Source organism: Ciconia boyciana, chromosome 1 (assembly GCF_034638445.1).
Source record: "Ciconia boyciana chromosome 1, ASM3463844v1, whole genome shotgun sequence".
NCBI classification, from domain to species: domain Eukaryota; kingdom Metazoa; phylum Chordata; class Aves; order Ciconiiformes; family Ciconiidae; genus Ciconia; species Ciconia boyciana.
Genome location: NC_132934.1, coordinates 34000546 through 34491131, shown reverse-complemented (window position 1 = coordinate 34491131; position 490586 = coordinate 34000546). Strand labels below are relative to the sequence as shown.

The 490586-nt window shown below is 39.0% G+C and overlaps 7 protein-coding genes across 24 annotated transcripts; 5 read left to right on the top strand and 2 right to left on the bottom strand.

The window, feature by feature from the left end:
* The first annotated feature begins 15130 nt into the window (after positions 1 to 15130).
* On the top strand, positions 15131 to 25311 carry ARRDC5 (arrestin domain containing 5). The gene is given in 5 exon segments (XM_072850267.1): positions 15131 to 15242; positions 19114 to 19313; positions 19316 to 19364; positions 24109 to 24379; positions 25065 to 25311. Coding segments are annotated over 5 exon segments (879 nt in total).
* An 11242-nt stretch (positions 25312 to 36553) lies between these two features.
* TMEM117 (transmembrane protein 117) lies at positions 36554 to 268161 on the bottom strand. Of its 6 annotated transcripts, XM_072862277.1 has the most exons (10): positions 267804 to 268161; positions 258291 to 258358; positions 257002 to 257074; positions 250133 to 250437; positions 218023 to 218155; positions 154795 to 154894; positions 109971 to 110068; positions 78460 to 78619; positions 47990 to 48119; positions 36554 to 38605 (listed from the first exon to the last, which is right to left on the bottom strand). In XM_072862277.1, the coding sequence occupies exons 4-10, from the start codon at positions 250407 to 250409 to the stop codon at positions 37965 to 37967; spliced, it is 1539 nt and encodes a 512-aa protein (XP_072718378.1). In that variant the 5' UTR covers positions 250410 to 250437; positions 257002 to 257074; positions 258291 to 258358; positions 267804 to 268161; the 3' UTR covers positions 36554 to 37964. The 6 variants fall into 6 exon arrangements, 5 of the variants coding, with proteins under 5 accessions (XP_072718378.1, XP_072718386.1, XP_072718369.1 ...); XR_012042640.1 differs by lacking the exons at positions 257002 to 257074; positions 258291 to 258358; positions 267804 to 268161 and adding exons at positions 39519 to 40000; positions 252415 to 252762 and having other exon boundaries at positions 38496 to 38605; XM_072862285.1 differs by lacking the exons at positions 257002 to 257074; positions 258291 to 258358; positions 267804 to 268161 and adding an exon at positions 267272 to 267391.
* On the top strand, positions 222966 to 228926 carry LOC140652070 (P2Y purinoceptor 1-like). Its single transcript, XM_072862373.1, has 2 exons — positions 222966 to 223035; positions 227905 to 228926. The coding sequence occupies exons 1-2, from the start codon at positions 222966 to 222968 to the stop codon at positions 228924 to 228926; spliced, it is 1092 nt and encodes a 363-aa protein (XP_072718474.1).
* A 3-nt stretch (positions 268162 to 268164) lies between the features above and the next one.
* On the top strand, positions 268165 to 288483 carry TWF1 (twinfilin actin binding protein 1). 2 transcript variants are annotated; one of them, XM_072862393.1, is made up of 9 exons: positions 268165 to 268328; positions 271650 to 271727; positions 274273 to 274451; positions 275021 to 275116; positions 277660 to 277764; positions 282322 to 282447; positions 282643 to 282793; positions 283217 to 283338; positions 285357 to 288483. In XM_072862393.1, exons 1-9 carry the CDS (start codon positions 268304 to 268306, stop codon positions 285525 to 285527), a joined length of 1053 nt encoding a protein of 350 aa, XP_072718494.1. In that variant the 5' UTR covers positions 268165 to 268303; the 3' UTR covers positions 285528 to 288483. The 2 variants fall into 2 exon arrangements, with proteins under 2 accessions (XP_072718494.1, XP_072718485.1); XM_072862384.1 differs by having other exon boundaries at positions 268166 to 268328; positions 277660 to 277768; positions 282326 to 282447; positions 285357 to 288479.
* IRAK4 (interleukin 1 receptor associated kinase 4) lies at positions 271461 to 304761 on the bottom strand. 7 transcript variants are annotated; one of them, XM_072862345.1, is made up of 12 exons: positions 304586 to 304761; positions 304074 to 304243; positions 302879 to 303024; positions 302360 to 302557; positions 301364 to 301524; positions 300606 to 300670; positions 300184 to 300298; positions 297981 to 298090; positions 295246 to 295429; positions 294321 to 294383; positions 292373 to 292531; positions 271461 to 271598 (listed from the first exon to the last, which is right to left on the bottom strand). In XM_072862345.1, the coding sequence occupies exons 2-12, from the start codon at positions 304232 to 304234 to the stop codon at positions 271575 to 271577; spliced, it is 1386 nt and encodes a 461-aa protein (XP_072718446.1). In that variant the 5' UTR covers positions 304235 to 304243; positions 304586 to 304761; the 3' UTR covers positions 271461 to 271574. The 7 variants fall into 7 exon arrangements, with proteins under 7 accessions (XP_072718446.1, XP_072718439.1, XP_072718422.1 ...); XM_072862338.1 differs by lacking the exon at positions 271461 to 271598 and adding an exon at positions 288505 to 292274 and having other exon boundaries at positions 304576 to 304760; XM_072862321.1 differs by lacking the exon at positions 271461 to 271598 and adding an exon at positions 288505 to 292274 and having other exon boundaries at positions 304581 to 304760.
* On the top strand, positions 304568 to 319591 carry PUS7L (pseudouridine synthase 7 like). Of its 6 annotated transcripts, XR_012042617.1 has the most exons (10): positions 304817 to 304911; positions 305148 to 306100; positions 306783 to 306942; positions 308556 to 308751; positions 310428 to 310526; positions 312075 to 312156; positions 313653 to 313930; positions 315548 to 315601; positions 316236 to 317227; positions 318096 to 319590. XR_012042617.1 is itself a non-coding variant. In XM_072862250.1 (9 exons), the coding sequence occupies exons 2-9, from the start codon at positions 305191 to 305193 to the stop codon at positions 316557 to 316559; spliced, it is 2103 nt and encodes a 700-aa protein (XP_072718351.1). In that variant the 5' UTR covers positions 304568 to 304767; positions 305148 to 305190; the 3' UTR covers positions 316560 to 318073. The 6 variants fall into 6 exon arrangements, 5 of the variants coding, with proteins under 5 accessions (XP_072718351.1, XP_072718357.1, XP_072718336.1 ...); XM_072862250.1 differs by lacking the exons at positions 304817 to 304911; positions 318096 to 319590 and adding an exon at positions 304568 to 304767 and having other exon boundaries at positions 316236 to 318073; XM_072862256.1 differs by lacking the exon at positions 316236 to 317227 and having other exon boundaries at positions 318096 to 319591.
* A 56274-nt stretch (positions 319592 to 375865) lies between these two features.
* ADAMTS20 (ADAM metallopeptidase with thrombospondin type 1 motif 20) lies at positions 375866 to 479605 on the top strand. The gene is made up of 39 exons (XM_072876036.1): positions 375866 to 375979; positions 376358 to 376704; positions 389873 to 390035; positions 393899 to 394158; positions 409665 to 409748; positions 410468 to 410592; positions 411515 to 411555; positions 411876 to 411981; positions 413097 to 413243; positions 413861 to 414002; positions 415368 to 415472; positions 426582 to 426727; positions 428122 to 428303; positions 428396 to 428532; positions 429705 to 429822; positions 432630 to 432725; positions 434011 to 434177; positions 434287 to 434416; positions 435547 to 435673; positions 436366 to 436576; positions 437114 to 437278; positions 437987 to 438151; positions 439854 to 439976; positions 441305 to 441412; positions 442605 to 442769; positions 442990 to 443280; positions 443607 to 443768; positions 445234 to 445410; positions 468476 to 468643; positions 469912 to 470085; positions 472998 to 473168; positions 473808 to 474008; positions 474143 to 474272; positions 474442 to 474536; positions 474635 to 474729; positions 475138 to 475271; positions 476011 to 476102; positions 478759 to 478863; positions 479516 to 479605. The coding sequence occupies exons 1-39, from the start codon at positions 375889 to 375891 to the stop codon at positions 479603 to 479605; spliced, it is 5736 nt and encodes a 1911-aa protein (XP_072732137.1). The 5' UTR covers positions 375866 to 375888.
* The last annotated feature ends 10981 nt before the right edge of the window (positions 479606 to 490586 follow it).

Below are 490586 nucleotides of genomic sequence, written 5' to 3'. Positions count from 1 at the left end.
ATAACTTCATACATCTGAGCCACTACAGTGGACTGAAGAGAAAATTCATGTGCCTAAAGAGCAGACCCTACATGCCAGAGGGATGCTGTCACCCAGAGTGGGTACAGACCATTTGTGTGTGACTTGAATCTGTTCAGATTTACAGGGGATCTTCTCCAGATTCCTGCTCTCTCCAGCTGCCCCAGGTTGGTTTGTCTTTCTGTAAGCTCCACAGCTGGTTTAATTGTTTGTGTAAAGTATCTTAATGCATGAGGATCACTTCAATATGCAAACCTTCTTTTCACTACTGTACTGTTGGGACAATAAATAAAAGAGGCTACATGCCCAAAGCTATGCCATTCTGGGAAAGAAATAAAGAATAAAGCAGTACTTATGGGCTGAAAAGGCTGAATTTGTAAGGAATGCATCAGAAGCAGTGGAGGCACAACAGGAGAGGAAGAACTGCCCAAGATGACAGCATCCTTTAAATACTGCTCCAGTAGTCATGTTCTTTTCAAAGTGCCTTGCTTCTCTTCAGCATCTCTCTTACCAGTTCAGTAGATTGTCATGCAACCTGGACAGACAAAGCTTCCATTAATATTACCCCTGTGTATTATTAAGTTACAAGGAAGTCCATGTATATGTTTTTTACAAGACAGAATCATTTTCCTGCAAACAGATGCTACTTCACAGTGTTTCATGTACAGCAGGAGATCAAAGGAATGCCATGCAAATGCATGCATCTGGTAGGTATTCCTTGAGCCCTAGTGTCTGCTGAGTACTGGATGTTTTTGGAGCAGGGAATACAAGAGATGCTAGGACACTGAATGCAAATAACACAAACAAAACCAAGAACCTAAAAATCCCCCAAAAAAAGCAAAAACCCCCGAACTGATGGTCTACATTGGACCATTAAAGCTATGAAGATGTTCAGACCAAATAAACATTTTTCCTCACCTAGTCCATAAATAACAGGTACTCAAGGGGTTTACTGTATTGTCCAGTTCCTGGCAAGCAGCAATCAAAGTTTTTAAAGAAGAGTGTTAGCTCCTAGAAAAAGAACCTGCTTTCTGTGCAGTGCTAGTAATTGTCAGGAGGTCATGTTTTGCCCCCGGATGCAGAGGCACATCTCCAGTGGATTTCAGTGACAGGTGCATGCCTATTTCTGAGAGAAGGTTTAGCTGAAGGTGTTACCATTTAAGAATTGCACTTCAATTTCATTCAAGAATAGGTATAAGATAGACATAGGAAATGCATGAAGACCAGACTTCTTTTTTTGAAAAGAGCTAATGTTTTTCAAGGACAGAATCCTCGGGCTCTGTCAGAGACTGTAGAAAGCTCTGAAGGAAAGTAGTGGAGCTGGTAGAGAGAAGGGCAGATATCCACAGAACAGTTGTAAGCATCCCTATTTTGGGTCCAAGGATAGATAAGTTATGGGTGAAACAAGTATCCCTGCCCTTAATCTGGTTCAGTGCGTCCACTGAGAACTGGAAGGAAAATTATCTCCATTTTTTTTCTCAATCCTTTCTTGAAGGCAGAGTAATACTGCTGTTTAACCCCAGCTTGTAATCTAAAATGGTGTATAGATGTAAAACAAGCATTTCTCTCCTTTTTTGCCTACCCTGACCTGACTATTGTAGGACTTTTCTGCTGTTGTAGGTTCGTGAAGCACAGTGCAATACTTTACGAAACAGGCTAAAAAGCCAAGAATTGAGACATAATGTGATAGCTAAACCTTGAATCAAATCCTTGGAGAGACAGTGTTACATGTATGTAAAGAGCAGAAGTCACAGTGCTGAACAAAGCTGGAATTCTCTGCTAAATAAAAAATGAGAATGGGTTGAGTGAATGTTCTCTAATTTATCAATGTTCAAGGTTACTAATCAGTTGGGAGTTCTTCTAAAGGTCAGCAAACTCCAGTGAGACATCTCGGTGACCCTTGTTTTCATTCTCTTTCACCCCCTCTTCCCCATCTCCCTCCTGTTCAGTTAAGCCAGTAATTAGTAGCTCATGTTTTTAATTTGCCTTGAAAAGTAAATTTAAATATTATTAAAAATTGATGTCTAATTTCCAGGCCTAAATTATCTGTCAGACGATATAGTCCATAAAAAAAAATTATATTTCTGAACGATGCAGGTACGTTGTGCTCTCTTACTGGCCTTTCATTATTGATGCACTGTTTGCAGTGTTTGCAGTACCAGAATTCAATAACTTCCATAAAGGAATTGTCACCTCTCTGCAGAGTAATTGCCCTAAGTTAATAGACTTACAGATATAAAGGCAGAGATGTCTTCAGTTACAATGCTGAATTCAATGCTATGGTGAAACAAGTTGACAAAAAGCAGCAATGTTGTAAACTGTGGAAAAGGGAGCTAACTGTGCAGCTGCAAATTTCTGGTACTCACAAACTTACCATGGGCAAGAACAGGGGGCTGGCTGCCTCAGTCCTCCTTACGGCTAAGCACATCTTTGCCTTCTGTGAGAGCTCCACCTTTAACAGAGCAGCTGGTGAAATATGGTCATTAAGTCATAGCTGAAATACTAGCCATTGCTTTTTTCTGGGATGCCTAAAAGTCGATATTTATGCAGGGAGTGCTGTGAAACTGCCCTCCTTCAGTGCCAGCATAGGGTCTTGCCATTAACTGCATTGGGCTACAGCAGATTCACCCTGGGGCACCTCAGAGAAGCACAACCTCGTGAGCCGCAGAGCCCAGATCTCAGATCCTCCTGACTTCAAATGCAGGACATGTCCTCCAGGGACACGGTGAGTCTCACCTTGAATGGGTCGCCTGTGTCCCTGCTGTGGGGAAGTGCTCTGCTGAGGGGCCACATGCATGGGCCAGATGGCACTTGTGGGTCTCCTCCAAAGTGTGCGGCTCCCACTGCGGCACAGTGACGGTGCTCAGCTCATGCGGCCTCTCCACAGGCGGGGACTCCCTTGGTTTCTCAGATAAAAATAGTAGCAGCTTTAAAGTAGGGCTCAGCTAGTTATTTTTTAATGGTGAAACTTACTTACAGGCAAATGCAGTTTAACTTGTCCCCAAACCAGTTAATAATTTAAGTTAAAAATCACCAGATAGCTTTTGCCAACTATATAAAGAAAATCCAAGTCTGAAGACTAGAGCAGCTCTGACATCTGAGTGGGTGACCCCTGGAGAAACGTTCCTTCTGAAGTGCACCGGTGAAGCCTGCTGCAGTCGTGTCTTCTGCCCAAGTCGCAGTCCTGGCCATCTCTTCTGTTGCTATTTTAATTTCTAATTAAAAATTTAAAACTTCTTGTTGCTTTATCATGGTGGCCAAATCTCTGTCCTGGGAGAAAAGACAAAGCGTACCACTGGATTTTTGAGTAAGAAGCAGCATTTTAGAGAGGGCCTGAAAAGGAAAATATGGTGTTGCAAACCCTGTTTCTCAAATCTCTGTGCCCTGGCTGTTCATCAGCCATGTGATGAACGTTTCACTTTCTTGGTTTTGTCAGTATGGTGCTAATGCAAAATGATAAAAACAAAAAAACCCCAATTGTTAAAATCAGTTACTCATCTAGGTCTGCACTAATCAGTATTTTCTTATTGCCAGAGTTTACACAGTCTGTGAAATGCCAAATAGGCATTGTTTACTATAACAGGAGATTTGCATCCCTATATTCTACTAATCGGTTCATAGATTATTTCTATAACATGAAACTTTAACTACTACAAACCATAATAATCTATTGATCACATAATATTTCATCCATAAGAGAGCCAAACTCAATCGCTATGCTTCATCTTAAAATCTGTTTTTATCAGTAATCTTATTTTACCATTTTAGACTTCAAATGTAACTCCCAGGGTGTCATTTATGTATCAGCAGTATTGCTTGGAACTGTAAAATAAAATTGTTCAAGGTCTTATTTTAGGACTGAGTCATATTTGAAAACCAAAATAACTAGAACTGCATCACCGCAGCTAGAGCATCTGTCTAAATAGAACAGCAGAAACAAAGTACTGACTCAAGTGCAATTTTGTGGCAGGGAGGGAGGGCAATTTCATTGAGGGGAGAGGGGAACAAAACAGAAAAACAACCAGCAATCCCACTGATGCTAACTCGGTCTTGTCCCTCTTTTAATGACTGCTGATCTGAACAAGAAGAGGGATGCGGCATTTGCATGGCTACCTTCGTTCTTATAAGAAGCTCCTCAGCTGATGCTGCTTTTGAATATTTCATCTGACTGAGTGGGCCACAGCCCTTTCCTGTTTATTTTCTTAGTGTCTTTGGTAAAAATCATAGAATCATAGAATCGTTTAGGTTGGAAAAGACCTTTAAGATCATCAAGTCCAACCATTAACCTAGCACTGTCAAGTCCACCACTAAACCATGTCCCTAAGCACCACACCTACATGTCTTAAATACCTCCAGGGGCTTGTAAATGTAAAAAAAAAAAAAAAAAAAAAAAAAGTAAAAAATGCTTAGGACCATCACAATGCAAACAGTTTTTTCCCAAGGTTGGGGCTGGCCCACTTTCAAAGGCAGGCACTGCATGGCAGCTGGAGCATCCTGCCCCCAGGCAAGCTGCAGGCACCAGTCCGGCAGTGGGGGAGCAGCACCCTGGCTAAAGGTGTCTTTGTGCAGTTCTGCTATTTCATTAGCTATATGTAGTTGGGTCTTCTGTAAGCTGTGACCAGAATGACCCAGCTCAAACTGGTTCCTCTTGCAACCTTGCAAGGCAAAACCTCCCCTTTTGGCTGCCGTACATGGAGTTTGCAAGTCAAGTGGTTTGTCAGTGCAGAGGGATGCAGGGGTAGGACTGAGACCGTCCCAGGAGCTCAAGTATCACCCCAACACTTGCAGCCCACAGCCCAGGAAAGCTAAGGTCTGCCTTCAAGTCAGGAACAAAAAGCTCTTATTGTCTGAAAAACATTTTTCCCTGGGAAGAGGCAAGAAGCCAGACCCTTTACTTGCTTTCCAAGGCAAAAAAAATCCTTTGTTCATCTCATCCACACTGGCCATGCACAAAATGTGGGTGCTCGCAAACACTCCCCAAAGTGCAGTCTTCTCACCGCTTTGGTGTTTTGTGGTCATATGGCTCTGTAGAAGTTACCCCAGGCAACTGAGAGAGAGGTCTCTCCTGCCGCCAGCTTTCCTTCTGCAGGACCTTTTTGGGGAGATGCCTGTGGATGCCACTTTGCAGCCGCTGCCTGCACAGTGTGGACCGGGCAGCCCCTCTTCCCCTGCCCAGCTGGGTCAGGCTGGTGACAAATGGATGTCAAAGCCCAGCTAATGCAGATGGTGTAAAAATTTGGCCTTGCAAACATTGCTGGTTACAAGGTGAGGGGGCAATATTGATACTGCTTAAATGATCTTTTTTTAATTAGTCTGTTTTGCCTTGTTAATTTTCCATTGGGTAATAATCATGTTTGATGAGCCCTGATGCTCCTGTGAAGAACACAGCAGGTGAGGAAGAAATAATTCACTTTCCTCACTTGGTAAACTTGAGAGGCTGCTCAGCTGCTACTGCCTTCATAGGAAGGAGAGATGCAACCCACAGAGCCAGTGATCCCACGGAAGCCAGCACAACTCAGCAGAAACATACATCGCACCTAGACCCGGTCCCTGCTTGCTCCGGGCAGCGAGTGCCCTCCAGTCTCAGCAGCAAGAGCACTGGCTTTTAGCATCCTCATCATAACAAATTAACTAACTCCTTCACCACAAAGCTATTGCGTTAGCTTCCTCTGGCTGGAAATAGAGTGGGGAAAGGGCAACATACTGGGTTTTGCAACTATATTATCCCCTGCTTGGCATTTTATTCATAAAATGATGTGCTGCTCCTGCCTGCGTCTCCTCTATGGGCACCAATATCAGTACCTGGCAGATCACTCTAGTGCTGGCCTATCTCAGCACAGCACTGATGGTTCCCATAATCATTTTATTCTGCCATGTCTTCAAACTTTCTTACACTGAATTTATCATGCCTTGGGCTAGAGATCACTCGTGTTGCTTTAGAGGTTTCAGCCAGTGTTAACCATCCCTTTACAAAAACTAAAATATATATATTCCCACTGTGCATTTTATATGTTCCTAAGAAGCCGTACAATTAACATAACTGAATTTGGATAAATTTGGAGTCAAATTCTTACTTTAGTCCCAATTTTCACAGTTCAGACTCATCTGTATTTCCTATTGCTTTGGGACTTGAACCAGACTAAGAAAGCGGTTGCTGAAATCCTAATTATCTTTGTTTTTCTTCTGAATGGGGATTAAAGCAAATCAAAGTCCCAGGGTTGGGTTTTTTTTAACAGAAGCAGCTTCCAAAATCTGCAGCCCAGAAGGCCAATTTGCACCCCCGCCCTCACAGGTCTAAATTCTTCAATCACCTTACACCAAAATTTAAAATGCTTCATCGATTCCCAGCAAAGCTATAGATATTCAGACATTTATACAACCCATTTAAGTGATCTTTTTATTTCTTATATAGCAAGTTTTCGTAATTTGTGTAGCTTTCAAATGATTTTTGCGTGCTTCATGTATTTGAATTGCTTCTTGTGTGTAATACCCATTTGCACATAAAGCTTCTCAGCTGTTGCATTTGACTTTCTTGAGCTATTAGAATTTAAGGTTCATATATGAAATATATCCTCATGTATAGCTGGTCAGCAGAAGTGAAACCTACAGAGAGCTGAATTTGGCCCAGTACACATAATAGTGAAGGCAAACTTGTGTTTGATTTAGTATTTGAAAGAGTTTCTGTGTTTTATTGTGTTCTTCAGCTGTGTTCCAGCAGTTTTGCATTAATCTAGTTTGTAAGTATAAACCTGGATTTCTGAACAATCAATCAGTACAAGGTCAACTGCAGCCATTGCCTGCATGGTGTGAATCAAAATTTAAGACACATCGACATTTGTAATAATATAGAGAAGCAAAGATTTCACTGTAACCAAAATGCTTTTCATGTACAAAAATAAATATATAGAATGGTTTCAAGTGAATTAGGTAATAAATTTTTCCCCAGGTTTAGTGAGAGCAAGATCAGAGGAAAGCTTAGATGTGAATTTATAGTGTATTTACTGAGTGCTGTACTGCTCCACACCAAAAAATCCTGAGACGGCACCAACTGAATAGTGCAGATATTGGTCAGCTCTTAAAAAACTTCCCCAGGATGAAAATGTGTCCCAGACTGAAAAACTTCTCATGCCGAGCTTTAGACATATTGCACGACTGAATAAAGGCACCTGAAGACGTGGTCAGGTGATGACGGAGGAGCAGTTTAGGGATGCTGCTGTCACCTCCTCGCTGCTGTGGTACAGCTGACTCCTCCGTAGCTCTCCTTACAGCGGGTTAGGAGCAGGCACACGACAGCTACTGCGCTGTAGCTGGAGGTCTTCAGGAGGTGGTTGACCCGTATCCCTGTCACTGCTTGTGGCTGTCTAGCCATACCCTTAGTACCGGTTCAGGTTAAAGGCACCTGATTTTGAAAGAGATCCCCTGTCACAGAGACCTTGCAGCAGTAGGAGAGTGGGCAAAGAGTTTGCCAACCGTTAGCTCGCTGTCTTGAAGGGAGCTGACCTGCGGCCGAGGAGACACCAAACAGACATCCAGGAGTAGATCCAAGGCCCAGGGAAGTCAGCAGAGATTTTTCCCTCATCTTAGGACTCAGGCCCTGAAATATTTATGCACACGGTAAATGAAAGAGTGCTATTAGGCCCATGGTTTTTGGTAGGGTTGGAGCACTTGCACATCATATCTGGCACAGTGCAGACATGCTCTTCCATCATTTTCTCCACAGGGATGAAGTTCAAAGAGGCTATAAATATATATATATAAAAACCTGAAAATTATGTTGACTAGAAATAAAGTTAGTCTATTTTGTTTGTTCGAGGCAAAAAGAAAAGAAGTCAAATCTGTTTTAAAGCTACTCTGGTTTCCGAGAGGGAGCAAGGGGCTGGTAACGTCAGGAAGGCCCTGGCTGTGTCCCTTGAAGTGTCGCAAAGGAAAGGATCCATTCGATACAGGACAGCTTTTCAAAAGGTGCACAATTAGGGGCAGCAATGCAAAAAATTACAGACACAAAGAACCAGAAAGACTTGCAGACATGTGACTGAAACACCACAGCTGTGAAAAGAGGGGTCCGGTCTGTGCATTTGTGCTCTTGGTGCCCCCAATTACACATGCAACCTGTTGGCGTATCTTCAATGGCTTAGCAAGAAGATTACTTTCGTAGTGGTTCCCTGATAAATGTCTGCTTGCTCATTAACATAGCTGACATTTCCTAACTCTGCTCAGATTTGGAGCCTGAGCTAATCCGCATCCTATTTAGTTCACAGGCTAAAGTTCAAATGGAACAAATTTTTGATCCTATTTGTACGACTGTGTATAATTTCCCGCCCTCCTTTATGGTCAGAATAATAGTTTCAAACCCAGAAAAAAAAAAGAAACCTAGCCAAAAAAAAAACCCCTGAAGCAGCAGAAAGCTCATTTATATTTATTCTGAGACAAAGCTGCTTTCTAACTCTGAATACGATTTCTTCTTCTTAATCACTTTCACCTTTAGTTCTTCACAGTAGCAGTTCCTCAAATCTATATTTCTTTCATACTTGGCCTATGCTATAGTTTTACATAAGCATAAAGCAACAAATATTTTTTTCAATGTATTAAATGAAAATAGATATAGAGGCTCATTGGATAATGTGCATTGTTAGAACCGGCAATGTTTTTAACGTGGGACAATGACATAACATGCCAAACCAAAGCCTGTCTTTAAAGAATGCCATTTATCACAGTCTGAATTTGTAAGGTATATATCAGAAAATGTTTAGCCTGAAGAAATGAACAGAACTTGAGGTTTTTTTGCTGAAATATTTGCTTCAACACTGTAAATTTTCAGGGATCAGCAATGAATCAGGTGAATACTTGATTTCAAGGGCTCCTTGGGACAAGCTAGAATTACTCGCCTAAATAAAAGCTGTACTCAGCTGAGCTGCGTTGCAGTGGCATGTCTCAGTGTTCTTCTGGGATGGAGGAGCCTGGAGGGTAAGACCCTTCTCTGCTTCCTTCTTCACTTGCCCAGGAAGCAAGTGTCCAGCCATCACCCCTTGCACCCTTCTGGTCCCATCCCCCCTTTTCCCTACGCTTCTTTTTTAATCTGACTAAAAAAGCCATCTATCCTCCTAGCTGAGTGCCGTAGCCTTGAGCCTAGCCATGCTGTCTTTAGCTCAGTGTCTTTTTTGCCCAGGACACTTGCATTTCTGGATGTCCAGTTACCGCAAGGCATGGGGTGGGTGAGAGGAAGGACCCACCATCAACGTGCCCCCCAAGACCTGAGGTTTGGGCCTTCAAATGTCCTTTAGTGAGTGCCTCTTAGGAGACAGAAAGCTGAATGCTACAGACCAAGGGCCCAGTGATAACAGGTTGTCAGCCCTCACAACCCACACAGATTTAGAGCTCATCAAATAACAGAATGACAGCTGATCATGAACTTGCCCATTTCATTTGTGCTAAATTTATGCAATTCATTTATGCTATGGACTGCTAAATCTTTTTGGAAATATTGTCTTACAGGAAAATAACAAGCATTTAATGAACGATTTTTAATAAAAAAATATTATGCACATGGGATATCATCTCAGTGTAATTTTTAACTTACTAAGTAGCTTTTATTCACTGGACCGCACAGTCTTTTGTTAACATCCATGAAAATTCAAAAATGTCATATTAGTCACTGGAGAGCTCCCATTTTATTCCCCATCTACACTAGAAGCAAATACAGAATTACAAGGGAAGCATTAATAAAAAATTGACACTGAGGGCTGCAAGGACTGATGCAAAGTGCATTTCCTCGTATGCATCAAGAGCTAACAATATAAAAAATTCCATACAATTCATGCTTAGTATACTGTGGTTTGATTTTTCAAAAAGAACAACATATTTTACACTGGACCTAAAATTGTCTCCATAAATAATAAACCGTTTGAAAGCATTAGATCAGTACAGATGAGCAGAAACAGTTGCATCCTAGTGGCTTGTATTATGGTACAGTAGAGTCCCTCCCATGTTTAGGTGATAACAGGTAGGTAAGGAACATGGTCCTCCCTTTCTGATCACAAGGGACTTACATTGACATGGAAGAATTAAAGCCAGTGAACCCCGCAGAGGGCATGAACTCACACAGGCAGCACAAGTGACGAAGAATGGAGCTGATTCTGCACCACATTTAAACCAAAGGAACTTCCTCCCTTCACCTCTGTGTGAAGGTCTTCTTGCCTTTCTTTGAGAGCCATTAGTGGGACAGAAAAACAAACCAAAGGGTCAGCTTTGGCATTTTTCCTCCTCCCTTTTCCTTTCCCTGCTCTTGCTTTTCTGTGTTCCTGGGGTTTATCTATCTGCTGAGGTTCCTGGCACTGTACACACGATGATGTCGCTCATTAGGCTTGTATTGCCTTCGTATTCTCTGACCACTAAAGCCAATAGGGCTGTTAAAAGGCAAATATATAGACTATGCATTGCATGAATGAGAGGCAATTTAGAAGAACAACCTCATGTCTTCATAAGCAAAAGTGGCTCGTTTTCCATGTAGCAGCATGAGCCTCTTTCTTGTCTCCCAATTATATGCTTGTCAAAGATAGAGCCAGAAGGTCACAACCACTTTACTCTCCTCACTATATAAATCAGCCAACCAAAACTACCACTTCTTAGTGCATTTCAATTATTTATGACCCCAAACCTAGTTGAACAAATACACTTTTAGGCCTGAATCTGAAAACTAAAAGAGAAAAAAACAGCATCACAAATCAGTAGAAGTGGGCAACACCAGACTGGGGAATACAGGCTCCCTAAATAGCGAGAAATCTTCCTAGCATGCCTTCATTGGACCACAAGGCATGGGAGGTGTAAGGCATTTGGCTTTCTTTACTTTGTTTGACGTATTCGTTTGAAACTGTGCCGTCCTGATATATTTTTTAATATGCTGTTTGGATGTACAGCTGAGACACATATGCAAACACGTGCATACTTCCCAAACAAATAGACTGGCTCTAATTTGTGTCAGACTAGATGTGGTAGACAGCTCAGCACCTAGCTCCTGTTGAAGCCTTGATGGGAGCCAAAACAAACATCTCATCAGTTATGTCTGACCTGGTCTATGTGCTTGGAAAATGTCTTTGCTCAGCTCTCAGAAGCAAGGGCTGGAGTCAGTCCTCCCTGTTAGAGGTTTGCTAAGTCCAGCAGCCTGAGAGGAGGGAGCCTGCCACAGCTCCCTGCCCCTGGACCATGCCTCCAGGTGCCATGCTCCCAGAGACATCCCCCCAGAGCCCCCAGGCCATGTGCCCCACTCACCAGCTGGTCCGGCTTGGGGCTAGCCAGGGCCGTGCTGGCACGACGAGCATGTGGGACTCCCACCCCTGGCACTCAGCCCCCCCATACACACGGGCACACAGCCCAGAGAGCCCTGCATCCTGGAAAATCACTAGACTTGGAGCTTAGTCAGAAGTTAGGACTGACTCCATCCTGGCCAGTGCCTCTTTGCACAGGATCAGCTCCTTTTCTCCCCACCTCCCTCTGTTTTCCAACAGTTGTTCCTCCTCAAACCACTGTGATCCCTCCCTTCGCTTACCTTCCCTAAACATCCCATAATAAGTCCTGTGCAGTCCCAAAATGCTCTTCCCTGCACCCCAGAGCAAGCCCTGTACCCTTGGCCAGCGCCCTCAGTCTGTGGGGTGACCCAGAGAGTCTCTCTGCTGACTCCCGGTGTGGGGTGTCCCCCGGCCTGTGGGGCTGGGGAAGCCCTGGGACGAGCGGGGTCTCCTGTCCCTCACTGGGGCATTGGGGTCCCCCCTGCCATTGTGCCTTCAGGGCTGTGGGGACAAGCCTTTCATGGGCTGGTGGCTCCTGTGAGGCCCCAGGAGGAGCTGGGCAGGGGGGTACTGAGGTTCCCACAGCTGCAGTGTTCTTTGGGGGTGGGCGAGGGGTGTGCAGCTTTTGTCATGTAACCCAGCACTCCCTACCGTCCCCTATCCAAGAGCACGCTGGGTGACTGTTGGCTCAGAGGGACTTCCAGTTGGATCTCACATGGTTATCGTGGCTATATCCCGTAGGGCATTCTGGAGCAAAGAGCTCTTGTTGGAAGTCAATTGTAATAAACTCTGTATTGACAAGGAATGGCACTGAAAATTAGCCAGAGAAGTCATTCTTATGTACGTCCCATTGATGTAATGAGTATTTAAAGCGGAATGGAAATGCTTCAGTAGAACAAAAATGGTGTCAGGTCCTGTGAAGCCTTCCAGGACAGAACAGGTTGTAGCTAAACAGTTATACTCTCCTGGACAGCAAAACAAAGTGGAAGGGCTATTCAGTGATGCAGCAAGTGTTTTGGACACAATATTTCAGATAAAAAAATGGAGCAGCTCTATCCCCCTTTTCCTGGGAAAGCCCTCACTCCTCCTTGGCTTTGGCAGGAGGACCTACCTCCAAAAAAGACAACCCAACCGTGCAATCCAGCTAAGAAGAGGCACCTCAGCCCCTGCGCCCACCTGTGAACCGCTGCGGAGACGGGTGGGTATTCCCAGGGTGGTGCAGGCATGGGGAGTGCCCACCTGCCTTCATGGGGCACAGACCAAACCTGGACCTGTGGGATCCAGCTCGAAAAGGCACAGGGTTTGAAGGGATGGTGGCTTTCTGACGACATTGCAGGGGAGGGAAGCTCTTTGCATGATGTGCCCAGGAGGTACCCACAGACCCTGGTTAGGCAGCACAGGCCCTGGCATGGGGTGCACAGCCCTGACCGAAAACCTCTGGGGCACAGAAAAGAGGGTTGCACACACTCCACAGGCTCAGCTTAGTGCTGGTCAAGGGTTGGACTCTGTCTTTTATATTTTCCTCACATTAGATACCTGTATAGATGATCAGGCTTGTTTCTTGTGCTTTCGTTATGAGGGTTGTTTTTGTTAATTGCTGGGCTTGAGTTTTGCTTGTTTTGACTCTCCTCTCATTATGATTGCAGAGTCAGGTTCACTCTGTTTTTCTGCTCACTTTTTGGGGGAATATTGAGGAACGTTCCCCCTTCTGAACTGGCTGGCTTTGAAACAAACCCCAGAAGGCTGCTCGTCAGGAGCAGCACGGCGTTCTCCTCTGTGCTCCTGACAAAGCCGCTCACAGCCTGCAGCGCGTGAGATGAACAAGGTCTGTGGCCATCCTGCTGGTGTTTTCTCCATCTCACTGGTAACACTTTCTGAAATCGAAATAGGCCTATTTATCTACTTGCTTATTTAAATGTGGACAGGCGGAGTGGCTATTTAAAGTAATGGCAGTCAGCAGAACAGATGCTTAGGACGTGAGTGCTGGTCTGTCATTAAAAGACCTCCTATGGGATATGGCAGCCCTCTGGAACTTTTTGGCTAATTAAGAAAGTTTTGAACTACTGCATCTCTCTAGCAGGGATAAAATAATGCAAACTTGCTACTGATGCCAAATATTGTAGCCAGCAGCATGTCTTTCTCATTCCCACTAATGTTTCGGGATCTTCAGACTTCACTATTTTGGCTCTTGTAGGTAAGTGACTTTGAGCAGTGTGCTGGTTTTGGCTGGGGTAGAGTTAATTTTCTTCATAGTAGCTAGTATGGAGCTATGTTTTGGATTTGTGCTGGAAACAGTGTTGATAACACAGGGATGTTTTAGTTACTGCTGAGCAGTGCTTACACACAGTCAAGGCCTTTTCTGCTCCTCACCCCACCCCACCAGCGAGGAGGCTGGGGGAGCACAAGAAGCTGGGAGGGGACACAGCTGGGACAGCTGACCCCAACTGACCAAAGGGATACCCCACACCATATGGGGTCATTCTCAGCATAGAAAGCTGAGGGAAGAAGAAGGAAGGGGGAGACATTCAGAGCGATGGTGTTTGTCTTCCCAAGTAGCCATTATGTGTGATGGAGCCCTGCTTTCCTGGAGATGGCTGAACACCTGCCTGCCCATGGGAAGGAGTGAATGAATTCCTTGTTTTGCTTTGCTTGTGCGTGCGGCTTTTGCTTTCCCTATTAAACTGTCTTTATCTCAACCCACGAGTTTTCTCACTTTTACCCTTCTGATTCTCTCCCCCATCCCACCAGGGGGGAGTGAGTGAGTGGCTCTGCGGTGCTTAGTTGCCAGCGGGAGTTAAACCACGAAAAGCAGAAAGAATGAAATATCTTATGTTGTTGTATATTGAAATCTTAATTTCTTGCAAGTACCTACAGGTACTCTTGACTTTACCTTGTAATTTCTTAATTATAATATATGAAATTTTCCACTCTGATTTTCTCTTGTATACTATTTTCTAGATAAGAGATCATTCTGGGTGCTTAGTTCGATAATTTCAAGGATACAGAATGGATTTGGATGCACACCGTTCCTTGAAATGAGCAGCAATTGCGTTTCTAATTTAATGGGGTGATTCTGAAAAATCGCAGACTTACAGCTTATTTTTAACAAAGGAGTTATTTCCTTTTAATGAAGAAATCATCTGTAACATGGAAAGCTGCAGCATGTAAGCCAGTTCCTAGTTACATCATTTTTCACCAGTAGCAAGTCTAGCAGTGTGTGTTCTATATTTCTTTGGTTAATAATCTGAATTAAGTTGCATTTGGTAAATAGAAAGATGTGCGTTGCAAAAGTTTTCCAACATCTCACTTAGAGTGTAATAAACTGTGTGTTGTTTGCTAGCTTTGTGGCTCCTCTAAGTTTCTGATTGTATGGTATAAGAAAAATCGATATCTCATTTCTCACATCAGCCAGATGGATAGGCCAGGCAAGGGCTTCAGCCAAGGCTTTGTGCCATTCTGACAGGAAAAAAACATGTTTTCCCTATTTCAAGCTCTACTGTTTACAAGCAGCTATTGACAGCTTTGCAGTACTTTCTCCAGGTAAGATCTATCATGGTAGAGCTTTAAAGTCCTGCTGGCTCTGCTTACCCCCTCAATTTCTTACCCCCCCTCCCCCAATTGCCAAGTAAATTCTTAAAGTGGTTTTTACCTTTGCATGTGCTCGTTAAATGTTGAGATTAGCCAAGGAATAAAGAAGATGTTCTGAATTTACGGTCGGCCTGACTTATGCTGATCCTCACAAAAAAAGGTGTCATGAGATTTTGGCTTACAAAAAGCTGGCAACTACACTTCCATGCCCTCTGATGAAATTAGTTTCCGTGTACGGCTGTATGGCACAGCTTTTTATATCTGTTGCAGAACAAGTTGGTGGAGAATCAACTGGCAGTAGAAACGGTGTGTTTTTCTGCTCTGTGAATGTCATGGAACACATTAAAATAACAGGTAATTTTTAATACCAGGATTAGGGAGAATACCAATATTGATATTAAAAAGTATCTTCAAAGTTAGAAGAGAGCTGAAAAAAGTTATATTTTGCAATGCACTCACTAATAAAATTAAAAACATTATTAGTGAAAGCATTGATTTTCTACTTTTACGCACAACATATCATAACTGCATCCAAAAACGAGTATTAAAAGATAATTGGATCTTGTGATTGCCAAGTGAATCACTCATTGTACGGAAATGCCAAATAAGAATTATCCATTTAGCTCTGGTTGGGCATCCCACTCACAGTGCTTGTTACACATTATTTTTTTCCATAGAGAGATACTGCTTGGCAAAAAGAAACTGCATTGATTTGCCCGATTCATGCTCTCATGTAAAACCTCTTTATTAACAGGGGCTGAGTGTATGAAGGGCCTTCCATGACAGTTTCTTCATAGCTATGTCACTGCCTATGAGATGGTTGTGAAGTTGGCTTCAAGAAAGCTAGTGCTAGCATTTAGTGCATCTAAAGCACTACCAGTGCGGCCTAATTCCCCTGTAATACAAGAAATTTAAAATTCAAATGCAGGCACTCCATTTTCCACATGTCACCATCAGGAGAGCTACAGAGGCAGCTCAACTCACAAAGGGAATTTCTGTGCAAATGCAGGCCCATATACTGGTGGAAAGCAGCAGAATACAAACGAGATCTGTGCAACACTTTTATATTAAATCCTCTTAAAGTGCAAACCACTCCAAGTTCTATGATGAACCCAAAAGCTCAGCCTGGGTCATCCCTCTGCATTGCCACATCCAGTTCCTTCAGACCTCGAGGTCTCTGGGGAAGCCAGTCCTTGTGCAGACCCAGACCTCATTGACACAGCCCTACACTGATGTGTTTTATCACAGTGCAACACTGTAAGCTCAAGGGCTTGGCCCTTCATTTGCCCTTGAGTTTTCAGGTTCAAAATTTTAAACTGAAACCAGGAGGCTCAAATCAAAGGCAATGTTTATGTGAGTCTCAGAGAACTGAAACCAGGACCAAACGATGACACAGTCCTCCCTGATGCCTGGACAAAACTATCAAACACAGTGGGACTGCATAAAGCTTCTTAAATAACTGAGAGGAAGCTATGGAAGCCAGCTTTTGGTTTGCAAAATTAAATATAGCGAGGTATGGATCCACTTTGCTTTCATTTGTAACATCTGAAGTGTAGCTGATTCAGACGAAAGGTTCTGTTTTGGCTGATATCAATTGAAATCTCAAAATCAATGACACCACACATCAACATAGGCAAAGACAGAATAAAATGTTCCCTACTGTACCTTTTCAAGCTTACTTTTGTTAAAAGTATACTGTACTGTTCTTCTGGAAAAGGAATTTAAAGATCATTTTGTCAGAGACATCACAAAGTGCAAAGAAACATTTGCACAACTCCTTTTTAGCTGGCCTAACTTCAAGACAGAAATTGGAGTTAAGGAAGGAGCACAAACCGTGACATAAAAGCAATGCTTCCTCCCTTTCTGGCCGATTGCATGCTCAGATTGCACTTAAAATTCTCAAGGGATGTGCAGACTGAGATGAAATATTGGTTTGGTGTAATGGCAGCATGGAGATCATAGCTATAAGCTATTTTTGTAAAGCATAAATCAGTGCCTGAGCACCAAGCCATGGGAATCCAGCATTCAATTCATATGTTATCACTAATTATAATTTTTTATTTGACGATATATCATCACTCATGCAAGTAGCTATAAGTTATTTTTCCACCCATAACGACACAACTTGTGCACAAGGCGATGACTGCTGAAAACTGCCAAGCGTAAATAAGAAAAAGGATATTTTTGTTATTGGTAATTCTGTGCCCAGTTGAGAAACTGTTCCTTCTCACTACAACCCAGGGCATTGAACAGTTCCTTTCCCAAATAGTTTATTTTTCAACAAGGCAAGGCAAGCAGAGACTCAGAGAAGGAGATGCAGCAGCCAAGAATCCAGACTGAGTGACAGTTTGCAGTCAGAATGTTAATTCAATGCTTTTTTTCCTTAAAAAGGAAACACCTGAAAACACTGTAAGCAAGGATGGGGTACAGAAGCTGTGAGGGAGAATCTTGACAGCTTTGGAACAAGTGACTAATTAGTATGGAGAAGGAAAGGCTTAAAGTTCAATGTGCTGCTGTGACTTGTTTCCTAAACTGTTGGATGTCTTGATCAGTTAATTTTCAGCATTTCGCAGCATGTGCCCTCATCCTCAACCTGCAGCTGAGAACATTGCCTCTGGAATTGGGTTCTGTAGAGCAGGTGCCAGTGCTTTCACTCTGGGCTCACAACTCATCAGTGGCTCACAGATGTCTGCTGGCATCAGCTGCAGACGTCATCCTTGCTGGAGCCCTTGCTGTAGCTGTCTTCATCCCTGCTCCCCTGGCTGAAGATGTCTCTCTGATCTCCCATGCTGCATCCTTTTCCTTCCTTTCCCACATCAGTGTGGGTCAGAGTATGGCACACCCATTTGGTCCAAGTGCCCAACAGCATTTGAGGTCTATCTCAGATATGCCTTACAGTGTTTTGGGGTGGTTTTTTTGGAAGTAATAAATCTTTCCCCTTAATGTTACGATCGAGTTGCAGCAGCTCCAGCTAGCTGGAATTGCTCTGATATGACGAAGAGTTCAGGAGACAAAGTGGGCTGAGCTTCATCTCAGTCCCTTGCCTTTAGCCATGTTCACCAAAGCCTCCTACATTACAATAAAATCTTGCCAATCATCATTGGTGAACAGTATCCCACTGGCTTCAGCCAGACCTGCAGGACCTTGCTGCCCAGAGAGATGGTGCGGTGGCTGCTCACCTGCCCTGATGTCCTCAGATCTCACTGGCACTTGCTGTAGTCTTCTGGCCACTGCTTATGCAGGCAATATCAGACGCATCTACTACCTACCGCTAGTAGTTTGCTGTGCGGGAGTTTGTACAGCTCCTTCTTGGTAGCATGCCCAGATAGCAATGGTTAAAGTGGTAGTGAGGTGAGCGTGCACAGCGAGTGTGAACGCAATACACAAAACTGCGCATTCTGGGAGGGAGGTTGCCCAAAACTCGTAACACCATGAGGAAAGAAGGAATAGTGAAGCTTACTTGAGACAACCATCAGCTGGATTAAACAGCAGGTAGAAGATTATCAGGAGACTTATGAGAGGAGAGTCAGCCTGGAAAGAAATCTCAAGGAAGTGTGAGAAGTTGTGACTGGGGATGAGACCCAGGAGTGGGACAGGGGAAGCAGCGGCCACCAAAGCCGGGGTTGGCATGGCCAGAAGCAGCCCGCTGCTGCCAGATGGTGTGAGCAGCCTGCGGGCAGCCAGCACGCAGACGTTGATGGGGTGCAGCGCCGCGGGGTGTGGGGGGCTTGTAGGGTGTGTTCTCACCAGTGGATAGATTACTGGGTAGGGTGCATGTAGAGCACCCACATGTCCCCAAGGAGAGGTGCACGAGTTGGGGAACCAGCACCCCAGAGGAAGGGGGTGCACCTAACCATGCGTGTGTGTGCATGTGCATGCTTATTTTTGGGGATTACTCATGGAAAGTGCGCTTAGAAATTTCTGGGTGTTATCAACATTTGCTAAGTGTCTTGAATTGTGGTTTATCTGCTGTGTTGCCAGTACTAATCCTAAATGTGTAGTTGAATGCTTTCCAGTGCTGCTAATAATCAGATAAGTGGCTCCGATCCCCTCTGGCACAGCTTGGAGAGCTGAGCTCTCTCCCTGTGGGGCACCCTGCACCTGTCCCCCATGCTGTGACCTCACAAACCCCGGTGTCATGGGGTAAGGCTGGAGAAGGTGACCTTGCAATCCAACCTCCAGACCCCAGCAGCACCCAGTTCCCGCTCTTCCCTCACATCAACAGTGAGAGCAATTAACCTGGTGCTGCCTGAGATTGAGATGCATTTGGACGGCTCCAGCATAGATGGCCAACTGGTTCTGAACCTCAGGAGCATGCTGGTGGACCCTGTGGTGAAGGTGGAGCTCGTGGGAAGAGGCTACCTGAGGTGGCTTGAGGAGGATAATCCTGAACTGGACTATGACAAGAGCACGGCTTGCACCACCCAGGCTCCAAAGCAGTCTACATCTCCAAAACAAAGAATTTCCACATAGAGGGTAAAACACTGGAACGAGGTGCCGGTTAACTGAACAGCATCTTATCACTGGGCTAGTGTCGTGGTTTAACCCCAGCTGGCAACTAAGGACCACACAGCCCCTTGCTCACTACCCCCCCAGTGGGATGGGGGAGAGAATCAGAAGGGTAAAAGTGAGAAAACTCGTGGGTTGAGATAAAGCCAGTTTAATAGGGAAAGCAAAAGCCATGCACACAAGCAAAGCAAAACAAGGAATTCATTCACTCCTTCCCATGGGCAGGCAGGTGTTCAGCCATCTCCAGGAAAGCAGGGCTCCATCAAGCGTAATGATGGGGGAAGACATTTACTTGGGAAGACAAACGCCATCACTCCGAACATCCCCCCTCTTCCTTCTTCTTGCCCAGCTTTGTACGCTGAGCATGACGTCATACGGTGTGGGGTATCCCTTTGGTCAGTTGGGGTCAGCTGTCCCAGCTGTGTCCCCTCCCAACTTCGTCTGCACCTGGCAGAGAATGGGAAGCTGAAAAGTCCTTGACTAGTGTAGCAACAACTAAAACATCAGTGTGTTATCAACACTGTTTTCAGCATGAATCCAAAACATAGCTCCATACCAGCCACTATAAAGAAAATTAACTCTATCTCAGATGAAACCAGGACAGCTAGGGAAGGTGGGATCTGGGGAGGAAGTCTTCCTTTTGCCAACATCCATGTGCTCTGTTTCTATCCCATGGCATACTCCTTTTCACTACATCATATGGCAACCAGGGCTTTTCAATGAACAGTGGCATTCTGGTATGATTAGCAGAGTGTGAGAGTGTGAACATTTGAGAGTGTGAACAGTCCCCCATAAGTTGGTGGCTGTGTCTGTGAAGTGAACATTTGTTGCACAGAAATCTATCACAACCTGTCTAGCAGCAGGTAGGAAATCTTTAGTCACAAGCACATCACTGAAGCATTCTTTGGTCATTTAAAATGCTTACCTTCAGTGTTCTTGTTGACTTAGGTGCCAGCAGCATCCACTGGGTACACAGGCGTTGTTATATTTGCAACTATAGTAAAGGTATTATTAGAGTTACTGCTGTATCTTTACTGAGAGACAAGAAAAATGTGAGATACACTGAAAACACCTGCAAAAGTGTGATTATTTCACTGAATCACAGAATCACAGAATGGCTGAGGTTGGAAGGGACCTCTGGAGGTCATCTGGTCCAACCCCCTGCTCAAGCAGGGCCACCTAGAGCCAGTTGCCCAGGCTTTTCAATTTCTCAAAGGAATGAGACTCCACAACCTCTCAGGGAAACCTGTTTCACAGTGAAAAAGTGTTTCCTGTTGTTCAGAGGGAACCTCCTGTGCTTCAGTTTGTGCTTGTCGTCTCTTGTCCTGTCACTGAAAAGAGCCTGGCTCCATCTTTTTGCACCTTCCCTTCAGACATTATGCATCCCAACATGCACACATATAAATGCAGAGCTAACTATTAAAATGTACAAATTTATTAAAAAGAGTAAAGTCAGTGGGATGTAATGACCACCTAAAACAGTGAATTATTCCAGGGAATGCTTAAAGCAAATGGAAGCCTCCGAGGAGGTGCACTCCCCTTCCTCAGCTACTCTTTCTTAGGGTCTGTTGGGAATCCTGAAAATTTAGTCTACAGGTCATAGGTGGTCGCTGCCCTAGATTAGTTTAGTACTGAAGTTAGACTGTGCCAATGCGTGAAAACTGTGCTTTTGAGCTATGACCTGCGGTGGTCAGGCTTCATTTCCTCTCGGACTTGAAGGCTCTACCTCGTCCAAAGGTAATTTTCCCCTTACACATGCATTAGAGTCTTAGCCTTGATGTACTGCAGCATGCTGACTCTTCCTGTAGGCTACCAGATGTTACAGCCCTGACAGAAAAGAGGGAGAAAGGCCGAGTGTTGGAAAAATTATTTTTGCCATTGTAAGAAAAAGTACCTGTAAAGCACCCCAGTTCTGGATCTTCTCGGCTAAAGTTCAAACTGGTGTTGCTTAAAGGCACACTTGGAATCCATATTCTGCCACCTACACATATATTCCTGTTTTCAAAAGAGTTGAGCATCCACATCCATCAAGACTTGCCAATGCAGTGCAGTTTAATAACAGACTTTTACTACTGTAACTCAGGTTTTTTTTTTCTTCCTTTTCCAGCATTGATTACATCTCTGTAGAAGTGCTCTAACAAGTTCAAGAAAGCCATTTTAAAACATGAAAGAAGATACGGACCTGACCCTTCTTACCCCGAATACTCTGTGCCCCCCACTGATGTTGGCATACAAGGAATGTATGTTTGAACAGATTGCTGCCTGTGTCAGCTTTTGACACTCAGCTGCTAATATGCTCTTGATAGCATGTTACTATCTGGTATTTGATCTTACCACATGCCCTACTTGGGTCACATCTGATGTCTCTATAAGAAGTGTATATACATGGATCCAGGTGCCTGCTGACATATTTCTTTTTAACCCTGGTAAGCCCCGCCACCGCACAAGAAACTCAATATTGTCTCTCTGTGAGATAAAGACTGCTGGAGGAACTGACTCCTGGCAGTCATCAAATATGACTGGTAACAGCTCTAGGATAATTAGATCCAGAAAATAAAAAGATGAGTTTCAGTGCTACCAGGGATAACCATCCTCATCACCAGCAGAAACCCCCCATTTGGAGCAAACCAGAGGCAGGAGCTCACAACCTTACCGGCAGTTTGAAACTCTTCAAGCACTGCTACGCACTGTCAGCCACACCCCAGGAAATCCCTTGTGTTCTTCATAGAAAGGTCACCCCTCAAGTCACTCCTACCACCAGCCTCTTTGCACTTTCCTCACAGCTGCAGCCACCATCTCCCTTGCTGGGAAATACAAGATGGAGCATTTTTAAAATTAGCTAACACAATAAATTCTCTGGAATTGACTTAAATTTTCCGGTGCGGCTGAAGTTCCAAGGTTCTGCTGAACACCAAGACGCGTGGTGTCCCCGGGTGCCTCTGGGGAGCTAAGTCTTGGGAGCACTCTCCCACCCCTGCAGCTGCTGGGCAACTTTCTACAGTGCAATTAATTTTGTTGCATGGTTTCAGGGGAACAAGGTTTGTGGAGCCCACGTAGAGGGCAGGTGCTTCTGTGCAATGGGGTTCACATCCAGCAGCCATGGGGAGCCAGGGAAAGCAAGTGCACCTTCGCTTCCAGGGTGAATTCAGGGACATGGTTTAATGCCACCGACATCTTGAGTCCGAGGGCCTGTGCGGAAAGTTAAGCACAGCTTAGCAAGCAGGCACAGTTCAAAGAAGTCTCTTTAGAAGTGATGCAAAACAAGCCAGAGAAAGTGGGATTAAAGCTGTACGTAGAATGAAATAAGTATCTGCAAGCCTTTTTGCACCACAGACCCTACTTCAGCCCTGCACACAAAGCCAGGCTCTCAGGCCATACCTGCAGCAGGGATCGAGAAATGTGAACTCTTTCAGTAAATCCCCACGCTGTGCTGGGGCTGCAAAACAGACCACTCACACCAGGGCCCAACTGCGGATCATTCCAGGAGGGGAACACTGATTTCTTTCAAGGTTAAATTGCAGACCTGCTCACAGTTCAAAGTCTTTCCTTTTACCAAAACAAGAACATTGCCAAAATAACTTAAAGACAACGTCGTATGAGATAAGGCCCTGGGAATATCAGGTTTCTTACAAACTGTCAGAATAGAGAACATGACTTTCTTATATTGCAGTTATCTAAGAGGCTGATGAATTTTAGTTTCCTCCTTTTCAGACTGTTTTAGGAATTTTTTTTCTTCAGAGTTACAACTCTGATTGATTGAAAATGCTGTTATGCCATCTGGTAAATCTCCCATGCTGTGAGGAAACAATATCCAGGCTCTTCTGCCGACAAGTATACCCAGTTTAGATTATTAAAACTCGAGGCGTCGTTGAATTCATCTGCAAAAGGATGCAGTCAGCAGGACAAAATTCTAGCAGTCTCACATCCCCTAATATTGTTGTTCAAAGTGAAGTTTTGGCACAAGCTACTAGGAGGAAGGAAAGCTTAAGTCTGGATGATAAACTGCCAGCAGATACATGTGTTTAAAAGAAATAGGGCTTGGATGAAGAAAAGAGTCAAGAACTGGTCTTATCTGGCCTGAAGAGGCCAAACTTATCCTTACATAGGTGGGGTAGTCTTTCATTACAGGCAGTAGGACCTCACCCACACAAAACTGAATTTGATTAAGAGGAAGTGGCACAGAAGCAAAGACATTCGAAGGAATGGATCATAATTTTCATGTCTCTCAGAGTTGGGCAGAGAATACGTCAAATATTATTTTGTGAGTGAGGGTCTTTTGCACAGGTGAAACAAAAGTTTCAGATCATATGCACAGGTGTTGTAGACAATGATAAAAGAGGAGTGAGAGTTATTACACTGTTTTACTCCCAAAAAGCCGATTAGGGCTTATTTGGAAAGTTAAAAGTCTGTGGCACTCCATTTTGATAAGTGAAAATCCTAAACAGTTTGTGAGGAGCTGCAGGTTTGCTGCCCTTGTGTTAAAATGACACAGGTTAGCAGTTCTCAAGTCTGCCGGCTGGTAGGGGTCCATACATCCAGCAGCTGACCTGCAGAGACGATGCACAGTCCGCCCCATACCATGCCTTTATGGCACTTTGGGTGCAATACCAAATGGTAAGGACACCTTGGATTCTGGGAGAAACATCAAGGTTTCCGTAAGGTCCTAAATGTTTAAAAGACTACTGATAGCAGTGTGTTGTTTGGCTTTCAGATGGCTGGCTGGATTCTGGGGTCCACACTTTGGACTTCCACTTCAGCTTTCCTCCAAGTATTCCCTCCACATTCACCAGCAAAATTGGCTGTATCTCCTACTTTGCTCAAGGGACTTGCTGCAGCCACCAAATTGTCTTAGCTAAAGAGGAGAGATGTTTACTGTTGCAAGGAACTGCTGGTGACCACAGAAGACACGTGAAAGACATGGTAAGGGGAACAAGCTCTCTGAGCTGGAGGCACACAAACCTACCCTATTCTGATCCAGAGCTGTAACTGCTTACTACTGAGTGTCCACAAACTTTTAGCTCTGACCTTCCTCCGTTTAGCATTCACATGACACTTCAATATCTTCTGCCATCTTTGTCCTAGGGCTTTCACCAAGATATTTCTTTTCTAGCATACAAGGTGCATTGTAAGACTTCAAGAGTGACATGTAGGGAGCCCTTTGAGATCCAGGATGAGGGAAAAGGGAGGTTATTCTCTTGCTTTGGAGTCTAAGCCTTGGGCAAGCATCACCAAATAGGAGGTGCCTTTTTTACCGAACTCTGCCTAGGCTGGGGCAGTCAGTCAAAGGTCATCAAGACAGCTAGAGCATGATGATTCTAATAATTTTGTGGCCTCCCTCTAAATTTGGGTATGGATAGCTAAAGGTGACAATGTTTACATGTGCACACATGAAGTCGTTGCACAGATGCTCAGGAGGACTGTGATAATTCAGCCATGTCACTTTCGGTGCAGCGAGGAAGACTGTCCTCTGGATTAATGGTGGAGCTTGTGGGGATAGTTGAGCAGCCTCAGCTGTTGCGTTAGGAGTTTATGCATGTGGCGTTTGGGAATCGCCCCGTCTCCAGCAACAACTCACTGTGCTTTGGCTTTCCACTCACCCTTTCCATGCAGGCCCCACTGATGGTGGAAGCTAGGAAGGATGTAGTTTATTTATTTCTGCCGCTTCAGTCATGGCTCTCTGATCCTTTGGATTTCCCTGGAGAAAAACATATTTTGCCCTGGTGACACCATTGTCTTCATGACAGATATTGGCAACAGGACAGGCAAGTATGTTAGAAAGATCCCTTTTGCTGCACACTGCATTGTCCTGTATAGCGGCTTCAGCAGCAGGGGAGAACAACGCTCCTTGGAAGACCGAAGCAAAGTGATGAGGTTGGAGTCCCGGACAGACACAGCTCCCTTTGAGGCCATGTGAGTTACCTGTGCGCTGGTTCTGCTGAAATCCATGCCTGTCACCAGCACTGTAATGGAAAATAAAATCATGGCATTCAGGTACGAGCTGGTAGGCACCTCTTGCCTTCCTTGTACCACATCCACCACCGTGAGCAGGGTGCCCATCATCATAGCAGCCACATCAGAGCATTTCTCTGTGGAGCAGAACACCATGACTCTGAAAGAAAATGAAGGTGACATCTCAAGGGGGGTGAGCCTTCACAGAGCCATTTCTGAGATTGACCCAGGAGCAATTGCCAGCACATCCACGGAATAAAAGATTTTTCTGCAAAATCCATGCACGCTAGCTGTATGCTTTCACAGGAGGAGCCTGCTGTTGCAGAGATGTGCCAGTGATTCCCAAAACAAGAGGAGTAAACCTAGCCAAAGCCCAAGGTCAGGAAGGCACATAAGGAGAGCCTGTAATTCTGTTAAACTGACTCCTGATAACTGGAGAAGGGAGAGCAGGAGGCTCAGCAGTGTCCGAGGCAGAGAGGGGACACTTTGCAGGCCCACGGGATGGCCATGCTCCTGTCCATGGGAAAACAGCCCAGCCCAGCCTTATCTAAAGGTATGAGGCAAACATGCAGACCCTGGTGGGAGTGCAGAACGAGCTGTTTGAAAGCCAGCTGCAAGATGAGCCCAATGCCTGGCAGAAGGCAGACTGCTTGCTGCAAGGGGGCCTGCGGGAGCTGCCCTCAGCGTGGCAGGGTGGGTGACTGGGGGACCTGGGAGACCCCTGGGGCGAGGAGGGCAGCCAGGCAGCTCTGCGACATGCCAGATCTGTGGCTGCTGAGGCGGAGGGAGGGCAGAAGGCTGGGAAAGCAACCTTCACCCAGCATCGCCCCTGCGATGAGAGGCAAAGATCAGCCACCAGCTCTGCTCCACTGTCACCCGCAGGTGAAACCGTGGGCCAGCTCCATGCAGAGCACACCCTCAGCGAGCTGGCAGGTTGTGCGGTGCTGGGGGGAGGCTGCGACAGCAGGCGGTCACCCTGCCGAGCAGAGGGACTGGGGCAGGCCGGAGAAGCTGCTGCTCCCAGGGACATGCTGTGCATGTAGCCCATGCTGCAACCACGCACACGCGTATGTGTCAGGGTGGGTGACCAGAAGGTTTTGGGGTGAGAAGGGTGTCTAGGGTTTTATTGGTGTTTATTAACATTTGCTAAGTGTCTCGTCATGCAGTTTATCTGCTGTATTGCTGATATTGAGCCTGAATGTAAAGTCTACTGATTGCCGGTTAGTTAGGTGCTGTTGAATAAATCACTCTGATCCTGATGTGATTTAAGCCGTGTGAGCTGAGCAGCTTTGCCCTGTGACAGGCTGTTGCTGTGGTTTGTCCCAGTGCCCCCACGGGCTCCCACCGTGTCCCCAGGCTCTCCGGGGGGCACGTGCAGGCGATGGCTTCCATCGCCCCTTGGCACAACCTCAATCCCGCAGCAGGGCTCTTGCAGCAGTCGTCTGGTGGGACTCACCTACCCGCGCAGCCGTGGCCTCAACTAACACCGCATGCAAGCAGCACTGCCTGTCCTGCGCCCCTGCGTCTCCACGTTTTGTTCCACAGGAAGGGCGGTGAAGAGTGGGGAAGATAAGCTGAAGATCAGTCGGTGCCCCTGCGCCCCCTTCCCAACATCCAGCTCCTGTATCCAGCAGCCCTTATAGAACCAAGAAACCACCATTCACCCCTGTGGCTTGGCCCTGCTGAACACCTGCGTGCATCTCAGCACCCCCCACCTCCAGCCCACCCCCTGTGCTTTTGCACTGTTGCATTCTGGCATGCCATCTTTGGCACAATCCAAAATCCTTTTCTGGTCTCCAGACCAAAATAGCCATTGCCAGCCAGGCTGGGAGCAAAGGAGCCGTGCCGGCATCCCGCTCCCGCTGCACTGAGGGCCTCATCCTGGGGGATGCTGTGTCTCGCCCACACAGAAGTACCTTGACACCAGCAGGAGACAAAGGTTTCACAGATGAAATGCATGGGCAAAAGAAACTTTTCTGTCTGTGCCCCATAAAGTAATGGGATAGAAGATGCAGGGTGCGGCCCCACTCCACCTTCTTGCCCCATCACCAGACTGGGGCCAAGGCATGGGGTGATGCCACCTCTCCTGGTGCCAGGTGCTCGCTGTTGGGAGAGACGTCTCGTTGCTCTGCTGCCAGGGGTCCCTGCTTGCAGAGAGCCCCAGCTTTCTCCTCCCACCTCTGGAGACTGCTTAGAAATGAGATTACACTGAGCAACTTTAATTTACAGCAGCAGCAGGTCTGTTAGTGGTGACTTACATATGCTTTCGACAGCAGATTGCCTGGCAGCCCCAGCCCAGGGTTTTGCATGTCTGCAGCTATCTCCATAGCTGCCCAGGCACGTGGCTGGTGCCGTGTGGCACAACACATCGAGGGAGCACAGCATTTCTCCCACCACCTGCCTTTCACCATTCCCTGTGTGTGCACAGATTGACCTTGGTTGGCAAAACACCCCAGCCTGGCTGTCCGCATGCTGAGACGTAGCACAGCACTTGTCACATTCTGCTGCTTACACGTACTCTCACCGGGCTAATGTTTCCCCTCATCTCGTCCCTAAAAATAGTATTTATCACACTGACACTGGCAGGACCCATTCACATCTCAGACGAGACTGTATATCAGGATGCTACGTGCAGAATCCCATTACAAATATATTGTTGTTTTACAGGTCTTCCTGTTTCATCATTCAAGCAAAAATTAATGCACTTACAGCATACATGACAGGAGCATGTTAGAAGAATATTTTTCACTGCTTGTCTTTTGAACTTCCAGCATTACTTCTCAGTGACACTTGATACAGCTGAAGGAAAAACACAACCTGGTATAAATTCTGAAGTTGCCATCACATAAACACTGGCAGTCCTTGCATTTACTATGAAAAGGAATTTAACTACTTCTTTTTTGCAAAATATCGTTTGCAAAGAAACAATAGGATGTCAACATTTGGGGGGATAAAAGAGCAGCTTTGTAACTTCTTTGCGTGTTACTTGCTGTGATTTGAAACACTGTTGACCATTTTCCAGACTCACAATGCCTGAACCCAGACTGAGATCAGCAAAATCAGGAAGGCAGTTGAGGAAGAAGTGAGGTATTTCCACTTCTCATTACAGTCACCCTGCAGGCATTTTCATGGCAGGAGACAACGGGTGTCTGATGCTAGCAAAACTGCCTTCTGATTTCAAAAGCTTCATTTCTCCAGATGGAATATATGCCAGGGTGAAATATGCCTAATCCTGTTCCTGGGATGTTTCATGCAGTGTCTCTGTGTGTGTGTGTGAATCTCATGAAGCAAATAGAACATTTGACAGCAACAAACTAGAAAGGCCAAAGTCCTAATAAAATAGACAAGCAGTGGGATACTTGACTTTTGTGAACTTGGGCAAGTGATTTCATGTCTTAGCATTTTAATTTTCCTTTCTACCTTTTGCACATCTTTTGTATTGCAAATTCTTCAAGCAGTTCTTTTCCAATCTTTATAGCCTTACTTGTCTAAGGCACTCACATGCTACTGTGGTATAAATAGTAACAAGAGCAATATGATGAGTGGGTAGTTTGAGTAAAGTACATTTTTACAGAAGACCACAGAAGATGGAGCAGAGAGGTCTCTAGGAAAGGTCTTGTCAACTGCCTGGTTAATTTCTCCAAAGAGATGGTGGATATTTTTGTGATGTAAAGTTGGAGCCATCAAAACACCAGGAGGGACATTTGGGCTATCCATGTTTATTCCTTCATGTGCCTTTTGCAAGGCACTAAAATACACCCAAATGAACTAGATGATAACTTTGAAGTCTGGTCAGACCAGTATTACATGTCTTTGTAACACTCTTCAGAGCAACAGGGCTAACTCTTCAGGTGCAGTGACTTAAAATAGTTGTATAGTTCACGTGGACCTGAGCTGGTACCTTTGGATGGCCCTGCATGAATTTCATGAACCTGATAGCACAGCCTGGTTGCTAACTAAGGACCCATCACTGTGCTCTCTTACATGATATAGGTATAGCCTGGGCTTGAAAACTGAAAAAAAAAAACCCACTCTTTTAGGTGCAGCAACACACATTTCTGTGGAGGTTTTATTAAATACTACACACTAAGCCTACCCGTAGTTGATAGGTTCAACAAATAGTTATTTTGGCCCTCATAGGCAGACTTGCTGTGAAAATGGAGCAGGAGGTTACTGTCGACTTCTGCCGCATCTGCTCTAGCTGCGTTTATATAAATAACAAACTCTTTAGACCTTGGAATCAATATTCTTTTTTCTTTTTTTCTTTTTGAATGAACGATGCCTGAAGTCTCTCCAGGACCCCATAGGAAAGAGTTTGATCTCTGCCCTCTTTGGGATTATTTCTGAGGACTAGCTTTGCTGTGGAGCTGGTGGGATTTGTGCAGGTCAGAAGTGATGGAAAGGGTGGAAAGAGAGTAAAGAGATGGCACACTTAAAGGGAAAATGGCTATATTGTCTGCTCACAATTTAATTTTAACCTTGCACAGATTTTGGAAAATGTTCCATTTTTGTATAGTTTCATGAAGCAAAAATAGAAATTTTTCTCTTTCCAGTAACCATGGAAACATAGAAACAATGATTACTGGAAATTATCTGTACTTGTGGGATCAGGTTTGTGTTATTGCTGGATGACACAGAAGTTAAGCCGCACATGCATCCTCAGCAGTGTTACCTGGCAAGGCTGCCACAGCCAACAGGGAATGAACCTCACAAAGGTCCTCAAACATCTGGAGCAGCTGGAACTGCTGCAGTTCTGGAATATATTAACTCTAGCTGCTGTTGGCTCAAGCTACACCTGCTTTCGGCAAATGATTTTATGAATGATTAAATACTGAAACTGTGACCATGTCTGAGTATGTATGTGTTTTGTAGTCCAAAAGACTTAGTAGCCACCAGCACATCAACTCCCTTTATATCCCCTTAAATCTCTCAAAGGAAAGGTCAGCAAGGCATGTAGTGTCTCAGGAGCAGTTACCATCCACATTTATCTCTATTAAAGGGAGGAATAGTTCTTCAATACTTTTTTTAAAAGCTGTTTTTGAATAAGATAGTCTCTTATTACCTAGTTCCTCTGCCTTTGTCTTTCTATCCTTTAAAATTACACAGGCTCTTCAGATAAGCTACTGCTTTAAGACACAAATGTGGATTAAATCGTATTGATTTGTCTGATCTTTGTACATTCATCCTCTCCTTTACTGCTTAAACCTCCTGCTTTTCTGCAAAGTTGTCAGTCTCCCTTTCACATTTCTTTAAGTAATCTGCCACCTTCCCAGACAGGAACTTGCATGGGGCCAGCTTTCTTCTGATTGCCTCTGCTAGACTTGCTGGGAGGGAAGGGCTCCTTAGTTGCACTAGCTAGACCTTAATTAAAACAAAACAAACCCCTGACCAGCCTAGCCTTCATCCACGTTACATGCAAGCATTGGTTTCTAATCTGTTTTTCCTTTTGGAGACCAGTTCTAACACTCTTGTGTGTGCAGACATACACGAGGCCAGTAATGGAAAATCAATATGAATGGAAGTCTGAGAAGAAAGAAGTCTTTTTTTCAGTTAATCTAAATGATTTTTCAGTTAATAAAGATCACAGTATGGTTGTACAGATTAATGACTCAGGCAATGCATAAGTTCAGCTATTCAATTTCTTTCCTACTGACCACTCCAAACAGATTTTCCAAAAATGTAATAATCCATTCTATTAATGGGTGCTACTGGTTCTTCTAGATGAAATATAATAAAGTATGACTCTTTCATGAGAAATTTTAAACATTCACTCAGGGTAATTGATTACATGAGCCAAGGATTGCAAATTGAAGAGATAATTGACTTCTTCAATATGCAAATACAGTAGCAGGCAATAAACAGATACCAGTTACAACAGGATGAAATATAATTACAATTAACTTCAGCATCACAAAGAAACTGTCTTGATTTTCTTCAATGCTTGCATGCCATTTTCTGCTTCCAGTTATGCCTGTGTAGCATGTAGTGAGAGCTGGTGTGGATTCACTCCCACAGGGCAGAGTGTACCTGAACAGAGCCGTGCTCACATCTTGATACCTTTGGCTTCACACTGTGTCACTTGTCATGTTTCACTGTGTCACATAGTTTGCTCATTCCCACTTACTACTCCTGGGAGTCTCTTTTGGAGATTTCTACCAGTGGCAACATTTATACAGCAGTACTGAGAAGGTTTTGGAACAAGTTGCCCAGGGAGGTTATGCAGTCTCCACCTTTGGATGTTTTCAAGACCTGCAAAGATAAAGCCCTGAGCAACCTGGTTTCAGCTCAGAGCTGACCGTCCTTTGTCCAAGAGCTTTAGACAAAGCCCATCTGAATTATCCTATGAACCTATGAAAGCGAAGGGGAGGTAAGCAGAGAGGAAAGGAAGAGCCTGAATGGAAACTGCATTTTGAGGATGTTCAGAATCAAAGAGATTTAAATAGTGGGAATGGTGGGAAAGGATCCTATGGGAAAAAGAAACAATGAAAAAAATGAGTTGATAACTGAGGATATTTTCTGATCCATCTCAAACTGCCTCTCTGAAAAATGGCAAAAAGGAGGGAGCAAACAAGCAGCCAATATTGGCTTTTTAGAAATAAATATTGCATTTCAATTTTGACTATTATGACTACTTTCTGCTTGCATTTTCTCACTTCCCTGACAATAGGTAGGAATTATACCACGGACAGCCACACCAATAGTACTTGTCTGTGGGAAGAGAAGAAAGGAGCCTGCTCTTTCTTAAAATCCCTAGCCTTGAAGCTATGCCAGGCAGGACACAGTGGGGGTCTGTGCATGAGCAGGCTGAAAGCCCCTTTTCCCCAGGAACTGAAGAGCTAGGATGAAGGCAGACTTGAGGAAAACATCTATTATGTTCATGTGGCTCACATCTCCTTTGAATGTAGCTGAGAGCAAGGCAGGTTACTTGCAACAGGAGAGACAGGGCTCTGGTTATTTTAAAGAAGTTACACAGTTATGCGTCTTCTTGAATAAATACATTGAGCCATAAAAATAACTCTGTCTGTAAACATTCCTTTGTAATGCTCCATGGAGGGTCCTGGTTACAAGGACCCAAAACCTTTCTGGATGTATCATACAGTATTGCAATGAACCATGTTTGCACTAGATCTGTCCCTAGATTGTGCCAAAGCCTTAGGAAAGGTACCTGTTGCTGCTTTGGCAGAATCTCCTTGGCTGGCCAGAGCCTGTGTACAGATGGTACTGCATCAATAACTGCAATTATGGGCCTTTGGTGGGTGATTTGCGGTTTAGGTCACTAACAATAAAAAATTATTGGAAATAAAAACAGAAGAATGAAACAGACTTTAGGGGGGAAAAAAAAAGAAAAAAGGAAGAGAAGAAGGAATTCAATATGCAGAGAAGTGCTCCAGATGTCACAAAGCAGCATGAGACCCAGGTCTATAACCTGCCTGCAGGAATCAGATAAGCTGCTCTTCCGCAGACCCCAGTTGCTACACATCAAAGGAAAAGCATGAGATTAGAAGTATCTCTGTGACTGTGCTGCTGCTGTAACATAAATTTCTGAAAGGATTCGATGCTACTTCACTCCTCTTTGCAAAGCAGCTGGATTCATGCTTTTCCTCTCTCCAATAAGGAGTTTGCTGTGGAGAGTACCAGCCTCATGGGGTTTCTCCTTCATAAGTTTCTTCTCTACTTCCCATTCAGAAAATTACCGCTTTCCCCCAAACAGTGAAAAGCTGCTGACATCCCCCATGCAGAGGAAGTGTTAGGAGGGAAATAAGATGGTGTTAAAACCTAGTCACCCAGAAGAGCTACTCACCCAAAAGTCATCTGGAAGCTGAGAATTGTCTGCGAGCATTTGGGAACAAGGACTTGCTGCTGCTGTTTGAATATCTGAAGGGGATGGAAAGGATTTCCAGTGATTTGCTGTCTCTCCATTTGTCCCCTCATGTTCCTATGAAACAGGACTTCCATTTGTATTGATTTGCCTCTGAAATGGTCACATAAGCCATTCTTCACCTCAAGGCTGTGGAACTCACAGACCAGACTTCCTCCTTTTGCCTGTCCTTGGTTGTTCTCCTTGGAATTTGTATATTAGGCATCGCCATGACATGCCACATCACGTTCAGGGAGCCCAGGCTCCCCACAGGACAGTTTTGAGTGCACAGGGAAATGAACGACCCCTTTGTCATTTGTGACTTAGAATGGATGGACAGGAGAGAGACCGTATGGTAGAAGAGCTGATCTGTCTGGTGTTTGCAGTGGCATCTCTGTTTAGATAAAAGGACTGCAACTGTTTGTTAATAAATACAGTTTGAATCTTTGCATGTCACTGTCCATAGTCCCAAGCACAGGGTCACTCTAACATCTGATAAATGTGTGTTTTGTCTATATCCTGCACCAGGCAGCTACAAATGAATCAACTTTATGTCCTTATTCACAGATTGGTCTGTCTAATTTTTATGGTCCTTGCAATCTGCTCAAAGTTTAAGCTGGTTACTTTTAAATGCAACCTAAAAAGCTGAAACACTCTGCTTGCAGGACCTTCAACTACTTCAACTTTATGGCCTGAGATAAAAAGTCCTCTCACACTGAGCCCCTCCTAGGAGGTTGTTAAAATTAAGGGCAGTGTATTAAAAATCTGTTACATCTTTTACTAGTGAGTCATAACCTGTTCACTTGTGGGAAAATGAGCTTGCCAGTCTAGGAAGTATCTGAATTGCTGCCTTTCCAGTCTTTGAGAGGTGCCTGCTCTTTGTTTCCAGGTGGTTGTCATGATGGAGGCTATTCACTGCAGGAAAAGCAATAATTTAACACATACTGTAATACAGTGTAGTAGCCCAGAGTCTGATGATACTAGCTGGAGAGGACAGAAATCTTTTAAAACAGAACAAATATACTTTCTGCATAAATTAGACAAAAACATAATTTGGGGAAGCAGATAGTGCAATTAAATATTCTTTTTTGGTTTTGTATTTTCTAGGCAATAGAAGTGGAGGCAGAGGAGATGAAGCAACCTGGAGTAAGTAACTCATGGAGCAATGTAGAATAAAGAGGGCAGTAGTGAATCATCTGCTTGAGAGACTCAGCAGTTTCCCCCAACAGAATCGACTAATCCCTAGGCTCCTAACATACATACACATACTCATCTTATACAATTGGATTTTAGACATACATATACACTTTCATAAGCATGAATATTATATTTAAGGTACTTTCTACAAACATTCTTACTTTCTATTTGCTCCATGTCATTTCCATCTCAGCAAAGGTAATTGTTAAGGATGCTAAGGCAATTTATAGGCATCTGTGGGCTCATAAATCTTAGGTGCTTATCCTAGAGATGTCTCTTCTATGTATGCTATTTTAGGCAGTATCTATCATCCATCACTGTACAGTGTATCAATGGTAAAAAAAGAACTACTGTACCAAATCTGATCTCTGACAAAGCAGACGCAGGCCAGCCCTGTAGTGATGGCAGCTGCTAGACGGGTTATTATAGAGGGCAGAATGGAGACTTGTGCAGTGTGTGAAAAAATTGACACTTCCTCAAGTTTCTTCCCTTCTATGGATTCTTCAACTTCTTCAGGAACAGAAAAAAAGACTGAAAAATTTGTGTAATAGTTAGGCTTCCAAGAAAAGGTCAACCATCCATATCAAGGTCCCAGTGATGGGTACTAGACTAGAAAACATTTCAGAGTGTTTTGTGTTAGTGAAGTATTTCAGAATATTAATAATGAACAACAGTTGAAAACAATTAATGTGCTTGGAGGAGGAATATTTCCATTTTGGGTAACCTCCTACTTAGCCACCCAGTCTCCCATGGACCCTTCTACAGTCCATGGAGGAAGACAAGTTGCTTCAGAAGACTGAGGATGACTCTGCATTAGTAGCTCAGCTCAGGAATGCAGTTTAGATCGTGCCCACTTACTCTCCGCTAATTCAAATTGCATGGTCTCTCACATGAATGAGATTTGTCCAAAATGTACTCCAGCCACTATTGTGCATTCAGTTATCAGGACCAGACAAGAGCTAAACTGAAGTCAAACCCTGAAATGCACAAACTGTGGGCGCTGGGTCCTCAGCACCAACTGTTTCACTCCACAAACCCATTCCTGCTGAGTTGTGCTACTTACTAATGCAGAGATAAATGACTAAGTTAGGTGCTGAATCACCTTTAGGGTGTTCAGCTCACAACTCTCTGCCTGCTTCAGAAGGAGCTTAGGGTAAGCCTAGCCACCTAACTCAGGCTTCTCAAACTAGACACTGGAAGCGGAGAGTGGAAATACTCCTCTCTTCTCCCGTCTGTGTCTGTGTTTACAAATGAGACTCCCACACAACTCCTTTAATTAAATTGATGAGTTGACCATGGTGAGTGGCTACACTGAATCTTTTAACTTCTTATGAATTCATGATATAAGCAGTCTCTCTGCTTGACCATTAATTGAAATACTCATGCAAAATCTAGGATTACTGGATGCTTTTTTCTCTTTCATGCAGGCTTATAATGACCTTAAAAGCATTAACTCAATGTGAGGTCACAGAATTATTTTAGCTGCGGATCAGTTGCTTAATAACAGTTTTCTCAGAGTCATGTAATCATGCAGGCTGTAAGGCTCAAGTAATTCTTTCATTTTCTGCCTACATATTAATGGATTTAACCACTCCCATGCACAAAAAGGAGAAATGAGTTAATGGGAGATTTTCAGTACTTGGGTTTGCAGTGTCCAAAACATACAGAGAAGCATGTATGTGCAAAATTAAGCAGCTATTTCTGTAACTACTTAAGAAATCAAATGCTGTTTGAAAGTCAACCATCAATATAGTCACCTCTGATACGGTACAAGCAGCATCTCACAGTGTTTTACCATTAGTAATTAATGGCTTGTCTTTGACGATATCTTAAGTCAATTAAATAAGTTTATAGCCCGCAGTAGGCAAAAGCTAATAGATTTATTTTTAGTCATAATTTTTAATGGATAAAAATTTAGTCTGATTATAAAGTGAACTTTCTGCCGATGAAATATTAAAAGTCCCATAAGCAAAATACTTGATTTTGACATTATTGTGATACTGCCTGTCTTTTTTAGTGTCAGAAATATTTATGATTTTAAATAGGACAATGCATGGGTAAAATGTTTAAAAAAATTGCAAAACTAACAGAATATGTTCCTGCCTCATAATAAACAATTGTTGAATGATGTTTATTAAAATTGGCTCTCAAGTGACAGTTAATGAATGCATAGTTCTATTATGCATGCTAAATTCTGCATTCCAAAAACTTAAAAGCAGATAGATCAAAACAATGGAGATAAAAAAGTCACAAAGACAAAATACAGCAACACCAGTAAATGACAGGGAAATAATTCAGGCTTAAAAATGACTTATTATTTAGTAACTTGTAACAACAATTTATAGAACTAAATTAGAGGCAAATCAGAGTCTTTCTGATGTTTTAGATAGATATGCAATTTCTCTAGTGCATATAGTTTGATCATACAGAAGAGGAATTCACATTACAAAGTCTCCTTCAAAAAGGCAAAAAACCCAGTTTCTCTATGATTCTGCTTCCAGGTTACACTTATTCATGGATAATGAACGAAGGAAAAAAAGGGTACAATAAAATTCAATTATTAATCTATTTTAATTAAAACACCTAAACATTTCTTCAGTTTGGAGAAGTTAGACTGTCTATATGTGGTGTGTTTCTATGTATGTTACACATATGCCCAGACCATATCTGCACCGAACTGCACAAATACTGGCTTTAATGGGCTTTGCGTCCTTTACTGTAATCACTCCATTGGCTCTTTGATGTTGCATAGCTTTGGTGTGACGATGGAAAGAGTTGCTTCAACCATGTATTTTCACCTCTGTTTCTAAGAGGTGAAGGGCAAAACTTTTAATCAAAGAGCAGTTCATCTTTAATTAGGAAAAATATAATTAGGCATTATCACCTAATTGCTATTACTGATGGAGAAAGTCATATTTTCACAAGTAGTGACCCATGCTGTATTATCACTCTGCTGTTTACTGCATAATGACTCTGTATTTGTGTTTGGCAGCTAGCCAGCAACAATGAAAAGGTAATCAACATGCTTCTCTGCAGGCCGGTCATCAAAGTCACCGGTTTCACAGATGAGTAAATAACAAAGTCAAGTTGTGATGTCCTAACAGAAACCCTTCTTTAGGAATAACTATATTTATCTCCTCTGTCAAGACATCAAATGATACTTGAAATAACCATATACAAAAAGCTTTGCAAAATAGATTAGAAGAACTGTGCTATACATCTGGTGTTGAGTTAAAAAACAGTTTAATGTCTCAAGGCACCACCACGGTAGAGTTTTATACCTGCAAGTAATCATCTAATACACTATTATACAGTTAAGGTAATGTATTAATAAATAGCTTGTGCAATTTTGGGAAGCAATCTATAAAGGAATGTTAGATATACAGTAGGCACGTACTATAATACAAATAAAAAACAAAATTCCTAGAAAAAGCATGCTGAGCACCTTTTGGTATAGGTTGAGTTTCTTATTCTAAACACTATGTAAATCTTAACTTACAAAAGCTAAAACTGAAATCTTATAGTAACTGCTTCTTTAAACTGATTTTCCTGGGTATTTGCCTCTATGTCACAGGATTACTCTTAGGGACAGAGGACTCTGGTACTGGCTGTAAAGGACTATCTTGTTCATTCAGTTGTGCATTCAAGTTTTCAGAAGTTAGGAGAGAAGAATTAAAAACTATTTCACTTAAGTCTGATTTTATGGATACGAGATGTGGTTCTTGAAAACTTAATGGTTCTTCGACTAACACCTGTGTATTTTCTCGTGTCATTCCCATATCTGATGGTGACTTCCGTTTCATTCTTGTGTATGATTTGTCTAAATTCTCCATGCCTTGGTCAGTTTTCTGAAATCGCCCAAAGAACCAGATGAAGAAACCAAACAAAGCAAAAGCCAGCAAACTTGGAATAAAAGCCAGGCATTTGACATCAAGGCTAGAGCCCGTGAATCTGCTGTGCAAGAACATGTCTCCTTCGGCATAGGTCCGGTTGGTCAATGGGTTAGTGTTATTGGATCTCCACTCCCAAGATAACTTAGTTCTATTAAGGTCTTTTAAGCTTTCTGAGTCCTTCACTGTGTAGATCTTCTGTCCAGGACCAATATATTGACCATATTCATGAGGTTTGTAAAATATTTGGTTCTTCCACATATTCAGATCCAAGATTAAAACAAGGAAGATAATTCCATAGTTAAACCATTTGCCTGTTTGGAAAAAGAAAGTTCTGTCATCTGATATATCCATTTTAGAAGCAGTACAAATGCAGTCATATGAAAGCTACTCAGAGAAAAAAAAATCCTTTTTTATTCATGTGTAAAGCAAAGCTGTAATAAAATTTCCACCATAGTCAGATTTATGCTGAATATCCCCTAGTATTTCACAATTAGGTCTGAGCACATAATAAAATAATTTTGTAACACAAGCACAGCAGTATATCAATTGAATTCACATTGCCGTTTGTAAGTGACCTGTTGATTAGACCACTGGGTGGTGTGGTCTATAAACCTAAAAAAGCATTAATTCCAGGGCTTAAAAAATATTCACATGGAAATTTTCCATAAAAAGGCCATATTTGATAGAACTGTTTATATGCCAGGAATGACTGAAATGACTGAAGTTTTGGGGATTGGTAATTATGTAAATTTTAAGAGTATATACATATATTGTTTGATATACCAACCATGGTGGTACATCAGGTGGGAGCAATTGGATAAACTGTGATTTAGAGATATTACACCTTTGAGAAATAGCAAGGGCTGATTGTAGTGTTGGGAGGCTGGTCAGCTTAGCTTTCCCTATAGTCCATGTGGTGCGAAACTCCTCCAAGGAGTGACTCATAGTCTAACATTAAGCTCCTGCAATACTGGAGGAGGAAACCTTTCTCCTTTTATTATTTAAAATTGCTCTTTTGCATGCTCCCTCCAGGCATCCAAAAGACATTAAAGATAACTTTATGCAATTGCAAAGTTGGCTCTGCTTTGAGTAGGGTGTTGGAACACATGAACTCCAGGTGTCCCTTCTAACCTAAATTATTCTGTGAATACACAAAATAAATTATACTGTTTTCACAGTCAAAGCACCTCTTACATTCTAGCCGGACATATGTTAAGATCTTACCTGTGATGACTGGTACCACCCAAGAACCCAGCAAATCTACATGTCAGCATTATATGAAAGGACATTCACGGACGAATGTTCCTGCTGGTGATGAATGATATTGGTCTATGCTGGAAACATATTTAAGTATGTTCCAAGTGAAAGAGAAAATGAATGAATCAGAGTATCTATCAAACTACTTATGCCATGGGCTTGTAAAAAATAAATGGATCCCAGTTCCTAAAAGTCTGTGTGTTCAAATTGTACGACCAGAATGCTCCAGGAGGGTAACTTCTTGTATTTCAGCAATGGTGTTTAATAGTCCTCTTCAGTCTAGATTATACTTAGACTGAAAATGAACAAGAATGTTCATTCTCTTGTGTTATGGTCACTATCCAGAAATCAAACTGCACTGAAAAGACCTTGCAGCCAATCCTGTTCACATAATTCCTGAATAGCTCGTGTATCTTTTTTTCTGGGTTTTCATCAATATTATAATTGACCTGTTAAAGAAAATTATGGTTTTAGAAGATTATCACCACATTTTATAATATTTAAGATTCTTAAATCAACACCAAGACACTGAAAATGATGCTAAAATATGAAATACATAACAATACAATCTAGCTTGATGCTGTTTCCTGCAGATTTTTACCCTGTATTTTGTCTTTCTCTCCGTCAGAATAACCCTAGCTTCCCCATCACGTATGACCTTTCAACAGACAGAGACAGAATATATCTTGCATAGTGTGTGTTGATGGGCTGGCTGGGACACACATATTCACTGATCAATTGGCTGCTGTCAAACAGAATATAATGGCTGACTTCTCCCTGCTTTTTCCTCAGCTGGGCACTAACTTAGATGATTCTCCTTTACCTAACCACTATTTCTTAGGACACAATGATAATGTCACTATTTTTCAGATTCCCACCCTCTGAAAAATGTTTTTGAAACTGGCTGTGGGTTCAAAAGCTATTTGATGCTGAGTGTTGGGTAGAGAGAAAGTGAGACAAACCCACACAGAGAACATGATTGCATAATTCTCATTTCATTAGGAAAATAGGCTAAACACAAATGACAATGAAACAAATATTAGAACCATTATCTGTTTATCTATGGCCAGTTTGAAAGAAAACGTGATTTACTGCATTCTAAACTCCATTTCTGTTATGGTTGTTCACTTGGACTCTTTTTGAAACAATAATTTGTCATCAAATATTACTGTGTTTCAAACAGAAAGCTGTTTCAACCAGAAAGCAATCCCTTGCTGCATTGCCCCAAAGTTAATTCCTTAAGCCATATTCTTTTCCCACTTCTTTTGTTATTGGCTTCATCAAAATATTAGTTGTGGTACTTTGTGTTTCTGCAGAGCCCAGACAGGTGACTTTCCAGAGAGATCTGCTAGACCCTAGGAATGGTAGGAAGGGGAAAAACTCATGTAGGACCAGTACTGCACTTTCCCTTCAGCTAGACATGGCAAGAGTGAAGATGTGTAGGGAGAAAACAGACAATGGAAAGATCAAAATACAAAGCATAATGAAATGGGGACATTACTGTGATGGCCTTTATAAAGGCCAAAATACACTTTTATGGTTTTCTTGATTGTAGGTTTCAGGTATGACTGACAAAGGAAACTTAGACATTGCAATGCTGAGCTATGACCCACCTCCTCTTTAGGCATGATGGCACCCAGTGGATTTCACAGCAATCACCTGGGTGACCACATTGTCCTAAATGCAACACATGTAGACCAAGCCACCTAAGGAGTAAGACTGGAGATGGCAGCCTGCTGCTGGTGAAGTTGACTAAGAAGCTAGCAGGAAACACTAAAAATGCTAAATCGATGTAGCCAGGTGCTTGATCTCAGGCTTCATTTAGTATCTATCCTACACTATGGTTTCATAATTGTGAACCTCTTCTAAGATGGATCTGCCTAATAAAGGCTCCGTGCCTTTTATGTTAAGAATGTGAGTGCTCACCTGATCTAAGAGAGAGATGCATTTCAATTATTCCTGTTTCATAAAAAGCATGAACTTGAAACTCCCTCACTCGGCTCCTAGACAGAGTTAGACAGGCAGGAGCACAGCCCTAAGCTCCACTGTTGGGATCGTTGGGTCAGTGTGGACTCCAAAGGATGCTTAGACAAACAGAGTAGATGCAGACACCCCAGTTAACTATGATGAATCGCAACCTGTATGTCCAAGTGTCAGCTAGCTGCCTGAGACCTACCTATGTTCTACAGTGGATCTTCTCAAAACTCCTTTAAATGTCTCATTTCTAGACAAGTTTTCCATCCTCTGCATCACTGTCATGCTCAATAAGCTCTATGATTTTTCCTTTTCTTTTAAAAACTGTTGTCACCAGAACCAAACACTGTATGAGTAACAGTCTCACTATAACCATATATGAACACAATGACATCTTTCTACTCCTACTCAGTATTCCCTGTAGCCACGGGCTGTGTTAATCTCCTTAGACACAAAATGACTGGGAATTAGTGCTGTCTTGGTTACTTACAGAAAGTATTTGCCTCTTTCTAGAATACAGTGTCCTGTGCTGTCTATCCTTCTTCCAAGACAGGTACTTTACTGCTGTACTAGCAGGCATGATAGCCAAATAAGCCCAGTTTACCAAGCAGTCCTTCTAGATCAATGATAAATGTATTGAAGTGGACTGAACAAAGAGGCCTGACAGTCTCCACTCACAAACATCTATTTGATGATAATTCCCCATGACAAGTACTTTTTGAGACTTATTATACTGACCAACCTTTAACTTTATACACATGTATAATCTATGTATATGAAATGACCACCTATTGCAACTTAATTTTAGCATAATGGTTTTTATAGCAAACTTTAAGTCATATATCAAGCTTATATAGGAAATAAGCTTGGTAAATTAGAAGTCAGTCTTGACCTCTCGCCTTACGCATAAACAAGCTCAAGCTTATAGTTTTGCAAAGAGTCAGAGTAAATATATTATGAAGCTATAGATATTAATTTCCTTTATATATATATATATAATTTCTTTTACAGTGCTTCAAATTTCATTACAGATGAAAAGTGGTAAGGAAAAATGGAGACCCACACTATGAAGTAATTTAATTTGTCTCTTAACCAATTTCTGTAGGATCAGTACCACTACTGCTCTAGGGCTGGTTCTACTCCAGAGAGGTCTGTGTGGCCAAGAATACTGGTCTTCACCAGACACCATTTAGCACTTATTGGAGCAGGTGAATTTTTCACAGACACAAGTTGAAATGGAACGATGTAGTAAGATCAGCTCTCAAGACTGGAAGGCTAGTCAATCATTTCAGCAAACTGCAAAGAATTATACCCAGACTCTTCAATGAAGTTACAGTGAAGAAAATCAGGTGGTAAAATAGTGCTGTGCCATTCAGCCATGCACTACCTAAAAAAAGACCTGGTTGATAACTGGCTTTCACAGCGCTGACATCCTTACATGATACACGTGACATTTAAAGAGTCGGGAATCTGGTTTGGTGTATTTGGCAACGTGGTGCAATATTGAAATTTGGTGCAATAAAGATCCACAAAAAGAAAAATTGGAGGTATGTAGCTAGCCAAGAGCTTGCACTGGGTGTCCTTGTGAGGCTATAATGCAAAATGTGAAACCTTTTTCTAGGCCTTGTAGCCTACAACCACTATTTGGGGACGAAAACTCGATCCCTGTTTTCTGAGAAAGCATAGCTGTTGAGGAGGATTGTATCCTCATGGCTAGGGCACTCACCAGAAGGGAAACTTTGACCCTAGAACAATCTCCACTTACGGCAGTTTGGACCTGCATCGTGGGACCATGCTCTGAACACCAGCCTATACGGGACTCTGCTTAGAAACACTTGTCCCTCCCTGCTGAAGCTGAACAACTGTGCACTGCATGTGAATGCCAGGGGCCTTCTCATGGTGAAAGAGGTATGGATTTTTCTTTTTCCTTTTTCTAGAAAGGCACCTATTTTCGCCAGCTGAACAAGATGGTTGGGCAGTGCTCATTTTTAAAGAAGCTGATAAGGTCTATGAGAGGTTCAGCAAACAGTCCACAATCGCACATGCAACTGATTTACTGGGCAATTGAGGCAGATCCTACAAGTCCAAATATTCCAAAACAGCTGCTGATTCTGGAGCATTTTTATTTTTGTATGCCCACTCTGTAACAGAACAGTAATGTCCTAAAAAAGAGATCTCATGTAGAAGCCAGCCCTCAGTATCCCTCCCGAGGGTCAAGAGGAAGTGTGAAAATTCCATTTATTAAGGCTAGACTCAAGCGGCCTCATGCTGTGCAACCACACCAGAGGCTAGTGTAGGAATTGTTGACTTTAGACTCTTTTATCTCAATTGCAATTTGTGTCTAAAAACATTCAGACACTTCTGTAAAACATTTAGGTATCTTAGAAACATTCTTTGTATCTTCTGTCACGTTAGTGTTATTAGCTAGATACATGCATACAGACCACTCACAGCTGAACTAAGCCACAAATCCTCCGAGTTTTTTTCACATCTGTGTGCATGGACAGCTTTGTTTTTACCTCTAACCTTTCTATTTTTGCCCACAGGCTCCCTCAGGCTTCCCTGTGTAGGCAATGCTTGGCCTGAATCTAGACACGCTTTTGGTTTAACTCCACAAGCCAGCCATCCTAGGCACTCGCCAGCCATGAAGGTGATGATTTCTCCTTTGGGTGGAAGGGCATTCTTGCTAGATCAGCACTCACATTTATAAACAGCCAGAAAAATCTCCCATCTGTTTTGATACCCAAACCTTAACATTTCCTATTTGAAACTTATCCACATACTTGACAGCACATGCTCTTGGATCCCCAGTGCTGCTATTAAAGGGTACTAGCCTGGCCCCCTAGTGCCTTTTAACCATGAAAGAATCTGAAGTAACAAAATTTACTTTTAAGTTTTACAAATTTCCCTGGGTATTATAGAAACTAGGATAAACTATGTATTTTCATAAACAGCAGCCCAAGAAGGAAAACATACACTTTGCAACGAACCATCTGTCAAGGGAAATCCAGATAAGTTAAGCAGATGCAGGAATTCAAGCTATTTTTGATGTTCATAGATAAAAGCAGCTATCAAAACAGGATAAAAATATTTAATACTGAGTAGATGCTTGCTAGGAGTTCCTAGATGCAAAGAAATTTGAGCAAAATGAGGTACTTGGTTACCAGTAAAAATAAGATATGCTTTTGATAGTAAATTTAAAAATACACTGAAGCATATCAACTACAGGCTGCAGATGTTAATTCAATAGTACTGCCATCTTACAACATTCAGAAATCACAAGTTAGGCCTAAGAAAGCATGTTATTAGTTTAAAGTAACAAGATGGGTTAAAAATAATACATTTAATACTGTTTTATTTATCTGCTTTTTTAGACATGGAGTTATGCAGAAGCAACATTTCTTTTTTTTTCTCTGCCGTCATGAGCTGTATTTTATGAAAGCTGAAATTCTCATGTAGTCACTGAATTCAGGAGCTAAGACTTTCAGACAAAATAGCAAAAAAAAAAAAAAAGGCAACTGTCTTAAGCCTTGTCATAAAAACAGGAGAGTTGGCAACACAGAGCATGGAACTGAAATCCTTCATCTGTACAGAACTTGCACAAAGCCATTAAGCACACATCAACAGAAAGGTGGTTTAAAGTCCTTCACTCCTCTGAATGTCCCTTTACCTAGTGCTGCTTCTTTGTGGGACCGTTGCTCATTAGAGCAACCCAGCACTGAATAGGGCTGCTCAGGGGAGTCCTAAGGCTGCTCTTACTTATATCAATCAACAGTGACCAAAACAGGCTGTAAAAGAACTTATGAAGAATAAAATTTGCCAGGAAGAAGATGGTAAATGTTATTTCAGCCATGCTTTCTTTGTCCTTGCTATTTGGGAGAAAAGGGTTTCCAGTTTCTACAAATCAGGGCACAGGTCAAAGATTTACAGCCTAACTTTATCCCTATAGCAAGTACTAAATAAATTATATTCAGGCCTTAGTCTTCCTTTCCTGTTTGTTACTAAAAAGAGGTCCTATGGTTAGATTTAACATTCTGGATCCCATGTATTAAACAGGGCTTAAATACAGCAGGCTTCCTGCCATTACCAGTGTCCTACCCCCATGTCATCTGCTGCACTTGCATTCATGTGCATCACTCTCTACCCTCATTTTAGATTGGATTACATTCATCTTGTTATATATATATTGAACCAGTTCTTTCTTTCTTTTATTAGCTCCTTGATTTGAGTAGAAAATTACAAGTATCTACACATCCACACAATAACTAGAGCTTGAAAATGATCCAAGATGATACCCTAACTTAAGACAAGAACTGATGGCAAGAACAGATGGTTCAAGCAAAACTTACCCAAAGGGAGGTTCTTGTGCCATGTGTTATGGCTGTTTATTAGATCTCCTAAAGGGTGGTGTAGCACCGAGATAAAACAGGCACTCAGTAGACAGAGTACGTGATGTGCAGTCAAATGGATTGATTTGTCTAGTGAATCTAATAAATTGATCTTGTTAATGCTGAGCAGGGAAAAATATTCCTCAGTCCCTATTCATTAGCTCATCCTCATTAAAAGAATGCCTTCTCGCCAGAAAATCAGAAAGGCCTCCAGTCCTCTCTGCAGAAGACTCTACAATGCATAAATATCGGTTTCTCTCGGTTGGTCTGTTTTCAAACAGCAGCACTGCTAGCAGTTGTATTACTGATCCCTAATTTATGTTCTTTGCTGTTGCTTATTCTTTGCTCTTCCCTGATTATCATCAATATCCCTGTCTCTTCTACAATGCAAAACTGTTCTTTGCTTCTCAGTCCCCCTTCTACCACCCATTGTTTTTCATCTACATTAATTATATCCTGAGTTTCTGTATCTGATGGTGCAGCCCACTCTACCATGCCTCAGTCATTGTTCATGCTCCTCTGTGCACCCATTCCTCTACTTCTCCTTATACAATGGAATAACTGCAGGGCATCTGGGAGCCTTGTGGGACTGAGCCCCTCCAAATTCATGCTCTAGTCTTGAGAAGTAGAACAAAAATCTTTTTTGCTATCCCTGAATACCATGCCTATAATTCACATCAAATATTTAATGTTTATACTCTTTTTTTCCCTCTCCTTTCCCTTTTTGCTCACTTGGGAGAGAAAAATGTGTTCGTCGTGTACACATCCCATCTTCTCTCACCCTACACCTTCTAGTCACTGACCATGAGATCATTTACTTCATCCTCTTCCATAGACCACTGGTGGCTCAAACGGTCTCACTCAGACATGCCCCAGCCCTTCTTTCTTCTTGCTGGCTGTCTGTTCTCTCTCAGTATTCCAGCAGGGCACCTACATCCAATTCTGAAAAACTTTCCATCCCTCCATCTGTACTTCCTACTGGCCCATTTGCCTTCCCTCATTCAATAGGCAGCAGGTAACTTTTGCACTCATTTTCTCTTCTTTTCTGGTTTTTAATCTGATCACTCGGATTTCTACCTTCTCTGCTGAAAATGCCTTTTCTGCGGCCTCATTCAACCTATCATCTCAACTGAGTCCTGGGTTCATCATTCTTTCCTCCTCGGCACATTTTCTTCCCTTGGCTTTTGCTGCCTGGTGAGCTTGTGACTCACCTGCTAGCTCTTGGCCTTATCTTTGTATCATAGCTGAATGCACCTTTTGTCCCAGCTCTGCAGGAGTTTCATATGGCTGTGTCATTGGATGCCCTCATCTATCTTATTCCTGTACAGTATCATGTGCTGTGATTGTTTATAGTAGCAGTTAAAAACCCCTGTCAATTCACACCTGCATTCTTTTGCTATCCATTATTATCCAACTCTTCCTAATGTAGAGAGAGGAGCTATGCTCCTTCTGCATAGCTTGAAGGTAAAACCAAAATATTTATCCTTATTTAACCTTATTCTCTTTTTATTCCCTACTGTTATTAAAAAATACTGTCTCACAGTATGCAAGGATCAGGTACTTTTTATCTATATGTACCATCCATTTGAATAACTGCAATTCTATTTTATTTGAGGTTATTTAACTGTCTGCTTCTGCTTAGATGACTGATGGAAGTATGGTTATGAGTGGCCTATGCCAGAGGAGAATGACTGAAATTATGAAAAGATATTAGCATAAATCATAGCAAAGGCATCTGAAAGCATAAGAGATTTGAAAATGAAATAAGCCGCTAATTCCCCCGGAGAATAATTTTAGATAAAAGATCTCTGAAGCTACATTAGGTATTACTTAGTGTCACAAGAAGTTGCTGAAATCCATGAAAAACAGCAGGTCTCTCTGATTCGTAAAATACAGGTTCCTCATTTCCCTGAGATGTTTATATGTGGAAGATATGGATATGGACAGATAAAGAGATAGAAAAATAGTAATCTGGGACACACACACACAAAAAGTGGTTAAGAACATGTTAGCATACATTTATTACACAGAAGCAGTTCACTGTGTGACTGTGTCACAATCTGTAAGATTGCATACCTGTTATATGTATGTGATATTCCTCTTTGAAGATCTTTTGGAAATAAGGTACTTTGAACTGCATGTGTGCAGATGGCAAGCCTGGAAGATTCACTTCAACATCACCCATAAAATGTGGAAACTCCCAGTCCTGTTAAAAAAAAGAAAAGTAAGAGCCTAAAAAGTAAGAGCTTTCATGGTCTATTTTTGCCCTTTAAAATGGCTTAAAATAATAAAATGGGAAAGGTTCTATTTTTAAGCCTCCCATTATTAGATTTTCTTATTTTAGGTTTGACTAAACCACTTGAAATAGAATACCTTGTTTATATTAGATATTACAATATGATTTTTACTTCAGCTCCATGTAATTATGTGTTTAAAAGTTCACTTCAGAATGACAATATTGAACCCACTGTACCAGCTGATAGTACAAAATAGTCTAAGCATATGAATACCTGTATAGCAACCTTGCAATATTACTGTTACTAATTTGGCAAACAGTTTACAGGTAAGAAATTGGCAAAGAAAGCCTGATCCTTTCAAACATTTCATATCTCTGTATTCTACTTGTTCAACTTATAGTGTATTTTCTGTATTTGGCCTTAATACATCTAAATAAACGCTCCCTGCAAGTGCAAGCCCTTCAGCATAATCTGCCAGAATCAATCCAAGCACAGTTTTCTCCACTGCTGTATTTCAGCTGACAAGGTAATGCTGGAAGTGTGGAAGCTCTTACCTGTCATTATGCATATTTTGGTAGCATGTGCTAAGCCAGCTGAGGAGGAGCTGCATTTAAAGGAATTTTGCACTTGGTTATCTGCACCCACCATCAGTCACCTGAAAATGGGTATAATAGCATGGCCCGTTAGAGCCCAAATGGAAAGTCTAGCAATAGTGCTAGAATCGGTACGATTACTGCCAGAGTAGTCACTCTGTGCAGGCTGTTGGTGATCCGCTGTTACAAACACCCTGGCCCTGTTCCCATGCATACCCCTGGATCCCACTAGTTAGTGCAACAAGCACCTGAATTACTACATGTAAGATAAAGGAAACCGAAATGTGAGGAGCTCTGTGAGTGACTTGTGCTTCCTTCACAATGAAACCATTCCAGCACAGCCATCTCCCCAAGAGAACCACTGCCTTTTTTTTTTTCTTTTTTTTGGTTTTATAAGGCTGGAAAGTTTCCTCCCAGGGTAATGAAAAAAAAGTATTCAAAACTAAGAATTATCTCTGAAAGATAAAATCACTATATATAACTTAACTTCCAAGAATTCCTAAGTGCTCCAACATTTTCTACAGTGGAAGGGAAATGGAAGAGTTTTATCAGCAGGGAATAGCATGGCCCAAACACTAACAGCAGCTGGTTTGTGCTAACTCTTTGTGGTACTGAATTAAATGGATTAACAGGAGTAGAAGCAAGGAGAAAATGTGACCCTCTGTACCTGGTTCTCAATGTTCACAGTGATACAGAAAGTGCCAATTTACAGATGCAGAAGATAAGAGAAATAAGGATGCTCTCTTCTTGCCTTATCACTAATGCAACGCATGCACTCCTGGTCACGAGGTATGGTAATAACTGCCCAGCTGCACAATCCCTTACACTGCATCTGCAACCATCCCCTTGCAGGCAGTAGACATTCAAAAAGTGCCCAAAGATAAAAATTTTATGGGTGTACATTCTCAGTTCACAGTATCTAATATACACCTCTGGACTGGTGTCTCACATTAAGTCAAGTCATACATACTCTCACCCAGGAATAAATAGGAAGAAATACATTACATATTCCTGAAGATAAACGAAGGGAGAGCTGTGGACTCTGCATTGGAAAGAAGTAAACATGGGACTATAAATCCGGCCTCCTGCTCTTGCCTTTCCCCAGTGCTCCTACTGTGCCTTTTGCTGATTTACAGATAAAATTCCACTGTACAGAATTTTGTATTGGTTTGTGTCTTTGCATCTGAGTTTTATAAAAAAGTTCAGCATTTTTTCTGATCTGTATGAACATTACCTGATAATGAGTAACTAGAATGCCAGCTCTGTCAGATGTGCAATTTACTGTATTATTTGTATTATTTAACAACTACTGAGACTGGAAAATATTTCATAAAACAAAAGCAAAACAGAGACATGCAACCCCAACAGTGTGCTACTGTTTACATTATAACAGACAGGTGACTGGAGAGCCCATTAGAAAAATACATATTTGACACTCCAAACTACAGCTACCTTTCACGTGTACATTATTTCACATTTTCTACATATATACCCCATACTCTATGAAGCTTGCCTGAATTGTATCATGACCTCTGTTACCCGTAGCCCCGTAATATGGTATTGCCATTGCTAGAGACATGGGCAGAGGCTGGCATTAGAGACCTCACACCTATAACCAACTCACCAGTGCTCAGCTAAAGAAATGCAGATCTGGGGCTGGACAAAACTGCTTTTAGGGGTAACAAGGAGAACAAAGAAGTATCTATCTAACATACGTGAAAGGCACTGTGTATAGTAAACCCAGCTGTAACATGGAGCTTCAAATCAATGAAGAAAAAGTGTGTTAGCAAACATAAAAATGCCCCCAAGTAGATCCTAGGGTGAGGAAAAAGAAACCATCACGATGAACATCATATCCTTCCCAGCAAAGGAATCCAGATGCAATGACACACCGTAATGCCCCCACTGATGCCCACCAGACTGAAACTGCCCATTTCAGGACCTGCAGGAGCAGGGGGAGGGGGGATGAAACACCAGGAAAAGCAATAGAAGGTAAGAAGTGTGCGTGTAACAATTTTGACATTATTATTATTACTGAAATTTTTTCTGCACAGAATGATTATTTTCTGTAATAATTAGATCTCAACTAATAATGATTCTTGGATTACACTGTTAAAATCTAAATGATACTAATAATAAATTCTTGGCTTTATCTATAAGGTGTTTCTTCTTCACCCATAAATAATGTTTCAAATGTAACACCTTTATCGGTATGATTATAAAATCTGAGAACCTAAGAACAGTCCCACTGGAAATACAGAAATAAAATTTTAAAAACCCAACAAAATAAAACAAAACACAATAAAATGTATTTGAAAGCAATACTAAAAAAAGGAAACTAAAATAATGAGTTAAACCTACTGACTTCCATGAAAGTCACTACAGCCACAGCACTTAGGAAAATGAAGCTTCAATTTAGGTGATGAAATAGCCTTCGGGGCTTCATTTGGCTCACAGCTGTGGTAAGTGTGAGCATTTACTGTCCATGTAGTGACATTATCACCTGAGGACACATAGCTGTAGTATTATTATTGTGCAGGAGAAGAGCAGGTGACTATTAACTTTTTGGGCTAATGCCAATATCAGGTTGTCAAATCCAAACCCAACAAAGTGGCCATTTTGCTATCTAGATTCTAAGAAAGTGTTGTCCAAAATCTTTTGACTCTGTTATAATTTTTTCCCTACTGACAAGCAAAAGACAACTTAATTTCAGCAACATCCAGAAAACCATTTTTCCAAGAAATTCAAGGTGCCTAGTAGGAACAATCTACCTCATTTGTTAATAGGTACACTAATAGCACAAAGGTACAAGCCCATAAATCTAACCACTTCCCTCTCTGGCACACAGCTCAGGTCTGCATCATGCTTTCATACACGGTATTTTCTCTCTGTCGTCTCTGATACCAGTCTGTGCTATCAGTCTGTGCTCACCTCTGGGACATGAGTGACATACGCTATGTTCTTTAAGTTCTCAACTCATAATTATGCAAAGTTCACTTGATCAGCTTTAGTCCTTATTGCTGAGGTGCCTGTACTCTGCCATGTCTGGGATCTCATTAGGAACTGGGCCCAAAATACCATATTTAGAATGTATCTCTACTTGCAGAGTTTGAAAAATAAAGCCATACAACCATACTGTTAGCTCATATTTGTATCTCTCATACTGCATGAACAGATTGTTTCTTCTTTAAATCCATCAGCATCAAATTACTAATGTTCATCTACTTCAGTGGTTTCCAACCTGGGGGGTCTGCAGCATACCTCTATGCAGTTTATGAAGAAGAAACCAGCCCAGAACCAGCAGGCTGAATCAGCTACACAGAGGTCTCTAACCTCGCTGGCAAGTTTTGTGGGATGTGCAAATCAAATTAGGTTATTGCCTCATTTCACTCTAGTCATGAGGAAAGGGCAGCCAGAGGATGAATTTAGGATCACTGAGGGGTTCATCCTAGTCTTGCAATGGGCAAAGGGAGAACCTCTGATTTCCATCAGCTACCTCATTAAACCCAGAAGCACAGACAAAACTGGATGCTGCAAAAGAGGACATAATGGTATTTTGATTTTCTTCTCTTTGCTTCTAATTCCCCATGCCAAACAAATGCACAAACTCCCTGCTGCAATGCCAGGTATTGGTTTAAGACCCTACAGTGGAGCTGGCGGCACTGATTTGGTATCTCTTTAAGTAAAGATATTTTTAGTAATGGTAACTGAGCATCAAAGCCACACTTCCTGATATGATCTGGTCCTTCTCTGCCATCACCTGAGCAAAAGAGAAGGAGTTGCCTGGGGAAGCCCTGTCCTGACCCCGAGCCAGGACATGCAGCTGCCCTGGGGCTCCTGGCCGGCTGCCAGCAAGGCAGCCCAGGGGCACGTTGGCAACACCCCGTGCCCTGGCTGGCTGCAGGAGTGCTGCTTGCTGCTTGGTGTTTTTTATTACAGGCTCTGGGCCATATCTCCCAACCCCAGAGGATCAGGACCAGGTGCCGGCAGGACTCAGCAAGGATCATAAGCTGTCTGGGAAGGCGATGCTAGTCCTCAGCAGACCGCATCCCATGCTTCATGCACACACAACCCCATGTCCCTCAGCCACCAGCCTCTTTCCACCCACGGAAAACTGCCACAGAAAAAGTGAGACCAGGATTAAAAACCAGTAATGATTAATGGGAAATAAATGTGCCATACTTTCATCTCTCCTTCTGTCTGAATGTAGCTCATAGGGTGTTTGGCACACCGTAAATATCAAATACCACTAAAAATACTGTATGCCACTGTTCAGATATAATCATGAAGGAGGTATAAACACTGTTCAGATATAATAATGAAAGAGGTCAAATGCACACTGAATATTTCTGCTTTAAGTAGTGATGATATATGCTATATTGAATGCTAGGAACACATTTGTACTTTAAACCCTTTGGAATAATAAATAAACAAAAATAGAGGGCAGGAACTGAGAAAATGCATATATGAATGTGTATATGTGTGCTTGTTCTAGAAACTGCCTATACCAATTTTTATTTAATTTATTAAAATCCTTTTAATTTATGAGGTAGAAGACTGTGTGTTTTCAGGTATCTTTGTATCTCTTCGATAGCTTTGTTTCAACTCCCAGAATATGGCAGACAGGCAGACAGCTAGAGGAAATTTAATGAGAGGCAATGGCTATATATTTTTGCAAGTGTTTGAAGTAAGAAATGAACAGCTGGAATTCAGAGACAAAGGCCCAACTCCTCTGTGGTTATCTCTAACTTCATTGCAGTGCTGCAACTTGCAGTGATCTCTGCAGCTGAGATCTCTGCAGCTGTGAGCTGCTAAAGTACAAACATCATTTTAATATTTCACTCAAACATACATAAGAAGGGAAGTCAGTAGCCATGACTAGAACTCACTTTCATGCCTGTGAGATCAAATCTACCGCTCGGTTTCTGGCCTTCTGTTCTTTGCCAATACCTTATTTAAATAGGAAGAAAGTTTGACAGACATTGCAGTTTTTAGCCCTCACTAAATGAAAAATATACATTATTATACTCTTAATATTACCACCTGTATACTCGTATGGCTTCAGTGGGGTTACTTAGCAACACAGTGAAAGACGACACATTATTCTTCAAAAGACCTCCTTCTTCATGTTGGTACTGTCAGTGCTAATCTATTCATAGTTTTCAAGTCCAGAAAGTTTTATTTGATCTGCTCATCTGTTTTGGCTTCACCTGCTTGGATTGTTATTGGCAATAACAATCACAAAAACCCCATCAGGAACTGTGCTACAAAGTCCCTAATTGCAGACACAGCAACACCTTTTATCTCTCAGTCATGATTTAAAATACGGATTTTAAAAATACAGAAAATCCACTGTAACAGTGGAGTAACTGCTTCAGTTGAGTTCCAAGCTGCTGAGACTGAGACAGAAGACTGAATACAGCTTCCAGGACCAGACACGGGTACAGAAAGGCTATCCCTTGGCTTGTCTGGGCTATCCCAGACATACCCACAACCTTGCTGTTGTTCTCCATCATCTTTGTGCTCTTCTCCTCCTCAGTCTTTGCTTAGCTTCTTCAAGCTCCTGGCCTTTATTTAGAACCACCACTGCAAGTCTGGTTCATTTTCTCCCTTATTTAAGAAAATTATAATCAGACAGCAGTAACTCCCTCCTTGAGAGTTAAAGCAGCAATATGGTCTCTTTTTATGTGTGTGCTTGGCCTTGAATCACCCCTTCCATTAAAAAATAATTACAGAATCCTTTAGTCTATTATCCATTTCTGCTTATTTAAAGGCAACAATTCCCAGGCCACCCAGGTCCCAAACAAGCCCTGGGTCTCTGCACTTTGAATTTAAACATTAATGCATTTTGAACCTAGACAAAGCTGTGTGTGCACATGTCCTCAAAACAGTGCCCCTTGTTACTGAAATGTACGAACTGGTATTTAGCTTTTCCACAGCAAGCTCAAAGTAATCTCAAAATTTCAGACCACCTAAACAAAGAAATGCTTGCATTTCACTGAAAGACCCCTATCCATGCCTATACTCACTGGCAGATGCCTGATTTGTGATAGACAGCACTCCCTCTCTCTCCCCTGTGACTATAGCTTGGGTATCATCTTCTATTCACTCCTCACAACCTGGTAGTGCCTTGATACTGCAGATCTGTTCTGCATAGCATATCACAGATATGACAATTCCTATCAAACCCCACAGCTAAAATGTTTATCGAGGCTCTCATCACCTGCTGTTCAGTTACATTGGCATCTTTCCCTCTGGCCTTCACAAGTGCAGTTGTTCTCCACCGATACAGAAATGCTGCTGCAAAGACCGTTCTCCTAGTCTGTTTCTTTGACCATGTCACTCTTTTCTTTGATCAAATAAAATATAGGCCACTTCCTTTCATATTCCAATCCCTTCAGATCTTTCACTACCCTAGGTACAGACTGCCTATATGACAGCTGCTCCTTCAATCAGTCTATAGATGCAGGCTATGAATCTTTTCTCCATTTAAAGAAGCTTTCCCCTGTGCAGTTCCCTATCAGCTGCAGAGCTTTCTCCTTTCTCACTCTCCTTTGTAACTCCTCTTTGCTGAGGAAACATGAGGATGTCATACATTAGGTATCCTGGATTACCTGTCATCCTGACCAATGAAGTCACTATTGCTTATTCCTGTCTGTCTAACCAGCCATAACTCTTGGCTTTTCTTTAGCAATGGAATGCTCTAGGACTGGAGTTGTGTTTTGGTTGTCTTTGAGCATCAGCTATCACAATACTGTCCCAGGCCTTAGTGACCATTGCTAGTTCCTTGATAGGACAAATATTGCTACTGGTGTGAAGAATGAATGGCTATCCATTCTTTCTGTTACATTAGGAACAAATTGTGTTTGAAAACAAGCCAGTGCACAAGGAAGGACGGACACTAAAAGGTACTCACATCTTGAGATGTGTATTGACCAGGAACAACAGTAATCACCATTTCCTGCTGAGGGCAAGGACTGTTCTTTCTTACAGCTACCCTTTAAGTTTTAGCTACTCCTGAGAGTCAAAGAGGAGCAAGGTGAAACAACTTTATCCATGCCAGACGTGCAGCAGACATCACTAAGCACAGCCTCTGTGCACACCCAGGATGTCCTAGGAGCAAGTCCACCAGTTTTTCCATCAAGCAAATGTGAGGTCTCGTATATCTCAGTGACACTGTGAGGTTCCTCTTCTTTGTAACTCACTCTTGCCTGTTGATTAACTATTCACAACTGCTGAAAATGCTGATTTTAAAAAAGCTGCTCAAAAGTAAACGTTCTTCTATTTTGTCTCTGAGTGTCTCCAATTTTTGTAAGCCCTTACTCTTGCTTTACTGCCTCACTCATGTCTAACCTTGGTTGAGCTAAATTGCTATCAGGCAATTCATCTGGATGAGAAACACCAGTGTGAGCTTTTCCAGTTAATTCTTGAGTCTGATAAGCTGCTAAATAAAGTGGTAACATTACAATATTGTGTACCTGTAAGAGACAAAGAAATCAGCTCCTGCAAAGCAACTGTGTCTTGTTCCCTACATGAAACTTCCCTAAACCACCAGCAAGTCAGTCGTAATGTTTTTCTAACTACCTCAGTGACACACTTTATGAAAGCCATTTCTGTGGTGAATAGGAGAAATGAACATTCACTAATAATATGCAATACTTATATTTACAGATTTACTGAGACTACAGCTTGCTGTCAAGGGAAATAATTTAAGACAGAGCAGTCAATCTTTCTGGTATCCTAGAAGACCAAATATCTGATTATGATGTGGAGAATAAAAATAAATTTTAAATACGTTGCTATGTCATCATCTTCAACAATATGAGTACATACGCACTAATACACATACCATTGCATTGTGGAAAATATACCCACATCACAGCTGAACAGTAATATGAAATCTGGAGCAGCTCAGGATTTGTAAAGACTGCTAATTCCATTTGTACCTATTTGAGAACAGTAAGCTCTACTCAGAGTTCTGAAGTCATTTTGCATTAAGGCAACTGTCTCCAGCTGATTTCAGCTGCATTAAAAAGTATATTATCCCTTTCTCTTTCTAAATACCCATACACATGAATTTCCTTGTTGCCTGATATTCAAATCTTAATGGTGTTTTTTAGTGTTGCCTAAATCCAAGAAGATAGATTTGCAGTAAAATACCTGAGCAGATATTTTCCTCGCTATGAGCTTTGCAACGTAATAAAAATGGTGTTATAGAAACAAAGAGTATCTGGAGCAAAGGGATTACTATGTGTTGCTCACTGTAGATGGAAAGTAAATCAGCTGCCTCAACGTTAGAAATGGATGACTGAGGAGCCGTTCTGTTCTGGACAAAATTCCTTCAGATCATATGTGCTCTGAAGAGTTTTATTATCACCTGTTCTGAGAAAATTTGGGGCCGGTTACAAACAAAACTATAAACTTGCCCTTTGGTATTAAGCACGATCTGCACTGGCAGGTTTGGACCAATGGTCTCAGTCTGAAACTTTCATCCAACTTGTTTTGGTTTAACTGTAACTGTAAATTACACGTGTGCTTGTGCAAGGGTTCAACTTGCTGTGATTAAGGCAGTGAAACAGTAATATTCATTTGCTACTGAAGAAAAAAACAGGATTATATGCTGCGTTTGACTGATACTGAGAAAATTAATAGAGCTTAAGGAGATGACAGAAAGTAAAAATACCTTATGCATATGGAACGCAGGGAGAAATGTGTCTCATAAATTTAAACGTGGGGCTTGCAAAAAGTCAGTGCAAATTCCCGTTCCTTTAAAAAAATCAGTAATAACTTTTTTCCAAAACTATTTTCCTCCTCATAACTTATGCTAACTAATATACCAGTTTTAATATATAAGGAAAGAAAAAGGAAACTGTGTGCAAATGTTGAAAGAAGAAAGGCTGACTTCGCAAAACATGGCTTTCTGCACTTAAGTTTTTATTTCAGGGACGACAGTAATATGGAATATATTTGGTCTTCCCAGCTCCCTCTCTTGTTTTTTAGTTGAAGTTAAAATAATTCTCTGTGTCCTGAGTTTTAGCCGGCTAATAGGATTAGCAGCAGCAGCAGCATACTGTACTTGCGAATGAGTTGCCTTCATCTCCTGAAGGCAACATAATCCCGTTCCTGAACTCCTCCTCCACATTCCCCCTGTACCCCCAGTTTTATCTTCCAAAGCTGCGGTGTGGCCATGAGGCACATCTGTTCCAGAAGGAACGGTGGCTCGTTTGGTATCAGTTGGGGTGGCAGTAGGAAATGCATACATTATGTTTGCATAGCCATTATGTAAACACATCTGGGTAGCAAAAGAAGATATAAGAAACACATAAAGTTTAGGAGGCGTGCATGTAAAAATAAAATCAGCTTCCCTTGCATATCAGTATCCCTGGAATGTGTTTTCAAACTGTCATCAACAATCTAGAATACAAGTGAAAATGGATATATGTTATATGGGCGTTTATTTTGTCCATTCTTATTTGCATTACACATGCTGCCAAATCAGTCTCTAACATTTATTGTGTGGATTAGATTGCCATTCACCAGGATGGGAGCTAGCATACAGCTAGCTCCCTTATAGCCACCTACATTTAGGGGTCCTGAGCTTCAAGCTGAGTCACACTCGGGGTGTTTCTGCTGAGTCCCACTCTAGAAGCCTGATGAGCCACTCACAGCTTGTCAGCACAAGCTACAAAGCAGATGTCCTTTCTCACACTGAAGTTCTTCAGAATACCTAAGCCCTAACTAGCAATGATGGCTGGTCTCTAGCCAACTAGCAATGACCTCTGAATACCTTGTCTGTGTTTATCATGATCTGCCTACTTTTTTCCATGTATCATAATAATTTTAATAATCATATGAGACAATTTCTCTTGACTCCCTCATCAGGTCAGGAAGCTAAACAGCAGAATGCTTACTGAGCTGCTCTGGTGAGGTGCATCCTCATCAAACGGGAGCATCTCCCTTCGCCCTCTGAAATCAAAATTCAGTACAAACCATTACCTATTTCAACAGAATTTGAATGGAATGGCCCACTCTTCTGATAGAAATGGACCGGAAAAGTTCCTGGAAAGTACAAATCCATGGAAACAAAAGGAAGGAGCCTTCTTAACTGTGCTGGTGTGAAACACAGACTCAGTCCAGTGCATGAGATGCAGGCTGCCAAATTGAAGAACAACAGACCCAGGAAACTATGTTTGACCAGAGAACTAAAACTGCCAGCTCAGAGTCCTCAGCAGCTTGTGGTGCCCAGAGGGTTTTCTGCCTGACAGTGTCTCCTCAGAGACTGAGATGCTGAACAGCAACTGGGTCTTCACCAACCATCTAGATAAGAAAAAAGGGATATGAATGCAAAGGTGCCCACCCAGTTTAACACAAGAGACTGTGAGAGGTAAAAAGAGAGGTTCTTACACCGGTAGCGGTCCCATGGCAGATGATTTCTGGCAAGTACAGAACTCAGCACTGGATCAAGGCCTCAGAGTGATGTGTGGTGTGTTTTTATAAGTGTATTAAATTCTACTGTATTATTCTATTATATTAAATAGTTTCCCAGTTTCTAAAATAAGACATTCTTTAATTACAAAACAATTTAGTGAATCAGAGACCAAACATACTCATCTTCGTCAACACACAGAAGCAAAATTATAGGAAAATCCAGTTGCTAAGTACCGCTATAAGATCTTTGTCATAAGATACCTTTATTTCATTGTATTGTACATCATTTGACTAAAGGGACTTTGAGAAAAATAAGAAAACAATAGTCTTCCTATGTAAGTACAGGTCTACTAATTTTATTATTTTCAGTAATAATAAGAGGCTACATAAAACTAGTGTCCTGCTTGGATTATTATACTGTATCTTCCATACAGACCACAGCATTACATTAGTCATTCACTGCAGTTCAATGACATGAAATATCCTCTTATTACAGAGAGTGTATGTCACTTAATAGTTGCAGAAATTATTTACTTAAGCTCTCCCCTTCCCATCTGCCCTCCCCTCTCCAAAAATCCATTCATTTTCTTATCCCTTCGGGAAATGCTGCCAGTACTCTCTGTATGTTATGCATACATAAATTACATGCCTTAAAGAATGAACAAAATCATAAACCCAAAAATATAGCCTCCAATGTGAATAAAAATTAAGGAAGATAACTCTTCTCTACAGCCTCCTTTCTGACTCCAATGCAAAAGCTCCCTTCCTGAGTGTGAGAGGAAAAATGCAATTTCAGCTTTTTATACCAGAGCGATATATCTGCCTTTGCCAAGCACATGCAGAAAACATGAACTTCATCCTAAAAGGTTTTCAATGTTTAGAAATCTCCTGGGAGAACTTGTCAAAAACACAGTGAACCAAGTTCTAATTGCACACACTCACCCTGGTCTTGACAAACACAACAGTTCGGTTTGAATTTCAAAACTGTTCCCATCAAAATCCTTGGGAGCAGAGAGAATGTTGTTAAGGTGTCTTTTTGAATCTCAAAGACAAAATCAGACGCTGGTGCTGTGCCTTGAATGAATTAAAGTGTTCTCCTAGTGAGATTTGAATCTAAATATAGCAACTATGCTGATCACAAGGAAAGGCTGAATTATAATTTAAAAAAAAAGACAGATGAGACAGGGTGGACAACCTCAAAAGGTTTGGAAATTCAGTGTAGATAAGAAACCACATATACAGCACTTGGCAGAAGCTTATCCAAACTAACAGACCCTTCTGAAGGGTGCCCTCCTGCAACCCTTCTATTCAGTCTTTACTTTTGATCTGCAAGAACCTCACTGCCCATGCTACTTTTGGAAGACAACTTGCTAATTTCCTTCCACAGAGAATTTTCTTTGGGGTCAATTGTAAGTGCCCCATGAGCCCCTCTTTTTGGAGGTGAAGATGGTCTCTTCCACCACCTGTTGTTTCAGAAATTTGGCTCTCTTTCACCTACCCACATAACCTTACATCTCCGTAATCTTTGCCACTAACAATAGTACTTATGTGCTTTTCCCATTACTGTATTTTCTTCCATAACTTTCTCCTTAACATCTACAAGTCATAGACTTAATTCAGTAGTTCATATTTTTAATTTCAAGAACTTTCATGACAAAGTTTTTGGGAAATGACATGTTGCCTGTTCTCAGAGAGGCTGTTACAAGGGCAGTAAGCAGACGTAGCATGCTGCCTGTAGATAAACGCGTGGCTTCCAAACTTCCAAGTACGACTCCAAAACTTTTAATTACTGGCATCAATGAATCAAGGGAGCTACATTACAGCAGCTGAATGATTATTCTCTCAGTGTGATTAATAGACCAAGTGGGGTTTTAAAGCAAGGTTCTGCATGTATATATGCATGTAGAGGAGGGGTAGATGCATGTGTTTTTGGGAGAGTTCCAGTTTAACTTGTCAAAGCCATATAACGCAGACAGTTACTGAAACTTTCTGGACAGGAAAATATAGAATTCAAGCATTATTTTCAATTGTTTAAAGAAATACTAAATCAATTTTCTCATTGGAGGAGCTGTTTTAGAGCAATTCACCAAGTCAAGATAATGAATGAGCTGTTCTTTCACAGCATTCCTCAAGGAGGAATTATCCCAAATGATATGGTTACTTAATACGAACATTTATAAAGGGACAGTCATTATGCGAATTATGTATTTTACATAATTTATTTCAACTTCCAGTTTATAGCAGCACTTTTATCTTTTTTCATTCCGTGATAAAAAAGGCATCAATTATAATTCTCCTAGCATGTCTACAGAACAAATGTCTGCTAGTGAAGTTGCTGTGCTCATTCAAACATATAATTATACATCGGAGGGTCCTGGGCAATCTACATTTACCAAAATAATGAATAGATAAAAACCGCACCCTTAAATGTAGCAGTTTAGGTATATGAGAAATGCACTACAAAATATATTTAGGGGTGTGCTGGACTGTAGCAGTGCTACCTACCATGTGATGACTATTGGCCGGGCACTTCTGCTCTTAAATATGTAAATCCACTTAGAGCCCAGAGAGCAATATGCTTGCTGCATGTTTTTAAAATAAAACAGAGACTATTGCTTTCATGTCTCCCTCATACTCAGTAGATTTTTACTGAGGTTTATCCTATTTTGCATGTACAAAGTATGGCTGCAAAGCATGCAAGTGTGAAAGAAATATGAGCAAACCAGATTATAACAAGTATTACTGTTTCAAAGAATCTATAATCAGAGGTGGAGAGGTATAATGCAGGAAAGCAGTTTAGAACCACACCACAGGTTATTATTACAGCAGTGTACTATTTAGGAATTAAAGACTACTGGGCTATTGGTCTGCATCAGCATGCCTGACAGCAGAGGTTGGCCAAATGTTCTGGTCTGGCCTAAAAGCAATCTCACTGGCTTCTACAAGCAAAAATTCAAAAGCCGAGTTATTAATGAAATAACATTTGCTAATGTACTTTGGCAAAGACCCTGCTAGACCTTGCAGATGCTGAAAGGATCCAAGAGCTCCATCTCATAGTCTTTCCACTGCAAATCACAGATATTCACAAAAGACAGACTCCCCTGATCTGGGCTACAAAAACCACTTATCAGAACAGAAATTTTTTTAACTATGGCTCAGGTGAGCATTGCAGAAGATTAGAAGCTCCTATATTAACATAGCATGAGGGATCCATGAGGCTTGAGGACAAAAAGCTCATTGTAACATTTCCCTATCTTCTTCTTGTAATCTTGATCAATATAAAGGTTGATCAAAGTATCAACTACTCTCTAACAATTACTTAGAATGACCAAACCTTTCATAAGAAACTCAAAATAACAAGTTCATGAAATAGGTAGGAATTAACTGCTCTTTCCTAAAATGTTCATGACTTTTCACCCTCTCATTTTATCTGCATTTCCCAACTTCTCCTCTGAGTTTTCCTGCAGTCAGCTGTCAAATTCTCACACCTAGCTCACACCTAATTCTAAGGACTTAATTGTTTTCTATGAATCCTTACTAGACACATGGAAATCCTTATGCTAATAAAAAAAAGCAAAGCCCCATGAAACAGTTTCTTTGACAGCAGAGTTATTCATGGCTTGCTACTTAATTGGCACTAATGACAACATTCTGCTTGCCTGAAAACAACACCAAAAGCTTTCACTGATTTCCGTGACGTAAAGTCAATTACCAATCACATATCTGATCTCTGAATTTCTCTTTTTATGATTCTGCACAAGGATTTCTACCAGAATGTGTTACCTTTTAGAAGGAAAGGAAATCTAAGGAAATCTGAGTTCATATTCTCATTCTGACTTTAATGTTATACAAATCTATAATTTCCCCATAAAATATATTAAATAATTTTATTTAATTTTTTTATACAACCTGGAGGCCCATCTAGCCTGTATGCCAGTATGGTTCTGTGTGACTATACAGACATGATTATCCCATCCCCAAGGGAATCTGTAGTTTAACTATTATCTTTTAAGACTCTCACTACTTTTCTGCATTTCCAATAGCAATCTATGTCTTGTAAACTAAGAATACTGGTAATTGATAGAGTAAATAGTTGCATTTGATGGATAATATTGTCCTGACAGGTAGTCCCTTCAGCAATACTCACTGAGGCATTCTTTGTAAAATAAACATCATAACTGCATCTATCTGCATTGGGACACACTGTGGAAATTTATTGACCAGCTCTGTATGGGGAATAAAAACTTTTTCAGATCTTGTCAGTGTTCAAAGTTGCTTATACCTACAAGCGCTATGTAAAGGAAAAGCAAGAGTATTATTGCTATAAAAATGAATATGAAAATGAGGTTGAGAAATGATTACATGGAAGTGGCTATCTAACAACTCTGCTGAGACTCTGAGCATCACCAGTATGAACTAGGCATTTTGCCTGCAAATTAATACAGTTGTGTCAAGTTGGAGCCACTGTCTGAGTGAAGGCTGAAAATGGAGCCAGGATGCTGGAGCACAGGCCTGTAGAGCTGGGAAGAGCCTCACCTCTGTCGATCTGAAACTCAGCAGCTGAAGGGGGCAGAGGCTGTTCTTCCTTCCGGACCCCTCCCAACCACAGAGCATCAGAGTGAGAAAACTCTGTATGGGAAACCCTGGTGATTTTTGCCTTTCTCAGTCCTTAGGTATAGCTTTATAAGTGCAAAAGAAAGAAATGCAACAAACTGTTTGCACTATGAGAAGAGAGCCTTTTTGGTTTATTTTGCTACTGAAATGGCGCTAGAAGAATTCATACAACCCGTACCACAAGGGCACCCAGTTGCCACCACGGCAGGTGACATATAGAACAGACAGAAATCACAGCACTGCTGCTTACCGTTCAAGTGTGCCTGTGTACAATATACTGATTTCATTTGCTTATAACTTTTCCAAATTTAACTGCTTGGGTTGAGCACAGCCCATGCCAGGTGTCTGCCTCAGGCTGTTTTTTTCCTGTTTGGTTCCATGTTTCTGTTTTAGGGTTTTGACATTTTCAACTAGCACCATTCAAACACTTCTGAGAGCGAGACCAAAGAGAAAATAAGCTGCTTTGCTTTGTAGAAATGCCTCATGCTTTGAAGTAGAGACGTACAGTTTAGCAAGGGAGTAACTTTGTGTCAGAGATGTGCCTTTTGCTTCCCTGTGAGTATCTGCCCCAAACTGGAAGAGTTTAAGGTACCTTTGAAAAGTCAATAATTTTCATACTTGAAAGAATTTAGCTAAAGGTTCAGAAACAAGTATCTTCATGAACTGTGCATCACTCAGCATGCCAAAGTGTCTCTCAGCTCCTGGAGCTCATCAGACTATGAAACTGCCACTCTCAGAAGAAAAACAGAGCATCCTCCATTCCCCCTTTCCCTCTCACCCCCGTTGCTGTTGCCGGCAGGACTCTGAGCTGCTCTCAAACAGGGACTGAGCTGGCCCTGCAGAGCAGCTGAGGGACAAAGAGCCAGCTTTCCCGTAATTACTGATCCCAAGTACTCTGCGTGCAGACGGAGCCAGGCACCTGGAGCTGAGGGAAGATGGGGGCAGGAGGGCTCCCAGCTCTGGGTCTGAGTCCTGTCCTGTCCTTGGTGGCCCAAGCCCTGTCCTCCTCCCTCCCCACCAGCCCTCTCTAAGAGGCTGAGCAGAAGGCTTGGCATAACCGCGTGCAGCCACACGGTTAAATGAAGGCTGTCTCCACCTGGGCCATGCTGTGAAGGTGAATGAGAGCAGAGAGAGAAAGGTTTGATAGGAAAATTGGAATAGGCTACACAAAAGGAGCAGGAGGAGGGGGGAGACTTGAATCAGGGCAAGAGGATGGAGTGTTAGAAAGGATGGTGGGGATGGGAGCAGGAGGTTGGGACTGGCTGGCTAAGGAAAAGGGACTGACCTGTGGAGACAGGGAAGGGAGAAAAGGAGAGATTTTGATTTGGACGGCAGGCTTGGGGTGGATGATTAGGATTCACTGTATGCGGAGACTAGAAATGAGAGACTCAAAGACTGAAAACTGGAATTGGATAAAAGTAATGGCATGTGTCACAGAACCAGGGATGAGGAGGACCCAGCATGGAGGCAGAGAGGGAGACAGGGAGAGAGGGTTTGGAAGTGACAGGAAGGAAAAAGCCAAGTTTGGAAAAATGGTCAGAAAGTGTCAGTGTCTCTTTGGCTCTGGAGTTTGGACTGGCCACCGTGACTCCAATTATCACCACCCTCTGCTGCTAACAAGCAGATGTGAAGCCCAGAGGCAAAGGACGTGTCTCCTCTTGCTTCTGAAGTGGCTCGTCGGAAGAAAAAACACATGCTACTATTAGCAGGTAGCTCAGATGGCAGGCATCCATGCAGGGGAGCTAACAGTTCCAGTACCCAGAATAAGACACATTGGATTCATATGGCAGACTTTTGATTTTGAGGTTGCTATCTTTTTGTAAAAATTAAAGGATATATATATGCACACAGAAAGTCCTGCCTTAAGGGAACTGTCTGGAGGTTTCAATGGTGAAGACTCATGAACTAGATGCCAGGCTAAGCTTATCTATACTGTGTGTATGCATGGTACAATCCTTACCGAGTTACACGATCACACACTGTTTGTTCCAGAGGATACAACCCTTTTTCATTAAAGAGGATCTAACTTGTGATTGCGAGGTGGGAATATATAGTGACAGAGACCCCTGTAGTTCTCCTGCACTCTGCATCTGCTGCACAAGCTGGAAGGTGTGTGGGAAGAAGGGTGTAAATGCAAGAGACAGCAGCAGATGTGAAAACATTTACCTCTTGTTATGGAGGTCACTGCTGCCAGGAGGAACTGAATTTGGCCAACTCTGCCATGACACGTCTGTGAGATACTAAGTGAATTTCTAAAACCAAACTATTCCCAAGCAGTTATAAATTGTTTGCCATTTTTTTTTCTGTGCGATTGCCTCCACGTCCCACCTAAGCTTAGATTTGTTCAAGTGACAATTGCCCATGGCTGGTGTTGAAATCAATGAGAGCTGGACCTGAATATATCGCCACTGGGGAGAAGAGAAAGGGCTGACAAAATATCCATAGGGATAGCAAGAGTCCTATAGTGCATAGCACTACCTAGATAGGAGTGCCCTGTACTCCTTTAAGATGGTGTAAAAAGTAGCCAGTCTTTTTTATGGAGCTAAATATATGGCACAGTTATAGCCATCACTCAAAACAAGCAAAGAAACTGCTTTTACAACCGTTTGAATTCTACAAGGGAAATAGGGCTGTCGGTATAATAATATATAAGATTACATCAAGTAAGTATGTGGCTCTGTCTGCTCTTAATGAAATAATACGCTAGACCCTCCTCCCCCAATTAGGTAACCACTCAGCTAAAAGATGGGTAATAATATACATTTTCATAATGTCCTCAGACATCTCAAATTAGGGACCCTTTGACTTTAATTTCTTTGTGCCTCAGTATAAAATGTGGAAAATAATGAACAATAATACCCCTATTGTGAAGGCTATTGTGAAGATAAATACATTAATGCTTGAAAAGCCCTTAGGAAGTACAGCGATGAGTGTCACAAAAAAGCCCACAAGGAAATGAATGATTTCGTCTTCATATCAAGGTTTCAATAGTATGCAGTAAGTAGGGCCTGGGGCCACACGCTGCACAGAAAGGGTAAACCAAAATATTGAATAGTTTCTCATTAAGTGAACACCATTCATCCAGTGCAGCAAGTGCGACAGAGGTCCTGTGGAAAAATGGGATGTGAATAGATAATTAAAGATTGTATCATAATGCATACACACAATAGGGGTGAAAAGTTTATACCAGTGACCTTAATTCTGGCATCTCCCAACTTCCGAATGCATGACTCTGCAGCCTCAGTAGTGTCTTATTTTTAGCACCATTTTTTATGTGTAACTGTATTTGTGTTGCTTAAATCATCATCTGCTCATTTCTGATATTAGGTTTGTTTGTGTGATGCTTTTCTTTCTCTCATGCCCTGTATTTGGAACACTGTGTCCAGATATGCAAATCTTTGCAGCCTAACCTTCAGGAATAGTAGGAGTTTGTATAATTTAGATTAGTGCAGTAATTGTTTGGCCCAGATGCCAGAAACATCCCCAAGGGTATTTAACATTCATTCAGAAGATGTAGCTGTTGCTTCGCAGCTTAAGGTCAGGACAAAAGTACCAACTTGCAGCCAAGAGAATATGCTGCAGCTCTCGCCTGAGAGGCGGCAGCCGCAGGTGGCTGGTGCAGCACCAAGCAGGTTGCCTTCGGGAATGCTGCGGGGCACAGACTGGACAATGCCGTGGGGCAGCAGCCTTCTCCAACACACAGTCTGCAGAAACCGGGCGAATCAGCGCCATCAAAAAGTACACTTGCGGACTTGAGATGGGACAACAGGCTTCCTTTGGCTTCCTCTAACTCTGGCTGCCTGATAAAGCAGATCACTTAATCGCTTCTTTTCTGCCACCTACTCCTAAATAGATTGTGTGCTGTACGTGGGATCACTGCTGCTGTTGAAGATTGTTTGTTTCTCCACTTTGGGCACACAGTTTTGAAGTGGAATGAAATTTCATTATAAACCTAATGCGTGCTGCATATTGTATATAGTCAAGCCCACAGACCACCTGAGAGAAACTAAAAGCAAACAGCCATCCAAGAAGGATTACAAGATACATTAGAAAGAGATGTACACTGTTTTCTCATTTTCACCTACAGGTGATAAAATGGATTACCTAGCCACAAATTTCCATTATTTAATTCCTTGTGTGGTACCTGATGTGGGAAACAACATCATAGCAGAGCTCACTGAGAACTGATGGAGAGTGAAATCAAAGCTGGATTTGTATGGAAGGAAGAGCTACAATGTCTCTCCTGAAAGATGAAATAAAATCACAGCCCAAAATGACCAGCACCAGCCAGAACAGCTACAGTGCAGTCTTCTGTATTGCTGTATCATGTAATTAATGCTGGCAGGGGTGCAAACCACAATGCACTGAGAAACGCAGTGCTCCATAGGCTTCTATGGTTGTTGAAGAAGAGATGGAAACACAGTTGGCCAGGACAGAATAAAAACTTCTTGAAGGTCCAAGCCAAATTTGGCTGGCCACAGCAGAAAAGCAGCTCTGCAAGGTCTGGGTCACTGAAACCACATGAATACTTCATCCTGGGAGTGGGGCTCCACCACCAGCATCTGCCTTTGCTCTGTGCCTACCTCTGTGCCACTGGTGCACCGTACAGCGCTGCTGGATGGAGGGAGAGGATTTCAGGGGATCAAGCCAGTTTCAATGCCTTCTCTCCACTGCTGCGCTACCCTGCACGGCAGGACCAGCTGGCTACCACCATGGTCTTTCTTCAGAGACAGAGAACGGCTTGCAAACGGCTGCTTTGAGCTGGAGGTGGCCAGGCATGGAGCTGCAGCTGTGACTCTCTCCCTTACGGCCCTTGTGAGTGCTTCAAACCGCCCCCAGCAACCTGCTGCCTTGGGACACGGACTGCCTTGCTCAGAGCCAGTCCTGCAGGTGGCTCTTTAATTCACCTGTCTTCATCCAGGGAGAAATGGATTCAGTGCCTGGTGTAACTGAGTTCAGAGGCCCTGACAGCTCCACCTTGCATTGGTTGATAATGGATTGTCCCCTCCACGCCTGAGGCTGCCCTCCCTGCTAACGAAGTGGGAGATGAAGGCGTACGGAGCCAGCTGTACTCATCACATACTACCTGAGGCTGTGTCATTCTGGCATCAGAGGTATCAAGACAAGTTCAGCATTACTGCAGCAATTGAACAAGTGTTGGAGGAGGGAGGAGAAAAATATAGTTCTTTCCCAGTTTGATTAACATCGGGTTTTGTCTCTGTTCATACCATTTCAACAATAGTGACAATGTGTTAATGCACCTACAGCACCCGTTGGCTTATGCAGGGCTCTAAGGAATCTTAATGAAAAATTATATTGCAAATACTATCTAGGTCCTAGGAAGAGATAGAGAAGAGGTTAATTATTTGGGGACCAGCTGAGACATAGTACAGCCAAAGTCAGCTGCAGCGCACTACTGAGGCTATCTGGGAGACTCTATAGGCATGTTGATTTAGTTGCTTTGCTGCTCCAGTGGGAAACATAGATTCACGCTGTGTCATGCAATGCTGGTCCCCGATCTATCTGTCAGATCTGTTAAGTGTCATGCTGGGGAATCTCCTCTCCCTAATGAGCATTACAGGACAGGCTGCAAACATGGTCAGATTCCAGAAAAGAGAAACATTTTAGCTTCTGACCTGTAGGAGACTAGAAGCCTGGTTGACTTAAGGCCACACTTACACAACACCTATGACCCACAGGGACATGGCGCCAAACACAATACAGCTGAGTAATTAAATGTTAGTTCAAAATCAGAAACCATTGCAACTATAATTTCAAATCACTAAAAGCACTAGGGAATGCTTCCCCTCCTCTATACATATGAGAATGAATTACTTATTGATGGGTTCAATAAAGTCTGATTCTAACAGACGCAAAAATATCTAATGTACTTAGTATCTCAAGACACTCAGTGATTAACTACATATGTCCCTTTTGTTATACAAAGAAAAGCATCAGCTTTATAGCATGTTAGAAGAACTCAAAGGCAATAAAAGTAAGCATGCCTTTTTTGTTAATGTCTCATATAACAGGCTTCAAACTTTCCAAGGAAGTATAAACAACAGCCATTCAATCAGCTTTGCAGAAATAATGCCCTTAGACCAACAATATCGGCATATTCTTGTTTCTGTTCCCCTCTAAGGTTTGATTAAGAGTAACCAGACTGGTTTTGCTTCTTCTCCTTACTTGAACTCCTTATTGTTGCTAGGTGGATCTGTATGCCCAGGTACGACCTGTCACTAAGTCCTGTAAATTCAGTATGCCACGTAGCTAAATGTAAGATACGGCTAGGCATAAAACTTGTCTTAAGGTAACACTCTATCTAGTGATGGCAAACTGAGATTTATCTTTCTTTTTTTAACTCACATGGTTGCATTTACAAATTGCATGCAATTCTATCACTTAGAAAACAGCTGAACCAGTTCAATCTCATCTCAGATTTTTCATTTTTAGATAAAAACCTGTGTAACAATGCTCATTACAAAGCAGATTTCTACCATCAAATATTCCAGAGCATTGCTGTGGAGAGTTGAAATTATCTGAATGTTACCATTACTGTTATATCAACATATATCACTGAAATATAATCTTAAGCAATGAAACACTCATCAGACACACATCCCACAACAACAAAGACTATCACACACTGATTATAGCAGAATCTGTGAAAAGACTCTCCTTGCAACTAAAGATGAAAATAGTCCTGTGAAAGACTTGCAAACAATTTCCAGCTTTTCTTGTTCCTAGAATTCCACATTTTTTGTGCATTTGGGCTGGATATGGTGGTTTCAGGGAGCAGTGTGTGAAAATGCTAGGTCTGCTTCTGGAGAACTGCTTCCTTATGTCAGGCAAATACCTGCAGTGCAAAAGAAGGGCCTCAGTGTCACATGTATGGCACGTACCCATTGTCAGGGTAAAAGGGAACAACCGTGACAAATGAGAAGCTTTTTCATCTAATTCGTTTTGTATGTAGTCATCTCAGAGCCAAGAGGCTCCAGCTGGAACTGGTGCCTGATTATGCCAGAAGCTGTACCAAGTCAGACAGCATCCTTCTCTGAGCACCTTAGGGACTAAGCAGACAATCAGACAACTAGTGAAAGAAAAGAACTACCATTGTTCCCTTTCTGCAAATGAGGAACTGAGTCACAGAGCTAAAAGAAAGGCCCAGCCCTCAGCCAGTATAAATTGGCACAATAGGATTCAGGTCAGCATAAATACACCAAATTACAGCAGCTGAAGCAAATCCTGAAGTTGCATCTATAATGCCTGAGACAAATATAATGCATCGAAGTAAGATTTAGCCATCCACAACCAGTGTAAAGGACGAAATGTACTTAAAAATACTGTACTTCACATGTCTTGTTTGACAGAATCCACAGCATAAAATGATGGTGCCAGTTATCAAACTAGACAAGCACAGAATGAAAACACTGCTATATAAACCAGACAGCTCATTAAAAAGGTAGGGTATATAACGTGCAATAAGGGACAAGAGAGACCCACCTTTTCTCAGGAGAAAATGATTTTGCTTATCATTTTCTTAGTTCCAAAGTAACTGAAAGAGTTGAAGAAATAAACTGTACTTTATAGTGGGTTCTGGCAAGGGGATGAAGGAATGTTTCAAGGATTTTCAAAGGAAATTTATACATCCAGCTGGATCTTGAAAATATTCCAAGAGAAACTTCTGGGTTCTAATTACACATAACAATGCTGTACTTTTCCCCCCTCATCACCCTTTTACATAAACACTACATACACTTCCATCAAACTCAAAAGGTGTTTCCCTTCAAAATAAAAGCAGTGGATTTCAAATGGATTTTATTCTCTGATCTATAAGTATCGTACATTTCCATTCTCTTTGCCTTGTCCACAGAAAACAACAATGTGAAGGAGGTGTGGAGGGTCCATGCACAGGTTCCTCAGAGCCTCACTTCCCTGCCAAGGGAGGGACAGGGACATTTCACTCTGTGGGACGCTGACTCCATTTCTAGCTGCTTGTTCCTGAGCTGTCAAATGGGCCATTTCTGGGACCACACTAGCTTGTCCCTCTCAGTACATGATAGCCAGGAAATAACCCCCTTGATACCAATCACAGACAGAAGATACAGGTAAGCTAACAGAAAACAGATGTCTGATGGGATGGACAAAAGTGGAGCTCAGGAAAGCTACTGTTCGGTGTTCAAAATAGAAGGGAAAAAGACTTGATGCCCCTCAGACCAGTGACTCTCAGGGAAATAAAACAAAGCACTCAGGGACTGAGAAATTCAATGCAGATATAAATCCATGAGTAGCAGCTGTGGAGGCAGATTCAAGAAAAGGAACAATTCTAGGATAGGCAAGAAAGACCTGTGTCTGACCTACTAGAAAGAAATGCCATGGTTGAAAGAAATCTAATGGCTTGAGAAACTTTATCATTTTGTTGGTTAAACAGTGTTTAGGAATGTACTCAGGTCTGTCACTTGAATTCGTAGTAAGTACAAATAAAGCAAAGCTGTAGATCAAGAGTTGTTTCCTTCTAGTCATTCTAATTCACTTTTATTTTTCAGGTTTATTTTTGAATGTTTTACATCAGTGCTAATAAGGAACATTTCCACGATCCGTAGAAGGATAAGGATGCAGAAAGGACAAAAGAAGAGGGGAAAGTCTTTCCTACATGAGAGACTTTGCAGGAAGGAAAATCTATTACTTGCTACAGAAAGGTTTCTCCCAAAGTTACCTCACTTGAACTTGTCCTCTTCTCCTTCAGAGATCTGCAGGCCATGGGAGGTACAGTACCACAGAGCCAACCCTCACAGTAGGGTTCTTCGACAAACATTGCACAATTAGCTGAGTACAAGCGTGTGTTCCAAATGCCTACCCATTTTTGTAATGCTGTTTGACAGGCATGTCTAAAATCTGCTAGTGAAGAGCAATGTACTCTGAGCAGAATGAAACATTCCACATAATATCTGAAAAAAGTAGTCCAGGGTATATGGCTCCTCCCTGTAAAATCTTGCCATATGGTAATGGCTGGGGACACCAGTAATGGAACTGGATCTGCTGTCATTTTTATTAAAGGTGAATTCATATCTATCCTCTGAAAAACCTGTCACTGGTCACCTGCCCTTATGGCTAGGTTCCCATCTTGAAAGAGTGAGTAGTACATGAAAAAAAACCAAACATAGTAACCCCTCACATACAGAAATCCTGAATGTCGGAGATGATGCAAAAGTTGTTTGCTAACTTCACTAACACAGATGTTTCTCACGAATTTCAACTTGTATTTTATTATTGTGTTTCCAAATGTTACAAAACCCAGCAAAGGTATGATGGAAAGTACCCTGACATTCAAGCGCTCGCTTCTTCAGAAGTCGTTGTGCTGAATGGGAGGTTTTTAGAAGGACATTTCCATTCAAAGTTTGGTAACTTCCTCGGGAACAAACTACACATCGGTACTTTTTGATATTGCTTGTTAGGAAACAAAAAAAATTACATACCACTCTGGAATCAAATGTACAGCTGAGAGGATCTACTCTGACAGGAATGATAAATTATTTTTTATATCCTGCTTTGTCTATGAACACAAAATCATTTCTTGCTTATTGTTTCAAAAGAAACTACTATACCTGTGTATTCTGCTTAAAGTGTAAATCAGGATTCTCCTCTTGTTTGTACATGTGTAAATTAATTCTATCAAATTACTGAGTGTAAATCCAGTTAAAAGTCACAATCAAATTACGTTTGCAAAGTTAAATAGATTTTCTAAAAAAAAAGAAAAACCCTAAAAATCAAGTCTTTACCCACTTTGTGTGGACAAGACTGTATTTCTACTCTATCTTTTCCTTTAACTATTCAAGCAAATTATATCTTGTCTTATGCACTTGATGTTGTAGGTGGTGTTTTTTAATGTGCTCACACATCGTACTAGATTTTAATCAAAACAGCCTCTCCATCAGTGTAAAACTGAAAATAAATGGAACTGTCCCTGCTTTATGTATTTGTTAACAAGACCAGAGTTTGTTCCATTTTGTTGATAACGTTTCTGTGTTACTGTTTAACAATGATATATACAAAACTTAATTAACATTACAAAGTAGCTAAATTACTTTTTTTCAGGGAATCATGAAGAACTAGAAGAAAAAACAGGAGAGCCTAAATACAGATTTTCTTCAATCTGTTAACCTTCTAATTCTCTTACTAAAACTCTACCAAAGAGAGAAGACGAGACATTCTGCAGAAAACAAAACAGAAAAAGAAGTGATAGGCCACCCATTAAATATGTTGATTTTCAACTGCAGTAGCAAGGAGTGATCTACAGTTACATGTTAAAGCAATTTACATACAAAAATATTACAAAAAATGAATTTGAAAAATGGTTATTATTAAAAAAAAAATCTGTCTGCTGATATCCTAATACCTACATAAGCAGAGATCCAGCATTAGTCATAAGGAATGCTGTTAATTATCTAACTCTCTTTGACCTTCATTTTTCCAAGTTACCCAGAAGGACAAAATTCTATTCTCTTTATTTATAAGAGTATTCCCTTTCGGTATTAAGGGGATTATTCTGCTAGTTTGGTCAAAGGTTCACACACAAGAGCTTTCTCAAAGAATCTTAGAGGTAAGCACTTCCTTGCTTCTGTTTATTCCACTCAGCCACTACAGAATTTCTTCAGTTTATTGAAGAATAAATTCTCCTTTTGGAATCAAATACTATTTTCAGGTACCTTTTAAATCACTCAGACATTGTCCGATTGTATCGTCAGAGAAAAAGTTGCAGTAAGTCATAAGAGTTGCAAGAATTTACACCATGGGATTTGCAAAGTGCTCAGCAAGGCAACTACAGCGTGTAACTCCACAGTGATGCTGAAATACTCCACGGTCTTTCAGAAGTCTGGAGAAACCTGTAAACGCTCACAAAAGGCACTACAGAGATGAAACAGTTCATCTCCCCTGGACACACGAGGTTTAATAATTCAGCCACCAAAGGCTCCTACCCATTAGAAAAATCACTAAGAACATGATACCAAAAAAAAAAAAAAAAGGCAAAAAAGCAGTATATAGGCTAATGCATGAGTTACTACTTGCTCAAACAGAGTATTTGGAATGTGGGATTATAGTTTCATTTTTCATATTTGCTCCTTTAATTAACAGATTTTCCATTACATCTTTGAGAAAGAGGACTAAATATGTGAATTTTTCATTAAAATAGTAGAAAGTTCTATTACATTATAATAGCATTACTACATATGCAGCTTTAATACGTGTTGTCTTGCACTCCGTCTGAAACTAAGGCTAAAAATATAACGATGCCCATGTACAGCAGTGAATGCTATAGGTGCCAGAAATATACACATGTTGGCATATTGCCATCTCAATTATCAGGGCAGACATAATTAAACACACTGCAAAAATGACTAACATCATCACTTCTATACTGTAGAAAAAATAACAAACTTGCAGAGTTTTTACTTTCTTACCATAAGCAAGCACATGTCCTTTAAAATGAACTAATGCTCATTTGCACTGGACTGAATTTGATCTGTTGTTTTTCAGTGGGAAAATATCCAATCTCTAGATTTTAAAAAATCAGTGTTTGTATTTACATTAGATAAAATGTCCTGACAACCAGGACTGGAATAGAGACCTCTGTGCTGCCTCTCAAACAGCCTAAAATGGGTATTCTCTGATACGCTGTCCTAGACCCAGTGAAACTTAAATTCCTTTCAAACCGCAGCCAGGCAGCAGTGGGAGAAGTGGAGATCACCCTGCCTGCAAGAGTCAGGCATGCTCTAAAGAAGTCTCATTGATAAAACACCAGCAGAGAAACGCTACTTTGTCCCTTTGACCAGCTGTGGAAATAGCTGAGAAGGATTCTCGCAGAGCTGCAGCTCCGGACTCAAGCCATGCCACCCTCATAACACTTCTTTTGAGTCTGGCTTAAGGGCTGGTTCCTCTCAGCTCGTCATGTTGGATCTGTTTAGTCTCCATGGAGAGAAATGTGCACCTCTAGGGCCTGTGGCATCTCATCCTACTGTAGATGTTTAAAAGCACCCCAACTGTAGCTCGATCTCCCCATTGACTATAAAGACACAGTTATTAAAATCACGTGGAGATGTATACGCAGCAGCCATCTAAAACAGGTACCACTCCAAGGAGCATGGATGTGGTGATGTGTCACAGCAAGGCTGGCAGAAGAGGTAGGAACACAGCCTGAGCCAGAAGCCAGTCACACTATCCATGAGGTCCTGTTGTAGCCCTGCAACCTTCTCCATGATCTGTTTTCTCAGATTGTCTTAATATTTTTGCAGTCATAAGTTTCGCATTTACTTTTCAGACACAGGTCTCTGTCTCCTACTCTGTCTCTCATCTGTGCTTTTCCCCCTGACCCGTCCCCTGAATATTTGGTGAATCGCTTGGACTGGAGGAGCCTTTGCACACTAGAAGGAGAGTGGGGCTGGGAGGCAGCCAGGGTTTGTGGCAGGATGGAAAACAAAGTTAAAAGTTCATGTACCCTTTAGTATCACTCATGTATAACTGTCTGTATAAGGTTCAGCTGTCTGTGTTCTCTTCGCCTGTCTGCCTGGGTTATGTCTAATTGAAAAAGGTAGCTCTTCAGGGCAGGGACCGCTCAGTCCTTTATTTCTTTCTTATGATCTACATAGGGCTTAGATAAATATTAAACTATAATAATACTAAAAAGGCAAAGCCATCCTTTACAATTATGTGATTATTTTTCACAGCATTCAGAATAGGTTTCCCAACTCAATTGGTTTTCTCTTGTTGCTAAACACAGTATTAATGCTATCATTCAGAGGGACAGAATATGCCTGTACTCAAAAATTAGATGAGACTTCATCTGTGCTCTTAGTTAGCATCAGTCTCAAACAGAAATTGCTTAATACTAAGCAGTTTTTTTTTCTTTTTTTCTATTTTTACCAGTTTGTTGCTAAAGCTTGGTAAGTTAGAAAACAAATCTGTGAAACTGAGGACACTATTAAAAAGAATTTCTAGAAACATGTAATTCTAAAGCATACTTCAGTCAAAGGATCATGATCCTGATGGTCTTCACTTGTGATTTAATACTTTGCTGTCTCGACTTTATTGCAGTAGCAATGCAATGATGCTAGAACTACACTGTAAATAAACATGCCAACTTAGTTGCACAGTCCAAACAACTTTAAATAAATAAATAACTCCATCACAGAAACATCAGTCAAAAATGCAATTAAAAAGAGCCTCTTGCTTTGTGTTGTAAAAGTATGAAATAGTACTGGGGACAGGCTGTTTCAAATAAAATTCTTCCCTATATTCAGCAACTCCAAGGTCAAAGTACTGGAACTTCATTTTTCAAAGTCGAAAGGATGATTTAATAATTATTTGGTATGAAGACAACTCTCTTTCTCTACCCTGCATACAATATCTAATTCAGTATAGCTTGATACATCATGTATTTTCATTCACGCTTTCATTACAGCCCTGTGAAGTACAATCATTTATTATATATTCCCTTGAATCTTTTTGAAACAGCAAACAAAATGTAAAATGCACAGGGAGAGAAAAGAAAGCACCAGAAATCTTACTAGAAAAACAGTATTCCCTTTCTTATCCTCCTTGTTCTAACCATGAACTGCAGTGAGCACTGAACTGTGGTGGACATTGGAAAATAAAACTGAACTATAGGACTTTATGCAGCTTTAATGTCCTAGTACAGCAGTGATAAATTCTGAGTGCCACCACAGTGTCACCTCTATGATAATTACTCAAGCAATACATATCTCATTAAAGAGAACTAAGTGTCTCAGAAATGGTCTTTGCTAGCAGAGTTAGTTAGTAATATATTGGAGAGAAAGGACCCATCAGTTCTTCTCAAATTCTTTGCTAAACTTCAGTTCAACAGTCCAACATGTCTAGGACTAATAGCAAAAGTCACTCAGGCCTTCGATGCTCCTTTTCCTTGCCTCAGCCCAAATGACCTAATTCTTCACAGAGCATTAGGTGAGTTATTCACACAAGGCTCAAACCACAGACAAATGCAAAGGGTAGAGCACAGCATCACATGAAGGAGGTTTTTGGCCACATACTTGTGACCCAGATTCCTTTCTTAACAGCTAGATTCAAAGGAACAGACATCAGGCAGACTACAGGGAATCATCTCCCCAGTTAACCTTGCTGGCAGAAGACATTACAGTACAAGGACCTGTCATCAAAGTAAAGAAATCTTCATGTGAAAGTGGAAAGTGGAATTGTAATAGCAAATACTAATTTTCATGTATTAAAATGCTATAATGTGTGTATACCTAATATTGTAAATGCTTTAAAGATGGAAGCATTTCTTTCTTGTTTGGCTGAATTTCTCTCATCTTCCTAACAGGAGCTTTGAATTTACAAAACAACTAGCTTGCATTTCTTCTTCTGATGTCATTTTTGTGTAAAACACCTTCTAATTTGGAAAGTCATGCAGTTCTTACCTGGTAGTCTAAGAAGAGAAATCAGCAAAGTTTTCGCAATAAAATGCCAGCAGGCTTTTTGCAAAGTCACTGAGAATGGTGTTATAAAATGCCTCTACTAATAGCGATTGCAAACTAAACATTTATTTACCTTTATGTAGTCTTAGCTAAACACCATTAGCTCTAGAGGAAATAGAGTGACTAGGCTGCCTCAGCAGCTTGAATGAAACATTAGGAGAGTGTACCTGCATGACAATAAGAAGGTCAAACACCAAGATGAAAGAAGCCAAGAAGGCTCTTGAGACCTCGTCACTTGGCAGAAATCCACGATTCAGCTTGTCCCAGCTGATCCAGTCAGTAGTGATGACAAGCACAACTACAGAGGTCAGAGTAAACAGAACGGTCCTGCAAGGGAAAAAAAATAGTTCAGAGAGAATACGACAGTAATGAAGATGCATCATTCTACTTTATCTGTCTTCTAATGGTCAACTAGTGCTTTATCAGTACTTTTCCGCTGATGAAGAGATTGAAGAAAATTAAGTGTACAAACAAATCATTTAATTCAAAATAGGAAAGCAGTCAGCTGCATCCTTAGTAAAAAGAAATTTAGTAGCTAGTACCAAGCATGTTGCAAAATTAGGCTGCAGTGTATCACTCTTGTTCTTCATTCCATATTTTTCACTGAAGATGCAAACCAATTAAGTAAAATAAGAAAGAAGTAAACTATCATAATGTACCAAGGACTGTATGATCTAGGCCAAATTCAAAATGAACAATTTGAGAGAGCATTTTCTAAGGCACCAAAGACATTAGAAACTTGGAAAAGTCTATTCTCAGCTGTAGGAGCTATAGAACACTAACTGTGAAGTCTAATTTTTATACAGAAATACGTCTGTATGAAAGAAATTTTAATTGCACTAAATTAATCTTTAGTAAATTCTGGTGGTTGTAGAAAGATTTTACTTTGTGTCTCCTAAGATGTCCTTTGTACAAGTTTTCAACACATCCTATGGCATTTCTGAGAAGTCAGTGAAGAGTGAATTACAAAAGTAATAAAGCCTCCATATGAATGCTATGAGAATCCCAGAAGACACATTTGGCTAATTCATACAACTTTGCAATATGGTATTTAAGAAAATATCTTCCTAAGCTACCCCCTAAAAATAGCTCTGCATCATTTCCAGCAGCACTTTGGTGATATTCTTCAGAGTTGGCAGTGATGACTGATTGAATTCCTGGTTCCATGGAAGCAGGCAAATTTAGCTGGTAATTTGAGGGGGAGCAAGGCTTCTCCCAGTAGCCATAGCTGTCAGTAAATCTGTGCTATAATAGGGGCATATCAACATCTGAATGCATGCACACAGCTAAATAATTGTGGCAGGCTGGAGTTTTTTTCTACAGCAATAAAGTCTCATTTTCTTCAGCTACTGAGGGCTGTAAAACAATGTGAAGAATATTTCCCATAACACTTCCAAATGGGACAAATACTCAGAAGAGTAAAAGAAAAATCTGTACACCAGTAGTCACAGGCTACCAGTCTGTAGGCACTTATTTTTATACATCAGCTTTGGCTGTGTCTGTGTAGGAAGGGAAAACAAATATGCACATAAGCAGTAGTGTACACATTTGGACTCCTAAACATCATTCTTCTGTGGCACGATGGGATGCGTTTCTTCACAATATAATGAGACACAAAATGACTTGATTGTTACCACCTTTACCTTTGAACATTTATTTTTATTCTTAATAAATAAATTCAGTTGTATTCAACACTGTGGTTGGCACCATAACGGCATCCCTTGAGTGTACTACCAGCATCTGGGCCAGAAAGAAATTAATGAGGCATATTAGACTTAATTAGACCTAAGCAATATTCAAGCCTGCTTATCCTCAAAACATTTGCCTAGCTACCATCTCACCTGTCAGTACCCGAACCTGACGGACTCTTCTACAGGCCCCACTTTGGCACATACCCAGAATGGCTTACTTCGGAAAGGCAATTCATTACGGTGCTTCTCTCATGCATATAGTCTCTTGAGACCCACAAAGGTGTTTTTTCCCACCTATTTCACCTTCATATCTGAGATTCACATGGAGGTAAATGTTCTCACTTTAGCTGAAAAGTTCTCCAGAAAGAACACAGGTCTCAGTGCTTGTCTGTTGTCCCACGCAGACTGCCCTGGCCGTTGGGCGCACTGATTTTCCTTGTCCTCATGCTGAGGAACCCACATCTCCTGGTGCACGGACAGTTTAGAAATGTAATTCAAGTCTGCATAGTTTGCTATGGGAACCATGTACCCAGAAGTTATGCTCAACGTTATTCTGCTTCAGTCCTCTTGAATTATGCATTTGCATTTTGGAGCAAGAGTTCAAAGCATGGAAGGTCAGACTTTGGCATGTATGCAAGCAAAGGCAGACATATTTTTATGCATGCTTCATCGGCATGCATGCAAAGACCAATGTGTGTGCTCAAGCCCTGATTTCCTTGAGGAAATGCATATGCACTTAAAAAACTGCTTCGTTATGAATTCTGAAATGTCAAATAGGGAGGGAAGGGAGCAGAAAATGGGCTGCTAATAGCATAAGAAAATGTGAAACCAATAAAAAAGGTAAGAAATAGACTTTTGAAATGGTTGCATTAAACAGCATAATTAGCACTCAGTTGTATTTTTGACCTATGATACTGGAACACAGCAAGATATTCCATACATGCTTTTGGAGTTATTATAAACTGAGTTTGTCTGGGTTAGAGTTCAGTTCACTTGTGAAAGTACAGCATTGCCCCAGTGTCCTGGGGATTAAGAGAACAAGCTGAGGATTTCATTTAACTTGACATAACTTGTATCAGATGAACCAATGTGAGCTACCCTGCAATATTTAGGCCAGTGTAGTTTGTCCTTTATTCTGCAATGCACATTACTGAGAAAGAGCTACACCATCAAACTATTCACAGCATTGCTGGCAGGACCTCTCTGTCTTCTCCTTACAGAAGGGCTATGAAGGTAAAGGCAAGAGAAGATTGACTCTTCTCTGTACCAGACATTAAGAAATGCAACTTCTTTCTCTACTTCACAGAGGAAATATACTTTCCTATTTCACTTCTAATTCTAGCTTGCTGTATTGAATGATTATGTGCCCTGGGCACCTATTCAGCTACAATAACACACATTTTATGACCTAGCCCATACTCTTTGAGATACAAGGTTGCTATGAAGAATAAAAATAAAAAAAAAAAATCTTCAGAAAAACACTGCCCAGGCCAACTGCATACTGAGAAGTTAATATTATTAGGTAGGTCCAGAAAAGTCAGCACTGTGCTTATCACTGCCAGTGATGATCAAAAATCCCCAGTACGACAATGAACTGAGGGAAAGCTTGAAGAGAGGAACTTTTTACTGCCAGGAACCTCTCAAAAAGCAGGTCATTTTTTAGACTGCATCTTTATAATCTTTGATTGCCAGGACTGAGTTTGGTCTTGAATTTGTCAAACCAAGTCACTCATGCCAAACTGAATCCATACTGCTGGCCCTCATTTGCCAACAGAACATTAATTTTGTCTTCACACACTTAGCAAGGGCCCAAACAGATGTCTTTGACTTCTGCACCTTCCCACAACGGCACTTTCTTGGACCATAAACTTTGACCAAGCTGACCAACCACTTAGCCTCTGTCACCCAGCATATTATACACTACGAGGCGCTATCCACAACATGGGCCAGAAGCTTGAGCAGGTTTTTGTCATTGGCGGTGGCTGCAGACAATCCCTCATGCCAGACAGGGTCATAGCCTCCACCTTGCAGCCTCTATGATGCAGAAATGCCATTTCTGGAGGAGAAGGGCCGTGACACCTCATTTTCCTCTACACTACTACAATCAGTAGTAAGTACAGAACATCCACATGCAATGGGCCATCTTCAACAAAGCATGCCAAGTACCTGGCATTAATTTACCTACAATGTCTCCACACTGCCATCCTAGTGTACAAGAACATAGCCATCATCCTCTGAAGTCTGGACAACCCAGCCCTAGACAAGTTGTTTGGAAAGCACTTAGAGGTGGGAAAATTCAGAGCTGGTGTGTTATGTCACCAGTCACACGCTCCCATCACAGGTGTCATCTGCAGCTTTGTTCTGTGTGATGCCTTGAACTTTGCAAAAGTCTGAGATGCTGGTCACATCTGAATCTTCTGTGTGCTCGGTGGAGGTCATAGTTATGTGAATAGAAAAAGGCTGTCACTGCAGCATAATGCAGACCCTGGTGGATAACAGGTTTGCATGAAATGTTTAGAAAATAGGGCGTCTTTGATTTGGGGCAGTCCGGTATACAGGTAGTGACCTGCATGTAGGCAGTGCTGCATATTCCCTGCTGTCTCTGGGGAATATCAGTCCACAACATTTTTTTATATGCCCATAAATTTCACAGCATGCTCATAGAGCTTGCACTGGGCTGCTTTACTGTGAGATCACAGACCTCATTTGTTCACGTAGATACAAGCTTCCTAAACCCTGTGCACATTAAGCGGGCATGCAGTGCACTGCATAGCTTCTGCTAAGGAAGGAACTCTGCTAACAGGACCGTCACTGGAAACCATGGGCTTCATTTCGCTGTGAGAGTCCATACATACCTACATTGCCCACACATGCAATGGCCATCATGCATATCTCAGCCCCATTTCTGCCTTTTGGGCTAAAAATCTCACACCCTTCTCTTCAACACCTCTTGCTCTTTCAAAAATCACAAAAAAATTCTCCCCAGACTTTCTGTCTCTCTGCCCCTTGTACACAAATGCCTGAGCTGTCACTTGGGATATGATGACCAGAGATCAGGCTGGACTTTCCTACTGATTCTTCAAATAAAAATCCTGTTGTAAAGGAAAGTAGCTGTTCAACATCCCTCCCTTGCTAGTGCTCTTCCCTTACCCTCTGAGAAAAGCTCTCCTCGTGGCACTTTCTGAGAAATTTCTCTGCTGGTGTCCCAGTGCCCAGATGCCCTGCATGCCACACTCTAGCACAGCTGTGGCCAAAGGGTGAACAAGAACCGAGAAAACTTAAATCAGAAACACATGTACATTAAATAAACAAGACGTACTTACAAGTTGTAATGAAAAAAATAACGTGAACACAAACACCAAGGACACAAAGCCAATGCAACGTCACAGCAAGGAAAAGTAACAGAAGCAAAATAGGACCAGTTGAGGCCAACACATTCCCTAGAAAATAAAATGAGAATAGTGGGTATTTGGGGGAGCAGAGCTGTGCCCTTCTTCAGCAGACAATACTCTAAAGTTAAAGTGCCAGGGCTACCTGCCTTCATTCACTCCAAAATATTGAGGATAGGGTGGGATTTCCTAAAAAGCCCCTCCACAAGACTAAGATAAATCCTAAACGTTCAATGAAAGAAAGCAAAAACCACAAAAGCCAGTGGAGTGAATAATCCATCCAGTGCTGTGAGGACCTAAATTTTTTTGTAGGATTCTTTGCCAGAATATTTCCCCGGTAGATGTTTCCATTCCTACACTCTGGGCTACTTCATGGATGACATCACTCAACAGTGGCAAAAGTAAAGATGACTTTTCCCATTGCCTCCAAGCAAGCCTGGCTTGTTTCCATTTCCAAGTGGCAGGGACAACCTGAGATACTCAGCTTCCTGGAATATGAAGAACAAGAGCTGCCACACTGCATGCTGGACATAATTGTGTTAACAAGTTAATTCCCAAAGGAGTTTTGTAATCTCAGTCTGGCACTGAAGACTCTCAAGACTCTGCAGACTCCCTTATAGTGCTGTTTTGCCAGTGCCCTCATCTTACTGCAGACATTGTCCTTGCCCTGGCTGACTGGTCCGTAAGTCTTCTCCCTTTGTCTTGCACCTGCACAACCCTGAGCTTATGAACTACAAGTTCTTTATGAATGGTATGACCCCAAATTTGTCTGTGGAGAAAAGAAAAAGCCACTTATTCCTGGGATCAGCAATGCAGTTGTTGTTCTCTGAACATGTAATTGCATTCAGATACATCAATAATTCTCTAGATCCATAACTAGCAAGAAATAAAGACCTTCTCCCATCAGAATTCAGCAGTTTTGAAACACCTTTTCGAAGACTGTGGCAGGGAATGTCAAAGTTGAGCCTCTGCAGCTTAGTGTGCAGACTGCCTGCCCAAAGGGAAATCCCACCACTGCCATCTGAAATGCCACTGGCGCCATCCCATGCCTGTGCAGTCCTTGCCTTGAGAGAGCACTGTGTGCCAGAGCAGCAGATGGACTTCTCTGAAACACAAAGTTGGGCTGTGGAGGAAGAGCTGTGAGAGACTAAGCCAGGAAGGGAGAGGAAGGGAATACCCGTGTTTTGCAATCTACTACAACCAATGTCAAGTGTTGATGCAAACGTAAGACTTTCTGGCTTTATTTCTGGGGGAGGGAGGGCCACATCATGTAGTTTTAATTCCAAAATAACAGCACTGCCACCAGCCCTCCTGGTAAAAGGTTTTCCTGGCTATATATGTAAGCTGCCCATGCACGTGCACATATTCTAATTGCTCAGTAACATTATGGGCCATGACAAAGGCAGTTCAAACTGGAAGGCTGACTTGCCCGTGCTGCTTCATTAAATCAGTATGCCAAGCATGAAGTTACTGATGTTTTCAGAAGTCTTGGGTGAGAGAAGACACAATGTACTGCAGTGATCTTAGGTCCTGGCCGCTTGGAGACACCCTCTTCTGTTTTGCATGTTGTACCTCCCACATCAGGAATTCCCTAGGCAGAGTCCATGAGGCCCTGACTCATCTTCTTGCAGGCCGGATGCTGTACCACAAAACCATTCATAGCACATCCCCTCCAGACCTATGCCAGAAGTATCTTTGACTCCATCCAGCCACATCTTCAGGAAACAGTCTGTGTTATTTGTCTGTACTGAGCTGAAAACTGAATAAAACAGAATTTGTCCCTGGAAAGATAAAGACAAGCTAAGAAATGTATACAAGTTCACAAAACATTTAATGTTGGAAATAAGAACTGTTTCCAGTCTGAGTCTCCTGATTCTTCATGTCTAAATCAGCAGCACAAAGTGTACCGAAAACAAATTCTGGTCTGTGATTGGACCTCATTTCTCAAACCATCACATAGCGAAAGTGAAGTTTTTCACTGCTCAAATATCAAATACAATTCTTTGCACAACCACACATAAAGGGAAGATAATACTACCTTCAATTTACCAGCAACTTTGAGCTGCTCATTGTTAGAGCTATTTAGAATTTTCTTGTCTTGCATGACCCTCTGCCAAATCTTTTATGAAGCTACAGCTTTGATGATCAGATAGCAAGAGTTCTGCTAAGATAGACTGAAGAGATGAAAGACAATCTTTGGCTATTTTCTTCATCCTCATTTTGTCTTTTCGAAGAGGCAAAAAGTAGTATCTTGTCCTTTGACTACACGTTTTCCAGAAAAAACCCTACCTATGCTTAGTCAAAAGTAGCTCTTAGATTTGTATGACATACATAGCATTTTGAGAACTTTTCATCACACTTTCACACATAATTGCTACTAAGCCACATTATTTAAAAACTGTTAAACATTGCTAATAAGCATGCCAGGTATTGATTAATACTATGTATATTTGGGACAGAAGGACACATTAATAAAGAAACGAGATAATAAATTCTGTATTCCTATTATTGTTCATTAAGGAAATGAGCATATATACTTAATAAAATATATAATATATATATGAACTTAATAAAGAAAATTAACTAGCATATAGTCTAGGTATATTTAAAAAACCACCTAGCAGTTAATCAGCATTCATCAAAACTTTCAGCTTCAGGTGGTGCTGTAGGAAACAGAAATGCAATTCTAATCAATGTTTTATAAATGAGTATTTATGTTTTCAGTTGCAATGGTTTATAATGTCAATTTTTCATGAATGTGCCAAAATAGTTAAAAACACCCTGTGAAACAGATACAGAAAGGGAGGAACAAATTTTACTGCTCTTGATATTTAAAAATGCTTTCCAGTCCCCAGGAAAGAAAGATCATCCATCAAGTTAAATACTCTCCATAATTTTTAATTCCAGAATCAGCACTGGCCAAACATACCGTCCCACAGTGTACAATAACTATAAAGAACAATGCTACTGCAGATGTTCGTATGCAAATGCCAACACTTTTTATTTCACTTGTTTTAATTAAGAAGGGTTCTGTTATTAAATCTGTCAAAAATAGCAACTCTAAAACCATTTAAAAGAAAATATTTATTCTGCCTGTTGCTTGGTGTCAGCACCACTTCTGCAATTAAGCAAGTGTAAGGGACAGATGCTCTGCTGGTGAAAAGCATCGGGGTTCTCTGGAGCAGCATGGATTCAAGCCTCCAGCTGGCCACTGCTCTTCTGCCCCGGCGGGACAGTGCTCTGAAAGGAGAGAGAGCAGGGACTCGAGAGCTCTGCCTTGATCAGCAGCTACTGCAGTGCAACGGGGTAGTGCAGTGCCATAGAGCAACACAGTTGGTGCTGAGGACCCCCTACTCACAGTGTGTGCGTCTTGTGGGCTGAACTGAGCACCCATCCATACCTGCAGCTCACTAGGTGAGATCCCAGAGAGCAACTTCCACTTAAGCTTCACCCAGAAGAAATCCCACTTGTGTACCCGAAGATCAATCCATGCCGTGAACCAAAGGGCAGGTGGAGAGATGACTGGGAGATCCACTTCAGAAGTGTGCTACTGAAGTCAACTGCTAATACAGACACACTCCAGAAGAAGTCACATGCAACAAATATTTAGGAATATTTGGAAAATTAATTACACTGGATTTCTTTTGTTAAAATACAGTGCTTGTTCCCCTGATGGGGACAAATATGTGGTAGAGATATGGAATAATACCACTGCCAGATTTCAGAGCGCCACACATCCCATGGCATGCTCCGCAGGCATAAATAAGTAGGATAAAGTGTATTAATGTAGATTCACATCTAAAAGACTTAATTATCTGAAGTTAAATACCAATTAGAAGAAAATGGTTTTTAATTAAAACTTTGAATTGCATTACCTTTTTAAAAAACTTGCCATCACAATAGTGTATTTCTGACTTCTATCCTACAGCAGGAAGTAATGGGTAAGTAATTCAGTATTTGCCAGTAACTGCCAGTTCCGAAATATCTGTTCTGAAATTGCAAGGTCTGAAATACTCTCTGTTTCAAATAGGGAATAGCAAAGGGAACTCTATGTTGGGACTGGCTCAGAAATGCTTATCAATAGCAGATACTGCACGTTTTGAGAACTTTGCGTTCCCAGTTAAGTCTTCTAGTCTATGCTTGTCGTCGTTCTGCCTGGTGAGCTGAAGAAACCAGACACTGCAGAGTATAAAGGATGCTCTGAGTCTAGCAAAACTGGAATTGTTTATTCTGCATTTTTATACATTCATTTTACTTAGAAAAATGAAGATAATTTTTGTGAATGTAAACACCACTAGTTTATTTTTTCCAGTTATATCAGTTTGTCAAAGAAAGGATATTACCTCTCCCACAAACCTTGCTTTCCTTCTATCCTTTGATTGCGACAGTTGTAATTTTATTAGAGTGTATCAATATGATTCCAGAGCTATTTGGGATTTTTGTACAAAGATTTGTATAAAGTCTGAAATTGCATTTATGTTAATGCACAGAGGAAACATTTTACTGTGTTTCATGTAATAAAATGAAGAAGATTAGGTAATGTAATCACATAGTGAAATATTAGAATTCTAGAGAGCATGATTTTTTTATTATAGGTAGAAGCATCTTTGAGTTTCCTTTTGCCACACCATTAATTTACTAAAATGAAAGTGTTATCTATTTCAAACAGCAGCTCATTTAAATTAAACTCATCAGCCATAAGCTTTAAGTTTCTAATGCCATTTCCTATCTGTGACACAGAAAAGGAAAAACAGTTTAAGAAGGTTCGTGGTCTTGCTTGTAAAAAACATTTTCAATCAACACCTATCATATGCAAGGTAGAATAGGACTTTGAATATGAGTTATATCCAAGGAACTCTACTCCATCTTCGACTTCCAAAGTTAGAAGTTAATTGCCTAACTCAAGTAGCAAGTGTTTTGAACCCCCACCCCCACAATTCTATTTAAGGTAAAGGGAAGCCTTTTTTCTATTTTACTTTCAGATGGCTACATCACTTACTCTATCAACAGAATGGGGGGTGGAAGACAGCTGGCTCAAGAAACAACAGAAACAAGATTTTCAAAAATGCTTTCAGAGCATCGAATGTGCCTTAGGATAGATCTGTACAGCCTCCATCCCTGCAGGTTTTTGAGACCCAACTGGATAAAGCTCTGAGCAATCTGGTCTCAGCTCAGAGCTAACCTTGCTTTGAGTAGGAGACTAGAGACCTCCTGAGATCCTGAACTCCAGCCTGAATTATCCTGTGATCCTATGCTCCTATGATATTTTCCCTCCAATAAAAGAATACTAGTAGCCAAGCATGTAAATTATACATCATTAACATTTATGACGGAAACATGATCTTATCATCCAACAAGCAATCCTATTTGCCTACAGAAAAAAGTGAACAGCAACAGCACTAGCCTCAAACCAAAAAAGGTATTACAATTCCTCCTGAAAAAAATCTGTGCAATCAAAACAGAAGGGATTTTTTTGTGCATAGGACTTCAGAATTTCAGCTGACACTGTTGCTCCAACTAAGACTTTACAAATGCAAGCACTCAAAACTTCACTTGACATTTACAGTAATTGTACCGTATAATACCTTTTGCAGATGATTCAAGAATTGATACCAACTCAAAAGTCACTCAGGAAATAAAAGTTAATATGCATGTTTTTCCACAAGTTGAGCCAGTTCCAGCATAAGGCTGACACATGTCTTCTTAGAAGACAAAGAAAAATCACATCCGAATTACTGTGATTTTGATCTCCTGGAAAGTTAACCTTTCTATGAACAGAACAGGGTTAGAAAGAAGAATGAGCAAATAGAAGCGAATAAAGAGACTCACCAGAACACATGCTGAAGGCCAGTGCTACTGTGATAATTAGATGCCCAGTTCTGTGACAATATGAATATTCCCCTTTTTCAGTGACAGATGAAGACAAGGAACTTCCGAGAAGCAAGAAACACAAGAACTTGAGAACTGTTATGGCTGAATTCACTAAGATGCCCAGATGATACATATTTGGTTAAACTTTGAGCTTGTCAGAAAATGGTTATCCCCCTCAAACAGGAACTTTCCAGTATTTCAGAAAAAGCCCTGTGTTGTATCCTGAGACTAATCTGCACTCTTTTCCAGCTTGTTATGGTAAACAGAAATCAGAAAACAGATAAATCCTGGAAGAAACGGCAATATTCAGGGAACTCAGCAAAGGTGCAGTAAACCCAGACTGAGGCTTCTCCCCTCACCTCCCCTCCACTGAGAAGTGCAGGGGCTCATGTTAACATTCATCCATGTGGATTTGATCACCATGCTACTGGCTACTCAGAGGAGACTGAGTCTCTCACTAGTTTTGATCAGAAATTCCTTCCCACAGATGAGAAACATTTCTCAATGAAACTTTAATCAAAAGTGATGCATTTCTGAATGTTTCAGTTTTCTCAAAAAAAAAACCGAAAAGAAAAAAAAAGTTTTGTTGCAGGATTCCCAACAAGGTGTAAGCAAAGGTCCCTTTCCTCCTGAAATAATTTGTCATCCTTTACGTTCCAGCCTTGGTCTCTTCAACTCCTAATGTCCTAACAAGTAAGACTCAGATGTGAAGATGCTCAGAATTTGCCAGCTCAGTCCCATGCAATTGTACATTAAAAAAAGCAGCTCTCCTACCATATGCTTTTAGCTAATGTTCTTACTTGGCAGTTAGTACTCTTGTGGTTTGCTGTCATTTTCTGTCTCTTCCCTGTTTGGTCTTAGACCTGCTTCTTCCTCCTGACCCATCCACTTGACCCAACTTCAGTTCTGCATGAATTTCAATGTGGTCTGTCACGTGTAATATGGCCTCCCTGGCCCTAAGATCTGACAGTGTTTTGGTGATCTAGGATGCATGCAAATGACTAAGGACACCTTAGCAGGATCTAAGGCAGGGGCACAGCCCAGTGCTGGATGACACTGCAGAGTTCAGGCAGTGGGGATTGACAGCAAGCAGAAAAAGGCACAAGTTTTCATTTCTTCTGGGGTATAATCAGTGGCATTTGTTGCTTCTCCTGCAGTCTTCTCTTGTGGATCTCCTTTAGGGTTATAACCATCTTGCAGAAAGTATTAAAGAGTAGATACTCAACATCCCACCTCTTACGCCTATCCAACAAGGTAGTTCTTTCACCAGAGCCAGGCTACAAGCTGGGGACAGCCCTTTTCTCTTGCCCAAGGAATAGGTGAGCTGTCAGAACAAGGGGCCACATTTAGTTCAGGTTAGGTATCCTCCCAGTTTACCTTCCAGAGACCCACATACTACATCAACTTTTGCTTTGCCTCCATGATTATACCAAGCTCAAAATAGCTTAGGTAGTGCTAAAGAGACCCTGACTTCAACAGACATTGTGCTGACCTAAATTTTGTTAAATATATATTCTGTGTTTAATATTCTGTTAAACACTTTACCCAACGCTGATTGAATCCCCTCCAGTTTTACAGCTATATGATCCTTTTCTTCCTGTAAAATACTTCAATATATGTGTTTGACAAGCATAAAAGCCTACAGGCTGTCTCCCCATCACTTACATGATTGCTCAATCAGTCTCCAGCAAGCACCTACAGAGAGCAGCTAGAGGAATACTTTTGGAAGGGCCTCCTTCAAAAAAAAAGTATTTTGCAGCACCTCACTTTCTCTCAAAACAGGGAACCTTTGTATTGTTGATGAGACTTTGAAACAAATCAGCATTTGGAATAGATGGATGCACTTGGCTTCTTTGATCAACAACCACTGGAGAGACTAGAATCAGCCAAATTTTTAGACCTCTGCAGAGCAAGTAACTACATCCATTTCACAAATACTGTAAAACGGAGGACAGCTTTTGGGACTGGATATAGTGTCTCAGAAAGCTTTGTTTAGTCGTTTTGATTAACTTTGTTAGTATTGTCTTCAGTTTTCTCCTAGGTCATTCAGTCATTGTACAGAGATGATATTAAATTAATTTGGCCAGTTCTTCACTGAGTTTTTTGGCTTTACGTTCTTCCTGGGAGCCTTGAAAATATCTGTCATCTCTAGCTAGGAGGCCTTGAAAGATGAATGTGACTTACAATCATTCTTGGGCCTTTCCAACCATTACTGGCAATCTATCACAGAGATTTCTGGGTTGATAACCCTATCAATGTCTAATAAAAAAAGGAAATCTATTTCATCTGAGGCAGTGGCTACCTTCACTAAGTTAAAGCAGATCTTCATCTTGCTTTGGAGATATTTTTATGCTCTATTTAGGGAGGAAGAGACTTTACATTTAAAACTCCCCAAATACTGTGACATACTATACTAGACCAGCTGGTTTTTGAGTTTGAAAAGTGTTCACAAACCCTATAACCATTGACTGCTTATATATCCATGTCATTCAACATCTGAAGGTAGCTTCAGAGATGGATTAGACAGGACTGGGGTAACCACCAGTTGTGCTATGAACAGTAATTGCAGAATGCCACAACATCTCCTCTGCAGCCAGCTCCCCTCAAAGCAAGATGTCCATAGCTGCATTCAGTGTAGGATCTTCTATAGCCCACAAGTTCTTGAGAAAATGCTGCATCATAGAATAAATCTAAACAATGCTTTCACTGACTAATACTGTTACCAATTTCTCTATCAATCAAATTATAGTTTCCTTGAATTTGCATAAATCTAAATGCTGGGACAAAACATGTTTAATTCTATTTAGATTTCTGGAATTACATTTTGCATCAAATGGTTTAAAAGACAGGACGTGTGGCTCTGTAATGAATGACACTAGCAAAGGCTCTGTTGCTTTACTCAAATGGGAAGAACTGAGCATATGAAGGTTTTTGGTTACAAGGCATAATTCAAAGACAGTGTATAGATCACTTGTTTCCTAAGGAAAAAAAAAAGGTTTTCATCATTCAGTTTGAAGTATCAAGACTATTTTCTAGCTGGACTTACCATGTGGACAAATGTCCTCGAACCGCTTTTAGAAAGATGATAACAGAACAGCTCACGATGTCAAGAAGTTTGGAATTAACTATTACCTTATCACAATTGAGAGATGCTTAAAATCTCAGCTCCTGCTTAACATACTATGCTGGTGATGTGTGCCTGCTGTGTTGACAGATTGTCCCACCTTGGACCTTGACATCAATTTCATTCAAAATAGCTCTGCCCTAGGAGCTCTTTTAAAATGAAATGTTTAAAAACATCTCCAAGAGCTTTCTACTTACATTATTGTACTTTGTATTACAGAGCAATGATTTGTTAAGCCTGTTCTTTTTGTAACCCAAGGCCCGCTAGTGATTGTTTAGTTTTAGTTGATTTATTACTGAAAAATTTAATACAATGTAGCAAATTAAAATGCTTCTTTAATTTTTGAGTTGTTTTATAATATAGTCACACCTGCTGCCAAAGCAGAGTCTTATTAACACTCACCCAGGTTGCTCATGTTGCAAAGAGAATGATAAAATAGTGAGCTCTAATAGGCAGTGGATGTCCTAATGAGCACAGCTGTGTCATAAAGCCAAAAGGTTCCTGAAACAGTCCAAAGCCCAGAACTTAGATGGCATCATCTATACCACGTCCATACAATCAGACTTTGCAAATGGGATAATAATATCTTCTTTTTCTTTCTACTCACTCAGGGAGAAACACCGAAGTTGAATCCTGCCTCTCTGAGTTTAAGCAGCTCTGGTTTTGTCCTTGTGCTGGGAATTACCTCAATCACAGCAAGTCATTTCACTGCAGATATCCAAATAGCATGAATGATCTTAAAAATTAAAATGATAAAACTGACAGGTAAATTGAATAATGGTGTTACAAAGTAGCGCTTCATGTCTCCTAAAATTGTTTAACCTCTCTCTCTTTCCAAATTGATCAGAAAACACAAAAATGAACATACTAAGATGGCTTGACAAGATGGACAGATAGTTAAAATATGTGAAATTTTCACATGATCCAGGGAAAGAACTTATGATACAACTTTATCTTGTGTCTTAAGCTAGGATCCTAAATCCATAGCCAGGGAATTATATTTAAATGGCCTGATTTTCTGGAGTACTGCTAGCCCCACAATTCTCATTTGGTCAAATTCAAGGGACATTTTTATATATTTAGATGCTTAAAATATAAATATAGGATAGTAAATTCAGGTGGTTAAGGTATGAACATTTTGGCTATGACTCATTTTCCCAGAAAGGTAAAGCATTTTTCATATGTATCACTTTTTGAGTATACATACCTGGATCTTAGTGTCAGCTTCCTTTATTAATTTGATCTTGCTATTGTGAGGCATAACCTACTGTCACAAGACACATTACTGTTTAGAACGCCATGCTACAAAAGGTAAGCATGCAACTTCTTCTGACACTCATAAAGCCAGATTATTTGCCCACATGTCATAAGAAATAACCCAACCAGGCTTCTGACAAGAAAATCATAAGGATATAAATCTTAAGAATATTATTATTACTCAAAATCAGAAAAATAATCCTTTAAGAAAAACAAGCCAACAGCAAAACCCAATAAATGGATGGAAAAAGGAACCTGATGAAGTGGAAACAAAAATAACCACAGAGAGAAACATACACCCAGCACCAGAATTTTGTTTCTTGAATAATGGGAAGCTATTATTCAAGAAATATAGAAGTTGCAAAAGGGAAATGTTATCAAAGGTGAGGAAAGAAAGTGTTAACTAATCTAAAGAAAGACTTAACTAATCAAACCTGTCATTGTATGCTTCAGAAATCTATTTGTACAGATGCCATGGAGCTTATTAAATACTGCAGGGAAAAATGTCCCCTACAACTAACTGAAAAAAAGCTGCCAAAATCTAAAAGAGTATTAGAGTTTCATTGAAGACTACTGGGCTTTTACCATTGATTTCAGAAAGATGAAGGTCAGGTGTTTTTTTCAACATACTTATGTGGATGTTCTTTTTCACCAGGAAAAGTCAATCTTCTTGATGGTTAAAGTGAATATCAAAAGCCATTTACCACAACTGTTCACAAGCACAGAGGATTCCTTAATTTTGCAACATCACCAAGATTCCTTACCCTCTACCTGAATTGAAGGTCCTAAATTAATTCTGCTTCTCTAGAATATATGATTTGGGGGCACTCCCATGACATATTGCTGGCATCTCCAGTAATAGGGATCATATTAACACCACATATTTTTCATAAGCATTGTTGATATTATTAGCAGTTCTAGATGTAACTATGGATATGAACAGAGATATTTCTCTCCCGACCAGAAGAAAATCTACTGGGAGCTCTGAGGCCTCACAACTCCATTGCATTTAATAAATAATTACAGTGTCACTAGAAAGTAAGTATTGCTTCAAAAACAGCCTTGAAATTAGCTAAAGAAACAAAAGCACGTTTCTGGCTTTAGCTCAGTGTTTACCTTACACAAATGCCATTATTTCACCGTGCCGTTATCCACCAGTAGGGTATACCATTACTGGAACACAAGCTCTCATTCCACTAATGTTACTGCTTAAAGAACATATTAAGATGCTGGTGTTTTCATATGGGAGATATCCATACATCTTCCACAAGTGATCACATTACCAGTAATCCTTTTAAAAGGCTAACTTTGCTCAGTTGCTCTGCCAATAGCTCTAAGCTTGGTTATATGACAATCCCACTTACTCATAGTGTATGAATTGATAACAGGTGAACCAGCTAATATGCTGGTGCTCTGTGATCAGTGACAAATTGTAGAACTGAGACCCATCAAAAGAAACAAACTCTCTTTACAAAGCCCCAAATAGTTTGGGTTTATTTATTACTGAAAATAGTAGAGAGAGCAAAGAATTACTGACCCTGAAAATAGCATGTGTTCTTTTATACAGTTTGCAAAGAACGATAATTATCAGGAAATATAACCACTAACATTTTAAAGAGCTCCAGCATTCATGATGATATAAAAAAAGCTGCCTCTAGCTATACTACAAGCATCTCTTTCATGAAGGATAAAAGCAATGATATGAAGATATGGAATACAGGCCATATCATGCAATACTCTGATTTGAAGACCTAATAATGCCAGCATATTCAGGCTAAGAAGTTTTGCTAAATACTCAAACACTGTCTGAATTAATTCTGAAGACTACTTCCCATACCGTGAATGATGTCAAATCTATTAATGAATAAAAACTGTTAACCTGAATACTAACACTGTACTTTTCTACTACAGTCTACTCCTTGCTCCTGAAATGGTGATTAAAAATAGCAACTGTCACTGTATCTGCCACTCAGTGGATACATAGATGATGCAGAAGGCAGTGTGCAGAAGTGGTTTTGGACCATCAAGCAGCAGTACACAGAAAGGCTGTGAATAAATTAAACCAAAAATATAAGCCTCAGGCTGATGTGTTTGAACTTCACTGCAAACATTCTTCATACATATTTAATTGTTCCATTGAGACTGTGACTGTTCTGGAGATGTTCCAGGCATTATTTCCATTCCATTAGTACGCTTGCAGTATGTGTACTGTACGCTTGCAGTATGTGTACTCCTTAACCCAAAATGATTGATTCCATAAACGTCTTCCCACTTACTGACCTGAACACTAATTGAGGTTGTGTATAGATTAAAAGAGAGCGTATGCTTCTTGAAACCAGCCAAAATATATTGTAGTCACTGAAATATCTTGTGGCACAAGAAGAAAGTGGTACTTCTAACTGAAGACACCAAAATACTGCTTCACAGAAATCTTTCAGGTAGGAAGAGCTGGAAATTATACAATGGTTTGAAAAACTCTGCTAAACAACACTTTAAATAGAAGTTTAATTCTAAGTACAAAGCCCCACCTTTCTGAAACATAACACAATCTTTCTTTGAAATATTATTATCCCATACCAGATGTTTTTGTCTGTGCTTGCAACTTGTAAATTAATTTGCTTTGGGAGAAAGTATAAATTTTTTACATTCCATAAAAATAAAACTAAAGAAGTTCAGATAATTTTATCAATTCAGCTGCACACAAGAGGAAAAGCTAAATGTTTTTGAGATCTTATTCAAACCAAGATAATGCTGTAAAGTGTAAATTATTCTACTATGAACCAAAACTTTTGCTGTTCAAGTTATTAAAGATATGTATGATTAAATTGCAGTAGCTCAAATCTTAAGTAAGCCACCCTGAGGAAAAAACCTCCATAAGCACTGTCTGGCTTCTGGGTTAACCTGAAAACTGTGGACAGTCTTAAACCCTTAATACTTAAGCCATTAAAACTAAAATCAATCCTATCACAGTTTGCATTAAAAATGGCTACATTCATAATACACTTCCTTGTAACAGAGGTATGTTCATGCAGTTTGGTCAAGCTTGTATCAGACTTTGGAAGAATCCCTGGGAAACACTTAAATTCATATTATACTTTATTTATAAAGTTTAGAAGCATGAGTATGTTAGACTTCAGGTGACAGAATACTGCAGAGAAGCTTAAACAAGAAATCTGGGCCTGCCTTTGAGAGAAGTTTCATCCTGAGAACTAATGCACTAAAAATGACATTGCCATTGCATGTGCTGTCTTCCTCCAGATTCTCCATATGAAATTTATTCAATTTAAAGATGATTGTTTCCCATCTAAATTCCAACTCTTTCAACTCAATATATCATTTAAAAGTCAAATAAGATATTTCCAGCTTGTTTACTGTCATTGACAACATGCCTCATTCTACTTCCTTGCCCAAGACCTATGCTTCCTACGCTATGCCAATGGGCCTTGAATATTTCACTAAATGAGGTCAGGTCAAAGCATGCAAATAAGTGGAAGCTGAGCATGTGTCAAGGGCCATTTTTTTACTGACATGCAAACATGCATTTGTAGATGAGGGATTTAGCACATCTCTGTGCCACGTGTTTTTTTTAAAATTGGAATTCCAGACCGTAACCTCCCTGAGGCAGAGAGTTCACTTGCTCTTGGGCTGTGCAATGCCGGCAAAATGGAGAGCCCAAATGAGAGCATTTTTAATAGCTGTTTGTTTTGAAACAATGGCCATGGGTGGTTGTTTATAGGAAATTCATTTATGAAAAGTTGTAAATTTATTATTTGTTTCAGTTTATAGTAGAGATAGCTTAGGGCACTTCATTATTTAAAGTTCCAACAATTATGTATAAATTCAAATAAAAATTAAAACCAACCCATCTAAATGAAAAGTAACTAACCAACCAGAACAAGAAAGAAAAGAAAAAGAAAAAAATATCCTGCACATTTTACACATCATGCAGCTCCCCAATGTATGAAAAAACAGAAAGGCCCAGGAGCTTGTACAGGAGCTAATACAGTCACACAATCTCAAAGAGAACATTTGTTCAGCACTGGGAGAAAGCTGTATGTAGTATCTTTAAAATAAGAAATATCTTCTTCTTTTTATTTTCAGCATATCTTTGAATAAACTAAAACTGCCATAGCAAGTCATGACACTGAAATGAAAATCCCCTCCATTTTAATGTAATATTTTGGCAATTTCTTGGCCTTTGTTCTCTACCTTCCCAATTGTAAGATATTCTTTACTTAATGAAATTAAATTCAAATTACTCTGTGGCAGAAGTAGTGTATTCTGGTAGGGTGTGTAAAAAAGAAATGGGGAAGCAGTGAACTAGCGTATGAGGAACAAATCTTCCAAAAATATGGGCTTTTCTCAAGGCTGAATAGATTTTTTTCCAACTCTTGACACTGGCTTTGCCTTACCCCTTCAGCCATCACAGACAAGAAGGGCTGATGCCCTTTCCATTTAAATCCAGAAAGATTTACTCTTTGTCTGCATGAGGAACAGCATTGTGCTTGCCAACGTACCAACACAATCAGTAATACAAAGCGAACAACAGTAAACTGCAGTCAAGGTGTCTTTTCTTCTAGGAAAAGATCATTCATTTCAGTAGGTAAAGAATCTGAAAAGATGGGAAATGTTTAGTACTGTATTAATAGTGTCTTTGTTTACACATTGTTTACTGAAGCTCTTGACTTTGATTAGTCAGTATGACAAATTCATTATGTTCGTCAGGATAACTTCCTGCTAGACAAAGTACCTCAAATATGCATGGTCTGAAATTTAACTGGTATCTGTTATTGTAAGGACTTATCTGCTAACATGATTTTTTTGTGTTGTTAAAAAAAAATCCAGAAAAGATGCTAATGTATCCGAACATACATTATGAAACCAAGAGCCCTGCAGGGCACCTTTTGTTAACAATCTTTTGTTGTGATTTTATTGACAATTTAATCTACCTTTTGTTTTAGGCATTGCTTTTTCTACTGTCACAATTACAGACAGACAACAAGCAATTATTTGAAATAAAAATATAGCCACAATATTGTCATTATGTTATCCAGCCTAAAAAATATATTTTAAAGTTGAATGTCTTGATAAAGATAGCTGTCAGCAAATTCTTTTAATTTTACAACCCTACTGATTTTTTTAAAGTAGAAAAGCAAGTAAGAAACAAAAGAAATTCTCCTTACATCTCAATGGAGGTTTTATACAAGGACTAATTAATCATATGTACATTCATATTTATAGTGGTGTTAAGCACATCCTGAAACATTAGTTTTAATTAAGTATTCATTTTTATTGAAATGGCTCTATTCTGATAGTGGCCATGGGGTATAAGAATCTGAAGGAGACAGAATGAAGTCTGGCAGCATTTAAATAATTTCCTGTTCCACCTTTAAGTCCAGTCTTTGCAAAAGACAGAGTCTCATATTTTTTCTGTTAAACCTAAATAACTGAATGTGGATGTAACAAGCTATTTTTTTCCTTCTTTTAAAGCATCACCAGTTAGAAAGTAACTCAGCATCAGTATAGCCACATTCTAGTGCTATGGAACTCCTCGGATCTCAAGCTGTGATTTCACTGGAACCATTGTTAGTCTATTGATGTTTGTTTGCCTGTTTGCACCAGCAGAACAGGATGATAAGGTGGAGAGAATTTTGCTAAATTCTATTTGCAAAATTCTGTTGATGTCCAAGACACAGAAAAGTCATGTCATCAAGGACTATCAGGAAATCAAGAGGAATAAAACTTTTTTAATTAGATGCTGAATGGATGACAACTGCTTTATCCTCCTGAAACAAGTGGAAGACTTAAACTCATCCAGCGTGTCCCAAGGGAGGGCGTTCTCAGTCCCCACTGTTAAACAATCCCATTAACGTCGGTGGTACAGTTTCACTGTGTTAGTGCTTCCAGTTACACACGAAATCCACAGGCCCTAAAAGCACATAGTCTCCAAACTGATTTTCACTGGGCACAAATCAGTTTCCAAATGGCTTCTTCATGTGGATCTGAAAGCCAAAGAACACTTGATATGATCAGCACTTCTTGCAGTCTTTGCCATGATAAAAAAAGTTTGTAGTTTTGTGTATTCCTATGGGCTTTCCAGTCCAGAATGTGTAAATACTCAATATTTATGGGAAATACGGGAATATGAGAAAGATGATGAGTCAGGAGGTCAGCTAAGTACATCAGCAAATTCTAAGGCACAAATTTAAACATGCCATTATGGAGAAATACAGTTTTAAAAAAGTACTCCAGCATTCCAGGAAGGGAAATAATTTAATTGCTTTAATCATCACATTTATTTTACAAAACTGAATTGATTTTTGGAGTCCAGCCATGACAAAGTCTGTGAACTCTGGCTGTGAGCAAGAGCAGCTGAAGCACTCATTTTCTAATCTCCATTGAACTCTGTGGGCTTTCAGAGTGCACGTCTTGCACAAAACCACTGGCTGAGGCTGCATTTTCTCCATGCAGCACATCTTTGTGTGATGGATTCTTTAAAGCTTCCCCAAAGAGACTTGAGTTCAAGTCGACCAGCCCACATTTTGGGCTCTGATTTTACCAGCCCTCTGCACACTGAAGCAGGGATGTAAGACAATGAATTTCTACCTTGACCATCTAAAATGTATCCTTCTGCTGTATTAATCCACAGTTAGTCCACAGTGTGCATGCTGATCTAATTGCAATACTTGCAACTTCTGTCTTGGGGTGGCTGTCACAATTATGCAATTATATATTGTTATAATTCAACTTTCAGCATTTTTTTCTGCCTACACGATCACATAATGCATATTATCTGACAACTATACTCATCCTCCTTTTAGAGTGGACCTAGAATGAGGCCTAGGCTAGCTGTGAATGCTAAAGATAGAAAAAGATGTTTTTGCTAATAACAAATGGATTTATGCTGTGGAAGAGAAAGGAAGGGAAAGCGCTTAACCAGAAAGAGGGCACTGACAGAACAAGCAGCCACAGTGATCAGTGACTCTGCTTTTCTCCAAGAAAATCTTCCATGGGGCCTGACTGGAGGCAGAGGTGTCTCCTACTCAGCAAAAACTCTGTGGAAAGCAGAGTTTTTTAGCAGGTGCTAAAAGAGGGCTTGCTGCAACATCCCTTCTACACTGGCCCTGTGCCTGAACTGAGGACTGCATCTGCCTATTTCAAAGAAAAGAACTTGTGAAACTTGCTAAGGAAAATCTTCATCTAAGAATTAGAGCTTTCCCGTTTTTGGCATAGAATGTGATTTTGTGAAAGTATTTTCATTCTGAAGGACCGTTATTACTGAAACATTGCAGACACTGCACTTCAAGAAGTTGTATTAAAGGTACATATTGGATAAAATATTTTTAGTAACTGTTCATGATATACCTCTTGCTCACTAACAGGGATAGAATAAAATGTACTTTTTAAAAGAGGTGAAGATGGGTTGCCATATCCATCCAATTATGAGGGCTATACTTAGGGATCTAGCAATTATGTAGGAATAAAAACAGCCTCTTTTTCTAGCAGACTATGAGCTATTGAATTGTAAGTAGATACCAAATATAACTCAAAAAGCTTAAACAGGCTGAGGAACTGAAAAGATAGGCTGTAAAATAACATATATACTACAGAAGTTCAAAGAATTTAAAGCCAAATCAAAGGTGAAACTCTGGGCCCAATCCTGAAGCCAGCTGTAGCTAATGGATGATCCTTTTCTCTCTTCAATATAATGATCTTTCAGCCAGATTGCTCTATGAATCTTTTTTTACCACCCAGGACATGAAATGCTTCCACACGAGAACTTCCCAGGGGAATGGTGTTTGTGCAGGGGTGTTAGGAGCTCCCTCGAGTGTGAGGTTGTGTGCGCAGATGTGGATGTGCGCGCGTGTGAGAGGAAAGCTGCCATGCTACACTCACTCTCCCTCTCTGCCAACCCTTCTCTTATTCGTGCAAATACACATAAGAAACAACATATGTTTTTGTTTGATCTGTAGGAGTCTCCATCAGAAAAAAAATATAGGATGGCACCACTTTATGTAACTTGAACAAGACAAATAACAAACCTAATCTTCATGCTAAAGTGATCTCACAATGATAGTATTTTTTTTTAATCTGAGATCTCAAAGCTCCCTAAGCTTGATTTTATCTCCCTTGAACGTTTTTCCTTCTGAGAAGAAAAGTGAGATGAGGAATAATTTGTCTCACTGTTCTTCCTATCACAAATAGACGGAAATGCATGATACAGCCTTTCCAAATATAGACTGGCATAGGCAAGATACTAATTTCTTCCTTGATACGTGAGACAGATGGGAGACTTTCACATGCACTCCCTCACATATGGATACATTCCCTCTGCTTATATATAAGTAATGTCACGCAAAGCATCTACCTCTCTTGCAGTGCATTACTAGTCCTTGAATAACATGCCCTATGTGGCCACATGGGTGGCCCATGGACTGACTGCACTTCCCAGATGTGTTCTGCCAGGGATTGGAGTTATTGCTTGTACTGGAAATCAGTGGGGAGGCAGAAGCATCTTATAGGAAGACTGAGTAACATTTCCAGCTGAAAACAAGCGCTTACTGGGGAGAGCAGATTGATGGGAGAACCCTGAATTACTGACACTGTAGTCTTCATGCACTGAGGAGTGGGGGAAAGGCATCAGAGAAGGAGGTCCCAAAAATGGGTCTAACTCACGTGGTTGTCAAGCTTGAACCATTCTGGCCAGACTTGACCACTGCTACTTTTCCATACTAGACAGTGTAAAAGCACTTTGCTATCAAAATGGAAAAATTTTCCTTAGGACATGAACCAGAGAGTTTGTATGGGATCAAACTTAGGTTTGAACAAAAAACTTTTGCATGAATATTTTAGATAATACAATATTTTCAGATAATATAGTATCAGATGGTTAAATGAAAACTAAAACTAGGTAGAAACCTTAAACAACTACCACTTGTATGAAAGAAAGTCCAGTGGTCTGGATTATGATGATTTGTTTTCAAAGTTTTTTCATGTTAATTAATTGTAATCTTATAGCATAGTTTACCAATAATACCCAGCACAGAAATTAAATAAATGCTATCAAAAACATTTTAGTCATCTCTTGACAAATGGTAATCATGTTACTTCTTGACTGCCAGACTAAATGAAACAATTACTATTCATGGACAGTTTTATCCTCTCAGAATTTATTTAACAATGTCTGGCCAGATTAGTAGTCAGATTACTCAATAGAAATCCTCTATGGAGGACCTTAGTGAATATTTTGTATTGAGACAAAAAGGAAATAGTAAGGCATTTATTTATTGTCTTGCTTATCCAGATTCCAAATTGAAGTTATTCACTTTGGTTATAGCGTGAGAATAAAATATTTACTAGAAGCAATAATATTGTGAAATATTTTTGTGTTCTTTACATTTATACTATTTATACTATCTATACTATTTATACTATTTACCAGGAAATCTGCCTCTCCTTCTAGATAATTCCAGGTTTCAGTTCAGTAGTCAGTATCTTATCCCAAGACAAATTATTTAAATATGAAAGAATGAATGGATGAACTTAAAAACCTCCAAAATAGGGAGAGAATAATGTATGTGTATCTATATGCATGTATATTATATATATAATAATTTTGTTGTTTCATACAGTTGTATTTGTGGGACTGCATCACAAAAACCTTTACTCAATGAAAAGTTTATTTTCTTTGGGTTTATATATAATTTAGGTTGACAAACTATAATGTCTAATTAGTTTTTCTCAGCGCAGCCTATAATGAAAAGAATGGATGTTTTAAGAAGCTGTCTTTTGAAACAAATGTGTGGACTACATTCATATATGTGAAAAGGACATAATTGTCCAGTATGCATTTATCATCTTGACTATGAAAGCATAGAATATGGAAATATAACTTATCAAACCAAACACTCAAATAGCTGCATAATAGAAAATCTCTTAAAGAAACCATGGTTTACTTCTGTGTGGGAGATGTGGCTATCTATCTTACAAGGAAGCTTCCTCTACTTCCAGGGTATAAAATATTGTCCAATTAAGAAACCTACACAAGCCCAGGTTTAACAAAGTCCTCTATAAATATAACATATGTACATGAATTAGTACTCTGTAGCAATTCTGAACAATTAATTTGAATAAAAGCTTTTAAACCTATATTACTAACTTGCTGAATCAAAGTACTGTGATTTCTCAGCATGTGTAGTTTTGGGTTTTTATTAAAAGACAGCCAGAGATACGTTATGGAAATACATACTAAAAGAAGATTATTTAGTTTGCAAAGTCAAACACATCAAACATAGGAAATCACAAATTTACAATTCGCCGTATTACTTTATTTCTTCTCCATGTTGGTATGTGCTTTGTATTATTTCAGACAAGAGTCCTATGTCAAAGACACATTATTGCACCAATGAAGACTGATCATTGTGTACATGTACAATGAATGTCTAGCCAGGGACACCACGGAAATGGATTCCAGTCTGCTACTTGCATATTCAAACGTTCATCTTGTATATATTATTCTGTCACCCTGCCTGCAATCAATATTCAGCTGCACAATCCACTGTTATCGCTACACTCCCCCATTTTGATAATCTATCTTTGGATATCAATTTTCTCTTCCCTTGTTACACAGACATCAGCAGCTCTTTTCCTCTCTTCCAGTATGTGGTGGGTTGACCCTGACTGGACACCAGGTGCCCACCAAAGCCACTCTATCACTCCCCTCCGCAGGGGGACAGGGGAGAGAAAATATAACAAAAGGCTCGTGGGTCAAGATAAGGATGGGGAGAGATCATTCACCAATTGCCATCATGGGCAAAACAGACTTGACTTGGGGAAATTAGCTTAATTTATTGCCAATCAAATCAGACTAGCATAATGAGAAATAAAACCAAATCTTAAAACACCTTCCCCCCACCCCTCCCTTCTTCCCAGGCTTAACTTTACTCCCAATTTTCTCTACCTCCTTCCCCTGAGTGGCACAGGGGGACAGGGAATGGGGGTTGTGGTCAGTTCATCACACATTGTCTCTGCTGCTCCTTCCTCCTCAGGGGGAGGACTCCTCACACTCCTCCCCTGCTCCAGCGTGGGGTCCCTCCCACAGGACACAGTCCTCCACAAACTTCTCCAACATGGGTCCTTCCCATGGGCTGCAGTTCTTCACAAACTGCTCCAGCGTGAGTCCCTTCCACAGGGTGCAGTCCTGCAGAAACAGACTGCTCCAGCGTGGGTCCCCCACGGGGTCACAAGTCCTGCCAGCAAACCTGTCCAGCATGGGCTCCTCTCTCCATGGGTCCACAGTTCCCACCAGGAGCCTGCTCCAGCATGGGCTTCCCACAGGGTCACAGCCTCCTTTGGACATCCACCTGCTCTGGCATGGGGTCCTCCACAGGCTGCAGGTGGATATCTGCTCCACCATTAACCTCCACAGGCTGCAGGTGGATATCTGCTCCACCATTAACCTCCATGGGCTGCAGGGGGACAGCCTGCCTCACCATGGTCTTCACCATGGGCTGCAGGGGAATCTCTGCTCTGGCACCTGGAGCACCTCCTCCCCCTCCTTCTTCACTGACCTTGGTGCCTGTAGAATTGTTTCTCTACATATTCTCACTCCTCTCTCGGGCTGCCGTTTCTGTTGCGCAGGTGTTTTTTTCCCCTTCTTAAATATGTTATCACAGAGGTGCTACCACCATCGCTGATGTGCTTGGCTCTGGCCAGCGGTGGGTCTGTCTTGGAGCCGGCTGGCATTGGCTCTATAGGACACACGGGAAGTTTCTAGCAGCTTCTCACAGAAGCCACCCCTGTAGCCCCCCTGCTACCAAAACCTTGCAACGCAAACCCATTACGCAGTAATCTAATTTCTTTTTGTTGGTATTCTCTTTTTCCCTATAGCTAAAAGTTCACATGAAGAACTCTTTATGTCTTGCTCATTATAATCCCCCCCATCCTCTGTTAGGAAAGTTCTGAGGACAATAATATTGGAACAGTTTGTCAAGAGAGAGTATTCAGGTCTTGTCTCTATTAACCAAACCGCACGCACAGCCTGGAGATGTCCTGGTGATTTTATTCTTACTACACTTGATTCTTCACAGGATGTGGCGGGCCACTGTGGAAGACATTGTAACGAGGAGATAGTGATTTCAGGCACAAACTAGGCAGAGGTTAACCACAGGCCTTGGTGGCAGAGACCTGTATGTTAATACGGGCAACAACTATATGACCTGAGCACATACTGTGGCATTAGTATGCACTGCCTTTAGCAACGCCACCTGTATGTACTGCTTGTGAGAGCTGGCTCCTGTGCAGATGTGTAAGAGCATAACGCTCTAAGAAAACCTCGGGGTACCATCTAGAAAGCTCAATATTGCACAGGTTTGTTCACTTGGAAAAATACTATAAATACTATAAAACCAGATATCCCATAACCATTTACTAAATTAGTTTTAAGTAATTTTTCATGAACTCTCTTAACATTATTCTCTTCCACTTGTAGTTCATTTTTAATGTATTTATTTGTCTTTTTTCTGCTTAACAAGTGGGTTCCTTATAAAAAGAGACCTTTAGTATAGGTTGGACTTATTCAGTGTTCCAGGGGAATAAAAAATTATTTGTAAAATAACCAGTCCTCTAACATTGTACTTCTCTCTCTGCTTCCTCTAATATTTAACATTAAAAATAACTACGGTTCCATACTGTCCTATTTATTTAACTTATCACTAGCTACTGCTATTGGCTTGTCATCAGTCTTGTCCAAGATCTTTATTTGGCTTAATTTAACAACCTTTTTTTCTTGTTGCCTCTTTCAAATGCCAGTCCTCTCATGTCATACATAATTTGTCTCTCCTAAAACAGCCAAATTATCAACATAGCCAAAAATATAAATCAGCTTATTTCCATTCATGCTTGTAACTTCGCAATACGTGACAGTAACCACAGAGCACTAGAGACAGTTGTCTCTACCACAGCCTCATATGACTGCCAGATGGTGTGGATATTTAAGTCCCTGTAGGTATCTTTCTTTCGTAACCCACAAACATGTCTGCACCATCCCAGTAATTCCACCAGGGTTCCAGATACTTCATTGCTTTCTAAAAGGCATCTTGACGATGTGCTTTCTTAAATCTGTAAGAAAGTGTGTTTGTATTTGCATTGTATCCCTACGCAATATAACACAGACTATAACAGCGTTATACAAAGGGGCCTCTGGATGGTGGAAGCAGCCATTTAGCAGAGCTGGAAATGACCAAAATGGAGACCTTTCTATCAAAAAAACCCCAACTCATCACCATAAAACAAAGTAGAAAGCACTTCAGTGAACTCCTTAGTGATGGGCTAGACAAAAGCAAATAGCAAATGGACATTTTTGAGCTGGCTGAGCTGTTTGTGGAAGAATTATATTGTGAAGACATTCGAAAGGAAGAATTATATTGTGAAGACATTCGAAAGGCAGCCAGAATCTTCAGGAGCAACCAACAACCAGTTGCTGACAATGTTTCCAGGGAATGATTTAAAACAGGAGATGATAAGCTAAATCAAAACCTTTGCTAATTAGTTGCATTGGAGAGCTGAAAACATTTCCAAAAGAGAATCACAAAGCAGTCACATGATTAACTGTTATAAACAAGTGGATGGTGCCTTCAACCCCATGACAATCTATCTGTCTTTGGTACATTTATAGACGTTTTCTAATTTTACAAAGTAAACCTGAAAATAAAAATGACATTAACAGAAAATCAAGTCCAGTGTGTATCTAAAATTTTTGTTTCATCAACCACTTCAAACTGCGCATCACATATCTAGTCTTTGGAACAATTAAAATACAGTGCACTGTATTACACTATCTCTGCTAAACAGGTGTGCCACTAGGAAATATCCTGAATAAATGGATTTTGGCATACCAGTATCTGTGTAGGACATACTATTGAGGATGATTCATTTAGGACATTTCAGAAATGATGCTGCTCACATCACACTGCTTAAGGAACAATACATGAAATACAACTACCCCACATTATCATACATAACATTATTAATACTTTAACACCCCCCTCTATTTTTCCTACTTATTAGGGGGAAAAAAAGTCTACTTTTACTGGTGTCTAATGTGCACTATCCAAATAATATCTCTAAGGAATGTAGACTGTTGCCCAGGGCTGTTTTATTTCACTGCTTAAAGCTAAAAATAAAAGCATTTATGTCACCCTTTAGGTTTTGAAATCCCCATTAAGCATGCTCTTTAGTATGAGAATCATGCATGAAAAGAACCATCATTTTTTACTTTACCTCTATTTTAAACTTTTGGTAGGATTTGTTAATGTGACTATTATTTGAAAGAAAGTACAGATTTATAACATTTCAGACTGCAAGAAGTCAAAACATCTCTCGCAACAATATTTTAATAGTGTTTTATTGTTCTCCCTGTCTGGCATGTAGATTTGAAATCTCCCTATCATGTCACCTTGCTTTTAACCCTTTTTTCCATTCTTCCAGTCTTTTTGTGTAATTAAGCTTTTCCTTGGCTCTTAATTAATCTCCTTTCCAGTCTTTCAGACAAGGCTATTCTTCAGACAAGGGTAAAAAAAATCAATGATGTTCTAGACTGAGCTTTTCGCTGACTTAACGAAATGACACTGTAATCATTGCTAGCCCACTGGTTAGCTATCTGAGCATTTTTTTATTCATCTGCTTTACCTTTTTCCCCACCCTGGCACACTGAGACAGAATCTTCCTCTGCACATCCCGCAATGATGACAAGGAGCTGTTTGTGCCCTCACCTACTCCGCTCCATAACGCAAACTTTTCAATCATGTTATTTTTTTCACTTAGCTTTCTAAGATCCCTCTTCCATGCTAGAATTTATCAAATTATTCACTTCATCTTTAAATTCTGTCATGTCACTAATATATACGATGCATGCAAATAATGAATACTACTTCTAACATTACATAATGGGACTCCCTTGTCTTATCAATGTGACAGAAAATTATTATTTTATTTATAACTTTCATTGTACGTTTCTGAGATGATTCCTAAATGTTCAGAACACTCCATAGGGCTTACTAGTTTTCTTAATTGCCTTCAGTAAAGGACTTTGTGAAAAGCCTTTTGAAAGTCCAAATAAATTGGATCAAGCATTTCTTCCTCATCCATTATTTTCATGACATGTTCAAAGAGTTCTAACAGATCAGAGAAGGTTTTCTTTCAGCAAAGCTACCCTGCTTCTTTTAGCAAAATTCAATCTAGAGTTTTGCTCATAATTCGATTATTGATGATGTATTCAATCCATTTAGCTAATACTGAACTCAGACTTACAGGCCAGTAGGATCATTCTAGTTTGTTGAAAAAAAGCAACAAAACCAAAACAATAGCCAAATTTTAACATCCAGTTTTTCAATTAAGTGCTAATAAAATTTGCATCAGCTCAGCCCCTTCAGTTCTTATAAACCTCATTTGTAGCCAATCAGCCATCTGATTCTGCTTTCTTTTTAGTCTTTAAATTTCTTTTATTGTTTCCTTTAATTGCCTCAATTTAATATACTATCTCATTTTTACTACTTTAAAAGTGTAGATATTTCATTGCATTTTCTGTAGCAGAATCCATGTAAATAAATCTTTCAACTTCTCTGTAACAATTCCTTCTAAACCTACTCTTTAAGAAACAGCAGGTCTGCTGATATTTTCATGAGGTTTTCTACTTCTGATGTAGTTGAAAAAAATCTTTGCAGTTACTTTCATCTTCAGCTATGAGGTCTTCAGACCGCCTCTTAGACTATACATTTTCCATCTTCCATTTTTCCTGCCACAGTTTGTTTTCTGTTTTAACAGTTACAATTTACCTGGAAGAGGCTACATTTGGGGTCAAATAAACGTTTACCTCGCAATTTTCCCCATTGATTTTTAAACGTTTTTCTTAATAATCTGAGGCTGACTCACCATTTGAAATCCCATTCATGTGTTAATTCAAAGAATTACTAGAATTAATGTCAAGGTCACAAAAGAACACTCAGATATCTACTTACCTTAATTACAAGGATTGGCAATGAGACATCTAAATATTATCACATATAGCAAAAATTTTGCCATTCAGTTATAAACAGCATCAAAGATATAATAAAAGAAACAGTATAAATAAATTTTAAAATTATATTTTTACATCAACGATTTTGATTAGGAATTGTTCACTCATATGCAGCTTTTGTAATGTTTAATTTTTTGTTAGACCAAATTTCATTTTTTTCCAACTATATATTCCGTTTATATCTCTTCCTGCCACAGACAATTAGAAGATATATTTTTGGATATTCTATAAAAGGTTCATTTACAATAATTTGATTTTACTATTTTCCTACCAGAATAAAATGATCCTAATGTTTCCTTTCTTCCAGAAAGCTCTGGCAGACTTTCCCCAGTCTGGGTAGGGTTTGTCCTGAAGCATCATATCAGTGACCTGCAGGGAAAGAAGAAATAATATACAGTTAAACTGGTGTCACAAAAGGAAGTACTAACACGGACTTCACAAACACTTTCTTTTATGTATGACATGCCCGCTTCAGTTCTGATAATTTTAATCGTTAGAAAGTAGAAAAATAGTATCTCTAGTGTTACTTGCAATCAAGATAAAGTATATTGGCCCACATATTCTTCCCCGAGAAGTGCACGCAACTCCTTGAGAAACAAGGAAACCTGTGGAGATCCAAAGAAGAGAAGAGGAACTAGTCTAAAAGTTACAGCAACCTACAGGACATAAGCTACATTCCCCTATGGCTACGAGGCTTTCTGGTCGAGCCTGGGAGAGGGGATCCACTTCCCTGAGAGCAGCATCAGCAGAATTTCCACTCTTGAAATCCGAACTGCAGCCAGGGAGTGCAAGCCTGTGAATTAAGCGCTATATGCCAATTATAATCTCCTCCCGTTTCTTGGTATCAGTAAGAAAAGCACACTTGGGACTAGAGACACCAAAATACCTTAAAAATGCACGGAATTCTAAAAGTATGAAATATGTATTCTCATTTTCATATTTCCTATCTAAAGAGACCACCTGTCTGTTTCTCTGTCCAGAGACTAATATGCATGCACTACTTCTGGGCAGAACACAAAAGTATTAAAAATTACTTTCACCTAAATGAGGGAGGTGAACACCCCTCAGGCGCTTGCACCTTTGGGAAGCTGGGTTTTCATATCCATTTACTTCAAGTTAACTGTACTAAAAAGCACCAAAAGTTACATTACAGTAAACTCATCAATGCCATTGTGCAAAAGATCCAGAAGAGTGGAAAACCTACCCATATGTAAAGATTAAGAAATAATTGAACCGATAAAGGAAATAGGGGTGAGCACCTCCTTCAAAACACAGATAAGTAAAACAAATTCTTACTATCTGTCATTTGTATCAGTAAACAGTGGAAAATTCCTGTTTTGATTAGTATGAAAATAACTCTTAATAAGATTTCAGAAGGAAATAGCTTTGAATTGAAGTCAAGATTTCTTGTTTTTATTTTCCACTACATTTAGTTTGATATACAGAGTTTTTAAAATCCAGTTTACCATTCAGGGTGTGAGCTACTACTTTCAGTCAATGACAATAACAGTGTTTATCAAAAAGAACACATGCCCCATGATTAAATGAAAACTACATATAAACTACATTCAACTTCTAAATTTTGGTTCCAAGTCCATTTGGGGTTAAAAGTCCTCAGCATATTAGCCTGAAGGGCTGGGTCCAAAGGATAATGAATATGTTAAATAAATACATTCTAGGATTTTATTATTCCATTAAGCCTAGCCTGAAGAAAGAACAGGTTATACCCCGAAATACCATCCTTACTAGTTGTTTTATGTAGGTAAATCTTTTCTCAGATCAGCATGCTATGATACTTTTTTTATAAGATCCCTATTATCTAAATAAATATTTTGATAAATAACGTTGAATAAGATATCTGTAAAGATTTAACCCACTACTTTACTAATACCTTTTTCTCTTCAGAAGAGTCTACATAGTAATAAATATTTGCAAAGAAGAACAGATATTTCTAGAGGTTTTGTTCAATTTTCAAAATATTTTCTCCAGGCACTTTCTTGGAAATACTTCTTACATTTGGTAGAAGGATGCAATCTGCTCCTCTATGACCAATTATTAGAGTAGCATGTTTCATAAGAATGACATTCAAGAAGGAGACATTTTCTGAGGAAAATGGCAAAACAAGGCAGGAAATGTTCTTTCTGATATCAGACAGTTGGTCTTTCATCTCCCAGCTTTGGCATTTATTTAAAGTCATATCACCAGATCAATGTCAGGTCGGTTGCAGCTAAATTGGCTGAAGCAGAGACAGTCATTAAAGGGATGCATTCCATAAAGAGAAATCCAATTACCTTTTGCATTAGAGAAATCAAATTCATTTTCTGGTTTGGTCAAGGACAGTCAGTGTGGAAAACAACTCACAGGAGAAAAGCACTCAACACTGTCATAGTGCAAATAAGTTTTAGATAGGAACATCAAAAACTCATTGCTGCTGTTAGAATGGTTTTTAGAAAAAGAAAAATATATACTTTTTAATTTAATTTGCACAACTTAGTATAAAGAGATGCATGAGCGTGTATTTTTTTCTCTCTCTTTGTATTTCACAATGCAATTACTGGCTATCAAACATTTCTCTCTTTTACTGGACTATATTTGAAAACACTGCGGATACTCAGGAATAGAAAATAATCACTTCAGTAATTCTATGTATGCATGCATCCTACATAATCAAGATAAAACAGGGAAAGCCACTTACAAAGTAATTAAGTAATGTATTTTTTTCTTGAACTAAGAGATGTGATATACTTTAATCAATTAATTACACTGCTTCAATTCAGAAAGGAATGGCCCCTACAAATAATGACTGTACAGTCTTTCATTTTATTTAGTGTCTCATGAGAGAAATGGTTACACTATATTGAAGTGCACAAACAAAACTGCATAATACACAGTCTGACTTTTTCAGTTACAAACATGCCACAGCAAAATATTTTCATAAAAAATTAGTATGCCTTGTATATATTACAGAATCTTAAACTTCACTTTGCTAAATAAAAATATTACTTTATTGACTATTCATATTATTCACTTCACATTAACTATGAAGATAACTTATAATGCTTTTAAAAAGGAATATTACTATCATTAAATTAATAGCAAAATGTTACAATTCACAATTTTTGTTACAGAATATTAAATTGTTCCTTTTGATCTGATATACTACAATAATTAGAAAAATTATGTCCTATCATATAGAAGAAAGAACCTGGGATTCAAAGTCTTGTTCAGAGCAAGTAACGTACACAAACAAGTGCAGAAAGCAAAACTATAAAACCGCAAAAAATCCCAACAAAACAGTAAGATACCTAAGATACTTGAGATATACTAAGTGGAACAGTAAGACATCTTAAGGATCATTTACTCCTTACGTGTATGTATTGCTCAGGATGCTCAGCACATACTTTAGATGTTTCCTCCCTAGACAGTCATGTCAAATGATGCTACCTTGTAAGTCACAGGATCCTTCCCAGCAGAGGCAACATCTGCAGCAGGAATTTCAGGTAAGGCTAAGTATCTTTTCTATTAATAAGCTGCCTGCAAGTGAAACTTTCTTTAAAAAAAAAAAAAAAGAAGAAAATGACCTAATACTTTGGTCATGCCTTCAAAGTATCTTCCAAATTCTTCACTAGTAGGAACTACACTGTCATTTTCAGAGTGCAAACTGATCATTCCTGGAAAACTAATGTGGCATGGGCTGCTGGCCAAGCTGTTTTCATCTGCCAAATTGCATTTTAGAAACCTAGAAGTATAAAATTGCATCAAATAGTTTCATAGTAGCACTTCTCCACATAAGAAACTGCAGAAACTGTATCTTGATAGCGAAATGGACTCTGGACAAGCTCTCTAGGACGTGATGGATTCCATGCTGTAACACTCATTAAGTAGAGACCAACCCTCAGTGAAGGATTTTCATTGCTTTATTCACACTCGGATAAATCATCAAAACAGGGTAAGAGCAGCCCTCCAGAATTTAACAGAACATAGAAGAAGCCAAGATCCACAAGAAAAGCCTGGAAATACAAACCAAACGGTGAACTCTGACATCATTTTATTATTTTGATACAGCAATGAGCACTGAAAGGTCTAATGGACAGTAGGACTCCAACATCTTATATCAGTAAAGAAATTGTTCATACACAACTACTCAGCCAGGAGGACAAGACATCATGGTGCTATTGCTGGAAAATGGAGTAGCCTGAATAACTCTGCATTTGGCAAAACACATATTTCTACCACTGTCAAGTACATGACTCAAGTATTTTAAGTGTTATTTTTTTTCTATTTTTATCATTTTACTATTTCAAAATATGATATTTTAAATCATAAACCTCCTCATAAGTAGCACTAAATTAATTTAATTTGAAACTCAGCCTTTAAATAGTTCATAAGTAGCACTTTTCCACTCTCCTCGAACTCTTTACACAAGAAATGTTATTTTCAGTCCTGCAACTGAGGAATTTAATTCACAAGAATGTGTATCATAAATTCTAAAAGTTTTCAGAAATTCTAAGGATGCCATAGTGTCAGGGCAGGTCCAAGGGCAGTTTCCCAGGGCAGGTTGGTTTGGTTTCATGCTTGGTTGGTTGCTTGGTTTCATGCAGCACAACGTTCCTCATCAAAAGAGCCCATTGATATCTTTTGCAAATACTCAACACCGCTTACATGTTTCTGAAAAGTACGGGGGTTTTTTATAGAGAGTGGGGCTAAATCAGGCTAAAGTAATTATGTTTCCTGAAGTCAGAGTGTGAAGCCAGTGAGAGCTAATGTATACCTCTGAGTGCATACACTCCCTTTGCTTTGCTGTTAAGTACTTTTAGGTAAGAGCTATATATAGGTATCCCACTAACTACACATCAATTCTTTATCATATCTCAGTCTTCAAGTACTATACTACATCATGGTAAGCATATACCAAACCAGGGATACATTTAGTATTCTGTCATTAAAAGCTTCTATCCATCATTTTTGACTTTGCCTTCTTTGAGATATTTAAAACCTGCAGAGCTGTTCACTTGATGTACAAAAGTAACCTGTATGGAAAATGCTTTTACGTTTCTTTCATCTGGATGTTAGGGAGAAAACTGTCTTCTGTGGATCATATCTCAACACTTCCATGGCTTACACAATGATAATATGAAATGCCTCCTTTAATTATGAAATTGTTTTGGTAGTTGAGCAAAAGTGTCGAAAACTTTGTTACACATCCTTCAGAAATAACTGTTAATTTATTTTAATCCACTCTGCTGCATTTTGGAATATACAAAATGTGTAAATGTTTGAAAACAAATGTAACAAATATTTGTACTTAGGCTTACTGATCTATAAGGGGGATGACATTTTTCAAGCTAAATATTAATATCAGCTGTAACTACACTGCTAGATTTTAAAGTAGTTTTGTCTGCTTTCTACATTTTCAAACATTCCTAATGTAGTTTCATTCCTACCCTGAAAACAATCAAGCTCGTGTTAGGTTATTTCTCCTTCAATTTAATTGTAAGAAATTCTTTTTACATTTGCATTTTCAAAGCAACAGCAATCACAGAGAAAAAATATGACCCCTTCAATCTACTCTTTAATTGTTTTCTCATTTTAATCAGAGCCAGAACATTGTTCTTGTCTCACCAACATGTATTGCTTTAACAGTAGGTAAATCCTGAAAAACAACATTAATTTGCTGTCACAATTCAGTGATCAATATGAATGCCAAATAATACTGTGGTTCACTTCTGCTGCTTCCACAACAGCCCCCAGTATTATTTTGTGCATTTGCATATATCCCACTAATAAAATGTTTCCAGAGTGTTGCTCTTATGAGCTATTATTCTCCTGATCCACAGCATTTGCACACATGCACTGCCTTACATCTGAATTTCCACTAAAACCAGTTAAGAACATCTTTTGTACAAACACTGAGGGGGCTTATATTAATTATTGCCATCTTTACTGATCCATGCAAATTTATTTCTTCACCCATTGATGAAGCAGAAAGCCTCTTCTTTTTTAGCCAGCAGATCTTGATTTGGTTTTTGAATATTATCACAGCAGTTTCTGCCATAGTCACAATCCATACAGGGATAACAACTCAACAACAAGACAAGAACAACTAAAAATATATACACTTCAGGCTCAACTTCAGAAAAGTCGCCCCTGCCAGCACTTCCTTTCCATTTCCAAATCAAGTTAGGACAGAATGCTACATAAAGCCAGTGTCTAGCCCACAATCAATTTGTGGTGAAAAACTTCTTTAGATATCAAAAGTTGAGTTAGGGAGAAATCTGGTCTGCAATTATTTTAGGTCTATTCAAGTTATTCTGGAAATTATACTTTGTATTTCAATACCAGCAGAAATAATTCCTGAATAAATTTTGTTTCTTAAAAAAAAATCTAAAGCAAACAAAAAAGAAGAATAATTTTCTTTTAACTGGAAATTCCTTGACACTTCATAAATATAACAACTGTTTAGGAAAACTTGTACAATTGAAGTAGGGCTTCTGCAAAAAAAATCTAAGCTGCGCCATCTCATTTTCTACCATGTTTCAAGTCCCTACTGTGCACACAAATCGCTGTATACATGCAACAAAATATACTGGCTGCCACATGGCAAGCACTTGCTGTTTATATAACCATTGACACCATGTTTCAGAAGACATTTTTTTCTTGCTTTACTGCTTCCTTATTAGTGCTACAAATGCAGAAGCAGAGGTCTGGGTAATATCATATATTACAGACAAGGCATGACACACAAAGCCACACCATGATTTTTATTTAAGGCATTCAACTCAGTTCCATCTTAGGCTGACACGGCATGAGATCTTGCTTTACTCATTTAGGGAGCTCGGTGGTTTTGGTAAAAGTCCATCAGTAGAAGTCATGCCATATTTGGTGCACATATGCCATACGCATCTAGATTGATGTAGATTCTTTTCATAGCCAGTGAAAAGAAAAAGGCATTTCTGCACAAAAGAACAGTGCAATTCACTTCAGAACAGGTTCTGTTGTAAAGATGTACCTATTTCTCTTCACTCTAAAACAGGACCTGCTCAAATGTTCACATTGCTGACACTGGAAGTCTGGTAACATGAATCCCAACCTAGTTTCCTCCATTTCTTAGTGTTTCTCATCAAAGTGTCATTAACTTAGTTAATGAAATATGTGATGGCTCATAAGGGATGAGGGTTCGTCATAGGATGTGTGAGTATGGCCCTTTGCCTATGCCTAAAAATTAGGCTCTTGCCCTCAGCAGGCTGATTCAGACAAACACATATAGAATCCAAGTTCCTTGGGCAACTCCTGGAGAAGAGTATGCACAGCCAAAGGATTGTAGAGCATGGATGAGTCATATCACAGAAGGGTGATCCACTCTGGTGAGCAGAGTCAGCCAATGCAAATACCAGATACAGAGGTACTTGACTAGGTGCTTGACTCCAGTTTCCACAGGATGCGTTTCTGTATTTTTGAGATTAAAAATGCAGAGCTCTCTAGGGAACAATGCCATAGATGCATTGTTTTACTTTTGCACAGTAGACTATTGATTAAAGCAATCAAATGGGAGTGCCCATTTTCATTCTCTGGTATCCCAGTTCTTTAAGTTTAACCAGTGTTACAGGTTTTATCCATTGACTTTAATGCAAAAGGCACACCAAGTGCCTAGGTTAAGAATCAGCCTCCAGGACTCCCCATCTCCTGTAGCTACAGAATCAGACTCTTTCACAATTTGTCCTTTGTTTCAGCCTATGAATCTTGTACACCTAGCTACAAAGCAAAGCACTGAAGAAAGAATTGAGCCAGCATGTGATTTGCATATAGGTAGTCTCCACTACCTTGATGGAAAGGACAGAAGGTTCAAAATGCGATCACGCCAAAAGGGAATTTTTATGCAAAATGCAAGTAGTAGTTTTTAAGTTAGGGTGGGATCCATAATATCTTGGAATATTGCAGGAATGTGAGCATTTCCCCATTTACCTCCAAATTACAGCAACATACAGCTCCCAGCTGTATAGTCACATCACAAACACGGGAGTCTTTGTTTTAGTATATATGAAACTATACACCAAATGGTGACACATAGTAATTAAGGTGTGATTTCTTCTCTGGGACTGTCTTAACCTAAGCAAAACCTTGATGTCTGAATGTGCCTGCAAGTCACAGACAACAAGTTCAATTGACAGATTTCATAAAGGACTCAGAGCTCAGAACGGTCACTATCAGCAGCAATGAAAAACTGGGAAAAAATATAGTTTGATTTGACTTAGCTATGACATACATGCTGAGCTGTTCTGGCTAGATTTCCAACAGTTCTGGATACATCCCCAAGGAATACTTATGTCTTTAAAGACAGTTTGTGATGGGTTGGCCCTGGCTGGACACCAGGTGCCCACCAAAGCCACTCTATCACTCCCCTCCGCAGGGGGACAGGGGAGAGAAAATATAACAAAAGGCTCGTGGGTCAAGATAAGGATGGGGAGAGATCATTCACCAACTACCATCATGGGCAAAACAGACTTGACTTGGGGAAATTAGCTTAATTTATTGCCAATCAAATCAGACTAGCATAATGAGAAATAAAACCAAATCTTAAAACACCTTCCCCCCACCCCTCCCTTCTTCCCAGGCTTAACTTTACTCCCAATTTCTCTACCTCCTTCCCCCCAGCAGCACAGGGGGATGGGGAATAGGGGTTGTGGTCAGTTCATCACACGTTGTCTCTGCTGCTCCTTCCTCCTCAGGGGGAGGACTCCTCACACTCCTCCCCTGCTCCAGCGTGGGGTCCCTCCCACAGGACACAGTCCTCCACAAACTTCTCCAACATGGGTCCTTCCCATGGGCTGCAGTTCTTCACAAACTGCTCCAGCGTGGGTCCCTTCCACAGGGTGCAGTCCTGCAGGAACAGACTGCTCCAGCGTGGGTCCCCCACGGGGTCACAAGTCCTGCCAGCAAACCTGCTCCAGTGTGGGCTCCTCTCTCCATGGGTCCACAGGTCCTGCCAGGAGCCTGCTCCAGCACAGGCTTCCCACAGGGTCACAGCCTCCTTTGGACATCCACCTGCTCTGGCATGGGGTCCTCCACAGGCTGCAGGTGGATATCTGCTCCACCATTAACCTCCATGGGCTGCAGGTGGATATCTGCTCCACCATTAACCTCCACAGGCTGCAGGTGGATATCTGCTCCACCATTAACCTCCATAGGCTGCAGGGGGACAGCCTGCCTCACCATGGTCTTCACCATGGGCTGCAGGGGAATCTCTGCTCTGGCACCTGGACCACCTCCTCCCCCTCCTTCTTCACTGACCTTGGTGCCTGTAGAGTCGTTTGTCTTACATATTCTCATTCCTCTACCTTCTGACTGCTGCTGGTGTTGCACAGGTTTTTGTTTCCCCTTCTTAAATATGTTATCACAGAGGTGCTACCACCATTGGTGATGGGTTTGGCCTTGGCCAGTGGCGGGTCTGTCTTGGAGCCGGCTGGCATTGGCTCTATCGGACACAGGGGAAGCTTCTAGCAGCTTCTCACAGAAGCCACTCCTGTAGCCCCCCGGCTACCAAAACCTTGCCACACAAACCCAATACACAGTTCTTCTGGACTTTGCAAACAGGAAGCTTACCAGAGTATCTGCTGTGGAGCATGCTACCACCCTAGGCATGTATTTAAAGAAAGTCACATGTCAATTCCCAAGACACAACGGAGTCCCATGTGAGACATGTTCACAAGAGAAAGGTTTCTACTGATCAAATTTAAATTCGGGCCTATCTTCTTTCAACATCTCCATCTAACAACTTTCTCGGTAAGACTTGCATGTATTCATGTGCTAGAACAGATGCAGACAGCTTTCTGAATGGGTCATTAACTATTACTCCTGGGTAGCACGATCATTTGTATTTGTACCATGATACCATCAGAGACTCACAGTTAGACTTGTAAATTGTCAATGCATCTTCTGTGTAGTCTGTGTTTTGATGTGTCAGAAGGTCATCATTTGCTGTTCTGACAATTGTAGTTTTGAAGTCCTTGCTCTTTAGAAAAAAGTTGGTGTCCATACATGACAACACGTATGCCACTTGGTGCCTTTTCACCTGCCTTTCCCTTTCCCACTAATACTTTTTAATTATATTTGGTAAGCTAATGGATGAGAGAAGCCCAACAAATGTATAGGCAACACTTGCAGTGAGAACATCGTGTAAGGGTGATTCTATGGCAGTTGAGGGAGTGAAAGAAGAAACATTTGTGACAACAATTTGTGACAATAGCAAATTACTAATGAATTGTTTGGGGGGCTTGCTGTTTCCTTCTCTATTTAACTTCCACTTAGTGACTACTGAGGAAGTATTTTCTTGTGGAGAAGGCTGAATGAATGTGAGATATAATGGGTGTGTTTTGCCACTTGATTGTTGGGAATTATTTTCACTTTACACAATGTGTTCTAGATCAACAGCGTAAGTTAGCTAGAGTAAATATAAGCAGCAGAAGCACATCTTTCAAAAATCTCTGATGGTGTCTACATCATGCAGAACCTGGTAAAAATTAAGCTCTGATGTTTGCACTCTGCCTTTCACCGCTTTCTCACACCCAGGCACGTAAGCCACAGGAGAACCATCTGAACACCGGGAGGTCCCCAGCGACGTGCAGGAGGCACACAGGCCACTCTGCTGAGACACCCACCTGCTTCCTCCTGCCAGAACAAAGAGCTTAATTAAACAAAAATCCATCTCCACGCTGTTGACACTGTGCTGCTTTCCCAGTTGATTCAGAGCTGTGATGTACTGACAGCTCAGAGTGGTTTCAATCCATTTAACTTCTTTATGGTGACTGGCACAGACAAGCTGTAGCTTCAGAACTTGATGGGAACTTGAAACTTCCTTTACATGGCCCTTCCTGTTCTGCACTCATATCAAACACAGCTACTATATGACTATATTTGTACTCTAAGTAGAGAATGAGAACAATTCCACACAAAACAAGTTTCTCATAGCTTCTAGAAATACTACCTTGAAATGAAAACTGTTAACAGAAAACAAACTGCAAAAATTCATGAAGTACTTCTGAAAAACCTTCCCATGACTCTTTACAATATTTTCTTTATCATACTACAGGGGATTATACCACTAAAAGAATTTTCTGCTCTGCTCCTGGTCCTTTGCCAGATTTATGGGCAACGTCATTGATTGTTTTTAATTACCCTTTTACATTGAAGCTACAGCCACATTAAGAAAATAATCCATCAACAATTTAGAAATCCTTCTATTTGTCCACATTTCCTAGGCAATTCTGTACTTGAAGTGCAAGCATGGTCAAAGTTTTGTCGAATCCCCTTTAAAAAAAATTACTTTGGTCTTACTTCCAGAATAAAGAGTGTACATGGAAGGTACTCAGTGGAAGGTGGTTAGTACTGGTTCCACTTCAACAGAGGAAAAAATCCAGACTCTGTTGCAAAGTCACTTGCTATTCTGAATAACAAATATTTTGCTTTGAAAAAGTCAACCAACTATTTTTTGCGTCAGACTGTGTTCTTTAAGACCATTCAGACAGTCAATTTTTAACACCTCAAATTACAATTAAAATGTAAAAATACCCATCAAAAATTGCACAAAAGGAATGTAGTGTCTTTTCAGAAAGCAGAGAAATGATAATTACTCTTAAGCTGTATCAGGATTGTTCATAGTATTCTCAGTGCTGAAAGAGGAACACAAAATGAAGTATGTCCCTGTTCCCTGAATAGAGATACTTTGGGGATTAATTATTCAGAAAATTGAGATCATCACTTAAGTTGTCTCTATTAAAGAACCATAATATTGGAGGCCTTTAGTGTTTCAAGCATAGTGATTTTGCTGTTCCCTTAAAATAATGTGAGTGGCTCAGCTCAGATATACCAAATTAAGAAAGATAATATAATTACGTTTCCTTTTATTTGCATTCAGGTTTTAAGGTTTGTGTTTTCAAAGACTTCTCCCCAAATATGATGCCTTGAAATGAAGTGGAAGATAAGACACTCTTATAGTCACACAAAACTCCAAACTTTGTCTTTTAGATAAAATTCCTGCTACTGTAGAGTCAAGACAAAATATTACAATTTTTAACAACTGAGAATATTGATATCTTTTTGTATAATAAACACCAAAGGGGAAAGCTGGTTATTAAACATTAATGGATACAACTGAAAATGCTTCATACTGCTCCTTGTTTGGGAAGAACATTGAAGACAAACAGGGGATAATGGTTTGTGAAGAATTCTTAAGTAATAGTTGGGTTGCTAGAGCATATTTTGGAAAAGGAGGTATAGCAAAATGAGAGCTAAGAGAAATCACTGTAACTCTAGGGACAGGATTTTACACTTCCTTCTCGACTTGTGCTGAAAGATGTTCCACAGCAAATTTGACAGTAAGTAGATACCTGGTTTTGCAGGCTGGGAAGTCAAGGATGGCTAGAAATGATTGGTAGTAACATTGCTTTCTCATATCCCCTTGGCTACAGAAAATAGCAGTCTTTAACCAAAATGCTTAGTTACCTGCGCCTAGGCAGAACTTTGTATTTTTGTTGCTTTAGTTCCATAAGGAGGGAAAGAATGCCAGGACCTCTGGGCAAACAGAACATTCAAAGAGAATGGAATGAAATTTGTCCTACTTTTAAGTACACTTGAGAACACAATCCTCAATATACAGTTGTTATTCAACCTTCTATATTATAAAGTCTGTGCCCACGCTATACTTTTATTTGAAATTGAGTCTCTCATATAAACAAAGAATCAAGAATTTTTAAGTTTTCTTTCCTGGCTTCGTATGCATCACTATCCATCTGCAAACATTCATCCCATGGGGAAGCAGGATTTATATCATTTAGAAGAAAGCAAATAACATTAGATCATGGTTGCACAGTTATTTGCCATTTGTTCAACATGTTTATTCTTTATCTACTGTCTACACACAAAGCCATATGAAGTCAGGTAGTGGTCACTCATTAAAATGTACTTTTACCTTATACATATTCATAAGACACACTGTAGAGAAAACCAACTCTTCTTTAAAAAAGAACAAAGGAGAAAAATCTCAAGGAGACCAACTTTATATGAAAGGAAAAGTTGATTTTCTTAAAAGTTCAGATGTTACAAATTAAAAAATGCTGCTTTATCAACATGGTGTAAAGCAGATTTTTTTATCAGATTCTCTTTTGAACAACAATTTTTGGTCAATTATTACTTCTCATGTGGACATTTCTCAAGGCTGAGCCATACTGTGTGCACAGCTGATATGGTACAATCTTTGCTCTACAGCTGGTCTTGTTTGTCATCTCGGCTTACTCGATTAAGCATTTTAATCAGTGTTTTGCATAAGATTGTGCACCTTCTGTTGAAAATTGTCTGGCTGGTATTTAGTGGAAAACCAGTTGACTTCTCAACATCTTACTTAGGCTTTGGCCGTTTCTCATTCCATAACTTCTGAAGGGTTTATAATCAGTATCTTAAATTCTTCCTTTCTTTACAAGCAATAATGAATGTTCTCCTATAACTGCTAAATTCTGTATTAATAATGTTGGTAAGCAGCTTCCAATGAAGCTGGTAAACCGTTTTACGTTTAGTATAATGCCATGGAGAATATACAAGACTGCCTTATTTTGCCTTAAGCTTTGACCTTTTTGCCTCTAAAAATAAAATACTAGTTTTAGTATTGTATTTATCCCTTCTCTTCTGACTGTTTTGTTAAGTCACCCCTTTTATTCAGCCAGATCAGGTGTTTGGTGGGGGTTTTTTTGGATGAAGTAATTCTGCTTTTTCCCCCAGAGTTCTCAGGAAATTGAATGCAGATTCTATTCACATGTCTGAATTAGCTATAACGTACAATTTAAAATCACCTTTATTTCATTCATCCTGTCTATGTTTACATATGTTTCCCTTATGATATTAACATAACCCAGGAGCATTATCATTTGGGCTTTTCTGAGTAGACCATTTGGCTGAACTCCAGCTCTTTGCCTTGCTCTCTTAGCACAAGGAGGGAAATACCACATTTTGGGAAAATGTAAGTCCCCCCTCCAGAGCCCAGATCACATTGTCTTAATGCCTTCTAGAAATTTTTATTGATAAATGAGAAACAAAAAGCTCTCCAATGACTAAGCATAAACAGAAGGACTTAAAAAAAAAACACCTTTGCCTTATAACTGTAAAGAGAAGGCAAAAATTCAGTTAGATTATTAGTGTTCTCAAACAATAACTGCATATGCTCAAGGGGCATGAGACAACAAAATTCACTTTATCTGGGAAAAGATAAAGTTACTATATTTACTAGATATCCACTATTGCAATAGGTAAATACACATTTACAGTTAATTTACTTTATATTTAAGTTATATCATCTCTATATCAAAGATATACTTTCTGCTTTACTAAAGTCTCACCCTCCCTGCCTTGACTACAATAGGCCATCTTTGAACAAGTCCCTAGACTCCAGTTTCAATGCCTCTGAATTCTCATTGTTAATCATAAGTCCTTGCTCAGAAAAATGTATTTTAAAATTACTCAGCCCAGGACCGAGTAGCCTGATTGTATGAGAGCACTGTGACATTGTACCTGACAACTCCATTCCACCTCCAGTTTGAAAGACAGTCCATGGAAAACTAAGCTAGTGCTGATGCACTTGCATTTTAACCTAGGTACATATTAACCTAGGAGGCATACTGCTGGCTTAACTACTATCTAGCAGAGTTAATGTGGTAGAACTTCCAAGCATAAATGACAAATATAAGTGGTGATGCTCGGTATACATATAATGCATAAAGCTGGAATATAGATTCCCTGATTTATTTTGTCACATAAATAGGAATCTCAAGAAAATGTCCATGTCGGCTGAAAAATTGGAACAGAATTTTTTAGGTTTATTTATATAAGCATATAAACATAAATCTATATATGCTTGAAAACCAGTAATATCTGTAAACACTTTTATTAAAATTGCAGCCTCTCTGTGTATATTGGCAAAAACGTTTTATAACAGATGAAGAATGAAATATGAATACAGCTCTAGATTAGCTAAAATTGGTATGACCTTAGGTCTAGTATGAAGTATCTCTCATGTAAAAATATGGTATATATAGGCATTTTTAGTTTGTAATAGGACCTCCTGAATCTTATGCACAGAAAACCAAAGTTTAATAAAGACCCTTATCAGCTTTGAAAAATCTGATCATTTTTGATGGGAAAATGAAACAACGAAATAGACAGTCAGAGATGACTGCAACAAGTTCTAGAAAAAGAGCGACCTTGATGGATGACAGGAAGAGAGAAGTGTGGAAATGATAAAACACTAAAAATGAGAGCATGAGGTTGAAATAAGCTCAGTAAATGGACATACTAACGTATAGTTGCAAAAGAATGGAGATCCAGTTCAGAGCGTAAAAGTACTTGTTTACACTTCCTTCAACAGAAATGAAGGTTGACACTGACAGGTAGATTATCCCTAGATTAGAGAAAGCTACCGCTTTAAGCTAGATATTAGAATGCTTCCTAGGACATCTCAGATTGACCATTTGTTCCTGAAGTGTTCGAAAGAGAATTCAAACAGCTGTTCAAGTAATACAGGAGATCAACCCACAGGACAAGAACCAAACCAAGACAGACTAAAGACACAACTTCTGGGAGCAGAAAGTTCAGGTCTAAGACCCCAGTGTTATCATGTGCTTGAGAGACAGGCAGAAAATACATCCTACCTAATGTTCTTAATTATGAAAGTACTCCTAATTAGAGTAGTCTCTAGATTTTTCACTCTCATGAGTAATTAAGATATCTTAAAAATACACAGAATCCAGAGCTGTCATGTGAATCTCTTTGATGTCTGCTAGAGAAACAATGGAATAATTGCTTAGTAATTTATAAGCTTTACTATCTCATTTGATAAATATGTGAAGAGACTATATATGAGTCTTTGAGCACCTTCGGTCCACAATGCAGCAATGTTGGAATGCAGCAAAGAAACCTCTAAACCGGCATCAATACAAGCCAGCATGTCTTCTCAGTGGACCACACTGCCATCTGCATGTACTTAACTTTGGTTCACAGGCAGCTGACCTAAAATGCCTTGGCCTCCTGAGAGGCAGGCATATTAACTTTGATGTAGTACCACAAAACACAGCTTTTGTTCTTACGACCCAGGCCGGACATCTAGCCATTGCACACCCTTGTGCTTCTTTTGCTGGGGTTTGCAGATATGGATTTGGAATTAGGCTGGACACTTGCTATTTTTTTCCAAATGACAAATGAAATGTAATGAAGTTAAACTGATTCATGATGTGAATTTTTCAGTACAGCTAATAGGCTATCAGGTTAAACTATGTTGTAATCCTGTATCCAGCAGACAGCAATTAAATTTAGTTTAGCATGAGAAGACTCTTGAGTTTTCTCTTTGCTCTGATTGATGATCTATCAAATGTTGATTCTGTACCAGGAGTACAAACAGGAAGGTGATTAGCACCGTTGAATGTAGGTTCTCTGTGCCAGATACCTCCGACACTGTATCTTCACCAAGCCCAGACCCATCCCAGAAACCATGAAAATTTTGGGTTCCAATAATGTAGGACATAAATTTGAACAGCTCTTGAATCCTGTGTTGTAAAGCTATCTATCCGTGGCTTTCCACACAAATGTGTCTACTGTCAATCATTTCCACTAGAAAAATAAGGCTGTGAAAGATCTGGGACAATCCTGCAAACAATTTACACACAGAATTTAGAGGCAAGTTAGTGATCAGGCAATGGAAGGACTGACTGCAGAATCACATACTTCAGTCTCAGTTCTTTAACCACAGCACAACACTCACAGTCAGTATTGGAAAGTAATATTTCTGCCATTTTTAGTAAAATTGTTTTTTCCATTTCTGACTACACAATTACCAAAAATATGCTGGTAATTACCCATGATGGTAAACAGGACATATTTGGAGCAATCTGGTGCATAGAATTGATGAAAATGACCAGAAAAATGACAATTTGCTGTCTGTTTCAGTGTAACAACCATGTAGCATAAAAACAGCAAATGAGTGTTTGATTTCCTGTGTCACAGAGATACTTATATTAAGCCCTCTTACACGTAGAAAAAGGGGGTGTAGGCTTTTGGAAGAATAAATGACTTGAGGGATTAAAATTTGTAAAATTACATTAGTGATTAGTTTTTTTAATGGTGAATTTTTTAATAGCGCACTAAAAACTGATAGTCACAAGTCTCATGCTAGTACAAGAAAATAAGTTTATACATAAATGACAGGTGCATTTGCAATTTTTGTTTTGCATTTTTGCATGCATTTTTGTCTATGCATGTATCCTAGGCATAAACATAGGATTAAATATTTCATATGCATATGCCTTTCTGGCCTGAACAGAGTGCTCTTAAGATCAGACTGGCAGACACTAACAGCCTGAAAAATGAACTTAGGTCCCAGTTCCACAAAGACTTTTGTATGAGCAGCAGTTTACAGACTGCAAAGTCAAATGCAGTCAACAATGCCAGGCTCAAGATCTTGCCCCAGTCTCTAAGGCATGGAAGTCTATTACACTAGACTATCTACCACTCTCTTACTGAATGACCCTCCTGCTTTCCATCTGCCTCCCAATAGCATGCCATCCTCCAACTAGTCTCACTGGGTACCTTCCCATTCCTACCATGAAATAATATTACCTAATAAATAAACAAATTTTCTCAAGGCTCAAGACTTTTTTTGTACAAGTTCTGGGATTAATTGTGTCCTCCATCACTCCAGAGTGATTTTCTCCATTGATTCTTCTGGTTACACAAAATGATATAAAAGTGTTCTTTGGGAGTCAATGAGAAAGCTCAAAGTATGCCAACTTTCTGGCAATCTGCATTGCCTCTATACTGTCACAACTCCACTGGAATTATTAGTAACAAAATAACTTCAAAATGCTAGGAAACAAAAATGGGCAGTGAGAAAGTGCTTCTAGAAAGGAAAATGAAGCAGAGCTGAAGACGCTATGTTGCTGCAGAAGTGTTACAAAAGCAAAGAATGAACTACTTCAAACAGAAGAATTAATATCAGGTTTAGTGCATACCCAAGTGAAACAAGTAAGGCATATTTACATCTGTGGTTTTAGCTATAGCATCACAAAAGTTCTCATCTGAGCACTGAAAAGGATATTTCTGAAGAGTGCTATTTATGAAGGGCATTTATGTACCAAATTTTTATATGACATCCTAAATATATGGTATGTACACATCCATACTATTTTACAGCAGAATGCGCAATCAGCACAGAAAACATATGTGTGGTTGCTCTTACTATACAATACTCATTCTACTGTGGGAAGATGCTGAAATGGAGTTAAAATACATTTTGCCTCTGCTCATTCTTGTTTTTGTAACTGTTGCTTAACTATTTGATTAGTTTGAGTGTGAGGTTTTTTAATCTAAATTTTTGAGTGAGAAATCCTGAATTGCTATGAGTGAATCCCCAAATTACCTTTTTTCAGCCTCTGTCTTCTTTCACATTCTAGATTCTTTATATTTTTCTGATCCAAGAAGTTCCTGGCTTTTTAATTTTTGCCGTATTTTTATTAGCATACATTGTACAAATGTGTTCCACTTCAGAGAAAATCCATTAATGATAATTATTTTAGCAGTTCTCTATAAGTTTTATAGATAAGTAACTTGCAAAGATTTTTTTTCTTTCTTGTTAGTAGTGTGATAGCAGCAAAAGTCCAGCTTGAAAATAAGTCCTGTGGTTTCTGATGACACTCCTTTCTCATTAATTGCACTATAAATTAGAAACCCACCAACAAATATTATGGCACAATGATTAGGAATAGATTAAGTTGTCAATTGGAACATGACTAGCAGCAGATTCCTATGGCTTATATTGTTTTCTGACCTTTTCCACTTATGAATAAAATTGGGGAGTTTAAAAACTGTAGTTAGCTTTCTCAGATCAAAATAATGAAGCTTTTGGCAGCATTTTAAGCCCACTGACTTTGCCCTGAAGTGCATGGAGAGGGTTCATGTGAGCCATTCTGCTGACTCGTGTGTGTGGTCGTAATATCCAGCTGAAGGATGGTAGAAAAAGACTGAAGAGGCCACTTAAGAAAGTTCTGCATGGCCATGGCCATCTTCATTTCCACACTTTTGTTTGACCCCAACATTGTCATGGCAATAAGAACATGCTGCTTTGTAGCTCCTGTAGGATACAATAAAATAACCAGACAAATGGTACCAACCACACAGAAATGTTAAGGAAGGCAAATGAACAAAACCCATTTAACTTTAGCTATTTGAGTTCAAACCAACTTGCTCAGACAGCTGTGCCTGTTTGCTATACTGGAGATTTCAGCATTTTTTCATCACAGGAAATATCCAGTTATGGGAACATTTTGGACATGCTTTATTTTTTCTGGAGTTGTCTTTGCAGACACATGACATTTGTCTTCCATGTGAAAAACAGTCTAATGTGACTTGCATTTTAAATAAGTTTCTAAGATAACAGTACTTCTTGGCCCAGATCCCTAGTCTGAGACTTTGGGCATGAGAGGACAGTAAAAGCTTCAAACCACATTTGTACCTTTCTGCTCCTAAAGCTCTTCAGGCTCTGACTCGACTCTTAGTGTTCAGACTGCTAAACATCAATGTTGTTTGCCCACCTCCTCAAGGCATCATCATCATACCAATTTCCCCTCAATCAGCCAGGCAAGGGGTGTGACCTGTTACACCTGTAGCTCCAGCTATAAACATGCAGACTTCATTGTAGACACCTCACTCCTCTAGAAGCAGTGAGGTTCACACACCTGCACTGATGAGGTGTAGTTATGGCTTGCCAAGGACTTCTTCTTTTCTTCTGTTTGTTAGGATGTTAATAACAAGATGCTGCAAATACAGTACATAATGGAAGTATGGCTTGGGACCATCCAGATGTCTACTGGAAGGTGAGCTGGTGTGAGACACTTCCCACAAAAATCCAAGAGGCTGCCCATGCATGAAAAGTATAATATATTTCTGTGGAACTGCCCTTTGCAAAGTTAACCTTGTGATGTTTGACGTGGAAGAAAAACCTCAGCTGCTCTGCACATGGCAATAGAAATGGGTTTGCCAAACCAAAACAAAGATGGAGGAGTTTATGATTCACAAGGGATGCAAAAATACTTTCTGCTCATTTCTGAAGGTTAACAGCAGTTCTGACTCAGGATCTTCATCTTGCCAAAATCAGTGGAAAGTTACTATGAAAAAGGATGAAGACTAAATTCTGCACTCCATTACACAGCTGTAAACTTTAGGGGCTTGTAAACTTTAGCTGTAAACTTTTATGGGCTTGTCATCAATGCGAATGTATGGCAAGAAGGATCATTATTTTATACTCACCTAAAAGAGAACAGAGTTTAGCCTAAAGACTTTCCTGTTCTTCTTGCATTCTGGTGCTTCACAAGGCGGTCAGATTTTCCTGTCACAGTTTATTACACTCTCACCAGAACTGTTTGACATAAATTACAGATCTAACACTCTTGGTGTTTGCCACTTGTTCCTCATGAACAATATGTAATGCATATAGCACAATTAGCACCAGTGTGGATGGTATGGTCAATTTAGGAACAGGTATGCTATAAAGTTGCTGGAAAGTACACATGAAATACAGAACTTAAAATGACAAAAATTCTGCATTCACTGAACAAAATTAAGAAAATTATTCAATTCTAACTATGGCACACAGTTTAAGAAATTAGATAAACAGTTTTAGAAATTATACCAACTGCAAAATAGTTTCTAAATATTAATTAAGGGTTCTATTTAGAAATATTTCACACATGATTTACTTACCATCTGTATTTGTAAAACTTGAGAAAAAGAAAAATGTAACAACATCTGGTTAAAATTATTTGAAGGTACTAATGCTACACTGCTTGAATCTAAATTCAATAAAAGTATTCACCCTCTCTTAAAAACATATTCTTTTATAGCTGAAAAGAATACCAATATATTCTTTGTGTAGACTTGTCATATGTCTACAAGAAGTGTCAAACTATATTTCTAGCCATGGAGTTTATTTAATCCCACAAGACTTTATCTTGCCTTTATGTTGACAAATGAATGAGGCTGAAATATACGGGATCTGAGCTTCTGTCAAGATACATTCTGTTTCGAAAGTCATTGTTCTTGCACAGCTGTTTCCTTTAAGCTATTGACTTAAACACAGTTTTATTATTCTTCTGGGCTTATTATTGAACTCCTCAGTAGTTGTTAATTGTCTCCAAGCTTTACTTTTCTAGACAAGCCAAGAGAATGCAGCAGAAATATAACACGATACCAAGATGCGATGAGGTGACTTTGATAACTCTCACTCAACAAACACAGCTGAGTTCTGGCTAGGTTTTCTTGCTTCCATGTTCCTGTTTTTCAAAATATACTTGTGGCATATTACCAGATTAAAGGGAAAAATGCTACCTGCATTACTTGTGACACCTTTTAGTTAGTAACACAGGTAGTAATTATTAGTAGTATTAAAATAATGTTTTGGCTCACATCTCGGACTTCATTTTATCTTTAATGTGTCTATATTGAGTGATGAAAAAAGACTCTACCAGCTGTCTGTTTCTTCTGCATTAATAAACAGTACATCTCAACATTTTCTAAATAAATATTAATAATTTCTAGCAGATTAAATATGAACTTTTTATTTTAGGTTTTATAATACCTTTTTTTTTTTTCCCCAAACTGTTACATTCTTGGACTAAATTAAGCCTGAGAGCAGCCCTAGAAGCTTTACTGTCAGACTAACAATTTTTCCAGACGTTTTTAATACAATCAAAATACTGTGCATTTGTCTATTTTAAGACCAACAGAGACAACCTCTGCAAGAGCTCATCTAGAAATACTTTTTCTGAGAAGGTTAACTGCACAGATCCGTAAATTCAGTAAAATTATAAGTACAGCAATTATGTTCATCTTATCAACACAAGCCAAATCTTCTAAGCCAAAGTTTCTAAGTTTCCATTCATGTTAAAATAAAAACCTATAATTGAACTTAAGAGAACTGGGAAATAAAAATGACCAGTATTGCTCTGTACCACCAGAGAACTAAGAGAAGTTGTTTCACTGTTGGAACGCTTGCTCTGGACGACCCATTGCACAATCAGGACAACAGGCTTTCCTTCATCTTACAAAAAGAATTTATCATGGATCGAGTTTGCCAGTCTAATGGCCCCTGTAGAACCAGAGCAATCCCCTTTGCTTTGCATCACTTCTGGTAGCTGGTTGCCCATTCCAGTCCTCAGTAGGCTATGGGACTATTATGGGACTCTGACTTGCTTAGAGCTACCTTGCTACTGGTGAAGGGACAAGAAGCCAGTGTGATTCCTTGTACTAGCTCTGGAAGAAGGGAGGGAAGATGGGAGGAAGGGAGGCACCTACTACTGTAACAGACGTGTCTACTCTCCAACAGTCAGGGTTTTCCTTAGTCACCTCAAGGCAAATTACTAAACTAGAATTGCCCTGGTATAACAAAAAAGATTATAATTCTGAGAGGGATGACAACATTGTTTCCACTCAGTAGAAAGGATGAAAGAACTATTTGGATCAACGATAAAATATTTTCTTTCTTAAGTTGGGTCTGGCTAGTGTAGAAAATCAGCATATGAAAACTGAGCGTTCCTTAATTCTACCAACACACGGAGATGTCCTAATAAACTGCAAGATCTGTAGAGCACAAAGGGATTTAAGCTCTCCGATAATTTAATAACAACCAGTATAAGCACATGCAATATATGATGTGAAAAACAATAATGTTTCTCTTCAGTACATGCATTTAAATTACTTAGCTTCTGACAGATTAACCTCAGAAGCCAAACAGAATTTAATGACTGAGATTAATGTCAGAAGAAAAGAAAAAAGTACAAACCATCCATTCCTTTTTCTGGGTTCAGCCCTGTCCTGTAGTACCTAGCGTCTCTGTCAGACCGTGTGAGGGCATGTGCATGCTAATTCTCCTCTTGGGCATGCTTTTCTTCTTTTAGAAAGAAAATGATAGACTTCGGTATGTCTTGAATGTTTTCTTACTTACCAATAATGCACACAAGAGCATGGATTTCTCTCACATAACTTTAGAAGTTTAACTGCTGTGTTTGATGATTATAACCAAGATGACAAGGCAGACACCTTCAGAGGACACTCAGCTCTTGGAAAGACTGAACTGCCCTCTGAACAGAGACTGGTAGCAGTCTCTCTCCACCATCTAGAGAGAGGCACAAAGGTGTGATGCTTTGCACGTAGGTGCTGCAGTTAAGTGCTTAAATTAGCAAGGTGACTTGCTGAACACAGCAGCAGGAGAGAGATTCCTTGCTTCCAATTTCCAAGCCCTTTCTGACTAGCATTCTTCACTAAAAGTTCTCTCTCCTGGTTTTTAACATGTATGATGAATGAAGGGTTGCTAGGCTGCCTATAAAAGTCAGTAAGGTGCACAAATACTTAAAAATAAGTGATTTGCTTATTGCCGTCAACATAAGCCACTGCAGGAACATCCACAAAATACTACAGTAACGTTAGTGGTGATAGTAGTGGGTTTTCTTCCTTTTTTTCAGTGCCTGTGTGTGGCCATACATGCTCAACAGAAACACAGTTTTGAGTAATCCTTCAAGGTCTTGTTAGCTGCTCTATGTAAAAATATTTCAAGAGTATGACATGAAAACTGTTTGTACAGAGTAGTTAGTCTAGCTGTCAGACACGCTTGTGAGCACCAAATCTCCTCTTTTTACATTTAGGAAAGGGATATGCACATTTTTTTCTTAAAGCACCAATTAGGTCCATGGAAATACTTTTTTGTTGTTATTTTCAAGCAAACCAAAAGCTAAAGAAAACACTGGAGAAACAAGGAAAGCAATCAGACTACAGATGGGCTGTTGTTCCTTAGTTACACAGACATGAATACAGAGCTAAATTTGAGCTGTAGTTCTTAACAGGACATTCTTAATCATATCGTCAACAACTGCCACCCTATGAGCAAACTGGGGAACACATAAACCTCAATCTGCACGCATGGAGATTGTGTATCCTGAGGATGTCTGGGATGCACAGGGTGCAAGAACTACTCCTACGTCCTGTCAAACCACTACTTCTTCCTCTTCACTCACAACAAAGACAACAAAGAAATGAAGAAAATCTGCCACCTTACTAAACATCAACATTTTGTTGGCGGAAGTACTGAAAAACATACTTCTCTCCAGGATCTATCAGACACAGACTTGGCAGCAAGCATCCACATGTGTATGACCTCCAGGCTTGATTACTGCTTCTCATTGTATCCAAGAATGAAAAACATATATCGTGAAAAAACTCCCGCTGCTACAAAAAGCAGCTGCCAGTCTGCTTAGCAACACAAGCCACTATGAACACATAGTCCTGGCATGCTGGTCTCTGCGCAAACTCCCCCATGATTTCAGAGTCTAGGCGAAGGTCATTGCCACAGTCCTCAAAACTCTCTACGGGACTGGCCTTAGGTACTTGAGAGACTGCCATCCCCTCTGCAGCAATGACCTTCTCTGACAGCTATGTTCCCTTGGAACAATGAAACTGTCAGCCAAGGGACGAAGATCAGCAATGCAGAAGACCTAACTTTACAGAAGCTAAATCTCCATGAGAGCACTACCACTCAGAAGAGAGGGAAATGACTAAATCTCACCAGCTGCAATTCTCAGACCTTTAGCTCAAATTCCCCAATAAATTTCCTCCCTGCCCAACCAAGCCCTGCAAAATTGATGCATGGATTAGATACTAGCCATCAGTGTATGATCATTGCCAGATGTAAATACAAAATAGACATAAATACTAAGATGAGTAATCTACTTTCATAATTGCGCTTATTGTGTTGCTCCTAGACTAGAAAAAAAAGTCTAGAAGACTGCCTATTTACTCTATTGCAGATGTATTTTATATTGAGATCAATGAAAATCATTGAAAACTGAGTTTCAAGTCATTCTTCCCAATTCTCTGTTTGCTGAATTAGAATTACTGGTAATTGCAATTTAAGTGCTTTCCCTAGAAAGACAATGGTCCTTACCACCAGCAAAGACACTTCTCTCTCCTTCTCCCATAAAGTGCTTTTTCTTTTACATTGGGGAACTGCTCAACAGTGACAGGAAATTCAAAGCAGTCTCCTTAAAAGTGCTGTATTTTAAACAATATAGTGCTTGAGATGGACAGAAAAATTTCCTCTTGAGTATTTTTGAAAAAGGATAGGAAGATTCAGTCTCAGAAAAATTATACCCACTTTAACAACAGTTGTTACCATCTGAAAGAAAAAGAGTGCAGGCTGTCATAAACATTTATTAGGATCAGATGGAACAGGTCTGAACTTTTAACACTCTTCTCATACTATCATGGTGTCACACTTAAGGCCTGGGACTTTACCCTTACCTGAGATATGGGTGCTACTGAAGAAAAGTGCTGCCCAGACTTTAAAAACCTGTCAGCTGGTGGAAGCAACTGGACTGTCTATAAACCTTAGGGTAATAAGATGACCTGGCATGAATACAAATATATATAATTCACTCAAGGGATTACACTTCTGACATCATAAACTAAAGAACATTGCCTGAATGCTTTATGGACAGGGGCAGAGCCCCAAGAGCAAAATCAACATTGCTCTCTGAAGTCATTCAGTATTTTATATAGAATAGACTGTGAACTCTTCAACATTTGAAGTTCAAAAACTTTTAAAAACACAATGAATAATTCAATTTTTCTCTCAAGTGACCTCAGTGAAATGAAGCTGGGGGCTGGATTCAACGTTTGTAAGTGAACTGAAACTGGAGCAGCAGCTAACAGTGCTGCAGCCTAGGAATGGGAGCTCTCTTAAAACTTTTAAGGGGCTCCTCCTCATTCCCTGGTGTGTGGGCTTGATCTATACACTGCTTTTTATAGCAATACAACTGTATCAGTTAGGGGATGATCATTCTTATGTAGTCAAAGCAATTTTGATAAGGGTGGAGTTGTATTAGTATAAATGTGTGTGTTGATTCAGCCTTCTCTTTTCTTTTAAAAATATCTTGGCTCTAACTTCATCAGTACTTTTAACCTGTGGCTACAATAAAAGGGTTTTTCTGACTTTATCAGTACTATTGCTGATGGTTAGGACACTTTGCACAGATGTTCACAAGCTATAGCCACATGGATGGCACACTGAGTGCTTCTGTAAGGGAGCCATGTTGTTTCGCTGCCTGGTAATGCCATTTGTGAATTGTACACAAGCTAATCCAGTGAAGTCAGTACATTTCTCCTGTGCTACTACTATGTTTTAGAATTTGTTTTTATTTAAATACAAGTGATTCAATCTGCTCCGCTTCCAAAAATGAACTGATCATTTGCAGCAATTGTACACTTAATTCTGAAATGCATTCTATTTTTAGCAATTAATTTTATTTCATGAATCACAATATCTAATGCCAATCTGAGTTTTCTCTGACAAGTCTGCCCTATATTAGAGTGTTACAGTCAATGTATCTCAGTCAGCATCTATGCATCATTACTAATAGCAAGTATAAAGATGTAGTTTAATTGCAGAGAAAGGACCGTATTCACCAAGTCCCACCTCGTGCAACTCTGCAAAAGACAACAGTTACAGCTAGGGTTAATTCACCCCACTGTGTCTTCTGTAATTTCCTTTAATAGTGTTGTGAAATTATAGCCATTAGAACTGGCTAGTGCATTGCTGTGGTCATGCCCCTGCTGTATTCCTGTCAATCTCCCAATTTCTGTTACTTTTATACAGTCTTGTGGGCCACTTTTCGATTATAACCTCAATAAAAGGTATTCAACCATTTACATTTTATTGACACATTTGACAGAGAGGTCTCTCCTGAGCTGAAGAGGTGCACACAGACATCAAAGAATATGCATCAGTATTGCACAGCAAGCATGGTCCTCAGTGCCAGTGAGAGCTGTAAACTTGTACACTGTCCCCTCTGAGCATCAAAACAAACTACATCATTACAACAGAGACAACAGCATACATGGGGGTGCAGGACTTATTCCATTGCCCATGATACAAAAGGAGAGCGAAGCAATTGTGCTAATGCTAAAAAAGTCAAGCAGCACTAATGTTTATAATTATTATAACAGCATACCCTTAGCATTTTACAGCTTGCAAAAAAACCCCAGCCAGTGAAAGACACAGTCAGTGCCTTTTTTACAGCATAGAGGTGTCAGATAAAATGAAACACAGAAGTACAGTAGATGAAGTCATCATAAATTAAGTGGGCAGATTTTTAATTCCATGTGAAAGAACTGGAGTTCAATGTGTACTCCAGTGAGAGGCTGTTCGGTCTAAAAATACTGGGAAAGAGACTTGGAATGAACAAATGACAAAGGCAGAAAGAAATCTGAAGAGTTTAAGATATCACTGTGTGGTGCACAGAAAGGAGGACGGCAGGAAGAGAGACGGGCATACCTTGAAATAAAAGATATTTGGGAATGACTAGGAATATCCCAGAATACTGACACACAGAAATAAGAGTAGAAAAAGACAATCTTTTTTGCAGCTACAGTTTGAAATGAATGACAGGGGATGAGTTCAAAAAAGCAACCTAAGAGGAAAAAGCTAATTTCTTTGGTAACAGATTATGACAGCATCGTTCAATGGCTAGATCACAGAGCTTTTAATACAAAACCCACATTACAGCTAACTTCTCAGTACCCTCCTTGTTATCTCTTCTTGTCAAATAACTGGAATTTTGTAATACTTGTTAGTAATTCATGTTTCATTCTAGCAATACAAGGCTTCATTCCACTGAGTACCAAACAAGCCTTCAATAAGCCAACAGAGCAGCAGCACTTAACCTTCAGCATTAGAGCGGCATGCAGCTCTCACCATACCAGATCTTCAGCTTCCAAATCTCTACGCCTTTCCAAAGATGAAAGAAGATGTACAGTTGTACAGATGCTTGTACAGATGTACAAGAAGCCAGAGGTATGCCCTCACCGAGGAATAACCAACCAATGTTGGCATCTGTTCTGAAGTCATTGCCAAATATCTGTCTTGGAGCATCATGTGGCTGATTCAGGCCTTTCATGCTACCTCAACTCCAACCAACATGCCACCTATTAAATAATAGCCCTTAGTCTGCTAAATAGTGTAAGATAACCTTGGAAATAGGTTAAATCAATATAAATAGCAGGTTAGCAGAGCATGAATAAACATTGTAGATGGTATACGCCCAGTCTGGCTTTGGTCATACCAATAAGAAGATGCCTGGAAATCACCACAGGATAGGATATTCAGAGACAGCAATGAGCCAAAGCTTTCTATGGTCACAGGTCAGCTTAGTAATAAATAAGGTGTATATGTTTGCCTTATATAGATCAGGACATTTCTGTATTAATAATATTCAGTTGCCTCATAAAGATTAAGGCTGTTTTGCATTAGTAATGAAAGAACACAAAAAAAGGCTGTCTCTCAGGCACAGTGCTTAATCTGTGCACACACACACACGCACATGTGTTTTTATCTACAAATGTCCAGAGACCTTTGAAATGAGTCTTGAAATTTAGATAACTTAAATAACTTTTCTTCTTAACTGTTTTACTAACTTCAAGGTAAAATTTAAAGTTCTGGAGGATACGGAGTCATGCTTGTTCTCATTACTGTCCATACAATCCCTGATTTCACACTGCTGTTGTATGTGAATTCTTTGTTTTACTTGTGCTATGGTTTAATTTATTCACTGCTGCATGAGCCTCAGACTTTATGTGAAGTTCTTTTAATGTTTCACCAGGAAAGCCTCGCCACTCTGGATGTATTCCTTTACCTTCCTCAATTCCCAAGGGATGTTTGACACTAAACATTGCCATGCTTTAACTCTGCTAGTTTATGGGACAACTTGTGGCATTTCTTTATCTCCTGTATCCAGACACATAACTTCAATACCTTGAATGTAAACATCTAAATCTGAGTCATCCTACAATTCCTTTATTACCAGTGGAGAGAAATAAGTGGTTTTACAATGTGATTCATTTTCATCATTTCAGATGTCAACTACACTCCAGTGACTTCGCAGGCCTTTTTCTCTCCATTGATTATTAAGATAGCCCAGAAAATCAGCTCAGATTAAAAGGTTAAAATCTGTAGCTGTCCAAATGTAAATCATACCACTTCTATGACCAAACCACCATTTGGTCGCACAAATCCTACCTTCATTCTCTGGGTCACGTATTAACCCAAGCAAAACACAAATATCCCCACTTCCCACTTCTCCTATAGTGAAGGCTACGTGGCAAATGGATAACTTGGGACTTTATTGTTAGGCAGTGTAAAGCCATACAGGTATAAAGCCTGTTCCTCATCTGCTGTGGATATTCTGGAGGCCTATGAGAGATAAAAAGAAGTGCGTGCAAAATATGTCTGCAGTCTGAAAAGTATGGGCCTGTCTAATACAACACTTGAGTGTCTTAACTTGAGCTGTACCTTGCACTAGTAATGGACCTTTGCCAGTGGTACACTGATCTAATCATACCTACATGATTTTACATCCATACGTCCTCATACCATACGTCCTCATTCTGATAATCCTTCTGACAGTGCTCTGTCCATTATGAAGTAGATTATGTTGTCTAATAACTCTACTTAGGTTTTTTCTTTACTATAAAATTGGGGTGTTGGGTGGTAAAACTAATTCTTGTGGCATCATATGATGAGCCAAAAATTTAAGCAAAAATCCACCTAAGTTCAAGTTAAGAGAACTGGAATATGTGCCCTGATTGTCCACAATCAGACATTAGTATAAACTCCATCACTTTGGTAGAGGTACACAAGCATAAAAGGAATGCAAAGCAGAAGACAAGACAGGCCAGAGGTCTCCAGAAATCAGCATAGAACAAACCTTCATAGAAAAAAACATGTATTCTGTGGTTCATACACAGCTGAAGCCAGGAGAAAGGGAAACACAGTCCAGGGCATCCACCACTTGGAAGAATCCCTTCACCTACATACAGGTGAGGAGAAACCTTATAATATGCTTTAATCACCAGCTAGAATAAAAACCCAGAGCAGCTCCTTACCTTTATGTACCCCCAGTGCACATACATGCCATTGCCATTTTCCACAGAAGAAATTAATCAGTATCTTTGCAGAGACAGGTACCTTTTAGATACATTGGAATGCTGCCATCAATGGAGACAGAGAAAACAATTTCACTTAAAGATTTGAGGAAAACTGTGATGGGACGAATACAAAGCTGAGAGCAGGGTCTTGTCTCAGCTCCATCACCACTTCCCTACATGACCCAGACAAGCAGCAGAGCATTTTCAACTGAAAGATATAAGGACTGAGAATCTGTGGCCCAAAATAAATCTTTTTGCCATCATTTACACTAATACAAAGGTCAGTGTAACATTATTGGAGGCTGTGGGTAATGCCTGATTAATTTGGCCTCAAAAAGCTTAATCTCTTCCCTTTTCCTTTGCTTCAGTTCTCTATTGTAAAACAGGGGCATATTAGCATACCTATCTCCATGAGTTGCTATAAAGATCAATCCCTAATGTCTGCAAAATGCAAACCCTTTTTTATTACTGCCAGTGTAGGAGGCAGTGATTTCTTTTGTGATTTGGAGAAGCTTAGTACTGTAAGAAATTACAAAAATAGCTTTTTAATGGAGGTTTTAAAGGTACTTACAAAAGTTTAAGTGAAACTCGACAATCTTTCTATCCTTTTAAAAAAGTACTTCAAGTTCCCATTTCAAGTAATGTAAAATAACAATAAAAAGAGACCAAGACAAGATTAGACTCATTTTACCATGTGCCTTTTATTAAATGAAGTTTTATAATGAATTTTAATTCAAATCCATTGAAACTTTTTATTTTAATAGCTCAGTTTTTAAGATGCAATTGTGTATTTTAAGTCTGCTGCAGTCAGCAGAATTTCACCAAAGTTAGACTTAGGTTTTGGCAACAAAGAGCTTTTGGAAGCCACCCTATCTTATTTTTTTCTGTAGAAACTGTGTTTGAACATGTTGAACTTTCAGTGTTTCTTGAGCAGAATCACAAGTATGGATATTGAAAAACTGACCTTCTGGCTAGACTATCATAAGTCTAAGTTTGACAGTTCCTAAGATTTCTCCATTTTAGGCTCAGCTTTACTGTCATCTTCCGTACATACAGTGTAGAGTTAGTGATTTCACTTACAAGCCAGGAATCCTCACTCAGTTTGATGCAGGCTTCTTAGCAGGGTGGATTAAGAGAAGACTTCTCACACCATATTACAACAAATTCATATATTATGCAGTACCACACAGGAAAAGTAATTTTGCACTGTATTTACACAAGCACTTGCTTAATTGCTCTTCTGATACATTGTATTGATCTTCAGAATGTGTGAGTTGAGTTGACCTATGGCAACATGGGATACCATTTTTACGGTACTAAAGTCGTGAGAATAACCTTCTTTTATTTTTAGGCATAATTCAACATAAAATGAATGGTATTCTGGTAACTTGGGCATTTAAACCATTTTGTTCTGGCCATAGTCTAAATATATTTTCTCTACAAAACAGCATCACAGATGAAATCCAGACAATAGGAATTTATCATTGATTTCAGTTATGATGACTACACTCTAGGGAACGTGAAATGAAAAGCGCAAAAAGAGAAGACATAAGTCTATACAGAAGGGAAACAGACACCAGATGCATCTGCAGCTTCTTCCAGCCTCGTAATAAAGTTTCTCAGCTGAACACCCATCCCTCAAAATAATGCAGTTTAAGAGTAGCAATAGTGTCTTCTTTCTTAGTTTCAACCATGCTCTCCCTTGTAGAGAAGTATGGATTTTATACATCATTTTGTTAGGAAAGAGTGCTGTGATATGCTTTTTCATAATAAAACATCTTTCTTTCCTCCTTTCCCTTTACAGAGTTTCTAATAGTTCATCCTACAGACCCTGAAGGAATTCAGAATTAAAGAAATTCTTTGCTGTGTACCACTGCCATCTGCTGCTAATCTCTCCCTGTGGATACAGAAGGTCTTATTTCACCATGTACTTAATCCACTAAAAATCTTCAGCCGAATTTGCATGGTCAGTTCAATATTCCTTTTACAATACTTATCAAACAACCTCTTCCCATTCTGTTATAGAGCCTCTCATTGCACATCTTGGCCAATTTATTGAGGTAATGGCTTCAGTTTCAGTTCCAGCAAGAAAATTATTTTCTTTTCCCAGTCAGTGAAAAAGGTTTGTGCTTGCAATCTCATACAGAACCAGACTGTTCCAGAGAGGAAGTGTCCATCTTAGACACTCCAACAGTTTACACATTTGCCATCTGTACTCAAAGATCTTCAGTAAGAACATGTTATTTCTAGAGTCCCACTTCTGCAGCACTTCTGACACCCACTCATTCACACCATTTCTAAGGAGTACATCATGTCAGAATGCAGAGTTGCTGCATAGTTACTTTAATTTATATGGTACTCTGACTTGAGTTTCTAAATACATGTAACCAGGATATATCAAGATCTGCTGCATAAATACCATCAAGAAGCAAATACAGTTCTACATGCAAAAAAGCAAAGGAGAGTATGATAAAGAGGAAAAGAAAATATAGGACCCTGAGTCTCACTGATTTAGAACTGTATGGCTAATTGAAGCTACAAAACAAATCAATTGGACAAGATTTGAGTTGCAAAAAAATGTATCTTCTCCCTTACACCTTGTCTTTTGAAAAAGATGGAGCCATATCTTTCATCTACAACATCTGGAGAACAGAACAGCTCCCATTAATATTTGACATGATCCTTCATGCATTTTTAAAGCACCTCAGAACACTGGAGATTTCAGAACAGATATCACTGTTCTGGAATTAAAAGAAACTATTGTCAGAATACAATGCATAGATAAGTCTGAGATAAAGAGGAAGCAAGTATTAGGCCTCAGTTTCATGTTCATCACAGTCAGAAGACAGTCACCTTAACACACTATACCATTGTCTAGGTGGATAGTTCTTGGCTTGCTAACTCACATTCCCCCTCTGCCTGGAATAGTCCAGTTCCTCACGCCCTACACACAGGCATACATGTAACACGGAAAAAGCCATCACAGAATCATCACTGGCTGGCAAAATCAGTGAGGCATGCTGTGCCCACACAGGCTCCCTGGGCAAGGTGCCATGGATTTTTTGACCACTTTTGCAGAATTCTCATCTGCCTGATGAATCTACTTTTTAGTTTTTAAGGGGTTTTGGAGGGTATAAGGGAGCACTATGACAATTAAGTAAGAAATAGGCTTTCTGTGTTTTAACAGTGAAATCAACTACAATGCATTAACAAACACAATGCATTAACAAACACAATGCATTAACAAACATAGAATCTTATCATGCACTAAGAGTTATCCCAGAAGTCCTCACAAGAGATAGCACTGGTTTCAATTTTATAATATCATAAAATCACACAATAAACGTCATCAAAAAAGAAAAGTGATTTCACTTCACTTTTCCAACCAGACAGAGTTCCAGACTCGCAGGACGAATGCAGTGTGTCAGGGCATTCAGTACAAAACCTGTAGCATCTAAACAGTAAACATCTGTTTCACTTTTCTGCACCTCCTGAGCCTCCTCCATTCTGCCTGCGCTCCACTTACTTCACCCCAGTGAAGAACAGATACACCTTGTTCCTACCCAATTTACTTTTTGCCTCTGTCCCTTCCCGGGATCCAACTTTTCCTTCCTTTGATCATGAAAAGCTCAGCTAGGCAGCTGGAGCAAACCAGCCCTGCAGTGCCCCCACTGACAGTAGCTGGGGCCCTGGCTGTTGAAGGCTTCACGGAAAATGTACCTCTCCATCCTCTTTTGCTTCCTGTCTTCTTCACCCTTCCAGAAAGTCTATGAGGGCACCGCATTAACTTTCACTGTGAGCATCTCACACTGACCAGTGCAGGATGCAGGACAGTAGAAAAGATGAATGAGTGGTATTCTCCAATACTGAATTCCTGAGTTCATTTGAACAGTGTACTTAGTTGGATTTTTTTCCATGACCCTACACCCAGAACTATGGAAGAACAGTGTGCATACAGATAACATGTATTTCTTGTCTTTAACTTAGGCTAATTAGGAAACTAATGCTAAAAATGTATCTCTTCCTCTTTTCCAACAACTAGGAAACATGGAAAATTATTTCATTTCTGGAGGATAACTACAATCCTCTCTACTTACTAACATTTCTGGCCTTCTGTTAAGTCCTCTTTAGAACAAATAAATCTTGTTGGACTAAGTGTTGTTTTCTATAAACTACTGCAGCTTCTAAAGGGTAAAACCAGATTAATAATCAGCCACATGGCTATTTAAAACATTTAGTTCATATGTGAACTTACACTATTGCTACATGAGCATGGCAGTGCAAAAGAGCAGATACTTCTGAAGGGGCACACCGCTATTCAGTACAGCTCTATTTACTTTCTCTTCGCCTGCAGGACACCAAAAATATGTATTGTTTAAGTAACATCTACATCATCTGCAAACACAAGATGAAACAGTTCTAAAAGAGGTAAGAATAAGCGTGGAAAATGAATGAACACAAGGCCCACGGATCTTAAAGATCTCCAGTTACCAGAAAATCTCTTTTTACCCTGAGTTGTTTGTTTGCTTGGACTGTGGTTGAGGCTGGGCTGTAAAGTAGCACATACAGAAATAGTGAGACTACCTAATTAACTACCACATCAATTATGGGCACCTGCATATGGCATACAGCTTTATGAAAGAATAACGATAGCTCTTCATGGTCATTTGGCCAATGCGAGGAGCAGAGACAATTTCCATCTGGAATGTAGCTTGATCTGTAATTGAAATGTGCTCCAATGATGGAAAGACGCTCCACAGCAAACCTGTAAGAGGCAGCTTGCTGTCACCATGGTCAGTTACCATGGTCAGTCTCAGCAAGCAGGGTCTAACTTTTTGGATTTGTCAACTCGTCTAAAACATTGTGGAGATTTCTGGCATTGTCAACTTAAAAAAAGAGACATCCATCTTGATGGCTCAGCCCAAAGATATGAGATGAAGGGGGGAATAACAAGTATGTTAATTTCTTTGACTGTGGTAGAATTCGGAAACTGAAAGTGCAAAGAATTTAATATTGTTTTGTAGAGGTATCATATCCAGGAAGAATACTCCTACTGGAGAAGAGAAACATCCATGTATATTGGTATCTCATATACTTTGCTTGAAGTATCCAAGAAAGATACTTCCATCAAAAGTTGCAGCAGTGAACAAGTCACAAGGCTGAAACACTGGGCCCACAGGAGAATTCAGCACCCAGTTCAAGTCACCCTGAGAACTAGATCCTTCAAATGGAGAGCATTTTAATTAGTTCCACCAGAACACTAAGTACAGTAGGGTAGAAGAAACTCATTGCTCACCCACTAAAGATTATTGGGTCAAGATTACTACACTAGGTGAACCTTGACTGACCATCTGCAGACTTTTGGCTCCAGTAGAAAACCCCACATCATCAGGACTGAGATCTGAAAATGGGGTGAAGAACCTGACTGAGAACAGAGCTGAGAACCTGGACTGCTTTTCTGATAATGTACAGAATCTCTCTAGCCAGCATGAAACAGGTCTGTTCTTGTAGTAAGACTATTCATCATCAACCGCACTGCCTGGTCTAGAAGCAGAAGATCTGACATTACTTTTTGAGACAGGGATCCAGACAGTACAGAAATGTACATATAATGTCACAAAAATGTGTGTATGAGTTCACAATTCTTAAAAAAAAAAAAATTAGTGGGGGAAATTTCCCACCTATTTGAAAGAACTCCTAGAACTATTTTTGCTTGTCATAGAAAGCTGTCAGCAGCTGCTTTGGAGAAAGTCTAGGATAAATTTTGGGGCCCAACTTTGGGGCTTCCAATTCTTACTCTTGAGCTCTGAGGTAGAGCTGACTGTGGCCTTCTTCAGAAGAAAATCCTGAGGCTTTTACCACTAGATATACCAAGTGCATGTTTTAAAACCCAGAAAATGGTTATCAACAAAGATACCTGCTGTGACGATGAGCTGAAGGAACTCACTGGCTGGGAAACAAACAGGGATGAAGTAACACCTCTGGCAATGCCTCGTCAGAATTCAAATGACAAGGTAACAGGGGAATACAAAAAAAGATCAAGCTTGAAAAGGCAGATAATTGTAATCTGGAGCATATGAACAGATGGCTACACCATCAATCAATGAATAAGTAATAGTGCAATCTGACTTGACAGGATGATTGGATGAACTCAGATGACACCAGGCACACTCCACCTTATATAACTAAAGTACCAGCCATGAAGCAGAGCGGGATGTGAGCACATTCGTGCCCTACAAAACTGAAAATACAAAATTAGCAGGTCTCGTATGATTGGATATATGAACAGCCATTGTGTCAATGAATTTACATGTGGGTTATCACCTGGAGATAGAACCACTAGCTACAGAATGGCTCTGCAACTGGACTGGCCCTTAAGAAGATAAAAGAAAACCAAAACAAGAAACACAGATGAACAAAAAGGGCATCTGGCATTGTGCCTGCCTCTCTGAATGGAAAGAAACATGTTGCCACCAATGATGTTATTAGTCACATTCCTGTGCAGTCCTGGCAAGTGAGTTTAGTAACATATGTCATCCACTTTGCTCCTTCCACTTCATGCTTCATAGTTTCATTTCATCTCCACTTCTGAAGTACAGCAGAGTTGTTAGCTATACAGTATTTCAGATGCCATTGCAAATTCAATTAGAGTTTTATTTTGTCATTTGATATGTCAGTGGAATAGAAACAATCAAGAAGAGTGACACTGATCATAATCTGAATTGTCATGCCCAATCCTTGACAGCGGCATCAGTTAGAAAAGATGTCAGTCATTCAAGACTCCTGACTCTCCAAACTGCCTTGGAACGTGCATCAAAATGGTGGATTCTTCACTGCTTGCAAATAAAACAATATATTATCCTTTGCTGAACAGAATTTCCTAGACAGAAGAATTACTTTTTAAGACTCACATAAATTTAAGAGTGAATATTTGTGGCTATTCTTTTAGTTTAAAAGTTACATACAAAATCCCAGAAACTTTATTATTTTTAATGATGATAACATTTTTCTTTCAGCCTACTTTTTATACTGGTGTCCTTCCCTGTACTAAAGAAGATTTCATTTTTTAGTCACCTTAGTATTTTATTTTGTATTTATTTGCACTGCAATAGTTTAGTGTGCCTGCTATGTTCAGGAACATGATAGTATTTGCAGCATCAAGGTTGCTCACTTTGTTTGAACATGCCCTAACAACACATACACATTTTGAGATGAAATAAAAATAAAGAGGTGAATCAACCCAGTTTCTGCACAGTGGCAATGAATACTTCATTCCTCTAGGATGTCGACATAGATAGTTATGTCTCAGAGCAAATGAGGACAAGAATAATCTTCTCTCTTAATGGACACAAGGGAAGCACTTCAAAATCATTCAATAGCTTGTTCTCCTATTCTACAAATAAATGCCGTTTTTCAGGATCGCAATGGCAACAGTTAAAAGTAAGTATCTCCAAATACTGTTAAAACTCTTGCCAATAGCTTGCAAGCCATCAAAAAATGTTTTAATGGCAATAAGTAAACATCTATTCTTATTACAAAAATGAATAAAGAAGAAAGCAGACAGAGAATAATCTACAGGTACTAGTATCTACCAGAAAATAACATCAAGTTTATTGATGGGTTTATTGAAATGTAATGCATGTGCTACATTACTTCACCCTACACTGTACAGTATATTAGACCATTATGCTTCAAATTTATAGAGAAACACCACACCAGCATTTACATGATCAAAATGAAGAGCTAAGCAAGTATACATTTGGGGCAGCTGAACACTTCTATCCCAAACTACAGCAATTAGATTGTGTCCACTGCCTGTACAGCAGGGAAGGAAAAGAAAGGTGTTTCTCAGCAAGAAGGTCAAGAGGGCCCAGATTCAAAGAATAACTTTAGCAGACACAGGTTCCTGTGTGCAAAATTATGATTCAAAAATTCCACCTAACTATGATAATAACAAAAACTTAAGACCCTCCCTGTTCAGCCTAAGAGATCCATAGACTATGTAAATGTTCAGGAAAGAGAGATTATGTATCTATGGTTGATGTTCTCTGAAACATGTAATCCATGCACATATTCAGAATATAGGTCTTACCACAAGCAGAGATGTTTTCTGTCTTCAGAATAACATTAACAGCCATGTTCAGGCTCTGTTGACCCTTCTGCTATGTGCAAGAACATACAAAGCAAAATATTCCCACCTTAATTTTTGTTCACCTGCAAAATGGCGCCCAGGCTATGAAATAAAGGAGTGTTGAGGGAATAGGGCAGAGAAAATTAATGAAAAGGAGGTACAATGAACATACAAAGTTTAACTGCTAGGAAATAAGCTCACTGTCTTTCACTGATAAGCCGCATGAAGATGGTTCCATACTGTTCCACACATTCATAGCTCCTGAGCTGGGACTTTCTGTCTTTCATGCAAACAGCACTTTCAGGGCCACCCAACATTGTCTGAATACCTCTTTAATGGCAGCAGGAAATACTGAGGCTGTGAAAGGAGTGCTAAGTGGCTGGCTCTGTAAATACCAGGAATGGTGATACTTCAGAACAGGATTACTGAATAAGGTCAACAAAGCACATGGATAAAGGAGATGTGGTTGAAATAGCCTAACCTGAATTTTCTAAAAGGCTTTTGAAAAATCCATCATCAAAGGCTTCTATGGAAACCCAACAGTCAGAGCTTTAGGGAAGGTCTTTATGTTGACAAATAACTGGTTAAAAGACAGGGAACAGAAGGTAAGTAGGTTAGCCAGACAGCTCTTGCAATGGAAGGAGGTCATTAGCAGAGTTCCACAGGGATTTGTGCAGGGGATGCAGTCATTCATCATATTCCTAAGCAACCTGGTAAAATGGGTGAGCAGTGAGGTGAGAAGGCTTTATAATGATATTAAGTTATGCACAGTAATAAGGATGATGGTTTGCTGACTGTGAAGAATTGAGAAAGGTCCTTACGGAAGTAAGTGCCTAGGCAATAAAACAGCAGATTAAATTCTTTGTAGATAGATGCAAAGTGATGCACAGAGGGCAAAAGAATTCTAGGATCATTTATGAAATGATTGGCCCTCAGCTGACCGTTCTAGCTCAGGAGCAAGATCTTGAGGTTATGATAATATAGTACCACGAAAACATGCTCTTAATGCCCCATCTTGCCAACACCTCCCCACCACGAATGTTAGGAACTATTAGGAAAGGAATAGAAAATTAGGGAACATCATTGTATCACTGTAAAACCCATAGTTCATTCACACCTTGAATACTGTGGGCAGTTGAGATCTCCCTATGAAGAAGGACATAGCAAAACTGGAGAAACTGCAAAGAATGGCAATAAAGATAATCAAATACATGGAACAGCTTGTGTATGAGAAACAACTTACTAGGCTAGAGATCATCAGCCTGAAGAAGGGATAAATTAGAGTAACTATGATATATGTCTACAAAATCATAAACATTAGGGAGAAAGTGTACAGGGATTAAGTGCTTGTTGTGTCTTCAGTAAAGAACTAAAGGCATCAAATTAGGTTAGTAGGAAACAAATTAAAACAAACAAAAGGAGGTGATTCCTTATACAGTGACCTGTGGAACTTGTTGCCAAATAATTCTGTGGATGCTAAAAAAAGTACTTGGGCTAAAGGTGAGACTGGGCAAGAACAGGGAAGAGATATCTATCAGGAGTTATTATATACACAAAACTGCATGCAGTTGGAGAGAGTATTAGAGGACACTACTATATATGATTGGCTTGTTCTTACTCTCCTGGTAGGCTTCTGTTCATAGTCACAGTTTGAGGCAGGATACTATGTTGGATGGATTTTTGGTCTGACCGGGTATGACTGTTACGTTCTTACAGAGGTAGCCTGAGTTCTAACATGGTGCACATGACAGAAAGAAGTTCTGGTTTAGGAGTCTACAGATTTACTGTGTGCTTGCATGGCAGTAAACCATTCACTTAAACATGTCAGCTATTGATGTTAATAGCATCAAGGACAATGTAGACAGTCTTCAGCCCTCTAGAGTGTTCTTTATGAACCAGCCACAGGCCCCTCTACCAGCTACACTGTGACCAGCCATGTAAGACATGTTAGTCTCATAAAATGGGAAAATACAGAAGCCTCCTTCACCAGAGGATGAAGATAAAAAATGCCTAATAGAGAAATGTGAATGAAAAGAACAGAACAAAATCTATTTCACAACTAGCAAAGCCAAAACACATGATGGTGTGAGATTTGTCCTCTGGAATTATAAGACTGAAAACCTGGTCCATTTGGCCAGATAAGTACATTTCCTGGAGCTTTTTCAGCTAGCACTGAAAATCTCAGAGAACAGAAAATCCTTCTTGCAGAATAACAGGTAAGCTTTATCAAGGGGAGCAGCATTCCACCACAAGTTACGTGTCGTGATGTGTAGGCATGATCACCTAACGATGTGACTCTTTTGCCTGAGAAACTTTACAGAAGCCCATGCAACCTGTGTATATGGGGGTCATTATCCAGTTCCACTAACGAGGAAAGGTAGGTGTGGATTCATCACTCAATAATAACCTTTTGAAATCCCAATACTATGTCCTGACAAGAAGCCTTAGGTAGAAGGTCTCTACCTCCATATCCAACCATCCAAGTGGATGGGATGTGTCTATGCCAGTCCTGGATAATGGGTCAGTGGAACAAGTGGTGACCTATCACCTTTCCATCCAGACTACGCTGGAAGTACTACTTCCTAACTTCCTACTAATTCCTCTGCTGAGATGATGAAAGACAGAAATTGTCCTGGGAGTCTTCATGGTCCCAAGTGAGGGAAGAGTCCAACTGAAGTCAAGTGAAGGTGTCGGAAAGAACAGCCAGGAATTGTGACAATGATTCAGCTTACACTCTAAAACATCATGCCAAGTACTGTGCTAAAGCACAGTGCTGAGAGAAGTCTTGGCTTCTCCTTGTTAAAAAGAACATGCTGGTACAAATTTGGTAAATACTAGTTTGATGAATAATAAACTAAACCATCCCTTGAGTTTATCATTGTTTCTGATGATGTGAGCCAGCAGAGTCTCTGCTGTTCAGTGACCTCTCAAACGTTCTCAGTTCCCTCTAACAATTAACAAGGGAAAAGAGAATCTCAATTAAATTACCTTTCAGAAGGAAGGTAAATGGGAATAGGATCCCTTGTCAAGAGGATCATTCTCTCATACATTCATAGAGATTAACGCCAGCCTCCGGCTGAAGTTGACTGCTTCAGCTTCTGATAATCCTAGCAAGCAAGGTCTAAGGAAGATGTAACAAACTTCTACTGTTTAGACTCTTTCATACATACGTAGGGCTTGTAGGCCGGGATATGTCTTTAATGTAAGCAGCAATGGCAGTTGGTAAGCAAATCTCTCAATGTGGTACAAGTATCATTCATAGAGCAGGGCCAATAAGTAATCTTTGGAGAGCCCAAAGAGCCATCACCCAAAGTGGAGAAAACAGTTTTGGCAGTCTAAAAGCCAACAGTGCCTGGAAAGAAGGAGGAAAGCAGGCTGTTCCACCTTACCAGGAGGCTGTAAAGAACAGAGGAGGCTCTGGTTGTACTCTGCCCTGTGTTAATGTTCAGTGCCATCCACTCCTGCAGGTATACTCTGAGCATGCCTTACCATACATGCTCAGGACTGTGTCCCTCACAAAAACACAGCCGCAGCAGGTTGCTCATTTTTACAGAGAAGGTCAGGAGGCCACCCGACTCTAATCATCAGGGATTCTGCCTTGGAATCAGCTCCCTCCTCAGCCTGATCACACTCTCCAGAAGGTGGCCATAATTGCTAGTTTATAGACTTGTCTGGGTGGAATCCAACCTTTTTTTCAAAGCTATCCTACTGTGCCAAATCCTGTGGTATCTGCCTCAAAAGCACTCTCCATGAGAACAGAATGCACATTTTACGAGAGCAGGAGAGCATGTCAAAGCAGGTGCAGAATATACTTCCCTGGCTTCAAAGAGGAAAAAGTGCAGACAGTTAGTGTATTGAACCCATTCCCCTCTTCACAGACTTATTTAGAACATCTAACACTTACTACAGATTTCAGCAAAGATGATTATTAGTAGCAGAAGTTCCTGTCCAGAGGTACAAAGGAGAAGCTCCTGTGCACCCATAGCATGGCCCCATTCTCATTACACACAATGGAAAGAATATTGCTGATTTTATTAGGAACTGAGTTAGACCCTGTCACCAAACTAGTCAGTGAGCTAGGAAGTGTTGAGGGGGAAGGCTCACTTCTGCCTTTTAAATCCAAAACAAACAGCAATCCAAAACATATTTTCCCATTTCAATCACATTCCTGACTTAATAAGCCTCTCCTTGCTGTACTAGGGCAATACTATTATTTATTGATTACTCATTCTTAAAATGGAATCCCATCTGTTCTGATTTATTCCTGCTTACTTCCAAAGTTTCCAATTAAATAGGGAATAAGAACTTAATTCCAGTATGGTTCAAATACACTGAAGTGACGGCTACATCTGCTTTTTCATCTTCTCCTTTGTAGTCTAAGGATGGGTGGCTTCTTTACAGAAACTTCTTAAACATTAGAAAATACAAACACTGCTGTGAATGGGAAGATGTGCAAAGGTTCCTTTACAGGTTTGTTTTTTCTTTCCTGTTTCCAAACAGGAAAATATAAAATATAATAATCCCACAGAAGACTCATGTCACTTTGATACCAATTCCATGCTGGGCTTGACAGGCAGAAAGTCAAGAAAATTCAAATATTACAAACAACATAATAATTTCTTTTCATATAGAATAAGATTGCTAAAGTTAGGCTGTGTGGGAGGTTTGCACCAATGTACATGCACATGCACCAATGTACATGTCCACTCTCCTCTGTTACTAATACCTCTCTTCCTGACATTGTAGCTTTTTTAGATGTTCCTAGGCTTAGCTGCCCTTAAAAACCGTAATTTCCATTGACTGATTCATACACTTTGCCTAGAGATTTGCATTGCAGAAGCAATCTTGCTATTCTGTTTTGCTCTGAAGATCTAAGCACCAATTGCCACACCTCTTAATTCTCCTCGTGCAATCAAAACATGTCCTAAAACACATTGACCCTCCAATCCCATGCTCTCTGCTCTTCCTGAAAGCTAACAGAACCAGCCTGCTTTACAAACAGCCTCCCCTTTCCAAACTCCTCTGCAGTCTCCCTGCGTCTCTCTCCCATTCTTCAGTAATAACTCCATCCACCACTGGAATCTGCTGTGGCACAATCCAATTGTGCCTCCGTTGCTGAAAAGACCTGAGAGGGCTTTGGGTACCCAGAAAAGGATCAGTATTTTCATGCCTCTTGAATCCAGCCATTTCCATGCTTTATATAGTGCTGCATGTAACAGTTTTTTTCAAGGAAATGAGAAAAGAAGGACTGAAAAAAATTGAACATTACCTAATGTAGTGCAACTTGTATGTAATCTGTCACTGGAGCTCTAAGTCACATACGTATGATGAACATGACCACTCTCAATTCAGCTTAGTTTATATATAATCTTTCCTTCCATAGTGGGATAAAGCTGTGGAAGCCCATAGAAAAAAGGGTCAAGCTAAAGGTATTCAGAAGAAGCCATGAATTTTATTACTGATTCACAAGAAATCCACATTAATTGTCAACATCAGTCAATGCACCAATTCTGCAATGTCCTTACTGTAATGTATGTACAGATGATTTGCTCTGTACTTGCTTTTCACGGCCACCATGTCACAGAGCATAATTTGTCTTGCACAAACCACTGACACATACTGAACAATATGATGAAAAAATCCTTGATGCTTTTTTTTTCTTCTGTCTGTTGTACAGTATGTACCAAATATGTGGAGGATAGAAGACAAATTGACAGAAACTCGGATGACCCTTCTAAGGCTATTCCTACAGTTTTATAGACATAGTCTTAGCATCTTACAGTCATTCCTGCTTGAAACTATTCCTATAATGTTTTCTCCTAACACTATCACAGTCCTAAAATTTATCTACCTTGGCTTGTTTCTTTGCTCACGTCAAGAGATTATTTCAGTCACTAGGTACATACAATGCTGAGATCTCTTCCATTCATGTTTATGTGATATGTGATAAACATTCACCATCAGGCAATGTTCCCTGTGTTAATGAATTCCTCTAAAATGATGTTGATTCTTTTGAGTAAACAAACAGATTTATCAATAAATCATTAGGGAAAAAAAATTTAGATTAGTTAAAACCAATTCTGCAAACTTAAAAATCATGGACTTCTTCCCCCAATTTAAATGAATGTCACAGTCACAATTGTTAAAATTCTTACCTACACTAATCATAAAAACCTAATCTTACTTAAAAAAAAAAAGAATTAACTTTTTATCACTTTGTGTTTAAGAAATGCTTTTCCTGAACAATAAAAACATGTGCACGTGCTTCATTTTGTTCCCACTTAGCTGTCATTTTCTGGTTCTCTTTCACTAAGCTGACCTTTGGGTTGCCCATATTTCCGGAGAGAACTTCTATAAAAATTATAATCCAAGTGAAAACTTTATTCTTCTAAATCCTAAATTAGAGACAAACTTAATCTGATGGTTTCACATCAAACAGGCTACCTTCAAATTCTGGGATGTAACTGGCTTTCTTTCTTTATCTATCTCATCTCCATCACTCTCTGTCACATCTTTCAGTTAATTTTTCTTCCTTTTTAATCCTTTTCATTAGACTTGTTTATCTCTAGCCTTTACTCACTGTTTCACCAGATAGCAAGTCATGATGTTATTTCACAGCAAAGAAGGGCCACCATGCTGTCCTCACAGAAGTCAATGGCAAAATTCCCACTCACAGCAGAAGAAATGAAATGTTGCTCTGATATTTCAACTGAAACTCTTCTGGACTCCCAGCTAATTAAATACCCTGCCATTATGCTACTTTGCCTTTGTTAACTTTCTACTTGTCTGGGTTGAAATACCTGAATACTTCAAGAAATTGAGTTTTCTCCCTTCTCCTCTCCTCTTTCCCTTGAAACCAACAAACATATTCCTTTTCTTTTCTTTTAAAATGTAATATTACATTTCTTACCATCCATGCTGTGACAAAATCTCCCATCCAAGTCCCAACTGCAGCTACCTTCATAAAATTTTCATTCCTGATGCCCATGAAGTCTGTTATAATGTATGCACTGTGGAAACAAGAACACAGACTGTAAGCTATACACGTTTGCTTAATGCAGTTATAAAGAACTTGCTTTAGTGACAAAATTTATGATTAGCTGTGAAAGATTTCCTATTTCTTTCATAATTCTTTCTTCCACTTTCTCTGCTAGATCTGAGTCTTGATATAGAATTGAACCAGGATGGGTCAATTCCAATTAGAAATGGAAATGTGAATCTGATTTTACAGCCCATGTCTCTTCTGAAGGTGCTAAAATAACGATAGGCAAAGGCTTTAGGATTATGTAAGGCTTCTGGAAATATAAACTATTTTACACTTTTTACCTCTTCCTTTGTACAAATGGAATTGCAACATTCTTGGAATTGGTGACTTTGCAAAATCTTTATGAAGAAAAATGAAAATCTTTAAGTTCTCTTTAAAACAATAATTGAGCCACTTGACTTTTCACTCTACCAGTTATACAACCACATGTTTTTTTAACACAACAGTGCAAGCAAGCTTTGCAGAATTTCAGTGAGATGTCACTGTTCCTTGATTTATACAATGTATTTTCACAGATATATTTTACTTAAATCCAAAAGAAGCATTTTCATTCTGCTTAAATAATGCAACAGACAAGATTTGAAACCTCACGCAATAATTTGACCTCTACTTTCAAGTTCATCAGGATGCTATAAGGACAATTAAGAAGGTAAAGTTACTTGTGCTGGATTAAAACCTTTGTGAAAAAATCATAGCTTTTAATATACTCATATCCTTTGCTAAAGACTTTTATAGTGTGTAAGAAGAGATGACTCTCCACAAGAGCTAACACAGAGAATAATGATAGCAATTATATTTTAACTTCCCAAGTGGTATCTTTGTTTTCAAGATACCTGTAAACATTGCTTATATAATGTTATGCCTATTTAAGGGTGCGCACAACTGACCCAGTTGCATGTAACGACTTCCTTGAACATCGCGTTATCCATTATTCAAATCTTACCATTATTATATACCAAATGTTGTAACGTCTAAGAGCTAACTGGCCGTATCCCTGCAACTGGATCAGTGCAAGCTGATCCCACTTGCTGGGGCAGTCCTATTAAAATCTAAATATTTGATCAGGATAGCTAGCACAAATCTATGCACAGCACTGTGTGCTGTGAATCACTTCTTAGATACAAGTTAATATGTTCTAGAGTAGAAATATTAATGTCATTGAATAGTTTCATGACACATGTAAAATGGCATACCCTAATGGCTCTTCTCATTATACATGTCATGACCTTTCAGCGAATATGTCACTAACTAAAATACAATCAATTTTTTTTCATCTGTTGAACAGCATATAAATGCTGGCTTAGATTTTCTGCTGGAATTAAAAAAAAACCCACACTTTTTTTTTCCAAGCTGTTTTTAAGTATGTTTCAGGTAGTTAATAAGATCATCAATATCCTAAATTCACTGTGTTGTAAATAAGGATGTAAGAACACAACAGCAGCTACACTGGGTCAGCCTAAAGTCTCCCTGTTCCAATGCCCTGTCTCCGAGAGGGCAAGAGCAGATACCTAGGGAAGACTGTGAGAACAGGCAAGCACACCCCTCCCAGATATATTCTCCCAGCCTCTTTATAACTGGGAAACATTTGGAATTCCTTTTTTTCCTGCATCTTGGGTATGCCATTCTTGTAGCATCTGTGAAGGCAAAAAATTATCAAGTCTGCATTCCTTGAAGGTGTCTCACTAACAACAAAAGCACAACAATAAATGTCAGTTGTAAGGACTGGCCCTCAAAGGCAAACCATATCTTTATCTTTTTCATCAGTGTGAAACACATACAAAAACCCCAGAGTTCTCACCTCTTTTATTCCCATTTCTCATGTGCATTATACATGATTACAGGTGTACAGAAACTAAATGAACACTTGCACAACACTCCTGAAAAACAGGCCACTTGGGTAACTCCTATACCCCTGTCGCATATAATGGGCCTGCCACAGCCACCCATGGCATCACCCATGGCTGATGTACACAAGATGGGTTATCCATAAAGGCTGAGAGGTCACTAGTCACTGAATGCAGGTAGAAGATACATCAAACCAGACATAAGCTATTTTTTAAATGGAAATTGAAATTCTCCATGTAGCCGCTTGTTTTTACAAATCTTAAAAGTACCTGAAGGCTTATAATAAGGTTGGATGAGCTGGATACAATACTTAAATACATAGAAAGGCCTTGAAAGCACCAGATCATCCTAACAGTCCTTTTTGTAATTTGAAACATGAACATTTGAAACATGAAAGCATCTAAGAAGCCTAGTATAAATTGTGCATCATAGTCTATAAGTAATCAATGCCTAAATTAAATATGCAAATTCAAAGACCTTCAGTTAGAGTTAAAATAGTCTATTATTATACAGAAACTCTTAAGAACATAATCTGTGCATATTTTAAGTCCATTTACTGATTAAAATACAGCTATAACTTTTTATGGAACAGGGAAAATATTTTTAGCGCAGTCATTATCTTATTAGAAATAGTAAGGAAATACACTGCTATTTTATTAGCTATTTTATTAACTATTAGCATTACATCCTGTGTCTTTTATGCTCTCTGCAGTATTATTTTCATTTCAAAACACAAAGAGAAATTGACTTTTTAAAAATATGGATTTTTGGCTGCTAAAAATGAAAAACCCCTCCATTTTTAATTTTCAGGTTTTAGTTTAAACATAAATGAGAGTAGTTATCATTTTCAAAAAAGCCATGCTTGCCTGATGATGTTACCAGGATATATATTTTAACAGTACCAAAAGTAAAATTAATTCTCCTGTGGAAAAATCCCTACTTTTTTCTAGCTTTAGCTATGATTAGAGCACTTTTCATTAATTGGTTGCTCTGCTTGCTGGCTAGGACCCATGTCTGCACCTTGCAGGGGGGCTAATAGCTGTTGGGTTCCAGTTAACTGTCACGGTCAGCCCAGATTTTCTACAGCCTGTCAAAAGGCTTCTGTTTGCTTTGCCATACTTGTATTCTGTCGCAAGGTACATTCATATTGCATGAACAGTACAACCTAAGAAAACACTGAGTGGAAAAACACAGCAGTTAAAGCTCATAACAGACTAAAAAACTCTTCAGAAATGGACAGAATAAGTGTAAATTATTAAAGGCTGAGGAGCCAATACTTGTGAATGTTATAGATAAAGGACAAGTTTGCAATTGGGATTTGGGACAAACCTGCTATTAACCTTTGACAGTAAAACTGGAAGCTGCAAAGCCAGGGAAATTGCTCTTTGCAGGCCAAAGCCTATGGAAGGTAGACCACAATTTTGACAGAATACAACAAAATAGAGGAACCAAAAGACAAAAGAGACTTGAGACACATAGTTCTAAAACAGAGTCCAGAAAACCCCGTTATAAGGTGCTGCCTACATCCATGTTGTTGCAAAAGGTAAGTTAATAACAGTGAGTCAATAAAAAGATGTATGAGCCCAATGTATTTGATCACTTTTCTGGAGTTAGCAGCAGTGTGCACGGAACAGACAAAGAGGGAAACAACAGCACTAGCCCAGAGAAATTGTTCAAAGGAAGATATCAGAGCATTTTTTTAAAGACAGATGACACTTTGGCAGCTGTCAAAATGACAAACAGGCTGAAAGCAAATGAAACATTTTTAATTTTAAGTTGGATAAAGAAGTACGAGCCACTGTGGTGTTATCAACATTGTTCTAGGCGCTGGAATAAAAGTCATGGCTGAAACTCAGTGCTGAGATGGTGTTTTCTTGACCATCACAGGAATCTAAAACTGGGATATAGCTTGAATTTAGGCAATTAAATGTAAGTGTAAGCCAGGGATCCAAAGTCTCAATGGAGCCTAGTCAGATTAGTAAATGCAGATTAGAGCATGATTCATCCTTACGCGACTGTAGACATGCTGGGTGAAGGATTTGTTTGCCTTATGTTATTGCAGGAGGGCTAGCATGTCAAAACAGCATGTTTGCATATTAAAAGGCATTGCCAAACCTATGTGACTAAATAATTCCAGGTGCTGTGACATATCCTGGTCTTCAGATGATAATCCAAGGAGATCTGGATCTCTTGTAAGGCCTGTGACACATCTGACAAGCCAGATGCATCTGAACTGAACCCTAGGTCTCCATGGACTGCAGTGAGAGCATAGACAAGGTCTCATTGGGAAGGTGCTAGTTGCCTTTTAATGCCATTTTAGCGAGCTTGATGCATCTTAACTACACTTCAACTGGCTCTTTATACACTCTAGAGTATCTAAGGCACTGGGCTGGCACATAGCACACAGAGCATGCTCTGTACAGAGTCTACAAGAACTGCACCCATAGAGCATGGTAACAAGGCTCTTCGAAAAGGAGGGGAGGCCTAGATATCTTTTACGTTGAGTGATAAAAAGTCTGTAGATGTTCTGCAGTCTGATACGTGGTTTTCTGAGGTGGTTTTATTATCTGGCATTCCCCCTAAATATCTGATTATATGGAGCTCATCTTCCTTGGTGCACCTGACAAAGTGAAATGCCTTGACAATGGTCAACAAGTGACAGCATGGGAGTTCAGACAGGCTGCAAAGAAGTATGTGTTTAGATGCAGCACCACAAGCTTCCATTACTCTTAATTTAGCAGAGGCAGAGTGTCAGAATAACTGAAAACATACATAAAAGACTGCAGATACAGTTCCTGATCCATATTTGTCACTCTAAAATGACAGAATGGTAAATGAGACACTTGGTAGCACTTTGCTCAGCTGAAAAGCTATCCCTCTACTGCTAGCAACTGAAATCAGAGCCACAGGGAACTGGAAGATGCAAAGAGACAACAAAACCTGCTGTCCTATAAATCGGCATATCATAATGAGAATGGCATAAAGCATAGCTATCTACAAACAGTACAGAGAGCACAACAGCTAGTCATACAGTCCCTAACTATCCCCAGTGCACACTTCAGAGGTACAGATGAAACTTTTTCTGTGACACCAGAATAGAGAGAATTAAGAGGCACTGAACCAGTGATTTTACTTGACAAGACACCAAAGAGGTAACAGCCAATCTCCAAGACACAACAAAACTAGGATGGAAAAATGGTGTGGCCATAGCAAGACAGATCCATGGCACAGTGCAGAACACCTGAGACTGATGGACTGATGCTGTAACTGAGCATTGCTGGTTGGTAACTTATTTATACATGTTTTTTTGAAATCAGGCAACAGAACTGTGAATCTGAAAACCTATGCTCATCAGTCTACAGGCCTGAGGGCTGCCTAACTTACTCTAGGGACTTGGCTTTTAAAGCTCCCTAGCCATTTAAAGTTCTGCTGCTAGGCATGTACAGGAGCTGCTCACTCTCCACAGGAATAAGCCATTTGGCTTCTAGCTCACATCCTGTATTGATTGATATCCATAAAGTGGTTATTCCTCCACTTGGTTTGCCTGCAGAGCTCCATCTGTGAAGTGTTTTGCAAGCCTGCCTATAAGACAAGGCCCATTGAAAAATGCAGCAATTGCATTTCTGTCTATTAATGTAGAAGTGTATGCACGTAACTTAAATGGCAGGGAACATGTGAGATCCAATCCCTATTCCAAGGGTCACTGGTTCAATGCCTTTCAAAGTTAGAGAATTGCATCTCACTGTCACTCTCAATAAGAAAATATGATGACCAACTCCTATTAGGACAGTAGGTTTTTTGTATATGGCACTCTCCAAGAGGATGAGAAATGTGTGTTTCAGCCTCCTTTAGGTGAGGGATAGCTGAAGCTGTATATACCATGTCTTGTACAAGTATCATCTTTCACAGTAAGACAGACATTCCCTTTCCTCCGCTTTTAGAGAAGTGGAATGGATGCCACTGGTCAGGATAGGAGTTTGGATTAGATCACAAGTACAGTCCTAATTAAGTTGCTTCAAGCAAGTTGGGACAGGATTTAAAATATATTCCTGTCCTTAATATGGCTTCTTTATTGCAAATTGTAGGAGTTTCTTGTTCCCTGGTGGGTTTTTGTGGATCCTATGCCAACAATCCTCAAGCACTTGATGCCCAATAGAGTCTGGACTTCTCTTTAGGGACTAGGTGGTATTCATAAAGATTAACTTTTGCCTAATGATGCTAGTCTTCCTAGGCTGTCTCCATAATCAATGGATTTGACAGCAATTCAGAGCAGGACGCTACTTTAGATGATTTTCATGTATGGCATCAGTAAGGGCCAACAGCTTACTTCTAAAGGATTTGCAAAAGCTAACTCATAATGGCAGGGCTACTGCCAGGGGATGTGAGAGTCTGCAGCTCTACTGGGAAAATCTTAGGGATCTGCAAATTCAAAAGTGTTAAGGACCTCCATTATGGGAGGCATGCAGCCTCCCCAGGCTAAAGGTAAACTTCGGTGAGTGCTGGCACAAACTCCCAGCAAGTTTAAATGACAGGACTTGCTACACCTACATTTTTTTAATGTTAAACCTTAAATGACATAAATAAAATCAGAGACAACCAGTGGCTGAGTTGGGAATTGAACCCAGATTTCTCTCCTCTCAGATGGGCAACTTTCTCCATCATTATATAAATGCTTTGATGAAAATGCTATGCTACCCCTACAGACTCCACTATAAAGCACTTCCTATGGACAGGATAGTCTGGGAAAAAGCATAAAAGGTGCCAGACAAAAGAATTCAACAAATTGATTTTTCAAATTTATTATATCCATGAGATACCTTTTCCAAACTTTCCAGGATTTTTGCTATTCTTGTGCAATGTGTATCATCACACGTATATTCTGTTTAGCCAGACAAAAGAAAAATAAAGGCTGCAGAATCCATTTAGCATCTTTCTGCAGCAAATAAAGGTTACAGTACTCAGCCAAGGACAGGTTGCCTGAAACACTTCTAATGCTGTTGTGCTAATAGATGAATGCTCACCTAAATATCCATCGCACAGTCTTACCAGCCCCTCTGCACACTCACACAGACACAAGCACTGCAGCTGTTGCTATGTAGCTGTTAATGCTTCCACTTAAACTCTATAACCACTGCGTAGGTTGTTTTTACTGAAGCAATGAAATAAAGGGTTGACTCTTACGTGCCTGTTCAATGCTACAGGAGAGGATTAAGATATTTACTTACTGCTAAGTGAATTGTTTATTGAAAATTGTTTCAGTGGACAATCAAACAAGAGAACTGTGACAAGTTAAGAGAACCATGTCACTTTTTAGCATCTCTTTTAATAGGCTAGTAAAATTCTACAGCTAATCCACAAGACTGTAGTATGAGCTGGTACATTACATGCCTTACCTCATTCACTCCATTTGCCTATATGCTATGATATCAAAATAGTTTGACAGTAAAAAGGTCCAAAATGCTAGCACAGGTGCCCAGGGACACAAACAGGACAAGTGGCCTTGGGCATACCCATTTTAAGGGTTTAAAGAGGATCGTGACTCATCATACTGTAACACACTCTGCAGACATACAAGTTTGCAGTCTCAGCCCTTGCCGTACACCTCCTGAGAAGGATAACGAGTGCTGATTTTCAACAAGTTGCTAAACAGCAAGCTAAATTATACACGTGTACATTGAAGAAAAATGTATGCTCAGAGTTTCTAAAATTTAGAAAAATGTTGCAAACTGGTTTTGGGGGTTTTTTTACATTTAACATTTTGTTAAATGTTGTAGCTTTGCTCATCTTAAAATACAGATAATTTGTTTGGTGAGTGACATTTTTAAAATAGCTACTAAAATTTGAAAATTACATTAACAAATTTGAAAAATTGAAACCAAGGAATATAACAGGCAATGCATTTGGGAAGGTTAAGTTGGGTTAGTAATTTAGCAAGAAAGAAACACAGTAAAACATCTTTTAAATAAATACTTGCTTTGTTTTTAAACTTGGCGAGATACTGTTAAGATTGGCTTTGAATGATGGCTTTGAATGACTGGCTGAACTCTTCAGAATGGAACACGGCTTACACACATCCATTCCCGGTGTTGACTTTTCAGTACAGCTAAGAAGGAATAAGGACAGATGTGCAGAATATTCTCAGAACTGGCAGGTGCAAGAAAGAAACTATTCACTTAAAAAAAAAAAAAAAGAGAACTGCTCATATCATTGCCAAAATATAAACAAAATTAAATGATGTAGTTTAAACTTTACCACTTTGATCAAGTGCTTTGATAACATTTAAAACTTCTGTGAATTCCAGCAAAAACTTTGTACTTTCTATCCATTTCAGTTTTAGGGATGGCAGAGAAGTTTAAATGCATTATTGTAATGCTGAATAAACTACTTACTGAAGTATTACTGCTATTCAGAAAGGGGAAATTAGAACAAGTTACAGTGAATGACTGAATGGACTCTGCTTCTAAGCAGCAGTCCAACTGGGAAAGCGGAAGCAGAAACGTATTTTAGCAAATTTTAGTAGAAACCTGTAAGTATTAGCAGACAGTGCAACTTTACATATTAATCATTCTTTAACTTATTAAACTTCCCTGAACCATTAATAAACAGATTTTTTTTTATAAATTAAAATAATGACATGCCAGAAAACTAAAAACAACATGTCATAAGTTAATGAATTGGAACTGAGGGACCAAAGAAATGCTGGCACAGAATCTCTGCTGACAGATTCTCAGCAATCATAATTGAAAAGAATTTGAGCTGGCTCTGAAAAAAATTGTAAGCCCATAATGTAAACTAAAATTGTGAAAATTTCTTACAAGTTTACTATTTTTAATAATTTATTCTAAACAAAGTAGATTTTTTCCCTTATTTAATGACAATGTTTTAAGGCTTTATAAAGACTAATATTAGTTTTAATTTCAAGGGTCTACTGTATTGATTGGGTGAAGTAAGGACCATGTGCCTTCTTTCAACACTTCATTTTCAGGAGCCACTGATACCTTGCAGCTGAATGACAAGTGGCCAAAGGATTGTCCTTTCAGCATGGACCAGGGGACTTCTATTATTTTACTGAATACTGGAAGACATTGCAAGAACCTATGTATTTGTGACTGGAATGAGATGAGATGCTTCGCTACAGCAAATGTTGGACCAGTACTTGAACCTCTTAGATGGCGTTTGAGAAATAATTTGAAATACTCATGAATGCAACCTGCACATGGATGCCCATTTTTAAAGCAGTGGAGGCTGACATATGACTCACCTCACGATTTGCATTAAAGTATGTAAACGTGTGGTGGAGGAGTGTAATTGCTGCTAAATAGGCTAAAATGATTTTTTGTTTTTCCTACATCAGTACAGTGTGGTAAGTTTTAATTTTGACATTTTTGTTTCCAGAGTTTTGCTGCAGAGACACGCCAGAGTATCTGAAGCAGGGAATACATCCTTTATAGGCTAGAAGGTGATTTCCCTGATACACAGGCTTTAAATGACAATTTCAAATCCATTCATATTACCTTTTATGTAAGATATGAAGATATTCAGTTTGGCTTGTGTGCTTGTACTGCCAGTGCTGATGGTAACTCTGTCTCTTTCTTCAGTTATCATCAGGAGTAAAAAATGGTCAGGAGCATTTTACTATTATTATCAAATAGTAGGTCATGCAGAGTCTGCAGAGTCTGCAATCTCTTGAAGGAACATATTCATTTAATAGGTTTGGGGGAAAAAATAAAAAATCTGAAAATACGAACATATTTACAAAATGCAAAAAACTTGCCAGTTCTCAAATTGAAACTAATCTTGTGGTTTAATTTAAAAATTAAGTTACTTATACTTAGAAATATTTAGCTTGATTTTTTTTAACCTGTTTCTATGATCACTCCAGCTTTCTTTCCAAATCTGCGTATCATAAGCATTTTCATTATGTTAATTTCTTTTGCTGGTTTGGGACAGGAAATCCTTCTAATCTGCAAAAATTCTTGGGAGACTGAAAAAATGTTTCATGTCCAAATCACTTTGGATTAGCACTTATTGTGCAAGTTTTTCTTTCAGAAAAATGTAGTTCTACCTCAAACTACAATACAGAATAAGGTCAGATATTCCTTTAGAGGATTCAGAGTTTAACTACAGATAAGAAAACATTCATCTTTCAACAGTAAGGTAATTTAAGGCTTAATTACATCTGAATAGTAACAAAATCAAATTACTAATTTTCCATTTTCTATTTAAATATTATTGTTTCACAAGAAACCTCTCATGTTTTCTTATGAACCAAGTCCACAGTATGTAAGCAAAGTTGTGAGAGAATGACTGTGTAGGTCCTGTAATGACTATTTTAAATTATCCAAACCAATCTGGGACTTTGTATCATGATTGTTCAAATTGTAAAAAACAACTACAGAAGTGTCAAGGTTGTAGAACAGGTGATTCAACTAAACTGTTGGGTTTTTTTTTAATAAGTATTTCTTTGAATTATTCTCTATAAAGACAAGTAATATTTGAAATGAATGACACAGGAACAAGACCAGTCGGTGATAACATTTGGGACTGAATGGATGGAAGGTAGGGCAGAGTCCTGCTACTTTGCATTGCAGAAGTATAAATTTACTAAAAAAGGAAGAGCAACTAAGTAATACCTGCCTTGGAGCTTGTGGGATGTTTGCTGAACGAGTAGAAAGGAGATCGGACTTCATGGAAGTTTGAGGATAAGATGAAGATTTCTTAAGTATTAGATTATTGGCAGATCCATCAAATAAGCAATTAGTAATAATTAAATAAAGCAGGTAAAATCACAGAAAAAAATTAGGTTGGAAGGAAGCTCAAGGGATAAACTTGTCCAACCCCTCATGCTAAACAGGGCTAACTGGCATTAGATCAGATCGCTCAAGGCTTTATTTATGCTTAAAGATTGTTTATTTTAAGTCACATTTATTTAAATGTATTTATTTAAACCTAAATCCTTTATCAAAAGCAAAGCTAACATTACTTAAATGTCTGAACAAAATTTAAAAGGGCATTAGGGAATGCGTGCACTTCGCAATTGACTGCTCCAGATTTCTTGTTCAAGTGGTCTCTTTCAATTATGCCAAGACCTCATCCATTTAACACAGTGCTAAAGCAGCCAAGGATTTGGCACAGAATAGTTCTATGCAAACAGCCAAGACTTTCCTCTTCCTATCCTGTCATTAGAGTTCAGTAAAATAAAGTATATGCTGCTATACATCACCCTGAACAGTTTGAAGAAGGAAGACAAGCACTTCATTTTTAACTCCACATCATTACACAGTTTAGTATTTGTTAAATACCCTCCACAAAATAAGACAAATGTAAGTATTTTATATTAATAGAAATAATACAAAAGTTAACCATACACACAGGCATATATTGCTTATGCAGAATGTAAGTTAATTTTTTTGACATTGAGAGACGGAACAAGTCAAAATGCTAAAAGTAAAGTTAAATTGAAATATAAACTTCGTTTCCTATAGGATGTTTGTGTTGTATATAGGCAAAGCCTAAAAAAAAGTGGAGCCAAGGCCCTTGGAGAATCTCTGCTCAGTTGCTTCTTCATGAACACTAATGGCTCTCACACCTACTAGTGAGTGCTGGGTCCCCTCGGCATGCCAAGCTACTGAATGCTGAATTTGACAAGGGCCACAGGGAGACCATCAATGAGACAAAACCAGAGAAAATCATATGCAATAGGGGAAACAGAATATTAAAAAATACTTCAAAGAAGGAAGAAGGGTAGGAGAACTGGGAAACTGGACTGATGGAATTGATGGAAGGGAAATGACAAGATGAGTATACACAAAAATGCAGAAATACATTTCAAGTACAAAATATTTCAAAAGGAAGAAAGGTCAGAGCCCAGAATGGAACAGATGTGGTCACAATCCTCAAATGTTTTTAGCAAAAGTGTTTAGAATCAGCTGTATTTTGCTACTCCTTTTGTAAAGATTCAACTGTCTAGAATCTCAGCATTGTAGAGCAAGTCTCACTGCAAGCGGAAAAACAGAAGGATGCTTCCTTCCTTGAAAATTAAGTTAAAATCATAATTTCAAACAAAGGAATAGGTCCAAGCTTTCTATAATGTTATTTTAGTGCTTATAGCTGCTTACAGATGCTTTGCTGTATTAGGGTGTGTGCAGATAAAAGGAGACTGAAACTGCAGTTTGTTCAAGGAATTGAGAGTATATACCAGCCTGGAACATCAGTATGCAATGGCACAAATAACTGCACAGGGGTCTTATGAAGACCAAAAATGGTATTATCATGTCAGCCTTACTAGGCTTTTCAAAGAACTGTGTCGACAGAAACAATAATTCAGCCCAAAAAACCAAGAGTTTATTCAGATGGAGAATGGCTACTACAATTTGATACAGCCACAAATGAGCCCTAAATAAGAACCTTCTGAAGCACTTCCTCTGCAAATGGTTTGTTCTAAAACATTATTCAAGTTCTACAGTCTGCATACACATAGCCAATACTCTGTCGATAAATCAAAATGAATTGGGAAACTCTCATATGGGAAAAAGTTATTCTTTAAAGCTACTTACAGGTGCAAAAGAACAGGAAGTAACTTTCTGTTATGTATGTTTGGTTTCGTATCTGTTGAAGATGACTGGTTTATATCAGTCTTGCTGCAGTCTATAAAACCAGACTGAGATACAGAAACTGTTGGAGTTGTTAAGAAACAATGATCTACCATGCTGACAGGTACCTTTGAGAAGAAATGGAAGGAAAATGTGGCATGACAACTCAGGAGCTGGTCTGAGGATTTGGTTGGCTTCTCTCGTAATAACAGCAGCAGATTGCAGAGCAGATGGAAAAGAACTAGACTTCAAGCAATGTACAAATTAACAAATCGAAGAGATTGCTTCTTTACTATATTACTTGAAAATGGTATATAAAGAACAACTGGGTCTAGGGCCAGTCATCTGACAAGAGCTGGCATATAATCACGGCAGAGAATTTCACATGGAAAATGCAGGGAAGAAGACAGCCTGTTCTTCCACTCCTTATCTGACAAAGCAATCACCTTTATCATGACTACTTGACCATCCAATGGCTGATATCATCTGAAAGAGTCCAACACTGGGTCTGCTATAAATTTGCTCTGTGTTGTACTGACTGCTATATTTTCTGGTCCTTACACTACTCAGCATTTTAAATAATATTATCATTGAAATAAAGGGGGAAAATTGTCAGAAGTTGTTTGAGGATCTTATCCTCAAATCAACATAACTCCATTGCAGACTGTCCATTTTCCAATACAGTCTTCTTTTAATGACTTGAAAATGAATTATCAGAAGACAGACACATCAGAACCACACACTGCAAGTGTTTGCTCAGGCACTATCTCTTGTAGTACAACTTTAGACACACAAATGGAGAAAAGACACAAATTGTGGTGTGAACTTCATTCTCAAAAAGAATATTCTCCTAATTTTTCCCAAGGAAAGGACGAGCACATTGTCAAACAATGCAGAGAGATGTATGCACATGCATTTTTGATACCCAGACACTAAACTTTAATGGCTTTGGCTATATTTTTAAGGTCAGTTAGTTACAAATACTGGGTTTCATCTCAACTACAGACTTTTAAAAAAAGTCTCAGTTTCAGCTAGTAATTCTAGGATCCCCTAGAAAATTCCATTTCTCTCCACAGCCAATGGAGAAAAATAAGCACTTTACAGATATAATTCATCTGACTTATCTTAGACATCTGCACTGGGTCTGGCTGGGATGGAGTTAATTTTCTTTATAGCAGCTAGTATGGTGCTGTGTTTTAGATTCGTGACCAAAACAGTGTTGATAACACACTAATGCTGCCTACCGAGGTTAACCTGCAAGAACATCTCTGAATCAGATGAATCATCTTCTGGAGATTTCAGTTCAGTTAAATGTATAAGTAGTTGGTTAACTTTAAACTCATCTTTATTGGATTCTTAAACTATGAGATATGACAAAATATGGATTTTTATGTTTTAAGACTGGCATGGTTTAGATTATTAGACTGACGGTCTAATGTCCATATAATGTCCTTGCAAGTCTACACACATCCCAAACTGCAACTAAAACCAGTGAGATACTAAAGATAAAATATGCGGTTTGGGAAAATACCATTCTAACTAAAAAACCCTTACCTTTTATTTAGACATGAGGTTGAAAAAGACATTTCCAAATAGTGTAAAAGATTATATGATAAAACATCAGTAAGAAACCTTTATGAGAATGAGTAAACTGCAATTAAGATTTCATTCAAATAGTAAGTTAAATCTGAAGTTGAACAGATGGTTAGCAGGACATATATAACCAGAATTAAATAAACTGTGGAGTAAATATTCTATCTTTGTCTGATGCTCATTGTGGAAAACATTTCAAAGCGCTACTGTTCAATGATAATCTGATCTAGAAACAGTTTTATACTGTCTGAAAGTTATCATCCACATGTTACTAGCTGAAGCAAATAGTGTCATTAATAAGAATACCTTGAGATCTTTACATTGGATGCACGCAAAGCTTCGGGAACTATACCAATGTATTTTACGTTAAGTATTTCCTTAGTTTACTTATTGATTATGCGGGAGACTTTGTAATTAAACTGATATTCTACATTGATGAATGGAAGAAATAGAAGGTTGCTGGATGGCTCTGCAGAGCAATTATAAACCCTTCTCTCTGCTCAGGAACAACCACTGCAAAAATACTCCCTGCATTCTGAAACCAACTGAGGATGTGAGAATGGTTAGAAGAGCCTACTCTGAAGCAGACAAGACAGAATGTAATTCTTCAGTTAAAAACATATCTTTTAAGCCTTGTACAACAATATTTTGTTTCTTAAAGAAGAAGATAAAGATAATAAACAGCTCACTTCCAAGCAGTAATGGACAAAACTCTATGAAGGTAGAAGGCAGTAAAATACTGTGAGACCTAATCAATAGAAACTACTGGCTAGAGGTAGAGTATGATTAAATTATCATATTTCAGGACTTTTAAATCCCATTTGTAATTAAAATTTAAATACGTCTTTCTTTAAACTTTTATTATTTTTCAAAATAAATATTTCACTAGCTATATGTCTGATATAATGCCCACTTTGTGTTTTTTCAAATGTGTTTTTCAAATGCTCACATGTGAACAAAAAAGATATTCGTATCTCAAGACAGGTCACAGCATTAAATCAGACATAATACTGCACATGTCCTTTTGATATATGTATTGGGTCTGGCTGGGATGGACTTAACTTTCTTTACAGCAGCCCATATAGTGCTGTGCTTTGCATTTGTAGCTACAATGGTGTTGATAACGCACCAATGTTTTGGCTACTGCTGAGCAGTGCTTGCACAGCATCAGGGCTGTCTCTCCAACCCACCACTCAAAAGGCCAGTAGGCTGGAGATGGGCAAGAGATTGGGAGGGGACACAGCCAGGACACCTGATCTGAACTGACCCAAGGGATATTCCATACTATATGATGTCATACTCAGCAATAAAAGTGGGGGGGAAAGGAGGAGGAAGGGACATTTGTGGTTATGGCATTTGTCTTCTGAAATAACAGCTATGCGTACTGAGGCCCTCCTTCCCAGTAAGTCACTGGACATCTGCCTGCTGGTGGGAAGTAGTGAATAAATTTCCTCTTTTTTGCTTCCCTTACACACGTGGCTTTTGCTTTTCTTATTAAACTGTCTTTACCTCACCCCATGAGCTTGTCCGTCTTATTTTCTTCCCCTGTCCTGCTGAGGAGGGGGAGTGAGAGGGTGACTGGGTGGGGGTCTGGCAGCCAGCCAAGGTCAGGTCTCCACAATATATTATGTTCATGCTGACTTCCTAGTAGCAAAAAGGGTTCACAACTGATAAAGTAGTACTCTGATTTCATTTTAATATTACTTTAAATATTACTAAAGCAACATTACAAATATGAATCATAATGCAAAGCTTCCGGTAGGATTTTCAGAGATGTCCAGCACCTACATTCATCATATTTAGCTCTCAATAACATACTGTTAAAATAAATACAATTAGAGATTTCAAAAAAATAAGTAATCTTCATTTGCTAACATCACTTATTTACAAAACCAATACCAACATTCCATTAAAATTCCATTTTCACATTTTGTTCAACTCACCTTAATCTAGAAAGAAGTACTGCATTCTTATTCCTAGATCAACCTTATAACATCCACTTTCAGCCACTGTCTGGGACATCTACAAGCTTTAGGTCTTCAGTTCAAAATTTATGAAGCAGAAACCTTCACAATATTATATACTTATATTTATGATAAATGTATCAACTTAATGAGAAATCTCAATATTAACAGGACAATGCAGACAATCTATAAAAAACCTAAAAAAGAAGTAACCCCATGTTTGTGAGTTTATCCCCTGTAATGTTTAAAGAACCTTTTCTTGTCTTTGTTTGAAGGCTGTTCAGTCAGTAGTCTGTCACATCTGTGAACTTGAATTCCATTTCTTGTTCTGTACTGCAAATGAAAACAAAATCCTCTGCTAGATAAGAGAAAAAAGAATGGACTGTGACCCTGTCCCTTCTGATTTCATGGTTATACAGGCACACTGTGCATTACACTGAGTCATCTCTTTAATTTCCCCAAAGGTTGTACCTCAGAGCCAGCAGGAGATCTGCCCCTTGCAGGAATCCAGTTCCACTTTTTCGCATCCAGTTTTCACGTTTCCCATTATACTAGAAGGTGGTCATTTGCCAGCACTTAAAGCTGATGGCTTTTCACACTTTTCTGTACTGACCAGAATTTGACCGTTCTACCGGTGATTCTTTATTCAAAATAAAAAACAGGCAAGTAACAGTGCAAAAGAATGAATTTTACATATTTTCATATTTTTATACTTCTCAGGAAAACATAGAGTAATTTAGGTTGGAAGGAACCTCTGGAGATCACCTAATCCAAACTCCTGCTCAAGGCAGGGCTGATTTCAAGCTGGTCAGGTTGAGGGAAGTCAAGGTCTTCCCTCAAAAGTAGAGCACAGCCCAGAGTGTTGCTGAAGTTTCAGACCTCCACAACTGCTGCGGAATCAGAGGTGAGGAGCAGCACAAAGGATAGCAACCGCTATGCTGAAGATGCTACTTGGGAAACTGCTTAGGGTTTTATTAAGATAACAGTATAAATATCCCTGCCCTCTTTTGCAGATTGGATGACCCATTTCAGGAAGACTGACAGCAGCAAGCACTCCAAAAGGAAAGTTTACTCTGTGCTCTGCTAATTTAATTACTTTCAATACCTTTCAACTGATCAGATTTGGAAAGATGAAGACAAACACTCTGCTCATCTAAATTTGAAGTGAAAGTTATCTAAATTTTGCCAGAAATGTACCATTTTGCTTAGTTTTAAGGTTTTTTTTCTGATAAGCATTCTGAACCGATTAAAAAGTACATTCAATTTTTGACAATTTCAGATGAACTACATTAATCTTGGCAGTAATCATATTGTTACATAAAGAAAAACACAGACCAAACTAAAAACAAATGTGTTAACTGGTTTTGGACTGAAAAGCCTACAAAGATTTCTTGTTAAACAAGGATTTACTGATAGAATGATAATCAGCTATACATCTGGATAGTGAAGAAGGCATCTTCACTGGGCTGGCTTTGCTCTTTAACTGGACTGCTGAAATAGAGAGTAATTAGCAATTTTTTTAAATATGTCTTTTTTCTATTTCCTTAAAGGAAAACAAGACTTAGGCATTAATTCATCACATTGTCGCGAAGCATTTCTAAGTGTTGTGGTTTAACCCCAGCCGGCAACCAAGCACCACACAGCCACTCGCTCACTCCCCCCCAGTGGGATGGGGGAGAAAATCGGAAGAGTAAAAGTGAGAAAACTCATGGGTTGAGATAAAGACAGTTTAATATGTAAAGCGAAAGCCGCATGCACAAGCAAAGCAAAATAAGGAATTCGTTCACTCCTTCCCATGGGCAGGCAGGTGTTCAGCCATCTCCAGGAAAGCAGGGCTCCATCACGCGTAACCGTTACTTCGGAAGACAGAGGCCATCACTCTGAATGTCCCCTCCATCCTTCTTCTTTCCCCCAGCTTTATATGCTGAGCATGACCCCATATGGTGTGGGGTATCCCTTTGGTCAGTTGGGGTCAGCTGTCCCAGCTGTGTCCCCTCCCAGCTTCTTGTGCACCCCCAGCCTCCTCGCTGGTGGGGTGGGGTGAGGAGCAGCAAAGGCCTTGACTCTGTGTCAGTACTGCTCAGCAGTAATGAAAACATGCCTGTATTATCAACACTGCTTCCAGCACAAATCCAAAACATAGCCCCATACTAGCTACTATGAAGAAAATTAACTCTATCCCAGCCAAAACCAGCACACTAAGGCTAAGAGAACTCCTTCTTACAAGCAGACCACTTTCATGGACTGAAAGAAACCATGCAACAGATGAGGAACGTACAGGTCTCCTCCACAGGACAGCTGGGTTCTTAATACGCTGTGGATATATTTCCATTACTTTTCCAACATACTGTTTCACCCCGTGTTCTCTCTAATCTGTTGCAGGCTTGACAATGTCTGGCTCAGCCCCATACCCGTAACTAGTATGGCTGGCTATAACAAGTGCCATGCTGCCTTGTTATGCAAAAGTATCTGTGGGAAGACAGCACTAGCCATATGGCTTTTTCCAGACAGAGGAGTAAGTTAGGGTTTGGAAAATAAGTAGATGATCTCTGCTGGTATCATGCCTTCAGTCTGGAAGAGAATCAGCCTCACCAACAGAAGTTTTCTGAGGGTTTTATATCCCTTTTCTTATTCCCCTTTTTTTACCATAGTCTTAACAGTCAGCTTATTGTTACAAGCATCTCTCTGTATGTCTTTCAGGTAAGATTTAGTTATCAGCATTTCCATTTCTCACAAAATGTTATATGACTACCATGAGACAAAACTGAAACCTCAAATGAAAATCTATTTATAGAAAATATAGAAATGAGCCTTTTTGCCTGCACAATAGAAGTTAATTAAACTTAAGCTATGTAGCAGTGTACTGCTGTATTTTTCTCTATTACCTTTTAATTGCTGACACTTTTAGGTATATAGAATCTAGTTTTAAAGCCTTTTTATCTGCTTAACATGAGAAGCAAATCTTTTTCCATTGAAAACAGTGATTTAATAACTACTATTTACAGGGATGACATTAAACTAGGTAAATGAGTAGCAAGATTTTATCTAGTCACAACATAGATGATTGTTCTTTGAGTCATTGTGTAAGTAAAGAAACCCCAAATGGTTTGCCCAGACAGGCAAGATGATACAAAACAGCTATGCTTTGGATGCACTCTCTTATTGGGGATTTGTTTTCATTAAAAAAGATCATGTTTCCCTTATGAAAATTTTGTAGCAGAAGTGTCTCATTAAACAAAAGCAACCAGTTTACTTCAAAACAATGAAGACAGAAAAGGGTTTTGGATGACAGACAGCTTTTGGAATGGGACTAAGAAGTTGATCCTATTTCTCTAAAAGCTGAATGGACTGCAGAGACACTCAGTGTTTTAACTCCTTCAAGAGAGAAAGTAATCGAGAGAATACCATTTTCTTGATGCCCCAGTAGTGCCAATTTGGAACAAATACTAGCTTTCGATATTCTCAGATGACCTCCAGGGCAGAGAGAGACTAGAAAGTGGAATAGCTTTTATGTTACTGGGAGCATTTTTTCCCACAGATAGTCTGGGGATAAATTCCCCAAAAGATGAGAAAGGGAAGTAATATACTTTGACGTATGTTTGACAGGCCAAATTTGGAATGCTGACAATTTGCATTCTTACTGTTGTAGGATAAAAACTCATTCATTTATTACAAATTCTTGAATACTTTTTCTGAGACATTGTCAAATAATTATAAGCACTATGGTCATCTTGAATAAAACATATACAAAGTATAAGGTAAAAGTAGGGTCCATATTCAACGTGCTTCATCATGAAGTTCTTCTGGCCAGGGCTACAAGAAAGCAAAAGAATCTGACCTGATAAAGAAGACATCAGCAATAAGAAAAAAATGGTAATGAAAAAGTTGGTCATCAGTCTCTCTTCTCTTGGGCAATGGAGGCACTACAATGAACTTTCTTACTGGAAATATTTTTGCCACAACAGAGGCCTTCATTATTAATAGGTAGTTCTTTCAGGAGCTGATGCCCATGGCTGCAGAAATAGATATATATTTAAGGCAGGCTGAGTGAGTAAGTGGCTACTGTTTACTGGAATGAGAGCCATGAAACACTAGTGTGGCAAGTGCCAAAAAAACGTGATATTGAAAGAGAGGAATTCTTGTATATTTGCAATTTCAGACTTTGTGTGGCCTCTAGTCTCACTCATCAGTCCCTTCTTAATGGAGTGAAACTACTCATAGTTGATAAGTTTATAACTGGAGAAAAAGGAATGGTCATTCACCTTGAGTTTTGCAGTATGCTTTTCAGGCTCCGACTACTACTTCCTTGCAGATGCTGCTTACATAGTTTTTCCCTTACCTGAATGCTGTCTCTTTAAGGTGAATTTCTTTCATATTTCAACTTTTAAATTATTTGTTTATAATGTTTTGACTAGAGTATTTGATTTTCAATTTAAAAATAAGGCATGTGATGGTTAATGGAGTAGTTGTGCATTCACAGATTTAAAGGCTGTAAAGTGTAAAACACAATAATCCACTCTGATCTGCATAATCCAGGTCATAAAATTCTATATAGTAATTCTTAGCAGAAATGGACTCTTTCTAGATGAGGTTAAGTCCATTAGAAAGTCTCAATTTCAGTACTCTAAGCATACATACAGAGAATGTACACATCACCTAATTTTTCCAATAGTTACTTAATCTCACTGTGAAATATCTGTACTTTATTCCTACTCTGAATCTGTCCAGACTTTGCTTTCAGCTACTGCGTCTTTTACACCTTTGCTAAACTAAACACTCTATTACCAGAAATCTTATCTTCCATCTCAGTAATTAAAGGCTTCATTCAAGTTCCTCATGACCTACTCTTGTATAAACCAAATAGTCTCAAACCACAAAGCATGCTTTTTGTGCTTTGAGTTATTCTTAAGGTTTTATGGGATTTTTTAAATTCTCATGAATTTTCATATGGAATATGTATGATGTTGTATTCATATCTCCTTATTTCAGGGAAGAAATTCCTTTTTGTATATCCAAGTTCCAACACTAACTCATCTGGTCAAGGTTTAAAAAAAAACATGTGAAATTCATTGTAGTGTATATCATAACATTACACTTGCCATGCACAAAATAAAAGCTAGTATTGCCCTATCAGGAGTAGTGCAGTAGCAGAAGAGTGTTTTGCTGGTACAAGTACTCATTTTTGAATGTGTTGATTCTGTTGAAATCATCTACAGTGTTATTTGGGTACTGTCCACATACCTGTGCAAGCACTTGCACCTCTATAACACGGATAAGAGCAGAACATAAATAGAGGCTTGTGTTTGGATGGATTTCTGAGATACAAGGATTCATTGTTCTTCTTAATGAGCAAAATTAAAGTTCTCCTCCTTAAATTTTTGCTTTTGGATAATTGTTTTGATTAATTGATTTCTTTCATCAGAGGTAGGAGGAAGGGGAGTTTCTGTGGTTTTTGTTATTAAAATTGGCTGCTCTTTTCTTATAGGATGAAGGAAAAAGCTGTTACCTATCTCTCTTCTAAAACTGTGAAGACAGTGAAGCACTTCCCCCTTTCCATTTTGTCTACTTTCCTCCTTCTTCAAAGTCAACAAAGTAAAATAGATTATTATAGCTGACCTCGATCCCACCAAAACTGTTTCTGAGGTGTGAAAAGCTTTATGGTAATTGCTGCAATTTGGATGAAAACATTAAGAAGCCACCTGACTTCCCTGAAACAATTAGTTCTACAGTCCTTGCAAACTTAGTCCCTGAACAAAATCAAACCTTACAAAGGAAACAAGTAGCAAAGACAGATCAAAGTCGCAGAATGATCTGGGATGTGACTCTTCCTAACACATATACAAGTTCAATACACACATATGCCTAACAAACCTGATCAAAGAATTTTCCCCCTTTTTGCACTGATTTTTAAAGGCATTTTTAAGAGATACATAATGTGGATGTTTCTCTCCTTTTTGCAACCAGAAACCTCAAATATCCTCACTTAGCCCAATTCTGACATGGTTAAAAAAACCTCTCAATTACAGTAATGAACCCATTAAACAGGAAGAGGGGGTTGAAAACTTGAAAATTTGAAGTTTTGGGGAACAAAGTGAAAATATTTCTTAAAGGTCAGTGCTGGGAGAACAGACCAAAACTAAAAAAGTTTAGCATAATAGATTGCTAATTTCCCAGATCAAACTGCCATGTCAGCCAGGAAGAGGAATATGGGCTCTGCAGGTGGGGGCAACAGTTTCACCACAGTGGAACACCAATCTGCTATACTTCTAGCCCCCATCACAGAATTTTTGAAAAACTAAGATCCTGAATGTAAAAGTGTGAAGTAGCGAAGTGAAGCTGCTTCTGAGAATGTAGGTGGTGTAAACCAACTTGCTTTGGGTTAAAACAAATGCTTTTTACTAAAGCAGATGAGGATTCAACTTTTGATTGGAGAAGAGCTTCCTAGAACCAAGTTCTTCTGAACTTGGAGGAGAAACTCACAGTGGTAACAAAAAAATTAATGGAAAAGAATATTTAAAGCAGCATAAAATAGATTCACCAGAGTCCAAACAGCAAATGCAAATACTAGTAGCAGTTATCATTATCACCACTTTTCAGAGCCTTGACTATTTACTTCATTTGTTTACAGGTTCTAAAAACAAACATGCTTAAGATCTGCTGTTCATTAACTCCTCTCCTGAGGTCCAGCTCTTTCTGTGTTAGCATTCTCAGTCTTGAGCAATGTAAAGAAGACAGCTCACACAGTAATCTAAAGAGACTCCACACTAAGGATGGATTTGTAAAGTTAAACCAAAAATGGGGCAAGCACACATTTAAATGCCTGAATAATGTTCACACTTACATTCAAACATCAGTGTGTGTGAGATATCCTGAGCCTGATTTTATTTCAGTTCTTTCTGGAAACAAGACCAAGTCACTCCTGTTCAATAGCATTGGTCTCTCCCCTCTTCCTGACATATTTTTAACAATCTTCTTTAATGATGTTGACTACCTTGCATTTTCATTCCTTTTACCAGTCTAAATATTAAATTGTATTAATAAATAAAAATTAATATAGGTAGATACAGAAATTATGCACTTCTGCACAGAGGCATTTAAGTTCATTCCTGACTGATATAATCCAAATAGGCTTTTGTTATAACATTCCTGGACAAAAGACTATTATGAATAAAAATTAATGTTTCTCAAAATCTGGAATCAAAACACAAGTTCCTTTAAGCCAATCTTGCACAGAACTCACACTGTTCATGTGCTAGTAGGACTGCAACCTTAGTCATATACAGCCAAGTATATCAGAAAAGAGTTTTGTAAATTCTGCTTTTCACCAAATCAATCCTACTGTTAAAATGAAAGATGGAGTACCATAGTAACAGCATGGGTTACTATTTAACATCAACAACACTTAAAATGGTTTGCACAATGAGTTCTTAAACAACTGCATTACATTGCCATAAAATAAGCCTAAAATACCAGTATGTTATTCATTAATTTATTCTGACAGGATTTCATTAATGGAATTGAAAGACACCATGTTACTAATCTGCTAGGCTTCCCTAAAATAACCTCTTCTATGAGATTAGGGATTTATGTGTATACTCAGTCAGAGGGCTTGTATCTTGGATCCATTCCAGCCTTGAAATAGGTCCCATTGGGAATCATTTACTTTCAAACAGGTAATAGTCAATAATTCTAGAAGCTCAGTTTAACAGCTTCAAATCAATGTAATCATACAAATAAGTTCAAAGTTTAAGATGCTTTTTAGAACTATCAGGTTACAGGATTCGATAATATTTAAGATTCAGTTCCCTCCACAACAAAATATACCTTTAAGAATTAAGTATTAGTCTCCTACAATCACAAATTCCTTAGAAGAATATGCAAACAGGGAGTTCAAAATCTCAGCTGTTTTACAATGTTTTCAAGTTCTCAGCTAACCGCCTTTTTAACTGTGTTCTAAACTTTGTGACCTACACTCAGTATCTTAACAAAACCATAACATATCTGAAGAAAACAATATCCCAGGAACTATGGTATTTCCATTGTTTTATTAATTATAATTAAGAACAAGTATTGGGACAAAATGATGCAGCAGGGATCTAATGAAATGATATGTCCAAGTACAAGACACAGCACGTAAGGAGTGAAACACATAACTGGCCCCTACATTCATGTGGCTACCACAGAGAGAAAGAGAGAATTTAGGTATTTTACTAGCAATTAGGTACTGAATATCTGTTTTGTTTTGGTAAAAGATTCTGCTGCATGCTGGCTGCTGTAGTTTGATACAGCAGAACACTTACCTTCAGGTGCATTATTAAAGCTACTCATGTCAGAAAGCGTGCACTTAAATTAAGCATGTTGCTATGGGGTTTGCTGAACCACAGTATCCTGGTACAACCAAGTTCTTTGGAAGCAAATAATAATTCTGGGGAAACAGTGATCTTTTCTTATCAGTCACTACACAGCAGATGTTTCTCAGCTGGTTTAGGTGATACAGTCTGCAGAGTGTCTTTAACATTCATGTAGGAAAAGTGAATAAAAACAAAGGGGAATATACAGAAAATCAGAAAGATTTTTAAATGACTGTTATAAAACTACAGCCATTGCAGGTCTAGTTCTCCACTGTTTTGTGTGATGTATGCAGTGCTTCCCATAAAGTGAATATAAAGTTACGAAGAAAAATGGTATATATTTGCTTTGGCAGATGACTGGACTACTATCAGGAAACTGGATAATAACTCCTTATACATGTAAGTATATATGTGTATATTAAACAAATAAACATTAAAAGTTAAGACCAAGCCACAAGATGTAACCATGTTAGGAACATATAAAATCAGAAATAATCTATAATTAGATGTCATTAATTGTAATAAAGTAGAATATAACATCACGTATTCATGTGAAGATAGCCATGTAGAGACTTGCTTGAAGAAAAGACAAATGTAACTACAAGTTACAAACACTGGATCAGATAGTCAGCTACTGAAAGCAGCATAGTTCCTGGGATTCACAAATTTAAACAACTCATGGTTTCATCTCAGCTGGCCCTCCTTTAAGTGGATTCTTTACATTTTCAGGGTCATGTAAGTTGAAAATAAACAGCAAAGTCAATTTGAGCAAAAAGGGCTAAGGCTGCATACGGGCTTCTAAATTTAAAAGTACATTTCTAAAAGCTTTCACCTAATCAATCAGATACTAAACTACCTATTTCTGAACCACCACACAGAGTAAAATAAAAAAATGCAAAATTCAGAATTCAGTGCAAATTTATCACAAGTTTTCAGTAATTACTTTCAAAATGAATTCATGAAGTAGACCAGTAAGTAAATGCAAGAGATCACTACGAAACAGCATCTGTTCCTGGTTGATTCACCACTAAAAGTAGATGTCAAAGAAATTATTAAATAAATATTTAGGTATAGCTGTAGTTCTATTTGGAATTGCCAGTTTCAAAATAAAACTTCACATTATTCATTGATATACAAAAGTATTTTGCACTTATTAATTGAACTACAGCTACATGCTAGCTTTATGAGTCAAATTTATGAGCAAAAAGAACATCAAGTATTTAACTGTAATTCTGAAACTCTGCACAAGGTTAAGGAAAGCTGTAAGTAGGTGTGAGCTCATAGGTATCAATTGGACTGCACTGATTTACATCCACTGATGAGCTGACCCTACCTTTCACATTTATCTGATTTCATTAAGATACATTAATGATGGTGATTATCCAGAAAGGAAATAAAATAGGAATCTCAAGATGAGATAGATGATGGTCATTAACAGTGCATATTACCTTGCTGTTAAATTGCATAGAGACTGATTTCACCAAATACTAGCATTAACATATAATAGAAGGCTCAAATAACAATACTTAAGAAAACTGCTGTAAAATGAAGAATGCAATATCTACAAATTTGTGCCTATTACATGTTTGAATTTGCTCTGCTGAAACAGCATCATCAGCGAAGTACTTAAGGGCACATTTAACTTATGGTAATTCCTCACAGTTCAGAATTAAACACATACAGTTCTGAGCTTTTTTGCTTCAGACCTAAAAACAGCAGACGCATTACTGCATTTTTATTTCCCCTATTTTATAGTATTTTACAGCAATTTGCACTGTGTACAAATTTCTGTCTGGTATTAATACACAAGTGTGGGGGAAATTATCTGATTCCCTTACTCACATTCCCATTCCTGAATCTTTGTCTACACCTTTTATTTACTTGCTTAGTTCTGTCAACTCAGTCTTTTGGTTTTCTATTATTTCTCCTTATGCCAACATTCATCTTGTCTGCTTAGATTGTGGATTACAGTACTAGAGTGTGAACTAAGAGATGCTGACACTGCAAGTCTGCTTGGCTGAGGAGGAAGTAATTCTGTTAAGAATGAATATCCCAGATATAGACCAAGGAAACCACCTGGAGCTGACAAGAGATAAATAAGATTATGCTGCTAGAATCACTTGCCTTGCTTGAGAGAATGCCAAAATCAGAAGGGTTGACATTCCTACTTACATTTCAAGGTTACAAACGTAAATAGAAATAATTTACTTTAAGTCCTAGTAGACAGACACTTGCTCTCACAAAAGCACTGGACACAGTTTAGCAATTTAACAGATGACATTTCAAATGAATCCTAAGGCTATAGAAAAAAGAAAGAAGTCGGGTCCGTACAGATTAGCACAAAGGTGCAGTTCTAATCAAATTCTACAACAGAATGGAATGTAAAATTTGATGTGTTTATCTCAGCACAGTTCAGGTTGTTGCTTACATTTCTAGAAATTCCAAACTAACTCTGATGACAGAAAAGAATTTATGTATCTTTGGGATAACACTTTTTTTTACTTCCAGTAAATGACTGCCCTCGGTTTCTCTATCCCAAGAAAAAGAGCAAAACTAAACCAAAGGCCAGACGTAACTGGGCATTTGGGAACATTCAGAGAATCATAGAACCATGGAATGGTTTGGGTTGGAAGGGACCTTTAAAGGTCATCTAGTCCAACCCCCCTGCCATGGGCAGGGACATCTTTCACTAGATCAGGCTGCTCAAAGCATTGTCCAACCTGACCTTGAACTCTTCCAAGGATGGGGCATCCATAACTTCTCTGGGCAACCTGTTCCAGTGTCTCACCACCAACATCATAAAAAAATTTCTTCCCTATATCCAACCTCTTTCAGATTAAAATCCTTGTCCTTTGTCCTGTCACTACAGGCCTTGGTAAAAAGTCTTTCTCCATCTTTCTTACGAGCCCTCTTCATATATTGAAAGGCTGCAATAAGGTCTCCCCAGAGCCTTCTTTTCTTCAGGCTGAACAACCCCAACTCTCTCACCCTTTCCTAATAGGAGAGGCGTTCCATCCCTCTGATCATTTTTGTGGCCCTCCTCTGGACCTGCTCCAACAGGTCCATGTCTTTCCTGTGCGGGGGGCTTCAGAGCTGGATGCAGTACTCCAGGTGGGGCTTCACGAGCAGAGGGGCCAAATCACCTCCCTCGACTTGCTGGCCACGCTTCTTTTGATGCAGCCCAGGGTATGGTTGGTTTTCTGGGCTGCAAGCACCCATTGCCAGCTCATGTTCAATTTTTTTGGTAATGCAAAAAAGGTAACCCAGAGATCTTTCCCACATTTTTATTTACATAAACATCTAGCTTCAGAGCCACTGACAATAAAAAACTTAATAAAGAACAAAATACAGACATGCCTCATGTAAGCAACTGTGTTAATGAACTGTTTGCCCTGCTTGCAGCAGGTTGAGAATATTAAACCTTTGTTCCTGCCAAGTACAGCAGATATTTTCTATTTGTTAGCTCCCTAGGAACTTGTCATAGTGTCTCATGGCAAGGATGTTTTTACATTCTGTAGTTACTGGTTAGTAGGTAAAAAGTATCTACTTGAGATCACTGATAGATTATATATGTCACCTATATGGCAGATCTGACAGCACTTTAAAAGCCTGATTATATAAAAGGTCTATAGCTTAAAGATGACTAGTCCTCCTGTAGAAGTGTTTAAGGAGCTGAACTTGACCCCAATTTCCTGGTTGTGTCTACTTTTAACAAGCCAGTGTATGCCCTGCTGTACAGCTGCTTTGATGTTATTTTTGCCTACAAAAGGCTTGTTCTCACTATTTCAAAGGGTACAGACCTTGAATATTCTTTTGCACAACCTGAATGACTAATGGGAAGTACACCAATGTTTATAATTGTTAAACTTGAAAAACTTACAAGAATTCAGCATCAATAAGATCATACTGTATTTGCAATTAGATATACTTAATTAATCTGAAATACCTCCTGTAAGGAGTTAAAGATTTTTCATTCCTGTATAACTATTCCTTATAATTATTCCTTTCCATATAAACACATCTCAAACTGAATGCATTCCAACTACTAACATATAAAGCATGCATTTTGTAAAAAAGTTGTTACAGTTCTATTGTACTATTCCTAGTCCATAGGCCAAATATGTAAAATACTCTGTACTTTATTCCAAGGTTCCCAAGGATATTTTTTTTGTCTTTTATTTAAATGAAGAACAAGTAGGTGGCTGAAAAAAATCCTGAATTAGTTGGAAAAGGTTAATTTTATATGCATGTTTAAGCTGCCAAAAAAATTAACTTTCAATTTTTTTATAAATTCATTGTTTCAATATTCATTTTTCTCTGAAATTGGGGCAAAATATTGATACAGGAAAACTTTCTGAGGAAAGATGAAGTCTGAAAACTTTAAGTTCCAAAATGTCATTTTGCAAACACATCTCCTATGCTGTGCTGTGGACTATCCCTCTACCAGAGAAGATACAGTACATCACGAGAGGTACAGTCTGGCTGTTGAACATTGGTGACAGGGAAGTATGAAGACACGAGTTATCCAGACCATACTTCCCATAATCCAATAAACCACCACGGTAATTTAGGTTCATGCAAAGAGTAATGGAAAACTCTTTTAAAAGCCAACATTTTATACTACCTTTCCTTAAAAGTAAAAAAAGTAAAGCAAACATCTTCCTATTGAAATTCTCAGTTTGGCATAAAACACATTTTCTGTAGAAAATTCTGACTTAAAAGTTTTATCCAGTTGTAATACAAATTTATGAGGGTTGGTTGGTTTCCCCCCCCCCCCCCGCTGGATCTGTCTGTAGTGCTAGTCTTTGGTCAACAGCACACTTGAAGAGCCAGAGCATTTTCCACCTAAGTCTAGCTACAGTTATCTTGACAGCAGATGTCAAGAAAAATCTGCCACAGGGAAATGAGAAACACATACAGAACAAATTTGGGGAAAGACTTCAAGAATGGCAATGATGTGAAAACATTTTTAATGATATATTGCAGGAGTGCTGAAAACCAGTAGTTAAAGAGTTTCAACCCACTGATGAAAACAGGAACTTTTGTAAATACAGACGTTACCACTTAAGTTCTCTGCCACATTTTCTCCAGTAGATTTAGTGGCTGATAGAAGATATAACTACATAATGAATGTAAATCTCCTTGTAGATTAAAAAAATTACGTAAGTGCTACAGAGCATTACTGTTATTATAAAAAAGTCAGTTTATTTATTAAAGGGCTAGAATTACTTTAGGACATTATAAGGTCTCGTTATTAAAGTCTTGGTAAGAAGCCATAAGCAGAGCTAACCTCGTTCTTTTTCTGTTGCAACGGTGAAGTCAAAATGGAAGACATTAAAGGCAGAAAATGAGGTATTTTGTACATGGATTTCCGTGTGTATCTAGAAGGACGTATGAGGAAGTTCTATGACATGAAACCCCATCTGGAAATTTTTATATCTTACTATTTCCATTTCGCCTCTCTTCACTCTTGGCCTTGCTCAGTTATCATTCTCCTAATTCCCAGTGTCTGAAGCAGCTTCTCAAGAAGCTTTCTAGCTTTACTCCAGTTCTGTAACTGCTGATGCCAAAACGGTATGTACATAAAACACGAGTAAGAGTCTCAGCAATGTCCACAAATAGACATAAGCATACCTTCCCTTCTCCTGTTCTCCCTCCTGAATTTATAAACCCACAGACACACAGACACTGTACCCTATCCCAACTTCACCATCCTGTTTCTTTTCTCTTCCTCAGTGGTCCACAGGCAGGAAGATATCCTTGGACTGGCAGCATTTTCAATCAGATTATCTCTTTCAAAACCTTCATTACTGAGGAGTAGGTAGAATAAAACTCTTCAAGTCACATCGCAAAACTTCTGAAGAGAGGACATACCATGCAAAACTAATGCTTTGATAAGAAACTCGGTCATCTGATGTGCTTGCACAGAGCAACCACTGATCTCAGCAGAACTCATCACCAACCTAATAAAAGGTAACAGCATATTTTTACTCTATCACACTCTGAACTTTTTCAGTTTATTCAGTTTCAAAATGGTAAGAGCAGCACAGTGTTACCCCTGAATTCTGCTGCCTTGTACAGTAGTTCAAGTCATTTATTCATCAAGGTTTCTTGTTGTCTTTAACTAGTTTCACCTGAAGAAAGCAAGATCAAATTCTTTAAAATGAATGCTCTGTGATGATATAAGCAGGGGGGGGAAAGCTTTCAGTGTACACATCTCCACTATGCAAACCATAAAAAATAGGTCAAATTTCAGTCCCACAGGCTTAATAACACCCTTTTTATTGGCAAACACAGATTGACAAAATGTTTTTTAAGTGTCTTGAAAAGAAGCAACAATCCTAAGAATATGTCACCTTTGTATATTAAGAGTTAGAAATGCCAGTACAATAGATGAAAAGCAGGCAAAATATTCTTTGAAGCACTGTTTTCAAGAGGAGCATTCCTTCCTGAGCCAAAACAGCACTGTTGTCCAGCAGACAGAATAATGCCATTTTAGTCATGGTGAAACAAAGGCTGAATAGAGGAGCTATTATGCGAAAAAATCATTCTCTCTGCTCCACTTCACTACTCTCTGGGTGTAATAACAATCCTTTTTTCAACAGCAGTAAGCAGAAAGTTAGTTTTCTTTTACAAGGTGTCGTGCCAGCTACATTGCTGCACTAATACATAAGGAGCAATGACAAATTTTAAGGGAGTTACCTGCATGCAGACATAACAAAGGGAAGGAAATGCAGACTGTGACAATTTAGGGAATTCATCTACCTAAAGTGTATGAATTTCCCTTTATGGTGGTTTTTTTATTTTTCTTTTGTATGTCTCAGAAAGTAAATTCCATTTCATTTGCATTCTCTCATGCGATTCCTCCTTCACTGTAGACTGAAATTTCACCTGGTGATGACCCTGTATGAACAATAATGTCATTAATTCAAGATTGCCTTTGTCCTCCCCCTACTTTTTTTTTTTTTTTTTAACAAATGAGTCCCTATTTCTGTTTGTTGGCTACCACTGAAGATAATGGCATTTTTGAAGCTTAAATTAGGCATTTCAGAGAAAAGAAAGTAAACATCGGCAGAAGATATACACAGAACCCAAATATAAAAGGAGAAACAATATGAACAGAGAATATTATTCATTCTGTCCCCTAACACAAAAACTAGGAAATAGCCAATGAAATTATCAGGATCTTAAAAGCAAGTATTTTCCACAGAGTGCATAATGTAAGCCTAGAGTTGTTCTTGCTGGGTAGTGTAGTAGCAAAAATGTAGGTAATTTGAAAAAGTGATATTATAAATTCATTGAAGAAAGCCCATTAAGGGCTACTAATATATAGGTACATCATCTAGGTCAGAAAACTCCTAAGCACTGCACTTGTGGAAACTGTGAGAGTACACTGGGATACATCACTGTATCCTTCTCCTGTGCTCCTTTCCCAGACATCTGACCACTGTCAGAAATAGGGTGTTTGTAAAAGTGAGATGAACAGTCTGACACATTGCAGCCTTTCTTATATTCTTATGAGATGATAGATATCTACAGGTCATAAAACTAAACAAAAAATAACTTCAATGATGTGTGTAAACAGCTACAAGAAACATAAGAAATATGTTGGCATGTTACTTTCAGAAGATCCTCTACACAGGTTTAAACTGGGGTGGGAAAAAAAGTATCACCACAGAAGCTTTTTGTTGATGCTGGGTCCTAGTGAAAACAGACATACAGCAACAGCATTTTATTTATGTATATGCTGGCAACAACACTGACAAATAATTTATTCATGTCTTAATGTTCCTTCTGATACAACACAATTTCATCCAAGGACACTTTGGAAAACCTCATAGAGTAACTAACCACTGTTTGTCTGAAGTGCAGACAGCTCCAGAACTTTTTTTAACACTCTGTGGTATCACTGTGCATATTTTAACCATAGCAAATTTCACCAGCAATGCTCCTTTCTAAAGAACTTTCTTCCCGAAAAGAACAGCAGTACAAGGCAGTCCCCCTTAAGCTGTAATGGCCTTTGGTATACAATACCAATAGGAAATCATAACTTGGTGCATCAATTGAGCAAAAGATACTTTGATAAAAAATACACACTGTAAGTATACAGGAATTAAAATTCGGTTATCTCAGTTTAGCCCATGCTTCTCCTTTACAGTGTTGCATCCAGAGTATCACTGGTTTCTGGATGTCTCATTTTAGTGATGACCAGAACTTCAGAGAAATCACACAAAAGGAAATTATTACAACCAGCCTAGTGACCTGGAAGCAATGTGCTTCCCTATTTATCCTGAGACAGAACAAAAGTGGAGCTTCCATTTCACCTGATCAGATGCTGTTCTACATCTCTCTAAGAAGCACCTGTTTATCCAAAATACAAACCATTTCTTGGGTTGCTTTGCAGAAGAGTGATGGCTTGGATCCTGGACATAAGCTGCCTCCCAGTGGTGAGGAATACAGGAAGCAATATGAAAAATATGAAACTGAAAGGGAAGGATGCACACTACTGAGGTCCCAGCTTCCTACTCAAATCCCATCTCCTATGTTCCTGCAGTGGCACTGGTGCTCACACCAGGACCGACTACAGCTAGGCTGAAGTAACTCCCTCACACATCCCAAATTGCATATAGTGAGGATGCTCAGCCCTCAGCACCAGGTTTTTTGCTTTACAGATCCACTCCTGTTTTGCCACACAACTTGCTAATGTAGATGTAGGCTGCACAGGTTCTTCTTGCCTAGCTGGAAGCAAGATGAGTCTGTGTTTATCGTATCCTTTCGAGAAGGTTAGAAGTTAGCCCTAGCTTAGCACAGAGCCTATTCTTGTCACTTAGATTATATCTAACTGTGAAAGAGATTACACTCCATGCCTTTTCCTTTTCTATGCAAGGGTGAATTTTGACCTGACAAAATAAACTGGGCAAAGCTATTTTAGACTACATGTAGGCTCTCAACAGAAAAAAGGTTTCAATATCCAAGCTCACAAAATATATACCATATCAGAACGTAAATTTTCATAGTGGGTGTCACAACAGGAGCCAGCTCTTCAGGAGTGGTAGGGCTTACCCATGCTATACTGAGCCCATGATGTACAAGCACAGCAGGACAGGAAACCAGCCTAAGAGCTGGTCTTCTGGGAGATGCAAACAGATTTAGGGAAGCAGAAAGAGAGACTCCATCAAATAAGTAACAATAAGGAACAAGACTAACCAGAGTACTTCTTGACTGTGTCAATTAAAGTGGTCCCCTGAAGCTAACACAGGCCAGAGCACACCAATTAATTAGGTTGTTCATGTGGAAGACATACAGGTGGTAACTGATGTGAGTTTCTCTTTTGCTGCAACATTGACAACAATGAGAAGAGACTACAACTAGTGGCCCAGAGGGGGACCCAGAAGAGAAGTCAGACCATGGGAAGAAAGTCCATCATTTCTATATTTAAGAAATTAGCCAGATTTAATGCATGCCAAGTGAGTCATATGAAATCCTTTACTACTTAAGTACGTGATAAACATCTTAAATCCCCTCCTACCTTGAGGTGGTGAGCAAATTGATCTATTTGAGGAATTTGTGCCTTGTCTGGTCCTAAGATGTGCAGCTCTGTAGTCTGGCTACTTCCATTCAACTTTCCTGCCTAACTTTTAGGAGGTGGTGGCGGAGGACTCTGCTTCTCAGACTCTACTCCTTCCCCTCTTTGAATCTCTTTTTCCATTTTCCAGGCTGGAAAACTCACCTCTAGCCAGGAATGAAAAAATGTTTCCTGAAGTAACCATGTTATCAAGAAATACTCAGTGGCTAGCCTGTCCCTGCTCCTTCCCTGAATCCTCTCTCAAGTGCCTGCCTCCCTAAATGGCAGGGCAATGGCCAAACCAAACCATGCTCCTCAGTCTGAAGCAGATTTCTAAATACAAAATGGCAACTCACACACAAATGAAGTCAGACTCCAAGGAGGAGTTTACAAAGCAAAAACAGATTTTAAAAAACAGGTACAGACACATCTTTGTGGCAAATGGATTACTAATACTGCTGAAGGAAATCTGGCCTGGAGACTTGAACTATGCTTGTCTGTCTCCCACAGATGTTGTCACTGTCCTGCCATCTATGCTTATTGTTCCTGCGGTACTTTCATTTCTATCTAATGAATTAATTACTTCCAATTAATTGACAGCAGCTTCATACTGTATTACCAAAGGATTACAAATTAAATTTTAATTATGGTTCATTGTGCAAGAGAAATCAAGTATAAACATAATCACACTGCATTATAAAGTAAGTACACTAGACATTTTCCAGAACAGATGCACACTGTCCAAATTATAGTCAATTCTGATATATTGTAAACAAGCTAAGACTCATTTATTAAACTGAAAGTATCACACCTCCCACACATAAATGCATGAGACAAATGTTTAAAGCTTCAAATTTTCACAGATGGTAGCAAGAAGAAAACACTCTTATAAGACAAGTATTTCGTGCCTGCAGTCTTCAGCAGTCACTGGTGTTCCACTGAAAGGAAAACAAAATTCCCAATATAGTTTTTCCTGTACCACGGTAGCAGTAAAATCACTTAATTGTCACTGTGAGTTCGGTCTGACATCATGCAGAACGTGGTCCCTAACAACGGGTTGCCAGGTGCCTAACTCCAGATTGTTAAAATACACGTCTGAAAACAAGTTTAATAGTTGTTCAGGGCAGAAAATATTCTTTGCGGTAAGGGCATCAGAGTTTGAAAAAAACTGACTGGGAGAAGAGAGATTAGAGCAGTGGAGTGTACTGCTCAGAAAAAGGGTATCATCACCACTGCAGCGCCCAGGAGAGGACAGCTCTGTTTTCCTCCTAACGTTCTGTGAAACTTCACCCGCTCTGGGAGAGTGAGCGGAGTATTTTTGGAGGTAGTGGGAGGAAGAAGGATAAAGCAGAGACATATCTCCAGAGCAACAATTTTTTTTTTTCCTTGAAAGGTTGACATCAAAACATCTGATTGTCAACCTAGTCAGTGAATTCAAAACTCACTACATAAGCTAAGTCAGATCCTTAGCTGATAAAAATTTACATCGCTCCACTGATTTCAGTAATAGGAGAGGCGAGTTTTTGAGGAGCTGAGAAAGACAGCACCTTTCACAGCTAACCTGCAAGGATACTGCCTATAGGGTTTAATTCTCTTTTAAAAAGTTACTTTATGCATAAACAGCTGAATAAACTTTATAACAAAAGAAAGAGGATCCATATTTTGAAATGGCTGATGAAGACTTTTCACTCATCATCATTTCACTCCACTGATTATCATTAACATCCTGAAAAGTACCATTTCACCATATGATAGACTCCATGTAGGTGAGTATTCTCAAAATACTTATGTAGGTGAGTCTTCTCAAAAATTCCGATTTAAAAGTCCTACCAACTAGAAGCCATCTTTCAAACATGTACAGCATGTGTAGCAGCAACAGAATACAACCCTTCCAAACCATCATGTTGTCCAAACGCTAAAACAAACCAATTCTTCAAAACTGAGATCTGAAAGAATAGGCAGTGAATTCTTCTGCGTTATAAGATGCAGTTCTGAATATACTTGTCCTGGGGTCCTACAAGATCAGTTGTCACTGATCTGAAAACACTACAAGTTTACTGTTAATAAAATTGCAGAATTGCAGATGATGCAGAGTTATATCGCAAATTATAGACACAATGATGTAACCTGGATCATCTATTACACTGTGTTCATTCAAATAACATTTTAATATGCAATAAAATAGTGATAATCTGTAAAACAAGAGGGATATCATCTGAGAAGGCCACTATGAGCATCATTACAGCTAACAAAACACAAGGTCCCAATGCAGTACTACAGCTAATGGATAACAACATCCCTGGGAATATAAGCAGAGAAATACCTATCAAGACTGCAATGATGGTATTATTCCTAGGTACAGAGGTATTTTTGGACAGCATGTGTATTTTCAGAGTGCTGTTTCAGGCTCTGATGCTATGATGGAAAACACCAGAAAAAAGGAAAAATACTTATATAGGAACCACTAGATAATCAGAGGACTGTAAATCCTGCCTTCCAATGACAGACTTAAGAATCTGTGTCTATCTGATCAAAGTGAAGATTAAAAGGGGACTTGATTACACTATGCAAGTACCTATGTGGGAGATTACTGATAACAGAGAGCTCTTTAATCTGGTCAAAAAGCGAGTAACATTAAATGGTGGAAAGACTAAGTTAAACAACACAAAGTAGAAACAAGGTAGAAATGTTTAACTGTTAAAATAATTAACCTTTGAAATGCCGTGACTTTAAAAGTTTATGAATTATACACAACGTAAGCCAGTAGAATTTATGGCAGTAGAGGGAGATGCTTCCCATACGCCTCAGTTCTAAAACCTGTGTTTTTTAAGAAAAGTATCATGCAAAAAAGCTTCCTGACTTTCTAGTATAAGTGAACAAAAATCAACAACACAATTACAGCACTGCTGTAATATTTTACTAATGCTCTGTGTTATATTACACGAGTGTAGCTAAAATTCAATCTATTGTCCTGCATCCTATTCCTGCACAGGAAATCCTTGAGACTTAGCAACTGGTTTCTGAATACACAAGTACACATTACTAGTGATCCTGAAATACTGCCTTTCAAGACCATCCGTTTTCTACATGCTCTACAGAAGAAGCAGAACTATTGATATTCTCTCTGTGAACTAATATCATTTAGTTAAGTAAAAGGTTGGGCCACTAACTGGAGTTCATAATACTGTCACTGATCTTCATGGAAGATTTACACTGACATGTGTACAGGCATGTCAAAAAGAAATATATGCACACATCACAGTCAAATGATCGCTGCCAATTTTTCAGGCTATACTGCTGCTGTAACTTTAAATGTATTCATTGTAAGTTCTCACATGTGACCTGCAGTCTATTACAAGACACTGCTTTATGCACACTGTAGATGCTTCACTGTCATTTAGCAGTCTGCTGACAAGAACAAAATTATACTACTGACATGCAACAAAAATGTATTATCTACATGATTTGTAAAAAAGAAACCGTAATATGTGTACACTTGTGGTGATAAACAGTATGAAAATTGCAAATATGAGGACAGATACTGAACTAATTTAAGGGTTTGAATGTTTAATATGTTGCATGACACATGCGCATGTGTAAGTGTGGGTGTCAGAAAGAGTGAGAGGAGCTGATTTATCCTGTCAAGCTTTCAAATGTTTCCTTCTTTGGATATTTATAACAAGATGTCACTCTTTAGGGTCAGGTTACTGATGGCTTATTTAGCTAATATTTTAGGACTGTAGGGAAAACATTTGATGGAATATATTCAGTCCAGTGTCTGATAGGTGCTGTATGAAGTGAATGAATGAACTGGAGACTGACTGAATGAAATAGGCAGTTTGTCTTTAGTACAGATTAGTTAACAAACAGAGGGGTTTGGACAGAACTAGAACATACAGTGTACCCCAAGGAATCTACAATGTTATCTCTGCTGTACCACAAAAGGCTTTCAAAATACCTTTCCATTTTCATTTTCTCACATCCATGTTTCACACGTTTCTTTCATCTGCAATCTCTTTTAAAGGAAAGGACAAGATTTTATAATAGAAGACTAGTAAACAGTCTGATAGAAGTCAACTCATAAGCTTGCAGATAGAACTGAGTATGTTTATGTAGCATTCGCCAAACTTTCATCTGTTTCTCACAAACCGCTTTCATAATCTCACTTACTCTTTTAATAATCTCACTTACAACAATGTTGGATTTTGGATTATAATCCTTCCTATGTGTTTAGCAGCATTGTGAGAATGAGAAAATATTCATTCTCTGATGGATATTTAGTTAAGTTTGATACGGAGGCCCTGTACTTGCTGCAACTCTTTAATATATCAAATGTTACTATTCCAAATAGAATAGTACACGAACAGAATTCCAAATAGAATTAAACACAAGACCAGAATCTCAGATGGGAAATAAACACAGGCCAGCATTGCCAACCAATCTTCCCATTGGTAAGTCTATATACCTGAGTCATCAAAGAGGAAACTTCACTTTTTTTCACTTTTCACTTTTTTTCCCACTTTCTTGCTCAGTTTCCTTTCAGCGCTAAAGCATCTCCAGATTTCTAAGGTCATCACTCATGACCTTATCAGCAGTTCATGTATCTGGAAGATAATTTCTATCTTTCATGAGATTACTTAGAGGAAGCCTCAAAAAGCATGAATTTTCTGTTCAGAGAATGGTAGAATGGGCATGTTGGGGATGTGACCTGTAATGCTTTCCAGTATGTATTTCATACGGCCTAATATAAACACGACACTTTTTGAAATATCTCTTTTATTATGATCTAACATTTAAGAAACATGTGCAACCAGAACAATAGGAATATAATAATGGCTGTACTTTGCCAGATCAAACATCTGTCCGTCCCAATTTTTCACCTCTGACAGATGACCAAGGAAAGGATTAGAATTGGGAAACCCTATAGGTGATACCTCCCCATCACAGACTCCCAGCTGTCAGCAACCTGATGCTCAAGGGCTTTCTCATCCAAAAGTGGTATCATTGTGTGTAAAACTCCAATATACTTTTGTTCCATGAGTTTATGAATCACTTTTGCTTCTACACAGACATTTGCAATATTCTGTGGTAATGAGTTCCACAGCATGTGTTGTGTAAAAAAGTACCTCCTTTTGTTTACATCCTACCACTTGATATTATTTGATAATTCCTAAATTTTATAGCATGAGAAACAGTGAAAAATTGTTCTTAGTTAATTTTCTCTGTGCCACCCATGATTTTATAGACCTTTTCATAGACTCAAGTCTACTTAACAGCTTCTTATATGGAGGGTGTTCCTTTGATCATCCTTGTTGCCCTTCTTTATGTATTCTTCAGTTCATATTATTTTCTGAAGGGGGAACAGAACTGTGTATATTATTCAAGATGCAGGAGCATTACAGGTATGAACGGTGGCACAATAATTTCTGTTCCTTTTTCTAAACTCAGTTCGTTGTTCTCTGCCCTGTTCCTGGTAATTCCTTACATTCTCTCCCTTGCCCTCTGCTCACCTTTGCACTGACATTTTTATACAACTACCTATATTAACTCCAAGCCCTGTTCCCTGAGAGGCAATAGCTTGTCATCTGCCACATTTTCATCTACTAACTTGGTGTTGTGAAAACCTTCTGTAGCTCTTTGCAAGGAGCTTTCATTTTTGCTACACTGAATAATGCAGTACCATCAAAACCTTTGTCATTCTGCTCCTTACCTGCCTTTCCAGTATACTTCTGCCAATACCAAGCAGTACAGGCACTAGCACAGATCCCTTTAACACATTACTAATAATCTCCCTTTATTCTTAAAACTGACCATTTATTTCTACCCTTTGCCTCCTGGCTTTTAACAAGGTGTTCACCTCTGAACACATCTTCACTGTAATCCTGACCAAGATTCTTGAAAGACTTAGATGAGAGTCATGTTGAAAGAGTTGGAAATTCAAGGAAATTATACCAGCTGGATTTATTAGTCTACATATTCCATGATGCCTTAAGGACTCTAACAGATTTTTGTAAGGCATGACCTCCCCCTGCAGAAGGATTCTTCTAGAGTCATCTTTAATACAGCATATTTGTTTACAGTTCATTGATCCTACCAGCTTGTCCAGTAGGGATATCAGACTTCTGCGTGTATGGTTTCCCAGTTTCCCCCAAGTGCATCATAAAGGAGTAACTGCAAAAGTGCACAAAAGTTTATGTTTATATTGAAATTTTAAGTTAGTTTGACTTTCAAACTGTGCATCACAAAAATTTTTCAACTATAGCAACACACTCCCTCTGCCTCCCTTTACCATGCTTGGTAAAATGGACAAAAATCCAGGAACGACATGGCCCAACTCTCCAGAACCCTTTCAGAAGTTTTGGAAAGCACTGCATTTTGCATTTGGAAATGCACTCTGCATTTTAGTATAATTTACTGTTCTTTCAAAGTTTACTGAATCTGTGAATCTGTCAGCCTGTCTAGTGTAATGTTAGAGATGAAATTTTACATACTTCTGAAGGTGTATCTTTTGTACTGTTTCCACTACCTCATCTAGAAACGAACTATATACTTTTAAAAGTTATTATCTATTTGCCAGTACCTCACTAACACCTTTGATTAGTGACATCCAAAAATGCCTAAAAACCACAGCCCTAGATGCCCTGTTTCATGGTGGCAATGCTGTTCCATGAGATTTCAGACCAGAAGGTAAGACTACCACAGATCTTCTGAAGATACTTGGAGGAATGTCAGTAAATACTGAATGTTAAAACCAATGAACTGTTAATCATAAGTACATTTTAGGACAATCAGGAAGCTGACAGAATACTGAATTTTCAATAAGTTTAGTAACAGCCACTTTTATTTATTAATGCAGCAAACAGGAAGAAGTACTGTCTACTATAAACCAAGAAAAAAAAATGAAACAAAACCAACAAACAGCTGCTATTAACAACAAATGCTCTCAGCAGGGAACAAGGTAATTTCCCATAACTGTAAACAGCTTCAGAAGGCCTTAGGTAAACACTGTGATGGTCAGAAACTCAAGGGATGAAGGAAGCACAATTATACCTGAAACAAAGAGGAATACTTTTAATCCAAAAGTGACTACCACCTCTCCAGTTCCTTACTAGCATGTGCAGTGCCAGTATATGGGATTCAAACATGCTCCCTGAGCTTTGTGTTACTGGGTGCACTTTGATTCAGCCCCTCCTACACAAACCTTATTGCTATCTCCTGTCCATGCCACACAGTGTTCTTGCAAGACAGTCAGCTGCTGGGCACTGAAAGCATTTGACTTGCAATGGACTAATTTCAGTATTTGCTCTATCGTATATTAAAGTGAGTCACAAGGAGTCAACTACTGTGGTCTGCTTCCATGGCACTCATCTATGCAGCCTGCCAGGTTCATCATTCTCCCTATTCCCATCTCCCACCTCTTTCCTGAAGCTCCAGGAGTAGCTCATGACATACCATGCGCTCTAGCAGTACACAGATGACACTCATTCTCCTCCAAAACACAGGCACCTCTGTTACAGAGACCAGAAGAGGTTTAAACTGGAAGTTCCTCTGGCCACAGAAAAAACAGAAGAAAGGAATAATGTTGCACAGTGCGAGGTGTATCCTGGCGTCCACCAATGCAAACTCAACTGTTGGATGAGCACTGACGGAAGTAATCAAAATACTAAGGGTTCCAGGTGCCCCAAACACCTTTTCTTTCAGTACCTCTGATGGCTCCAATACTTCTTCTGTATGACTAGGGGTAACGCTAAGTGTCATATTTTGCACCTACCTCCTCATATATGTGGTGTCAAGATATCTCACCGTTTCACTCAGGTTGTCAGCACAGGCTGCGGAAAGTTGCTCTGGAGCAATGTAGTTTGTTATCAATGTAGCAATTGCCTTCGATGCTGCCAACATAATCTTCGGTATAAGCTCTAAGAGGTAGGTTGTCCTGTGTACTTCCAAGTGCAGCACTGTACTCAAAAATGTCTAAAGGAATAAACAGCAATAGGTACTAGACACCACAGGGTCAATTGCCTCCATAGGGGAGCAGTTTAGAAAAGAAACAGTGAAACATGACCATTAGCAGCAACTGGTCTTTTTATTCAAAATTTCTGTGTAAAGCAGTATTTATCAGGGCTTTTTTTCAGTGCTTTTCCAAATCCCCACAGGTAGTGAGAGAAAAATCAAAGCGTATATTAGAATGGTCTAATATATTGCTCATAACAGGAGCAATGTTAGCTAATTGAGGGGTGGATGTGAATGACAGACTTCACTGGAGGAGGGATGCAGGCCAAAAGATTTAGGGAAATCTGCAGCTAATTTGCATCAATAACAGAAGCACTACGCAGAAGAACAGAAATCATTTTACCTTTATACACAGCATCGGTAAGACTGATACCAAAATGCTGCATACAGTTCTGGAGTCCACATTTTTAAAGCATGTTGAAAAACTGTGCCAAAAAAAAGACTGGAGAAAAGACATACAGTGAGTTCTAAACCTTACCTGTTTAACTGATTAAAATAGGACTGAGAGGTGACCTCATCACAGAATACACATATCTTCATGGGAAAAAAAAGAGAAAGCACTAGGCACAGAAAGGCTCTTTAATCTATTATGGAAAGGTATAAAACCATCAGGAGTCAGAGCTGGAAACTTTCACACCAGAAAAGCAGCACGACAGTTCTAGAACAGCTTACCAAAGGAAACAGCAGATTCACTGTCCATTGACATATTTAGTTCTTCAGATCGAGAAGACTTCAGAGCTGCAGATGCTCCTCCATGAGACGGCAGTGTGTATATCCTGACGTGTGTTACCAACAGCGGGCAGGAGCCTCTGTGGTAGTATATCTGAGCCCTGTCAAACTCACTAATGTTCAAAACTAGGTGATATTTAATGCCCCCCAATATACAGACAGGCAGACTCGATAAAGGGTAAATATCATCTTCACAGACAAAGCTCAGAGGACTGAGAAGTAAGCTCATCCCTAAGAGCAGGTTAAGGGAGGGGTTTCACCTGAATCACAGGCTGCAATATAGTGAGAACTCTGTGTATCCACTTGTACCCACTTGTACCCACAGAAATGTCAGGTACACAACAAGCAGGGAACTGGATATACACCATCCTCTTCCAACATTTCATTAGTAAAAATACAGCCTGAGAATCAATCCCTGTCCATCTTCATTTATCTGGGAAAGACTTTTATCAGTATAAATCAGACTTGGATCCATCCTGCTTTTCTAACCATCTATTGGACTATGACACATAAACAAGGAAAGAACAGGTACAAGAGAAGATATTTCTCTATGTTTGGTCTTATAATACCTAGATGTACAGTGCCTTGTCAACAATGACAAAGACTTATTATGGGGACCAAAACTGCTCACTGGGCTTAAAGGATTATCAACTGATCAGAATAAAGGCAGTTTTCAAGTTTCATTACATGTACATGAAATCACAGTTTAAGTAGTCACAAAACATTGGTGCAGAGCAATACTTCTCCTCGTTTACATTAGTTTTCCTAAGTAATAAAGGAAAAACAGTTCTGTGTGGACTTCTGAGATTATACAAAATTACATTTATAAAATAGTTGTTTTGCAGAATGAACTGCTAGGAGGACTCCTACTTACAACAAACACTGTATCGAATCCCTGAGTTACTCTAGCCTTGATCTTTATACCACAAGACAGAAGGGACTCAAACAAGTCTCCTGTTGGACAGAGGATGGGAAAAGAGATAGAAGCGGTCCATTGTATGTTCGGTTGCCTCAAACACCTCAGAATTGACAAAGCGTTAATGTAGAGTGTTTACTTTCATGTTGAGACTCTGAGTCCCAATGAGAGGAATCAATTATCCTGGGTAGTTTCCCTGTAATCTAAGGATACTGGCAGGTCAATTTGATTCTTTTCATACCTACTCCAATAAACTTTCATTTCTTTTTGGTGGTTTATTATAGCAGTTTTCTCCTTGGAAGTAAAGAACAACCGAACTGATAAAAAACAGTTGACTTCAATTCAAAGTACTGAAGTAACTGGTAACAAATCTTACAAATCATGAATGTAATATACTTAGCGCAATCATTTGTTTAAGCCAGCACAGTAGGTTCCAATTAACATTTTTTAAAGTATACTTTGTGCAATATTCACAGAAGTAGAATAGCTATTGGTAGGGTGACAAAAATTCAATATCTATATTTACTGTTTACGAGCCTACTGCAAATTCAGATGTTATACAGGATACACTTAGTACTGCTGCAAAGGTGCAGACACATATTTTTCAATGACACTGGAAAATAACAAGGCCAAAAATCAGGAACAATAGGCTCAATCATAAGCAGCCTGAAAAGGAAAAATCCCACTCCCTAAGGACAGAAATCATTTTATCTTTGCCTTGAGCATGCACTCAATCCACCAATACACTCAAGACTGATAACTGGCTCAGCTGTTACCTATATTGTCACTTTCCTGAATAAAACAGAGACAAAAAAGAGGAGTTGAGTCATGGTGCAGCTGCAACACACAGCAGGAAACTAATCCCAGCTGAACAGCACAATTGTGAACAGTTACCAGCACACACCAAATTAGGTGGGATTAATAAATGATTCCATCAAATACATGGTGTAATTAAATAACAGTAGTTAATTGGTATGTGATTTATGTAGATAAAAACATTCAGCCATGTCAGTTGTAAACTTTGCATTAAAAAACCGTACACATAGCCAGGTTGCATCCTGATGAAATATTAAGCCAAGAACTCTGGAATCGTGAAAAATAATGTAATATTTCATTTGATTATCACCATTTTTATACAGGAAACAAAAGCTAGCACTCTGAATCACTTATTTTAAACTGCACCATAGCCCTAAGTCTCTCAATACACTTTTCTGTGTACATTTAAAGACAGGTTTTGTAAAGCCTATCTTCTTTCTCCATTAGCTATGCATGTATCACATATCCAGCAAAGACTACCTTGTGATTTAGAGTGAGTTATCTGGCACCTGACTTATTAATTCATAGCAGTTTACTTATGGACAGACTCGGTGTACTTCGCTCACATCAGTACCAATTCACAGTAGGTTGTTCTACTGGTTTAAATGAGGTCACAGGAGGGCTAAGGCATTCCTTGAGGAAATCTTTACAACAAAATCTGACCCTAAATCCAACCTTGTGTGTTCAGAAGCTGCCATTCTCAGTAAGTCAAAGTCTGGAATCTTTTTTTGGTAAAATTTCCATGAGATTCATTTCACAGACGAAATATTGCTTCATATGTGTGAAGCAACTGATCAGGTTACAGAAACCCATTTTTGTTTTACTCAGTTTCCCATTCAGAGTAAAGACCAAACAAACTCACAAAGTAATATTTTATGCACTGCACTGAACCCCTGATCAGAGAAGCAACTTTTGCCATACATAGGAATATCTCATCTGTCACTTACCTACCTACATAAAGATCCAAGTACAACAAGTAGATAACAACTTCCCTTAACAATTATTTATTAATTAGACAAATGTGAGTAATGGATAGAAGATTCAACATCTGAAAATGTGCAGATGGCACTGTAAATATGTATGTAGTTTATAGTCAATATATTCTTTTGTGGGAATTCATTAATATCCTGTTCTGTACATTTTTGGGTCTTCATTCAAAAGCTCATGAAAGACAGAAACAGCGTATCTTTCAAATGCTTTTTTATAGTAATTTTGATGCATTCTAGAAATGACAAAAGACATGAGGGGTAAGTTTAAAGCTATTGTTAATTCCAAATTATAATTTATGTCTGGCAAGTAAATCGGCTCTCGTTAAAAGGCAGATTATAAATGTTTAGCCACAGTGCCCTCTAGCTGCCTTAATTCTGATTGTATAATTTCAATATAGTTTTCCATACACAGAAGCAAAAAATCCCTAGATGAGCCACCAGCTTTATACCAGTACAAAATGAATCCACATCTCCACTAGAGAGACTACAGGCATGGCTACCTGTGATCCAGCTACCTGGTTTTCCTTACCGTGATGATCCACCCACCCCACCCCCAAAACAGCATTTCTCTAACACTCAATGAACAAAATGTATTTTTCTTATTGAACTTCCCAGCCTGAAAAATAGAGATCAGGAAACCGGTCTGAAGAAAGTAAAAATGGATTCAACATTTTTATCAGGACCCAAACAACCTCAACAGAAAGAATGGGTTTCTACCTTTCACTACTTTTTACTTTTGTGTGTAATCTACACTGTCTGTTTTGAATCAGAAAGCGCCAGTAAACAGCAGCAGATCTGGGCTGACCTGAAAAGGTAGGCTGCTAGATAAAATGTGAAGTCCCAGCTCTCTCCTTGGATGACACCAGTCAGTTCCAAACAGATACAAGCAGTTTATCACATATTTTCCTAATCCAACTGGTTTAGGGAAGTGCTGGGTCACTTTTCAACATCTGTGTCTTTCAGGAACACTGTCTGATGGACACTTGCTTTTCTCTTCCCCCTCCCTCCTCTTGAGACCTAGATTTTGCAGGCTTAAGACCTCTTAAACCATAGCCTCTGAAAACCTACTAAAGCCTGATGTACTTAGTGTGTTACTTAAATACTCCTTCACAACTGCATTCTCTGTAACAAGATGCAGTTAGCTTCTTTGTTAACCTTTAATGGACAAGATGACTTACATACAAGGAATTTTTTAACCACAGTCACTTTTGTTTCTAAAAAAACACCAGACAATTGCAGACAATTTACAAAATAAAGATCTATTTATTTAAACTATTCTGCAATGAACCATCTTCAGCAGTGTGCCCTTACTCCTTCTTTAAGCCTGGAGTCTGACTAGTGCTTTGGACAAGGCAAAGTCCCTTTCCTGCCTTTTGTTTCCCAGCCCAGTCTTCCTCTAACATGTGATAGTGGATAGTCTCTCTTCACAGCATGCCTGTTCCTTCAAATTCACTCAGTCTCTTCACAAAAAAACCCTACAGTTGAGAAAACTCAAATCTTTGCCTCCCAGTAGGGCTCTGTTTAAAATCCCCTATCTCTTGGCATAAGTCAATAGATAACAGACATTCACAGTTGACACTACATTGTTCTTCACTGGCTCCACAAATATAGATGTTCAACTAAATGCCAAGTTTCCATTAACAAAAAAGATGCTCACTTTATAAAAGACACTCACTTTATAATGATACAAAGGGTAATGAAAATAAAGGTTAAAATTAAGAACTGAACAGAGAAATCAAACTGTTAACAAGGTATAAATTGTGATTTCATGCAAATATAAATTAGTGTTAAATATAAATAATATAATAATATAAAATATAATAAATAATATAAACTAGATTCATGTGGATCTATACTGACGTTAATCCAGCAAAGGAGGGTGACAGGCAGTAACCTTTGATCTAGAGAGGAAGCCTGTTACTATTAAAGTGAATAGTAACACCCTGAATAACCCTGACAACTATGCAGTTTTGCCTGTAAGTGTCACAAAGCAACAAGAAGTATCATGAATATGGGCCAACTGCCCAAAGTCGGACTCCCATAGTTTCTTTGTCTCAATAAATTTTCTTTGGAAAGTGGCATACATGTGGTATAAGCATCCACCTGACCACCCTAAACCATGCTCTATAAAGATATGCATGACTGCTGCCAGCATTATTTATTTCCTCAACCTCCTTTTGATAAAAAGTGGTGGGATTTCCTGCTCACTGTGGAGAACAAGGAGCTCTACTGAGGCGCCATTTGCTTTTTCCTGGTCCTATGGTATTGAGAGACTGTTTGCAGCTCTTCATAGAGACAGAAGGATGACATACTGGCAAGACTATCCAAGCCCTTAAATAAAAAACAATACTCCTTTTGATTTATTATTTGATTCTATAATTTGCATATTTTTGAATTTTACTTCCAGGACTTTTCCTTTTCCTCAATTGTTAGGGTCATTTTAAGAGACAAATCTTGATTCCTTCACTTCAATAGAAACACTCCTGATTTATCATGGTGTCCTGGTTTCAGCTGGGATAGAGTTAATTTTCTTCCTAGTAGCCGGTATAGTGCTCTGCTTTGGATTTAGCATGAGAATAATGTTGATAACACTGATGTTTTAGTTGTTGCTGAGCAGTGTTTACACTAAGTCAAGGGCTTTTCAGCTTCTCGTACTACTCTGCCAGTGAGGAGGCTGGAGGTGCACAAGAAGCTGGGAGGGGACACAGCTGGGACAGCTGACCCCAACTGACCAAAGGGACATTCCATACCATATGAGGTCCTGCTGAACAAAAAACTGGGGGGAGTTGGCTGGGGGGGCACAGCTGCTGCTCGGGAGCTGGCTGGGCATCGGTCAGTGGGTGGTGAGCAATTGCACTGTGCATCACTTGTTTTGTATATTCTTTTGTCATTATTATTATTTTCCCTTCCTTTTCTGGCCTGTTAAATTGTATTTATCTCAACCCATGAGTTTCACGTTTTTTCCAATTCTCTCCCCCACTGAGGGGGAGTAAGCGAACGGCTGTGTGGTGTTTAGCTGCCTGCCGGGTTAAACCATGACACATGGTATTAGAGACACTCATGCAATTCTCAGATCAGTCTGTAGTCTCTAGAATAGAATCTAGCTAGAAGGCAGCAACCGTAATATAGGCTGATTCAAATGCCGTGAGTCTGCTTTAAAATGAGCAACCACTCTGGTGATTTCAAGCCTCCCACTGGGATTTAGGGATCTCCAACCAGATCCTTAGACACTCCCAGGGCACCCTCAAGAGGCATGAAGCCTCCCCAGTTCCCCAACCACTGTGTTTTTCTTTGAAACAGTAAAAATTTACTGAGAGGAAAGGTAGAATTCAAAAACCTAGGTTAAGAATCACAGAGGTCCTAGCAGCATTTTAAATTTTCTGTCCCAGCCTACTGTAATTTTTAATGTATAAATCCTGAGCATGTTTGTGGTAAACAAAAAAAAAGTATTTATTTACAGCCATTTTCACTCTATCCTCATTTTAAAATTAAAAGCAGCTGGAACCAGTAATACCAGATGGGCACATACAATCATATGTAATGTTAATTGCTACAGAATTCAAGCAATCTCTCTGACACTGTATGCACTCTGCTTATTTACTGCCTGTGAATCACTTCATTTATGCAGCTGCAACATAAGGCAAAGCAGAACAGGGAAAACCTCGATCTTAACATCCACTGTGTGGAAATATCCTGGGGTATAGCCTGTCTCCTGGACACAGGATGCTTTCAGCAATAGATTAAAAACAAGGTTTTCCTCCTCAACCCTGCCAATATGAGAAGTGAGCATTTACTCTCCATTTCTTGGAGGAGGCAGACAATTCTTACTTGAAAAAAAACCAAACCCAAACTGAAATACCTAAAAAGATGGATGTTTCTGAGTCACAAGAACTGATCATAGGTGTATTGGTTGTGGTGGTGTTATGCTCTAGCTTATAGAATTTTGGTTTCAACTTACTGGCAGGAATTTTTTGCTGCATTTTTTCCCTCCTAACTTACATTCACCTTTTTGTATGCATATATGAAAACCATTTCAGCATAGAATGCTTCTAGTGGGTAAATTTTGTGACAAAGCCATTTTTAATTATCAACAATATAACTCTGAAATAGACAAAAAGATGCCTTTGCGACCTCAACTGCTACATGTTGCTACATATGACCAGAGACTAAGAGGAATATTTTCAGCCCTGGAAACTTCCAGGCTTTTGTGACAAATGTTTCTGAAGTCTATAATGTAAGGTTTCTTTTCTTCTGGCCCTGAGCCAGTCCTGCAAGCCTCAGTACTAAGCCCAAGAAGCACAGTACACGCAGGTCACTAATAGCTGGTGTCACAGAACCAAAGCTGCAGGTTTCTGCCACTGCTGCCACAGTGCTCAGGAGTGGACCTGCTGTATGGGGAGACATCAGGGAGTTCACACGGTACTGGCCTTCACTCCTCTAAGACAAGAACAAAAGCCCTGTGCAAGTTCCCCCACTGTGCTTTATACCGAGCAGGGTGTCATCCTCCTGTTACTTCAGATGGCTAAGTACTAAAGCAATATTCCCTTCCTTAGCCTCACAAGCATTTTAAGGCTAGAAAAAGGTTCTTTTGATTCTATTATCATTTATTCATCACCGGAGAACTAATTGTAGGTGTCAAATGCTGCTGTTACCTAGTATCAATTTATGTTCTCAGTTACCATTATGTGTTAGATAGACTGGAGGTATTACAATGAGTCACCTGAAAGAAGCAGAACCTATTGTGTATCTTTACTTTTCAGAGCATGTGTCACTGAAAGTCATTTTATCACAATTCTTTTTACAGGTTGCTTCCATTTAGATAGGTTCTAACCCTGTCATTTTCAATGTTTCATTATAACTTTTACAACCAGCGGTGCTCTCCATCACAGTCATGCTGATTCTTTTACAGCAAAAATGTCTCTAAAAATAAATTCCCAGCCTACGCTTTGCTAGGTGAGCATTGGTAAGAGGCAAAATATTTCCAATCTATCTGCCCAGCACTCAAGAATTTTCTGTAAGAAATCTTCGCATAAAAAATTTTTGCATTGGAAAATGTTTGTATCCTAACTTACATTAATCTTTTTGCATGCATATATGAATACCATTTCAGCATGGATTTTTTGAATTTTTTGCTCAGCTATTTTAAAGCTCATTCAGTCCTACATTGGTAAATTGCGTTAAAATTTTTACTTAGTCTTAAAAAAAAAAAAGATAACATCTTTAGAATATAAAAGAGCCTTTTCATTTTTTCACAAATAGCCATATATCGCTAAAATTCCTCAGTCTTTACACCTATATAGGCACCCATTCATGAACACACACAACCAAGACACTCTTGAATATACTGTCCATTCCTCCTTTTACAGAATATCCCTACAGAATGGACAAAGTAAATATCTCAGTGGATGTAACTGCATTTTGTCTGAATAGTACTGAACATTTCATGTTAATTGTAATGCTTTAACACTAAATTTAATTGAACAATGGTAACATGGAGAAAGCTGTGGGTACATTCATTATAAAAAGTTCTTTTCATTAATTTAGCAATTTTTTCTGCCATCTGGTACAACCATAAGTAGTTATTTGTACATTATTCAAAATTATCTTTGAATTCTTGAAGAATTTTGGACTGATTGTTAACTTTTTAAAGCAAGCATTCAATGTTTTATTCAAAATAATAACTGCGTCGATTTACTGTAACTGGTGTTTTGGCTACTTATTCAAGTGTGAAGTTCCCTTGGGTGCTGAACGTACATAATACATAGTTTTGGCGCAAATACAAAAAAATTTTAAAAAGGTAGTAAGTCCTGCCTCAAAACTTTGCATACTGTTGCTGCACTGCAAATAAAACATTCACTTCAAAACCTGTAGATTAGTGTAGTGGGAAAAAGGCCTAAAATGTATTTCTGTGAAGAAGGCTGAAGAAATTCTAAGACACTATTTGTTGTTTACCAGTAAAAGAAAGCAGAGTGTTGCAGCTGTTACCAAGCAAAAATCATCCAGTGGGTATTCTGACTAAATAACTCAAGATTTGGCATGAAGACTCACAGAGAGAAGAAACAGCAAATTTACCTGACTAATCAACGAAAAAAATAAATGAAATAAAGCAAGAAAGCCTTTAACCTCCTCCATATTTTTTGTAGACTAAATTTCATTTATCAAATCTTGAAAATTTCTCCTCCCTCCCCAAATTTACTGTCTTTTTTCCTGTTGGGGGACTAGAGATGAAGGTTTCTCCATATTATGAGTATTGCTTAGAGAAGACTAAGGATTCAAGTCCAAGTCCATAGTAAAAATACTGCTAGTTTCGTTTTAGATTAACTCGGGTAAGTATCAATTAAAATAATGCAAGTCACAGGAATGCGATGCGCTATTGCTCTACCATCTTAATTTGTGCCCTTTACTGTCTGGTAAACTGAATATTTCCATTCTCTCCATGACATTCAAGGAGATCAAAATGTTTGTATCAAACAAGTAGATTTTAAAACATTTTTCTTTTACTGGAATGTACCTGCTTTTTCTAAAAACTCAAAAACTGTTCACAGTTTCCATTTCACAGCTAAAATGCTAAAACTCTCCAGTTTGGGTGAAAATCATAAATTTTTAAAGAAAAATACAAAAATTCTAGATTAGAAAAAAAGTAGTCAATTATTGTTAAATTGAATTAAACATTTAAAAGTTCACATGTACAAGGTATGAACATGTTAATAAACACGTCACCTGTAAACCAGATACCCTGTTTTAAAAAGCTGCAGTGATCCTGCAGGTTAATCATTAAAGCACACTTTTATTTACCTCACATTTACAGATTCCCTTTAAACAGGCCTAGAAGACATGCAATTGCTGAAAAATGCAGGTAAATCTTTTTTAAATGGGCAACTTATTTTTGTTACAGTTGTAGTTTTAGGGTGATTGATGGTTATGACATTGGATAAAGCAACAGGGACACATGTATTATCACTTGCTAAACTCAGACATTTCTATAAAACTTTCTGTGCTCTGTTTTTTGAAGATGACAATAAAATATGTTTTACAAATGCATGTCCTTTTGGGGGGGACTGCAAACATGAATGCTTAAACAAACTCAAGTCATATTTTCTCTGAAAGTAAACCTGGTCTTTAATTTTCTTCCATTTTCTCTTGTACTACTAAACAACGAAGAGAACAGATAATTTAGATTGCCCTCTCTAGCAAGAGCAGTTTCACCACCAGCATTAGGGCCATAATCTGGCAAGAGCTACCTCAGGTGCTCAATTTCATTCACGCAAGTAGTCACATTCAAATGTGAGGCATTAAATGCACTCAGGGCCATCGGAAGGGCGCTACACGAGACGATTATCCCAGGTGTTACCCTGTGGGAGCTGAAAGCAGGACATGAGCCAAATTTGTCTGAGTCATATCAGCTGCTGCTACGGCTGCTGCCAGAGGAAAGTGAGCGCCTACAAAATTTCTTCCTGCACTTTCCAATTATTTCTCTTCTCTGCCATGGCTTTCATGTTCAGCAGTCTCAATCACAACAGCACCCTCCACTCCAGCAGCCTAACAAGGCTGGGGAATAGGCTGCCTACCCATCTGCTGCTACCACCTACCTTGTTACTGGCATAGACACCAGGGACAGGTGGGCTCTCTTCTCCCCAGTTCTGTTAGGATGATAAAAAAAGAGAATACAGCAGCAGTACCTAGAGCAAGCAAATGTCTTGCTAGGGTGGCAGCTGTGCTACATATTTTTCCATTCCAGGTACTTGATATCTTCAGGGTTTTCAGTCAAAATGAAGAAGGATGAGAAGTGCCAAGAAGCATTTTCCTTCTTAAAAACCTGCTTTTCATGGAAGTGCTCATTATTAAATTCCTATTTATTAAAACTTTGTGTTTATCTGAATGTCCTCCTATGAGCTAAAAGCAAACGGAAGAAAGAAAGAGACAGCAATGGACCAGCTCCTCAGCTACTGGAAACTGGCAGTAGTTCCCCTTAGACTGCCTTCCAGAAGATATGCCCCAATTCTAGTTCCATCCCTGGCAAAGGAAGGGATGAAACCTCTTAATAGTCCAGATTACAGCTTTACGGATTTCCTAGTTTATGCTGACAAGAGATGACCTGAGGACCTGATTTCCTATACGAGAAGGCACTACACTCTACCCAGATCACCCTGACAGGCCTATATCCTAACAGGCCTCAGGAGGTGTCTTTGGACTTCCAGCCTCCTACGTTATGATTAGCCATACACATACGGCCCCACATCATGAGCTGCAAGCAGTCTCGCGGCTGGGTAACCTACTAACTTTAGCCCAGGTTATTTTTCCCTTTGGAACTCAACAGTCTGGGTTAGAGCAAAGCATTTTTCAGTCTTCAGGAGACTGAACTCGTGTGTGTCATCGTCAAAGAAAACGAGACATATAGGCAGGAGCAATGCTATGGTTCCTGAACTGGCAAGAGGGTTGACAGAGCACAGTATTTTCACATAATCCTAATGGGCAATGCTACAGTGACAATGTCATAGTGTGATTAAGGGAAAACACTCTCAGTTTCTACATGTCAATTCAACCCAGAGTGGTATGAAATAAAAAAAGTAAAGTCATAGCCATTACCTGTGCCTTCAAAATGGAGAAAAGATGTCAGTGAGTGCCCACAGGATGGGTAGAGGAAAAATCTACCTTGTTACTGTATTTCTGATGTAAACCAAAACACTTTAAAAATGGCCAACTTTACCATCAAAAAATGAACAAGGTAGCATTTCCTTCATGAACTGTTTTATATACAGTTAACATTAATACAAACATATTAATTGACATTTTGAATATTTTAAATTGTGGATTTTTTTTTACTTCAAGCGTATTTTTTCAAAAAAATAATAAAACAAATACAAAATATGTAACAGTGCTATAAATTAACTTTTGCAGGAGGTATAACTACATCATGCCATGATCAATTTATCTAGTCAGTGTTGTGGTTTAGCTTCAGTCCGCAACTAAGCACCACTCAGCCGCTCGCTCACCCTCCCTGCTCCCGGTGGGATCAGGGAGAGAATCTGAAGAGCACAAGTAAGAAAACTCGTGGGCTGAGGTAAGAACTGTTTAGTAATTGAAATAAAATAAACTAAGCATTTTCTTTGCTTTGCCATTTCCTGGCTTAGGAGAAGGGAAAGCTTGCTGAAGTCTACTTCACAGAAGATAGAACAATATGGCAGATTTAGCCCATGGAACCAAGAGGTACTTTTTCACCAGGTGATATGACCGGAGTACATTGAGCTATAAACGTTGAAACACCTTGAACTAGCTTGAAATTTTTAAATAAACTTTAGTTTTCAAGTACCAATGCTGGCTCAAGAGACTCTTCAATCACAGTTACTTGGAAAACATGGTTTCTTTTGCTGATGTGTTCTCACTAGACACCTATGCCTTAGGATCTCAGCTGGGATGACAACCTGCAATAAAAAGCCTCACTTGAAGACCACCTAGAGACTGCAGCCCTCTGCATTTCTGGAGCAATATTTTACATCCATAATTCTTATAAGTCTGTTAAACTTTCTGCCCTCTACATACATTTACATAGTGTAAGCCTGTCATACGCCATGCTGTTCAGAACTTACGCGTATTCTAAGGGAGTCCCTGTTTTCCACATACTGTTTGGGAAAGACTCATGATGGCCCCAAAGGATTAGTCTCTAAGAATGGCACAGAGGACTTAATGGATTTGAAACCTTTCCCTCCACCAGTTCACAAAAGCTTGAACTTTCTGAAGCTCACAGTATAACACGATTATCTTTGCCAACTGAGTAGGGACAAATATTAAGCCCTTTTTTCTAGCTGAGAGCTTGAACCAAAAAAAAAAACCCCAACAACAATTTAGGATTTGCCTTATGGCATGACTATGGTATAAATACATAAATAAAACAGATATATACAAAGGATACATCAACATAAAGCTCATGAAACATATGGCTGGGTAGATGCAGCTATGAAGGTAGTTTGGAGGGCTAACACAGATAAACTGTGCACCTTGCAGTTCTGTAGAACAGTAACAGTAGTTAGGAAAACGCATTCCTGTTTGTTCCTCAAACTTGCTCTAAAAATTATGCTAATGATGACTAATCCTTGACTCATTAAAAAGCAATCAAACAAACTAAAACACAGAATCCTGAATAAGATGTGGTGTAAAGTCTTCAGTAAATATACATTTCCAGGGACACAATAATCTGTGTGTAGCTGCCATTGGGGGAAAAGGAAAAGGAACAGTAACTAATTTGGATAAAGGTAAAGTATGTAATAGAAAGCTATTATTGTGGTTTTTAAAAATGTATATAGCTGTTTCCCAGTTTCAGCTTATTAAACAAAATGCAAACCCTCTTTATATGCATTTGTCAACTCCAGATTGTTTGTAATTGGGTCCCAATTCATTAAATCACTTAAACAGAGTCCTATTCAAAATGAACCTTAATTAAAATTAAAGGAATATTTTTTATTCCTAAGGAATTTCTGCTATTAATGTAAACGGTGTTGTAATTTCACACTTTTTCTGCGAAAGAAACGCGCAATAAGAGAAGACAAAAGTACACCAAAAAGATGTACTCTCTCCTAGTGCTTTATAAGAAGAACTGAAACCCTTTGACAGCACAGGTAATAAATTCATTCCAAACCCTCTCCTGACACATTCAGCACTTCAGCACTCAAAGAAGACAATCCCGACAACTTGTATTATTGCTATAGTAATGTAATAATTAGCATCAAAAGAGAAAATGGTTTGTGTCTACAATTTTAATGACACTTTACAGTGTTGAATAATGATGCACCTGAACGTCCTTTGGTCAATTGAAAATAGCTTCACCTAAGACAAGACAGCTGACATTTGTGAGACAAGCAGTCACAACTCTGATTTTTGGACGTCATGTGAAAAATACATCACTGTGTTGTAATTTTAAATATCGCAGCCTTATTTACTGATGCAGGCTCCCAAATGAGAAAATGCCTAAAATTTCCTTTAGGTAATATATTCTCCACTTAAAAGCAACACAATTGAAAAAACTTCAATACATGTAGGTACCGACTTAGATTATTTCAGTATGTTAAGCATACAAAAGTCATATATAAATGACAAAAATATGGGACAGCCCCTGGACAGTTCAAGACCCAGAATTCCTTTAAAGAAAGACACGATGAATTAAGGACAGTGAATTTGCTTGTGGCACAGAAGAATCCAGAGAAAAAGTTTGATAGCAAGGATCCGTGTATACTTCCTCTGGATTTAGCTTTTCTACCGTTAAAATGCGCCCTTTGCTGCCACCGCGTGGGCCTTGCCACAATGTACTAGGAATGAACACCAGTAATACTTTTTCTATCCCTCTGCAATCCTCGTCTTTCAAATTTGATTAGAAAACAAAAAGGTTTCCTCCTTTCATTTATGTTTCAAATACAGCCTTAAATAAATAAGCTCTGTTCCTTATCTGTTAGGTGTTACACAGCTCAAAATCACTGCTGAAGTTCAAGAATGTAAATGACTTTAGTTAACAAATAAACACACAAGCCTCTCACTTTCTAAAAAAGTATTCAGTGGTGCTTTGATAAAAGACATATAACACTTGCACTTCACCCTACCTGTTCAGATACCACAAAGTTAATCGTTGTTGCAAGAGTTCACCAAGTTGGGAGCTAGATGGGCCTTCAAGCAATAACAGCCAGAGTTACTTGATACCTGTCAAGACAGTACTTCTATTGGAGTACATAAGGCCTGAACTGCACGTATATAGTTAAGTTTGTGATTAAAATAGATAGTGCTCTGATATAAGATGGCTCCAGGCTGCTGGGCAGGTGACACAGGCATTACAAATTAAATACACGCCCTTGATCTGAAAAGTGTTGAGAAGTGTCACAACTCTGGGCCCTGGACACAACATAGGCACTTTTTAAATTGTGAAACCTTCCATCCACACCTGCACAGCAGATTTATACTAAGCACATTTATATGACCCTTTAATATGCAGAAAAGAGCCTCCTTTCTTGTGAAACCACACTGGAACTGCACACCAGCATGCCTTGCAGCATGCAGGATGCCATTGGTAACAGGGACTTATGGTCCTGAAACATGGAGTAGATCACATCGATGCTGATCAGTCCTCCAGAAGTGGCGGTGGGCATGTGCAAGAAGAGGATGCTGGCAACATCTACAGGTTTGGCCACTGTACCACACAAGAGTTAATAAAAGGTTGAGGAGGGAACTACTCTCTTTAGACTGTTTTTGGCTTTTTGACTGAGAGAAACCTGCATGTGCTTTGAAAGCCAAGATCATTCTAGAGTCATCATTTTCAAAATCCTAACAGCTCTCACCAGCACATTACAACCCTTAATTTTTAATGAAATCCTGATCTACTTTTTTTCAGTCTTTCAACTCAAGCTCCAAAACAGCAATCAGAAATGGCCAAATATAGGAGACAAAGTGCAAGACAAGTATCTCATGTTCCACTGGAGTGCCTTGAGACAAGCCTTCCAGGCACCTTCTGCAAGGGTGCAGAAAACTTGAGTGTGCTCACTGGCACTACACAAAAGTTGCCAGACAGTTAACTTATCTACCCAAGATTTGAATACCATTGCTACACCATATTTTGAAAAATGAAGGCCATGAGTCCAAAGACAAGGGCAGAAATCAGATCTCTGGCAAGGTAGCACAGAGTATCCGTTACAAGGAACTAGGGAAGGTCTTCAGATGGGAGAGTACCATGGAGCTTGGCACCTAACTGGATATGCATGCTGTCAATTGGGAATCACCAGGAAAGCCCTAAGAATTCAATAGCCCAACACTGCTCCAGTTTCCTCCAAGCAGCAGATGGAGGAGGATCCTGATGAGGTTTGTCCTTTTTTTTTTAAAAACATGCAATACCATAAAACATTATCATAAAATCCTATGTTATTCTCACGTTGTCCTTGTTACCATTCATTACATGAACTCCTGTTTTTAAAATGTTTTAAGACATTCTTCAAGCTAGGAGATGCTGATCCTAGCTTTCTAGAATTTCCCTCTGCAAAACAATTTGCTTGTTTAATGCTCTGAAGGCTTTACTTTGGCATGCTGGGCTCTGAGCTGCTTTTGCACATACTAGGTTTGAGTTTGCTGCAAATATACAACACCACTCCTGCTTATTAAATTTTACTGTTTCTAACAGAAACCTTGGCCTCAGCCAATGTTATTGGTCTTGTCCAGTAACTAACTGTGCGTTATTAATAATGTCCAGTACAAGCTATTATAAGCACCTAAAGGACCCAATTCACATCTTCAAAGACCATTAAGGTGCTTGGAGAACAATCTCCTGCTCAGGACTGTATGAATAGGACCATGCTGTTCAAGACTGGGTGGAGGGACCCCAGACATGGCCAGTGGCACACAGTGTTCACAGAGGGGTTGTGCAGTGACCTCCCAGGATGGATGGACAGACAGATGGCCACCTGGCTGCCTTGCAGTGCATTTGTAGCCCTGAGTGACTGGGTGGCACCCAAAAATTGTGCAGCCACTGTTTGTCGTCACTTCGGATCATGGTGTGCTGCCACCAGTTCATGCCCCTCAGCCTCACCCAGTGACCACTGGCAATGCTCTGGTTCAGCTTCCAAGCAAACTGTTTTCCCCTCTTCAGAGCACGGGTCAAAGAAAACGGTACGATGAAGTGACAGGAGTTGATAGACACTTCTGCAGAACAGAAAGCAGCAAAGCAGAAGCTGAATACCACAAGAGAGCAACCACTATCTTCTTACTGTCTATAATCATAGAAAAAACCTTCTATTCACTATATGCAGGCCTGTGTTGATGGAAATAGCACTGAGTATGAATTAATTCCTCCAAACAGGCTCCCACAGTTGTTGTAAGATGGATAAAGAAAGGAAGGATTTTTTTCAGCCATGTGAGGGCAAAGAATAGTGTGGAGCAGGCGAAGTGACAGTGACAGATTTGACACAGAGGGCCACTTTAGATGGCAGCTCTAGCCTCTTCCTGACGCTGCCTGGGCTCGCTGTGCAGAGGACCATTGTGTACATGCGTGACGGACCATTGTGCACAAGCATGATGGACCGCAACGTGACAGACACTGTACTTCTGCTTGTGTGCACAAAACCACCACAAGACTCGTAGCATGAACAGCAGATCCCCAGGCCAATGTACGTCACGTCGTGTCGTATCAGAGTCCCTCTCGCAATGTACCGTATCCCTCGCTAACGTAGACACACACCCATTGAGAAGATGTAATCGGCAGTGCCCTTCTCACTACTTCAAAAACTTAAAATTCCGAATTACAGAGGAAATTCAACAGCCTTATGCCCACTGAACAGTTCAGCCCCTTGCATCACACAAGGTAATATTTTTTCTGATCCTCTACAATTGGTTTTACTGTTCTCCAAGTATTAAAACTATTCCAAAATAAATCTCTCCTTATTTGAGCATAAAGCACTACTTAAGATTACTATGACTTTTGCAGGAACAGCTTTTTCTCCGTTATTCTCACAGCAGCCTTGACCAGGCCTGCTCTCTAACAGCTGCTGCTCTGCTCTGACTGACTCATCCTGCTACGCTCCCCAGGTCTCTAAACCTAAACCTGAATAACAGCTGAACCTTTCCTACCTCTGGATCATTTTCACATTTATCCTCTCTATTGCACATCTTTCTTGCAGAGAAGGACCAGCTAGACCACACACCTCGTTCCTGAAGCCTGCGCCTCAACCCTGCTGGGCCTTCAGACGGTTACACAAACTGGGCCTGACGTGGGCCCTGCGCCCAGCTCGGCTTCTGCTTAACTGTTTTCAGGGATTGAGACGCAGTAAGAAATAATAGCTGCAGAACATTCTCCAACAGCTTTTCAGACTTGTTTCCTCACCAGATGTTCAGCTCTGACTACAAGAGCAATGACCTAACGTACAGTGGGTCAGTGCCATAAGCTGTGAAGTCCCTAAAAGGAAATATCACTGAAAGAAGAAGAGGGACTTAAAATTTAAAAAGATACATTCCAATCTGTTACAAAATTTTCAGTTCAAATACTCACACTTTCACCCAGCAAACAGCTCTATAATATATATTCAAATACCAGAGACTTGTTCAGCTTTTGCTCCTCCCAGCAAACTACAGTCCCACCACTATCCTTTTTGAAGGGATATATTCACACTTTTTAGGTTTGCCACACTAAGACACATGTGAAGTGTCTTTAAAAATACTTTTAAAAAAACCCAAATCTTAGCAACTGTAAAATATACCTTGTTAGAGATGGTAACATGACAGACCTTTAAAGCACTCCTTGCACAGGTTTCTCGAGCCCTCAACAGGATATTGCTTCTGCTGTGCCCATCCATGCTGGCATGAACACGCAAGACGTATGTTTCTCCTACTCGTGAGCGACAAAGGGATTTTCATTGATAAGACCAAACATCTGACATAAAGAAACTTGTCAGAATCACTCTCCTGCCAGCACACGGCAAGCTGAATCAGAGACAGGGCAAGGAGCAAACACATGCAAAAAAAAAAAGGATGTTTTTCACTCAGTCTTGTAGACAGTAATTGTATGGCTTTCATAGCCCTTGTATTGGAAAGATGTGTATTCTGGATGCTTGTGTTTCATAGGAGTCGATAGGCACGAAGGTCAGCATGTCTCTACAAAGACCGCAACCTCCATGCAGGCAGACTCGGACCTTTATCTTGGAAGCCAGTCCCTCTGGTGTCAGCCGCTGCAGCAAGGCACTGTGGCAAAAGGCGCAGACAGAGGTGTTCTTTTGCACAGAAGTACAAACCATGAAGCAAACAGCTTTCATAAGGATTACATTTACTCAGGCAAAAATAATCCACTCCTTGAAACATTTTATTCTGGCAACTTGAAGTAGTTGGCTTTGATGATGTTTGTTGTAGAAACCCTCTTTTCAAAAGTACTACACATTGTTCTACCTCGACTTTGAAAGGACTGATCCAAGGGCTCCGTCTGACTGATGGTTTACGCTGTGCAGTTTGAGACTGAAACTGTTTGTTCTGTATCCGCTTGCTGCCCTTTTGCTGGAATGCACACCCAAAACGGCTGTAACAAGCCTTCAGTCCACTTCGAAAAAGCAGTGTCATTCCTTGAGCACAGCACGGTCAGCTGCCCAAAACGACTGCAACAAATCTAGGGCTGGGGCATAAGCTCCAGGAAAGGAGAGGCTTCACCCCACAGAAAGCAAGAGGGCAGATTGACTGACACCAGCTATTTTAGTACTTGGCTGTGCCTATTTCCATGAACGTAGACGCTGATTGCCACGCAATCTCCTCAGTGCAGCTAATGGAAGCTTATAACAGATATGGGGAGCAGGAATGTTGACAAGGACAAATGAACTCTGATTTCCAGACATGAGTCAAGCTTTCAAAATCATTAATGCTTTGTCTAACAGCTAGTTGTAGTTTATGGAGCATTAGAAATACCACGTATTAATCTTAACATAATACCAATAATAGTATGAATATGTAAATAGGGAAGTCAGAAAGCTGCAGTGCTCCCACCCTCATTTCAGGGATGATTATTCTGCCTCTTATTGGGCACCTATTCATATTTACCACATCATTACTGTGATCGTTTCCTAAAACACTCGCTGATTCTGCTGCTTTACCTGCCTTGCTCAAACCAGTACATTCAGTCTTCATGTCACAATCTCATGATTAGCTCAGCTGGTCTGCGCTCACGTTCATTCAGTGACACTCACTCTGTGTCCTACTCACCTTTTGGTTTATGTCACATTGTTAACAGGATTTTATATGCTGCGTATTTTTGTTGACACAGTTAAGATCTGCAACACACCACACCAGGGCCAATTAAATAACTCTTCCTCAGACTCTGTTGGTATGGCTCTGATATTTTGCTAAGAACAAGTCATTGAATTATTTGTACTGTTCTTCAACTCATATATACATTTGGTTTCTTATTCCTTGCTAAAAACTCTTCAGATGCTACCTTGCCTTTCATAAACATTGACTGTGTATTTTTGTCCAATGAACTCATTTTGTATGTATTAGATGACTAATAATGTAGGTTTTCTCAGGAGAATCAACACATGCAAGTGGTGTTAATTTTGAGATAATAAGAGAAAGCAAGTCTTTTTAAGCTAGAAAATTAATATTAAAAGGTCAATTTAAAATAAATCCAGACATAACAAAAAGATAGCTGTTCATCCCTCAGCCAACCATAACTCTGCCCTGTCGGAGCACCTTATGGGAAAAAAAAAATAGATTTTAAAGAATATTTTTAACAAACTGGATCAGCAAATATTATTATACATAACCAAAGTAGCACTATACTACACATTTAATGTTTGTGTTTTGAGTGTGAGCTTCCTCAAATTTGGATGTTTCAATTTCTTTTAAGTCTGAATTTCCTGAGTATGCACAATAGTAATGCTTATACTTTTAAACTACTCAGTCCTAACTTCAAATCAAATTTGTTGAGCTATAATTTTAAATTAAAAAATAAAGATATAATGTTCATTAGTACCCTGATGTAATAGTTGCTATCATTAGTTTAAGAGCCCACTTTTTATAACTGATACTTTAATCCTCTGGGCTAATTAACCAATTAAATTACTATTCTACCTCAATTCAGAAAGCAGAGGAATAAAAAAAGATAGTTAATACTAGTATGTTTACATCTGGTAAGCTCTCGTTCACCATAAAGCAGCATAATATGAAAATCTTCCAGTAGAATATATCCTAGAGCAAAAGAGACAAAAAGAAACTCTGTAACCTACCTCATATTCCCTGCCATAATGAGGAACAGATTATAAATGTGAGAAAAAATGAAGAGGAAGAGGATGGTACTGAAGAACATCGTCATCCAAGACCCGTGGTCCTCTCGAAACATTTTCAGACGGAGCAACTGACCTGTGGTAGGAATATTATGAGAAAGCATATTTTAGTCAGTCAGTAAATACATGTTTACACGATAACAAAACCAAAATAGAGTACTAAACTGTATTTCTTCTTATATCCAATTATTCCACTGGGGGGGGGAAGGCAGATTTACTATCATGTAGCCGAACTACACTTCTGTAGTTCAGCATGAACAGATATTATTCCTACAAAATTACGAGGTTGCTTTCCACAAACTGCTGAAAAACTGGTTTGGTCTCTTACAATCAAAATCACTGAGCTGAAGGTCTGAAGGAGTCCACATCACATCTGTGGTACTTGGTCAAACTGTGGTTTTGCACACACTACATGTGATTCTGCATGCTGGTTAAGTAGCCTTTGCTGTCTCCTGTTTCAGCCATTAATATCTCTACCCACTCTGCTCTCATGCTGGCACAGCAAGCTGAGCAGCCATGCACAAGCAAACAAGAGTGAGGAACTGACCCATCTAGAAAAAAGGTAATTTACCATATTTTTTTTTCCATTTGAATTAGTTCCATCACCCTGCTGACCTTGAGGCTCAATGAACAGTAGTGCTGCATATCAGTGTGAAAATGGGAAGGACTGATGGATTGGAAGGGCAACTGCCAAAGCCATCCCATTTTCTAGAAGCTGCTACATCCTAACACTCTAAAACAAATACCACAGCAGGGAAAATCTCATGGAATTAGTCTAGACCTCAAGGCAAGAGCCATGTGTTAGTGGCATCTGCACGATGTTTTGAGGAACAAGTCTATTTCTAAATTGTGAAGTGCCATAAGTACCTCAGGCTGTGTGAGATCCTTTATTTGCTGCTAGTTATTTCTTGATCATTAACAAGAGAGTCATTAAGTCTTGATGGTTGTCTGTCTCTTTCCACTGACTATAGACAGCATCAGGTCAAATATCATATGACATGATAATAGTGATCTCATCATATGTGTTTGTCTAGCTTGTGAAAAACACAAACATGGCATAGAACTGGGGATTCGGGACATCTGGGCTCATGAGAGAAAGAAAGGAAGTACTTTTCTGAGAGGGTGACTGCAGAACCAGTTGAGGATGAAAGAAATTGCCTGGACTAGAGGGAAACTCCATGAATCAGAGAAAAAGCCATCCCTTGAGTCAAAGATGACTCTTGCTTAAGCCCAAAAGTACACAAAAATACATGGTTAGAAATAAGTAAATAATCACCCCTCCTCTCAGTAAAACTTAGATAACAATCTCATTGCTCCTCTATTTTGTGAGGCAGTACAAGGCTGCTATATGTTCTTGTCTGCCAGTCATTTAATGTCAACATAGGAAACTCTGAAAAAGTCTTAGACTCCAATACTACTGAACTGCTTAGCTGGGATGACCTCACCCAACGGTGTGATATGCACTGGGCAAGTGCCAGGAGCCTTAGAATCAGTTCCAAATTCTACCAGAGACCTCCTGTGACATTATGGACAAATAATTACTCTCTATGCTCAAGTCCTTGATCCACAAAGGTGAAGAATATTATTATTCTCTTTCTTACAGTGTAGACTTTTGCTACATTATACCACAACAAGGCCACAAACTGATTAAGCCTGTCAGTGGTAACATTAAAAAAATCATATCACAAAAGAGAATAGAGCTTACAGCCATACTTATGATGTAATTACTGTTCATTTCCTAGTCAGGTATGTACATCAAATGTTGTCACATCACAGAGATCTAAACATTCCCTAGAGTATTTGAGCTATGGTTGTTTCTCATCGTAATGTTCTTGTCATTTCACAAATGTACTACTACAAATTTGTCAGAGCAAGGTTGATTTTATTGTCCTATCCCCAAAAGTCTTACTGCCATACAACACTCTCCCCATCCTGTTTTTCATAGTTCACACTTAGTTTTAATGGTTCCTGCTTTTTCAAAGGCTATTTATTTGCAGTCATTAATGACCTAAATAGGAGTGTGTGAATGATGGTGGAAAGGTGTAGAAATATTTTTTTCAGTGCTTGACTCCCAGCAAGAACAACACCTAACATCCCAGATGGAATTTCAAAAGGGCTGTGTACCAACAGATAATATTTAACATGTTTATGAGCAATATAGTTGCTACAGTGGTCATTTTTACTATTAAGGTAACATCAGAAAGACTGATCAACTACCAAGCAGTTTATTAATCTAAAATTTGTGAAAAGCTTATAGTGCCTTTGTGAAAAGTTATAATGCCTCACTGCAATATTACAAAATAAGCTCCTACAGTCTTGATATTTTTTTCACCATTCATACGTAAAGAAAAATCTCAGTTCCTTATGCACATTTTTTCTGTATCCTATTTTCAAATGTTACACACTGAATATGAAGTCCAAAGGAAAAAAAAAAGAATGAAACAATAACTTACTAATAACGGTACTTTTAAGAGATGCTGAGAAAGATTACAGACCATTACAATTCATTTCAAATGCTAAAAAAAGGTTACTGACTCGTACATCATTTTCCTTTTCATGTCTAAGAAAGCTTTTCGCGTGTGAAATATTTGAAGTAGAAGTATGTCCCCTGACATACATTATATGCTTCCCTAATTTCATTAGGAAATCAAATTATGAGTCTGTGTAGACTCTTGTACTATGTGTTTTTCTTAGACCTAAGCACTTTAATCATGTGATGTATTATAGTTTATTTTGCAGAGAATGCTTTTTTCAAAGCATACTGGTATGTCTTGGCACTTGAAAAGAATCTCTGCTTACTCTCACTATTGCTGATAGGTGAAACTTTTGTCATGTTTTTTTCAGGAACATATTTTTCCTGGACTAGCTTTCCTTCTCTGTCTTCTCCTCTTACCTTTTTCTCTTTGTTCTTCTTCATTATCATCAACACAGGAGTTTCTCACCTCTTTGTTTCCTGTAGCCCTTTACTCTTTTCACCTGCCCATACCATTTTTTTCTATGCATTCTCCAGATCTTCTTTATGTCTACTCTCATCCCTCTTTTCCTCTTCTGAATCTCTCAGTCTCATTCAGACCTCTCCTTTCCTAAAACGAACATATCTACTGTTTTTTAGCATTGTAATAGCCTCTCCACTTGCTTCTGCAAGAATACCCTATCATATTTTTGTCTTTCATCTCTAAACTCTTTAGGGACACTGTTTATTCACTGCCTGGAGTTTTTTTCTCCTGGACCTCTACAAGTCTGGTACAGCCCCTTGAGCTGTTCTTACCAGAATTTCTAATGACCACTTTCTTATTAAAGCTCAGCCATACTAGTTCTTCCTCATCTGGGTGTCACACACTTCAGTCCAGTTGTTCATATTCTTCTTGACATCTTGATCTCTTTTTGTGTTCACATCTCCATCTTCTAGCAGCTCTCCTTTAACCTCTACTGATTTTAGTAGATAGCTTGTGTAGCTCACCATCTCTCATACTTGCATGCCCCTATAACTAAGAGAATAATTGTTTTACCATGGGTTACCATAGATGGTCTATCTTTTTTCCAGATAGAATTTTTCTTTTCTAAAAGCAGGTGGATTTTTTAACGTGTTCTTTGATTGTTTGGGGTACTGAAAACGTCACCAGTGCAAGAGATGGGAATTTGCTTTTGCAAGGCAGAGAGTGCCACAGCAGAAGCCAAGAGGGGTAAGGAAGACAACTGGTAATTCAAGCAGTAAGGTGAAGGACAGCATCTAATGAGGAGATAGTGCAGTCAGGTACTAGAACATGTCACAATAGGGAAAACAGAAGGAAGATGAGGAGCTGGACAGGAAGTGTCAAGAGAGGTGAGATAGCAGACTGAGAAGTGGAATGGTCTGGGATGGCGCAATCCCTGTGAGCTGTTGTTGAACTGCAAAATCTAGAGTAGGAACCTTGAGGGAACTGAGGTGCTAAGCTTCTAGTAAGGGTTGGTGAGGAGAAGGTAACAGTGGGACTGGAAAGGGTTGGGAAATGTAACATCTTAATTAGGAATCCAGAGCTCTTGAATGGACCTGGATGGACTTGAGGTCATGAAGCCTTTGGTAATTGTAGGATGGACAAATGGGCACTCTAGGCTGGAAGAAGGGAAACAGACCATCTGATGCTCTGGCATAGGTTGGTGAGGAGATGGGATTAGGTTGGGAGCAGTAAAATACTCAGGAAAGTGGCTGGGGAATGGGACCTGTGGGATAAAAAGTCCCATTTCAGCATGAATTAGGGCCAGACACATGGTGAAGCTATAACGTGGGGAGAATTACTAAGAAATATGAGGTGTTCATTCAGCGAATGAAACAGGAAGATCCCAGGGCTGGTGTGTGCTGCTGAAGACTGGAGATGCAGGTTTGCGGCAGGAAGACTGGAGGATGGGAGTTATCTGACAAGGCTGGGATTTTGCAATGAGGTGGGAACTGTGGGGCAGTAGAAGTGATCGGTAGGTAGGTGGGGTGAACCAAGCTCTATGATGGGGTGAGAGCAACGTAGGCCCATGGACCAGTCCAGTAGTAGAGCAGCAATAACAAGGATTCTGGCAGTGAAGAAAGGGGAAGGAAGGGACAGTGCAACACATACATGCCCCAAGCCCCTGTACTCTTCTTCTCTTTCACTGCTGGAAACAATGACAGCCCCAGGCCTGTCTAGACTGGGATGTGCAGTAAGTCTGTCCTTCCCTAAAAAGCAAGCATAGGCTGCTATAGCAATAGCAATTTATCCTGACCTACTGAGAGGAGGGGCTTAATGATAAAAGATATCTCCCTTGCAGTTTGACACCTGCTCTCTGAAGAGCTGCCATTGTATATGGAGTATTACCAAAACCTTGGATTCAAAACAGCACTTGCAAAATAGACATGTGATTTTAGAAGGTCCAGATTAATGGAGAGGAAAAGCACAGCCGGGAATCTAGACTTCTGTAAAATAGATCATTCCAACCTTTCTAAAACAGGTAAGAGAAAGATTTATTAAGTATTAATTGCACCTGTATTCTCCAAAGCAATATAATTTTCCCTATTTAGCTATTACACACAGATTAATACATACACATATGTATATATTTCATATTTTTTAAAGTACTTTTTCACAAATATTGTCTTTGGTAGGCAAATTCTTACATCTTAATTATCCTTCTACTGTAGCTTATGTTTGCCATATAGGACTTCATTAACTCTCAAGTAAGTACAGGAACATCATTTTTTAATGAAAGAAATAGTAGCTTAATCACAGTACAGATTGGGTCATTAAGAAGAAAGGAATTGGATATTAGCACAATCTACTTAACTAATTGCATACAAATACTGCTGTATATTACTTATTGTTCCTGTCGTACTAGTATGTGTAATATGCTAAATGCAGTTGAACTAAAATATGTGAAATGCTCCACTTAATATTCACATTGCATGATATCCTTTCATATCAATTCAGTTGTACATAAAAAGGGAATGCATGAGATGATTACCTAACAGGTAAGATGTTAAAGTAAAAATTGCAAATATTGCTTGATATTTTTATAACAAAACCTAGGACTCCCTGTAAAATGCTTTATTAATTTGATAAGATGAGCTAAAAGGATATGCTTTGAGAGCACATGTAACAGAAATATATTGGTGTATGAATAGTCAGAAATGTGGAAAACCTATCTGGTAACTGGAATAGATTTGTACTAGATTCAAATACAGTTGCAAACAGGCAAACAAAATTCTCAAATTCCCAACACATAAAACAGTTCATGTAAAATCAGGACTTCTACTATAAAGAATAACAAGCAAAAAGGAGCAAGGGGCAAAGAAAGTAGATAAGGAATAAAATTACATAAAATAAGCTGTTAACTCAGCTTAATCTTTTTTTTACTTCAGGACAAATTAATCACTTATTATGACCTTGTTAAAAATGTCAAAAAACCCCACAGGTATGGCAGGGAAGAATATGGTTCCTAAGATATATTTACACATACAAAATTAGGTATTTTTTAAATAAATGAACACACTAAACCTAATGGAACTTTGCAAATACAAGTTAAATGCCATATGAATGACTACCAGTCATAAACTGGTATATATATATTAGCTGTATACACAAATCAAGATTCTTTTCAGTGACACAATGTTCCTTAGCTCCAAAAGAAGTTTCCTCAAAAAATAATTTTTTAGTGAAACAAGGTCTTCTATCTACTCCAAGACTTTGGAGGCCACATCACAGGTACAAGGGGGACACAGGGAAGTAGAGACTTCAGGATTTAGGGCCCTGCAACGAACCAGGCAGTAAATCAGCTCATCAACTGAAACCCTCTTGACTTTCTGTAACAGTGTGCAGATGCTGCCAGGGACAATGACAGAGAAGCTTATAGATACTCATTATCAGAGAGTCACAGATCCAAGCCGTATTTCTTTCAGGTCTGGGAGAAGAGACAACCCAATAAGCAGGTACAAAAACTGAGTCAATCAAACAGGTCACTTTTTTAAAAACCAAAACTTTTCCAGCATCTTTAGATCCACAGCCCGTAAGATGGCTGGATTCATTAGACTGCTTCTTACAGGAGAAAGATAAAATTCTTACCCATGAATTCAGCATGCTTTCTTGTCTTAGTTATGACTGATGGAGCTCATAAACGTCAACCCTTTCCTGGGCATATGTGTAGTATTCTAATACCAAGTCCTTCATCAAATCAGAGGTATTCCTTTAATTTTGGATGCCCCATCATGTGATTGCTCTTTCTGTCGATTTAACATTCATGGCCATCTTCATCAATGGCTGAAACTGTTCAGCTAAAAAATTAATCTCAATAGATTGGAAGTATTTTTTAGCCTTGAAAGCCCAATCCTACTCTCATCAGTCTGGCAAGTCTGTTCTTAGTCAGCAGTAACAACATATGCAACTCCTCATCTGTCACAGTATAATGTCATAGTGCTGTTGCTCATTCTGCCACTGCTAAGATGTCTGTGTGTGTGTTGGCTAGCTTTGTTTAAGAATACATGGACTTAGTAGTGAACACAGCAATGTTCAGAAAAGAAAAGTTTCCTTAAACTACAGATGCAAAATTTTGGACTTGAACTGTGAAGATGATCTAGTCACATCCTGTAGCTCAAGTTATTCTGTTGGTGCTAAGATGGCAGACAGAAAACTTGCTGTTGTCTGAAATAAAAAACATGTCACTTCTGAAAATTATTACAGTGCATATGCAGATCTACTGGACATCAGGGTAGCTCCAGTGGCCTCAGGATATAGCAGGGCATGCTGACTATGTCTACTCACATGCAGTGAAACTGGGTCCTGATTGTAGAAGAGTCTTCAAATTCTTCTGATGGAAGACCAGGAGCTCTTGTGATAGCACCAAGCTGGGGGTCGAACCCCTTGTTCTCTTCCCTTGCTTATTATGTTACCTCAGGAAAGGTTCTTTTTATCTCTGCACCCATTCCCCTATGTCCACCCTGTAAGTCACTCACACCAATTGCAAAGCACACTGTTTCATGAATCTAGTCGTGGTTACGGCCTCTAAGCTCTACTGTAATACAAAGAATTAATAGGAGACAGTAAGAATATTTTAGAAATTCCAAATATGAATCCCAAGGTAGACACATGGGAAATGCCTACCCAAACACAGACATATTTTCTAATGACTCTCTGAGCTCCAAACGCACCTTACCCAGCTGTGCAGTTCCAGCCCCCCAGCAACATAACTAACTTCATACAGCTCAACTCTGAGTGCAGCCCAGTAAACTGAAGGTGATGAAAGGGATAGGTGATTTATTAGTTCAGGTCTGTAACTGCCCTAACGCAGTTACAAGGCTACACATCCATGCTTTATTCAGCCAACTTACAGCGAAGTGGAGCAGGTGGCACAGCTGTCTGCCTCCCTCCATGTAGACCCACCTATAGGCCTTTTCCAGGAGCTTGATGAGATCAGGAATCTGGCCTTACAATTCCATCATGCAGCTATGGCCATGCTGTTTGTAGCCACTTCAGGGCTTATTTATACTGCCCAAACAACTTGGAATCAAGTGCTTAGTGCCTTCATTTGTGATTATTGAAAAGGAAGGCAGAGAGGTAGGAAATACAATTTAATTCAAAGCACATGTGACCTCTAGCCAAGAGGATTTTAGGAAAAGATAACTTCCCTATACATATTCAAACCCCTTTTAATTGAACACCTGATAAGAAAATGTTACTTAATTGTATTGTACCTATTAGGGTGGCTACATTTTAAAGAATTTACAGGGATATCTTATAAATTACACAAAGTTTGTGTAATTTTTTATATTCACAAAGGCTATGGAGAAGAGTAGGGAAACAGAAAGAGTACAGCTACCCTAGGTTAAAGTACACTGCTTCAATACTTAAAAAAATATATTTAGAGAGCAAATATTCCCCACCTGTGAAATACACTGTGAGTAGAACAGATGGCTTTCTATCCATATTCACTTTCTGGAAAGTCATTTGACTGCTTTTGTTGCTGAGCTTCTAGAGAAACAACTTTCCTTCCATACTTCATTGAGTACAGTCTTAACTAGCTTTTTGTCAGTCCATTGCCTGGGTGAACAATAAATTTGCAAAGCACAATAATGCAGTCTCTATTTAGCAGGTCTTCGCTGTAGCTCGTGTTTGTTGTATTTTGACCTGTGTCTGTGAACATACCTTTGGAAAAGTCGTATTGTATTAAGGTTGACGAGAAAGCAAAACATTATGTTCAAAAAAACCACTACTATCAACTTAATGGTTGAAGCTGTTAGAAAATTTTCAAGGAATCAATAACATTTTGAAAAAGTCCTTTCTTCCATTCAAAGTGTGGTTTGTACCAAGTAAAATTTTACCCTGTCTTTCTATCAAGCACTCTAGTGGACTCTGATCTATAAATGGCTATTTGGGTGACCCTCATACAAAGCTCCTACTTGGACAGACCTTACAGTTTGGCATCTGCTGCGTCATTCGGAGAGAGGTTCTAGAAACACGACAAACTGAAATCAGTGACAGCTCATTCTGGCAGAATATTCTAGCCTTTATTTTGTTTTTATTAGGAGTACATAATCATTGGGATTAAATGTAAGGCTTTACAAGCGTAAAAACCTTGCTTTGAAAAATACACTGCAGATCTACATTCCAGATATTCCATAATGGGCATTGATATAAACTGGGCCATAAAGAGTGAGACGAATTCTCTCTAACCCTACCATAAGCACAATGTTTTTGGCCTGGGACATTCATTTACCGAAGAAAGTCAAAGAAAAAGAAAAAAAAAGCAGTTTGTCCAGTGCTTTAGATGGAAAGGTTGCTGTGGCCTTCACCACAAGCAGGATTTAATCCTGATTTGTTTTGATGGTGTCTTCTGGATCTCAGTCACAGCCCACTGCACAGCTGCCCACATTACACGTGCCTCTAGGCCCAGTACGGATACCTGAGGCAATCAAAGGAACGATGGAATGAGTCGGGCAGTTACTGTCCTCCTGTCCTTTCCTCTGCTTCTTCCAAAGACAGACACAGACACATTAGTGGGCAAGGGGACACTGCTGTTACTGAGGGTGCGTGCTTTTTTTCTCTCATCTATCGGACACTACAGTAAGTATTAGAGAGGAAAAAACATAAAGGTTTGGGTAACAGTTCATGAAGATCTGCCTGTGCTGGTGTTGTAGAGTAAGCTTGAAGTGTTACCTACTTGGAATTTACATTTTTTTCAGATAGAGGAGAGCTTGTACATCATACCGTATTCTGAATTCTTTTGCCAGTTCAAACATACTGGATTTAACTTAAAAGTTTTGAATTTTAAATTCAATACATCTAATTAATTTTTTATTTTAAAAGCTGTTTGTCTCTCTTTTCCCTTCAGGCATACTCCATGGAAAGATGATGAATGGTACATGCACTATTTTTATTTGCAACAGAAATCCTAAGCTGGAGTGGTACTGTTATTTGCTGATTCTGGTTTGCCTTTTCACTTTATTAGCAGGATTTCTAGGCAACATACTTGCACTACGACATTATGTGTACTGCATGAAGACATGGACTACCAATACCATATTTCTCTTTAATTTGGCACTGTGTGACTTTACTTGGACTCTCATGGCACCTTTTTCAGTATATGATAGTCTCCAGAAGTTAGCTGTCTATTCCAGTCAAGCATTTTATCAGATCATAAGACTATTTTTTAGTATTAATATCTATGGAAGTGTCTATTTCCTGACACTTATCAGTTTTGACAGATATGTAGGTGCTGTCCATCCTATCACTTCATTAACATGGTGGGACAAAGGAAAGGCTGTGTTTTGTACCATCGCGGTATGGATCTTCATAGTGATTGCATCAATGCCAGAGATCTACTACACAGTTGCACCTGGAAGACAACATGACATCATAAACTCCCTGGATAGCACTGAAGGACCTTTACAATTTGCAGTGCCATTCACACTCTCCAAGATTGTATTGAGATTCCTAATTCCAGTAACAGTCATCTTTACATGCTACATGTTGACTCTCAAAGCATTACTACGACTCAGTAAACGTCAGCAAAGAAGGAACAGACTCGTTAGACCTCTGTTGCTGATTTCAGCCGCTATGATTGTATTTGCTGTTTCTTTCATACCTTATCATGTTATGATGATGGTGATGCTAATTTACAGAATTAATTGTCAACCACCCTGTGGGAACATAAGCACATTAAGTGCCATTTATAAAGTCACAGAGATCGTCTGCAGCATCAATAGTTGCCTTGACCCAATCATTTTTACGGTAGCAAATAAGACATTCTATCAAAGAATTAAAAGTATAAAATGTCATCCCAAATGCCAGTGCTGCTGTTGTCTGACAGGAAGGGTAAGGGACATCACTCTGTCCCCAGGAACAATTACTTAAACACCAGTCTACAAAGACATGCATCTCCAACTGCCCATTTAGCTTTGTGTCATCAGACCCCTTTACAATTTGGTCTCCTGTACTGTATAGCAATCTCTTGAGTAAGCAAGAACAGACAGCAATGCAGAGTAAAACTTAATGTGTACGTCTACTAGAAAAGAAACAGTAGCAACTCCTAGCTTTACAGAATTTTCATTTTAAATATTCTTGTCATAAATATACCTTAATTTATTGTGAAATAGCACTTCTTACCTGTATGTACATGCTATATGGAATGAACAATGAAGAAAAGTTCTAAGTAGCTACTTTAATTCTTGGCCAGAAAAATACAGTAAGATTAAGAGCACACAGTGTTGAGGAGCCTTCTCATAGTTTCTGTTAATTATTTTTTCATATGTTTGTAAGTGCTGCTGTGATTGGACTGTGCAATTAGTAACAACATGATACTTACAGCTGAACTTCTCGAGCACTTGCAGAGAGGCTTTCTACAAGTACTTCATTTTAATGCTGCTTGCACTAGAGTTCCACTGACACTGCCAGTGGAACCTCATTAACCCCGGTAAGTGCAGCACATTTCCGAAAACAAACAAACAAAAAATAAGTAATAAGATAAAGTCCTTGAGGATAGTCAGAGCCACAGTGAGTCTGCTTATGAAGCAAATGAGCACAGATTGAAGAGCTTTATTAAGTCCTCCCCCAGGCAGCAGGGGCTCCAACCCGATAGGCAGGGCACATCGGTGGTGCCCCTCAAACCCTGGGCAACTACAGCTGTTTCTCATAACCGTTCTGCTTCAGGGGAGCATGTTGTTCTGCCATGAACTCTAAACTCATTAACAGGGAGAAGCGTGCACAGGAAAAGTTCTGAAATACAGAGGTGGCTGAGCTGCAAGAAGAGTAAGGGACGCTGCTACACAGGAGTGCTGCTTCTCCTGTTCATTTAAGGTCTTAGCATCACAGTTTCAGGACAGTTTAAGGTAATGAGTCTACAGTGCACTTTAATAATTAAAACAGCACAATGTATAGTCATCAAAGAACATCCACCTTCAAGAGCTGTTAAATATGTGTTCTCTCAACACACTGTATGGGCAAAATAATCATTTTCCATAATCAACCACCTGCAGACCTGCTTTCTTGCCAAGTCTCACACACTACCTTGTTAATCATAAAAGCCCATATACCAGTGAGCACATCATTTTCAGAAGTTACTATGACAAAGTACTTTTTAATATACTTTGTACAGTGTCTTAATTCTTTAATTTCCACAGTTTTAATACCATTTTGTCCTCATGTGTCTCTATGTAAAAATAATTCTATTCTACATTGGTATTAAATCTGTCTTGTTGTGTATTTCAATTGTATTGAGTAAATGTATATCTAATATCTAGAACAATGTTTTTTTAATTGTCTATAACTGTGACATTAAATGAAGAACGAGGTCCTGATAATCTGAAACACTTTACATGTGTTTGGATGTACTTGCAATCTCACAGGATCTCGTAGCAAAATTGCATGCCTATATTCTGTTTAGGGGAGTTATGTACTCACCTCACTGTAAGTGCTGCTTTTTTCCTTTGATGCTTTCTTAATCCTTAATTTTCTCTTATTTTAAAAGAAAAATATTTACTTTTTTTTAATGCATGAATTGTCTATTGGAAACATGACAGGGTTATTAACAATGCATTAGCTTCCTTAAGAAAGAGAGCTTGTTAATCCATGAATGGGCGGGCACCCATTGGCAATTGCCTACTATAATATACACTTACATCTCAGACTGATACAGAAATAACGTCAATGCCAATGCCATTTGGTGAGAAAGGTGCTCTCAGCATGAAAAAGCGTAGAACAGGAGAGATAAGTGTGAAGCTCTGGACTAAATGAGTTTATTGCCCCCACCGGATTGCACCCAAGATTGGAAACAGTAAGCTATTTCCAGAATCGAACCCTTGCCATTTTTATCTTTCAATTTATCTTTAAAGGTACAGATACACTGTTTCTTTCTCCTTCTCCACCTCAGTATTCCTTTTCAGCAAGTTAATTTGTCTGTGTTCAGGCTGGGTAAAATTCAACGTGAAATCAAAATATGCTTTTCTGGACACAAAATTAAACATAAAAACTTACTGCAGTCCTGGGCTAGGAGAGATAACTTCACACCTCTGGGAAGCAGAGATTCTCAGGTTTTACCTGCCCGGACTTCTAATATGTGAGCTTTTTCAGGAGAGGAAACAATGACTTAGACCAACACCTTCTCTAAATTTGTAGCGATTTTAATAGCAAAACAGTTCGTTTTCTGTTCAGATAGATCATTTTATTCTCACTGCATAACATCTACTATATAGATGTTAATGTTACTGTTACATATTAAGCAAGTATCATTAGAATGGTCTTTTGAAGTTAATGAGGAAAGAAGCATTCCGTTCAGAAGAAACTGTGAAAAACATTATAAAAGTCACTTCTTGATTTTGGAAAAAATTGGAATTGTTTCCTCTTGAAGTGCTGCCTTTGTAACACCTATAAATGCAGCCCTGTGCTCACAAGTACCCAAAGTTGGCAAGAATAAAATTTCAAATTTCAATTAAAGATTGGATTGAAAGCCTCCAATGAGCTCAAGACAAATACACTAATTTAAAAGCTTCAGATAACCCTTCCGCAACTCATATGCAATGCCTCTTGCAAGCAGCATTAACGTGGATTGCAGAGATTCTCAAGCAAAATCTAGGATCCCTCTGCCTGTGTTTCAGTGTGTAAAAAGAAAAACTAAGACAACAGTAAGGAAATGCTTTAAAGTCAATGTGAGAGTCTGACTTAAACAAAAGCTCGGGAGAAATTTCATTCTGGTCAGGTAATCAGAACATAAACTGCATTTAACTGAACAGGAATGACCTTTATATTCTCAGTGTGACTGAACTATGCAGTATACTCACATAGAAAGATGCAAAATGAGATGCTTTTTACTTTTTTCTGTCAGCATCACCCTACCAAAGAGCTGCATGGTCCAGGGCACACATGATGGAGCAATGCCAGCAACTGCCATCATGGGCCTGGGAGAGCATCAAGGAGCGCTTACTGCGCTGTGCCAGCAACCAGGGAAGGACCAGGGAAGCAAACAGGCAGGGACCTGCTTTTCCAGGGGAGAATCTAGATCTCAGCCAACTCAGAAGATAAAAATTGCCATGGAATAGTATGTATCAAGACGATACTGATTTCTGCTGCATATCCTTTGATCCTTCCTGACCCCCAAGAATATCAGCAAGAGATACAGGCAGCATGGATGGTAGCCCTGCTCTAAATTCTTTGCTGGGGACAAGCAGGAGCGAGCTGGAGACTCCTCCAGTTCACTTACGTAGGACTGAGTAAGGTAGGTGTCCTAGCTCCTCGGTTCACTGTTCTGGGCTCACCTGCAGAACAAGGGACAAACTGTTTGCACTCTGAAACTCTAGTAAAACCTGTTTTTCTGCATTGCTCCTTTTTGTGTCCCACTGAAAGAAAAACATGGAATAAACCGTGTTACAAAAGTAAATCCTTGCCTCCATGTCTGTTTCTGTAGCTGGATGTAATCCTACATGGTCCACACAATCCTATAAAGCTCATTAATTTTCTATCAATAAACCCATCTATAACAGAGGTCCCAAGGTACTGGCACACATAAGAGAAAAAGGGGAAGGAAAAGCAAAGAAACCACCTTATGCTTCTGATAAGATTATTCCCAACCAACCCCGAATAATGGAGAACAGAAGGGAAAAAAGAAGACGAGGGCATTCCTAGAAAAAGTATCTATGTCACAGTGCCTCTGTTCTCCCAGCCTGGGCATCTCACACAACATGCCTTGGGCTGGGCTGAGTCTAAAGGCACTGAGTAATCTTTAAAAATCATCTTCAGGACACAAAACTCATGAAAAATCCTTCCCTCTATTACTGTCAGCTATTCCTGTTCTTCATGATATTCAGCTGTGAATACACCCTAGTAGCTGATAAGGCTTCTACACATTTGTTTGCCTGTTCATAAGTGATTCTATAATCAATTAAACACACTTTTTTACAGCGTTTTTGTTCAACTAGGCTGAACTAATGCTAATGCTGACCTGACTGAAATCAAAGGTTTTCTACAAAATAAGAGTTAAAAGGCACAAGACATCTGTTCATATTTACTTGGTCATATTTTTATTTGGAAATACATGATCCTAAAATGTTTTATTATAATATTCCCCAGATAGAGTGACATGAACAAATAAAATTAAATATGTTTATTCCATTTTGCTACAATAAGTGAACAATAAACCAAACAGCTAAGAGCTAAAGTCAACATCATCTACTATGACAAGTATGTTGCCATCCTGGTTTCTCACAGATCTTTGGATTAAATCTGAGGACATGGTATCCAACTGAATGTCCAACTGTTATAATGAGTTTGAACACATTATTGAATGTTGTAATAATGTATTAGCCTACAAAACTGACTGCAAGGTATGGGTACATTTCATGTAGCATATCTAGATTCTGAGATATTACAGTGACAGACATCTTCGTAATATACTAGATGAATACAAAATAGACCATGGCCTGAAAGGTTTGACTGTTTATGTGTGTGCCCAGCTGTGGTCAGAGAAACAACTTTCTCATTTACTACTGTAAATTCAGCACTGTTTTGTAAGCAAAAAATTGTTAAAACAAAAACCTCTAAGTTGAAGAGGTAAATTTTGCTACAAATGTCCCAAAGCCGCTTTCTAAGGAAAGCCATCTTTATGCATCCATTGTTCTCAATTTGTCTTTGTAATACTTTTATCTCACAGAAAAACTACCTGAAATTTTCACACTTATTAAGACATGAGCTTACCTTTTTTGAATAAAAATGTTCAAATGTTCCTGAAAGTTTGGTTTTCTCTGCAATATACATAAATGAATGTATTCTGATATCAAAGCTTTTCTTTTCCATGCCTCAGAAACACCTCACTTGGCAAAAAGCTATGATAACAAACAGTACCACGAGGCAGTTAAAATACTTCACCTTTGTACACTGCTTTCATCAGCAGAAGCCAAAGCTCTTTAGGCAGAAGAAAAAATATGCCTAGACTGATTCTACAGCTGGAGGAACCATGGCAGAGGCAGGTAATGTGGCTAAGTCCACCCATCCGCCTCACAGGGAAACACAGCTTCTCTGCTCCTGCCTTAGAGAAACATCTGAGTCTCGGGCTGCCAAGTCTCCCCGCGCTGTGCCTGGAGCCCCCAGCCAGAGGTGACGGGACGTGCTGGCCCCCGTGCAGGGACCTACCACCTCTACAGCCCCCACGCTCTCTTTTCAGGCCTTCTCCCAACTTACCATTTACCAGCTCAGTCCCCTCCTCTTCACATGACTCAGCATGGATGAGGCTTCCTCCGGCTGGGAAAGGTGAACCTTAATCAGTGAGCGCTGCAGTTCTCAGCTTTTGCAGTCTAAGGTAAAATGCAGCCTAATGTCACAAAATGTACATGTTCAAGGTCTCAGCTACCGACCTAGCTAGAAAAGTGATGTCCTCGCAAAGTACATCGTGTGCTAGGGCAATGGGAACCTAGGATCTCTGGCTTCCCTTCAGTCCAGCCAATGCCGGTCAGAAGACCGACATCAGTAGCCAGACGTCTTGCCATCAGGCTTCTTGTGCAGCCTGTCTTACCTGATTTGGGTGGTCTCAAGGGCCTGGCGTCAACTAGAAACCAAAGGTGAGCAAATGCAGGTGAAACATATAGCACTCTCCCTTCCTCTAAAATGCCACATACTCTTTAAAGACTGCTTGCTATTTCTCAAAGAAAAAGAACAGAAATACAAATGTTCATAAGAATGCACATTCATCAAAAAAATAAGAACAGGAAAATGGACTTTCGCTGCTGCAAGGAAAGGGCTGACATTTTCTGTTCCTTAGTGGACTACCCAAAGGCAATGGAGAGCAGGGTGGTAACGGTCAGTGCCATCTGCTGTACCAAACGTTGCAGGGCATTCATAAAGGCACCACATCTCCCTCTTTGCTTTACATCAATGTCATTACTATTACCTAGAAGCAATACCTCAAGCTGCTGTTGTGAAAAAGCTGTAAAATGCAGATAATATGGGAAGACTTAAAGCTATGCCAGAATGACAGTGTGTAGGCAGGCTTAATTCAGAATTTTTCTGCATCTGTCAATTTCCATTATACAGATTTAACATATAATTTTAATTATAGACTTTACTCTTACTGATGTTATTACTTCAGGTTAGACAATAGTGCTGATGCAGTTAAAAGGAAACCTGTAAAAACAGATATTGATTTCCTATAATGTTTTAGAACATTTTTTAGTAGGGAAGCAACTTAAAAACCTGCGTTAGCAATAGAAAATGCTAACACATTTGTTCTTGGGGTGCAGATTTTTTAATCCTATATGCCTGTATCCCAGGTTATAAAATGAACGTGACAAAAAATTTCCTCTCTTTAGATGCACTTACTGCATAACAAAAGTAAAGTTGGTTAGAGGGCATGTAAGTATTAATTATATTTTTGCACTCTTTATTCTTTAAGAATTTTTAGCATTTTTAAGAAACCTGCCTTTTTTTAACTGCCAGACCTATAGAAGTAATTTCATGATCCTTCTCCTTTTTCTCATTTTACAGCTCCAATGTTTCATCATCTTATCTGTAGTGCCTAATAGAAACTACATTTTCCTTCTTTGAATTCATTGGAATCCAGATTTCACAGTAGGTGAAAGAAACATAGCTGTATTTGTATCCCATATAATGCTGATGTTGAACTCTGAAGGGCAGTGCTGTAATATGTTTTTCAATACCAGTTCAGTGATACTCTGTATGACTTGTCAAAATAATTATTTCAATTTTTTATCCAAACTGTTTGTTCTTTTCTCCTGAAACTGCACTGAAACTGATTTGCAAGCTTATTTTTAACAGTTTTAGTTAATAGGTGTTAACTAAAACTATTCAGTGTAATAGTTGCTTACAATCTCTCTATCACACAGCCTTTTAAAATCGACATTTATAAAGCATTTTTTGAGTCAGAAAACAAAGCAGATTTCATCCTCATCCATCTAGGAGCATCTACAGGTTTACAAATGGTCATTGCAGTAAGTGGTCCAAAATGCAGTATTATGGCACAGTAAATTACAAACTTGATTTGAATATAAACATATAAAAATATAAACCTGGTTTAATATGATTATATGTAAATAGTTTAATATGTTTAAATAGTATATTTAAATAATAGCAAATATGCATAATAAACCTTTAGCATGATTTGAATGAGCAATGCCCTTTCTATCAAACACGTGCAGCGGAGGTCGACAGAAAACAGCCACCCACAACTAACCCCAGTGCTGAACTGGAACTCAAAAGAGATTTATATCTGACCAAGAGCTTTGCCAGATATTTTCTGCAGGACTAAGGCAAGCAATGCTGTCTCTGGGACTCAGTGCGGGGAATGTAAGGGTCACTGCTAAGCGTGCATGTTAAGCCATCAGAGACTGGCAGACAGCACTGAGAAAAAAAGAGATTTACATTATCTTGAGGCAAAAAAAAGCAGTCACTTGGTCAGTCAAATACAGGTGAGAGCAGCTGTTCTAACAAAAAGAATCTATGTATCACAGGAAGTGAAACAATGCTCATTTTAACTAAAAAAAAAACCCAAACCCACAACAAGCTAGGCTCCCTCCTGGTCAGGAAGAGAGTACACTATTTTTTGTCTAGAGCCCTCAGCGGGTGAGAGCTCCCATGCAGGAGGTTCCCTCTCTCCAGTTCTATTTGGAGGTATAAAGTATGCAGCAAAAAAGAAACCCTGACCAGAGACAGCTTTCTGATTTAATTTCAGTATGTACAGATTAAGCATGGGTCTTGTTTTATTTCTTGTCTTCAATAAATATCTGCAACTATGCTGTCTGCTCTGGACACTGTGACTAAATCTCACAAACAGGAACCCCAGGGTTACAGAGCATGTTTGCATTTCAGATGCACAAGACAAGTGGAGAATTGATGTTGTGGGACCAAGCAAAAGTATATTCCAATGACAACCAGGATGGCTCTCTCGCCTACAATGAAATACGGGGGCACACACTTAGATCAGAGAGTTTTCAGACTTGGTCAAAACTATTGTTTCATAAGCTATATAATTCTCAACTAGCATCTGTATCTGTGTCCAGATAGACAGTGGTCGGAGCACCAAAAAGGAATAAAATCAGTTAATCGAGCCCTATATCAATATTAGTACGTGCTGCAAGCAGCAGAGATATTACTGCAGGAAAGCTGATTATTATTCTACCAGACTCAGAACAGCCTAAGGCTTAGGCAGTTGTATTTCTAACAAGTGACTGCATGGCACTTCCAATATTTTGCAGAATTTTATGCCCACTGTTACAAAAGCACTAGGCAAAGCCCCAACTCCATTAAGTTTGTCCCAGGTTCCCTGTTGTCTTATCAGCGCTTTGCCCTCCTACCATGGGATAGAGGATGCAAAAATACTAGTTATTTCAACAAATCCATTTTGTAATGGCACACCCAAAACAAGTGATATGGAATGAGCTTTCACTGGTTAAAACATTTGCAAGACTGATTTCAACTTTGGGCTGAAGTTTCCAGATGCCGAAAAAGTTCTTCAGGAAAAAAGGTCAAGTTCTCTACTTTGATAACACAGTATTAAGTTTACAGAAGTAAAAAGTGGAAGTAAAGTTATGTTTTCTTTTAACCACTTTGCAAATCAAACTTTATATATTTGACGTTTTTTCACAAAGTTGCACAATTTAAAGGAACCCAATGAAAATCTGAGTATGAATATCTGTTTCATACAGATAGCTTCCACTAATACACAAAACAAATCTCCCGCAATGACATAATATTAAGCATGGCTCATTAATCCTAATTTGCCTTTCTAGAAATAGCACATTATTCATTTTTACTATGTACACTATCTAATGGTGTCCAAAAAGGATTATTTGCTACATACAAATCGAAAGAGTAGAAATCCACAATATCAGCTAAACCACCACATCCAGTATTTAGTAGTAACTTTGGAAATATTTAATTTTAAAACATTTGATACTATGTTATTTGCAAAAGTAAGTAACCATGGCAAATATTATACTGAGAAATATATATTTACTAGAAATAAACTGGATGGAGAAACTGTGTTAACAATCAGTGAAACTTTGGACAAAATAACAGTTCCATAGCAAATTTCCTTTGGACCTAAATCAGATATTTAATGAAATGAAATTTTCATTACTTAAAAAAATCCAAAGGGTGGGTATGTTCCACAGTAGAACACATAAAAATACTGTCTAATGGTAAGTGCATAAAAAGCTAGTAAGCTAATAGGTTGGCAGGGGCGTGCTGCAACTGAAAAATGTTGCATTTTTTTCAAATACATGCTTTCCCTACTCAGGTTTGTTTTTTTCCTTTGTTTTTAAATGAATTATCAATTTAATCACAAAAATAGTGTAGAGAAATATTCATTACTATTCTTCGTCTAGCATATTTATGTCTCCTTATTTAGAGAAAATGTTTAACTGTTTAACTACCTGCCATATTCATTCAATACCACTAGAAGGTGCTCCTCTGTTGAAAGATAATTATTTCTGTCTGAATTGCTTCTCAAAGCTAATTTTCCTCTGATAACTGTAGTTCTGGCCAGTTGTTTACACAGACTGTAATTGCAACAACCACCCCTGTTATACAACAGCAGGACCTCATATGCCATAACCATTACCACAACATGAAAATAACAGATTTGTATCACTCATTTCCTTGATAAATCCGAATCCCAGCTGAGCAGTTAGTTTTGCTGGAAGGTGAGGCATGGAAACTGTGGTGGAGCTGATGCATTGTAAAGAGCCACAGTTTCTGTAACGTTAGGAAAAACCCATTCCTGGAGTAACTTCGGGCAGAATGCATGCCTAGAGAGATATTTGCATGCTTGTCTGAAGTCTGAAGGCATAAGGAGAGTCCAACATAAAAAAAAGATGTAAGACAACCATACAAACATAAGCATATGATCTACACCAATTCCACACCAACAGTATCAGATGGACATCAAACTGCATCTGGAAATCCAAGGATCAATAATTCATATTTCATACACAACCTTATATGAGCCTCAACCAAGCTAAGATTTAGTTTGACACCCAGAAAGGCATTCTGATAACCTCTGGGTACACACAGACTGCCTCTGTAAGCTCTTCACATATACAATAAAAACCTTAACTAAGAGCTGAAATAATTGCAGATTTTCTAATAAAAAACTTCAGTCTGCACAATGTCTGAAGAGTTTTATGTCATCTCGGATTGGGTAAGATTTTGGTGAGAATTGGGAAAGGAAAGGGGAAATGAGGACGGACTGATGGGCTAAGGGGAGATTCTGACTCTTTTAGCTGTAAACTTTGGATGAAGTCTAAAAGTGACCACTAAGGAATGCAATGTCTGGGGATACTTTGAGATCCTGGATTTCATCAGCTCTTTTAGCTTAGACAACAGTCACTAGAAAGGCCATTTTCACTGAGAGATGGCAAAGGAAGAAAGTCACCATGCAGTTCAAACAGTTAAAACCATTAAAAACTAAGGTCATCCCCTAGGGAGAAGCTTCCTACTGGTGAGGAGACGTGCATGTGGCCTTTCCCAACTTTCAGTATCACAAGGGAAGCAAGCACAGTATAATCCTCCACTGGAGCACGCTGAAGAGCCTGTCGCAAGCAGCAAACTAACTAAGCTTAGAGGCTACTCAAGTAGAGTTTGATTCACCAGACAGGTCTGAATGATCAAAATTGAAATAATCAAAGAAGAAAGGTGCTGGTGAACTGTTCAGGAAGAAAGCCCTTTCCATCCACCTCTATATGTTAACATGGCAAAAGCCTGTTCCCTGGGAAATCTGCTACTACTGCAGAAAAGCATTCCACCTCTAAAGGTACATCTGTCCAACTTTTAGATGGACGATAATTTATACAGTTCAGGATCTAAGAGAAAGAGAAACAATAAAGACATGTCAGTGATGCAGTTTTCAGGTCCAGAATGCTTTATGTCCAGCACAACAGTGTGCAGCACCCTAATCTTCAAATAGCCAAAAAAGAGCTCTCCATCTTGAGACACCAACGTCTTAAAAAGAAACAGGCAGAGCAAACAGTCCATGGCACTTGTTTCCTTGAGGTTATGGGGCACTTCCTCAGTTTTGCTGCTGAACATTTCCAGCACTTTCAGAGGAAGATTCTTTCCCTCTCAGAGCAAGGAATTCAAACCTCTTCAATAGAGTCAAGAATGTCTTCACCCATTTTGAAGTAGTAGTTATTTTAGGAACATCTTGTTAGACTACATTCAATACATCTTGTGTGTATTGAAAAATAACCATAAATTTTGTCTTGAGGCATTTACAATGGTCACAAAATATCCACTGAGACTCCTTGAGAGGTCTAGTTATAAAGGGGTTCAATTTCAAATAATATGAATTATTCAGTCACAAAATGAATAGCGCCTTTCATAGCGCCAAAGACACCTAAGTGACACTGACATACCTAGGAATACACATGCTCTTCCACCTCTGAGGAAGCGGTCTTTGAAGGACTTCACCTCTCCATAATACATCACACCAAGGAAATGGCCAGAATGGGCTTAACCTGCTTCCCGCAACACGACATGCAAGACGGCTTTATGGCATGTCTCTTGAGGGATAAGGTTTGTAACTATAAAAATGAAAAAGAGGGATTGAATATACACTTACATTGAACATACTTTAATGTAAGTAACATGAGAATTCCTACTCTCGATTTTCATCTTGTAATTTAATTATATCAGGTGTCAATCTGATTTCCAGGGCACTGCCCGCAAGAGAAAGTGAGTGAAGAGCCTGTGCTCTGCAGCAAACGGGGTAACTGTTCCAGGGAGAAGTCTCGCCTGGAGTAGCTGATCAGGAACTCCACAGAAGCTGCACATAAAATATTAGTTTCTAGTTTCTTCTTCCCTTCCTATACCTCATGAAATTCCAGCACACTACAGTGTCAAGAGTGAATTAAGATCCGTTATTTTTTGCCACTTACATCTATGACCACAGATTAGTAAGAGAGCTAGGATATTTGTGGGGTTTTTTAATTAAAGCTGGGATCTCTCAAATTTTAGGCCTTGTTCCCTTTCTCTTAAGTAAACTAAAAATTAAATATTGTTGCTGCTGTGACTCTCTAGGAACATTTTCCTCGATCCTGCCTTATCTCTTATGCCCTCTCTGCCATAATATCTTATTTTCATTATTTGTTTAGCATGTTTGACTTTGACTGAATCTTGTACAGATTTAGTTTCTTCTTTGCTTTAGTATTAAATGAAATTGTGCTTCGTAGTAGACACACATTGCATCAGTGTCCCAGAAATAGAAAACATTATTTAGCATGTGCATAAGTGAGCCTACAAAGCCCTAAGCAGCTGTCCACTTTAAAAGATCACACCCCACTGTTGCAGATGAAAGATTAATTTAAAAGACAGGATGACCTCAGCAGAAGATTCTGCCTCTTTTCAACCGACAGTTTGGTTTTAAATTTTCAGTTTCTCTGGACTTCAGACAAATGGCCAAAACCAACAAGTTTCCCAGTATCTTAACGGAAGTAGGAGGATGAAGGACTCGGTAAATTTGGGGGTTTATGAGTACATGTGAAAATTTGAGAAGGACTTGCTTCTTAGTAACAGGTAGGCAGGAACAAAGACTACTGCTAACTACTACCTTTATTATTTGTCTTCAATATGACTGTCAAAGGCATCTAAAAATAGACATATTTTTGTCTGAATTCTGAACAAATTGTTGGAGCCTGAGAAACTATTCCGGGAGTTATCAGTACAGTCTTTCCTATTCCTATATTTTTATCTTAGCATCTGCAGTGGGCTACTGTCAGATACTGAGCCAGAAGCTTCACTGGTTTAACCCACAAAGCTTGTAATGTTCTAAAGTCTTATAAATCATAAAAAGAAATAGGTGATAATCACATCTAAATCAGCTACTTTGCCATAACTTATTCAATGGTCAATTTGAATATGCAAAAGATATTTTTATCATTCTAAGTAATTAAGTGATAGATGCGTAAGACAAAGGAAAAGGCAGAAGTTACTATGTTAGACATGGAACAGGCAGATAAGACAATGTGGAAAACATGAAAGCATGACTGTTGCCTGCAATTTTTAACTTGTGTCTTAATAAATTATTTTTCTGCATCTTTGTTTGGTTATGTAATCTCAGAAATCTTAAATTCCTGCTTTGCTGAGTTTAAGGGAGAACATCACTTTAAACATTTTAAATTATTTTGGACATTTATATCAAACAGGAAAACACTCAATGTTTTTCTAATTACCATTGTCATCATTAAAATACCATCATAACCATCATTAAATTACCATCAGCATTTTTACTTGAAAATTTCAAGAGTCTTGCTCCCAAACACCTATGTAGCCATCTGCTCTTACGCTGTGCTGCAGAGATTGGGCGGCTGCATAAATGCGCACAGTGGAAGTCAGTTCTAATGAGGCCTTCGTAATGGCACGAGGAACCATAACATGCTGGTGATTGGGCAATAACAAGTGAGGGCTATTTGTGGATTAAATGTCAAAGCATTCTTAAAAGGTATTTACGCAATATATGGTGGAATTGACTCTGCTGCATTTAGGACCAAAATGCAGCTGACTCTGGAGTGAAACATGGTAGATGGGCAAGAACATCTCACCTTACTTAGAAAACAAAGGAAATTATAATGCTTTATCTGAACCAAGCTTTGAGAAAATTTGGATGAGAAGCCCTTTGTTTGTAAAAGCTTCACAAGATCATTGCTTCTTACCATGAGTTACTCAACATGTACTGTTCTTGCCTCAGTTCACCTGCCCTGAGGCTCTGCTGCTACCTCCACCCAGACACCCAGTCTGCCCCTGGGAGAATCCTTTCCCACCTGGAGGCACCAGGGAGAGCAAGAAACCTCAAAGCAGAGAAGTCTCTGCTGTTCCTGCCATCCCCTGCCAGGGGCTACCCAGTGGGGAACGGCATACTGTTCCTTCTGATGAAAAGATAGAAAAAAGAAAGCAGAAAACTGTTTGCCAGCACCTGAAACGAGGTTATGTGCCTCGTCTGTCTCAGGAATCACATCTAGAAATACTGTGTTACTGTCCTACCTGTCTCGTAGGGAACAACTACTGATCCCTCCTCCTCAACAGTCACTCTGGCTAGTCGGTACGTTTACAAATTTTTCTTTAAGAAATGTATAAACTACACTTACTATTTGCTAAATAGTTCTTAAATCCTGAGAACGTATTCAAAGTTTTTTAAAGCCCAGAATGTTGGGGTTTTTTCATTTGGGATTTTTTTTTCAAAAAAGGAAATATATAACTTCATAAAGCAGTCACACTGTCTGATTTGGAATCCCAGCAGGATGACACGAAGAGAAATGTTGTCTGGCACGTGAAGGACCTTCATGCCACTCTGACAGCCCAAGGGGATCTTTGAAAGGGCACAGCATGACCATGGAGATCATGTTCTCCTTGGGGCTCCCCACTGGGCACACGGCAAGGTGATGTTCCACACTAACACCCTCTCCATCTCCTTGCTGTATGGAATAAGGATAGAAGAAATTTGCCCCTGCACTAGGTTGCACCTGCACTATGCCCATCAGGCTGCTCCTGCTAGGAATAAACTCACTTCTATTTCTGGAAATCGGGGAACGGAGACATATTATTCCTGTAAGTGGCAGGCATCATTCCAAACTCCCTTCCAGTCTCAAATGGAAAGAAAAATCTGAAAGTCACGTCAAAAAGATCAAAACACAGAGTTGACACATCAATATTAAGTAGCAATGAACTTATTTTTAGTTTTCAGTCACTGGATGCTAAATATTCTCTAGAGCCTTCCCATTACAGATAATCTGACACATGTAGCTCTTCTCACAGTCTCATGCTGCTGCTTGGGGAATGGGAGATGAGCCTCCAGTAGAATCAAAGCTTTCACTGAAGAGAGAATAATCTTTTTGTAGCTACTGCCTGTACCTCTCCAATTAAACTCTATAATTTACTACCCAGAGGTAATATGGTATCAGACTGATTCCACAACTAACGGTAAGAGCAGATGACGGCAGTCTTCTCATTGAGCCTGAAGAGAGGAAGCAATAAGATGTTACAGCTCTTCTAAAAGTACAAGAGTAAAAGAAGAAATTAGGAGGTCACTTGTATGCTTTTTATTTATATTTCAAAGGTCACTTGTGGTCTCCCTCATGAATGATGTAAAGTTTATTTTAAACTGACATCTTAATTACTGGCAACACACCAGAGCTGGAATCTGATGAGCCTGCACTCATTCAGTGGCTGGCTGTGAGCTTCTCCCTTTTTATGGTTTTTTGTTGTTGTTGTTGAGGATTCTGGCTCTCAGAAATGCTTGCTCACAGTCATTTGTGCGTTATTATTAGCAAACTGTTAGATTGGCCCCTTGGCACACATTTTGTAGGACCAAAATAATCTTATTGTATTGCTTCAACATTTTACTGGAAACAAAAGAGGTGAATTGACTGTGAAACAATCACAGTAGACCTTGAATGCCTTCAACAGCATTAACTTGATCATTGTTATTGAAATTCATACTGAACAGGCTCTGGAAGACAGTATTTTTTTACCAGCTATCACATTAGTTGCTTTCTATTAGGCTGAAGTCATCAATGGAAAAGAAAAAGCTGGAACAAAGTTGCTGGGTATTAAGTGACAGATCTTATTGTAATGTAAGATACAGAGCTGACAACAGAATAGAATATGCTCTATCAATCAGGTTAGAATTTGATACAAGTATTGCCATACACCCATCACTTGTTCCTACAGATGGTGGCACAACTGTTCATATAACTACTATCAAACAAGAACAGGAAACAATCTGGCTGAAAAACAACCATGCAAAAATCTTATCACATCTTTTTTTTTTTTGCAAAACAGATCACATTTGGTTCATTAACTATTGCACAAGCACCAATATGAAAGCAATATGCCACAGCAATACTAGCAGCAATAACACAGCCCAGATTTTACACTAACATGACCCCTAATATATCAGGGTACTAATTAATTATATATGTACTATTGTATGAATTTATGTACTATTGTATGAATTTATCTTATGATCGTTAGCCACCTAACAGATTCACTTTTCTTAAGTAGTGCACTATCATCCTGACTAAATCCCATTCTGCCTAATTTCCTCTTGCAATCTGCAATCTACATTCATTGCTTCAGTTGATACACACTTTAACTTGCAGCATAAAAGCACACGCTGAAGAGTCTGTTTATAATAGGTTTGCAATATCTTTCAGAGCCTTCCAGATAAGATGTTTGACAAAAAGAGTAATGCTTTCAGACAACAGGTCCTCAGTGGGTGTTTTGTTTGAAACTGTCTATCATGAAATTGCTCCCAGCATGGCACTACTGTCCATTAAAAAATTTGCAACGTTAGTGTGTACCCACAGCTCAGTGCAATTCCTATAATGACTACTTTATTTATTCACTCCAGTGTCTATGAAGCTCAGATTATCATTTAATTCTAAACAAACTGCATACTGTGAACATTTGTAAGAGAGCAACCCATTAAATTCAACATTTATTCAACTGCTCTGATTTGCTTGCAGTATTATGATTCCCCTATTTTAAGAAATATGGCTTTAGTTCTGTATATCTTGTTTTCCATAATTTGTTATATTAAGTATTTAGTTTCCATCCACATCATTTTGAAAGGAACTTACGAATATAAATCCAGGCACACTCATTGGCAATTGAATAAAATCCAGTCTCTGTAATCACAGGCTTTCAATCAGAATTTAATACCTTTATAATCACTTCGAATCAGAAAAATGGGCAGGTAGACACATGCACATTTTGTAGTAAGCATGTTTTTAAAAATTGATGTATCTAATATTCAGCATAAACTAAGGATTATTACACATGGAAAACAGTCAAAGCAAAGATGCTAGACTGAGAAAATTAAGATATTATTTTTCCAAGTATACTGCCCTTTATCCATACTGCTAAAAGTCTATTCAAATTAAAGATGATTTTAAATTTACATGATAGATCATATTTATATACACTGATGCAAAATGCACAGCCTGAACTTTGGGCCAAAAAAGCCCCCACTGAACTCAGAATTTGGGCCTGAGGTTGGAGTACAGAACTGCAACTGTGCATCCACTGAGAAGGTGCCGATTAAAACATACACTTTCTACGCACTAAATACTGTGTTATTTTCCAGATAGTGCCCCAGAGCCATATGGAAAATGTGCAAGAGCTTATTCAGGAATTTCTTTTAAGTTGGGATTTAAGATTTGAATGCATAGTGTCATCAAATGGGGTCAGTTTGTAAGCTCCTTCTGCTTTTAATAAAGCAGAAAATAAATCAAGAAATCTCTAAGTAAGTGCACAGAAGATACCACTTTTCCTTGCCTCAAGTAACTCTCTCACGCAGAACAAAAAATAACAGGGGTATATATCTTTATTTTTTATTTCCCCAAACTTCCAATATTCATCTATGACCTTTCATTTTCCATTGCAAAATAGAAAGCATGGCAGAACACAATAACTAACCAAATAGAAGATACGCTTAGTGATGAATCAAAAGAATATAGTGGATAACAGCCAAAAGGCAATTTAAAAATTCCACTTGTTCTGACCATATGCCATAAAGATATAAAGAATGTACTAGATAAAGGCTGTTTTCCCTGGAAATATTTACCAGGGGAGATGTTTATCAAATGAAGTAAGTTATTTCTTGACTCAAGAGCAAGAAATGTAATTATTTTCTAATCTTGTTTTAAGTCATGAGCAGTGTCTTGACGAAGTCCCTGAAGAGGTTACTGTTCAAAGGTTGTAATGAATATTACCAACAGAAAACATCCCACCATGTTCTCTAGTCGAGATCTCTAGTTCTCAACAATATAGTTTACCTACTCCCTTATCTCTCTATAAACTCAGAGAGATGAAGCCTAAATGATGTTTACAGCACTTCTCCTTCCACTTTTAGAAACATAACATGCTTGAATTTAATTCTATTATTTTTATAGTTCATGACAGTCATGGCTATCAGACAGTGTCTGTCACAGATGGTAAACTGTATTACGATGTAGTTCTAGCTACACTATTTTTCTAGTTCATATGCAAACTCAGCAGCAAGAAATACAGAAGACAAGGGACAAAAGAGCAGGAAGGGCATAGAGAAAGAAAATCCTTTCCACTCCCCTTCATCTAAAGTGAGATGTGCAGACTAATCCTTCTCAATTTCAATTTGCAGCATGAACTGTGAGCCAAGATCTGACAGGGGAAGATTGACTGGTGCTCTTTGGTTTCCTGACTGCAGGAAGTTATACACAGGCCACAAGAAACAACTAGTCACAATTTCCTCTACAAACAGAATTTAACAGAGAAACATAAGTAAATGAACAAGGATTAAAAAACAGAATGGTTCCAAACAATTCTACATGCAAAAAAAAAAAAGGATTAAATAGGAAAAAAGGACAGAATCAGCAGCTACTTACAAAGATAGACTAGGAAAATTAAAAACAATCAAGGGGTGAATTCATAGAGTGCTTGATGCCAGAATATCCAGAGGGCATGCTCAATAAGGATCTCAATAAAATGAGGGATTTCTAGGCAGTGAAGACATTAAAATAGTGGCAAATAACTGGCAGTAAAGATTTCAGCATGGGCTGTACAAATCTTCTGAAGACCCAGAGATACACTCAAGCTGTAAACCCACATCATCATCTCAGCAATGCGATCGCTATCCACACTAGCTAGTTTACAGCTAGTATGGCCACATCAATCAGCAATACAGTCAGATCCTCAGTCACACAGACTGCCATCTGCTCGCAGTGTATCACAAGCAACAGCATATTTCCACTGACACGCTGTGTGGGTGCAGTCCCACAGCACTCGAGCCAACTCAAGGTAGGGCTGCCGTGGCCCCTGGCTACCTTGGCTGCACAGTCCTTGGCCGTTGCACCAGCGCTGGCACTCAGGTGATCACATCAGTTCAAGGAGCTGCTGTAGACAGCAGCAGAAGCAACTGGTTTTCCATGGGATCACCTGCCTGAGCTGGCTCGCTGCTCCGTTACATCAACAGCAGAGCTGGCTAAGGGCGGCACCAAAACAATGGGGCTGGGGTTAGGAGGGTGGGACTGTGGCAGGCCTACGTTGGCTCAAATTGCCATGAAACTCAACATGCAGCAACTAGCCTCAGATCAGATTGTATCTACATCCATACTGCTCACCCACGCCATAACCGTAAATATCCATAAGCCAGCACTGCCATCAGGGGTAGGAATCTCTTGCCTGTTAGTTTCCTCCCAATGCTGATCCCTTCTTTGTGCTGTCACAAACATCGGTATGATCAGAGGCATGATCCCACAGAAATAAAATACGGGTACTGCTAATATGGGTAAGTAAGTTCCCTATCTTGTTTCACTGAGCAACTGCACAAAAGCACAAAGCAGCAGACACTGAAGGCTGGGCAGAACTTCTCCTTTTGGCAGTAATGCTGATTCAAGCCACTTTAAAATTTAAGTTAAGCTACATCCTATCTATGACATACACTTACAAATCCAGAAGGAATTACCATAATAACCTACCTAGATAGAAGGCAGAGAGGTACGCTGTAGTCAGACTAGAACATATTCCCAAAAAGAAAAATTCACATCTTGATGAAGCCACATCCTATAGCAACTTGTTCCACGATTGTCTAGCCTTTCAGTTAAAAAAAAAAAAGTGCTGGCTATTTGCCACTCCCAAGCACTGGACCTTGCAATACATTTGCTGGACTGAAGGTTCTGTCCTTCAAGTCAAATTTGAGCAAGTCACCCTCTAATCTTTCCTTTATCCTCTCAATCCTCCCACTGTAGGGCTTATTTTCCAATTTTATAATCAGTTTCATTACTTTTCCCTAATCTTCTCCAATTTAACAAAATCATTCCTCAATTGTGGAAGCCAGAATGGAAAACATTATTGTGTCAGTGCTTGCTCCAGAGCCCAGGAATTAAGGTAAAATGTCCTCTTTATGGGGACAGTTTACGTTTATCATTACATTAAGGTAAAATGTCTACCAAACAGCCATCAGAATGCTCAACTATTTTTCAGAATAAGTGCTTCAAGAGAAGTCTGTATTAAGAGAAGTCTCTTAATGTGGCTTTGATTGTTCATTCCTTGACATAACAGCTTTACATTTGATTTATTGAAACAATAGTGGCTCTCTTTCTATCTTAATAGAACGAGACAGACTAAGGAAATAGCCTACCGCTCATGTGCTTCAAGGTGTTCCAGTAACCATCCATCCTGCAGTCCCACCAGTATAAGAATATAGGACTAGTCCATCTAGACCAGCAATGACACACCTAGAATCAGATGTTTCAAAGAACGGTGCAGCTGGCAGGAGTGAAGTAATCTTTTCCGTGATTTCTACTTATCTCTAAAACTTAGAGACAGCCTTGAGCCTTCAGATGCAACATTTCCTACATTTACTACATGACTCAGTTAAGACAATGATAGATATTTTCGTATCTCTGTATCTCTATATATCTACATCTAAGTTCTCAGTCTCGGAACTTAATCCAGGGTCATTCCATTCCCTTCAGTCAGTCCATGTGCACCAAATTCCCCAGTTTAGTCACACCTTGTGTACAAAAGCATTTCCTGTCATGTTTTTTTTCCATTTCCTACCTTTCCATTTCACTGACTCACTCTTGTACTAAGAGACAGACAGGTCCTGCTTCTCTAGAATTCCCGTTTTCACATGGGAGCTCTTCAGCACAGCTCTGCTAATACTAACAACAGCCTCTGCTTCCACTTATGTGACTTTTGACAAGACATGCAGTGTCGCCACCCCAAGGAACAATGCCTTTTCTGCAAATTGCTGAGAAAATTATAGAAGAGTTAAAAATTGGTCTGAAGATGCAAAGGAGTAGTTTTATAATATTGAAAATCACTGACCTCTCAAGTATTTAAAATATGTCAGCTTTCACTGTTTTTAGCCTTGTTTGACTGAAATAATTGTGAATTATGCTCACATAGGTAGACATGGCATTTATTTCCACAATGATGGAAGCTTTGATGTACTGAGTTCTATACAGCTCTAAACAGTTGAAGCAATTAATAGCAAAGCTTACAAAATTGCAATGAGTAGAAAGCTAAAAGGAGAAGTCAGAAAGCCATTATCAGGAAGTCAGTAGGTGCATCATGTAACTTACCAAACAGGCGCTGATGGAAGAGAAATTTCCCAGCTATCAGTCCTGTGAGAATGGCAAGCAGCCACAGAAACACCTTCAAAAATCTCCAGCCTCCTCCTTCAGGGTATTTATTTGTTACAAAGGAGAAACAATTACCAACAACAATAACATTGGCTTCTGTCTGACTGTGAGATACTGGGTCCTCAGCAAATATTAAGAAGTTAAAGAAGATCACTAAGTAAGCCACAACTAAGCGAGACCACGGGTGCTGGAAGTAGTAGCGGAAGTCTTTATCCATCCTCAGATACTGCAGAACTGTTCTTTGCCTGTATGTAAAGACACAAATGCACAATGTTATATATACCCAGAATTCTCAGAGCTTAGGAAATACCTGCACATTACAAAAATTAAATCACTGTAACCTTGTCATCAGTAATTTTTAACACTTCAGACTTGACTAGTAATGAAAGTTTCAATCAAAAGATACTGTTAGAACCAGGTAGAGAAAAACTGAGATTTCTGCCCATTCCAATGTAAAAACAACAAACAAGCATATATACATTATAGCACAGTCTCAAACATTTCTACGCTATCTCTTTAAAATTACAGCTCCATAATGGGGCATGAAAATACAGCATGTAAGAACATGACAGGCTACATGAAACTCAGAGTGCCTTTCCAGCCACATTCCAAAACATACAACACAGATTTCACCAATGTTCATGCTAAGCCTAAATTGAATCTTTCTCCTTATAGGAGAAGGATGGAACAAGCCCGTGAGTCCAGTGAGGTCTTCTACTTCCTCATCTCCTGGAAGCTTACAAGTGTATACCCCAGGAACACCAGAAACTTGTGTTTATATGAAGGAATAAGATGATGGAAAAGTTGCTAGAATTAATCCTTGCAGGTCAGGCAAGCCTGTGGAAAACTTCTCATTGACTTCAGGGAGTACACCTATAATTAAGCATATTTTCAAAACCGGAAATTCAAGTGCCCTGAGCGCAGACTGTTTTGTACGAATACGAAAATTGTATTTTGAAACTTGCCTACTATGGAAAAATGCAACTGAGCATGGTTAACGTTTCAGCTGTTTGCCATTTGGTTTCTTTTTCTTTTATTCACAACAAATCAGTTGTTTCATCCTGTTGAACCACTTTGTATGCACAAAGATACAAGGCCTTTGTGTTGTGGAACACCACAATTATTCAAGGGACAGAGTGCAGGAAGAAAAGAAGAAAAAAAAGAGTATCTAATAATATTGCTTGTTTATTACAGCACGATCCTTGAAAGATCCAGTGTACTTAATTGAACAGTACAGACTTTTGCAAATGTCATATGCCCTGCAGAAAAAAAAAAAACAAAACAAACCCAAATCACAGCAAAAGACCTAAAAAAGCCAATCAATTACTCATCCCTTCTTGGACTTCTGACTGATATCACTTCGCAAACTTACAAGTGGCTTGAATTACAATGTCTGCCTTTAGGTAATCCCTTCAAAATTATTTAACTGATTTCTATTTGTAAAATTACATGGAATCCTGCACCCATTAAATCAAAAGGATAACTGAACTTCTCGGCAGATTCAGACAACGCATTCAGTAAATAATAAAAATGAATAATGTCCCACTATGCATGAATTACATATGAAAAAGAAAAAAAACACATTAGAGAGTTAAAAAGTTGGCACAAGGAAGTGTCAGCCCTTCGAAAACTTTATGAATAAAGCGATTTAAAGCAAGGGTCATCGGCCCAGCAGCCTAAGAAAATACCACTTTGGGGAGATTAAACTGCCTTTAGAGCCATACGGATGCCCAAAGCTATTCTATGTTCTCCTTTCTTCCTGTCAACGGGAAGAAAAGTTTTGGTATTTCCTTATGTGTGAGAACCATCTTAAAGCTCGAATGGGGCTGGAGATAAACAACTGTATGTCCTGACATTTTTGGCAGCTGCCGGATACCCGAGAGTTACGAGACCCTCAACTGAAGACGCAGCTTCCTCGGAAGCCTTTTACAGCATAAGAAGCCAGTATCTGAAAGAGCAGCAGTGCTAAATCGCTAATAAGAAGCCTGCTCTTCGCTCCCTCAACGCCAAAAATGAGGGTGCCGAGAAAGCCGCGCACCACACGCCCATCGCAACCTGTTAAATCGACCCACCTCCCCCTGCCCCCGGCGCAGACCGGGGACCCGCGGCCGCCTGACCCCGCGCAGCCGCGGCCGCCGCCGCCGCCCCGCCGGGGCACAGGGCCACGGGCCCCCGCAGCGCCGCCGGCCCGGGGCTGCCCGCCCGCCGCCCGCCTCACTCACCGCGACGGGGGATCCGGCGCCGCGGGCGCGGTGCTGCTGCGGCGCGGTCCGCGCCTGCCGCGGTGCGGCTCTCGGCAGCGGGCGGCCCCGCTCTGCTCCGCTGCGCTCCGCTGCGCTGCGCTGCGCTGCGCGCCGGCAGCCCCCGCAGCTGCCCGCGGCCGGCAGGGCCCCCCCAGCCCCTCGGGCGCTGACAGCGGCGCTGGCGCTGCCGCGGGTCCCGCCCCCCGGCCGCCGCGGGGAGGGAGCGGCTGCGGCTGCGGCGGCGGCGGCGGTGCCGGTGCCCCTCCTCTGCTCTCGCTCCGCTCCCGGGCGCGGGCGAGCGCCGGTGGAGGGAGCGCGGCCGCGCCGGCCCCGGCAGTGCCGCAGCCGCGGCGGCAGAGGGAGGCGCCGCTGCGGCAGGGTCCCGGCGCCCGTGGCTGTCCCTGCCTGTCCCTCCCCCGGAGCCTGCCAGCAAAGACCCGAAGCGTGCGCGTTATGCCCGCGGGTGGCTTTATTCCCCCTGGAAAACGGTGGCCTGGGAGCCACGGGGGCTTATCCAGCCAGGGGAGGTGAACGACACCGGCGCGACACTCAATCCCCACCGGTCGGACTTCAGTATTAAGTACATCGGCTGTAGCCAATTACTAATACGAGAAATACGGGGTCAAATCTGGAGGCGTATTACCTCGAAGCAAAAGCAAAGGGTTGGCAATAACATCAGCTCACTCAGGAAGATTTAGGAAAACCTCATGTTTGGGAGATGAGGGAGGTCTATACCCGTTTTGCTGACATGGGAGGGGGCTAGCATGAGGCCACGGCCAGTCTCCAGGGTGCACACACAGTCAGGATCGTCGCTGCGTCGGGCACAACGCCTCCGTGCAGCCTGACAGGGTTGTTGACATTGCACTTCAGCCGAATTGTCGACCAGCGCCTTTCTATGTGGGATGTGGTCCCTAGTGCCAGTGTGCTGGTATTGCTGACATCCCAGGAAAACGTTGACAGGATGCTCTTAGCATTGCATTACGACTGGGTCTTAATGCAATATGTACCAGTCCTGCTCGTTGCTGAAGATGGGTGAAATCAACTTGAAGTTGCTAGACACAGCCTCAATGTATTGTTGTGAAAAGTCAGGTAACTCCATTGGAGCAGGGAACTAAAATATGGCATCAAACTTAAAACATGGATATACATTTGGCTGCTTCAGGCCAAGGTATGGAGGAATGTGGCCAAGGTCCACTGAGGACTGTGGAAGGGTCTTTAGGTGAGTCACGTTGTGAAAGACCAGCACAACCAGAAGAAGCACCAGATGAAGACTTGTGAATCCCTTCTGTACTTACGGCAATATAGTTTTATATCTTTTTGTAAATAAACATAACTGTATCAAAGGTATCTGACATAATCACCACGTTAGCTTCCTCAGTGGAATAACCTATAAGACCCTCAATTTTAGGTAGAAGGATGCAACAATCAATATTTAACACCCCCCTCAAGCTATCTTTGCAGTAAACAGAAATTTAAAATATTCAGAGACAAAAAATCATCATGTGCAACGAGAGAGTACAGAAATACAGCGTACAGCACTGCCTGTTCATGCAACAGTTCTGTGTGCACTGCCACACTTGCAGCAATCGGTCTCCTTCTGTTCAACAAATGAGAATCCACAGAGAAGGAGGCAGCACCCACCACAAAAGAGATCACACTCTTCATGCACCTACACACTAAAAAAAATTCTCTTCAGCTCAGATGGAAACCCATGCTACAACTACAGAGTGTTCATGCACTTTTTTTCAGATGATAAATCAGTGAGCAAGTTTTTGAAGCCACTCAGTCAATCAAATGAAAATCATCTACTTTTCTATTAAAGTAACCAAAAGCATAAGTGCGCCATATACCTCCCCCAAATTTCATGTTGCAATTGCTTTCTTAGGGAAAGACAATATTTTTCCAAAAAGTGTAATATTTCACTCATATATTAAAAAAAAAAGCTGGACCACTCCTATACCTTTTTTTAATCAAGCAATCAAGATTCAGTTGATGATGTACATACCTGAATAGCAACAATTAACAAACAATCTAAGTAGACAAGACTATCGGGCCCACACACTAAAAACCACGAACTGCCAGCCACAGAAGAATATAAGCAAACTCTTTATCTGCGAAATTGTCAGCAACTGAACAGGCCAGCAGTAAAACCAGTAAGTTGAACCTAAAAAGCAGGTTGAATCAGGACAACGAGTCATCTTGATCTAGTTTCCATACTCGTGAATGAAACTATTTTATCAGCACTCCTACTATACAATAGTGCTTGTGTAAAGGCTATCCTTTTACACTTGGTTTCCAGCAAAGAGCTGTGAGTATTGAACTAACCGTATATATATCGTACTGCAGTATCAATTTCTGTAGAGTCATTTTACACTCAAATATGAGGAATCAGCCTTCTGCACATTAGTCTGTAACTGGAAAGTTCTCTTACAAGGCTCTGCTGCCTCAGACAACTCTGTCTGGTGCAGGAACACGCGCTGAGCTACAGTATGTTCCAAAATACTGATGCTGTACTAAGAGACAGGTTTCTTTGCTTTTCTATGCCAAAGCAAAAGTGCTAGTTTTGTCAGTGAAAAGGCTGCAGGTCCAAACTAAAAGGACTCATGTAATCACTCTATTCAAAAACAAAATAAAAAGAAAATGCAATTCATTAAAAAATCCTGTGTATCCAGGACTGAAAGGTAATTCTGGAGATTGGAAAAAAATGCTACAGCTTCATCTGAGAAAGCTCTCTGATATCTCATTTATCTATATCAGCTATGTGCTTAGCGGCTTGATCCATAAAACTGTGGGTCACTTAACACCCATGAAATTTCACAGAATCACATCATAGCTGAGGCTGGAAGCAACCTCTGGAGATCCTCTAGTTCAGCCCTATGCTCAGAGCAGGGTTATGTCCAGTTGGGTTTTGAGTATATCCAAGGTTGGAGACTCCACAACTTCTCTGGGCAATCTGTTCCAATGTTTGACCACCCTCACAGTAAAAAGGTTTTTTCATCTGTTAAATGGAACTTCCTGTATTTCAGTTTGTGCCCATTGCCTCTGAGAGGAGTCTGGCTTCATCTTTACCCCTACTATCAGGCTTTCAGATACATTGATAAGATCCTCTACCTTGAGCCTCCTCTTTTCACGGTCAAACAGTCCTAGCTCTCCCAGCCTGCCCTCCCATTCCTTTCATCTGTGGTTGCACAAATGCCTCTTCCCTGGCTTGCTGCTTGGAAAAAGTTCTTCATTCCCTCAAACCTCAAAACCCCATTCTCAGGGACTGTGCTCCTAATGTATTTTTCTTCCATCCCGCTGTTGTGGGTTGACCCCAGCCAGCAGGTAAGCACCCATGCAGCTGCTAGCTCACTCCCCCTGCCTCCTTCCCCAGCAGGACAGGGAGAGAGAAAAAGAGAGAAAACTCGTGGGTCGAGATAAAGATGGCTTAATAAGTGAGGGGGGGAAAAAGTGAGAATTAATAAAATGTAATAAGTGAGAATTAAAAAAAAAAAAAGTGATGCTAAGGCAATCACTCACCAAAGCCCACAAGCAGGCCGATGCCTGGTCAGTCTCTGATAGCCAGCTTTGAAGCCAACCCCCACCCTGCCCTTTTCCTCTACCCTGTTTTATTGATGGGCTTGATGTCATATGGCATGGAGTATCCCTTTGGTCAGTTGGGGTCAGCTGTCCTGGCTGTGTCCCCTCCCAGCTTCTTGCCCACCTTCAGCCTCCTCGCTGGGAGCGTGGGCAGAGTGGGAAAGAGAGACAGCCTTCACCCTGTGCACGCACTGCTCAGCAATAGCCAAAACATCGGTGTGTTTTCAACGCTGTTTTAGCCACAAACCCAAAACACAGCGCTGTATTGCTGCTATGAAGAAAGTTAACTCCATCCCAGGCCAGATCCAGTACACTTGCAAAAAACATCCTTGGAACAGAAGATTTCCCCCTTTGAAATTTCACAGTCATGGTTATGGCAACCCGTCTCAGCTATACCACTTAAGATCTATTCATTATCTGCATCCCCAATTTGTTTCTTACTGTCTAAAAGAAGAGAAAGCAGCACATTAAAACATGAAACAAATGGAGAAAAAAATGAAAGCTGACAACAAACAGCCAGTGTGTAACTGGAGTGAAATAATTTAAGAGCTTAGAAGAAAGAAAAGGCAAAAATATATATCTGATGGAAAGTAAGAATGTTAAGTTAATCAGAGACAAGACATTGCAAATACTAGTACTGCTTTACTACTAGATGTGAAAAATATAATTGTTTAAAAGAATGTGGAACAGCAGAAATGTTTCTATTGCATATTTGGAAAACATAAACAGTGCTTTCACACTATATAACATTGAAATACTTTCCATTAAATCAATAATATGAAAGGATAGTAAACAGCAGTAACGTAAACATTTATTTTTAAATGGCAGGTTGAAGAGTTATTAGAAGAATAAATGAAAGACAACATAGACAGCAATGTTAATCATTAAATTTTTTTCCTAACAACTTCTGAAATGCTGAGGAAATTTCATAGAACCAGAAGAAAGTTAATGTTGTAACAATATTTAAAGGTAAATAGGATGACCTACTTAATTACAGGCTTCCGAGGCTGATGGCAAGCATGGGCAAATATATGGGAAAGGCAGGTTCAGGTCTCAATCACTGAAAGAAGTGAAAGGGAGAAGAACTGGAATAACCAAATGGAAGACAGTGGTGCAGGCTGTGCAGCCATGCAATGCCCCCCTCCACACACACACACACACACACACACACACACTGTAAGTCAGAGTAGTCACCAGATTTAGTGGTGATTTTGGCCTAACTAATGCCTCTGTTTGTGCAAGAACAACCAGCAATAATACGAGCTGACAGAACACACTCTTTGAAAAACTGTTCTGCTGTCACTTTAAGAGATAATGCATTTCTTTGGTTAGGTCAGTACCGATATATACCTGAACTCCTCAAAGTATTTATGTGGTCAGATACCTGCTGACATTTCAATGAAATAACAAGAATGGCACAAAATCAATGTTATACACAGATGAACTAATAGGCTTCCAAGTCATGATAAAGGACCTTATTTCTGGCTCTATTTAACATTTTTCATCGATGAAACAAGAAAGAGATTGCAAGTTACCTAAGAAGAGGGAAACTAAAAATAATGGCAAAAGGACACATCTCTGATGCTAAACCTCTAGACTGTTTGACTTCTTGGGTACAATCCAAAACATTTCAAACCAAATCTAAATGTGAGTAGGAACAAATTATACCTGCTCTTTCTATAAGGCAGAAAAAAATGAGAAAAAAAGCTTGGATATAGATTTTAACAAATACAAATGATGCTCTGGCTAAAAATGGTAGTGGAATCTTGGGATCTGGGTGATTGATATGTACGTTTTGATCCTTGTCAAGCAAGTTTTACTTTACCAAGGTGAAGTTAAGGGGTGGTTTCATCATTGTTGATAGGTTAAACCACAAAAATAAAATTTTGAGCAGGATTTAATACATATATCTAATTTTGCAATACTAATGGAACTTGGACAAAAAGCTGTAGGAGAACTGTGGAGCCAGAAGTTTAAGTGACCTTTTACATACGCTGAAACAGAACTTCAGTCCTGGAGTCAAATGATAAAGGGCTTACCAAGGTTAAAGCAGAAGCTGTACTGGAAGTTTCGAAGGTGATAGTCAGATGATAAACAAAACTTACACTTGAATGAAGCACTTACTTCTGTTCATCCAGACCAAATTTAGTCCAGGTAAGCATCATTCTACTTCAAATAATCGTACGGATTTCAACAGACAACAAGCACACACCCAGCCTAGATAAAATCGCTGAAGAACTGTCTAGTGAGGTGAATTTACACCACTAATTAAATACCTTTTAAGTGCATCTGCTGGCCATATGGATGCTTTCAACTAATAGAACAACCAGATGTGACTTCTGTACTAGGAAAAGAAAGGAATAATCAGCTTGCAGCTACGTTGATAATCACATATACAGAATTACAGAAAACACAAATTAAGAAAAAGTGGAATCTGAGTTCAGCCTTCCACGGATACTGCTTAACCACACTGTCCAAGTTTATCGTAATGGTAAAAGAAGATTTCAGAAAGGTAGGATTAAAGCTGGAAGACAAAAGTTCAAAAAATAGTAAGTGCTAATAGAAAGTCTTTGGGAAAATATACTCTAATGTTGCTGAACTCTAGTAAAAAAATGTAACATCACATGTTCTGTTTAGTATGAGCTTTATATTCTTCTCATATAAGCACGCCTCATTACTATCTGGCAGGAAAATAACTTAAGTTTCATTGGTTTATTCAATACTAAAGAAAAATTGGATTAAAAATAATAAGGAGTAATTTCTTAACCTCATGAAAAAACATACGACTAAAAAAAAGTCTTGTGTTTTCAAGTACTGTACCTCATGATGTTCTTCCAAAGTGCAATGAACAACTGTACTTTGTATAACTACAGTATAACAATACATTGCCTCTGTAAAAAAAAGTCTGAAGGCTTTACTGTGTTGTCATATAAACTCCCTGTGTCTTGATTCTATTTCTATTAGAACAAAAATAGGTGTACCATGACATAAAAATTTTGCATCTTGACAAAAGTACTGCTTTTAAACTCAAGCACAGTGTGATAACTCAAACAATTAAATGACTTTATTTTCAAATCTCTGCATACCTGAAATTGGAGTATGTTATCTAATACAATTAAAAGGAGTCTGAGAGCTCATCGTGCACTGTCATATGCAACTGACTGGATCGGGGAAACAGAAGCACAGCCAGGGCAGGGGGTACTATGAGGCACTGGCTGCTGCGTTAGGTGTCTCGATAGAGGCTATGGCAAACCGGACACTGCACTAATATAACTGACGAGCAAATCTGTCCCTGCTGAAGCAGACACATGCAGGTGTCTTGTGCAAAGCACAGCTTGTCCAAGCAGTGGATCAAACCCCAGGAATACAAGTGAGCTATGCTTGCTAACAACTTCAATGTGACTGTCCAAATAGTAGCACGTGGTGAATCAGAACTCTAATCTCACTGAAAATAATCAAATGTACCACTATTAAACATGAGAGAGCTAATCATAGTCTGAAGATAATTAATAAGAGAATCATATATACACTACGCCTAGAGAGTGGGTTTTTTGCTATCAGATTTTTAGTTCTGGACAAGGGATGAGAAGATCAAGCTTTGTGACCTTCCTTTAAAGCTTCTTCTCATCATATATAGGGATATGCAGTATCTATTCTGCAAATAGACATTTTTTCAATGGACAAAGAATAGCCTGTGACAAATGCCTGTTATTTTTAGCTCATGCTAATGCACTGTGAAAAAGCATAGTTATGAAAAAAAAATTTTCAATGATAAATGTAATAATTTATTTAGCAGCTGGAAATCCATTGAAAATGGACAGGCACTTTGAACAAGCGCCCGAGAGAACAAATAAGAATGTACAGTGCGGCCAAAATGTCCTTTGTTTGTTTATCGAATTTCCTTTCATTTACAAGAAGAGCAGTGAGTGCACTGTAGAATCTTCTGGAACTAAAATGAAGTACTGGAGACCTTCAGCTTGTGCTGAGACAGACATAGCATACATCTGGGTTTCTGTGTGCCTGTGAGGGTCTCACTCTGCTGGAAGAAGCAAGTGCAAGGGGCTGAGCACTAACAGAGCAGTCTTAAATGCTAGAAGGGAACAATGCAACTACTTCAGGTTTCACTGCAAGTCTTTCTCCTACCCCTCCTCTGCATTTCTGTCTATTTAAACAGTAAGCATTGCAGAGTAAGGATCTATGGTAGAGTTTTATTCTGTCATATCTCAGAATGCTTTCTGCAAACAATTAGCAATAAAATCCCTAATTGGCCTCATGGAGACCTTTTGGGATAAAACTTCCCATGTTTTCTTGCTACTATTTTTTAATAGTAATTTATGGGTAGAAACTGGGTGTCACTTGTGAGTGACTCAGGAGAAATGCCTGTCTGACTGAATTCCTCTCCCACAAGTGGGACCTCATGAGTAGGAGGAATCCTTTGTCCCAGGTCCTCCCATTCTTTCATCCCAGCTTCGACATCTCTCAGAAGGTCTTAGCTGTCCTCATGATGCCTACATCAAAAAGTGGAATTATCTAACAACAGTTTGAACCTTTTCTTTATTTCTTTGGAAATGTGGATAAGACCATAAAACAGCAATGAGAAGCATACAAGGAGCCATGAGAGGGAACCTGATATTCTATGGATAAGGAATTGGTTGGATGGTCGCATCCAGAGGGTAGTGGTCAATGGCTCAATGTCTAGATGGAGATCAGTGATGAATGGTGTCCCTCAGGGGTCCGTATTGGGACCAGTACTGTTTAATATCTTAATGAGTGACATAGACAGTGGGATCAAGTGCACCCTGAGCAAGTTTGAAGACGACACCAAGCTGAGTGGTGCAGTTGATATGCCTGAGGGACAGGATGCCATCCAGAGGGACCTGGACAATCCCAATAAGTGGGCCCATGTGAATCTCATGAGGTTCAACAAGGCCAAGTACAAGGTCCTGCACATGGGTTGGGGCAACCAGTATCAATACAGGCTGGGGGATGATGTGATCGAGACCAGCCCTGCGGAAAAGGACTTAGGGGTACTGGTGGCTGAAAAGCTGGACATGAGCTGACAATGTGCGCTCGCAGCCCAGAAAGCCAACCACATCCTGGGCTACATAAAGGGAAGTGTGGCCAGCAGGTCGAGGCAGGTGATTCTGCCCCTCTGCTCTGCTCTGGTGAGTCCCCTCCTGGAGCACTGCGTCCAGCTCTGGAGTCCTCAGCACAGGAAAGACATGGACCTGTTGGAGCGGGTCCAGAGGAGGGCCACAAAAATGATCAGAGGGATGCACCACCTCTCCTATGAGGAAAGGCTGAGAGAGTTGGGGTTGTTCAGCCTGGAGAAGAGAAGGGTCCTTGTGGCCTTTCAATACTTAAAGGGGGCTTATAAGAAAGATGGAGACAGACTTTTTAGCAGGGCCTGCTGCAATAGGACAAGGGGTCATGGTTTTAAACTAAAAGAGGGTAGATTCAGACGAGGTATAAGGAAATTTTTTTACGATGCGTGTGGTGAAACACTGGAACAGGTTGCCTGGGGAGGTTGTAGATGTCCCATCCCTGGAAACATTCAAGGTGAGGTTGGATGGGGCTCTGAGCAACACGATCTAGTTGAAGATGTATGTCCCTGCTCTTGCAGGGGGGTTGGATGAGATGACTTTAAAGGTCCCTTCCAACCCAAACTCTTCTATGATTCTATTAGATCTAATATGTTCACAGCCATACATACCATGGAGAAATAGGCAGGAACCTGGGATCTCAGGAAGGATAGGCAAAATGTCAAAGAAAACATAAGATAAAAGACTGAAATTTTCAACTATTGATACTCCTAGGCTACAAGATAAACAGTCTTAGCAAGGTCCATACACAACACCCTAATTGGCGACCCTAAGTAAGAGAGGAAGTGACTTAGGACTTTTTGTCTTCAACACAGAGTGCAAACAATGCTTTGGCCAGCGTTGCGTTTGCTTCATCTGGCATTAGTTTGTACTAACTGTACCTCATCAAGAGAGGAACCGCCATCTCTGTAGTGATGGAAAACAAGATAAACAATTGCACGTAATCAGCATAGTGCTGGTGTTTCAGCTGATAGTATTTCACAATGACTCAATGCACTCATCTAAAGTAAATATTAAAAGAAAGTGGAAATACCTATGAAAGGAATGTTGCCTAGCATCTCTCTTTTGAGTTCACCAGGAAAATTACTGGATCCATGCTAGAGCTGCACCAGTGTATCATCCTAGATCATTTGCCATTAAAAGCAGTTCACACACTCCCTACTAGTAGAGTCCTGTCTGTACCAAAGTCAGTGAGAGAATTCTTAATTTCAGTAGGGTCATGATATCCTCCATGTAATGTTAGGAAAAAAAGAAGCATAATCTCTAATTTTTATAATATGCATTTTCACCTAATCATTGTATCATCTGCCTTGTTATTATTTTTAAAATATTTGTAATAACAGGAATATTTGAGTGAGGAAATCTTCGAGCAAATGACTACTTTCCAGAGTACTCAAAACTACCTACCAGCTCATTAGATCACGCAAACTTCGAATACTGCTCTATGCTCAGACACAACTACTGGCCAGACAAGCCACCCACCTGCAGGAGGTAATTACCAGTCTTGGCAGATAAGGTCTACTTTAAATCTAGACAGCATTGTCTTTGGTGGCTCTCTGACAGGACTCACTAGCTTTCTAAAAGCAGTCCTTCTACAGTTGCTATGTGTTGGGCTGTCAGTATGAACATCCAAATGGGACTGAAACAGTCCCAAGCACATTTTCTTTCTCATCAAGAAATAGCTAGCAAATCCAATGGAGTGGAAGGTAGAGTAGCCCTAATTGACATGAAAACATGAAAGGAGAGGCTGCTGAAAGACATCAAATGTACCCAGTCTCTTCAAAAATAAATGGATATTGGAACAATTTTTCTAGATTGAGATCCAGAGGAAGGTTTTACATGAACATAAACAGCAGCTCACATTTGCCTTAGAGTTTTTTCCAATACAGGGTGTTCATTTTTAATAAAAGTGTTATTTAAGTGGAGCTTCTTCTTGGTGGCAAGAAGACTTCATTCCTGTTCAATTAAGATAACAATATGGCTTCAGTTACTGCTTTGTTACCATCTTTGATCTGGGCTACAGCAATGTAATACACCTTGCTATAAATAATTAGTACATCTCTTTAGCCACCCACCCTACTGGAGCAGATCATGTCCTGCTTCTGTTTTCTCTGCAGTCTTCCCCCAGAATCCAGTCAAATTTAAAATCTTGGTATTTATGGTCAGGCATATGATGGTCTGGGAAGAAGGTACACATGCAATAGCTTAGTCCTGATAGCTTAAAATGGAAATTGTGACTTATAAATCTATTCCAAAGGCCTAAGGGAGCTGCTCCCTTTCTTGCTTTCTTTGACCCAAGAATCACCTTGAACATCATGTAAGATGATTCCTAAAAAGCTCTTGTGCGCTCTACACACAAGGAAACTTCTTGGAACTTGTCATCAATAACTGACAAAGCAAACATAGGTTTTAAATAATTAATTTTTCCCACTGGGGAGAAAAAGCAAAATCAAGAACCGCAGAGATGCCAGTCATACTGTTTAATGCACTTCAGAAATGCATTAAAATAACACACCATGGAGGCAGAAGAGAAAATCTCAAGAGTGGCTGAAAGGGTGACTTTCATTTTGCACAATGATTTTGCAGTGGTATTTATGTGTTACTTAATTACTACTATTAGGCTAGGTATATGAAAGAACAAACAACATTTGAGAAATTTTGTAATTTAAACATCACTGAGAGCACGAAACAATTTGACAATCATATTGCTTGTTATGCTGTGCATAGAAAATGCAGAGATGCCATGTCTAGTGTCTATCTACAGATTTACCAGATCAGAATAAGGGCTAGAAATGGACAAAGATATCAACAAACCATATTCAGAATCAACTCCTTAATAATGTCTGGAAGCACTTAATAGAACAGAAAGATGTAAGAAATATGGGAATTCCCACCAATTGTGCTTTGTTCAGTTTACTTCACAGGACATTTGCTTCTTATTATCAAAGCATACCAAAACATGACAAGAATCAGTTGTCTACAACTTTTAGGATAGCAAAACCTATTGCTGCAAATCTGTTTTCATCTATAGCAGTGGATAGAAAAACCCCAGTATCTCAAGCTTGGATATCTATTATATTGTAATTCAGTTTAGAATAGTTGTCTACCTAGCACGTTCCTGGCCACGCACAGACAACATCTACTGTGTCAGCTGTTTAAGCAGCCTGAAATAAAAGTCCCTCCGATTATGAATATTAAGAGACAGGAGTGAGATGGTTTATTTGCTCATGGATGAGAAACAAACAGAAATACCTCGGAGCATAAAGAAATTAAGAGATATATTCATAGTGCTATAAAGACTTACTGATGAACATAAAGAGAGAGCTGCCCATACTGTAATAAAAACCACTTGTTATAATGGCAAGAGAGTGATGAGTTCTTATAGCAATACTTCTTAATAGTGGACTAGCCAATCCATAAGCTCTAGCCATCACAAAGAAATACCTTTTTATTTGACTTGAACATAGTGTGTTGGTTGATTAGAGCTACATATACTGAGACTTGCAAACAGGTAACACTGGCATGCTCAGAAACCAAAGTCCATTTTGCTAGGAACACCTTTCACGCATATCCTCAAAGCAAAGCAAATCTGACTCTAGGAGTGGTGTGACTTCCAGTTTCTTTGTTTAGCTACCTATGGGTGTATGGGAATGGAGATTACTGGAAGCAGAGTTGAAGAAATGAAGTTTTCGCATATTTCTGAAGGAAGTTGATATTCCTTCTTATTCTATATGGAAGAAAGTTCATCTTGCTGATGGAGTAACTCTCTAATACTGTAATTGTCTTATGAGAATACAGTTATTTTTGAAGAACATGCTGACAGGGGAAAAGAATAATCTAAACTGAAGCTTTGAAAAGTGTCAGGATAGAGATCTACAGGCAGTGGAGATCCACAGCAAGAAAATGAAGTTGTAGTACTGCCCAGTAAAAAGGTTTTCACTTTTCAGCTGTTGGAAATGTGTTTAGTGTTTGAAGTGTCACCTCAAGATAGGTATGGACTGCAGTAATAAAATCTGTATGTAAAAAAATACGTGCATTTCCATTTTCAAGTGGACAATTATAGTCAAACCTGGAAGAGGCCTTCCTGGCAGCATCACAACAGGAGAAAATGTTTGCACACCATTATGGAACTATGAACACAATTAATTGAGGATTCCATAGAGATTATAACCACAGCATTTAATAAACTAGCATAAGTGAATAGAGCATTGTTAAATCAATGAAGAAGTAAATGTATAGGGAAAGACAATAAAGACACTGAAAATGAAAACAAGACCCAGAAGTCACATAGAAAATGCTGTACCAAAGTCTATTAAAATTATTTCCTTTTTAAAAATGTCATTTATTATTCAGCTAAAAGAATCTTATGAAAATTTGGGAAACTGCAATATGTTATCTCTACCAAAACAGCCTTAATTAGATAAAAAAACTAATGTATACTGGAAAAAATTAATTCAAGTACAGGGAAGAAAATATAACTAATAAAAAGAAAAAAGTTAATTAATGCATATGCTAACAAATAAACCTCCCTATTCTTATCCTGACACTTATGATTTAGGTAGGACTTTAATCATCAAAAACATTTTAGTAAGACTCTAAAGCACACTAAAATTCAGAACTTTAGGCATCTTCAATAGACATAAAATCCTTACTTGCTTGTGCTTGTTTCTGTGCAACATCTCTTTTTTGTCAAACATCAAACGCTGTAATATAGAAAAATATTTGTGATACTGAGATTTTAAAAAAATAATTTAGACTTTCAGTTTGTCTTTTTGCCAAAAAGGTGCTATGAAATGCCAATGTGTACCAGCCTTGCTTCTACATGAACCAGAAGATCCCACTTCTGTACTTTAGAGCCCTCTGACAGATTGGTGGGAATTGATGTGACATCAGATAGTCAAGGTGATCTCAATACGGTGACAGATGTTATAGTCTCATACCACTCTGATATTTCCAGTCTAAGCATGGGTTTCTATTGAAAGCACAGTTCCACAGTCTTAGCTACGCATCCTTGTTAGCACATTGTGCCAATAGTAGTGCTCCTGGGGACACATGACTAAATGGATCAAGGAACTGATCTGTCTTTTCAGGACATCTGTCTGTCAAGGAAAACTTCCTTTTCCCTCGTAAATTTTCAGGCAAATCCATCCTTTACAAACACTAACACCAACATGGGGAGGAACCAAGAACATAGGACCCATGGCAGACTTAAGCTCAAATGATTTAAAGTAACTGTGATAGCACCACATCTTTGGTTGCCACTCTGGCTAGATCTCTAGCACTCCTTTCCTCTTGGAAAAGCTCTTCTCTAAGATTTGCTTTGGTTTTTTATAAGCTCTGTACTCCTGGAGGCTTATAGTAGAGGAATTAGAGCTGACCTCTGGGTACCTGCGAGGCACCTCCCATCTCTCATTTCTTGGTTTCCCACGAAGTCTTTTCCCTGTCTCTTTCAGCCTCCTTGCTAGAAGAAAAAAACCCTGCAGCTTCTCTGTTTTCGTGGCTGCTTCAGTGCTCACGGTTAGTCCCAGCTCACTGCCTAGTGACGTGTCTCCATAGTGACTTTGTATTTGCCGGACTAGCATTACACAGCATAGCTCACATACTACAGTTACAGTGCTATTTCACATTTCCCAAATAGGACACTAAATCCCTCACCCGGTGTCTTTAAACTGGGGATCTGACAAAGCGCAGGCACCCACATCTGTCAACACAGCTGACTTCAGAAATTCCTGAGCTGCAGCGCTCTGGAGACTGGGAAGGTGAGCCAGGGAAGGATTACCATGCGCTTGCCTTACTCTTCTATTCTTGCCTGGTCCACTGGGCTAGATATTTGGTATGCCCTGTTACAGCATTTCTTATGTTCTCGGGTTGAAGAGTGACCCATAAAACCCCTGCTAACTCCCAGGAATCTGAAGAAATCGTCAGCATCAGGACATTATGTTAAGTGCCCACAGCCCTGTTACATCTCCAGTTGCCTGCACATTTCGCCTGTGTAGTCTAATCCAGACCACGGCACAGATTAAAAACGCTGACTCCAGGACACAGAAGCCATTTTAAAGAAGAGATAGTAGCCATCTTTTTGTTGTTGGAGGACGGTGCTTCTCAACCTGTAAACAGATGTGCCTGTGAAAGACAGCTAGCAAAAGCAAACCTACCTTCAGAGCATGCTTAAATTCGTGATGCAGGAGCCTCCTTCACTGGGAACTTGAAAATAAAAAGTTTAGGGAAACTTTATCAACACAGGTTGAAAAGGTGTAAAAGCCTTTGAGTGTATGGCCACTCACTGAGAAGCAGGTACACCCTTTCTCAGCCTGGATCCATGCCTTGCCAATGCAGACAAGTATCTCAACAGCCAGATGCATGCTGAAAGAGAAGAAATCTTCACTATTTCTGTTGATGCAGTGCCACCAAGTAGCAAATAATGCAAAGTTCACAGAGAAAGACTGCCTTGTCAGGGCAAGGGCTTGAGCTGAAAGAGCCATGGTTCTGGGATCTGCCCCTGATTTCTGGGCTCTTTATCAGGTGACTGTTTAATGCAAAATTCACAGTACACACGAGCAGCCAGGTGTCCCACCTTGTAGCTCCTTCCCTGCTGCCCCAAGCAAGAGTGGGAGGTCTCCAGGACAGACTCCTAGAGATCAACTAAGCTGTCTCCACGACAGACTCCTAGAGATCAACTAAATTCACCTTAGTTATTTTTCAGTACTTCGGCCAACAAGCAACGCTGTGGGGCACGTGTCCCATTCTGCCAGGGAGGACGACGGCAGGCGCAGGGCCGGCTACAGGCCCTGCCCCGCTGCAGGTCGCGCCACACGCTCTGGGACGGCAGGTGAAGGAGAGGGAGAGGGAGAGGGCTGCACCGCGTCCCCGTTTTAAAGCACCCAGAGGAGCCGTCCGGGGACGCCGAGGGGGAAGCGGGCACAGGGGAGGTGCGGCGCCGGGCGGGCCCGAGGAGCGGAGCGAAGCGCGGCCCGGCCCGGCCCGGCGGGGGCTCTGCTGTAGGGGGCAGCAGCGCGGCAGCCGCTGGCCGCTGCCGGGGCCCTGGAGCCGGCCCGGGCCGGCGGGGCCCGGAAGGCACCGCGCTCCCTCCCGGCCGCTGAGTGGCGGCGGCGCGTCACGTGTGCGCGGCCGGGCCGGGCTGGAAGGCGGCAGTCTGCGCTGCCCCGGGCGCGGCGCGGCGGTGCGAGATGTCCCACCAGACCGGTATCCAAGGTACCCGGGCGGCTCTCCCCCGCCAGCGCCGTCCGCCCTCCCTCGCTTCCGCGGTGCCTACCTGCCCCTCATGACGGCCGGCCCCCCTTTCCCTTCCTTTCCCTCCTCTCCCCCTGCCAGCCGGGCGGGAGGCGGGCGGTGCGCCTTTCCCCGCGGGTCGGGTCGGGGCGCGGGGGGAGGCGGCCGTTGTGGCCGTTTAACGGGCCGTTCCCGGCGGAATTTTCTCCCCTGCCGCGCTCTTTGTTCGCTGCTGGAGGAGCCCGTGCTTTCCGCCGCGGGATGGCGGGGGAGGCGAGCTGAGCGGGGGGAAACTGCTGCTGGCTGCGGCCCCGGGCGGGCGCCGCTCCTCGGGGTCGAACCCAGAGCTTCGTCCCCAGTCAGGCGAAGGCTTGCGGGGTTTATCCGCACGGCTAACCGCGCCTGTCCGCCTTAGAGCGGCAGGGAGCCCGCCTGAGGAAACTATTCACTGCAGAAGCCCGTAAATGGCGAGGAGGGCCCCCCCTTGGCTCAGGGAACTTCCCTGAGCGCAGGTTGTCCCGCTGCGGCGGGTTGACCGGTCAGGTGGGAGCCGGCGCCCGGGGCTGTGGGGGTTCCCCGGGCACCTCCCGCAGCTCCGGCCCCTCCCGGCTTCTGGAGAAGCTGTCGCCTGCTCGGGGTCGCCGCAGCGGGTTTGGGGTGGGTTGGACAGCACGGGAAATGCCGAGGGTCGCTGCCGGGTCCGTTGTAGTGGGAGCCCTGAGGAGAACCGGGAGCCTCGGAGCAGGGAAGCCCGCTTAAAAGCCCATCACTGGAGGCCACAAAGGGGAAAAGGGTGGGGGAACCTTATTTTCCCCACGTTTCCAGGCCTGCGAGGACCAATTAGCAGAAGATAGCGTATTGTTTCTCAGTATTACCACCCCCCCCCCCAATCACAGAATTGCTAAACAGGGATTATACTGCAGGATTATGAGGGGGTCGGGTTTTACTGTCTCAATTTTTGCAATCTGCTTGTTCGCTGACTAGTACCGTGTACTTTGCCTGCTCTCCCATATTTATTGTTGAAGGTGACTTTTGTCCCAGCCACGGCAGCTCTTAACTGCTCTTCTATTCCCTTTTTTGTCTGTTGGCTGCATTTGGTCTGCACCCATTCACCTCTCTTCTTTTCCTTCTTCTGCATGCCAATCTTTGCTCTTTTTTGCTGCTTCTTGTTTTAAGTTCTTCAACCCTTCTCAGGCTAGAGGTGCATCTGGGATAGCTTTTTTTCCAGGCTGGGAAAAACTGTTATAGTGGCTCTTCATTCCCTTGTTCTCTCCCCTGGCAATGCTGGAAGGAGGAGCAGAAGAATATCCTGTCACTTACCACAAGCAAGAAGAGTGGCTAAGCCTCTTCTGCTGCTCTCCTTCATGTCTTTGAGAATCTTTTGTCCTTTGAGGAGAGCTGTAGAGAGCTCGGCAGCTTTCCTGCACGGATCCTGCCTTGGCAGGCACTAATCAGGGGTCCTGTTTGCAGCAAAGCATCCGCTTCTGCAATTTGGAAGAGGAATAGCGCTTGTTGTGCCATTGCTGGCTTTAGCTACAAACAGGCTACTGTCACTCATAAACAATTGCAAGATTTGACAGCATGGGCTGCTCTTTTCTGGAAACAGAAATGAAGTCACGGGGACAGTGAAATGTACCAGGCACTTGCTAAAAGGACTGGACTTTCAAACAGGCCAGTGCAGATAAATACTGTAGGAAGTTGCAGAATGCATGGAGCTGTGGGAAAATACACTAGAATATGTTCACAGTCTTCTAAAGAATCTTTACATAATATTCCCTGTAAAATTTTTGTGAAATAACCACAAATTTTAAATTCTGTAGGTCTCTGCTATGCAGAAAGTTTAAGTAGAAAATAATATCACTCTGTTGTGAATTTTAAAACCTTTATAAAAAAAAAAAGCGTAGCTCACGATGGTGAAATGGTTTCTCAAACGTCTTGTCTCAAAATGTTACTTCAGGAGCTGTCACAGCTCTGGTATTGGTGCAGGGAATGCTGTATTTTGGTCTTGTTTTGGTGTGTAGGGTTGAAATGAGAGATAAAAGACAAGAAAAGGACAAATAAAAGTGCTACAGGAACCGGAAGGTCTAGAAAGTGGCACAGTGTTTGTGCGCTGAATGCAATGGTGAGGATCGGCAGAGACAATTAGAAAAGCTGGCAGAAAATTACAGTGAGGGTCTGCACTGCTTAGTGGGAAGATGCTAACTGGGACGAAGCAGGGGTTGGACTGGTAACCCAATGCAGTTCAGTTTGTTTAAGACCCCCTTCCCCTCCCACACCATTTTGGAATTTCAGAATGGGCCTGGACATCACTTTGATGGGCATAAATTTAAAATGTTTTGAGAATGGGTAGTAATGTTGCTGGATACCATCTGACCATCTGTTCAGTTGGCCTCAACCTGACTATAAATAATCCTTTTTATTTGTTTCCTGGTTTGATGTTTGTTTTGCTGGTGCTATGCTGTATGCTGTAGGATTACTTAAAGGACCAGCTTGCAATAAATGTTCTTTAATAAATGCTGTACAATCCCCTGTCTATCGTATAATTAAACTGATTTGCACTCATTATTTAGCAGAGCAGTTGAGATAAGAATGATCTTCACATGATTCAAGCACAGTTCTTCAGTGTGCTTAGGGAATTGAGTCTTATCATGTTTTGCGGTGTAGTGTCAATGTGAATGACAGACTCTTAAAAATATTTTTAGTTACTTCTTTGTAAATTTGTTATAAAGCTATCCTGTTGCAAGAGGTCAGGGTTTGAACAATGTCATCAAGATACATACAAGGAGATGAGGTGATACAAAAGATGAGCAATGGGTGGTAGCCTTCACTGGTACTCTTCAGAGAGGTGTCCTCAGGAAAGACCAGCACTTTTGCCAGACAAGCTCTAACATTTTCCTGGCAGGCGTAAAGCTTCTGTCTGAAAGTTTGTGCTAAGCCTGCAGATTTCATGAAGCTATTGTAATTTGAGATGCGTCATATTTTTATTGTGTTGCTGTGTTAACTCTGAAACTTGAGAGTTATCATGGGATGTCACCTTTAATTTTCACAATGCTGAAAATCATACGGTATGCTAGAAAGCAGGGCTGTTTTGTAGTGTTGCCTGTCATCTTTTTGTGGCATGCCAGTGGCTGGAGCAGTATGCAGCACAGAGGGAACATCACTCCCATGTTCCTTTTTCAGTCCAACTTTGTAGCGAAGGGCCAGTTGTACGCTTTTCCAGTGTTGTTCTTACCTTCGTGAATATTCTTTGTCCTAAGAGAGTGAAATATGTTAATTTGGTTACTTTTATTTTATCTTTTTCAGCTAGTGGAAGTGTTAAAGACACCTTTGTTGGAGCCAGAAATGGACAATACAGGCTTTTAAAAATAGTCATTGACAATGGTTAGTCAAATTTTAATCTTTTTCTCTGATTCTTTTAGATATTTTTCTAGTTGTTTTAGTGACCTACATGTACAGTTGTTTAAAAAACAAAACTCTGCAAAACTTAATGTTACTAAGGTCTTTCATATACAGAAGGTAAGATTTAAATTTTGGTGATGCTAAGCTTTTGAGTACAATACTACTATATTTTTGCATTTGAGTTTTTCTTCCAAAATGTCATTTCATATTTTACCAAGAACTGTTGTGTATCACATATGGATAATACGAATGAGCTTACTCTTATCTTACTAAAGAGCAGAGGAAAAAAAATTCCACACCTGTGTAGTGTTTTGGCACTCTGGTTACTCTCATTAGACAGATTCGTACACACCAGCTAGTCACTTTAGATGAAGTATAAATGTTATCTGCGTTTTATACTGGGATCAGCTGCATGTGGAAAGTCCTGTTAAAGCAGATGTTTAAGTAGTAATCTGGCTATGTAGAAAATACCTTCAGAAATCTGTAACTTTGTACAAATTTTCAAAGCTAAAACTGTTCCTTAAATCTCACGTATATGTGTAAATATAAAATTACATAACTTCTTGAAGAACTCGAGTTTGATCTTTGAACTTCTTGGCAAGTGATCAAGGCTGAAAACATTGCAAGATAGAATGCATAGGTTTTGTTTTGTTTTTTAATAGCAATACTGGTTGACTGTATAAGACACTTCATGGTTAAGTCCATTTTTTCAAGTACGTCAGATGCCCACCTTGAGTTTTTTGTGCTTTCTAAAGTTCATTCATTTACAGTACACTGAAATAGCAGTTAGCTCGAGAAAGGTACATGTATGTACATGTACATACACATACATACTTTTATTGTTAGGTAAATAACCTACTGTTACCTTCTTTGTGTTTGCTTTTATTAGGAAGTCTTCTGACATTTTAATACTGCTTTCCTTAAGGAAGTGGAAATAGTAATATTATAGGCAGGTCACTGTGGTAAAGTCTCACTAGCACAGAGTAGCAAATGCTGGCATACCACTGAAATTTGTTTTTCCCCATTGGGCAAGGTAAAACAATATGCTTTTGTGTGTATGCTACTTTTTAATATGAAATGAGATAAGATTGAAATAAGACCTAGAAATAAGATACAAATGGAAGACATTCCCTTGGTTTTTTGTGTGTGTATGCGTTTGTGTGTGTGTGTATATGTATATGCATTTTGTCTGTATGTAGAATCAGAATCCAATCTTTGATACTGTTTTCCACAGTTCAGAAAGAAACCTCTAAAACTCCCAGAATACTGGAAGAGGGACAGTTGCCTCATCTGTCTGCAGGAGGTTGCAGCAACTGTCCTTAGTTAACATGTAATAGTCAAATTGAGTTCTGCTAATCTGAGTTAGTAAGAGAAGAGGTTTGCTGCTGGCCAATAGAGTTCCTCTGATTGTATTTTTCTTTTAAATCCAAGTGAGTATAAAGCCACCTAGAGTTCAGAATTGGCAAGTACATTCCGAATACTCTGGTCTAGGTGTACAACTTCAGCTACTTTGCATCTAATTCAGAGAAGGGCCAAACACCATCTTCCTGAGTTGTTCATGTTCTGTGACTTACTGTGGTAGAGAGCCTTGCTCTGAAAGTTTTGCTGCAGAGGCGTTTGTATACTGTTGTACTTTTGCCCGAAGTTTTAGAAGTTAGGTCCTAGACTCTCAAAAGATATTTTGTATACTAGCTGTTATGATGGTCCTCAAACTGTTGTAGGATCCTATTTAAACAAGGTATTTCTGTTTTGGTTGTGGGGACTAGTATTTATTGGGAAGCTGATAAATGTTTTGAAAGACACTATACTAATACTTTCCTTTGGAACCTGAGATGTGATTTATAAATAAGAGAAAAATCTTGTTGCTACAGCTGTTCACATAATTAAATCTCATCTGAAGTATTCTATACAGACTTAAGCCAATTATACATGATAAACAACTTCAGTCATTTAAAGAGACCATAGTTATGAAGCTGTATTAGAAAAAGGTTTATCTACTTACATAGTCAAGTTAAAGTGATTAGTGCAAGCATATTCATTCCAAACTCTTTTCACTGTATAACTGAGTTATTGACTCCTTACAATGAGTACAAACACTAATATGTTATAGCTAGAGCATCAATAATTCTCATTCTAAAATTTAAGAGCTTACTCTCATGTTGTTTCTACTTAAGTATTCCAATTTAAAAATAAGCTAACTGGCAGAAGACAGTTTTTATTTCCCTTCTGTGTACATTATGCTAAAAACACTAACATCAGTCTTACCCCTTCAGATCAAAGAACTTGATAACAACCAGCACATTACTTCTCAACTGTTTGTATTTGGGTTAAAGTAAGTTAGGGTTTGAATATACACAGCTTTTGTAGGAATTCACCCACTTTCACACTGACTGTTCTTGACTTCCATTCTTGTGGACATAATTATGAAGGATGAAGTGTCTGATTAACTGTTTATTGTAATTGCTAATTTTGAAAAACAGTATTAACTGTATTGTTGCTAACCTGCAGCTTTGGTTATTGGTTATAGAGCAGCTTATTGTGGGATCCTCTAGGCGGCCAGTTGGATCATGGGAAAAGGATTATGATGCCTTTGTCCTTCCCCTTCTTGAAGACAAGCAACCATGTTATATATTATACAGATTAGATTCTCAGAATGCTCAAGGATATGAATGGATCTTCATTGCCTGGTCACCTGATCACTCTCCTGTAAGTAACAGTCATCAGAGGTGTCACGCTGTTAATGATTTTTCAACAGTGCCATTCGATCTGAATCCTAGATATCCAGGAAAAGAATTTGAGGGGAAGGTTGGGGAATGCTTCATTCCTCACTTTCCCAAAAAAAACTGGGAAAACATCTTTCTTGAAGCTGATTGAGGAGCAATATCAGTGGGTCTAGATGGAGTGCAGCTGATTCAATTTATTTCTAGCCTGACTGGAGGAGACAAGACAATGTTTTTGCCCTGTTTGTTTGCCTATCTTTCTGTCAGTGTTTCATGAAAATTCATGGAAGTACATAGGACAGAAATCTCAATGGGTGTTATCATGGAGAGAAGGATTATAGTGTGAGCTCAAGCCGTTTATTCTGTTTGGCTTGCTGGCTGCCCAGCTGGCACTTGTGGATTTGAACTTCAAAATGCAGTTTCTACACTTAAAATATTTGTTCAAGGAAGAGGTTTGTTAATGGACTTGGTACACCAACGTGTTAGATTCTCTGTGTACACCAAATAAAAAAGGAAGAACCCAAACCAAAACAACACTGTTTTATGATATGCTAGGTTCGTCAAAAAATGTTGTATGCAGCAACCCGAGCAACACTTAAGAAAGAATTTGGAGGTGGTCATATTAAGGATGAAGTATTTGGAACGGTAGAGGTATGTTTTTCTTTTTAAAGTCAGCACACTGACTTTAAATACTAAATATAGTAGCTGATGTTACTGGTATGAATTTGTGGTGTTTCTGCTCTTTTTTGATTAAGGAAAAAAGTTAAAAGCTACGTGTATTATTCCAATGTTAAAATGTAATTGCTCTCATTTGAACAAGTAACTATTTAACAATTTCAGGCTAAGGAGTCCTTGCTTCAAATGGCTATGAAAACTAAATAATCGAGGAATAACAGGACCATCTCTTAATCTCACTTGCATGCATGTGAATCTTCAAAAAGCTGTAACACTGTAACTTTCAGACCAATTGTATACACAAGCCATTTTGGATGTGTGGTTCTGAATCAGAAGTGGGCTAGCACAGCTATCTGCAAGCCATTAATATCTGAAAACAAATATTTTTATCTTAAACCAAGGATATTAAGCTGTCAGTTCTTTAGAATTTGACCATAAAATGCAACTCAAGTCCGTTGCTGCCATCTTAACTTAGGGAAACATAATTTTAGTAGCTACTAATTTGTTCAATGAAAATACTAATAGACTGTTCACTTATGGTAAGATAATTGGAAGGTGCATGTATGAAATCTAACAATCTTCTAAGGGATGTTGAAAAGCCTGTAAGTGCTGTGCATGTAAGGAAATAATGGGGCTATTGTGTTACCTTGGTTTCTTTGAGGAAATAAGTCTTACATGGTTGTGATGTCAGCCTGTTTGTCAGGCAGACATCAGACAGTCTTGACTTTTTAATCCATTACCAGTTTTAAAGATATACATGTTAGAGTTCTCAAAGATACGACATTCCTATAGCTTTCATGAAAACTGATGATTACTTAGAGATTCAGATTATCATTCCCCTTTTCCTCCTTCAGCAAAGACACAGAGTGCAGCAGTTATCTTCTGTTTGGCCTGTTACTTAGTTCATCATATGCACAAATCTGAACCAAAGCACCGCCACTATTGACACAGGGAGCCAGTGCTGAAGGAAGGGAAGGAGTTGGAGATTTGGGGAAGAATAGAGGATATTGTGGAAGAGACATGGGGTGTTGTGGTGGACAGACAAGTCCATAAGGGCATGAGCCTAATAATTCTGCTGCTTACCAAGTAAATAATTTGTTATATTCAGCATTAACCTGTGATGGAGGCTTCATTATCCTAACAAACACACTAAGAAACCTCTCTGGAGAGGCTGTATTCTCGAGAAGTAGATCACTGAGTTGCTAAGAGGGTTTACTGGTAGAGGTCATGTTACTTTTTTCTTGCCTGTTCAATCAACTAATCTCTCACTGTCACTTGCACCAAACCATTAGCATTCTATGTAATATGTAGAATTTGGGCTCCGAGTTGTAGGGCTAGATGCAAGTCTGAGCTTCCATCTCAATTGTAAGGAAGGAGCATGGCATTTGTCTGTTACTGTTATTTCAGAATGTGTTTGGGGCACTTAGAGGATGAAGTCAATGTTACTCACTTTTTCCAAGTTCATTATGTAACAGCTTAATATATGTCTAAATTGTTGGGTTTAGTGTCTTTATAAGCTGCTTAATTGTAGCTGGCTTCTAATGTTCATCTGTGTGAAAATCACAGCTTCTTCAAAGTATTCAAGTCACAAACCTCGCTCAGGATCTTGACTGTCAGCATCCAGTGGGTTACTCTGTCCTTATTTTGTTAAGACACAAGGACCAGCTCTGTTAACCTGGTGGAACCTGGTTATGGTCCCACCTGCTATTTCACATGTATTAACCTTGATATCTCTGGGCTCCTGAAACAAGACATAATGGAATATTGGCACTGGAAATTATATTTGGGAAGGTCTGTCTCTTTCCGAAAGGGGAGAGCTGAGAAGGAGCTTTCTCTTTCTCCTCAGAACTTGAGTATAAAATCACATTCATATGATTACATAAAGTCCTGCCCTTTTCTGAATGACCACCTTAATTATAAAAACACAACAATATTTGCCGCTGGTATTAACCTCTTTGGAGAGGGCCAGAACTGACACTGAGTATTAACGAATTCCCCAAAGTGATTATCAGAATTCATCACTTCTGTGACCTTGCATCCTAAACTATTTGCAGTATCATGTGCTTACTTCCTGTCCTAAGGTGGCATTTCTGTCTCCCATTTTTTAGGTAGAAAACTACCAATAAGCTACCAGTCTGAGCATGCAAATTTTATAAGAAAATAGATTTTTTAAAAAATTTATTTATTTACTAGAATTGTGGCAATTCTGTGAGGTTTTGTCCAAGAAGGCTGAATAACTTCATGCAGAGTCTTCATTAATGCTAATTGTTGAATTAGCAAGGTGATTAGGGACTGATTGTGGAAATGCAGCTCACGGTACAATTGGGTACAAGAGCAGCCCAGTGGACCCTGCTGTACAGGATGATAAGCTGAATTTGCAAATGCACCTACACTTGTAATCCATTCAAATAAAATGACCATAACTGTGTGGGAAGTAACTGCTTTTTTATGCTGCGTAGAGCATCTTTGAAGAAAACTTTTATTATAAAAAATGGTCAATATTGATATTGTGATTTCAGGACGATGTTTCACTGAATGGATATAAAAAATATTTGATATCACAGTCCTCCCCTGCGCCTCTGACTGCAGCAGAAGAGGAACTTCGACAAATTAAGATTAATGAGGTACCTACAATGTCTTCGAGTATGGGTGGGAAACTGGGTGCAGAGTTCCAAACATATTGTAGGGAAAAAGTCTTTCTAGGGTAAAAAAGGGCAGAACAGAAAATGGAAAGTTTCTGAAAGTTAGGGTGGATGAGAATATAAATCTATGTCTCAATGAGCTGAGATTGCAGGATGATGATGGCTGGAGTTGAAGTGGCTGAGTTTGCAAGGCCTAGTGTCTGAGTCAGACCCCTCCCAACTGCAGAGCTTAATTGTTGCAACCTTTGCCCTTAACATGCTGTTAATATCCCTGGATATGCTTCACTGTGAAGGGTGACTGAGCACTGGCACAGGTTGCCCAGAGAGGTTGTGGAGTCTCCATCTTGGAGATATTCAAAAGCCGTCTGGACAGAGACCTGGGCAACTGGCTCTAGGTGGCCCTGATTGAGCTGGGGAGTTGGACCAGATGACCTCCAGAGGTCCCTTCCAACCTCAACCATTCTGTGATTGCCTACATACATTTCCCAGAGTGGCAGAAACTGTAGAGAAAACACAAAATAGCAACTGTTGCAGTGAATTATTGCCAGGAGTATTTCAGCAGCCTTACCCCTAGAGGAAATGTACTTAGCTTCCAGCACCAGTGCATTTGTCTTTAAGACTGAGAGGAAGTGAATGGAATTCCAATGAAAATAAAATAGAAATCCAAAACAAGTAGCTAGCCCTTTTAAGAGTCTAATTTGCTTTTGCTACAAATGCTTTATAGAAAAACCTCTAACAAATGCCTTTAGCCAAATAATTTGATGATTGCCAGCTAGCTAGTGACTGAAAAGTTTCAGAAGGATTTTTTTCTCACATTTTTCCTTCACTTGATCACTGTTTGTGTTCAGACTGTATTAAAATAGGTCATGTGCTGATCTTATTAGATCTTTAGGCTTGTATTTTACAGCCATGGTACATGTGTTTGAAATACGGTTTGTTTCTGCAGCTGGATGCCAGCAAACCATCGTGTTCAATGCAGCTCTGTATCATCTCTAAATGTGTTCACTCTACTGTGCTTTTGCTGCAACTTTGTTGTTTATTGACTTATTTTTTTCTAGTGGTGTCTTTTTTGTTATTTTCCATGTCTAATTTTGATTAATCCAATGTAGAAATGCACTCGTCATCATCAAACACTGCATTTTACTTGAACAGCTTTAAAAAACCCCCCACTAATGAATGTAAAACTTCTGTAGTATCGATGATCACTTCTGGTATTAGTATTATCTCTTATGCACTACATACATTGTGTTTAACAGCTGATTCATGCAGACTAAAACCTTATGTGCTATTATGAAACTTCAGCAGCAATAGCTGTGCTTTTCAGAGATGCATAAACTGTAGATTGCTGCCATTTTGGCTTTGTTTGAAGCACCTTGCAATACATTAACTTACATCATTTCTCTCTTCATTGTTTCCACCATTATGAAGAAAACTAAAAGCTTTCTTATTAAAAAAAAAAAAAATTAAAAATTGAGTTTTCCACATGTATATTCTTTCATAATTACCCTAAGAAATATTTTACTGGGTCAGATCAAAGGGTCACCTAGTCTGCTGTCAAGTCCCTGAGTGAACAATAGCAGAAATCTAGGAAGGGTGTAAGAGCAGGGTAAGGCGGCCATGATAATTCCCTTGAATACTCTTCTGTTGCATCAACATTTGCAGATAGGGATCTTCCTGAGCAAGAGATGATGTCTTACTATATAATTGTTCTCAATGGGCTTTTCGTCCATCATCTAGTCTTGTCGTTTTTCTAAATCCACATAAAGTTTTTGTTGGCCACAGATCCTACAGCAGTGTTTTCTACAGCTTGACAAAGTACTATGTAAAGAACCACTGCCTGCTATCTACTAGTTTATTCTGATATCCCTACAGATTGTGTGGGGAAGGCAGAGAAAAGTCATTAAGTCATTCCTCAGTTTCCCCCTCCCCTTTGATAAAGCCAACCATATCCCAGAAAGCCAACTGTATCCTGGCCTGCATAGAAAGAAACATGGTCAGCAGGTTGAGGGAGATGATTCTGCCCCTTTACTCCGCTCTTGTGAGACCCACCTGGAGTACTGCATCCAGCTCTGGAGTCCTCAGCACAGGAAAGACATGGACCTGTTGGAATGGATCCAGAGGAGGGCTGCAAAGATGATGAGAGGGATGGAACACCTCTCCTATGAGGACAGGCTGAGAGTTGGGGTTGTTCAGCCTGGAGAAGAGAAGGCTCTTATTGCGGCCTTTCAGTACTTAAAGGGGGCTTATAGGAAAGAGGGGGACAGACTTTTTAGCAGGGCCTGTTGCGATAGGACAAGGGGTCATGGTTTTAAACTAAAAGAGGGTAGATTCAGACTAGGTATAAGGAAAAAATTTTTTACAATGCGTGTGGTGAAACACTGGAACAGGTTGCCTGGGGAGGTGGTAGATGCCCCATCCCTGGAAACATTTAAGGTCAGGTTGAACAGGGCTCTGAGCAACCTGGTCTAGTTGAAGATGTCCCTGCTTATTGCAGGGAGTTGGACTAGATGACCTTTAAAGGTCCCTTCCAACCCAAACCATTCTATGATTCTATATCCATGGACCTCTGTTGTATTTCTTATCAGTCATCTCTTCTGGGCTGAAGAGTCCTAATCTCGGTAGTTCTTCCTTCTAAAGAAGGCACTCCATACTTCTGATCCTTTTGCTTTTCTCTGCAGTTTTTCCAGTTCTGCTGTGTAATTTATGAGATGGAGGGATGGGGAAGGCAGAACTGCATGTGGTATTCAAGATGCAGGCATATTACTGATATCTACAGTGCGTAATGATGTGTTCTGTTCTCTACTTGTTTTCTAACAATTTGCAACATTTCATTTATGGGTGGGGAGTGTTGGGTTTTTTTGGTTTTGTTTGGGGTTTTTTTGCCACGACTGGCCACTGGGCTTATATTTTCAGATATAGTCAGCGTGACCTGCAAGGTCTTGCTCCTGAATGGTAGTAGCTAGCTCAACCCCATCACCATACAGGTAGAAGAGAGGGTTTTTTTCCTCCTGAGTATGTTACTTTACATTTATCATTTATTCACAGGAAATTTCATCTGCCATTTTATTCACCACTCAGCAGCCATCACTACAAATCTTATGGTGTGAATTTAAATGTTTTTAAGTGACTTAGGTGTTTTTGTTTTGCTTTAATGGTCTGAAATATGTTGCAGTATGGACAAGTAGATTTTTGTTCATTTTCTTAAATCTGGAGTTATGCTGGGTTACTTTCTTCCCTTGCCTGTCCCCACACTTCACAGCTGGTTTTTATGTTTGTTTTTTTTCCTACTTGTATTTTAATATGGTTTATATAGTATGGTATTTTATTGTGGTTTATTATTTTTGTGATGCCTATTTTATGTTTATTAATCAGGCTTTTATGCACATATATTTTGCAAATATTTTTTATATAACCTTCTTCATAAATTTATCGATCTTTATACAAAAGTAAACTCTTCCACCTGCTTTCTTCTCCTCTTTCCTTGTTGCTGACAAGCTGTTCTTAAAATGTGGAGTATAATTTAGTGTTGCCCCAAGTATCTTCGTTTTTTATTTTTTTATCAGTTTGTTTTATATTTCATTAGCATCTCTTTTTAATTAAAGCTGAACATCTTCTAGTTGATAGATCTAAGACCCACACTTTCATTTTGTACGTGTTTCTGACTTTTGCTACTTCATCACTGATGTTAAATGTACTTGTGAAATTATAAAAGGAAGTCAATATATTCAAAAGCTAATACTTAGACGGTAAGTTCAGACTTGGGAGAACTGGAGGCCAGAGCTCATTTTGAGAGAAGATGCCTGAATGTTAAGATAAACATAAATTCTTGAAAAATGGCTTTAAAATAACTGTTGTTTCCTCTCAAATAATTTGTGACTAACGTAACTGGATTATGAACAATTGTCTAGCTTGCCGTTACCCTGGCTTTTTTTACTTTGTGTTAGACCTTCTAGACGTCAAAAATTAAGGTTTTGTTTGCTTTCTTTTTGGTATGGACTTTTGGAGGGAGGGAAGGTGCTTTGCTTTTCCTTCAAGAAGATCAGTTTGTCTCATAAGATATAATTTCTCTCTCTTTCTCTGAAAATTTTTACTCCCTAGAAATGACATTTGTAAGTTTTGATCTAAAATTTTTCAAGATACAACAAAGTTTCTAAGCAATATTGTCAGTTCAAAAGTATAACACAGCATATGAAAATCAAGCTCTTTCCTCCTGGCTGATTGTATCTTATACTAGAATTTAACTTAGAGCTTCTTCACTGACACTTGAGCCAGTTTTCCCTCTGATGATTCTGTTAGCTCTGCAAAGCTAGCTATTCCAGAGATATGAAACTGTTTTCAGGTAAGCAAGCAAACGTGACCTGTAAATGAAAAAATGCAAATCTGTTGTATATGGGGATGATGTTTTAGGATAGTTTATTCTCAGAATAGCGACTGCTAACTCTGTGTGTAACCATATGCAATGCATTGTCAGTTATCGTATGAAACCAAATGAATGCTTGCAAAGGTTTCTCTTTACATCTCAATTGACTTGTGTTCCAGGTACAGACGGATGTTGGTGTAGATACCAAGCATCAAACATTGCAAGGAGTAGCATTCCCCATTGCTAGAGAAGCTATTCAGGCTTTGGAGAAATTGAAAAATAAGAAACTGAATTATGTACAACTGGCAAGTATAAAATACTTTAACTATTTTTTAATAGTGAGTATAAAATAGATTACCTGCACATTAAACAATGTGCGTTCATGATGTACACTGATAAATTACCATTCTGTATTAGATTAATTTTTTTTTTTCCCTCCTGTCATGTTCTCTGGTTTGCTTTCTGTGTATTAACTATATTTAGGTTTGCTTTGTTAACAGCAAATTGATATGAAAAATGAAATTATTGTTTTGGCCAACACACTTCATACTGAACTTATGGACTTGCCAAAAAGAATTCCAAAGGACGCTGCGCGTTACCACTTTTTCCTGTATAAGCATGCCCATGAAGGAGACTATTTGGAATCCATAGGTATGAGAAAATTTTCCAAGATGAAATTTCATTGGCTTGTTTCAAGCACTTTAGTAATTTTGAGTCAGAGAGAAAGATGTGTCATAAAAGTAATCTGTCTGTCATCAAGAGCATAAATTTCAGAGTCATTTGGTTGTGAAACTGACTTCTGAAGAGTCCTTATGTTTAGAAAGTAGTGAGCTATCCCTTTTGATTATGAACACCCATAAATCAGTCATCATGTGAAAACAAAGATACTGGCCATTCTCTGATCCCCCATTTTAAATGAAACACTTGCTGAAGCAAAAAAGATCCAGAATGGTGTTACGTTTTTCCCTTTCAGACTGCGTAGTTGATTTGCAATGCCTCTCTGCTGTAAATGATTTTGTGATACAGGTTTTGATGTAGTGTAGTTATGGTCTGATTTGTGTTTTTTTTCTGCAGTTTTCATCTACTCTATGCCAGGGTATACCTGTAGTATACGAGAACGAATGCTCTACTCTAGTTGCAAAAGTCCACTGTTAGAAATTGTAGAAAGACAGTTGTGGATGCAGATAATTAGAAAGGTAAGTACACTGGGTATACTGCTATTTTCTCCATCCCTCTGTTCCCTTCTTAATATCTAACTTTAACTGTCTCTGCCACTACCTTCTGTAAACAATGAATAGTGTTGTGTAACTATTAAAGTTTGTCCCGAACAAGAAATGCTTGTTGATAAAGCTTCCGATATAAAGTTAAGTCATGAAAGCTTTTCTCTGGTACATAATTTCTACACTTTCATAGCTTTAATGAACATATCCTTGTGCATCAGGGGAGTATTTGAGAGTACTTTGAAGGACTATTTAGAAGTAATATGATTTCTTACTAAAAGGCCTGTCATATTTTGGACCACAACACATTGCTATTGTTGAACACTAAATTCCTTTGAAGCCAAGGTTATTTGAGGATTTTCAAAATAATTTCAAGTTGCAGTTCTGGAACTTAAACTGCTATCTTAGGAGTCCTTGATGGGGCAAACAAGGATTTGCAAGTAAGCTGATCTTTTCACATTGTATAGATTTTACTGCTATGCATAAAGAGTAAGTTGCTTCTCACCTCCAGAGCAGAGGCCATAGGAGTGGTCCATCTGTGGAATATGTGGCCTGTGGTTACATTCTTAATGCATGTGCTGTAAATTCAGAAGAACTTTGAGGCTTGGTTTCTGTGGGGATTATGTCTACCTAAAAAATACCAGAGTTAATACTAACCATCTTTACTGTGGTGACATGACTTAAGTAGATTATCACTACGTGTTTTTATATGTAATTACTTCTCAGAAATTTCCTTTCTACAACGAAATAAATGCACAATGTGACTCCTGAAATTCCTGTAGACATATTTCTGAAGCATGTACTTATACCAGCAATACCATGGCTGGCAAGTCCATCAAGTGCTATGGTTGGCAGGCCATGAAGTACTGAATGCTCAGCAGAGCAAGGCCAAAGCATTTCTCTGAATTCTAAATTCCTGCAATTCAAAACAGTGGGGTTTGGCTGGAGAACAGTACTCTCTTTCCATTCAGGTTTATACGCTTAAATTTTAAAAACCAAAACACCCCCCCCCCCCCCTTTTTGTTCATTACATTTATTTTAGCTTTTCCCTGGCTTGAACAGTTGATGAGTTGCAGTAGCCAGCTAATCATATAAGCTGTTTGTACTACTCCCCTTCTGTCTCAAGAGACAAAAATATGTATGCACATTGCTTTTACAGTTAGTGTTTAAAACACGTTCTACTGAAATATTTTCATTCTTAAAATGTGGAGATTACATTGGGACAATGAAAAGTTTTTACTGTAGAGAGAATAAAGAAAGGAAATTGTAGTTCTGAAAGATCGCATGCTGCTTTCTTATCTTTTATTAAGGAAGTTACTTTACAGAGGAGTAAATAAGCACTTGTTTCTGCATGGAATGTGTACTCCTAGTTAGTATTAGAATCATAGGATCATAGAATGGTTTGGGTTGGAAGGGACCTTTAAAGGTCATTTAGTCCAGCCTCCCCTGCAATGAGCACGGACATCTTCAACTCAATCAGGTTGCTCAGAGCCCCGTCCAACCTGACCTTGAATGTTTCCAGGGATGGGGCATCTACCACCTCTCTGGGCAACCTGTTCCAGTGTTTCACCACCCTCATGGTAAAAAATTTCTTCCCTATGTCTAGTCTGAATCTACCCTCTTTTAGTTTAAAACCATGACCCCTTGTCCTATCGCAACAGGCCCTGCTAAAAAGTCTGTCCACATGTACACTATGCTAAAGCTTGGGACAGAGGAAGTTTCTTGGTATATGTACTGCGTAGTTGTGCTTATCTTTCAGGAAAAATAATTAAGTCAAATCACACTTAATACTGACAAGAATATTGTGGGTTCTCAGAAAAACTATCCAAGATTGCTGAGGGCATTAGGCACAAGTTTGAGAACATTGCATGCTAGACTCTGAACATTATTGCACGTATGGTTTTAATGTAGTATTTAGAGCTTCAGCAAAATTTCTAAATGTTTTTAAATGTCTTTAAGATGAATATGATAAATGTTGGGGTTTTTTTTCCCAGATTGAAATAGATAACGGTGATGAGTTAACTGCTGACTTTCTTTATGAAGAGGTTCATCCAAAACAACATGCTCACAAACAAAGTTTTGCTAAACCAAAAGGTCCTGCAGGGAAGAGGGGAATACGAAGACTGATTAGAGGTCCAGCAGAGACTGAAACACCTAGTGATTAGAAACTGTTGTTTGCATTTGTTATAAAGTATTACAGTAAGAAATGAAATTCTGGCTTTTGGTAATGAACTGAAATCATTCCATTCGTAGATGCTAGGGAAAAAAAAAAAAGCTCTTTTTACTCTTCTGACCTCAACACTTTTTATATTGTTAACGTGATTATATTTCTGTTGACCATGTTTTATGACATGTGGAAGAGCTAATTATTTTAAAGCTGGAAGAGGAAAACTAAGCTAGTACCCCTTTATTTTAAATTAGAACCCATTATGTAATAGCTGTACGTGTGATCATAAACTTTTCAGACTTAAGACTATTAAGCCCATGTATTCTCTGGGTAAGTTGCAGCTGTAGGCCTAGATAACAAACCTGTATTCTGATGAGTAGCCTATGGAAAACCCCTACAGCTTACCATGTGAGGAGAGCTGAAGGACTATATAGCGTTGTCCCAGATAAATCTTTATTTTTCCTTGTAGCTCGTATGGACGGGAGTACAACAGAAGATTTTCTTCTGGTTTTGACATGATGCATTGTTGGGTTTTGTTGTTGGTTTTGTTTTGTTTAATAGAAAAGATAAACTAAAATCAGTTTTCCATCAGTTAATGTAAGCGTTCAGGAATAGCTGGATATTTTCCCATGCAAAAGCACGGTCATTTCAAATTTGTAACTAGTTTTGTGGAATTGTCTTTTAAAGAAATCTGACATAAAACCACTGTAGCTTTTCCAGACTTCTATACCACTCGTAAGCCTTACATCTTAAGTACTGAATGACCAAGTGAAAGGTGATTAAAAGTGCATGAGTTAGTATACTCAGTACATTATGGAGCTGCTTTCAAAGCAATATGCTTAAAGTTTCTAATAAATAATTGATTATCTGTGCACTTGGATCTAAAACTGTGTAAATTCAGTAAAAATTGAAATAGACTTGCTTCATAATGGTGAGTTATTCTTGAGATCCTAGTGTGTTTGCAGTATCAACTGCAATTTTATCTTTCAAGGTATTCTGAAAATGACTTTTCCTAAATGTTTGGACTTTAATAGTAACTTAAATCTGTAACAAAATCCAGCTAGGTCTTGAATAACTGCTGGCAGCATCTCGTTAGGATTGTGTCCTCCCCCCCCCCCCCCCTTTTCCAAAATACTAAAATCAGCCAGAATAGTCTAAACTTGATTGAACCATGAATAATGTGTTTAATAGGAAGATGAAAAATAGATTATTTTAATAAGTGGATTAAAGAAGAATTAGATGTGGAAATCAAGTATTGGATGACCTTAAATATTTAAAGTTGTGTAATGAGGCAAATACTAGTGGATAGATTATATTCCCCAGCGGGGACTTGCTTTTTAGTGTCTTGTATGTGAGCTTTGTGGGGTTTTTTTAAAGCTACATGGGAGTTGCAAGTTTTGGTTCACTGCATATTATCATAGGTGCTGGGTGTACACATTATATAGCTGAATCACATGTTTACCTGGTGGAAGACAGATTTTAACCTAGTTTTGTAGGGAAATAATGCTTTGACACTACTAGTTCCTGATAAAATTTGTTTTATCTTATATATTATTTGGAGATACTAGCTTGTTATTGACGTCTGAGATTGCACTATATAATGTGAAGATTGCAATAGTTGTTGGTTTTACTGTGTTGTTTTTATATGCAGTAGAAATTTGACACCTCAGCTTTTTTCATTTAATCTTATACACTACATCAATCCAATTCAATAGCTCTTGATCCTCAGCTAATCTTCTCCTTGCCCTTAGCTACTGTGTTCTTTTTCTGCCTCTTGCCTTCTCCCTCTAGGGCAAGGAGCTGGTCTTGGAGTGTTTCTTGTACGTACTTACCTGTCAGGCAAGTGTCATTGTTTTTTTAAACATGGCTAATGTGTGTGTGGCTCATGCTGCACTGTAATTAAATGTATTTTTAGCTGAACTCCGAATCTTTTCAGCACACCTAATTGACTTTGGGTTGGGTGGCTTTTTTGTTTTTGTTTTTGTGTTTTTTTTTAAAGGAAAACCTTTGAGTGTAGCAGTTAAAAATTACTGCCAAAGGGGTTTTTTTTTTTAGTTTAGTATTCCTGCCCATGTGTCAGCCATACCAAGAGTACACAAACATTTTACGCTTGAGTCAGTAAAGAAGTTCAGCTTTTTAATACCAAATGTTTTAAATAATGAACAGTTTGACCTGATATGGTTATGTGCGTGTTGTGTTTTGTTTTTTTCTTAATCCTGCCCTAGGTAGATGAGGGTAGGAGGTAGAAAGCTTAATCTGGAGGGATGGTGAGAGCTGGTTAAGTGATTATGTGAGGGAGTTTATACTGAGCTGCTTTAAAGTTCGGCCCAAGCCAGACAATGTAAATTATCTTCCTTGAAAATATTCTATGTGGGTGTACATAGACCCACATAGTTGTACCTGACCAGCCAGCAGAGTCATGTCCTGAGCATATTTCCTGCTCACCTTTCCCTAAAAGAGAATTGTACAATGTCTTGCACTGCTCGCTGCCTCTCCAGGCCTCTTGTAGCTGTTCTCCTGACAAAGCAATAAGCAGCAGCTGATCTTTTTGTGAGATCTGTCACATTCACATCTGCGTAGCTGCCTCACATAACACTAGTACTGTTAATGAATGTTCAGAGCCAGCACAAAATGAGGGCATTAATGAAAGTTACTCCTTTATTGTCTCTGATCATTTAATAACTGAAAGCATCTGTTCAAAACTGTTGGCCTTCATAAAGCCCAGAGCAATGCAGCTGCTAGCAGTTAACTGACAAGCTATTAAATAGTTGTTAATTAACACAACAGGTAATTATTTTTTAAATGTTTATGTTGCAAGGTAGGGAGAACTTGATGTTTTAAAACACTCCTATCAGAAGGTTGTAAAACTAATCAAGGTAATAATTGCTCTGTTACTCAGATAAACACATCGATAAAGGAAACGATTTACAGTGTCTATGTATTCAGATGCTAAAATTAACTAAATTTACCTTATCTATTTTGTAATTTACTTTATAAATAAAGATTGATGCTTTAGTTTGGTGTTGTCTGAATCATTTCATAATCTTTTTAACAAAGATCTATATTCTAACATCATGATGTGTAAGTAACAGGCAGTTCCCATGGGACTACAGGGCCAGATAGAAAAAGGGATTGCAGGGTAAGGAGGGAGGTGGGCAGAAATAGAATTCCTGGCTTTCAGGATTGGAGAAAAATGAGTATGTTAGAAACAGCTACTTTCCTGTTGCCTTATGGAAGCAGCACAGAGGCCTGCATAGCAGGATCCAAGTGTGTTCACCTCTTGAGGTTTTTATGCTTCCAGTAATAAGCCCCTTCAAAAAGTTCTATCCTTTTAAAATGCTGAATTTAGTAATTTAACAGTTCTATCTGTTGCCTAGCATGAGGAAGTATAAACTACTCAAATAATGTTGTTCCATTAATGTTTTTTTTGTCTAAACTAGAAGTAGTTTGCTTGAAGTCTTCCTATTGCCCTCAAAATTCAAGCTGAAAAGAACATTTAGTGGTCTGGCTTCTCTTTTAACTGTCCTGCCAACACATCCCCATGGGGAAATCAGCGATATGGCAATTTTGCAGTTGAAAGAAGGGAATTTGAAGATGTGTTGAACTAGGATTTAAGAGAATAATGTGGATGCAAAATGCTATACAGGAAGAAAGCTATTCCTATAAGAGGAGCAGGAGCACTGTAAGAGGAGGGAATAGGCTAGGCCTCTCTGTGACCATCAATAGCAGAAGCAGTTTTATTTGCCTTTTGGTCAGTGGGTGTTAAATAAAACCCTCAGCTGGCCAGCCCAAATATAAAGATGAGGCAATTCTTCCCATTTCAATACTATGAAGTACTATGGCTGGATAGCAGGTGTGTTGGCTCAAAAGGCAACTGGACAAACTGGTCAAAGAAAATTTGATACAGGCTTAATAACTAATAAAGACCTCACATCCTTTTCAAAGTTAATGAGCTTCACACTGTACAAAGCCATCATATTCCAATGCAGTATCACTACCTACGTGTCCTGTTCTTGCACTCTTGCCTCAGCAGCCACTAATGGCTCATGTCCTGGCCCCGGGGCTGTGCAGACACTGCTGGTGTGACTCACCACAGCTATTCTGTTGCCTCCTGCTGTACCCAAGGGGAGAACAACAGTTCTCGCCCTTCATAAGAGGTTTCCTTAACAGCAATTTTCTGTGTCTCATCAGTATTTGCTTTTATCCTGCTGCTTCTTTCTAGAGTCTTAGTTGGCATTGCAATAAATCACTCTTGCTCTTTTTCATTCATACTTCCTTCTGGTGGTGACTAAATTGCTTTATGTTACAGTTCTCTAGATCTGTAACATGCAAAAGGTTGGCTCTTTCACCGAGGGTGGTGGTCCTCCCATGCCCTCCATGGCACCTTCCCCACCGAGACAGGATGTAGGCCAGCCATATTAGCCCTCTCTCTATCCCAATAACATCTCCCATGCACCCACCAGAAGCCATACCAAATTTTCTCTCACCTCCAGTTCTGTGGGACTTGATCATCCCTTTACTCACAAAGAGCTTGAATGACTCAAGTTACCGATTTGTGTCCTGGAAAGCTTTACTACAGTAAAGGGAAGTTCCTTCTCCTTGCACCCTGTGTATTTAAAATAAAGACTTCCCACATAAGTTAGCTAGCTAGCTTTACAGAATTACCTAACACCTCACATTTTCATTCCTCACTAGAATAATATTAAATGAGTTCAATTTTTTTTTTCTTTTATGAAAAGGTAGCTAACATGCTTTGTTTTCAGTGAGTGAGGGAAAACTACTGCCAAAACTTAGGTGCTGACAGCAGCGCTGCAAATAGTCATGGTCTACTATGACAGAAGAACAGGAACTCACATGCTCGTAGCTGAGATTCTCCTAATACTTAGAACATCATGGCTGGTGCATAAACAAAATTGTTCTACTGCACCAGAGGTGAACAGCGCTGACTGGGGAATTACTACAGCAAATGTACTTCAGGACAATGCTACAGATGTATTCTAGCTCCAGGGAATAGTAAAAAGCAGAGGTGATCTAATAAGGAACCTTCACATAACAGCTGCAAGAGATATTTAAAACTGAAGAATGGCTTAAGCAGGTTTTATTCTGGTTTAGCTTTATAGCAGCTTTTTTCTCCACAAGCCCAGGTTCAGAGCTGTACAGCTTTATTCCATGCAGTAAGGCTAGCATAATGTTATTATCAGAAATGCAAGCAACGTAAAGTGACAATTGTTTCCAAGGCTCAAAGTTTTAATAGCAGAAATAATCATCTGCAATGATAATGCAGAGTTTTATTTATGTTAACAGCTTTTTACAATTTATGCACAATAAAACTAGAAGCTGTTTAGGTAGATACCTTTTTCTAAATTAAATATCAGTTTTAAAAGGCAATATAGAATGAGTTAATAGCCAGGGATCTAATGATATAAATACAAGTGTTAGAAATCACATGCTTTCTACGAAGATATATGTATCTGTGAATGCAGTCAGATAATTTCTCAATGTTTCCTTTTGCTTTGATAATCATGGAATTTCAAATTCAGCTGTAAGCCACACTATTTTCCTACCCCATAGCTGTCAAGACAAACTTCATCAGGTGCAAAAAAGGTTTATATGAAAATAACCTCTTTCATTTACAATAGTAGTATTTTCATACCTACTTAGTCCAAAGTATCTGGAATCTTACTAGTCACTTTCATTCCATTTTTAGTCTGCTTTGATCTGTCAATGTACCTACTTCAGAAAGCTTTCCATGTTGCTTTTTTAAAGGTGTATTTTAATATTTATTAATATACATACATATATTTAAAAAAATAGACCTTCATTATTTGACTAAGAAAAATGCAGAATTGGTCTTAGAATTATTATTCTGGCCCCTTTAACAAAATATACCATCTGTATTTATAATCCATATGGAATCTTTTCCTAAAATGTAAAATATTCAAAGTAGCTAAGAGTTTTCCTATAAATGAAAATTAAATGGTTTGTCATCATACAGAGTTCACTGGAAGAAAGCCATATGTATTTTTGCATTTGCACTGCAAGATAATTATTTTGCTTATGAATCCTTGAAACCAAAAAATAACCTAGAATATGTCTTGCAGCATGCATTTGACTAAAACTAATCCTGAGAAGACTTTTTGAAAAATAGTCCCATTCACAAACACTACCAGTCCATTCACACGAATACAAATTCTCAAGTTAAAACGCTAAATAAAGTTTGTTTTAAATGGGTACTACTATTGTCTTTTCCCTAGAAGACAATATAAGTGCCATTTGTATCTATTAAATGTTGCCTTCCATAGAAAAAGGTCTAGTACACCTGACCACGAAAGCAATTTGCAGGAAAAACATTCTACTCTGTTACTGTCATACAGCTTTGCAGCAGACATACTTGATACTTGGAAATCAAAAGAATCAAATAGATTCTAATATGGAAATACATTTAAAAAGCTGTGGAGAAGATGCACCAGCACTGCAATTCGTTAATACAAAAAACTTTTCTAATGACGGCCCAATGGCTAAAGGTATGTGAAAAGGCTGCTCAGTTAACAAAAATAGCACAGTGGTGACAGGCCAATGACACACCTTATATGCAGACCAGAAAGTTCTGGATAGCAGAAAAGCTGCTAATGTCGCACTAAATACTAATAAAATATTTGCTACTGGGGTCTACTGCATTTCAAAAACATTTGTGTATCAGAAGAAACACCTATCAAGTTTTTATCTCTTGTAGATGCTTTTGGACCTGCAAAAGAACAGACAGAAATATAAATAACTGATACTGTAACCACACGCGCATGCACACACACTCAAAATAAGCCTTTTATCTGAAAGACTACATACCATCTTAATATCTGGCCTTCTGTTTTTTTTCTCATTCAGACACTGGCCAGCAACTGAATACATTTTATGAACTGAAGGTGCATCCCAGTCACTCATCTTTTCATCAACATAATCCTCAATAGTTGCTTCCTCATCCTCAATTTCATCTTTGATACTTAACTACAAGAGAGTTTGAACCAATGAGTAGATAACATCTGAACATTATGCATTCCACATTAGCACTTTGAAAACTTGCTTTTGAGTGTTCATTTCTTTTCTCAACCACTTTTCTAGACAAAGAATGATGACAATGGTTCAGCAGCATAATTATTCATCAATATCTGCAGAAACTGCCTATGAGACTATAAATGGACTATAAATTTTTATTATAAATTATTTCTAATTGAGTTAACAAAAATTGTAAAGCAATTTTCTTTAAGCTGCATCATACAGCTTTAACTTTCTCCTGGTTCAAGGCTCAGTTTCTTAGTATTGTCTTTTTTTTAAGAGAAGAAGCATCATCAACATAAAGTATTTATGTTTACTTAATAACCCACAAATATACAAGCTTAAGTGTGAATAATTTCTTTTTTTGTCAACTTTATAAAGCCTCTTTCTGTAAACTAATGCCTTCTGTCACCAGTCTCAGTGGCTGCCATATCTATTCTACAGGAAACTTCTAGTCTGAAATAAATTTTTAAATCTGTTTTAGTCCAAAGCTCTCCAGCTCCAATACACTTGAAATGCATTACCTGTAATTACAAATACTGTTTGAGGAATACCTCAGACAAGACAGCATGGTAAGTGAAGTAAGAAACAAAAAGTCAGTGAGTAGAGGCAGGTCTTCTGCCTTCCTCTATGGGTCAGTCTGAAATTGCTGACTAACATTCAACTACCTCAAAATTTTCAAAGCTAAGGATGCCACATTATCTTGCACTGACTGTTCTCTATGCTCCCAAAAGTACATTACAAAGATAAACTGTACCAGTCAAATCACACTTTATATTCCTTTTTAGATCCTATCTCCAAAAACGCCTGCTTCAAAAAACCCCCAAAACCTCAAGATTCAATTTGACAGGGCCCAAGTTCTCCGTCGTCTTTATAGAGCTCAACAGGATAAGTATTATACCACTCCAGAAGATACAGCTTAGAGGAAAAGAATTCTATTAATAGTACACAGGTATTCCTAAAGCTGTGAAGAAAGTGATAAAGTGATCTGCTATCAAACAGTATGGAACAAAACCAATCCAAACCTCAATGCTATTTCATACTTAGTAAATAAGTAAGTCTTTATGTAAAAAATATTCTAGGAAAACCTTGGATTGAGTAGTTCAGAATTTCATTTTAAGCTAAATGAAAGCCTAAATTAAGAACAGCCTTGTAAGGTTTTTAATTCAAGAGAGTGAACTCCGAGACATTAGTTTCCTAATTAGTAGACTGAATTAGTCATTGAATAGTAAAAAAGAAAACAAAATTCAACCCACCTGTCACCCTGTAAAAAAGCCCTTACATTCCCCAAGGTTAAAAACACAAGGTATTTGCAAATTACTAGTAAAGGTGAAGAGGATGAAAATTGATACAGGAATGGTAACAAGTATAAACCATAAAGAAACAACTGAGATGAATAGTTTGAAATGTTCTTGTGAATGAGGAACTATCAGGGTATCTAGGTGTGGCAGGAGTATGCTGATAAAGCATAATGGTATGACAATAAGAAGCAGTACCAAACCAAAGAGAAGTATAGTACCAGATCGGAAGGAGATGACCTTGGGGACTGAACAATCTTCTACCAGCCAAGAGAGAAAAGCTTCAGCCTCACCTCTAAGACAAACATTGACACAAGAGCTGTATTCATAACTACTTATTTTGATGACTAACTTGATTGTCTCAAAACCTGTTAACTGGCTATGATATCATATAAAGTGATCCTGGAGCAGGGGGAGGGGAGGAGAAAGCAAAAGAAACATACCAGTAACTGTGGCTCCCGGTTTTCATCTACTGGAGGAAGACCCGTTATTATTTCTAGTAAGACCTAGGAGAAAAAAAATCAGAACAGAAAATGAAGCATAGAATAATCCTTAGTATATATACCATTTGCAAAAAGGAGCATGAGCCCCAATCTTTCAAACAAATGCTCACAGGATCTGTATTTGTCCAAAGATAGCGCTCTCTACAATTGATTGTTGTTGCTGTTGTTTCTACCTTTATTTTCAGTAACTGTTATTAGCAGCGTGGTTTATGAATTTCAATGCGAGTTCTTCTCACCCTACATTGTGTTGCTTCAAAGCAAGATGGAAGGATTTCCAAAGTATTCAGGAACAGTATCTGGCCTACCTCCCCATGAAACTAAATGCCATGAAAGAAGTGGTCAATAACAATTAGGGTCTTGGATCTATTCAGAATGCATTCATTATTCTCCCAAATATTAGTTCATGTCTTTTTTGTACTCAGCTTTAAGGCAAATCCCACATGGACAGCATACTTTTGGTGCTTAAAAATAGTAAAACACACTTAATTTTGGAACATTTTCTTAATTTTTTTTTTCCAGCCTGAGTTACATTTTTGTGCAATACTATGCAAGAAGAAACAATGTTCCGCATTACTTCAAACTACATTTAGCTAGGACTTGGAATGTGATTTTACTCCGGTCTTTCACATGCAAATTTACATTTTAACATAATTATTGTAATCATTAGCAAATTCAATGTTTTAATCAACACATTCAAATGATTTTAAAGCAATCAAAGTTCAGAAACACTATCTTAAGAGCACATCTATTGGGAAAAGGAGAAATGCTAGATCAGAGTGGATTATTTAATTTCAGATATTTTTTATTTTTTATGCTTTTATCATTTACAAAAGAAGTAATATACTGCTTCCCACATTCTACTTACTACTCCAAAACTGAAGATATCAGATTTAGGTGTTATCTCTCCTCGCAGAGCTTCAGGCGCCATATAGGCTGCTGTTCCAACAATTCTTTCAGTCATGATTGTTTGTGTGAATGTTACAGATGCTCTTGCAAGTCCAAAGTCAGAGATTTTGGGCACATATGTATCAGTTAATAAGATATTTGCACTGGGGGAGAGGGGGGAGGGGAAAAAAAAAAAAGTTTCCAAACCAGTACAGTAATTAGGTTTTATAACAGACTAATAACTCTTTAATAATCAAATGTAAACTACTATTTTGGCTGTTTCTTGAAATCTATTTATTCATTATTCATATAACAAAAAAGGTAAGAGTTAATCTTGTTGGAAATTGCTTGATTTCAAAATCAATCACTCTAAACAAATCAAGAACTGGCTGCCAGGATCCAGCCATGTTTTTTCTTGCACATGCATTAAAAAAAAAAAGGCAAAAAAACAAGGAAAAAACCAAACACTCCCCCTACCCCCAAATCCTACAAATACAAAAATTTCTTATAAGAGACCAATTATGTTACACCCATGTTTTGGATTTGAATACTCTTTCTTTAAGAAGGATAATAAAGAATACTTAGCTCTGATCAACTGGTACTGGATCACAGTACAATTCTTAACTGTCTAAATTGTCTAAGAACTAAATTCTAAACTGTCTAAGAACTCACAGAAGCAGGTTTTTATATTTATTATCTAATACTATGTCAACCATTACAAATTCACATGCCAAATGAATACTAATACTCTTATTCTTCTCCTGGAAGGGAAACAGGAAACTTACTAATGCTGGAATAATGTATGTGCTGTGTTTCCACTTGATCTCCAGCTTTTACTTCCCCTAAAAAATCCCTGAAGAACGAAGCTGATCTAAAAGACCTTCAAGTTTTCATAAAATACTCAACTCAGTCAGATGAATTACAGCATAAATCTTCTACTGTTTTTAAACTTGTAACACTTGGAACTATTTTTAAATACTTGATTTAACATTTCTGTAATCCTCCTCATTTTCTGACCCCCTTAATGGAACCGTAAGAAAACCACATAGCCAGATACAACATGTAAAACTTACTAGAAACTTTTATTTCTAACTTCCCCTTCTTGTTCACCAAACCTTCTCAACAGAATTAAACACAGCTGTAAGTTACAATAGATCACTTGGTATTAGAACTACTGTAAATAGCATTAAATATAAGACCACTGCAAAAGGCCGAACACTGGTCAAGGCACCATCGACCAACTGGTTTCTTACTTAAAGCTCAGCTTCTAAAAGAAGGAAGAACAGGATCACAACTTCATAAATCTGAGCTTCTTATCAACTTGAGTCAAGCCCAAAGAGTGGTCACTTTTTTGATAGACCACAAAGGACACAACAGAAGCAAGTTATACTGCAACTGTCAAGCTTCAAGAGATAACTGAACTATTTCCTGGGCATAAGCAAGCCAAAAGTCTATGGACAACTCTGAGATTCAGTCATGTCCCCTCTAGCCTACAAAGAAGCTGTTCTAGTGCCTGTGTGGTTATAAATTGTCTCCACACATCATAGCAAAATGAAGACTGAAGTAAACCTTACTAGATGTCCCTTCATCTAAGTTTTACCTGGGAGTGGCAGCACTATTAATAACACCAACCAAATTTATTGAACTATTCACACTGCAAGTGTAAGAGGTTACAAAATGGAATCCAAACAAAAGAAAAAAACAAAACCCAATCCTGTAATATGATCAACTCACAGCACTTAGAAGGGTAGAGTAGCATAAGGTAAAAAATGCGTCCCTTCCAGTCATTACACTGTCCAGAGGCTTAAGCAGGGAAGAAAGAAACATAAATTGTCAAAGCAGCAAGCACATTTTATGAGGCAGTTGAAGCAAAAACTTGTTCCTCACAAGCTGGAAGGTCACAAAACCAAAGTGACCTACATTTAGCAGAGTTGCCAGAAGCCAGAGAGCTATTGAAACATTCATCCATGACACTCAATCAGTCAGTTGCTCTTTCTTAACCCACAGAAGGAGTAAGGCATCTAGGGCTTTTCTTCAAAGATTTGGACTGCTTTGGTATTTTAAAAAAAAAAACAACACAACAAACTGTAGCAAGGAAGGGGGGGGGACGACAAAAAAACCCCACACAAACAGAAAAATAAAACCCCAAACTCTACCACAAAACCCCCACCTTTTCTGAGCTCTGATATCCCTGGAAAAATTTCTGGTATAACAAACAAGTGAACAGACATTATCCTTGAAGAACCCTGAACTTCATAAACCTGACTAAAGTAATTTTACTGTCTCCATAATAAATAGCAGTAAATCAAAGGAGACACTCTGAAGAAATGTACTAGCAAAAAGGAAAAAAAAAAAAAAAAAGGTGGGTTTTCATCTGAAAAATTCCCCATTTAAAAGTCATTACGTTCTCTAAAGCAGCTTTTTCATTAGCAGCAGTTGTGAAAGAACAGAACTTCTGGGTGTCCTCTCAGCACTCAAATAACTATTTGATGGGAACAGATTACAATAGCCTCATAATTATCTTTAGAAGTCTGTACTGGTCACGTCCTTGCGGCACAGACAAGATTATGGTGATGGATGTTACTTGCAGAAAAGATTGCGCCCTTGACTGAAGCAATGCTTCTTGCAGTTTGTTCCCTCTAAAATGACTTTAACAGGGGGAAGAAGAAAAAAAAAAAAAAAAGAAAAAGGGAAAATGCAGCTGGCAGCTTTTACCTTTTAATATCTCTGTGAATATGATTATTTTCATGCAAAAAGTTGATGCCATTTGCTGTACCTTGAACAATTTTACACCTTGTATTCCAAGAAATTGGTGGAGTGTCATCCTTGAATAAGAAGGGAGGAAGGCAAATAGAAAGGTGAAAATCTAATATATATATATGCTCACATAAAACAAAACAAAACATACAAAACCCCCACAACCCAAACACGACTTCTTGCTATGTTTTCAAATAAATCATTAAAAAGACTAGGAGCATACATTTCTTAATTTACTTGGGGAGAAATACATGCATTTGTCACATTCAGTTCTTTCCCCTGCATTTTGCCTTAGATGAATTCACCCATTGCAAAAAATGTTTTTGATAATATTCGACTCTGACCCTACAAGGCGAGCTGCACTGCTAAGAACACCCCGTATCTACTGCATCTTCCACTTTGTACCAGCACTGATACCAGAGCCTTTTAACCCAAAGCAAATCATTCAAAGCAATCAACAGTTTTTACTAACAATGAGAAGTCAATCTTCCAGTATTTTTGGATTTACCACTTCTCAAGAGTTTAGCTCGACTCATGTTACTAACTAGACCTTAGAAGTGAGGACACCTACATTTCAAAACCACTTCTTAATCTTGTTGGTGGCCAAGGGAAGAGGATTAGAGTATCTCATCATTCTACCACCTCCCTCGCCTGCTCCTCAAAGCCCAGGCAAGCAGATGATGACATAAGCAAGAGTCTGTGCCTCAAACACATCCAGTGAGGTCACAAAATGAAGTTATCAGCAAGAACACACATTCAGTATGCACATTCCTCACCTATTCGACTTTACCAGAAGAAGATTCCTTCTGATTTATAGATTCTGATTTAGATTCTTTATGATTATATCATAAGTTTGTCTCTTCCTTGCGAAGGCCTCAGTTATTTCTACTTTAGCTTTCAATTACCACCATTCTTTTAAGCTCACTTGATGGTAATGGCCAAAGTTACATGGATGAACTTTTTCATATACATCCTTGTCAAGCACTGCTCATTTCTACAGATAAACTTGCACTGCCTTAAGCAAAACTTAGTGTCTCTTCTGCACTGATTCAGTTAAAAAAAAAAATAAATTGCAAATGTACAAGTGTGTGCAAGCAAATCAACCAAACCAATCTGAGATAGCAGTGCTACCAAATATATCCAGTCCTTTCGTCAACCACTGCTACTCACTCTCATCCTAACACTACTTCTTTCCTGTTGGGGCACAAGTATTTGTGCAGCCTTACAGAGGAAACGTCTCCAGGGGAACATTAAAGACTTTTTTCACCAAGTATTTTTTCAGTCTGATCAGTTCCCTAACCCAGCTCTTTCTCCAACTACTAAATGCTTGAGCCAGTACCACAGGAAGATCAGTGCAGAAAAAAGCAAAACTACTTTTTTTAGGTCTGGGGCATGGGGGGTTGAAGTAGCACCAGTTTAAAGTCTTCACCAGATTACAACCTCAGAAGCTGCATTTGCTTAGTATAAAGCAGATTTTTGAACTCTTTCAACAAACTAACATGGACACTCATCTACTAGGTTAAGTCTGGCTTACTGTTGGTATCACTCTATCAAGCAACTGTTTGTTCTTCATACACAGAGTTGACTCACCAAAAACAAAAGCAACTTATTATTTATTAAAGGCCAAGGCTAGAAGATACATCATTTGATTAAATCAGAAGAAAGCATTGCATTTACACAAAATACTAATATACTAATAAAAAAAAATGTATTTTCCATTTATTTAGGCGCTTCAGAAAGAGATATACAGACTGTGAACATTGTGTTACAACCACTATCACAAGGGCAATGAACAAAGGGCAATTTCACAATGCAGAATCTCAAGAACTAGCAGAGAACATGCCAATGTCAGAACCAGGAACAATACTGCAGCACCGTCTGCTCCGCTCCACACAGGCATAGCAAGTCCAAGCTCCTGTGTCACTTCGGGTGGCACATGACATTGTATTGTCAGCCTGCTTTGACTTTAATGTGTTTAAAACATTTTTATAAAACATCATTGGAAGAATACTTGTTACCATATTAGTCTTCTAGACCACAGAATTAAGTAGTAAAACATCATTTGGCCATTACAGTTCACTACTGTTTCAAAGATATTTCATAGAGATATATACACTTCAGCAAAGTAAGACAACTGGAAGCTGGAAAATATTTTACTTACCAGACAAGCAAGTCTGTCGAGCAATGAACCGCTGGGCATGTATTCGTACACCAGACATGGCTGAGCACCATCACTTGAGAAACCAAGTAATTCTACTAGATTCTCATGCTGACACCTATAGCAAAAAAATTCTATTCATATATGCTCTAAAAGACTCACAACATTTGAGGAAAATACAAAGCAGAGGGAACTTGATGCCCAATTACTTGTTTCAGCCCTACTGCACATAGCTAGGTTTCTGCACTGGTGCTTTAAAATGAACAAAATACAGTCATGTTGTATATGAAACATTCTCACTCAACATGGAAATCGTTAAGTTGTGCTACAAAGACAAAAATAAGGGATCACGCTAGCTAACATGTTATCTGCCAACTTAGATTCCCATAAAAGGCTATAACGACATTGTAGAACACTGTACTCACTTTGCCATCATTTTTATTTCTTGATCAAATTGCTGTTTCAAGTCCTGAACACTAACATCAACCATCTACAAAAGCAAGTATTTGACGTTAATATCTCTGGCCATATTAAAATGCATTGTTGTTCATTAAAAAAAATTGGAATTGTAAGCCTTCCTTTAGATTAGTTACATGTAACAACTACTTAACTGTTTACAATTTTTTTTTTTACTCCATTCAAAAATAAAGTATCAGAACATGATTTTTAATTCCTTGGAACACAATATTACTGGACAAACGGATCCAGTTTCAGCACAGTCACCGACTTACCCATTTTATTTCACTGCAGTTACCCACTAAGAGCACTTCTTCATTACAAAATTAATTATTCACACAAACCACTGGTTATGAAGAAAAAAATTCTGTGGCAATACCTATTTAGCTTGTCAATTGTTCATCTGATTCTGAGAGGGAAATCTCCCTAGCACCCCTTCCCTTCTGCCACTTCTTGTGTGCAGGGGAGGGAGGGGAACTGTGGGAGCACTCTGCTCTTCAGACAACTTGCCTGAGCCACTCAAAGGAGAGCTACAGAACGGGCAAGACTTCATCTCTGGTGACTGTGCCAACTCACACCACTCACAGGACCGCAGGATAAGGTACTCAACTAATGTTTAACACTGTGACACTTTTTGAAGTGTATCATTCAACACTTTCCACAGATAAACAACTCTATAGTATAAAGTACACAGTCATTAAAAAGAAAAATGCCTGGGACAACTCACAGCAACAAGCTTCTTGACAGCCACATTTCTGCCATTGATGTAGCCTTTGAACACAATGCCAAAGCCACCTTCTCCCAGTTTATTACCTCCAGCTGATTCTGGTCGTGCATCAAAATTATTTGTAATGCTTGCCAAGTCATGAAACCCAAAATTATGGAAATCTGAAAGACATATTTTCCATTTAGCACAACTATGTTTTCACTTAAGAACAAGTGTATTGAATAGATTCTCTGCTTCAGTTCTATTAAACCAAAAACTTGCTACCATGCAAATCCTGACATAGTGGACCCCTGTTTTCAGCTTTGTGATGAAGATACCAGGGAAAAAAAAAAAAAAAAAAAAAAAGAGAAATGCAGATAAATATATATAATTAGCTATGCATAATTTTCTTCACAACTAGCACTGTAGCAGCCTTCAGATTCTAATTTTGTTAATACTCATAATACAGGTAATATAAATTAAACACGCAGCAGATCACAGAGAGCACTACACTGTGTCAGATGTAAAAATATATCTGGATCACATCATGTTTCTGGTAGCAACCCAGAAGTGGGCCCTCAGAAAGGAAGAGACTAATGATATACTTTCCTAGAATGCTTTCTTTAGTCATCTTTTCTCCAACATTCTTAGTCATTTCTGACATGTAAAATCCAGCTTTAAAACACAAGATGCTAAACAGTCTACAAAAGCAGTATTGAAAAAGGGCAACAGGATTATGTGTAGCACAAAATAAATTGCAATTTAATTAACTGTCAAATTTTCCATCACAGTAGCCACCTTATTGACAAGGTGCATCTCATATTCAGATATCTTATTATCCCAGCTAAATTCACAGCCACACAGAACAAGAGCAAAAGCAAGATGCTGTTTCCTATGCATGCATTATGACAGGAATATAGTCATTACTCTAACACACTGCTATGATTTATTTCACATGGGGTGAAGGACAGATCAGCAAAAAAGACTGTACTTAATTCTACCAAACTAAGTGCCTACCTGTATTACTAGACTGTGAGCTGCTATTTTCTTGACTTAAGTAGGGAGGAGCTGAATGTTGCTTCTCAGTACTCTGAGCTAAAATAGGCTTTACAGATGCCACTTCTTTTTCCTGTATAGGTAGTTGTTTCTCATGTATAGGCAAGGTTTCCTGTGAAGAAAGAGGTAATGTAACTTCTTGTGCCATCCTTACAGCTTCTGAAAATGGAATTTAGAAAAACTGTTAACTACATTAGGAATCAGAAAAAACAAGTAACATTAATGTGAGTATTTATGAAGATTAGGAGACACGTAAGCATCATGAGAAGGTTATATTCTGCCACCATGTGTAAGCTGCAGGACTCTTATTTAAACTTGAAACTCTTATTTAAAGTGTTATTACAAATAACGCAAAATGGAAAATATACCAACTTTTGGTTATTTTGACCTAATCCTTTTCGATTTTCAAGTTACTGTGAAGCTCTTTAGCATCTTAGAAAACTGAGAGCACAGTACAAAATGTACAAGAGTAACAATTACCTGGAAGCAAAAGGCTTGCTGGTGCTAGGAATTGATTCCTAATCAGCAGATCCACAAGATCACCAACTGTACAGTTTGTTGTTCCCCAGTCATAAAGTAATTCACATGTGGGGCTCTTTCCCATTTGTACAAATGCCTCAAATCTCCTTCAAAGATAAATTAAGACCAAAGTTAAAAAAAAAGTGACCTCAAGAACCACAAAGAAAGGAAAGCAATTAAAGGTAAATGACAAAAAAAAAAAAATTATAAATGTACTGAACTGTACTGTACAATTATTTGCAAATTTTCTGAAACTGCAGCTAAAAAACCTAAAGAAATTAAAACTCAGGGCAAAAATATGAGAAAAACTAAGGGAAAAATATGCATACATGGCTTCAATATTTTGTCCAGGACCCATAATATATCAGCACATGGGACTAACAGAGAAGAGAATGTCAGTGAGAGACAGAGGGCAAGTCAGAGACAGATCAAATGGAAAAAAATTTAAACATTTTCCATCAATTTGGCATTCACACTTCATTTTGAATGTTTTGAGATGGGCATTAAGCAGAAATTGAGATCCATTATTCTGACTGATTTATTATTATTATAGAAAGACAAACGAAGATTTAATGCTAACATCACTAGAAAGACTGGAAACCCAAGATGATACGTAGGGTATTTAAAATCTCATAACCTTTGAAATAGCGTAAGGATTCAACAAGCCCTTCAAGCAACAAGGTGTTCATAAAATACTGCTGACATTACTTCTAAATTAAACTTGTTGGTTTTAGGCCTCGGGCTCCCCACATTTGTTGGACATTTTCTTGGGAACAGTGAATTAGGAATTACAGTCCAGTTGCCTCTTGTGCTGTTCTTGTGTGAAGATGCACAATGAAGTCAATGTTTACTAGTCTCTAGGGTACAGGAAGTTACACAGCCAATGCTGTATGTCCGTGGCCCTAATTAATTCTAATTTCCTCAGTTAATTTTCTTTGACTACAGCTTGTCTGAAAACTCAACTACAGAACAATTAAGAATAATTACCTTGAGTTCCCTAAGGAAACAGTACTGTAAGATGAGTTCTTAAGTACCTGTCAGCACACAAACTGCAACAAGTTACAGTAATGGAATGGTCAACGGTATGGGATGGACACCGGTATTTACGTTAAACATTTAATAAACAAGATTATGTTACATGAGTTCTATATAGGACCTTATATGCATTTGGTTGTATCTGCTTTCACCGGAGGGATCGGTTATATCAACTGCTAATTTCTTCCATCCTTCCTGCGGATCGATGAAATCTGCCAGCCGCCTCATGAGCCCGTAGCTAATGCAGCGGACGTACGTTGAAGCCGTTACGGGCTTGCTCATCTTCAGCTCCTAAGGAACACAAACGGCGCCGTTACCGAAGAGGTTCGCCGGGGTTGCGGCAAGCCAGTAACGCCTCAGACCCGACATCGCAGCTGCTTCGCGCCCTGCCCCGCAGCAGCCGCCCCCGTCCCCCTCCTCACGGCTCCGACAGCCGGTTCGCGGCCGCCCAGCGAGGCCCGGCCCGGCCCGCCCCGCCCCGCCCGGGGCCGCCCCCACCGACGCAGCTCCCGCCGTCGCCGGCAGGCGAGCGCCCCCTCCCCCGCCCCCAACCGGCAGCAGGAGCCACCTCACCTCACCTCACCTCACCTCACCTCACCTCACCTCACCTCACCTCACCTCACCTCACCTCACCTCACCTCACCGCCGACCCCCGTCGCTTCCTGGCGGCAGCGCCCACGACCCGACCCGCCCCGCCCTGCGCGCCTTGCTTCACGTCAGGCGTTCCCACTGCATCACTTCCCCTTTAAGAGGGAGGGATTCAACCTCTGACGATGACGATGACGTCCCGTCACCAGGACGGAGACAGCGGCTCGGTAACCGGAAAGCGGAAGCGCTCTCCTCCCACGCGGCCTTCCCATAGGCTTCCCGGGAGATGCCCCGCCCCCTCCGGCGCGCCCCATGGCTGGCCGGGAGCGGGGGGTCCCTTGCTCTCTTTCCCCGCGCGCCTGGAGAAGTTGGTACCGTCCCTGGCGGTGGGGAGGGGGTGGGGACAGGGTGGTCGTGGCGCCCCCTGGCGGCCCTGCTGGCGGGGGGTGCGGGCGCGCGGAGGTGCCGCCCCGCGTGGCCGTGCCGTTGAACCGACCCGTAACGGCCGTTCGGGACCGGAGCGGAGCCGGCGGCCCTTCCTCCCTGCCTGCTTTTCAGCAGCCTTTTCTTTACTAGTTGATATTTTGTCTATTTTCTCCTCTTGCAGGTGTAGGGGTTTCTGGCTGGGAGCAGGGGAAGGCCGGGGAGCCATGCTTCGTTCCTTCAGCTACGTGACTGGGCACACTGGCTTCTGTGGCACTATCAAAAACTCACCGAGTGACTTCGTAGTGACAGAAATCGAGATGCCCGAACACTTACTTAGGGACACCCGAGCTGAATCGCTTCAGAAAACCAGCGAAGCACTGCTAGAACAAAGTAGCCCGTGCCTGCAGCAACCCAAAAAGCTGAGAACGGAGCCTCCCCGTCCGTGTGCCCAGGGCTGTGGTGGTGGTGGTGGTGGTGGTGGTGCGCCCAGTCCTTCGGAGCGTGACCCAAGCTGGGCAGGAGGCGACTGTTCTGCACCCCCTAACAAAAACCAGCGTCAGGGTGAACCTGCACCAAAATCTGGCTTCAAGGAAGCCAGTATAGTGGATTCCTTACTAGGCAAACCCATGAGTGAACTGCTTAATAAATTTGCTTGCGATCTGAAGGATGCGTGGGACTTGGAAAATAATGCCGATGCTGCCACTAGGGAGTTCTCGCTGGGACCTATGCTGGACAAGAAAAATCGAGCTGATTTACACAGTGCTGTTAGGCAGAAATTCCCCTTTCTAGTCACTGTTACAAAAGACAATGAAATGATTGTAAAAGGAAATGCTGATTACAGAGAACTTTGTCAGTTAGTGACTGAAAAGGAAACAAGTGATTTCTTTAAATTTTTAGATGCAAAGCTAGAAAATTCTACATTTTCCTTTGAGCCTGATGGAAACAAAGAGCACAGAAAAGCAGTTCACCACTTTATCAATAGAAAATTTGGAAAACTTTTAGAAACAAAGTCTTTTACTGTGACAGATGTCAATGATCATCCAAAGATGTCAATAATGGTACGATTTCGAGAAAAAAGTTGGTCCAGAAAAAGGTCTGCTGGTGGTTTCCAGGAAAAACAAGATCTTTATACAGGTAAATATTACATTTTTAGTGAAAGTGTCAGGTATTACAGTGTTCTTTACTAAGACTGAGACTTGGAATCATTTTTATGTGATATATAGGCCTGGTTGACCCATTGTTTATGCTGAAATAAATTATTATTAATTCAGTGTAGTTACATTGCTGGAGGATGGATGAATCAAGTTACTGCAGTGATTTTACATAAACTGTTCAGTGATAATGGTTATAGTTCTTGTGGTTGTAGTGCTAACTCTGTGTTACTCCCTGTGTGCTAGCTTTCCCTTGAAAGTAGTTGGGGGATTTTAGAAGATGCATCTAGATGTTGGACAAGTTACTAAGGTCAAATTTGCTTTATGATCTCATTCCTTAAAGCAGTTGGTTTCTGATACAGAGAACATTTCTCGCAATAAGTCGATACATGTTCATTGAATTGTGTTGCGTTTTAACACGTGCTATTTTTAAAGGCAGCAGGGGTTCTGGTTGTTCTAAAGAGTCTTGTGTACTGTGTCTTTATTTTTCTCTTTCAGTACTGAAAAAGTCTCATTTCCTTTACTTTTGTGGGGTGGGAGGACTGTTTCTTTGCAGTTTCCATGCTATTGTAGTTTGAAGGGAAGAACCTAGCCATCTGTCATGGCAGAACACCTGTATCATTTAGAAGTGGAAATTCCTAATAATTCTGAGATGATTGTTTCAGCTTTCACCCTTCAGAAAGAAAATCTAGAAACACTAGAAGCAATCGGCTTCTTGGCTGCTGAACTTGGTGTTCTTCCTTCAGACTTCAGTTACACTGGCATCAAAGACAAGAAGGCTATTACTTACCAACCTATGGTTGTGAAGAAGGTGACTCCTGAGAGGTACTGACAATCTGGGTGCATTCAGTTTAGCACATATTTTTATGTGTTAATAGGTATCAATGTGGTACAATCTTCTGAAATGTTCTTATTGATCTATCTTCCCTCCTCCTGTGTTAGAGCACAGTGGAAACGGCTGTATTATTTTGTGGCTTTGGGGAATATACAGCTTAGCACGGAAATCCCCCAGTGTTGGAATTTAAGGAAAAGTCTTGCATTTCTCTGTTTTTTCATAATACGAATATACTGTACTGTCTGGGACAGTATCCTTCCAATTCATGCTCATGTGATCCACTTTACAATTTCTTAAATACCATCCACTAGCTGGAACCGAGAAGAAGCCTATACTACTTGACACAACAGGTTTCCACATACTATCAAAGTATTGTCTGGTGGTCCACAGACAACAATTTAAAAGCCTTACACAGCTACAAACCTAAAGTAAATCATTACAAATATACTTCGGACAGATGCTGTCTTTGAGTGTTAAGTATCAATTTCTATTGTATTGCCCAGTTTAGAAACATGAGACTAAGTAAAGAAGGTATCATGAAACCTGAGGACAGAAAATACATTCTGAATAATGTGTCAATAATGGAAGATGTGCCTTTCCATTCCTCATTTTTGTTACTCTCTGTAGCCAACTCAGTGGGTAAAAAATACATATTAAGATCTGCCATAGTAACAGTAAAAAATTGCTGGAGTCAAAACCATAACTTATTTCTTCCTTAGCTTTAAATTTCTAGTGGTTTTTGGTCTTAGCAACAAAGTACACTTTGCAAATAAAGGAAAGCAGAATTTATGTTTTTAGGATATATTACTAACATAAATATCAGTAGTAAAATTCCACTGCAAACTGGGCTGTAAGGCCAGTTGTTCAAGAGATAGTTAGCAAAACTTTGCATTAATGTTTAAATGATAAAGCAAAATAGTTAAATGCTTCCAAGCCACCAGTGTAACAGGGAAAATAAATAATTTTTAAAAATAATTGATAAAGTTATTAAAATATTGCTTAGAATGTAAGCTTTTATGCTGAAAGTTTCCTTTGATTTGAATGACTATTACTTACACATAAGAACAAAGAGATTGAGTGGGTACTTTAAAGGGCAAATACTTGAACTGTCAGCTGTGTTTCCAATTACAAGCATCTGCAAGCATACCCAGAGAATCAGTGCGCTGAGTTTGTTTTTGTTCAGGCTGACCAAGAAAGAGCAATTGTGTTTTGGAGTCTGCTAGAGCACATTACTTTTTCTTTTTTTTTTTTAATGAAAAGCAGATTTTTAGGACTGAAGAGTAAATTACTTGTTTTTCAATAAAAAATGCAAAATTCAGTTCAGTTGCCTTGAGAAAGTTCAGTGAATCGCTTCATTCCAATATCTGTTGAGCTGCAGGATATAAGTGCAAATGAAGCAAACATTTAAAAGTATTTCTGGACTACAACTAAATTTTAAGACTTCTGTCTCTGCATTTGATTTGGTTTTCTCATAATAATCTGTCTTAAATCCCTTTTTAATTTTTTTAAGTGTTTTTAATTCTAGTGCAAAGGTGAAGAAGACATTAGAAGTTGGATAGCTTTAGTGAGGATGGTTCATAATTTCTCCCAATTATTTCTGCAGGTTGAAAGAAATTGGAAGCAAAATGGAAAACAAAGGCATGAGAATACACAACATACATTCAGCATGCCAGCACCTTAGACTTGGTCAGCTGAAGGGCAATCACTTTGATATAGTTGTGAGAGATCTCAAACACCACAGTCATGACTCTTCTGCAGATTTGAAAGAGAGAATATCTGAAGCAATGGAAAATGTTGAGGTAAAAAAGCCTCATGGCTGCCAATAATGAGTAGAGTTTTAATTCTGTGCTGTAAGAAAAGTACTTTTAAAGCAAATGCTTGTAATAGCACAATAATGGCACTATTTCCCAGTTTTGATGGGTTTTGCTATTTTATGTCTTTCCTGCATTACTGAAGGAATCAGGAGTAAAGCTGCCTTCCAAGGAGGGACCATAAGTGAATTCATTTTGTGCTACAGACTGCAGACCCCAGAGTGGTGCAGCAAGACAGATGGGAAATTTGGTAGCAAATGAGCATGGATATATGACCTATTGCTGCACAGACCTAAGGCCAACCGAAGTGATGTGTTTCACTGTGGCAGTTGACAGGGTGAAAGACTATAGTTACACGTGTCAACTGGGTGCCTTTTCTGGTCATGTGAGGAACATGCATGGTTGGCTTGGGTGAAAAACTGCATACTTTCATGGCATAAATACATGTGAAACATCTGTAGCAGAGAAAGAAGATCCCCTGAAATTCAATGGATTTTGATTGCTGTTATCCTTAATCCCTGAAGAAAACCGCATCATCAGACATTCTTAAATCACTGAGAAAACTAAAATAAAATAATGGAAAAGAAAACCATTAGGTGTTTTCTACAGCAGTAATTTTCTTGCCCTATCTTTCTAAGTAATAACCATAATACAAATTACTTTAAGAAGATTAATCCGGGAATGAAGACTTGAAGGAAAACTACCCGGTGTGCAAAAGCAAAATACATTACATGTATTTTGGAAATTAATTTTATTATTGAAAAAAGCATTCAACTGGTACTTTAATACTTTTCTCTCTCTCTCTGCTCTGACTGGTTTTTTGTTCTGCTATTTGGAAAATGAAAACAAATTCCTATGATTGTGTGTCTTGCTTTATTAGATTTAGCTTACTGGTCAGATGATGAATGACAAAAACAGCATGTGTGTTAATCCAAAATACGGATTTTCCATGTTCCATGAAAACAAAATCGCGTATGGGACCTAAGGATGTCCAAAGCAAGGTTATATAATTTGAACTGAAGAACCATTTCCAAAACAAATACCGTATGTTTTTTGCTTGTCTACTCCATGCATACTTACTATTTTCTAGAAAAGGATGTTCTCATTGGGTCACATGGCTGTGATTTTACTGCCCACATGTGACGTAGAACTCATCAGGAGACTTAAAATGCCAATTAGCAGAAGTGCTCATTCTTGGTCTTTACAATTGTAATAGTAATACAAATGATCTCATGTGAAAAAAGATTAGTATTTTTAAGAAAAAATGTCCAGCAGTGGTTACTGTTCGTTACCTGTGCTATGCCGCATTTGCTTGAATAGAGATTTCATAATTTGGCGCATATAAAAAGCTCGATTACTTTGACTTGACCTGTAGTTGTATTTATAATAATTAACTATATGGAAATAATTTTGTTTCATTTACCTATTTTTTTGTGAAAGTGAAGACTGATAGAACTTGGTTGTCTTTTAGATGTTTCTAAATTAGGTGCTAAAATATTGTAATGAATCATAAGTTATGGGGTTTTTTGTGTTAATTCTGATTAAAAAAACAGTTTGTATGCATTTTGGATGTAAATGTAGATGTATGTGTGTTGTATGCTTAGTCTTACTAATTGTACCTGGCACTTTCATGCTTTTAACATATTTATTCTTTATCATTCTAGGCAAAAGGTTTTGTAAATTACTACGGACCTCAGCGATTTGGACAAGGACAAAATGTTCAGACAGATCAAATAGGATTGGCTTTACTGAATGAAAACATGGTATTTTCATTTTGTAATTTAAGTAGTTACTGTCAAGTTAATTTCACATTACTGTTGCAATGTCTAGCGCTGGAGTTGACCTTCCCAGTGAACAATTTCATTTGTGAGATAAACCCGTATGTGTTCTGGAAGTAATTGCCAGATCAGTTTTGACAACAACATAAGCATGAAGATCTTCATACTGAAACAAAAAAATCTTTTTTAAACAGCAGGTGTAGCTTTAAATAGTTCAGGCAGTGATTTTTCTGTCTATGATTGATATGCGATTGCGATCATCATCATGCTACTTGGCAGGAAAGTGGCTGCATTCCATACAAGGTTTGAACACTACAGTGAAGCAATCTTTATACAATGTTTATTCATGGTCCTGATTGCCTCCTAACTTGTAGCCTCTTTATCCTGCTGGGGGTCTATATACTTCTTAAAAATGTCACAAGATATTACATGGGATCACATGAAAGGATTTGCTTTTTCAATATCAGAGTAATTTATATGCTATATAGAAGAGATTACTGCTTTCCATTATTCCTTGGCTACTTTCCCAAACTCTTAGTTCTGAGTGATTGCTCCCATGTAAGCTAAGGAGAGTTTATTTCTTAAGTAATAATTCATAAGATGACTCATATACTTTTCAATGTATATGGTATAGTACTTGGCACAGGTCTAAAACAGACTCAGACACTACAAAGTCAAGTGAATACTTGAGCATCCTTTTCTTCTAATCTTGTTTTGATTCTGAGAAAAGTCAGGAAAACTTATTCTCCAAATATGAGAAGAATCAAGATTTGAGAGGAGCCCATAAAAGTTACTGTTGATGTATCTGACATTTGAATTCTGGTATGCTAGCAGTTGGTACCAGGTGCCAGTCCCTGAAGAGTAATGATTTAAATCTCTAGTCTTAATGTAGGTACTTTTAAATTTAAAACATGTAGGAACTACTATTTATATTAGAAATGTGCCAGTATGTGTTTGCACAGTCCAATACAGAGGAGGACAAGAATGAGATGTCACAGATTGGTATAAATGCTAGCAAATTGTGTGGCTCCACTGATGCTGCAAGTAGGAGAGGTTAGTGTAGTGTTTTCCCTGTCACAGTGTCATCTAATCTAATACATATCAGTTTAAAAAAAAGAAAGATTGTTGTCCCTCTGTGTGAGACTGTGGGAAGTGTTCAGACTAAATTTTGCATGAAACATGCAAAAGGGAAAGAAGGAACCTTCCTGTTCAGGATAGAATGATGGCATTTCAAAGTGGAGGAGTTCTAACTGGATGTTCCAGAAGAGTGACTGATTTCTCATAGAGCTTCGAAAGCTGTTTGTTTCTTCTGTGTGACTAAAACCTTTCTCTAACAGGAGAAGGGACACAACCATGTTGGTTTGCTGTTCATGGCATCTTCTGTGAAAGGGAGAATTTGACTTTGACCTTAAAGAACTGATATAATTTTGAGAGGTTGCAGAATATGTTAACACAGAATTGGATGTGTGATTATCTATTTAGTTGACAAATAGTTATATTTAAATGCAAAAAAAAAATTATTGTTCTTTAAAGGTGAAAGCTGTGAAGTTATTCTTCACACCCGAAGATACTGATGACCCTGTAAACAACGCAAAAAGATACTTTCTTCAAACTGGTATGTCCAGTTAAATTGTCTGTATATTTATTCAGGGTCGGTATTGTGAGGGAATAAGTTGTTGCTGCACAGAGAGATACTTTTTTTTTTGCTGCTGCTTTATAGCACTTAATAGCTTATTCTGCAGAACTCAGTGGAGTTGCACAGTTAAAAATTAGATGAAAATGAGACCCTAAATGTGCAAAATAGTGGAAAACTAATGTACTTCAGGTGCAAGACACTATAGAAACAAACACTGTATAGCATAATGCTGGAAAAGACTAAGATAATTTTATCAAAGCAGTTGTAGCCTCCTTCCATCTGTCTTTTGGAATATAAACTTCTCCTCCCCAATAAATGAAGTATACAGGAATGAGACACCAGCTCATACTCAGCATTTACCACGTGTGGGCATCTAATTTTCAGAGATTTCTGTAACAATTTTAGCTCTTGGTTTTTGCACCTTTGGGCTTTGGTTTTACATCTCTTTAATTATGTATCTATTCTGTGCTTTCCTGTGATCTACCTTCTTTCTGTCTTGACCTAAAATCAACAAAATATGTCAAAGGCAGAAGCGTGCTGAGTAAAATGCTCTGTTTGTCATATTTATTGTTTTTATCATTCAACTTAACTTTCTCTCCAAAACAAAAAATTTGGAGTTGCCCTTGACTTCAAATATATTTGTGCTTTTCAAATATTCCACATCTATTAGCCTGCTTATCACTGTAGATTGACAGAACAACTATGATATATAGCTTCAAGAGACACAGATATGTTTCATTTAACAAAAAAGATACGATGAATCATTCCGTGCTGTACATTGCTGTATGATGCATGGAAAGACATTGATGTGGACTCCGAAAACAGCTGTTTTCCTTTTCCTGAAAGCAAAAGGTAAAAGGCTATGCAAAAGGCTTTGTCAGATAATCACTTGTAATGAGAAAATCTGTAAACCATAAAATTTTAAATATACAACATCTATATAATGTAGTACAAAGCTGATTAAATATATTTTCGTCTTGGTTAAGGCTCAGACTTCCCAGTGGCCAATGCAAATTGTACCTTTGAAATAAAGACATGATTTTTACCCCTATCGAATACATGTTCTCAAATGATATAAAGTAGAGTTTAATGTTCTTTTATAGCTTGGGTTTTACTTTCAGTTACCTGATTAAAAAAAAACTTTGGAGTGATGAATTAAGTTTCTAAAAAAAAAAAACACAACCCAAAAAAAACAAAAACCAATGCAAACTAGGCTGAATGACAGGTAGTTTACTTTATACTGCATGAGATAGACTAGAATTCATGGGACTGTGTTGATAGGCATCTAAGATGAAATTTGTCTAACATGACACATTGAAGGAAAGGGAATAATAACCTAAATGTCAGCATGAAGAGGTTAGACTTACACCATTTTTCCCTTCCTGATTATTTCATCTTCTTAAGTGTATTTTTTCCTGACAGGTAATATTTGAAAAATCAGGGATTACTTATATGGTTATTTTTGTTTATATCAGAAGATGCAAAGGGTGCACTTGTGATGCTGCCAGAATTTAAAGTGAGAGAGAAGATGTTGCTACGAGCTTTAAATCGCTATGGTGTAAATCACGAAGGTTGTACCAAAGGATGGCTCAATATTCCTCATTCCATGCGCATATTCTATGTCCATGCTTATTGCAGTAAAATTTGGAATGAAGCAGCATCATATAGACTGAAGATCTATGGTTCTAAAGTTGTTGAGGGTGATCTTGTCTTCTCAGAAGAAAATGATGAAAGCGTTTCCCTGAATGACAAGGTGAGTCTTCACAGAATAGTTCTTATAAAAAAAAATAGCTTAATGCACTTGAATACATACTCAGACATACTCTAATTTTGTGACATACTCAAACTTTTATTTTGGTTCATTTATTAAAATATTTAATATTAGTGACAAAGGTGAAAAAAGTGATGTAGCTTTTTTTGATTCACCATAAATAGGTGAGATCTATATTACCAGCTTTTATCTGTTCTAAGTGTTCATTTTATTCAAGTGAGAAGAAGGAACAGAATGTCAGAATTGATATATGTAAGAATTTAGCCTGCATGGTATATAATGCTCTCTTAGGATCTGACTGGGGAAGACCTTCAGAGTGGACTCTGGGTGCGCCTGTATTATCAGTCAGTGCAGATCAGAGTCTTGCTCTCCAGGTCAGACCTTCCCATTATATATACTAATGAATGTAAGCCCATGGTGAAAGGTGGCCTCAGACCAAACTGGTCATCTCGTTGCAGCTACACAGTCAAAGCATGTGTAGCACCATTTCACTTACTCGGGCAATTAAAACAGATTGACAGGGAAAGTAGTGAAGGGCAAGGGAGTGCTTCTGCTTGCCCACAGCACAGCCTGGGTGCTGTGTATGGGGCCATGGGTGAGCCAGTGAACAGCAGCCAGCAGTGGAGTGTATGCTGGTCCCAGGTCTTGGCATGCTGAAGTCCATTCTGAAGCCATTTCTTCTTTCAGGGTTGGCATACCTTTTTCTTATTGTGGAAGCAGTTGGGTCTCTTCTCCCAAGTAGCAAGTGATAGGACAAGAGGAAATGGCCTCAAATTGTGCCAGGGAAGGTTTAGATTCGATATTAGGAAAAATGTCTTCCCTGAAAGGGTTGTCAAGCATTGGAACAGGCTGCCCAGGGAAGTAGTTGAGTCACTGTCCCTGGAGGTATTTAAAAGACATGTAGATGTGGGGCTTTTCCAACCTAAATGATTCTGTGATTCTAACTTTCTCCTGATCATCACATAAAGCATAGAAGTGTTTTACTGGATAATAAACAGGTGTGTGCATAGGCAGAATGTATCTCATTTCTTTTGGGTGAACATCTTACAAATTTGAAAACAAGAGCGCTTGGAAGGTTACTGAATAACCTCCGGTCCGTGTAGAGTGGCTTCTGTTTCCATTGTGATTTTTCTTCCACAATATTTTTGAGAGTGAATGTTAATAAAACTAGTAGATCAAATAAAATGAAAAGCAGAGGTATAAAATTCAGTATTGAGTTATTGCATTTAATATAGATATATTCCTATTTAATATAAAACATTTTTCGTAGTATTTTTGCTTTTGCTGATGTAGCACAAGATTGCATTGGCACAGTTAACTTCAAACTCAAAGAATATGAGTTTGTAGTGATAGTTTGCTAATTAGTGGGAGCTAGCATCAGTAAATATTTAATGCAATGCCAATTACCAGTAAACAGATTACTTTATATTAAGCATCTCTACTATTTTTCATACCTGAAATAGATTATTGTCCTTGTAGTAGTCAAATAACCTTAGAATCCTTTATGACTTTGGGAGTACAATGCATAATTTCTAAAATAAAGTGTATGTTTTATTTTTAAAAAAGTTTTTTTTCTTAACTTCTTAAATGTCTTGTCAGGTTCATGTAGTCACTGCTCCAGAAGAGTCAGCTAACAGATACTCTATAAACCAAGTAAGTCTGTATGACAAATTCTGGGTTGTTGATCTCTTTATTTCATTAAAATGTTTTGTTTTAAAAATAATGTGATTAACTGGTGCAGTCTTCTTCCTTGCCAGAACACACATTAAAGAAAACACATGTGAACTAATCTCCACTCTCATAACAAACAGGAGGAAATAATATTTACTTTGTAATGGAAATAAGTACAGTATCATTTGCAGTATGGCCATATTTATCTTGAAGCTGAATGTAAATACTCTGAAAATTTTTTCAGTCTACTGGGAAAAATGTTCAAGAGCAGTTGATGTTCTAATTTTTGAAGGTTCAGAGTGCATAGCTGTGAAGTCTTACATAGGCAACTTAATGTCTTTATTGCTGTATCTTTCCCAACAAGCAAGGAAATTCATGTTAGTATATTTCTAGTTTGTTTTAGGAATTCTGATACATTGATTATTTTTTCTGCTTTAATTACATCCAAGATACCTGCCTTACACAGCTTTATTTCACAAGAGAAGTTGCTGTTTTACTATTTCAGGCCCCAAAACACAAGATTTAGACACATTTAAAATTGTAATCACATTTATTTAAAGGGGAATTGGTGGGCTTTATTTCAAATATGTTTGTTGTTTTGTTTTTTTCTTTGAAGGTGGTTCTTCCAATGGTGGGACATAGTATCAAGTATCCCAGTAATAAAGTTGGGCAATGGTACCATGAAAGGCTTTCTAAGGATGAGCTGCAGATGTGCAAATTTAGAGTGTCTCCATTACAGATGAATATACCTGGATGCTACAGACCCATTTTGAAAAATGTTCAGAATCTGTCATATTTTTTGGAAGATAGTGAAAAAGGAATTGAAATTGAAGACAACCATCTGAATGAATCAAAAGTCTCTCTTCATATATCATTTGACCTTGATCCTTCATGTTATGCAACAGTCTGTCTGAGAGAAATAATGAAATGTGACTTTTAAGATTCCAGTTAATGAAAGATTGCAGGAATATTATACAATAGTGATATTTTATGTATAATGCCAAGAAAATAGGGGAGAATAAGAGGTTCAAGCCAGAAACAGGAAAAATTCATAGATTGAGATTCATACTGATTAGGAAAAAAACCCATCAAAACCCTTTGGAATGTTCCAAAAACATTCCAAACCCTAAATGTAAACCCTTGGATGCATTGGAATAAAAGCTATGTGTTATGCCAGGCAGGTTTAACAGAACTTAAGGGAGCCATGGGCTGCAAGCATGAATTTCATATTTGCATAGACATCTGACTGGCAAAGTTAAATCCTGGAAAAATGTTTGCAGCAAACAAATGTATCTTTTATTTCATAATAATTTTAAAAAAAAATGGTTTATACTAATTGCTGTTCAAGCAATAATGTTACAAGTTTGCAGCCTGCAGGTATCTAACTGAGAAGTTGCTGTACTGAGGTTCACTAAATGTATTGTGTTTTTGTTGTGTTCAGGCACCAAGTGTTAAAAGGTAAAAGTCCTGAGTCAACAGTGACAAGTCATCTCATACTTTATCAGGCACTTGATGAATCCCCCACCTTAAGTTAATGCTAAGGGTTCCAGGATTAAGTAGTGCATAGCTGTTAGTTAGTGCCTATTCAAGTAAGCTCATCAAGATGAGGTGAGTAATTAACATAACTGCAAAACCATTTATAATAAACTCAAAACCCTGTTTTATTGTTTACAGGATGCAGACTTTATTCCTGTTACTGTAAAGCCTCATGGTGGCAAAAAAAATGTTAATGGAACCATCCCTGGAAAAAAGCTTTTATATTTTTTTCTTAATTAAAACCCCACAGTTAACTGTGATAAAATGAGTGGATTTGTGGAAAAGGGGAGAGCAGAAAATATCATTTACCTTGGCTTTAGCAAGGCTTTTTGACACTGTCCCACAATATTCTTGAAACCAAATTAGAACATTATGGTCTGGATGAGTGGACAACCAGATGGGTAAAAAAGTGATTGGATGATGAGGCTCAGAGAGTAGTGGTTAATGGGCCATACTCTACCTGGAGTGAGTACCACAGGGGTCTCTCCTGGGCCCCATCCTGTTTAATGTCTTTGTTAGTGACCTGGAGAAGGGGATGGCGTTCACCCTCATCGAATTTGCAGATGACACCAAATTAAGGGAACAAATGGATGCTCTGGAGGATCAGGCTGCCATTCAGGGCAACCTAGACATTCTGGAGGAGCAGGCCAACAGGAACCTTATGACATTCAGCAAGGGCAAACGGAAAGTGCTACCCCTGGGCAGGAAGCACCCCTGCAGCAGCCCAGGATGGGGAGGGACAGGCTGGGGAGCGGCTCTGCGGGAATGGTCCTGGGGGGCCCAGAGGGCAGCTGAACATGGGCCAGCCACGTTCCTTGGCAGCAAGGATGACCAGCAGCCTCCTGGGATGTGTTAGTAGGGACACAGGCAGTAGATCAAGGGAAGGGATTATGTCTCATTTTTCAGCATGTGTTAGACCACGTTTAACTTCTATGTCCAGTTTTGATCCCCAGAACAAGAAAGACATCAAAAATCTGGAGCAAGTTCAGCGAAGGGCCTCCAGGCTATCTGAGGACCAGAGCACTTGCCATTTGAGGAGAAGCTGAAGGAACTGGGCTTCTTCAACCTGGAGAAGAGACGGCTTGGGGGGAAACCAACAGCAGCTCCCCAGTACCTATGAGGAGGTTAGCAAGAAGATGGAGCCAGGCTCTTCATAGTGGTGCATGACAGGAGAACAAGAGACAATGAGCATAAATTGAAATGAGAGATTCAGATTGGTTAAAAGGAAATACTTTTCCCCTGTGAGGACAGTCAGACAGTGGAACAGGCTGCCCAGAGGCTGTGCAGTCTCCATCTGAGGAGGTTTCCAAGACCCAACGGGATAAAGCTCTGAGCAACCTGGTTTGAGCTCAGAGGCAACCCTGTTTTGTGGAGGCAGTTGGACTAGAGACCAGAGACCTCTTCCAACTTGGATCACCCTGTTATCCTAAGCAGAGTATTGCAAGTGTTTATTCAATCTGTAGATGGCAGTATGACTTAAAACTAAAATGGAAAACTCTACTCACTTTACTGAGAGAGAATTAATAAGATAAATTGAATTCTGTTTATGGCATCAGTCTTTCAGTTGTTGCTAACAGCTGAGTAAAATAAATCTCCCAAGGCTGATAAATAGACCTAGAATTATAAGAGTAGGAAAAATAGAAATATAGAAATAGAATTCACATGATTCAAAGCTTGTATAAAACTGTGTAGCAATGAAGGATCCAGATAATTCACTGCCTTAAATAAGAGGATTACTCTGTAAGTCTGTATAATTAATTAAAAATTTGACCCTTAGATTTATATAGGAAGATAGATTGTCATGCAGACAATAGCTACAGAGCCACTGTAGGTGACTTACAATGCTTGCTCTGTTACAGTGCTTACTCTACACCTCAAGTTTATGGTATACAGCCAAACTGACTGAAAAATCCATTTCCCTGCCGCGACCCATCTGACAGAGCTTTGTTCCTGTCTTAGCTTTTCAGTATCACCTCTTCTGTCTTCCACCTGCCCTTAAAGATACCCCTCTTCTGGAAAATTACTTTTAACTCAAATGATTTTGGTACAGCACAGCTCAAAAAGAGTTGTCCTGTCACCACTGACATGGTAAAGTGCTCCAGTGCAGACAGGAAGCTGCATGCAGTTACAATGACCAGAAAAAATAAATAGCACTGAAGTTCCATTTAAAGAGACTATTGTGGTCGTCTTCCATGTGGCTCAAAACAGCCTTGAAAACCATCTCATCACATACAAGATTTGAATACATAATGTATTAAAAGTTGAGCCTTGATTTGGAAAAATACAAAAGGTCAGATTAAAAGGTTTTTGACTGAAAGGCATGCTATTTTAAAATAAAAGATCAGAAGATGGTGTTAAAAGAGTTCCCCTATAATCATTTTAGGCTCATTTGTCAGTACTTCTATTGAACACTAAAAGGACTAATCTTCTTAAGCAAATCATTCTTTCAGCAACTTTAAGGTGAAAGAGCTAATTATGTGTGTCCATGGATTAAATTCCTATAGCAGAAATGTTCTACTAGGGAAAAGTCAGGTTAGCTATTAGGGTGTTTATATGGTAAACATCCTTCTTATTTCAGTGGGCATTTATTTGTAATTCATTGTCTTAATCTTAGCAGCTATTTTGCAGGATTATGTACATGAACAGTTGAATACAGAGAGTTTCGTATGAGTGCAATACTCAGCTCCCTAAGTATAATCTATATAAGCAAAACATCTGTGCCCCTGCATTTAGAAAAGATGATAATTATTGTGCACTGATCGGAGTTTAAGGAAAAGATTGATATGTTAGTCATCTCTCATGTTACTAAGTATTTCTATTGCTACCATCCTTTTCTGATAAGCCCTAAAGCAGTTTGCTAATACTAACGAAGACAGGTCTCTGCTTCTGTTTCTAACAAAAGGGGTTTTAAATTCAATGGCCAGTTGATTTTTTCAGCACAGATGATAGATAATTGGGCATTTGAATGGGAAAAATGCAAATGTTCTTAATCTGTGAAATCCTGTTACTTTTAATTCATTATAAATTTGACAACTAGTATTATCCTCAATGAGAATGTACAAATTTTCAGATCTTTCAGAATGAGATGGCTTAAAATTACATTCCTATCATAAAGGCAGTTCAGAAGCCAGGTAGATGTGTGATTATTGGCCCAGCTCACTCATTAAAACTCCATTAACTCCTCTCTTAGTGTCAGTACTTGTCAGCTGGTGATTTGACCTCTTACACCCAGCTGATGAGCACAAACCTCTCTTCCTTTCTCTTGCAGAACTTCTGCCCATAATAAAAGCTCAAGGGAACAAGCTGAGAAACTATTAACACTTTCCTTTCTTTCAGTCTGCAGTCATGACTTGCAGCCCATTGGTTCAGATCTAGATTCCTTTTAGAGGAAATGAAACCAGAAAGTGAGCTCCAGCTGCATGCCCAAACACACTTTGCATCCAAATGGAGGAACAAGGATCCAAACAAGAAGTTGGTCATTTGGACAGCTTCAAACCCTATATATGGGTGTGTTCTGTTAGGGACCCTAGACAACATTTAGCCCAAAGTAAAACCACTGAACTGCATGTTACGTTAGTACAGGGGCTTCAATGCTCCAGTATGTTCATCTGTTTCTGTCACACCAAAAAGCTTACACATGTAGGCATTGTCTGAGAATGTTGTGTTTACAAGGAAGGCAGAATCAATTAAGTCAGATGTTTGCACCATCTGAAGTTACTTCATTCTGCTCAGCAGAAGTCAGAATCTTATATTACAGCAGTTTAAATGTGTTTTCAGCTTATACACAAATGCTCCTACCTGCTTAGAACAGTAAGGTTTTTAAATAGCTTTGGAAATGACTGATCTAAAAAATTGACTTTCAGAATGTTCCTGCACTTAAAAACCCAGGACACCCTCTCCCACCCCCAGCAAAGGCACTTTGTCTTTTTACCTTCACATTTCTATTCACTTCTCTACTGGAATCATTAATATCTGTGTTGAGCTCATAAGCCAAACTTCAGAACTCTGCATAAAAAGAACTGTAATAATACATAGCCAAACCATTCACTTGTGAAAGCACAACAGGAACCATTTAGTGATTTTGTATTGCTATTATATAGAAACAAAGACATAGAATTAAACTGGATTTGGATTTAGCGCTCTACAACTGTGATGGTTTGGATTAAGGCTCAGTCTTTTACCTTATCCTGTCTGCAACAGTTCCTATAAGTGGACGTGTAAGAAAGATTAAAGCAAGGGAAGCATATACGATATTTATCCTCCAACTATTTTCAGTTCAGGCGATTTCCTGAGCCTGAGTGGTTTTGCTATTTAATAACTCTCAGTGGATTTTTTTCCCAAGTATTTCTCATCTTCCCTTGAGTATGTTCAACGTCTTCACAGAGTTCCATGTTTGCTACCTGTTGTATGAAGATCCACCTTTTGTTTTTTTTAAACTGCCTCCTTCTGACTTCATTTGATGATCCTTGGCTCTTGTATTTCAATACAAGGGATAGTAAAGACTTAATCCCTACCCATCCTCTTGGTACCCAGCTGTTTGTATGCTTCCCATATGTATCTCCTAAATCAGTTGCTCACCACAACTGAGCAGCTATGCAGTCTCTGCTCCTATGGAAGCTATTCCATACTTATCATACTTGTTCTGAGAGCTTTTCCTGGTTTTTAATATACCCCTTTGGAGATGAGGGATCTCGAACTGCACACAGTTCCATATTTATACCATGGATTTCTCCACTGACATAGTGATGTTTGTTTTGTCCTGTACCTCCCCTAATTTGTGATTTCCTTTTTGGCACACCATTCTTCCCCAAGCATTGAAGCAATGTATTCTTGGAACTAGGTATTGTAACCCCAAGATTCCACCCCAGAGTGGTGATTTCACCCTGGAGTCAGGTGAAAGCTCATTATTTTATGTGTGAAGTTGTGATTTGTTTTGTCTGTGAGTCACTTTGCATGTGTCTACACTCCAAATTTAATCTGCTGTTGTATTCCCCTGTCATTAGCATCATAAGGATTTTCTGCAGTTCTTCACACTCTACCCTCATCTTTGTTACTCTGAGTAACTCGGTATCATCATCAGTCTCAGCCACCTCTGTGCTCCACCCCTTAATGCACACACTGAACTGCGTTCCAGGGCCCTCCAGCTTATGCAGTGACTGCTTAAAGGTGCTTGGTGATGGACTTTGTCAAGCGCGTTCTGGGAGCTCAAGTGCACCATCTCCACTGCAGCAGGCATTTCCATGCAGCTCTTAACCTCTCCACAAAACTCCAAGGAGGCTGTAAGGCAATGCTTTACAGAAGCCACATCAGCTCTTCCCCAGTAGATCATAGTTCTTCATGTGTCCACTACTTCTATCCTGTAATAGATTTGCCCACTACAGTTCTCTGGCTTATAGGCTTGCACCTCCTCTCATTTTTTCATCTGCTTTATACAGTATATAATTTACAGTTATATAATTAAATAGCTTAGATATCTACTATATCATAGAATAACTGCAGAAAATGCATACGGTTGTTACCAGTAATCTGAAGTTGAGTTGAAGGTATGAGAAATACACTGAAGAAGGCATGCCAGCTTAGAGTATTTTTTAGCCTCCTTAAAATGCTCAAGGGTTTTGAAAGGTCTTGGATCGGTACTCTGCTCAGTTCAAAGTGGAAATTTGAATCCATATTTCATCATAGCCTGTTAACCACAGTTCTAGCCTGTAAAAGTAACTGTTAATGAAGGTAGTGTCAAAGTATGACATTTTCGACTGAAAGTAAGAGACTTTCTTGAAATTTGAATATGGGAGACAAAAGGTCAAGTTCTAATTCAGGTGTAAAAGACTTTGAATCAGTGTGCTGTAGTCACCAGATTATTCTGCAACAAGAGACTGCCACAGCTGCATGCCCATGCTCAGCGTTTCAGGTCCTAGTGGTGAGATATGGGAAAGATTGTCCCTAATGAGAATCTTGCTTCTGAGCATCAGAGGTTTGGGAGGGGAAAACAAGGAAATATTTAGTTCAGTTCCTATGTACCCAGCAGCAGAAATGAGCTAGTGAAGGAATTCAGACTCCTCAAGGATTTGCACGTGCTAAGGTAGGACATTTGGGAATGTCGTTAATACCTAACCACTGCTGAGAACCCAAGCCTTAGAGGCAACATCTCATAGAAAATCAAGTTAAGCACCTAAATCAAAATGTCACTTTTCAAAGTTTGGGCTATAAGTTTGGGCTTAACTATATCAGTTAAGGATGCATTTTTTTAATCCTAAGTTTATACCTAAATGTCTGATACAACATGCCAAAACACGTGGAATTGCCCCCTGGAGCAATGCAGACACCCCCCTTCCTCAGTGCAGGTTAAAACGACTGGGGAAGGCGATACCTACTCCACCTTAACCTGCCAGTGGATGCATCAGATGCTGTGTAAAGCCAGGCATTTCTAGTCAAGTCATCTAGCGTCTTACCTGGGATACGTAGCCCAGCTGACAACCATCCCATGAAGGCAGCTAAAAAGGTATGATATTTTCCCGTGGGAAAGGAGTTTCAGGAAGGAGGCATGGAGGCATTCTTATTCTGCTAGGAATAAGAATGTGCTTTGGACTCAGTGCTGAGTCTGTCGCAGCCCTGGCTGGCCCTGACCCTCCACCGCCAGGCTATCCCCAGGGAAGCACCGGATGCCTGGGGCTGGGGCTGGGTCTAGGGCTGCCCCGGTGCCCCCAGCTGCCCTGCTCCTGGCTGGGGTGGTGGAATGGGCTCTGGCCGTGGCATGGCTGCCTGACAGAACCTCTCACTCAAAAACCTTTCTCCCTCATGAAACTCTGGTTGCAGCATGCATATGATACACGTGGCAACCAGACCGTATAATTAATCCCAACACTTCCTTTGTAAAGCCACTTTCTTTTACACCTTGCAAATAATGCTTGTTAGCTAAATGGTTGACAAATTATTAAACTGTGTTACTCAAAAAAAAATCCTGGAAAACTACAGGGCAGAGTTCACAATCTCACACCAGCTGTAAGCCCTAATTCTTGGCTAGACACCTGATACAGATAGTGCTTATCTCCTACCAGCATGGCCAAGGCAAAGAGTAGTTTTCTATTTTCACATAAACACACACTCAGGCATTTTAGCAATGCTTCAAGCAGCCTACCAGTTACTTATTCTCCCAGAATAGCATATGATATAATGTTACTATAAATGAACTCTCATCTATTTGTTTTTCCCAAGGGGAAAAAAACAATATACTCCATGAAATTAAAAAGCTCTCTTAAAGATTGAGTCCTCCACCTCTCTTTTACTCAGACAGCCTCTCACAGCCAAGCTGGGGAAGTACATCTTAGGGCATGTAAAACAGTGTAAGATCATTTTCTAGATGAAAAAGAAACTTTTGGGGTGGATGCTTTTAACAACTGGTCTAAGGGAAGTGTGAAGAAGAGATGATTTTGGAGGCTGGGATGACTGCTATATCAAAAAGGGGCTATTGAGAAGATCGATACTCGGTGGAGTGGTGTTGGGAAAGGCAGGAATGGAGAGAGAGAGAGGGTCTGAGAAGGAAGCAGTGCTTGTAAAAGAATGATATCGGGAAGTGAATAATACGGGAGGAGAAAGTCAGTAAGCCAGTAAGAGATAAACAATTAGATCTGCTTGTCTAAACTGACATAGCCCCATTTAACTCACTGTTTCTCTGTACACGTACATCAGTTCAGAGTGTGACTTGTACTGACCCACTATTGCCTTTGCTTGAAAGAAGGAAACCAGTTTCTGAAATAGCAGCTCTGTTAAAAGCTGGGGTAGAGTGGAGTAATGAAATCAGCAGTACTTAGAAAAATATACTTACGGACTCGATCTGATGCTGCATCGCAATTTATGCAGGCATTTACCCCTATTCCAAAACAGACGAGATAAGAGAGAGTTTTGCAGCTGTGGGACAGAAGGGTGAGTGACTATGCAAGTCTGGAAGTATGCTCCTGTGGGCACAGGAGCGACTGGTTGCAATCAGGACCTGGGGTCAGATCCTTGTCAGCTTGACTGACAGGAGCCAGTTGAGATACTGCAGGGAATATATAGTACAGTGGGGTGTGGGCTGTCAAGGAACACGCTGATTAAAGGGCAGTTTAAAATAAAAGACAATCTAATGGAGGAAAAGCATGATTTTGGTCTATCTCACTGCAAGTGCAGCCCCAGTGTGATTATAGTATTCCCAGCTTCAAATGGACTCTAAGGTTTTATTTTATGCCACTTGTTTTTCAAAAGAAGCCAAAGGTTGTGTCCTGCTGTTAATTTATAGCTGCTTTTTAGTACTTTTTAATCAGTAAATAGGAGAAAAACGTTATATCGCAACCTTCCCCCTTCTGTCCTCCCGACATCATGCATTTTTGTGGTATTTTACTCTTTTAGTTAACCCTGACTTCTTCATTTCACCTTCCATTTAAAGCCTTTCCTCTCTCTTTCATGCCGAGAAGTGTCTTCATCATAGGAGCAGCAAATAACTTGTGCCCTACTAAGCTAAAAATGTGACCTTTTAATGTTAACCATTCCAGTCCGAGAACCTGCCATGCTCCTTCAGTGTCCATCCCTGCCTACCCCTGCCCTAGGACTGCCATTCAGCTCTGCGTAGCTGTGCTGGTATCCCTTTCCTATCTCACCGGTATGGAAAGGGCTGTGTAAAGTAAAACTGCAGGACAGAGGTTCAATTTCACAGTGGGGGCATAGGTTCAGAAAGTCACTGTCTCATTTTCTTACTGAGCTCAGTCCTTCAACCCTTAAGAGCTCTCCAGTAAGGCTCAAGGGTGTCAGACAGAGCAAGAGACCCAGGAGCGACCAGAGCTTGTCCTACTTGAATTTACACAACAAAGACCTTAACAAACATAAGAAAAATAAGCTTGCAGAAGGCTGGTATATTGGCTTTGGCAAAGCAGCTGGCCTACAGCTGATACTTTTTCTCTGAGGACCTTTTTGATGCTGATTCTGTTCAGGAACTGTGAAGTGATTTGTCATCTTCAAAGGACAAATCTGTCTTTAGTGCTTTTAAGGCTTAGTTGAGCAAACAGATGAAGTGCTATTCCTAAAATGCAGTAAAAAGTGGCACTCTGTTCAGAATATAAAATATTCTAATGAATCGAAAAATGAGAATCAGGTGAATGTGAAAACTTTTCATCCTTGAAAACTTCTCCCTCCTGCCCCATATATTAAAGCAATGCAGATGTGGAAGGTAAATCCCTTACTGTGTGGGACAACTATGTTTTATGCTGTGGTCTCTTAAGCTAACATCAGGAAAGAATTGTAAAAATACTATATCAAAGATCTTTCTTTTGTCACATGCAATCTTTACTTTTTAACATCATTTTCCTCCAATGTTATAATGCTGAGAAAGGATACATGAAAAGAACTGATTAGCATTTCTACTGTCAGAACTTCAGCTGTCTTCTGAAACACTGGTATTTACTAGCCCCTTTTATGTTCTTCATTGTAATACATGAGCAATTTGCTGTGTCTTCTAACATTCCTGTTTCCAGACAGACAAATTGTGCAGGTGAAACAATTCATAATTCAGTTTATTATCAGCATAATTGTCCATCTGAGGTAAAAACATCACAAGAAATTTGATTCTAGGATTTAAACTGCTTTTAGGCAGCGAACAGGAGATTTCCAGACTGTCATATTTTTAACAAGCGAGTAAAGAATAAAACAGCATATTGTGCTCAGGTTCTTGATGAAAGACCATCATGTGGCTGTGTAGGAATGCTGAGGTAAAATCAGAGCCAGACAGACAAATTCACCAAAAGTATGTGTGTGGGAAGGGCATTTGATTTTACATGCCACGGAGTCTAACCACAAAGCTTACAAGAGAGACCCATATAGGCATGAAGTGCACTGAAACAAGGTGTTCAGTCAAAAGAATTGCTGCTTTCCAGAGATATGCATACAGAGGAGAAACTGTGAAAATGGTAAGTGTCACATTCCTCGTGTTCTGTGTTTTAAAAAGCACATTGACACGTGATTGCTATAAAATAATTCGATATGCATTCCTTATTTCTAGAACATCAGATTGATACAATTCATATGAATCAGATTCCAGTAGAGACTGCACATACAGACAGACACACACGCACATGCACACTTCAGAGAATCTCTTTGCCCCGTTTCTGGTTCCCCAGAACATCTGAGGCAGAAGGGCTTTTCCACGGCTCTTTACTGGCTCTTCATGGCAAGATCTCTGCACTGGATCCCCACATTCATGTGGAGCTGCTTATCTCAACTACATACAGATTATTCTACTGGAGTATAACAATTTGCATGACAGTGCCTAATAGGAATCAGAATGTGAGCACAATTTACTGCCTTTTTTCCCTTTTTATGGATTAATTACCTATTTAAAAACAGAGTTATATAAAGTTAAAAATGAAAACAAATCTGTATTAATGGACTCTGAAATGAATATCCTGCTTCGTGGGGTTCACAATCAGCACATCATACAACTTCATTCTGTAGATGTTTCTTTTGTATCAGTTAGCATGCACAATAGGTTAAATAGAGTTTACTAGAATTTACTAGACTATTGTGGTACATTCTAGTATTGAGACTGGCAGGAAATGTGCAAAAGACTATTTTATGGGGCCTTAGATATGATATAATTTAAAGGATAAAGGGTAAGTTCCCAGGGGAAAAACCTGGGAGGAATAGAGGGAAATTCAAGACAAAATAGTGAATACTTTCCTGAGGTGTTCCTGGTATTTCAGAACTGTCTCTGCAAATCAGGCCTGCCCGGAAGCCTTACACAAAGCTGGCTGCAGAGAATTCCCGAAGGAGAAGGTTTGGATGTTGTAGATGTTTTAGAGTGGAGCCAAGCTCTTTTATACCCACTTTGTGTGGGTCAGGAATATTCTGAGCCGAGCACACTTACAGCCCCATCCGCTAGCAGATACCCTGAGGCTGGCTTTTTCTAAGCAGTTTCAATGTTCTCAGCTGAGCTACAATAGAGTCCACAGTCAATAATGTGTGCAGACCAGGCGTGGCTTTCCCAGCCTCAAGCCTGCTCTTAACCTTGCTGTGTAAGTAGGGAGGTTATGTGTAGACACAATTTGCAATTCCACATTAAAGAATTTTTGGGGTTTGTGTGTGCTTTTCTTAAAAGTCTAGGAAATTACTGCCTAGAAAGTGCATTAAAAGAATATTATGGTAGCAAGAAGAAAAATACCAAAACTGAGATTCCCTTTGCAACCTCAATTCAGTCTTCTGCGTCTCTGTTATTATACAGCCCTTTATTAATTATTTTTCCCACAGGCAAATGTGAAGGATGGATAGAGTTCTGAGGAAGACTAAGAATTGTATAGTGAAAGAGGCTTTGTCTTGTGATCTCTGCTTATGATGGAGGGGTCTATAGAGAAAGGAAAAATGGTCTTTTGTTTCAGGCAGTTGAATACAGAATTGTAAAATGTGGAATTGCAGCAGCTGAGTGTTGTGGGACTAGATTCTGTCCTTGCCTCCAGCACAGAATTCCTGTGTAATATTTGTCGAGGCATTTACCCACAGACTTTTTACAAATGTGTCCTCACTTTTAAGGAAAGCTTTTTTGAAACCATGGGATCTGATCTGCAAAGTGCTGAGCCATGAACTGAAATTGAAAGTAATGATACCTTGGCTTTCCTTTTTGTGAAAATTCAACTGTAAGGATCAGATTTGGCACCTAAAGTTGACGGAGAATGTTTCCTTTAACTTCTGCTCCCCCACCTGGAGATAAATAATTCTTTCATTTTCTGAAGTTTTTGTGAAAAATTATTTATTGTTTGTGAGGCATGGATGGTACTAATGAAATTCCCATGAGGAAATCAATAAATCTCTTCAGAGCAGGGTTTGAACTCTTGCATGGAGCCTAGAGCTGTGCACTGAATGCTGAATGTCAACGGACACTTTCCATAGCTGCCTGTCCAGTGTTTATGGCTATTCTATCCCTCGGGTGAGACTGTAGACCCATGGAAACACAGGATACAACAATATTATTCAAGTTATTTCCTAACACATTGTCACAGTGGCATTTAGTGGCATTTTCTAACTCTGCATGCTTGACCTTAACATTTCTGATGAAGCTTCTTCTGTACAAGATTGTTATATGCTGGCATTGATAGTCACACAGCTTTATCAAACAAATAAAACAGATCCTGAGTCAACTGGATACTACAACTCTTTTGCATATATGCTCTCTTTTCAGAAGTAGCCCCAAGGGAGTAATTTATTTTGATTGAACAAGCATTTGTTATTCAGAGATAGTCTGAGAACCTGATCTAATCATTACTGACATCAGCATATGTATCACATTTGTCCACAAAAGGTGATGGAGCTCATCAGTTCACAGTTTAATTTGGCCCTCAGTTCACAGTTTAATTTGTCTGAATGTATATAGTCATTATCTCAGACGAAGAAACATGCAGTCATAAGATGGCGACTTTCATTTGCTGCCAATTTGGGCATAAATTCAAACAAATACTCTGAAATTTTTATATTTTTCCATTGGTCGCTAATTTTGTAGCCACCTGCAGTATCTGTTTAGATGAGCTTTTAATTAAGAGAGATAATTGAATGAAAGTGACTGAGAGGAGCAATTGGAGCTAAATGCAGAATTCTGAAGGTAAAATACTCTGCCCTTGCTCTTTTGATCCCAATTGTGGCTCTGTCAAGCAGAAGGTGATTCAAGAAAATAAGAACACCTGATTTAACTGAATTATGAGATAAAATGAAACAGCAGGTGAGGAAACCCCCATCATTATGAAAACAATGCCATCCCTTGTATTTACACTACAGCTGTCTAAATCTCCAAATGCAGGTATTAACTGAGATCAAAGATATTCATACAAATGGAAAGGGAAGGCCAAAACTCAAAGTAATAAACCAGGTAACTATACACACTGACAGCACAATGATTTTCATTTAAATCAGCAGTAGCACTGCTATCTTATTTCTGGGGGCTATAGCACCTTTCATTCAAAAGGATTTTCTGAAATATCCAGAAAGGAATCATTTCAAGTGGTTGAACCACTGGAAGGCTGACACCAGGTTATAACCTAGCTTGCAGCAGGGTGTCAGGTTGCCCTGATGTAGCCTTCTTTGAAACCCATCCTATTCTCCTGTGAGAAACAGAAAGGATTAACTGCAGTGAAGGCTTTGGACTGGGACTTAGCAGATGCAGGTTCCCAAGAATTACTGCTGTGACCTTTGGCAGCTCTCCTAAATACCTCTCAGTGCCCAGCGTTTAATCTTTTAGTGCCTGTGTTTCCTTCTCATGTTTTAGAGGTAATGGAAAGCCTGTTCTCTTCACACTGAGGAAAAGATGGGATATAGAATCGACATGAAACCTCAATCCATTTAATGTTAAGAACAGCTCAAACCATGAACTCTCTGGTTTGCGTAAGGTTGTCATTTTGAAGAGGAAAGTCAAAATAACAGTAGTCACCAGTGAAAAGAAAGAAAAAGGAAAGGAAAGACAGACAAAATACTGAATACCAGCCTGACAGCCAATGATTATTTTAGTCACTTCTCTGCTTTGTATGCAGTTAGATCTGCAGACAACACTCTGCAACTTTTTGAAGGAAAAGGAAATGGTGGCCAACTGAGCAAGCCCCTGATTCAAAAGTGGGTGATGATACAGTAAGCTGCATATCTTAATATATGTGGCTCAGAAGATAAGGAACAGACTTGACTGGTCCTTGACAAATTAGTTTGCTAATGCAAAGTATTTTTTATGTGATGGATAGCCTTGCATTGATTGGTTAATAAATTGATATTATTTTCCATTTTTTAATTATTAAAAGTAATACAGACGATGGTGAGCAGTGCTGGACTGCACAACATGACTATTCTTACATTTGAATGTGCTTCAATAAAAGAAACTTCTGTATGATTAAACTAGAGCAAATCTAAAAAATTAAGGCCTGGCTTCATAACTGACATAGCCAATGTGATGTTCACCTAGGAATATCTAATGCTAAGACATGTGGCTCTCAGCATGGAGCCCACGTGCCTGAGGGAGCCCTCGGAGCACCTTATGCACTGCCTGAGGAGGATCAAGCATCTCAAAATGAGGCCCATGAAAGGCAAAAACTAGAGGTGTTTGGAAGATCCATGCCCTTTGGTACTTCGGTACCTGATTTGGGGCTGTAAAGTGACATGTACTGGGCTGGAATTTATTGTCTATACTCTGTGTAACTTCTGCCATCAGGTGCCTACATGGTTTCTTCAAAACTTGTGGATCGGCCATTCCTTTCTTTAAAAACACGATTGCAGAAGACAAACGAATGACCTGGCATATTTGTCCTCCTCGGCTTGAAAGCATTCAGTCCCAGATCTCCCATCTCCTAGTTGTCCTGGGGTGGATTTGTCCTCTATGTCTCTTCATCAAGCAGTGCCACTCTGCTAATAAAGGATTCATGATTCATTGTAGTAATAGATGGCAGCAAGAGTGAGCACAGTCCTGTAGTCTAATGACAAGATATTCCTCTGGAAGAGAGGATACCTGCTAAGAAGATTGCTTATGGATTTCACTCAGGGATTATTTACTTACAAACAAAATTTATTATCTTATGGTTAGTGTGGGAAAAAAAGCAAGGGGATGGGAACTATCAGAATAAGGACAGGTCACTGGTTTGATGACTTGGTTAGCCACAATGATGGGAACAGACTATTTTATCATCAGAGAGGATTAAAAAGAGACAAAATAATGCAAAGGAAAACTTAGGAAGTAAACTTAGGAATAAAAAATAAATCATCATCTGGTCAGAAAGATGTTAGAAGTTAGTTTTCTTTGGCATTTACTTAATGTGAACCCATTATTATTATTTAGAGGGAGTAGGCGTAGGTTAAAGGCTAGTAAGCTCTATTCCCATGTAAACTTAAAATGAGATAGTAGTTCTTAAAACGACATATTAAGATTTTTTTACTAGCACAGAAACCTCCTTATTTTTATGACAATGACAATGGTGCTGCGTTATTGGAGGAATTATTATTTTTAAGTAAAGCAGCGGGCTTCCAGTGCCTGGCAGTCAGCTAATACCAGGCTGCCAGGGCACCCTGCCAAAGCATCAGCACACTTTGAGCCTGGGCTAAGCCCAAATCAAAGACATGCTTCAATAGAAGCTCTTTTGACACTGTCTTCCTGCCAGTGTTGCAGTAGGTAGCTGATAAAAGGTCTTGCTTTGTAGCGAAAGTCAGCCTTTGGCTTTAGTTTCAGCCCACCGCATCCATTATCGGGGCAATACGTTAACGAAACCAATTAAGAAGCCCTCACATCCTAGCATCCATCAAGGAAATGAGTATGAACCCAGCAGTCTGAGAACCTGGGCACCACAAAGATGAGTATGTCCTCTTATCTCTGAATTTGAATTCTAGGATCTGGCTCTGAAAGGCTACATTTGCATCTGAGCTTGTCCAATTTACAGTACAAAGGCTCCTAGAGAAGATACTGAAACCAGAAATTGCAGGAAAAACATATTGTAGGAGTGCGTAGCAGAGGACTGATATTACTGAAATTATAAAGGGATATAGGGATATTACACTGCTGCTGAGGACATGGAATGAGATTTCTAGATTGCAAGATAAAGCAACTACGTATTTCAAACAGCCACCCACAGAGCAACGATGTACATGTGGAAAGTGACCTGCTTGTGGAGCAATTTCTTGTAACAGTTTTGGATTTAATTATGGATGCAAAAGAACAGCCTTGAAAAACTGCTGAAAGATGTGCACACACAAACTATTCCAGCAGAAACAGAATGGGAAATAATAGAATAAAAATAGAATTCTTTTAGAGAGAACCATGAAAATCTCAAAAAGATTGAAACTATTGGCAGAGATGATGAACAAATATTGCAGGCAGCTGTGAAGAAAAGGGGTTTCTAAATCAGAAACTAGGAAAATACATTCAAATTATGCAGAGAGCTGGAGAGAGTTTCAGTAAGTTTATGTTCATGATGTCAAAGATTAATATATTTTTTGTATCTTTAAGACCTCACAAAAACTACCCATTTTGGTAGCTCAGATGCTACATGGACTCCACCATTACAGCTCCATCTCCTTTGGTCCTTGTCGTTAATTCCCAGTTCAGCCTCTTGCACTGCCTTTGCTGTATTCTGATGCTGGAGCAGAGCAAAGCATTGCTCCCTTTCACTTAATGTATCACATTGGTTTAGATGGAGCCCAACTTGATCTGCAAGGAGGGGGCAAGTTGTCACTCCATTTTGCTACGCCACAATATCTTGGTTTTGAATGTTTCAAAGACGGGCAGAAAGTTCTGCTTGCCCTTTATCTCTAGTTGAGAGGATTGTTCTTAGCTTAGGCCTTGATTTTGCTCTCATGTCGGTAATCTTGAAGTCATTGTGGACTTAGACCATTTTTTCCTCTCCAAAATCCTCCCTTTGAATGAACTTCCTTTGTCACAAACTTCAGAAAGTTGATTAAATATAACAATCTTTCTTCTGTATCTGTTTACTTACAGTAATGCTACACTATTTTTGTCCCATTATTATTTCTTTTTATTCTCTTTGGATCCTTGTCTGTAAATGTCAATGGATTAAGAATGCTGAAAGGAGACAGTTTTATGCCTTCAGAAAGTAGCTTTTTATCTACTGTGAAAGCACACAATTGCTTTTCTCACCACAATGTATGAAAGAAGGTAATTAATTTTCAGAATATTTCTATATTCTCATAGCATAGGTTCTTCAGATTATATGTGTAATGCCTCTTCAGAGACTATGGGGCTGTCCCTAATCAGCATGTCTAATTTGCAAAATCTTTTTTGTGTAACGTAGAGGATAAGGGCAAACTCCTGCGAATATCATCAGCCTTGGATGCCAAAGTGTGCCCTGAACTCCTGCTGCAGGTATGGCCTGAGTCATACCTATGATTGCTTTTCTCTTTCAGGCTTCCCACCTGGGAAAGTGCTCTGTCTTCTTCTAGTTCTTCAAGCTACAGCAGGAATGTTGTTGCATGAGATGTGCTGCCACCTAGTTTAGTTAAGAAATACCCAACTGGTAGCAAAAGCATCAGAGACACTGCCTATGTACCCATGCTACCACAGACAATGAAAACTGGTGGCAGCTCCTCTTTCAGAAAAAAAAAAAGCCTTTTTTTCTCAGGCAGAATGACTTTGAATGTGTTCACTGGACTTAGTTTTCTTTTACATATAATGGTCTTCCAGTAGACTAGATTTTTTTCTGCAGCTCTCCCTCTAAAACTTCAAGAACTTTAATGCTCTTTAAAATTTTTCATTGGGTTTGTAATTTTACTAAAGCAGTATGGAAAGGAGATTATATCAGAAGAGAAATCAAAATTCCAGAAGCTGGTCATATAGAGTTCTTGATAAAAAAATTTCATAATTGTATCAGAAGCATTATGAAAAATAGATTAATTTTTTAAATGACCAGCATAGTCAAGATGCCAAGGTCAGTGGAAGAATGTTTTCAGTCATTTTGATGATAACAAAACTAGTACGTCTGTGTTTTCTCTAGTGTGACTGATTATGTTAGTGACTGAAACAACAGTTAATATTCATGATGAAATTATATTAAATGATCTTATGGCAACTACATTTTCAGCGTAATATAGTTCTTACAAAACCACTTTTTATCACATTGTGACTTTGGAGTATTAAGCCTTAGAAAATCTATTGATTCTATTGAATCTGTTCTTAGAGTGGCTTTCTAGCAGATGATGGCCTTAATTCACTGTCACTAAAAGTTCTTTCCAATTTAGGAATGAGGTTCTCTAGAAATGTTGCATTTATCTTAAACTCTATTTAGTAAGACACTTAAAAGAGCTGACATGAGCAAGATATTTTTAAAAATCTGCCTTCTTTTCCATATGTGGAATTAGATGCTTAAAAATAGTCACTCATCTATGATCTTTGCTTACTGAAGGTGTCAGGACCATAACAATATACATTTGAGACCAAGAAGGGTGACCAAGGCTCCGTACTTAGCATCTAAGACATTCATAGGGCAGTACAGGAGATCTGGATTCTGTTCTTATTGCCAAGAACAATTTACAGCTTTCATCCACAAAAACACAGGAACCATGCCAAGTTAGACCATAGGCTCATCTAGCCCAATAGCCTACCTCCAACAGTGCAGATGCCCGTGGAGGTCAGAAACAAGGCTAAGGATGCAGTAATAACTCCCCAGAATATTTTGCTGGCCCCCAACAATTTGTGGCTCAGGGACATCCCTTGCCAAATACACTTTTCTCTTCATTTGTCTCAATTGAGATGTGTTTCATTCGTTCGCTTTCCCTGGAGCAGTTGGAGACTTTTATCAGCAACAACATCTTGTGGCACCAAGTCCTACAGCTTTGCACAGCTATAAGCGGTGTGAAGAATGACCTCCTTGTTTGCTGTGAGCCCCCCTCCCTCATTTGAGGCCCCATTGCTCTGTAGTAGAAAAAGCAGTAAACAGTAATTCCCTATTCACCTTATCCAGGCCACTTAGGGTTTTGTAGTCCACTTCCATATCAATCCTTGGTCGTGTCCAGTCTGAAAGTTTTTGTCTGCTTAGTTGTTTCCCATAGGAAAGTTGTTCAACATCTTTGAAGATCGTTGTTATTCTTCTCTGACCCTTTTTCATTGCAGTCTAGTCTGAGCAGAGCTAATTGTCTTTGATTGCTGACTTTCATCAGGAAAACGAAAATTAGCTGTTATTATTTGCTGCACATCTAAATATCTAAGAAGAAAGGAGTTCTACTCCCTTTTCCTGCCCCTCTACAAAGGCATTCAGCTGCTGTCGTTGTTATAAAAAATAATTAGTTGCTTTCTAACCAGTATAAAGAAATTTCCAGTTGGTATTTACAACTGCTTCTCAGTCATCTGTTCCAGAGGAAGCGAGCTGTTGCCAGTAATCAAACATCATAATTTACTTTTACTGTGTTTTCAGTTATATATTTTACTTCATTGCAATTAAATTTTGTAATCAACATTAAAATAAAAACTTAACTCAATACAGTAAAACAATAAACAATAAAAGACTAAATTGTAAAATCCCTAATACTTTTTTCTGTAGTTCATCAGAAATTAAATTAAATTTTCCAATGCCCTTCTTGAAAGGCTATAACCCATAATTTTAAAGATTCTGCAGCAGGATACCATACAAAAGAAGGCCATGAACACCCCCCTTATGGCTTTTTATTTTTTTAATTCTTAAGAAAAGGCTAACTCCCCTCCCCTACCTTAGGAACGTAGAGAATATCGGCATCAGAAACACCAGGGTGGTGGCTCTGGAGTGTCCATGGCGCAGCTGGGGCCAAGGGCCAGGCAGCCAGGCAGCGGTGGGACTGGGGCACCGCGTCGGGTGTTTTGATGTTTCTCTGCGCTGCCTCCGAGAGGGCCAAGGGCCTAACTCACTGCCCTGGATTCCACTCTGGGGACCAGATGCTGAAAGCTAGTGGTGGTGAAGTTAGCAGCTGAGGAGTTTTAACATATTTCAGTGCCCAAGTTCCTCTTTGGATCTATCTCTCTCTTAGCATGTACGGCACGGGGTAACACTTACCACATTCATCGACAGAAGCTTTGATGTATCATCTCATGCAGCCTGCTTAGCAAAGGATGGGGAGGGGGAGGTTGGCTGGCCTTAAAGCCTTTTGAACTATTTCTGTGTTTAACTCTCTTTTTTGTAAATGTTCCAGATACGAAGCATCGCAAAAAAATACAAAGAACTGCATTATCTGAAGAGAAAAAAAAAATTAACAATTTATTATTTCAACAAATGATAAATGTTGGAAATCAAAGAACAGACTCAGTTTTGAATAATGTTAACGTTCTCTCCCTCCAATATTGCCTCTAAATATTGATATATCACATCCCTGAGGAAAAGGCGGTATTGCAGCCGCTGGTAGTGATTATTAGATAAAGGTTGCAATTGTGTGCTTACTTTCCCCTGCTCCCTGAAAAGGGTCTGATTGTTAAAACATTCTCTGAAGAAGCTGTTCCAAGCTTTTCTGCTATGCTAGACTTCATCCTTGGTGATTAGCAGCCTCTTTGCTTTGAAGATTTAGTGCAAGCAAACTATACTTCTGTGACCTTTCATTTATGTTCTGAACTCTCTGAAAATTCTTGCTTGGCACAAAAGAAGCAACACACATGCCAGCCTGACAAAGGGAAAGCAGCTTTCTGAAATGGCAACATATAAATCAGGAAGCAATTCCTCATCCTTGCCTATTTAGATATTCACTTTTTCTTTCTGTAGCCCAGAGAATATAACTTATTTTTATAAATTGCCATTCAGAGATTGCCCTCACAGTTGAGGCTTTGGCTTGACACAGCAGAAATCTGTTTTCAGTTTGTGGCTCTGATTTAGACTTGCTGTACAGCCTGTCAAGTGACCAGGGACAAGAGTAATCAGCCCTAACAGGCATCAAAAAGTAGACTTTTAAATCTGAGTGAGTCACTGACAGACTGCTAATCTGAACTGGGCTCTCTTTATAGGTACAGATTCATTTTCTCCTAACATAGACAGAATAGGCCAGAGGAACTGCTTTGTGATGGTGCTTATTTATCTCCATTAGCTATGGAGGGACTCCAAGGTGACACAGTTCTAGTTAGCAGTGGACTTTTGAAAATAAGATGTCTGGTGAAAAGACTCCTACTTAAAGTCTCTCTATTTTCCATCTGTAAAATGTAATTATGATAGTACTTTTTTATTCTTTGTTTGCCTCTTCCCTTCAAATAGGAGATTTCTGGGGAAAAATCAGTGTTTTATCATGTGAATTTCTGGTGCCTACCCTAGATAGGGGGGTGGAGGGGAGTCATAGGTTCAGGCCAGGGCTCTTGCTTCTCTAAAAATACAAAAAATAAGCCATAACCACAACCTTTAACAGAAATAACATTCTGAAATATGATGCATCTCAAAGATACTTGCAGGATTGCTAAAGGGTCCCAGGAAAGATTGCAATGCTCCAGAAAACATCCCTGATGTCTGAGAAGAACTCTACATTCTGAACCTTTGGATGCCTTAAAATTTAATCAGTAAAATTTTCGTCCATTTGATTTACTGAGGTCAGAAACAACCTAACATCAGTGATGTACTGGAGAGTGGTTGCTGAAATTAGATTCTTAATTTCCAGTACCCAATTGCTGAAAAGGTGGGAATGAATTACCCGGCTGGAACGAGCTTATCTCTTGCCACAGGTGATCCATGTCTAGCTTTCTGAGAATGCACTACCACCTCTGATGGACAAGCAAAGTTATTCTATCATTACCTTCCTTTTAGCAGAGCTTTGTTCATGGCAAAATATTGACGAATAATTCCTTTGCATTTCTAAGATCTTGCTCAAAAGAAGCCATAAGATGACACATATATTGAATGCCTTTCTGATGGTTTTGTACATTTGTTAGTTAATGATTCTTCCCATTAAACTGCATAAGTCTTGTTTCCAATCTCCAGCACTGAATTGAATTTCATTTTTCACAAGTTCTTCTCAAAATAGTTTTACTTTCTTTCCTTTCTGCTGGTTTCTAAATAGTTCACAACTGCCTGGGTGCTCTCTAGATTTTCCCTTACAGAGAACCAGCGGAATACTACAGTTAATGAGTTTTCTTTGACATTGTTCATAAACGGATAAATCAAATCAATTAATTCCAGCTGCCTTTCTCTCATCTAACTGCAATAACTGGCATAAGGCTAACTCAAAGTATTTCTAAACAATGAAGAGAGTGAAGTTACTGAAGTTCACACACGTGTGCTGTTTGCCTCCATTGTAGAACTGGGTTTAACCAATCCAGACCAATCCTGGTAGAACTAGTGCCTGAGAACACGCTGGGTGGCTGGTTAGTGTGGTTTGATAGATAACATGCCTTCCTCTCAACTAGCAGATGTTGTCCTTTCTCTCCTCAGACTTCACTCTCTCAAAATAAAATGCTGTGGCATGGTAATTCTGGTCCAGGAGGAAGTGCTTGCTCCTGACATTGCCACTGAGGCAGAAACGGTCATTTTGACAAAAGAAGAGTTCTGGGGAAAAGCATTTCATCTGGTAAGGTGAAAAAAGATTTTTAAAAAAGCAAAAAACAAACACAAGAGATTGAACTAGGAGAAGGAGAGGATGGGGAAAAATTAACACCGATGTTCAGGAATGGAGTGACATAGAAAGCACATGAACTAAGAGAATGAGCTAAAGGGAGAGCAGGACATCAAAATTACTGTGCAAATATCTGGAAGACTTCTCAGAGGGAAGACATGCAAAATGAAAATACAAATGAATAAAGGAGATTAAGCCACATGTTCTGAGGTAATTAGAGATCACAGTTTCATGCAACATGATGAAAGCTTTTATTTATAACAGCACACTGCCATCACTTGAATAAGTCTGAGCTGATTCCATTGACATCATTGGCTTTCCATGTACCAGTTTTCAAATTAAAAAAAGTCAGAAAAGTCAGATGACTCCCCTGGAATTCATGGGATATGCAGCCATGTAAACTGAGAGCAGAATTTAGTGAAGTAAGTTGAGTCAGTGCCAGTAGTAATAATTTTCTGTGCTATGTTATTTTGGGATTAGTCTCATAAAGACATGAGGTTTGTTCAAAGTATTCAAACCATTCTTTGTGGTGTTACTTTCATCATCCTAAGAGGTATATTTTCTTGAAAAAACTCATGAAAATATAAAAAAATAAGCCCAAGTCTGACAATTTTTATTAATTATGTTAGTAAAGCAATATTATACACTTAGTAAATGCATATTTATAACTCAATTATCACTCAGCTAGTAATATACACTTATATTTTAAGTTATAAACTACTTTTTCTTCACCTTTTTAAAAAATACTACTCATAAAAGATTTTCATCTGTGCTTTTCCCATGTTTTTCTTTTGGGATCAATAGTGCCCTGAGGGTTACTATGCTCAATTTGTCTTTCTTGCTGGAGGTTACTGCAGGTCCTAGAGACCATCTCTCTGAAGTGGGAACAAAGGCGACACTTGAGCATATCCTTTCTAATTGAAACAAAACAGTGGGAAAGAAAATTCCAGACTCTGGGACTGGGGTGAGAGGTTGGAGTGTAGGAAGCGTGTAAACTTCTCTTTATACTTTTTGATACATAGAACAGAGATAAATAAAGAGCAGCTATTGTCCAACAGATGTACTCTGAGCTAAGCCTTTATCAATCCAATCATAGTTGCATTAATGAAGTGGGATAAAGAGTTTGCCCTGCAAAAAGTGACATAAGTCCTACCCTTTTCCCAGCTCCCTAATAATTTCCTTCCTTGATTTTCTTTTATTGCACCGTCCCTGTTATTAGATGCCAAAAGTTCAGAGGATTTGGCAGACTGCTGCTATCATGTGGCAACCCCCTTTGGTGCGCAGTAGATATGTTGTGGGTTTACATTGTGTATCTCCTTTCCACATGCTTGAATCAGAGGACTCTTTTTATCCCATACAATGCTGAAACATTGCCACAAAACTGCAGCTGGAGCTGTAAAGAACACCATAGGCTTGAAGGCCAGGCCTCAGAGCAACTTTATAGGACAACAAGGAAAAATTTTAAAAAGAAAGGAAGAAAAAAGACAACAAGCACAGCAGGCTTTTTTCTTCCATTTAGCAGAAGTGGAGTTTCCAAGCGGGGCTGCAGATCTCCCTTACTAGCGGGTTGTAATAGTTTGCCAACCGCAAGCACCTTTAATACCTCCAATGTGACTATTAAAAGTTTTATTCAGAATATGTCAGATTCTATTATCGTAAGAGAAGATAAAATCAGCTGTTTTCCAGACCCTGCATGGAGGGATGATTCGACTATTTGCAGCAAAGTGGCAAATCACATCCATTAACTCTAAAATCTTCAAGTGAGAGATCTTCCATCTTACACTGTATCTATTTTAAAAAAAGAAAGTAATCAAAGAAAGCATTAGAAAAATGGTAAAAACAATTCTTATATTTAGTAACAGAAGTACTTAAAAAGTTCAGGGCACCAAGCATGTTTAAATCCTTTTCTGAAAGACAAGGAATGTATTTCTACTTTAAATGAGGTTGGTAGACAAATCCAGCTGTGGGCATGGATAGATTCTCATTTATTCCATTGTCATCTGGAGAACAAGATATCTTGTGTCAGAAGTAATTTCATATATGACTGGTATCCTCTATTTTCCTCTCAATAGCTATTAAGAATTTAGTCTTTCTCAAGATTAAAAATAAATCTGTTTGCAGCCTTCTTATACTGGAAGAAGATTTTTGGAAAAGTGATTTTAACTAAATGAAAGAGTTGCTAGTCCTTACTGTGTGCACCTCTTCACTCTCATTCTCATTGTACCTGAGTAAATCCAGTTTCCTGTAGGCATGTGATCTATTGATGAGTAGGTTGTAACCCAGCCTTTCTCCTCAGTTTCACTCTTTCTGGAGGAAACAGCCACATAAAGAGAGAGGGCAAACTTGAATACAGGCTGAAGGTGCACAAAGTCAGATTTTAAGAAGAAAGCCTAAATTAAAATATAATGCTATAATAAAAATTATAATACAATGTTAAATATTGCTTCTGCACTCTCCCAGTGATTGAATCAGCTTGACTCAGCAAAATCTTAAGTGTCACATGCATTTGACTCTGGCAAATATTCCTGCAATGGAAATGAGTATGTCAAATCTATTTTTGATATGTTCATGTCATAGAACTCAATTGTACCCCTACAAATGTTCCATACAGAAAAGACCTGGGTAGGTAAATACTGAAGAGGCTTAATTCTTCCTGATTTTTTCTGAATCCTGTTTATGCTGGGGATACACAGAACTTCCTGCTGTACAAACTTTTATAAATATTCACTTTTAACTTCTGTCACAGCTAAAATATGGTTACATTTCAGCAGTAAATGTTCCTCTCCTTTTTCTTTAAATAGAAATTTGTTTGAGACCCTATGCCTGCAGTGTGCTGGTAGCCTTCAACTCTTTCTGGATTTGAGGGAAGTCTCACTTTGGAGAACTGGTCAGAATAGCTGAACATAAGTTCTGGAATGACAGTCTAAGAGGATGATGGGGTGGACTTTAACCTTCATTAAATGAGTATTGTCCTTTACAACATCATGACTGGGATCAGAATCTGGCCTGCAGACTAAGGAAAACATGGTCTCTTATGTTGGGAGCTGCTAGCCCAGAGGAAGAAGCCAACAGAAAACGTAGCTGCTGGGATTAAAAAGATTTAAGAAAGGGCTAGAAGAGTCCATGGGGTAGAAGGATGTCAAGATAAAGCCAAAATGTGCCCCAGTGCTCCCTCCTATAATATGAAGTGACTGGGCAATGGATGGGGGTCTAGAGTCTGACTGAAGATGTGCCTGAAGAAGCTGCACCTGAAACACTTATTTTCGCAGTAGAAGAGGATCCTACCCAAGAAGGAAAATGCTATGGACCTTACTTTGCTCTCCTTAGGTACTGAGATTCAAAGGATGATGTGAGCCTTCTCCTCACACCTAGCGGTGCCTTGTTTTTGTGGTTGAAATATAATTATGGAAGTGAATTTTATTCTCTCTCTCTCTAGAGAGATCTGGAGATTAGCTTCCAAGCTGATGAAAGAAATGCAGACTGCTATTCACAAAAGAGCTGAAGAATGTCAGTGTACCAGCTGCAGAACACTGAACCAGCAGAATGCCTTAAAAAAACACTGAAGGAGATGTGGAGGCACTTTCCAAAGGGAAGTGACCATCTTTTATTTTTCTCCTGCTTTAGGAAAAGAAGGAGCTTAAAACTCCAGGCTTCTGCATTCCCTCCCTTCAAGTCACTCCAGGGCTCCCAGTCTTGTGGTTAAGCTAGACACCCTGTAGGTAGCAAGGACCGGGCCGGTAGGGTAGCCAAAACCAGTATGATGTATTTAACAATTATGGATCATGCTGTAAAAAACCAGGCAAATTTGTTGAAATGTGATGCAGTCTTAAGGAGACCAGTAAGAACTATGAGTGCATGACCCAAAGAGCTCCTTGCCCTGGCCTGAGGTACCAGCAGAACGGCACAATTTATATTTTCAGCTGCTGACAGGGGCCAGTTGAGATATTCTGCCCGTTTTGCTGAAGAAAGCAATGTACCACATACACCTGCTGAAATTACAGCAGACGAAGTGAAGTTCACTACCCTGATGCACCATGCCTGGGTTTACAGCCTCTCTCAGCTCCACTGGGTGGTGGGGCTGGGGGAGGATTTAATTCCCGAGTAACAGCCAAAAGCCAGTGCCTAACTCCAGGCTTTAAAGCAGGTTTCTCCGACCCTCTGGGACACACAGACCACAAACTTCGTGCCCCAGGAAGCCAGGCTGTGAGGGGGGCGTGAGTGTGGCCTGGCCCCTCACGCGGCAGGCGTACAGCTCGGAGAGAGAGGGAAGAGGGAGACGCAGGGCCCGCGGGTCACGCTGGAGCGTGAAATCCGGACATCGTGGCTGCAAATCTGATCCTGCAGTCCTGTCTTAGGTGGAACGAGAAAAACAAGCATCAGGAAGGAATAAATACCCTTTCAATCGACACGCCATAGCTGGAGAGGAGGCACATGTCGCGGATGCAGGGCAGGCTCATGGTCGTTAGCCTTAACGAGGGGGTGCTGACCACTGCCCAGCTGCGTGGCCTTGGCCTCAGAGGAGAACACAGTCCTGCTGGGGCGGTTTGATTTCTGGGTTACGCAAGCTCTAGGGACCGCAGGGGCAGGCCGTGCTACAGCGGCCAACGCAGCCGCCCCTCCTGCCTCCCGGGCAGGATGCGGCCGCTGTCAACGATGTGGTCGCTGTCCTGCGGGCAGAAGGTACAGGCCCCGGAAGTCATACGTAAGCCATTGTCGGAGGCAGGTTTGCTTTGGGAAAGAAAGAGATACGATAGTTGGTGTACCCGGGGAGGAACAGGCAAACAAAACCACTAACTGACAAAATCTAAGCTGACTTAAAAGTACCAACAAGCAAGGACCAGGTTGGATCTTTCCTACATCAAAATGTGTATATTTCAAAGCTAAAAAATCTAAAATATATATCAGTGGCCTTCTAAAAAATGACTTTTTTCTTTGTCATAGAGTAGCTTTTACTAAAAGATAAAAATCTTTAAAATGTTTTTCAAGTTGACTGTGCAATCAGTTTACTCCTCATTGGGTGAAAAGGTCAAGCAAAACATGAAGCTAGGGGGATAAATAGGACTATTCCTTATAGGAAATAGTTGCAGGATCAGGTCTTGAACTGTTGCTGTAAGAAGTGGAACCAGAGGTTGTTATGAATGCTGAATTTCAGGGTGATCCTTCAGAACAGCTAAGGTGCAATGACATAGGTTAAAGATGTAGATTCAACCCTTGATCCACTAGGTATTACAAAGGCTATTGGTTTCATGCTAGTACTAAATACTGAGGCTAAATACCAACAGGAGTTTGCATTCTTTTAAATTACATTAGATGGAGTTGAGAACAGATTCTGGGGCACTGAATTTGCAGACAGAAACTACTAAGGGGAAGATTTAAAAAGTAGCCATCCTCAGAGCACCGGTAACTGCCTGCAGTACAGCAGAAAGTACAGAAAGGCAGCCGAAGGGTCTCAGCATCACAGATGCAGACGCAATTTTAATGTTAGAGTTTGAACTCAGCTAATTGCATCTTCAGAAGATGAAGGCTGGAGGCCCATTAAAAGTGAAAGCTCTCAGTGTAGGAATTGATATGTTCACGTATTGCTCCACATACATTATAGGTATTTTTCAAGACACAAAATAGGAATTTTTAAAAGGGAAATGAAACCAGTGATGTTTTCAAAATTAGTTAAATGAAACTTGAAAATCTTTAGCTTTCAAGAGTAAAAGAAAAAAGTTCCAAGTTAGAAAAACAATGTAAAAAATGCCAAGATGAGGTTTCTTTCTAAATCAGCAAACCCCAAATATTGGTACTCAAGAGTCTGTATTCGTTGCTTCTCAGAAGTTGCTCCTTGAGCATGTTTTGCACCGCAGTGCGTCTGTATAAACAACTTTGTCCTTAGAAGAGAAGCTGTGAGTCTACTAGTGGAATGAGTCATTTTACTGGATTTATTACATGAAATGTAGCCCTTTAGAGTAAAAAGAGCTAAGTATTGTATTTTGGCTCCATAATAACTGTTAAGAAACATAATACAGGCCGCTGTAGAAATACTAATGAAAATAATTCAGTGACACTTGGATTTTCACTAAGTCATACGCATTTGTTATTTAAATTCACTGGCAGGATGAGACACCAAGAAAAAAACACTTAGTTTCCAGAAGAAAATTTATTCTATCAATGCACAACAGTAAAGGGATCTACAGAGCAAGGATTTCTAGATATCACAGTAAATCAGCTGAGATTTCAGTAAATAAATATCAGAGCTGAAAGACTCATGCAAAGCACGTGTTGTAAAAATTTTCAATAAATTTAAAGAATTTATCTTAAAAAAAATTTTAGTAAAAATTTTGATAAAAATTTTTACTTGATAAAAAAGGTAAACCTTGATAAAAAAGGTAAACCTAGAGAACTGCATTATAAAAGTCAGGAAAAAGACAAGAAATGATAGAATTGGTTGCTCCATGAAGTGTGCTGTAACAGATAAATAGGCAATGTCAGTGCCTATCTGAGTGTCTACGAAAACCCTTCAAAGACCCCAGAATAAAGACCCAGCCTATACAATTTCCGGAAATTGAAATTCCCTTGTATAATGATCTGACTTGCCATCAGACTCTACAGAAGCTCAGCCAAAACAAAAGTAGATTCTGATGTTTATATTGCATGGTATCTCTTTGACTTCACTATGAATTAGTTCTCATTTTTTGCTTTCAGAGCAAGTCAGCTCAGCTATGCTTAGATAGTAATGTGAAACATATTGAGGGCAAAACCTGCATGAATTTAACAAGCATAGGAGCTATCTAGGCAGCTTGGAGCCCTGAATTAAAATGAAATTCAGTACATTACATATAATTTCCTTGATTTATTTGAACTCTATTATTGTTATTGTTAGTATTGCTCTTTTGAAAGGTTAACTGCTTGCTTGGTAACGCAGAAAATGTATATTGAATATTAGTGAGAGATGTGACACTAATAACGCACTTCCTAATTATTTCCCTATGTGATGTTGTTTCAGTATTTGAAGTATTCACTATTTATGTCTTTGAAAAGGGCATGCCTTAGCAATACTACAGGTATTGAACTAACGTTGTGTTTTGCTGGCAGTAACCACCAAAAGTTTCCAAGGATGCTCGCTGGTAATTGCAACATCGCTTATTCTGGCATCTCATTCACCAAGCTGCTGTTTTTAAAATGCTATCTGCTGAATTACACCAATGTGAAGACAAAAGCTCCACTAGTCACCTATTTATAGAAATATTAACAGCGAATTAACTGGAAGCAGGGATTTTCTGAACCTGAATGGTAGAAGGAAGAGTCTAGAGTCTCATATGGGAGTTTGGGAACAAGCAGTGAGAGACAGAAACCGCAGCTGAGGATGAAATGAAGGAGATGGAGGAGAGACAGAAGGACTGGAGAAGGAATTTCTCAGAGCAAAGCCAGAAGGAAGATGTTCAGGGTAGTAGGATATGACTGGGAGTCTCGGCATCGTTCTTCAGTCAGCCCTTCTACAACAAGATGGTCCCAATAAACCACTCCTGAAGGTCACCAAGAGGTGGGCCCAGGAGGTTTCCAGACAAACCAAATCTCCCTCAACTGTTGACCTGGAAGGTGGCTGGTAGGTCACAGGTGTGTTCCACAGTGATGCCTTCAGTATGGGTCTTTCTGGTTCATTTTTTGTTAAAATCCAGTCTGGTCCCTTTGAAATCACCAGGACATTTCTGCCTTTGGGTTCTGAAGACACAGGGTGAGAACACCAATTGCTTCAGGTTTGTTTCCTTTTCTCAGACACTGTTGGGCACACAGCTATGCAAAAGGAGATGTTTTTTATTTTGTGATCTTGTCAGAGCTGCTTCCTCGGGTCCGTCTCACTCTTCTCCACACAGTTAGCCCCGATCGCCCTTCTAGGAGGGGAGAACTTGTGGAGTATGGTGACCAAATGCACATAGAGCACAACATATGCAAAGCCACATCATTCCTCAGTGTAGCCTCCCTGACAAAACAGGGTCATCTGTGTACAAGTAGACATTTTAGGTCAAATCCTGGCTTTGCTGAAATCCCTGGTGAATTGGTGGAGCCAGAATTTTTCATCTTCATGTTCTCTTATGGGGGCATTATATAAAGAGAATTAATTTACTGCCAGAGAGGTCAGAGTAAGTCTTAGTGTGATACAAGTTAAAATTAATAAATAAAAGGGATAGGAAATCTTCCTTTTTTTTTTCTTACATTTTTTAACTGATCCAGCAATTTAATAAAACAGCTCATTTTGATTTAAGAAAATAATCTGTTCTAAGTAACAGCTCATCTCATTTTTTAATAATAAATGGGGTAATTTACTGTCAGAAGACACTAAAAATACACTGCAAACACTGTCAGATAGAATGACCCAAACCTCCAGAAGTCTGGAAACAGTTGTTAGCATACAAAGCTGTGTTCATTAAAGTATTTTTTTATACTTGCCTGGAGTACTAGTATATATAATAGTCATCCATTGAACAATAAAGAATCTAGTTAACAACTTTTGTTAAATTGAAACAATGTGCATATAAAAAATTGCTCCCTCAGTCAGAGAAATACAAACATCCACTTCCAGAAACTGGCATTTCAGTCATACTTGGAGTTTAAAGCTTGGAAACTGTTCCAGGCATCTTTATCTGCAATGCTGTTCTTCGCTAATAGTTCAGCTCTGGTTTACTTTAGCAAATCTTCTCAGGGTGAAGAACCGATCACCACTGATTTTCGTTACCTACAGAATATGTGAAGCAAGGGAGTACTGAATGTGAACAGCATCAGCAGAATCGGACCGGTGTTTGAAAACAGACTATGGTGAAAAGTATGGAAACTTTTGTTACTGCACGCAGCATATTTTGCCATTTCATTGTTGGCAGCTGTATAGCCTTTTTTCACTTGTCTTTGAAAAATTTGGTAAAAATACAAATGAAGGATATGGAAAAATCCTCTCTTGTCCATCTCCTATTAAAATAACAAGCCCTTGAAAAGGAACAATTAAAAGAAACCTGAGAGTGTAAAAAAGTTAAAAGGGAAGTTTTGTCAGGGTAGATCAAACATTGTTGCATCTTGCTTCATGTAAAAGATCTGTAGGCTGTTCAGTGAGAGCTGCTGTCTTTCAAGTTACAGCCCTCTGTTATCCTACCCCTCACTCAGGCTTTGGTTCATAAGCAAACTCTTAGTACACTGTTTGGCAAACATTAATAGTATGTAATCTCTTGCTATTAATAGCACTCGCTAGTTTGCTATCTCATTGATTCTAGCCTATAATGATACTTACATATATTTCTTCGCAATATGTAAGTGGATATCAAATCACTGAAAAGAGTGACCACCTCAAGAAGAGCTGCACATCTGACTTGCAAGAGACAACCAATCACTTCTGACAAGCCATCACCTCCCATGCTTTTAAATCCATTCCAGAAGGGTTGTTTCTTCCACAAAAATGCAATGGTAACATTGACAGTTGACAAGAAACAGAAATTCTAGTGATATCCTCTCGGCTTGCCTATTCTGTGTCTTCTGAAGACAATAAAGTCTTGCAGGAGAAGCACAAACAGTGCCTGGGGCCTTGTCTGAATATGCTGTTGGAGCTTAATAATTTCAGGCAAGAACAGAAGAGAATTTTAATCTGTCAGAGGGATGAAAGATTGAGCTGGCAAAACTGAATGACACAAAAGTTGTGGAGTTCAGCAATCCCCATGAAAATAAACAGCTCGCAGGAAGTACTAAGTGCTGTTTCCAGAAATTAGTACTGTTAGACTACACCAACATAACAGCAATCTAAGTTCCTTTAGGCCAGCAATAAACAGAGACCAGACTTTAGAATAAATCAAAATAATGCTAGCAGAACAGAAACTGATGTCAACAGAAGCAGAGCTGCATGCATTTCTTTGAAACTGCAGAGACCTGTGAGGCCTGGGGATAAGAAAGACAATTCCTTGGAAATGGCAACAATAAAGAGAGCTACAGCCAAGAGCGGGTAGATTTTGTAACCTATCAGAAACAGGACTCTGCTCTGTCCCCTGATTTTCTTTGCAAACTGCATTACAGTGTAATGGATCAAAGTCTCTGCTGCACTGTAGCTTCGCTCACCCAGAAATATGAGGGTCACTTCTATGCCAGTACAAGTCCCAACTACTGCAGAGCCAAGAGCTGCTCTAAAGCCTTACAACGTCCAAAAGCTTTTCAGGACCAAGGGTGGCTGCAGCAAAACGTGCCTCCTTCTCCATGGAACAATGTGGATCCAACTATGTGATCGAGCTCAGTTTGAAATTCAGTACCCTAAATACAGTTTGGAAAGGGCAATGGTCTTTCTGAGCATCCAGACTACTCAAAAAGATGTGTCTCTACTACACTAAAACATTGCATCAGTGAATGAGTGATCCCAGAGGACAAAGGGAAGGAAACAACGCTGCCTTCTGCACACACATGCCTCTCCCATCAAAAAAGACAAACCCATTTTTGTTCACTTCTGCAGAGCTTAAGTTTCCACACTTTTTTCACTATGCCTTCAAATATTTATTACCTTTTAAGCACTTTCAGCTAAAGAGTTAAAACATGTTTTCACTCTTCTGCTGTAACTTAATTAGCATATAAATGTTGCCTTGACGACCCTGAAGAATGAAGTCTGCTCATCCCCAGAACAGGTATAACACAGTCAGAAACGCTGCATTTTTTTCCACATTGCCATACCAATAAATGTCAGCTGTTGCTCAGAGTACTCCTAGGAGTGAAAGGACAGTTTAATCTCCATGTCCATTCAATTTTTGGCCTCTGTAAAGAGACTGCCAAAAAAGTTGCCAATTAGTGCTAATTGTAGAGAAGGTTTTTGTGATGTGCACCCTTGTCCACTGAAAATTGGATTACAACCATCAAACTCATTTCCTATGCTGCTGATATATTTTATTCAGGTCACCAGCACTTCTGCAGTTAGCCTTTTTTAAAATAGTGTCTGATCATACATGAAGAGAACAGAGGTTGAAGACTCGTCGTTATATTTCACCCTCTTTTCTCTCAATGCGTTAGATTTATTTGGGGGGTTATGTTAGTTGAATTTTCTCAACCACATTACACAAAAACAAAATAAGACTTCAAGAGTCTTTCGGTTCTCATGTGGTTATGTAATAATACATTAATATAAAGGATTTCCATTTTTAGACATCAAACCCTTGACAGATGTTTTTGGATCTAGTTGCACTTAGTTAGTCTCCATTATTATGGCACACTTTGATCTGGAGAATTCCTTGTCTGTGATCAAATGTAAAATGAATTCAGATTCATTCCCTTTCATCTCATGTGAGCAAGACGTGTGAACCATTTACTTAGCCCTGTGACTCTGTATGATGAGTATTGTCTTTTTCACCGGTTCCTGGTGGGATTTTTTTCTTTTTCTGGTAGATGAACCAGCTCCTTTATATGATCTTACAAAAGACACCGGCAGAATGTCACTTCACATTTGTCAAGAGCAAGCCCCACAATCTCTTTAACAAGTGATGTTTTACAATGTCTTGCAGGAGATTTTTGCAAACTGATGTTAATTAGCCCAGAAAAAAAAGATAGCAATTAAGGCATCAAAACTGTCTTCGGAAAATCTGAAAGGTTTTACTCAGCCATGGAGAGGTAGATATTATGAAGGCTAACACTACAAAAGACTCCTTAACTCATCTCCTTATGACTAAGCATTGTAGTAATCAGACAAGACAGATTACCCTTGTTTAGGAGTCTTTGCTGCCACTATTAAGGTTCAACAGAGTGTGCTGAAAGAGATTTTCAGTAATATTACTTTCTTTATTTTCACAGGTTTACACCATATCATTATTGTAGCTGTATGCATTTCCTATACCTGTATGTTGTTACTACAAAGAATATGTAAAAGGCAAATAAGTAAAACAAAAATACTCTTCCCCTCACACTTTGACCATCAGTAGTTTAAAATAAAGCGTTACTATATGTATTGAACATCATATGTCAACCATTTAAATTCTGAAGTCTCATTTTGCCCATGAACTTTTCTTTAACCTATGAGAACAACTAATGTTCATACAAGCTTTGAAGAACAGGTTCTTACATACTTATTTTGTACATGTGATTTTCTTTACCCATTTATTTGCAAACTATTTTATATCTGATTCTTATGTCTTACACCAACATATTCAAAAGTGAGATACTATCATTGACTACAGTCCCACAAGCATATAAGCGTACATGTAACTTCAGCAATTTACATAGCCCCTTACACAACATAAGGGATATCTGCACAGGACTCGCAGGAGAGACATCTTTAGACAGAACAGGATAGTTTTAAATTTGTGGTCCTAGGTGCTGCTAGGAGTTCAGCTTGAGCTGAGATTCATCTCAGTAGTCAAAACTGAGCCTGGCACTGTGCAACACCTCTGTCATTGTGGACTGCCCTGGGGAGTTCCGTTACGTCCTTTCTGGATTTGTCTCGCTTACAAGGTTTTCAGCCTCCTTTGGCACGGGCTGTCAGTCCAGTCCCCAATCCCTCAGTGCTGCCTTGAAACGGGCATGCTCTGCCAAACCTGTCGAGCATTGATGGCATGGGTGAAGGGCCCCACGCCTGCCCCTCCCTGGGCACCCTCATGCCTCAAGTTCATGCTCACAGGGTGGACGACTCCCCATTTGAGCTGGAACTCTTAAACTGAGGTTTAGATGACCCTAAGCTGTTGGATTTGTATTTTGCACTTCTAGGATTGAGATATGACAATGTGGCAAATATCAGTACCAAAATGGAGTCTAATTTCAACTTCAAGATACATTTTTTGTCCAAATTATTAACCCATAACTTAGAATTATCAAATAAAAATGCTGACCTTCCTGCTAACAGCAGCAGTTATTTACTTGAACATCTGTGCAATGTTTTAGCTTTAACTTAGGTCCCAAACCATGTTTATGATATTGTTTGTTGTTTTTATTGTCAGTTTAGTGCATTTGAACCACTTCTTCAGAGAAAGCTACTTTAATGCCATATTATATCGTAGGTTAGGAAGAAGGGAAGAAGCAAAGTTTATTAAATTCTGTGGAAAGGTCAGTGAAAGCAATAATTGCTGAACTGACCCAGTACAAAAAGCCTGTGTAAGGCTGACTTCATCTTTTCAGCCTCGTTTATGTCCATGTGGAGGCTCCTTCTGGAAGGATGGAGAAATTTCTGGTCAGTCTTTTAGAGTCAAAAGATTTAAAAAGCAAGTGTAGCAGCTGGCTGGACCACAGCTGGCTGAAGCAGAGGCTGGGGCTAGGAGAGGGGGTGCACTGTGCAGGTGAAGAAGCAGTTTCTGTAAATAGATTACTAAATAGCAAATGGTGAGTTCTGTTTCACAAGCAGAAACATAAAAATATTACAATATTTTTATTATCTATTGCTGTCCTTTTGTTTCTTGGAAAGATGGATGCTTGGAAAGTATGAATGAATTAAACTTCCAATGTAGGTGAGAAGAGACAATAAGTACAGAGAATTAAGTAAATTTTTGAAAGTTTGCTGGTTTTCAAAATAGATGGTTAAAAATACAATGTGAAAGAGCTGATAAATCACCTTCTTATATCTGCCATGGTCCAAGAAAGCACCCATAGTACATCATTGTTGGTCAGCTGATGTGGAAATTTATCAAGCAGTGGCAGCCATGTCCCTTGCAAATGCATGGGCTTCCAGTATATGTCCAAGGCAAAACTGTATTTTCCCTGTCTTACTGCTTTGTAAAACTTTCTTCTGTTTTGGCAGAAATTCAACTCAGTGGATCTTTCTCCCCAAGCTAAGCTTTTGGAGGGGACACTGAACAACACACATTATATTGTAGGGTAATATGCAAATATTACTGATGGCAATACTTAAAGGTAAAGAAATAAAATGATCCATGGATATGACCTGAAGCTCTTATTGACACATGATTTAAATACCTTTCATAATCCCTTTTTTGCTTCACTCATATGACCTGGTATAAATCCTAAATTCATGCTGGTAAAATCTTAATATCACACAACCTTTAATCTTATTTCAAACTTATAATTGCCTTTTTAGCCATTTACTGTTGGAATGCAAATTCTATATGTGCAACGCCTTCCATCATTTGTTTGCTTTCTGATTGGCTGAAAGTCCTTGGCCAATTTTATTCTTCAACCTTTTTCTGTCTCTAGGGCGGTGTTTACAAGTAATTATTATTAATATTGGTTCTATACTGCCTCTGGATGGCAGTAAAGAGGCTAATGTTAGAGCGATTTTTTCACACGGGGTATTTGTATGCCACATTGTTGAGTAGACTACGTCAGGCACTTTGAATTCCCAAATGTTACAGTTCTGGGATAATAGGAAGGCAGGGAATCTCAGTCTCAAACTGAAGCATTCCAGTCTTCAAGAAACATTTGTGACCTCAATTTTCTCTCAATAAATCACAACATTTCTGGCTTGCACACATTCTGCAGGTTATAGCCAAATAATTTAATGCCATTTGAAATAATTTAAATGTCATGCATGCTTTCTACAGCAGTACACGTACAGAATAAATTGAAACAATTTGAAAATTAGCCACTGAAAAGGTGCATACACCTGCTACATCTTATTGCTTAGGTAACTGATGGGATATTTCAACAGTCAAATTAATAGTCCAAAAGATACAATCATTTAAATTAAAAATGAATTCTGCATTTTGAATAGCATTACATCCTGGAGAAATGAATACACAAAGGCTACTTTGCAGCTGTGGAAAAGATTGCAAATAGTTTTGTTCTGCCAACAACTGCCAGCCAGAAAGGGCATGCAACGTTACAGTTTGCTGTTCTGTACAGCCATAGTTATATTTTCTGTACATAACAGTAAAGCGTTATGCCCTTGTAGACAAATTTCATTCAAAATAGTAGGGCCCACAGAGGGCCCATAGTTTCATCACATAAAGGGTGATAACAAGAATTGTGGGTCAGTGGACAAGGGGCCTTTTGGTGCTCATGAGCATATCGGAATTAGTTTGCTATTTTCTTTCAGTTGCAGGATGTTGGGATTTCCCCTTCCTCGCGTTTAGGGGGAAGAAAGAAGTTCAGTGATTGTCGAACATTACCAGCGCAACCAAGGAGACCCCCAGAGACCGGCAGGGCTGTTGTGTCGACCCTGTAAACAGAAATGTGCGCAGCTTCTTCAGAGATGTCCTCAAGAGACACTGCCAAAAGGCCTCCCCAAGGGGCCTCTTGGGGATCCCCCTAAGCTTGTCATGTGCTTGAAGAGATCGCTGTAGTGGACAAGCATCTTATATGTCTATGTTATAAATCTCTAACAGCAAACCTCTGTTCCTGAAGGGGTGATATGTCATTACTGCTAGTGAGCGATCGTCCGTTGGCATCAGCCATCCACACATCCACTGCGCTGCGCAGTGTAGTGATCCCAAAGGTGGTTTGGGATCTCACTCAGTGTTGGTGTAGAAGTCACTTCTACCCAGGACCATTTGTCACCTTCCTGGAGAGCTAGAATTCATCCAAGAGCACATCTAAGAGAAACCCCACATTTGGTACAAATAGTATCCAGAACTAGAGCTGTCTTCTTCAAATTACTGCTAGATGACCCTTCATTTCTTCCATCTGTTGACTTTGTGAGAGCTTGCCTTTTGGAAGAAACTCCAATCTTCAGTGACCAGACTAGGGAGAAATACATGTAAAATAAAGAAATTCTCTGACACTCTGTGTTCCTGTGTAATCCCCTGCAGCCATTCTACAGAATCTTGGTAAGGAAGTCCTACGGAAGCAGGATATTGTCCCCATCTTCTTTAGGTTTGGACTGGTTTCACCTAAAAGCTTTTCCTCTATGGATGGTGGCACTATTATAATTGCGTAAGTGTGCCATGTCCATCAACAAATTTGGAGTCCTTCCTTTTGAGTTGCAGTGGAATTAAACATTCATCTTTTGACTGTGGCACTCATACACAAAACTGGTTTTCCAGTTGGGATATTTTTAATGGGATATGGTAAGCACGTTCTCTGTAGTCACCTCTGACGATTTGTTCATTAGTTGTCAGTGCCTGCACATAGGAAAAACTTAGGGAATGTTTATGTCTGTCTACTCAATGATGTGCAAATCTATCAATAACAGCTTCTGGCACAATTTTCAGAATTCCTTTTTTACATCAAGGTTGAGAGAGGAAGGTTATTAGCCTACCAAGAGGTACCATCTTAAGTCATGACGGTTTGTGTAGTCACTGCATATAATGCCATGCAGTGAATCAAACACATGCAAATGTTATCAGTTATCCAACTTTCGGAGTTTATTTGCTGTTACTGTTTCCTGCTGCAAGCCTTGCTGTGCTAAGAAGGTGGATGTTCTACCAGAGTTCCACTTGTTTGTCTATTTTTCCAATGTTTTAGTCTCCTGTGTTTCAGTCCTCAGCATTTCAGAATCTCTTAAGGTTTTCCTTTTCCTTATGAAAGCAGTTACTCTGATAACAGGACTCAGACAATGTGCTTCCAGGACTGGAAACTCAAATTTGTTCTGAAAGTCACTAAATAAAACACAATATCTCAGGGTCTGATAACTCAAGGACATTTCTACTCCACATGCCTATTTCTAGGCAAACAGAAGTGCACTGATACTCAGGAAAGAAAAAAAGTAACACTGTGATTCCTCTCTGTGTCTAGCAAGCATGACAATTAGACTATCATCTTGGGTATTTTTCAACAAAAACTCTTCAGGTTTAAAAGAGCTGTCTTGCTACAGTTTTTATCTTCCCCATTTGGAAGGGAAGTGGAAGACATAACTAACTTTGTACCTGTCATACTGGAGAACAGCATTACAACCATTAAAATCACGGTTTTGGATCTCGCTGAAGCACATTCTTCCTCATAGCGCATGCCTCACATAACCTCTGGTGCATTCGAAGAGGGGTGTGAAAGTGGTCTCGCTCAGATTGGAAGAACAAACGAATATAGCTCTCTAAAGAATGTGAAGCCACATACTTCACTCTCTCTTCACTTTAACACCATTTCTGAGATCCATGCATACTGTGGTAAGTGATATAATAACAAGGTGTTGATGATTTAGCTAAAGACATTTGTGGGAAAGGTATGTTCATCTTATGTTCAGACAAAGTCTCCAACTACATTAACAGCGTTTTCTTGTGGGCCACATAGCATACAAATGGTAAGACTTTAAACTGAGAGTTTAAATTGAGTTTGAAGTTCTGGACAAAGATCAAATACAAAAGCACATTGTATTTAAAGTGTAAGACTTTAGACTGACAGTTTAAAATGTGAAGTCCTCATATCTGGACATGTTTCATGGCTCTGCTACAGATTTCTTGAGTGAAGCTAGCAAGTCATTTAAATCATGACGTGTTACAGTGTTTTGATCTCTGAAATGAGGATAATGACAACTGTTCATCAGGAAGATTGTAATGATTAATATTTCATTGAAGCATTTTGAAATCTCTGGATGGAACTTGCTATATAAATATGTAGTATTATTACTGTTGTAACTGGGTAATTTATTTACTCTCAGGGGATGCTATGGTTATAGTTTAGATACCACTTTATATCTTAAGTCTTTGTTTACAGTGGCTTTTCTTGATTATCTTGGGCTGCAAACTTACATATCTACCTTAACCCAGAAGTTTGAAGGAAAGCCATTCAGCTGTTATCAGAATATTTTAAAAAATTATTTCTTTCAGCTGTTAGAGAAATTGAGCAGGAGTATTTGACACTTGGCTTCTAGTATGCATGTGCAGTAATCGCCACCATGAACTGCTGCTTTGTTAAAAATAGTTTAAGATCTAAATTCAGTTATCTATTTCATAAAGAAGAATATATTCTCCTTACCTAAGGGGATGGAAAATATAATACACACGCACACATACATTTGGATAACAAAAAATATGTGGGCACTTGCTATGGGAATATATTAAAAACTTAAGGGTAACAGTGAAATAAATAAGGTACAAATAAGACATGCTAAATCTTTTATACAGTGAATTCCAAACTGCAGCTGTTGTGAGAGCCAGCAGTCCTAAATCTTGAGTCTCTGGCTGCTTTGCCCCAGCCCATCCATAGGGTGTGCTTCCCTTAGGATTTTCCTTACAGGGTGAGTATCTCAGTCTATGGATGCCTTGGCACTATGCTGGTTTTGCTCCAACTCTCTGGAAGTGGAAAGGTAGCATGGTTAGAGCAGGGCTGTGATTTGGCATCCTTAAATTATGCCTTTGCAGGGACTGACAACTTTGCCCAATGCACAACAGTTCTGAGTCTCTTCCAGGTTGTATTCGGGACCAAGCATTCCCCCACTCAGCGTCAGCCTTGTGGAGCTCAAAGAGGAGCACCTAATTATTTTGGCTCTCATCCCCTTGTGTTTTCTCCAGAATAGCTTAGCTGCACCAGAGAGTCTTGTTTCCACAAACTGTTGTCTAAAACTGTAGTAAGGATAATATTCTCTGTGGATCCATTCCTAAATTATGGAGAGTTGTATCTGTATGCCACTGACACAGGTGACTCGTAGTTTTCCCCACTTAAGTCAGTAAGATTATGCCGGTTTATCCAGCTGGAATCTGAGCAAGTGAGTTGAAAAATATTCTTCACCCATGTTGCTGATCTTACATATTCAATTCCTTTTTAGTAATCAAAGGCATCCAGACTAACTTTTGTGTAAATTAAATCAGAATGTGATAATAGATCATAATTTTTGTGTTAAAAAGTTACTACAGAGAAATTCAGTATGTTTACTGCCCAAGTGTTGCTGAATGTGGCTGCTGTAAACCAGATGAGATTTACATACTGACAGGTGAAATTTGGGCCGCAAATTCTAAAACTGAATTTGGTCAGAAGTCTAACTCCCAGTTGTACAGACAAGGATAAATGTGCTCCCGTAGCTTGCTTGTTTTAAGAGATAGGTATTTTCAAATGAGGGTATTTTTACCACAAAAATATTTTTTTTTTTTTGGCTTGTATTCACAAGTTGTTTCCACATCACATGCTATAACAACGTATGTTTGCTCACTAGCCTGGTCTTTTGTTCATACACCCTACTTCTACTCTGTTGCTTTGGTAAGGTCTTAGCAGAGGAAGGTCAATCTCAGCAGTCAGACTGAGTACTGACACTGATGTACACAGCTTTTCAGTGTCTTGATCTTGACAGATCATGTCAGTCTTTTGGCTTGTGGAGATAAAAGAGAGACAGGTCTGGCTTTTATGTCCTCTAATAAGAAGTGGGAAAGAACCAGCTAGCACATGTTTAGGAAAATAATACAGACAGCCATGGGTTTTTTTTTTTCCTACAGCATCTGTTAGTATGAAGTTCCAAAGTATCAAATACTTATTTACTTACTTTCCAGTAATGTAAGTAGCTATGGTAGGTAGGACTTCTATGATTGCTTAGAATTGAGACTGTACAAGGCAACCTTTGCAGGATCCTGTGGTCATTGTTCATAACTTTACCAGACTTTGGGTTGATTATAGTTGAAAAATTTCAGATAAAACATTGTAGCCATTTCTGATAATTAGATTATACAAAAAGTAAGTCATTTTGTACTTGCTGAAAAAATGCTGCTCCCCTAAAAGAAAGTTTCTTGGAGCAAAGACATGGTATAAATGATAGTGGATTGGCCTTTGCATTCTCCCAAATTTTGGCAAATTATAAACCTCTGAAAATTCAGACTGCACTAGAGACTTCCACAATTTACAAGCTAGATCCTCTATAGGTTTTCTCTACATGGAATTTGCTTTATTCCCTTGCAGTTTCTGTGCTGATCAGATTGCATATACACGATCCTCACTCTTCCTAAAAGGATACCAGATGATTCCTTCTGGCACTTGGTTTATTACAGTGCAAAATAATAAATAAATTGGAAAAAGCTAACTTTTTTTAAAAACAGAAAAAAAAATCAGATCTGTTAGGAGTTACCAATTTAAATTAGAATGTCTGTAAGGAATTCTCTCCTCACCATGGGGAGAATTTTTCCCAGTCCTGCTTTCTACTCCACTCAGCTGTGCAAACCCCAGGCAGGCTGGTGTGGGCTGACGTCGTTTGGGTCTGCTCTTGCAGCAAGCAGCGGCTGGCTCAGTATTTATCCAGAAAACTGGATTCAATCAAGTTAAATAGTTATAGCCTCTGTCATGGAGACCAGCAGCCTCTCTCTAGCATATAGGCCTCTTGCATGAGCACATGGATGGGGAATGCTGCTTAATCCCATTTCCACCATCTCTCTCTTATGATTTAAAGGCCTTGCAAGTCAACAGCAGTCTTTTACAGCCATTCATAAACCTCAGCATCCAGTGTAGACCTCCTACAGGCTCAGCTGAAGATACCAACAAAGGTGCCTAAGGCCACACACTGCCAGGGATGACAAAAGCAACCACATACAGCCTGCCTATGTTAGGGAGTCTGAAACCAGACATCGGAGCATAGGAGACAGCAGCTATCAGGCGGCAAAGGAGCAGTCCCCAATGGCCGTGTGGTTCCCCATTCACCACTGGCAGCTCCTGGTGCAGGGACCTTGGCTCTCTGGAGCTCTTCCTCTGGCTCTCCTCTGAAATTCCTCCTCCTTTCCCTTCCCTCCTTTGCCCTTTCCTGAGACACAAGTGAGCTTTCGCCCGACTTCATTTTGCAGGCAGCAAAATTCAATTTTGCTTTGCAATGCTAAGAAGCTTTGAGCTGTCTTTGATTTCACTCCAGAAGAACCAGGAAAATAAATAAATAAAGCAAGCAGATCAGAATAAAGCACATTCCACTAATTAAATATTTAGTCACACTTAAAAAATGAGAATACTTGTAATAAATGCTGTTGTGCATTTATCGTAATATATTTTAACACTATTAGATGTTAATGAAAACTAGCTTTAGTATATTTGGGGGTCATAAATAAAAAAAATAGGTTGCATAAGTTCATCTTTCCTACAGCGCTGCAAGTAATTTTGTGTCTTACATAACCTTTTATTGTCAATCCAAATGACAACAAATAGCTCTTCTTAAATAAAAGAAAGATGCACTTTAATAATCAACCTTTAGCAGCTTTGGAAGCACATTTTAAGCAAGCGTAAAGTTATGTTCTGGCATTTCTTCAGGACACTTTATTTCTTCTTGACAGTGTTTTATTTTACAGAAGTGTAAAAGAAGTGACAGGCTATTGTGTATGTAATCATGGCTAATTTTTAACTTCAAAAACTTCTCTGTGATCTTAAAAGCTTTTAATTTGTTCATGAGCACAGGTTTGTACAAGCCCTGTGCAACATCTGTATGCTGTTTTAACAAATAGCTATAGTGGTAGCTCTCCCTCCCAAAAAGTTTAATTAAATTTGAAAAGCGGCTTAAGCTCTTATATGACTTTGACATGTATGGACACCATCACGAACGTTCACACTTTGAACCTGGTACTGCAAGGTGCTATGACTTTCACGGAAAAAGGTTGCACCCCCAAATCCCACTGAGATTGGGTTTCAAGGTGTGCAGCATCATGGAAGACATGGTCAGTGCTTTGTTGAACTGGGAATATCTGGGAACTCAGAAGTCTGTGGCAAATCTCTCATGTGCTTTGGTGCACTAGGAATTTTGAGTCACAGCGCTCAAATACTTAGCTGATACTTCAGTGATATTAGAGACCAAGAAAACAGAAAACCAAAATTGTGTAGGCCCTTGTGCCCAAACACACATTCTCCATTACCCCAACATGCACTACATCACAGATACTCCTCTTCAGGAGGTATTTTTAATTAAAAAGACATCATACACATTATCAGAGTTGAAATATATTGTAATATTTATATATTGTCATGTGTAGCACATCATTTACATTTCATCAACACAGATAACTAAATAAGACTAAAATTAATCATATTCATCAGTAATACTTTTAACTTTCTAGTCAGTGTAATGACATTTAAGGAAGCCCTATAGCAAAGTAGTTTAAAATTTATTCAAATATGTTATTTTTAAAATATCAATTTTTGGAAATTGGTACTGATTTCCATTCCTCAAAAAAATCTCCAAGTAATAAAATTTGTCCTCTCTATTTAATATTTAAGCCAGTAGAATGTCTTTAGATAGGTCTTGATGTACATTTTTAAAGAATTACATTTACTTCCTAATAACCAATGTAACATCTTTGTAAGAGCCTGAAACACTTCTATTTTTAAAATTTATAGTAGAAGTAAATGTAAGGTAGTTAGCAAGGATAGAGTTGATTTTTAAACGATCGAAATTTACTGCTTCGGTGAAACTATACCTACTTACATTAACTGGTAAATTTGATACTATTTGTGTTCAAGCAAAAGTTCATTATTACTCTGAAAAACACATGAGTGCTTTTAGGATTATTTCACACTTAATTCAATCCCATTGTCACTGTTGTTAGTTGCAGAACTCCCATCAGTGTCACCAGGAGCAGCACTGAGCCCATAAAGTTTTGTCTTGTGCGGCTGGATCCATCCCACTACCCAAAGTCCAGAGCAAAGGGTGAGGCTTGCAGTAACACCTATTTATAGCTCCTGCTTGCTCTGGGAAGCACAAGCAGAGAGTGAAACGGGATATGTCTGTCCAGGGAGGAGATCGGGAACCCTTAGAGGAGACAAAAAGTGAGCACTGCCTGGGCTCTCAAGGGAGGGATGCAGTATTGCCTGGGTCTCTAGCAGGCCACCCAAAAAGAGGCGGGAGCTCCTTGCAGTCGTCCCCCACTGCCCACTCTCATAGGAGTCCCTTGCAGTTTCACATTTAATCATTCTTGCTTTTGTACTGTTTAGTGTATGGCAGTTTTTGCTGAAAAGTTTAATTCCTAACATTCATCATTCATCTCTTCTTATTAAAGTGCTTTTTGGCATATCCTAAGAGGAGCAGGCTTGACCTGCAGGTCAGATTTTAATACAGCCAAGCCACTACCAAAGCTATAGCAATCAAGATAATCTCCCTCCCTGCACTAAAAAAGGCTAGATAAAAGCAGATATTAATAAAGCAGCTGTTTAATGTCAACATTCAGAAAGAACGAGCTGTTTGCTCTGCATTTCTCTTTTATATGATGTAGCTCTCTTTAGGGATTGAGAGTTTACAATTTAAAAAACCAAGCAGTGATATAGGAAAATATATTTATTCACATCGTGTGAAGATCATCTAGTCAATATTTCTACTATAGGACTGTGAGGACAGTCTGTTGTCACTGCTGTACGAGTCCTGCAGAGTATCTGAGGGAAATGTAAGGCGTGTTCTTTAATCATGCTGTGAGTCATGAAACTTATGTTCCACCTAAAACAGACTCGATTAAACAAAATAACCCCTTCTGGCTGGATCCTGAAGCTGTTGCTCACTGTCACTCCTTTTAGCTGGCCCTACAGCTTAATGTCCGTAGTGCCTTTCCCTCTGCTGAGAGTAATATGCCGTACCGCATTAGTTCTGGTTGCTGCTCTCTTTGGTGACACCAGCCTGTAGGTCCCCCAACATGAGTGCTTGCCCTCTCCATTTCTGGGCATACAGGACAATACATGAGAAGAGAACAGAGAGTCCTTGGTTTGGCATGACTGTCTGACAGGGAATCAACTGCTCCCAGTACAAACAGTTGCATGTCGCTCCTCTATCTTGACCTCTAAGGACAGCGAGCTTTCAAAATGCCAGCAGGAGTTTTTCACGGCAAAAATACTTCTGAGTATTTTCTTACATGACTGCTCATAGCTCCTTTACTTTGCACAAGGGATTTCACCAGGAGAAGCTTACCTTTCTGCATATTTGCCAGCAGCAAATCAAGTAAGTTCCAAAGAAGAAGAAAGAGCATGCATCGGTTTCCAGTACCTGAGAATTTGGAAAGAAATGTTTGTTGCATTTAGCCTGCTCTGCTTTCTAATAAGGGCAAGGAGAGTATCCTGTGGTCCTGCCTGGCCTCCTGCCCTCCCGTCTCTGATGTGGATGGCCATGGCTCTGTGCCTGTTTTTCCCCTCCACCCTGATGCCAATCCACCTTACGGGGCTTCTGTCAGGTCACTGGGGAAACCGCTGCGACAAGGTGATCTTCCCTCTGATCTCCTGCCAGGCTATTTTCTTGGCAAGAACCCGCGTTGGATACGTGACATTTGGTCTACTTTTACTTTTAAACCTCGTGTAAGAGGACACTATTTTCTCATTCTCTAACTTTAGGACCTTTCTGTTTCATTTAAATTTGAAGCTTTCTGCTGCTGCCTCCATTTTTATGACATCCATTTATATGACAAGTATATAAACTGAAGTCCAGAGTATTTAACACAATAATACTACCTAGCAGATACTCTAGTTTAAAAAGAAATACAACATAATTTAATTTTTTCATAAAAGTTTTGTGTTTTATTTTATACTGTGATGCATTACATGAATCTAAAAACATTATGATACAAAAATGGATACGCTGTCTGTGGTGAATGTAACTTGCAAGTGTACAGGCAGAAGCATTTTTAGAAACTGGAAGATTTTATAACAGAAAATGGAAAACTAGAGGGAATAAGTTGAGCAAAGCTGAAGCAACGTGATCCATAATACTATACTGATAGGACTGTCTTCTATATGCGTGATGAACAGTTCTTACTGTTAATTACTGGACTATAAGAGGTCTTCCTAATATATTCAGATTTAGAACACCAAGCAAGGAATGTATCTGTTGCCCTGGAGGCTTTTTCCTGTGGTTACAGAGATCAAGTTCTAGCTGTTTTATCACTTATTCGAAGGAATGACCTGAGTAAAGTAGATTTCTGATTGTCAAACAGTCTGTCAAAGTCAGTCTTTGTAGCTAAGAGTTTTCATCTCTAAGACACTGTAGTAAAGATACAGATAATTATATTTAAGTGTCCCTCTGCAAGGTGTTAGCTGTCTGCCTGTAAATGGCAATGAAGAGATACCAGATAACGCCGTCTGAGTTCACTAGGCAGGTGTGGTGCAATTCACAGAGCAGTTTGGTCCTGGGTGTTCTCTAAATGTGGAAGGAGATAATTATTTTCCAAAGAGGAATAAGATACAGTAATAATAGTAGCATTATGTAAGCAACACGGGTTAGTTTCTACTTCCAGATAGATAATGTGCTTGCCATATTTCTGAGTGAGTCTTTTACTATGCCTGAAGCATTACTGAGTGCAGATGAGCATATTGTTAGGGCATTCACTAATGCAAGCTATGTGTGTCCAAATAGACTGCTAAAATCTGTAGGAAAGGTTTCCATGTATTATCAAAAATTATCTTTTAGAAACCAGAGAACATAATTCTCCCCAGCGTGCTTTTGAGAAAATCGGACGCAAAGTATTTCAGAATCAGAAAGACTGTATCTAATGGCCAGACTTTATGAGTATAAAAACCCATCTAATACTAAACATAGTGTACAGCCTTGAGTCAGCTATGAGAACAATGTGTGTGCGTTTAAAAAAGAGTATATTTATCAGCAAAATCCTTTAGAAACAGATGTTTAAAGGAACTTCATTACTGAAAACAAAGTTGTATTTTTTAGAAAATGCATTATACATAAAGAACTCTTACAGGTATATCTACTGCATTTTAAATATCTGTTTCTTTGTAGGAATATGTACTGAATATGTGTCTTAGCAAATGAACTGCAAGAAAGGAAAAAAAAACCATAAACTGTATAAATGAAAATATTGTTTAGAAAATGGGAATAACACAGCACATGACATTACTTCATCAGAGAAATATGATTGCATATTTTAAAGTAATATTTTCTTATTGCTGGCATGGAGACCAATGCATGTGGGAAGAGGAGAGTAACCAACATGGTCATTCGAGGCAATCTGAGAGCAGAGAAATCTGCAGGCACAGACAGTGTGCACAGGCAGATCCACTACGTCTAGTAACTGAAGGATCACGGGGTAATGGACATTTTACATTCATTTTAAAGAGAAAATTATAGATTGAGTATTAAAAAAAAATCCTAAGGAAAGTTAGCAAACAACACTGATATGTATAGTGACTTAACCCTATAAATTAAGATGGCTCCCTTGCTTATATATTTTTGAGTCACCATAAGTAGTTAATTTGTGAAACGACTCACTAAAATGCATATTAAGGAGGAATGGTGTTTTTCTCTCTTTAGTGTTAATCTTTCTGATGAGGCTGATGTGCTTTTTATGAAAAGCCTGACTGATGCCCTCACCTGCTGACTTGGGATCATTGTATCAGATAAGGAACTATTTCCTTCTACCAGCTGCTGTATGGAATAGAGGTGGAATTCAGCTGATGTTTTTACACACTGATGACAAGATTGTTACTGTTTCTGTAACCTGTATTTTAAGCTAGGGGTTTCCCCAGGAATAATCTGCTAATTTTAGCTAGTTCAAAATGTTGCAATTGTGAATGAAAAAAATCAGAATATGATAACTCAGGTTTTAAGTATTATGCTTTCCTTACTCATAATTTACTTCGGTTCCCTATCAAATTCAAATACTGAATTTATTTTAGATCTTTTACTTTTTTCACTCAGTTTGTACTTATTTTGTATAGGGTTAATCAGCTATAAAATGCCAAGCCACAGAGGATGGCATAATATCTGTAATAATAAAATCTCATTATGTATAAATTAGGATGTAGACTGTCTATGTATTCTAGAAACAGAAACAGGCAGCCATTCAGAAATTACCGTAACTGCTTTTTTTGCCTGAAGAGTTTCACAGGAATGCAAACATGACAGAACCACATGTAATTTCTCCCTGTGAGCACTGATTTGATGTGGCTAATCTTAAAGAACGGCTAATTTCCAGGTAACTCACTATATACACTTACCTGTACTTCCATGCTTTGTAGCAGCAGTTTTCAGGAGGAAGCGTGCCTGTGAGCAAAGTACATTTCCCCATAAGTGGACTGCATGCCACTGAAGTCCCTTTCAGGCCTCTAGGTAATTCTGTGAGTAGGGAACAGTCTTATAATTTTATTAAGTATTGAATAAAAGTGCTCATTATTGCCTCAAAGTGTAATGAAAGAGTTTATTGTTATGCATGTGTGGGAGAGTAATGTTAAAATTACACTGGAACTAAGGGTTTCTCATTCTTTAGTAATAAATGCATTATTGAGTACAGAAGCTTAATATTTCTCTGGTTTTAGAAATGAAAATGTTTAAAAGAAGATGGAACTAGTCTTAGGAAGAAAAAAGAGGGAACGAAAGTGTCTTATTGGCTCAAATTCAAAGTACTTTTATTCAAAGTACTATTATTCATTATCCATTTTGTGACTCTCCAAAGTCTTGAATCAAATGACCTGATGATTTTGCTTCAGGGCTTAGCAAACAGGGTCTACAACACAAGACCCTTTGCTTGGCAGGAAAATCTTAGGATTGTGTCCTAAGAAAGCACAAACACTCTCTCTGAATACTGGTTGTAGCCAAGCGCCTCGGTTTTGTACCTCTCGCTGGAAGTGACTTCATAAGACCTATATGAAGTGGAACCGTGGCATCTCAGGAAAATATTGCAAGCTTTTATTAAATCAGTTTTTGAAGCACTGAGGGAAGTATCCTTGTACTTCTATACCAAACTCCCACAACTTACAAATTTAGTACACTTGGTGACCTGTCCGTTCAGCAGTCTTATCTTCAAATCTGCTCAGGACCATAAATATTCAAGGCATGTATTTTGGGTCCTGCTTGGTGCTATATAAAGTTATTACCTTTTTGTTCAGTGGCTGAACCAAATTTTTATTTCAGTTTCTTTGTTCAGACCTCATCTAAATAATTTTTCCCCAGAATTCCTGACCAAAGAATGTAAAAGGGAAAACTGGAAAAGCTTCCACTTTGATGCCATTTCTTTCAAGCTGCCAAAAGTAAAGCAGAGGAGATTACTCCAGCGATAAGGAAAGAAGTTCTGCCCAGTAACCCCGGCTTGGAGACCTCAACAAGAATGATGCGGGATCCCTGAGTTTATTTTCTGCCTTAATGAGATATGAAACCATGCAACAGAAAGCTGATCTAACTGCTATACTGTAACAGATTTTTTCCGCTAGGGAAATGGAAAGTATGTAATATACAGTGGAACATCATCAAGAAAATGGGTTACAAGCATGCCCAGCTTACTCTACTGAACAGCTAATGGAAACAAGATCAAATCTCCTTTGGAAGAAATAGGATTAAACATGGCTTTTCTCCTGGATGAATTCTGTAACTGCTGGCTGGGCTAAAACAGCTCTCCTCCTTCATTAGTTTTGTAAATCTAAAACTAAATTCAGCCAAAATCATCTAGTGAATTTGGATTTATTTATCAAAATAAAAATTTTGCTGTAATCTCCTTGAAGACGTAAATAATTAGTCCAGTTAAGGCATCGCTACTTTCTGCAAAGTCAGCATGTACAATCCGGCTGCCAGGAGATAATCTTTGAGATTTAATAAAAACAGAGGTATAACATTTCCAAGCCTTACAGAATAATGGATTCCAAAGGAGGTTGAAAATATAACTGAAATTAATTAATTTTGGTAAGTTACTTAGAATTATATAAACTGGGCCCCAAAAAGTGTCAAAATAATATATGATTTATCAAAGAAAAAAACACTGAAAAAAAGAAGCTCAAGGTTCTTCCACTCATAACTTTGAATGTTGAGCTTATACAGGCCTAGTACAATAAACATAGTCCTTTACATACAGCTTTGTATTGCTTTGCCATGGAAGCCCTCATCCATCCTTTTCCTGGTGGTCAGTTTGGTATTTTTCTTGTGAGTCTCCCAGCTGGGAAAAGTAGTGTATGAAGGAAGACTGAAAAATCAAATATTTGAAAAAACAGAATGAAGATGGTAGCTTCTCGTGTGCTAATTCAGTGACTATCAGCTGTCAGAGAGCTGACAACTCTTTTCCTAGAAGTTTCTTGCAAGACATGAAGCATATACTCTCTCCAGGAATAGCCCTGTTAATGCTATACATGATTTCACTCTCGTTTTGTATTCAGCAATTGCATAGTCAGAGTAATGAATTCTAATATATGAATGGTGTTCTAATATTGAATGAGAATATCTTGCCCAGTGAGATAGTACAAAGATCCATGAATTTGTGATGTTCCTGCATTCATATAATATGACTATAACGTCAGAACGGTGCAATTAGTGCAAAATAAGCTCACACCTCCTCTGAAACACAACACTGATATGAGGATGTCTCATGATGCTAGTGTTGTGCTCTAACTAATCTTTTTTATCACTCTATATGGACACACATAGCAAAGTGAGTGAGGTTCAGATGCTTCTGGATTCTTCTAGTCTTTGTGCAGCTCACTTGTATGGACATATACTTTCATACAAATTTCTGGTCTTAAGGTGTTTCATTCCTGCTAAAGCTAGCATTTCTAAACAGCACAGGATACCACTGGGTAAACACAGATTTGAGTTAGCACACTCAGGAGGCATTTCACTTGCTATTAAGAATTTGATGCTCGCATTTTATGACTGTTGTTTGTATCTTGCAATGTTAAATTTATATTCTCTTGTGGAGTAATTTTAGGGTACTACCCAGAGTGGGACTCTAGAAAAGGCTGGTAGCTAGGAGAGTGCTATGTGAGCCAAATTATCCCTGGCATAACTCACAGGGTTGATATGAGAGATGAATTGGGCCCTATGTCTCTTTACTGTAGGAATACTTTCTCTCGAGCCAAAGTAACAGCTGCAGTGTGCTCGTGACTTAAAAAAAAAAAGCTTGCTTTTTTGGCAAAGTGAGTGCACATGCCTTTGTCTTCACAGTACAGTAATTCTTATTTTTCTGAATGATTTGTATGAGGTCACCTATACATCTCAGGTTAGGGAGTTTTTTTCTTATGCACTCTTCTCTGAGAGTATGTGGTGGCCTACACTTGCCTCCTCTTGAAAGCTGAAATTCCCCCGCTGATACAACAGGTGCACTGTGCTGATGGAGCGCAAAGACAGGGTGAAGTTCAGAGGGGGATTCCTACCCCACGGTTAGCAGAAAGCACAGAGCAGCCTGCCAGCTTCTGTCCTGGGACACTGAGCCCCGGTACATCCACAGTGCTTGCACAACGCTGGCTGTAACACCTTGTAGCTGGCATACACCTCTTCAGTTTCCTTCCCAGGGGATTTGTAATGATATCAGAGTGCCTGTCTTCACTTATAACACAAAGAAATCATTTTAATCAATTGCAAGCTTCTTAAATTAGTAGCTATGACTGCCTGGCATATATTTAATTGTTTGCAAAGAATACTTTTTGTCAGTAAGTTAGTATTTCATAGACAATACTGCAAAATTATTCATATCGAAAATAATGCAGGATCTCAATAAAAACTAAGAGAAGCAAGTTCCAATTACATGGTACGGTATGCAGTACCTTTCAGTCTCTACGTAAGTCTATATTTCACAGGATAAAACTTGGCAAAAGATGTCATGTTAAATAGTATGAAAGTAATGAACTTTCAGTTACCTTTGATTAAGGGAAGAGTAAATGTGCAGATATTAACCTTAGAGTAAGTCACCATTGTTCAAAAACTGTTATACTGTGAATGCAGATAGTAGCATAAATGTATACATACTGTAGGAAAAAAAACCCGCTTTTTTTTCAGAAGAGCTTTTGAATCAGCCTAAGAATGAAAAAGATTATTAGATCAAACTGTCGAATCCATTTATAATACGGTTTGTAACACCTATAGATTTCTACTGATTTTATAAAATTTCATATATTTCAATCCCTTTAAATTCTGTGGGTTCATGGGTTCACCTACAGGGTCACTCTGAGTTGCTCCCCTGTGCCCTGGTCTCCTCGGTATCCACACTGCACGCACACTAATGTGCTCCTGGGCTCCCTCTGGAGTGACCAAGCTGGTTGAAGCGACAGTCTACTCCAGTTCCACCCAGCAAGGGTGGATGAGACCATGCCAGGGTTAACTTCCCAGCTCACCAGAAAGCACCTCCTGCAGCATCCCTGATGTCCGCACACCTTCACCTTTCCTTATACACTACTCCAACACTCACAGACCTTCCCATCCTGCTCTCAAGACTAGAGAAGACCTTAGAACTCTGCTATCTGGTGTGGGTTTTGTTTTTTTACTTCATACTTGAACAGTGATAATTTTATTTTAAATGCCCTTTATTTGGACCCCATGGTCAATTAGCCTCTATTTTACTTGTGTCGGTGGCAATACATTTATATTTCATTGCAACATACATGCTGTCTTTGTGTACTGTGGAGGTTTCATGGCTAGATCTTCCCCTCCCTGACCAGTCCCTGGAGCTGCAGCTGGGCTGGTGGGTGGACAGGCACTCTGGGAGGGAAGCTGAGGACTAGGCAGGATGGTGTGGGGTAAAGCGAAGGAGGAGGGAGCAGGGTGGAGGATGGGGCAAACAGCATCGGACCTACGTCAGCTTTAAGTTATTTGGAGTATGCCCAGAGTCCTTGCTGAAAGGCAGTCTCCGATAGTGTTTTGATGGATGATGCTGCTGTCCCCGAGTTTCACAAGAAAAGCCAAAGCTGCCTACAGTGGCAGTGGCCGGGCACGCAGGAACTGCCCAGCTGCCACCACACATGGAGTACCGATTCACCTGCACGCAGTGATCCAGCCAGCCGTCTCCCTCCAACAGCCCCAGCTTCAGCTGCAGATGGAGCTGTGCAGGAGGCATGGCGGGGCACAGATGGGAAGGGCCATGGGGTAGGCATCGAGCCAGGCTCACTGCAAGGCCCAGCATCTGGGCAAGGCCAGCCTGCTCCAGACAACAGTAGCCTTGATCTACAGGGACTCAAGCCACTCTCGACCTGGTGCCAGGGATCAGGTGGCTCCATGGTGTGTATATATATGGTATAAATATAACATCCGGGACTTCTCAGGATAAGCATCAGTAAAGGTGATGAATAAGAGAAGTGACTGCAAACTGGGCAGATTTGTGCAATGGGTTTAGTGTCCTGACAAGAACAGTAAATAAAGAGGATTGATTTAAATGGTATTCCACAAGACAGAAAAATGCCAAGATGTAATAATAAGGAAGTAAAATATATACATCGTATAGTCTCCTTTTCCAAACAAAATTCATTAATAAGTCTTACTTTTTATAACAATTTCACTTACTTAAATGTTGCCTTTGCCTTTTGTGAACAACTGACTTTTATACTGCTACTATTTTCCACTTTGTGATTTTCAGTCAAAACCACTTACAAAAGACCACTTTAAAAAAAATGGAAGCAAAAACAAGTTAAAGGGTTTAATAGCTAATCTGTGGTAGGTTGTACTAGACCTAAGGAAGAAATTCATTAACTACTCAATGTGCATTTTTACAAATCCTACTCTTTTATCTGGTAAGCCTTATCTACTGCAGCATGTTAAGTGTACAATACAAATATTTGAATAATCATGACACAATTGCAATTCAGTTTGTCCATGCAATCCTAGTGAAACCCCGAGGCAGGCAAGTGGTTTCAGTGAGCACAGAATATCCTTGTATTTCATTCACTTGCAAAGTAATTGGCACAACATACTTCATTCCAAACATATCCGCTGAAAGAGATAAGTGAAAAGAATACACAGTGTAAATAGATGGATTTATTTCACTAATGTAGGAGGCATTTTAAAGGCAACTGTTCAATAGCAAATTTTAATGTCAATGCAGATTTAATGAAGTCAGAATACATTACATCGCTGAGGACTGCATTTGTAGATGTAAACCAGCATAGTTCCACTGCCTTAGCTGGAGCTTTACCAGTCTATAACTTCTAGCCTTGAAAAATCTTATCAAATATTCTCAGTTGTTTCTCCTTTCTTCCTCTTCTGTTCCTTTGTAGCCTAAACTATTTTCTCCTGATTTTTCCCCCCTACATCTCAGTTCTTTTAGTAGGTCTAATGATTCTTTTCTTCCTTTCCACTTTGGTCTCTTCAGCTTTCTCCAGAAACCTTTTTTTCTTTGTTCATAGAATCACAGAATAATCTGGGCTGGAAGGAACCTCTGGAGGTCATCTAGAACAACCTCCTGCTCAAAGCAGGGCTAATTTCAAAGTTAGTTCAGGTTGCTCAGGGTTTCCTTGTCCAGTTGAGTTTTGAGTGTCTACAAGGATGGAGACTGCACAACCTCTCTGTGTCGTTGTTCCAGTGCTCAATCCCTCATTTGAATATTTTTTTTAATATTTCATTATGTGTTTTTGCAGTTCTGCTCCTTTAAACAGCTTCCATAATTCTCCAGCTTCGTTTCATCCTCATGCCTGTTTCCACCCTTCTACCTCTTAAAGCTGTAGCAAACATACTGTTTCCATGCTTTCTGAATTTTCTGATATATTTATATTTCTTCCCAATAGAAATACACGCCTTCCTTTGATATACAGGGTTATATTTACTCCTCACAAGATTCAAACTGATGCCATATGGGTAGAGGTCAGGTTGAATGACCGCAGCTTATTGCCCAAAGCCATTCAGGTAACATGAATACTACTAGAACCGCCTAAAAAAACCCCTCTTATTCTCCTTTGCTCCTGCACAACTAACTCATCTTGCATCTGAAAATCAGACTTGTGCCTAATACCTATAGAGCTTCAGTGGTTTCTGAAAGTGTAGTGGCTGCTAAGTATAAAAAGGTGTTCAATTTGAATGCCTGACATTGCCTGAATCACCAGATTCACGTTTGGAAATTTACTTTTTGTTTAGGATGAAAACTTGAAAAAACAATTGAAAAAATTGGCTCAGTTGGCACTGGATTTTGAGCAGTAGTCCCATGGCACTGCCAGGCGCTACTGGAACAATACTGGCAATCTAAATAAATGTTGTCAATTTTAAATTGCTCTAAACAGTCAATCTTAGACAGAGATGGACCTTCAATTTTTACTATAGAAGAGCTGGTGTTCCATTCTAATGGAGAATACAGGGAAAGTTAAGCACATTAAAATGAGATTTAAGAAAATTAATCTTATTGTTTTTAAAATATTCACATTTTGAAGTAAACGTTGCCTTTTCTAAAATATTGGAAATACATAAATGCATACATGAATTGTTAAAAAATTGAGTCATCTGCTTATATTTGCTTTGAAGTGGGCTACAATGAAGCTTCACGCTTGAAGTGAGAACTTTGACTTCCTGATGCTTAATGCTTCTGTTCATTTTTAGAAAAAATAATTTTGCAAATCATAAACAAGTGAAACATCACACCTTAATCAGTGGGTATTTGGTTACGCTTAATGAAATAATGCCCATTTGCTTCATCACTGATGACTGTTTAAGTTGACTAAGGAAGGAGATAACTTGCTGCACTCTGATTACTATTTCAATGAGTGAGATTCAAAAATGTGGCAAATTCTCATTTGCTGGAGATGTGCAAAGGCACGTGCAACAATTGCTCCTCTTAATTTAATTTTTTCCCATTATTCACACATTTTACAATGGTCAGTAAAATCAAAGCATTCATCCTTAAACTTTGTTCTACTACTATGTCAGCACCCCATGTGTTAGCTTTCTGCAACGGAGCATCTTGGGATATGAAATAAGACTTGTATCTTCATGCTTCTGTGATGGTGAGGGTGGAGCTCTCTCCACCCACCTATTCTTCCTCACCACCCAATGCTCAGAACTGGAGTTTTGTTTACATTTCATGATCAGTCTTCTCCAGTGTAAGCAGTTTAAAAGAAATAGTTTGGAAGTCTTGCTTCATTGTTGGATTACTTTGTTATTCATGGTATTTGGAGACATAGGCTTTCTGTTTGTTCTCACTTAGCAGAAGTCTTCAGATTTCAAATATTTGTTTCTTGTCATATGACAGTCCTTATCAGTGAGCCACATAGAGAAAACAGTTTGATATGCATCTGAGAGCTGCCATCTTCAGATTATTCAAGAAGACAACTCAGTACTCCCAACAAGACTCAATATTCTCAAGATTATGCTGGATACCAATATACTTTGGAACAATCCAGACATCCCTTCTACAACCCTGGACTCTGACAGAGGAAATCTGACTTTAGCACTGAAGGTTCTTCCACTACTACTCACCTTCATTCAAAGCCTGATCAGCTCATTCCCTCATTCGAGGAGAAGAAAACATGTCCTCCAACTCCCTTTCTACCTTACAAGGTTCCTAAAATGACAGGTGAGTCAGACCACAAAACAGCCTGAAGACATAAATGGTACTTCAAGCTCAAAGGCCATCCTTGAAGACATTTGGCCTTTGACAGAGCAGTCATTGACTCGTCTTGTACACCAGTAAGAACAGAGGAAGAGGCTGGACAAGCTCGGTTCCACCTGTGCACTGACACCTCCAGCCATACAATAAGCAGGTTACCATTTCTGAAGTTGTTCACGTGATCTTGGCCACCAGCGCACCGATGAACAAATGCACTGGACATAGTACTTGCCAAGATTATAAATAGCTCTGTTTAAACCCTTTATCTGACTTACTGTTTGTCGAAGCAGACAAGAAAAGATTGAGACAAAGCACTTAATATAGAGAAGACAAAAATAATCTTTGAAATAAAGTTGTATGTATATTGCACGTTTTCTGGAGAGCATTGGTGGCTGAATAGACAGATCTCACTGCCTGTATTGACTAGACCCCATCCAGCTTAGAAACCGGGCTCACCATAGGCATCTGCATTGTAGACATTTTAATTTAGATAGATGACGCTGAAAATGATTCCCCCATCTTTAACAGTGATTAGTAAGCAACTAAATGGGTTCTCCAACTTGGGGAATTTTTAGTTCAAGGCTAGATTCCTGCCCTGCCTCCCCCCACCCCCCCCGCCCAAAGGTGTAGGTTTAATCACACCTATAAGAACTAGATTTGAGGACTAAACAACTAAAATTACATTTAATTAAAACAATTTCCAGAACTGCCTACTTTTCCTGAACAGGAACCATTGTACTCCAGAGTACAGCCTCCAAACAACCTGTGTTCAGTAAGGCTGATAATCCACAGGCTCCATGTAAGGGATGCAGGGCTCCCTGAATGCTGGTACAAGCAGTTTTGTGAAGACTTTGCCCGGACAGAATAATCTAAGCAGGGGACGCAGTGCTAAAAGAAAACAAGTCCGGGCTGTCGGCACTGTGGTGTCAGCCTCTGCCTTGAGATCTCCTTCCTTCGAAGCTGCGTGTGGAAGCGTCTTCACCCTGGAGCTGACGTGAAGGGGAAGGGGATCGGTGGGGTGCGTGTGGGTGACGCTGAACCTGAGGGGACACCCCCGAACTTCACAGCGCTGCCTCTGCCCTTCTCAGGGTGAATTCGACGTTGCCAGGCTTCTCAGAAGTCCTTTTTCCTTCTTCAGTGACACCTCTCCGGGGCTCTAATGCCAGCCGCACCAGGCGACGCGGGGAGAGGGCTGGCAAGCGGCGGGACGGGGCGCGGGCCCCCCGGGCCACCCCTGCCCGCCCCGGGGGTGCTGAGGGCCCGGCCCGGGCGGGCGGCGCGTGAGGGGAGGCGCCGCGCGGCGGCCGCGCGCGGGGGCTGCCCTCCGCCATTGGGCAGCTCCTGCCCCGGGGGCGGGCCGGGCCCGGGGCCCGCTTTGAAGTGCGGGTGCGGGGATGGCCACCGCCTGAGGGCAGCTGGGCATCTCCTCGCCTCCCCGCCGGCGGCGGGGGCCGGGGCAAGGGAGGCGGAGGAAGGGCCGGGAAGGGCCGCCCTCGCCCACCCCGGCGGCGGAGAGCGAGCTGGGGGAGCGGCGCGAGGGTCTGGGAGGAGAGGGAGCGCGGTCGCAGGGCGGCTTCCCGCGGGAGCGGGCGTGCGAGGGAAGCGCGGAGGCAGCGGGACAGCGAGGAGGGGCGCGGGGAGCATGGAGGAGCCGCGCGGTGCGGGGTCGGCCCAGGCGGCCGTCGGCTGCTGAGGCAGCGGCCCGGGGGCGCTGCGGGCACGCCCGCCGCGGAGCGAGCCATGCGGGTGGCGAGGTGGCTGGCGGGTCTGCTGTGCCCCCTCTCCCTGCTCGTCACCGAGTCGTGGGGAGTCCGCTTCCACCCGGGACAAGGTAAACAAGCGGCAACAAAGGCGGCGGCTGCCCCGCGGGTCCTGGCCCTGCGGCGCCCGCCGTGCCCTGCGGGGCAGCCGCCGCTGCCCTGGCCGCGGGCGGGCGGGGGGGGAGCGTTTCCTCACGAGGGCGGCCGTTGGGGGGCGCGGCCGTTGGGGCGCGGGACGGGGGGCGCGGGGCGGCCCGCGGCGGCGGGTGGCGGGGCCGGGGCGGCCGGAGCGGGGTCTCGCCGGGCGCGCTGGAGGCAGACCGCCGCCCCTCTCCTGTCAGTGGAGCCCTGGCTAGCGCAAGGAGTGCCGAGTCGGGAGCCGCTGGGGAGCGAGTGAAGGTTGCTTCTGCGCTGCCGCATCGGGCTGAGTCTCTTGCTTTCTGTTGCAGAGACCTTAGTGAAGCAGCTCTCCTCCTATGAAATCATCACACCTGTCCGAGTGAATGAATTCGGAGAAGTCTTCCCTCACACGCATCACTTCCGCAGGAGGAAGCGGAGCTTGGCGGCACCGCTGGAGCCCACTGCTTTCCGAACACATTACCAGCTCAGTGCATACGGGCAGGTCTTCCAGCTCAACCTGAGTGCTGATGCAGGCTTCGTTGCTGCTCAGTACACTGTGGTGCACGTAGGGGCCCCACAGAACCAGTCCTCCCCTGATTTGCGCCACTGTTTCTACCGTGGGCATGTCAATGCACAGGAGACTCACATGGCTGTCTTCAGCATCTGTGGTGGCTTGGTAAGCATGTTGGTAACTGCCTCCTGTCTCCATTCATATTCTTCTCCTCCCTGAAAGAAATGTGGTGGGATGCCTGTGCCGCAGAGCTAAGATGGAAGTTCTCAGGCATCATTCCAAGTAGTTGGTCGTGAAATGCCTTGGCATCGGCAGTTTGCAGTCATGATGATACTTTTTTTGGCGGGATATACAAATGCTGCATTCAAAGGATCTATTGCTGGCCCGTAATAGAATTGGTTGATGTAACTCCTGACACCAAGATCATTATAACGGAGGAAAAAACATGCCTCAGAAACACAGTAAGCTATTGTTTCGATAAAATGATGCTGTTAGTTGGCATTAGTTATGTGTTTGTAGCTTTATAGATACTGTGTGGCTATGAGTGAGGAATAATGGAACTTGAGATGATGAGAGAAGAACTGGTGTTGATATTTTTGTTCCTCTGCTTTGAGCAACACTGTAGAGGTGTGTCATGTTCTAATAGGTGTGCAGCAGTGCTCTCTAATCACATTTCTGTTAAAAGTGAATGGGAAGCTTCCTACTAACTTCAGTGGGAGTGTGTCTATAAAATGCTTCTGAAGAACTGAATTGAGCAAACAAATCAAAACTCCATTGATATACATTCTTTACTTATCCCTTGATAGCATTCCTTACATCTTCCAAAGTGATAATGAAGAAATAGTATCACACAACTCTCTATCAAAACAGTTGTACTGTGCTGCTAAATTTTATAGTTCTGTGTCTAGAAATAAGATGCCTGATACCTGGTGCTTTACCACATCACTGTTTATTGAATTGCTGAGAACGAGTATGTGTGACATGCACACTGTAAAAATACGATGTTGTAAATATTACTGTGAAATTAAGTTGAGGTTGTTCCATGTTTTTTGCAGTCACTGAGGAAAGTAAAGGTGCAAGACTTTTTTTATTTTTGGGAACTGAAAAAATCCAGCTTCGTATTCTTGTCCCTTTCTATCCGCCTATAGAAAACAGAATGGAGTTGGCTGGATGTGTGCAGGAGGGTGTAATGTGTATTAAAAGAAGGTGATACACATGATGGAAAAGAGGATCAGAAACAGTTGGTACTTGAGAGAGACACCTCTGTTGTCTAGTGCTTATTGTTGGATATGTGGATATATGCCACCTTGTCTTCAGGTTGAGGCCTGTAGGCTTGGGATAGTCCTTGGAAATTACTGGAGGAGCAAGCATTCAAAAACAGTAATTCTGTATTCATCAAAGATTTGCCTATATATCTTGCTTTACAAACAGCTGTCATTTGTTCTTGTTTATACAAAACCCAGTTCAAACCTATACCAAACCCCCCAATATGTTGCACTCCTAACTCACAGAGGGAGTAGGAAAGAGGAGGAATCACAAATACCTATTTTTTTTCCCGTGTTGTTTCATGTTCTAGTAGATGCGCATATACCGTGACATTGAGAATAGTGTCATACGCTATACAGAATAAATACAAGAAGCTTTAAAACCTTCTCTTTTCATAACTTTTGTTGCCTGTTTTAATTGTCCCTGCAAACCATCACTTTTCATTACTTGAGGGGACCATGTGCACTGAAAATAATTTTTCTGGAAAACATGTACCTACTGCATTTAAAAGTTGTCTCAACTACCGGTTACTTAGCACTTCTCGAACTCCACAGCACAAGACCCTCTTCTCTGTACTAATTTGAATGTCTCGCTTCTCTTGTCTCTCTCTCCCTACTTGGCTGGTACATTACAGTCTGCATCATGCATGCTTCCACTCAGAAATACCTGAGTGCCTTTAAACTGAGCCTTTGCCTCTTCTAGATGTGCCTTGTGAACTTTCACTGCAGCTTCCAGCTGGACTTCATGTCCTCAGTCATTGCCTGGCTGACAGAGTGCCTAGTCTGAGCCACCAGCAAAGGCCTTGCTGTCCTGGTGCTCTCAGGACCTTCTCTCACTGCTCATTTCACCTTCTGCCCAGGCAGACACAGCCTTGGGGAGGGTCTGTAGCATACCCAGCATTGCGGCTGCTTTCCCCTCACTCATGGAGCTGGTGAGGTTTTCAGAAGAGGGAGCAGAGCATGGGTGCTGGTTCACTTTTTGTGGAACATGCCTGTAGTTCCCCAGGGAGTGGGGATGAAGAGGTGGTCATAAGCAGCCGGTAGCCTATATCTGTACAGAGTATCCTTCAGCCTTTGGTTCTTCCTGATCCTCATGGATTCAAAGTAAACGTTACGGTCTTCATGTGACTGCCAGGGGAGACAACTCTTTTGGAGTCAAGAGAAGAATGGATGTGAAAGGAGGGAGATAGAGGCCAGGTGGAGTTTCCCTGTGAGATCTTGTCCTCCCTGAATGCATTCCCCACTCCCAGGTGGGGCTACCTTCAAAAGTTAGTAAAAAGGTACTTTTTCTCAAGGTTTTTAACATTTCATAGCTTTGTGCATTCAACAAATGTACTTGCAAAAACAAGCTAGTCAGTTATTGCTCTTTAATTGAACACTACCATGCTTCATGAACACATGCAAAGATTTAAGTGGGGCTGCTGTCGAGGTAAGGTACTATATATTGTGAGTGGGACAGTAGAAACTAGACTAGTGACTCTGTAGCCCTGTATTATATCTATTTTAAGTAAAATCCCTTATCTTTGTGGGATCCATTTTCTTCAGTGCTGACCTTGAGCTTGGTGTATGGAAATTAAAATAGAAGAGATTGCTTTGAACTATTACCTATCATTTTATCTTCCAGCTTTGCATATATAAGGCACTTGCTGTAGACCAATGCTGTAAAAGCTAGAGAGGAGAAAAGCATGTGGACTTAGATAAAAAGGTACAGGCAATTTATCAATGGAATTTTAAAAATTGCTCTGAAGATGTACCTGAGTGATCTGAAGTTAAACCAGGTACTTGAGTTCACTTTATCCTGTAGGCATCTATCCCCAAGCTCTGCACTGCCTTCATTCACAGCTTCACTCCTGCTTCCCAAGTTCCTTCTTTTCTTTTTTGCATTCTCAAGTTGAGTGTGTTTTCCCCCTCAGGCTCTGCTTTCCCTTTTCACCCTCAGTTAAGCCTTTTTCTGAGTGTGCCAAGAGCATGTGCAACTCAGACTACCCATGGAGCATTGCTTAATGGCTCCTGACACCCTGTATGCAGTTTTGTTGTGTTACATTTCAGAGCATGCCCTGGGTTCAGGGATGCAAATGGCAAAGGGAGGTTAGAAGGTCAGCGGGGAGTCTGTAGTAATTGCAAGGAGGGAGTGTGTAATTAGGGAAGTTTGGGATGCTGTCAAAGGCACAAGGTCATTTGGAGTGATGGTCTGGGTGCCTAGTTGAACATCTGATCACATACAGGCATATTTCTTGCATCTTTAAAGTAATTTTTGAAATTTCACACTTCACTTTATTTTCCTAAGTTTTGTATCTTTTTTTACTTTTACTGCGTTGGTCAATTATAGCTCCCTACAAACATGGGAGACAAGATTGGCTGAGGATGTCCCTGGATGCATGTAGACTAAAGAGACCTCTCAGAAGTTATCCAGACAGCAAAATCAAAGAGGGGGAAAAAATTAACTTTTGAGAACATATGGCTTACAGGTTTATTGACAAATATGAGCAAATACCAGTGAATAAAGTATCTTAAAATGAGGGAGCTATCACCATTTGTAACTAGAACAAGCCTTCCATTCCTAGCAGGCCCCTGTCTGAAGAAAGGAGCTTTATTTTTATTTGTTTTAATCCTGAATGAATGCTGTAAAAACAGTTTTAGTTCTTTGAGAAGCCTGGTATTCTTTCATGGAGGTCAGGAATGTGTTGACTGATGCTGAGGATAGTTATAATCAGTTTTTGTAAGCTCGGAGAATGCCCAAGTGCCAGAGGTGTTTTATGTGACTCTACTGTGAGAGAGGGAAAGGTAAGAAAGGAGGAAACATATATCTTTTTGGATGTACAGTTTCTGGTGTAGAGAGCAATTTCACACGCTCACTGACTGGCAAAAGTTAAGAGTAGGAAAGTACACATGAATCTCTTGCATGGATTTGCTAGCTATCAGCTTTCTTCAGCCTAGGAAGGCAGGACAGCTTTGTTCTAATGTAGCTTCTAGAGTGTAACAAGGTCTGTGTGACAAATTCCTTCCTCGGGAGCTCCAGGAAGCCCCTTGGTAACACTCCTTTACTGCACATCAAGCTTACTTTTGTCTAGGGAATGGCAGAAATATGAACCTAAGTGTGTATCTTCAGAATTTCCTCAGTACAAGAGGTTGTGTTTGTTTTTTTACTAATACGGGTCAGTGCATCACCTTTCTGAGAGATTTTTGAAAACAATTCTGTCTGCTACTGTGGATGAGTGCAGTGGTTCCTTTTCAGGAAAAGTAGGCAGTCCTAGAATTTATTTTAATGAAATGTAATTTTTAATTGTTTGGTTTTAAAAAAACAAAACCACCCCCACCCCCCCCAACTTGCTAGAAGCTAGTGCTAGCATAGCCAGCATCTAGTTTCTTGTGGAGATCTAGTGCAGGTAGCAGACTACAGGTATTTGCCCCCCAGTTTTGTGCTGCTTAGTACTAATAACCTCAATGAGTTAAAGCTTTCTTTGGAAAACCAATGTAGTTTAACACTTGTAACTAGAAGATATGCTTACCTTGACAAAACTAACTTACAGGCTGTCACTTCAAAAAAGTTACCTTCTAAATCTGAAAGGCAGATTAGTTTTCAGCATTCAGGTCACATTTATAAACCTACGAGCATCCATAAGCCACATACTAGTTTTTATAGATTTTTCTCTTAATGTAGAGATACTATCATAAGCTAGGAAAAAATCATATTAAAATGTCAACTCAAGACAATCAATTCTTGTTTGGACAAACTAAGTCTTATTGCTGCTGACTGGCTGACGTGATGACTTCCACTTAATAGTTCTGGTTTCACTTGTCATATAGGTGTACAAGGTGAGTCTCTGGCCCTGAATCTCTGCAATAGAACAGTCAAATTTTTCAGTGCTTCCATTACCACCCTGTGCTTTGTTCTATCTCTCACCAGCACAAAATGATTTCAAATACAAGGACTGACTTTGCAAGTAAAAGATAAAATGTTCTTTTTGATTGTTGTTTTTATAGCTAAACAGAACAAAAAAGGATCAGGAAGTAGACAAAACTCTACCTTCTCTACATTGAAAAGATCTAGATAAAGATTTTTGTACTTGATTGCTTCATTTGAATTTTTCATTTGATTTTTTTCCCCCTGCTTTCTTCTCTGATTATTTATTATTTTTCTCTTGACTTAATTTCATTTACAATTTTTATCTCATTTACTTTGGTTTGTTTTCCTATTAGCTTTTCCCTAATATGTATTCTCACAAGCAGGACCAATTTTTAAATATTTCCACTTCTGTGACACTTGATCTAGCGTTTTTCAACAACAGTCTATTTTAATGACTGAGGTTGCCTGAAGTTTTCCCAGTCTTGCTCTGCTGGTCACAGGATGAATGGCACATATCTTTTACTATGGCTATCTCGTCTCTTTTTAGCTTTGTAGACACTAGATGTCTTTCACATACATCTGGGAGTGGACCATAACACTGGGAGTGGACCATACAGTATGATCCTGTATCCCAGAATCAATTTCTGCTTGCCTGCCTTGGCAAAATCTCTATTCATTGCACGATTTGTTATAAAATAGTAAGACAGCTTGGGTCCCCCCTCCAGCTGTTACAACAAACCTGAAACATCCCCAGTACATTTTCCCCCAAGCTCTTTACATCTGTGTTTTTCCTGAAAATATTTCCACAGATGCTATGCTTTTACACATGGACCAGCACAGATCAGCAAATACAGGTGGTAATTGCAATTGTAAACTGAGAAAATACATGGGGTTGCAAATTGTGTAGCTGAAGGTCTGTCATAGAAAATGTCTATCAGAAGCAGTAGGATCTGAGTATGTATCTACCTCTTCATCAGTCATTCTCTATGAATTATCTGTTTCATAGGCATGTCCCAGTCTGTTTAATGCTTTGTCAGGGGTGCTCAGCCATTGCTGGCCTGCCTTTTGCCCACATGCTGTGTCTGGTAGCCTTCTTCCCTGGTGGCTGCTTGAGCACTTTCTATTTGCCAGATAAATTGTTCTGATGGCTGCAACCTGTTCTTAACTGCTGCCTTTATAGGAGATCCACAAACTCTTTTTCATCATTTTGGGTTTATGTGACACAGGTGAATTTGCTGGAAAGCTGTGGACAGCCACAGGAGGTTGGATTTAATTACATGTATATAAATATGCACATGTTCATTAAACTTCCAGGAAATACACAGAAGATACTGTGCATGAACATAAGTAATAGGGGTGTCAGAGGAGGGGAGAGGACGCAACGGATGGCCCTTTGTTGTCACTAGGTGAGCTGAATTACTGAAATAGTGTGCAAAACAGCCTTTTTTTTTTTTTTTGTCTTAAATTAATGCTTCCAGCCCCAGGTGGCAGTCAGCAGTTAGCCCTCATGGATCTCAGGAAACTTGGTACTCTTGGGGAATAGGTAGGCTTCCCACATGAGATAACGTATCTGCAATAGTCTCAGTTGTCATTCTGTTTCAAATCTACCCTCATGTAGAAAATGGCAAGATTATGGTAGCAAAGTTAGACACTGTGAGAACAGGTCATACCTTCTGGGTATACACGTTGACAAAAGCACTCAAGGTAACTTACTGTGTGCTTGACTGAAACAGGTGAAAATCTAGCCAAGCCTTGCATGTACTTGAGTGAAAACTGCCTGATGGTGCCTATGAGGTTGAAAGGACTTTTTGGAGGTATTCATCTCCCAGTGAGAGAATAAGGTGGTTCTGCATGTACTTAAAAACATCAAAGCTAGGAAATTCTCTTTAAGCAGAGATAAGTTGCAAGTGTGCATTTGCTTGACATTTACTGAGACAGACAAGATTATATGACGGCGTTTCCTCCAATATTAAGCGTATGGATCCCCTAGGTCTATGTTCTATGGGAATACTTAGCTTGATGATTATTTATGTGTTAAAAACAAAACCCCTAAAAACCAAAAATCAACCCCCCAAACCCCAACCAAACAAAACCCCCCCTTCATATATGTATATACAGACATTTTGTTTCACCTGTTTCAACAGGTATTAAAGAATAGCTGCTTTCTGTAATGAAATCTCCATATATATATCTATGACTAAAGCTGCTATGCATAATTTTTGATTGACTTGTCTAGCTTGTTCACTGTGAATTGTATATAAAGGTAAAAATAAATAAATTGCCCCTGTCTCTTCCTTCCACTCCAATGAATCTTGTTAATTGCCATGATCTCTGATCTTTCCAATCTTTGAGATTATTATTGTCACATTCTTTCTCTCAAGTTCTCTGTTATTTAGCTAGTCTGTTGTTACAAATTGTATTTAGAAACTCCTGAAATACCATTTTTTACCAGGCTTCAGCCAGAGTTTCTTGCCTAGACTAGCCTTACAAAGTGATGTTCAGGGTACCTAGAGCCAGGATTTACACTTCCTGCAAGAATATTTTTTCCCCTATGCATTATGCAAAATGGAAATACTTTTTTTTGTGTGTGTGTTCCTGAGTGAAAGTAACTTGGCAGTAAGGATGCTGGATCCAGTGCTACGGTTATCAGCATGGTTAGATCAGGTGTGATCTAAACATACAAATAGGTAAGATCCCTTTAGGAGTCTGCATGGAATTTAAATCCCAATCTGGAATTATGTAATTGTATTTAACCAGTGATTAGGTGCCTTTTCACACTGGGACACTTCTGAGCATAGGTGGGTGCCTCATTAGTTCTGTTCAAGGTGTGATTAAGTGTGCTAAGTCTGATTACTATCTGCTCATGAAATCCTAACATCACAGAATTTGTAAGGAGATATAGTTAGATCATAGGTAAACTTACAATGAAAGATTTTTTCCCTATAATAAGCTTTTAGCATTTTATTCTAGTTCTCTGTAAGAACTTCAAATATAATGTTGCTTTCAGTCACTTCCTAAAAAGATGTTCCACCAGAAAACACTTATTCATTGCTAGATATTTCTTCCTTGTTGCTTAGCTGGTGTATTATTTATTATTTTATTACTATTTTCTTATTTCTATTATATTAGCTCTAGTTTTAATTAATACATTAGCTTGCAACCACTACCTCTTGTTGTGTTTCTAGCTGAATTATCTTCTAGTAGAAATATTTTTTCCAGATGTTGGCAGTGTACCATGATAACCTCTAATATTTTTTTCTTCAGTGAACTAATTAAGCTATGCTTGTCTTTCATTAGAAAACATTGTAACAGTGGAGCAGGAAGAAAAGGGTGAAAGGCTTCTCACATGATTCAGAAGAGCTTTGAATTAACACAAGCGGGAGGGAGGGAAGAGAATAATATAAAAGTAAGGGCTTTTGTAATTTACTTTGACTATGAAAGTACTCTTGCTGTAAACTACTTGCAGGTTTTTGAGTTTGAGTTAAGAAGCCATACCATGAGGGCATGAAAAATACTTGAGTATATGAGTGGAGCTTACCTGGGAGGGAGTCTGCCAGTTTAGAGTCATGTTTTCCAGAACTTCAGTTGTTCTTTTAGCATTTTTCTGAAACCTTTCCAATTTTGCTGTTGGACATATTAAGATTAATTCCACGTTTCTGAAACCTGCTGTATATCCCTTATGTTTTCCATGTGTTTTACGAAGTTGCCATTATACACAAGGATGTAATTTGTATATGGGCACGGTACATACTTTAACCATAAATTCTGCACTATTTATTTCTACTACTCTTGGAACAGAGCAAATACATTAATTAGGACTATACAGTTTTAAGCCACTTTAAACCACTAAGACATACCATATATAGTGAGTAGCTGTGTTGATCCATTGAACCTTGATTTAATATAAAGTGTCTAACTCATCCAGAGTATTTTAAATCCAATAAATAAATTATCTTTCTCATGTGGGTTTTCTTATAAATTTCCTCAAATCTATGCATATCCATAGTCCTGGGTAGCACTCCCTCTTTGGACCACTTATTTATGATGTGCAAGAGGCTGTTTTCAATTTTTTACTCCACTTCTACTGAAGAGATCTTTTAAATGTACTTTTACCTCTTTATCTGAGAGCAGAAATAGAATGTTTCAGGCAGATTTCTTGTTATATGATTTGAGGCATCTGTAGATGATAAGTAAATCCAGTTCATTTCTGATTTCATTTCCTGCAAATGCTTGGGCTCCTGTTTCAGCAACTTGCCTCTGTACATCTAAGTGACTTTGGTTTATTTGGTTTTACCAAAAGTATTTTTCATTTGGATCTCACAGCCCTTTTCCTTGTGTGCCTAACTCATGGTAATAGCTCCATTTGTATCAGCAGAGGCTGTCACCAGATTAAGTATCACTTTTATGAATGAAAGACTACAAAACAGACACTGTAGCTGGTGACTGAATATTTGTAGACCTATGTGTTAGGAAAATGAGGAGGTAACCATGTGTAGGTAATGAAAATCCAGCTTTAGTCTTCATAGCAAATTCAAAGGATTGGAATCGGTGGCTTAAAGCTCAATGTCTGCTTGTGTTTTAAATGACAAATATCATATAACCTTCTTAAGATAGAGCACTGTTTACATCTCTTATCCTTTGCTCTTTCTCACATACAATGCAATGAGTTCTCCTCAACTTGGATAGGGGATGTGCAAAAAATTTATCATAGACTACTGGTGGGAGGTCTTCCTAACTAGTCAGTGGTAGTAATTACTTGTTTATCTATACATTGTTGAAGAGGAGAGAATTAATTGAGGGAAGAATGAAAGTTTGTTGCATTATAGATTTTTTGATCAGATATTTCTTCCATATTTAAACAAACAGTGGATCCTGGGATACTGTGCAAGAATCAGTGGGCCCAAGAGTGAGCAAGTGAGAGGAAGCCTAGCTCCATTTTCCTAAAATAGTTAGTCCAAGTATCTGGAAAGGTAGACTCTCCAGTCTTAAGGACACTATTGTGCCTTCTTGTATTAATCTTTTGATTTAAAACAAAAAGCTAAGAATAATTCTGAGGTCATGAAACATAATATAGGATTCTTCCCTTCCAGCTGTTTGTCCTAACTTTTTGGGCTATAAGTTTATGGTGTGTTTTGTATTTTCTTGGCTATAATGAAGGAGATTTAATTCTTTTGCTTTCTAGGCAATTTCTCTAATAATTTACTGTGAAGATGAGCACAGTTACTGCTACTTCTGAGTATCTTTTAAAAGAGGAAGAATTGCCTGATTTTCTTCCCCCTCCCTAGATGACTTCAGTGTGTCTCTCTTTCAGTACAAGATTCTGGATTTCAGTTAAGATACATGTATCAGTTCTGATTGAGATACTTGGAGTAATGAAAGTTTAGCCACAGATGTTGCCAGGCATTTTATATTGTGTATTCATTGTTAGGCTCAGCTTGATGGGCAGGCTTTGGAGCACCATTCTGAGTTGCTTGATGGTCTGGTTTTACAGTAAGCTCTTGCTGCTATGAAGTTGCGCTTTTGTCAGGAAAAATGGTTCTCTCTTCCAGGCGACCCTTGCTATTTCAGTTGAAAAATATCTTTAAAATATCTTTTTCGGTATGACGCACAGATTTTTAACTGCGCAGAAGAGTTGGTATACAGTGTACATGATTTCCCTTGCTAGTGCTTAAAGAAGTGTGGGTGTGCACATCTAGAGGAGGGGCAAGGTGGAAATACATCTTTTGGAGTATCAGCAATCCTAGATTGACTTAGATCAGTCATGATGCCTCATGTTGACTCTTCCCCATCCACTGGATAGGATAATGGTGCATAAATATGGTTTTGAATTCCTAGATAAGATTTTTGCTCTGGTAGCACTTGGCTGTCTGAGTATGGGGTCAGGAGTCTGGAATTTTCAGTGTTCAAACTCACTCAAACATATGTCTTAGTGATTTTTTTTTTTTTTTTGAGCGTGAAATGGTAGAAAAATATAGCCTTGTTCTTGCAGCTCATCTTTTCCAGTGAAAGTCTGATATCCTAGAAGATGAGTTTGGTTTAAAATGTAGCACAAACTCCTTACTAGTTCTGTGCTATTATTCTCATAATCAATATGTTTGTTGTAGAAATGAAAGTGTTTGTTTTCATTTCTACAACAATATGTTTGTTAAAGAAATTTTGTCTTTAACAATATGTTTGTTAAAGAAATGAAACCATTTCTTTAAAGTCTGAAAGCCTGTTAGTTGGAAAAGCCATTGAAGAAACAAATACAGAATACCTGCTATAGCTATTGGAAGGAGTAGGAGGGAAGTAAAATGTATGAGTAGAATAAAGCAGTAGCAGTAAAGTTTTTGCTTAACTCTAAAATAATATATTTTAAATGTCTCATGTAGAAATAGGGTTTATGGTATGTCAGGAGAAAAGAATTAATTAGCATGTTAGTGTTCACAAATAGTTTGGGGTCAAATTTATCATGTTTTGGTAATTGGGACTTTAATAATTTATATAAAAAACATCAACATGAATCTTAGCATCAGTTCTTGCTTCTTTGGCCCTGAGTGACAGGCTCTTCTTGTCTGTCCCTGTCATTTTGCCCAGAAGGTTGCACCTACTTAGCACTAACTGACAAGCTGTGGCATATCTGTTTTCATGAGGCCCTTTCCAGGGAGGCACATAGCGTTCTCAGTACGTTCAATCTGCTGTCCTCTACAAACGTGCCCTGGAAACATTGGATGTGAGAAGGCTGAACTGAACATATAAAGGATCCAGCATGAAAACTACTTGCAAAGAATTTAAATGAAAGTAAGGGGAAAAAGTGTTTCTGCGAGTTAGATTTAAACAGTCTTGAAAGGAAAATACTATTTAGCTGGGTCTTTTTTCATTCTGCAACAAAGGTGATACAGAGGATCTAACCACAGTGGGTTTACAATAGCTGTAATTTTGTGTGATACGTAGACTATGTATCAGGCAAGATTACAGATAGTCTGACATATGCCTGAAGCCTAACAGACTTTTAAACATAGAAAACTGATAACTACTAGAAGGAGCCCAAATTCAAGGGGATATTATAATTCCAGTACAATACCTTGGACACTAAGGTAGTCTGCAGCAGATTTTAAAAGACTATTTGTAGGTTGCTTGAAAAAAAAACTTATTCTCACTTCTATTCTCGTGTATCTTGCTCTGCCACTCTCTCTCTAACCCTGAGTTTCAAGGTTGACATGAATACTTAATCTCTTAAACCATGTTATGTAGATTATCATTATTCTTTTATTGGCCTCACTAATATGGCAAAACAGCTAACAGAATGCAGTGCACCTGCTCACTCTAGGTGTTTAATTGGCTGAAGTGCGGAAGTTGCCAAAAAGTCTGAAAATAATTTGATGAAATTCTTACATGGTTTTTCTTCCTCATAGTCTCCTGAAATAAGGTACTTAAGCCATAGGAAACTATGAATTTGGTTAGAAGTGCAGAGAGAAGGAAGAAATACTGTTTAGGATTTCATAATTGAATGGATTATGGGGCAAGGGGGTGGGGGAAAGGAGCTTAATTTTTGTTCTTTTTCTTTGTAGATGTGCTAGTGCTTTTGTTAGTAATCAAATTCCTTTGGTTCTCATTACATAGTTATCCATGTGTGTGTGTTGGGGGGGAGGGGGGGGGTGGAAATTGAGGAGAAAAACACATTAATGAAGCTGTCAACTTTGAATTCCTGGAACTCGTGTCCAAGTCTTTTTTAAAAACAGTATCAGGTTGACACTGTTTCTAATCTATGGGCAAAATGCAATTTTAGAATAAAAATATTATATAAATTATGTAAAGGACAGAAGGCAACAAATTGGTCCAGAATTTGGACAACACTCAAATCCTGAATTTCTTGATGGCCTCTGCTCCCCTTTGCACAGTTCCCAGTTGGTCCTGCTTGGTTATACCTAGATTCTCTTTACTTTTGTGATCTCCTTTGTTTCATTAACTCTGTATAGTGATTACCTATGATACATTGTTAACACACAAGGTAGTCTGTTATGAGTTATTTTGGTGGGACAAGTCTCTGAAAGCAAACTTCTCTTTGCCTTACCTTCAAGCTTCCATCTCCAGCTTCCGCTGAAGTTTCCTCTGTCTCACATGCAAATGTACTTCCATTATTTTAAAAATATTGTCATAAATAGTTTATTATTTCAATGAAAATTATTTTTATATCAGTATTTTTAGTGGAAAATAAATCAATTACTTCTCTTACTTTCAGATGGGCACCTTTAAGGCACATGATGGTGAATATTTTTTAGAACCTCTGATGAAAGCGGATGGAGGTGAACATGAAGATGAGCATAACAAACCACATCTTATATACAGGCATGAAGAACTTAAAAAAAAGTATCAGAAATCCCATAAGCCTTGTGAAGTTTCAGGTATAGTCATACTTTAAATTTCAATGTGACTTTTTCAAATGTCAGATGTTTAAAAAAAAAAGCAAGATTTAATTTTTGTAAATAATCTCCAGATGTTCCATTAGAATTTCTTTCACGTAGGCTGGGCAGCCATTTCTTTTTTTTCTGTCAGTGGCTAATTCAAATGTAGGACAATATGTGCATGTAAAAAAAAAAAATCATGATATTGCAAGAACTTCTCTGTGGGTTTACTTTTACACCTACATTGTCCCATATGTGAACATTTAAAGAGTAGATCCACAGGAGTTGTTGTTGCTTATATTCACAAAAGGTAATGAACTTATTGCAAGCCTAACAGATAATACAGGACATCTGTCTTCCTTAAAAATGGAAGTATCTAATATTACCCATTAATGTAGATTTTTGTCCTTATGAGTATTTTAATAATACATTCATACTACATATTAATAATATTTAGTTTTATTTAATATAAGGGAAAGTAGAGTAATTTACAAGCGTACTATTAGGATATGTGACAAGTGAATGGTTGTACTTTCATAGCTTCACAGTATATGGGTCAATCATTAAGCAAAGTAACTTAAGAGCAAGAACGTATGCAGTGAAAGTGACGACAAAAGACAAAAAAGCTTTATTAATACCATGAAGCAGTGAGTAGAAAGCACTGTGCTTTAAACTAATATGTTTTCTAGTGGGGCAGAAAACTTTCAGTAGTTGTTTTTCATAGTTATGCATGCATCTTCATAGTTGGAAAATAGTATGATGCAAGAAAGGCACCTGCAGCTACCGTCAAAGTACAAAAACTAGACAAAAGAGCAGGATTAGAAAGGATTTATTTGAAATTGTAGGTGTCCATAGACTCATTTTTAAACACTGAAATACCGTCTGCTTTGGGGTGTAATGATGTAAAAGCCTTTGAAGGTCCTGCCTGAGCAATGTACTACTTAACCTTTAGTATTATACTAGTGCCATTTAAAAAATATTTTTCACTGTGTTGGAAAAAAATTGTTTTGTTTTTTTTTTGTTAAGCCTAGTGACATAAATGCTTTTCTTTTGCTTTTGATAGAAGCATATGAACTTCATTTATTGGGCTTCAAAGAAAACACAAATGGGTGGAGACTCACAATAGGAGAAAGCAGTTTGTATTTGCTTCAGCTTGGCATTTAGAAACATCCTGTCTAATGAAAATTCTACACCTTTCCTGAGATTGAAATCTGCATGTATGCATTTTGAATGTACTTGTACTTCAGGAATGTTTAAGCAAGGCTGAGTGCATAAATATGACTATCTGAAGAAAAGGAAAATAATAAAATTTCAACTTTATTTTCTTAAGGAATATCTGTCCAGATATTTGAAAATATAAATAGCAAAAATAATGATGTAGCTTGAGTGGCTAGTGTTTTTAATTTTGGAAAATTCTTAAAGCATATTTTATGCTCAGAAACAATATGTTGAGAATTCTGCTTTTCTGTAGATACTAAGGCCAGAAAGTGACCATTATGATCATCGTGCATTCAACAAATTCTAGTGAAAGTTATTTCTTTTCTTTAGCTCTATTTTAGGAAGCTGATGCTATCTATTCATTGATTGTTATTGCAGAACAAGGAGTTAGTACTTTGTTTGAAAATCAAGCAAGTGTTGTTATTCCTGATTCTTTTTTAATGATGAATAATATGTACTGAACCAAAGTAGAGGTGTTTAAGTTCGTGTGATTTTTTTTTTCTATGTTGTGTATGAGAATTCTATTAATATAAGCAACCTAGTGTGAGAAAAAGGCTCCAAGCATTAAGAACATGGTCATTTTTCCCCTTTTCATTTATTGGAGCAACTACAAAAGATTGTGAGCCAGGGATCAGTCATTTTTGGGAAAGCGAAGTTGCAGAAATGTTCATGGAGAAAAACCTTGTGTTATATTTCTGTCTTTCTAAAGAAGAGATTTGTCTCCTTTAATGCTGGCCTTGCCTTGTTATTCACATCCTCCCTTCAAGGACGAACAGAGTATATCTAGCAATGCTTTTGATCATGAGAGTTTCTCTTTCTCTAGTAAGTGAACCTTGACAGAGGATATGGAGAGGCATAGCATTCAGTACATCTTTTTATTTTGAAATTGGACCATGATAATTACTTCTAAAATTGTCTAACCTTTTCCTCACTTTATCCTGGTTTCTTCTAAACTAACTTACTGATGAAAAATTAATTGGAAACCCTGGTACAAGCCTTACTCAAGTCAGGATAGGACATCTGCTGCATTTCCTCTATCCATAAATCCTGTTTCCTTAATACAGGGAAGCTCATCTGAGTTTGACATAATATGTTTTTGATAAATATGATAGCTATTACTCATCCACTTGTTGATTTCTGGTGTTTATAAACAAAACTATTTTGATTTGTTCTGGTATTGAATTTGTCTTGGCTGGTCCATAAATTTAGATTGTCTTTAAACTCCCACTTTAAATATAGATGCTGTTTCCCATTTTGCCAGTACTCTGAAATCTCAGACACCTTCTGTGACCTGGTAAAGAAAATGTGCGTATGAGATGATAGATTGATGCACTGAAGAGAACTGGCTGAAGCAAACTCATTCAGTCTGAACACATCTAATATACGTAGGTACTCATGAACGAGTTCCTTTTCAAAGCCAGTCCCCAAATTCTCCACTTGTTATTGTTAGTGCTAATAGTTTTGCGATTATTATAGCTATATTTTGTGACTGACTTTTAGACAATTACTCAGCAAACTTTAAGGTGCTTGCTGTTGTCCCTCTGCTGTTGTTTTCTGGCTGTATTGTGCCCTAACTTTAAAGAGGACAGACTATTGACCTGTCAAAAGTAGCTTAAAGTTTACAGATGAGGGGCCTTTCCCTTGAAATAGGGAATGCATAAATTTAAGTCCTTTCAAGTTGAGGGTGACAGAATTGGGATCTCTGAATTCTTGAGTCAGTGCTGTAGTCACTAAGTCATTAGAATAAAAGGATTAGGAGACATATCCTTTGGCAACTACTTTTTAAGAGGAAATCTAGCTTCCAGAAAGACAGTGGAGGTTTGTTCTGAGGGGGCTGAAGTGTCTAGTTAGGTGCTTAAGTTCTGGAGAGTAGTGAGAATTCAGTTACACTTCTCAGTTAAGTATTTTTATGGGGGCTGTTGCTAAGGTGACTCCCTGATCTATGCATGGATTTTATGTATTGGGCATCAGAAGCCTTTGGTGGCTGGACTATACAGCATAATTGGAAGTATTACAGTACTTAGTTTGGAGGTATTGGAGTAGGTTCTATATTTCCTTTAGAACCTGATCCTACATAATAAATATTAACAAAGCTGTTAAGGAAGTCACTGAAGTCTTTTGATGCATACTTGCTTATGAAGTAAACTCCATCTTTATATAAATAAATGTTACATAAATGAAAAAGTCAATAGGGACTTGAATTCAGGACTCAGGCCTAGTCTTTGTTATGGTTTGTTTTGATTGGTTCTGTTGGTGTCAAAGGTTTGTATGTAAAAATATGTATTTTGTTTAATTAACTTTCTTCCTTTGCACTGCTTGAGCTGTAGTGTTTGTCTCCTTCCAGCCTGCCTGTTTGGATTATACTGCATTCTAGGAACTGTATAATATTGCTATCTCTTAACTAATTTTTAACAATGAATCCATATGTGATAGAACTATATGATAATGTACAAGACATCTAATTTGATGTTCCTATTACAGCCTTCCATGTTTAATATATTTTTTTAATTCTTGCACTGGTTCTCTTGGAAATAAGATGATAAATATAAGTTTGCTTTGTCTATTTTGGGCAGCCTTTTGCCTGTTTCTCTTTTTTAAATTTAGAAACTGCATTCAACAATACATTTTTTTTTTTTACTTTACAGAAAAAGAGTTGAACAAGAGAACTTTACTACATCCAACCTTTAGCAGTTTAAATGAAGAGAGCAATGTTTTACGGAAGTCTCTCAGTTTAGAGTATGCTTTAAATAATCTATCTATAGAGGATGGTGGCAATCCACGTTCCAGGAAAAAACGTTTTCTTTCCTATCCAAGATATGTAGAAGTGATGGTTACAGCTGACACCAAAATGGTTCGTCACCATGGGCAGAATTTACAGCACTACATACTAACACTGATGTCAATAGTAAGTAAACTTAAGTTCATAAGTGTTAGCAATTTCAGTTATTTCTGTTCTGTTTTCTCTTCTGCAACTTCCCTGTCTTCTGGTTTGACTGAAGTCTGTATTAAAAGAAGGAGATTCCATAAACATAAAAAAAAAAGTAGGGCCAAAACTTCAGATTATGGATCTTTTCAGTTTAATGCAGTAAGGTGCATAGGTGAAATGCTGTGACCTATTTCCTGATTTGCTGCTGCATTAGAAGAGTTCTTAAGCTTCAGTGAGTTAAACATATGGATTAATTACAGCAGACAGAGGTTAAAAGGCATTGTGGAAAAATGCTTGGTTATAGTAATGCTAATTTTTCAAGTAATTTCAAATTAATATGGGTCAGACTTTGAGTTGGCATCACTTAGTTGAGCTCTTTCTATAGTAAATTCTTTCTTGAACCAAAAGTCACTTCTTGTGTTGATTCAGGAACTAGTACAGAAGCTCTGTAAAATCAAAGGTTTACCATGACATCTGTTGAACCATTTTTCAGCAAAAGGCGTGCTGAAATATTCTGCATAGTAATTATTTCTAGATTTCTGTCCTTCCATCTATTCATGAAGCTTAATTTATGTGAAACTGCATCTAACTTTGGGCTTGCAAATTAAGACACCTACATATAGGTATCTATGGAGATATCTGCTTTAAATAAGAGAGCTATTCACTTGACTAGTTATAGATGTCTACTTTTGGATGAACAGAATAGCTCTCGTTTCCACGGGGATAAATTAATTTGCATCATAGAAGTGTTCAGTGCCAGTTAAGATGCCATAGGACATCTGACTTGGCCTCAGCTGCTGCTTAACAAAGGTGTGCAAGTCTCCTGTAGATCATGTCATATCTGCCAGTTCTGTATAAGTATCTGAACCTATAGCATCTGAAGTGACACTACATAATGTGTAGTTAGGCAACTGAACTGAGTTCTGCTTACTGTAATGTCTAGGTCTCCAGCTGATGGCAGTAGAGGTGCCGTCACCTATTACACAGCTGTAGGCACCTAAATTAGAAGATGGAGTTTTCTTTAATTTGTTTATAACAAAAATAATGAAATTTTAAGGGAGATGAGCATAGTTTAATTTTATAGTCTTCTGAATTTTTCTACTGGCAGTGGTGCTGCCAGTTTGTAATACTGAAAGTCCATGTATTACGAAAAAAAATATCAGTAGTGAAAGGTGGATTTTTTTCTTTAACTTATAGTACAGACTCAAATTGGAATTCTTTTTTAGAAACAACTGATCCCAAAGATGCCATTTTTATAAAGTTACTCTTTTAATACAGAGCTGTACTAAGAACCAAAATGAAGTGATCAAAACATTATTTTAAAATGGAAGCTGTTTTTTAAAAAACTTTACAATAAGGTGAAATGGAACACTTGTATAATTTTCATGAGGCGCTGTTGTGATTATAGCTAATGTAATTCCTGGTGTTCTTTTTTAAGAACAAACATTGTTCCTGCATCTGTAGGTGTTGTACATTCAACCACTGTTCCTTACAGTGCAATGTTTCTTGTGTCTTTTTACTTACATAATTGGACTTCTACTAGGTAAATAGGATATGCATTGTATAATTGCTGCTAAAGAGAGTCTATATGAACTGCTTTTAAGTTCTAACATTTAACATACACATGTATGAGTGAAAGAATACCAGTTCTTCGCTAAAAAGCTGGTGATTTCATTCTTGCGCTTACCTACCTCTACTGTAAAACTAGGGCTTAGGGCAATTATTGCTGGCTTTGAGGTAATGGCATACAATAAAACACTACATCTTTAATGTGAATTTATATCTTTGAATGCCACAGTAGATAGTAAGATGTATAGCTGGCATCTTCTGGCTGCTCTTATTCCACATGTACATCTGGTACTTCGGAAGGTAATCTTGAAACAAAAGTTTGTTAAGACTTTATTTCTAGAAATGTTTAGCTGTTACAAATGCAGATTTTTTTTAAAATGTAAAATCAGATCTTAATTCTGAAAGATTTTCTTCACAGTCCAGTTAATTTCATACCCACTCCCCCAAGCATACATATCCCAGCTCATATCCCTTCTCCTTGAAGCATTTCAGCGATGTCATAGAATCACAGAATAATTTAAGTTGTAAGGAACCTTTGGAATTCATCTGGTCCAACTCTCTACTCAATTATATATTGCTTTGTCAAACAAATCATAGAATCAGTAAGGCTGGAAAAGACCTCTAAGATCTAGTCCAACCGTCAACCCAACACCTCCATGCCTACTAAACCATGTCCTGAAGTGCCGCATCTACACGTTTGTTGAACTCCTCCAGGCATGGTGACTCCACCACCTCTCTGGACAGCCTGTTCCAATGCTTGACCACCCTTTCGATGAAAAAAGTTTTCCTAATATCCAATCTAAACCTTTCCTGGTGCAACTTGAGACCATTTCCTCTTTGCGCTATCTCTTGTTACTTGGGAGAAGGGACTGACAGCCACCTCACTACAACCTCCTTCCAGCTAGTTGTAGAGAGTGATAAGGTTTCCCCTCAGCCTCTGCTTCTCCTCTGAGGGGCCCAAAACTGAACACAGTATTCAAGGTGTGGCCTCACCAGTTCTGAGTACAGGGGGACAATCACTTCCCTAGTCCTGCTGGACACCCTATTCCTGATACAAGCCAGGATGCCATTGGCTTTCTTGGCCACCTGGGCACACTGCTGACTCATATTCAGCTGGCTGTCAACCAGCACCCCCAGGTCCTTTTCCGCTGGGCAGCTTTCCAGCCACTCTTCCCCAAGCCTGTAGTGTTGCATGGGGTTGTTGTGACCCAAGTGCAGGACCTGGCACTTGGCCTTGTTGAACCTCATACAATTTACCTTGGCCCATCAATCCAGCCTGTCCAGATCCCTCTGCAGAGCCTTCCTCCCCTCAAGCAGACCAACACTCCCACCCAGTTTGGTGTCATCTGCAAACTTACTGAGGGTGCACTCAATCCCCTCATCCAGATCATTGATAAAGATATTAAACAGAACTGGCCCCAAAACTTATCCCTGGGGAACACCACTTGTGACCGGCCGCCAACTGGATTTAACTCCATTCACCACAACTCTCTGGGCTTGGCTATCCAGCCAGTTTTTTTACCCAGCGAAGAGTACACCAGCCTAAGCCATGAGCCGCCAGCTTCTCTAGGAGAATGCTGTGGGAGACAATGTCAAAGGCTTTACTAAAGTCCAGGTAGATAACATCCACAGCATTTCCCTCATCCACTAGGTGGGTCACCTGGTTGTAGGAGATCAGGTTGGTCAAGCAGGACCTGCCTTTCATGAACCCATGCTGGCTGGGCCTGATCCCCTGGTTTGCCTGCACATGTCTGTTGAGCGCACTCAAGATGAACCACTCTATAATTTTCCCCGAATCCTCCTTCCAGCCCTTCTTGTAGATGGGTGTCACATTGGCAAGCCTCCAGTCATCTGGGACCTCCCCTGTTAACCAGGACTGCTGATAAATGATGGAGAGTGGCTTGGCAACCTCTTCTGCCAGCTCCCTCAGTACTCTTGGGTGGATCCCATCCGGCCCCATAGACTTGTGAGTGTCCAGGTGGCATAGCAGGTCATTAACTGCTTCCTCCTAGATTATGGGGGGTTTATTCTGCTCTCTGACCCTGTCTTCCAGCTCAGGGGGCTGAATACCCTGGGGATAACTGGTCTGACTAGTAAAGACTGAGGCAAACAAGGCATTAGGTAACTCAGCCTTTTTGTCATCCTTGGTGGCAAGTTCCCCCCTGCATCCAATAAAGGAGGGAGATTCTCCTTGGCTCTCTTTTTGTTGTTAATGTATTCGTAAAAACATTTTCTATTATCTCTTACAACAGCGGCCAGATTGAGTTCTAGCTGGGCTTTTGCCTTTCAAATTCTCTCTCTGCATGATTTGACCAGATCCCTGTGCTCTTCTTGAGTTGCCTGCCCCTTCTTCCAAAAGTGGTAAACTCTCCTTTTTTTCCTGAGTCGCAGCAAAAGCTCCCTGTTCAGCCAGGCTGGTTGTCTTCCCTGCCGGTTCGTCTTACTGCACATGGGGACAGCCTGTTCCTGTGCCTTTAAGACTTCCTTCTTGAAGAATGCCCAGCCTTCCTGGACCCCCTTGCCCTTCAGGACTGTCTCCCAAGGGACTCTCTCAACCAGCATCCTGACCAGGCCAAAGTCTGCCCTCTGGAAGTCCTTGGTAGTGGTTTTGCTCATCCCCCTTCTTACTTCGCCACAAATTGAGAACTCTATCATATCATGGTAGCTAAGCCCAAGATGGCCTCCAACCAGCACATCTCCCACCAGTCCTTCTCTGTTTGTAAACAGCAGGTCAAGTGAGGCACCTCCCCTGGCAGGCTCACTTACCAGCTGTGTCAGGAAGTTACAGGAACCTCCTAGACTGTTTCCTCTCTGCTGTGTTGTATTTATAGCAGATTCCGGTAAGTTGAAGTCCCCCACGAGAACAAGGGCTAGTGATTGTGAGACTTCTGCCAGCTGCTTATAGAATGCCTCACCTGCCTCTTCATCCTGATTGAGTGGTCTAGAACAGACACCCAGTAGGATATCTGCCTTGTTGGCTTTCCCCCTCATCCTTACGCGTAAGCACTTGACCTTATCGTCATAATGGCCGAGTTCTACACAATCAAAACACTCCCTAACATACAGAGCCACCCCACCACCTCTCCTTCCTTGCCTATCCCTTCTGAAGAGCTTATAGCCATCCATTGCAGCACTCCAGTCATGAGAGTCATTGCACCACGTTTCAGTGATGGCGACTAAGTCATCGCTATCCTGCTGCACAATGGCTTCCAACTCCTCCTGTTTGTTGCCCATGCTGCGTGCATTGGTGTAGATGCACTTGAGCTGGGCTATCAATTTCACTCCCAACATTGGCATGCCACCCTTGGGCTCCTCTCTAGTGAGCCTGGTTACATCCCCTTCCCCCTTAGGACCTAGTTTAAAGCCCTCTTGATGAGCCCTGCCAACTCATGGGCGAGAACCCTTTTGCTCCTTTGAGATAGCTGAACTCTTCCTGTCGCCAGCAGGCCTGGTGCCGTGTAAATGTTCCCATGACCAAAAACCCCAAATTTCACCGGTGGCACCGGCCTCTGAGCCACGTGTTGAGAAGGTGAGTTTTCCTGTTCCTTTCAGTATTCTTCCCTGCCACTGATGAGATTGAGGAGAACACTACCTGTGCTCCTGATCCCTCAACCAATCGCCCCAGTGCCCTGAAGTCCCTTTTGATCGCTTTTGGACTTCTCTCCACAACCTCATCATAGCCAACCTGCATAACCAATACCAGGTAATAATCAGAGGACCGTACCAGACCAGGGAGTTTCCTAGTAACGTCTCTAACCCGGGCCCCAGGGAGGCAGCAGACTTCCCTGTGGGATGGATCTGGTTGGCATATTGGGCCCTCTGTTCCCCTCAGAAGGGAATCGCCTTTGATTCAAAAATCAAATAATGCATATGAAGATACAGTCTTCAGTCTCTTTTTTTTCTCTTCCTTTTCCTTTCCCATAATAGTTACTGAAAAATAAGCTAATAATAAATGTGAAGAATAGGAAAACAAATGACTACAACTCTCTGCTATGTAATCTGTATTAGAATTCACCAATATGCAGGTGGGTCATTTCTTGACCCACAGCCTATTAGTGTTTGAAATAGAACCATTCTTAGTCTTATTTCATTACCAATAAAGGGAAGAAATGAAACTATTAAATTTTATCCTTTCTGCCATTATACAGATAGCTTTGATTATTACATTTAACTGGTACTTGTGTCTGGTCAAGCAACTTCTCCTGTTACAGGAAATTGTCAGGTTGCTAACATTTAAAATGAATCAAGCATTATACTCTACTCTTATAATAATTCTGAAACTTTTAAGGATATTCAGTTTTGGCTTGGATTTTAAAGAAACCTAAAAAAGTTTAAGCATATAAATCCCATTAAGTTTTAATGAAACATAGATATCTAGCTCCCGGAAGAAGCTTTGAAATCCTGGCCCATTTTTCTTTTCTTTTTTTCCTTTTTTTTTTTTAGCATCAACAAAGCTACCAAAGTAAACTTGCTGCTATAGGATACTGTTTTATGAGTGGAAAATAAGATGCTAAATATTTTTAGGATTTTAAGTGTCTTGTCACTCATCCAATTCAACCTGAAAAGGCTTAACTCTCAGCATGCAAGTAATCCCATTGAACTGGAACTGGAATGCATTTTCTCATTTCTTTAAAATTGCATAAATCTTGGCAAGATGAGTATTCACAGTATTTACACTATGTCCTCGAAATACTAGTTCTGATTGAAATATGTATTTAAAGGTACAAAGAATACCTTTGCTGTAGGACTTTATCAAAACATTTGTATTGAAATACAATAAAGAGTGGTGTTATTTAATGTGAAATGATAAATAAAATAATAAAGAAATCTGTGATTGCTTAACTAACAAAGCGTCGCATCAGCAGAGCAGGCAGTAGGTACTGTCTTAATACATTTAGTAGCTGGAGGACTCTATCTTAGGCATATTATGTTGTGACAGTTCGAAGTCCCTAACACAAAGACTCGATCTTAGCAACTGAAATAATTCATTAAGATACTGGAGTTTACTGTAAAAGCACCAAAACCTCATCAAATCTGGTTCCATGATACATTCTGAGGTACTGTCCTCATTTTCTGAATCAGGTACCTGCTTATTGACATCTTTTTAAGAAATGTACTGCTTATATAGTTAGTTTGGTAGTGAAAAACTTCTTGGTCTGTTCTTAGTCTGCTTGCAGCAAGAACTTTGTAATCTTGCCTTTCTGAAAAGAAAATTTGACATGTAAAACCACCTGTGGTAGGCTATGTTGGCCAGCTGAGATTGTGAGCTTGGCTGACTGCCTAGTCATGTGAGTGCTAGAGCTGGAGCGTGGGAGGGGGGCAGCCATGCATTCAAGGAGAGGATTGAGACAGCATCAATTTAGATCATTTAACTTGTAGTGAGACTGTGGAATCATAAAATGGCATTATATAGTGGTAAAGTAGTACCATTATAAAATGGTATTAAAAAATGGTATTTTTAATTTTCATCAAGACAGGTTCCTGACTTGGACTGCACATAAATGGCTTTGACTCTCCATTGTTTTGTTCTTTGTGTAGCCTTTCAGATCTGTGCAAATCAAGCTGCCATTGAAGTACCTTGAAATAGTTACTGTTGGTTTAGTAGTGTTTTGTGGCTACCGTAATTTACTGAGATGTAAAATGTAAGGAAGTGAGTAACAGGTCTTAACAGCAAAATGCTTTTCTAGTTGTAGTCTTGTTTATACTTTTTTTTTTTGCCATTCTGACAGCTAATCATCAGCATTGATCGTGAAATATTTTCTACGCAGAAAGATCCTGTGCACCAGTGTGCTGCTCCTGTCATTAAAAAAACCAGCCAAATTATTTTGTCCTAATACATATGGGATTAATTTAAAGAATGTTTTTATACTTTCTTTGCAGTTCATACCATACAACTCAAGAGTTCATCTTTCCATAACAATCTGGGAAAACATAGATGCATACTAGCATTTAAGAATATTTCACATTACTGATTCTGCCATATAGTCATCATTTAAAAATAGGCAGTAGACTTGAATAATTTGTAGGCTAATCATTTCATTTCTGAGACTAACATCTGAAAGGCAATAAATATTTTTAAATTCAAAATTTAGTGATGAGTATATTGCTCCTTGCATCTACTACTTAGACTACTAAGCTTGTATTTTATCCCTTTTTCACTCACTACTAATGCTGCAGGAATGTTCAGTGCTTTTTATCTCTCATTCAGTGAAATCTAGAGAGCCAGCACAAAGGCATTTATTTCTTGCTTAAGTTCTGTACCTTAACGTGTTTCTTCTTCTGTATATATAAAACCACATGATCTTGTGCACTTTGATGTGGTTAAAATGAAAATGGGTATTTGATTATACACCAGTGAATATACCAATGAATAACTGGAAACAATTATTTTCAAAGTATCATTCATACAAAATTGTCTGAGCTAGACTTGTTGCTTATCTTGACATATGGATATCTGTGTGGGTATAAAAAAACCCTACTGTTTTTTTTTTTTAAATTGTGAGTGTCCTTGTATTCCAGTTTGAGGGTGCCTGTATATTAAATGTCATAATGCTTTATACCTCGCTACGTCTTGAGGTCCACCAGCTAATACAGAGGTATTAGAGCCAGCAGTGTGCCCAGGTGGCCAAGAAAGCCAATGGCATCCTGGCTTGTATCAGGAATAGTGTGGCCAGCAGGACTAGGGAAGTGATTGTCCCCCTGTACTTGGCACTGGTGAGGCTGCACCTCGAATGCTGTGTTCAGTTTTGGGCCCCTCAGTACAAGGACATTGAGGTGCTGGAGCGTGTCCAGAGAAGGGCAAGGAAGCTGGTGAAGGGTCTAGAGCAGAAGTCTGATGAGGAGCGGCTGAGGGAACTGGGGTTGTTTAGCCTGGAGAAAAGGAGGCTGAGGGGAGACCTTATCGCTCTCTCCAACTACCTGAAAGGAGGTTGTAGAGAGGTGAGTGTCGGTCTCTTCTCCCAAATGACAAGTGATATCACAAGAGGAAATGGCCTCGAGTTGTGCCAGGGGAGGTTTAGATTGGATATTAGGAAAACTTTTTTCACTGAAAGTCTTATCAAGCATTGGAACAGGCTGCCCAGGGAAGTGGTTGAGTCACCATCCCTGGAGGTATTTCAAAGATGTGTAGGTGTGGTGCTTAGGGACATGGTTTAGTGATGGACTTGGCAGTGCTAGGTTTACAGTTGGACTTGATTATCTTAAAGGTCTTTTCCAACCTAAAGGATTCTATGATTCTATGAAGTTTTGCAGTATGTAGGCAGGCACATACTTGCCCATCTTTACACTGCTGTTAGTGCTGTTTACTACTATTGTTACCTAGGTGGTGGTGGTTGTTGTTGTTAATTAGATATTTAATGATTAGACTAGTATCTGTCTCTATGACTTTCTCCTCAGTAGTACAGGGTTCAAGGTCTGTCCCTACAGCGAAGCCTTGGTACTGTTTGATTATGACAAAGGCCTTGCTCTAAGCTACCTGGGACTTATCTCGTGTATAAGGAGACATTTTGCCAAGCAACACTCATATGTCTTTCTCTGAGTACTTTCTAATGGCTAGAGAAGCCTGGCTATGGTTGTGCCTTGTGAAATGACCTTTTCAGGTAGTTTCTTTCAGATACAGTCAGTATCTGTACTTCAGTATCTGTACTTTCAGTATCTGAAAGGATGGAAGGATGCTTTGACATCTGAGCTGTACATGATAGCATTTGATGTGATCCGATTATACCCTTAGTGCATATTTGCATCAAAAAGCTGTAAATGATGATGACTAAGTCACCATTTACTGAGTTATTGCAATATTAAAGGGATATCTTTGCAACCATCTCAGTCCCAAGTTAAGATAAGACAGAGCACAGGCATTCCTGGCAGGGTGACTCAGCCTTTAAAAGGGATTTATTCTTTCTTTTTGCCTCCACTAGAGCACAATAGGGAGTCATCTGGAACCTCTACTTGGTTAACTGAGGGGATGGTAGATTGAAGAGGACTTGGATGAGGGGACAGGAGATGACCTAAAACTCACAGGGGGAAAAAAATGGTAACTGAGGTGTGTAGGTATACTTGTGCAAGTTTGCATGAGAAGTCTCTGCTGGCATTAGGTTCCACTGGTGAAAGCACAGGTTTGTACAGGATTATGGATGGAATAGAATAGGAGTAACACCAGCAGAAATAACACAGCTCTTTCTCATTCTCTCAGTGAAGCAATAAATGCTGTGATGACTTCTTTATCTCACAACTTCAGACAATTCTGGGGTCTTACGAAATATATGACAGAATCAGGATATGACAATCAAAGAGGTGAAGGAGAAATCTCCCAGATCCTGGATATCTTGCATCCTTTCAGCACTACAGTGATAAATAAGAGATTATTGGAGCCTGAAAGACATGTGAACTAAGAAGTGATAACGTGTTTCTTTCAAGGGATATGAATGTTTGTATTGTCCTGGTACCATGGTTGTGTGTAACAGACAAGAGGAAAGAAAAAGAGGTCTTGTGATACAATATTTAAGAAAAAAAGAGCTGAAGAAGTCCAGTTCTATTTGGATATATCATTTACTTATCTTCCAGCCTCTAGATATACTTGCTTGTTTACTAGCCCCTTTTTTAAATAGGGCATTTTGCCACAATTCACAGTCCCAGTTTAATGGACAGTTACAACAGGGATATCAAAAGAAACTAAACTTTATTGTGACCAAGTTGCTTCCAGTCACCTGGCAGCCACAGCTGTGGTGATGACAAGATCAGACTTAATCTTTGAGAATTTAATGAAAATGAAAGGTGTGATCCTTCCACTGAAGGGTAACTAGCTTCATTTATTTTTTTTTTTTTTTTCCTTTCTTTGTTGCTGTGTGGTCTGAACTGTTCTGTGGATGCTGGTTTTAAGAGTCTGAAAAATCTCTTGAAACTAATTTCCCTTTGTCTTGGCTATTACCTCCCACTTCTGTGAAGCCTGGATTTAGATCACTGTAAAGCAAGTAGATCTGGAAATTGTAAAGAAATTGTGTATTCTATCAAATTCCTATCCCATTTCATCATCCTTTTTCATGAATGCTTCCAATAAGAGAGCATTGAAAGAGGTATCCTTAGAATACAAGAGCAGGGAGTACTTATCCCTTTATTTTTTTCATTAAAAATAAGAATCTTGCATTCCAGATCTTTGATACTTCCCTGCATTAATCTGTCATTTCAAATCTCGGTTGGTGATTCTAGCCTGTACAGTTCCCTAGGTAAATGTTCAAGTTTGGTTTGTGGTTTTCAATTCTCAGGGTTTTTTTTCTTCACTTGTGTTCAGCCAACCTGCAGAATATACCTTACTGCACTGGTAAGGGCATCTCATTATCAGCACAGAGTCTTGCTCTTTGATCTTTTGAAAGCAGTGGTAATAACTAAATGTTTGGAGGTCATGAAAGTGCCCGTGAGACAAAGGATCCATACTTTGACTCAAATGTAGGGTTAATGAGAGCAGTGTTACTTTCACATTTAGCAGGAGCTTACCTGTCTCCACTATGAGAGAAAGTATGCTTCAGATTCTGGCAAGAACTGCTAGCCTTGGGCATCTAAGTGACATGATTTCAGACCTCAGCTGTTCTCCAGACAGGGATAGCCAGTAGATAATTCAGATGGTGAATATAGTGTTGAAGGTCCAATAGATTCTCTTCAGGTGTGTAATGAGATATTCTTCTCTCTTCTTATACTTACTCAGTCTAATGCATCTCCTCTGAGGTATGAGTAACTTGTGTTGGGTTTTGAAGAAATACTTTTGTTAAAATATTTTAAATTGACATTGTGTCAACAGGCAGGAAGGAAGACACCTGACTCTGGGTTTTGTGTTCGTTTCTTTGCCTCCTCTGTTTCCAGATTTTGTTAGCCAATAACCTCAACAGACAGCACTTGCACAACAATAACAGATTTTTTTCAAGGGACTATTAGTGTACAGGAGGGAACATCCATCAGCTACCGTAATAACCATAAAGAAGAACAAGAAATGCTAAGTTTTAATCCCAAGAAGGCTCCAGCTTGGACTCCTTGCCCAGATCGTTCTAATCACCCAGGATCAGAAATGAGTCTCCCTCTCACATACTATGGGTACAGGAGGCCTTTAACAAACTGAGGAGTAATGTTGCACTGAAGGTTGACAGTCGCAGTTTAGGCACTTGTGATATTATTTGGTGTTAGCTGAACCTAGTTAACTCCCCCATACAGTTCTCAATCCTTTTGCCTATTCTACCTGATATATACCTTTGTAGAACTGGACAGATCCTGTACTGATTTTTGTCTACTGTGTCAAGCGTCGCTACCTCATATGACGTGCATGCTCTTTACTTGACAACCAGTGAAATGCAGCTGTTCCCTGAATTTCAGAGCTTTCTGTTCCAAAACAAGACATTAACTAGACTGATTTACAAGTTAATCGAAGGATGTTTCTGACTAATCTAGTGGCCTTGTATGATGGAGTGACTGCATCAGCGGACAAGGGAAGAGCTATGGATGTCATCTACCTGGACTTCTGTAAGGCTTTTGATACGGTCCCCCGCAACATTCTGGCTGCTAAATTGGGGAGATATGGGTTTGGTGGGTGGACTGTTAGATGGATAAGGAATTGACTGGATGGCCATATCGAAAGAGTTATAGTCAATGGCTCAATGTCCAAGTGGAAACCAGTAACGCGTGGTGTCCCTCAAAGGTCCATATCGGGACCAATACTATTTAATATCTTCATCAATTACATAGAGAGTGGCAGTGAGTGCACCCTCAGCAGGTTTGCAGATGACACCAAGCTGAGTGATTCAGCTGATTTGCTTGAGGGAAGAGATGCCACTCAGAAAGACCTTGACAGGCATGAGGAGTGGGCCCATGTGAGCCTCACGAAGATCAACAGGGCCAAGTCCAAGGTCTTGCAGCTGGGTCCGGCCAATCCCCAGTATTGATACAGACTAGGAGGTGAATGGATTGAGAACAGCCGTGCAGAGAAGGACTTGGGGATACTGGTGGATGAAAAATTGCACGTCAGCCAGCAATGTGCACTTGCAGCCCAGAAAGCCAATGGTATCCTGGGCTGCATAAAAAGAAGCATAGCTAGCAGGTTGAAGGAGGTGATTCTCCACTTCTACTCTGCTCTCATGAGGCCCCACCTGGAGTACGGCATCCAGCTCTGGGGCCCCCAGTACAAGAGAGACATGGACCTGTTGGAGCAGGTCTAGAGGACGGCCATGAAAATGATCAGAGGATGGAATACATCTCCTATGAGGAAAGGCTGAGAGGGTTGGGGTTGATAAGTTGGGGTTGAGGGTTGGGGTTGGGGCCTGGCGAAGATAAGTCTCTGAGGAGACCTTATTGCGGCCTTTCAGTATATAAAGAGGACTCATAAGATCGAGAGAGACTTTTTACTAAGGCCTGTAGCTGATGGGACAAGGGGTAAGAGTTTTAAATTGGAAGAGGGTAGGTTTGGATTGGAAATAAGGAAGAAATGTTTTATGATGAGGGTGGTGATACACTGGAACAGGTTGTCCAGAGAAATTGTGGATATCCATCCTTGGAAGAGTTGAAGGTCAGGTTGGGCGGGGCTTTGAGCAACCTGATCTAGTGAAAGATGTCCCTGCATGTGTCCAGAGGGGTTGGACTTAAATGATCTTTAAGGGTCCCTTCCAACCCAAAGCATTCTAGGATTCTGTTTACTGTACTTCTATAGCAATGTTTCAACATTATAATCTAGACATGAAACAGTCTGGCTTTGTTACCTGTTCCATAAAAGATCTTTCTGTCATTACTATATGTGTGTAATCTTCTCGTATAGGTTTATGCTGTAACAAATTCTCTGTTGTAAGTGCTCTTAGATCAGCTTAAGTGGTAGGAGAGTCAGTCGTCGGGACAAGCGTCTTCACATTGTAAGCCAAAGATCCTCACAGATCTCATTTCAGATTTCTCTCTAGTATCATTTTGGAATGCCATATGAACCCGTCTTCTGTTTCTTCTTTGCTAAAGAGAAAACTTGGAATAGTTGGGCTGAAATTAATCTTCCCAAGCCTCATACATCTGAAAATTAGACATCTTATCTCCCACCATAGTAAAGGGATGAAGAAATTAAATATCTTACTGTCTTGTATGAAAATACATATATCTAAATATGTATCTTCAGATAGGCATGTCTACACAACAGTTCATCCTTACTCCTTCATTGACTGTTGAAGGAATTTAGACAGCTAGCTTAGTGTTAGTTACATGAGTTGAGATGAATGTGATAATTGTGTTATGTTATTCTAAGAGGACAATTCATTCAGGAACATACCTTGACTGTTTGTGATATTTCATGAGGAGGATAAATATCCAGAAATATCCTCTCTATGTTTATCAAAGTGGATCTCAAACTATAAGAACACATTATGAGTTTGCTGGTTTGTGGTAGTTTAAAAGTAGTTTTGATAGTAGTAAAATGGTAGTTTATTCCATTCAAATTTAGAGAATCCCTTCTGCCTATATAGTGCTTGAGCCTTTACAGGCACCTGTTCTTTGATAAAGGTATTCTGCACGTGTCTATGCCTAATTGAACTCTTCAGTGAGTGCTTGAGAGATGCTCCTTATTCCCACCTTGGAATAATTGGACACTTGCTGGTTAGTAACCAAGAATGGAGTCCATATGGAAGGAAGCAGACAATAGCTGTGTTGCGCTGAAATGTGGTCTCCACATGGATTCCAAAACTCAGGCTCCTTCCCTACCCTTTTCAAATTCTCTATTTCCAGCTTGTGTATCAACAAAAGAATGAAGGACGATGCTGCGTGTTGTGTTCTCTCCAGTTTAGAGAAGGGGAGGGTATGAGTAGGGAGCCAGTGCTCTGTCAGTTCCAACTTTTAGCAAAATTAGTCAGTCTCAGGTACATAGGATTTATACACAGCAAGGCTGTGGTTTCACAAGCAATTTGAGCCGATTCAAGTGTAGGCTACTTTGAAAAGTGTGTTCTTCTGCACCTTTCCCTCTGTCAGCACCTGTGTTGGAGGGGCTGCACCAGGAATGAGGTCATGTTGATCAATATAACATGATAAAAAACAAACAAACAAAAAATTGTTTTGCAGCTGGATCAGTTCCTTGATCCTGTTACTTTTGTAGCCTTCCAGCCTTAGCAGCCTTAGCACAAGCCAGAAGGGAGCAAAGCCAGTGCTTCTGTGTTTGGTGGCAACTCTTGTTTAGGTAAGGCTGTCATTCAACAACTGCTTTAAGCCAAATTGTAGAATCCATATGGATAGGATGTCTGAAGCTATTATTGAGAATAAATAATCTTTTTTACTGCTTTTATGAAGAATAACTTTCAAAGTGGTTCACTTTGGTGTATGGAATTGACTCATGATTTTTACTATCTGGCTGCAAGATTATATATAAAAATGCCTGCTGGGTATGTAGATATGAATTTTATGAATGAGGAAAGAAACCTTTGTATGTGTCACATATATTTTCAATACAGGTTTACAACTCAGTCCATCTTCCATTAAAAGCAAGGGCAAAAACTTATTGGTTCACAGTTGCTTTCTAAAGCCCTCTAATATTTTAAGTATTGATTCTACACATTGTCTGCATAAACCAGTTTATGTATATGACAGTCACAGTGACATTACTTTTGTTCTTTTTTGATATTTTATCAATAAACTACAGGTTTTACAGTGTATAATAAGTATACTTTTTACACTAGCATTTCAACATGGTGTCTAAGTGTTTGGAAATGAATATAAAATTATAGCTATTTGGATATTAAACATTGGGCAACTATTTTGGGTTTATCACCATATCCTTCAGTAGAAAGGTACAGATGGATGCTTGAGACATCTGTTGTGTAGCAACTTGTTTTTCTTTGATAACTTGTTTGCATGACAAAAAGAGATATGATTTATCATATGAGTTTAATATTCTAATCTTATAACTTTTTTCTCTTTAGGTTGCAGCAATCTATAAAGATTCAAGTATTGGAAATCTTATAAATATAGTTATTGTAAAATTAATTGTAATTCACAATGAACAGGTAGGAAAAATAAATATTAAAAATATTTATTTGATTTTTCTTTGATAAAAAATTACATTGATTTGCATTGTAATTCCAAAGTTTAAAATTTTTTAATTTTAAGTACAAAATATTTTCTTTAACTATAAAATTTTGTTTTAAAATAGGAGACTAAATGTCAAATGTGAGGTTAACTGCAGAGCCTTTATTTAATGCCTGTATTTCCCCATCTCTTATTAGCACCTCCTGTTGACCTAAATGGACATAAATCAGACACTATGTGAAAGCTTAGGGCATAACTACCTAAAGTGTGGTTATACACATAGAAACATGACAGGGAAATGACAGCTTTTATAGAGGGTTTTGATGGAGGATTTTCAGCCCTAGCAACTGTAATATTTTAAGATCGTAAGAAGTATACACTTTTCAAATACATGTTTTTGTATTTATTAATCATAAATGTCTTGTCAGTCTTTTTTTTTTTTTAATATTTAACACATGGTGCATGCTCACATACATTGATTAAAATAATGGGTTCTCATGACTGATGACTTGTAGCTAAATTAAGATCTGATCCTACAAACAAATCTGTGTGAGTGAACTTATGTGGACTTCTGCTGACTTCCTTTCCATGCACAGTCATTGTTTTGCAGATTAGGGGCACAAATGAACAAAGTAATAAGTGCAAGTGCATGAATATTAAAACCCTTATTTGTTTTTTTTGGCCATTTCTTGCTTAGGAAGGACCAGCTATCACTTTTAATGCAGCTACCACTCTTCGTAATTTTTGCTTATGGCAGCAAGCTCAAAACACTTTGGATGATGCTCACCCTTCTCATCATGATACTGCTGTTCTTATCACTAGGTACAGTATCTGAAATAGCCATAATTACTCAGCTAGGTGAGACAAATGGTTCCGTTTCTTTTTTACAACATCTTTTTAACCATTTCACTGATATTGTTCATAGTCTTTATTCACCTCAATTATCTGTCTTGCACTTCCCAAACCACTGATTATCAATACATGAGCAATTACGCTGAGAGTGCTATGTTGGTAGCTAACCATCTGATGAACCTTTTGTTAAAGATGGTGGAAATTGCTTAGACCTGAAATTGTTACAGGGAAATGAAGTCTTTAACCATTGTACATATATGTGATAGGGATGGGGTGTTGTACATAATGGAATCATCTGAAGGATGCAGTTACGGTCAGCTCCTGATAGTCCAGGCATAATTGTAACTACCAAAAGCTTACAAATGGAAAACATTTAAATATTAGTATATATTCTTCCTGTACACTGATCACCTCAGTGAAGGTTTTGATGTTCATTCACTGAAATATATTCTCTCTTTTGCTGTTCTTTTTCATTATTTTTTCCCCCAGTGTTCAAGTTGGACACACTCCAGCACTTCAAACCCTTTGATATTTGTCCTGAATTTTACATTGTTATTTTGGCAGATGGTCCAGTACATAAGGCAGTTTCAAGTATACTGCAATCTGCAAGTTTTTCAGCAGCATTTCATGCTTGATCTACCTTCTGTACTGTACAGAAATAACATAGTATTTGAATTTTTATTCTTTGCAAGCTAGCTAGAAAGCAGTACTGTGAGCTTAGTCTGGTGAATTTAAATTACTTCTTTCACTAGAATGCAAATTGTTTGAATGGACTGTAAGATTAAAAATTGAGAATCAGATTTACAATTGCTGTAAATATAGCAACAGTGAAATACTTTAAAAATGTTCTTTTATTTGCTGTAATAATTTTAAATAAATCTTTTCCTTCAAGGGAAGATATCTGCAGAGCTAGAGAGAAGTGTGATACTCTTGGTGAGTTATTCTATTTTAATCGGTATGATTTTATAACAGAAAATATATAAGAGAATTTCACTGTAGGGAGAAAAATCAGTTGGGAATAAATCAGAAAATAGATGCAAAATTTAAGTCACACAGACAAAAAAATCAGCTTCTTAATGCTGTTCTGCCCTGGTGTGTACTTTGGTGCCAGGTGGTTGTTCGTTTTATATAAATTTGCTGCATAGTTGAGGCATGACTTTCAATTCGGATGCCATAGTGTTCGTTTATAGAGTCACTCCTTCTACATGAAAATTCATTCTATTAAGCTTTTATATAAGGATTCAATTTTTCAGGTTTAGCAGAGCTAGGTACAATGTGTGACCCACTACGCAGCTGTTCTATAAGCGAAGAAAATGGATTGAGTGCTGCTTTTACTATAGCGCATGAGCTTGGACATGTGTAAGTACCTATTTCCAGCAGGTAAATTTTTTAAATTTCCTTTTGAATATGACCAATTTCCAGTGATGGGCTCTACATTTCTAAGAGGGTGCAGTCTGCTCTGTCCTTTTAAAAGAGTCATTATTTTTGCCCCTTGCAGTGAGCTAGCTCTGCCCACCACCTAGAGGTAGAGAAATTGCGAATTTTATAACCTGGCTGGTATCCTGAATTATGGGAAATACTGGCCATACAGCTGTATTCTGTCCTTTTGTCTTATGAACTGGTTGGGACACTGGGACAGATGTCTTAGATGTGCAACGTAGTCCTGTTAACTCCAACTGCATTCTAGCCCTGATAGGAATTTATCTTTAAGAAAAGACAATTGTTAATATAACGCAGAAATATTCTTCCTTGTGTTTGATCCTTTCAGAATACAGTAGAATAACACAAAGAGAAATACTTTACACAGAAAAATAAGAGGAGATGACAGCATTTTATTTTATGAAGCATACCTCATCAGTGATGGCAGAAAGGTGCTATACTCTAGCTCCATGAGGCATGCCACAGTGTAGGTAACAACGACGTTACAGAGCTCAGTAGCTAGCTTGTTGATTTTCATGTGCCTGGAAGTTCATTTACATACATGCCATTTGTCATGGTACTTAAACTGAGATATAAAATAAGACGATGTGTTAGTTGCGTAAATACAATGTTGATGTGCTCTGTAGTTTGTTTTTGTTACTGAATAGTAAGAGTTATGATGTGAATATCGGGGTAATATGTTATGGACAGTCTAGTGAAGGCCTGTGTATTCCGCTGAGGAGATGGGTTGTTTAAATAAAGTGACATACTCCCAAAACACTGGAATTTTTCTGGTGAGCTAAAGAACTATGTAGTTGTAAAATTCTTATTGTGCCCAGCATTATATAATTAGGAGCATTTTAGAAAAGGAGAGAATTTTGTAAGGCATTTTTAAGATATCTATTGCCATAATGTCAGATAGTCATATAAGTGAGTCCCATTAAATTTTAAGGCATTTTCAAACTCAAAACTCAAGCATTTTGCTGCTACAACAAAAAGAGTTTCAATTAATTATTGCTGAATTTGTTTTGGAGTTTGTCTGTTTTGCTTCTTAGATTTAATGTGCCTCATGATGACAGCTTTAAATGTAAAGAAGCTGGAATTAAACATCAATACCATGTCATGGCTCCAACTTTAAATTACCATACAAGTCCCTGGACCTGGTCAAAATGCAGTCAAAAATATATCACTGAATTTCTTGAGTAAGTATCAGTATAATGCTATGGGTTTTGGTTTTTTTTCAATTTCATGTCTTTCTGAGAAGTATTTTAAAAGTATTGCTTAAATACCAATTTTGTGTTGTTGTTAGGTTTAACCACTGATTCATAGGGCCTCAGTCCTCCAGAAAAATAATCTTTGGATGATTCATGACTTTGTTAAAGTTGAACTCAATGCATAAAGCTAAGAAGATTTTTTTAATTTTCTTTTTACTATAGTGGCATTGGTTATTGATAAACTGTTTAGTATGATTTTAGTAGGTCAGAACAGACAAACTTTATTTTAGGAAGTTTTTATTTAAAAAATAGGTGGTAGGTATTATTTAGGCAGTATCATTTTTTTTTTCGTGTAAGAATGTGAAAATGAGAAATGACAGCTGTAAAGCAAAAAAACCCGTAAGCTTTGTTTGGTGGATATAATGCAAAATCCAATAAAGGAAAATCAAGTGACCTGGTTTATTTTATTAATTTTAATTAAAGTCAGGTAGGCATGCAAACCCGTTACTCCACTGATATATGCAGGTGTAAATGTTGTATGAGTAAGTTCCTAATGAATTAATTAGGAGTGATCTATTCACATTTTGTTCCTGTTTTTACAACAGTACTGGTTATGGTGAATGTCTCCTAGACAAACCGAGTGGAAAAATATACGATCTTTCCTCTCAGCTGCCTGGGTCAATGTATGATGTCAACAAGCAGTGTGAACTTATGTTTGGTCTTGGGTCACAAGTGTGCCCGTATCTGGTGAGTGAACAACACACAGAGTCATGCTCAATCTGTACTAAAACATTACTGAAAGGTAGATTTAGGAATGAAATCTCAGGACTTCTGGTTTTGGAAGAATTTTATCCTGAAATATGTCAAAGTTCAGGTTCTATTTTGTTGAAAGGGGAAGAGTTCGGTGGAGCGCATTGCAGCTCCATATGCTAGAAATATATAGAATTAAAAAGTAGGATTAGTTCATTTTGATTTGCACACCTGTGAATGTGAGTATAATTCCTTTAAAAGATCTAAAGCTGCATAAATTAAGGCTTCCTGCAACTACTGAAAGGGAATTATTTCAACACTTTTTACAAATGTTTTCGCATTATAGCCCCTATCTTACATTAACAGGTCTTTCTTATCTGCTTCTTTCAGTGCTTTATACAAACTTATAACTTTAAAATGAATATATTAATTCAAGTATTTGTTCCAAATGTTTGGTCCAAAGCGTAGATTCCTCTACTTTGTCAAAGCATCAGAAAATATTTTCAAGACTGTTAGAGCGTACATTTTCTATACTTAACCAAAAATTTCTGTAAAGCAAAACTGGGATCTAGAAAGAAAACTTGAGTAGATTAATGAACTTAAGTTGTATTTTGAAAACTTAATGTGGCCAGTGCAATATAAAATAAATAGAAATATAACATTATGACTTCATTACTGTTGAGACGTCACACAGTTAGATTTTGGACCAACTTGTCAAATATCTCTGCTAGTATTGCATGTCTTGTTGGAGCAGTTTAAAGGAGAGAATTTAAGATCAGGTTCAGACTGGATTAAGAGGAGCTGTTGGGGAGGTAAAGTGTTGTTTAAGAGGAGTCAGGCTTTATGGGAGTATTATAGAAAAGTAAAGGGGGATTCAAAGACCTGAAGATGGTGTTACTGAAGACTGCTTTGTAAATTTTGTAATCCATAGAGGTTATTTGTCCATTAAGAGTCTTTTAACAATTTGAAAAGGAGGCTTTCTTCTTAATTTTCTAGTCAGTGTATTTTTAAAAATAATTCCAGTTAGCGTCTTTATCTGGGGATTATACTCAAACTGTGCTGCATAGTATCAGCTGTAATCTCTTACATGCTTTTTTATTAAATTATCTACCGAATTAGAAAATGAAGTTATCTATTACTTCTAATGAGATCAGTTGCAAATAGTCCACATTCCTGCCTGGCCTTATGCAAAATCCATTTTAAAATTTTTTTTTCTTTTTTGGTCAGGTTTTATCTGTGAAAAATCATAGTACTAATAGCAAACACTAAACTCACATAGTATGAGAAAACAATATAAATATACCAACTAATGTCTAAAATGGTGTTACAGGTACAACAAAGGTAATCTTGTTTTCTTTTTAGAAACAGTGCAAACGCTTATGGTGCACGAGCACAGAAGGTGTTCACAAGGGTTGTCGTACTCAGCACATGCCTTTGGCTGATGGAACAGTTTGTGGTGTGGGAATGGTAAGACCGCACATATTTCTTGGTACTTGCATATGGCAAAATCGTAGATATAGATAAGAAAGATCAGTGCTTGCTGTGTGGCAATACTGCACCTGTAGCATACTGATTGTGTAAACAGTATCTATCTGATTTTACCTGCAGTTTCTCTTAGTCTGTAATGTTGTGACATAAATAACATAAGTTGTGTGTTGAGAATAATGATAAAAGTTTACAGATGCAACACTGGTTAAAAATAGGTGGAAGATGTCAGGGGAAAGTTACCATCTTCCCTTCTGTTTGAAAACTTCAGATAATTCATAACAAGTTGGGTTTTTTCCTCATCAGTAGTGCTCCAAAGGTGAATTTCCTGGAAACAAGACATCCCAAAAGTGTGTTTCCCCCAGTTTGTCTTGCTGAGGCTGTATCACTGAACCAAAACAAATTAAGTACGAGTGACTTGGATACAGGAGTACACTTCTTTGGAAAGAAGGAGTATTTGGATTAGTATCCCGGTTCCAGTAGATATTTGTGCATTGTATCTGTTTCAGACAAAGTATGAACAGTATGAACCTGCGTCAAGGGAAATTCAGATTGACATTAGGAAAAGGTTCTTCACTGAGAGGCTGGTTGGTCACTGGAACAGGCTCCTCAGGGAAGTGGTCACGGCACCAACCCTGTCAGAGTTCAAGGAGCATCTGGACGATGCTCTTAGTCATATGGTTTAGTTTTAGGTAGTCCTGTGAGGGGCAAGGAGTTGGACTCAATGATCCTTATGGGTCCCTTCCAACTTCCGGCTTGTGATAGTCTATGATTCTATGAAAGCATCTGTCAGTACCTCTTCATCTACTCCAGTAAGTGCCTTAGCCAAACATAAGTCACACTGATATTCTGTCTTGCCTATTTTAACATAATTCAGGATACTTGGGTCTGTTCAGTGCTAAAAACTAGGAGCTCTCTTCTCACTTATACCCTGATGTGTAGGACTCTACCTGGCTGTATGAATTGAATGCTTTCACACATAAAAAAGAAGAAATGGAAGCTGGACTTCATACACCCTGCTCATTGGTTTATTTGGTAAAGAGTGTTTGGGTGATGAGAGGTCAGCTCACTACTTCCGCATCTGGCAGGTTGTTTTTGAGTGCAGATCTTGATCTGTATCCTCTGATGATATAACCATTCTTAGGCTGTCCATAAGGGTGATGAATATCTAATTAGTAGATATAGTCAAGGCACTTACAGAACCTTGATAGAAACAGAAGTAGTGGTGGAGGCTAGTTGAATCCAGAGTTATCAGTGAAGATTTGAGGGGTTTAGTTTTGGTTTTGTATGTAGTTTGGGAAGTGAACAGGAATTAGGTGCTTGAGTTCTTTGCTGATCTAGTCTTTGGGTTCTCCATGTCTCAGTTCACCACCAGCAAATAGAATTATTTTCTTACCTGTCAGGGGATTGTGAGCATAAATATTTCAGAGATTTTTGACATGTTCAGATATGACAGTGATTACCTTAAGTATGGTTGGTTTATTATGTTGAGCTGCTTTTAATAGTAGTGTGTTTTGTCAGCTTCAGGGGCTGTGGGAGCAATGTTAATTTTTTATCTTTTGGTAGATTTGTAGATTCAAAGATGATTAAAAAAATATCTGGTTTAATTTCTATGTATAATAGGCTGCTACATTTCACTCAGTTATTACTAAATTTCCCCCAATAACTTTTAATCTTTACAGATTTTTTTTTTCTTTTTCTGTATTCGGTAAGACAGTAGTAGTGAGGAATTTGAAAATACTGTCTTAATGGATAACAATTTAGTGGGTAAACTGTCTCAGAAGATTTCTTTCTCTCTTACAAGATTAGGAAAAGTTATTTGAAGGTTGCAGTGGAAGCTTTGCTTGATTAAATCCTATGCATGCAGCTGGTGTTATAATGTTTAGCCCATTTTTCAGTCAGTCACTGATCAGAAAGGAAGTTCATCTTTATATAAACTTCATGTGTAATCTTTAGTTCAATTGACTTGACTGTAATTTGCCAACATCAGAGGACTTTTACATAAGAATACAAAAATCTATTTTATGCAATTACTGCAGTTAAACCAGTTTTCTCTAGGAAGTGAAGAGCTAATTACAGTCATTACATCTGAAAGATGTAAGAAAGAACAGCAATTAATCTGACAAATTGTCATTGTTCCTGTCTAAGGGGCAGCTCCTTTCAAGCTCAGTCAGCAAGTTTCTGTTGATGTTAATGGGAATAAGACATGGCAACTAGTTATTGTAATTAATATTTGCCCGCAAGCTAAATGAATTTATATTTGGCATTTGCACCATTATTGCTGTGATGAATACAGAAAAGATCTGTTTAAGGCATTTGTATCTTTAGTATCAGCTTTTTAAGCTTAGATTTGACGTGTGAGTTTATTTTCACAGTAATCTTTAGTTTTTCTTCAGGTCGTGTGTCTGATTAGTGGATCTTGCTCTATGGACTGCTCTAACAGTCCTTGTATCTTTCTTTCCCCCAAATACAAGAAGATAGAAATCTAATAATATCAGAGACTCTCAAGTGAATGAGCAAACAGCTTTTCCTGAGTGCCTGCACTTCCTAATGGAATATCTTCTTGCCATATGCAATCTATGAGCATGCACACATTTTGAAAGAGAATTGTGTTTTGTATGTCTCATGGTACACGCATCTGTAAAGCTCAGTGACTACTTAATATATATAATATTAGTAGTAGGCACGGGTAGCGTTTTCTTAAAACATTAAAGGGAAAATGCAGCCTAACATTTCAGTGTCTAATAGAGAATAAAGAAAATATTTTCTTGGGAATTTGAACATTTCCTGTATTAATTCTATAGATTTACTATTATTCATTATCTAGAATTAATATTACTAAAATAGAAAACTTTCACTTTTACTTCAGTTTGCTGTCTAGTCAAATTTCTTTGAGCTGATCAAACTGTACTTTGTTCATTCTACAGTTACCTGCAAAAATGAATTATATTTGCTTGTTGGACTTCTGCTGAAGTATCTGAAGATTTCTCTTCACCTCCTCTTGTAATACATTGAGTGCTTAAGTCTGACAGTAGCCTATAGGTAGTGATTCTGCTGTGTCTGAGAACAGTTTCTCACTCCATTGATGTTCACGTTGTGTCTCATCACTTCAGTTGCTTTTTGTTTGCTTATTTGGCTTCACAAAGATCCATAGGAAATCTAAGCTTCTGCCAGCTCTTCTAACATCACACAGACCTTCCTTGAAGCAGAGGATGCAGCCTTTAAATTCTTTGGCCTAGTTGGTACTTCAGAGACAAAATGATAGTAAATATACGTAGACATGCCATTGTTGTGGTTTAACCCCAGCCGGCAACTAAGCACCACACAGCCGCTCGCTCACTCCTCTCCGGTGGGATGGGCGGGAGAATCGGAAGAGTAAAAGTGAGAAAACTCATGGGTTGAGGTAAAGACAGTTTAAAAGGGAAAGCAAAAGCTGTGCAGGCAAGCAAAGCAAAACAAGGATTTCATTCACTACTTCCTATGGGCAGGCAGGTGTTCAGCCATCTCCAGGAAAGCAGGGCTCCATCACGCATAACGGTTACTTGGGAAGACAAATGCCATCACTCCGAACGTCTCCCCCTTCCTTCTTCTTCCCCAGTTTTATATGCTGAGCATGATGTCATATGGTGTGGGATATCCCTTTGGTCAGTTAGGGTCAGCTGTCCCAGCTGTGTCCCCTCCCAGCTTCTTGTGCACCTGGCAGAGCATGGGAAGCTGAAAAGTCCTGGATTTAGTATAAGCACTGCTTAGCAACAACTAAAACATCAGTGCATTATCAACACTGTTTTCAGCACGAATCCAAAACATAGCCCCATACTAGCTACTATGAAGGAAATTAACTCTATCCCTGCCAAAACCAGCACAGCCATATGTAAACATTTACTAGTTTTGCAGTGGTGAATTTCTACACATCATAGGACTATATTAGTTATTGCTTGAAAGTATTTCTGGTGGTTTTTTGTGAGAGATATTATTAAATACAAAGGTATACATTCCTGGATTGTCTTCCTAAATACAATTATATGATATAACCAGAATATAAAGTTTTTATTAAAATGCTATTTTTATTCTCTAATGAGGCACAATGGCATGAAAAATAGTACATGGTTAGTGCTTTTTTCATATCTTGTCTCTGTAATCAAAGTTACCATGGGGTTATCTTCAGAATTAAGAACTATGCTGTATGATTAGGTGGAGGTAGCCTGCTCAGTGGATGCCACAATGAATTTCATATATACAGTTATAATTTTTGTTGCTATGGTATAAACTATATGTACAAATTAAAAACATAATAAATCACAATAAGGAAAGTATTTATATGCTGCACTGAGGACCAAGATACCAGAGGAGGCCCCTATGTATTACAAGATGTATGAGAGAGTTATTTTCCATTAGGACAGAAACTGGAATGCTTTAATTGGCCTGGTTTCCTTCTCTTAACCATCATAATTCTTGTTGCCGTCACGTTCCAGGTAGGAGCTAATCTGATGGATGTTTAGGGAATGTGAACAACTTAAGAGTAGATCTTTTTGCTCTGCTTTCTCTTAGGTTTTCTTGTTGCATTCTAGTCAGAAATTTCTTTGTGCTTTGAAATTTCTGCAGACCAGCAGGCTGTCAGTATTATCTGTTTGAATTATGTTTTCAATTGCTTTCTTTTCTTTTACTATCTGTTTCTTTTATTTTTTGGGAGACTACTCTATTCAAGGGTTTCTGTAGTGAGGAATTTACTTGCATTTGTACTCTGGGATAGTACAAAAGATTTCTCCTCACCTTGAGCATAGGAAGTTTTAGGGGTTTTTTTACCTACTTTTTGAAATTCCAAAAAAGAAGTGAGTTTGGAGAGTGATTCAGGTTTTGGCATGTTGAATATCTTTGTTCAGATTTAAAAAAACCCAAAACACAAAATAATGTTAGTAGGTAGAATCCCTAGATTCACTGGATTTGTTCATAATTCTAAATCTACAGGATATCCGTTTTCACAGTGTGGTTGATGTCATTCACAGAAAATACTTAATCCCATTTTATGGAGGACTTAATTAAAAGGAGTAGCAAGCTAGTAGTTTTATCGACAAGAAATATTTACACTATTATGTGTAACCAAATTGGTTACAAGCCAACTGGTACACAAACTCTCCTTAAACGTATCCATCTCCAACTTACACCTGGCTCAGAATCATGACTTCTGTATAATGAAGTGATGCAGTTTTTCACAGTGTAGTTTACATGATATTTCAGTAATGGTAACTCATCTGTTGGAGCTGGTGATGCACATCTGAGCCAAAAAACCCACCTCCAAAGAAGATTCAAGATAATGGTGAAACCATCTGTCTTCTAGGATTGGCATTCTCAGAAGTTGTCTTTTTTTGTTATGAAAGTAACAGCAAAAATACCCAATAAAGTGTCTTTTTTTAAATTACTGTTTTTTGAGACACTCAGAAGGGTTGCACTCTGATCCTTCCTGGATTCCTGGGCAGTATACAAATATGCCCATATTCCATTGATTCTTTGGACACTAGAAGGGAGAGGTGGGAGGTAGCTATGTGGTTCTGATCCAAACTTTTCCATGTCCCGCAGCTGTTCCAGTGTTCTACATAATGGCAGCTTGCTACTTAAACACCACTAAAAAAACAAATTTCAGAGAAGTCTGGAAAAAGCTGTTTAACAGCAAGAAGGAATCCACATGATACAAATAATCGTTTGATTGGAAAGCATGTGTCTTGTGTGTGTGTGAGAGAAATGTTTATTACTTCTATTCACTGTAGACGTATATTGAGCTAGTGTCTCTTAAAAATACCTAGGATAGCTGTCAAGTGAATTAAGATTTCATCCTAGTCCTTTTATAGCCACATAAGAAGAGGGATACAAGGACAATTGAGAATGTGGATACAGACCAACAAAGGATTGCTTTGATCAGTAAAAGAAGTAGCAGTCTGATTCTGAGGTATGTTTGCTGCTCTTCAGTTGTAGGTTATTACCCATGTATTGGTTTCTTTCAAAAATCATTGCATTGCTTGAATACCTCATGAATGTAACATGTGAAGATAGTTAATCTGAAAGAATAATTCATTATATGTATGTATATGTAAAGTAACTATAAAAACTTTGGATGGATTTTAACAGAGTTGGGTGATAGGGGGATGTGTTAACCATCTGGGAAGCAGCAGTAGATCTGATCTTTTGAACTGTAAAAACAGAGTAAAGTGTATTTAAGGGCTCAAACCAAGAATTTTTGCTATAAACTGGGATTTTTGTAAATTACTTTTCTGATGAGATGTGATTTCAGAAAAATTAAAAGTTTTCTGTGGGAATATATCAAGGGAGAAATAAAGTATGTAGATTTTTTGCAAGAAAAAATTGAAAACGTTGGAAAAAATAGTAAAATATTGTGGGGTTTGTAGATAATTAATGTCATCTGAGTAATAAATGTAGGCTTGTCTGAGAATCCATGCTACAGAGATAGAGACCTGAGATGCCATAGTTACAACTTCAGTTAGACATTTCTCCAAGCTCCATTTCTTCTGTCTTGTATACTCATTTTACTAACTTCTCTATTTTCACTATTATATGCTCTAGGCCCCACTTCTCATCTTAGTTCTTTGAGCAATGTGCTTTCTTGACTATGTGTATTATAGGAAGAAGATGGAGAGCAGGCATAGGTCTAATGTGCAGCAAAATGTTTCCTTACATCCACCTGCAGCAGACGAGGCAGAGAGAAGTCTGTAGCAGTACATTCATTCAAGGGAATGAGTGGGAACACCCCATAGACATCAATACAGCCAGAAGCAACAGCTCTGAGATCTGTGGACTTTGCATTCATCTGAGTGGGTGTTCTTATATTCACTCTCTGCTCGTGGGGTTATGTGCTGAATCTATGTAACTTTTAAGATTTATATTCCTTTCCCAGCTCTATGTGATTGGAATCTACATTGAGACAGTTTAGGCTCAGACCTCACCTACAGGCCAGATGCTTTATAGTGAACTGGTCTTGTGCTACAGCACTGCGTTTAGTGTTTATTTGTTTTGTGGCACCAGCTATGCCCATTTTTCTTTCCCGCATTCAATCCACTACAACTTTCTCTTCCTGTGCTATTCACTGGCTCATAGTCATTCTCAGGGCCCTGTCTGGATATCAAGAGTGAAGAAATTGTATTTTATAGGGCAAAAAGAAATCAGAACAATAAAATGGGATATTTGGAAGGCAAAATACAGACCATCGCATCCACTTCTGCAATGCTTTGTCCTTTTCATTTTCTCCTCATACTTGTCTTCAGGGTTCAGTCATCTTCTTTCCTTTTAGAAGCACCAGCAGCTTCCAGCAACATCCATGGCAATGTGTTGGTGTCTGGAAATAGATGAATAGTTTTTCCTGAGCCTCCTTTTCTGCAAGGCTACATGGGGCTCCAATGCATGAAACTATGTCTTCATACACTGGCCATCGGTGTTTCAATCTTTGCCCCAAGATGTTCAAAACCCATGTGTATCTCTGGGAGTAGCCTGGAAAATATAGGCAGTAAGAGTGAACTTGGAGTCCTTTTCCTCCTGTGAGTCATACCAGGCTGTGTAGGAAGTGCTTGATTTCAGAAGTGCTCTAGTCCTGTTCTGCATGCATCTATTGCTCTCCTTGATTCAGTTGAAATTGGGCATAGCCTGGCAATTAACGCTTTAATAATTTATTTCAAATTATTGCTTTCCTGGAAATTTAGCAAGTTCAATAAGCTATGAGATAAGTTGGAAGTACCTGAAATTAGTTTATCAAATCATAGTTTAATCCACAGGCAAGAGTCAAACTGCTTATTATAAGCAGGTGATTAATAAATACAAATCTGGGTACCTGTAGGTTCATTGATCCCAAATTTGAATCATTAACCCTCCCTCTTATCCCTGAAGATATAATAATTAAATGTGGATTTGGGTCAGAATTTCTGCCTTTTTGACAGAAAACCAACTGTTGACCTTGGCTAGAGCAGAGTTGCCACTTGCTGCAATCAGTATCTTTGGAATTACAAGTGATACCCACTTTACATGATGCATACATTATATCTGCCATAGCAAATGTAGGAAAAAAAATTGTTAGTGATTATATTTAAGTTTATGAAAGTTCTGTATATCATAGTATTCTCAGTGAAGCAACGATTCAAGCAAGCACAGAGGAACATCTGGAATGCGTCTGGTGCTGGAGTTTTCTACTGTGACTTCATCATGTTGCTTCTGTAGGAATGCAGCAGAATAATAGCTGAGACAAGTTTGTTGAATAAGCTATTAAAATCCCAGATGTGAACATGTGCTTTGCATTTTTATGGATCAAAATAATGCTGTTGTGGGTATAAAATTTCATTTTACAACTCTGTCTTTTCCTGAAGTCTCCCTTCACATTATTGTAAATGTTTTTGTGGATGGTAGAAGAACCTAAACTCTAGGTCACTGTCCCATATTTGGATGCAGTCTTCATTTTGTGAAGGGAGATTTAGAATCTTCAGCCTATAGTAGTAAAAAATTATTTCCTCAGATGCTGATGACGGTTCTTGGAAGGGCAAGGTCTTAAAGTTTCCTCATATTTACCTTATTGCTGCAGTATGTGAAAGTCTATCTTTTATTGCTAGGTACTAGATGCTAGGTACTAGAAGGTTTGGGTACAAAGGTACCCTAAGGGCATCTTGAAAAAAGTAATAAAAACTAACAGTAAGTGCTGCAGTGAGAAATCATATGCAGATACACAGTGAAATAAAGGTGTCTTTTTGGTGTTAAGTTAAAACATTAGTCTTAGCATCAAGCAAGTGATGATCTGGCCAATTTGCTGAATCATTTAAATGGTTGCATGACAAGATAGATCTAGCTTTTGTTCTGTGTTAGCTTTGGGCTTGAAAATCACCTTGAATAGTCATATTCTTAGAGGAAGGCATTCAGGGCTTGAAAGATATGGCTCATGTGCAAGAGTCAGTGTAATGAAGAATTACACAGGCAGGCAATTTTATCGGCAAGTTGGATTAGGAACTCGGGCAGGACTCAGGATAATCTGATTCTGTGACAAATTCCTATTTTGAGAGCAAAATGATGGTTAGCGTATGAGCATAAGTATCAATATAATAAAAGCATATACTAATTAGGGAAAAAATGCTTCTAGGAATTATTTTATGCAATGATAAAACCACTTCACAACATTTGAGTTTTGTGTCATTCAGGTATATTCAGAAATATTGCACACATCTTTTCTGTGTGTTCAGCAAAATTTGTTAATTGATAGCTCCTACAATAAATTTGTAACATTATAATAACTCTTGAGAAATTCTATGTAACATTTAATTTAGTTTTAAAAAGGGGTGGAATCCTTGAATTATATTATCTTCTGTGTATCAGAGGTTCTTAAATTGTTGTATGTGCCAGAGACTTTAGTTACCAAAACCCTTCTAGACTTTAAGGTAATTCAAAGCTGTTTTGTGTCACAGAAAGCAGTGAGGCAAAGCCTAAGGTTCAGAAATAACAAGCAGTTGAGTTGATATAATCTGTTCTGGTGATTCTAGTGACTGATCCATGTATGTACTGCAGGGAAAGATGGAATAAGCTACTCCCTGTCAATATGACTAGGAGAATACCTCCTGACAACAAACCTAATGATCAGTCTAATCCTGAGTCTGCAAACTGTCATCTAAAATAAAGAATTCTCTCTATTGTGTATGAGCACTGACCCCATGTAGTCCATCCTGCCCAGTGTCTTGTCTCCAGATGTGGGCAGTCTTTGATGCTTCAAGAGGGTGTGTAGAGTCAAGGACAAAATTGAGGACACATTATCCACATAGAAGTCAGCAGGAGACATAGTGCTGACATTATAGGATCTTGTAAATATTCAATTTTAGTATGTAAACTGTTCTACTGTGTCGTGATCAAATGTACCACTTGGGATTTTCTAAAGCATACAAGTGAATTAGAATTCCAACTGCCATAAGTCATCAATAGGATTAGTGCTGGTAATTCCTGCAGGTTCTTTGGAAAAAGTCACACATGCACCAATCATAAGATTCTCATTTAGACTTTTTAGTCATGTACTTTTTGAGTAACCACTGAAGTGGATAAATATTTTCAGAGTCAGGGACTTAGATAGTAAATACTTAGAAGCAAGAGATTGATCACTTGATTCTTCCAAAAAAAAACCAACCTAGTTATTACAACTTTCTATAAATAATAACAGTTTACAGATATGGGGTGGTGAAGTCTCATGAGTGACATGACCACAACAGAATAGTCTTGCAATCTTTGTCTTCTTAATAATGTAAATCCCAGCAGATGAAATGAAAACTGCACCTTTATAAGTTTTTAGTTGAAAATAGGTAGTTCTTCAGCAGGAATAAAATCTGAAGTAACACAGTAGTCATTGCAATGTAGTATCTTGCTCTAAGAATTATTTTTTCTTTAAATATTAATTCAGTTTTAATGCAATAGTAAATTTGTTAAATTAGTAGTGAATATAAAATTATTGTAAACTATAAATAAATAATAATAATAAAATTTTACACCTGTTGTTATAGGTGTGAAAGTCTGAGTTTAAGCTTGAATCTATAGCATCATCGTGCTTTAGTATAAACAAGGTCTTAAATGCTTGAAAATTTGTGTGCTTTTCCCAAACAATCCCACTAACTTTTTAGCTATCGAGGTGCTCAAAACACCCTGAATTTCTTGGTGGTTTGTTATCATACCTTTTCACTTTTTGTACCAGCATTAGTTTCCAAATTAAACTGGAAGAATGTCATACATGCAAGACGACTGTACATCTATTTTTGAAGTTTGTGCGTGAAAACATATCAGGAATTCAAGATCAAGATTTTGAGATTCTTATATAGGCATTTGAATAAAGTGACAAGACCTAAAGATATGTTCAGCATCCAGTAGCTTTCATAGAGAGCGAAGAACTCTAGACAGCATTTTTTAAAATATGACTACTGGGTAAGATATCTTAAAGGAATTTGAACATTTTAGAAAATGTCCAGACCCAGGTTAAGAGCAGTGAGCTCTTAAATTTTGTTCTTTCTGTGCCTGAAATATCCAGTAACCTTTTGCTTGACTTACTTACAAATTTTATTTTGTTTGTCAACTGTGCAGCACTGCCGCCATGGAATTTGTGTGAGCAGAGAAATGGAGACACGTCCTGTAGATGGAGAATGGGGACCATGGGGACCTTATAGCTCATGTTCAAGAACTTGTGGAGGTGGAATCAAGAGCACCACCAGGCTGTGTAATAGACCAGAGTATGTTTTTTATTGTGGTTTACATTAGTGCATAATGAAGATATTACGACATAATGGATTGGTTCAAAACAAAATGAAGGTATTGTGGGTTGCGTGAATTAGTTCAAAGCACCAATAAAAAAAAAGCTTGTATCAGCCATGTTTGAAAAGAGAGATTAGACTACAGACTCTGATATGCAGAGAACTTTTAGATTACTCTTGTCTCCACTATATATTCATATTTATAGATATTTCTAAAGACTTATTTTGGTAGGATCTTTTTTGTAGCATTACTCTAAATGCTGATGGTTTCTTTAAACATTGAGATGCTTTCTTTGGAGTAAAAGCTGCAAAAAGAAATAGGAATAGATGTATTCTCTAGTCATCTTTTTAGTGAAACACTTGATTTGCTTTGATTTAAGGCTTTTTCACAACATTATCACCAGTAACGCCCACAAGGAGCACTGGTTATAGCAGAGTCATTTACAACTTACCTTTATAATGAGAAACTTCCATTGACTGAATAATTCAACACAGATTTCATTCTCTATAGTGAAAGTCAATGAGAACTTTACCCTTAACTTTTCCAGAAGCAGAACCACAGCTGCAGCCTGGGTAGTTTCAGTGTTTTTCTAGGAAGTCATTTTGTCTTGATATTGTCAGTGGGGTAAATGAACCTCAGTCAAACAACCCCAGGTTATTTTATTTTCTCTGAGTAAGAGGCAGTAGACTAGATTCCCATTAGATATGCCTCTGTCAGTCTGTCGTAACTGACAGTATCAATATGCCATTGATTTATTCTTTTTTTTTCCTCCCCAAGAACATGCTAATACTGAAGTATTGTGTAGCAGGGTTTATAACAGGAAATGTATTTTAGACTTTACAGTAAATGGGCTCTTTTCCACAATTTTCCCTTCTTAGTTCTTTTGATCCCCAAACTAAAACTGATATTAGGACTACAGAAAAGAATGTGTCAGCTCCTAACTCTGTCTCCTTTCTTTGTCACTGTGTAAAATAATAATTTCAAATTACTGAGGGAGGTGCTGCTTCTGTAAAAATAGGACTGTAATGCCAGCTAAGTCGATGAAAGCCTTAAAGTTAATAATGCTTTTTCCCAGGCAAAATAATTATGAGTGTAAGAGAAATAAAAATGTAATAGACATTAATAAACATCAGTAGCTTGATTACCACCTTCCTCAGCAGTAGTAATTTACATGGACTTTTTTATTTTCTTCACATGAATATAAATGCATGGACAGTGCAATAGAAGACAAGAGTGTGTGTGGGAAAGTCAGTAAAAGATGGCAGAAAACTGTGTGAGGTTTTCACCTTTAGATCAGTGGCTCGAGCCACTTTTCATGGAAAACAGCAATTTTAGAAACCGAGAGTGTTTTACATTTACCTATTTTTGTTAGACCGAGAAATGGAGGAATGTACTGTGTTGGACGCCGGATGAAATTTCGATCATGTAATACTGATTCATGTCCAAAAGGCAAAAAAGATTTCCGGGAGCAGCAGTGCTCTGAATTTGATGGCAAACACTTTAACATCAATGGTCTTACGTCTGCTGTTCGCTGGCTTCCAAAATACAGTGGTAGTAAGTAATTATAAATTTTTTCAATTAATGAAATGAAAATGTTACTTTAAAGTTTTAAAACAGACAAGAAACCTGTTGGATTTTCTTTCCAGTTTCTATGAAAGATCGCTGTAAACTTTTTTGCCGAGTTTCTGGAACAACTTCCTACTATCAGCTGAAGGACAGAGTTGCTGATGGTACTCCCTGTGGAGCAGAAACCAATGACCTTTGTGTTCAAGGCTTATGCAGGGTATTTAAATCTAAACTTATTAATTATTAAAATCAATTTTAACAGATGGTAAAGTAGTTATTAAATATTCATCCAAATAACCATTACTGAAAGTATGTAAAGCAAGATGTTTTGAGTTTACTTAAGTTAATTTTAAACCGTACCAAATTAAAGATCTGGAAATGGAGGCAATTAAGTGAAGAACATACAGTTGAATCTGAAGACCTGCAGGCTTTCCTCATTAAGCCTGATATGTGAGAGAGTTAATATTGTCCAAATGAGCAGAGAGAAACTGATCCCAAATTGGCATAAAGGGAGGAACGAAGCATGCTGTGTGCTTATTGCTGTCATATTTCTGCCATCAAAGAAGTAAAAAAGTAGAAAATCCAAAGGTAGCTAGATTACGTATTTATTATTTCATTGCAAAATCAGGAGGAACGGACCCTTGAAAGGGATCATTTCAGCATTCTTTGCATGATAGCAATTATGGAAGTGCCACAAGATTTTGTTAGGAGAAGCAAACTCATATGTTAGAAAAACTCAAGAGTTTTTTGTCAAGCTCAGGTTGTCTTGCTGATTGCAGTGAAACTGAGTAAATTCTGGATGAGGAGAAAATGTAGCCTTTTTTATGATGTTGAATCAAGAGGAAAGAGGAAATGCCAGAGAATTGTCCTGTTTATCATAATTTAAAAAAAAAAAAAAGGAAGTTTAAGTAAAGATAGATAAACAATAACTGTGCTTATGCTAGTTTAACCAGCATAGTCTACATGTATTCCTTTGCTTGTTTTGCAGTAATGACAGACTTTAAAAGAATTGATGACCATGTACACATACATACTGCTTTTAGGATTCCAAGACTTTTTAATTTAAATATAACTTAAAATTTATACGTTATGTTGACATTTTTATACAAAATCTTTACATACTGTTATGTATTCTTATACAGTTCTTGACGTATTAAGTGTATTTGGATTGTACATTGTTAGTACAACAACACTATTGTGTTTCTCCCTTAAACATTAAACGTTCCCTTAAAGCACCCAAAAACATAAAAGGTTTTTAATGAATTGCCAAGGAAGACCAGATATATACAGTGAATAAGAATATTTTTGGGGAGTGGGAAGCTTACATTGTTTGTTTTCATTGTTTTCTATTGGGATGAATGACACAGGGCTATTGGGTTTTTTTTGTAGCAAGCAGGCTGTGATCACGTTCTGAATTCCAAGGCAAGGAGAGACAAATGTGGAATCTGTGGTGGTGATAATTCTTCATGTAAGACTCTTGCAGGTACTTTCAACAGTGCTCGTTATGGTATGTTTGTTTGTTTTGTTTTGTTTTTTTAAATCTTAATGTACATTTCAATATGGCTTAGAAATTGTTTTAAATTTGAGGAAGTGGGATTTCAGTGTGTGTTCTTTTGGGCCTCTGCCAACAAAAAATATTTGTGATTTTCAGTCACATGTGCCCTCTCAAGGATGCAGAGGCAAACACTGTGACACACTGACCCGTTCAAGGGGCGAGGCGGGGGGAAATCAGTCTGATCTAACGTCAAAACAAAAGGCACGAATAAAAGATATGATGAGGGTAAAAGTATTTTAAAAGAAAGAATGCTTCCTGCTTTGCACTTTGCATTCTCTCATCTGAAACTATGCAGCTGAAGGACTTATTCCAACATCTCCTTTTGATTGTGTAAAGAGATAGCGAGAAGTCTGTGGTGTGAGCAGCTGATGAGGTTCCTTTTTTCCTATAGTGAAAAAGCCTGTGAAATGTGAGCCTTCTCTTTCCAGAGAACATGGGCAGCAATGTTTATGTTCTTTCCTTTTCATTGGCATGTAGTGAATGAGAAACTCTTCTGAATAACTCTGGTAATGCCTATTTCTTTGATTTAGTTTCTGTAATAGAGCTACTGATAGTTCTTCTATATGTAGTCCTTTCTGGGAAGTATGGAGAGACTATTGTATGCGTGTAGCAGTGCAGTTCAGTAGTCAGAGCGTAAAACATAAGGACAGAAGTCTCCATGTTAATATTGAATTCCCAAAGGCTCCTTCATGCTGCTTCACTGGTTGAAAGAGACCACAGGTGAAGTGAAAAATATACCTGGAGAGCTGCCAAACAGGATCTTCATAGAACAAAGGAATTGCTGGTCAAAGAGGAAAGTATGCCCAGTATCCTGTTGGATTCTTTTTTTCCTAGCAGAGGTCTTGTGCCAAGCAAAAAGTACCAAAAAACTTAATGGTGGGATTCAGCTACCCTTCCCATACATATTACACGTAACTTTTCTTGTATGTGTCCATCCTGAGATGCTGCAAGAAGACACAATCAACTATTCTTATTAGAGATTGGATTTCTGAACATCTGGTCAAAACAATGAAGGAAAGGAATGTATTATTTTGATAATTCTGAGTAAAGGACTGTCAGTGTTCTTGTTTTCCACCACTATGAAAGCTCTTTTTGCTTATAGGTAACACATGAATTATATTACAAATACCTATGATACAACTGACCATTACACTGAAACTGCCATTTATACAAATATGGTTGAGACTGTCACTCTGCTGTTTATCAGCTCTGTATCATCATAGACTTGTTTGCTCCTAACTGAAGTTGGAGCAAAAAAGAAAAAACTTTTTGGGATGAGAAAAATCTTAATTTATTATTTTGGTTTTAGACTTAGTTGAATGGTTTAAATTATGTTCAAATTCTTGGAATTATAGTGTATAAAAGGTGATACTGAATTATACTACTGGACAGTATGCAAAACATTTGGGATTATCACTCAGCTGTGCTCAGGTAGAAGTGCGGCAATGCAAACAAGAGGTGGTAGCTAGCTGAACACTAAAACTTCAGTGTCTGTGGGAGGCCTATGACATCCCTAGGCTAATGACTGAAAACACCATCTGAGGAAACGTTCTTTTCCAAAGAGTTATGAGTTATACATTACAAGATAAGTATGCTAAAGTCTGTATGCTTGGTGGTCGTCTTCTAAGTTCACCTGGTCCCTCTTCATACTGACACGAGCCGTGTTACTAAGGCAGAATTTGGAGTTACACAATAGCAGCCTGTGGTGAATGCTTGTATTCATACAGTTATAATGTTGACATTAAGTGTTTAAACAGTACTGAAACAGTCATCAGAAATTCATTACAACGGAATACTAACTTCCTTAGCTCCCAATTTAGGAAATGGTAATCTACTTATGTACACATAATTATTATGCTGGCTATTATTATTGCATCAAACTAAAGTACCTGAGGATTTCCTGGAAAATTGTCATTCTCAGTGCCTTAGTATGTGGTCTAGTCTCCTGTGTATCCTTGACAACATGCTACGCAGTTTTGTTTATACTTTCCTCCCATATTTTGTCATCTTTCATTCTATTAGCAAAGGTCTTCAGTGTGTGAGATTAGGGGCTTTTTTGAATGTGTTTTGGTTTTCTTCCCAATATGTTGGAAGATTGACCAAACGCTGTGTGTTTATGCAGAGCATGCAGCGTGTCAATTTGCAATTGCAGTGCTGCCCCCAGCTGGTAAATGTGATGGACCTGTGATTAAACTAAATGTTCATTTAAATGCATGGCATAGTTTTAATAGATTAAAAGCACTGGGAAGTTAATGAATTATGACATTGAAAAGGATATTGCCATTTACATTTTTACCCACAAAGGTGAGTCAATTAACTAAAGTTAAAACCCAGCAAGACTTTTAAACACAACAAAAAAAGTGGAAAAGTTACCAAAGATTATATTAATGCTTCAAATTGCACATTTGTGTTTATTTGTTTCCAGTGTTTGCCATATTGAGTTTTTCTTAGACACAAGAATCCTTTTGAATTTGTGATTAGCATCTGTGAGAAACAGCTTTTTAAAACAGAATTTTAATGAGTTATGCAAATTAAAGTTCAGTTCAACTGATTAAAAAACAAAACAAAAACCATCAACAAAGAAATTTAATATGCATGAAGATATTCACATTTCCTTCCTAAAACATGAGGGCATTCAGCAGTGGTTGTCACTAGTGCACCGTAGGGTTTTGTGAATAAAACTAGTTAAATGTATGTTCACATTTACTAGTATTTGACTATTTTTGTATATAATAAATTTGTGAATAATTACATTGCAGGTTACAATGTTGTAGTAAATATTCCCAAAGGAGCAACAAACATTGATATTCGGCAGCACAGCTACTCAGGGAAACCAGAAGATGACAACTACCTTGGTAAAAGCCTCCTGTGTATAACATTGATGGATAGTTTTTGTGCTCTTGCCAGAGGTCTGCTCTAGATATATATTGTCAGAAGTCTGATAAAGTCTTTAGAGCAAATATCTAATTACATTGTATCATCATTTGCCTGAGACTCTCTGTAGATACTAGTTTTAGGAAAAATGAGTGAGATGCTGTTAGGTTTCTAATTCTTAAACATGTGTGTTCATTTGCCAGAGAATAGGAATTGTAGCACATTGCATCATTTTGGCAATTTTTGACTTTGTTGTGGCAATGTTAATTAAAATTCCACAAATGAACTCAGGAATACTGCAGGTATTTGTGGTTTTAAACCTTGGAAGCATACAGTTTGTTTATAAATGAAGCAGTCTGATCTTCAGCAAACTTATCAATTGTCTCACATTTCTCTTTTTCTATCGTGTCTGAGTATAAAGATCACATGTTAATAGGTTTGCAAGTGTGTGAGAGGAAGAAAGAATTCACAAGCACATTGTACCAAAAATCATGGTTGTTCTGTTTCGCAGTACTTAAGTTATATCTGAAGTACCGAGAGTATATTGGTGCATATTTTCCTTCTGTCTGTTCTTCCATTACCATCCTGCTCAACAAACTTCAGAGTATTCAAAATGTTTTCCTTGCCACTTGTTGCCCTGTTGTTGGACATGCATCTTGCAGGACACAGAAACAACCCTCACCCCCTGACACTAGCTACCATTTAAAATGTAGTAATGCCTGAATAGCATGCTTTTACTAAAAAATTTACTTTATTTTTAGATTTAATTTTTAACTTGCTAGTCATCTTTACTATTGTAATAAATTTGTTGTTATATTAAATTATTATTATAAATGCTTAATAATTTAATTTATTTTTACTTTAAAATTTGCTTTTAAAAGCCACTTCACTAGAAGTAGCTCTTGCAAATACAAGAATGTGGGCTGTAGAAAGGCCAGAAATATAGATACTAATTGTTTCCTTCTACAGTAGCAAAACCTAAATAAATTTAAAAATGATGACTGCAGTCAACCTTTCAGCAGAACAAATATTATTAAAGTTGTGTTGTTAATGCAGAGAAAACCCATGACAACTGCTCAGGTGAAAGTTACTGATGGTTAGGATTGTATTAATGTATTAGAAACTGTTTGATACAACTTTGAAGTATTACACATGGACTAAAATAAAGATAAGTGTTGATGAGAAGATATATTATTAAGAATTTTTATTGATAGAACCTTTTAATTAAATAGATGCTTTATTTCCAATATTTTATTTTACTTATAGCTTTATCTGATATTCATGGAAATTTTATCTTGAATGGAAATTTTGTTGTAAGCATGTCAAAAAGAGAAATCAATATACAAGGAGCCATTTTTGAGTACAGTGGTTCAAACAATACGATAGAACGAATTAACAGCACTGATAGAATCGAAGAAGAGCTAACCTTACAGGTGCATGTTTACTTTTTTCATAAGTTTGAAAATTTGCTACATGATCATTATGTTCATAATCTTATGTTCAAATTCACTGAAAACCAGCTATTATTTTATCTCAATTAAGGTTTTGTGTGTAGGGAATTTATACAACCCTGATGTGCGTTATTCATTCAATATCCCAATAGAAGACAGAAGGGATCTGTTTACGTGGGATCCTTACGGACCCTGGCAAGACTGTAGCAGGATGTGCCAAGGTACTGTGAATTCTTTTGTCACCAGAACCAAAGACCTGATGGCATTTAGGAAGGGACTAGTCTTAAGTACTCAGATTTTTCACCCCTACTTGTAAGGAGGAAACTCAGCACTCTCAGTAAAGTTTAGGTGCACAGAGTCTTTGAGGGCAGAATGGCTTCTGATTTTGTTTTGCTATTTTCAGTATTTATGCAATGCAATTCAATGTTCAAAACTACATTTGTGTTCCTTTCTTTTGTAGCCATGGGAGTGGTTTATAAAAAAAAAAAAAGTTGAATCAAGTCTAATGCATCCTTAGAAGGCAGTATGGTATACCTACTAAGCGTATTAGGCTTCCATTATCATATTTCCAGGTGGTCACTGACTGATTTGTCTAGTATCTTTTATATATATTTCTTTGTCTTTTTTGGTTATCTGCTACTTGGGGTGAAGCTATTTGAAGGTCTTTTTTACAATTTTTTACAATTTTGTTATTCTATAGGCCATTCCAGTGTAAAAATAAAACCGCAATATGTATGAAGTGTACATATAAAGTGTATGTACACAGAATAATGATAGATACTCCTATTAGCAGGTGCTAGAAATGCCTGTACTTGAGGTAGGTGATTGTGAGTTTCTTCTTGTTTTGAGTCAGGCTGTAGATATGCTCACGTGCTAGAAAAGCAGAGCATCTGTCAACTGTGATACTTCTCCCCGCACTCCAGATCTTTTAGGTACCTCATGACCAAATTTTCTGCTTCCTTAAAGAAAAGGATCACAACCTCTAAGTTAACATGGTGGTTTGGTAATTTAGTAATTAGCAAAGGACAGACTTAGCTAATTACTTGGAATACTTAGCCTGATGAGTATATGGACTGTTGCACTTTTGCACTTTTCTGGAAGTTGATATCCTTGTGAGATCACTGTAGTACAGCCTGGAGATGTCAGGGGTGACTGGAACAAAGTTGTTCTCCACCTGGAATGTAGTCAGCTGCACAAAGCAGCATGTTTGTACAGAATCTGCTGCATACAAAGATTAGTGTTAATGGGGTATCATCTCAGTTAAATTCCTAAATGATGAATGGAATCCATTAGTGTAAAAAGGCACTCTTATTTTAGCCCTTTATTTGCTTTTTTTTGGTTCCTTTTCAAGGTATTCGAAGAAGAAGAATGACATGCATACGTAAAAGTGATCATGTGGTAGTGTCTGATCAAAGATGTGAACTTATACCCACTGTACCAGATGTCTTTGAGGAGTGTAATAAAGAGTGTGAATTAAGGTAAAAAGAGGTTCCTAACTGATGGAGCTATTGTGGTCTTATAGATTGTTGTTGGTAGAGATTGAAACAAAATAATTCAGATTGCTTTATCCTCTGTCCCTCCACCCCTCTCTCCCTCCCTCATCCCTCCTTTCCTCCCTCCTTTCCTCAAATCCGTCTCTCCCTCCGTCTCTCCCTCCTTTCCTCAAATCTGTTGGTATAATGGGTTTATACATTAGGTTTACACCTCTGAATCTAAGTAGAACTAGTGTACTTATCTAATTTTTATTGGTAAAGTACAAAGACTTTTGTTAGGGTTGTGAATCTGTTCTATATATCCTGGTGCAAAAACTTGTATTACTGGGCAGAATACGTATTTCACCAGAATTGTACCCACAACTGGAACTAATTTGAAACAGACTTGTGTTTTTGCGCTCCAAGAAAGCCCATGCTGAAGTGTTCAGAGGATGAACAGTTAGAATTATAGCTTACATTTTTCAAAGTCACCTAGGAGATTAAGACAAAAGATCCTTTAAATTTAAAAAGATGTTTTTAAGCCTATGAGTCAAATTCTTTTATATTGCTTTGAAAATTCCAGCCATGAGGTAGATTTTACAGTTTTTTTCTGTTCCCTAAAATGCATATCTATATTTACATGGCAATTCCTGGTACATTCTCTGGGTGCTTTATTCACCTACAGTTTATCCTTGTAGGTGGCACAATGTTGGCAAAAGTGACTGCACATCAAAGTGTGGCCCAGGGTATCGGTCGATGGAGATCCACTGCATGAAGTACTCTATTTCAAAAGGACTCAGTACTCCAGTGGATGATAAGTACTGTGCTGATCAGCAAAAACCACCAACCAGAGAGCCCTGCCATGGTGACTGTATGTTAACAAGTTGGCACTATACAGAATGGTCAGAGGTACAAATTCAAAACCTTATAATTGTACAATTATAGTTCTGGTTAGCATTCATATCAAATTTTTATTTCTATGTGATTTTTTTTAGTTTAAGTAACTAAAAGAAAATAATGTTTGACAAATGCAGAATTGTAGGAGGAGCTAATACCAATCTTTATATTTCAGCAACTTCCTCATATTTTTGTAAGAAACTAGCTAAATTGTTTGCAGCTTGGTTTTGGAAGTCAGCAGAGAAGATCTCGTGGTTAAAGGTGTATATTTTATTTACAGTCTTAATAATTTACTGCTGGGAGTATTTTGGAGAAAAGGAATAAGTACAATTTCAGTTTTAATCTTCATTAAAGGGTTTTATCTTGGAACTACTAAACAAAGTGCCAAATTTATCTCACGTGAACATATTAACAGTCTGTGGATTAAATGTAGAATACATTTGTCTAATGCAATCATTAATGTCTTTCACCTTTGAGACCGATAATGTATTTTGACCTGGTTTTATCATGTTGTGTTTCCTGTTTCATAATATTGTCTATACACTGCAGTGTTCCAGGAGCTGTGAAAGAGGTGTCAGAACCAGAGAAGCTTTTTGTATGAACAATTTGGGTCGTCATCTTCCTGACAGAGAATGCCAGGAACTTCCAAGACTCATAACACAGAGTTGCAATGAATTCTTATGTCCAACCTGGTCTGTTAGTGAGTGGAGCGAGGTAATAACCCATGTAAAACTTAAGACACCTTTGGTCCTGGTCATTGATATTAAAATAAGCTGCTTTAAGTGTTTGGTTTTTTTGTTCTGGCTATTTTGGGGCACATGATAGTAAAAATTCTGAAGTCCTAGGATTTGGCTGATATACATCCCAAATGTACAAGTGGTATGAGAACTTCTGAAAAACACACCTAGAATTTATTTTTCTCTGAAATTTTGTTACATTAAAATGAGGTAGTGAAGCTACTTAAAGTAAATCTATCTACAGTACTATGCACACCTTCCTTTTTTATGAAGCCATGAGAACCATCCAGCCAACTGAAGAACAGGATTATATCCATTTTATTATAGATTATATGGGTATAAAAGAATCATGGATAGTTTAAACATTTTTCCTGTTAAAGCTGTGATATGTGCACTCATATTTTAAACACTTATTCTTTATTCTAATGGAAATAAATGATCTGTACATTATTCTCGTATTTTTGTAGCTTTAGAAACTTAATAGTGATTCCTTTGTATTACAATTTGGGTTGATATTTACAGGAAATTGAGAGTTCATAAAAGAACTAGTTTTGTTGGACTACTTTCATTCATGGAATATTTTTGTTATTTGTTATCTTTAAAATCCAAAATATGACTAAAAGAAAGTGAAGCCATTAATGCAGATTCATATCTTTACAAACTGAAGACTCTAATAATTTTACAGTGTCCTGTGACATGTGGCAAAGGAATGAAGCATCGTCAAGTATGGTGCCAACTTAATGATGAACAACTGAGAGATGATTTCTGTAATCCAAATGGTAGACCAGAATCAGTAACACCATGTGAACTTCATGAATGTGCATCTTGGCAAGTAGGGCCTTGGGGATCAGTGAGTACATAAGGATTTCTGGCTTCTTGTTTTCTAGTTCAGACTATGAGTGATCACAAAACAATACCTTTTAAACATTTTAATTGGATCTTAAGCAGTTACTTTAGTTGAATTGATTCACCTGTTTGTTTGCTCCTATTGGCTATCTAACCTGTAATTTAGGAACACCCATATATAAGTTAAATGCCTAAAATAGTCATTGACCCTGAGCCTTAATATCAAAGATGCTTTTACACATGAATGTATTATATCTTCAGAATAATGAAAATGTAGATAGCAAACCGTTCAGATGAATGAGACAGGTAAAAGACCAAATATTTATAGGTGTGTGGGCAAATGTAAGTGGTAGCTTTAAGATCGTAGAAGTGTATATGCTAATAATAGCAGGCAAAAAGACTTAGTATTTTGTTATGTTTTGTTTTGACCTTCAGTGATAAAAGATCTGCTATCTCTTTATGTGAAAGTGCAGTTGAAAAATATGTTCCTGTGTGTAGTGATGCTCATCTAAAGTATACCAGAGTGGCTTCAAAAATCTAGAAAAAAGGGAATTGATTTGCAAAGGAAACTTTTGTCACCAAATAGATGAGAACTCATTAAAAAATAATAGGGTACTCATCTTATGAAAGCTCCATGAAATTCAGGTTACTCAAACCAACAGAAGTGTTGGATTATTCAGTGTTTCTTGGATGTTAGTGAGAATTTATAACTGAATAGCAGCTGATTATTTATTTTTTTTACATATAACCTGTTAGTAAAATAGAGAATAAATATACCTTTGGAAATTAAGTATATTTTTAACTTAAACAATTCCTTTGTATAGAACTTTTCTCATGTAATATTTTTTTCCTGTTAAAGATAACCACACTATTGTCTAACATAATGTTGAATTCCTTTTGAGTGATCTTTTGATCACAAGGTGCTGGCTTTCCATTCCTACAAGCTAAATGCAAAAATGAAATAAAAAATTAATTCAGTCCCATGATATAATTCTTCTGAATAAAAAAATCACTGTGGATGGCCTTGCTGGAATAGCTTGTACAAGCAATTTACCAATCCATGTCACTGGAGCAGAGCTTTCCATTGCAGTTTTTCCACCGTACCATCTGGTAATAGTTATTAATGACCTGAGTTTTTACCAGTATTTGTGCTTGAACCACAACATTTATAGGATGGGATTCATGTCATAATATCTTCAGCCATCTAATATTTTGGGTGCCTTCTTTTGAGTGTGCTCTTGTCAAACTCTATAGTGAAGGAAAAGACATTTAACAGCTGCAGCTAGTGATTCATTTGGAAGCCACCCCTTACTCCCTTCCACCCCAACTTCCTCTACTCCAGTTTTTATTGCTGAGCATGACATTATATAGCATGGATTGTACCTTTGATCAGTTCGGGTCAGCTCTCCTGGCTGTGCTCCCTCCCAGTCTCCTGCCCACCTCCAGCCTACTCACTACAGGGCATAGAAGGGGGAAAAAGAGAAAGCCTTTATCCTGCACAGGCACTGTTCATCAATAGCCAAAATATTGGAGTGTTATGGAGACTGTTTAAGCACCATATGGTCTGCCATGAAGAAAGTTAACACCATCCCAGTAGTCATTCCTGTTCATTCTAGAAGGAGTTTTAAAATAGAAAATGTAATTTAAAATTAAATTTGATTATAAATAGCACTGTTTCAAGTGTGTGAAATTATTGACTTTAACAGTGCGCTGTAACATGTGGACGGGGATACCAGATGCGTGCAGTCAAATGTGTTACTGGGACTTACAGAGTTATTTTGGATGATGACAGGGAATGTAATGCTGCTACTCGTCCTAGAGATAACCAAGTAAGTTAAAAAATACCTTTCAGTTGATTGTACTTTTTAGTTAGAAGCATCTAAATACAAGTGTTGTCTGCTGACATTTTGAAGGAACTTGCAGGAAACGAGTTCTAAAATGAGAAAAAAAAATTGAAACTATCTGCTTTTTTTCCTGAACTTCAAATTTGGCCTAGGGAATTAAGTGAAAGAGGAGTAATTTGGAGATTGGAGATTTGAAAATTTGGTATATGATTGAAGGGGTCCAAAGGCCTTTGATTATTTTGAGGGGGAAGCTCCAACATGTAGAATACTATAAGGAGACTGCTTGCTGTGGTGCTTAATAATAGCACCTAACCGGCTTGGTATTCTCTAAAATTCTGCTTGTATATAGTTCTTAAAAGAGTGACATAGTTACTTGAAGAAAGCTTCAGTTTTTGGAATAATACTAATTCAAAACTGTGTAGACATGAATTATGATTCAGTATGGTATTGATATGGTTCTTTACCTTTTCTTCTTGTCCCAGTTTACTTACTTCATCACTTCCCTTAATTTAAATCTATCATTTTTCAGAAGAAATGTTTTTAATACAGTCAGTGGGTGTACTTTTAACTAAAAGCAATTGGTGTCTTAGGTGCTATGTATTAACATGTTGATCTGGCCACCAGATTGGTACATCTCATTTATATCCAGCTAAGCTGGTAACCGCCTACGTCCTTGAGGGCATATTCTGCTTCTTGTCTCAAGGAGAAGAGGTAAATAAAGGATTCTATGGTCCAGAGTAAACCAGTCACAAGTTACCACCCTTCTGATGGCTTCTTGAATAAGATTTGAAAATATAAAAGCCAAGTAATTGGTGTAAATTTATTTCCACTTACATGTGAAAACACTGGGTTTGAGTATGCTTTGTATTTTGAATTGTGGTACCTGTTTGGCCGTTGACTGAAACTGGGCAATTTTGTGTTCTCAGCAGGACAGGACAGGACAGCACAGCCACTATCTTCACTCAGTTCTGTACTGCATGTGGCTATGAAACAGGGCACAGTAATGTCTATGCCCCTTGTCTCCAGCAAGTTGCCCAACACAGTTCTTTCTCAAAGTGCAAATATTATTAGTTATTACTAATACAGTTTTAACATCAAATAAATTTTATTTACCTCTCGATTTGAAACAAAACAAAACAACTCAATGAACAGCCTTTGAATAACGCGAGGGAAAAGTTAGAAGCTGGTATTTACTTGTTAATTAATGCTGGCTTATTGTAAAGGTAAGATCTATCTCTGTGGGAGCCATTTCCTTTACATTTGGCTCTTCCAAAATGTAGATTTTGAAAACTTTTTTTTTTCTCACCTCACAGGAATGTGAATTGCCCTCTTGTCCAGAAAATACAAAATTATGGACTACATCGCTTCCTCTAGTTCATGTGGGGAAGGTGACCCAATGGAGATATGGATCATGGACCCCAGTATGTAATGTAATAGTGGTCGCATCTTGCAGAGCAGTCCTCCATTCCTTCACCCATTTTCCATAAAGCTCTCATTAATATATTTTTCAGACTGAAATCTGCTTGGGATAAATTTTAAAGGAATTCTAATTTTTTTTCTTTTAAGAACCTGTTTCTTAAGGAGGAGATAGACACTCCCAGCAAATTCTGTGTGCTTCAAATCTAGCCAGGGAAAATAAGGAAGGGAAAAAAACCAGGATTCTAGGAGCTGGGGTTCTGAGCAAAATAGCTTTCATATGACTGAGAGTGTGCAAGGAAGTGTTTTTTTAAGATAATCGATCAGTTTCTGAGTATGAACACCATTCTAAAATATGATTTAAATCTTTTATGTGAGTAGCAATTTTAAGCAGTTTGGGTCTTTAAAGGTCTAATTTTACATAATTTGTAAAATAAGCATTAAAAAAAATGGTTTCTACACACCCTTTGTTTAATGGAAGAGTTTTTGATTTTGATAGTGTTGAAACTTAGTTTTACTTGACAGCGATGTGACAATTTAAAATGATCTATAAAAATGTGGGCGTGTCTGTTAATCTCTTGAGGTTCGTAACAAAGCATATAACACAATTACATCTTTGCACAACTATTTTAACTAAATAGCAGTAAGGCGTGCATAGACTGAGGCTACTCAGAAACTCTTCACTAAATCCACCTTGAACTTCTCAGCTATAAAGGCATCAGAAGGGGCTCAATGGAATGTGCTAATATAAATTAGAATGGCAAATGGATTGTGAATATCAGTTTTTATTATATCAGTTGATGTAAATATTGCATCACTGTATAATAACTAAAATGTTCTGGAAGTTACTCTCTAACGTTTCTATTATTATATAATAAAAGAATTGCCGTTGCAACTGTATAATGATTCCATGTTATAGTTGAAAAGCTACCTGTTCAGATATGCTGAATTGTTTCACAAAAACTAAGGCCATGCAATTCAGTTCCAAGCCAACAGGAATTCTTAAGGCCTAAACCATCCAGCAATATTTCACTTTCCTTCCTGAATGCATGGCTCTATCATTGTGAGATGGAAATCTGGTTCTCAGTATTTAATTCTAAAGTCAAGCTGACACTAAGCTATGTTAGTATTTTAGATGCTTGCATGATCTTGTTTTGGTCTCCTAAAGTGCGATGAGCTTGGATTGTTCTCTGACAGTGCTCTGCGTCCTGTGGGAAGGGTAATCGTGCTCGCTATGTGAGTTGTAGAGATGCTCATGGAGGAATAGCAGATGAATCTTTCTGTGCTCATTTACCACGACCAGCTGAAGTTTCAAGCTGCTTTAGCCCATGTGGAGAGTGGCAAGTTGGAAATTGGTCCCCTGTAAGTATTAATTATAAATTTTTTTTTAATGTGTCTATTTAGATTGTTGGCCAAAGTCTCTGGTTAGAAATGGGGACTTCATATTCTGTGCAAGTGTGATTGAAATTATATCTCTTGAAAAAACAAAGTATACATTTCTTAATGTCAAAAGTAAATATAAATGTCTTTGGCTATTAATTATCAATGTTCTGTCACAAATGTTGGGTTAATTTTTGGTCAGTGCACAGTTACGTGTGATAGTGGAATAGTAACAAGACAAGTTATCTGTGTCAACTATCATCAACAAATCAACGAGAATTACTGTGATCCCGAAGGCCGACCTTCCAAAGAACAAGAATGTAACATGCCACCGTGTCCACCAGTTTATCATCATATTCCGAAAATACATGACCATCCAAGCCATTTTCCAGAAATAGGTTACCTTCCAATACACCATCCACATGACAATATAAACCAGTGGAACCGTCCCTCTGTGGGAGGATATCAATGGAGAACTGGACCCTGGGGAGCAGTAAGAATATTTTTTTTAATATATTAATTTGTTCTCTCACATGTGTGTTAACATTTCTAGAAATGTTATTGCAGTACAGATTTGGTCAAAAGAGAAGCACATTTATTTTTAAAAATATTATTATTATTCTCAAGAATATATTAAATTCAAAATAATATTTCTGCAATTTCAACTTTAAAATACTTCTACATAGTAGTAATTTTTATTTTCAAATTTCAGTTTTGAAAGTTAACATTAAAAATAATAATATTAAATTGTTCTCACCAACATATTTTACATTTTTCTGATTATGCAATGGTGATACATATGTTTACATGTTTTGGTAGTGCTCTAGTACTTGTGCAGGTGGATTTCACCGTCGAGTTGTAGTATGTCAAGATGAGGAAGGAAGAAGTGCTAGTTATTGTGATGAGGCAACAAAACCTCCAGAGTCAAGACACTGTGATTCTGGACCATGCCCACGATGGAACTATGGGAACTGGGGAGAAGTAAGATCATTTCACTTTCAAAGGGAAACATTATTTACCACATAAGCTTAGAAATAGTAACATAGTTATTTGACTGTGAATGGACCTGAACACCATTTTTTTACTTATTTAAAAAGAATGAGTTTCAACCTGTTTACCTAAACTTTGGGTTTTGATCAAATCCAGAACTGTAGTGTAAATATGAATAGTGTAAATATATATACAAAAGAAGTAAGTATTGTATGAGGCTAAGGATGTGCAACATATAATTGAGTGTTGCAGTAGCGTCTTGAATCTTGAGACATAAAAAATTATTTTCTGTTACAAAAAGATTAATTGTGTGCAGAAAAACCTCAGTGTAATAGCTAGTGTAAGTAAAAAATGAGCACAAGAAGCTATAAAGAAACTTTATTACATCAAATTTGACAGGTACTGACTAGAATAACTGCAAGTAGTAGTATCTACTGGGTTGTAGTTGCAAATTAGAAGTATGAAGATCGGATCATGCATCTAAAAGGTGTGCCTGGGTTAGAATGTTTTGATGAAACATTACACATTATTGGACAAAGAACGGTTTCTCCATGCCATGTAATGTCATATCTTGACCATGCATTCTTGCTCAAACACTAGAGTTAAAGCTGGTTAGTTTGGCATTAATTCTAATCTAACCTCTTGTGATTCTTGCCCTCTTTTCTTATTCTTGATACATCAATATCTAAAGTTGGGAAAAGAAAAGTTGTTTGAGTGACTTTTTTATTTTTCTCCTCCCCCCCGCCCCCCCATTTTGGCCAGATGTAGCCATTTAGTTCTCAAGGCCAGTCTGTGTCATGTTTTTTCTGTCCATAGCTGCAGACTTGGGATCCAGTTAATGCAGATGCTGCAGTTTTTGTCTGATTTAGAATCCTCTGAAATACAATAAAAAGCTATAAACTATTGGAACATTCTCACTTTTGATCAGGTTTTTTTTAATAGCTCATTAGAAATGAGAATTAGTATTTTTGTCTGGTATTGCAGAATTACAGGAAAACTGAAACCCAGAAAACACATCCTATAAGTATTTTACACTTGTCTGTGTAAGTTAGACTATGAGAAAGTGTACCCGGTGTCTGAGTTTTTTCTGGCAGGGAAAACTAGTTTTAGGACCAATTTCCATCTTTTTCTCCTATCAAAGAGAGATATATATGCACATTTATTCTCAGAAATGGTTACTTCTCCTTGATAGAGTAGATTCTCTGTAACTGAGACTTTTTGTAGAAAATCACTTGATAAACTATAGTAACGTAGTTTGGTAAATGTTTTGGTGTGAGAATTGTTTTTTCATTATATGAGATCAGACTGTAAATCCTTATTCTTGAATTGAGTGTCCAGGGAATATGAAAATAGACATAGTAAATAACATGTACTGATTATTGCTATATCTTTTTGGTTTAATGGTATGTGATGGCTCTCTTAACAAAAATATTGCATATAAAATTCTGTATTTCAGTGTACTCAAACTTGTGGAGATGGAATAAAGACAAGGCTGGTGATTTGTCAGCTTCCTACTGGCCAAATGTTGGGTGATCAAAACTGTGAAATTCTAGACAAGCCACCTAATATGGCACAATGTAATGTGCATTCTTGCCCTGGTGATGTTTCATGGCATCGGGGACCATGGAAATCGGTACGATAGCATTCACTAATATTTTTCGCTTTCTTGTTCTTTCTGTCACTCTATTTCCCCTTGCCTTTTAAAAATTATATTATTATTTTATTTGATAACAGTGAAATAATAATGCATGTGGAATATAGTCTATGTAGTTTTATTAAGCAAATGTTCCTGCAGTCATTGAATTAAATGGGAAACAGCCATTTACTTCAGTGGGAACAGTATCATGCTCTGTAAAACATCATAGGGAATATTTTGAAAATTACCAGAAATCATCATAGCTGATAGTAATACCTAATAGGTTGTTCTGTTTTGAAGGATTATGATTTGAGATCTGTGTTTAAATTTAAAATTATATGCTGTAATTTATACTGTAGTATTATCTACATATTTATATTTGTAAAAAAAAAAAAGCTTTTTAGCGCATAACTTTTTTCTAATGGTATATTTAAGTATAAAATAACTCACACACATGTATATTACACTCTGTCATCAACCAATTTACTCCGTATTATGTGTACATTTGTGTATAAAAGTTTATATTTGTGCTTTTAAAACAGTGACTAAAGCTGTCTATGTATAATTATGTATGTAACTATAATGTGTTATTGTCTACATGTCACTGTCTATTAATGTGTAAAAATGCCTACAGTAATCACCATTAATCTTTAAAATTGCCACTAGCAGATTATTAACATACTGAAATAATCATAGCAAGCTCTACAATATAGAGTACATTATATTTCCCAAGCTGTGAATTTGACAACAATATTTATTATTGTGCTCAATTCTAAGGAGAATAATGGCAATCAAAGGAGGTTGGATCCAGTTCTGGTTCCATCAAAATCAATTAAAAACCTGTCATTAACATTACTGGGAGATGAGCTAGGACAACAGTTCTATTTTTTTTTTTTAAATTAATAAAATTATGTAATTTGGTTCTTTGAATTAACATGGAAACATTTTAAAAAATATGGTCCAATTTCAACTTTAAATAATTTATTATTGTTTATATAATCTATTCTAATTTATTGCAAATAGACTTTAAAATGAAAGTTTGAATTAATGATTTACCACAGTTATCTCTTTCTTCCACTGTGCAAAACAGAGTTTTGGGTTTGTGTTTAACAGACACCAGAGCATCTTATTTAGCCATTAGCCAAATAATTCGTGGTGACTTGCTAATGCTTAATTAATGTATGTATTTCAGATGCTGAGAAGACAAGCAGGGCATTCAGCACACAGTTGCCTTTGAACTCAATGTTTGTTTTCCTTTTAGATTGAAAGTTATTCACAGCCTGTTCATTCCCTGAGTGATGCAGTTTGTCCTGCATTAATAGGTTACCTGTAAGTTATTGTAATGTATTGTAAATGTTACATATGGCTTAGTTTTGCAAAGATTTTCATGTTGGTTTATATCTCAGTTGACATAAAAAAGCCATTTTAATCCTTCCAACACTAAGTTTAGAATAGAATCTAGTTATCAGAGAGAGAATTTGTGGCCTCTGTTTTATATATGATTGCAAGCTCTATGGTTATTCAGTAATGGTTTTAATTTCATCACACTGTCACATGGTGTTGTGCAGAAACAAATGCAGCAGATTTAGGAAATAAAAGCAGGCTCACATATTAAATATGCTGTCACTTTTTAGTAATTTAGCTAGTTTGAATGCTGCCAACACACAAACTTCAGTTAATTTTTGTTGGTGTTTAAACAGAGGAAAACTTATTCATTGAGGACAACTATTATGAAAGAGCAGTAAAAACTTTAGTCACAGAAACACTGTTGTAGCCTAGTACAAGTGGCTTTGTGTAGCCTTCACCTATGGGTGGTTGACTAGTGATGTGATAGTTTGGCAACAGATCATGGCTCTGCCTATCTTATGCCTTTCTGGCATACAAGATCCTCTAATACAGGGGACTGTTAATGACTAGACACTCTCTGGAGGGTAGAGTTATCAAGCATGTCATGTCTACACTTATTCCCTTCTCTATAAAGACAGCAAGAACCAGATAAAACACTATGTATATTTTTGATAAAAGTATTGAGTAATATTTGTGTGTCTGGACAGCAATGCATTACACTTTTATATCTACTAGTGAGATTCCAATGTCAAAAATTAAGTAGAAACTGAAATGCGAGACTTCCCACATGTAGTGTAATTTGCCATAATATATTCTGCCGTCTTTTACTTCTGGTGTGCATGGCACGGATGTAATACATGGAGAGGGTGAGTAGAAGGAAGGGAATTTCTGAGCAATTGCTTTACCTGAAACAACTCCTTGACCTCCTGGAATATTGGCCCTGTCTCTGGGCCAGCCAGTTCAGAAATGGGTATCAAAATTGCTTAAAAAACCTTTTCCTCATTCTGATGTAGCTTTGTCTAAACTGTGTCTGAACTAAAAGCTTCGTTCATGGATTATTCCAGCTTTTACATAGCCAGATAGTTTCCTCTTGGATTTTCAATTCCAGCAGAAATAGATTCAGAAAAAGTCAAATTAGCTAAGACTAATTTAGAATCCTGAGTCAAGAACCTGATCCACCATGTAAAACGATTGTTCTAGTTTATCAGTTGTCAGTGTCTTTTATGCTCTCTTCCATATTGGGGCATTCTAACTTCTTCTGCTAGCTATCACTATATATTTGAGGATAAAGACTTTTAGCAATATGCCTTGTAAGTACATTTTTTCAGTTTTTGATTCATTTTACACAACGTAATTAAAATAAAACATATCTTGTAAATGCACAATAGGGCAGTTGCAAGGAAGGCTCTGTTCATGATTTGAAGCCAGAATTCTAGTTGATGCTTTCTGCAGTTTAGCAACTATGGGCTGTTACACTTTATATTGTCTGTCCATGGCTACTGGAGCTGACCATTACAAAGCTTAAAGGCTATGTACTCCACTGTTGCCAGTTTCTGCAGTTGTCCAAAGGGATGTGAGGCAAGTAAATCTCAAATTCTAAAGGCTCATACCACTCCAGGACACTTTCTCAGAAATATTATGCATATTCAGAAACTTTGATTCTTTGAAACTTTAATTCAGTCCAGAATTTTCATATCATGATACCCAAGCCAGAAAGACGCTCTGAAGTTTTACAGGGAGGATGGCTAGGAAACACATCCTTTTGCCTGTAAATGGTATTTGTTTGATCTGGAGATCATTGAGAGACTCTGACAATGATCTTTTTAGAATGTAGCTTACGTCTCTTGCCCTCTTAGTTTTGTGTAAGTTTCTAAGGGAATTTTCTTTAGTAAGAACTGAATCATGCTCATCTTTTTTGTTTGTTTGGGTTTTTTTTCTGCCTTTGTATCAAAACCCAAAGGAAATGGAGTGGGTTTACACCCAGTCCGTGCATCTTGAGGGACTCTGCCCTTGTTTTCAAAGAACAGTGGTGTCAGTTCTTAATGTAAATGAGGTTGATTGATAAATATTATACAAACATTCCTAAATTCAAGTGTTTCAAAATTTGAAACATTTGATTTCAAGATTTCATTGCCTAATTGGCATGTAACTAAGTACACTACCTCTTTTTTGATATACAAAAATTACAATACAGATGTATTTATTTTGAAGTATGTGTGTTTAAAATGTATTTATAAGTTAAATAATACTTGAGGTAAATATAGCTGCTTATTTTAATGGAGTTGCACCACCAGTAAATTTGGCCCATATATCTTGGATATTTTTCTTTTAAAGTACTCTAGTTTCATTGGTGATGGGATTGAGGCAATGATCCAAAACTTCATGAAAGAATGAATAAATTACAAGCTAAAAAGTATGGAAACCATATGTCACGTTATATAATGTCAAGAAAAATTCCATAGCATTCTGACTGCTGGCTACGAGTACTTTGTTCTAGTATAGATTTTTATTGTATCCCTGTTTTCCACAGTGCATTATTGGGTTTTTGTGTTTAGTCCATGCAGTAAGACTTCTGGTTTATTGTATTAATTTTCATCAGAGTGGTTCAGGTTTTCTGACCCTAATGACTAGAAGTTGTGTTTTACTTAAAACATGAAAAGAGAGAGTATTACACATTCGCAAAGATACCATAAGGTTTTAAAACTGAACTGTAATGACTAGATTTAACAATTTTGTGCTAGAAGAGTTGTAGAATAATCTAAATTGAGTTCAAGAATGCTGCTTTGTTACTTTCAATACTAAGCTTTTTTTCCTTTGAACAGCATTTCCCATATCCACATGCTTTAGTATTCTTAGCCAAACAATCGTCTGTTCCTGACAAAAAGTTATGTGGCAATGTAATCAGATCAACTGTTAGTTGGATCAATGGTTATGTTTAGATACAACAAATCTTCAGATACATAGTGCAGATACATATACAACCTTGCAAAGCTTTCATGTATAGCACCAATGTAAAGTAGCTATACTAGAGAATAAAATATTATTTTTAGCAGTACTTGGCTGGGAAATATTTTGACACACAGTAGCAAGTTAGGAGATTATCAGTGCCAAAGCCCTGGCCTGGTACCTGGGCAAAATGTGTAATGTGAACATACGGGGTTTTTTTGTCTTTGTTCTGCTGTTGAACAGGTGATAACTCTTTTACTCATCTAGTAGCTTTTCTTAATGGACGTTTGTTATGGTGCCTTCACTTCAAGGATTGTATTTGACTACTAACTGAAGCTTCCCCTTTTTATCTCAGTTTCTTTTAAGATTTTGGTATTTATCTCTTGGTTAAATAGTCATATCTTCCTTTCTAGTCTCTTTTTCTATGCCTCCTAGGTTGTTGCTACACAATAGAAAACAAGTGTAAGTTTCTCGAAATTCCTGATACATATATGCTTTTACTGTGCTGTCTACCTTTCATTTTATATATTTTCTTAAAGGTTTTATGGAGTGTGAGGAGGAATTACACTGGAGGAATAAAATAGGCTATTCATATATGGGAAGACAATACCTTCCTGCTTCACATAGTGAGGAAAGTTTGTTTGCATTTTTGGATGACAAGAATTTTAATATATTTAGGCGTTTGATTTTATTTTTGGTCCCCCGTAGTTTTTCAGTGCTTACCAAAACCCTTGGAGAGCCAGGGAACCAAAAAACAAGGTTGCTGCTTAGGCAGTTGGTGGTAGCAGTTGATGTTACCTTGGAAGCTTTATATTTCATTAGGGCTTTCATTCTTTTATGAGTGTGGATAGCAACCTAAACTTTATCAGACACATTTTAACCAGGTATGTCACAACTTGCAATATATGTTTGTTTCTCATCCTTTCTCGTTCCTTTAAAAAGAATACATAGCTGGATTACTGAATCCAGATTGTAACTGAGTGTTACCCAAAGGTCGTTGCGGTAGTCTATTGTCAGTAAATCTTCACAGCACATTTGAAACCAGATAGCTTACTGTGTGCATGTCTTATCTGAGCAGATGCAGCATAGGAAGCTGCTGTAACTTGCAGGTAACAAGTATTGCCACAAAAGCAAACAGTTATACCTTTGCTCTGTACCATCCTCAGTTTTACCTCAAACAGTCAGTCTTTCTGGGGTGTTCTAGTTTCCTCATCTGAACAGTTTCACGTATTGTACAGCTTTGTTGCTAAGCACTACCAGTTACGGTTCAGAGCATAGCAAAGTTAAGGTCCATCTTGAGGTTTTTATTTTCTGTTAGATTTTCTTGAAAACATCTACATTTGGAATTTTATTTGAATACTAATGGAAGAGGATTTATACTCTCTAGTGTGAGTTAACTGTAGTGCAGTCACTAGCACTTTGTTTTCTTACATTTGTTTTCTTAGCATGTTCTTAGCTTCATGCTCTTTTACATCATGTTTATATTGTGAGCTGAGATGTGATACATCAAGTTCTTTTCAAAGTTAAGTCTTATGAAGAGTTTGTCCTAAAATTTTACCGTATACCAGTTGTGAAGTCAGATAATAACTGTAGAATTCTTCTCCTAATTACTTTAAAGTTTTTAAAGATACTTTCTGTCATTAAGGGCATCTTAGATTAAAGTGGACAGACACAACTTTCCCAAGAATAGTACTTGTGCAGAGTGCTTTTATGCTGCTCTAACACTATTAAAAGAACAAAACACTGACAACAAACTAGTCATGTCAGTGGTACTTTGTTGTTAGTCAAGAAATTATCGCAGGCAAGTGTTTCACTAACTGTTCAAATTATATTAAAAAAGAAGTCCCACAAAACTACAGTTTAAGAATGTCAGTTTTTCTGAGTTCTTTGGGAACAGTCTAAATCTGATTGTGCTCTGGTGTCTTTATGGTCAGTAATACAGGCAAGATTTGACCCTTACAGAAGATAATTGTATCTTGTTTGTCTGAAATGTTGATAAAATATATTTTTTTTTTCTTTTCCTCACTCTTAGGATTTTTATGTAATTTCGTATGTATTACTTGTGATTGCAGTGATAGGCATAAAAAGAGTGGATCAGCTCATCCTCTAAGTTACCTTTAAGTGTCAGAAATATTTTACAGCTATTACTTACTGCCCTTCAGACACATAATGTGGTATTCTTTAAAGTGGCTGTTTTTCTAGTTCTTCAGTTTTCTTTTTAGTTGCTCCCGAATAATTTCTGTGTAATTCTGTCTTTGCACTAGTGGAAGAAATCTGTTATTACTTTTAATGAATATAAATTTATTTTTTAAGAATTGACATCCCAGTCCCCTTCCAGTGTTGTTACTGCCAGGCATCCCACTGACTTCTGCAGGAGCAGAAGCAGCCCAAACTTGCATAAGTAAAATATTTATTTGTTTTCATGTTAATGCAAAAAATCTTGCTATGTATGATAAGTGCCTTCATTCACTTTTTCTAATGTGTAAAAAGTATTTATATCTTTAAAGATAATCTTTTATATTAAAAGGGAATTCAGAATCAGTGAACTTGGTTTTCAAAACCAGCTTCAGTCTTTTACCTCTACTCCTGCTGCTGCCTAATGTCGAACTTCAGAATACCTCATTACCAATACAGCACATTTATTTAATATCCCACTGGCTGAAATCTTAATGTTAGCATATGCTATTCATTTTTTTAAACTTTGGAAATGGGGGGTGCCTTTTCAGAGATAACTGATAACACATGTCACTACCCAAATAATGTCATAAAACAGACTTGGGATAGTGGATTTCATTTAGGGTAATTCTGATAAAAATGAAAAAAAATACTTGTTTCTAAAATTAAAAAACAAATATTTGTGTACTGTTCATCAAGATTAGAGGAAATTTCTCCATTTTGGTGCTATGTTGCCTGTATAGCTTGAAATAATAAATAAGTTATAATGTATGTATGTGTGATAATTTAATTTAATGACTGTGACTTGTGTCTGTGAAATACAGTTGCATTTTAACCCTTCTTTTTTATGCATGTTGTGTGGCTTTGTGTTTATATTTAATGTGTCCTTTATTAAGGAATGCCTAATGTTTAACGTCCTTAAAAAAGTTAAAAAAAAAAGGGGGGGAGGGGGGGAACTAACCACTTTTGCTGAAAGTGAGGGTAAGTGAGTAATCTTTGTGTTGCAATGAACTTCATATGATATTTTAGTGACATTGTTTTCATGGGGGAAGCTCTTATACTTGACCAGAAAAAAAATATATAAACATTGTTACTGATAAAAGCAGTAATTGATGCCATTGGACAACTGGACTGGAATAGGTAGTTGGCACATGATCTTTGATGATAAAGCTTAAGAATACTAGCTCTTGAACCTTTTGCTGGAGCTGTAATTTTATGGCCCAGTCCTGCTGCCACTTAGTCAGTGACAAAAGACATAGAAAACTGAGGGTCATAACATAATGCTCAACTCTTAATCTCAAAGACATAACATAATTTTTTGTGTTCCTAAAACACTTTTGTGTGAGGAGGTTTGCAGAACTTTCAGACCCTCCATATAGAAAGAGGACAAATAAGAGGGGAACACAGTGAAAGTAAAGAAAGAAAGAAAAAAAACCAACCAGAATATCATGGAAGGGGAAAAAAAGCAGGTGGTCCTTAATACCATTCCTAAATACATACAGCCATTTAATGAGAATGAAAAAAATGTTAAGCTACCGATATATTTATTTCTTTTTTGCAGAGTTAGAACTTTTAGAAAAGCTGAAGGGTTCTGGGTGGTCAGATCCGTGTGAAAAGCATTCTGAGCTGCCTGTATATATGTGGCAGTTCTGAAAATCCCAGTCACAACTCATAAATATTGGTTCAAAGTGTTTTTGAGAACCAAATTTAAAAGCTATTAAACATATGTTAAAGTATTAGCATTTCCTAACATTTATGAAGGTTAATACACAATATTTTGGTTACCTGGCATGGGTTAGGAAATGAACAAAATGTTCCATAGTTCTGTATTACGGGAGTTCCTAGTCCTTTCTTTGAAGACTGGTAATTGTGGGAGACTGGTGACTCCACTAAGACAAACCACTACATTGATCAGTATATGTTCTAGCATGCATCTATCTGTGGCCCTTTCACTTCAGTGAGAGCAGGATCGGGCACTTAGATTTCCTGCTGAATCAGTCCTTCAGAAGCTTGCATGCATGCTCACATTTATGCACATGACTGTAATGTTGGAAAGATTGATCTGTAAGTAAACTGAAAATACACAGAAGAGTGGCTTAGGTCAAAAACAAACTGGAATTCAACACGTGAAGGTAGGTAAAATGTTGTATTTCTTATTATCTAAAATGTACTCATAAGCATATTTTCGTGCCCAATTATTATTTAAAATAATTAGTGTTATTTTTCTTAATTCTTTAGCTGATATTTAGTTAAGTGCCATAGAAAGAGTTCTATTTTTGTATGCTTCTAAAAAGTCTGAAAAATTTCTGACAATACTGTGTCATTCCAGTATATACTGTTTTGTATTTCCAGTTTTCTTTGAAGTGCAAATACAAAACCCTAGTTTTGTATCAAATGAAAAAAGTGAAGTGATACTTTTTATAGAGCAGATACACAGAGCTCATGTGTTTGTTATCCTTTAATTTCTGCGCTACTGTTTTGCTGCTGCTAACATAATTAAAAATGATAAATCAGAGATTGCAGTTGCTGGGATCCAGTGTTTCTTCTGCTTATGTTTAGATTTTTGCAAACTCAGCTAAAACTAATTGGTTTACCATTGTAAGACTGTATTATCTCTAGTTACTTTTGTAATTGGCTAATTGAAAGGACCCTATGTCCGAAGATAAAAAAAGAAAAATCCATAAAATGAAGTTTTAAGTTGTGAAAAGTGTATAAACAAATGCTTTTTTCTGTGCAAGCCCTTGGATTGTGCAAATGTAGCTTCCACACCAGAGATCCTCCATCATGTTAAAAATATGGTCCAACTTTTATTGTGAAGACCTGTGAATAAAATGTCACTCTCAAGGGGTGAACATTACTTTTCAGTGAGAATGCAAATTATGTCATTCCCATGCATTTGTTCAGTTTTCCCAAGCTTCAAAAAGATGCAGGAGGCTATCCTCCCTGTGATGCAGTCTGTTAAATTATGTCTGGTTGTTGGAAGCAACAATGGATTCACTTTGGGTTGCTGTTTGTTTTTCATGGAGGTTTGTGAACACAACTGCTGGGTGGACACAGATACATCTGTTGTTCTCCATTTGGAAAACGTGTCCGGAAATTTATCCGTTTATTGGAAACAGAAAAAAAACCCTGCATTTATTTTGCACACACTAGATTTCCCTGAGGTCTCCTATCTCCATTTCTGCCGCCATTCTTTCTTGATGCTTGCATTTTACTCAGTGTCTCCAGTGCTGCTGCCTTCGTATAATTGCTTAAAGGTGTTACTAGTGTTACATGACTGTGGAATAAAGAAAGATGAGACTCGCTGAAGTCTGGCCAAGTCAGCAATTTGACATCTGCAATGGTGTAATGGTAAAAGTGCCTGGACCAAATGCTTTCTAGGAGGTATCAAAGGCAAAGAGCAGGATTGCTGTTCAATCTTGCAAATTTGACACAAATTTATACTTGTAGATTAAGATTTTCAGAAAGACCTAGTGAGGGTCTAGCTCTGTTCCTGTTTGCCACTCATTTCAGAAGGAGAGGTAAGGCAGAATTGTCTGTTGGCTTTTTTGTAATTATTATTTACCACTGTTCCTGTATTTTTAATTGTGATTTTCCTCAGCCATCTGTCTGTTGTATATATAATTCAACTGAAAGATGATAAAAGTTAAGTACATGTACCAGATGTGTTGTTGCAGGAATGCTGGCTGAGCAACATAGTTTATCTGTTCCATCCCTCCCAGCAATTAATAAGCTGATCATAATTCTCATTTTTTAATATATACTGTCATTAATTACAGTGATAATGTTGCTTGAATGAGGGTTGATGGTGAAGTTCTTATCAGAGGTACATGCAGACCCTTCAGTGACACTTAAGACCTGCACATGAGGTAGCAGAGCCTGCCAAATGGCTGCTGAAAGGAGGCAGAAATACCTATTGTTTTTCTGATTCTCAGGTGGCAACCAGATGCAACGAATTCAAATCAAGAGCAAGTAAGGCAGGAAGAATACCTATACAATTCAATTTTTACTGTAATTGAGAGATGAAATGGAACCTATAAAGGAAGTGTTAAATGAGATAACAAATGTGATATGTCATTACTGTTGAAGGAGAACAAATTAATCATCAACTTATGAAATTATGAATCATCAATTAATCATCAACTTATTAATTAATCATCAACTTATGAAACACTGCCAGATGGTTCTCTGTTAGGTTACTGTTGTGTCCAATAGTGAGCTCTTCTTCCAGGGAAACTGAAACCTGAAAGAAAGTAGTATCTGGGGGACAGGTCAGGACAACTGAGTCTGATTTTGGACTTTGACTCAGCTATTCATGTTCGAGTCCAATGAAGTGTGATATTCATCTTCTGTGAAGAATTTCTCTCTTTTTCTAGCCTTTCTTGTGTTTTTGCCACTGTTCTGTTCATCTTGGTTTATTTTTCTCCTCTTCCACTGTGCCACACAAACTTCCATCAACACCCACACTAATATCTCCATAATCCATGTGAAATGGCTTTGCCACAACATGGAATACAATATAATTGTCCTCTGATGCCTTGGATTATAGTCCTAGGGAAAATGCGAAGATGGTAGTCTCCTTCCTGTACGCCATGTTGACTTATTCTTGTCCAAAATGTGAGTCAAATTTGGTTCCTTACTATGAAACAGACTTGAATATTGCTTGAGCCCAGATTTTCCTTTCTGAATTATGTGATTAGTATTTTTTAGGCTTCACAGTGAACTTTTATGAAAGGCTTTTATTTTATTTATCAGTTCTCAGTCCCTCTAAAGTTTGAGATTTTTACCTGGCATCAGGAATTTTCACTCTTTATAGTAGCAGAGTACTGGAGTCACCTTCAAACAAGTCAGAGAACACTTTTCTTTTGAAAGAAAAACGATGGAACTTTGTCTAGAAACAAAATCTTGTCTCTTGTAAGTTGTAAATTAATTTATTTCTTAAAATGAACAGTACAAGTCCTTTAATTTTTTTAAAAAATAGAAAATGCAGGAAGAGTAGTTATATAATATGTAAAGTATGATCAGTCATTTACAGAAAAAAGTTTCTGAAAGTTTCTTTTTCCTTAATGAGGACACCTGAAGTAGCACCTGTGACATACAGTTCTTCGGGCACTGAATTATCTGAGCATGCCCTTGAAAAGGACTTGGATATAACTGAATATCCACCAGGATCTAAAGATATAGCTGGTGTAAAAGCCAAATCCTACAATTGCTAAAATAATGTTGCAGCCATTTTGGCAGTTCTGTTGTTCTTGTGTTATTGTAATAATTGAAAGCTTGTTAGAAGACCTAATTGTGCCATGTGCTATGTAGGTAAAACAAAGAGAAGATTGCTGACTGGAAAAGCTTACGGTCTCATTATGAGATGTATGTAGACAGGTTGGGAATACACGGCACAGTGAAGCCTGGCTGAGTATTGTGGTAGGCGGGGAGCTGAGCATGGTAACAGCCTGTTTTTCAAATGCTCTGTAGTTGGCATCAAAAAGGATGCCAGGCATTAGGCAGTGATGAGCAGAACGGTGGCGTTCATTGTGAGGGGAAAAGACATGACAGGGCTTTCAAGGGAGGACTTGGTCATCTGTTTTAGTTGTGCTAAGCCTGAGGTAATGGATAGTGCTTTGAGATGTCAGAGATATAGGCCAAATTAAAAGACTTATTCACAAATCTAACTAGAATGAATAAATGAAATTCTGTGGATGATCATTAAATGGAATTTCAAGAGTTCTGGTTTTGATTTTTCCAACAGCTGCAAAGAGTATGGTTGTACATCTGCCAGCCAGGCAGATTGCTGTTTTGCTGAGAGGTCTCCCTCATTAAGGCTACTGCCAGCTGCACAGGACAAAAAAGTTCAGACCATGTGGTGGCAACTTTAAATATTGTATAAAATTTGTCTGTAGCATCATCAGTAGAGTTTGACTTCTACAGACGTGAAATCATCTTACCTTCAAGATCTGTCCTGATGGTTTTGACTTTAATATAATGGAAGGGTTTGTTTGGGTTGTATTTGTTTTAATCAGGATGTCTTTATTTTTAAGAGAATACATTAACACTTTCCTAGTAGATGCCATATATATCCTCTCATAGCAGTTTTACCTTCCTGTTATCCACATCAATCCTAAAATCTGTCTTTAATCCTCTTTATTCCTTCTCCATTCCTACATTTTCTATGTATGTATGTATGTATATCTACGTAGTTTCTCCTTTATGTCCACCTATGAAATAGATATGCTTCAGCATGCTTGGAAAATAATTATTGAGGAGTTTTCTGTTATCCTTCAGATGAAAGTTGAAACAAAATTATTATCTTAAAAAGAATCTGACAAAGGCTGCCTTTTTATGGAACCTAGAGTACGCAGTCCTGTCAGAAAAAGCATGGCTATGGACAGTAGATGGATTAGATGACCTCAAAAGAGTCGCTGCTGTCTCTCACTGTTCTCAGCTGTCACATGCAGACTAGCTGTTAGGTCGTACTGCAGTGCACTCCAGAGTCTCCTACACCCACACTGGGATCGGTTTGGAGAGCACTTGGTGTTCATGTCCACGATACGTACCTGGAAGCCCTGGAAACCAACATATGAATGGTGGAAACCTGGTGTGTGCCTGGTTCACACCCTGTTATGCAGCCAGAATACGTAGCCAGACCAAAAATGTGGAAATGCTTCTTGGGCTGACCTTAGAGAAAATTACTGCCTCCTTTTGTTGTTGAGAGGAGTGAAGTTAAGAAATTCCAATATTAGATGATGATACTGGCTGCAGACCATACTTGGAGCAGATTGTTCTCCGGTTTCCATTCCACTTAGAGAAGTAGTTAATGGCAGTTACTTTGCGTGAGGGTCATTCTTCCTGAGCTTCTCTGTTGAAGAGAATGGCTTCTGAAAGGCAAATTTACTGTCATTACTCATAACAACTCAGGTGTTAAGTATTGCAATTGAAATACTGGGGTATTTTTGGAGGATCCAGTCACAGAGGAAGGAGGATGGCTTTCTTCATGTGTTTCAGAGCCATAAGAGGCTCTGAGACTCTCGAGCCTACCTACATGTCTACTCATAAAAATATCTCTACAAGTCACAGCAGTATTGTTGCTTATATTGGATGGAGAAGGATTTGGGGATAAAACTTCATTTCAGAGACTGTAATAAATTTTCTCAATAGTTTAGATAAGGGAAGGTGGTCGTGGAATTGTGGGCCATCCAGGCTTAGCAAGGAATCAGAAAGGACTTCAGGCAGCTCTAACAAGTTCATGGAGGATTCAGTCTTGGACAGCTAATCCAAATTTGTATTTTTGTAGGCGGTAGTAGTTGCAACAGCTAAAATTTGTGGCTTTTTTCATGGCATAGAACTAGCAACTTGTACTGTGAAGTCTCACCTGTGGAGCTTGAACAGAAGAATATCCATATTTTTGACCTGTCTCTGCCTAAAGCCTGGGAAAGAACAATTAAACATCACAATTACCTGTTTGGCTTAGAGAGGTGTGATTGGAGCATGCATTGCTCAGTTGTCTATACCTGGTTTGGTTTTCAGATGTGCTACAGTATCTCATGGCATGCTTTGCAAATGGTTTTGACAAGTCCAGCAGCAGGAATATGGAGATTTACCCTGTGTCACCAGCCTCGGGGGACCATCTGTCAGTGTCATGGGAACCGAAGCTGTGCTGTGGACTGAACTTTGCAAAGTGGTTTTGGGATGATGTTTGTGTTGCATCTTACTGAAACATGGGAAGTGCTAGTTTCTCACCTTTCACATTTTGATACACAAGAGATCAAACAGATTCAAGGGGTGCTGTATTTCCTCATGCAAAGGCAACAGACAGGTAGGAATCTGCAGTAACTGCGGAAGCTATTTGGAGTGTTCTACAAGTAGACATCACTCAGCAGTAATTCATCAGCTTGAGAGAAAGGGACCTGTTGGAACTCACTGGGCTCAGCTGGCTGTGGATTTGATCATTAGAAATAGTCTTGTGTGACTTAATGTTACTGAGCTTAGAGATCCAGTCAAATTGTGTGGTAGGAATGTCATCTAGGTAGTGTTTGGATCAGAGGGTGGCACTGCAGCCCTAGTGGGAATATGGTTCACACTTAGAGGAGGGAAGTGCATTTATTATTAATTTATGTCAAAGATCCCATGATGTTTGCAGTATGATTGCAAATATTACTGCAGAAAGTAGTTTTCACGCTAGATCTTATCTTCCAAATGTCATCTAGAACTCTGCAAAGTGGGAACGCCACAAAGAACTTGAACAAAGAAGAATAATACTGGGTATATACTTGTTGGGTACATGCTTTTTGTCATGGCATATTTTAACTCTAGTGCTTCAGTTGATATACAGCATACAGTCTTGGATACCTCCTTGTAAAAACATGCAGGCAGTTGGCATGGGCAGAGGACAGCAACATGAATGGTAAGAGACTTGGACAAACTGACGAATGAAGAAAGGCTGGGATAGCTGTGTTTTTTCAAGACCAAGTCTATAGAAGAATGGACTGACTGAGGTATTGTTCCAACACATAATAAGTGGTTATAAAGAGGTGTTTCTGAATGTGCTAAGGGTAGAATGAGAAGTAACCATCTTATTTAACAGTAAGAGAGACTGTCATTAAGTCCTAGGATACTTTTTCTAACTATAGGGATGGTTATACAGTGGAAAAATGCATGCAAGGGAGGCCATAGCATCCCTGTCATTGAGGACAAGACTGACAAAATGCTGTCAGGAATCGTGCAGGTATAGCTGATCCAAACTCTGAGCAGCATGATGGATTGGATGAAGTCTGAGTCCTTCTTAGCCTAGCCTTCCTCCCTTCTGTTGCTATAGCTGCAAAAGCACACTTAGAAATGTGGCAAAGCAGACTTACAGACTGCAGCTGCAAGGAGGACTTCATCAAATCAAGACATTTTCTGAACACCAGAGGGATGTGATATGACACTGAACTTGTGAAATGAAGCTATACTCAATGAAGTGACTTAAAAATATCTTCAGTGTAACTTCTGTAGTTAACATAGGTGTAACTTAGATGTGACAGTAAATCATACACATATCTCTTGGAGTTCAATCCACTCTTTCTCAGGAGTGATAGAATGTTTGGTAACCATGGTCCTTTCTGAGTGCTTGAGCTAATGGCACAAGTGTTTGTACTTGTTTTAGTGAAGAATTACAGACTGAATCAAAGAATTCAGTAGGACCTAATTACAGAGTCTGTGTTGCTTCTTGACAGTAGTCTACATACTTAAAGTAAAGAACAACTTTTTGAATACTTTTAGCTGAAAAATGCCTATTTCATGCTCAAGCACTGCAAGGACCCCTGCGGAGATGCAGCTAACAGGGAGGAGGCAAGCACAAGAAGAGCTAGTTCTAATATGGCAAATGAAAAGTTGAAGTAACTCTCAACTAAGTAATGCTCAAAGTAGTGTTTTACTAGTGTCTTGTGCAGTAGTGGTCCCAGTCTACTGCTAGCATAGTTTTAAAAGAGCCCAAACAGAGCTTTGGGCCAACCAGAGATGATCAAAATGCAGTTTGTCAGACAACTCAAGCAACTACTGTGTTTAACCCTGTAGGTTTGTAATTATTCTGATCCATTATATAAATTTGTTATTTTTTTTAAACTGATCTTCCTGCCCAGTAACAGAAGTGCCTGACAAAAAAAAAGGGAGGAAGAAAATACCTTTTAGCATTTGTAATTCTTTATCCTTTTTCAGCACTATTGTTGTGGCTTAACCCCGGTAGGCAGTTAAGCCCCAGACAGCTGCTCGCTCACTCCCCCCCCGGTGGGATGGGGGAGAGAATTGGAAGGATAAAAGCGAAAAAATTCATGGGTTGAGATAAAAACAGTTTAATAGATAAAGCAAAAGCTGTGCCAACAGGCAAAGCAAAATAAAGAATTCATTCATTACCTCCCATCAGCAGCCATCTCCAGGAAAGCAGGGCTCCATCACATGTAATGGTTACTTGGGAAGACAAATGCCATCGCTCCAAACATTCCCCTTCCTCCTTCTTCTCCACAGCTTTTATTGCTGAACACAATGTCATATGGTCTGGGATATCCCTTTGGTCAGTTGGGGTCAGCTGCCCCACCTGTGTCACCTCTAAACCTCTTGTGCACCCCCAGCCTACTTGCTGGCAGGGCATTGTGAAGAGCAGAAAAAGCCTTGATGCTGTATAAGCACTGTTGAAAAATAAATAAAATATCCACATTATCAACACCGTTTGTCGCAAATCCAAAACATTGCACCGTACTAGCTACTGTGAAGAAAATTAATTCTATCCCAACCAAAACCAGTACAGTTACAGTACTACTTTTAGTCACAGTCATTTATATTTTAAGTCCCTTAATAGCTAATATGCATATGAAGAGAAACTGCTATATGCTTTGCATCTCCTGGTCTGTTTTTCAGATCCATAAGCCCACCAGCTAAGCTACACAAAATACTCCCTTGAAATAAAAGGTTAAGAAAATTCAGAACAAAATCCACCAAATAATCCAAGGTCTTCAACTTTTCAATGAAATAATAACAATAGCAAAAGAATCAAGAAGTTTTTAGTGAAATTCTGCATGTCAGCTGCAGAAAGAGCCTTAATTTGGTAGGAACTGGTGATGGCATGCCTGTCTGCGGGTCCGTCTGTGGCACAGAAAGCACTAGGAGTTCTGTCAGGCTGATCCTCACAGAACTTTATTACTATGAAAAAAACCCCAAACAGATGAATCCTAGTTACCAGTGTTATGAAATGACTTTGAACAACAGTAATCAAGTCCAGCTTTTTACTGTAGTTTTATGTTTTTAAAAGAATCTGACATATGGGAAATATTACTTTAGCCAATGTTGAGTCAAGTGCTAGAATTTCTGTGTAAAACGGTTACAGGATGGTTTTTTCAACTTGCATTTTTTTAAAGAAATGTTCACATTTATTTTGAAATTTAAAGTTCTTACGGATTTTTTTTTCTACACATGCAATCTGCAGAAAATGTACAGAAAATGTACTTTCCATAAGCCTCCAATTGCGTGGAATGGCATACAAGTGAAGCCACATAATAGACGTGTTGAGCTATAAGGACTTCGTTGTTCTTGACCATGTTCAAGTTTGAATGGAAGGAGATCAAGCAGCAAGGGAGTTAAGTGCAGTTGTACTTTCCCCAGTCAGGAGAGTTAAGCCTTGGGAAGATCACTACCCGAGCATCTCACAGAACAGAGTGGGCACCAAGCAGTGAGAGGACCATATTCCACAGATAGTGTGTAATAGCGCGTTAGGAGCTCCAAGAAGGAACACAGGCTTATGACGGGCAAAAGTCAGCCTTGTAAGAAACACGCTCTAAGCTAGATGCGCTAAAAGGACCCGAGTGGCTTCCAGAGCACAGAACAAGGCCTCTCTCCTGTACAAGAGAGAATTTGATGCTTCTTGCTGATGATACAAAGCTGAAAGGAAGATAGTTGGACAGGTGTCTTAAGTGAGTGTGTGCAATATGCAGCTCTAAGGAAAACAGTGATGGTGGGGATGGAGCTCAATGCAAGATGCCTCCCTGCAAGCTGTATTTAGATGCCTTAAGCCACTTGGGAGTCCCACTCGGGGATCTTCTATGGAACCTATATTTTTCATTCAAAGAACTGTTTCACAGAGCTATGCTCTGTCCTTTAGAAAAGTTAAGAGGCATCCCCAGTTTATATTGATTAAAGCTTTTGATTCAGCATTTGAGAGACCTGGTTTCCTTTCTTTGGTATTCATTCTCTGTGCTGGAGGACAGGCAACCCTTATCTACTTGTCAGGAGTCTCCAATGAGAAGCTGTATTGGACAGGAGTAGTCTTCATTTCTCTTGCTGAAGGTGGGTCGCTATCCAGTAAAGAACACAGCTGAGCCTGCCTGCATCTGATGCCAAGGCATTCTGGGAGGAAATGGTCCCTTTAAGAACTATTTTCATATATTATCTAAGGAATTAAGCCAGAATATCTAGTTTCAGGAGAATACTGTACCTACAGAATAATACGCCCTCTTGAACTTTCCATTGATGATCCTGGATCATCTACATCCAGGGTGAGTGCATTAGCTTTTTCATGTGTTAAAGAAAAAAAAAATTAGGAGCATTTCTCTTTCTTTAGCTGCACTATAAATATCATCTATCACTGTGTTTTGTAATGTGCCTCATTCGCCTGCTGTGTGCTCAGTGTACTCTTAGAGCAATTGCTTTCTTTTTTTAACGTGTTAGTGGAAATAGAGGTAAATCTGTTTTCGGGATGCTGGTCGCCCTTATGGGCGTGTAAAGCGCTGAGCTGGTCAGTCTGTTAAAAGGATTATGCATGCTTGTAGAATTAGACTGTTCAGCAGCAAAGGAAATTTTTAAGGTCTTTGGCTCAGGGCAGCCTAGGTGCTTCTGTAACTGATACGTATACAAGGCTTTAAGAATAACAATCCCGGAATTAGTTGCCTAAATTTTATCAAAATCCCATTGAAATTGTAAAGAGTCTGATCCTCAGAGTTTTTTAGGTTTCTCTTCCTCACACTGATGTTGGTGGGAAATGCCTGCTGCAGCAGGTATGAGGATCTGGGCCAGTGGAACCACGCTGAACACAATTCCGGCAGAGGCAGTATCCCAAGCACCTGATTCAAGCAAAGCTGCTTGGACGTACTGCTTAGTTTGGCAGTTTACTTGGTTTTAAGTTTGGACAATCTTATTTAAGCAGAGGTTTACAGCTGCTTAATGTCTGGGGGTTTTTTAGCTTTGAAAAGTATCAGGATTTTTCATTCCTTCAGTGAAACAACAAACGCACATTAACATAATGAATTAAACACCAGTGTTCTTTCATGACTTAAGTAAGAAAAAAAACCCAAACCCACAAAACAACAATGACAAAAAAACCCCAACAATTTTAAAAGCTCATAAGTTGAAACCCATAATATTAAGATACCAGTGACTTACCTCTTGCACGGTGCAGTTTCTTTTTTCAGTATAAGATCTATTCAACAGGAGGTTTGGATACACAGAAACCCAGGATCAGATCTGTAACTTGATGAATACGTGAGAGGATAAGACAGCAAATTTATATACAGAAATGCTGTCTGTATTTCTGGAAAACTTACACTTTGTAAGGATTTAATGCATTTAAGATTTTTCAACATAATCCCAACCTGTTGAACATGTCTTTCTAAGTTGTTAAAGATAACATTAAATTAACATGGAGTGAAAAAACTCCCTGGAAAAAGTTATTTAAATGTGGATATTTTCTTGATATGAGTTGGCAACATTCTGTAGCTTATTTTCTCTTACAGCAAGGAGAAAAAAAAAATCAGATGATTTATCCAAAGTTACATTACTGGAAAGTTAAATTATATTCCTTATAATTAAATGAATTTTTTTGAATACAAAAATATTTTTAAAATAATTTCTACCTACAGATTTTAAGTATCATTCATTTGTGTTTCTGCATTTAACATTAAGATAACAATAGGTTTCAGCTAGCTTGGGTAATCAAAGCTAAACAGGATCTAAGTGAAAGAAAGTTTAAGTAGTATTTGAAATAACTGTTCATAAAATCTCTGTTATTCTTAACATCTGAACTGGTATTCTCCTTTCTGAACTCTCTCTTCAGCTTCCCATCTAATATGATGGAAAATAAATATGGATTCTCTTAATTCCTGTATAATTGTATTCTAATTACAAAATTCAGTAGAACATCTTTATGAAAGAGAACTGCAAATAATCTCTTTATACAGGCATTGCTCTGTAACTACTAAAAATATCTTATAACAGGTTAACTTAACACACAAATCTTCAATATCTTTCTTCAGAAGAAAGAATAGCACAAATTATAAACATTAAATTAGGCCATTTAAATATAAAAGAGATGTAACTCAGTTGAGTTTGGACCAATGAAGAGAGAAAAACAAACAAACAAACAAACAAACCCCAGACCCAATTCTAACCTGTGTAGAAGTAAAAATGTGCTGTTGTATCTAGCGGGTAGAGATATTATTGGAAGATCTTTAGAAGACTGAGATGCAGGATAAGAGATTTCTTTGCATAATCTATTGCTATTAGCAGCCATTAGCCCTGTACAATAAATCTCACTTTTGTTGAATAAAAGATACCTGCACAAGCTGTATAAACAAATAGGTATATATGCCGAAAAGTGTTGTCTTAATGCTGAGGGCAATGAGAAATTAGAGAGTGAGATTATTCTGTGCTGTGGTAGCCTCACCTCCTGAAGTGGAGACTTCTTAGGACGCCTTCTTTGGTTGCAGTTCCCAGTCTGGAATGCCATCCCCAGTCTGGAATGCCATCCCCACAAGGACTAGAAGGGCTCTGTCAGATAGCCCTCTGGAGCTTAATTTAGGCTTCACAGGGGAAAGCCATTGAGGAAGGAGGGGCATGTGGTGTTTTCCTAACACATCATAGAAGGAGGTTAAGTAATTCTGTGCTGCGCCTTACTTACATACTACTGAAGAATAAAAAGGATAATAATAATAATAAGGAAGAAACTTCAGGATTTAGGGGTCCTTTATGTCTACATTTTATCATTGAAATTCCTGAAAAAAAGCTTTAAGGGAGAGTAGAATCAATTATAAAGATCCTATCAGTATTTTAGATTTCATGCATACATGTTATCTTGCCTTCTTTGATAATTAAATCCTCTGAACTCAAAGCTGAGTTTTCTGAAAGGCTTTTATAATGATATGGTTTGCAGAGTTTTAAGTTTTCTGACCTACATTATTCATAGATAAAAGTTTCAAGTAATTTTTTGTTACCTTCCTATCTTAAAGTAGTTTCTAAATTAATGAAACATAAATTGTAAAACTACATGAACAGTATTTTAAAATGATAAATTGAAAGGTTTTGCTGAGAGTAAAATGATTTAATTTAGAAACAAACATTCTTATTTACTAGAATTTTATAGCAGCCATGTAAAAGGCAAGTTGTGGCCAAATCAGTACTCTTATCTTTTTGCAAATATAATTATAATTGCATAAGAGAAACATGCTATCCATTGTATTGTGTGATAAATTAAATTTATTGCTTTATTCTGCAAAGATTTAATTTTAAACACATTGGCAGTTTCAATTAAACCTTTACGATTACACGTATGTTTAAGGACACATAGGAATCCCAGTGGTGTTGAGGACAAGTTTGTCAGCTGAGATTCTGTTTAACAAAGTGTAGTTATTGTTATTGTGAAAAATGTTTCTTACCTAGCAGTTTAATTTATTATAGTTGCTTGTCCTGTATTTTAAAAGCTTTTCTCCAGCTGTTGTTCTCAGGCAAATTTGCCAGGTTTTGTACTGAAAGCTGTATGACCTGAACTTCATTTCCTGAAAACAGATTTAATGAATTTCCAATTCAAAAAATACAAGTTCCTGAAAATGTATTTAAAAGTGCTTGGTTAAGTTAGTGTGTAATGCTAGTGACGTAGATGGTGATGTACCATAAAAGGAAGAGAAATAATTTTGGTGCTTTAGAAGAAAGTCTATCTTTAAATCCTTTTTTCACATCCACTTAGAAATTAAATTTTGATTTGAATATTAATTCTCTACCTGATTGTGTAGGAAATGTTTGTCCAAGTGTAAAATAAAGTACGGAGGAAATTCTAGAACAAATTAAGCATGTTCTCTTTCCAGACAGAAAAGGAATTGTCTCCATTGATCAAAACTCCATTTGATAGGATGATGTAAAATAGGAAGATTAATTACAAGATTTAAAAAAAAAAAAACAAACAAAACCAAAACGAACTTAAGTGCTTACATTCGCAATGCTCGTGGTCCAAGATAAGTCAGCTGAGTAGCCACCTAATTTGGAAGTGCTTCAGATGTTCCTCGTTTGACGGAAAGTTCCCTAGGACCTTAGGTTCCTTAGGATTGAAGAATTAAATTCAAACCGCACTAAAGTCTCACAGCAGTCCAGTGATTTAGCAGAGGAATGGCCCTTTCTCCAGAAGAGACCAATCTGTGTCTGCAGCCCCATTGGTTTTACGTTGGAGGGAGGGAGGGAGGTCCTAGTGCCAGTCGTATGTATTGTAACAACTTTCTGGAGGAAACAGGATACCGAGGCGGTGGGGCAAGGCCATGCCTCCAAGGACTGCACCATAACCTATAGTGTCTACTTTATACCTCTTCTCTTGCCTGCTTGTCACATACAGCAAGATACCCAAAGCTCATGGAAGGGAAGTGCCAGAGCAAACATGACTTCGTAGCCTAGTACCTGGAAACACGCATACCCACAATTTTGCATTTTCCTGTCTTTAATGCTTATGATAAGCATCATGCTTACATGAAAATAGCAATATACATACTGGAAACAGAAGGCTGCTAGAGCATGTTCTTGTGAGATTGTAATATCAAGCGGTCTCCCGCATGGATATGGATGGCTGAGCTCAGGCATTTGTCAATGACGACATCAATGAATGAACAAGACGTGAGAGATGTTTGGCATCTGATCAGTAATGCTCAGTATGAGAGAGCTTACATGGAAATTTCAGATACGTACAGTAGATCTTCTGTCATAATACCGAAACTTATTCCTACAATCATAGAGTCCATTTTGGGCAAGGCCACAGCTTCCTCTATTTTTCTTACTACTTTGAGATTTTTAGCAAAGTAATGAAATACACTTCTCTTTGCAGTGTTCTGTTTCCTGTGGAAAAGGTTTGAAGTTTCGTGATGTGCATTGTTTTAATAGCTTCCAAGCTAAAATAGAAGAAGGAAACTGCAGACATTTGAAAAAACCACGGACGTACAAAGCATGTAGAGCTGGAAGATGTCCTGCTTGGAAGGCCAGCAGATGGAAAGAGGTATGTAAAATCTGCTATAGTTATATTCTCTATGAGAGTACAAAACAAGATCGTATTCATGACACACTGCTTCAATGGAAATAAATGTCAGGAAGTTTTTTCATATGCACATCGTAATGAAGTCTACAAATTAGCAAGTAGTTAGTTATATTTTCTTTTTTTTAAGAGTAATTAAAAGTAAATATCTGTGAAAACTGAAAGTATTTAGTAATCTGAACTTTGGACTGGATAGGTACTTCAGGCTTTCCTCAACTTACCTTGTAAATTCAAAATAACAGTAAATTTTTAAAGTTTACTTCTTACCTTCAGCGATGAATTCAGTAGTATCACTGTAATTGCTGTCATAGTCTGAATATGTGAAGTGAAGCCAGGTTTGTGGGGGAAGGACAAGAAAAAAGGGGTTGTGGGCACAAATACTGGCCTTTTCCCTGGTTTGGTCTTGTAAAAGTTCTCTTGTTGTGAAATTGTGTGTAACTGAGCACATGGCGATATTTTGCATTTCACTCACTCTTGCAAAATATAATTCCCCGCATTGACAAAGACACATTACCACTCTCCACAATTTGGCCACACTTGATAGAGCAACATCTGCTTTATGATTAGGCTTGAGTCTTTAGGTAGCTTTAGGACCTAACCATGCTTCTGACTGGGGTAAAAGGGGGCTGTCTATCTCAGCAAGCCTTAGTGTTGTAGTGAAATACCTTTGGCCAGGAAGGAGGAAAAGAGACATGTGGCAGGAAGGATTTGAACCTTTTTAAGCTCCTCAGGATTCAAAATCCTTAGTACTACCTGCAAAAGAAAGAGAAGTATCCTCAAAATACTGCACCATTTGCAAGATTTTTCTAAGCTGAAATACTGAGGTTTTTTTCTTTCATTTTAATAATTGCATTTTAAAACAACAGACAAGTCAGTCTCTAATAAAGGAGTGATGTAAACTCAGAACTTAAACTGTTTGATCTTGCAAAAATGTAGACTTTTGCTTTGCATATGCCTATAGTGATTGTTCCTACTGTGAATTAAGATAAGCAGAAAGATCAGTTTAGGTAACTCAGTTGGATTTATTTTCCATATTTCTTACAAATTTTGATTTTACTTGTAGTTTTACATTTTCAACATAAATTTCTTCAGATACAATGAAACACTAGTATGGTAGGGGCTGTGAAGTACACTTTAAATAATATCCTAAGAACTTGTAATAATGGCAACTGTACCACCTTCTGGGGACTGTCTCATTTCACACTGACATAACTAATGTTGATCAATTTTAGTGTTCTGTATCCTGTGGAGTGGGGATTCAGCAAAGGGACATCTACTGTCAGCTGAAGGGCCTGGGTCAAGGGGATGAAGCAAAGTGTAATCGTGATACCCGGCCCGCTAGCGAGAGGCATTGCTGGCTGCCTGCCTGCATGCAGTACCAGTGGTTGGCAGATGAATGGGAAGATGTAAGTAAGGCTTTCAACTTGTATGAAGTAACGGAGTGATGCCATAAATTTTCTTCTTTTTTTTTTCCCCACATTTGGATACCTTTCTAATAGCTGTTACATTGCAGAATAACAGGTGACCATGCTGGATGTTTTGAAGGTCAAGCTTGCAAAACTAAAAAGAGTGACAAAAAATGTCAAAGGCTTTGTTTACTCTCTTATACACGATTTGCTTGTCTACTGTTGTAGACAAAAGCTCTGGTGGAGCTCTGAGCAGGTCCCTATTGATAGAACTGTGTAATTTGAATATAAAGTTCTTTACATAGTGCATAAAATATTTAATAAAACCTCATTATGAAATATCATTTAAAAAATCACTTTTAAAGAATAGAAATACAAATGAAATGTCAGCTGGGAGTAAAAACCTCAGAGGTAAAACCTTTGGACAACAGTGTTTTCAAGAAGATCTGTATGGAAGACTTACCAGAAAAGATAAGAAGCAAAATAAAACTCAGCATTCTCCTGCCAAATATGATGCAAGATAAGAAAGAAACTCTCACCATTCTCCTACCAAATATGCATTTTCATATTTAAGAAAATCTAAAGATACCTTCAGGAGAGAGCTGTCATTTTTAAAGATGTGATGACTATTTTATACATACTAAAAATTTAATAACTTTTGTATCCAAGTATGCAAACATACAAACACATAAAAAGAGACAGGGAGTGAGAAAACCAAAAATTATGTATAATACCTGAAATGGTGTACAGAAGAGCCTGTCTCTTACTGTAACATTAAACAAAACCCTAGTTTGTGCAACTGTGGCATCTTAATAATCTGCACTGTTAAATTTCCTGGGGCAACTCCCCTGAAACTTTGAATATGAAGACTCAAAAATCTCAGGGACACAATGCTGTAGAAGTGACTACTGTTAATATATAAATCATTTGTTGGTGCTCTGAAAAACCTGGGTTATATTCAGGCAGTTCGGACATATATATTTCTCTGTTAAGCTATATTGGGGGAAAGCTGACAATACATGTTTCTTCCAGGTGTTCTCTCCTCATACGAAGCTGTTAAAATCAGCAATTAGTGGAAGTGGCTCAGAATGTCCTTTTAGCACAAATATACACTGTCAGAGAATATGGGTGAATTTTCCTTTCCCATCAAACATCTGTATATTCCAGCTGGGTATTCGGAGCTCTCCACTACAAATGCATTGTGTTTCACTACATCTTCTGGCTAGTTCATAACTTCTTCCACACGGATATTGCTGTTTGATTGAAATGCCTGTGTTCAGTTCCCTTCTCTCACCAGATTCATATATAGCCCTGTACATCTAGAATTAATAGTATTTCAAGTGTTTATCCATCTGTATTCCACTCCCCGTGCAGTATCTTCTGCACCGAACTCACAATGTTTTGTCCAGCTGTCTCAGCAGAGTGCTCGTGTGTCATTTCCTCGCCTCACCAGTCACAGCATAGCAGAAAAATTCCCAGACCTAGCATTTCTCCAGATTGCAGCTGGGAGGCTAGCTGATAGCAGCAGCCAGCATTCTCCTACCAAATACGTGTTTTCATACTAAAGAGAAGAATATCTACAAGACTAATATATAAAGCATAATGAAAAGGATTCTTCTGCTTGTCCCCATTACCTCATGCCTGGGTTATTCCTTATGCGCCTAATACTCTGAGCTGCTCCATGCCATTAAAAGATCAGGTGTTTCTGTAAGCCAGCTGTATCCATACTCCATCCGCGGATACAAGTCCACAGCAAAGAAGTTACCAAGAGGATGGAGCCAGGCTCTCCACAGTGTTGCATGGTAGGAAGGCAAGAGGCAACGGGAGTAAGGTGAAGCCAGAGAGGTTCAAACTGGATATTATGAAAAACCTTTTCTCCATGAGGACAATTCAGGCAGTTGAATGGGCTGCCCAGGGAATCTGTGCAGTCTCCATCCTTTTGAGGTTTTCAAGATGTGACTTCATGAAGCTAGAGGTTTCCTCTAGCAGAGCTGTTTTACCATACAGAATCTGTTTTTTGCACTTCAAGTTGCCTCTTTGGGTCAATAATAATAAAATTTGAACAATAGGCTTGATCTGTGTGTCAGACCTTGATGAGTATTCTAATTGACTGTTGTTGGGTCCAAATTAGTATTAAGTTAGGTTCAGGTCTGACTGTAGTAGGTGGTGTTATTGATTATTGCCTCTGCTGAGACTGGAGTTTGTGTATTTGAGCCTTCCTTCTTTATCACAGCAAGTTCAAACAGGTTAGTTTAAGCACCCGTAGCTGGGGACATGCTGTTGGCATGTATTACTTAGCCTGTGCCTCCACTTTTCTGGATTCTGGTAGCAGGGTCTTATCCTGTCCTGGCAGAACCATGATGACTTTCCATCCCACCAACCTGCCACAAGGGGAGGTCTGAGGCCACTGAGGGCAAAGGCACAGGCACAAGAGACACTGCTGCCCAAAGCTGCCACTGGCTTCATTAATATGCAGTTTTGTTTTCTTTCGTTTTATCAGTGTGATATCACATACATACTTCCAGGGATTCTTTTTGTTTTGATTTGAAGACCAATTTATTTCTTTCATATTTCACTTAAATCCTTTTTTGGCTCGTTCCTTTTCATACAGAAGAGCTTTTTCACTCAGCCTATCATCTTGGCCTGACATTTTCATATTCTCCTCAGTCTCACCCAACAGTTAGGGTGTGATGTCATTATACACTATTGGCTTTTTAGCTGATTGGAAGTACCTGAACTTTGAAAACAAAGTAAAGGATTTTGATTCAGTGAGTAATTCAGTCCGACACAATAACAGATGTCATAAAAGTTGTTGCTGTCTGGGTTTTACTGGTGTGTGGCAATTGGCAAATAACTTTGTTCTGTAGATGGCTAGTTTAAGTACAAAAACTGACTGTTTTTCTCGTACTCAGTGCTCAGCATCATATAGAAGAAAGGAAATACACCGGAAGGTTAAGTGTGTGGATGAAAACCAGCTCCAAGTGGATGAAAGCTTCTGTGATCCTGCCACAAAGCCTCCATCAACCAAAACCTGCAGGATATCTCCCTCTAAATATGTTGTGCTTACAGCAGAACTGTCACAGGTAAACTAATTATACTACTCGCACATCTTTTATACTTTTACATTTAAGAATGCTATATTGCTGTAAAACCTACATTATGTGTGCAGAGCAAAAAGAAGAAAGTGTATTTTCATCTGAACATGGGTGCCTAAACTTTCTCCACGTTGAACCTTCCAATCAGCTGTGATTTATTGCAATCTGGTAGCGCCCCTGGGACCTATGAACACCAGCTAGAGGACGGCCGCCCCTTCCACAGGATTCCTTTGCTGGTTCCCAGGAAGCTCTCTCGCAAGCTGATCTCACTGAAGTAAAAATCTTTTCCTTGATTTCAGTGAAGTGATGGATCAGTGCCTTGTTTCCCTTGCACACCTGCACTACCCACCTGTGCCTGTCTGTGTGTGTACTGCAGCTGAGAGGGAACTGCTCTGGAACCTCTGTGAGCTCTGAGAAAAGGGCAGCATGGGACTTTCCACCTCCTTGCATGCATAACTATTGTAGACCTTCACTTCTGCACACTGCTGTACCAGCCCCAAGGTGCCACACATGGGATTACCGGCTTTTGCCAAAGCGAGGATCAGAGCTGACTTATCTATAATTGCAATGCTGCAGAAAGGTTCCGTTTCATATTAACAATGCCTGTGCTTGGGGATTTTATTTCAGTGCTCAGCCAGCTGTGGGTTTGGTTACCGGCAGAGGATCACATACTGTGTTGGAATCCATTCTGTTCAAAATCAGCACGCCCATGGCCTGCGAACTGTAGCATACCGAGAATGCCCAGTAGAGCCATCCCCATACATTTATAAATGTAATATCAAAGGATGTTCACAAGCAGCTACCTGGAGAGTGGGAAAGTGGACCAAGGTGAGTACAGATGTGCAAGCTCATTTTTGATAGCTGCCTCAAACACAAATGAATGCCAAGACTAATTTGCTGACATAATTATGTTAATTATTTACTACCTTCTAAACTAACTCTGGATGGCTATCCACGTCTAGTGCTCAGTGTCTTGCGGAGTGGGGGTAAAGGAGAGAACCGTAGGATGCATGACTGAAAACGGCTTATCCAGTGACTTGTGCCTGCCACGTTTAAAACCAGATGCCAGAAAGATCTGCCGAGAGGAAGAATGTAAGTGACAGCTGCAATTTTCAGCTGAACTTAATGTTTTCCCAGGTTATTTATATAAAAGCTCTAGATTTATTTGGAGCACAAATAAAGCACAAATTATGCAAAAGTAAGTCCTAAAACTAAGCTCTATTTGTGAAATATTAATATGATTTAATCATTCATTTTGAAGGTGAAATTTTTACCACCTGCAAAGATATCCAGATTAAAAAAGGGATTAGAAAGGATGGTGAATACCTACTTAACATTAAGGGAAGGATGATAAAGGTACTCTTAATATTTATGAGTTTTTATGAGCACATATTTTTATGAAATAATATTTTTCTAATAAAGATTTTGCTAAAGGGTTGTATTTTCTCTTGCAGATTTATTGCTCAGGCATGCACTTAGAGAATCCCAAAGAATATTTGACATTGGTAAAAGGTGAAGCAGACAACTTTTCTGAAGTATATGGATTCAGGTACAAAAGTGGTTTTGTAACTTTATGAAGTGCATTTATTTCTTCCAAAATAAAAGAATAAAATAATACTTACTTTTGTGAGAACAGATGAGTAGAAATTTTTTTTCTTGATTTTTCTGTTTTGAATATCCAGGTATATGAACACAGAAATGCAGAAATGTGGATACTTCCAGGCTGAAATTGTGTTAATTGCACTAAATGATTATAAAAATTTTCTATCTTGACTTTAGTAGAAATGGTGTAGAAATTAGTGTTTCAGTTGAGTGAAGATTAATAGCTGAGCTTCTTGTTCAGTAACTGTTGTTTAATATTTTTTATGCAGCATAGTGCAGTGCAATTATTTTTCACTACAGTGCTATGTTAATGGAAAAATGCCAAAAGGAGAACTAAATCTTTGCTATTCTCTAGATTGCAGAATCCATATGAATGTCCTTTCAATGGAAGCAGAAGGCAAGACTGTGCCTGTCGAAATGATTACCTTGCAGCTGGCTTCACGGTTTTTAGCAAAATAAGATTTGATGTAGCCTCCATGCAAATTAAAAGTAAGCATTCTGGCAGTTTTAGCCCATGTGAGCATTCTATTGAAATTACACTGGTCGTGATTATGAAATTATCATTTGACCTAATTATAGATCCAATTATGCCATTTTTGGACAAACAAAATCCTTATTTCCTTTAGGAATTCAATGGGAATTTCAAAGAAAAAAACTGGAGAAACCACCACTACTTCCCTTGTCAGTTTGTCCCATGTGGTCAAGTGGCATGAATCTTGCAGATACATATTTTACATGTGAACTAGCTTCGGTTTCCAAGGTTTTGTTCCCATTATTCCATTTCCTTTTAGTCCCTGGCATATTTTTCTAGTGAAAGTCTTCCTATGCTGTAGTTAGTCCGGTCTCAGACCTTGACAGACATACTAAATGGATGGGGAATCTTGCAGCACTTTCAAGCCTCTGCCTGAAGGTGGCAAGGTGGCCCACAACCAGCTAGCTTGGAGCTGCATCCAAGTGCACATCCGTCCTCCTCCTAACCCCCTCCTATCTCAGAAAGGAAACTGGGCTTATAGGTTAGTTTGATGTCACATTAACCAAAATGGACTATTTAAAACATAGCTTGTAAAAACCCAATCAGAACACACACAACCCCCGCCAAACAAACAACAAACAAAAAACCCCCACCCAAAACAAACCAAAAAACTCCCATGTTAATGCCTTTTCACACTGTTTTCACCTGACCTTCTAATGCAACAGTTTCAGTGTTGAGTAATTTTCTGTTTTCTAGCCACAGATTTTCTTTTTGCTCAGACTATATTTGGGAGAGCAGTTCCGTTTGCTACAGCTGGAGATTGCTACAGTGCTGCCAGATGTCCACAGGTATTTATGATTTCTTATCCCCTTGAAATGTGCATGTAAGAGGAAAAAAAAAATAAAAAATCTGTGTGACTGGTTTAGAACAGTAAGGTTCTCCTCCAGTAACTTTCCTTTTTGATAATCCTGCAGAATTTTGATCTTTTCTCTGTTTTTCTCCTGACTCTTCATATCTTGGAAGACTACCAGAGGAAATCAATCCTGTTTAGCAGTATAATTTAAAATTTATACATCCATTGGTGTGTCTACATTAGTGTTTATTTTGGATTGGATGGTGCTTTTTAAGTGAATCTCTGTATTGTCCCAGTTTACTTTTTGTTGGTTCACATCACAGAGCAGTCTTGGAAGACATGAACAGGATGCCTTCTGGATAAAGCTAAATCAAACAATGAGCTCCAGAAGGGCCTTAATGCACTCCAGCTGCTAAAGAGGATTCACTCTATGGGACTAGATGAGAGTTAATCCGAAGTAAAACCCCAATCTGTGTACTGTATACAGGCATTGGGCTCTCTGGCCCAACATTTTCACTCTGCAGATCTGCTCATACTGCACTGTCCTTCTTGCTAATGCAGGCATAGCCCTAGTCTGAACTAGTCAACCTAGGCTGCCTTTGGAGTCCATTGGCAGAAATAAAATTCCCTAGAAAACAGTTTGGCTAATCCTAGCCTATTAGACACCTTAGGATGTCATCCATCCTCTGGAAGTGCATATTTCTTTTAACTGATTATAAAGATCGACTAGCTCAGGCTTCCATGGAGGTGAATCCTTGTTGTCCATCTATCCTAGGTGCTTAAACTTAAGACAGGCTATGTGGGTAGACACATTCAAGGGCAGCTAGAGACAATTTATGTACAATTTAGGTACAAGTGAAGTACCTGAGTAAGGCAGACTTAACCCCTGACAAGAAAACAGTTGGAGTTCATTACAGTATTGGATATCTTCGACCTGCAAACTCCTTGGGCTTGGTACAATACACATCTATTTGCCATCTCTAACTTCTGCTGGGAAGTCATTTTGCTTACGTGGTTTTACACTGATGCATTTCCATCTGTAAGATCTGCGCTGAAACTAACACTTTTAATGCAGTAAAAAGGCCTCCGTTCCTGCACTCTCAGTCCTTGAAATCTGTTCCTGGCCTTGAGTATGCTGCATGACATGACAGACAGCTGTTAAGCTGTCATTATAATTGTACATAGTATTTCCTATTTATTTTTGCAAAATGATATCACTGTGAATGAAGTTGCTTTGGGCCTGTTAATTTTGGAAAGTGTTCCACACCATTTGTATGAATTTCCTCCAGATGCTTTATTCATTAAATGGAAATACTCCACTTTTTGGGCACTTGAAGAACAACCTACCCTATCCATATGAGCTTATGTTAGCTCATCCTGAGTATATGAGTGCTATAAACACAGCAACTTTACATAGAAGTGCTCTCAAAACAAATCTGCCGTATTGAACAATATAAGACTGAATTTTTATGAAGGAATTTCCGTGAATCACAAGAATACAGGCTGAATGCTCTATTTTTATACATGCATACATACATATACCCACACAAATATTTATACTGATATCTGATATTTATACAAATATCTGACTATGACAATATTAAGCGATAAAATACAGAAGCTACTATATGTAATAGTAATATTATCTTTGCTAAAGCTTTGATCTCAGGATTTAGGCAATTTCAACTAGGTCTGAATACAGAAATTCAGGCCTCCAGTGAATTGTATGGAGGTATGCAGGAGTTTTCTGATTGTAGTGCTGCCTAAACTGACCATTAGGCTCTTTGTGGAGGTAGTACTTCTTTCCAACATGTTGCACTTCTGTGTGAATGCAATTTAATAATTTTATGTACCCCAGTTTGTTTACCAAGGCAGTGCAGTTTGTTGCTTTTAATATATTTCTTATTCTCATATGAACTGACTCTGTTTTAAAGCTAGTTTTCAGAGTATTTTTTTGCATAGGCAGATATTTTAGAATCAATAAACTGTTTTGAATGGTTTGTATTGCAAAACATTCCATTTAGCCATATATTTATTTATTTTAACCTCCACTTATGTTCATGTTCAATTATATCATTTGGTATACTGAAAAAGAAATGGAAGATAAAATGATGATTGAACAGTGTGCTTGCAAAAATTTGAGAATTAGATGGCTAAGAAGTGATTAGTCTGTAATTTCCAGATAGCAGTAGGTCCTGACCATGTTATTTCCAAAAAGTTCAGGCACTTTAAAAAAAAAAAAAGTCTTTCAAGAAAGCCAGCCTCATTCTTGCATGTTGCAAATCCATACTTGTTGTGAATTAAAATTTAATATGTAGCAAGGAGGCTAAAATAATTTGAATTGTCTGATGTTAGTTCTGTATTCAGACTCTGCAAACAAATGCTACAGATCAGCTGATGCACAGGTGCTACTTTCTGCAGAATAACTTGTTCATGTGTCTATGTCCTGAGTGTCCAAAAAAAGGGTATAATGCACTGTAACTAACCCAGGGTAAGTACACACCTTTGAGTTCTTAATGTCTAGATATACTAAGTGATACGTGCAGATATGCCAATGTAAAGTGTTTTAGCTTTTTGAACTCTGTTTATCAGCTCTGTATTTTACCTTTTGCTTTTTTTTCTTTTTTTTTTTTTTTTTTTTTTTTTGTTAGGGACAGTTCAGCATTAATTTGGCTGGTACAGGTCTGAGATTATCCAGTACAGTTCGGTGGATTGCTCAGGGCAACTATGCAACTGCTGACATACACAAATCCCACGTAAGTCCATGTTGTTTTCCTTTACCTGCTCTTATGGCTTGGAATATTATGCCTCCAGAGGTGCAAGTGATGACTCTCTAGTGAAAGCTAGTTGTGAATCAAAAATAGTGCTCAAGGTCTCTGACCCATCTAAGTCTTCTTCCAGATGTAATGTGAAAACTATGTTTAATCACTCCGTGCAGAACCTAATCCAGATCAACACTGCCTGCCTATCCTTCTCTTAATGATTTTAAGAGCCTATTGTTATAGTAATCAGGTTAATTAAAAGTTTTGAAGAGACCTAATAATACTTTAAAAAAGAATAAACACAACACCCCAAAACCCCATGTTATTAAAGATACCCTACTACAGAGGATCCTTACAGATTGCTTGCCTCCAGCTTGATTCGTGTGGGAAACCAAAAGACCAGCTGAACAAGAACAGTAAGCATGCACAGTTTAAGACAACATTGGATGGTAAGCCGAGAAAGAAGGTATACAGCGATACTGATAAGGGATCTCTGTGCCCCTTTTGCTAATTTGATGCTGTCTCTTGATTTAGTATTTAGTACAATTTGTCAAAAGGTCTATTGTGTGCAAACCTCAAGGAGCTTTTTGTACAACTGTGATTTCAATTGCTTTTTTTGATTGACTGTTCTTTGTCTAATTCCCAGGATGGTACTAAAATATATGGAAGATGTGGAGGATTTTGTGGAAAATGTATTCCTAACACAATTATTGGTCTCCAACTTCAAATACAGTGAGAACTCTGATGTGGTAAGAGCATCAAAGCAGGGACATCTGCCATTTAGGTGCAAATTGTAGGTGCTATGTATATACATTTTTTAATTCTTTCATTTCTGTAATGGTCATTACAGTAATGCTCACTACTAAGAATTCCTGGTTTCTTCAGTGTTTATACAGGGATGTATTATCTGTTTGTGGGCTAGCGAGTGCATAAATCACAATCATAAATTCAGGTTTTAATGAAGAGGCATTAATTCAATGTACGGTATATATTAGCAAGTAAATTGCACTGAGGTTACTACCATGGGTAACACTCTAAATTGTACCATAATTGTAATACTTTACCTGCAACTAATCAGTGCAATTCTTTATGCAGTATTCGGTAAAATTTATACTCTACTGGTTTTCTCGATCAACTGTACTAAAATATAGAAAGGAAACAGTTATTGCTATATAGAGAAGACAGGCAATAATTTCAAATACTTCCAGTTTTGTGAAACCTTTTAGGAATCATCTGTCAACAACTTACAGCAGAAAAGTATATAACCAACATACTTGAGATAGTTTCTATAGATCTGTGTGTTTCTCTGCCAGTAAAAGCATTTTTTCCCCGTCCCTTTCATTATATTCTTTGTGGTGCTCTAATACTAGCAGTAATCCTGAGAAGTGTGGTTTAACCTCTGTAGTCTTTATAGCACATGTTAAACATCTAGGCTTAGTTTTGTTGTGGTTACAGAAAAAGCAAATAAGGAAACAAATTGCTTGGAAATCTGATTTTTAAATCCCTGCCTTTCATCCAAGTATACTGTAAAGGCGGTGTATTCTGTTTACTGTAGCATCTTGTATGTGATTGTATGAACATGTATTTACTTAAACACTTTCCATATACACCTTACTCCTTTATACTGGCCAATGGCATATTAGTAAAGGCTGTAGTGTGTGTCCCTCATATTCCGATTCAACATAATTTTCAATAACCCTAGTGCAAACCCTGGGCAGAGGCAGTATCAAGCCCCACAGTGGTTTTGGTGTCCATCTTTGTCTCTGTTTAATTTTTCAATATTTGTAAATACAGTTTTAACATCTGCTAGTTAAAATTATTTCTTCCAAAAAAGTAAGTGTATGAAATAATTACAGGGTTTAAAAAACAATCTAGTTCTTTGATTTGTTGTTCTGTATTTCTTTACAGTCCAGAACTGTAGAAATATATACATATAAAGATAACGCGTTTCAGGGCCAACTCTCAGGTATTCAGAATAAAATTTTCTACATGCTTAATAACATACATTATGTACCAGATAACTTATACATGCTTTTTCTGACAATATGCATTCTGTAAACCAAATATTTGTTTTGCATGCCAGTACAATTGGTAGATCAAATGGCAGCTATATCATATTTTTGCCCACAAAGAGTTAGCAATATGTATTAATTAAAAACAATACTGTACCACAGAAGTGTAAGCAGCTACTTTTTAGATAACACATGTAGGTAATTATTTTGTGATCTCTGCATCAGAAATGTATTTTTGCACTATGTGCCTTATATTAGTTGTAAACATTAATAAGAATATAAAACATTATTTTCCTAGAAATGTTTACATTTATAATTAAAATCTTGTAATTTATAAAATATTTATATAATAAATATGCTTGTGTGAATGGTACCAGAGTACTTTTGCGTTTTGTTTTTTTTTTTGTATCGAACTCTTAGTACAAAACGTTGCAAAAACATTTCAACTTGTTTGTGCACAGAATAACTACATTCTTAATACCTCTTCACACTAATATACATTGACTTATACTGGAATAACTGCCACAGAAGCAGGTTATAGTCATAGGAATATTTTCCATGGAAACAAATCCTGCTTCAGTGGTACAAACTCCATGTCTGTGTGCTCTTTCCAGTCGTTCCCCCATGTTTGCCTATACCTTTCTTGGGGGGTTGCCCTGTAAATTGTTCACTGAAATAATGTAGAAATCTGAAATAATCTTTGTCATCCTTGTGCTAAACTTGGATCAACTCATTTATAGCATGGTCCCTAAACAACTGCTTTGGCAGAAGGGGAACTGCAGTCTGCCTCCATCCCTGGGAGGACCATTTTCTTTTCAGCCCTGAAACTCCAGTTAAGGGCTAGGAAGTGCTCAGCTCTGCTGCCACAGAGAGTGACTTTTAACCCAATATTCAATGCAGCAAGTTTTTATTGGGTAATAGTAGTGATTTTTGAGTAAAAATGTGTTTTCTACAATTAGAACAAACCCTGTGGCCCAGCATCAACTTCTGGTCAATAACAAAGAAAAGATGCAAAAAACTACAATACAATACAGTGCTGTTTTATGCATCTTTTCTTTCTTTTATCCTTGCATTGGAGTTTCAGCCCTGGTGTAGGGAGAAAGTACTTGTGTGTTCTGGCATTTTGTGAATTCCTTGTGTTAGGATTTTGATTTTGTTGAGAAAAAGGGCTTAATCAATCACCCCATTTCAACTTACTAACTTTTCATCCTGAGGGCAATTTAAGGAAAACATGAGCCTGATGATCAGCTCTGGTGAATTTGGAGATGTGATGATGCTGACACGTTAGAAGGCCCACGCAATAAAATGAGAATCATGGGTTGTACTTGCAGTATTATATTTCCATCTCCTTTAACTGCCATTGCTGTGGATTTCCATCACACTGGGCAGCCGAGATGCATGCCAGAGTAGCAGGGTGCTCCGTGAGAACGCTGCGAGCTCCACCTCGTGGGTCTGCGTGTGCCGAGGTGCCCACGGCTGGTCACAGTCACACAGCTCTCCAGCTTTGGTCGATGCTTAGGAAATTAAGCACTCAACTGTCCCGTCACTATTCCATACAGAAAAAATAATAATTAAGGAATGGTAATAGTTAAAGGTGATTGTAACAATACTTTGTTAGATGTCTTCTAGGACACTTTCAATCCCATCAACAATAGCATCAAATATTAGGTGACACAACTGCACTTACTTGCTTGTGTGTATGCACACACACACACACACACACATAGTGCTTACCTGAATATTGAATGCTGAAGATGGACTAGGTGTAAATAACCTTGTTGCTCACATTTATCTAACAAAATGTCAGCGTGCTATGAAATGCACTCAGCGTGCTATGAAATGGTGTACTGCCATGTGGCAGTACCTTTGACATCTCTTGATGAAGACTTCGTCTAGATGTCTTTTACCTGCATTTCCCCTAAGGTGATACTGGGGAGGTAGCAGAGGAGCTGGAAACCCTGGCTGTGGGTCCACTAACAGGTCTCCATCCTAGCTGAATTAATCCTGACGTGGTCTGTTGTGCCACTCTCCCTGTAGAGAGGAGCAGAATATGCCCAGGTGTTTGACCCGGGACATGCGTAAGTGTGTTGTACGATCAGCCAGTCCCATGTTCATGGGAAGAGTTGCGACTGTGATTTCAGCATGTGTATGTGTCTATGGGAGTTTCTGATGGATGGTCGTGTATTTTTCTTATCTAACTGAAAGGCTATAATATCCAAGACATAATCGAAAAGATGAGGGAAAGATTTGGGGTTTTTCTTCCACTCCTGTAACCTGGAATATATTTAGCATAACTTCTCAGTTTTGTTGAATAGTTGAAATAAAACTTACACGTAACAAGGAGGATGTTTATGTCTTTGCAGTTTTATTGTAGTAACACATGAGATCCCTGAGAAATTCAGAATCTGAGTAAAATATTACTATCTATCTTGCAAGTGATGTATATATCTTGCAGGGCTTTAAGTAAGATTAGTGAGGAGTGTGAGGGGTTGGTTTTTATTGTTTCCATAAAGAATCAAATAGATTCCCAAAAATTGAAGTTCTGTGGCTATCAAAACTGAACTTGAATCAGGAGCGGAACAGAAATATGCTGTAATATTTTAACATTAAGTTAAAAAATAGAGAACAGGAAAACTATGTACAAAAATAGTTTTGAAGCAAGATAATTGAATATTTAAATAGGAAATTAATATTAAAATGAGCATTTCTATATAAACATTGCCACTGAGATTTCATAGTAATCCATGTTGGCAGTAAATCTACGTTGGCCTTATTTAAAAATTAAAACAATTTCCAATTGCACTCCAAAGAAGCCCACCAAAACCTTTTCCAAAAATTAACTTTCATGATACAATAGACTTCCATATTTCTACTTTTGTAGAAATTGAACCATGAAATGCCCAAGGCTGCACTTAAATGCCTTTATACTTACTCATGTATTGAACAGTTACGTGGTATCTCCCTCCCTTAATGCAGGTAAAAGTAGGACTGGAGGTCAGCTTGGCAGAACCGCTGGGAGATAATGTCCTCCACGCTAGTGGCAACCCTGAGGTAGCATTCGTATCCTATGGACCATATCCTAAAGCAGGCTCAAAGGCCTGCTTTGCTCTCCTGTAGTACTTGGCCATCTTTTCCTGAGCCTGATTTTTCAAGATGGTCTCGTTGTATCTATGCATTGAAAAAACTTTGAGGGGGCCTGATTTATCAGCCTCTCTCTCTCTGGTGTGCTTTGGAAATAGGCTGAACAGATCATAGAAAAAGTCAGGTATTGCTTTTAAAATGCATTCCTGCTTCACAATACTGGCTTTCCTTCAGACAGAGCAGTAACTGTGATGATAGCAGGGGAAAATTACCTGCATTTTGTTCAAACAGAGGAACAAGCTATCTGACTTGGAGTTGTCTGACATTTAATCTTCTCATCCACAGAAGGTGGTTTTCTTTTGCACAATTAAGTTTGTTTTGCAATACCGTAGCTTGAGAGGCTTTTCTGGGCTTTGTTTATCCTGGCTTTAGAGAAGCAATCTGTGCTCTGTTTCTGATAAATTTCTCTTTGTGCTCAGTTATGACAGATATTCCTTTGAATCGACTGTATAAAAATACTGTAGCAGCAGAGCAGAGCAAAGATCTAACTGTATTTATGTCTATATTCTGCCTTTAAACATGAACAGCTGTGCATACATTCATCTGTCTCATGTCTGACGCTGTGCTGCCATCCAGAACCTTTTCCTTTTTAATAAACAAATGTTTCCTTCTTTAATCTGTGTGTGTGTTTTATCTCTGTTCTTGCAACACAATTTTCTTGGCCACATATGTTTTTCAAATCTTATTTGTATAATTAGACAAAGCATGCAACAGGGAGAACCCATGCTGTAAATGGTAGAGCACTACTCTCTCTCCGAGTAGCTGAAATAATAAAACAAGCTAATTCTGTCTTGCACACCATTACTGTTTTGTTTTGGAAAGCAAAACCCTGCATTTATGAATACTGAAAGACTCTTTTTGAAATCACTGTATGGTCTTATTTTACAGCCCGATTTACAGAAGCAAGGAACATTCAAGGAGAGCTCATGAATTTTCTATATGCAAAAGGCTAGAGTGATTCATAGTGGCAGCATATATTTATGTCTGGTAGGATGAAATCCTTTTTTGCACTTTAGTTGTCTCTGGCAGTCATTCATTGATCCTGGTAATGACATTCATGGTCAGTTCATCATTCTCCATGAGTTTTTTGATGTTCCTCTGGAAGCTGGAATAATTAAAAATGTGGTTGCACAGAAAACAAATTGAAATTTGTGCTTGTAAAATCAGGGGGTAGAAAGTTTCTTTTTAGTGCTTTGTGTTTAAAATGTCTTGCAGAAAAGGCTTGTTGTAAAAACATTTATTTAACACCTCAGTAAAGAAAACAGCAGCCCTGCTAGTATTTGTGTTCCTGGAAGGTCTGCAACTCAAGGCAAAGCAAGCTGCCACCAGTAGCCCCTTTCATCAGGGTTTACAAGGTATTTAGCTAAGAATTCTTTTGCCCTGCAATTATTGTTTTCTGTCTCAGGTTTATTACTACTTTTGCCAGAAAAGTAACACTGTCCCCAGTTCCTTAACTAAATTTCTGCTTGCAACTTCTGAGAGAGGAGGGAAAAACAGGAGTAAATTTGTAGTTGTTACCTCAAAGGGAAAACACACAACCTGTGTGCTAACATAAAGGCAGTACTAGAAAGTGCACAGAAAAAAAAGATTTTTTTACTTCTAGAGTCCTCTCTTCTATGCCAGGATTAGAGATTTGTTGCTGCTCTTTCTTATGTGGCTGGGTATATTTTTGGTATTATGCTGCCAAATATTTACTCAGGGGGATTATTTTGAGACGAATCTATGGAGAATGCAGATAGGCAGGCATAAAGGAGGGAGATTTTATTTGGATTGGAAGTACACCCTCCTGCAATGTGTTTGCCTGGCCAGCTGTCGACAGCATTGCTTCATATGAAATTCAACGTTCAGAATATTTTCGAAGCGGTGAAGTCAATGAACTCTGGAGCACTGTTTCCAGCAGTAGCTCAGACCCCTGTCTAAGCAGAGGGCCAGGGAGGGCTTTATCTCTAAAATGGAAACAAGCTTCTGGCTACCTGAAAAGCTTACCTAGCCCATAATCAAAGAAAAACCCCACCATTGTTGTCAGCTCTGTGTTGTTACTGCCATAATAAATTATATATAAGCTGTAAGAATCATAAAATTTTAATAAAAAAATATATCTACAGGCAATGCCGTGCTGTGCAGTGTCTTCTTCTCTCTGTTTTGTTCTATGCACCACAAACATTGCTTCATATCTTTTGGATGAGCCTGACTTTTCTAACCAAAACAACCTTCCTCTGGAGAAATTAGTTGTTCAAAATTTTTTCTTTCTGCTTTACTCACTGAAAAAAGTGAGGTATCATATTTTAATGTTATTGCCCTAGAAACACACATTCAAACAACTGTGTATTTAAATATTTCTACCCACCCACCACGTACACAATCCTCATCAAGCCAGTGGCATTTTCCATGTCAGAAGGCAGCAGCTGGCACAAGCATAAGAAGCAACTTGGCAAAGTTTTTTGGGTTTTTTTTGTAATGTGGTACATTACAAAAAAATGTATGTGAATTGGTGTGACCACTGTTCAGTACAACAAACGACTTCTGGCTCTGATCCCACAAGTCACCATACCAGGGTGTATTTCTAGCCCTCCACTGAATCCCAATAATACGCATGTAATTCTGCGCCGGTGCTCAGATCTAGTGTGGGGATCCAGTTCCCCATGCTTGAGCCCTCAGACTGTGGGGGTTTTTGGATGTTTGTTCCTGGCCATGTGTCGTCTTCTAGCATTTTGTCCAGGACAAACCATGTGGCTATTTTTCAAAATATACTATTACTAATAGGAAAACAGGAGAAATGGTGCAACACAGTAACTCTTGTGGTTTTTTTTTTTTAATCAGGAGTTGCTGTTCAAAATTTCTGTCTCATTAGAAATGTTGCCAGTTAAATGGCCTATAGCTACACAAGAATTACTTCCTCTGAAAGCAGAAATTTCATGCAAATCTGAGAGATTATTTTGCTTTAAAGGTCTATCTAGTTGTATACTATGCTGCTAATTCACACTGCCTTTACCATATGAGCCAAAGCTAAATGATGCGATCAGTGCAATGCCAAGTATGAGCTAAAAATATCAGAATATGAGATATGAGGACATTAAAATGATCTCTTGGCATGCAGGAGACAGGCTGTCATCCCTACATAGCTGCAACTAGCAGATGATAGTTTCAAACCTAGATCTTCTTCCTAAAAAGACCACGTTCCTAATTGCTGAATTACCGAGCACGTCAAAGACTCTCCCTTGCATATATAAAACCCCTGCTTGTTTGGCTGGGAAATGATTTAGTTTTCCTCACTCACCTGGTTGCCCCAGTCCTTGCTCCGGTGATAATGCGCTGATCCTTTGTCATCAGGAAAGGGCTCATCCGTCAGCCACGAAGGAGGGAGCTGCTTCCCTCCAGCGGGGACTTCAGTGGTCGGTGTAGAGCTCGTGCCTTAGCATCTCCTGGAGGTGATGTGAGCAGCAGGCTCCCCAGAAATGCCTTCTGTCAATCTCATAACTGAGCCCTATTTTTTCCAGAGGTGCCATCAAGGAGCCTGGGTGTCCTGAGTGCAGCTGCGGCTCCCGTGACATGGCAGGGCACCTCCGAGGCTCGGCGCTGGGGTGTCTGCTGTGTCCCGCTCAGGACAGATCTCCTGTCCTGCTGAAGTTCCGGAGCCATCTGTCTTTCAGCCTATTGAAAATAGTAAGACAAATCAAATACAAAAGATGTCTTCTTCAAATCTCCAATTGTCTGGTTTAGTGTTCTTGGCTGTCCTTAGCATTTATTACCTGTAACAAATTTCACAAGTTCATTACCAGAATAACAACAGGCTCCAACTGACATCAGTGGTCTATTTTATAATGTCCTATACAACCAGAGGCCTCAGGGCAGGAGGACTGTAGCACACTGAACAATGAAAGATGTAAGGTGACATATGCTGTTAAAACTGGGAAATAATCTGTTTCGTGATTTCCCATCCAGCTCTCTACACGCCTGCATTAGAGTCAAAGGTACTTCTTAACAAGAAAATGTGACTATCAATCCAGACAAGAAATTTTAAACAGGTCTTGCCAGGCATCAAATAAAATCCTGCCTTCATGGCTACATCTACCCTACTAAGTAGTGGCACAACGTACTTCATCTCCATACATCTATAGGTATAAATTCCTAATCTGAGGCAGGGGTCCCTGCTTGCTGCAGGGAGCTTCTGGCGTGTGCTGCTCCGAAATGTGCCCACATGCTGTCTGGAGAGTGGTACAGGCCAAAACAGCACCAAGAACCGTGGCGACAATTTAATGTCATAGCCAGTGAGGCAGAGGCCAGCCCATGCCCCAGCCCTGTTTAATTTACCAGCCCCGGAGCAGCCCTGAGGCTGAGAGCAAAGACACCTTCCTCGTCCCTCTCACACACGGCTTACGCTCCTCGCCTCGGCCGCAGCAGCATCATTTGTATCCACATTTCCTTTTGCTGCACAAACCTTTAACATCCCCAGGCAGCGAAGATGCAGGGATGAAATACTCGCTAATGTATTCTGAGGCATGGGGCTGTTGAGCTGGTTCACTATCGCTCTTCCCTCTCCTCATTAGCAGCAACACTAAATTGGATCACTAATTTTCCCTGGGTGCGTTTTGAAGGAGGGGGATGCTCACTTGAGGAAAACATCTTGAATTTTTAAGAAGTTGCAAAAGAGTCTGTAACCCTGGCAGATTGCGAGGGAGAGGAAATTTGTGGTTTTGAATAACATAAAGTGACGCCAGCTCCTCTACTTTTATTCCAAGAGAAATTTTATTAACAGTTGGGAAGTATAATCTGACTCCAGATTTCTCCGTCACAGACCTCTCAGGTACGACGTCCTCGGCTACCACAGCAGCAGCAGGAGGGCTGGCTGCGAGGTGTCCGCGGGCAGAGCTGGCACAGGGGGATTGCTGTGGCACCTCTCCTAGAAGCTCACAGCACGATGTGTTTGCTTCTACAAGTCTGTTTTGCTGTGCTGGGTGCTGTACCGTGGCCCTGGAAAGAGCGTGTTCTGTATTTTGGCGGGCGTGGGCTGCGAGGGAGGAGCGCTACGACAGCTCTGCAAAGCGGGGTCGGGAGCAGCGCGCTTACCCAGGCAGCCCCTTGCCGCTTTGCAGCTCTCCAACCGACTCGCGCTGGCTCAGGGTAAAAGCCCGGGACAGAAGTTCACAAGTCAGGATTGGGGAACATCTGGTTCACATTTACCCAGAAAAGTTTGCATCAGACACCAACTGCTTGGGCTGATGGAGAGAGGGAGTGTATTTCTCAAGCATCTTCAGACTAGGCACAGTTTCTGAACTTGAAGTAATAAATTAGGGCTTAAGGAAACCATTTGAAATCAGATGGCTGAAACAGAGACATTCTCTGAGAAGACATAACTGTTTATGTTAGCAATCTGATTTCTCTTCCCCCTTTTTTTGTGCCAACTTTTATAAGAATCTGCATACAGCCTTTGGGAGAAATATTTGGCCCGCAAACGGGAAAGTTTGCTCAGCAGCACAGTAAAACTGCAGGAGCTCTAAAATGCTCATTTTACAGTATCGTGTGCACTGACACCAGTGTAGTATTTAGAGCAATCACTTCCTCACCATTTTCTTCAGCACATATTGGATGCACGAGCTGAAATCAGAAGCATGCCAGATGTTACCCTGATGTCCCACAAGATGGTGACAAAATAATTCTAATTACACAACACTTTGATTTGTGGTACATACAGACTTAGCGACTCCAAATATTTTCTTGCCATGCAGTTGCATTAAACTCTGCTTATATAACATACTTTGGGCATATTTTAATGGCTTACTCATTTGGCAGCGGTTCATTCTTTCAAGTACTTTGTTGATTATATTTTAAATTAACTTCAGGACTACATAGCGAGTTTCAGTCCTCCCACGTTAGGAGTCACAAGTTCCCTGGATGATGGAGAATGAAAAGCACTTTTATTGCTTCTGATCCATCCCTTGGCCAGACTGCTTCCCCTCCCTCCCTTTGTGATTTTTTTAGTGTGTGAGGTCTTATGGTCCATAAATTCTTTCCTTTCTGAATAAAGAATGAAAAAATTGGCTTGGTAAATTAGGCATAAGAAAGGTGGCCACTGTAGAGCAGGTACATGATCTCCAGAGGCAAAGCCGGGAATAAACATGGTGGGGAAGAACCGAAGCTCCAGAAGCACAGGATGGCTGGAAATCACCTCCCCTGCCCTTAGCCCCCAGGTAGTTTATTAGACTTTCTTCTTTTTTTAAAATTTTCTTTTCTTTTTTTTTTCTTTTCTTTTTTTTTTTTTTCCCTTTTCTTTTTTTTTAACCCTGAACAGTTTTGGCTATTTGCTTTTTGGGACAACCAACTTGAGAAACTTGAAAGAGACCTGAACTGCAGAACTCAGTTCTTGAAAATCCTGCCCTCAAACTGGGCACTGGAGATGGAGCAGGCATCCCACTTTATAAACTGCTTGTCTTTTGGGGGTAAATGTATTGTCCAATATTAGAAACAGTTGCTTCCCTGGGTCCTATTGTTTTAGAAACAATAAAGGAGACAAAGCCTTTTTTTAGCCTGTCAAGGGACAATAGAAATACCCTGTAAATACTAGCT

Excerpts from the sequence above, each read along its gene's own strand:
- LOC140652070 (XM_072862373.1), top strand. The coding sequence starts at position 222,966 with ATGGAGAGGAAAAGCACAGCCGGGAATCTAGACTTCTGTAAAATAGAT. Across the intron at positions 223,036-227,904 it reads TTCCAACCTTTCTAAAACAG|GCATACTCCATGGAAAGATG; the intron begins GTAAGAGAAAGA and ends TTTTCCCTTCAG.
- TMEM117 (XM_072862277.1), bottom strand. The coding sequence starts at position 250,409 with ATGGATAAAGACTTCCGCTACTACTTCCAGCACCCGTGGTCTCGCTTA. Across the intron at positions 218,156-250,132 it reads CTTCCATCAGCGCCTGTTTG|GTCAGTTGCTCCGTCTGAAA; the intron begins GTAAGTTACATG and ends TTCCTACCACAG. Across the intron at positions 48,120-78,459 it reads ACCTTCTTATTGTCATGCAG|GACTGGGAGTTTCCACATTT; the intron begins GTACACTCTCCT and ends TTTTTTTAACAG.
- ADAMTS20 (XM_072876036.1), top strand. The coding sequence starts at position 375,889 with ATGCGGGTGGCGAGGTGGCTGGCGGGTCTGCTGTGCCCCCTCTCCCTG. Across the intron at positions 435,674-436,365 it reads AATAAAGAGTGTGAATTAAG|GTGGCACAATGTTGGCAAAA; the intron begins GTAAAAAGAGGT and ends TTATCCTTGTAG. Across the intron at positions 445,411-468,475 it reads ATCGGGGACCATGGAAATCG|TGTTCTGTTTCCTGTGGAAA; the intron begins GTACGATAGCAT and ends TTCTCTTTGCAG.
- IRAK4 (XM_072862338.1), bottom strand. The coding sequence starts at position 304,234 with ATGAGCAAGCCCGTAACGGCTTCAACGTACGTCCGCTGCATTAGCTAC. Across the intron at positions 301,525-302,359 it reads CTCACAGTCTAGTAATACAG|ATTTCCATAATTTTGGGTTT; the intron begins GTAGGCACTTAG and ends TATGTCTTTCAG. Across the intron at positions 292,275-292,372 it reads GAAGGCCAGATATTAAGATG|GTCCAAAAGCATCTACAAGA; the intron begins GTATGTAGTCTT and ends GTTCTTTTGCAG.
- PUS7L (XM_072862223.1), top strand. The coding sequence starts at position 304,853 with ATGGCTGGCCGGGAGCGGGGGGTCCCTTGCTCTCTTTCCCCGCGCGCC. Across the intron at positions 304,912-305,147 it reads CCGCGCGCCTGGAGAAGTTG|GTGTAGGGGTTTCTGGCTGG; the intron begins GTACCGTCCCTG and ends CTCCTCTTGCAG. Across the intron at positions 308,752-310,427 it reads AAGCAATGGAAAATGTTGAG|GCAAAAGGTTTTGTAAATTA; the intron begins GTAAAAAAGCCT and ends TTATCATTCTAG.
- TWF1 (XM_072862393.1), top strand. The coding sequence starts at position 268,304 with ATGTCCCACCAGACCGGTATCCAAG. Across the intron at positions 275,117-277,659 it reads AAGTATTTGGAACGGTAGAG|GACGATGTTTCACTGAATGG; the intron begins GTATGTTTTTCT and ends TTGTGATTTCAG. Across the intron at positions 277,765-282,321 it reads GACAAATTAAGATTAATGAG|GTACAGACGGATGTTGGTGT; the intron begins GTACCTACAATG and ends CTTGTGTTCCAG.